A 559,616-nucleotide genomic window follows, 5' to 3' on the forward strand; every position below is an offset into this window, starting at 1 on the left:
GGATTCATCACCTTCAAAGTCAGGCTTCAGAGCTCATCATAGCACTGAAACAGCTCTGGTGAAAGTCACTAATGATATTCTCATGGCCTCAGATAATGGACTTGTGTCTGTACTTGTCCTGTTAGATCTCAGTGCTGCATTTGATACAGTTGATCACAATATTCTCCTACATAGACTTCAGTAAACTGCAATGTGTGCTTCTGTGCTTTTTTGTTTCTCTTATTGTGGCACAGTTCTGTCTTCTCTAACCCCCAGTCGGTCGAGGCAGATTAGCGTTCACACTGAGCCTGTTTGTGCTGGAGGTTCTCCTCCCTGTTAAAAGGGGGTTTTCCTCTCCACTGTCGCTTTATGCATGCTCAGTATGAGGGATTGCTGCAAAGCCATGGAAAATTCAGACGACTCTCCCTGTGGCTCTACACTTCTCCAGGAGTGAATGCTGCTTGTTGGGACTTTAATGCAATCAAATGGGTTCCCTTATATAGGAAATATTTTGACCAATCTGTATAATCTGACCCAATCTGTGTAATCTGATTGAATTTGACATTGGAAAGTGCCTTGAGATGACATGTTTCATGAATTAGCTCTATATAAATAACATTTATTTGAATTGAATTGAAATGGAAAGCCCATTGTCCATTGCCAATCTGCCAAGAGGGGGCCACCCACCAGAACTCTCAGACTGGGCTAAGAGGACATTCATCAAAGAGGCAGCACATAGACCAAAGATAACCCTAAAAGAGCGTTGAGGATAGGAAATAGCGGCACCAAAAAAATCTCTTATTAGTACATTGACAAGCTGATGTTAGAGATCTTTATAGCATACAGAATCATGTACTAGAGAAACATTGTCTTGCATCGAGATCTCTTGAAGACTGGAATGCAAGAAGCCACATTAAGATTTTAAACACTTGTGCATGTAAAACATTTTTGAACAATCATAGGGTAGTCCCTGTTTGGCATCAGTCCATTGGCTTGATTAGTTCTTTTATCTAGCACTCTGCATATATGCTTAACAGAGTTATCTCCAATGGTCAGAGTAACCTAAAAGGAGGCATGTTATCTGTCAGTCAAAGAACCAGCTCTGCAGGACATTCATTCTTTGTGAGCTTTACAAAAACATATCTTCTAATCCACCACAGGAGCTCCAGAGGTCCACAGCAGAGAGTGGAATGTCTTTCCCTAGGACTATGATAAGCCGTATACTCCAGAAAGCTAGGCTTTATGAAAAAGTGGCCTGAAATTAGCCATTACTCTGTAGTAGAACTAAGAAGCCTAAAGGCATGTGGGCAACTCCCCAAATGTATGGAGGAAGGTGCTTTGATCAGATGAGACTAAAATTAAAATTTTCAGCCACCAAGGAAAACACTATGTCTGGGGCAAACCCTACACATCCCATCACCCCAAGAACACCATCCACCCACAGCATAATGCTTCCTCCACCGTGTTTTTTCTTGTGTTGATCTTTTTCAACACAGACTGGGAAGGTAGTACTACAGGGTACAAAGTAATGACATTAAGGGGTGAGCAGTTATGCACATGAAAGTTTTTTGTTATTCTGACGAATTTTTTGTTTGCTTCACAATAAAAATTAGAACTATTCATTAGGAAACGGGCTCCCTGCTGTAACTTAGAGCTGCACCCTTTAAAGGTACAATTGGGGAGAAAACGGCACTGCACACATCTAGAGAAATCCTACTTGATTTAGAAGAACAGTCTACTGTTGTATTGAAACACCGTCAACAAAGCTATATCAATATATTTTTCATCTTTATTACAGAACAATAACAATAATCCTAGATTTCTGTTTAATACAGTTGCCAAACTGACAGAGACATAGCTCTGTTGTTGCATCCATTTCCTTAGCTCTCATCAAAAATAACTTTATTCTATTCTTTAGAAATAAGATTGAATTTAATAAAAATATAACAATTGGCATGATTGATTCATGATTGCTGGACAAAGTAAAAAAAAAACTTGCCATTATTTTTGACCAAGACATATAATTTAAATCTCATATTAATCAGGTTTCCAGAGTTTCCTTTTTTCACCTCAGGAATATCGCCAAAATTTTAAATATTCTGTCCAGGGGTGATGCTGAAAAACTAGTCCATGCATTTGTTACTTCAAGGCTGGACTATTGTAATTCTTTACTATCAGGAAGTCCACAAAATGCAGTTCAAGGTCTTCAGCTGATCCAAAATGCTGCAGCAAGGGTTCTTATGAAAATAACAAGAGGGATCATATTTCTCCAATTGTAGCTTCCCTTCATTGGCTTCCTGTTAAATCAAGAATAGAATTTAAAATTATTCCTTCTCACGTATAAAGCCCTTAATAATCAAGCTCCATCATATGTAGAGCAGATTCCTGGATCAATGTGAGCTTCTGTGCTTTCTGTGTCTCTGCTCTGTCTTCTCTAAGCCCCAGTGAGTCGAGGCAGATGAGCGTTCACACTGAGCCTGGTTCTGGTTCTGCTGGAGGTTCTCCTCCCTGTTAAAGGGGAGTTTTCCTCTCCACTGTCGCTTCATGCATACTCGACATGAGGGATTGCTGCAAAGTCAACGACACAATGCCAGCGAAAGTCCACTGTGGCTCCATGTTCATCCAGGAGGAGTGAATGCTGGAAGCAACCTGCTGGGTTCCCTGAGAGAGAAAATGTTGAACCAATGTCTCTGGAGGATTTCATTTAATTGACTCTGGAAAGAGCCTTGAGATGATGTGTGCTGTGAATTGACGCTATATAAATAAAACTGATTTGAATTAAGAGGAAGTCCTTAAAAAGGAGCTTTTTAAATAAACAGATTTGAAACCAATACACATTCAAAAGGCATGTTTTGTAAGTTATCTGGTGCAAAATCTTAAACAATCCATTTTGATTCCACATTGTGAGGTAACAACAAGTAGAAAATAGCAAGGGGGTTAATACCTTTGCAAGGCTCGGAGCATTGCTTTCTCTTTAAAGTGTCTACAAGTCAATCAACGTTAAAAATTTGGGTTGTTTGTTTTTTTTTTTTTTGCTTGAGAGGAAATGTATTTTCTTAACCTTATAACTTTCACGCTGAGATTATGAGAATGATATTTAGTTACTGTATTATATGATATAGTGTTACATTATACAGAACTTGGTGCCCGTTGTTCCAGGCATAAAGTGCTCTGTCTCTAGGATTGTAGTCAAGCATGGACAAGTGGCTGTATTTATTGGTCAGGGGAATATCGATGTATTCGTAGGTGGAGGAGTTGGTGGAGTAGGCATAGTACACCTTTGTTCCTCCTGAATAACCATTAGTGACATACAATGTTCCACAGATCATGAAGGCCTCACCAGCACTGCGTTTTGGATGGTTGGTGGTCCAACTTCGGATGATTTGTAGAGTGTTCGGATTTAATTTGCTAAGAACAATATTACCGGCATTTTGATTGGTTGCATACACAGCCCAGAGCCCACCCTCATCCACCATGAGGTCGATGTCAGAGTGACCACCCCATGAGTAATGGTACATGTTGTTGTAACCGGCAAAGTCAAGCTGCCGGGAGCGACTGATAAGTGACGTGCTAAAGTCAAATTTGATGATTGTGTGACTCTGAAACTTATTGTAGTAAATGGATCCATTGTAAACCACTTGGCCAGTACCAGACCATGGATGAGGCAGGCGATGGGATGTGAAGTTATCCGTTGTCATGAAGTCATACATAGACTGGTACTCCCTGACAAAGCGATTGTTGTGATAACCATCCATGTACCAGACCTGTAAGGGAAGACAGCATACAAAACAATTGAACATGTTTAGATTCCTTTATTTTTCAGTGACAATGTTTTAAGTATTCTAACTTATTGCTCTCCTGTTTTTGTTCTTCAGCGCAGAACTACAAGTGCTGGTCATTTAATTAGATATCATAAAAAAGTAGATTTTTTTTTCAGTAACTTCATTCAAAAAGTGAATTTTGAATATTATATTAATTCATTACACACAGGGTGATATATATCAAGTGTTTATTTCTTTTATTTTGATGATTATAACTGAGAACTGATGAAAACCCCAAACTCTGTTTCTTAGGAAATTAGAATATTGTGAAAAGGTCCAAAATTCAAGCCACCTGGTGCCTCTCTAATTAGCCAATTAACTCAAAACAGCTGCAGAGGCCTTTAAATGGTCGCTCAGTCTAGTTCTGTAGGCGACCCAATCATATGGAGGACTGCTGACTCGGCACATTAATAGGGGAGATTCCCAACGAGTGGACTGCAGCTGGATCAGAGCTTCCAGAACCAGCAGACCTCGCCTTCCTGGTGTCAAGCCACTCTGAGACAAGAGACAGAAGTGTCTCGCCTGGACTAAAGACAAATGGACAGGACGCTGCTGAGTGGTCCACAGTTCTGTTCTCGGATGAAAGTAAATTCTGCATTTTCAATGCACCTGAAATATATCAGCCTGTGTCTAATATATGAATATAATATACAAGTTTCACGTTTTGAATGGAATACTGAAAGAAATCAAGTTTTTCATATTCTAATTATGACCAGCACCTATACTTAGACATAGCTCACAATATTTCAACAATTTATACATCATAATGTTCAGTTCATTCAGGACATTATTACTATATCTTTTGGTGTGTTTACTTTCATATTGTTCTAAATATTTAAGTTTTCCTTTCCATTGAAGATGAATGACGAATTCTTCAAAAAATGTGTGCTTTTTGACAGCTCACTATTTCAGCCTACTTTCAGCTAGAAATGTCTGATATTCAGAAGCCTCTCAGCTACCATTAAATGGTTCAGCTTTTTGATATCCTTTTGTTTTTCTAAAATCACAATTTAACTTTTATTCTGAATTTGTCAGCCTGCATCTTTCTACCTGTATATGATCCACAGTTGTCCATTGGGATTTTTTTTGTAGCCTCTGCTCTTCACCTGCATGTCGTCTAGTGCTCAAAAACAGCTTCATGCTATTGATGTATTAAATAAACTATAGGTCGGTACCCTCTGACTGCTCAGGTTATTCAAAAGATGATCTAAAGGTTTTGCTTTTTCAGAAGTATTCAGGACCAAGACAAGCTACTTTCCCATATACAGGGACATTTGTACTTTTGGGTTTTCATCTGGGTTCAGCTCCTCTTTTAATGAAGTTTTAACCGACTCAGCAACTGTTTCTTAATCAACTTTCTCTTCTTCAGCCCTTTTCAGCAAAAGGTAGTGCTCCCACTACCTTTTGGTTTTAGACTTCAAGAGATCTGTGCAGAAACAAGTAACTGCATATTTCACTGAAACAAAACCAATACTTTGAGCTGAAATTAATTTGCAGTGATACGAGAGACAGACATTCTGACAGAAACTGAAACTTGTTGCTGCTAAAGGTGCTCCTACAAGCAGGTGGATCATAATTGAGACTTTGTTTTTTTACTCACTGTATTTATATTTGTGGAAACTTCTTTTTTCAATCAACATTAACTTAGATAAAGTGAATATGAAATAGATACTATCCGTGTATAACTGACTTTTAGGTTGAAGCTTCATTTAAAAAGGCAAACCCAACTTTCTTTATTTCCAATGCTTAAAGATTTAGAGCTGGAAGATCTGTCCTTTGCTGTTTAGATGGTTGTTGTGGTGATGTTGACACTTACTCTGTCATCTCCAACTGGAGCCAGTGGATCTGTCATCCACGAACCAAATCTGGACCCAGATGTTTTCATTGTTATTGGTTCAGATATTCCTGTAAGTTTTCCACAAGCTGGAAAAGAACAAAACCAAACCAAATGAAGGCAGAACATACAGAAAATATGCAATAAGGATAAAAATGCTAAACTGAAAGTGAACATCAATATGACAGTAGATTTATTTGCTTTGGATGCCATTGAGTGGAAATCTGACTAATTTTACATGATGTAATTTTTTTATTTATATATTTTTGATGGCATGGTTTGTCTTTCTTCACATTTTGTCCTTATCTGTGAAATTTTGGTTTGAGTTACCAGATCTTTTGATGCCATAACATGCCCTTATATTAGCCAATCATTATTATTGGACAGGAAATCTTGGTGATCCCTGAAAATGCGTTCCTTACTAATTCTCGTTTGCAAGGTCATCCACCACGCAGCATTACGCATGAGTGTTTCTGACCGTTTACAGCAGTCAGTGTGATTGCCTCACACTTTGTCACGGTCTATCTATTAGTCTTTGGAACACATCACCCCGGTAATCATCATGGAGAGGAATGTGATGGTGGAAAACTCTGATGAAATGTGCAGACTTGTATTTAAGATTTAAGGTTTCTTAAGGGCATTTTTAGGTATTTGAAAAGTCTTATGGATAGTTATATGTCACCAGCGCAAGCACGAATTACACTGCAGTTTTGAATGCTTATGATCAAGTCAATCTATGATTATTCTGATATGGAGTGAAATTGAACATCTGAGAGGAATCATGCAGTTTGGCTGCAATTCACCAGTTTACCATGTGCATTGCGAGTTTCTCCCGTCTCCAAAATAAACGTAGACCTGAGTCAGAGTTGCTGAGAGAACCGCACATTTTCCCATGAAGGTTTTTTAAAGAAAAATCAGAAGATCAATGTGAATGACAATGTAAAATCTAAATATTGTTTTGAGCTAAAGAAATGTATCCATTGGGGCTACATGGATGCTCGGTATGAGTGATTGCTGCAAAGTCAACGGCACAATGCCAGCGACTGTCCACTGTGGCTCTACGCTCTTTCAGGAGAAGTGAATGCTGCAGGTTAATGACTCTGGGTTTTCTAGCCTCCTGAGACCCGAGCTTTTATTTGGAGTTATTTTTTTTTTTATTTCCAAGTTACATGGGATTGGTAGGACCTAATAAGTTTGATAACTAAACTCTGTCATGATACAACAAATAGTTTTTGAAAAAAATTATGTCCTCATATGAGGACAATTAAATTATCTTTGCATTAAAAATTTTCATTTGGAATTTGGAATTAGAAGATCTCAATTACTATACACACAAAATTTCAGCTTTCTACAATCTCCCAGCTTTTTTAAAAAAAGCTATGTGCCCATATGAGGACACTGGATCTGTATTCCCAAATGACACAATAAAGACACGATTGGGTGAAACATATAAAACCAGTTGAGGCATACAACAAAGAACTAATAAGAAGGGAGTATTTCAGGCAACTACGATGGCTATCCAACTGTATAGCAAAGTAGCAGAAAAATTCTGCAAAAAAGCAATCTGCATATCTAAAACACCCCTACTGGTCATCGGTGAAACTTTCAAAGGTGCAAACAGGTGTGTACCAAAATGTGTAAAATGCAAAAATGATAACCTTTCTTGGGGGGCCCTTTTCCTAATAAACTTGGCGTTACGGCAGCCATATGTTAACAGAGCAAGATCAGTGAAGTGCATCATCATACAAATTGTCCACTTCTTGATGCGACACACTTTCAGGTTACTCTTGAAGAACCAATTACGTGACATTGCATGACTGATGGCAAGAATTTGCAAAGCATTTGACCTGAACATCTTTGTTTGAGAATAATGAACACAAGATATCAAAATCAATGCACCAAACAAGTCATAGATCTCATAAACATAAATATTGAGAGATCTCCCAGTCTTAGCCAGTTACATTGCATTTGTGCAGTCAGCCAGTAGTTTCATCAGCTCCAAGTCTAAGTACTGCTCCATACAATCCTGTGGCTGCCAATCTCCTTGCTCATCTTTCAGTTTATCATCTGTACCCTGAAACTGAGCTAAGTTAGGAGTGAAAGGAGCAGACTTCCAGTGATCACCACGTTCAGCATTTCAAGGTTCCCTGGGTTCGGGTTCTGACTTTGTTTACGCCTGCGTTTATGTACTACATATCATGTATGTGGTAGTTCACGCCTTTTTCCACTGTCAATATCATCACTGCTGAAGTGATTAGCTTCTGTTGCATCAGGCAGTAAATAATCATCAGAATCCTCTTCAGGAAAATTAGGTGGATTCAGAGTCATCCAACGGTTGTTCTAAATGTAAGAGGTCCATATCAGTAATATGTTTGTCCACAAATGGATAATTTGCTTCTCCATCTGATAAATCTTTAACATCAGAGTTGTCTACAATTGCCATTAGCAGTTTTTTAAAATGTAAGTTTTCCTGTAATGATAAAATCAACCCTAAATTCAGATCAAAATCTATACCACAATTAGGTGGCTAATGTAACTTGCAAGATAATTATTTGGTTGAAAGATTTACTACTCACAAGAACTATTTACACTTGGGAATTATTATAAATATTTCCAGATTAATTAAATCAAAATATGTGACTAAATAAAACTTCCAATTACCATTTATATTTGTAAACTCTTCTAAATATTCCCAGGTTTATCCAACTACATGGCACAATCAATGACGAAATATAGCCCTGATGTCCTCAAATGTGTACTTCATCTTTATTGTGCTTTGCTTCAGTTGTAAAAAAAAAAATCTAATTTGCATGCCTTATGAATCTAAAGACGTGTGCATAGAAACACTGGTTTCAAGCATGAAATATAATTTAGATTATGTCCTTGGCCATTTTTCTTATGAGAGTTGTAGACGGTTTTTACTGGGTTCCCCACCATCTTGCTTCAATTCAAATGAGTGTAATATTGTCATCTTACCACTAGAGGAAGCTGGTAGTGTCTACTAATGAGGCCATTGGGTTAAAGTTGAAAAAAATTAAGTATATGGGGTAGAGAGGCAAAAATGCAATGTCCCCGGAGATGGACGCAGGGTCTCAGGTGACTCTGGGTTTTCTAGAGAGCAATTTTTTGACTAATGTGACTGCATAATTTGATTGAATCGACTTTGCAAGGTGCCTTGAGATGATGTGTGTTGTGAATTACACTATAGCAATAAAACCAAAATAAATTATTCTGTTTTTAGTCAAAAAAATAAATAAAATCACCTCCAGCCATTCACATTCTGGGATAATATGCACTTGCAAAACTGAATGACAGCAATTCCTCAGGTTATAATAACATTCCACAACTTCTATAGAACCTATAGTGTTGTAGTCAAAAGTACCAAAACATTAGTGAACTGTATGTGTTCATATTTGTGATTTCTTTGTGTCTCTTACCAAGCCTCTGCATGCATGCACGCAGACGGTTCTCTAGGTCCACCACCCGGGTGTGGAGTTCCTGGTAGTCCAGTCCTCCCAGTTGTTCCTGCAGCGATCCCAGCAGCTCTGTTACATTTGCTGCTTCCTCTTTAAACTGACGGACCAACAGAGCATCTGCCTTGTATGCCTCCAGAACTGGGATCAGAGGACGCAGCTCCTCCATCTTTGCTTTAATGGACTGAAAGATAGAGAATATGAATCTCAAATGACCAGTGTGATGAAAGTTCTATAAGGACTCTGGTCCACAGGGCCCTGAGTCTGGCCCTCAGACCCACAGTCCTGAAAGTTTTACCTGTCTCTGTAGACTGTGCAAAATCGCCCTTATTCACTTGATTGATTCACCTCCTTAGGAGGTCATCAAGTACAGCAAAGGCTTGTTCATGACGTTTTATTTAAAGCAGTGCTGTGTATGTTTTGACCCAATTATTGACTTTATTTGAGATATATGAAATGATTTTTTACGCCCGTTTACACTACACTTTTTTAACCGAGCCGAGACCAGTCCGAGCTCAGTAACCGAGACAACTCTTGTGTTTAAATGGTCAGCAGACTGAACTGAACCGCGCTAAACATAACCGGACCGCGATAACTGCAGACCAGTTCCTGAGGAGGTCTCGGCCTGTTTTTTTTATCCCGGTTATCTGATAACGAAGAGCGCATGAGCAGACCGCGTCATGCCCTTACAGTCAGCTGACTGTCCGCGGTTTTTCCGGCGTGTCTGGCTGCACGTCCCGATTCACACTCCATTCAGACAAATTTCAGACATTTATATTAATACTAGCTTCCTTACCGTGCCACACGGTTTCCAGAGATGATTCTGTTTAGCAGTGTGATGAACCTCAGCGTCTGTCGTTGTTTCCGGTGTCTGTAAATCCTTATTAGACGTTCGTTTGTCTCATCCACTTCCCAAAAGCCGACTCTCTCAAGTAAATTCACCAATGGTTGCCTTCTTCCCCTGACTCTCCGCAAACACCGAAATATCACAATATTAAGCATAAGATCTTGAATGTTACGGGCGCAGCGCTGTTTTGTTTTGCTGCTTCCGCCTTCAATCCCAGAGAGTAGCAGTACCGCAGATCGCCACTAGGGGGCGAGGAGCAACCAAGGAACCGTGATAGTGTGGTGTGTAAACGGCCTTCAGACACAAGCGTTATCTCGGTTACCGAGCCGGACTGGTCTCGGCTCGGTTAAAAAAGTGTAGTGTAAACAGGCCTTTTAAGGTCAATATACAGCAATTGCCATGTATCAATGCTCTGTGCAGGCTGCCCTTCTCAAAAACTCAACTATGTAACTTGAGGATAGGATCTGTCCCAAGTTACATAGACTTGTTTAGGCCATGTAACCTAGAGGGCCGCTTTAGGTCACATGACTAATACTAGGATGCCTTCTAGGTCACAACAAAGCGAAACAGATATTACACTTACCTGATCCGGCATATTTTTGGTTATCTGATTAGGATTAAATCTAGAGAGGTGAATGTGGCCTTGTCTTTACAAGTAACTTCATGACTTCTCAGTTTGCTGGTCCAAAGTGATCTACTCTCAGATTCCAAAACATGGAGGGAGACTGTTTCATTTTTATTGGTGCAAAACCTGCAAGTTACAGGTCTAGTGCCCCTAGTGGCTAAAGGTTACACGGTGAGGCTTTAAATCAGATGTTTTGAAATAGGGACAAAACAAAAGAATGCAGGGTAGTTCCACAGATGATTAGATTAGTTTGATGTGGGGCACTGCTGAGTGAATTTGTCAAGCGGTTCAAATTACATTATGCTAAATACCCAACCCTTGAAGGTGGCAACCCATAGGTTGACCATGGCATGTTTTGGATCATTGATTGTTTGTATATAAAACTCCTTCACAGGTCAGTCAGTGAGATGTTGAGGTGTTGGTACCTTGTACTGCCTTGCAATGTTGTTCTCATGTCCCTCCTCGACTTGTTTGAATTTGTTTTCAAGACTTCTTAGCTGCACCTCCATCTTCTCGACAAACTGCATGTCCCGCTGTGTCCGCTGGTCCAGAACCTCAATAGATTGACTCATGTTTTGAACCTGGATACCATAAAGTGAACACATAATAAACGGCATCATTCTGGTGTCTTTTACTGCCAACAGAAAACAGCAGTGTAGAGGCATGCACCCTGAGCTGGGTTCTTTGTTACAAATGATGCCGAAAGTGCATTTTAGTTATATTTTTTTATTCATGTAGAAATTAAAGGTCATGGTCTTAATTCAGCCTTTAATGCTACTTTTATCTGAGTAGACTTTAAACATTAAAGCAATGGTTCCTTTTAGCTGTGAGTGGTAATGACTTGATAAGAATCTATTTATTTATTTCTAATGTGTTCTGTCACAGCCCTTCAAGCATACGATATGAAATGAATGATTGCCTACCAACGTCAGTGGAGGGGGGGATGGGGAACCCCCTGAGAATGGCTTTGCCCTCCCTTTATACAGGCCCTCCTAAGCCCAGCTTTTTTGATGATTATAGATTTATATATTGTGGTTTATCTGATTCAAAGTCAGATCAAATTGTGGGTTTCATGTCTGCCCTGTGTGCTCTCATGTCGATCAAACTGGCCATGGATCTGCACCACACATTAAGTAGAAAAGAAGCAAATAAAATTGAATTGAATTCAGAGGAAGCCTTTTAAATGAGATTTGTTTTAAACTGAATTGAACTGAAAAATAATACACCTTCAAATGGTGTAAACTCAAACAATTTTAATTACAGGTTTTGAGGCAAGAAAATATTAAAAGAACCAGTGGGGGTAAATACTTTTGGAAGATACTGTGCTTTTCTCTCAAAGGTGTCTACAAGTCAGCCAAAGTAAGAGATTGTTGAAAATATTCAGTTTTTTTTTTGTTTTTTTTTTTGCTTGAGAGGAAATGTGTTTTCTTGTATGAGAACCATATTATAGCTAAGATAAGAATTCCTTTACACACACACACACACACACACAGTAACACACAATTACTGGCAATGAAATAATGATACAGAGGAGATTGTGATAATTTAAGTAGAATGAAGCATGAGAGCATCACAGAGCGAGCTCTGAGTGATTGATTCATGCAACAACAGTCACTCACATTGTTCACAAAAGGACTGCTATGTGACTTTTTCGACTTGGATATGAGTATTATAATAATAATAATACATTTTATTTCAAGCGCCTTTCAAAACACTCAAGGTCACTGTACATGTAAAAACAATAAATGGTAAAAGCAGTCGTCATAATTAAAAGAAACAACACAAATTACACAGAGGAAAGTAATATAAAATCATAATGAAAAGGCAATCTTGAACATGTGGGTTTTGAGTTTTGATTTGAACACGGGTAAAGACTCTGTATTGCAGATGTCAGGGGGGAGAGAATTCCAGAGTGTGGGCGCAGAACGTGAAAAAGCTCTGCTCCCCATGGTTTTAAGACGGGCTGAAGGAACAACTAAGTGAGTAGTAGAAGAAGATCTAAGTATGCGGGAGGGAGTAGAAATTTGAAGTAAATCAGAAAGGTATGGAGGGGAGAGATTGTGAATAACTTTAAAAGTAAGTAGGAGGATTTTGAACTGAATTCTATACTTGACAGGTAACCAGTGGAGCTGCTGCAGGACTGGGGTGATGTGATGAAAAGAGGGGGTTCTAGAAATGATGCGAGCTGCTGAGTTTTGTACTGCCTGAAGCTTGTGAATGGATTTTTGAGGAAGACCGAAAAGAAGAGAATTACAGTAATCAATGCGGGAAGTGACCAGACTATGAACAAGAGTGCAGGTGGAACCAGGGGAGAGAGAGGGGCGAAGGCGATTGATATTGCGTCAGTGAAAGTAAGCGGAGCGGGTAAGGTTGTTATTGTGAGAGGAGAAGGACATGGTGCTATCAAGGATGACACCCAGACTCTTGACCTGAGGTGAGGGGGAGATTATGGAGTTGTCAAATGAAAGGGCTTTGGCTAAAGTAGATTTTGTTCCCACTAAGAGGATTTCTGTCTTGTCATTATTCAATTTAAGAAAGTTGGAGGTGAACCAGGATTTTATTTCACACCTTAAAGACTATTTGCACACTTTAAGCTTCTCAGGACGGCGTTGGACAGATTCATTCATTAAATATAACTCTGGAAATATGATGTCTTGTTGTGTCTGCGTGTTATGTGCAATTTGTGTGCATCCACTAATGTACATCTGAGCATCTGTTTGTTTTAGTCTGTCTCAAAAAAATTCAGTATGGTAACATATGGTGACAAAAGGATTCTGGAGAATGCATTGAATTTAATTCCATTTAGTATTTAGGATTCTGTGAATTGTGTTTTATTGATTTTGGTCTCACATTTGTTATTTTAATACCACATAAACCTCTAAATGCAATACATTTTACCAGCAGTGATAGGAACAGCTTTTTTGAGTAACTGCTAAATCTCATTTGACCAAGCATGTGCTGTTGTACTAAAAGAGTATTCATATCATGAGGAGTCATATTACCTTCTCCAGCAATTGTCTGAGCTGTTTAGTTCGAGCATCTCTGGAGCAGACAGTCTGCTGCGGAGCCACAACAGTGCAGATACATCTGCCCTCAGAGTCCTGAGCTGAACTGTACACCTGCCAGCCCTCCTCAGGGGGTGAAGGACCCACCTACGAGCAAATAAACACCAGTATTAGGGAAATCTTTTAATTGGACAAACAAACATTCGTTATGACGGAATTCACTTCATGCCTTTGGGTTAGGGTGTTTCTTTTCTACTGAATCTAGACTTAAACTGAACAAAACGTACATTAGTATCAAAATAAATAGGAAGAAAATTGACATTTATGTAAACAAATAAAGTAATTACTGAAATATTATAGAGAAATGAAAACCAATCAGATCACATTTTTGTCCAATGAAAAGGCATGTTAGTTAGAAACCAGCCAAAGAGACTTAATTCTAGGGTTGTAAGAACTGAAGTATGTTTTTTGTTCAGCTTGAGGTTGAGCTTACAGTGGGGCAAAAAGTATTTAGTCAGCCACTGACTGTGCAAGTTATCCTACTTTGAAAAATCAGAGAGGTCTGTAATTTTCATCATACCTACATTTCAACTATGAGAGACAAAACGAGGGAAAAATCCAGGAAATCACTGTGTAGGATTTTTAAAGAACTCATCTGTAAATTATGGTGGAAAAATAAGTATTTGGCCAATAACAAAAGTTCAACTCAAAACTTTGTAGCATAAGCTTTGTTGGCAATGACAGAGGTCTTCAGCAGGCTTAAAATCTCACAATACATGACTCCGTTCATTCTTCCTTTAGATCAAATCAGTCGTCTTGTCCCCTTGGCAGAAACCAGCCCCAAAGCCCCAAACATTTCCACCCCCATGCTTCACAGTATGTAGGGTGTTCTAGGGATGCAACTCAGCTTTTCTTCTTCCTCCAAACATGACAAGTTGAGTTTGTGCCAAAAAGTTCAATGAACAAGGGTTACTTTTTTAGCGTTCAGGAAAGTCACAGATAACAGATAATGAGGAAGTACGGTCCTTATTGTGCAATGATGATTTCAGGCTTTGTTTACAGCAATGTGCATTTAGATATTCTGAGATGATAATGTGCACTAAGCCAGTGGTTCCCAAATTTTGGTGCCCGAGGCACACCAAAGCACAAGTAAAAATCTCAAGGCACATCTGTGGTGCAAAATGGCCTTTATAATACGTGTCATCACTCATATAATGTAAAATATCTGCAAATGTATATAATTTACTAATGCCAAATAAAATGAGACAGACAACTATATCACTCATGAAATATTTATTAACTACATCCATCAGCAGATCTGCCTACCCTGGCAGTGGAGATGCCGTATCTGCCACAATGGGTGCATAACACAACCCTGCCTATGAAAAATCTTAGCCAACAATCTCAAAGTGTAAAGAAGCTGAGAAATACAGCAATGAGGAGACACTGGGATACCAAGACTTTAAAAACACTTAAGGCTAAGTTGATTTTGGATATTTAGAATAAACCAAAAGGTTACTCTGGTCATATAAATATTCACAGTATGCTACCCTACGAGAACAACTGGATCACATACTCAATAACTCAAATATTGACATACTTGGCCCGTCAGAAACATGGCTCTCTGCTTCATCGGCAGAAGCTGGTGTTATTTCTCCAAATTATAGTGCATAGAAGGGACAGAGTCAAAGGAGGGGGGGGGGGTTACTATATGTAAAAGATTATTTGACTCTGAGCTCAGTGCACCAAATGAAGTGGACATTCAACATGTTTTTGTAAAAAAAATCCCTCTCTGCAGAAAAGTAATTTGCTTTGATCTGTCTCCCTCCCCCCCCCCCCCTCCCCCCAACCAAATTCAACTTCTGTGACCAGTTAAAGGTATTACTTACATATCGTACAGGACACAATAATACCAATGAAATTATCATTTTGGGAGATTTCAATATTAATTGGGATTGCAACAATGACCGAACAACACTTGCATGCATCGATTCCTTTAACTGCAAACGGCTGATTCAGCAACCTACAAGGAAACACTCAAACAAAAATAGATTTACTTTTTATTACTAGACCTCAAGAAATATCCAAACCTATCTTTTTTTTTTCTACGAAACTCACCCGGTCACGTTTCTACAATAACATTTCTAATTCCTTTATATGAATTCATACCCAAAAATCAAAAACAAAATGTGGCCATGGCTCTAATATCACTAAATTGAGAGTTAATTTTACCAGATGATGACTCTGAAGTTAGTTGAAGCCAATTTATTAAAACTATTAAAGATGTTATGACATCCCACTCCACTAGTAGGAGACACAAACGTAAGAAAAGGTGCGTCTACCACGGTTGAATAAAGACTGCATAGACTTAATGAAATCTATGAGACTTTTGGCAAAACCTCAATAAGCTGATTGGCCACAAGTAAAAAAAAATAACAATAAGAATATGGATCTTCAGAAAAACAATCCAATTGTTAGAGACCCCCTTACCATAGCAACAAATTTGAACAATTTCTTTATAAATTCTGTACAGGGGATTACACAGTGCTTCATACCATCTGCCTGTATTGAAAATACCACTGATCCGGACAAGTCAGTTTTCAGAATTACTGAAATACCAGACAATAAAATAGCCAAAATTATAAATAGCATTAAAAATTTAAAGGCACTTGACGCATATGGACTTTACACATAGGTATTAAACAAGTGTAAGGACGCTGAAGCGATCACTGCTGTATTAAATATGTCTTTCAGGAATTCGGTTGTTCCAACATCATGGAAGGTTGCAGCATTAACACCAGTTTTTAAATCAGGCTCTAAAACAGACAATACCAACTATCACCCAATCAGTACACTTCAAATAATATCCAAAAATAGCAGAAAAGTGGGTAGTTAAAGTCCTGACAGCCCATCTGGAGAACACTACCCCCTCAAAACTGGGCCAGTTTCTCTTTTTATTAATAACTTACCAAACATGTCTTACTGTTTCTTCCCAGATATATGCGGATGACACAGTAACTTATACTCTGCGTTGTCTTCTGTGCATGACTGGCTCACGGATTCTTGCCTGCAACTAATCACCAGAAATACTGTCTGTATGTACAGTATTTCTCAAAACACCACCTAGAGGTAACTCAGTCTAACATAATTATAAATGGCACGGAACTTGATGTAGTTTCAGGATTTAAATATCACATATAAATGCGATATTTAAGAAAAGTAGCACAAGTTATTAAATTTAACATCCAAAATGTTCGACATATTAGAAATAACCGAAACCTAAGTGCAGCTAAAATGTTCTTCTACTCTATGATCATATCCCACCTGGACTATTGCTTAACAAGCTTGTCCCACAACTCTAATATACTATAGAAAGTCTATGTACAAAAGCGGGAGATCGACAGGCGGATTGGTGCAGCGTCTGCTGTGAAGCGGGCGCTGTACCGATCCGTTGTGGTGAAGAGAGAGCTGAGCCAAAAGGCGAAGCTCTCAATTTACCGGTCGATCTACGTTCCTACCCTCATCTATGGTCATGAGCTTTGGGTTGTGACCGAAAGAACGAGATCCCGGATACAAGCGGCTGAAATGATTTTTCTCCGTAGTGTGTCTGGGCTCTCCCTTAGAGATAGGGTGAGGAGCTCAGTCATCCGGGGAGGACTCAGAGTAGAGCCGCTGCTCCTCCACGTCGAGAGGAGCCAGTTGAGGTGGCTCGGGCATCTGGTCAGGATGCCTCCTGGACGCCTCCCTGGTGAGGTGTTCCGGGCACGTCCCACCGGGAGGAGGCCCAGGGGAAGACCCAGGACACGCTGGAGGGACTATGTCTCTCTGCTTGCCTGGGAACGCCTTGGGATTCCTCCTGAGGAGCTGGCCCAAGTGGCCGGAGAGAGGGACGTCTGGACCTCCCTACTGAAGCTGCTACCCGGATAAGAGGAAGACGATGGATGGATGGAAGTTTATATACAAATGCACTGAAAATACTTGATAAAAAAAATCATCTCACCATCATTATAACATCCTAAAAAACTGATTCATTTCAAAAACTCATGTTTAAAAAGTGCTGCATTCTCTAGCACCCCTCCACTAAGCTAATTTCTTAACCGTAGCATCTGTACACAGAGGACAACGAGGATGTAATAATACCTCACAGGCGTACCACATTTGGGCAGACTTGTCAGCTAGAGGTGGGAAGCTATGGAACAGTCTTCCCCAACCATTAAGATAATGTCCCACATACAATTCCTTTAAAGTCCAATTGAAAAGCTGGCTCTGGTCAAATCAGAAATGCTCTGACTGGTAATGTAAACTATAACGTACAGTATTCAAATGGTTCTTTGGATGATTGGTCTCTTCCGAGTAGAATGTGTTTATGGATATGTAAGCATACTCAACTGTATAGGTGACTTTGTATAATAATTTATCATCATAATTATATTGTGCACTGCAGGTATGTATACCAGAAAGATGTGTTTTGGATAGACAGAATGCGCATATTTTTTTTAGACATGTATGGTGTAATATAGTTTTCTTTTTCCCTTACCCCAGGAACAACAGATTGAAATTAGCCTTTGGCTCCAATCTGATGTGTTTACATTCATGTTGCTATCATCATGTATGCTCATTAACATGCTGTGTTTCTTTCAAATAAATAAATACAAAAAAAATGTTCTCACAGCCGTTGGAGCAAGAACAAATTTCTCGCTTCTTGTGGAATGTGTTGCAGTCCTAACCAATTTCATGAATTTGCTATTTTTATTTCTTGCAGCAATTTTGCAGTCCAAGGTAAAGAATGCCGAAGCAATAAGTGGATAAGTCAAAATGTTTGGCTGCAATTCATCACACCGTCCCCCAGCATACGACAAGAATGGATGAACGGGCTGGGTTGGAATGCGCTGCGACCAGCAGGGGGCGAGTGTGAGGTGCCTCCTTTGCATTTAAAGAGACGGCACCAAAACAGAGGCAATTCAGAACAGAGGTAAAAGAGGAGCCTGTGGGGCAACAATAATGAGGAATTTAGACCAAAGTGTTGCAGTTCAACTTCATATAGACCACACCTGAATGATTTAAGTGTGAAAAGTATTTAAAACTGACCTTTGAGGTGCTCTTGTGGCACAATAGACTTGCCTTTGATGTTATAACATAACTTTTAAATAGCTAAATTTGTCATTTGTACTCTATTTATCTGGCTTTCAGATCAAAATAGATCAAAATAGGTATTTTCACTTCAAAAATCAACGGCACAATTTACCCCACATTGAGGAAGAGTTGTGCCACAAGACAACTTTTTTTTCAGAAAGCTGTATTTCTAAAATACTAAATCTCAGATCCTGAGTGATTGTCCCCAGGGATGCACCCCATCCTGAAATATATGTCCATCCATCCATTGTCTAACACGTCTATCCCTTGTGGTGTCGTGAATGGTGCTGGTGCCTATCTCCAGCTGTCAATGGGCAACAGGTACACCCTGGACAGGTCGCCAGTCTACCTGAAATATATGTACATATTTTAATTGGAAGCATGACTGTCATGGTCTTGCTTCAAAGTCACTTTAAGTCAGAACTGGCTCCACTCACCCCTATATCCCCTAACGAGTGGAGGACAGAAGAGCTTCTTAAAGAAGTTGTTACAGGTCTGTGAGGGCCAGACATCTTGCTTGTTTGTGGGTGAGCAAATACTTATTTTCCACCATAATTTACAAATACGTTCTTTAAAAATCCTATAATATGATTTCCTGCGGTTTTTCTGTCGCTATGATGGAAATTACAGACCTCTCTCATCTTTCTAAGTAGGAAAACTTGCACAATCAGTGGCAGATTAAATACTTTTTTGCCCCACTGTGTAAGTGTCCAAAGGAGATTATATCTACAACCTCGGACATAAGTGAAAAAAATCAAGAAAAGGAAACAAGAACAGACATCTGGGATCGTTTAAACCATGGGTCTGCAACCTGCGGCTCTGGAGCCGCCAGAGGCTCTTTGGACCTTCCACAGTGGTTCTTAATAACTTTTGGCTACAAATTGTATTTTTATTACGGTATTTAAATGTAATAATGATAATAAATGCAGGTTTTAGCAGTTTTTTCTTGGAATAATTGATTTTAATTTTCACAACAGAATGTTGCTAAAAGTGCCAGTAATATTTAATTTTTAAATCAATATTTTTTCATTATGTTGGAACTATTTTTTGTTTTACATCAGTATCCACAAATATCAACATCCCATCCCTCCTCTTTTTTTAAACCTCAAAATAGACATAAAAGGGCGTTTCTTTGACGATGACAACGTATTTCCTACAGCAGATCTTTATCAAAAATTAGAACTTGTCTTTTTTCAAAAGGCCAGGCAACATTTGTGGCTCTAAACGAGTTTTATTCAAGGGGACTGTAGGCAAAATGGCTCTTTAGACTGTAAACGTTGCAGGCCCCTGGTTTAAACAATGTCTGGAATGGACTGAAAGAGCTACCAGGAACCAGATCGTCCCCTGTTTCAGCTCCATTAGATCCTGAGCTACTAGGGCAAGGCTCACCACCAACTACTTCATTGGTACTGTGTCATTAAAATAACATTTTAAATGAAGCACACTTCATTGTCCGTCCGTCCGTCCGTTGTCTTCCGCTTATCCGGGGTCGGGTCGCGGGGGTAGCAGCTTCAGTAGGGAGGTCCAGACGTCCCTCTCCCCAGCCACTTGGGCCAGCTCCTCAGGAGGAATCCCAAGGCGTTCCCAGGCCAGCAGAGAGACATAGTCCCTCCAGCATGTCCTGGGTCTTCCCCTGGGCCTCCTCCCGGTGGGACGTGCCCGGAACACCTCACCAGGGAGGCGTCCAGGAGGCATCCTGACCAGATGCCCGAGCCACCTCAACTGGCTCCTCTCGACGTGGAGGAGCAGCGGCTCTACTCTGAGTCCTCCCCGGATGACTGAGCTCCTCACCCTATCTCTAAGGGAGAGCCCAGACACACTACGGAGAAAACTCATTTCAGCCGCTTGTATCCGGGATCTCGTTCTTTCGGTCACGACCCAAAGCTCGTGACCATAGATGAGGGTAGGAACGTAGATCGACCGGTAAATCGAGAGCTTCGCCTTTTGGCTCAGCTCTCTCTTCACCACAACGGATCGGTACAGCACACTTCATTGTTTTGCTATTTTATGAACAGGCCTGAGGTCCTGGGTGCTGGTGCCCACGGGCAGCATGTTGGTGACCCCTGTACCACGGTGTTTTACTGGGCCAACAGCTGAACATTGTCTTTGTGTTAATATTAACAGGTCTCTCAGGTAAATGAGAACTCATGTCTCAGGGAGACCTGCTCTATAAATAAAGGTTTAATTTTTTTTCTAAATGACAAAAGGTGCTCTAGTCTTTTGAGTTGCATGCCTGACTGAAAGCCTAATTTTTCACGGATAACAAAGCCCGGCTTTTTTTTTTTTTTTTTTTTTTTTTTGGTGAATTAATTTAACAGTTTCAAATTTTTCTTCAGATTTCTTCTTCTCATATCCCCTCTTCAGCTAATAGAGTTTGACCATGTTTAGGCTTTTAGTAGCGTTGCTGCTTTGTGGTATCATGGTGGTTATCCCCCAATAACACAAAATAGTGAAGGAAATACTGAAATTATTTAAAATAACAGTTTCTATCTTTCCTTCTGTGTTGTCAACTCCAGACTTCAGATTCCTGGACAACTGAATCCAAAGAAAGTCCAAAATTATCAATAGCCTCTTCAGCTTCTCTTTTAAACAGTGAAAATTATCCAAGTTAGAGAGCAGCTAACCAAAGCCACTGTTGAATGGACTGAAGTACTCTTAAAAAATAAGGAATAAAGTTTTTAGAGAGACTAAAGAACAACATGACTTCAACTTAATTAAAGCAAAGACTGCACCTAACAGAACTTGAACTAATTGAAAAAAACGCAAAAAGTTCAAAGTCTAAGATAGAGTCCTCCATGTTGCGTATTTGAAACCATTGTCCTGCATGGATCCCTCCTCCTACACGTTCTGTTGTTTTGTTTTGATCGTTCTTGTTTTAGAAAGCTACTCTTATATGTAATGTTTCTGTTTGTTTGATGTTTTTTCTTAATCTACACTTTTTGTTCAAATTGAGCTGTTTTGCTTGTAAAGCACTTTATGCAGCTAGAGCTGTTGGAAATGTGCTGTATAAAAAATATGATCTTGACCTCCGACACAAAAGGTGTCAGGTTCTGCAGATTCTGGGAACACCCTTTTCGTTTAGATTAGATATGGTGAACCAGGTAAATTTTTGAAAGTATCTGCACAGAAACAGACCCACGTTCTCTGTGAGACGTGGAAAGGGCAGGAAATCTTTTCCAAAGCCTCTTTCCAGAAATGTGCTGCCCTCTGCTGGCTGAACGGTGTGGTTGCGTGTACGTGTGTGAGTGCAACTAATCAGGAAACATGTTCTTTCACAAGAACCAAAACAAGTGTTTAAAAAAAACATTACTCTCCAAAATAAATAATGACATTTTTCTGATTTCTGACTTAAAGACCCTTTGAAATTCAGAGACTTTTATTTCTCTTTTATTTTTTTTATTTCTCTCCTGGATCATCATCATTGGGCTCTATCGCTTTGGACCAAGTGACAGCAAACAGTGAGCAGTTCTGAGTGGGCCAGAGAACTGAAGGATGGCTTGATAATAAAAATGTGTGAAAATCTGATAATGTGTTAGAGATGTGTTAAAACTCACACCGTTGGAGGGGTTTGTTCCGTTTCTGTCCTGCTTGGATAAAATTAGAAACTGCAGACTTACTGTAATCTTCTTTCTTTTTGTCTTTCATTTTTTGCATTTAAAAAAAACATTAGTTATTTGTGTATATATTGCTCTTTTGTCCAACAAGCGATAATTTCTTTGGTTTATATGTTCAGTTTGATAATCAGAATAAAATTAAACTAGATGGTCGTGAAATGACATTTTTCCATCTTTTCCTCGTGAGTGGCTGAATATTAGCATTTGTGCATATAAACCATGGGGGCCTTAATTTATTTCTGTAATTTTTAGTAATCTGATCAAAATGCAGATTGACACATTTCTAACCCACGGACTGCTGATTGTTGGAGTAATGTTTGATGTGCGAAATAAAAGTTTGTTTAGTTTTTGTGATTGAAAATTAGACCAAATAATCTGCAACTTTAGTCATTTCTAAATTTAAAATCAGTTTAATTTTAGAACTGCGTTAAACAAGCAGGAGCTAAAAACACAAACACTGTTGATGAGAAAAGACAGAACATAAAGAGAACAGAGGAACACAGAGAGCAGACCAAACGAACCAAAATGGATCAGAGAACAGGAATAAATCGACAAGGCGGAGAACATTAAAGGATGATTTATGTTACCAGAGTGAAGTGAGAGCCGATCAGCAGCAGCTGCAGAAAAACATTCAGCAGATTCTCTTCCGATTCCATCTGTTCCTCCTAAAAACACAGACTGGCATCCAGCACTATCCGCCTGCTATTAACCACTGATCTGCCCAGTGATCCAGTTATGTGGTTACCAGTTCACCTACTGTCCACCTGTCCTTTCGCTCCCGTCTTCTTCTTCTTCTTCCTCCCTCTCCTCCGTCTCCTCTGATGCAACGCCAAAAACCAGCCGAGTGGAAACCAGATCCTCCCGCCCAGAGAGGGGGTTGGGTGATGTCAGAGAAGGGCTGCTGAACCGATCTGTGGAGGAGGAGGAGGAGAAAAAGGAGAACCAGCAGGAGGAGGTGGAGGAGGTTTCCGTGGTGCTGGCTGCTCTAAGATCTGTAGATTGCGAGTGCCAAGTGTCCTGCAGAAAATGTTGTACGTCTGAACCCTTTCACTTTCAAATAACAAAAAACATCAAATATAAATAAAGATGAAAATTTTGGAGCAGTTGGATGACCAATATTTTAATCATCTGGTGAGTTGTCATCTCTTCTTACAAATAATAACTTGTCTGTCAATCCCACCACACCATTGCACATCACACTGAGAGCTCTCCGACTTATTATCTCACTAAAAAAATAATGGGATTTTATGAGTAGTAACTGTGGGATATAGTAGAATTAGGTCATTTGTGCATTTGATCGGGCAAATCTCCAAAGATCAAAGTCCCCCATAAAGCTTTACACAGACATTCACAATGGAAAACATGTAGCAGAGCTTGTCCTGCCTGCTGCAATCTCTCGGCGCTGGTGTTCTGATCTTGTCAGACCCAGAGCTGTCTGTCACCAAGTGAAGCAAAAGTGTTCATCTATAACTACAACCTGCAAAGCACAGAGCTTCATTAATGAAGCAGGAAAACAGAAACAATTCTTTGAGACAGCAAAGAGGACATTTTCTAATCCAAATGACTCCGCAGAGCCTGTCCTGACAGACAGGAAACAAGCTGCTGTTGCTGTAAAATTGCTCCCTGACCACAGATCTTTGGCAGACCCAAATGCGTGTTTAATTCAATTTAACTTTATTTATAAAGCGGCAATTCTTTACAAAGTTGATTCCATCAGATCCTCCAGGTTGGTCAAAATTTTTTCCTCTCTAAGGAAACCCAGCAGGTTGCATCAAGTCTCTCCAAGCAGCATTCACTCCTCCTGAGAGAGCGTAGAGCCACAGTGGACAGTCGTCTGCATTGTTGATGTATTTGCAGCAATCCCTCATACTGAGCATGCATGAAGCGACAGTGGAGAGGAAAACTCCCCTTTAACAGGGAGGAGAACCTCCAGCAGAACCAGAACCAGGCTCAGTGTGAACGCTCATCTGCCTCGACCCACTGGGGCTTAGAGAAGACAGAGCAGAGACACAGAAAGCACAGAAGCTCTGATCAAGGAGTGCTTTCACCAAAATCTGGAATTACTGTTTTCTGATTTAAAATTCAGACAACACAGAAGTTGTCTGTCTTGTCAGTTGAACAGAAGAGCAAGCAAGTGGGCCGATCTGAGGACTGCTAAGATGCCTTATAAAGTCTGGCAAGAGGATTGTGTTGCATGGTGGTGTACTTGTAATAAAGTCCCCCACCCTGGCTATAAGAGACAATCTTTCCTCTGTTCTTTTTTTAGTCTTATTTTTTATTCCATAAGATTACTGTTTTTTTGGGTCCTCTTTAATTCTCTCACACTGGCTGTGTGGGCTCTGATGGAGGACCGCTACGTGATGCTGACCTTTGTGGATACACGCTAGCTAAGGGGCCTCAGCTTTCTGCTGGTTTTTCAACAGCACTGAGTAGGGCCTAAAGTTCTGACACCCTCGCCTCCAAAGCTACAAAATCACATCATTCATTACATGTAACATTTTCACAAAAGGAGGCAGAGGAATAACTGAACATCAGACACAGAGAGCAGGAGAGAGGAGGAGACAGAGATGGAGAAGCTAAGATAGAGACAGGCAAGGAAGCCATAGCTAAAGTTAGGCAAGTGACATATTACTACGCTGAGGACAAAATTGTATGAAGCATGAGGAATTCCCAAACGTAATGTGAAGCAATAGAGAATGCGTTTTAAACATGCTTATGTATTAGAAAAGAGATAATATGTCACAGTAAGGAGATCCCTCTATCTATTTATTTTCTTACTCGCTTTATCCCTCATGGGGTCGCGAGGGGTGCTGGTGCCTATCTCCAGCATTTCAATTCAATTCAGTTCAGTTTTATTTATATAGCGCCAATTCATGAAACATGTCATCTCAAGGCACTTTACAAAGTAAAATTCAATCAGATTATACAGATTGGTCAAAATATTTCCTATATAAGGGAACCAGTTGATTGCATCAAAGTCCCGACAAGTAGCATTCACTCCTGGAGAAGCGTAGAGCCACAGGGAGAGTTGTCTGCATTGTTGATGGCTTTGCAGCAATCCCTCATACTGAGCAAGCATGAAGCGACAGTGGAAAGAAAAAACTCCCCATTAACGGGAAAGAAAAACCTCCAGCAGAACCAGAACCAGGCTCAGTGTGAACGCTCATCTGCCTCCACCCACTGGGGCTTAGAGAAGAAAGAGCAGAGACACAGAAAGCACAGAAGCTTACATTGACCCAGGAGTACTTTCTACGTTAGATGGTAATAGAGGATGATCTGCCTCCCCTGATGATGTCACAGGTAACAGAACGCCAGACCAGCTGTACCTACTATGAAGAGAAAAATGACTGAGAACAAAAAGTTAAAAGCTGAACTAACAAATAATGCAGATTGGAGAGCAGTAGGAGAACCCAGTTAGAGAAATAGACCCTGGTGTCCTCCAGCAGCCTAAGCCTATAGCAGCATAACTATAGAGGATAGCTCAGGGTAACATGAGCCACTCTGACTAGAAGCTTTGTCAAAAAGAAAAGTTTTAAGATTAGTCTTAAAAGTAGACGGGGTGTTTGCCTCACGGACCAAAACTGGGAGTTGGTTCCACAGGAGAGGAGCCTGATAGCTAAAGGATCTGCCTCCCATTACTTTTAGAGACTCTTGGAACCACCAGCAGACCTGCAGTCTGAGAGCGAAGAGCTCTGTTAGGAACATACGGGGTAATCAGAGCTCTGATATATGATGGAGCTTGATTATTAAGGGCTTTATACGTTAGAATAAGAATTTTAAATTCTATTCTTGATTTAACAGGAAGCCAATGAAGGGAAGCTAAAATTGGAGAAATATGATCCCTCTGGTTGATTTTCATCAGAACTCTTGCTGCAGCATTTTGGATCAGCTGAAGACTTTGACTCTCGCCCATTGAAATAGGCGAGAGGCAATATGCCAATCACAGTGTCAAATGGTGCATATTCCATGTTGTTCACAAATTAATTAGTAGTTTGGACATTACATATATTAGAAATGACCAGATAACATAAAAGCCCTGAAATTGTATGGTTGATTATTTTTCTTTTTATTAAAAGCTCAAGCACTTATGTATTAAAGTAAATGAAATAATTTGAGTATGACTGTTTTTAATGAAGTAAATGTGTCAGATAGACTGAAAAGATAAATTGCTAATAAAATACAGCAGAAAAGTACATTATAAACAAAGAAAATAAAAACAGGACCAGACTTTTAAAAAGAGATCTTTAAAGAAAATAAATGAAAAGAAAGGTTTTCGGGTCAGCTTTACATCATGTGGAGGCAGAGCGGTCCACAGCTGAGAGGCGGCATAGAAAACGGCCCGATCACCTTTTGGGGACAAGAAGGTGGAGAAGCTTGGTGTTTAGAAAGAGAGTGACTGTGGGACACTGAATCATGAGAAAGTCTTTAAGTGAGATGGTACATCACTGTACAGACAGTGAAAAGTAATCTCGATGGAGACAGGAAGTCAGTGAAGTGAACAGAGAATGGGGGGTGTTCATGTTTACACCCTCTCATCAGGATCTTGGCAGCATGCTTCTGAACATACTGCACTTAACGCCTGTTCTTACCAGGGTTCCCGGTGAGAAGTGCAGTGCAATAGTCCAGTCTTGGGGAGATGAGGGATGGGCGGGCTTCTCTGCATCAGAGAGGGGGAGTGTGAGTCTGAGTTACAATGTCTCAGAGGTGATGAAATGACATTTTACAGATATGCTGGATATGGCTTTCAAAGGTTAGTGGTGGATCAAAATACGACCAAGACTGGTAACTGCATTGGAAAGAGCAATGGTCTGGCTCGAAGAAGTAATACAGAGTTTTGTTTTTGTTTGGTGTGGAGTACCAACCAACACCTTTATCTTTTCCAAACAAGATGCAAGTGAGGAGAATGGAAAAGGTAGGGAGGCTAAGGATGATAAAGATGGAAAGGATGGGGTCTGAGACACATTGCCACCCAGCATAAGGTACATTGAATATTCTCATCCTTACAAATAAATTAGATACTCTAGAAGTAAGTACATTTTTATTTCTATAGCACCTTTCACAGACATTGACATGTGCATGTTGCAGACCTAAAACTGCTTCACATGAGCAAAAGCAATTTAAAAATACAAAAACATTCTTAAGCAAAAGTAAAAATGTCTTTAGATGTGTTTTGAAGAGACTTTGGATTCTGTGCAGCGAAGAGACAGCGGGAGAGCGTTCCAAAGTCTCAGAGCACGATCACCATGATTTTTGCAACAGGTCCGAGGAACCACCAACAATATTTGAGTCAATGACCTTAAGGTTCTGGGTGAGCAAAGAGGTTTCAAAAGATCCTTCATATGTTTAGGAGCCTGACTGTGGCTGTGGATTAATTGGATTGCTCTGAAAGTTAAAATTTGTGACAAGGCACTTCCAAGTGGACGCTAGCGCAATTTGCTGCTGCTACTCTGTGTGTGAAGCTGCTCTAGCATACCTGCCCAAGTATTCCTCCTGGCATAAACCAGTTCACGCGTGACGTCAGCGCTACATCCGGGTCCTGCTGGTAGGCAAAAACAGTACTGTTCTCGTCTACTACATGACAAAACGGGTGAATTAGAGCGTGCTTTTAGTTAGTTTATTTTTGGAATCTAAACAATGCCTACGACTTGTTGTGCTCCCGGTTGCACACAGAGGCATTCCAAATCGTTGGATGTACGTTTCTTTCGTTTACCGACGGACGAAGAAAGAAGAAAGAAATGGATAATTTCAATGAAAAGAGCGCAGGCAGACATTCCCAATGGACTGGGAGAGCCATCATACTACGACAGAATTTGCAGTCTACGCTTCATCTTCGGTAAATACAACTTAATTCTGCTCTAGTCATTGTTCTACTTAAATAATTATATAAATAAAAATTAGGATATATTCTTAATTCAAAACGTAAACGTTCGTTTCATAATAATATACGTACATGTACAATGTATGCAAACTCTCTGGCACGAGTCTGTGAAAAGGATTAATAAGACAAAAACACCAAAATAATCCTTAGTGAACAATGTTTTTTTTAACCTACCGATGGCGGGTCTTCCTCTCTGCTGAGGCGCTGTCTGTGTCCGACTCCACTTCAGTATTTTACACAAACATGTCTGAACATGTCCCGATTTAAAAAAATTGTAGCCGTCCAGTGGTTTCATGGCTTTCGTGCTCTCTCGTCTGTACTGGCCTGCCGTGTTTATAATTCAGCTGTATATGTCGCCATACAGAACACTTGCCAGCATTTCACAGACTCGCTCCGTCCCTTCAGGCTTTTGCTGTGTGGATCTGGCAATCTGATACCATCAACCATCAACTTACTCTTATAATGATCTTGTGATACGTTATCTAAAGAACAAAAATACGTCGAGAAGTCATCGTTTCTTTTGTTTGCGTCCGCCATTGTGTTCGCCTTTTGCCTACCAGTCCGGCGCGCAGGCGCGAAAAATCAGGATTAAAGCAATAACAATGAACTGGTCTATTGTGACTGACACCGCTCCAGGAACAAACAATGCGGATAAGCCAAATTCATTTTTGGCTTGCAATGGCCTAGTTTACTTTATTGTTATTTTTTTTCTCAAACCAGAATCAAGCCTCTTCCAGAATACAGCCGATGAGCTGCTACCTGGCTCTTCCTCCACCTGAAACTCTGCGCTTCAACCTGGACATTGCTCTTCTTACTCGTCGTAAATATATTCATCGTGCATCTCATCTGAATTTTCATTTTGAATGCTCCAAGGCTATGAATTCCTTCTGGTCCCCTTACCCGTCGGGCACCACAGACATTCACCGTGTGCTAGCCTGCCCAGCTAGGTCGGCTAACTCTCCGGTCAAGCATGATAACTTCATCTCCAACTTCCTTAACGTCTGCTCGCTCACTGGCAAAGGACATCTCATCCAGGATATCCTTATTGACCATAAATTGGACTTTCTCTGCCTTTCTGAAACTTGCAACAACAAAATGACTGTTAGTGAGCTTCACGACTCACTCCAGCGGGGTTTTATATGTGGCAGCCACGAAGGACATGTTGCGGTGGAGGCCTCGCAATAATTTACAGTGAGAAGTTCAAAGTACTTCCTGTATCTGTGCCTGCTTTCAATTCAATGAAATGCATAGCCTGTGAACTCCCAGCGTTACTCGCACCATTATTGCTGTTGTCTACTGCCCCCCTAAACCACACAGTGGCTTTCTAAATGAATTTGCTGCCTTACTCAGCCAGCTTTTGACCTCGTCTCCTAATGTAATATTAGTGGGGGACTTTAATATACATTTGGACAATGATAATCATCCCCTAACAAGAGACTTCCTATTATACCTGGATAGCTTTGGTTTTAATCAATTCTCTGACTTTCCCACTCACATCAAAGGACATACCCTGGATTTAATCTGCTGCTCTGGTCTTATTCCATCCAACATCTGATAAACTACAGATAACAGACCATTTCCTCATCACTTTTAATGTTTCCCTGCCTATATTTATATATGTGTACATATATAAATAAATATATATTTGTTTATATACCAATCCCCATTGGGTTGAGGCAGATGAGCGTTCACACTGAGCCTGGTTCTGGTTCTGCTGGAGGTTCTCCTCCCTGTTAAAGGGGAGTTTTCCTCTCCACTGTCGCTTCATGCATGCTCAGTATGAGGGATTGCTGCAAAGCCATCAACAATGCAGACGACTGTCCACTGTGACTCTACGCTCTTTCAGGAGGAGTGAATGCTGCTTGGAGAGACTTGATGTAATTAACTGGTTCCCTTATATAGGACATTTCTGACCAATCTGTATAATCTGATTGAATTTGACTTTGGAAAGTGCCTTGAAATGACATGTTTCATGATCTGGCGCTATATAAATAAAATTGAATTGAAATTGAATTGAAGCTTCTATACTGTTTACACACTAAGAGCTGTTTTATTGGAAGCAGCTTTTAGTTGTTGCTGCTAAATGTTGAGCTGATCAAATCATTCTGTTTTATAATTTAAGCTTTAAATGTTCTTAACATCAGAACAATGTGTTATGTTCATGAATAAACCAGGCAGAACTCTAGCTACTTCATACCAAGGTGAATGTGAACAGGATGTCAGTTCATGACAGGCTGATGTTTATTTTGAGAAAAATAGTATTTAAAATGAAAGAGAAATGTACCCAGTTTCCACAGAGAAACACTTAGAAACATTAATTTTTCAGCACTCTGTCGTGCACAATTTCAGGCCTTTTTACTGCAGCTTCTGACTGCTGACTTCATGACAAAGTCTGGCAGCAGAAGAAGAGGAGCAGAGATCGCCTTTAAATAAATCATGTTCCTCTACGGGTTGTCATGGAAACAACATCTCCATCTGCAGCAGGCGCAGCGTGAGCGTGTCAGATGGTTGTCGGCAACACACTGAGTGTGTTGGACGAAAACCAACATTCAGTGAGAGAAGAAGAAACGAAAATGAAACAAAATGAATTTCATCTTTGAAAGAAAATCTGGGTTTACTGGGCCAACTGGTACAAAATATCTAATGTGTCTATATTAATATGAACATTGTATTCTTGAAATTTTTAAGGTAGAAAAAAGCTTAGGTAATGGGAAATCATTATTTTAATGTTCATCTGTTCTGTTCAGGAGAATCTGATAAGATTTCGGATAAAATTCATGTTGTCTTAAAGATCCACATGAAAATGAAATCTTTAGGTTATTATTATTATTAAATGTTCTTCACACAGAATAATATCTGAATGTGAGTGCGGCTCCTTGTCTCGGTCCTGGTTGATGGCAGCTCTCGGTCCTGGTTCTGTCCGCCGAACGGATCTGCATGGTTTGGGTGGACCATCTGACTGCAGTGTTTTGTTCTTCCCCTCAGACAGTCTGCGGTTGGGTCTCGGGGATGCCTACTAGAGTCAGCGGGGGAGCTGAATTCCCCCCAGTCATTCCTCCACCATCCCTAACCTCAGGTCCCTTGGGCCCATGGCTGGATCCGCTCTGGCTCGTCCCCACGGCTCCCAGGGGCTTCAGCATTGTGACTGTTGGGGGGTTTCCTGGGGCCCGTCTCTCCTCTTTCCTGGTATGGGGGGAGGACATTTTCCCTGTGTTGTCCCCTCTTGGGCACCTTTGCCCTGGCGGTCCTTCGGGTGTCTGGGTTTCTGGTTCCCCTGGCGTCTGCCTCCGTTTTCTGGGGGACTTTGGCTCCTCACAACCACTATTGAGCATTTTTAAATCAATTCAATTCAGTTCAATTCAATTTTATTTACATAGCACCAATTCATGAAGCAGAAGAACCACCTGTGTCTAAACACCAGTAAGACCAAGGAGATGGTGATAGACTTCAGGAGAAGACCCCCACCTCACTCCCCTGTGAACATCCAGGGGGAGGACATAGAAACTGTGGAGAGTTTCAAATATCTGGGTGTTCACATCAATAATAAACTGGACTGGACTCATAACACCGACGCTCTGTATAAGAAGGGCCAGAGCCGCCTCCACCTCCTGAGGAGGCTGAGGTCCTTTGGAGTGAGCGGCCTCTGCTAAAAACTTTCTATGACTCTGTGGTGGCCTCAGCCCTCCTCTATGCTGTCGTCTGCTGGGCTCCTGGCAGCGCAGAGCGGGACAGAAAGAGACTGAATAAGCTGGTGAGGAAGGCCACTTCTGTCCTGGGCTGCACTCTGGACTCTGTGGAGGAAGTAGCTGAGAGGAAGGTGTTGTCCAAGTTCACATCCATCATGGACAACACCTTTTATCCCCTGCACCAGACTGTAGAGGAGCTGAGCAGCTCCTTTAGTGACAGACTAAAACACCCTGTTTGTAAGAAGGAGCGCTACCGCAGGTCATTCATTCCTGCTGCCATCAGATTATACAATGCTGCACTATAACTGTAACCACAACTGTAACCACAACTATAACAATAACTGTAACTGTAATAACCAACGTGCAATAACTAATGTGCAATTCTATTTAATACACTGTGCAATATTCCTGAAAGAAGTGACTTCTGCTGCTATTACACCTGAATATATGTCAATACACATGCGTATAAGTCACAGTGAAAAAATTTACATAAGACATCCTCTGCCTTATTTCTAATTTTGTATTTTATTCTTATTTTTCTTATTTACTTTTTCTATCCACTGTATATACAAGGACACACTGTATATAACTGATGCACCTTTTCCTACTTTTGGCATCTTCTTCTGATTATTGACTACTGAGCCGATGTGTCAAGTGAATTTCTCCAATGTGAGATCAATAAAGCCTATCTTATCTTATCTTATGTCATATCAAGGCACTTTACAAAGTCAAAATCAATCATATTATACAGATTGGTCAAACATTTCCTATATAGAAGCAGATTCAGAGGATGTTATATCGCTCTCTCTCTTTCCTCTCCTCTTTCTCTCTCACCTTCTCTCCCTTTTAGCATTTTGTCTCATCCGTTTCTCTCTGTTTTTCCTCATCTACCTTCCTGTCTCAGTGTCCATTGAACGTGAAATAGTCCCAGCATAAAATCTAATAAAGCTTCTTGCATGTATAAATCAAGAGGAGCACTAAAGCAGTGAGGGTCCACTGGTGAAAGTAAAACCTTTTGGACTCTTTTTGGCATCAAGACAATTCTTATTCTTGATGCAACCTGCTGGGTTTCCTTAGAGAGGAAACTTTCTGACCGACCTGGAGGATCTGATGGAGTCTGACTTTGGAAAGAGCCTTAAGATGATATGTTGGGAATATGAGCCATATAAATAAAATTTTATTGAATCAGAAACATTATTCAAGCTAAAGGATAAAGAGATTATATTTGCCTAGATTAAAATTGATAAATCGCAGAACACGGTGCTCTCAGTCTCCCTGATTCTGATGCCAGTCAGTAAAAAAAAAAAAAAGGTAAATCAGTTCACAACAGGAACCTCCCAACCCCAGATGACCTGATTTCTAGATCACTGAGCAGTGTTGAGAAGATTTAGTTCTAAATCATCTGAAATAATGCTGCCATCAGCTGGTTAAAGCGAAAAATGACAAGTAAATTGACAGATATACCAGAGGAATGTACCAGAAGACTGGTGCAGCTATTTTTTTTTTATTTGTTTCTCAGTCTTAAGCCATATTGGAGAACAAAAAGCTAATTTATTGTGTGATGCTGTTCTAGTGATGATGCTCCTTGCTCTGGTTTATATAATGACGCAGATGCTGGAGTCTGTTGTTCTGGATTTCTGCAGAAACCATGACTTTGCTCCTTTCCAGGGCTGTGTTGAAGCCGTGATCCTCGTACATCCCGCTCTGCAGCTGCAGCTCCGAAAACCGATGAGATGTCACATTAAACTGAGTCTGAAACAGCAAAAAAAAAAAAAAAAAAAAAAACATTCAAACAGGGAACCCGTGTTTCACCTGCAGCTGGAATCAAATCAGCTCACTAAACCTACAAATAAATCTTTTTGTCTCACCTGCATCTCATGAACCGTTGGAGTCTTGCTGCCGTACGTCTGGTTCCAGGTCCGATATAAAGGATGAATCTTCTTCCCTCTGAGAACCAAACAAACAGCATCTCCATCAGGGAAAACAAGCTGTAGTTATAGCAGCGTTGCTTTAGTAACCCCAACTCTGAGCACAATCCATCCTAAAGTCAGGTGCTGCTACTAATCTAAAGTAACACCAGGGACAGTATCACAGCTGCACAGTTCCTGAATGTGTTTAAATCAAGTGGTGTCAAAGTACTGCTACTGGCCGTCTGTAGTACTACCAGCAGTATTGCTGCTAAACTGTAGTGCTTTACATCAGCAGTCTGTTGGCAGCCTGTATATAATGTGACTGCAGTGTTCGTTTACCCGTAACCTTGGAAAGAGTCGGGGTTGTTGAACCTCTGCGGCAGGTTTGGATCCGTCCGGTAAAAGTCGCTGGTTTGACCTTTCTGATCCTCCATGTTGGCAGCAACAGAGTGGTTACCATGGAGACGGGTGGGCGGAGATCTGAGCTATATTATACACTGGAGTGCTGATTTTGCCGACAAACTGAAGTTACTGGCCGCCATCTTGCTACTCCCTAGTCTCACAGAATCCCATAGGATTTGGTTGCAACAACAAGCAGTTTTCTGGTTGTGTGAAAACGTTTCATAGGTAATTCTATGGTCAGTGGATGTACTAACACTATCAATTATTAGGTGCTGAAATATTTTACATGTTATATATATCTATCTATCTATATATATATATATATCTATCTATATATATATATATATATATATAGTTATATATATATATAGTTATATATATATATATAGTTTTTTATATATATATATGTGTAAATATATATTTTTGTATATTGGTATTGTCATCTATTTATAAATGTTTCTATCTCTCTATCTCCTCTCTCTCTCTCTTTCTACCTGTTTCTCTCTCTCTCTCTCTCTCTCTATCTCTCTCTCTATATACTCTACTCTCTATCTCTATATGCCTCAACATGCAAAATATTTCAGCACATGACTTTCTCAGTACTTGATAGTTTTAGAACGTATCATAAAAGTATATGGCATTTGACATTTTAAAAGTTTTAAGCCCCCCCCCCCTGAACATGAGAAAATCCTCGTTATTCGATGCTGTAGCGCACATATTCCCTAGTTACTGGGAGAGATAGGGAGTACCAATATGGCGGCTGGTGGCTTCCAACAGCGGCTATTAGCACTCCAGTGTATAATATAGCTCAGTGGGGAGGAGTCTGTTGCCAGATTTTGGGCCTTAAGGCTGGTCCCAGACTAAGGCTGCTGGTTTAAGTACGTGCACAGCCTCGTTTTAAAATGGTCCGTGTTAAACAGAGCCAGTTGAACGAATCATTGAAAAAAGGTAGTTTTATCCTCTGCTAAGTGCTCTTTGTGAAAGGGATCACAGACGGTCTGGCAGCATGGACTATTTAGAATAATAAAGAGCCATAAATAGGCCGACTACACAGGCCAGCAAGAAGAGCACTTGTGGATCGGAGTAAGCTATTGAAGCTCTTAGACTAAATAACATTATAGGATCTTTAAAGGCGAAATTAGACCAACAGGCTGCCATTTAGACTATTGAGGCCCAACGCAGGTGTTCTCGTTAGTCTCAGACTAACTAAAACACATCTAAGAACAAATCCAGATTAATCTTAAAATAAGCCCCAGAGTTTAATGTGATTTCAGAAATTAAATCTCAGATGCTAAAATGATAAATCAACAGCTGGCAGTCATTGTGTTGCCAGGCAACATCAAATCTGAGACAGTAAGGCTAACCTGCTGTTGCTTTTCGACAGACCAGCGAATTTGACAAAAATCTGTGCTTCTCATACTTTAATTAACAGTTCTGAGACAACAGTTTATTATCGGCATCATTCACACACATCAAAGAAGATATATTTAAGGATACATACAGAAATAAATGACTCTAAATAAATACAGACACAATGTAGCAAACAATATTAATTTGTGTGCCATTAAATGGGACAAATTAATATAAAGACAAAATATTTTTTTATTTTACAAATAAATATTTTTCTGACGTCTGCAAAACAGTCTCTCAGGCGTCAGTGCATAAGTCACAATGGCCTGGTCATTTTGTGTGACCTTGCAGGTGTAAATCTGCCTGAGCAAATACTTTCTGTGCATCAGACTTAAATAATGGGTTAGGAGATGGCAGAAAGCAATTTTCCCACCAGAGAATGCCTCAGAATGTCAGGAAAATGTCCTTGTCGTCAGTGTCGATGAAGTGTTACTGGCATCAAGATGATCACCTCACAATGTCTGGAGCTGATGTAGCCTGGATCTGCAAGCTCGGCAGGACATGCACTGAATTTTATTGTAATTAACTTACTCCACCAGTGGCACAAAGAGTTCGGGTGTCCTGATCGTATGCTTCCATGAACTTCAGGCCGCGAAGCTCCTCCATGGCGTAGGAACTCTTCGTGTTCACTAATTAACTATGTTATAGTAAGATATCAGAGGCAGTTAATCTGCTCTCCACCTCATACGGGCAACGATTAAGTTGATGTTTCGTTCGGCCAATAGCTGAGAAGCTGAGGCGGTGACGCTGTTCCAAAGACCGTCCCTTTTGTTTTTACATTTTCAGCTGCAAAGTCAGATCAAATGGAAAACGTGAAGATGGAAATAAAAGGAATCCGTTGGGAAAGGAAATGCCACAGGGAGGCACTGATACACATAAACATATGTGTATCAGAATTAAACGGATAAAATTATTTGAAAAGCTGTATTTTTCAGGGAAAAACATGTTTTAGATATATTTGGCTGCAAATAAATGTGCAAGAATAAAAGGGGTGGGGGAAAACAGGAAAAGAATCACTTGTAATAAATACACAGAGAGAAAATAAAGAGTTCAAGAAAAAACATGTTTGAAAATGATAAACAACAAATACAGAGATAAAATGCGTCAGAAAGAATGAAATGGAAGTGAATATTTGTAGCTGACCAATTATTGACATCTTTTGATAACTTTGTTGCATTTAATGTCACACAATTTTATATTTTTAGCTACTTTTTGGTCCTGTATTTATTTTATGTTTGTATTCTTAATTATGGGTTAGATTGGTCCTCCATAAGGAAAATGACAAAGCATAAAAGAGAAAAATGTTAAAATCTTTATGTAATAGGATATTTGATCTGAGATTAATAAAGAATTTGTGAAATAAATTTGAATTGAATATTCTAATCTTCTGAGACTGTGAAGCTGTGGTTTTGTCCTGATCCCCAGGTCTTTCATCATTTTTAGGTTCCTGGGGACGGTGCATCTGTTAGTCTTTCGCCATTTTTAGTAGACTCTGTTGCTATCAGTCAGTTTTCTGCTCATTGTGGATTTAGTTTATTCCTGTTTCTGTTAGCTCTTCAGTTCAGTTAGTGATCTTATTTTGTCATTGTTTGCTAGGGTTCCTCCATGTCTCCATCCAACGCATGTCTCTCCCTCTCCTTCAGCAATTTTGCGGTTTTCTTTAGAAGAAATCACTTTCCACTTCGTCATGACACTACCAAGCTGTTGTCTGCGTTCTGGTCCACCAACAACAACCCTAAACATGACAGATTTTCATCATCTGCAAGTCATATTCATTGAAAGACCACAGGGAAGTAAAGCAGGAAATACACCAGGCACATAACATAAGCTTTGCAGCATACGGCCGTGTTTTTAGAAGCGTAAATTTACACCAGATGCTGCAAAGTAAACTCCACAGCTGCGTGTTTCTGCTCTGAAAAGAAGTATCGCCACATGGAGACAGCACCAAGAAGAAGGCGCTCCCTTCCCCTCCTCTGGCTGATGAGGTGTTGCGAGTGGAAGCGCAGAGAGCTCAGCGAGAATGGGTGCATCCCATCTTTCTGCAGCGTCATCAGGGTGACGTCTACCACCTTGTTGCTGAACTCAGACTTGACTTTTGGGATACTTTCGGAGGTAAACTTTGACACAGGACGTTGTTTTCCCATTTATTCCCTGCCAAACAGGAGCGTCTGAAATTACAACTGCAATCTAATCTAGACGTCGCGTAGCGCAAATATGCTAGCATTATGCTTCTAGTGTACATTTAGTGACCGATTAAAATGAAAAGCTAAGCGTAGCACTACGTATGCTGCTTTGCTGTGCAGACGCATCCGTTGTGTTTCCTCCTTAACACCTGGTTTAAAAAACAGGACACAACACATCAACTCAGTGTGGACTTTATTTTGAAACTTTTACATACAGTAAGTTAAAAATGGCGTGCTCTTAAAACTCCTAAAAACAATCTGTTAATAAATAACTTGTCAGTGGGCTAATTATTAAAGGAGCAATAAGTAACAATGACTCCTAGTGTTTCAAATCAGAACAACACGACAGCCTATTACGCCGTTTCCTGAACGGGTCTATGGTGTGTTCTGTTCTGGTTCTGGTCCGCTTCTCTTACTGGCGTCCATGTCTGCGCTCTGTGCTGGGAACCCTGGGAACTCTCATATGATTGGCTCAGGAACCAGGAAGTAAACATGAGTTACACTCAGAACCGAAGTCGTTCTGGACAGAACCTCTAGGTTTGAAAGGCGGAAAAATGTGACTAAGACATCGTTGATGGAGAGGACCGATTGTTTCTAGGGAATGATACTTCCGTCCTTCATGACGAATGAGAATTATTTAGGTTGAATTTACAGTAAATTTCTTACTTGTTGCTCCTTTATATCAAAACGTTCACATTTCACACATTTAATATATTCATTAATAATCAATTAAGGTCCTAAATGGGCGCCCCCGTTGTGGGCGTGGCAAATACCTGCAGGCGCAGGGCAACACCGTGTCGGTAGGGTTCATATGTACAGTAGAAGCTGAAAGGGTTTAGTTGAAAAGTCAATGCGCAGCGGCATCACAGCCTGCGACATTTTGCTTCAGTTCCTTTTTGTTTCTATTCTTACGTTTCCGGTCAGAAGCAAATCAGATTGATTTGACAGGTTTCTAGCGATTAGTGTCAGTTTCTTACCTGATGATGTTGGGTCCAACTTCTGGAACTAACTCCAGGGCATTTTATGTTGAACCAGTAATAGTTTTTTTCTGGACATCAAGATCAACTCTATCTACATTTCATCAGTGAAAATAAGTCCTGAAGGGCTGATCAATCTCTGATTCCTTTTTTCACTCTGGAGGTTTCTGTTCATCAAAAACCATCTGCCAACGCATTGGGTGAAATATCTGGAGACATCCGGTCCAATCAGAAGACGACACCAGACTTTTTCATCACTTCCTGTTGCAAGATGTCCTGATAAGCTAACAGATGCGCTACACAAGTCGACTGCTCTGCACAAAGCCTGCCAGACAGAGAGACAGACAGGTGGATGTTAGAGTGAGACGGGAGGAATTGTTTTCTGGAGGTTTCAGAGAAGTCGTCTGCTGGTTAAAACTTCACCAATAACTTATGACCACGACCCAAAACGCTGTTCAATCCAGAGTTAAAACAACAGCCGCAGCATGAAGGTGTCTGTTTCTGCTTTGAACCGCGTTTACCACCAGAATGGTAACCGGTCCACAGAACCAAAACTAGTTTGGTCCAATCAGGACAAAGATCTTATGAAATTAAAAGTTTATTATTCTTCTGCTCCTTTATGGAAGATGAGCGAAGAAACTGTAACTTTTTGATGAGTTCTTCTTTAAACTTTAAAAGTCTGAACATCAACAGCATGAAAGGAGAGACTTTGTCTATGAGCTGATAGGACATTAAAAAAAAAAAAAAAAGGTCCTGACTGAGACCTTCAGGACCAAAAATGATCAGCATCCACAGTTCTTATCAGGAGCAAGGATCTCGCTTTGGACTGAAAGTTGAAAAAGCATCTCAGGTCCCAGACATTAGTCTGATGATGCCAGATCACCCAGAGCCAGATGTCAGCCTCTGCTACCTTTAGCGCTGTTGTCCAGGAAGACTTTGATGTAGGACGTGGGAACATATCCCTCCTCCTCCAGGTTCCTGCGAACTCTGGTCCAACCATCACCTTTATCCTCCTCCACCACCGACAGGAGCTCTCCCTCCACCATCGACAGAGTTCCTTCGTTCTGACCTGCGGGGATCAAAGACAACATATTCAGATCCAAGAAACCAAACCAGGATCGCTCAAAAAAGGGAGAGAGAATCAAAGCCATTTAAAAAAGGGTCAGGCTTTCTTCATCATTTCAATAAAGGGCTTCCTCAACCCCTGAAAGTTCAGTTTTTCCCTCCGTCCCTTCTTCCCGCTCTTGTGTGCTCAGACAACTACGGCTCAGTGCGTGCCCGCCTTCAACGGTGATAAAAAGAATTAATAGAGAAAGCGAATAAGACTAACGGTAAGTAAATAAGTCAAATCATTCGTTTGTAAAGAAGAGGGGGATAAATTAACTGCATCAGTTACTTTTACAGCGACCTTTGGTGTGTTTTTGACCAGTTTTGACAGAGATACGTAGCTAACGTCGTTAGCTGGTGCTTGTGTATGGTTTGTCAATTTTCAGACAATTAAGAGAAAGTCCAGACATCTCTTGTTATTTTAAGAATAAAATTTCAGCAGAAGGAGATAAAGAGATGACAGAGGAGCAACAGAGAAGCAGTGAGGAGGAGGAGGATGGAGGAGAGGAAGAGATAGAGCAGCATGATGGGGACACAGAGCCAGCATTAGTAGAGGACGGTGATGAGGAAAAACATCAGACAGCAGCAGATCAGGGACAGTCAGCACCATCGATCACAGAAGCAGAACTCGGCGAAAGCAGGTGACCATGTGGCCATAATAAAGAAATTAATGAATTGCTTAGATAGTAAAATCATCTGGAGAAATGTGTTTTGTTTAGTGTGTTTCCATTAAATCACAAATCATGACAGAATCACCAAAAGGTTTTTGATATATATATATATATATATATATATATATATATATATATATATATATATATATATACACACACACACACACACACACAAATTATATATATACATTATACATTAAGTCAATTCAATAAAATTACATTTGTATGGCGCCAATTCGTAAAACATGTCATCTCAAGGCACTTTCCAAAGTCAAGTTCAATCAGATTATACAGCATGGGTCAGATAATTATAATATCCAATTAGAATTATTAATTATATTCATAATCAAATAGGTTAAATTGCACAACAAAGCAGTAATGGTTCTGATGCGGTGATGATACTGTAGTAATAATTTATAATAATTATTAATAATAATAAGAATAATTAATAATTTAACTTTATTGATCTCACAATTGAGAAATTCAAACCTGGCGTTAAGCCCCTCCCCCCTAACACCTTAACTATGAGAGGTTAACTCAAACCAGCTTTACATCCAACGGGTCCGAGATTCCTAAGTCTGATGGTTCTTACCCTGTGCACAACTCTGAGGCAATCTCTTTAAGCAGGTGTTGAGAAATATCCATGTAGCTACTCACAGCTCAAATGAGTGCCCCCCCCCCCCCTGCTTCTGACTGAACATTAGTCACCAAGTAGCCTAATCAACCACCAGGACAGCCATCTACAGCTAATGGATCATCCAAACAAAGACAGTACCTTGGAATGGGTACAGAGACTTGCAGGTGCCTATACTCGGTAACGGTTCTTCGTCATCAAAGTCATCATCAAACTCTGAGCTGCGGGACTTGAAGTGAAGTTCTGCTCCTTGGTCCTCAGTGTAGCTGCCATCGGGACTAAAGGGGAGAGAAAAGTTCAGTCTCATCAAAATATCACCATTGTGCCATTTTACTAAGGCATAAGCTTTTAAGCTGGGAAAATGCCATCAAGGATTCAAACTTCTGTCTGTTTTACAAAATCATCCATGGTCCGTCGTCTCCTCCACTCAGTGAGTTTGTAAAGACCAGGAACCCACTGAGGAACACGAGGGTCGGCCAGAGGAGAACGTGTTGTTCCTCTGCGTAAAAGTGCTTTTAGTCAAAGAGCCTTTGCAGACACAGCAGCTCAGGAGTGGAACTCTGTCCCACAGAAGAACTCACAACATACACTCTTTTCAAAAAGCATCTAAAAACTGGCTCATAACACATCAATGTCAGCGTTAATAGAGGGTCTTCCATAACTAAACCATGCTGCCACTTGTGTCTCTGCTGTGTATATATAGTATAATCATTTATTATTATTATTATTATTATTATTATTTTTATTTTTTTTTTTATTTTTTTTTTTTTATTATTATTATTATTTGTATTGTTCACTTTAAAATTCTTACTGTTGTGTTTTTAGGTAGACGATTTTAAGATCTGGACAACAGATGAAAAATAGCCTTTTGGCTAATTCTGGTGCATTTGCAGCAATGCTAATTAATATACACTGTCCCTGTCAAATAAATGAATAAAATAAAAAATAAAATCCATTGCAGCAGCGAGGGAATCCAGACTCATCGTTGGTTGGAATCGATAAGTTGTCCTGATCACCTCTCTCTGCTGGCTGGGCTGCGGTTATTCAGCTGCTTCAAGCTGCTGCTGCCTGGTGTTGTTGCCTGGGAGTTTAACCCACAACCTCCGCTCTGTCTCCTGCTGCTGTGATCAGACAGACCACCATCCGCCTCTGAAAGCCACACCTGCAGACAGAAAAACGCTATTTTCAGATGAAGACGACAACATCACCATGTCACCAGGTGACTATGAACCAGTTCAGGCACTGAATAAATGCCTAGAAGAAATCAATACATGGATGTGCCAAAATTTTCTTCAACTGAATAAAAACAAAACTGAAGTAATAATATTTGGACCAATAGAGGAAAGATCAAAAGTTAGCACACAGCTTCAGTCGCTTCAGCTAAAAACCACTAATCAGGCCCGAAATCTGGGAGTAGTGATGGACTCAGACCTAAACCTTCAAAAGCATCTAAAGACAGTTACAAGGTTGGCTTTCTATCACCTGAAGAACATTTCCAGGATTAAAGGACTGATGTCTCAGCAGGATCTGGAAAAACTAATCGATGCGTTTATATTTAGTAGAACTGATCACTGCAACGGTGTTTTCACAGGTCTGCCTAAAAAGTGGATCAGACAGCTGCAGCTGATCCAGAACGCTGCTGCCCGCGTCCTCACTAAGACTAAGAACGTAGAGAACATGGACCCGGTTCTGAAGTCCTCACTAAGACTAAGAAAGTAGAGAACATGGACCCGGTTCTGAAGTCCTTCCATGGCTCCCTGGATCTCAGAGAATAGACTTTAAAATCCTTCTGTTAGTCTATAAATCCCTGAATGGCTTAGCACCTAAATACATCACAGACTTGTTATCAGCGTATCAACCCTCCAGACCACTCAGGTCTTCTGGCTCCAGCCTGCTCTGCAGAACCAGAACCAGAACTAAACATGGAGAAGCAGCATTTAGTTCCTATGCTCCGTTTATCTGGAACAAACTTCCAGAAAATTGTAAAGGTGCGGAAAGCCTGAGTTCTTTTAAATCAAGATTAAAAACACATCTGTTTAAAATTGCCTTTGACTGTTCTAGTTAAACAGTTTTACTGTTTTTAATGTTCTTTTTTGTTACTACATTCTATCCCTACTTGCTTTTATTCTATTTTCTATCTACATTTTATTATTTTGCTATATCTTAATCATGTAAAGCACTTTGTATTGTCTTGTACTGAATTGTGCTATATAAATAAATTTGCCTTGCCTTGCCTATGTTGTCTAACTAATTATCATTTAACATTTTACTGTATGTGCAAAAGCTTCTGATATATTTTAGTTATTCAAAGGACTAAACGTGTCCCTTCTAAATTGCTGATGGAGTGAAATGTTCTGCCAACATGGCTCCTGTTCTCTTGCTGCTGTCTCCTCTCCACATCTGTCTCCTCTCCACATCTGTCCCTGCAGTGATGGAAGTGGAGACAGCTGCTCCGGTCGACCACTTCAGGCCTGAGGACTCTTTAAATGTCACACTTTCTGGAAACAGCTCGATAGCTGGTGGACAATCTGAGGTTAAATATGAATAAATATTTAACATGTAAGCAGAGACTGTGTTGGCTGCTCAATATATTGAGTTTTTAAAGGTACAAACATATTTTCTAATTAAAGGCAAGTTTATACAGTGGCTGTTGAGGCCAGGTCAATCTTAAGTCTAAAACGGATCACTTCTTTATGTTCCTAAGGATCATTTGACTTACATTTTTATTTTTTTTAGGTTATTTTACATGTCCATATTAACATCATGAGGCTTGAAGTTAAACGTGGCTTCATGACACTTTGAACTCAGTTTAGGGGATTATTTTTAGGCTCAAAAAGGAAACACTATTAAGATGAAGGCTTGGTGTGTATAACCTTATTTTATCATGATCAAATGGTTATCTGTCTTTTTTATAAGCATATACCATGGTTATATACCTTTAGGCAAGGCAAATTTATTTGTATAGCACATTTCAGTACAGAGACAATGCAAAGTGCTTTACATGATTAAAATATAGGAAAATAAAACAGAATAAAAGCAAGCAGGAATAAAATGCAGAAACAAAATAGAACACGGGAGAATAGAAATTAAAAGCAAACAGTTAAAAACAGTTGGACTACAAAGTTGAACTAATGATGTTTCAGTAGAACAGTTTAACTAGAACAGTCAAAGGCAATCTTAAACAAATGTGTTTTTAATCTCGATTTAAAGGAACTCAGGCTTTCCGCACTTTTAGTTTTCTGGGAGTTTGTTCCAGATAATTGTAGCACAGGAACTAAATGCTGCTTCTCCATGTCTGGTTCTGGTTCTGGTTCTGCAGAGCAGGCTGGAGCCAGAAGACCTGAGTGGTCTGGAGGGTTTATACACTGATAACAAGTCTGTGATGTATTTAGGTGCTAAGCCATTCAGGGATTTATAAACTAACAGAAAAATATTTAACCCTAACCCTAAAGATAATTATTGGGAATACAGAGGCAAAGATCGTGCCTTAAAAAAAGCCAGTCTGAATCTGAGAGTCTGGGCAGGGCAAAGCTGCAGCCAGCTGGGCCTTGGGTGCCATTACTTTTAATCTCAGCTCTGATTACCCCGTATGTTCCTAACAGAGCACTTCGCTCTCAGGCTGCAGGTCTGCTGGTGGTTCCTAGAGTCTCTAAAAGTAGAATGGGAGGCAGATCCTTTAGCTATCAGGCTCCTCTCCTGTGGAACCAACTCCCAGTTTTGGTCCGTGAGGCAGACACCCCGTCTACTTTTAAGACTAATCTTAAAACTTTCCTTTGTGACAAAGCTTCTAGTTAGAATGGCTTAGGTTACCCTGACAGTAGAATCCTTCCTGAAAACCTGCAATATTAAATGTTTGCCGTTTTATGAGGACCACTTACCTGGTTTCTCCTCAGTTCCTCTTCAAGTCTCTGCAGGTTGAGCTTCACTTCCTCCAATCGAGGGTCCAAACTTCTGGCATCGCCCATCTGTGGACTTCGTTCATAAACATCCCTCATCTTGAGCAGAGCATCTCTAAAACACAGAAAAGTAAAGTCTGATGGGTCCAGCAGAACCAGAACCTTTCATGACCAACTGAAGTGCTGACAGAAGCTCAAGTACGCAACTCAAGTACGCAGCTTTCTTTAAGAACGTTCTGCCTGTCATAGCGTTTGATTTGACTCAGATAATAAACACGTCCCTTCTGTCAGGAGTTTCCCCCCAGTCCCTAAAAACAGCAATTATCAAACCACTGCTGAAAAAGAACAATTTAGACAAACTACTACTCCAGAACTACAGGCCCATCTCAAACCTCCTTTATCTCCTTTAGTAGATTATTTAAAAAGCTGTTTCAACAATTAAACACCTTCTTAACAATGACCGCCCTTATCAAGGTGTTTATTGACAGCTAACAGGGTTAACTCAGAGGCAACCGGACTTTCTCTCAGTTAAAACATCTCAACACCTGTTCAGGAGTCTTTGTCGGTTCTGGAGGATCGCACTTGAGCAGCCAGTAGTTGGACCCATCCCCCTAGGCTAGCTGAGATGTTTGTGGTATGTTACAATCACGCCACATTTTTATACTTAAAGGAGCAATAGGTAATACTAACACCCGGTGGCTCAAATCTGTACAACAGCCTGCCAGTGACAACAATCTAATATGCCGTTTCTAAATGTGTGTTGTTTTTGTGAAACTCTACTGAGTTTCAACCTCCACAGGACGGGTCTATGATGTATTGTGTTCTGGTCCGCTTCTCTTCCTAGATGCCATGTCTGCAGGCTGCTGCTCTTTAGCCAACATAAAACACCCAATGCTGCGCTCTGAGCTGGGAACCCTGGGAACCCTCATCTGATTGGCTGGCTCAGGAACCAGGAAGTAAACACGGGCTGCTCTCTGAACCGAAGTCGTTCCGGACAGAAGATGCAGACAGACCAGGAGGTTTCAGGCAGGAGTGGATCAGAGACTGATTAGCTGTGACAGCAGGTGGAACTCATTAGGTGACTGTAGGCTGGGAGGAGTAAACGTCCAGGAAGTCCACAAGTCACGATAGCTGCGACTGCACAGCTCTTTTGTGTAGAGATGTCACGTCTTCTGAGATAAAACAGCTGTAAATATTGAAATTAGGCTGAGTTCCCTCGCTAAGGCAGGAGCGTCCAAATTGCGGCCCGGGGGCCATTTGCGGCCTCTGTGCTGATTTTGTGCGGCCCTCCAACTCCATTTTAAGAAAGATTTGGTCCACCAGCAAAGGTGGCTGATACAAATGGCAACGTTTCCTTTTAAATTAGGACAAAATTACTATACACAGGTTCTTACAATTGAAAATGTTAGGTAAAACACAAAGTGATTTAATAACCACACTTTTTACATTGTCTTTAAATTGATAGTCAATAGCACCACATCTATCCAAGCACGTTTTCTCAGACTTTGGTCATGTGACGTCAACGCATGGCGGCTGAATGCGCTGATGGATCGGCCAACGTATCGGCCAATACCGATATGAGATAGAACCTAAATATTGGCCGGCCGATACATCGATCGACCTTTATTTGTCATCAAAGAGAATAGTTTTCAGTCCCATTAAGGAGACCCATTTCCATTTATCACACAAGTGAGAAGAGCCAAACACGGCTCAGTGTGTGTAGGGGGACCTCCGTGTTACCTTTGCTCTCGCTCTCTCTGGATCTCCTGGTTGATGTTGTTTATCCGGCCCAGAAGTTTCTTGCGCCTCTGCTCAGGAGGAAGGTGGCTGCAGTCTGCTAGACTAGATCCCTGCAAAGGGCCAGGAATATTCATGAGGAAATGCACTTAGCATGCATCAGATTTTTGTTGACAAGTGACATACTGACCAGTTTAAGGGACAGCTGTCCAATAAGAGGAGCGCATGAAAAAGGCAAAAGACATTATTCAACTAAGAGCACAAGCTGGGGAACATCATTGATCTACAGCAGTTATGGGTTTTAGAGCAGCTTTAAAGATCAACAGTTTTATTTATTTCACAAAGAATCAGAAGCTTTTCTGAACCAATGTCTGAATCCTGACATGTCCTGAGAATTGACGTAAGAACAAAATAAGACTAAGCTTTAATCACCAAAAACATGGAATTTGACTTCTCTTCCACTTTGCTCTCCATAAAGACATTTTAAAAATAAATTTTAAATAATATATATATATATATATATATGCCCACTTAACATTAAACCTGAGTAAATGCATTGGGAGCAAACGCCACACGGTTCTGGTTGCACATACCCCTCTCTTCAGGCTTCGGAGACACTGCTTCCTGGTTCTGGAGCCAGAGCTCATGAGATCACTGAGCCGCTGCGTGATTGGTTCTCTGGAGCCGGTGGGCGGAGACTGGGAGCTGTTGACCACTTCTCCAGGTGAAGGTGATGTTGGTGGTGGAGGAGGGGGCTGTCTTGGGGATGAGAGGAGATGCAGCAGCTGCAGAGACACAACCGGGCTTTAGTTCAAACAGGGGCCTCATGGTTCTGAAACAAAGTGCAGGTTATGCCTTTCATGGAAACGTTAACCTGACCTTAGCCAGATTGATATCACTCCGCCTAGCTTCACTCACATCTATCTGGGACATCTCCCATAGAGAGTGATTTCTTCAACCAGTTTTATTGTCTAGCCAATCAGGACGCAGGGCTGGAGTTTCATAGATGTGACGTAGTGGAGAAGCGACCGTGAGACTGTTTTGATAGCAATGGCGGCTCGCATGGAGTATGCAAGCGTTAACATTGATGCTGCTATTTCTTCCGTGTTGTCCAATCTACCTAATATTGTTTCATTAAAAGAACATCAGAGAACTCCTCTGAAGGTTTTTGTTGGTGGAAACCATGTTTTCGCCCTTCTCCCGACCGGATTTGGCAAGTTTTGTTTTCCAGGACGCGCCCTGGAGCGGTTAGCGGTTAGTGCTAACTATGTTAGGAGGCCTTTAGTCCTCGACGCAGTCGGCCCGGGATCGACTCCGACCCGCGACGCTTTGCTGCCTGTCTTCCCCCCTCTTCCTGTCAGCTCACTGTCAATAAAACGCGTGCCACTAGAGCCGCAAACACATAAAAAATAAAAAAAAGTTTAGTTTTTTTCCTGCGTCGCTCTCACAGCGTCACGGGTTAGCTTCGGTGTGAGTGGTTGAAATAGCACGTCGACAAAGATGACAGACAAGTGGCTTATCCAATCATATGCAAGAATTTTTGATAAGGCCCAGCCTTCTGAAACGCCATTCCTATGGATCCGTCCCAGATTGATGAGTGGAGCTAGGCGGAGCGAAATACATCTGGCTAGGGTCAGGTTAACGTTTAAATGCCTCAGTAATGAACTGTGTGGAAAGGTAAGCCAACCCAGTCATGGCTGGCTGGCCACACCTGGAGGCCGCCCTTGGAAACCGTTACTGATGTTTAACGAGCTGGATCTTTTTGTGCAGTTTTCCTCATTTAAACATGTTGCACTGGAGGAGCTGAACTAGTTCACCTTGTTTTTCCGGAGGAACGGCCACAGCTTCCTGCTGTGTCTCCGCCCCTCAGCCCTGTTGTCAAGGTAGCTGGATTCAGAGATGCTCCTCCTCATGGTAGCGCTGTAATCTTCAAACTCAACGTCGCCTGGAGGGTCGAAGCCAGACTTGTACACTTCCACCACATGACCGGTGTCCTGCACACAGACACAATGATTACGCCTGTGGAAGGATTCATCAAGCCCAGTTTATCTGCAGCACATTTCAGCAGCTTTACATGATGAAAGCATCATAAACACATTACCAAACATTAAATAATATCAGGTGAAAACATCAATACACATCAACATGGTCAGTGATCCTGTTATTATGGCTGAAAGCAGCTCTGAACAGGACGCTTTCAGCCTGGATCTAAAAGGAAGTTTCTGCTGATTTGAAGTTTGATCCAGATTTGTGGAGCAGAGGAAGTCAATGGATGTCATTGAACATGGAGCACAGAAACCTGACTGACAAAGGAAAAGGTACCTGTTTATGTGTCGAAACAGCTTTTTCAATAACTTCACTGATAAATGGCAGGTTGGAGATTGGCCTGTAATTCTGCAGATGATTTGTCCAGATTGCTTTGTTTAATCACTTCTTTAATAACGGCTGTTTTTGACTATGTGGATCAGATCCACATAGTCAATGACAGGCTGGACTTTTTAAGGAAGGTTGTAGATAAGATATTAAGACATCAGGAGGAGGAGCTTATTACAGTTCTACTTTATATAGACCACAGCTGAAGGATTTCAATGTGAAAAAGAAGGAATTTAAAACATGATATGTCCCATTTAATTAACCAGGTGAAAAACAAGTCAGATGAAAAAGTAAAAAAAAAAAAAGGAGCAAATTATAAATATATAAAAGCAGAAAATAAAGCAGCGGCTCACAGAGTTACACCAAGTCTGTTTCAGTCTGAAGCAACATTAGACTCACTTTCCTGGGCTGGATGCTTTCAGCGGCGTCCATCATGGCATCCAGGCAGCGACTCGCCACAGGAAGAACCTTTCTCTCCGATTCAGCTGAAAGACGCATCGCTTCAGCAATTCGTTCAATCCGCCGCTCCTCCATGTCCTGAATGCGCTGAAAAAGGACCAGACAGAGCAGCTGTATGAGCACAGAGGGTACGATCTGGCATACACTGATCTATGATAGATGTTCTGATACATGCGGATCTGCAGGAAGACATTTCGTTTGTTTTTTTGTTCTCTGTCCTGTTTAATACACAGGATTAATTATATTTTTACTAGATTTGGCAATGATACCACTTGATTGGTTTTTGACCTAAAAGCTTTAATGCTTGTTTATACAAGAACATCTTTAAACCTGACTGATTGGGTGGTTTAGCCCCAGTTACACAATAAGAACCATGTGACGAAATGAAAACATGCTAATCTAATTTAGCAGCCTTTACAACCAGCAAGATCTCATTATTACCCCGTATGCTCTGTTAGGAACATACGGGGTAATCAGAGCTCTGATATATGATGGAGCTTGATTATTAAGGGCTTTATATGTTAGAAGAAGAATTTTAAATTCTATTCTTGATTTAACAGGAAGCCAATGAAGGGAAGCTAAAATTGGAGAAATATGATCCCTCTTGTTGATTTTCATCAGAACTCTTGCTGCAGCATTTTGGATCAGCTGAAGGCTTTGAACTGCATTTTGTGGACTTCCTGATAGTAAAGAATTACAATAGTCCAGCCTTGAAATAACAAATGCATGGACCTAGTTTTTCAGCATCACTCCTGGACAGAATGTTTCTAATTTTGCCGATATTCCTGAGGTGAAAAAAGGAAACTCTGGAAACCTGTTTAATATGGGATTTAAATGACATTGTCTTGGTCAAAAATAACACCAAGAGTTTTTACTTTATTACCAGAGGCCAAGTTAATGCCATCCAGATTAAGTGATTGAGTTAAGAAGTTTATTTTTTGAGGACTCTGGTCCAAAGATTACAACTTCTGTCTTGTCAGAATTTAAATGCAGGAAATTTAAAGTCATCCAGCTTTTGATGTCATCAAGACATGACTGCAGTCGAAGTAACTGATTGGATTCATCAGGATTTATGGATAAATATAGCTGAGTATCATCAGCATAACAGTGGAAATTAATCCCATGCTGTCTGATAATTTTGCCTATCGGAAGCATATATATAGTAAAGAGAATTGGTCCAAGGACTGAACCCTGTGGTACTCCACAGGTGACCCTAGAGTTTGAGGAAGATTTATCATTAACATGAACAAATTGGAATCTGTCTGACAGATAGGATTTAAACCAGCCTAATGCTTTCCCCTTAATCCCTACAGTATGTTCAAGTCTTTGTAGGAGAATATTGTGATCAACTGTGTCAAATGCAGCACTGAGATCTAACAGGACAAGTATAGACACAAGTCCATTATCTGAGGCCATGAGAATATCATTGGTGATGCAGCTCCATGCATGGAGGGGGGGCATGCATGTCCTTCTGGACATTATATATTATATATTGTTGGTATTAAATGGGTTTATGGTTGTATTTACTTTTTTTTTAACGCTTTAAATATTCTAAAAACCCCTACAGCCAGAGAGAGGTGGGTTTACCTGATATATCACTGGTACCAGAGTGCGGTAGTGCTGGTGCTGGTCCTGGTTGAACTGATTTAAACTAGTCACGTATTCTTTCCTAGAATCCTCAGCAGCTTGTTGTTTCTGCTGAGCCGTCTGACGAGCCTGAAGCCAGTCAAAACAAGAACGTTCAATCGTTTTAAGTTTTAATACATGTGAGCTTTCATTTCAGAAACAAAATAAAATGATGTTAACAGGAAGACAGACTTACCTTCAGAGAGCAGCGCTAGACAAAAACACAGACAGGATCAGTTCAGTAGAATCAGAATAACAGATTAAACCACAGCAGCTCCACTGACTCCCTGTTAGACTCAGGATTTAAATCTAAATCCTTCTGGAGACAGTGAAGGCCGTCCACAGCCTCGCTCCCCAACCTTTCTGATCTCCCTCCCACACCCCTAGATCCACCTCCTTCCCTCCTCAGCACCATGAGGAGCAGAACCTTCTCAAACTCTGCATCTCCACCTCTGGATGCATGCTTTACCAGTTCAAGTGTGAACCCTGCATACTCTCTGCAACTACCTGTAACCATTTATGTGTGTTTTATCCTATTTGTCAGTACACTGCTTGCTTTCTACTTGTTCTGATCTGACTGTAACAAATTATGTAACCGATTATTATTAAATAATAACCAAACATAGCAGGTGTGCAGCTAGGCTGAAGGTAACAGGTGAGTTATGGGTAAATCATGTAAATCCAGCTGTGCTGTACAGCTCAGCTGCTCTTGTTGACTAAACCTTGTGTTCAGGTGTGCTGCAGTCACCTTTTCTCCATCCGCCTTGTTGTCCAGGTCAATCCTGTCTGAGATGTGTTGAGCCCGCTCCGCCTCCTTGCAGTCGCGCTCGAATCGGCGCTTGCTCTAAACGGCGCAAACAATCAGTGAAAAAAATCTATGCACTCTTGATGACATACTTTGAATTCAATGAGGAGTAGATGTTGGGTAAAATCCTAATATTGTGGAGGAACGATCTCAAATGAGGAGCTTGTGGAATAGTCGGCCGCAATTAAAACCTCTCTCCCACCTTCACCTTTTAAAACGTACTATTCTGCTTGCTTAATGAAGGGAAAAACATTTTATGAAGAAGAAAATTGGTGAAAAATATCAGGACAGACACGTCGCTAAAGCTAACCTTCACTCAGATCAAGCTAGCATGCGTGCATGAATAGAAAAAATTAAGCTCAGAATTTTTTAGGGATGAAGCTTGTAACAGTGAAACAATTACACAAAACAAGTTATTCTAGATGTAGCGAAAATCCCCAAGAATATACTTAGCTTATTTCTTATTATTAATAGAAACAATTAAGTCTTTTTGTGTTTGTTAATGTATCAAAGAAGTTTAGTCAAGGATTTATTTAGCTTATTACTTTGTTGTTTTTTCCTATGTGTGTAATGTTTTTCTGTTCATGTACAGCACTTTGAATGTCTTGTTACTGAAAAGTGCTTTATAAAAAAAAAACTTGCCTTGTCTAATCAGAGCTCTGATAAATGATGGAGCTTTATTATTAAGGACTTTATACGTGAGAAGGAGAATTTTAGATTCTATTCTTGATTTAAAAGGAAGCTAATGAAGTGATGTGCACACCTACATCGATAGCATCTTCAACCCTGACCTTCCCCAAACAACTCAACCTTGCACATGAAACCACATTTTATTTACACTGCTCATGTTTTTGTATCCTCTTTCAAAATGATTCAATGATTCATGTGAAAACCCCATCTTTGACCAAACAACACATCCCTGAGATGGTTTCATCAAAAGAGAACATATTTTAGATGATTTAAACCCTAAATAGATCATATTCTAATCTTAATACTGGTGGGAGAGGTCAGCTTGTAGATGGAAGGAGTCCTATTACTAGTGGGAGGGGTCAGTAAACATCAGGGGGGCGTGGCCCGCAGGTTACTTACAGATTCCAGCTGCTTCCAAGAGCTTTCTATGTGCTGCTGAGCACGGCGGCCATCTTGGAAATGCTGAAACAAAAACACTTTTGTTAGTATTCACATTTATAAATACTAGGGATTTCTTAGATTGCTCAGTGGGGAACAAAAGCACAACTCCATCAATAGCCCAAAAACTGACTGCTGTCAGCCATCAGCTGTTTGAAGCAGTTCCATTATTTTTCAGGTCATTTAACAGACTTTGGGTTACTTCTAACTAAAAACATCACAAGGCTCCAGATTCCCTAGAGCGGCGTCGCCAACATGGTGTCCGCGGGTCAAGGACCTCCCGAGTCGCCCGTGGGCCGGTTCTAAAAATAGCTCACCTGGATCTATGTCTTATTATTTTGTCGCTTTTATTTTAAAAAAAAATAATAATCACACTTGCATTGGTGTAAATTTGAAAATGACAAAATTAAAAATTAAAAAAAACGTTAAAAAAAATGTTCATGTTAGATTAGAGATGGCAGTGCAGGTGAGGAGTTGATTTACTCCGACAACATGGCAGAAACAATAAGGAAAATTTAATTTTCACAATGAAAGGGAGAAACAGTTCTTCCTACGACTGAACAATTCCTGCGTGTCTCATTTGCAGGTGGTGGCAAAGCGGCACAATGTGCAAAGACATTTCAGGACGTGCCACAGCCTGGTGTGCTAACTCCCCACTGGGCAGCGCAGTACGAGCGGAGAAAACCAGCGAGCTAAAGGCAGCTTTGTGCAAACAACAGTCTTTTTGATCGAGACCGGAGAGAACCTCCCAAAGAGCAACCGGATCCTCATTTCTTGATCAAGAAAAAGAGGGCATTTTCAGATGGGATGTCTTCAAAGAAACCAGGAGGATAATCACAAAAACTGTGCTTAATGATATGCCATCAGACTGTTGAACTGCTGAAACCACAAATACACTCTGTACCACATTCGTATATTGCAGGGTTTTAATAAATACTCACCTGTACACTGTGAATCGCACACTGTCTATTTCCCCTGCATTGTTTACATTGTTTACATTTCAATTGTTTACATAAATCACTGCTGCATCTTTATCCTGTAATTTACTGCAATGTACTGTGATTTTTCAAGCTGAATGCAAATGAAATTTCGTTCTATACGCACTTTGTGTATACAAAATGACAAATAAAGTCTAATAAGTCTAAGTCTAAAGATGAGAAATGTGGAACCGATGTAATCTCCACTTTCTCCGATGTACAACTGGGGGGCGTCTACTATGGTTAGAGAGTGTCGGCCACGTCAGGGAACGTGGCCAATCATCGGTACTGAGGAAGGTGGTTTAGCATCCAGTGTGACGAGTCCGTGGACAGCAGCGGGATCAGGATGCTGTTTAATGACTTCACCACTAAGGAAGAACTTCTGACACTACTGCCCCTAAAGACGACCACGAGGGGAGGTGACATCTATAGCGTGGGGAAGGAGGTTTTTGTGGAGAAAAAGGTACCGTTGAAATGTTGGTATCGGTGACGGCTGACGGGGCTCCTGCTGCGATTGGCCGACATACAGGATTCATCGCTCACTGTGAAGGTGAGGCAGAGTTCCCAATCGTTTTGCATTTCCACTGCATCGTCCAGCAGCAGGCGTTGTATGCAAAGGTGATCGGCTTTGAGCGTGTGATGACTCTGGTCGTGAAGACCATAGCCAGCATCCGCTCCAGAGCTGAACAGCACAGAACATCCAGGCTGCTGTTGGAGGAGCCGTCAGCTGAAGACGGTAACCTTCCACGGCTCAGCGGGGGACGGATGTTGCTTTGCTTTTTTTCTCACCTTTGGGTGAAATCAGAGTTCATGCAATCCAAAGACGAAGACACCTCGCTGCGGGAGGACACCGAGTGGACACTGGACCGTGCATTTTTAACGGACATACAACGGAATACAAACCATGCAAGAATGGTTTCTAACAACTATAATATTTCAATGTTGCCACACTTTTTTAAATAAATTAAATATGGATAAATACTATCATATGGTCCATAAAAAATATTTTTACAGCGAAAACACGTGTCTGCTTTATGCAAACGTATTCAGCAGCAGCCCTGTTAAGACTGTGTTTCTGGTCCTTTGGCGTTAGATTTTTTTCTGATCAACTACAGTCAACAGGTTGAGCTGCTCTCTAACTCTAAACTGGACCCTGCACCACTTTTTGCACATTTGCACCATTGCATCTATATCTAGCATTACAAATGCTGCTGAACTTGCAGTTTCCAAATGCATTTTTGCACAAATGCCTTTTGCACCATCATTTCTGCACATACAAATGGTTTTCATTGTTCTCTTCTCCTGCATTGTCTACATTTCAATTGTTTACTTTTTAATCACTGCTGCAATTTTCCTGCATTGTTTACATTTAAATTGTTTACTTTTAATTACAAGCTGTATGCAATGAAATTTCATTGTGTATGCACTCTGTACATACAAAATAACAAATAAAGATGTCTAAGTCAACAGGTTCTAGCTGGTTTCTTCTCTAATTTTCAGCTTCAGTCTGGGTGTACCATCTGCTGATGTTTTCTTGCATCATTATTAGTCATTATTAGCCAAGTCCTTAAAACTACACAGAAATGTAGTGGAGGGGCTCTGAAAAAAGAAACATCTGGACGGGGGAGCTCAGACCGACTTAATGCCATCATTGAAATGTCTGTAAGTAGCATTTATCTTGGGTTGTCCAGGGATTTACTACTTTACTGTTTCATTAACAGCAGCTTTATGGATCTTTTTAAGTCTCAAACTGTTTTCAGTCATTAGTGTTACTGTTGAAAGCATCTATCATCCTTCTGCTTTTTGCCTTTTCCTGTCCATCTGCTCTTACAGTAGAGGGTCAGGACAGTCTGGATGGATGTTTTATGTTTTACCAGGGTTTTATCCTCCTTATTCTTAATATTCCCCATTAAATAAACTTCTGATATAAATCAGGTTAAAGGGTTTTCAGGATTTTCTGTGCCGTGTTCAGAGCGACAGACTGGAAATAATGTGCAAAATGAAGAGAGACTCTGACCCACTTACTCTGGTTTGTATACGTTGTCTTGTGAGACGTCAAAAGTGATCAATGACAAAGTGGAGAAGCTTTCTGATTGGCTCCAACTCTATAAAAATGGGTAGGTCCAGGGCAATTAAACTCATTTGAGACTCAGGGTATTTAGTTTAAAATGAACAAACATGTTTTCTGTTCACTTTTTGGAGTGCAGGGAGTGAAGAGAGAAGGCGTGGAGTAATCAGATGTTTATGGGCAGAGCTGAGAACATATATTAGTTGTTTTAGGTATATTAGTCATTGAATAGGTTCTTGATTCTGTCTTATCAGTGAGAATGCTCTACAGAATTCTCACTTATTGTTTTCCTGTTTTTCTTTATTATTATTATTCCGTCGGCATCCAACTACCCTCGCATACTTCAACCGATTTCTTTAGGCTCATTCCCGACATGACTGCTATATCTCATGGTTATGCTAACTTTTACACTTTTTAAAATATTTCTCTTTTTGTGCTATTTTTTTTTGGCTGCTCCCATTGAAATCAATGCAAATTCCTTCCAATTCTTCTAATTGTTTTAATTGTTCAAATCTTTCAAATTATTCAAATTTTTTCAAATTCCTTAAAATTCTTCACATTTTTTCAAATTTTTAAAATTCTTCAAATTCCTTTAAATTCTTCTATTTCTTCTAATTCTACAAAAAATTTAAATTTTTCAAAGTCTTCAAATCCTTTCAATTGTTTCCACATTCTTCAAATTCTTACAATTCTTCTAATTATTCTAATTCTTCAAATTTTTTTAAATGCCTTCAAATTTTTCAAATTCTTCAAATCTTTCAAATTTTTCAAATCTGATTTAAATGTTTTTCAGCTAGTTTTTGTCTTCTGCATCTTCTGCTCAAATAATTCTGCAGATTAGCATTCTCACTCGCTGTTACACAGGAACAGCTTTTTCTAGTTTGGTTAGCTCTCTTCCTGTGTTCCTCCTGTGTCTATTTTTCTCTCTCAGCTCTCGCCTTCATTAACTGGCCCACAACAGTAAAAACTAAGATAAACAGTAACTAATAACAAATAACTAAAGAAAGCATGATCCAGGAAACAACATGCCTTTGCAGATTCTCAGATTCTGTGGGTCAAGCTAATAACAGCTAGCGTTAGCTCATGTTGACCAGGAGGTTTTCTCCCAGACGGGAACTTTATTGACCGTTTTATGCCGCTCTCAAACGTCGACGCATTTAGAATAAACAAAACTTGCTTAACGCTAATGACACGTTGGGGAAACCCCTGACACGAGTCCGCGGAAAGCTTTCCCAGTGCGTACGTGGCGCTACACTGTAAACTGTTTTCTATGTGACACCGATGCACTGAGCTGCCCCAAGCAGGCGTGACTGGACCCTCTGTGTGCCACGCGGAGCTGTGTGGTGGGGACTGCTGTGGGAAATGTAGCTCAGCTGTGAGCTCAGCTGTGGAGGGGAAAACATCCGCAGAGAGTGGCGCACAGGGGCCGGTCTGTCTCCTGCACACTTCAACACACTGAGAACGTTTACCTCAGATATATGAGAACGATCACGTCTGCCTAAACTGGATTATTATCAGCATTAACGCTCAATGCAGCACGTTCTCAAGTAAACGCCTCTATGTTCAAATTTCAGATTTATTTGCTTTAATTGTCGCAAATCACCAAAAGTCTGTCTGTTGGAAACAAAAGTCCAGCTTCCTGCGTCCATCTATGAAAACAGATGCTGTTTTATTCTTGGAAAATGCATTTTTGTTTCCACATGGACCCCATGAATGGATCAGAAACAGATCCCAAATGTAATAAAATTAAAATTGAATAAAGTTAGGTTCAAGATTAACGCTAGAAGCACAATCCGCTCTCCTTCGGGTAGGGTTAGGGTGACGGCAGCCACAGCAACAGCTTCTCCAGTCCGGTAACAGTGCGTGCACCCTGGGATGTCAGGAACCAGCCGAGTCTTGTCTGCCTCTTCAGCCCGCGGTGATCCGTACCAGAGCCGGCCAGCAGCAGAGGTGGAAGAGAAACAACGCTGGCCACCCGGGCCAAGCAGAGCCAACATGTTCTCCGTCGCTTCAGAGGGCTATTCAGGGACAACGATAAGCCCGCTGATAAATGCCAAGCGGGTGCTCCTTCAGTCTGAGTGCTGGTAGCGGACATTTCCCTCCCATCGTTCAGGCAGCCTTGACATGGACCGACGTTTTCACAGTTTCTCAACACTCCAGGTAGCTGCCAGCTCCAAAAAGCAGGAATCCTGTTATCATAAATCTAATTCTGAACAGTTTCAACATCCTGGACTGACAATCCTCCTCCCACCATGTGTCCAGATGCACAGGAGGCTCTCCTTCACCCAGTCTTCTCGTGGAGAAAATTTTATCAGTTTGTGTTGAGAATCCAGCTGACCAGATCCATAATTTATAGTTATAGTTTGTAAGATTCGTAAAAAGAGGCTCCAAAATGATTGATAGAAGCAGGCAGGGAGATGGGGAAAAGAGACGAAGAGAGGGGAGGAGAGAAAAATCAAATTTTCGGCCTTCACCGAAGCAGGAAGAAAAAGTGAAACTGGGCCTCATGCTGGAAGCCAGAGCTCCGGGATCTAGATCATGAGAACAGCAGGAGAAACAACGGCTGCTGTCATTAGAAGACATGTTCTTTCCTCAGCGTCACTAATGTGGAAGTCGGCAAAAGAGGAGGAAAAAGTATGTGGAGTCTCAACTTTATTGATGGAAAACTTCAAACAAGAGTCAAAGAAAGAATCACAAAGCAAAAACTTGGCGGTCCTTAGTCCTTCACAATAAGACTTTACTTTCTGGTGTGAAATGTTCATATATAATAATATATACAAATATATGCAATGTGTCCACCATGGGCGGCGCAAGGGTAGCTTGGTGTTGCTATAACAATACAGAGATTTCTGTTATGGGAACCGAAAATACACTGTAGTAATTTAGTTATGGGTTACTTTTACTTTCAAGTATAAAGATTTCTCAACACAGTCATTAATTAACTTAATTAATGGCTGTGTTGAGAAATCTTTATATTTTTTGACCTTAGAGAAATCTGGCAGTTCCATGTAAGGGAGGTTTAGTTATATCAGTAAAGCGGTAAACTTTTAGCATAACGGTGAGTTTCTTCTTCTGTCATCGAGCTGCTAAGCTACCGCAATGAAATGATTCTGGCACCGCCAGTGGTGTCCACCACAATACTATGTTTTCTGGAATATAAAAGTAACTTTTAAAAGGGTATTAGGTGAGAAGTTAGCTACGTTAAACCAGAATATCTGCTCAGTTTGTTGGTATATCTCTTGATTTAAAAACCGCAGCAGCTCGCCGTGCCCAGAGAGAACGCCTGTCCCCCGGGACGTTGCTTTCAAACGGCCAAAACAAACAAAAAAAAAAAAAACAGGTTAAAAAGTAAAATAAAACTCCTTTTGGCTATGAGAAATAATTCAGATAGCTAATGTCAATGTTTAGTTTGTTCATTATTATTTTATTATTCTCTACATATACACAAATTTAAGCTTTGTTCAGAAAGTTAGTATATTCGTGTCTAAATTGGACAATGTTTTATTAAATTACACAAAGGGTATTTGCCATCAATTAATTTCGTTTAGTGGTATATTTCAACATAAAATTAAACATCTGGCTGATTAATAAATTAGAATATAATAAAGGTGATGAAGCAACATTTTAAATGAAAGACTGTGGGCCATAATGCAAAGGGGAAAATAAAAACCGTGTAGTTATTTACAGCAGAGACAACAGGATTAACCTTTGGTTACATATCTAAATTACACATATTACAGACATAACAGTGGTTTTAAGGCCAAAATTGTAGATAATTGTTTTAACCCTAATGTCTGCTGCAATGATCATAACAGAGCTCTCTAACCAGTTTAAATGGTCTGCATTAAACAGATATTCCAGATCGGGTTTCCATCACTCTTGCAGCTTTTGGCATCAACAGTTGTGATTATACTAACAGCTGCCTGCTAGCTCATCTGCAGCATCAGGAATGTTTGTATCCAGCCATGTCTCTGTAAAGATCTCTACTGGACAATTACTTGCAATCACAAAATAATTGTAATTCTTTGAAAAAAGAAACAGATTTTCGAAATTGCAGCAGTCTGCAATATCTGGATCAGATCAGACGCCTCCTTTAGGTGTTGATAATGTGTTTAAAGTGGGTTTGCTGCACGTGAAGAGAGATACAGCAGTGAGAGCAGTGTCCTAGTGGTTAGAGCATTGTGCTTGTGTCCCAGAGGTTCTGGGACAAAAAAAAAAAAAAAAAACACTTCTAAATGTCTTGTTTTAAATAGTCCTGGTGGACAGCCTCTGCTGTCTGCTGCAGCTCAGGGGGAATAAAGTTGAATTCCAATCGCTCAGCTCTGCTGTTATTAGAGCTTGGAGTGGTGATAAAATGGACAAAAACACAAGCATAATGAGCCGGCAAGCTTGGACAGCTGCCTGCGCCGCCATCGTGTCCATAAGTGTCCTTAAAAACAGGACGAGGCATTGACGCTCCCTGTGAGGTGGACCATGTCATCCTGATGAGACACAGGGACACTTCTTTATTTCACCAAACTCACAGGTAGCTGTTACTTTTGCCCAGCGTTATTCTGCTGTCAGTTTTAACTGAAATGCATTGGTGTTAAACATAATACATTATTTTTAACATTTATTTAACGTATATATTTTAGGATTTTTATTTAGAAAAAAAAACAGTTACACTACAAAATACATTCAGGAAAAAAACTGAATAAGGGATCAAATTAGTCTGCAGTACATTTATAAGCACCACTAGGCTGGCTTCCCACAGACCTGCTGCAAACCATCAGCTAAAAACAGCAGTAACCACGGTGCCTGTTTAGTGTTTGTGCTTGTTGTTGGAGGAGGAGACGGTACTGGATGTCTGCTATCACCTGCGTAGAGGCAGAAAGCAGCTCACTACCTGAGGCCTTCCACCTGCAGCCTGGGAGCTCACTGCAAAAAGGGAACTAAAAATAAGCAAACATTTCTTGAAATTAGTGTATATTTCCTTGATTAGAGCAGGTAGATAAGACTATTTGCCAATGGAATGAGATTTTTGCACTTAAATAGGAACAATTCATCTCTAAAATAAGATAATTAGACATCCTGCACTTGAAATAAGACAATGGAGATGAATTGTTCCTATTTTAAGTGCAAAAATCTTATTCCATTGGCAAATAGTCCTATTTACCTGCTGGAATCAAGGAATATTACAATGATTTCAAGAAAAATTCACTTACTTTTAGTTCTGTTTTTGCAGTGCTCGCTGCTTCAGTACCATAGCGGTTCCTAGGACTGCGCCTGTCTGGACATCGGTCCCAGAAGTTGTTCCTGACATCTGCTGTAGTGGATTTGCACAGCCTGCCTCTGGGCTCCTGTCTGGTAAGGTAGAATCTGGACTTTATTACTCTAGCTCAGAAGCTGCTCCTCTGCTGCCATGATCAGTGCCTCTGTCCTTCAGTCCACTCCACTCTAGCCAATCGTAGCACTTTTCAACAAAAGGGTTAGGACCATTGCGGATGTGAGCGTTGGGAAAACCAATTGCCAACCTTGACTGTTAATTTAGACTGAGGTAAACTCTGTGTTTGTTGAGAAACCCTGTCTGGAAGGCATTACATGAAAGTGTCGTTGTCTTTGCCGACTCACCGTTTTCCTCTCGGCCTTCAGCTCCTGGGTGTACCTCACCAGTTCACAGACGATCTGTGTGTGAAGGCTGTCCGCCAAGTCTTCTCTGTGAGCTGCCATTTCATTCAGCTGCTGCAGAGTTGCTGCAAACGCCAAACACCAGGTGTACCTAAAAGAGCCAATCACAGCTGGGATTAGACGTGACCATTTCCCTCCATAGAAACAGAAGGTACCATGCTGTTAAAGTACAGATACGCGACTTTAATCTAATATGCTAACATCTTAAGCTGGTGTAAAGATGCTAATTATTAGCAAAACACTTCATGCTTTGTTAAGATACAAGTGAACATGAAGTTATTGAGATGTTAAACATTGACATGATATTAATGCGGCAGTAATGTGTTACTAACACGTATGTTAGTAACATGAGTAAAGTTAAAACTTTCCTTTGTGACAAAGCTTCTAATCAGAGTGATTCATGTTACCCTGAACTACCTCTGTAGTTATGCTGCTATAGGCTTAGGCTGCTGGAGGACATCAGGGTCTATTTTTCTCACTCTGCTGAGTTCTCCTACTGTTCTCCAATCTGCATTGTTTGTTGTTATTTCAGCTTTTAACTTTTTTGTTCTCTCTCATTTTTCTCTTCATAGAAGGTACACCTGGTCTGGCATTCTGTTAGCTGTGACATCATCAGGGGAGGTAGATCATCCTCTATTACCATAAAACATAGAAAGTACTCCTGGGTCAATGTGTTATTCTATGCTTTCTGTGTCTCTGCTCTGTCTTCTCTAACCCCCAGTGGGTTGAGGCAGATGAGCGTTCACACTGAGCCTGGTTCTGATTCTGCTGGAGGTTCTCCTCCCTGTTTAAGGGTGGGGGGGTGGGGGGTCTTTGGCTCCTCATAACCACTACTGAGCATTTTCCTCATGGATAAACCTCACAGACACCAGTTCACTCTCACCAACACCTACAGGTGCTACAGACTCACTTCTATCCATAAACCCCTGTTATTATCTCCAGCTGTCACTTTCTACATGTCGTATTAATTAATCCTGTATATTCTTCAGTGACGGTATCAAGGCGCTGGTTGTTTGTACCTGTAACACTTTATTAGCTGGTTCTGCTGTTCTTTATATATCTCTTTGTAGAAGCAGACTCAGTGGATGTTATTTTGCTGTCTACCTTTCCTCTCCTCTTTCTTTCATCTTTTCTCCCTTTTTGCATGTCGTCTCATCTTTCTCTTCTACCTTCCTGTTTCAGGAACGCAGCTTATTTAGATCCTCGTCATTATTTAGATTTACTTGATATGTTTACTCAGTTATTACCCTGGTGCTGGCCTCTCTTGGCTTCCTTGTCAGGTTCCAGCTGGCTTCTAGGTGCTCTTGCTAACCTAGAAATCTCTTCATAGACTTGTCCCTTCTTAAGATAAGATAAGATAAGATAGTCTTTATTGATCTCACAATGGAGAAATTCACTCGTCACATCGGCTCATACAAGAAGGTGCAGAGTAGGGAAGGTGCATTCAGTTATATACAGTGAATCTTCATATCTACAATGGATCAAAAGAATACCAAAAAAAAAAAAAAAAATTATCTTATTAATGATCTTATCAACATATAGGGACCTTCTCGTGCTCTCCGTTCCCAGGGAACTGCTCTTCTGGGCAGGAAAAGGTCTGCTGGTGAGCGAGCTTTTTTCATTTCGGGCACCTGAGCTTTGGAACGTGACATTAAGACCCACTTATTTTCCCTTGGTTATGTATTGTGAGATGTATTTAATTATTCTAACTTTTTATCCTGTTACTTTTTTATTTTATCTATTTATTTTCTAGTCTTTAATGTCTGTTTTACCTGCTTGTGCAGCACTTTGACTGAAAGGGCTTTATAAATAAAGCTATTTTAAACCCATGTGTACCATGTTTTGTGAGGTGCACAGCCTTTTTAAATATATATTTTATATATATTTTTTTTTCTTTTTTTTTCCTTTATATACTATACTATTTTTATTGCTCTTGTCTATTTTTGTATTACCTTCAATTATCTACTCTTGCTGGATTGGTGTCAAATGTTCTTGGGATGGGGGGGTTAAAATATAAATATGAGTTCTGTATCATGTCTCCTGTAATTGAAATTATATAATGTATCACTGATACTCGATAAAAAAGTATAAAATAAATAAATAAATAAAGCTATTATTATCATTAATATGATTATTCCTCTCCATCCTGGTCAATTTACTGCTTCATCTGTCTGATATTAATGCTCTCTCACCTGTCAGCATTTTACTGGCATCACCTGCTGGTATAAAGCAGTTGGATTTACCATACCATCTTTATTAATAAAGCGCTTAAAAGCAGTCAACAGCTGAAACAAAGTGCTGTACGTTGTTACAAGCTAAAACATATCCATTAAAAAAAAAAAAAAAAAAGATAATGCATGAAAAAGCTTAAAAGAAACAATAAAACCAATAAAAAAAGTCTTGCTAGTGGTAAAAGCCAAAGAATAATAGTGGGTTTTAAGGGGAGTTTTAAAGGTGAACCGGGAAGGAGCCGCTCTTCTGTGTAGGGGCCGTTATTCTATAATTGAGGACCAACAATAGAAAAAGCCCCCCCGGCCCCCTGAACTTCCTCTTAGACCTCCGTACCTCCAAGAGAGGCAGTTTGGTAAAAATTTGGATTTGGTAAAAAGACAGAAAATGGAGGAAAAGGTGGAGAAAGCGAGAGCAGCAGGGCCTCCGTCAGCCGGAATCACACCAGCAACCTTCTAGACCACCGTTTACGCTCTGATGCTGACATCATCATGAACTATACAGAAATATTGCATCACCTTTTATATATATTCTTTGTAAATCTCTCTGTTTTTTAGTCATGATTGTTATTCCTATTTATCCTCAATAAAATGACGTTACTAGAGCCGCACCTTTAACCCATCGGGACAATGAAGTTTATCTTATCTACATAATAATAATTGTCTGGTTGTTAAAGGAGTTTCTGAGCTTATTTCCTCCACTGTACAGGTGGAGGATCAGCCAATCAGCTCTCTCTGTTTCAAGCCAATCAGCTCTCTCTGTTTCCAGCCAATCAGCTCTCTCTGTTTCCAGCCAATCAGCTCGCTCTGTTTCCACCATCTTCCTGCTTCAGACTCTCTGAGGCTCTAAACGTTCAACTTTCTACTCTTTTCCACTCTGAAGGCCTGAGAGGCTTTGAGAAGAACTTTTATTTCACTGAGGTAAAAATCTGAGATTTTCCTTAACACAACGTCACTAAGAGCTGCTTTTATTCTAAGGATTCTTGGTGAACACGGCCCTGATCTTTTTCCTCTGAGTCGCACATTTAATAAACGCCTTTGTGGGATGGTTTTCACAGTTTTTTTGCTCTTTTCTGCATAGTTGCCATCGGTATCAATGAAATAACAATAATCAGCTGGCTCCTGTAAAGACACATTCATGAGGTGCTTTGCATCGACCATTTAGGTCCTCGCCCGGCACTTTGTCCGTTATTCCACCATTTTGTTAATTTATATCAAAACACAAAAATTCAAAGAGGAAAAACTACATCAAGTTTTATTATGGCAGAATATTGTTTCCATAGTTGACTCGCCTCAGCTGGTTTTCCTCCTGTGAAGAGCCGAGTTCTGCAGCTGAAGCTGTGATCCACGGACTCCTCGTTTATCCCTGATTTACACACTGAGCTATATTATACACTGGAGTGCTGATTTTGCCGTAAAACTGAAGTCACTGGCCGCCATCTTGCTACTCCCTACTCTCACAGAATACCATAGGATTTAGTTGCAACAACAAGCAGTTTTCTGGCTGTGTGAAAATGTTTCATAGGTAATTCTACAGTCAGTGGATGTACTAACACTATCAACTACTAGGAAATTAGGCGCTGAAATATTTTATGTTATTCATATTATATATATATATATGTATATATAAGTATGTGTATATGTATATATGTATACATATACGTAAATATATGTTTTTGTATATTGTTATTCATATATTTATAAATGTTCATTTAAATATATATATATATATATATATATATCTATATATATATATATATATATATATATATATATATATATATATATATATATATATATATATATATAAATAAAATGCTAAATATTTCAGCACATGGCTTTCTCAGTACTTGATAGTTTTAGAACATAACATAAAAGTATATGGCTTTTGACATTTTAAAAGTTTTAAGCCCCCCCCCCGAACATGAGAAAATCCTCGTTATTCGATGCTGTAGCGCACATATTCCCTAGTTACTGGGGGGAAATAGGGAGTATCAATATGGCGGCCGGTGGCTTCAAAGCGACTCGTTCTAACAGCGGGCGATTAGCACTCCAGTGTATAATATAGCTCAGTGGTTTACTCTAGCTTACAGAGTCATACGCTCAGCACAGGTGAGCAGAGAAAGTGGGCGGAGTCAGATCAGGCTCAGGTGAGACTGCATGACCGTTAAAACACTGACCTGCTCTCATCCTCTCTGCTTCGCTTTGGGTGGTACTTCTTAGACAGGCTCCTGCAGAACGACAGACAGAACCACAGACTGTTTCAGACGGACAGGTGCGCAGGACATGCAGGTGATCAGCCGCACAAACCTACCTGATCTGCTTGGCGTAGCTCAGCTCGATGTCAGCTCGCTCTTTCACAAACTTGGTGTATCTCTCCAGGAAGTCGATCCCCCAGCCCGTATGTTTTTCCAGATTATCAAATTGATCCTGAAAAAAAAAAAAAAAAAAAAAACGACAAAACCGTCAGATTTCACTGGAGGTTCCCGCTCAAAGGTTCTGGTTCAGTGCTGCTGGCTGATGGCACATCTCCATGTTCCAGCTTTAAATTTAAATTAAACATAATTTACAGTAAAACTGTCCAGATGTTTTTAGAGAGCTGAAAGTAATGAGAGATTTGTTGCCTTCAAAGACCCCAGCAACAGTTTCATTAAAGATCAGTAAAGTTCTGACTGACGGCTCAGAGGTTCTCACAGCCGGGTTCTGACGGAGAACTGGAAGAAAGCCAAGGTTCTGAGTCTCTTATGCTAAAGAAGACATTTAGATCCTTCACAAGAACCGCTGAACTGGAATGTGGGAACCTTCAGGTTCGTCATGCAGGTTGTGGGAACTTTGGCTCCAGGAGGGCACACCGTGGGAGAACCGTGGACGGCGTCTGGACTAGGGCTGAACAATTAATCACATTTTCCATATAATCGCAATTTAAAAAAACGCAATTTCCAAATGGCAAAGTCTGCAATTTTTGGCTATGTAACAATTAGGGAATTAGAAACGTCCATTAGGTGTTGGTAAAATGTATAAAGTGGGTTTGCCTCCACATGGAAGGAAAGACAGTTGCAGCAGTGAGATAATCTAATTTTATTACTTGTTTTAGAGTTTATATAATCATACATAGCATTAAGTTCTGGTCAATCAGTTTAATACATAGACTTGCTTGTTGGTTGGACTTTATGTTCAACAAGGATTGATGTCCAAATAAATTAAAAGCTGTTCTCTTGAATAATATTCTGATTAATAGAAACATTAAAAGTTCTTGTTTAAAATAGTCCTTGTTTAGAAACATCTTTATTTAGAGGCCATGTTTGTTGCTTGTGGCTAATGCAGAGAAAAGTCAAAATTGCAATTTTGATTGAAATATATTGTAGGCAGAACGCAATAATTTTTGCTCTGAGTTTAGATGCTGTGGGTCTTTTAGCAACTAATCTGCACGGCAAGGAAACAAAATGATTTGTTGTTTGTATATGTTTAAAAAGACATGATAAATTAAACTGGGGGGGAAAAAAAAAAATCGCATTAAATCACAATATTAAGAAAAAAAAAATCGCAATTAGATTATTTTACAAAATCGATCAGCCCTAGTCTGGACTGACGGACGGTTCTCCAGATCTAAAGGGACGGTTCTTCAGAGCTACAGGGACGGTTCTCCAGAACCACAGGGACGGTTCTTCAGAGCTACAGGACGGTTCTCCAGATCTACAGGACGGTTCTCCAGAGCTACAGGGACGGTTCTCCAGAGCTACAGGACGGTTCTCCAGATCTAAAGGGACGGTTCTTCAGAGCTACAGGGATGGTTCTCCAGATCTAAAGGGACGGTTCTTCAGAGCTACAGGGATGGTTCTCCAGAACCACAGGGACGGTTCTCCAGATCTAAAGGGACGGTTCTTCAGAGCTACAGGGATGGTTCTCCAGATCTACAGGGACGGTTCTCCAGATCTACAGGGACGGTTCTCCAGAACCACAGGGACGGTTCTTCAGAGCTACAGGACGGTTCTCCAGAGCTACAGGGACGGTTCTCCAGAGCTACAGGACGGTTCTCCAGATCTAAAGGGACGGTTCTTCAGAGCTACAGGGATGGTTCTCCAGATCTACAGGGACGGTTCTCCAGAGCTACAGGGACGGTTCTCCAGAACCACAGGGACGGTTCTTCAGAGCTACAGGACGGTTCTCCAGAACCACAGGGACGGTTCTCCAGATCTAAAGGGACGGTTCTTCAGAGCTACAGGGATGGTTCTCCAGATCTACAGGGACGGTTCTCCAGAACCACAGGGACGGTTCTTCAGAGCCACAGGACGGTTCTCCAGAACCACAGGGACGGTTCTCCAGAGCTACAGGGACGGTTCTCCAGAACCACAGGGACGGTTCTCCAGAGCTACAGGACGGTTCTTCAGAGCTACAGGGACGGTTCTCCAGAACTAAAGGGACGGTTCTCCAGAACTACAGGGACGGTTCTCCAGAACTACAGGACGGTTCTCCAGAGCTACGGTTCTCCAGAACTACAGGGACGGTAGCAGCTCAGATTACTACTTTCCACCTGGAGGGAAACTTCCTACCCAAACTGCAGAGTATTTCTAGAGAACATGAAGGGTAAAGGCAGTGCAGGAGGGGGCGGGTTCTGGCTTAAAGGCGTAGAACCATCAGAACCTCACAGCCAGGCTGGTAAAATGCCTAAAATCAGCCTGAGAGGCAGAGAACACTGATGGCTGAGCGTCATGCAGGTGTTCAGCTCGGTCCTGACCCAGGTGGCGGTTCTGGAGGGATGGTCCAGTCTGCCCTGGGTTCGCCTTGCAGGCCGCCTGCAGCTGCATTGTTCAGGTTCCCAATCAGAACCAGTCTGAGGCTCATCTGGACCCGGCGGTGCAGCGGGATTAAAAGGTGCTTTCTGCTGCTCTTCTTTTGTTCCGGTCCGGTACTCGGACGCTGCTCACCGAGAAGCGCTGCCCGGTGAATGGACCGAACCCCCCCGGTCCAGCTCGGGTCCTCGGCGAACCTCTGCAGCAGCTCTGCGTCCTCCATGACGCCGCAGAGCCAGACGCTGTCGTCACCGCCGTGTTGCTAAGGCGCACAGAGGCAGGAGGGCCGCGGCGCGCCGCCGGCCGTCCGGTACCGTCCAGGTGAGAACTTACCCACAGCTCGGTGCCCCAGTTGCAGCTCATGGTTCCGTTCTGCTGCTCCGTCTTGACGGTACCGAACCTCGATCAGCGCGACCTGCTGCTGCTGTTGCTGCTGCTGCCGACGTGCGCGCTGCGCATCCTCCGGGACGGAACCGAACCCCGTCCGCCTGTCCGTGGATCCCGTCTCACCGAGCAGCACCGGGAGGAGACACGGTCACGCAGCGAGCATCACCTCTTTGTCGTCACGGAGGGGATGCTGAGGCTCGGGGTGTGTGTGTGTGTGTGTGAAGCAATCACCACGGCACATGCGCAGTGACATCACCGCTGCGACGCACCACCACGTGGGATTTCCACGGCTTTAAAACAGATTTACTGCAAGAGTTTATTTATGTGGATATATTTCACAGCCGAGCTCTGTGGGGTTTTGCAGAGAAACCAGGCGTGAAACGGCCCCGTCACCTGGAATTTATAATTAAACTGCTCAGAAACCCTCAGACGCATCAGGCTGCTGGTTATGCAGCAATCCCTCATACTGAGCATGCATGAAGCGACAGTGGAGAGGAAAACTCCCCTTCAACAGGAACAAACCTGTAGAACCAGAAATGAGCTCAGTGAGAACCAGGGGCGTAGACATGGGTGGGCCTGGATGGGCCCACCCACCCACTGTGTATCAGGGCCCAGCCAATGAAGCAGCTTTACTTTGATTTTCTTCTTTTTGGGGGGGGGGGGGGGGGGGGGTCAAGCAGAATAATTTTAAATTTTTGCTTGTCCCAAACATGAGATTCTGCACATACAAATAGTTTTTAAAATACCCACCTGTACACTAGTGACTTCTCCTACATTGTCTACATTTCAATTGTTTACTTCACTGATGCACCTTATACTGTAACTCAATTTTACTGCAATTTACAAGCTGTATGCAACGAAATTTCGTTCTGTACGCACTCTGTGCATACAAAATGACAAATAAAGAGAACAGCAGCTTCATGTTCTAGTTCTCAGTAAACCAGCGGCACAGAGAAATAAGATAAATGCCAGGAGAAACTGGAAACATGAGATCTGCTGAGAACGCGTCAGCATGTGGAGGTGATGGAGTCGGACGTTCCTCTGAGGGAACACGCAGAAGACCCGCTGACTCTCTCAGGTGAACGAATCAGTTTAGTCTCCCGGTGACGTCGTTCGTACCTTAAGGGACATTTTTAGGGTGCGCTTTACAGTCTGTGTTTATACATTTTCCCCTCCATGTTTATTTTAATAATGTAAAGCACTTTGCGTTGTCTTTGTACTGAAATGTGCTATAGAAATAAGTTTGCCTTGCCTTACCACTGTTTTCGTCTCTTATTGTCAGAGCTCGCTGAGACCTTCTTCTGGAGCCTCAGTCAGAGGGGATGATGGTGTCAAAATGTTCAGAACCCTTCTGGTCGGTCCTGTTTCTCCTCCAAAGGGCTCAAACTGTGGAACTCTCGCCCACTGGCCTTAAACAGCAGACTGATACTCAACTCAACTCAAACTTTATTTATAAAGCACATTTAAAAGAACCGGGGTTGACCAAAGTACTAAGATACTAAGATCTTTAACTGAGGATTAAAACAGCAGCTGAAGACGGGACAGATTTGTTCAAACAATATTAATTAATGAAATGTTTCTGAATGCACTGTTCATGTAAATTGAAATTTTTATAATTTTTTTTTTCCTGTAGGTTTTACTGTAATTTCGTTTTTGTCTAAAAGCCCCCTATGGACTGATGTTGAAAACTAGTAATTGTGCTAACACACCTAAGCAGTACATCTTGTTGCCAATGTAAATGTGAAGTCCATATCAAATAAATAAATAAATAAATAAAAATAAATTGTGAAAAAAGCAGGTGGAGTCGAGGAAAGCCAGGCCAAACTGAGCCGGTGCCAACGCAGAGTCCAGACCTGTCATGGTAAATGGTAAACGGCTTGTACTTGTTTAACTAGTCTGATGAAAATCAACAAGAGGGATCATATTTCTCCAATTTTAGCTTCCCTTCATTGGCTTCCTGTTAAATCAAGAATAGGATTTAAAATTCTTCTTATAACGTATAAAGCCCTTAATAATCAAGCTCCATCATATATCAGAGCTCTGATTACCCCGTATGTTCCTAACAGAGCACTTTGCTCTCAGACTGCAGGTCTGCTGGTGGTTCCTAGAGTCTCTAAAAGTAGAATAGGAGGCACATTTAATTCTGCCGTGATTTGGGGAGCCGTGGTTTTATGTTTTTTTGGATACAATCCGGGTTAGCACCCCAACATCCCTTTCAGACAGCTTCCTCTTGCGTCCACAGTTAATCCTGTTGGATGTGGTTCGTCCTTCTTGGTGGTATGCTGACATTACCCTGGATACCGTGGCTCTTGATACATCACAAAGACTTGCTGTCTTGGTCACAGATACGCCAGCAAGACGTTCACCAACAATGTGTCCTCTTTTGAACTCTGCTGTGTCACCCATAATGTTGTGTGCATTGCAATATTTTGAGCAAAACTGTGCTCTTACCCTGCTAATTGGACCTTCACACTCTGCTCTTATTGGTTCAATGTGCAATTAATGAAGATTGGCCACCAGACCGGTTCAATTTAGTCATGAAACCTCCCACACTAAAATGAGAGGTGTTTCAGCTTCATTGTCCAACCCCTGTATATCGATCGCTAGACGTGTATTGATCATAGAAAAAAAATTCCTCTATCACCCAGGCCTACAGCAGGCAGACAGAACTGAAACCTGTCTCTAGGATGCTGTTAGGTAAACTCAGTATCTGTTGGTCTTACATTTCTATCGTTGCACACAATATGTCTACAGTTATACTAAATAGCTTCATCTTTTTTTATTATTGTTTTTCAGGGTAAACTTGATTGCATGTCTAGGTGCATGCAACCCAACAGGCATAAAAAGACACAACAGCAAATCAAATCAAGAAATACAGTGAGACGTTGTGCATCTGTACTGAGAAGTCCAATCAGCTTTTCTGCATTTGGCTGAATCTGAGCAGAAAGTTTATCCCTGTACACTTCAGAATTCATCCGGCTGCTTCTGTCTTTTGTCACATCAATAAACACAAGTGACCCAGAGCCACAGGAAGCCATGCAAGCCCATACCACCACACTGCCTCCACCATGTTTTACAGAAGATGTGATTTGGATCATTCAATTCAATTCAATTTATATAGCGCCAAATCATGAAACATGTCATCTCAAGGCACTTTACAAAGTCAAGTTCAATCATATTATACAGATTGGGTCAGATTATACAGATTGATAAAAAATTTCCTATATAAGGGAACCAGTTGATTGCATCAAAGTCTCGACAAGCAGCATTCACTCCTGGGGAACCGTAGAGCCACAGGGAGAGTCGTCTGCATTGTACATGGCTTTGCAGCAATCCCTCATACTGAGCAAGCATGAAGCGACAGTGGGAAGAAAAACTCCCCATTAACGGGAAGGAAAACCTCCGGCAGAACCGGGCTCAGAGACACAACAAGAGAGACAAAAAAGCACAGAAGCACACATTGATCTAGTAATCTGTTCTACATTAGATGGTAGTAGCGGGTGAGCCGTCTTCTCTGGATGATGTCACAGTTAACAGAACGCCAGACCAGGTGTACCTTCTATGAAGAAAAAGAGATGGAGAACAGTAGACTGAAGAACAGTAGAAATCAGTAGAGTGAGAAAATTAGACCCTGATGTCACGAGCTGTTCCAGTTCTTCTCCAGACTTTCTTCTCCCCATCATTCTGGTCCAGGTTGCAATGCTGTTCCAGAACTGGGCCGGCTTCTTTAGGCAGAGTCAGTTCTGGCCTTTCTGTTCCTGAGGCTGATTAAAGGTTTGTGCGACAGACTGGCGACCTGTCCAGGGTGTACCCGCCTCTCGCCCACTGACAGCTGGAGATAGGCACCAACACCCTTCAGGAGGGTTAGGAGGAATTAATGGTCTGCACCTTGTGGTGAATCCTTTGTATTTACTCTCATGAAGTTTTATTTTTAATGGTAGACTTAGTTACTGATACGCCTACTTCCTGGAGAGTCTTCTTCACTGAGTGGATGTTGTGAAGGTTTTTCTTCACTGCAAAAAGGAAACTAAAAGTGAGAAACATTTCTAGAAATTTGTCTATTTTTCATTGATTTGAGCAGGTAAATAAGACTATTTGCCAATGAGATTAGTAGTTTTACCCCTAAAATAATAAGATAATTAGATATTCTGCACTTGAAAAAAGATGGAGATTATTTGTTCCTACTTTAAGTGCAAAAATCTTATGCCATTGGCAAATCATCTTATTTACCTACTCAAATCAGCTCTGGTGAAGGTCACTAATGATATTCTCATGGCCTCAGATAATGGACTTGTGTCTATACTTGTCCTGTTAGATCTCAGTGCTGCGTTTGATACAGTTGATCACAATATTCTCCTACAAAGACTTGAACATACTGTAGGGATTAAGGGGAAAGCATTAGGCTGGTTTAAATCTTATCTGTCAGACAGATTCCAATTTGTTCATGTTAATAATAAATCTTCCTCAAACTCTAGGGTCACCTGTGGAGTACCACAGGGTTCAGTCCTTGGACCAATTCTCTTTACTATATATATGCTTCCGATAGGCAAAATTATCAGACAGCATAGGATTAATTTCCACTGTTATGCTGATGATACTCAGCTATATTTATCCATAAATCCTGATGAATCCAATCAATTACTTCGACTGCAGTCATGTCTTGATGACATCAAAAGCTGGATGACTTTAAATTTCCTGCATCTAAATTCTGACAAGACCGAAGTTTTAATCTTTGGGCCAGAGTCCTCAAAAAATAAACTTCTTAACCAATCATTTAATCTGGGTGGCATTAACCTGGCCTCTGGTAATAAAGTAAAAAATCTTGGTGTTATTTTTGACCAAGATATGTCATTTAAATCCCATATTAAACAGGTTTCCAGAGTTTCCTTTTTTCACCTCCGGAATATCGCCAAAATTAGAAACATTCTGTCCAGGAGTGATGCTGAAAAACTGGTCCATGCATTTGTTACTTCAAGGCTGGACTATTGTAATTCTTTACTATCGGGAAGTCCACAAAATGCAGTTCAAAGCCTTCAGCTGATCCAAAATGCTGCAGCAAGAGTTCTGATGAAAATCAACAAGAGGGATCATATTTCTCCAATTTTAGCTTCCCTTCATTGGCTTCCTGTTAAATCAAGAATAGAATTTAAAATTCTTCTTCTAACGTATAAAGCCCTTAATAATCAAGCTCCATCATATATCAGAGCTCTGATTACCCCGTATGTTCCTAACAGAGCACTTCGCTCTCAGACTGCAGGTCTGCTGGTGGTTCCTAGAGTCTCTAAAAGTAGAATGGGAGGCAGATCCTTTAGCTATCAGGCTCCTCTCCTGTGGAACCAACTCCCAGTTTTGGTCCGTGAGGCAGACACCCTGTCTACTTTTAAGACTAGGCTTAAAACTTTTCTTTTTGACAAAAATTATAACTAGTGACTCATGTTACTCTCAGCTACCTTTATAGTTTTACTGCTATAGGCTTAGGTTACTGGAGTATATCAGGATCTAATTTTCTCACTATATTGAGTTCTACTGTTCTTCAATTATGCATTATGTGTTGTCATTTCTGCTTTAACTTTCTGTTCTCTCTCTTTTCTCTTCATAGTAGGTACACCTGGTCTGGCGTTCTGTTAACTGTGACATCATCCAGAGAAGACGGCTCACCTGCTACTACCATCTAATGTAGAACAGATTACTAGATCAATGTGTGCTTCTGTGCTTTTTTGTTTCTCTTGTTGTGTCTCTGTTCTGTCTTCTGTAACCCCAGTCGGTCGAGGCAGATGACCGTTCATACTGAGCCCGGTTCTGCCGGAGGTTTTTTTTCCCGTTAATGGGTGGTTTTTCTTCCCACTGTCGCTTCATGCTTGCTCAGTATGAGGGATTGCAGCAAAGCCATGTACAATGCAGATGACTCTTCCTGTGGCTCTACGCTTCCCCAGGAGTGAATGCTGCTTGTTGGGACTTTGATGCAATCAACTGGTTTCCTTATATAGGAAATTTTTGACCAATCTGTATAATCTGACCCAATCTGTATAATATGATTGAACTTGACTTTGTAAAGTGCCTTGAGATGACATGTTTCATGATTTGGCGCTATATAAATAAAATTGAATTGAATTGAATTGAAATCAAGAAGAAATGCACTAATTTCAAGAAAAATTTACTTAATTTTAGTTCCCTTTTTGCAGTGTTCACCGTGGAAAGGATTCTGCCATCATCCATGGACGTTCAGTCCTCTTTGAGTTCCCAAGCTCACCAGTGCTCTCTTTTTGTCTCAGAATGAACCAAACTGTTGATTTAGCCACTCCTAACATTTCTGCTCTCTGATGGATTTATTCTTTTTTTCCATCCTGGTCTGTTCCATTCCATGGAAATCTCCTTTGACCACACAGCAACAGCTTCTAAATGCAAACGCCACACCTGGAATCACCTTCAGACCTTTTAATTGCTTAATTGATGGCAGGTTAACGAGGGAAAAGCCCATGCAGCCTTGTTATCTATTTTGCAGTCTTCTGAGTCGATTGTCCAATTACTTTTGGTCCCTTGAAAAAGAGGTGGCTACATATTAAAGAGCTGTAATTCCTAAACCCTTGCTCCAACTTGGATGTGAATACTCTCAAATTACAACTGAGAGTCTGCACTTTAAGCCCATATTGATTATATCGTGAATATGTTTTCATAAACAGTTAAAGTGATCAGCCTCCTGACATTTCTGAGGAGTATTTCCAGCATACAGGCTCCTTCATAAGGGAAACACCTTTCCTGACTCTTCCTTGTGCAGATCTCAGGTGAAAAGGAGGAAAAACTGAGTTAGCCCAAACATCTCTGCTAGGTAGCAGGGTCGTTTCACAGAGTAAGTTGTTATACTTTGACTCAGGGTCAGGGCTTCTGAGCTTTCTGAAACTGAAATGCCAAAGTTTGCAGGAATTCACCCCAGAACTGACTCTGAACCTCCACTAAGCCGGCTTTCTGAACCGGGCCCAGTTCATCATACCAGAGTTCTTTGGTCATTAGAGATTTCCCCCTGCTGACATACAGCAGCATCAGCTACACTGCAATCAGTCCGTTACACCTGTCCTGATGAGGTCACGGGACAAATAAAGACGTACCAGAAAATAAAAAAAACTCCAAACTTTATTTACAAAAGAAAAATCAATTTTTTTTTTTTACAGACGACACGTATCGTGGAACGCTTCCAGGGTCCTAAAGTCCCTCCATGTTGGAGGAAGGCCATCCTGCAGGAACCGACCGCAGCGCTGACAGGAGGACTGAAAGAGCTTGATGTAGCTGCGGAGCCAAGTCTGAGAGGAGGAGACAGGTGGGACAGGTGGGAGTGACACAGGTAAAGCAAGTGGGACAGATTGGGCAAGTGGAAAGTGAGACAGGTGGGAGTGGGACAGGTGGGAGTGGGACAGGTGAGAGTGAGACAGGTAAAGCAGGTGGGACAAGTGGAAGTGAGACAGGTGGGAGTGGGACAGGTGAGTCAGGTGGGAGGGAGACAGGTGAGAGTGAGACAGGTAAAGCAAGTGGGACAGGTGGGACAAGTGGAAGTGAGACAGGTGGGAGTGGGACAAGCGGGACAGGTGGGAGTGAGACAGGTGGGACAAGTGAGACAAGTGGGAGTGGGACAGGTGAGAGTGAGACAGGTAAAGCAAGTGGGACAGGTGGGACAAGTGGAAGTGAGACAGGTGGGAGTGGGACAAGTGGGACAGGTGGGAGTGGGACAGGTGAAGCAAGTGATACAGGTGGGAGTGGGACAGGTGAGTCAGGTGGGACAGAGACAGGTGGGACAGGTGAGAGTTAGACAGGTAAAGCAAGTGGGACAGGTGGGACAAGTGGAAGTGAGACAGGTGGGAGTGGGACAAGCGGGACAGGTGGGAGTGGGATAGGTGAAGCAAGTGAGACAGGTGGGAGTGGGACAGGTGAGTCAGGTGGGAGTGAGACAGGTGGGACAAGTGAGACAAGTGGGAGTGGGACAGGTGAGTCAGGTGGGACAGGTGGGAGTGGGACAGGTGGGACAAGTGAGACAAGTGGGAATGAGACAGGTGAAGCAAGTGAGACAGGTGGGACAAGTGAGACAAGTGGCAGAGGGACAGATGAGTCACGTGGGAGTGAGACAGGTGAGTCAGTTGGGGCACGTGAGTCAGGTGGGAGTGAGACAGGTGGGACAAGTAAGACAAGTGGGAGTGGAACAGGTGAGTCAGGTGGGACAGGTGGGAGTGGGACAGGTGGGACAAGTGAGACAGGTGGGACAAGTGGGAGTGAGACAGGTGAAGCAAGTGAGACAGGTGGGACAAGTGAGACAAGTGGCAGTGAGACAGGTGAGTCGGGGGGCAGGTGGGAGTGGGACAGGTGAGTCAGGTGGGACAAGTGAGACAGATGAGTCAGGTGAGACAAGTGAGACAAGTGGGAGTGGGACAGGTCAGTCAGGTGGGAGTGGGACAGGTGGGAGAGAGAAAGGAGGAGGAACGGGTCAGGTCGGGGGTCTCACCATGAAGGAGCGGACCACCACATCGGGCATCTGGGGCAGCTGGTAGTGCAGCAGGGCTGTGGTAGCGTGGTCAGTTACCTAGCAACAAGACAACCCGTTACAAAGCTGGACACGGAGTATCTGGGAATAAACATATAGAAAGCTTATTCTTACTTTCTGGAAAACCTGGTACTGAGATTTGGTCCAAATGTCCAACTGGGGTGGAGACACAAACGTTACCATGGAGACAGTCAGTAAGGTGTTAACGGTTACCTGTCCAGGTGGGCCTAGCCCTCACCTTTCCATCCTCACTGTAAACGTTCTCGTTAAAACCTCGAACAACGGTTCTGTCGATGAAGAGCGAACGCATGACAACGATGGCCTTCAACACCTTCCCCAGGGTCACCTGAGGAGGAAACAAAGGTGAGATAGAGAGACCTCAAGCCGTCACCATCAGTTCTGAAAGAGATGCTTCAGTTTCGCACCAGCAGCACAGCAGACGTCCCGTTGGGTCTGAAAAGCTCGATGGTCATGTCTGGAAACATCCTACCGACCCGAGAAATGACGTCATCCACATACCTGTACAGGGAGAAAAGACAGGCGCCGTCCCGTAGTTACGTAGGTCCAACAGCTCTGCTGCAGAACGTGTCCCTGGGGGACGACCAGGAGTCTCATTTAGAAATCTTGCGTACGTAATTTTCCACGCCAACACCGGCAGAACATGCGTGGTGACACGCAACGATTGGCGGTGGAGGAAACGTGGTTTTAGGGACCAAAGAATGACCACTTCCTGATGTGCTGCTCATAATCCACTATATAAAACATTATAAAATAATGATCTACTTCAATAAGATAGAAGTATTTAAAGTGACCATGGAATTGTGAAATAACTGAATGCTTTTATCAGCTCATTATTATTATGAAATACTTTTAATTCTTCTTTCAAATTATGTATAGTAAAAATGTATTCCTCATTAATATTTTTCACAATAATAGAAAATTATTGTTGAGATATTTTTTATTTAATTCCCTCAGTTTTTATTTCAAAATTACTTGTTTTAAAGTCTTTTATTTCATAATGACACTTTTCAGCAGAATCACTTTGCCGGCCAATCAGGAAACAGGGCATGGCGAGCCCAGACCAAAGCAATCAGACACAGAGTTTCAGTCCGGCTCCTAATTCAAGATTGCATCCTTTGAAGGAGGCGGTCTCCGTGGGCCGGGTCTTTCCCGGCTGTCCTGATATATATATATATATATATATATATATATATATATATATATATATATATATATATATATATATATATATATATATATATATATATATATCTCAGGCATCGGGCTACATGCGGCCTTAGAAGGCTGCAGCCCAGCACCCTTTATAGAAAGCTGCTTATGGAGCCACCAGGAGCCACTAATCGTTGCTTCAGGGTCGGCCAATGGGAGCGCAGGTCCAACCCACTGCCAATGCAACCGTTATGAAATAAGAACTGCTGGAATTAAATAATATAATATTAATATAAAATATTTTTTTATTATACAAATTTTTAAAGAAGGAAAAATATTTCATAATAATGAGATCATGATAAGCATTTATTCCACAATTTCACTGTCACTGAGTATTTATATTTATTCAAGTACATAATTATTTATGTTTTCACCTGCAGACTTCTGACGTGTAAGAGAGCAATCAGGTGAACTTTTTAACAAATTCTTTTAACCGATTTACACGTTTAATAAATGCTTTTCTGGGACATTTTTCCACAGTTACTCTTGCCTCCATGGTTGCCGTTGGTACCATGAAATAACATCACTTCAGTTTTTTAAAGACTAAAGATTAACATTCACGAGCTGCTTAGCGTCGACCATTTATGGTGTAATGTGTAGATGGCAGAACCTGAGGAGGAAGCTGGTAGTTTAGATCAATCATGGTACGTAAGTTTTCTGAGTGAGGCTCCTGGCTCCAGAGATGCACATTTATGCTGAGAACAGACCGCAGGACTCACTGAGGCGGCAGGACCAGCGTGCTCGGCTGGACCTTGGGTCGTCTCTTGGCTGAAGCTCCCATCTGATTGGCCGATCGCTTCAGCGACTGCTGGTTCAACAGACCTGAGGCCAGGCCAGCGTGGTACTGGAGCTGCAGACAAGCCAACAGGAACCAGAACAGCCTTTCAGTGAGGAGCCATGTATGGCGCACCCTGTGGCCCCCCCCACCCTGCAGCTGATGCTGCCTGGTGTCAGGCGACAGGTTGTTAAACGTCACACAGTGTTCAGAGCAAATGGATCATCAGTTTAGATACTTGCTGAAGTAGCGATACCGACTACGTAATAAATTGGTACTCGTAGATCAAATGTAAGTTTATATCACTGAGCCCTGAAAACCACTGCAGAAAACTCTGAATTCTGTCATGTTTAGTCTTTAAATGATTTATCTAATTTTTGTTTTAAAACCCGCATTTTTGTCCCTCTTCACAGCTTGGCTGAGCACAGCGCACAGTTTGCTCCATGCTACCGAGAAATGTCTCCATACCGCCGACATTCTGGCCCCCTACCGCTAATTTACGTCTTGCTCCTAGGGCTGGACGATAATTCATAATAACAATATATATCAATCAATAGACGTGTGGCGCGATAGGAAAAAAAAGGGATAAAACTTCGATAAAAACAGTTTTCCTTCCTTCCTTTCAGCCTATCATACTAGTTGATGCTACAGTCACTACTTCCTCTCGACCAATCGTAATCGCGAACCCAGGCACGCCGTCACAAAGCCCCGCCCTCTCAAACCACAACACAGAGCACGTGAATATGTCGCAGCAAGTAGCGGCGGAGGAAACGGTCCCAAAACGGGGTTTTACTAATTCGCCAGTCTGACAGAAATAAACCAGTGATTTGTAAAACTTGCAAGGAACCGGTAAAAACAGAGTTTGGTAACGCAACCAACTTGTTTTATCACGTAAGCCGCTCACACCCACAGCAGTGCAAGCCGTTTTAGCCCCACGCGACTCCGCGGATATGCTGCTGTTGTCTGCAGCTGAAAAACCTGGCTTCAAACAATTACTCGCCACTCTTGATCCGCGATATAAAGTTCCGGGACGCAAGTTTTTCTCTAACAGCGCTTCCTAAATTGTGCAACCAGTGCAGGGAATCAGTGCAAAATGAGCTACAATCTGTGTCCTCCTTACACGCCACAACCTCGGACCTCAGCCCTGCATCAGCCTCTCAATTATGAAACCTGAGAAGTAACTAGTGTACTATTCCCACCTAAATAGGCTATTTTATTTATTTATTTGGTATATTTATTTTGGTCATTTTACTGGTCACTTTAGTTTATTCTTTGTCATTATTTAATAACATAACTCAGGTCTCTTAAGTTATTTTTCTTGAAAAAAAAAAATTCTGTTATGGTTAAAAAAGTTGGTTAAATAAAGATTTAATTGGAATTCTGTGTTTGTGTTCTTTATTCAAATTAAATCTTTTAGCAATATCATGAAATGTCCAGGCAGAGCTGCACATAAAATATGTTTTTTAAATATTTTCAATAATTATCGATATCGATCAATATGCATTTTTTTTTTTTAAATCGATAAGCTTTTTTTCTATATCGTCCAGCTCTACTTGCTCCTTTTTGTGGAGGGTCAGCAAAGCGTCTGCTGGCATACAGCAGCACCGCCGCCCGGTCTGAAGGGGCCCTGAGTGTTTGTGTAGCCCGGCCCAGGAGGAAAATCAAGCACTACATTGGTGTCGGGTTGCTTTTACAGATCTGAGCACTTGATGCTGTTATCAGGACACCAAACACAATAAACGGTTCACCAAGGGACTGATGCTGGACACAAGTCTTCAGGCTTTTAGGAAGTGTGATCAGTGCGGTCAGCTGATGTCTTATCTGTGTGCGTCTGGTGTCTGTCTGAAGAGTATGTCCCCATGGTAACAATAAGGACTCCTAAATGTGTATAAATGAGGCGATGTTACCGTGGTAACAGGAAGGGATGTCCAAAGTCAGTCCTCGCGGGCCGGTGTCCTGCATCTGCAGATGGAGCAGGGACCCGTCTGAACAGGACACCGGCCTGGGAGCACTGAGGATTGGACACGCCATGTTACAGGTGCAGTCTGTGGCAGGTGTCACCTTGTTGGACCACTTGTAGGCCTGCAGCAGCTGGGAGTACAGCGGCGTTTTATCCTGGACCGGGTCCAGACTCAGCAGCCCGCTGTTGTGGAGAGGATGAGACTCTGAGGGACGTCCAACCAGGCCGCTCAGACGCTCCAGCTCACTGTGGAGACACGTTAAGCGGAGAAGACAACAGGTTCAGGAATCAAAATCCCAGTTAAACACAGAATTTACTGGTTACAGGTGGAAACACGTGGGGTGTGAATACTTTAGTAAGGTTCAGTATGTCCTAGAAGATACTGAATTACTTTGCGATCACAAAGTTCCAGGCTGCGGGTGATGCTCAGTCAGCTGCGCTTGTAGCTTCTGATTTTGGAAACGACTCATTTTTCCTCTACATCGAGTTTAGTTCAAAACTACGACACAAAGTCTTCAAACCTGGGGAGATTGTTCTGCGTCAGGGCTTCTCAAACTGTGGGGCGCGGCCCCTAGGGCGGGCATGGAGGTACTGCAGGGGGACAAGAACAGCCTCCCTCTGCCTGCAGTCAGTGCTATGATGAAAACTAATAATAAACCCCTAAAAAGTACAAAACGTAATGTAACTCAAGTCTGTATTTAATATTAATGGCTTGATATAATTTTGATAAATATATTTTATAAATATGAGGCTCATAGCCAGTTAAAAGCTGACTGCAGGTACGAGTCGAGCCAAAAGCCGTTATATTATTATATACATATTTCTATGCTGAAGCATTCTAGTTTCTATGTTATACATTTTAAAAGGAATTCTGGGTAATCTAAAGAACCACGGCTTTAATGCATTAAAACAGGAAACGCTAAAAGTTGAATTTTTGACCCATTTTGTTGGGAAGGGTTCAGAAAATGTTTCTGATTCAAGGTTCAATGTTCAGATGATGAGGTTTAGACATTTATCTAAGAAAAAAGGCTTAAAAACAGAAGTTATCAGGAGCATTGCAGCAGGTAATAACGAAAAAATTAAGAAAACGTCTTAAGTTGGGGATGGGTCAGAACTTCAGTACTGCTAATATTTCTGGAAGGTTCTCAGTCTGGCTGTGGACCATATAATATCATCTTCTAAACCTTTTTATGAGGCATAATGAGGGATTAAGCGGGTCAGAAGATGGATGGATGGATGGAAGCCAAACAAACGTTAACAACTAAAATCCTGCTGAAATTAACCACACAGATGATTTAAAACAGAGTTACTCTAAATGCTAAAATGAACCTTTATCTAGTGCGGTTATGGGACAGAGCCGTGACCCAGACGGACCGTTTGTAACGCTGAAGCGGGCGAACCGGCACCGGGTCTGGGTCTTACTTCAGGTCCCTGTTGACGGCCTGCAGGGTGTCTTGGAACTCGGAGATGAACTTCTTCTCGCGACCCTCCAAAGTCTCGCGGTTTTTCATGCCGTCCTTCAGGGACTCGAACACGCGGCTGACGCTGGAGCGGAGCGCCTGAATGCCGCTGATGGCGTGAGAGAAAGCGTCCAGGTTCACCCCGACAGAGATGGGCTCCGCCATCTTCCTGCTGCCGCCTGCTAGCTCCAGACGGGATCGTCTTCTTCTTCTTCTTCTTCTTCTTCTTCTTCTTGTTTATGAAAATTTTATTGGCGGTTGGCACGCAACGAAATGGTGCATTACCGCCACCAACTGGTATGGAGTGTGAATCTTTGTCTTCTTCTATGTTGTTTTCTGGAAGTTTACAGACTATGTGTATTACCGCCATCAACTGGACGGATATGTAATTCAGAATAATTTTTTCCTATATATCTTCAAATCTTAAAATAACTAAATTAAATACATACTTATACACTCTCACACACATACATACTAAATATTCTCAGCTAATTTTGTGTCTTTTAAATACTTAAGTGCTTTAACTATATCATCTGATTGATGCTTCCCTAATAAATCACCCATATTTACTGAACTCCCCATTACCCTTTCCAGTTCTTTCTTCTCTTTTATATATATCACTCATTATAGGGCTTTCTCTGTTATGGGCCCCAAATTATGGAACAACTTACCTTTGCAGCTCAGAGAGGCCCCTTCTCTGTCCATCTTTAAAGCTCGTCTTAAAACCCATCTATTTAACTTGGCCTTTTAACACCAGTGAGATCTAGTTTAGAGTGTATGTCTTTGTTTTCAAACTACTTTTAATTATAATTATTTTTATTTTGTTGTGTTTTTGGATTGTACAGCACTTTGTAAAAACAACTGTGGTTGTTTTAAAGTGCTTTATAAATAAAGCTGGTATGGTATATTTTCTACAATATATTAACACATGTTCGATGTTCTACTCCTTCTATTTCCCCACAATAAGAACAATCACCTGATGAATGTTTCCCTATTATTTTTAAACCACTATTTAAACTAGTATGCCCAATCCTCAATCTGTTAATCCACATCTCCTCTCTCCTATTCATTATACTATTATTTCTTATGATTAGGGTTAACCCATTACCTCCTTCAGTGTTTTATGTAAATGCCTTCCTCTTTCTTCTAAATTCCATCTATCCTGTCATATGTTATTTATTTTATCTTAATAATAACTTTTATTTCTGCTCTACTTAATGGGACATCATATTCAATTTATCTTGCTTTAACTGCTTCTTTAGCCAATTTATCTACTTTGTCATTACCTACAATTCCTTTATATGCTGGAACCCATGTAAATTGAATATTTATTTTTTTGTTGCTTTGTACTATATAAGAAATAACTAACTTCATCTAAAAGATCTTGACGGCTTTCAGATTTTCCACTTATAATACTGGTTAAACAAGACATTGAATCTGAACAGATAACTACATTTCTAGGCTTCACCTCCAGAACCCACTGCAATGCCAGAATAATTCAATTTTATTTATATAGCGCCAATTCATGAAACATGTCATCTCAAGGCACTTTACAAAGTCAAATTCAATCACATTATACAGATTGGGCAAAAATATCCTATATAAGGGAACCAGTTGATTGCATCAAAGTCCCGACAAGCAGCACTCACTCCTGGAGAAGCATAGAGCTACAGGGAGAGTCGTCTGCATTGTCCATGGCTTTGCAGCAATCCCTCATACTGAGCAAGCATGAAGCGACAGTGGAAAGAAAAAACCTCCAGCAGAACCAGAACCAGGCTCAGTATGAACGGTCATCTGCCTCGACCGACTGGGCTTAGAGAAGACAGAGCAGAGACACAACAAGAGAGACAAAAAAGCACAGAAGCACACATTGATCTAGTAATCTGTTCTACATTAGATGGTAATAGCGGGCGATCTGTCTTCCCTGGATGATGTCACAGTTAACAGAACGCCAGACCAGGTGTACCTACTATGAAAATAAAAGAGAGAGAACAGAAAGTTAAAAGCTGAAATGACAACAGTCATTGCAACGCAAAACTGGAGAACAGTAGAAATCAGCAGAGTTAGAGAAATAGACCCTGATGTCCTCCAGCAGCCTAGGCATATAGCAGCATAACTATAGAGATAGCTCAGGGTAACATGAGCCTTTCTAACTATAAGCTTTGTCAAAAAAGAAAGTTTTAAGATTAGTCTTAAAGGTAGACGGGGTGTCTGCCTCACAGACCTAAACTGGGAGTTGGTTCCACAGGAGAGGAGCCTGATAGCTAAAGGATCTGCCTCCCATTCTACTTTTAGAGACTCTAGGAACCACCAGCAGACCTGCAGTCTGAGAGCGAAGTGCTCTGTGACTGGAACAAGATTGGGCAAAATCAGGAGCTGATCCTCCTTAGTAGGGGATAGATAGGGCTCCATCTCCCTTCACCATGCAGGGACTGTCCGGTCATGGGAACAGCATTGTTACGTTTCCATGAGCCAAGGCTACCTGCCCCTAACCCTACCTGCTTCTTTTTGTTGCTGAGTGCTGCTCTTCCACATCAGTGAAGGAGGGAAAGAGAGAGAGAGAGAGAGAGAGAGAGAGAGAGAGAGAGAGAGAGAGAGAGAGAGAGAGAGAGAGAGAGAGAGAGAGAGAGAGAGAGAGAGAGAGAGAGAAGGAGAGAGGGGTTTAACCTTTGGAGGGGGGTTAGATTATAAAGTCGGTGGAGTTCAGCCATCAGAGCGTTCAAGGCTCTGAGAGCAGGAGGAGGAGCGAACGGATTAAAGACACAAAGTGAGGATGAGGAGGATTAAACAGGAGGTGAAGAACAACCAGAGAAGATAAAGAAAAACAAATGAGAGGAGCAGCAGGAGGTTGAGTTTTTTTTATCAGTTTATCAAGATTCTACCTGAAGACCTTCAGAGAGAAATACAGGTGAGTAAACTTTGAGTTCTTGACTTCTGTCTCTAGTGTCTATCAGACCTTTGGTTCTGTTGGACCCACTGACCTTAGATTTTTTTATTGTGGTAATTTGTGACACTTTATCAATAATGTACAATGGACCAGTGGCTCTTTTGGTATTGGTTCTTTCAGAACCCCGTTTCCACCGGCTCTGCTGGTGATTCAGCAGCAGGTTAATCATAACCAGACGGGTTGCTCTCTCCTGGCGGACTCCATAGTTTAGACGTGAACACGCTGGTTTTCAGTGGCTGGTTGAAGGAGAAATTACAAGGTTTATATTCTTATTAAGGACCAGCATGAACGGAGTGGGTCAAACCGAAATATAATTTTAGTATTTACAAACCAAGAACCATGCCTGAAGAAAAAAAATAAAATTAAAGGACACTTCAGCTTTCTATACTCAGCCTTTCTCTCTTTTTACACTGAATCGTGTTCATGCTGCTGCTCCATCCACCGTGTGCTGGGGGGGGCGTGAAAAGGTCCATCCTGTAAAAATAATTTCACTCATTAACTTCATTAAGTTCTAAATTTTACCTCCATGAGGCAAAACATTGGAGCAATTCAGGGAGCCTTGACCCCCCCCCATCTCTCTCTCTCCCATCCCCCTCTCTCTCTCTCCCTCTCCCCCTCTCTCTCCCCCCTCGCTCTCTCTCTTCCCCTCTCTCTTTCCCTCTCTTTCTCTCCCTCTACCTCCCTCTCTCTCTCTCTCTCTCTCACCATACCTGTGTCGGTAGAAAGAAGTAGTGTGGAGGAGCTGAGCCTTATTTTATTATTAGTTTAAGCCGATATGTGATACAGATATTTATCTTGGTGGATTATTTTAGTTTTCAAAAATATTCCAAGGCAATCTTGCATAAACCATCTGTAGTGATATGGCACTGTTGGGCTTCCGTAGCCGGGAGCAGACTGACGCATATACGCTGTACATCCTGTTATTGTATGGTTAACGCTGGATAATAAAACTGAGTTCGACAAGCTGCATGAGTGGTCCTCGGGAAGTTCTTCATAAAATATAGCCATCCATGACACCATCATACAAGCATTATCTGTATTTTTTCTTTCATTTACATTTTTATTTATGATTTTTTTTATCGTTTACTATTTCTCACAGATTTCTTTACAGTGTCAGTGTCCCAAACAGGGGGGCAGGGGGAGCTAAAGCCCCCCAGGAGGAGTTTCCTCCTCCAGGTTAACTCCCAAACTCCCTACCCAGTCACCATGCCTGAGCGACAGTGGAGGTAGGGAGTTTGTCCTGCAATTGGCGGGTTGCCGGTTTGATCCCCCGCTCTGACCGTCTCAGTCGTTGTGTCTCCTTCATCTGCATTACCTGCTGGCGGTGGTCAGAGGTGGTGCTGATGTCTAGCATCGCTCACCACCGTCAGGGATGGGTAAATGACTGTAGTGTAAAGCACTTTGGGGTCGTCTGACTGGTTAAACCGCTGCACACGTACAAGACATTTACCATTTTATATGACATGACATTTCTAGACTGGTCAAATCACAAACTGCATAAAGTTAAACTGAGTGAGGCGAGCCAAACCAAGTAGGATCGGTAGATCTGCATCCTTGTGTATTGAGAAGGACCCATTCTGCTCAGAATATCAGATATTCGAGCACATTATGAGACAAAGCTGGTTGTGAATATTGATGAAGGTAGAGCAGACAAGGCAGGAGGTTCTCCCTGTCCTGTCTCTCTGATGTGGATCTCTCATCTGGGAAAATTAATCCTTTATTTTCTTCAGGACAGCGATGTTTATGAGGCAGACTGTTGATTTCAGAACATTTTAAGGTTTAATCTTTTTACCCATTTACAGTTTTTCTCAATTCTTTACACACATATTCTGGTACTCGAGACACAATGACCACAACATGTAAGTCATTCACCAACACCCTGAACCAATTTTGCTGAACTACAAGCACAATTCCTGATTTACACTCAAATTGCAGTTATAAAACACACTTTTTTTTTTCAAAACACTACACACAATTCTCTGCTTTTGGCACAAGTTTCATGCAGAAAATATCCTGTTTTGACAAGGAACACACAGCCATTCAAATATGCACACTGACTCATCACAAGGGCAAACAACCGTCACACAGTTTTCCAATTAGCTATCACAGATTTAGCATAAAAGGGCAACAGGTGAGCTTTTTGGGACAACGTAAGTTTCCACAGGGCTGCTCTGGTTCGTAACTGGTTCACTGCCCACTCAGGCTTTGTAGTTGTTTATCTCGCTCAATATTCTCCAATCCTCAATCCTACTGAGGAATTTTTTTTCTGCCTGGAAATGGAAAGTGTATGACCGAAATCCATAAATGCGTATACCTCTTCTCCAAGTTTTGGAGGATGCATGTGGAGATATAGCAGCTGATGCTTTTCATGGCTGGAATCACCATGCAGGGGATATTTCCCCCCCGCACCTTGGCCTGGAAAATATTGCTTGTGATGTGGTTGAGATGCTGTGGCCAGACCACAACAGAAGAGAGGATGCAGCATAGTAGTTTTTTGTGTACAGTAAATTCTTCTGTTTTGTATGTGCAACTTGTGTTGGTTGGGAATGGGACGTACACTGTGTACATTGTTTTTGTGGGACAAATAAAATATATTTGTTACTGTGTATTTGTGTGTTATGAGTATAAAAACAATATTCTCAAATATTTTACAACACACTTATGTGTGTACTGTCTGTAGTAAGTGTAACACTGAACGGCATCATAAAAAAGGCATTATAATGAATGGTGAAGTGTTTTCCATTCATCATAGTGTTTTACATAGAGCACATCAGTGTTCAACTGGTTTTTATGAATGTCTGTTCATATGATGGTTTGTGTGTGTCATTTGAAAACAAAATACCATTTTGAGAAGAAATAACATTGTTTTGAATGTAAAGTTTCATTTTGCAGGAGAATTGAGGGGTTTTGCCCATTGTGTGTGTGTTTTTTTTTTATTTGTTTGTAGAGTTCTGAGAATATGAGGCATTCTTTCAGAAAATGTGTGTAAACATTCGAGAAAAACTGTAAATGAGCCAAGATTTGCTTCATGTTTAAAGCCTGGCTGCAGTGCCGCTTTCAGCCACCAGGCCACGTCTGAGGAACCTTCCCTACATCTTAAAATGGAGGATTACTTCAGTTAGATGAAGTATGTAGGTCAGTTCAGAGCACAGCGATGTTTCTGAGAGACTTCAGCCTGAATCTCCTGGTTTTGGACTGGTTGTCTGAGGATCAGACTCTGACCTGGGTCTCTCTGATTTACTCCGATGGTCCCATTAATTTAAGTTACTGGGTATCAATACTTCATCCACTGTCTCCAGATGATCGAAGCAGCTGGTTATTGCGCTTCAACAGTGCCAGTTTAGACCAGTAAGCTCCTAGTAACTTATCTGTTTCGAACCAGTAGGATGTTTTAAGGACCAGTCCATTGTCTTGCTACTGATTTTGGGTCCAGGCCCTTCCACAGACCAGATCAGCTGATGGTTCAGACAGAGCTGTAGTTTTAGTTGGGGGTGTTGGCTCCGCAGAGATGTTGGTGCACTAGAACCTGCTGGCAGTTTAGGTTGTTCTGCAGTTCTGACCGTCGTTGTTGTTTTGTTTCAGGTCTGAGGGGAGCGGTGCTTCTGTCTTAATTTCACCTCCAGCCTTCAAATGTCGAACCTCACCGGATCATCATGAGAACCTGTCCTAGCTAGATGAGGACGAGCCTAACTGGAGGAGAGAAAATGAGGAAGCTAATGAACTTTCTGTCTGACTGACTCTGCTGCACACCATGTCCCCCCCCTGCTGGCCCCCCCACATCTTCATCCTCCTCATCATCTCACTGCCTCTCTGTTCCTCTCAACTCAGCAGTTCATTCGACACCTGCAGCTCTGGACCGGGATGGCAGTTCTTCCCTTGTCTGCCCCCTCCCACCAACATGAAGGAGTTTATGCAGATCAGAGTGGACCCCCCTGGGATCACCTGTGGAAACCCACCTGAGAGGTTCTGCACATTGGTCAGAGATAAAGCTGCACACACACCTATACAGAATGTCTGAATAATCACAATTTTATGTGTTGAGTGTGTGAGGGCTGTTAATAGATACATAATAACTAACTAATTAATTGCACATCTGTTAAAAATGTATTGAACAAGCACATTTCATGATGTCACAGCTAACAGAACGCCAGACCAGGTGTACCTTCTATGAAGAGAAAAATAACAGAGAACAAAAAGTTAAAAGCTGAAATAACAACAAAATGTAAATTGTAGAACTCAGTAGAGTGAGAGAAATAGACCCTGATGTCCTCCAGTAGCCTAAGTCTATAGCAGCATAACTACAGAGATAGCTCAGGGTAACATGAGGGTAACATAAGCTTTGTCAAAACTTTGTCAGGACTGGCGACCTGTCCTGGTTGTACTCCATCTCTCGGCCAAAGACAGCTGGAAATATGCACTAGCACCCCCCCCCCCTCCCCCAACCCATCCATGAGTATAGATGCTGGATGGATATTTTTTTTAATTTTCCATCTTTTGTTATTTACTCAGCTTTTATATTATTTAATTTCAATTTTCGTATTTTGTATTATGTCTATACAAAACACAATTTAATTGTTCAAGAACAGAGAATAGAAAACCTAATGTGTTTAAAAGTTAATAAACTAGAAATACTAAGATGCCATTGCATATCTCCAGTGGTCTTTGGGAGGTGGAGTACAACCAGGACAGGTTGCCAGTCCTACTATCACCGCAACTCACATCTAGGGCCAATTTAGGGAAACACGTGTTCCTAACAGTCAAGTTTTTGGACTGTGCGAGGAAGCCGGAGTATCTTGAGAGAATCCATGCATGCACAGGTGGGACGCTGTGGAGAAACACCTCAGGACCCCCAAGAAAAAGTTTTCTATCTTTTTTAGATAAAATTGAGAACACAGAAATTATAGTAGAAATTAGGCTAAGAAACTTTCCTTCCTGTAAAGGTTAAACCTTCTGATATTTAATTCTTTGGTTTATTTATGATTTGTATTAAATTTAAATAGAAAGAAACAAAGGAGAAATAATGACCTGTCTGTCACCCAGTGCACTCCTGCAGGGTCCTGAGCCACAGTTTGGACACCACTGAGAGTGTGTCTCCTGCTGACTGTCTAATTGTTCCTGTGGGAAACTGGTGATTCAATTATTAATACATACTAAATAAAAAAAACGTAAAAACCCAAAGTTAATAATTGATTGCAAATGGCACAAAAAATGTCACACAGAAAAGCTTCTGTTTAATCAGCCTGTGTTAGAGTGTGTGTATGTGTGTGTGTGTGTGTACTGGTTTATATATCGTTGTGTGGACCAAAACCTGACAGTAGACCAACGTTGTGAGGACATTTTCCAAGGTCCAAGGAGTGAATGCTGCTTGTCGGGACTTTGATGCAATCAACTGGGTTCCCTTATATAGGAAATGCTTGACCAATATGTATAATCTGACCAAATCTGTATAATATGATTGAATTTGACTTTGTAAAGTGCCTCGAGATGACATGCTTCATGAATTGGCGCTACATAAATAAAATTGAATTGAATTGAATCGAAGGTCCACACGATGCAAATTGGGCTAATGCTTAGGTTTAGGGCAGAGACAAGGCACGGGCCGACGCTTGTCTCTCATGAGCTCAACCCCTTTTGTCCGCCCAGCTGAGAATACAACAGTCTAAAATATTCCTACTGTCCCTATTGGACTGCTTTAATTATTTAAATTTTAATTAGTGTTGAACTTTTTAAGATTTAAGAGAACTGAGGTAATTGAACACAAGAAAGGCTAATTTACTGCCCATATTTAAAATTTTACTTAAAATCCATTATTATTCTTTGGCTTTTACCACTAGTGAACCTTAGTCTTTGTTTAAAATGTGTTTTGTGTCTTCTAAGCATTTTTATGCCTTGTCTTATTTAGTAATTACATTTTTTATTTTATTTATTTATTTATTGTTTTATTTTGTATTTCCATGGATAGGTTTTAGCTTTATACAGGGTTGGGGTGGGTTTAGGTTAGGGTTAGGTATATACCTCTGACCTTAGGTTCAGGGTTAAAGCATAGAAAGCAATAGAAAATGAATGGAAATCAATGCAAGGTCCACCTAGTGATGTACATACCAATGTGTGTGTGTGTGTGTGTTGCGCTGTGATGGACTGGTGACCTGTCCAGGGTGTAGCCCACCTCTCACCCAATGACTGGTGAAGATGGGAATCTTCAGGTGGATAGGTGGGCAGAGATGATGGATGGTCATGTTGGATGTGCATAGTTGGTATGTGTAGTGCTTAGTTATGTCACTCTGTGTTAGAGACCCAGTTTGTTAGATTTGATTAGTTCAATCATTGGGTGCTGGACTCAATCAGCTAATTGACTTTTGCAGCTCCAGTGTGACAGTTGGCACCAGCAGCTGAGGTTTAGGGATAAACCTTTGACACACTGATCAGATTAGTGTCAGTGTTAATCTGTTACCTGGACCATTTATTTTACCGTGACTCTTCATGTATGCTGGATATACAGCCAGCGTCTCTTTCTGACTGAAGGACGACCTCACCTTTGTCTGTTGGACATGTGAAACAACCCATGATAAATCTGAACAGAATAATTTCTGATGGTTAGTTTAAAAAAACAACCATCTCCTGCCTCAATGACTATCGTCCCATCGCTCTGACCCCCATCATCATAGAGGCTTCCAGAGGATCCTCCTAAAGTCCATCAAGGACTTCATCCCTGCTGGCCTGGACAGCCTGCATCCTACAGGGAGAATGTCTCCACAGAGGATGCTGTCTCGTTAGCACTCAGCTCTGACTCACCTGCAGCAGCCCAACACCTATGTTAGGATGCTCTTCAAGGACTTCAGCATTCAGGACCGTGCTCCCACACATGCTGGCTCTGAAGCTCCACAACATGGATTCTCCACACCTCTCTGCTCCTGGATCAGTGACTTCCTCACCAACAGACCCCAGGTAGTGAGGATAGGGAGTATCCTGAAACACTGGACACTGAAAAGAAGGCCCAACAATGGCTCCTCTTTCTTAGGAAACTGAAATGGACTGGACTTTATAATCAGTTGCTTATAAACTTTTATAGAGCTACAATACAAAGCATCTTGTGCATGACCGTGTGGTGTGGGAGCTGCACGGTGCAGGAGACGAAGGACTTGGCACGGGTGGTGAGGATCACACAGGGGATTGTGGGATGCCGTCTACCAGATCTAGACACATTTTATGCCGTCCAGAAAAGGGCAAGACATAACCCACCCACCCGGGCAATGCACTGCTTGACCCACTTCCATTGGGGACACAAGGCAAGGCAAGTTTATTTATAAAGCCTTTTTCAGTAAGATCTGTACATGAACAAACCATACAAACAAAAGAAAGAAAAGCATTACAAAGGTAGTAGCAGCAGGTCTGATACAGTACAAGTTGGACCACAAAATTCCACTTTAGCATTTTAAGCATCTCTAAACAAACAGGGTTTTAACCTTAGTTTAAAGGAACTCAGGCTTTCCGCACTTTTACAGTTTTCTGGAAGTTTGTTCCAGATCAGTGGAGCATAGGAACTAAATGCTGCTTCTCCATGTCTGGTTCTGGTTCTGGTTCTGGTTCTGCAGAGCAGGCTGGAGCCAGAAGACCTGAGTGGTCTGGAGGGTCGATGCACTGATAATAAGTCTGTGATGTATTTAGGTGCTAAGTCATTCAGTGATTTATAGACTAACAGAAGGATTTTAAAGTCTTTTCTCTGAGATCCAGGGAGCCAGTGGAAGGACTTCAGAACCGGGTCCATGTTCTCTACGTTCTTAGTCTTAGTGAGGACGCGGGCAGCAGCGTTCTGGATCAGCTGCAGCTGTACACCCGATGAAAGGGATGTTTTTATTATTTGAATCAAATCAGACATCACGACAGGCAAAACCTTGTTAAGGAAACTTGTGGGTAAAATATCCAAACAGCAGGAAGAGTGTTATGCTATTATGACGGGACGAACTGCAATTCCCAGCATGCAACACAGTTGGGACTACAACTTTCTGGGCCTCCTACAGCTGCAGCCACAATGGAGGTGGTGACTGTCCACAGATCAAATTACGCCCCGAGAATAAAAACGCAGGGAATCCAAAAGCTCGTTCTTCTGTTCAGCCCCGCTGTGTTGAGAAGAGTTGTGTACCAGAGAGATCTAGACTCTAACTGAGCGTTAATTCATCTTTAATTCAACTGGGAAATCCCACATCTTTCAGTGAATCAACAAAAGTTGTTTGTTTTGTTTTGGCCAATCAAAACCGGCGGATCAACCGAGGAGCAAAAGACGCTTGCGGAACCGAACCGAGACGTCAGCAATGCAGCCAACATCGCCTTTCATCTTCATGCCACGTAATGGTTACTGCTGGTGAACCCAATATTCAGCCGGATGCAGAGTAACGTTTTAAGTTTTTTGTGAAAATGAGCAGTGACAGCTGAGGCAGGCAAGCAGAAACAGACTTGACAGATGAGTTACGGCTGAAGGTGCAGGCAGGCAGGGATGAGCCGAGGATCAGAAGATGTAGGCAGTGCCAGATCCAAACAGGTGATGTAGACCGGGGAACCACCAGAACGGGCAGAGCAAGCGGCTGGTACTCACGGAAAAACAGGCAGAACCGCAGCATGTAGACACAGGCAACACTCTTTAAAAAAGTAAACAGATGAGTCCAGCTGGCTTAGCACACAGGAACTGGAAGTCATAGCACATCACACAAGATAAGATCAGATAAGATGAGAAGAGACGTCCTGGTAGGGATGAGTTGGCTGAGGCAGGTATATGTAGGCCGGTGAACAGGTGATCAGAGTTAAATGTAATTACTTGCAGCAAGTGGAGTTGATGAGGGCTAATTGACTTTTGGCTCAGCTGATTGGATAGTGGCTGAGAGGTGACAGGTTAATGGGAAAAGTCCAGAAAAGTCAAAAGCTAAACAAACAAAAACCTGAAACATCACACGGCAACTCCGGCTGAGAAGATGCTGAGCTGTGCACCACCGGTCTCCCTTTTTGGGGAGTAACAGTAAATAAAGAGATCTCTCTTTTTCTTTATACAGCCATAAGGTGAAATTTGTGGAACATTTGCAGAACATATTAGGAACAGGTTTAATGCTTAAGTACTCCAGAGGGAGTTTGCTTGGACTGTGATGAATATTTTCAATGTGTGATTACGTTATAAGTGACTTGTGCTGTGTTTGATTTCTTATGTAAGAAATGAGCCACCCCAGACCGGCTGAGTTTGGAGCTCTTTTCCACACTTCCCTTTCCCCCCTTCCTTCTGTTTATCAGCTTCGTCGTTTTCGAGCTTCCCGTGGTTTTTGTTGAAGCTGTTTGTCTCGACTGGTAACTGCCCTTCGTTCAAAGTCCACCTTCACACCAGGCTAGTGAGTTTGCTTGGGGTCTCGCCAACGCCATCTTGCCCATGGCAAGTAGGGTCCGGAGTCCATACATTATCAGAGTCACCGTGTTGTGCGTGTCGCAGAGTAGCTAGGCTAATAGGTGTTAGCACTGGTTTAATTCCTTTGCTGAAGCTATCCCAAGGCTCTTAGGTGCAGGCTGTTGTGAAGTCACTTGTTGCTAACTGGCTAGCCATCGTTAGCCGACCGCCACATTGAGGTTCCTGAGTTAGAACTGTTTATAAGCTAACTGTTGCATGACTTAACGTTGCTAGCGGCTAGCTTTGCTGAAGCATCCGCCATCTTAGCTTCAGGCCTGTTGTGTATACCAGCCCTTTTCCTTCCTCAGACCTATTAGCCAAAACTGCTTCAATGCTGCTACATTAAAGTGCTGCTATGTTGATTGTGATTGTTCAATGTTGGATCCGATAGTTTTTAATCAACTGTGAATTGATTACAAATTGCTACCTCTACGATTAATCTATTTTGACTAACCTTTATTTTCCATTTGTTTTCTATTTTTCATGTTTTACTTAGTAGCGAGTAGTGTTTTAATAGTGTTATTAAATAAAATAATTGCTGTAACAAGGAATTATAGGTTTGACCAATTCCAACTAGCTCAGTCGTATTTGTTTGTGGTTATTTTGATTCAGAAATTGAATGGTCTCTAAGAGTTACCGAATTACCTCCTTTTGAGTTACTAACTGAATAAACTGAGACAATTTAATTGCCTTGTGATGAATGAGTAATGGTTAAAACTCCAATTGCTATTGTAATTAAAGTTATCAACATTTGTTGGAAAAGTCTTACCCAGTCAACAACTGGTTAGACACCCCTCTTCCAGGCTAAATAAAGTTAATAACTGTTCATTAATAAGCCAATTGTTAGTACTAATCATTAAAGCCTTGTAGCCCTTGATCACAACCATTTGGTTAAAGGTCTTAGTCGGACTGTCCTTGAAAAGACATTTTCTTATAACATCTCTTTTGCTAATTAAGTCAGTGGGACAGATGCTTTCAAAGGTAACAGAAAAGTGATCAGATAGGGCAACATCAGTTACACCTACCTTCAAAATGTTTAGACCCATACTGATGATTAAGTCTGAAATATGTCCCAGTTTGTGTGTTGGCAGTTTAACCTGTTGAATCAAACCAATGTTTTTAAGTATTTCACACAGTTCTTTCGCACCTCTGTCTTCAGGGCTGTCAACGGGAACGTTGAAGTCCCCCTCAATAATCAAAGAATCATGATCAACCCATATCACAGATTAAAGTTAATTTAATTAATGGGGAAAATGGTTTTGGAGGCCTGTAAAAAATTAAGAAACATGCCTTGAGCATGGCCCTTAGACAGCTAAATATTCAAAAAAAGTCAAATTCGCCTGGGAGTACTTTTTTACTATTTAGTAAATTATTAAACAGGGTAGCAACTCCTCCTTGCTTATGCTTTCCATTCTGAGAGAGAAAATTGTAGATTGGAGGTGTTGACTCCATTAGTATAGGTATCTCACTATTTTCATCTAGCCATGAAAATAGTCCACAAAATGCAGTTTGAAGTCTTCAGCTGATCCAAAATGCTGCAGCAAGAGTTCTGATGAAAATCAACAAGAGGGATCATATTTCTCCAATTTTAGCTTCCCTTCATTGGCTTCCTGTTAAATCAGGAATAGAATTTAAAATTCTTCTTCTCACGTATAAAGCCCCTAATAATCAAGCTCCATCACATATTCGAAATCTGATTACCCCGTATGTTCCTAACAAAGCAGACTGCAGGCCAAGTTCTATTTTTCTGACACTGCTTAGTTCTCCTACTGTTCTCCAATTTACATTGTTCGTTGTTATTTTAACTTTTACGTTCATAGTAACTCCATTTGGTTCGGCCTTTGTTTAGCTGTGACACCATCCTGGGGGGCAGATCAGCTGCTATCACCCACTCCAACATAGAAAGTACCCCTGGATCAGTGCTGCTATGCTCTTTATGTGACTCAGCTCTGTTTTCTCACCAGTGGGTCTTGGCAGATGGCTGTTCACACTGAGCCTGGTTCTGGTTCAGGAGTGTAAATTGACCTTTTTTTCCTCCAGCCACAGTGGCTGGTGCAAGACAAATTGTACCAGCCCCTCAAACATTTAACCAGCCAATATTTTTTGTGTCATTTGCCTTGGTTGCAAACACCCTTAGTACAATTTAATATTATAAATTGTTATAAATTATTATAAATTGTACAATTTATTCTTAATTATTATTCTAAAGTAGAAATTGAATGTAAATATAAATGTGAACTCAATAACAGTATATACTGTACATCTTAACAGTTGGTTTACTGTAACTAGTTGATTTTAGGTAATTACTAACATCAAACTTTAACAAAGCTACACAAACCTGTCTTTCACGAGTCTTTTCCTTACTTTTTCGCTTCAATATCCCTGATCTGATTCTTCCATCATTTAGGTGTAAAAGCTGTTTCCTCTGTAAAGATGCAGTGAAAACTGTATGGTAGTAGATCCATTTTGAGCTTTTGAAGAAGACTACACAAACACATAGATGCTTCAAAATAAAAAGCATGCAGATGTGTGTATTATCCATAATGTAACATAAAGAGAAAAGCATATATTTCTTTCCTTACAACAATGGACACTTATGTAACATTTGGTGTATTCTGCTTAAATTTATTAATTTTAAGGGTTTTTGAACATCCAACTTAGTGTCTTCAAATTTCATAAAGTGAATAACTCACCTCTTCCTCTATGAAAATCCACCTGTTAAAATACAATAATGTTTTTCATATAACTGCACTGCCACGTTATATCAACCCCACAGAATCTATACAGAAAACTAAAATCTGATACAGAATTTATACAGAAAACTAAATTCTGAAGCAGAAGGTGTGGCTTAAAGCCACTGCCTTTTGAAAACCAGAAGCAGCCCAGCGGAGTGGAGCTCGACTGGGACGAGTAGAGTGGTGGGGGCCATGGAAAAGTGCCAATACGCTGTTGTGGCCACGCTGAACTACGAGTGCATAACGAAAGTTAAAGTCACTTTGGACTTCAGTCAGCTGATTTGGCTATTTTGTTTGTGTTCACAGGAGAACCCGTACTTGTGCAGTGATGAATGTGACGCATCCAGCCCTGACCTCTCTCACCCTCCTCAGCTAATGGGAGACAGGGAGAGGGGTGGGCTCATCACCTACTGGCAAACAATCACCTGGTCCAGGTATCCTGAGCCCCTATTGGCTAACATTACTCTGTCATGGAACAAGAGTCTGGAGGTGGTTGATGACATCATCATTACCTTTGAATATGGGAGACCAACCAGCATGGTGTTGGAAAAATCCATGGACAAAGGTAACCGGGCGGGGTGTAGCTGCTTTCTATCTGATCCATCTGTGGGTGTAATTTATAGCAGACAAACAGCAAAATTAAAAAGAAGACTTAGTCAGAATAACAAAAACTAACCAGTTTCTAAGTTCGGGATGTTAAAGGATGCCTTCAGAGATTACAGACATTCTGGACTGGTATATTCTTTAAAATGTTGTAGTCATAGTCTAAAAAAGAAGCATAGAAATATATTGGTGCATAAAATGAAAATGGGATGTTGAAAATATTTTAATTTTAGGTATAGAATAGAATAGAAATACCTTTATTGTCGTGCATTGGGGAAATTTGGGTGTGACAGTGAAAAACACATATAGACAGGATACATCAGAGTTACACTCTAGATTAAATAATGTGAAAAAAGTCCATTTAAAATCAAGCCGTAAAGCAGAAGAAAATTAACTTATCAGAAAGGGAAATAAACTGCCCAAAATGCATAGATAATATGGAATATTCAAGTAAATATGAAATGTTCAAGTGAAAATAGAAGAAAGACAGCAGCTGATTTACAGCACAATGTAAGAACTGCAATAAGCATGATTGTACAAGCAAAGTACCTAAAGCGTGTTCAAATGGACATCAGCCTCTGAGAGACTGCAAATGCTTCCTGATCGGATCAGAACCGGTGCCACCATCAGCAGGATGGAAACACTGATGGAGTCTGTAGGAGCAGCATAGGTTGTAAAGTCCAGCAGCAGCTGGGAGGAAGGAGCTGTGGAGACGCTGCTTGGAGCATCTGGGATGCAGCAGTCTGTCCCTGAAGGAGCTCTGCAGCTCTGCAGCAGCTTCACCCAGCCTTCCTCACTTTGCTCTTTCACAGAATGATCCTTTCCAGGATCGATGAGAAAGACAGGCTAAGGGAGGATGGCTGATTCATGGAGTCATCTGAAGCAGAGGGGGTGAATGATGGCTGGGGACTGAGAGATAGAAGAACAGGCAGCTGTCCGGGGTGGGGGTGTCTGTAGCATGTTAGGCTGGGTTGGGGATGAGTTAGAGGTTGGGTGACCCTCAGAAAGTGCTGATTTAGCATTTCACCCCATCTCACCTACAGCCTGTGTGTTCTGTTTGTGACCTGAAATTATTTTAGGGTTTTCCAAACAACACTGATGCTCTTGTCCTGTAGCATCTCCATTTTCGTCTTGCGACAGTTTTGTTTCTTCTTTGATCTTCTTCCTCAGTTCTTTCTGTGCAGCTCTCAGTTGTTCTTTCCTTCCAGACCCAAAAGCCTTATCTTATCCTTTAGCAAAGCTTTTATATAAGGGTTTATCCAGGGCTTGCTGTTGGAGAAGTACCTGACTTTCATGAGGGGCCAGTAGAGTCCAACAGAAGTTGATGTAGTCCGTGATGCATTCAATGTCCTCCCCATGAAGATAGCAGAGTTCATTCCACATAGTGGAGCTAAAGCAGCCTCTTCAGGGCTTTTTCTGCCTAATATAATTTCCTCACTGTGTTACAGCTGGTTGTCTGTGCACAAGGGGGTTATACACAGGCTGGAGGTGAACCAGGTTGTGATCTGAGCCCCCAGGGAAAGAAGGGGGGATGAACTGTATGCCTCTTGGCTGTTTACATACAGTAAGTCACCGATAAAAGAAGATTGTTTCTCCAGGATAAAGGACTGGGAGGACCGCCCACAGGGAGTGGTTAACATTACAGTTTTATTTTCTCTAGTGGTGCAGTTAACATAATGATTAAAGGTGGGGAGGGGAGGACAGGGGTGCATGTTTAAGGGCTGTGGGATGTTGTGTTTGTAGTTTGCTGTTATTGGTGTCAATGACGTCACAGGCTGCTTTAGTGTTTAGGCTGCTCTCCATATGAGCGAGCTGATGCTGGGTTAGCGCTGCTAATTCCTGCACTTTGTAAGGGATCTTACATTTTGAAAGACAAGCATGTATCTTCTCCTCTAGCTATGCCGGTTTCTCAGGGCCCTGTTCCCTTGCATCCTTCTCCTTATTTCAATGCCATTGCTGGCCACCCATCTGTGTTGGTGGCAGCACTATTAGCAAGGACTACCAGCTGATCCTTGGTGTAAACAATAGCCGCATGCTGCCCCCCGCCAACGCCCCCCACCCCCACCCACCCCAATCTCTGAATCCAAATGCTGAATAAAACAGAATGAGCAGCAAAAGGCAAGGCAAGGTTATTTATACAGGACTTTTCAGTAACAACACGATTCAAAGTGATTCTAAACTGATCACAACACAGTTAGATCCATGTTGTGAGTATAAAGGCAAAAAAAGACAGGGACTCACCCACACACTACTAGAAGTAGATTAAAAAGACATAAAAACGCAAAGTTATGGAGCCCCTTCCACCTAGTGACTAGCTCAAGCAGCACTGTTGAAATAAAAACGAGAAGACACAAGGAAACACCGTAAGGATCAGTGTTGGAAGCTGTTTCAGTTTTCCTGAAATTTTCCAGGACTGCTGTGATCTGAGTTTCATGCTGAAACACATAGTTAAAGATCCTAAACTTGATGCTGTTTGTCCTGCAGGTGCAACATGGCAGCCGTATCAGTACTATGCTGACGACTGCCTCGAGGCCTTCGGCATGTCACCTAAACAAGTTTCTGATTTAGCACCAACTAACTTGACCCGTGTTATCTGCACTGAGAAGTACTCCCGCTGGGTTGGGGCCAAGGTGAGTAACTAGACCTGATACCTTCAAAACTCAGAAAGGTGCCTTAAAATCTCTTTTGGAAATTTATGTGAGTATTTGTAACTGAAACTGCTCCAGGAGGAGAAGAACGTGGTGTTTGAGGTCCGTGCTCGGTTTGGTGTGTTTGCTGGTCCAAAGCTTATCAACATGGATGCCCTTTACATCCGGATGGAGACGATGAAAGGTCTCAGAGACTTCTTTACCTTCTCCAACCTTCGTCTTCGGCTCCTCCGTCCTGCTCTTGGAGGAACCTATGTCCAGAGAGAAAACCTATTGAAGTACTTCTATGCCATTTCTAACATTGACGTACCTGCCAGGTAATCAAACTCCTGGACCTGCTTACATGTTAGAAACAAGTGAGATATTCCCATCCAGAATCAACTCATTCTACTAACAGTAACCCACCATGACTGCAAGCATTAACCAGGAAACACATTCAGCTACATGACTGACACATGGCCTCAGAGTGTGTTAACTGTTACAGTAACTACCAACAATCCATCAGCTTTGAAGGGAAACTTTGTGATCAGATCTGTCTGATCACAAAGAGATTGGCCTGGTCAGTGAGAGCTGCTTCTGTGTGTCTGAGGTAGTTTGTGAACAGACTGTGAAACCAGTGTGAAAACAATGAGTATGCAATCCACATGTAATCAGAAACATGCCAGGTCTGAGTCAGGTTTTTTATGGAGAATACTGGATATTTTTTTAAACTTTTGCAGGTTTCAGGTCTCACAAGGAAAGGTTTTGCTGAAAGGACAAGAAAATGTTTAATTTCAGATTAGAGTTTATCTTCAATAGATGGAAAGGAGGTCCACAAAGAGATGAGATTGGATCAGGGGCCTGGTTTGTGTTCTGAATGTGTCTAATGAGGATGCTTCACGCTTGTTTGTTCTTCAGGTGTAAATGTAACCTGCACGCATCTAAGTGTGTGTTGAGGGATGCAACACTGCAGTGCGAATGCGAGCACAACACAGGGGGACAGGACTGCCAGCGGTGTCGAGGAGGCTTCAGATCCCGTAGCTGGAGACCAGGATCATTCCTGCCCCTGCCCAGAGGCACTGCTAACACCTGTATGTTCCCCCTCACGCTCACACATGCCCATCCTTGCTTAAAGTACATAGTGAGGACCGTGCCTTATTGTCCATAAACTTCCATACGTCTTCAAGCCTATAGCCTAACACTGACACTAGTCCTAACCCTAACTGTTGGGGGTTTATACCTAACCTTTACCCTAAACCTAATTGACACCTTAGTCCTTACCTTAACCCCTGGTCCAGAAGTCCTCACTTAGGTGGTAAAATATGAAAACATTTTCTCACTCAGCTTTGTGATTTTGAATCCATCCGTACCTTTGTGTCTTTCGCAGGTGAAGCCGCAGGAAACAGAGTCAGTAAGTAACATTGATCTACCTGTTTCCTCACCTGTCTGCCCCACTGTCAGTGTTGCATCATTTATTCCACATACTGTTTGACAGATTTTGAAGATATGCATTGGTTGTCCTGTTGTTTTTCTAAATGCAAGCAGCTAAACTCACTGTAGTTTGCTCAAATGTTTCTGTGTTGGAGAACTCTATGAAGCGTCAGCTGATGGGCTGAATGACATCATGAAATTCAATGAACAAAAGATTTCTGACATCCCTGTTAAAGGAACTTCAGAACCTTAATGACTGCCTTCTGACTAAAATACCCCAGCAGATGGTGGAGTTTAATCTGTTTTAATAGGTCATTGCCCTAACACACACACACTGGCCCTTACCTAACCACAGGAACTAAACACTTAACACCCTCAAAACGACTTTTTCTCATGACTTCTCTGAGTCATTAAACATAAAACATTAATTTTCACTATTTTTTTTAATGGAGTACTTTCTGTAAGATGCAACAGTTGCCGAAATCGGATATAAGATGTGATAGATCAATCAGTAAATGGTGGGTGTTGTAGAGCAGCTTGAACTTCAAACCTCTGGATAAATAAGAAGTCTGGTCTCTAAAGGGCTGGATTCTTCATGCATTTGTCCAGCAGTGTTTGGATTCAGCCACAGTTAGAAAAACATTAGAGGTCAGAAAAGATCTCTGCAGAACCCAGACTGGAGCCTTCTCACCATCTTTTAACAGAGCAATTCAGCTGATGCAGAACATCAATCAAATCAGGACCAGGAGAGAAACTCGCATGTGCCTCTTCCCAGCAACATCCTCCAGCAGAATTGGTTTTGTGCCAATTGATTTAAATCAAATGTCAGACTGGAATGGCACAGAACCAGTAATGTAGGAGGTGTAGGACCAAGTAAATTTTTCAACACAGGCACCAGAACTTTTGCTGACAGAACCAAACCAGTGCCAGAGGTTTCTGTACTAAGGTAGATCAAGCATAAATGTGAAGCTTTCAGGAGGAACAGGACGTGAAGGTACTTTTTAAAACTCTGCTATGGTTCATGGTATGTTCAACCATCTGGTGTTGCTTCAGAGTGAATACTGTTTGTCAGAATATGTCCAGTAGGTTTACAACCTCTTAACTTCACCTTTTTATTTGGAGTCCACTCTTGGGCTCGATGGATTTTCATTGGGAACTCAAGAAATTTTAAAGGATTTAACCTCTTTTGAATTACTTCTGCCTAAAGAAAATTCTCCAGAAGTACCTCCTTTAAAAATACCTCCTGAAGTGCCCTCCTCTAGGGCTGCTGACAGTTCAATGGCTCTACCCTTTCCTGATTTGCCTTCTTATACACCTTCTGCAGACATGCTTGCATCAGATATGCCATCTCTGGGAGTGTCTCCTGTGTTTTTTGTCACTGAAGTTTTCTTTCTCTATTTCACCAAAATGCATCTGGGATAGTTCAAGCCAAGATCTTCTCAGCCTAAATGAAAAATGCCTGTGATTAAAGTGAAACTAACGGCCAAAACTGTGCTCCAAACTTAGGTTCTAACACTAACATCAGTTCATTGTTTTCATTTGACTAAATAAATCTGAGATATGTGCTCTAAATATTGCTGAAGTAAGTCTGAAAGTACATTATGAAGTATTAGTGCCAGCTGTCTGCCGTTATTTGTACTTGTTGTTATTGTCACCTTTTCAGGTGTGTTTTTGACCCAAAGGTGAAATCTGATGTGGATGGAAAGATGGCGTGTGAACAGAGATGAACAGTGGGCTTCATTAGGGACAGAGCCTCTTAGTATGGCCCCAGAACAAATGCAGTTACTCTAAATTCAAACATGAAACATCAATAAAGGAAATTAAACTAAAAAGCTCCCAGTTAAATGTTCTGCAGAGTTCTGTTTAGAATGTGTAGCGAACAAAATCACTAAAGAGTCGTAACTCTTCTTCTCTGACAGCGGCTGGTGACTCTAACTCAGAAGCATCTGATGGACGCTCTGCCGCATCAGATGGAGTAACTGACACTACTACCACTACTACTACAACTAATACTGCTACGACTACCACCAGTGCTACTCCTTACATCGACAGTTCTACCACTTCTACAGTCACTGACAGCAGTACAGAGACTGACATAAATACTGCTGTTTGGACATTACCCATACTGACTGACGATACCTTTACTGACAGTCAAAGACTTTCTGAAAGTACCACTTTTAGCCCCTCTACCACCACAGATGGAATTTTGTCAATGTTTTATTATTCACTGACAACTTATACAAGCAAAATAAGTGCTCTTACACTACCAGGTGCAGCCAGAGGTTCTATTGCCACCAACCCACAGAGTATCACTGCTGTAGGTTCAAGTACTACCACTAATAGTTTTACTACTACTGATACTTCCATATTTGGTAGGACTAGCAGCACCTCAATGTCTGACATGAGCAGTACAACATACTACACCAGTACTACAAATTCTGATATGACCACAGATGTTATCACATCTGAAAAGAGTACTGTAGCTTTTACTGCTGTGAGTAGTACTCTTAGTACTGGTAGCACTGGTGAATGGTTTGACTCAAGCAGAACAACAAGACCTTCAGCAGATATTCCTTCTTCAGTCGACACAGCTCAAGATGAAGTTACCAACACTTCCAGTACCACCATTAACAGCCTCAGTATACCCAGTAAGAGCTCCACAATCTCAGCTAGGAACAGAGACCTTGGGGTGTCTAAGAGTAACTCAGTGACAGTACCTTTTGAATCCATTTCAGACTTCGCCTTTTCTGAGACTGATAATACTGACTTGGTGACCAGTGTCATCCCACCTTCTGTTGGTGTAGTGTCATCAACCAGGGCCCAAAATCCAGCTACCAGTCAAGAAATCACTCCGCCCAGTGAAAAGGTGTCTTCAGTGTCTTCTCTGTCAACTTGGTCTACTCAAGCCACTCAGGAAGAAGATGCTCCACCTACAGCCGGAGCTGACACAACTTCTGTTTCTCCAGATATTCTAGTCAATTTATTGCTACCTCCAGATGGTCAATTAGATGTAAAAACTCTTCCTGATAAAGCAAAACCCATTTTAAGAACTCCTAGTATGCTTCCTCCTGTTGTACCTTCTAAAGAAACTCCCCTTTATGTACCTTCAACAATGTTCCCAACTTATCTTCCTCCTTCAGATGTTCCACCAGGTGGCCTTTCATCTGAAACTCAAGCAACCTTAACTGATTTACCCTTTTCTGAATTACCTCTGCCAAAAGAACCTTCTCCTGAAGCACCTCCATTACAAATACTTCCTGAAGTGTCATCCTCTAAAGCTTCTGACAGTTCAATGGCTGTACCGTTTCCTGATTTGCCTTCTCCTGATACACCTTCTGCTGACATGCTTGCATCAGATGTGCCGTCTCTGGAAGTGTCTCCTTCGGGTCTTCCAGAACTACCTCCCCCAGAAGTAGTATCCTCTAGAACTCCTGGCACTTTGATAGAGATACCTTCTTCTGATGCACCTCCTCCCACGCTAAGTCCACCTGGTGCTCCCCCTTTAGCTCCTGATGCTAATATAGAGCCATTGCCTTCCTCTGGGAGAGATTTGGAATTGAACCAAGTTTTTAAAAACTTGAATCAATCCAAACCCAGTACTAACCTAGATGGAGATGAATCTGGACAAACTCCAACTTCTAGTTCTGAACAAGTCTCTGTTGGTGGTCCTGAAACTCAGCAAGAAGGAAAGACTTCTGATGTGGAATCAACTCAACCATCTGGAGAGTCTGAAAAAAAGGAGTCAATGGAAGAAAGAACAGATGGAACAGTGGAGAAAGGTATAGAAACAACAGTGATTGATTGCATTAAAACAACTGTTTTATATCCATATTGTTGATATTACTGATCAAGGGTGTGATGAGATCTTGTGCCACAAGAGTTTTGATTATTATGACCATTGCATAAGAATGACAGTGATTTTAGCTTAAAACTTTTGTATCTATGTTTGGGAGTCCTATTTGGAAATCAGAATGAAGTACTTCCTGGTTTGTTGCATTGCTTTGACACACTAATTTATTTTTTTAACAAACTGCGCAACTCACCCAAGAATCCTTCACCGGTTTTTAATTTGTTGCCATCATTCTGAAAACAGTGACAGAAAACAGCTGAATAACCCTGAGACCGTAACCGTTAACTGCTAATGATGCTATGCTTCAGAATCCATCGACACTACATTAAAGGGTTATTTCATAGTTTCTTTGAGATAGGACATGGGATTCTCTCTGATTCAAAATATGAAATACCTGGAATCATTCAATCTGAACTGGATAATTCTGCACTAAACAGACATTTTACAGATACAAAGCACAAAGGACAGCATTGTCAAAGATCTTTCTGGCATTATTACATCTTCAAACTAGACAAGCACATTCTAAAACTGGACTGAATTATTATATGTCTAATGCAGATTATTAAAGAAAAAAGTTTGTGATTTGTGAAATGTTCACTCTAAAAAATTTTCTTAATTTCCCAAAAGTATTGTTTTAAACTTTTCTTGTTCCTCTAAACCCAGTTATCTTGTTATTGTGAGTTGGGTGTATCGTTACATCTCTTGTCCTGATTAAACTTAAGTGGGTCGGTGTTAAGAACTCAATTTCAAGATCTAGTTCAGGAAAAAGAAAAAAATTATATCCCAAAAACTTTAAAACCTCTAACAAAAGTTTTTTTTGTCTGTTCACACAACAAGTCATGATTCCCAAAGAGGAAACAAAGAGGAAAAGCAAATCGGAGGAGAAAGACCTGGGGAGGAAAGGTACTAATAGTAGAAACAGTTGTAGTGATGGGTTGGATTGCTTGCCAGAGATGGCAGCTGATGTTGTAAAGAAGCATTAATCTTATTTGTCACGAGTCAGACGTCGGTTATAAGTCCTGACCCCTGACCTGTTGTTGCCATGGTCACACTGCTTCCTTTGTGTTTCAAGCAACCCAGAAGATTCTGATTCCAGGGGGACCGAGGTCCACTCAGCTGTCTAAAATCATGTACGTCAACTTCCAGGGTAAGACAGGTTTCCATCACTGAGTCCTAGTCTCTACCTCATCTTTAGATCCCAGTCCCACCCCTCTAATAGACCAAGTAATAATAATAATGATTTATTTTATTTTTTTCGTTGAAAGTTTATCATTAAACTTCTGACATTGCATCAATCTGGACCACTGTCACGCGTTTGCTGCATCATCAGATAGTGTCACTCTTGGTGCAAGCAACATGGGAAGCATTGCAAGATCTCTTCATGCTCATTTCAGCACTATGGAGTAGAAATCAGTATGCTAACCCCTACACCAAGTGTTGATGCTTCACCAAAGCATCAACACTCAGAATACTACTTTTAAATGCACAATTTTCCACCAGTAAACTAAACTTCATATGCCTAACAGAAACATTTGGTGGCCCAGAGGTGTCAACACTAATACAAAAGCCGCAACACTTATATAAAAGCTGCCACACACACACAAAAGCCGCAACGGAAATATAAAAGCTGCAACTGAAATATAAAACTACAACGGAAGTCACGCAACAGTTGGTCTTATACATGACAGAAGAAGAAGAAGAAGCAGACCCGGCAAAAAAAAACAATGAAGATTCGTTGATTTTTTTGCCGGGTCTGCTTCTTCTTCTTCTTCTTCTGTCATGTATAACGACCAACTGTTGCGTGACTTCCGTTGTGGTTTTATATTTTCATTGAGCTTTTGTATTTGTGTTGTGTCTTTAGTTTAAGTGTTGACAACTCTGGGCCACCGTAGAAACACCAGCCAGGGATTTTCTCAGCACTAAATGAAGTCTGCCCCCCTGGCTACAGCTACCTGGAGAAAGCCCACAGTACTAGTCGTAGTGGCGGCCTCGCTGTCATGTACCAACCAACTTCTGAGCTTTCTACCCTCCCACTGCCGTCACAGTCTGCAGTCGAATGCCTGGCATTAAAATGCAAACACTCCTTCTTCATGACACTCCTGTTCTTCTAAAGGGCCCCAAAATCCTACTCAGTTTTCCTCTCTGAGATGCACAACCTTCTCACAACGCTCTGCTCCAACCTCTGCCAATAACATAATACATGGACCTCACACACTCCAGGGGACACACACTGGACCTGGTCATTTTAAGCTCCGCCCCCATGAGCGACCTTCTGGCAAATGATTTGACCACAAGGCCATCTCCATAGAGCTGCCACTCCTTTCCTTGCGCATCAAAGGCAAACATCAAAGATGCTATAGGGGCCTAAAAATTACTCTTTGACCATGGACCTCCAACATCTCTCATCTGCTGAGTTCTTCTCAATCACAGAGTCTGTTGACTTCTATAAGAAATATCTGAGCAGTCTCCTAGCTCTCCATGCCCCCGTCAGGCTCTTATACTCAGCCCCTGGTACACTTACGAACTTAGGAAGATAAAAACAGCTGGGGGTGTCCTTGAGTGATGCCTCAAGGCCATCAGAAACCATTGTGCATGGGGGAGCCTACAGGGAACAGCAGGCGTCCTATGCAAGGTCCATGAGAGCTTGCATAGGACAATAGCCCTGGAAACTCCAAGCAACATTTCTCCACCATAAATGGCTTCCACAATCCACAAACACACTCTTAGAAAATAGACACGATCCGCTCCCGGCTATTCAGCATCTCCACCTTGTCTGTCTGGACTGCCGACCCACAGCCTGAGATTTTCCATCTCCTCTGCTGCTCTCACAGCGAGATGCTGAGGACATCATCAAGAAGATGGAACCAACCACCTATCCTCTGGAAACCTTTCCCCACAGCCCTGGTTAAATCAGTGCCATGTGTGGAGGAAACCTGCTGGAAATGTTCAGATTCGCTCCAACATGATACCCAGAAGGATCATGACAACAAGTCATATAAACTGGCTTTATTAAACATTAGATCTGTCAGTAAAATCACTTTTAATCAGAGACTTCATTACTGACAACAATCTTGATGTTTTTAACAGAAACATGGTTACATGAACTTAATGAAGCACATATTCTGTTGGAGTCAACTCCTCCAAACTACAATTTTCTTTGTGAGAGCAGACAGCAAAGGAAAGGTGGAGGAGTGGCAACATTGTTTAATGATTCACTAAAGTGTAAAAAGGTGTTTATGGGAAAATTTGACTCTTTTGAACATTTGGCTCTCCAGGTAAAGAGCCTAGTACAAACTATGTTTCTGAATGTTTACAGGCCTCCTAAGTCCACATCAAACATTTTTAATGATTTTAGTGACCTCCTGTCTGTGATATGTGTTGATTATGACTGTTTAATTATTGTGGGAGACTTCAACTTTCACGTTGACAACCCTGAAGACAGAAGTGCAAAAGAACTGTGTGACACATTTAGAAACTTTGGTTTAACTCAACATGGGACATATTTTAGACTTGATCATCACTAAAGGTCTTAAGATTTCTAAGGTCAATTTAACTGATGTTGCCCTATCTGATCACTTTTCTGTTACCTTTGAAAGCATAATTTCCAGTGACTCATTTAGCCAAAGGGACATCGTAAGAAAACGCACCTTTAAGGACAATGCCACGGAAACTTTTATTCAAGCTTACTCTGCTACTTCAACCTTGGGCTGCAACTCAGTAGATGAGCTAGTAGATAACTTTCATTCTAAAGTCTCAGACATCATTGACTGCATTGCTCCAATTAAAGTGAAGGTTGTTTCTGGGAAGAAAAAATCTCCTTGGAGAAATGCTCCAGCAGTTAGAGGTGAAAAAAGGGAATGTGGAAAAGCTGAACGCAGGTGGAGAAAGACGAGACTCCAGGTTCACTATGACATCTATAAAGAGAGACTTTACAGATATAATTTACAACTGAAAAATGTAAGGGAATCTTTCTTCTCTGAGATCATCAACAAAAACAATAATACTCATGTTTATTTGTCACGGCCGACTGTCATGAATGGGGAAAGAAGGTCCCAGTATTCAAGCAGACAAATGATTTATGATTTTAAGATGGTTTATTAAAATTAGACAGGCAGGCTCGGTGGTCAGAATAACAATCCAGGGTCGGTACACAAATAAGCAGACAAAGCAGGCAGGGATCAGGCAAATTCAGGTAGGACGTCCCAGAGGACGATCCTGGCGTGGCAGGCTGTCCGGCGGGCATCGACGGAGCAGAACCCTTGGCGGGCGTCGGCGGTGAAGCGGATCATTCCTTATGCTAGCCCAGCAGCTAAACCGGAGTTTGACCAGTGGAGGCGCCTGGCTACTGGCCTCTGGAGGAGTCTGACTACTGACATGGGTGGTGGCTGGCTACAGACTTCAGGCGGCGCCTGGCTACAGATTCAGGCGGGGCCTGGCTACAGATTCAGGAGGCACCAGACTACAGGATTCAGGCGGGGCCTGGATCAATCAACATCTCTTCAGTTTTCTTAACATTAGTCTTGAGGTTCTGGTCATCACACCACTGAACAACAGACTGAATATCATTAAATCTTCACACAGTAAACTGGGATTAGCTGCCAACAATCCTTTGGGTAATTATAGAAGAGGATGGTCCAATGCTGATGGACTTTGGCTCTAGAAACACAACAAAATATTCCTGGTTTCACCAAAAACGTGTAAACAGGGCCTGAAGTAATATGTGTTCCGCCTGATTTATACCATCTGAGGTGGAAACAAAGTGTGATTGATTGATGGCTTAATCGGCACCAGGTGGGGCTCCAGGTGAGTCGGTGTTTTAATGTGTGTGTCTCCATTAGACTGCGAGTGCAATGGCCACTCCAACCGCTGCAGCTACATCGACTTCATCAACGTGGTCACCTGTGTGAGCTGCAAACACAACACGCGAGGACAGACCTGCCAGTACTGCCGCCTCGGCTACTACAGGAACACCTCGCTGCCGCTGGACGACGACAACACCTGTGTCGGTCAGTACCACAGAACACATCAGCATAATCTGGGATGTCCGGGTCACGATCGCTGCCTCCAGCTGAACAGTCAGACATAGAGAAATTAACGAGTCAGCAGTTTTTCCTGCTACTTTCCAGAAACCTCTTTATTCGTTGTGTAGCTGGAGTTCCCCTTTATTTACATTCTCAGTTAAAGGTTGGAATGGATGAAGGGAATTTCAAATGTGAAGGTTTGCTTACTGATGGTGATGAGTGGAGTCACCAGGGAGGAATGAGTGGGGTCCAGTGTTGTAGTCAAGTCACTATGCCTCGAGTCCGTGTCCAGGTTCGAGTCTCCAGTGTTCAAGTCCGAGTCAAGTCCAAGTCATTAAAAAAAATCTGAGTCGAGTCCGAGTCAACTCCACTACTCATCCGAGTCGAGTCACTGTTGATCCAAGTCGAGTCCTTATTGATCAAGTCGAGTCCAAGTTCCGCACTAAAGTAAGCATAGCCTACATGTTTTTAAACTAAAAAAAAATCCACACTCCACCTCATTGCACTAATAATTTAGTTATTAAAATCATACACCAAATAATATTCTAATGACATATTAAAATTATAGTCTAATGATATAAAAAAAGTTGAGTCTTTTTCTCAATTTCTGAATCAGAAGTATCTAAATGTAGGAGTCCGAGTCCAAGTTCGAGTCATCAGTGCTCAAGTCCAAGTCAAGTCACGAGTCTCTAAATTTAGCTAATGACTCGGACTCGAGTTCGAGTCTTGGACTCGAGTACTACAACACTGGTGGGGTCTGAGGAGCGACGATGGTGAACGATGAGGAGCCAGTCTCCGGAGGTGGAACAGTTGGAGGGTGAGCAGGGTTCGATCAGGTCATGGAACTCCGAGGAGGAGGCCAGGAGGCTGCCGGCAGTAAACACAGCAGGGAGAGTCTTTTGTTGGTTTGATTCTGGTCGAGAGAGAACTGGGGAGCTTCTGGAGACAGAATCCAGAACACAGAGGCAACCTGAGAAGGCGTACAAGAGACGGCGAGCCAAATCTCCTGGGAGAATTGCTAGAGGCATACCACATAAGGTTAACACTCTGGCGACAGCAAGCTCCTGCCTGATGAGATAACGAACTGCACCTGTCAGGCCTCAGCCTCCCTGCTCTCAGAGGCCACCTGTGGAGACTAAAGGAAGCAGCAGCCAAAAACAGAGCTGACCCCAACATCAGGTTCAGTTCTGCTACAGCAGTTAGATAGAAGGCCACATGTACTTTTGAGTTCTTGGACCACTGTTTGGCAGAGACACTGATCATAATGGGAACAATAAAAATCAATGGAAGAGAGTCCCAGCAGAACCTATCCAGAACTTTAAAAATGTAGCTTGAACTCGCTCTAGAAGTTGGAACAGGAAGTGAAAAAAAAGGAGCTGCTTCCACCGTGGTTGGCTGTCTGGACAGATACTTCCTGGTACCAGGAAGTACCAGAGGACAGACCTCAGCGCTGACATGGGGTTGATGATGATGAGCATGATGCGGGTGATGATGATGATGATGATGATGATGATGATGATGATTATGAAGATCATGATGATGATGATGATGAAGAGCATGATGATGATGATGAAGAAGACGTGTCTCCTCCAGAGTGCGACTGTGACCCAGACGGCAGTGCGTCTCCTCACTGCTCGGATTCTGGCCTCTGTCGGTGTAAACCTGGAGCCACAGGGAGGCGCTGTGATTCCTGCCTGTCTGGCTTCACCTGGCGAGGAGGAGGAGCGGGATGCACAGGTACGCTCTGTTTTACCCTACCTGACCCCCTTCATGATCCTGCATCAGTTACTGAAAATAAAACGATGAATATTGATTCGTCCCGTAGAGAATGTGTGTGACACGGAGCGCCTGATCTGTCAGAACGGAGGCACCTGCCTTGATTTCCAGCGCTGCGTCTGTCCAGAAAACTCCACAGGTAAATCTACAGCTGTTGGATGATGCAGCTCAGGTGTTATGGGCGGGGTCTGATCAGCACAGGTGTATTATGTCGTGGATGTGCAGGTCAGTTGTGCGAGCAGAATGTCTGTAAGAAGAAGAGCGGCTGCATCACAAATGCTGAGGCCTCCTCCTCTTCTGTGACCTCACAGCTTTACCTGGTGACCTTCACCTTGACCACCTACACCTTGAGCTGACCACACCTCATCACAAAACGCACCAACAATGACTTCACAGGTGAAATAAAAATAAGTGATCCTGATGCAAGTTTACCGAGTCTTTATTTTACCTGAAGTATGACAGGAAGTGTCCTCATGGGTGTCAGTAATCCAGGTAGAAATGAAAGGTTGAGCAGGTTCTCCAGACGGTTCTTCTTGGCTGAAACGTTTCTTCTCTTCTTCAGTCTGAGGAGGTCCAGGTAAACTTATCAGCAGAACCTTCAGCGGATCAACAAGTTAAACGGCGACAATCAGAACTGGTTCTCACATGCAAAAGAGGACCAACAACCTATTACTCCCAGGGGGCGGAGTCATGCTGGCGATGACAGCTTTGGAGAAGAGGAACAGTCCGACCCCTGTTTAACGACGGCTGGTTTCTCTTCACACAAACGGCTCCTTTACTCTTTCCAAGCATCGTTCCTCCAGGATGAGGGACGCTGGCCTGCTGATGAGTCTCGGCCTGATGATGTTGCTCCTCTGGACCATCCTGGCCAGCAGCTGCTTTGATCCTCGATGTAGAACTGGTCACTAACAGCAGACACATTGGTCTGTTGGTCCCGGGGGGCGGACCTTCTTTGCCCTGATGTGTTCTGGGTTTTCAATTCAATTCAATTCAATTTTATTTATATAGCACCAATTCATGTCATCTCGAGGCACTTTACAAAGTCAAATTCAATCAGATTATACAGATTTATCAAACATTTCCTATATAAGGGAACCAGTTGATTGCATCAAAGTCCCGACAAGCAGCATTCACTCCTGGAGAAGCGTAGAGCCACAGGGAGAGTCGTCTGCATTGTCCATGGCTTTGCAGCAATCCCTCATACTGAGCAAGCATGAAGCGACAGTGGAAAGAAAAACTCCTCTGTAACGGGAAGGAAAAACCTCCAGCAGAACCGGGCTCAGCTGGAGGTTTGAAAGCCACTGCAGCGTCATGTTTGGAAAATAAAGGTGTCAGTTTCTCTGAAACCACTGCAGCAGAGGGGAGGACTACTGGTCTGGGTTTAGGTCCTCCTTTCCCCCCCGATGGAGTCCGGTTTGTCTTCTCTGCCTTGGGGAAAGCCCAGCTGGGTTACCCACAATGCTCCAGGTCCTCTGGGCCTGCTGCCCTGCAGGTGTTAGGTGTTCCCCTGCTTAAGCACGCCTGAGTTCAGCTGATGGCTGGGCTGCCATCATCTGACTCAGTGCTAAGGCAGGGAACCGTCTAAAAGCAGAGGACCACTGCTCTTGCACCCGTCAGGAGTTCTCCTTGTCCCGGGCTCCTGAGTCTCTGGGGGCGTTGTCTGCTCTGTGATCCAGAGTCCTGAGCACTCCTAACCTGCGCTCCAGGTGATGACGGGAGTCAAAGCACACGTTCTCTCTGGGTACTCCAGCTTCCTCCACAGTCCAGGAACACGGCTCTTAGGTTAACTGGTCTCTCTAAATTGGTCTTTAGTGTGAGTGCATGCAGGCACCAGCCCAGTTAAGCTTCATGCCCTCAGGACAGGCCCCCAGAGGAAGGCCCAGAGTTCAGGTAAAGCTAAAGACACCATGAGGGGCACAGAAGACGTAACTGCTGGTCATGGTTAGTTTTTGGCACGAATTGTTGGAAACAAAGTATTCAGGCCACTTTTGGCTGACAGGCTTAAAGGATGTTATCTTTTAACATATGTGGAGGTGATCCAACTCCTCAACAAGTTTATCTCTTGCGATAAAGCTGCTGATGACGGACGGAAGGCCGTGAAGAAGAGACTTTTATGCAGGAAAAGGGTGAGCGGTGTACTCTCAGTCTACGTACAGAGCTGACTTCATCAGAGAGAGCCGTCGTTACAGCATGAAGAGACGCAGATGAAGAGCGATGCCCTGATCGCTGCTACTTTAAGCTATTTACCATCCATGTGGCTTTTGTGATTAGCTGTGTTTAAAGCTTTATTAGTCATTTACTACTGTGTTCATTCTCTTTTTCGTTTCATGATATTTCGTGGAAACTTCCCCTGTATTCAGCATTTTGTTGTTTCGTGTTGAAACGCTCTTCCTGGGGCTGAGGAGGAAAAGTCTCCTCTGCAGGTTCCTGTTTATTCCCCTGAAGGAATGTGTGCAGACGCCGGCCTGGCCACACGGTTCACATAGAGCCAGTTAGAAGTCCGTCCATTCCTCTGATGATGAGGCTATTTCTACGCAGACATTGGGACTAATCTGTATGAATGATTTGATTGAATTTCACTTTGTAAACTTAATAAACGTATTAAACTCAGACATAAAATGAAAGTCTTTTCAAAAGCAAACATTTTTCCTTATTTTTGATAATAACTATCATCTCTACGAAACTGTTTAATAGCCAAAGTTCTGTATTTATTAACATTATTTACTAAATGTGTTTTGCACTTCTTATCTACTGGAGACGCCATCTATGAAGATCAGGTGGAACACGCCCACTTAGTGCTCGCAGGTTATTTTCTTCCATGCAATTTAGCTGCCAGTGTTTGGACTCTCTGAAGATCAGACCCTGGAGTGTAACTCTGTTGATCTGCCTTTGCTCCTGTTACGCCTGAATGTGGGACAATAAAGCTATTTCTTATCTAAGTTATTAACTTTTAATTGTTTACCATTTGTTGGAGATTTCTTTAAAGTATTAATGTCACACAGTAAAGCTTAATAGCAGCAAAGCGAACAACTGACGGCTGCAGGTAGGTCTGCCTGCTTCTGTCATTGAAAGTTTGTTTTGAGGGATTTTAGCTTTATCTGTAACCCAGTTATTTTGGTGGCAGCCAGAGGAAAGGGGTTTATGTCTTAAAGGGCCAGTGTAACTAATTAGGCCTTTAATTAGCAAAAATCAAGCATTGCTTTTATAAATACATATTCTGGCAGTCTAGTTCCATAAAAATTAAAGCGTTTTCATAACTTAGAGTTAGTAGTTTATAATTACAGAGGTGGCGGTGCACCACCAGGAGGCGCCATGTTGCGTCACTTTTCTTGACTACAGCAGCTGAAAAGGGACAAACTGTCAGCCAGACGTGTTTTACCTTTATCTGTCTCCTACATGAAGACCTGCTGTCAGTGGAGAATAAACAAGCAAAGACGACCGTAGATCATCTACCCGCTGTTCTCTCAGGTGGATGTAGAGCATGATAACGATGATGTAGCAACACCTGAGCTTTTACCTCTGATTTAATCCTGAGATTTAGTAATAGTAATATCATCTTTATTGTCATTGAAACATATATTACAACAAAATTTGTTGCCATGGGCTGCCATGTCTGCGCTCGGGAAGCGTTCTGGGATTAAGGGTCTTGCTCAAGGACACAGAGTGCAGGCGCTGGGGATAGAACCGGGTACTTGCATCCTTCTCTGAGTGCAAGCGCACTGCTCTAACCTCTAGGCCAGCACTCCCCTGCCAATATGAGCTCATCAGCAGAGCTGGACACCATGCTACTGAGGTAGTTGAGCCTTTTGATTCAGGCATGCAGGACAAGGCACACGTCCAACAGTTGCAGGACAAATTCTGGTTTGAAATCTCCTGGTCAAGTGAACAGGACTTAAGCCGGATTTACCAACCTGGGCCAGACTAATAGAGGCGAGGCTGCCAGACATCTGCGCCACCGGGCCCTCTGACCCCTCCCAGTAATTCAGGTGATGTGCCTTGCCCAAGGACACAACGACCGAGAAAGGCTGGAGCGCAGGATTGAACCGGCAACCTACAAGTACGGTATTTCCCCTACAGACCACCAGGGCGGCCGAGAAAACCTTTATTCGACTAGAAATTACTCTTTTAATCATCCAAAACGGTATGGAACACATTAATTAACTGAAAAATTTTGCATAGTATGCCTTTAAGGTTATCTGGACACTATTTATACTGATTTGCATGAGTAATTAGGGGCGGGGACTGCCCAGGTAAACGTGCAGGTGCGTTTAGCTGCTTGGACCCGTCCGTGGACGGTTCCGTACACGCCGCAGATTTCAGGACTTCTCCGCACCGCCAAGCTTTGGGCCTGGCTGGGTGGAGTCCGAGGCACTACATCTGGCTCCACCCGCCCGCTCGCTGCGCCGGCTGAGCGATGAGGCGGATCCACTGACGTCAGAGCAAACACCGGAAGTGAGCTCAGAGCGCAACCTTCAAAGCAACCTTCCAGAACTTTAAAGACTTTGTGGTGCTGAGATTATTGCAACAGCGAAGCCGCTGCAGCGGTCCGGATCAGCGGCTCCGCCGGAACCATGGAGCTGCTGGGTCGAACCGGAGCCACCCTGCTGTTGGGAGCGGGACTCGGAGCCGCAGTAAGCCGCCTGCTGAGCTGCAGAAGGCGGACTGAGGAGGAGCAGACAGCCGGTCTATTGGGATGGGTTCCGGTCCTCCCGGTACCGGAGCCTCTGACCGTCCGGGCCTCCGAACTCACCGTGAGTGAACAGCAGAGTCTGTGAGTAGTTCAGGCAGGTAGAGAGCAGTTCTCGGTGTTTAGATGACCCACTCAGAACCTCTTGTTCTCTGCACGTGGACGGACAAGGTGTTCTGACCCGGTCCAGTCTGACCACTTTAACAACCGTTATCTGTATAACTATTACTGACCCTCATCTGCTGCTGAACAGAACCGCTCGGTTAAACTGGATCAGCGTATTGTCATCATTAATAGAGAACCAGAACAATCTTCAGTCCAGTTGGGTCTCCAGTGAGGCAGGATTGAGGAAACTGTAGAACCGGGTCAGAGTTTGGAGAACCTCCAGTGGGTTGAGGCAGATGTTCTCACTGAGCCTGGTTCTGGTTCTCCTTCCTGTTAAAGGGGAGTTTTCCTCTCCACTGTCGCTTCATGCATGCTCAGTATGAGGGATTGCTGCAAAGCCACCGCCTGGACCCGATTGGCCCAATCCAGCCAATTGGGTCAAGTTCTGTAACCGGGATCTAATTAGTAAAACAGAAACAGAAAGTACAGCTTTAAAGTACTTTGAGACAAAATTTGTTCATAATATACAAATAAACTGAAATGAATTTAAGAGCAGACTTCCAAAGGAGTCTGGATCGGAACCGGGTCTCAGAACCCATCAGTAAACAGGACTAACGGTGGATTTTGGTTAACACGACTAGAAAACATTTCAAACCTGATTTCCTCATTGAACCGTCCGGGGCGGATTCTGTTCAACAGCCCAGGAGGTGATGAATGTCGGAACCATTGAAGCTGGACCGTCTGAGGTTCTGTCCACTGACCCGTTTTGCCTTCTTGTTCTGGGTCCAGGTGAGTCCAGGTAACTCTGGAGCTGTGATGAAGTACGGCTTTCCCTCTTTGGCCAATATCAGGTCCAGAGAGTCCTACGTCACGTCCTACGATCCTCGCACACGCACTGCATCCTGGGTAATAGAGAAGCTAAACCCCGCCTCCCTGACAGGTGCGTCAAACAGGAAGTTCTGTGAGTTCAAAGAGGATGACAGGTAAGCAGAACCTCTGAGGCCAGTGAAGTCGGGCGAGCTTTTAGAGTTTAACGTGATGCGTTTCTTCGACAGCGTGCACGTTTTCCACAGAGCCACCAACGCCGACTACAGGGGGAGTGGCTTTGACAGGGGGCACCTGGCTGCTGCAGCCAATCACAAGTGGAGTCAAAAGGCAATGGAGGACACCTTCTACCTCAGCAATGTGGCTCCACAGGTAAAAGCACACCTGACATGGCTTTACAGAGGAACACAGGTACTGGAGATGTTTCATCAGGGATGGAACACCAACCCAAGTCTACAGAGCAGCAGATTACACCTGCACAGGTGTCTGGAGCGCCACACCTGTTGATAGAGGAGCAAACCTGAGGCCTATTTCACAAATTTAGAAATGCAGGTTGAGCGCTAAAGCCAGGCTTGAACTATCGGGATCAAAGTGTCTGTGTCCGTTCCACAAAGCCCAATCCAGGTTTAGGAGGTCCAACTAAGTCAAGCCAGGCATAATCCAGCTAATGTGCATCACAGACCAGGGGTCCGTTCTTCGTACGTTGCTTAAAACATCCGAGATCAAATGAGACATCCAAGATGATTTCATCCGGCTAATCATGATCCGAATTAATTGGCTTCTTCGAACACACCTGTTGTTTATGATTAGTATGGCTGGATTGAATTATCTGAGACAACTGCACGTTCATGCGTTTGTTTAAAAGGGGAAATGTATCGATAGTAGAAACAATGATCAGCAGCGCTGCTATTGGCTGTTCAGCAAAGAACGCCCACAGTTTTTCTCCCAAGCAGAACACGAGCTTTTAATGGAAGGTTATGCTGAATTTGAGTCAATTAAAACGACAGGTAACACCTCAAAATCTGTTAAAGCCAAAGAAAGGGCTGGCAAAAAGCAGCAGACTAATTAATGTGTAAATACTGTCCACGGTAGATGTTTCTATCACTTTCTACAGTATGAATTTTTGCATTTTAATAATTTCATATTTACTTTGTTCTTTTATGTCAGAGCCTCCACGGGACCCACTAGAACATGGGGACAAGTAAAAGTGAAATACAAGAATATTCTACAAAATGGTAGCCTTTAATTATTATACTGTATTTTAAAAAGCCACTTCTTCCTCTTTTTTAAAAGCCACTGTTAAATGATGTTTGTCTTTATAACAGCCACCAAGAAAAAGGCTGAAAAAAAAAAACATGTTCTTTTTACTCTTGTTGCATGAGGCATGTTTCACCCTTTTTTTCTTTCACAAAATGACAGGGTGCCATCCGTTCCCTATATAAACGGCATCTTCAACAAAAAAGTTAGTATTTTGACCTGAAAAAAAAAACACAAATTAAGAGGAGAAATTGAACTCATAGAGAACGAGTTGCTTCAAAAGGACATTCAGAGTAAGTTCTAATACACCATTTGACAGTAGTATTGCTGACTTTACATAATTCTCATTGCAGGCAAAAGATGACTTGCTGTCTTTTCTTTATTAAAAATTGTTTAAATAAAACGACAGGAACTAAGCATTATTAGTTTCGTCTTTTTATTAAAGATTAAAAAATGGTGTTCCATAATTCTGTCCCGTCCTCTGCCACTAGGTGGTCCCAGTTCACTGGCTGGACAGACTTCCCTATCTCCTCCACTTCTAAAGCTGTGATCTAATCCTGTTTACATGAAATAAGCCTGCTCACGAGCAGGTTTAAGCTGGCACACATGTTGCTATGACAACAAGTCCAGGATGAGTTTCGAAGAAGCAAACGATCCAAGATCATGCCAAATCGTCAAACAAATCCAGCTAACTGAGTTAGCGACGTACGAAGAACGGACGCCAGGAGGTCGATCCCAGATTCACTGATGCTACGGTGGAGCAGCCGCCATCTTTAACCCAAACCAGCCGCATCTGTTGATGGAGCCTGATGAGGAACTGAAGCTCATCAGACTCTAGAAAGGAAAAACTGCTGCTTATGTGGCAAAAAATGTTTTCTCTCATCTTCTGACTCTAGAGGCAAGGCAAATTTATTTCTATAGCACATTTCAGTACAAAGACAATAAAAAAGTTCTTTACATGATAAAAATCTAGAAAATTAGAAAATGTAGAAAAAATTAAACATAACAGGAAAATGGAAACTAAAAGCAAATATTAATGACTTTATAAACAGCCGAACTACAAAGTTGAACTAATGATGTTTCAGTAAAAGTTTTAACTAGAACAGTCAAAGGCGTCCATCCATCCTCTTCCGCTTATCTGGAGTCGTGTCACGGGGGTAACAGTCGAAGGCAATCCTGAACAAATGTGTTTTTTAACGTTGATTTAAAGGAACTCAGGCTTTCAGCACTTTAAACTAAATGCTGCTTCTCCATGTCTGGTTCTGCAGAGTAGGCTGGAGCTACGATATCTGGAAATCCAGATTAATCCTCCATCTTGGTTTTGTGAAATAAACTGTTAATGGAAAGAAACCCGACTGGGTAATCACCAATAAAGAGATTAATTGAATCACCACTGGGCAGTGAGAACCGGTTCCAGAACCAGACGGGTCCAGAAAGGTGTCCTGCAGCCTGTCAGCGGGGGAAAAGCCTCCCTTAAACCACCTTCCAGCCTAACTCCTCTGGGCGTCTCACAGTGAACGCTTTAGTCAGGCTCTATGAAGCCATGCGCCTAGATGGGAAGTCTGAATCACACCAGCCACCTGGCTTCCATCCTGGTTCTGGCCCACCAGGAACCCAGAATTAATGCCTTTTCTCCACCTGCTGTGTCTGCAGAACCCTAATCTGAACCAGAACACCTGGAACAACCTGGAGAAGCTCTGCCGCTCTCTGACCAAGCACTACCTCAATGTCTACGTCTGCACGGGCCCCCTCTACCTGCCCAGGTACCCTGTGCCTCGGCCCGGTCAGGTGACTCCACCTATGAGAACAGCTTAAAGACTCATGCTGTGATTGTATTTCAGGCAGGAGGATGATGGGAAACTCTACGTCAGGTACCAGGTGATTGGACGCAACCACGTTGCTGTACCTACACACTTCTTCAAGGTAGGTCTTCAACTGTTTCTTGATGTCATCAGCACACCTGTCAGTCTTCTGAGTCCTCCTCACCTTGGTTTCCTCAGGTGCTGATTCTAGAGCAGGCCGACGGCAAGGGGGTGGAGCTTCGCTCCTATGTTTTACCAAATGAACCAATCGATGAGAAGGTTCCTCTGGAGCGTTTCCTGGTTCCTATAGAAACCATCGAGCGGGCGTCTGGACTCCTGTTTGTCCCAAACATCATGAAGAGGACGAGCAGCCTGCAGGCCATCAGCAATAACTAAACTACAGTAACCAGAATCCCCTGCTGTAGTCTGGTGTGGCCATGGGGGGGTGTTGTCACTTCCTGTAGTTTTTCTGTAGTTTTTTTTATTAAAGTCAGCTGATCTGAAAGAGTGCCACTCATTTCTGGACTAATATTTTCAGCCCCTGTGACCAGCCGGCTGGGAACAGCTGGCAGAGCAGCGATTGGTCAGATCAATGATTGGTCAGATCAGGCAGAGCCACTATTGGTCAGATCAGGCAGGTTTACTTCAAAATAAAATCTCAGGTAACAAAAGTATCAATACAATCTGGTCAGTACATGGAAAATGTCATAATGGGGCCTCTTCCAGTCCACTTCCTGTTCAGTGTTAAAGCACATTCACAGATGGGGGCGGGGCCTGTTGAAGTCTCTGTGTTCTGATTGGAGGTCAGCTGTTTGCCTCCTCGTCCTCCTCGTCTTCCATGTCTGAGTAGAAGATGTCTGACAGCTGGTACCGGTCCGGCCCCTGCTGTGTCTGGTGCGTCGCCCAGGAGCCGTAGGCTTTCAGCTTCTTCTTCAGGACAGGAACCACCTGGTGGTACAGGAAGTCGATGGTCTCTACGGTAGAAGACAGAGGGGACATGTAAGAAACTACTTCCTGTCCTAACACACCTGAGGACCATCTCAGCTCCTACCGGGTCAGAACATTTCCAAAGGACACTGTATCTGTGAGGAAGCGTAAGAACAGCAGCAGAATGAATATAGGTGTTCATCAGACCCAGACTGGAGGTAGAACCTGGTTCTGTATCGGCTCGTTTTAGCCACCCTGAAGGTCTGAATGGACCTGTACGGGTCCTGACCATCCTCTCTGCACGCCTAGTTGTTGCAGTTTGGACCCGTCAGGTTTGGTGGATGAGCAGAACCACACAGGGATGGATGAACAAGAGACGGACTGGAAGACTGTGTAGAAGATGATGGAAGTCCAGACTCTGGCAGGACCATCTCAGGTCCGGGGAGAGGGTGGTTCCTAGACACCAGAGGTGATCCAGAGTAGCTGAGGCCATTTTATTCTGCTGGAGGATGTCAGGGATGATGAGGCGCACGATCAAGAGTCGACCCGGGTTGACAGTAGGGCTGAACGATTTTGTAAAATAATCTAATTGTGATTTTTTTTTTCTTAATATTGTGATTTAATGCGATTCTTTTTTTTCCCAGTTTAATTTATCATGTGTTTCAAAATATATACAAACAAATCAATTTGTTTCCTCGCCATGTGGATTAGTTGCTAAAAGACCCACAGCATCTAAACTCGGTGCAGAAATGATTGCGTTCTGCCTACGATGTATTTCAACCAAAATTGCAATTTTGACTTTTCTCTGCATTAACTACAAGCAACAAAAATGGCCTCTAAATGAAGATGTTTGTAAACAAGGACTATTTTAAATATGAACTTTTAATATTTCTATTGATCAGAATATTGTTCAAAAAACAGCTTTTAATTTAATTGGACATCAATCCTTGTTGAACATAAAGTCCAACCAACAAGCAAGTCTATATATTAAACTGATTGACCTGTACTTAATGCTATATATGATTATATAAACTCTAAAACAAGTAATAAAATTAGATTATCTCACTGCTGCAACCGTCTTTCCTTCCATGTGGAGGCAAACCCATAGCCCGCTAAGCAACCAGCAGGAGGCCTTCGGTGTCGTTCTGGTCTTTAATCACCAGGGCTCAGAGTTATTATGACCATCTGGCCATGAAATCCCTGTGGAGCGTCCTAAGCAGAAGTCCCCTGAGTGCAGCTCTGTGTCTAAGTGCAGCGGTTCTGGTCACAAAGACCAAGTAAGCCAGCAGACGGGTCCAGGAGAAAGTTCTGGTCCAGTTTACAGCAGGGCAGTCAGGAACGATTATTCTGACCATTAATCAAGTAATAGCATAAAAAAAAAAAGTTTTAATTTTCACATAATTAAACTAATTTAATGAGTAATATAAATAAAGGAAAATGCTAATTAGCATATAATTCTTTTTTTTTCCGAATAAAAAGGTTAAATCTGCAGCTAAAAGGTTCTAGGATGATAAATGTTAAAGCTCAGCTCTTTCTGGGTGACTTAACATCAACGCAGTGCAGCTGCAAGATAAAGTACTACATCAGGAGGATAAAGTACTGCAGTACTTGCCTCCAAATGACAAAGTGTGGGCGTGTGGAACTTTGCGTTGCTTCAGTCTGCTGAACATCCGCTGGACGCTCCACGCAGTCACCTTCCTGCAACACAGGGCACAGTCAGTACTACACACTACTACAGCCAGTACTACACACTACTACAATCAGTACTACAGTCAGTACTACACACTACTACAGTCAGTACTACAGTCAGTACTACACACTACTACAGTCAGTGCTACACACTACTACAGTCAGTGCTACACACTACTACAATCAGTACTACAGTCAGTACCACACACTACTACAGTCAGTGCTACACACTACTACAGTCAGTGCTACACACTACTACAATCAGTACTACAGTCAGTACCACACACTACTACAATCAGTACAACAGACAGTACCACACACTACTACAATCAGTACAACAGACAGTACCACACACTACTACAATCAGTACTACACACTACTACAGACAGTACTACACACTACTACAGACAGTACTACACACTACTAGAATCAGTACTACAGAGAGTACTACACACTACTACACACCACCAGTCACCTCCTTGCAACACAAGGCACAGTCAGTACTACACACTACTACAATCAGTACTACAGTCAGTACCACACACTACTACAATCAGTACAACAGACAGTACCACACACTACTACAATCAGTACTACACACTACTACAGACAGTACTACACACTACTACAGACAGTACTACACACTACTAGAATCAGTACTACAGAGAGTACTACACACTACTACACACCACCAGTCACCTCCTTGCAACACAAGGCACAGTCAGTACTACACACTACTACAATCAGTACTACAGTCAGTACCACACACTACTACAATCAGTACAACAGACAGTACCACACACTACTACAATCAGTACTACACACTACTACAGACAGTACTACACACTACTACAGACAGTACTACACACTAGAATCAGTACTACAGAGAGTACTACACACTACTACACACCACCAGTCACCTCCTTGCAACACAAGGCACAGTCAGTACTACACACTACTACAATCAGTACTACAAACTACTAAAATCAGTACTACACACTACTACAATCAGTACTACACACAACACTACACACTACTTCAATCAGTACTACAGACAGTACTACACACTACTACAATCAGTACTACACACTACTACAATCAATACTACAGACAGTACTACACACTGCTACAATCAGTACTACAGAGAGTATTACACACTACTACACACCACCAGTCACCACCTTGCAACACAAGACACAGTCAGTACTACACACTACTACAATCAGTACTACAGTCAGTACTACACACTACAAGTCAGTACTACACACTACAAGTCAGTACTACACACTACAAGTCAGTACTACAGTCAGTACTACACACTACTACAGTCAGTACTACACACTACTACAGTCAGTACTACACACTACTACAGTCAGTACTACGGTCAGAACTACAGTCAGAACTACAGTCAGTACTACGGTCAGTACTGTGGTCAGTACTGTGGTCAGTACTGTGGTCAGTACTGTGGTTTCCGGGTCAGCTGCAGCGTGACCTTTGACCTCACCCGACAGCCTGGGCGATCTCCTCCCAGTTGACGTCAGCGATGTCCTCCACACACGTGTTGTACAACCTGAAAGCAGAGACAGGCCGTCAGAACCGCTGCTGCCCACTTCCACCGCTAGAACCGGATCCAAACATGAGAACCCGATCTGGGCCGGTACCGGGCGTGTAAATGAAAGTGAAGCCGGAGGCCTCGTGATGCAAGCAGCCAGAAACCTGGTTCTGGAAACCTGCAGCGCATCCAAACAGAGCCCGGTTTCAGCTGCTCCAGTGTTCTAGTGGTACTGGTTCTGGCTGGTTCTGCCGGTGGTGTGAACTCACGTTTTGATCAGGCGGATCTTGGCATCGTAGCCGTCAGCTCCTCTGGTGAAGACTTTGCCGTACCACGTCAAGCGGCCCTCCAGCAGGGACTGCCTGCAACAGGGACAGTATGCAGGTCAAGGTACCGTGGTAGTACCGCCATCAGAGCAGTGGTGGTAGTAGCCACAGACATTATATACATTATATACGTAGACGCGTCATTGGGCGGGTTCTGCCTATGCTGCCATGCGTCAGAGCGTCCGCCATCTTGAATGTGGCAAATCTGCAGTTACTCAGTCACTTAAACAGCATCAGAGGGACTTTAATCTCTGAATATACTTTGTATCCGTAGTATTTTTGTTTTTGTAATATTACGAGTTTATTTTCGTATCCCTTTAGCTTCATTCTACTGAATTTATTCTCGTAAAGAATAAAAATAATTAAAATAATCTAACCTGGCCCTATTACTGCAGGAGTGAAATAATTCTGCAAACTGTGAACATTCTGGAAATGTTCCCTCTTAATTCTCATAATATGATGTTTTTCTCATAACATTATCACTTTTGTGTTTTTTTTTTTTTTTTTACTTTATTGACCTAGGACTTTTTTTTCCTCATATTATTAATTTTACCTCTTTAATACTCACCCAAAAAGTCTGTTCCTAAAGGTTCACATGTGACACGGTTTTATGAAATAATGAAGACCACAATGTTTAGATTTAACACTAATAGATTCAACAGCAGATCTCTCTACTGATCGATACTCAGATTGTTTTGCTTTTCCAATTCATACGGAGTTTTCTTTGCAACATATACGGCAGTGAAAACTGATTTTTATCATCAAAGTTACCCAGAAAGCAAACTGAGGTGAAATTTTACACTCAGGCACTTTTTCCACAGTCCTTACATATCTGGACCCAGAACCTCTGAGCAGGAAACAAAAGCTGGAAGATGATTGGTTATTTGTCCCGACACTTGCTGTTGGGGAACTATATGAAAAGTATAACCAATTTATTAGCAAAAGTCCCAAAAACAAATTTATGTAAATAAAACTGCAGTCCTGCAGTGGTCCAGGAGCAGTACTTGGTATGACGGTAGTATTCTGTGGTAGTACTTACTGCGTAGGGCTGAACAATTAGTCGCATTTTCAATATAATCGTGATTTACAAAAACGCAATTTCCAAATCGCAGAGGTCTGCAATTTTTTGGCTCTGTAACAATTAGTGACTTAGACACGTCCATTAGGTGTTGGTAAAATGTTTAAAGTGGGTTTGCCTCCACATGGAGGGGAAGACAGTTGCAGCAGTGAGATAATCTAATTTTATTACTTGTTTTAGAGTTTGTATAATCATACATAGCATTAAGTTCTGGTCAATCAGTTTAATACATAGACTTGCTTGTTGGTTGGACTTTGCACTTTATGTTCAACAATGATTTTAAATTAATTTAATGATGTCCAATTAAATTAAAAGCTGTTCTCTTCAATAATATTCTTATCAATAGAAACATTAAAAGTTAATATTTAAAATAGTCCTTGTTTACAAACATCTTTATTTAGAGTCCATTTTTGTTGCTAGTGGTTAATGCGGAGAAAAGTCAAAATTGCAATTTTGGTTGAAATATATCGTAGGCAGAACGCAATAATTTCTGCTCCGAGTTTAGATGCTGTGGGTCTTTTAGCAACTAATCCACATAGCGAGGAAACAAATTGATTTGTTGTTTGTATATTAGGGCTGGGCAAGTTAACGTGTTAATTTCGCGTTAACTCATTAGACTATTAACGGCGATATTTTCTTTAACGCGCATTAACGCATGTTGGTCACATGCTTTTATTTTGTGAAGGTCTGTTGCTGCGGTGTAGGGGTTTGAATCAGAACAGTAGGTGGCGATAATGCGCCAATAACCTCGCTGTCAGCCAAACCCCGGATTCAGAGGAAGAAAGGTGCTGGCTGGAAAAAAACAAAGCTGACATGCGGAAGGCGGTGTTTCCCGCAGGAATTTGCTTAGGCGAGGCGGTGAGTTGGCGGCCGGAACAAGTTTTGTGCGGAGCGGAGCGAGGGGGTCTGCATCGACGCCGTCGGTGAAGTCGCTTCTCGTTTCAAAGCATCCATGTGTTTTTGCCTGTTTTTCCCTGCCATTCACTATATGCACGCGAGAAAGCAACAACAAAAAAACGCGTGTTAACGTCAAATAACCGCAAGCAACGCAAGCATATCGAGTTAGCAAGCATTTCAGTTTAAAGTTCTTCCAGCATGGAATATGACAGAAACAAGTTAGTTGTAACCACTGCCAAGTTAAACTTTGGTATTGAACATAAAATGATAATGCTGCTCCCTGCGGTTACCTCAGAAATTGCCTGTTTTTGGTAGATTTTTTCCCCATAAAGAGAATTCCCTGTCAGTGGCAATAAGCTTTAATTTATTATTATTGCTATTTTTTACATGTTTAAGTTGAGCTTTACACTAAATATGTGTTACTGATAAGTGCTACAAATGTTACAACACTTTTGTTCATATGGAAGCAGAACATTAAAATAAAAGTGCTCTTTACACTACTTTTGAATTCATTCTTGGAGTTTGCAAATTATGCGATTAATCGCGATTACATATTTTAATCGTTGCCCAGCCCTATTGTATATATTTTAAAACACATGATAAATTAAACTGGAAAAAATTCTCTTTTCTTTTCTTAATATTGCATTAAATTGCAATATTAAGAAAAAAAAAAAAAAAAAAATCGCAATTAGATTATTTTCCAAAATCGTTCAGCCCTAGTACTGCGGCAGTATTTAGCAGTAATGAGCCTGTAGAAGAGACTGACCATTTGATGCGGCACTGGATCCAGGACCGGGTCTCGAGCTTCTGGCTGATCTCCTGCCAGGGGAGTCTTTTGCTCAGCTGGTCTTTGCTCAAACCAGGAGAACCGTCTCCAACCAGGGTCTGCAGGTACTCCTTCACCGCCTGCTTTAGCCGCTTCTCTTCCTCGCCACACCAGGGGCCGTGATCCGCAGCTGGACACCAACACAAGAGTCACATGACCAGTTCGCGCCTGTGAGGCCGGGGGTCAGAGGTTAATTTCCTACCGATTGTGGAGAAGCGTTTCTGCAGCGAGTAGATGCTGCGGTCCATCTTCTCTGAAATCAGCTTCCAGTTGTTCCCGTGGAGCTTATGGAGCTTGACCAGAGACGCCAGCTCCTCCTCCGAGAACCTGTTTCAACAGAACCGCATCAGAACAGGTTCCACAGCGAGCCGTCACGGGGGTTCTCCCCTAAAAGAATCGATGGCTCACCTTCCCATGTGGTGCTTTGGATCGAACATCTTCAAGGCTCGAAGGTAAACCTGCTGACATGGTCGAGGGATTCCTTCCGCTGGACAAAGACGGGGACAGACGGATCAGAGACGGGGAGGACAGAGAGGACCTCCTAACCCTAGCCTAAACCAGAGCTCTCCATAGCATCAAGCTACTCCCACGATTAATAACACCCAAACTAGGGCTGGGCGATAAATCGATTTAATCGATTAATTCGAATTTACAATTCTTTAAGATTTCATTTTTGGAAAATCTGAATTTTATTTTGCCAATACACTCATTGGGTTTCCATCAAGAGAACAGCATGTGATGCTGAATATATGTTTAAGCAAATGTATTGTCAAAATATTGTTAAGTGGAAACTTTTTTTTACCATAATACAAGGTACTTCATTTACTTATTTACTTTTTTTTAAACTTAGTTTGAAGTTCACAAGTGCAGTGAAGCCTGTTCTTAGCTCAATGTGTAATACCACTAGCAGCAAATGTTTTGTTATATTTTCATTGTTTATAATGGCACGGCTGCCATCTTGTTTTACAAGCATGTTTCACAGCTTGTTTTTAGTTGCACTTTGAATTCAGGTTAACTCCCTGACGAAATACTTGACATAAAAGCAAGGTTTTAAAATATTTTTTCTTTAATTTCTTTTTATGAAACAAAAAGGAGGAAAAAAAAAAATCGATTAATCGGATTTGGTATGATAAAATCTGAGATTTATTTTTTAATCCATATCGCCCAGCCCTAACCCAAACTGAATCTAAAAACACCAGTGAAGGAGACCAGAAGGGAAGAGGAAAAACACGAGGAATCCGGAATAAGACAGGAGACTCTGTAGTGGAAGACGATTCCAGTCGTGGAGGTATGCTAACGGCTAACGTTCAAGGAGAAAAGCTAACGGCTAACGCTCAAGGAGAAAAGCTAACGGCTAATACCGTACCATGGAGCTAGCTTACATAGCTAAAGAAGTAAGAGAAATGAAGCAAGAAGTAAAGAAGGAACTGGCTACTTGCAAAGATGAGGTCAACAGTGACTTCAAGCAGGAATTCAGAATTTCAGAGAGGAAACTGAATTCAAGCTTGCAGAAAAACAACGAAGGAGCTACAAGAGCGTCTCATCAGCTGACTAACCTTACCTTTTATCTAGAAGTATAAATTAGAAAACAAAACTTTTTAGGTTGCCACCGTATGACAAACGTAAACCAGGAAACATGAAGCCAGGATTTAAAGGTCGCAGCATGCATACGCACCCAACTTCTCCATGAAGCCGTGTTGCTTCTTCAGCTTTCTGATGATGTCCTGCTCATCTTGGAACCTTTGAGGAAACAGGAGCTTCTCTGCAGTACTGATGCCAGTCAGAGCCATGAAGTCTGCCACGTTCTCTCGGATCTTCTGGTTCTCCTGCTCAGAAAAGCGGCCCAGACGCGCCGGAACACCTGGAGGAGGACAGAGATCACGCCTATAAGGTGCTGAGGGTACCGATCACACCGGAGCCGGTCCAAAATGTCAGGAGAACCAGCAGAACCAGCGGTACCTTGCAGCTTGAATCTCCTGAAGCGATGCAGGTCGCACACCAACATCTTTTTGATCTGATTGACACATTTCATCTTGATGTGAGGCAGGTACCCCTGCAGCTCCGCCACCAGCACCCAGTCCACACTAGAACACACCAGAACATTACTCAGACCCATCTCCACGGAACCAGGGCGCTTCCATAGGTCACATACCGACAGCTCAGGTCCCTCAGACGGTTCCAGAAATAACCCAGGACCCTGTTCTGCTGTTTGTGGAACCAGAGTGGAACCACTGCTATAAAGCCTGAGTGGAAATGATCAGAACCGAGAACGTTCTGGGTTTATGTTCTCTAAAAAAACTGGATGTCCAGAACATGGCCTACAGAACCCTGGTCCAATGGACGATGCTTTCTTCTGAGGACAGGGACCTCCAAAAGACCAGGTGAGCTGGTCCAGGTAACAATAATGAGACCAACGTGGAGAACAATAGTCTCCATGTTAGGGCTGAACGATTTTGGAAAATAATCTAATTGCGATTTTTTTTTTCTTAATATTGCGATTTAATGTGATTTTATTTCCAGTTTAATTTATCATGTCTTTTTAAACATATACAAACAACAAATCAATTTGTTTCCTCGCTGTGCAGATTAGTTGCTAAAGACCCGCAGCATCTAAACTCAGAGCAGAAATGATTGCGTTCTGCCTACAATATATTTCAACCAAAATTGCAATTTTGACTTTTCTCTGCGATAACCACAAGCAACAAAAATGGCCTCTAAATAAAGATGTTTGTAAACAAGGACTATTTTAAACAAGAATTTTTAATGTTTCTATTAATCAGAGTATTATTCAAGAGAACAGCTTTTAGTTGATTTGGACATCAATCCTTGTTGAACATAAAGTCCAACCAACAAGCAAGTCTATGTATTAAACTGATTGACCTGTACTTAATGCTATGTATGATTATATAAACTCTAAAACATGTAATAAAATTAGATTATCTCACTGCTGCAACTGTCTTCCCTTCCATGTGGAGGCAAACCCACTTTAAACATTTTACCAACACCTAATGGACGTGTCTAATTCCCTGATTGTTACATAGCCAAAAATCGCTGACTCTGCGATTTGGAAATTGCGTTTTTTTAAATTGCGATTATATTGAAAATGCGATTAATTGTTCAGCCCTAGTCCATGTGGTCAGAACATATGAGAGGGAACATCGTTCTAGCTCTAGTGCCGTAGCTCCAAGCTGGTTCTCCTGGTCTGGAGAACTGAAGGAGCCTAACGACCAGCTCCAGGTGAGTCTCCAGGTGAGTCTAAGCTCTAAGGAGGCCTGCAGGTCCATAAAGCTGGAACTTCTCACCACTGCAGACATTTAGAACTGAGAAAAACTTCCTGGATGGAAGAGGAACGTCTTCAGCTTCAGAACAGAAGTCCAGCTGTTTTATTTTTTATCTTTTCTGAACTAAAACAGTCCCTCGCTGCTTTTATTGACTCAGGCGAGGACGCCCTGCAGAACCAGTCCTGGGTTAGAACCATATCAGGGAGCAGAACCACGGCCGTTTTTACCGTGTACCACTCAGAACTCACTCTTCCTCTTGGCTGCTGGTCACGTCTGCTGCTTTTCTTTTCTTCTTCTTCTCTTTATTAATCACGGTCTCGCCGCTCTTCTTCTTCTTCTTCTTCTTTGGAGCTTTCTCAGGGGTTGGTGAGACTGTTGCAATGGCCATCACCTCCTCCTTCTTCTTCTTCACCCGTTTCTTCTTCTTCTGACAATGTGTCAGTCCATTAGGGGAAGGAAGGCAGATCTCTTCTTCTTTCATGTCTTTAAACTTCTTCTTTGGAGTGTCGACGTCAATAACAGCGGGAGGTTCCTCTCCGCTTCTCTTCTTTTTCTTCTTCTTCTTGTCTTGGTGCTGCATCGGTTCAGCAGTGGGTAGAAGGGTGACCTCCTCCTCCTCCTCCTCCGCCTCATCATCTGGTCGCCTTTTCTTCTTTGGTTTCTTCTGACTTTGCGTGAGCCCACCAGGAGAAACGCTGACATGAGCCACAAGTTCCTGTGGACTCGCTGACTCCCTCCTCTGCTTCTTCTTCCTCCTCTTCCTCTCGCTCAGCTCATCCTCACCAATCCTCTTCTCGTCATCGGCTGAGCTGGAAATGACAACAGCTGCATGTTCCTGCAGGCTACCAGACTTGTGCTTCATCTTCTCGTGAGCCGCTGTCAGGAAGAAACAAACTGGTTAGGAGACGCCTCCAAGCAGAAGACCCAAAAGGTCTGAAAGCTAGTTAGCACGGTCCAGAGATCAGTGGCGTGGAACCAGTGGCAGCAGCAAGGGGGCGCTAGAGCTCCCCTGGAAAAGTCATAGCACCCCAAGAAAATATTAGATTATTATCATCTTTTTCATCTAAGTTAATATTTTACACATAATTGTTAGATTTTCCCCACAAAACGCATAAAATTTCAGTAAACGATAAAAAATGCATCAGGAAGTGAACTCTGTTGTTCAAAACCTGCTGATATATTTCAGTTATTATGAGGACACAGTGTCCCTTCTAAGTTGGTGATGGAGTGAAATGTTCTGCCAACATGGCTCCTGTTCTCTTGCCGCTGTCTCCTCTCCACATCTGTCCCCTCTCCACATCTGTCCCTGCAGTGATGGAAGTGGAGACAGCTGTTCTCCTCCGGTCGACCACTTCAAGCCTGAGGACTCTTTAAATGTCACACTTTCTGAAAACAGCTCCATTCCAGCAGTCGGTGTGTCTGTTGGGTTATCTGGGTTCTGGTCACTGAGCTATATTATACACTGGAGTGCTGATTTTGCCGAAAAACTGAAGTCACTGGCCGCCATCTTGCTCCTCCCTACTCTCACAGAATCCCATAGGATTTGGTTGCAACAACAAGCAGTTTTCTGGCTGTGTGAAAACGTTTCATAGGTAATTCTACAGTCAGTGGATGTACTAACACTATCAACTACTAGGAAATTAGGTGCTGAAATATTTTACATGTTATTCATATTAAATATATACTATACATATATGTAAATATATGTTTTTGTATATTGTTATTTATATATTTATAAATGTTAAACATATATATATTTAAATGAATACAATGCAAAATATTTCAGCACATGACTTTCTCAGTACTTGATAGTTTTAGAACATAACAAAAGTATATGGCATTTGACATTTTAAAAGTTTTAAGCCCCCCTGAACATGAGAAAATTCTCGTTATTCGATGCTGTAGCGCACATGTTCCCTAGTTACTGAGGGGAAATAGGAGTACCAATATGGCGGCCGGTGGCTTTAAAGGCATACTATGCAACATTTTTCAGTTAATTAATGTGTTCCATACCGTTTTGGATGATTAAATGAGTCATTTCAGGTCGAACAAAGGTTTTCTCGGCCGCCCTGGGGGTCTGTGGGGGAAATACCGCACTTGCAAGAGCTCTCGGCCCGCACTCACAGAAGTCTTGCTTTACGGCGAGAACTCCATGTGTTTTTGCCCTGCTATTCACTATATGCACGCGCGAAAGCAACAACAAAGAACCGCGTGTTAACGTCAAATAAACATGCAAGCATATCGAGTTTTATTATTATTATTTATTTTATGTTGGGGAGATGCTACTGCGGCAGCCGCGGCTTGGCGAGGCGGTGGCGTCTCCCCAACATAAAAAAAAAATTAAAAATAATAATAATAATAATAAAACTGGCGAGGCGGCGGTGGCAGCAGTTAGTCATTGTTTGTACTGCCGTTTTTTCCACTTTTCGTTGCATTCGCCTGTCTGCTAAGCTCAAAAAAACCGCGCCTGGCTTGAGGAGAAACCAGAACAGCTGAGCATCTTTACGACAGTGCACTTTTACTTTCACCCTCTGGGGGGAGCCTCGCTGGAAAATCAACCCCGGTTGCATAGTATACCTTCAAAGCGACTCGTTGTAACAGCGGGCGATTAGCACTCCAGTGTATAATATAGCTCAGTGGTTCTGGTCCACTCTTAGAAGCGGGTCAGCGCCACCAACCCAGAGCCGCGCTGCTGCCCCCTGGTGGCCGCTCGGTGTCAATGAACCGAAGTCTGGGCTAAACGGGCTCATTTGCAGCATGGACGGGTTCGGGTTCGAGTCGACCCAACAGGCTCGGAATCCTCAGCTGATCTCACAGACGCGGAGCGGCGGTGCTCCCCCATCATGTCCACGGTTTGGACACTCACCGTCGGACTTTCGTACCCGGAGGGTTCCAGGTCGGTCCGAAAGAAGCCTCGCTGCGCTGTGGTTCCGTTCAGCTTCCCGCCAGTGACTCCTGAGGCATAAACTGCTGGGATCCAGCTGAGGCCGAAACCAGAACCAGAACCCGCTCTGAAATATAGTTCACTTTGTTCTTACCTCCGGGGGTCTAAACCACGCGCCACACGGCTGCTGTTTACTTTCGTTGTGATTACAGCGCATGCGCGGAGGGTCTTCTTCTTCATGGACTTGTTTAACTGAAATGGCTCATTACTGCCACCAGCTGGTTGGAGTGTGGCTCAGAACGACTTCTTGTTTTATACCAAACCAAACCAACACAACAAAAATAAGGCTCAGTCTTTTCAGTCATATTGATTGTTCAAAGATAAGCAGTGCTTTCACTTAAACTTAAAGTTTAACTGGGCCGCTATGGACCGGTACCGGGACTTCTACCCACCCACCCCTCCACAATTCACAGTTTGTAGCCTAGTAGTTGATTTAAAAAAATCCCCTTGGCGCACAACGCTTGCCGTACATTCAAGTGGCTGCATTATTTAAGTTAGCCTATTCTCTTTAAATATCGATTTCCCTGTTCCCGCCTCTGTATTTTTTAAATGTTTTTTTGTTTTGACTTTGTTTCTGACATTGTGTTTTTTATCCTTTTGTACGGTGACCTTGTGTCCAGAAAGGCACCTTTTAAATAAAATGTATTATTATTATTATTATTATTATTATTATTATTATAGACCAGGGGCGATGCTAGGCATTTGGGGGCCCTGAGCACAGAATGCTGTGTGGGGCCCCACTCCCCACGTGGGATTTAACAATAATTCAATTCAATTTTATTTATATAGCGCCAATTCATGAAACATGTCATCTCAAAGCACTTTACAAAGTCAAATTCAATCATATTATACAGATTGGGTCAGATTATACAGATTGGTAAAAAATGTCCTATATAAGGGAACCAGTTGATTGCATCAAAGTCCCGACAAGCAGCATTCACTCCTGGAGAAGCATAGAGCCACAGGGAGAGTCGTCTGCATTGTCCAATAATGATATTAATGTTTTGTAAACAGTAGGAGGAGAAAATAAAATCCTGAAAAAAACTTTAAACAAATTTTGTATCAACAATGGTGCATTTACTTCCACACCAGATAATATGTTTAATCTGTCAAGAAGGAAAATTAGCAAAGTGATATTGTGGGATTAAAATGAGAAAATAAAGTACAATGAAAAAAAATACAACAATGGGCAGTGTAGCACAGAACCAGGACTTGTCTTACAAAGTGCTCTCATTTTTCCACATGTTGTATTTTGACGAAAAGCCTTAAAAACATCATAAATGTCTGACTTTACAGAGGAAACTGAATAATTTTAGTTTTTTTAGGAAGATTCATTAGGAGCACCTCCTAATAACGCCCCCCCCCCCCCCCCCCCCACACACACACACACACACACACACACACACACACACAAACTAGTCAGTTTCATTTTAACTTTGCTTACATATATACTCTTCACATATAATCAGGATTAGTAGCTTTTGATAACGCCTTTAGGAGACATTCTGGGAGCCATTCAGAATCAGAAATACTTTCAAACCAAAAATCACTTTGACTATTTGTGATAGTTACTGGACTCAAATCCAAAGTCGATCATGCTCATTTTTTAGGTTGTCGCTTTTATATTGTGTGTAAAAGAAGATTATTTTCCCCTTCCTACAATAAAGGAACTTTACCTACTCCTCTCGACTATAGCAGTCTTCAGAGGCTGGAGCCTTTTTCTCATGGGCTTTACATCGTATATATTCTGAACTATTTCTCTGCCTCCAAAAATACAAACTGCTCACTCAGGAGCTAATAACACACTGAAGATATTTAAAAAGGAATTTCACCTTCTATTACTGACTTTGATGTCGGTAATAGAACAAAACCTAATCTGTTTTCAGGAAAAACATGAAAATGCTGGTAAAGACATTAGGGCTGAACGATTTTGGAAAATAATCTAATTGCGATTTTTCTTTCTTAATATTGCGATTTAATGCAATTTTTTCCCCAGTTTAATTTATCATGTCTTTTTAAACATATACAAAGAACAAATCAATCTGTTTCCTCGCTGTGCAGATTAGTTGCTAAAAAACCCACAGCATCTAAACTCAGAGCAGAAATGATTGCGTTCTGCCTACAATATATTTCAACCAAAATTGCAATTTTGACTTTTCTCTGCATTAACCACAAGCAACAAAAATCTAAATAAAGACGTTTGTAAACAAGGACTATTTAAAACAAGAACTTTTAATGTTTCTATTAATCAGAATATTGTTCAAGAGAACACCTTTTAGTTGATTTGGACATCAGTCCTTGTTGAACATAAAGTGCAACCAACAAGCAAGTCTATGTATTAAACTGATTGACCTGTACTTAATGCTATGTATGATTATATAAACTCTAAAGAAGTAATGAAATTAGATTATCTCACTGCTGCGACTGTCTTTCCTTCCATGTGGAGGCAAAACCACTTCAAACATTTTACCAACACCTAATGGACGTGTCTAATTCCCTGATTGTTACATAGCCAAAAATTGCAGACTCTGCGATTTGGAAATTGCGTTTTTTTTAAATTGCAATTATATTGAAAATGCGATTAATTGTTCAGCCCTAAAAGACATTACATTTAACCCTAAAAACTGCACCCTCACATCTAAAGCTGCAGACCTTTTGCTCTTCTAATTTCTGACTGTTTCAGAATAAAATACATACTCATGAGTATAAAATCTGGCCAACCTTAAGCAGTAATACCAGAGTTTAATAGCTGCTGAATCAAGAAACAACACAGCCAGGGTTTGTTAGAGACGCGTTTATGTCAGCTGGAACATCTTATTTCTACGAACATCAAACTGACTTAAACACAGGAACCCACAACACTCCGTCTGGGTTTACTACAGTACCCATAATCCTCTGCTGATGTTGTGCAGCAGGACAACCAATCAGTGAGTCACACTGAATCTGGGAGGTTCCAGTCTGGGGCTGCATCCGAAATTTTCTAATAACAGCTCCTATCTCCTACCTCCTGCTCCTTGTCCTCCCTGAACTCCATCAGGGAGGAAAGGGGCTTCAGCTGCAGAGCTGAGTCCAGCCTTTAATTCTGACGTCATTAGTGACGGAAACACGGAGGATGGAGTCAGAGACACGGAGGACTGAGTCAGAAACACGGAAGACTGAGTCAGAAACATGAAGGATGGAGTCAGAAACATGGAGGATGGAGTCAGATCCTACAGCTTTCTGGACATGAACTACAAAAAACGCAACTTAGACAAACGTAGAGAACAGCTGAAACTCTCATTACACAAAACAAAACATATTAAAGTAAACTTATACAGACTTTCTAGTTCTAACAATAACCGTTCCAATTGCTTGTTATTGTCTGCTAAAACAGAGTTGACATACTTATTTATTTTGTGAGTAGGTTTTTGTTTTTAACAGAAAATGGTGAATACAGATTATGTGCAAAATGAACGAAGTGTGCAACATAAACAGTTCAGTTTTCAAAGTTAACATGTTATATACATTATATTACATCACCGCTGGCAATTTCATTGCTTCCTTTGATTGAAATCATTGCTGTTGCACCGTTACGTTATGGGATCTCTTCTACCTGGATATTTCGTTAATATCCGTGAGGTGGGCTGTTACGACATATTATGCAAAGGATTGTGGGATTCCTTATAGCTCCTTAGAGCCGGTAAGGGGCATCCCGAGCTGCCTATGCTAAAGGAGCTATGAGAGGAAGCTTACAGGCTCCTTTTCCTCCCTCCTACTGACCGCACTACGCATGGAGACAGCTGACACACTTCTGCTTTGGCTGAAGAGTCCTGACCAATTAGACGTTTTTGGATGCAGCCCTGAACTCATGACATGCCTATTCCAGGCTCCTGAAATGCATTCTGGGAGTTGTGCATCAGTGGTTTAATCTGGAGACTCGTGTGAGTCACAGATTGGCTCCTTTAGTTTATCTTTACCTTCCTCGGAACCTCCATGTTCTTGTTCTAGCAGAAACCTTGTGGGACACGGGAGTCATGTGATCATATCAGTCTTCAGGAACCAAGGGACCTCAGCAGGAACCCAGAGCCTGTTACAGCTAAGCTGAGGAGATCATGTTCTGGTTTTCATCTGAAGGTCCACACTCACAGGAGACTCCGGACCTGCTCCATCAGCAATGATGTGGTCGGTGATGGTGGGGGAAGCCAGAAAGCTCCTAATCCTGGTCATCGTCACCGTGTCCCAGCTGCATTGATGCTCTCTGCTCATCCATCCTCCTGGACTGGACTCTCTGAACCAGACTGAAGAAGTTCTCCTGCTCCTCAGGGACTGGACCGGCAGCTTCATGAGGAGGAGGGAGGGAGCACCTCTGGTCTTCCATCCTGTCAGACTGCAGACAGCAGAGGTCATTACAGGGAAAGCAGAGCAGACGTCAGTCCATTACATCATTCTGAGTGCTGGGTATACAGGCGTCTGTCACACACTGCAAAACCTGAACTAAAAATAAGTAAAATTTTCTTAAAATGAGTGTATCTGTCCTTGATTTGAGAAGGTAAATAAGATTATCTGACAATGGAATAAGAGTTTTGCACTTAAAATAGGAACAATTCATCACCATCCTCTAATTTCAAGTGCAGGATGTCTAATTATCTTATTTTAGGGGTCAAAATACTTATTCCTTTGGCAGATAATCTTATTTACCTGCTCAAATCTAGGACAAAAACACGAATTTTAAGAACATTTTACTTATTTTTAGATCCGTTTTTGCAGTGCATTGACCCCAAACCAGTTTCTGGATCTGAACATTATCAACTATTCCTGTACCGTCACTATCTGTCAGTACCACAACACACCTGTCCACAGACTTTATCATGACCTGGAACAAAACCAGAACCTTTCAGATGTGGACAAACAGACTGACCTAATGTCTTGTTACTTAAATTCAACATGTTAGGGTTAGGTTAGGTTGATGTTTCAGGGCAGGTTACTGAAACTAATCCTTACCTTCATGTCATGATTCTGAAAGGCTCTTATTGAGTCTGTGGTTTTTATGTCTGTGTCTAGGCCCACAGGTGGTGTTATGCCGGTACCTGGTAGTGGATGAGCATGTTGTAGAAGTCCAAACTTGGAACAAGAGTCTTTTCTCCACAGCAGGCCCCGCAGAGAGGAGGGGGTCCTGGGTCAGGAAGTAGACTGAGGCTGGCTCTCTGGTCGCACAGTCTCTGGCTCTGAGACTCCAAGATCAGGTCCAACAGATCCGCCGCTTCCTCCTGACCGATCTACAGACACAGAAGGTCTGTTTAGACCTTAAACAGCGGTGAATGGGGTTTTCCAGAGTGTCAGACTACAGCAGAAACAGAGCAAACCAAAAGCAGAAACCAAACACCGCGAGGAAAGCAACCTGCCAGAAACAACTCACCAACCCCTAAAAACCTGAGGCGTCACCAGATGTTTCTGTGCGTTTTTACCTGAGGACGGCGATGGTCACACCGAGTGCCAGGAGGATCTCCCATACGGAGGAGAAGGGACGCTCACCGTGACAGATCATGTCATGGAGGCTAGTTCAGAAGGCCAAACACCAGGAGAGCAGCTGGACCAGACGGCGTTAGTGTCCCCAAGACCTCTGCTGATCAGCTGCCACCTCTGTTTACGCGGAAACTGGGTGTAACGGTCTCTGTCCCAAAGAATGGTCAACTGGTCAACGTCCTGTAGCCGGATCTTGATGGCCTTTAACCTTCAGCACTTAGTGTAGATGTCCTGCAGGATATGGAGGGTGGTTCTGATGGTCCACTAACTGATCGAATGACTCTCAAGTTCCAAGAGGTTGTTTTTTTTTTAATCACAGTTTCCCATCCAGGTGGTGATGCTCCCATACAAGATGCTGTCAACGGTGCAGGTGTAGAAGTTTCTGAGCACCTTGAGTGGAGCTTAACTCCCTCAGCCGCCTGAGGAGGTAGAAACGCTTCTGGCTTTCTTCACGGCGGTATTGACGTGATGCCGCTGTGGTCCCTCTGCTGGTTCCAGATGAAGTCCACAAGCTGACGCTCAACAGGAAGTGGTTCTCCTGACACTAGTCCTCCAGATGGGTCCCCTCCCTCCTGTAGGGTCTCATGACTGATCAGTCCCTCAACAGCAGATGATGTTGGCCTCTGACGTGAGCTTGCAGGCGCAGGACAGCAGAGGCTCACCACACAGCAGTGTTGTATAAAGTACTGAAATCTCAGAGTCAAGTAAAAGTATAGTTACCTCTCCAAAATATGACTTTGGTAAAAGTCCAAGTCACTGACTGAAATGTCACTTGAGTAAAAGTCTTAAAGTATCTGAAATGTCGTGTACTTAAGTATCAAAATTACTGTAAAAAAAGATGTACTTAAATAATGTAATATAAAGTATAAGTAAAAAGAAAAACAAAGCAAATGCAGTTTGAATGACATTTTAGATTTTGGTAAACTTTGAAGGTCAAATCCACTTAAAATAATATAAACAGCTAAGTGCAGGAGAAATTTAGACCAAGTTTAGACAGATAATACAACCTTTTTGTAAGCTTTCAGTTTTCCTTCTTCAAGTAAGGTCAGTGCTATGCACTTTAAAATTGTACACAACCAAGTGCTGGCAAAATTTAGACCAGCGGGGGTGAATATTAAGAACATGGTTAAGTGATAAACCAGGCTTAGTTAACCTCCAGGAAATGGTAAACCTGCTAAAAGATACACCTGCAGGTATCATTTAGTTAAGAAAATTAGGACTCTCTGCTATTAGATGCTTTACCTATACCACAAGGTTAATTTAACCTGCCCTAGCACTGAACCAGCTTCTTATCCTGTTGGTGGTGATGAACAAGCCCAGGCAAGTCTCAACTTTGTCGCAGTCAATCAGTAGGTGGGGTCAAAACACTTGCGTGCGTCTCTCTCTCTTTTTGTAATGAGTAACTAAACCAAACATTGAAAATGTATTGGAGTAAAAGTATGTAATTAAGATCAGAAATATAGTGAAGTAAAAGTAAAAGTTATCAAAAAATTTTATACTCGAGAAAAGTATAAAGTACTCCAACATATACTTAAGTACAGTAGTGAAGTATTTTTACTTCGTTACTATACAACACTGCCACACAGAGTGATCCGTGTTCAGGACGAGGGATCGAGGCGTGTTGACCTACTGTGATCACCTGGTCAGGTAGAGCCAACGCCACCTCAGGCAGCTCAGAGACCAGTCTGAGGGGACTGCGGTGTTAAATGCTGAACTGTAATCCACAAACAGCTCCCATATAGTTCCCCTCACCACGTCCATGTGGGTCCTGTGGAGGAGGAAAAGTGTCGTCTGTGGATCTGGTCCAGGAAGGTGGGCAGCATGGAGGGGAACCAACGTCTCTCACACCTCAGAGGTGAGGCTGTGGGCCTAAAGCCGTCAGGACTACTGGGTGAGGCGACTCGGAGGACGGGAGTCAGCGAGGCAACAGAGGCCAGGGACTCCATCCTGTAACTGCTGGTTTGCTGGTTCAAATCCCACTGCCTCAGTTGTTATGGCTGGTGAAGATTCTCAGTCATCCAGGTCATGGTCATTCCAAAAAAAGTAAAAAAACAAAGCAACTGGACTTGTTTTCCGTAGTTGAAGTCGTTTCGCTTCCTCTCCAGGAAGCTTCATCAATTCAAAAAGTCTGGAGTAATGTGGAGTACCAAGCTTTATACCACTGCCCAAACAAAGGCCTTGTAATGGCTTAGATAACATGCAAATTCAACCGAAACAGGTCCACCCCTTAGTAATGGGCAGTCTTTAAAGACATTAAGCCAGCAGATTGAACCAGTTGTTATGCTATTGGGCAAGACGATTCACCTGCTCTGCTTTCTGCCGGTGGTCAGATGGCTCGGTGGCGCCGGTTGTTCCTGTCAGTCTGGCCCAGCTGTGATTACTTTGTAGCTCAGCACCATCAGCATGTCAGCATGTGACTGAATGTAGTGTGAAGCTCCTGGAACTCGATAAAGCGCCGTACTCCTGTAATGTTTCAGCGTGCACGATTCCACGCATTTTTAGCACCTTATTGCCACATATTAAAATAAGTACACTTTTTAGGTATCTATACTTTACTCCATTACCTATTTTTCTTCCTACTTCTTACTTCTACTCATTACATTTTCACACAAGTATCTGTACTTTCTATTCCTTACGGGTGCTGGTCATAGTTAGAAGATCATGAAAAACTTGATTTCTTTCAGTATTTCATTCAAAAACGTGAAACTTGTATATTATATTCATTTATTACACACAGGCTGATATATTTCAGGTGTTTATTTCTTGTCATTTTGATAATTACAACTGACAACTAATGAAAACCCCAAATTCAGCATCTCAGAAAATTAGAATATTACTTAAAACCAAAAACAAAGGATATACAGATATCCCATCAACATGAAACGTGTGAGCATGTGCAGCACTCAGTACTAAGCTGGACTCCTTTTCCCTGGATTACTGCAGCCATGCGGCGTGGCACGGAGTCCATCAGTCTGAGGCGCTGCTCAGGTGTGATGAGAGCCCAGCTTGCTCTGATATGGGCCCTCAGCTCTTCTGCATCGTTAGGTCTGGTGCATCTCATCTTGCTCTTCACAATAACCTATAGATTTTCTGTGGAGTTAAGGTCAGGTGAGTTTGCTGGCCCTTTAAGAACAGGTGCACCGTGGTCCTTAAACCAGGTACTAGTAGCTTTGGTGCTGTGTTCAGGTGCCAAGTCCTGATGGAAAATGAAACCTGCATCTCCATAAAGTTGGTCAGCAGCAGGGAGTATGGGAGTGAACCAACACCATGGCACCCCAACCGTCACTGACTGTGGAAACTACACTGGACCTCAGCGTGGATTCTGTGCCTCCCCTCTCCTTCTCCTGACTCTGGGTCCTTGATTTCCAGGGGAAATGCAGAATTTACTTTCATCCGAGAACAGAACTGTGGACCACTCAGCAGCGTCCTGTCCATTTGTCTTTAGTCCAGGCAAGACGCTTCTGTCTCTTGTCTCAGAGTGGCTTGACACCAGGAAGGCGACGTCTGCTGGTTCTGGAAGCTCTGATCCAGCTGCAGTCCACTCTTTGGGAATCTCCCCTATTAATGTGCCGAGTCAGCAGTCCTCCATATCTTTGGGTCGCCTACAGAACTAGACTGAGCGACCATTTAAAGGCCTCTGCAGCTGTTTTGAGTTAATTGGCTGATTAGAGGGGCACCAGGTGTCTTGATTATTGGACCTTTTCACAATATTCTAATTTCCTAAAAAAACAGAGTTTGGGTTTTTCATCAGTTCTCAGTCATAATCATCAAAATAAAAGAACAATATATAAGCCTGTGTGTAATGAATGAATATAATATTCAAGTGTAACTTTTTGAATGGAGTTACTGAAACAAATCGACTTTTTCATGATATTCTAATTAAATGATCAGCACCTGTACACACTTATTTCTAAACCACTCTGATTAGAATTCAATATTTTCACCTTTTACACATTTAGATATATATAGAGTCCAGACATGATGAATCAAGGACATCACGCTCAGGTAGATTTCCAGCAGCTGCTGTTTACCTTGTTCTTGGTTCTGGGGGTTCTGGTCCGGTATCTCAGCACCGATGCCAGGCTCTGACTCCAGGTTCTGCTGTAGCTTGAACCATCTTCAGCAACAGAACCAGCTTCAGGACTTCCTGAACTCTGCTCTCTCGCTCCTTCTTCAACAGAATCTTTTTCGGATGGACCCGGAGAGCATTTGGACACCGCAGTTCTGATGCTGCCATTGTGGTTAGATGTGGCGGACGGAGAGGAGATGTTTCTATCTGTCATGCTGGAGTGGTGAAGGTGTAGAACGTTCTGAAGAGGCCGTTCTCATGGGGGGCGGCGCTCTACCTGAGCAGAAGGGTAACAGGAAGTGAGACAGACATCCTTCTCTCAGTGTGTGAGGACTGGGATGAGGTAAAAAAAAAAAAAAACAGGCGTGAAAACCTCCCACCTGGATCACCTGTATTTTGTGTCATGTTTACGGTTACTGGAAGCATAACGAGCTGCACAGAAACGTTTCACGTTATCTGCAGTTATTGCTGCTGTTAACAAGCTGTGTCGTAGTTTACCAACTACATCCATCACAGGACCTTCAAGCAAGAGAAAGATGGTCTCCCCTCAGAGACTGAAGACCTGCACGAGTTCTGGTGAAGTGAGAGGCTCACCGTGGTTAGAAAGCTGATACTGCCACCTTCACCTGCATGCAATATGCTGCTGATGAAATGAAGAAGTATAAACAGTGGTGTTGGAAGCATTTCAAATGCTTTTGACGCCACTAAATTAAGTGTTTTTGTAGCTTTGGAGGCGAGGGTGTCAGAACTGGAGACCCGGCTCCAGCAGATAGCCGCCCCTTAGCTAGCACGGAGCCACAGAGATTAGTTTCCTGTAGCGGTCCTCCAGCATTACCTGTGCAGGTGTACTGGTGTTCCTTTTGACCAAGACATGTCCCATATTAAATCCCATATTAAACAGGTTTCCTTTTTTCTCCTCCGGAGTATTGCCAAAACTAGAAGTCTTGGACTTAGACTTAGACTTAGACAAACTTTATTGTCATTTTGTATGCAGAGTGCGTACAGAACGACATTTCGTTTGCATACAGCTTGAGAATTTCAGTGAATTTCAGAATAAAGTAACTTTGCAGGATAATAAAGTAACTTTGCAGGATAATAAAATAACTTTACAGGATAAATAAAGTAACTTTGCAGGGTAGTAAAGTAACTTTGCAGGATAATAAAGTAACTTTGCAGGAAAGTAAAGTAACTTTGCAGGATAATAAAGTAACTTTGCAGGATAAATAAAGCAACTTTGCAGGATAGTAAAGTAACTTTGCAGGATATAAAATAACTTTGCAGGATAGTAAAGTAACTTCCATCCATTCATCCATTTTCTAATCCGCTTAATCCCTCATGGGGTCGCGGGGTTGCTGGTGCCTATCTCCAGCGTTCACTGGGCGAGAGGCGGTAAAGTAACTTTGCAGGATAGTAAAGTAACTTTGCAGGATAAAAAAGTAACTTTGCAGGACAGTTCCAGGATAAAGTGCACAGTGATTTCACAGTACAGCAATTGAGATGTAAACAATGCAGGACACATGTGATACAGAGTCCAGTTTTAGCTTCAGCAGTTCAAGTTCAAGTTCAAGTCTTGAAGTATTCCACCCGAATACCAGGTATTCGGATGGAGCCTGTGTGTTTTTAAAATATTGCAGGTCTGAATTTAGTTCTAAAGTCACTCTGAAATAAGATTAATTGTTGTCGTCGCTCTTAACACAAACAGTGACTCCAGCCCTTAGGCAGTCAGAGACAGACAGCCTTGCGACGTGACGTCTTCATGGAACCACACCGAAGAGGAGCTAAAAACAGTAACGGTTACCAGTGGGAGGGTTTAAAAAGTGAAAAGTGAAAAAGGAGCATCAGGGATGATGTGATTCTTTATCCACTAAGGAGAGATGCGGGAAGACGATAAATCGCCAAACTGACCTCTTAGAAAGGTCTCTCCCTCTCAGCTGAGATGATGCTTATGCCTCTGACAGAGTCGACTATCATACAATCAGACGACATTTTGTGTTATTGAAACAGAAGTTCAAATATTGACCAGTTACATGGTGAGTAAAATCATAGACATTATATACGTAGACACGTCATTGGGCGGGTTCTGCCTCTGCTGCGATGCGTCAGAGCTTCCGCCATCTTAAATGTGGCAAATCTGCAGTTACTCAGTCACTTAAGCAGTATCAGAGGGACTTTAATCTCTGAATATACTTTGTATTCGTAGTATTTTTGTTTTTGTAACATTACAAGTTTATTTTCGTATCCCTTTAGCTTCATTCTCCTGAATTTATTCTCCTAAAGAATAAAAATATTTAAAATAATCTAACCTGGCCCTATTACTCCAGGAGTGAAATAATTCTGCAAACTGTGACTATTCTGGAAATGTTCTCTCTTAATTCTTATAATATGACGTTTTTTTCATAACATTATCACTTTTGTGTTTGTTTGGTTTTTTTACTTTATTGACCTAGGAATTTTTTTTCCTCATATTATTCATTTTACCTCTTTAATACTCCCCCAAAAGGTTTGTTCCTAAAGGTTCACATGTGACACGGTTTTATGAAATAATGAAGACCACAATGTTTAGATTTAACAAATTGATCCTTATATTCATACCACATACACACACAAATATAGATATATATACATACATACACACACACACACACACACACACATATACATATATATATATATATATATATATATATATATATATATATATATATATATATATATATATATATACATACATATATATATATATATATATATATATATATATATATATATATATATATATATATATATATATATATATATATGTGTGTGTGTGTGTGTATATATATATATATATATATATATATATATATATATATGTATGTATGTATGTATGTATGTATGTATGTATGTATGTATGTGTGTGTGTGTGTGTCTTGTATCTGCCTTCTATATATCTATATATATATATATATATATATATATATATATATATATATATATATATATATATATATATATATATATATATATATATATATATATAGAAGGCAGATACAAGTAGTGAAAACAGCCAGAATACATTTCCATGCAGCACAGAATTGAGGCATCTTCTCTGATCCACGTTCACAACTCAACTTTTTTCTGCCACATACAATATGGCGGTGACGTTGACGTGCGAACATGCGCCCTATGACGCGTCTACGTATATGATGTCTATGAGTAAAATTGGTTCTGATTGCCGTACACACATCTGAATTAAATTGGTTGTGAAGTAGCTCACATCAGCAATGCAGAGACTCTGGTTCTGTTGCAGATTCTCTGGTTCTGCAGCAGCAGGTCATGAAGAGTCCAGTAGAAACACAGAGACTAAATGCTCCTGAGCTCCTCAGCACCGCCTGGTGGCGGTGAGAGGGAACAACACAGAGACGCTCCCACCCTGTTCAGGCAGCACACATCAAACTCGCTTTGATTTCAAATCAGCACCAAGATGGACTGAACCCGCTTTAGTAATAAACATCTACACACAGAAACTACAGAGACACGGGAAAGCTTATCTCAGTTCCTTCACCTGTACGTCACAGAGTTCCTCCAAAGTGTCCAAGAGTCCTCGCAACGTCTCACGCCGGTCTTCCTCCTCGTCAAAGGGGGGGGACCCTGCAGCCGGTCTCACTTCACGGTTTCTGTGGGAACGGCAGAGGGCTTCCCAACGCCGCAGCCCTCCCCCCCCCGCCCTCTGCTCACACACTGCTGCTTTGTTGGCGTCCATTGAGCCGCTCAAAGAGCTGCTGTCTGTCTGTGGGCCTCACACACAGGAGCCAGAATTAACGATCAAGCTTCTCACAGGTTCCTCAACAACTAAAACTGCAAAAACGACGTATTTGGTTCTGCGTTTAATTCCAAAGAGGTGAACACATCATGAACACAGAGTCCTCACTGGAAAAAACAGGAGTGTTTCAAGGTCAGTCGCCTGGCTCTGTCAGCGTGGGAACAGAGCCAGGCGACTGATAATTGGTAATTCATCTTTAATGTTGCGATGGAGGAATTTGGACCGACTCTGCTCTGCAGAATCGAACGCCTCTGCTTCTGTCAACCATTCCCAAAGCCTTCCTTTCCAGCCCCAGAAGGTCTGGCTTCCACTTCCTCGTCTGTCCCAGAGTGTCCGGTGGACTTCTGTTGTTCTGGAGAAACCCTAACCCTCTTTCACTGTTTAGCTCTTTCTCTCAGCCGGCTGTGGCTATCGACTGAGCTTTTACTGCAACTAACTTTATGTGCTCTTTCTCTGTCGGGAAATGTTATATGGAATGGTACCAACCCAGATTCAGGCACTGGACACAGATGGTAAGATCACCAGTGGTGTCATAAGTACACACATTTGTTACTTAAGTAGAAGTATAGATACTGCAGTTTAAAAACACTCTGGTAAAAGTTGAAGTATCAACTTGACCTCTTTACTCAAGTAAAAGTGAAAAAGTATGTGCTCCAAAAACTACTTAAAGTATAAAAGTATAAAGTAACCTTTAAAAAAATACCACTATATGAATTGAAAGCTTAATTTAAACACTGGTTAGTTCTACATGTGGCCCAAGACACAACATAACCATTAACCCATTAGTCAAAGACAAAGTCACTCAAGGAGCATGTTCTCTCTAAAAATTTTATTGGAATTCAATTCCAAACAGAGGTTCAAGCCTGCAGAACTGCCAGAACATAAATGTGTGAGTTTCATCAAATACCTAAGGTAAACTATACCCCTTGGTGCAAAAACATTCTATGTAGTTTGTGTGTAGAGAGAGAAAAGGAGAGAGAGAGAGAGAAAGAGAGAAAAAAAAAGAGAGAGAGAGAGAGAGAGAGCGAGAGAGAGAGAGAGAGAGAGAAAAAGAGAGAAAAAGAGAATAGCTATAGAATAGCTAACCAATGAATGTTTGCGTTATATGACTCATCCAATTACACTAGTTCTCACTAGGTGTGGATGGCGCCAATGGTCTGCATTGGATGGTGCACATTATGTGAAAGAAATATTTATAAATTTTAAACTGAAGCCAAGAGTAACGAGTAACGTTTGTTTTAAAAATGTAAGGAATAGAAAGTACAGATACTTGTGTGAAAATGTAATGAGTAGAAGTAAGAAGTAGGAAGAAAAATAAGTAATGGAGTAAAGTATAGATACCTAAAAAGTGTACTTAAGTACAGTAACGAAGTATTTGTACTTCGTTACTTGACACCTCTGAAGATCACAAGGTTTATTTACCATTATTCTCAAACCATGGTAAAGGCACCACGAGGAGCACTGCAAAAACGGATCTAAAAACAAGTAAAATGTTCTTAAAGTTAATCTATTCGTCCTTGATTTGAGCCAGTAAATAAGATTATCTGCCAATGGAATAGGGTATTTTTGCCCCTAAAATAAGATAATTAGACATCCTGCACTTGAAATAAGATGATGGAGATGAATTGTTCCTATTTTAAGTGGGAAAATCTTACTCAGTTGGCAAATCATCTTATTTACCTGCTCAAATCAAGGACAGATACACTCATTTAAAGAAAATGTTACCTATTTTCAGTTCTGTTTTTGCAGTGAGAGGGTTCTATAGGGAGATTTCTGTTGAGCAGAGATTCAAACGGGGGCCTGAACTGAACGGTGGAGAGCAGGCAGCCAGGTGAAGGCTGGAATGACGGAGCTGGCAGGAGGAGACAACGGCGGTGTGAGCGAGGTTTCCAGAAGAGCTCTGTCACCGGGAGGCAGACAGGAGAGTCCTGGGTTGGTGAGGACTTGGTCATCAGGAAAGGTCTGGTTGTCGTGCAGCTCTTTAAATCCCCGCTACCCCCCAACGGAGACCTTCGGTTCCCACAGAGAAGTCACACATGATGACACACAGCAGACTCCTGACATGAAAACTGGTTCTAAGCTCATCTGTCAGCGGCGGTTCTCTCCTGAAGGAAACCACTAAATGAGCCGGATCCCTGCTTCTGTGTCTGAGCATGTCCTGTCTTTTCAAACCTCAAGCTGGGGCTGAAAATGTAATAAGATTAGAATTCCTTTATTGTCCCACAATGGGGAAATTCATGATTCAATAATAAATATAAATTAATATATTATATGTATGCTTCACTTTTTTTTAAAATCCCAAACCAACCAGAAGATGTTTTCCAGGTGTCAGAAACTGAACTAAAAGAATTACAGTAGCTTCCCCTGCTGGACGGGATGGTTTTTAGTCCAGAGAGGATTTAAAAACGCCCTGGTTGTTGCTCAGAGAACAGGATTTAAACTTTTTCTGAGGTCCAAATGGAGATCTAGAGCCTCTACTATAGCATCTGACCAGACTGTCAGATGCTTTTATCACATTTGTCTCCGCCAGATTCTCACTGAGGTGAAGAAATTTAGCAGGGTGACCTGCAGGCAGCAGCACACGTCAAAGTGGACTTACAACAAGGACAGAACAACCATTAAAATATATAAAACATGTGTAATGCTCAGACAGACAGAGAACCTGATATTGGAACCACACACAGTGTTGCGCTTAAAATGGTTTATTAAAATGAATAAACAAAGCCGTCTGAGAGCTGGAATCAGTTCTGTGAAGCAGGCAGGGTTCCTGCAGGATGGACAGGCAGATAGATTCTTGATCCAGAAAAAAAAATGTATTACCTGCGATGTGACGGGCGTCCATGCCTGCTCTCTTCTTTGTATTCATATTTTACAAGGTCAGTTACATTTTTCCAAATTTATCTTTTTTAATTAACAGAACCACACAGTAAAAAGGATCTGGCTTGAAATAAACACACGGGTCAGTCATCCCATAAAAGCCAACTTCACACGGTACTGAGCTGTCGGCCTAATTTTAGTAAAAAGAAAACATTAAAGCATCACAGCATAACTTTTAGCCACTGGGGAAGCTAGACCAGTAACTTCCAGGTTTATTCATGCAAGAAGCTTTATTAGATTTTATGCTGGGACTATTTCATGTTCAATGGACACTGAAACAAGAAGATAGAAGAGGAAAAAAGAAGAGAAACAGATGAGACAGATGCTAAAAGGGAGAAAAGGTGAAAGAGAAAGAGGAGAGGAAATGGAGAGAGTGATATAACATCCTCAGAGTCTGCTTCTACACCTGCAAAGAGAGATATAAAAAGAACAGCAGAACCAGCTGATAAAGTATTACAGGAACAAACAACCAGCACCTTGATACCGTCACTGAAGAATATACAGGATTATTTAATACGACATGTAGAAAGTGACAGCTGAAGATAATAATAGAGGTTTTCTGTATAGAAGTGAATCTGTAAGTACCTGGATCCAAACACCTGTACAAGTGCTTGGATAAAGGTGCTTACATTCAGGTACAGGAGCTACTTCTAAGACAAACTGGTGCCACATTTACTGTGAACTATCTGTGACTCTAGAGGGCGCTGTTTCACTGACCTTCCATCCAGTGGAGCCTCCAGAAATGTTTCATAGGGGGGGGCACTTAAACTCTGAAACTAAAAGCCATAATTTCAGGATTTTATTCTACTGTTGTAGTAAAGTTGCCTGTAAAAAACGATCTGAAAGACTTAAGTAAACGCCTACTAATATCTATTGGTTTTTAATGTTTTTTTTGGATTTTTAATGTTCCTAATGATCTAATGTGCATAGACCAATAACAGTGCAGGTTTCATCCCAAGCAGCTGGAATCAGACGTGTGTTCAGGGCCCATTGTGACGATACCGTCTGTCAGGTTGAGCTCAGTGTTGAACCTGAACTACTTCAGATAAATAACGATTTTCACTTTGTCTGCTGACCTTTAAAGTTCTAATTTCAAGTTTCTTTGACGCTCTGGAAGACAGACATTCATTTAATTACATAGACGAATAAGGCGAAAAAAGGCTGTCCCCCCCCACAGAGACACAGAGGATGGAGGTCGATCGCCGTTCTTATCACGACTGGAATGTTAATGATGTTCTCTGCATGGAACCAACCCTCCAGAGATAAAGAGACAGAAATAAAGCGCCCAGGCGTGAGGACTGACAGAGGTTTAAATTAAGACCGGGTGGTGTGAAGGGCAGCCAGACAGGACCCGGGACGTTTCATGCCCTCCTGCAGCCAGCAGCGTTAAACAGACAGAAGATAAACTGATGTGGGATTCGCCCTTTAAAACTAAATAAAGTTCTAAAGCATTTTGAATTGTTTTCCATTAAACAGATTCCGATTGTTCCTTAACACCAGTTCTGTTTCCACCGTCAAAACGGGTTCTAGCTCAGGACCAACTCTCAGTATAACTTTAATCTTTTTAATGATGGAAAGAAACAAGAAGAAGTCAAACTCAGATTATTTCTGGAACAGCATCAGCGCATTCAGCTGAATATTTTCATGTCATCAGGTTCTGACGTGGGAACCACCAGGAAGGGAGCTAGAAATCACGGCTTCTCTTTCAGTTGCACTGCGTTTACAAAGCAGACGTGTCAAAAGTATTCACCTTTATTACTCAAGTAGAAGTATAGATAATTACTGGGGTTTAAAAATGCTTCTGTGGAAGTAAAAATATCATCGTAAACATTTTACTCAAGTATAAAAGTAACCGTTTCAAAACTACTTAAAGTATAAAAGTAAAAGTAATTCAAGCAACAAAAAAATGCCGTAAAGGACAATAGCTTAGACCTCCCACATCACAGGGGCCTATAATGCACCACCTCTCCCCCAAAAAGTCCTGTTTCTAAAGGCAATTATTATTCATAGTATATAATGATGCTAATATTGATATATATTGAAATATATATATTGTTTTACCAACATATGTCTATTAAAAATTAACCATTTAGTACAATGCAAAAATACTAAAGTGCCATAATAATGAGCTTCAACATGGGTTTCTTGGAGCAGAAAATCTAATGACTGGTTGCATAAAAGTATTGTTGCAAGAAGTCAACCTTCACAGACATCATCAATAACCTTTTACTTGTTATAAGTGGAATGTAGATGAAGATCCAAGCATAGCTGCAGGAAGCAATGAGGGCAACAGATGTCAGATAACAAAACTGGACAAGAAAATGAGTTTACAATAAACCCTGTATGGGTGTGTGTATATACAGTAGACTGGTCAGAAGGATTGATCCAAGTGGTTAATCCACAAATGGATAAAAGAAAAGAAAAATAACTAATAATCCCAAAATGCAATGTTCTTCTTCTTAAGTTTTTCCAAAAAAATAAAAACAAAGAAACTGGACTTGTTTTCCGTAGTTGAAGACGTTTCGCTTCCTCTCCCGGAAGCTTTTTCAATTCAAAAAGTCTGGAGTAGTGTGGAGTACCAAGCTTTATACCATTGCCAAACAAAGGCCTTGCAAGGGCTTAGATAACATGCAAATTCAATCCGTTTCTTAAGTTTTATTTTTTGGGGTTTGGCCAACACGATCAAATTCACTCTGTCCGGGTGGCGCTATTTATCTAATTAATCTTTAGTTTTTTTGACGAGTCTAAACAAAAACAAGCTGAAATAAAATAGAAATAACGAGACTATTTTCAAAATGTAGAATGTAGAGTAGAAAGTACAGATAATTGCATGAAAATGTAAGAAGTAGAAGTAAAAAATAGGCTAAAAAATAATTACTACTTACATAACCAAAATTCCTGCTGGGGTAACAAAGGATTGGTACTCAGGTCACCTCTGCCATGAAGAGCTGGCGCCTTGCAGTGGGATTGGTTGAGGAATGGCAGGAGGAGGCTTCCCCCAGGAAACCCTTCACCTGAACACAGGTGGAGCTCTGAAACCTTCAGAACCAGTTTGGGTTCTGTGACCTGACCTGGAGGCCTCAAGCTGTTTCATTGACCTTCTACCAGCATGGTAGAAGTCCTCACTTGGTCCTGAAGCGGTCTAAAGGCCCATTCATACCCTACGTTTGGCCTACACGTCCGTATTTCTGTCCGTACGTTCTATCCGTTGACTCTTTCATACCTCCGTCCGTTGAGGTGTGCAATAACCAATATGTCCTCTAGGTGGCAGTGCTGGGCGCCAATGATTCGTCACTGATCAAACACGGCGACGGTCCAAGACGTGATTTTGTTGTATTTGCTCCGTAAGTAAACTATTTGTTTGTCCCTGTGCCCCGGACACGACACATCATATGTGTGGGTAGTTGCGGACAAGCTCTGCAAGTCGTTCCTCGAATCCCGCCATTGTTTAAAGCCCAGAATTACAACCTTCTTCGTGATTTTGTTGACATTTTGTACAACAAACTCAATAGCGCCCCCACCGTTTCCGGTAGTATTGCTCCGTATTGATCCGTTTCGTCCGTAATCGTAAGATCCCAATTTTCGTGTCAAAGTACGGACGAAATCGACGGTTAGAACGTATGAAACACTCCACACGTATCCGTATCCGTCTTTTACGTGAGGTATGAATGGGCCTTAACTGGGCCCAGACCTCAGTAATGATGGCAGCCATGTTTGTTTCAGGTTCACAGCAGCACAGCAGTGATCATGAGACACATGCTGAACATCCTTATCTCCTGCTTCTTATCTTCTGAGTGTTTCTATTTCAGCTTTCTTCCATATTTGGGGGGGCAGCTCCCTCTCTCTCTCTCTCCTTCGGTAATTTCTGCCTCACTCGCCCCTCTGCTAGAAGCTATAAAACAGCCCGTAGGACATTTCCTTCATCTCTGCTGCAGCATGGCTCCAAAGAAGGTGGAACCCAAGAAGCCAGAGGCGAAGAAGGCGGAAGCAAAGAAGGAAGAGCCGCCGCCGCCGCCTCCTGCCAAGCCTGCGGAGCCGGAGCCCAAACCTCCAGAGGTGGACCTGAAGAGCGTGGTGGTGGAGTTCACCCCGGACCAGATCGAAGAGTTCAGAGACGCCTTCTCCCTGTTCGACGAGACGCCCGCCGGGGAGATGAAGATCACGTTCGCCCAGTGTGGCGACGTCATGCGGGCGCTGGGACACAACCCCACCAACGACGAGGTGCTGAAGCTGCTGGGGAGGCCCAAGGCGGAGGAGATGAACGTCAAGCTGCTGGACTTTGACGGCTTCCTGCCCATGCTGCAGCACGTGGCGCGCTCCAAGGAGCAGGGCAACTTCGAGGACTTCGTGGAGGGCCTGAGGGTCTTCGACAAGGAAGGCAACGGCACGGTGATGGGGGCGGAGCTCCGTCACGTCCTGGCCACGCTGGGAGAGAGGATGACCGAGGACGAGGTGGACCGTCTCATGGTGGGACAGGAGGACGCCAACGGACACATCAACTACACGGAGTTTGTGAAGCACATCCTGGCTGGATAGAAACCCGGAGGGAGTGTTGGGAACGTTTATCCAGATGTGTTTGTGTAATAAAACATCTGTCCATTCACTCTGTGTTTTTACTGTGTGGTTAAAAGGGTCTGAGTTCTGGTTTTCGACCAGAGGTTCTGATGTGAAACGCTCAAAAAGTGTTAATCTGATTTCAACAACTTTATCAACTCTTCTCTACATTCTCAACATATTGGACATCAGTTAATATATTATAATTAAATCTCTGTTGGAGCTGATAAAGGTGACTATGTTTCATGCCTAAACAAAACCACCCTCACTTCCAGACAGGGGCGGTTCTAGACAGGGGCCAACAGGGGCCTGTGCCCCTGTAGAACTGTTCCTGGCCCCTGTACTAAAAACATGATATTAAATTTCTTAGGATGATAAATGCTGACAAAGATACCGTGACTGACTGGTCATTTAGATCATTTGTATTTTTTTGTTTATGTTTTTACCCAATAATAAAATATCAAAACAATTAAAAAATAAATAATAATTAAAATAACAATAATTAAAAATTAAGCTGTTTCACGTTAAGCTCCTGCTGTATTGAGAAAAGATCAGAGGTCTGCAACCTGCAGTTCCAGAGCCACAATTGGCTTAATATATTAAACGATGAAATGTTGACCTGTTAAGTCCCCCCACCCCCCCCCCCCAAATCTTTTGTTCTGTGCCCCTGTGAAAAAACACTGGCCCCACCCTGGCCCCCCTGCTAAATTTGGTCTAGAACCCCCAGTGCTTCCAGAAAGTATAAAGAAACTAAATAAACTGAATTTACAGGAAACTGCAGCCTGTGATGACAAACCAGACGTCCACGGTCACTGCAGCAACTTTCAATTCAATTCAATTTTATTTATATAGCGCCAATTCATGAAACGTGTCATCTCAAGGCACTTTACAAAGTCAAATTCAATCATATTATACCAACTATCAACATATCAACTCAGTCTGCCTTCAATGAGTTGCATTAACATGGTGTTAATAGGAATTGAACCCATGTTTACTGGCATTAATCTTTCCTCATGTCTGTTGTGTTTTGCTTATTAAACAGATGCACACAGAAAATTAAATTGTCCTTTTAGAGCATAAAAACTCCCAAAATGATCCCAAAAGTCATAATTTTATCATAATGTCCATAATAGCTCCATGAGACTCCCTGAAACCAAAAGCTGGTGGACTCTGCAGAGGCAGAACATGGAGGACAAAGGCACAACCCGCCTGAGGACTGACTGTGGATGTCTGGTTCTACGTAGAGAACGCATAGAACCCCTCACAGAGGCAGGAAGTGGAGGTTGCAGCCTGGCAGCTAAAAACGGAGGGAGGTTTTCAGGACTGTATCCAATTATTCTGTCATGTCAGCGAGTACTGGGGCTGTTTCTTGCAGTCTGGAGATGATGAGAGAGAAAATCGTTTCTATGAGCGTTATGGGAACTAGAACCGGTGTAGGTACCAGATCTGCTCGGGGGCCGGCGCCTTCTGATGACATCACTATACATGATTGGTTTAACGTTTGCACAATAACGCAAAACATTGTGATTGGTCTGGACAACTTACTAAAGTAATTATAGCGGGGTGTAGGTTTTATTCTAGAGCGGGATTGCGGTTTGTAAACGGACAATTTTACGAAGAAATTCTCCGTGGTCCCTGCGCCTCCTGATGACGTCACATTATGGCAACGCCACTCAAACAAACTACATTGAGCCCGCGGTCTGTATTAGTAACGAATCAATTTTATTTAGTTAATTTAGCGGTTTCTTTTTTCTCAAAAGCTTCAGGCTTAAAGATGAAGATGGAATATGTGAAATCTTAGCAATTCAGAATAATCAACCCACTTTAATTGATAAAAATGAGGTAAAATATTTAGGTATAATGATTAACATAAGGACCACACTGAAAATGACAGAACAAATATTCAAGCCATTTTACAAAAAAAATCAACAAATAATTAATACATTTTTGGAAGAATATTGTCACAATTTCATCTGGAATAATAAAAAAATTGTGATCAGAAAGAACAACATAGTAATATCAGTAGAAAAAGTAGGAATAAACGTTATTGATTTTAAAGTGATGAATGCCGTGATAAAATTATATTGGCTGCAGACTTTTATTAAAAATTAAAAGAGTTTATGGTTTAGTCTCCCTTCACAACTTGTTTTTTTTTTAAATTGGAGGAAGGAAATTTCTCTTAAGATGTAAAATTACCGATTAATTTGTCAGACTACCACAGAAGCATTCGAAAATGATGTTAAAAGTTTTCATGCCTCGATTAAGTTACTGGAAAATAACCGTAAATTAACAAAATAAAATTGATTTGTAACAAATGGAGACCGCGGGTGTAATGTAGTTTTTTTGAGGGGAGTTGCCATATTTGACGTCATCGGGAAGCGCAGGCCCCCCGAGCCGATCTGACCACCCGAGTCGATCTGGTACCTACACCTGCTGATCCGTCATGTGGGAAATGTTCGTCAGATCTTACTCAGCAAACAGGTTACCATCTCCTCTTTAGCGCATTAACTCTATTACACAACACCAAAAACCACCTCAAGTGAGCATAAAAAAATGTTTGCAAAATGTAGGAACTGATTTTAAAGTTTGCCGTTTCGTTCAGCCTTTTCTAATGTGTTATTTCAAAGTGAGCATAAAAACATATTGATGGAAGTACAGCTTGGGTTAAAAAATACTTTTGGAAAACCAAATTACCCAATTCCACCATATTCCAGGGTTCTGGACCTTAGCCCGGTTTTCCTCTCTGGTCTCAGCTTGGATCCACCAACGCCGCAGGATGATGAAGGATCTCTAAGAACTCCAGGAACTGATGAACCATCTCAGGAGAAAGCCTGCATGAGTTAAACCTGATGTTGGTGTGTCTGTCAGTTCGCCACAGATTCATCTCAGGAGACTTAATGGATCCAACAGTTAGTTTTATTAGAAATCAGCGGCACCAGTTGATTGGACAGGTGAACGTAAGTTAACACATGATCCATTTCAGTTAGTTTGTTATAAAACAACAGCCTCTACCGACCCAGGACAGCGACGGTGGGTCACTGGTTCTGACCCGAACTGGTTCTAGGAGGACGAACCTCCATGAGCTTAGAAACAGCAGCGCTCCACCTGCAGGTTGCTCAGAGCCTCCATAACCGATAAAGACTCCTGGACAGGTGTGGAAACGTCTTCAGAAGAACTGAGAGAAAGTCCTGCTGCCTCTGATTTAAAGCTGTCTGCCGGATAACTGAGAAAAAAAAATAACTTTCTATGAGACTTTCTAAAACCATTTGTCTCACGGTCACAGCCTCAAAGCTTCTGGTTCTTCTTCAGGTCCTTTAAACAAACTGGGTCCTGTTACTGAGTTTAGTACCAGACTACAACAAAGGGTTGGACACATGAGGCCAGACTCAGTAATGTTAATAGATTAGGTCTTAAAGCCGACAATAACCAGCAGTTTGATGTTTGGGGATCCACTCTTCATGGTTACACTTCTGTAAATCATAGCAAGTTACTCATTAAACTCCAAACATCTGATTTTTAACTGGACATTCAAATGAAGAGTTGTTTATTTATTCTTCTTCAAACCCTCAGTTCCCATGATGCAGCTGGCTAAATGTCCCTTTGATCAGTTTTCTGAACGGTGATGACCAGCCAATCACAGACTCTGATCAGTCCGACTGAACCAGCCACTGTTTGACCCCCCCAACACAACTAGCTGCCAGATCTACTCTGATTGGACACCTCCAAGGCTGTGGCTGTCTTGTGATTGGCCAGTTGGGCATAGAGGCGGGACTTGAGGAATCGTGGGTAACTGTCGGCCTCCATCAGGCTGAAGATCTGATCCTGGGCCAGCTGGAAGGAGGTGGGGTTAACATCGAAGTTCAGGCTATGATTGGTTGAGTCCCTGACAAATGAGTCCACATTGACCTGGAGACAGAATCGTTGAGTCACATGACCGTTTATTGGACCAATCAGAGATGTGCTAGCAGGAAGTGTTACCTGTCGCGCTGCAGACGTAGCCATAAACTCGTTGTAGATCTTCTTAGCTTGGGCGGCCATCTTGCTAAAGGGCCGTATCCTCTTGAATTTCTCAGCTGCCAACCAGAAGTCCAGGTTCTCCTCGCTGAACTCCGACCTCAGAAAGTGACGGAACACCGCCACACCATCTGTCCAATGAGAACGAGAGACCGAACGAATGAGGACTGGCTCTCCCATTGCCTGCTGATTGGTCCGAAGAAACAGGAAGTCTTACACTGATTGGACAGCAGAGCGTCCAGACTCTCTGCCCACCTCTGAACCTCCCACACAGACGGTCTGAAAGACAAAGCAAAGGCACGTCGAACCCCTCACTGACTCCAGAACCAGACCAGGAACCAAACAAAACCAAAACAAAAGAACAAGCAGAACTTGACAGGAACTTGAGAGAACCAATCAGAAACCAGTTATAACCCACCTGTTGTTTCTCAGTGCTTTCTCTAAACTGTTGCCATGAATACCAGATGAACTTTTCCTTTTCCGTAGAAACGCCAAGCGACTCTGAAGGTCTGCAGCTCTGAAGAGAAAAAAAGACAAAGAAACAAAGAGACATTAAAGCAAAAAGGATGAATGAAAAAAAGAAAGCTGAATGCGACCGATAGAGCAGTTTCTGACTTACAAACTCTTGGCTTTTTTCTTCTTCACCTTAAAGCTCCTGGATTTTCCACGCTGGAGAATAAAACAGAGGAACTAAATTAGTCTAACCTGGTGTGTAGTGGTTGTCCTGGTCCCTTTACTTTGAACAAACACGCACATTCAGGTTTTCAGTCAAAGATCTGGTTTAGTTATTGAAGACGTTGATCCCAACCAACTGAGATGGATCCTGTGTTAAATCACTTGGACATGTGAGCAAATGTCTGACTCTTTGAAATCCTCTGTGCTCTGACTGACCTACCAACATAAAACCCTTTCGGGCATTTTCTGACATTCAGTTCTCAGAAAACCTTTTCATCGGTTCTTTGGGTTCTTTCTTCTGATTGCTTGAGAGGTGCTATTTTAATTTTAATTTGGAACCATAATATGCCCTTGGAATGCTGGAGATAGGCACCAGCAACCCCCGCGACCCCATGAGGGAACAAGCGGGTCAGAAGATGGATGGATGGATGGATGAATATGCCCTCGATCAAGTTTGGTTTTCCAACAGTGTTACAAAAATAAGTAACATTTTCTTAAACTGAGTGTTTCTGTCCTTGATTTGAGCAGGTAAATAAGATGATCTGCCAATCGAATAAGATTTTTGCACCTAAAATTGGAACAACTCATCTCCATCATCTTATTTCAAGTGCAGGATGTCTAATTATCTTATTTTAGGGGTCAAAATACTCATTCCATTGGCAGATAATATTATTTACCTGCTCAAATCAAGGACAAAAACACAAATTTTAAGAACATTTGACTTAAATATAGATCCGTTTTTGCAGTGCAGCTGAATGACAATGAAGTGGAAGTCTCTAATTATCAGCGTGGTTTCACACAGATGTTGGACCGTGAACCTGGTCAAAACTTCTAGTTCTGGTCTCTACCTTGGAGCCGTTGAGCAGCAGCAACATGTGGTGCAGAGACATCCCCTCCTTGGTCAGTTGTTCCCTCAGAGTCTCAGGGGAGGGGGGGCAAGGCGGAGGGCCTAAGGCGAGGCTTAGGTCAAAGGTCGACGTACGTGTAAGGCGATGGATGGTACTGTCAGACAGGAAGCGCGGCGATCGAGGTTCCTTTAACAGGGAACCTTCTGAGAGCGAGCGCCGCAGAGCTGAAATGGAGCAACAAAAACGGGATTCAATTTATTCACCAAACACCAAGAATATAATGATCCAATCAATGAGCCGATCAATCAGCAACGGATCACCTAGGTAGTTCATGAGCTGAACTGATTGATCTGGTTACAAAACTAATGTCTGGATATTTCTGTCATGTACCGTGTTGTCTGGTTCTAGAGCCGGTTCTGCCCTCAGACGTCTATGTTCACACAAGGTTGGTCAGATAGATTTTTTTTTCAGATTTATTACTGTCACAGATTAATCTGCATTTCACGCCGATATGAGGCAGACCAGGTGGTAAGACATTCAGATTCGTGTGGATATTTTAGACGTTTCCTTCTGATCCATTCCTGAAGGGAAATTCTATAACCAGTTTGGTTAACAACCAGAACAAGTGGACCTCAGTTCTTGTAGTTGAAGACGTTTCACTCTTCATCCAAATAGCTTTCTCAGTTCATGGTGACATGGTGGGCCAGATGCTGAGTTCTGATGGCACCAAGGTTTTGTTCTGGTGGTGGTGGGGGGGAGTCAAACTAAAGGCCCGTTTACACTACACTTTTTTAACAGAGCCGAGCCGAGACCAGTCCGAGCTTCGATCAGTTAACCAAGCCGAGACAACCGTTTACACACCACACTATCCAGGTTCCTTGGTTGCTCCTCGCCTCCTAGTGACGATCTGCGGTACTGCTGCTCTCTGGGATTGAAGGCGGGACTGAGCAAATCAAAATGGCGGCACCCGTAACATTCAGGATGTTATGGTTAGACAGAGTCGACTTTTGGGACGTGGATAAGACAAACGAACGTCTAATAAGGATTTACAGACGCAGGAAACAACGACAGACGCTGAGGTTCATCACACTGCTAAGCAGAATCATCTGTGGAAACCATGTGGCACGGTAAGGAAGCTAGTATTATTATGAATGTCTGAAATTTGTCTGAATGGAGTGTGAATCGGGACGTGCAGCCAGACACGCCGGAAAACCCGCTTACAGTCAGCTGACTGTAAGGGGATGACGCGGTCTGCTCATGCGCTCTTTATCAGATCTAACCGAGCCAGAAAAAAAAAAACAGGCCGAGACCACACCAGGAACTGGTCTGCACTTAGCGCGGTCCGGTTATGTTTAGCGCGGTCCGGTTCAGTCTGCTGACCGTTTACACACAACAGTTATCTCGGTTACCGAGCTCGGACTGGTCTCGGCTCCGTTAAAAAAGTGTAGTGTAAACGGGCCTTATAGGTCCTGATGTCTGTGGGTTCCTGTAAACCTCAATGTTGACGCTTCCATCAGTGTCACCAATTGTGGACAATCTCTACATGGAGGAGGGGGAAAAGAAGCACTGAAGCTCCTCCAAAGGAACACCCCCAAGCCACTGGTTCAGGTATGTGGATGCTACCTGGGTCAGAACCCAAGCAAAGGATGCAGGAGCTAGCAACGCCAACTCTACAGACAACATAAAGTCCAACAGAGAGGATGCAAGCGGTAACAATCTGCCTTCTTTGGGACAGTTTGATGCATATGGATGGAGACTAAAGCCTCAACAGTGAAGTTTACAGGAAACCAACGCACACAGATCAGAGCAGAACAGAGACTCTGCTAAAATGTGGAATCATCCACATTTGGACCATCTACATTAGGGATAAACTATAGTCTCTGTTGTTCATGCTACTAATGAAAAATCTCCATTCTGGATCAGATAGTCAGTTCAGTTCTATTTTTTTTCTCTAGCTCCAGTTCCCAATATAACATCTCAACGCTCTTTCTAAAGTCAGATTCCATCAAATCCTCCAGGTTGGTCAGAAAGTTTCCTCTCTAAGGAAACCCAGCAGGTTGCATCAAGTCTCTCCAAGCAGCATTCACTCCTCCTGAAAGAGCGTAGAGCCACAGTGGACAGTCGTCTGCATTGTTGATGGCTTTGCAGCAATCCCTCATACTGAGCATGCATGAAGCGACAGTGGAGAGGAAAACTCCCCCTTTAACAGGGAGGAGAACCTCCAGCAGAACCAGAACCAGGCTCAGTGTGAACGCTCATCTTCCTCGACCCACTGGGGCTTAGAGAAGACAGAGCAGAGACACAGAAAGCACAGAAGCTCACATTGACCCAGGAGTACTTTCTATGTTAGATGGTAATAGATGATCTGCCTCCCCTGATGATGTCACAGCCCCAGGCTTTGGTTTCCAGCCCAGAAGTGTGAAAGAACGTGACTGAACCAGCAGAACCATGAGGTCCAAACCCACTTTTAGCTCTTTCTCCACTAGAACCGAAGGGATCCTGCAGCTTCTTCAGCAGAACTGACCTGCAGGTCTGCGGCTGAACTCCTCTTCATCTTCCTCCTCTGTACTCTCCTCCTCCTCTTCATCGTTCATGTTAAAAGGGTGGGGGCTGAGCAGGAGGCCTCGGGGAACCAACCCCCCCACGCTCTCTGATGTCTCAGAGGAACTCTCCCCCTCCCCTTGCTGCCGCTCCTCCTCCTGTCTCCTCTTCACCTTCTCCTCCTCTGTGTCATCTCTCTGCTTCCAGACTGGACTCTTCAGAGTAGAAGAGGAGGACGGGGGAGGAGAAATGTACTGAGGTGGAGCGGGGACCATCCTCGGGGGAGGGGAAGAGGAGCTGATTGGAAAGATGGAGGTGAAGGGAGGTGGAGGAACCACTGAGGAGAGTGTGGTTCTGTGGGAGTAAGGAGAGGGGGAGGGAGGTCTGCGGGGGTCAGAGAGAGAGGAGTAAGGAGAGGGGGGACGACAAAGGATGTCAGACTGATTGAGAGCGAGGAGGCCGAAATCTGAGGGGAGGTCTGAGAACTGTGGGAAGGAGATGAGGAGAAGATTATTCCCAAACAGAAACTGTCCAAAGTTACCAAGAAGTTATTTTTTATTTGATTTGGCGCCTCCTGCAGGAGGCTGTGGAACTGGTTCCCAGCTTCAGAGAGATGGGCTCCATCCGAATCCCCGTAATAACAGCTCCTGCTCCTATCTCCTAGCTCCTGCCCCTAACTCCTAGCTCCTAACTCCTAGCTCCTAACTCCTATCTCCTAACTCCTAGCTCCTGCTCCTAGCTCCTTACTCCTACTCCCAACTCATATCTCCTCTCCCCTAGCTCCTAGCTCATATCTCCTAGCCCCTAGCTCCTAACGCCTAGCTCATATCTTCTAGCCCCTAGTTCCTAACTCCTAGCCCCTAGCTCCTACCTCCTACCTCCTAAATCCTAGCTCCTAACTCCTAACTCCTAGCCCCTAGCTCCTAACTCCTCTCCCCTAGCGCCTAGCTCCTAACTCCTATCTCCTACCTCCTAACTCCTAGCCCCTAGCTCCAAGCTCTACAAAGAGCCGCCTCTGCTCTTGGACATTTTTGGTCTGACACATCATGTCACGCAAAGGGTTGTTAGTACTTGTAAGGCACGTCGTGAGGTTCCTAGGCTAAACTAGCCTAGCATCCAGGCTCCTTTTCCTGCCTCCTTCCTTATTTACTCCACTATTCAGACACTCTGATGGAGACGCTGACGGACTTCTGCTCCGGCTGAAGAGTCCTGGCTTTAAAAGGGGATTCTGATGGAGCCCTGGATAAACCTGAATTGGGCTTTTGTTCTGAGAAACCATTTCATGCTGACTCCACTGATGCAGCCGTCGGCACAAACAGAACCTCACCTGAGAGGGGAGCTGTGTCTCCATGGTAACCAGGTGGGGCTGTTTGTTGTCCTGGAGACAGAGGCTGACCCGGACCTTCTGCTCGATGCTGAAAGCCTCTAAACTGAAGAGGTAGCGCCAGCAGCTGCCAGAGTTTTGCAGGAAATAGATGTAAAGCGGTTCTGATGGAACTGAAACCGGAAGATAGAAAGAATGACTTCCTGCTGTCTGATTGGTTGATGAGGATCAGCACTTCATGTAATTGGGGAGGTTCAGGTTCGGCTTAACCACCTGCAGCAGTTTCTGCTGGAGGTTGCTAAGCTCTGTGTGGTTCTACTAACACCATGCAGTACACAACATGTTCAGTACTTCAGAACCTTCTCTGAGCTGCAGTGTGTTCAGGTACAGCGGGCTCTGCAGGACATTACAGCGTCCAGCTTCCTCCTCTCTGGTGATCAGAAGCAGGTCGCTGTAGATCAGCACGGTCACCTGAAACATGAAACAAAGAGTCTCAGAGACCAGCAGCTGACTCACATCCAGGATCTCCCAATGGTTCAGGAGCTCCTTTGTCTGAGGGACTAACCAACATGTGGGGAAACACTCCAGTGACGTATAACTGCAGCGCTGTGTGGGCGTTGCTACAGGCCGGGTCTGCTGCTGGCTGTGCCTGCAGTTATGCCCTTCTCAAACACTCAGGCATTAGGTCAGATGGATCGTTCTGGTACCACCACATTCTGCTAAAAGGTTCAGTGGGACTTTCAAATCTCTGTAACACTTTATTTGAAGGGGTGTACATAAGACTGACATTACACTGTCATAAACATGACATAACACCTGTTATGAACATAAATGACTCTTTATGAATGTTTAGGACTGTTGTCATTAATTGTCATTCGGTAAATTATGACACTATTAAAGCAAAGTTGACATTGTTTAAAATGTCTTTGTTATGACAAGCCCTTAACTTAACAAAACCCAAGTCAAGCCCTTAATTTAACCTAATCCCATATGAAGCCCTTAATTTAACCTAATCTCAAATCAAGCCCTTAATTTACCCTAATCCCAAATCAAGCCCTGAATTTAACCTAATCCCAAATCAAGCCCCAAACTTAACCTTGTCTCTGTTAATGTCAAGTTGTCATAACAAAGACATTTTAAACAATGTCAACTTTGCTTTAATAGTGTCATAATTTACCAAATGACAATTAATGACAACAGCCCTAAACATTCATAAAGAGTCATTTATGTTCATAACAGGTGTTATGTCATGTTTATGACAGTGTAATGTCAGTCTTATGTACACCCCTTCAAATAAAGTGTAACCCATTTCTCTATGGAGCTAAACCAAGGGACAGCTTGCAATGACACCGGAAAAGAGATTTGGCATTGTAAAATCAAACATTGAAAAATTAGACATTGAAAAGTTTACATCGTAGAAAGTACAAACTTATGATGATTTTCTCATTTTATGCTGCTGCTTTTATCAATGAGATGTTTTCAGTGTCTCTGCAGAGCTCCTTCAGCTATGACATCACTGCAGGCTGGCACTAGTTTGCCGTCGGGGGCGTGGCTAAACTGAAGGCCCCTTCGTGGACCCTCCGTTTTTCTGGTACTCATCCTCTACTTCAATTCAAATCAATTTACTTTAATTGATATAGCGCCAATTCATGAAACATGTCATCTCAAGGCACTTTACAAAGTCAAATTCAATCATATTATACAGATTGGTCAAAAATTTCACACATAAAGGAACCAGTTGATTACATCAAGTCTCTCCAAGCAGCATTCAGTCCTCCTGAAAGAGCGTAGAGCCACAGGGACAGTCGTCTGCATTGTTGATGGCTTTGCAGCAATCCCTCATACTGAGCATGCATGAAGCGACAGTGGAGAGGAAAACGCCCTTTTAACAGGGAGGAGAACCTCCAGCAGAACCAGAACCAGGCTCAGTATGAACAGTCATCTGCCTCGACCCACTGGGGCTTAGAGAAGACAGAGCAGAGACACAACAAGAGACTAACAAGCACAGAAAGGTCTGGTCAAGTACCGCTGCTCGACCACAAGAAAAGGTGTAATTTTCATTTATATTATCTTCATTAGCTTATACAGCGAATGCTTGTAGTGACAAATGTCTTTTCAATGAGCTGTCACTGCTTTAGCTCCATATTTTTTTGACTCCTGGAAGTGAAAAGCTGAAGATTCCCAGAAACAACACCGTGTTAGCAGGAAGGTCCTGAACAGCTGTCTGAGGGACACCAGGCGGTACCCAAACAGCCCAGGTCGGGTTCAGAATGGACGGTATGAATCGGGTTCTACACGGAAAGCCTGATCAGGTTCTGCATGTGCAGCATGGATCAGGTTCTATAGGGAGAATGCTGATTTGGTTCTGTACGGACATCATGGAGTTACACAAACAGTAATGGGATCAAATCTGGAATACACAGCACCTCGAGGTTCTGAACAGACAGTGCTGATCATGATCTGAACCTAGATGAATCAGGTTCTAGACGGACAGTGTCAATAAGGTGCAGGGAAATCTTTCTCGGTTCGTTCCAGAACCATCAGACCAGTTCCTTCAGTTTTTATGAGAACTGACGAAGGTTTTTATAACTGGAGACGGTACCAGAACAGGTTCCTGATACCTTGGAAGGAAGCAGGTCAGCCTGGTGTAGGATCATTTCCTCAGACATCTGCAGGATTCTGTCCGGGCTGCAGAGGTCCAGAGGCTGAAAACAACACAAATGCATTCAAATATTATGGTTTTGGAACTCAGAACCAGGACAACCACTGCTTTCAAAGTTCATCACAGAAGATTTGTGGGTCACACAGACTGATACCAGGTGATAGAAGCAATTGGATTTTACTTGTTCTGCTGCTCAGACCAGGGTTCTAACTAACCTGAGCTAGCCCTACCTTTAGAGTGGATCAGGTAAATGGTTCTGACCTGGACAAAGATGGGGAAAATGAGAGTTTTGGGTGGAAGGGAGGCACAGTTTCCATATCTGGACCGTGGAAGATGGGACTGAACAATGGTACAGTTCTGGTAGTTTCCATGGTTGCCAGGTGGACCCGGTACCGTGGTTCTGGGCTGTGACACAGGCAGAGTGGAGGAGTGGCTGGCGATGGTTTCCTGAGACATCCCAGTTGGAGTGTTATGGAGGAGGTTTTGACCTCTGCTAGGATGAGTCTGGTAAAGACGACCTGGAGAACCAGAACCAGCTCCATCAGCTTTTAAACAATACAGTTATCAATACTCAGTATGGATCAGAGCTGGTTAGAGCAGACATACCAATGGTCCCATTTCTGTTGTAGTAAACCGGCTGCGGGAGCTGAAACAGAACCAAGAACATATTCTGGTCACAGCAGAACTTTTACAGCACTACAGATAAACCACCAGAACACAAGCATTTATTCGACTGGATCCAGACTCACCAAAATGGGAAATTATGGGACATGGAAGGGTTCTAAAAACACTTCAATCAAGAATCTTTATTGTCATTATGTGGACATATTGACATTTTGGTGAGACGTCGGCTCTGAATGCAACACCATGTTATGCCATCAAGAGATGAGGAAAGATCAGTTGTAAGCAAAGTAATTTGACTTTTATGGGCACCAAGGAACTGCCCCCACCCTCAGCACCCTTTCACCCAATCAGCTTTCACCCAATCAACCTTCACCCAATCAGCCTTCACCCAATCAGCCTTCATCCAACCGGCCTTCACCCAACCAGCCTTCACCCAACCAGCCTTCACCCAACCAGCCTTCACCCAATCAGCCTTCACCCAATCAGCTTTCACCCAACCAGCCTTCACCCAATCAGCCTTCACCCAATCAGCCTTCACCCAATCAGCTTTCACCCAACCAGCCTTCATCCAATCAGCCTTCATCCAATCGGCCTTCATCCAATCGGCCTTTACCCAATGGGCCTTTACCCAATCGGCCTTCACCCAAATCAGCTTTCACCCAACCAACCTTCATCCAATCGGCCTTCATCCAATCGGCCTTCACCCAATCAGCCTTCATCCAATCAGCCTCCATCCAATCAGCCTTCATCCAATCAGCTTTCATCCAATCAGCCTTCATCCAATCAGCCTTCACCCAATCAGCCTTCATCCAATCAGCCTTCATACTGCCTTTCAAACATAAGGTTTGTTTCATTTTGCTTCACCATCGTTCCATAATGCTATGAGCATTATTATCATCCTATTATTACCCCATTATTACCGCATTAATATGGAACATTAATGTTGATTTAATAGTGTTTTATATGACTTTAGTATTAACCCATTTAGTGGCCGATCGCTAAAGCGACCACCAGCTTCCCGGAGGAATAATCGCATTAATAAAATCAAGCGTCCTAAGTTACTGAGTTAACCTCTACTGAGGTGATTTTTCACTGTTTTCTGTTACATTTTCCAAATAATTATGTCACCGTATGTGCTGCGGAGCTGCTAAACAAGGTTCAGTTTACTGATTTTGTGAATACGTGATTTTTGCTTCTCACCAGGATTCTGCGGTCCAAGCTGAAGGATGCTGAAGCGGATAAGTGAAAATGTTCGATTGTAGGGTGTAGTAACCCACACAATTCATCGCACCATCCCCCAGCGTACCACGAAAATGGCCAAAGCCTTGCAGTTCCACTTTAGTTAGACCACAACTGAACAATTTTAATGTTTAAGGGCAGGATTTAAAAAGCATGACGTGTCTCCTTTAAGAGTTATTGCATAAGTTAATGGTTATCATCCAGTTTAATTGTTTCTGACTTATGGAAATGGTTTTGTTTCTGTTTAAGGTTGATAGCTCAAGGTAATGGCTCTTATTCAGTGTAGCATTTCTCTCTTGGGGTAACAGTTGTGACTTTGGGTAATGGTTGTGTTTGTGAGTAATGGTTCTGACTCAGTTTAACATCTCAGACCAGTGGTAATGGTCCTTGCTAAGGGTAACGGTACTGAGTCAAACGAATCCATCTTCTATTTTTTTGGAAATTGTAATCTATTTTCAATGTCAATGTCAAAATTATTTATATAGCACTTTAAAACAGGCATAGAACTGCACCAAAGTGCTTTACAAGAGTGACAACAACACAAATGAATAAAAACAAAGTATCAAACACTAGTTTAATTAAATGCCAAAGAATAAAAATAAGTTTTAAGAAGCAATTTAAAATGATCCAGGCTGTGGGCAGATCTAATTTGGAAAGGTAGATTGTTCCATAGAGAAGGAGCAACAGCAGAAAAAGCCCGATCTCCTTTCCTCTTAAGTCTGGTCCGAGGAACTGTTAGTAAAAGATGATTATTAGAACGTAGGGTTCTGGACACGGGCTGAAATTTTAAAAGTTCCAGAAGATAAGGGGGAGCTAATCCATTTAAAGCTTTATAAGTTAATAAGAGAATCTTAAAATCTATTTGATAAAAAACAGGCAGCCAATGTGTTTCCTTTAGAAAGCTGTTGCCCCGCCCACTATGACGCACCTGTCCTCCAGGGTTAATAGGTGACAGGATGATATAATTTTCTCCATTTGATGATGTCACTCTGGTGCCCTTTACAGATGAACACATCTCTTTATCTTCCATCTCCTCTTGGTCCTCCCTCCTGTCTCTCCACAGAGAACCCAGAACCCCCAGACCGGACCGGCGTCCTCGGCCCTGACCCCAGCTGTGGTTGTATTTGCTGTGGACCGGTTGGGAAAGTAGCTTGTTGGTTGTTATCTAGGAAACAGAAACATTCATCTGTGAGAATGCTGCAGCTAAATTCAAACCGACACCTGGCATACACACCTTGTTTATGTCAGTATGAACCAGGTTTGACACTCAGAGCAGTTCAGAGACTCACCGTAGTGTTAACCTGTGGGCGGAGTAAAGTTTCACACGTCGAGCTGAGCTGAGGTAAACCTCTCCAGACCACCAGAACGATCTGAGATGTACAGCTCCTGATTGAACACCAGAAGTTTTAGAACCAACCTTAAGCCACTCAGAATGGTTCTGAGAGAACAACGCTAGAGAAACGTACACAGGGAAGACTAATCACTGACTGCAGTCCGGGGTTACCTGATGGCCTGGGCGAGGTCAGCACATTTCCAGGTTTCTACAGGAAGCCCGTTGAGCTGAAGGACCAAGTCTCCCTGACAAAGTCCAGACTGATGAGCTGGACCTCCTACAAACACAAAAGAGGACCAACCAAATCAAGCTGGGTCAGCTTTCCACGTCTGATTGGTCAAAGTTTAACCCTGCTGTGGTAGGACACTCATCTTCAGACCAGTTTATTCAACTTTAACCAGTTTAAATCAATGCTGGAGGCATAAACCGTTTAAACCAGTTTACTTAAGGTTTTCACAAACCAGTTCAAAGCAATCTAACCAAGATTCACTCCTGTTTCAAACCGTCCGTCCGTCTTCTTCCGCTTATCCGGGGTCGGGTCGCGGGGGTAGCAGCTTCAGTAGGGAGGCCCAGACGTCCCTCTCCCCAGCCACTTGGGCCAGCTCCTCCGGAGGAATCCCAAGGCGTTCCCAGGCCAGCCGGGAGACATAGTCCCTCCAGTGTGTCCTGGGTCTTCCCCTGGGTCTCCTCCCGGTGGGACGTGCCCGGAACACCTCACCAGGGAGGCGTCCAGGAGGCATCCTGACCAGATGCCCGAGCCACCTCAACTGGCTCCTCTCGACGTGGAGGAGCAGCGGCTCTACTCTGAGTCCTCCCCGGATGACTGAGCTCCTCACCCTATCTCTAAGGGAGAGCCCAGACACACTACGGAGAAAACTCATGTCAGCCGCTTGTATCCGGGATCTCGTTCTTTCGGTCACGACCCAAAGCTCGTGACCATAGATGAGGGTACGTAGATCGACCGGTAAATCGAGAGCTTCGCCTTTTGGCTCAACTCTCTCTTCAACACAACGGATCGGTACAGCGCCCGCTTCACAGCAGACGCTGCACCAATCCGCCTGTCGATCTCCCGCTCCATCTTCCCCTCATTCGTGAACAAGACCCCAAGATACTTGAACTCCTCCACTAGGGGCAGCACATCCTCCCCAACCCGGAGAAGGCACTCTACCCTTTTCCGGTTCAAGACTATGGTCTCGGATTTGGAGGCACTGATTTTCATCCCGGCCGCTTCGCACTCGGCTGCGAACCGCTCCAGTGAGAGCTGTAGATCACGCCCTGATGAAGCCAATAGGACCACGTCATCCGCGAATAGCAGAGATGCAATCCTAAGGCCACCAAAACGGATCCCCTCAACACCTTGGCTGCGCCTAGAAATTCTGTCCATAAAAGTTATGAACAGAATCGGTGACAAAGGGCAACCTTGGCGGAGTCCAACTCTCACCGTAAACGAGTCCGACTTACTGCCGGCAATGCGGACCAGACTCTGACACCGGTCGTACAGAGACCTGACAGCCCTTATTAAAGGGTCCGGTACTCCATACTCCCGGAGTATGTCCCCCCACAGGATCCCCCGGGGGACACGGTCGAATGCCTTCTCCAGATCCACAAAGCACATGTAGACTGGTTGGGCAAACTCCCATGCCCCCTCAAGAATCCTGCTGAGGGTTTCAAACCACTTTAGTTAAATGTACATTTATCCAGGTTTGTGTTAGATCAGTTTCATTGTGATTTAAATACCAATTTATTTGCTTGAAGATCTGTTAAAAACTCAGATTTCCCAACTTTCAGTCCTAAGACGCCAGTTTATATCAGTTTACTAACAGCAGTGAGTCTGACAGAGAAACCTTGTCTGAGCTGGTTTCCAACATTTGTTCATATCTTTGTACTTTCAATGTTTATTTTCTTCCTGTAACACAGTAACCAGCTCCGTTCGCTTTGTGTTCTCATGGGAATGAAGGCAGAAGTTGACATTGTGTTACCACGTTATCACTGATTACCCAGATTAGAATGGTATGAAAATAGTCACAAATAAACAGGGAAAGTTAAATGGTTTATTTAGAATGATTTACTTTAATGCGTTTCACGGTTTTTAAAACACATGGAGCTAACAGACATAGCTCTCGTTAGCATTTTGAAACCAAGCGTTGCTGATGTGGATCGAGTGTGTTTTTACGGTTATAACAACCTTTATTTCCACAAGGGTTTTAAACACCGATGGGATTTTAAAGTTTGCGTTTTCCAGTCCGCTCTTACGACTAAATAGAACCTAAAGCTTTTTAAAATTAGCACTGAATGTCCGCTACCATAATGCTATTAGCTTCCCATCCTATTAACATTAGTTCTACCACTCGTTTCAAACATGAGATTTGTTTCGCTCCACCATCGTTCGATAGTGCTATGAACATTATTAAAGCATTAATAAGGAACATTAATGTTGATTTAATGGTGTTTTGTATAACTTTAGGATTAACCCATTTAGCGACTGATTGCGCCCCCTAGCTTCCCGGAGGAAGAATTGCATTAATAAGATCAATCATTCTAATTTATGGATTTTACTGAGTAAATTATTCTTTAAAATGTTATTTAATTAAATAATGTTTTATTTAACTCAGGATTTGCATTGTGAATGGGTTGAAACACATACCAAATGTTAAGCTGGAATGAGGTTAAGCTAATTTAACATCAATTCACATTCTTTAAGATAAACTTTGGTTCTTTAACTCAGATATGCAGTGAACCAGGATTCACTGAATTATTCTGATGATGATCAAACATTTTATTTTGTCTTTTGTTTCTTTTGTGTGTAAATAGTTCCTTAGCTTCTTTTTATCTTCTTTTTGCTTAGTAGTTTATTTACGTTTCACTAGCCTAGTAGAGAGGTTTTGTTGATTCTATAGTGATGTTCTCTGGATGTTCATTTTATTTCTGTTAATAAATTTTCTGTTAATAAATTTTTGAACTTGAAGAGGAGTTGTCACTCCTTTATTCTATATGTGTGCAGAGTTTGCTGTTAAAAGATCGCCAGTGCTCGAATTCATCCCTTTCAACTATTGTCCTGATATCAGCTGTTTGGGCTGATATTCACCAGACAATACCTAACAGTGTTATTTATTGAACAATAAATAACTTTAAACAGTGTGTAATAGCATAACACTTACCCAGATCTACAGCCTGGACTCTGACAGGACAATCCGAGCAGATTGTAAATCCAAACCCATCTTTCCCTCGAATGATACTGACCTGCAAGAAAAATTTCAAGTGGATCAGAACAGACTTCAGATTTGGCTTAAAAACCACAAACATCAATGATATGGTCCAGGATGTTTCTGCGTTGTTTCTACTGTTTTAGTATTCTGTCTTCAGGTCTGAGTGTCCTATCTTCTCCAGAGAGGATCTTTGGATGTTTCTCAGGAAACCCCTCTGTGAGGGGGAGGGAAGGCTACTGATTTGGTTCCTGCCAAATGCCTAGCACTTTAAAATGTACCAGGATCGAAAACATTTGATTGGTATGGACTCCTTAGCCAAAGGGGAATTACGTCAGCGTTCGCAATGATGAGTGCTGCCCTAATAGCGCAGTCCAGGAAAGAGGTAGGCATAAGGTGCCTGTAACCTGTACCTGGTGTCAGCCTTGTCTGTTTATTCATTTAATCATTCTTCATGCAACGTGCCTCTTCCCAATGCTCATCTGCACATTGGTCCAGGTCTCTACAACACAAACCTGACACGGGTTTTTTGAAGGACTGAACCATATATTAATTTAAAATGTAAAATACTTAACAGAACAGTGAGTCTATAACACCAGTTGGAGGTCTTTGAAACTTCTACAGTAAAAAAAAGCTAAATGTTTATAGTGAGTTCATCATTATTGGCAGCTGTTTGTTCACTGGTGAAGTTCTGGGAATGATTTCTATGGAGACACCACAGACCTGTTTCCAAATGGAAAATTGTCCCCAGATCAGGTGTTAATCAGAACCAGAGCTCTTTTAGGTGTTGAACTTATTGAATGTTTGCCTGCTCCGGTCAGAGCTGTGGTTCTGGTTTCAGCTCGTCTGGACCGCTGCTCTTCAGCACTTGTTGAGAAACATCTGTTTGTTTCAGGTCCTGTCCAGAGGCCCGTTTGGGTCTTGGTCTGTGAGCTGTTTCCATGACTCTGCAAACAGAGAGGAGCGACGGAAAGGTCGACTCATCATGGGACTTTTCTCTGCACAAAGGAAGTTAAATGTCCCTGAGTTTAGACTGACAGGCTCATATTAAATCCCATGCAGTGCCTGAGGAGACCACCACCATGGAGAAGGTATGCACACATCCCCAGAGCGGTCTGTAGGCCACGTTCAGGGTTCTGCTTCCTGGTCCTGGTTATTACTCGGCCCAAAAGGGAGAGGATCGTCAGACTCCAAAGCCTCAGGTCTGGGCCAGAAACAGTAGACCTATTACTGACCCATTATACGAGGAGAACCAGAACCTCCTGCTCTTTTCATCTTACAAAACTGAGATGTAGATGGTGGTTGATGGAGTCCAGTTCATGACACGTGGTTCCTGGTTCTGGTCCGAATCAGAACCAGACCTGTGATAGATCAGAATCTTTATATGAAGCCCGGGTGTGGTTCTGGTTCTGGTGTTTAAGCTGCCGAGGAACAAAGATCCTGTCCAAAAAAGGCTCTGACAGATGAGTATTTATTCATTGCAGGGTGAACCAGTTTCTCTAAACAGAACCTTTTCCTTAACCATGACCCGAGAACAGCCTCACACATGGGGCCTCAGAGTTTAAAGAGGTTCTTTTGTGGGGCGGGTCTGGACCATTCATCTAGCAGACAGAAAGCTGAGGGTGGTCATTGCGCCCCAGGACGCCTGCTGATCTGTCTAGAGATTTATAACGGTGCTGCCGACTGAGAACGGCTCAATGTGGTTCTAGTATGAAGTGCTTTCTGTGGTCGGTGTGACTAGCAACACTCCTTAGAGGTCCAGTCTAGTTAGCATCCTTAGGAGTTCTGCTCGGTCCACATTGTTCTCAGGAAATGGTAATTGTCAAAAAACAGACAAAACTGTTTTGCAGTTCTGAACTGCGGTTTTATCACTCTGCTGAGTTCTCCTACTGCTCTCCAATCTGCATTGTTTGTTGTTATTTCAGCTTTTAACTTTTTGTTCTCTGTCATTTTTCTCTTCATAGAAGGTACACCTGGTCTGGTGTTCTGTTAGCTGTGACATCATCAGGGGAGGCAGATCATCCTCTATTACCATCTACCATAGAAAGTACTCCTGGGTCAATGTGAGCTTCTGTGCTTTCTGTGTCTCTGCTCTGTCTTCTCTAAGCCCCAGTGGGTGGAGGCAGATGAGCGTTCACACTGAGCCTGGTTCTGGTTCTGCTGGAGGTTCTCCTCCCTGTTAAAGGGGAGTTTTTCTCTCCACTGTCGCTTCATGCATGCTCAGTATGAGGGATTGCTGCAAAGCTATCAACAATGCAGACGACTGTCCACTGTGGCTCTGCGCCACATGGATTAGTCTGGAAAAACTAATCCATGTTTATCTTTAGTCGAATTGATCACTGCAACGGTGTTTTCACATGTCTGCCTAAAAAGTGGATCAGACAGCTGCAGCTGATCCAGAACGCTGCTGCCCGCGTCCTCACTAAGACTAAGAAAGTAGAGCACATCACCCCAGTGCTAAAGTCCTTCCACTGGCTCCCTGTATCTCAGAGAATAGACTTTAAAATCCTTCTGTTAGTCTATAAATCCCTGAATGGCTTAGCACCTAAGTACATCACATACTTGTTATCAGTGCATCAACCCTTTTTTGTTTAAAATCAATTTTAAACAAAAACACATTTGTTTAAAATTGCCTTTGACTGTTCTAGTTAAACTGTTCTACTGTTTTTAATGTTCTTTTTTGTTTCTACATTCTATCCCTACTTGCTTTTATTCTGTTTTATTTTCCTATATTTTAATCATGTAAAGCACTTTGCATTGTCTCTGTACTGAATTGTGCTATATAAATAAATTTGCCTTGCCTTGCCTTACGCTCTTTCAGGAGGAGTGAATGCTGGTTAAAGAGAATTGATGCAACCTGCTGGGTTTCCTTAGAGAGGAAACTTTCTGACCAACCTGGAGGATCTGATGGAGTCTGACTTTGGAAAGAGCCTTGAGATGATATGATGTGAATTGGTGCTATATGAATAAAACTGAATTGAAAGCTATTGACTTTGAAGAGTCGTGTGAGAACGTCATTTCACAGCTGATAATACCCCCCCCCCCCACACACACACACACACACAGGCCACACAGCTGCTGTAAACACAAACCCGTTAAAAATTCATCACAAACCTAGAGAAGCTTTTACCAGGAAATACTAAAAACAGCGATGACATCACACTGAACAGCCAATCAGAGGAATGGATTATTTCCTGTTGTCTGACAGACATCCAGAACCCTAGTCAATCCAAATCTAACTCTTAAGTCAATGAGCGACCCCAACCTTTGGCAGGTTCTGTCCAATGCAGTCTCGACACAGACGGTGGATGGTGTGCATGGTCCGGATCAGCAGAACCACTTATCCATTTAATCCTGCCAAACCAGAACCAGGACTGATTCTTTCTTCAGATCAGAGTCAGAGATCCAAAGCGAGATGGGATTCTGCTATACATCCAATAGTCCAAACAAGATCCAAACAGGATAAGTCAGAACCAGCATAAACTCTTGATCCCACAGAACCAGAGCCAGAACGGTGCAGGTCCTTGTTTCTAGAGTCAAATCCAGGCTTGAAAAGAAGCAGCAGGTCAAGGTCCAAGATACAGTTGTGTCCAGGCTGAGGTGGTCAGTCAGAACCGGTGTGCCCAGCACCGAGGCTCAGATGAGGACTGGAAGTGTGTGTGTGGGAACCAGCAGCGGGAATAATAGCAGGAAGCAGACGCACACTGTGGGACACACTGAAACCCAAAAACAGAGGATGTGTCGCTGCGATAAGACACACACTTCCTGAACACAGCCTGAGCATCATCAACAACTCGGGACGTTCCCCGGACCCTGAGCCAGGTCCAAACTGGGCCCAAAACAAGTCTAGGACAGACACTTTCTAAACACACAGTGTGACGCTATGAGGATTATAACAAGAACCAGGTCCAACCTAAGTCCCTTAGAACAGGAAATCATAATCTTAACCAGGTCTAGACCGGGTCTGAAATGGGCTCTGACCGTTTTCAGTACCTGATGAGGTCCAAACTGGTTTAGACCGTTTACTCCTAGCATTGGTTCTGGACTGAGGACAGTAGAGAAGTGTCTTCTTGCCTTTAAATTCTGCACCCTTTCTTCTGTCAGCCAGTTTGGACCTTAAGGTTTAGAGATAAATGGACCAGCCTGGTTGGGGTCCCGTTCCGTGATTTGGACTTCATAACCACGACTAAACAGAAGACAGGAGGACAGCAACCAAAGCTTTAACTGAGTTAAGTTGGACTCCAGGCTTCTTCTCCAGGTTTCTGACCCGTTTTCTATTTGGTTCTGTCCTGGTTCTTCATTACTGTGAGAGCTTGACATCTAATTGATCTTAGATCCTATACTCTCTTTTTCAAACCTTTGAAACTTTCCCACTGGTTCTGCTCTGATGGACCAAATAAGCTACCTCTATAGTTATGCTGCTATAAGCTTAGGCTGCTGGAGGACATCAGGGTCTATTTCTCTCACTCTGCTGAGTTCTCCTACTGCTCTCCAATCTGCATTGCTTGTTGTTATTTCAGCTTTTAACTTTATGTTCTCATTTTTCTCTTCATAGAAGGTACACCTGCTCTGGCGTTCTGTTAGCTGTGACATCATCCAGGGGAGGCAGATCATCCTCTATTACCATCTAACATAGAAAGTACTCCTGGGTCAATGTGAGCTTCTGTGCGTTCTGTGTCTCTGCTCTGTCTTCTCTAAGCCCCAGTGGCTGGAGGCTCAGAGCGATCACACTGAGCCTGGTTCTGGTTCTGCTGGAGGTTCTCCTCCCAGTTAAAGGGGAGTGTTTATTTCCACTGTCGCTTCATGCATGGTCAGTATGAGGGATTGCTGCAAAGCCATCAACAATGCAGACGACTGTCCACTGTGGCTCTACGCTCTTTCAGGAGGAGTGAATGCTGCTTGGAGAGACTTGATGCAACCTGCTGGGTTTCCTTAGAGAGGAAACCTTCTCACCAACCTGGAGGATTTGATGGAATCAGACTCTGGAAAGAGACTTCAGATGACGTGATGAACTGAAGCTATAGAAATAAAACTGAACTGAATTAAATTATCTTCTGGCTTCATCTTCTGCTTTGGTCCATCTGTTCCTGAGAAAAATCCTCCACATAAATGTCCGGCTGGTTTGCTGCTCAGCCTGCAGGAGAATGATCTCGCTGCAATCTGAGCAGATGATGGTTCTAATAGATCCAAATGACTCAGACCTCTGAAGTTGTTCTGGGTCAAAGACCAACTGAACCAGTTCACCAGCTAGAACCTGTGTTTTCCAGGTGATGCCAGGATGCAGACCTGTCTAACATCTGCAGGTGTTTCTCCAGAGCAAAGCTCTCTCATGCAAAACTGGTTCTGAACCACCACCTCAAAGCACATTAGCCTGATGAAAACTATTTTTAGTCAACAGACGAAGAACCAACAGAAAATGACTCAGAGAACCTTTGATTGAAAAGTTCTGAACAGAACTACTTAACTAAAACCAGTCCGCTTCCTCCGGATCGGGTCGCTGATGTCTCATCAGAACTGGGATTAAATTATGTTTACATTTCCTCAAGCATAACCAGTTTGTCCAAAGAAGAAAAACCAACATAAAAACTTTAATAAACCCATCGTTGGTTCTGTAATGGCCCGATTCATTCTTTAGATTTCAGCCAACATGACTGGGACTCGTCTTCATCTGGATTTTCACTTTCAGAGAACATCGGACCCCGTATAGAACTTCAGGACTTCTAGACTAGAAATGCTTCAGCGTATTGTTCTGAAAGTGGTTCCATCTTGAACGGTTGTCGGTTCTAAGAAGGTTCTGTTGGTTGGTGAATGGTATACTCACCGCCTGCCGCTGCGATCCGCGTAGCACCGATGACACACAGCTGCTGTAGGTGCCGTCGTCTGAGTCCAGGCTGCGAAGCGGGCCGCACGCCACGCTCTGTTGGGTTGACACCTTGGGTCCACATGAGGCGGCTGTGGTGCCGACGGACCGGTTGGTGTCGGCCACGGTGCCGGTGCGGATCAGGTCAGTGTCTGGAGCCGAGTCCGGAGTCCGTCTGAGGTCCGCTGCAAGCAGAAAACCACCGTCATCATCCTCGTCGCCTGCAGCATCGTCCCAGGACCAGGCTGTGTTCTTCCAGAACATGTGGACTATCCCAGGTCCAAACCCAACGGGTCAGACTGAGACACAGAGAGACGGGAACAGAAGCTGCAGTGGACAAAACAGTTTCTGTCTGAACGTTTCAGAGCACAAAGAGCCAAAAGCCTGCAGAGGTCAGGAAAACATCCTCAGGAGTTTGGATTAGGTTCTGAAACCAGAACCACACTGGACTCACAGCAGACATCTTGTCCAAACTGGAGCGGTTCTGAAATACAGAGCTTCCTGCCCAAAAATTTAGAGGAGTCCAGAAGAAGCAAAAATGTGCAGTTTGGTCCAAAACCGTCCAAGCTGGACCCAACCCAGCTGATAGTGAGGAGGAACCCGATCAGAACCCTCTGAGGTCCCACCTCCTAGCTGTCTGGTCCGGTGCTGTCGGGGTGAAAGCGTTGGATCTGTGTGATGTCACAGAGAGAGAGAGAGGGTGGGCGCGGCACGTCGGGTCACATGGTTACTGGCCTGTTTCTCCTCACCATGGTAACCCCCTCCCCAGGGCGGCAGGACATCAGGAGTCATCCCTCTCCCCCCCTCTATAAATAGACCCGCTCGCTCATTCACACGTGGGACAGAACCGGTCAGGACAGGCGGTGCCGCCAAGTCTCCTCACTGAGGGTCCGTAAGGACCGACCCCCGGCCAGCAGAACCACTCAGAATCCACCAGAACCGCTCAGTTCTCTGTGGCTGTCAGGAGGAAGGAGATCATCTGTGACACACTTTCTGCTCAGATGCTCTTCGTCAGGCTTCAGCAGAACCTCCTGAGCTGCTGCTGCCCCCATCTGCTCAATAATTCAGTATTTCTGTCCACAGCCGTCCTCCCGGGCCCAACATCCTGCTGAGCTGCAGAACTGCTGGGTAGGGTTAACCCAAAACCTCAACGGTACCACAGAATCCTCACAAGTGAACAGTTCGGCCTCCAGCCCGACCCAGACATCAGAACCGTCCGCACCAGCAGGAAAGGCCTTCATTCATTTTACTGCTTCACCTTGCCGACATGGGGCCAGTCCAGACTACAGCCATCAGTCCTCCCAATACCCAGAACCTGTGGGGAAACGATGACCAGGCCGGTTCTGCTGCACGGGTCGCTGATTAACAGAACCAGTGAACGTAAATCAATGAAACCGAGGACCCTCCCAGGTCAGCAGAAGATTGTTAAAACAATGACACTAAATAAAGCATTAGTCAGTGTCCTACCAGGGAAATCGTTTTTATTAATGATTAATTATTCAAACACAAACTCATGCTGAACCCTGGCTCTGGAAAGAAGGCAGTGCAGCAGTTCTGGATCAGCTCCTCCTTCATCAACTTGGTGAGGGTACAATATACACAAAGGGGCGGAGCCACCGCCCTATTTTATAAAGAACTGCAGTAAAGCAATAAACATTTGGGACCTTTAATCCTTTAGAACCTGTTGCGGGCCTCATTTATGAAGCGTGTGTACGCACAAAAAAAATCACTTTTGTGAAAGTGTGCAGCTATCCAAAGAGTTGTCAGACTTTTTATCTAATTTAGTGTTAAAAACTGACAAGGTTATTATAGTGGGGGATTTTAACATTCATGTTGACACAGAATGTGATAATCTTAGTGTAGCCTTTAAAACTATCCTAGATTCAATTGGTTTTGATCAAAATGTGCATAAACCGACGCACTCTTGGCTTCATACTTTAGACTTTGTGCTGACATATGGCATTGATTGTGAAGAATTAACAGTATTTCCTCACAACCCTGTCCTATCTGATCATTTTTTAATAACATTTGAGTTTAATCTAACCAAGGTCTCCACCCCCAAAAGAGGGTTCCATTATAGTAGATCTTTATTGGATAATATTGTATCAAACTTTAAAGAGTCTGTCCCCCTTTTAATTAGCTAAATGTTGATTCCATCAAAAATAAAATAATTGGCATCCTCCCAAACATAATTACCTCATCCTCAGTAAGTGAGGCAGTGCTGGAGGAATCTTTAGAACCTGCGCAGTGTTTGAACTGTTTAAAAGCAGTAGAGCTTTCTGAGCTATCTAAAAATTTAGCTTCATCTAAACCTTCTACTTGCATGTTAGACCCAATCCCAACCAAGTTGTTTAAGGACATATTCCCTTTGATCAGTGGCCCTATTTTGGACATGATTGATCTATCCTTAGTAAATGAATATGTACCACAGGTTTTTAAAGTAGCTGTTAGTAAACCTTTACTTAAGAAACCATCTCTTGATCAAGATGAGTTAGTAAATTACAGACCTATATCTAATCTTCTTTTCTTATCTAAAATTCTTGAGAAAGTAGTTGCTAATCAACTTTGTGAACATTTACAAAGTAATGACCTGAGGAGTTTCAGTCAGGCTTCAGAGCTCATCATAGCACTGAAACAGTGTTATGGTTTGAGTGTGTTCTTTTATGTTATCAGTCAGGGTTCTGTAAGCTTTTAGTTCAGTTTTGGTTTACCTGCCAGGCCACTTACCTCTCTTAGTTTGTTTTGTGCCATTGTGTGGGCTCTGGGGTTATTTGGTATTTTGATTCTATGTATGGTATCAGTTTTACTTTCTATCTGCCATGATTTTCTGTTATTGTTTTGGTTTCTGGCTTGCTTCTGTTTCCTGTTGGGAACTCGGCACTGATGGCTGGTTTGAATATTCTCTTTACACACCTGCTCTGCTCCACCCGTCCTGCAATTATCTTTTACTGGCTTCACCTGGTCTCAGCTCTATATAATCCCTGTTCAGTTAGTCATCAGTGCCAGTTCGTCTGCTATAGTTACCGGTGAGTCTGATCCAGTGTCTTGTTACCTGTTCGATTCTGTCCTGTCTTATGTTCAGCTTTCTGAGCCATCCTGTTTGCTGTATAGCTGATTCTGTTCATAACTAGTAGAGCTTGGTTTGCTCCTAGTGCCTCTGAGTTTTTGTTGCCGTCCTCGGATCTGTTTGTAGGACACTGTTTTTGGATTCTGCTTTGGACACTCCTGATTATTTGTTTTTTCACGTTTTTGACTCTGGACTGGTTTTTGGATTAAGTTTCTTGTTTTCCCCTTTTTTGAAATGTGTCTGCATCACCTGTCCTGGTCCCTGTCCCATCAGCAGTAACAAAATAAATATCTTTTTTTGGCATTATGTTTGTCTGGCTGAATACTGGGTCCTCAACCCTCTGAATCATTACAAACAGCTCTGGTGAAGGTCACTAATGATATTCTCATGGCCTCAGATAATGGACTTGTGGGACACACTCAGCTATATTTATCCATAAATCCTGATGAATCCAATCAATTACTTCGACTGCAGGCATGTCTTGATGAGATCAAAAGCCGGATGACTTTAAATTTCCTGTATTTAAATTTTGCTAAGTTCTTGGACCAGTCCTCAAAAAATAAACTTCTTAATCACTTAATCTGGATGGCATTAACTTGGATTTGATTGAATTGAGCCTAGAGATGATGTGTTGTGAATTGAAGCTGTATAAAAAAAGTAAAGAGAAATTGTCCATCATATGCAAGGTCACGTCACTGAACAACGTCCAGTCACAGAGCAGCTTCAGCACAGACTCACCTCTAGGCTTCACCTCCTGCAGGTAGCTGTTTGTTGGTCGGTTACTCTGTGATGTCACTCTCATGTGTTTGCTCCGTCCGAACTCTTTCCCCAGCAGGTTGAACCAGCCACTGATTGGCTGCCAACATGGAAAAGGGTGAGGTCAGAAGGGGATTCAGGTAACATGACGGCTCCATCAGAATAACCTTATTGGGTCAGGACTCATCAGCTAAAGCAGAAGAGAGTCAGCAGGCACCATGATCAGAGAGTCTGAATAGGCCAGTCAGTGAGGAAGGAGGCAGGAAAATTAGACTGGATGCTTCCTCCCACGGTCCCTTTAGCCTAGGAAGCTCACGATGTCCCTTACCGGCGCTAACAACCCCTAAGATGTCCCACAATCCTTTGAGTGACATGACGCATCAGCTCACCTCACATAAACCAACTAAAAAATGCGTAGAGCAGAAAGCGTCTCTTTGTAGCTCATGTCCAGAAATCTGTAGGATGTGACTCCATCCTCCATGTTTCTGACTCCATCCTCCATGTTTCTGACTCCATCCTCCATGTTTCCGTCACTAATGACGTCAGAGTTAAAGTCTGGAATCAGCTCAGCAGCTGAAGCTCCTTTCCTCCCTGATGAAGTTCTGCTGACCCAGGAAAGGTCAGGGAGCAGGAGATAGGAGGTAAGAGGTAAGAGCTAGAAACTAGGAGCTAGGAGTTAGGGGCTAAGAGGTAGGGGCTAGAAGCTATGAGCTAGAAGCTAGGAGCTAGAAGCTAGGAGTTAGGAGCCAGGAACAGGAGGTAGGAGTTAGGAGCTAGGAGTTAGGAGCAGGAGGTAGGAGTTAGGAGCTAGAAACTAGGAGTTAGGAGCTAGGAGCAAGAGCTAGGAGCAGGAGGTAGGAGCTAGAAGCTAGGAGCTAGAAGCTAGGAGCAGGAGCTAGGAGCTGTTATTGAGGGTGTGCGGATGGAGACTACAACTATCAGGTGTTAAGAAGAATAAATCTCACGTTTTCTACAGCCAATCCCAGAGCAGCAACCCCCCCCCCCCCCCCCCCCCCACACTGTGATTGGTTTAACTTTACCTGAGAAGATTTGATGAGGGAGCCAGTCCGAAAACTCATACAGCCAATCAGCTGGCTGCACCTGAGAAGAAACAGGAACAGTGTGAAGCTCCACCCTCACCTGCTAGGATACAGCATCAGTGAGTCATCAGTTACCTGGAGTTCGGAGGTCGTCTGAGCACCGAGACACACAGCCTGCCGAGGAGGAGGGGCTCCGACACACACCTGAGACACGCCCACACAGGTAGAGTCATGCCACTGATTGTGATTACAGGCAACTGATCCGCGTGTTCTCATAATGTGAAACTATGAATTAGACATCAGGGCAGATGAAGTTGACGGAGAACATGATTCTAGGAACCAGAGTTCATCTCAGAACCTTCACCTGAACGACATTGACTATGTTTCAGGCTGAATAGAATTGGACTATTCTATCAATCGCAGCATCTATTTGTGGATGTTCTACCAGAACCTGCAGAAGTCTGTGCTGGATGGAGACCTCTGAACAGTTCTGAACATCTGCAGAGTTTGAAATAACTTTACAAGCTGAGGTCCTCTGGTACCAGAGCAGCTCAACCAACACGGTCAGCTCCACTCAGGAGGAAGAGCAGAACATCAGGGAACACGTCGAGGACTCACAGAGAGAAGTTCTGCTGGTATGCCGGGTTTTTATTGTTCCGAACAATTCGTGTTTTCATCCTCATGCTGTGATGGAGGTCAGACGTCACGCTGACCTGTGAACAAACAACACCCATAGACATTATATACCTGCACGCCTCAAGGACCGCCGCTGCCTGCTGAAGCTGACGGTTGAGCGCAGCCGCCATCTTGGGTGGGTCCGTCTCGTGCCGCCGGTGCATTTATTTGAGGCAGCTGTTCGTCTGACTAAAATAATCACAGCTTCCTGAATGTTTGCCTGATTTTCACACGGTTTGGTTTGTTCCAAACAGCAGAGATGTAGATATCTTACAGGATGATGTCACACATTAAAATATGTGTTCTCATGCTGGAAGACATTGTTTTAAGCTCTTTACAAAAGACAGACATAGCTTGGCATTAAAAAATTCCCTTTCTAGTCAAGTCCTGGCCTATTTAGACGCGTCCTCCACTTAGCACAGTAGGTCCCCTGAGCGGTGGGGACCTTCTGGGAGACGGACGTTAGTCAGTTTGTTTAGGAACAGCGTGCCTCTGCTGGCTTTGTGCTTTTCCTCCTACAATCTTTGCTCGGTCAGTGATGTCATCGTCTAAGTCGTTCTGCGTTTGGAGAAATGACTTTCTGTGATTAATAGCACTGAAAGTATTGGCAGTGAAAAGTTTCCCATCTTGATTCAGGCTGACTCCATTGTGTCTGAAAAGATGAAAGCGCTCCTGGTAGAGCTTTCTGTAATAAGACATTAATTAAGCCAGTTAGGAGGGTAGACAATGTGAGAGTAAGTATAAAAGAGTCCTACGGGGGGGAACTGTCTGTGTTTAATTAGTCCCTCAGGGAGCAGCAGGCTGCCACACTGCGGCCCCATGGGAGCCATCTGGGGCTCAGGGACTCATGGTGGCAGCCTGCACTTCTTAAAAAGCTCTAACCACCAGGCATCCACTCCCCCAGTACTCCCCAATATTAATAAATATATTTATTACTAAGGAAAAAAGGTTGGATTGCTCATTAAGATTTATTTCACTCTGTCTCACCAGCACATAAAATTGAGCCTTCTGTTCAACAACCATAATTTCTTTGTATTTTTGTTCTCTGCGCACATACACAGGTTTCTTTAAGGTCTGGAAATGTGATCTTTAACATTTTCAGGTCGTTTCAGTGTCTTACTCCATCCTGCTTGCAGCTGTGGCCTAAAAAGCAACTCTTTAGCACAGCTTCTTGCATGTGCTGGCCCTCTAACGCCTTCATCTCGCAATGTGATGCAGCCCTAGTTGGTGAAATACAGGGACAATACATGATGGTTCTCAATTCTATGGCAGCTTCGAGTAGGATAGACCCTTCCAATATGGCGGCGACACAGGATGCGCTCCAGAACCCAGTGAGCCGTCTACGTATCTGCCTGAGCACACTCCCCTGCAGAATGCAAACGTTCACCTGCTGAGCAACATCTTCACCTTCTCACCTTTACGTAGGAGTCACATGACTGGCAGGATTTTCCCATCAGGCCTCTGGCCTCGTGGACTGCAGATATGACAGGAGGTTTCACTGATCAGTATCTGACCCGTGCCTGACCAGTACCTAACCTTATACTTCAGGACCCGGCACACTTACTCTGAACGATGAGTCGTCCCGCCTCTGGAGTGATGGACAGCCTCAGCTGACCTGCAGAGAACCGAGGAGGTCAGACAGCTGATTGGTCGGACCCGTGATGATCAGTTTACCCCAGGGGTGTCAAACATATGGCCCGCGGGCCGGTTCTGGCCCGCCGAACAATTTAGTCCGGCCCGGTGGCTAAATGCATTATCATTATTAAAAAAAATAATGTGTCAGTGTCCTGTCTGGCAATGTGGCAGTAAGAATTGTTGTCTTAATGCCAAAAAGAGCTAATCAGATTTGACTTTCACAAGTGGAGCAGAACTGCTTTTGCCATAGTGCTTCGCTTGATTTATGAATGTGAATAGTTTTATTATGATTCATGCGGGGAATATCTCAAATAATATGGACACTACAATGGGAAAGTAGGAGAGGAAAGGAAGAACAAGAAGAAAAAAAGAAAAGGTGAAAGAAAGAGGAGACAAAAGGAAGAGAATGATAAAACAATTATTGAAAAAAACATGTACTTCGTTTAATTGAAAATCTGCAGTTCCTATAGTGTCCACGAGGGGCGCTGTGTTTTAATCAGCAGATGGTAGCACGGAGCTTCAGATGTGGAAAATTGATTTTAAATCATTTCTTAATTTTTATCTGTTTGATGAATTTTGGCATGCAGGACAGTGTTTTTAAGTTCCAAAAAATGTGAATAAATGTTTTTCAACATTGTACAATCACTGTGATCAGTTCTCGTGCATAATGCACAAGTAAATGTTTAACTGAGTAAAAGTATTGTTGAAATTGCACATACTTTTCTTAAAAACGCTGAGGGGTATTCATAATATATTGTGTAAAAGTGAAATTCATTTAATATAAAAATCAACAAGTCCACTTTTATTAGTTCTATTTAATCTTGCAATGAGTTTACTCGTGTGGCCCTCTTGAGATCAGATTATGCTGAATGCGGCCCCTAAACCAAAGTGAGTTAGACACCCCTGGTTGACCCGTTTATTGATCAAACCTCTGCCACGGAACGCCGCCTGGTGGACCTTCCTCCTTCTGGTCCCAGTCTGACACCTGGATGTAGTCGCTTGCAGCCCCACTGCTCCTCCGTCAGAACTCCTGCTGGTTCTCGTCTCTGAGAACTGATGAGAGAACCTGGACCTGACCTGAGACCAAGAAAAGAAACGATTCAGAACCAAACCCCTGACAGTGGTCCAGGATTAAAGGTCTGGCCAAGGAGTGCCACTGGCCTTAGAGCTGCTTCTGGTTTCTTTTGAGTCCAGATGTGTCTCAGCAGATCCTGGGTTGGTCCGGTTCATAGGCATCAAAGCATCAGCAGAGTACTGGTCTTTAATCTGAACCGGGTCCTGGATGCGGGTCTTTCTGATCAAAGCCATTCTGATTTCTGGTCTGCTGGACTGGACCTCATATCCGGTTCTTGGCCTGTTCTGTAGGGACCTGCAGGGAGTCAGAAACCATCAGATTCTGGATCTGCAGTTCTGAATCAGTGACTAGTGTAGAGTCTGCTCCGACCGTCTGTAGTCTTTGTGCAGGTTCTGTGTTGTTCTGTGATCTTCTCCTGGGTCTATGTTCTCTTTCCAACCCGGATCTCTCCTCATGCTCTTTATGTGCCTTTCCTCCTCCTCCTCCTCCTCCTCTTCCTCCGCTCTGCTCCTCCTTTTGTTGCCCGGTACCCGGACCTCCGCTCCTCTGCAGGAAGAAAGCCGTTTATGTCTGTGAGCAGCAGGGGAGCAACTCAGCTTCTCTGCTTTCTGAACATTGGTTAGCATACATTTCCCGGTAAGTGTGTGTTTGCTGGGCTGCCGTAGCTCCTCCAGTCAGACAGTTTCAGACAGCGTGTGAAGCCCTGCTCAATTGCACGTCAGAACCAGAATCAGCTTTTTTTCACCATCTTTGTGGGTCCAAAAAGGAATTGGACTTCAGATTCCAACAGTTTCATTGTGAAAACAACAGACAAGCAGAACCGCAACTACAAGCTGGTTAGAAGTTAGAACAGGGGCAGTGAGTACAAGAGAGGGTTTTTATACCTATATACATGCATGTAGCGCCTCAGCCATGAAGAATATAAATACCAGACTGTAATCTGATAGCAATGAGAACCATGAGACTGCAGGAGCTTCCCTGGACCGCCCTCACTGCAGGATGCCTCCAGACAAAGATTCCCAGATTCAAACAATCTCATTTCCCACCACCTGCCGCAGCATCGGTGAGCAACCGCGTCCTCAGACTGGAACCAGCGCTAGTGACAGCGTTCTGGGAAACCAGACACTGAAGCAGGCTGCCTGTGATCCTCCTCTCAGCTTTTGCAACCAGGATGCTGGCGTATATCCCTGCATGGTGAAAGTGGCGCAGGATGAAGTCCAGACCCAGACAGACAGCGCCCTCTGCCACCCACGGGTGTTCTGGGTCTGTTTGGTTGGCCGTCTTGTGGTTGTTCTATCAGATGAATCATGACGGAACAAGAACCTCCCCGTCATGCAGAGGTGGGTTCTCCAGGTCCAGGAAGTTAAAAAAAAGCCTGTACAGAGATTAGCTGCAGTCATTAGCATTTCCAGCTCCACAGCAGAGACAGGCACTAAAGCACTGGTCCCAAACTGATGCCTTGTCTACTTGGAAAATGCGATTGGAAAGAAAGAGTCCAACAGCCCCGATAAAGCCGCACCACCAGACGCCGCCATCTTTGTTTCTGTTTGTGAGAGTGAGGCACATGTGGGTTACAGAGACGACGTCATCGTTTAAGACGCTGCTCATATGCAACGTTTATGGTCTCCCAAAACAGCCATGTGGACGCTCAGTGGGGACACCTGATCTTATCTCCGTAGCTGTCCATGCGTCTCTGCTGCAACACACCTGACCCAATATGAGCTCATCAGCAGAGCTGGACGCCATGCTACTGAGGTAGTTGAGCATTTTGATTCAGGCATGCACACGTCCAACAGTTGCAGGATACATTCTGGTTTGAAATGGTCAAGTGAACAGGACCAAGGAAAAGCCGGATTTACCAACCCTCTGCAGTCATGGTGGAGACAGAGATGATGGTCGTAACAGAAACATTGACGTTCAACAGGTGGATGTGACCTTCGATCACATTCACACCCTGACGGTGGTGAGCGACGCTAGCAGCCACATCTGCCTGGGTCAGATTGATAGAGGATGCCTCTGACCCCTGCCAGTAATTCAAGTGATGTGTCTTGCCCAACGACCGAGAAAGGTTGGAGCGCAGGATCAAACCGGCAACCTGCCAATTGCAAAGCGAACTCCCTAGTTCCTGAGTCACCGTCACTAAAACTTTCTGATGAAAAATATTTTAAAGGAGACATACCACGCAAAATATTAATAATTGGCCTGAAGTTCCTCCTTTAAAGAGACGGCAGCAAAACGAGTTGGGGTCAGCAGGGCCGGATTATCCATAAGGGCCAGTGGGCCAGTGGCCAGGGGCACCAACCATGGGGGGGCACCACATGACACATGCTTTAAAAATATATTTTTCATAAATTGTTATATTATTTACTTGAAATTGTTGAAAGACCATGCATTATTCGTTTTGTGAACACTGATGTCACAATAATAATAAATGATAAATAAATCAAGATTTTTTTTATTTCAACATTTTAAATTGAGATATTTGAATATTGCTCACTGCTCATATGCCTACATGTAGTTGTGTAAGTTAGTAAATAGTAAATTACATTACAGAAATCTCCTTGATTATGTCTGATGTTTTTGACCGAAGGACAGCACGGGTAAGGGGGGGGGGCTGGGGGCTTTGAGGTATAGTGCCCAGGGGCACCACATTGTCTTAATAGGGGCCTGCTGTCAGATTTTATGTAGAGTGGAACGCTCCACAACCCTGGGGCCATGCAGCTGGATGATTTCAGGATGAAAAGGAAGAACTAAAGTGTGACATGTCCCCTTTAAATAAATCCAGAAGTCTGGAAACAGAACCTGGACGTGCTTCTGGGTCCTGGCTGATTATTTCCTGCTGTCAGCAAACATCTAGCCTGAGCGTCTGCAGGAACCAAGCTGGCTGTTCACCACCGTCATTATCTGCTGGACAATATGTCCGTCTCTGTCTCTGCAGTCTTCACGAGAGAAATTACACCCCAAAACAGTTAATTATGAAAAATTAAGACTAAAAAAAAGGGAAAGATAATATTTTTCCTCGTTAATCACTGCTACCCTGTTGCCAAGGTCACAACAATTAACCCCCTACATGCCATTTTCCACCACTTTCAAAGCGCTTCAGCCATCATGTCCCTTTATACTGTCATAATCCATAATCCACATTCTTCATCCAAACAGCAAAGATGATCAGATTAAAGTTCTGATTCGTTCTCACCGTTTTCTGCTGCAGCAGGATGATGATGATGTCTCCATCACTGGGTTCTCCCAAAGCCTTGTAGAACGTCTGATGTTCCTGCAGAATTAGTTTCTCTGCTGGAAGAAAAATTCAAACCTGCAGCAGTTTGTCAGCCATCAGGTTGAAGGAGACCCTCCCTGCTGCTTCCTGTCTGTCCTGTCAGAATAAAAGCACGAGCTCCAGAATAAAGAGGTTCTGGTCTGGGTCCCGGGCCGAGGCTGTGTGAGGGCCTTGCCTTATTGGCTGCTGCAGTAACACAGCCGACCAATCAGACGAACCTCTGATGCCGAGAGGCTCTGAAAAGCCTCCTGGTGCTTTTATTCTGAAAGGTCCGGCCCAGCTTCCTGAGGGAATGACTCTTGCTGCTGTCCACATGTTTGTCATCATCAGGGAAGGAGGGGCGTTTCCACGGCAACCCCTGGATCTGCAGGCCGGACATCAGAGCGACCTCTGACCTCTGACCAAGCAACGGGTTACCCCCTACGGGTTCTGATAGCAGTAAAAACGACAGAACAATCTACAGAACCCTGGTGCCGGTCTAACCCTGCAGACGTTTCCCGTGTTGGCTGTCATGATCAGAAGGAGCAGAACCACAGAGACCAGAACCACTGAACAGAACCACAGAAGAGAACCACAGAAGCAAATGGTCCAAGGTCCATATGCATTATTATTATTATTATTTATTATTAATGTTATTATTATTATTATTATTATTATTATTATTATTATTATTATTATTATTATTATTATTATTATCAGCAGATATTGAAAGTTGCGAGTCTTCTGGAAGAACGAGCCAAATCATATAAGCCATTTTTGCCCGTTGCTCATTGTTAAAATAACTTCCTTTTCTTAAGCTAAAGGGTCAGATTAGTCTGCAAACATCTTCCTCAGGTTTTTTTAACATGGTTGCATGGGAAAAGCAGAATTCTAGCCTGGTTCTGGTTCTGGAAGGTTGAGGTCCAGGTTCTCTGGACCAAACTTTGTAGACCTGCCGCCATGAAAGTGAGCGGACCACCTGGATCCGTAGACCTGGTGGAGTTCCCTGGTGAACGGCTCAGTACGGCTCAGTACAGCTCAGCAGAACCAGAACCGGCTTTATCTGCCAGCTATATGTTGGTTTATTGATCATCAGTACAGGCAAAAGCTTAATACATAATTAAATTTAGTCCGGTTAATTACTGAGCCCGGTTCTGGTTCTGCTGGAGGTTTTTCCTTCCTGCTAATGGGTGGTTTTTCTTTCCACTGTCGCTTCATGCTTGCTCAGTATGAGGGATTGCAGCAAAGCCATGTACAATGCAGACGACTCTTCCTGTGGCTCTACGGTTCCCCAGGAGTGAATGCTGCTTGTTGGGACTTTGAAGCAATCAACTGGTTCCCTTATATAGGAAATTTTTGACCAATCTGTATAATATGATTGATTTGACTTTGTAAAGTGCCTCGAGATGACATGTTTCATGAATTGGCGCAATACAAATAAAATTGAATTGAATTAAAAATACTATTTTGGTGTCACTTTGTTGCATAAAATATTGTTTGGCTGATTAAATTTAGAGAGTTATAAACTTAATTGAGGTTTTTGTATGCTTGGATAGTACCTGTTAAGTGTTAAAACAGATAAAAACCAGGAAAGATCATCTTATTACAATGAGAAAACTATCTAATTTTAACGAGATGCTGCTCCTAAATTTATTTATCACGTCTGGCAGTTAAACACTTCTGTAGCACACGGCATTCCTCACAAAAGAAACACGCCATTTTAATTTAATCTAAAAATAACAAAGCCCACATGATCCGTTCACAACTTCTTTCACAACCGTCAGTAATTATTCCTGCTGCAGTCAACAGAGCAGCAGTTATGAATAACTTTTTCTCTTCGCTTTATTCAGGGATCATTTGTACGTTTGGGTCCGTTTCATTTCACCCATTCATGCGGGCCTATCTAGAAACAACGTTTAGCAACAATAAAGCAGGAATGGACTCAGGAAGCTGGAGTTCTGGTGGCAGCAGACAGAATTTCTGGAGATGAGCGACAATCGGAACAAAAATTATTTTCATCAGAAATCTGGAAATGACCACAGAGCCGTTTGTTCATGTTAGGATAACAGCAATGGTGCAATGCTGAGCATAAATGTTGTGAATGGAGATGAAACGGACGGGATCCTCCTCATATCAGGCAGTCTCCGTTACTTGTTTCACGCTCCGTAAAATAAACCAAATCTGACGCAGAACTTTGCGTAGAAGTTGAGAAGTTTGCGTAAACACTAGAAGTGCGCCGCCAGCAAGAGGAAACCAAAGAGGAAGGAGGACGGATGGTTTTATGTGACGACTAGCAGATGAACCAGAATCTGAAAAGATGGTCCACTTTACCTTTAATCTACAGGACTGTCTCAGAAAATTAGAATATTGTGATAATGTTCTTTATTTTCTGTAATGCAAGTAAAAAACATGAAATGTCATACATTCTGGATTCATTACAAATCAACTGAAATATGGCAAGCCTTTTATTGTTTTAATATCGCTGATTATGGCGTACAGCTTAAGAAACCCAAATATCCTATCTCAAAATATTAGAATATCGTGAAAAAGTATACTAGTAGGCTATTCAACTAATCACTTGAATCGTCTAATTAACTCAAAACACTGCAGGGTTTCCTGAGCCTTGAAAAACACTCAGCTTGGTTCAGTAAACTAAATCACAAGTATGGTAGTGGTTAAGAGACGACATAAGATTCTCACAGTAACTGGTGTACTGACCATGGCATTACTGTCCTTGATTGGCCTGCCAATTCCCCTGACCTGAACCCCATAGAGAATTTGTGGGCTATTGTGAAGAAGAAGCTGAAAGACACCAGAGCCAACAATGCAAATGAGCTAAAGGCCGCTATTGAAGCATCCTGGGCATCCATAACACCTCAGCAATGCCACAGGCTGATTGCCTCCATGCCACGCCGCATTGATACAGTAATCTGTGCAAAAGGATTCCCAACCAAGTACTGAGTGCATTAATGGACATTTTCAAATGTTTGATTTTGTTTTGCTGTAATAATTTTTTTTTTACTTGGTCTGAGGAAATATTCTAATATTTTGAGATAGGATTTTTGAGTTTTCTTCAGCTGTACGCCATAATCAGCAATATTAAAACAATAAAAGGCTTGCGATATTTCAGTTGATTTGTAATGAATCCAGAATGTATGACATTTCATGTTTTTTAATTGCATTACTGAAAATAAAGAACTTTATCACAATATTCTGTGCATCACCCAGAGAAGCTGTTATGATGAAAAGAAACTAATATTCAGATTTATGGTCTTAGTATGTCTGTTATGAGGTTCTTTGGTTCTGAGGGCTGCAGGTACCTGGGTGAGTCCAACCTGCCTCCATCTCTCACTTTCTTTATTTCCCTAAAACTGCAGAAACATTAATTATTCAACCAGAGATCTGATAAACCGGGAAGATTCAGAACCTTCCAAACTAAAAGGTCTGACCTCAGCCGGGCCTGAGAACCAGAACCAAGCTGGTGGACCAGAACCCTGTTATTCTGTATCAGGGGTTAGGGTAGGACTTCCAGAAGATAGCATGATGGGAGTTAAAGTCTGACGCTCTTAAAGTTTTGGGCTCCAAATTCTACGGTACCGTAGAACCTGCCTCATCAATGACCCCGGCAGCTCACTTCCTACCAGAACCCCGTTAGATCGGACCTTATTGTTCCCAGTCTGATGTGAGTTCTCCTCAAACATCTAAGGTTTTATAAGAAAGCGTCTCTGAGATCCGTTGGACTTTAGACGGTTCTGGTGAAGCTGTTCATTTTACACTGGGAATAAATGTTCATTATTTATTTATTTAACCAGATTCTCTGAGGCCTTCTGTGGAGAACTCACGAAGGAACGGTACCGTGAAGCCGAACCAGCCCGACAATCGTTAGAGTCGGTCCAAACCCGAGTGCCTGAGCTTCAGAGTCTCACTGGGAAAAGTTCCTTTGCTTTACTGGACCAGAACTCAGGTGTGTTCTAGCTTTTGGTGTCCAGAGGTGAAACGTTCTGTTGCTGGACCCAGGCTCAGGAACCAACTGCCTCCTGACATCCGTACCACTGCAGATTCTGCCGTTTGAAGGCCCGGCCCGATGCATTCAGACGGTCTTTAATATTCAGTGTCATATGTAGCATTTCATTTTGTACTTGCTCTTCATGTTTGTTAACCACCTGTGTTGTAAAGAGTGATTTAAATAAAGGTTGATTGATTCTGAGACAATAAAATCAGAAGCAGACACGGTCAGAGGCTCAGCTTTATTAACCCACGTCAGGTCACGTGACCAGAATCACCTGAGGTAATTCGTTCCTCTCACTGAGCATGCTCAGAACCGAGGACGCTCTCTCTAATGAAAGCACAGGTACTCTTTGAGGCCTGAATTACTCTCGTTGAGGTTTTTCTCAATGACCTGGACGCCGGCCTTCATGTAGGGGTGCGACGCGCCCGGGTCCAGGATCACGGTGACCATCCTGACGGGGTCTTTGCTGCACTCTGTGGTCTTGTACCACAGATACACCGGGACTCCTCCTGTCCCCTCATTCAGGTTGGTGTCCACTTGCTCGTAGAGCTGGTTCTGATAGCTCTCTATGGACTTCTCGTCCGTGGACACCTGCAGATCTTTGACGGCCTTCTGACTGTCGGTGGTCTGTCGGTACCAGATGAAAACGTAAGCCCCACCCGCGCCCCTGTTGGTGTCTTCGTCCACCCGGATGTAGCCTTCCCGGAGGAGCTCGGCGTCCCCGTCGCTGCCGGCGGCGGCGGTGATGTCACAGATGTAGGTCTGACTCTCCCTCTTCACCCACAGGTACATCCATTTTCCTCCAGCCGCCCGGTTCAGATCACAGGCCGACCTCTCCCACAGAGGCTGGGCCTTTTTGGCGTCACTTCCCGCATCCGTGGAGACGCTGAGCTCCACGATGGGGACGTCGTACGCAGTGGAGCCTTTGTAGAACCACAGGTAGATGGGGCCGCCGCGGGTTCCGGCGTTGAGGTTTTTGTCGACCTTGTGGTACCCTTCCTTGATGAGACCCGTCTCCATTACGGGGGTGAAGGAAAACTGGATCCTGGAGATTGCTGGGCAGTCGCTGGTTTTGTACCAGAGGAAGATTCTGTCTCCGCCGCTCCCTGAGTTCAGATCAACAGGAACGCTGGTGAAGCCGTTTTTCCGTAGCAGACTCTCCTCGTCGGCGTTCACAGAGACGTCGAGTTCAGTGACGTACTGCGGCATCTTTCAGCTCCTGCAAGAAAGGGAAAGCATGCCGTGAGCAAACACGGAACCGGCCCAGCCCGAGCAGGACAGAACATCCGGCTGGGTGCCGGAAAACATTTACAGGCAATGTTAAAGGTATACTATGCAACCGGGGTTGATTTTCCAGCGAGGCTCCCCCCAGAGGGTGAAAGTAAAAGTGCACTGTCGTAAAGATGCTCAGCTGTTCTGGTTTCTCCATCAAGCCAGGCGCGGTTGTTTTGAGCTTAGCAGACAGGCGAACGCAACGAAAAGTGGAAAAAACGGCAGTGCAAACAATGACTAACACAGTGAAAGTATGAACATGCAGTGTTTCCCATAGGAATTTGCTTACCGGACGACCGGCTGAGCGGGGGAGAGAGCGACAAGCTTTGCGCGCATATCGAGTTAGTTTTTTATAGGACTGGGCAACGATTAAAATATTTAATCGTGATTAATCGCATAATTTGCCTGATTAATCGCGATTAATCGCAAATAATCACATTGTATTTACAAACTCCAAGAATTAATTCAAAAGTAGTGTAAAGAGCACTTTTATTTTAATGTTCTGCTGCCATATGAACAAAAGTGTTGTAACATTTGTAGCACTTATCAGGAACACATATTTAGTGTAAAGCTCAACTTAAACATGTAAAACAAAAAATAGCAATAATAATAAATTAAAGCTTATTGCCACTGACAGGGAATTCTCTTTATGGGGAAAAAATCTACCAAAAACAGGCAATTTCTGAGGTAACAGCAGGGAGCAGCATTACCATTTTATGTTCAATACCAAAGTTTAACTTGGCAGTGGTTACAACTAACTTGTTTCTGTCATATTCCATGCTGGAAGAACTTTAAACTGAAATGCTTGCTAACTCGATATGCTTGCGTTGCTTGCGTTTATTTGACGTTGACACGCGGTTTTTTGTTGTTGCTTTCTCGCGTGCATATAGTGAATGGCAGGGAAAACAGGTAAAAATACATGGATACTTTGAAACGAGAAGCGACTTCACCAACGGCGTCTAAGCAGACCCCCCCCCGCTCCGCTCCGCACAAAACTTGTTCCGTTCGCCAACTCACCGCCTCGCCTAAGCAAATTCCTGCGGGAAACACCGCCTTCCGCATGTCGGCTTTGTTTTTTTCCGGCCAGCACCTTTCTTCCTCTCTGAATCCGAGGCTTGGCCGACAGCGAGGTTATTGGCGCGTTATCGCCACCTACTGTTCTGATTCAAACCCCTACACCGCAGCAACAGACCTTCACAAAATAAAAGCATGTGACCAACATGCGTTAACGCACGTTAAAGTAAATATCGCCGTTAATAGTCTAATGAATTAACGCGAAATTAACACGTTAACTTGCCCAGCCCTAGTTTTTTATTATTTTTTTTTTTTTGGAATGTTGGCCAGGCGGTAGCGTGAGGGAAACTCTACAATGTTACTTACAATCGCATCAGCAGAAACGCGAGGTCCGCGTCAGTCTTGCAGCCTTCTTTTTCTTTTAGCTCTCGCCATTCTGAAAAAGTTTGACCGATGTTCACCCGTGTACGACTCCTCTCTCTGTCCAGAGCCCTTTTCCTCTTTCTTGCCTGCTCCGACATGGGCTTTTGCTGTTTTCTCGCTGGTTCCGCCATGATAACTGCACAAATATCGCCACTGCGCTAGCAACGAGCCTTTCACTGGGGGCGTGTAGCAGTTCTCGCCGTAAAGCAAGACCGACTCTCACGATGCACCAGACTTCTGAGCCTGTGGGTGCGGGCCGAGAGCTCCTGCAATGGGGTACCGCGCACGTGACGTTTTTTCCTGCGCGGCGGTCATGGCGTCATCGGCCGTTTTTTTTGTTTGTAATCACCGTCCAGGAATAGGTATATGTTTAATGTTTGTCTTATTTGAAATGTTTTTGAGTAGGCTATCCTGGTAGCAGGGTATCAAGTTAGCGCCTGCTACCATGATAGCCTATATGCTATCATGGTAGCAGGCGCTTCATTATTAACATGTCGGCCACCAAAATACTCTTACCTGTTCACTACTTGATGTCGCGCACACATTTCTCCTTGGCAGTCTTGAAGAAAACATCCTTCATATGCGGCCGATCAGCGTACCTCGAGTCGCTGTTGCACGTTCCATAGCAACAATGTTTAAAAACCAGGGTTTTAGGTTTGGAAAAAGCAGTCGTTTACCGAGTAAAACCAAGGGTAACGCACATCTCTTTTACAGCGAAACAGCGGCGGACTATGCAAGCTTGCCCTACTGCGTACCACGTGATGTGACGTCATCGTGACGTTAGGTTTCTAAAAATAGCTCGCTCGCAGTACGCCATTGCAAGTGCGGTATTTCCCCCACACACCACCAGGGCGGCCGAGAAAACCTTTGTTCAACCTGAAATGACTCATTTAATCATCCAAAACGGTATGGAACACATTAATTAACTAAAAAATGTTGCATAGTATGCCTTTAAAGGAAATCATTTTAGTTCAAACAAACCTGGAGACAAACTGGAGACCTTGGATTCAAATGAAAGAGCTCCTTTCTCAGTCAGACGCAGCTGCAAACAGAAAGATATAACTTATAAATAAATAGGACTGTAACAGCAGGACCAGCTGAAAGCCTGTTTGAAGTTTGACATTAAGATCAGAACAGAACCTTTCCCACATTGTAAAAGGTTTTCCTGGAAAGACGGATTTGTGCAGAAATCAACTAACTCATCTGATACTGTTCATAAAAACCCATGAAAAACTGCTCAGTAAGAGTTTAAAGAACAAAACCCCAGTTAGAGAGAGATTAGTGAATGAAGGTGAACACTTACGGTTCTGCAGAGTTCTGGTGAATGCCGCTCAGACGTTCAGTCCATCCTTATAAGGATCTCAGAGCAGAACAAGGAACCAAACAGAAACCTGCTGACATGAACTCAAAATCATTCTTTTCAATAACTGCACGGTTCTGCTTTGTGGGGTCTGGGAAATCCAAACTGGATCTGGGCAGTGAGAGCAAACTCAGTTATAAGCTGATCTTACGCTTTTGGTACCCACAGGTATGAGGAACATCCTCTGTGAATATCTGATTCAGCTCAGCTTCATCTGGTCTGGTCACATGTAAAAACATTTCCCACATTGCACAAGATAAAAGGAAGCCAGTGTTCCAGTAAACAACCTGCGGTTCCCGTCTTTTCTAGACCCGTGATATCTTTGGACCCAAAGAGCCAACAGACACGTTTAGAGTCAGATTAATGCAGAACTGGTTCATCTCCAGCCTGTGAAGAAATCAGATTCAACATTTTAACACACAGCTGTGGGCTTAATGAGAAGTGTTTAATGTTTGCCTAAATGTTGCTATTTTCCAGGTACGTTTATGCTGATAAATCAGCTTCCCTGAATTATTCTTTAACGTCCTTCAGCTGCACATTCACTACATTTGAGTCAGATTTTGTTGCAAAGCTCTGAGTAAAAACAGAAAACAGGGGAAACACTATAAATGTCAGTTTTTGTCAGGAATTTATAAAGCAGCAAACCAAAAAAAAAAGACTTTTTAGCTCAGGTTATAACAAGAAACTAGATCAGCTACCATAACTATGCAGACGACACACAGCTCTACATCACCATGTCACCAGGTGACTATGAACCAGTTCAAGTTCTGAGGAAATAGAAGAAATCAATGCAGGATGAGACAAAATGTTCTTTAATTGAATAAAAACAAAACTGAAGTAATAATTTTTGGACCAATAGAGGAGAGATCCAGAGTTAGCTCACAGCTTCAGCTGCTTCAGCTAGGAACCACTGATCAGGCCTGAAATCTGGGAGTAGTGATGGACTCAGACCTGAACCTCCATCTGAAGACAAAGTGGACCTTCTAGAACCTGGAGAACATTTCCAGGATTAAAGGACTAATGTCTCAGCAGGATCTGGAAAAACTAATCCATGTTTATCTTTAATAGAACTGATCACTGCAACGGTGTTTTCACAGGTCTGCCTAAAAAGTGGATCAGAACGCTGCAGCTGATCCAGAACCTGCTGCCCGCGTCCTCACTAAGACTAAGAACGTAGAGAACATGGACCCGGTTCTGAAGTCCTCACTAAGACTAAGAACATAGAGAACATGGACCCGGTTCTAAAGTCCTCACTAAGACTAAGAATGTAGAGAACATGGAGCCGGTTCTGAAGTCCTCACTAAGACTAAGAATGTAGAGAACATGGACCCGGTTCTGAAGTCCTCACTAAGACTAAGAACGTAGAGAACATGGACCCGGTTCTAAAGTCCTCACTAAGACTAAGAACGTAGAGAACATGGACCCGGTTCTGAAGTCCCCACTAAGACTAAGAACGTAGAGAACATGGACCCGGTTCTAAAGTCCTCACTAAGACTAAGAACGTAGAGAACATGGACCCGGTTCTGAAGTCCTCACTAAGACTAAGAACGTAGAGATCATGGACCCGGTTCTAAAGTCCTCACTAAGACTAAGAACGTAGAGAACATGGACCCGGTTCTGAAGTCCTCACTAAGACTAAGAACGTAGAGATCATGGACCCGGTTCTAAAGTCCTCACTAAGACTAAGAACGTAGAGAACATGGACCCGGTTCTGAAGTCCCCACTAAGACTAAGAACGTAGAGAACATGGACCCGGTTCTGAAGTCCTCACTAAGACTAAGAACGTAGAGAACATGGACCCGGTTCTGAAGTCCTCACTAAGACTAAGAACGTAGAGAACATGGACCCGGTTCTAAAGTCCTCACTAAGACTAAGAACGTAGAGAACATGGACCCGGTTCTGAAGTCCTCACTAAGACTAAGAACGTAGAGAACATGGACCCGGTTCTGAAGTCCTCACTAAGACTAGGAAAGTAGAGAACATGGACCCGGTTCTGAAGTCCTCACTAAGACTAAGAACATAGAGAACATGGACCCGGTTCTGAAGTCCTCACTAAGACTAAGAACGTAGAGAACATGGACCCGGTTCTGAAGTCCTCACTAAGACTAAGAACGTAGAGAACATGGACCCGGTTCTGAAGTCCTCACTAAGACTAAGAACGTAGAGAACATGGACCCGGTTCTGAAGTCCTCATTAAGACTAAGAAAGTAGAGAACATGGACCCGGTTCTGAAGTCCTCACTAAGACTAAGAACGTAGAGAACATGGACCCGGTTCTGAAGTCCTCACTAAGACTAAGAACGTAGAGAACATGGACCCGGTTCTGAAGTCCTCACTAAGACTAGGAAAGTAGAGAACATGGACCCGGTTCTGAAGTCCTCACTAAGACTAAGAACATAGAGAACATGGACCCGGTTCTGAAGTCCTCACTAAGACTAAGAACGTAGAGAACATGGACCCGGTTCTGAAGTCCTCACTAAGACTAAGAACGTAGAGAACATGGACCCGGTTCTGAAGTCCTCACTAAGACTAAGAACGTAGAGAACATGGACCCGGTTCTGAAGTCCTCACTAAGACTAAGAACGTAGAGAACATGGACCCGGTTCTGAAGTCCTCACTAAGACTAAGAACGTAGAGAACATGGACCCGATTCTGAAGTCCTCACTAAGACTAAGAACGTAGAGAACATGGACCCGGTTCTGAAGCCCTTCCACTAAGACTAAGAACGTAGAGAACATGGACCCGGTTCTGAAGTCTTCTTTATAAATGAATTACTATTTATTATCTTATCTGCAACACTTTTAATCTTCCTCTATTAAATTTTTATTTGCTCTAAAAAAGAAACAAAAACAACTTTAAATATGACACATGTTTATTTCTGTGTTACATTTTACAATTCCATACATAATTTATACATGAACAGACGGAGCAGAAGGAAGACAAGTGTATGAAATGAAAGGAGACAATTTTTTAAAAAGCACCATGTAATCTAAAACAAATATAAAACATTTAATCCATCACTAAAATGTAACTGGAGGAGCTTGGTTGTCCCAGCCTCTACAAGAGAAATTTCACACAGTAACACGCAGACAATAAAGGATCTTTGGCATCTCGCCGCTAGAGGGCGCTGCTGCAGGGTGACTGCGGTACGTGACGCGTGTGTGAATGAATGCGCTTCATTTACCTGCTGGGAGTTATAAAGTCAGACAGCAGGACAGGAACCAGGCTCTACATCTGCATCAACAGGTAAATGAACTCTCGCTTCCATTGGCTCCTACCTGTGGACAGGTGTATGAGCGATCACTTTACAGGTGGCGGTGCTTTAAATGTTCTGGAGGCAGGAAAGGTTCTGAAGCGGAACCAACGGCGGACTGCAGACGTTTAACGCTTTGGATTTAATGTTCATAAAACCCATAATTTAGTTAATTAATCTGCCAAACAACGAGTTTTTCCAGCGGTTTTGGTAAAATAAAGGAGTTAATATCAGGAATCTGGTCATATTTTAATCAGCTGTCCGGAGGGAAGAGAAGCGTTTCACTTTTTCCAGGACAAACTGCGAACTTTGACTCTTTCTGCCGCTAATCTGACGCAGAAGCAGCGGATTTTTCACTAGTTTAGGAGGAAAAGCGGCGAAACTGTCCGGAACTCAACCCGATCATACCTCTGTTGTCACTTCCGCAATCTGCTGCAATTTAAAGCGTTAGAAATTCGGCTTTAGTCGGATTTTTCCGCTGATTGTATCCAAACTATTTCTAAATTAAAAAGAACAACATAAACTGGACATGCGCAGGTGGATTCTAAGGTCCCGCCCACGGCGATGGCCCGTCTTTGCGTGGGCGGGGTGGGTCCGAACGAACCCCTGTGACGTGTGTGACGTGTGAACAGACGTCACAGAGGTCAGAGGCTTTAGTTCTTTAGTTGGTTCTGTTGAAGCTCACTTTGCACTTGTTGGACTCTAGCGATGCTTCCTGAGAATCTCAGCCAGCCTGAACCAATGAGCGCAGCAGCAGCCATGACCCAAACGAGCCGTCCCCCGTCCCAGCAGAGCGACGTCGTCTCCTTAGACACCGTCAGACCAGCTGTCGACTTCTTCTTCACCAACCTCTCACGCCAGCAGTGGCTACACTTGGCCACGGGAAACCCAGACCCCGACACCAGCTGCGTCCTGGTGGAGCTCCTCGGAGACATCATGGAGCTCTTCTCGTCTGCCGTTCTGGACAAACTCCAGAACCCAGACTTCACAGGCCGGGTGGTCAAGGCGGTCGTGGGCAACATTGTGCCCGGAGCCTTCGCACGAGCCCTTGACTTGGAAGAAGACATCCGCTCCAAGAGCACGGCGAATTTAAACAAGCTGATCGTCCAACACGTGGCGGCGCGCGTCCAACGCCACTTCTACTCCGACGACGAGGATCCGGCAGCGACTTACGTCCAGCAGGTGACCGACATGTACCGGATCAACGCGGCGGTACACGAAGCCACCGTCGTGATAAAGGAGCTGATTTTCCGGGTGTTCACGCCTCAAATGGAAACCAAGCAGGAAGCGCCGGTCAGCCCGCCGCCAGAGGACCCGCAGGAGGCGAGTGACGGGACGGCGTCCCCGGACAGCCACTCAGAGACGAGTCCTCAGGCAGACCGAGGCGATCAAAGCGCCTCCTTCCACACCGAGGAGCTCACAGACGGCGGTCAGACCGCTTCTCCATCCGCCAGGCCAGAGTCTGTGGTCAACCGTCTGAAGAGGAAGATCAGGAGGTTCTTCACCAAGTATCATCGCAGACATTCAGCCAAGGTGTTCCCTTTAAACTCACCAGAAGGCCCAGAAATCTGCGGCGCTACAGCGAACCCAGCACCGGTCCACCAGGCCAAGCCCCCGCAAAGGTCTGGAGATGTTCCTCCAGAACATTTTGCTCCTGATGGAAGATCTTCTCCTTCGGACGATGATGAAAGTGTCACGTATGTAGAGGAGTTTATAGCTGAGGAAGATTCAAAGATCTCATCTTTACCAGATTCTGGACCAGAGAGCCCGTCAACCGAAGTCACCCAGAACTTAGAGTCTGAGCCAAAGTTTGACGAAATCACACCAGTGGAGGCCTTCGTCCCTGAAGACGAGGCTTCAGAGGTCTCATCTTTACCAGATTCTGGACCAGAGAGCCCGTCAACCGAAGTCACCCAGAACTTAGAGTCTGAGCCAAAGTTTGACGAAATCACACCAGTGGAGGCCTTCGTCCCTGAAGACGAGGCTTCAGAGGTCCCATCCGTAGAAGACGTTCCTGCAGACAGTCAGGCGTCCGCCACCGTGGGGGAGGAAGAGGAGCTGACAGATTTAAGGCAGCCTGAAGTTTGTCCTGCGGTCGCTGAGCCCACCGTGCCGCGGGCCACGGCTCCATCGGCTGGAGAAGCAGAGGAACAGGCAGCAGGTGGAGAAGATGATGACACCAAAGCTTCAGTGAGCGTGTTGGTCCACTGGCTGATGGCTCGGGCCATTAAAGCTTCCAGCATCCGTTGCTCCCCTGAGGTCCTTCAGTGCATCCATGGACGCCTCGTAGAGAAGGTCTGGGCTGAAGTTCAGCGGCAAGGAATCCATGCTGACCTAGAAAATGTCTTGATTCATGCCCAGAAGATTTATGACGGCATCAGTAAAAAGCTGAGGTGTCCCGCTGAGGTCGCGGGGACTTTGCTGCTTTTAGAAGACCCAGTATTTGACAAAGCAATTGTGGCGTCGTTCTGCAAACATCTCAGGAAACCTGTGGAGAAACCTTCCCTCCGGGCTCGGTTCTTCTCTTTCCTGGGCAAAACCACACGTGAGCCTGAGAAACAAGCAGAGCCTCAACGTCCAACGTCCGCGGCGTCCGCGGCGTCCTCGGCTGGAAGTGTGGCGTCTGAAAGGTCAGAGCTGGAGGACAACAGCAGCGGAGACTATGCAGCGGACGATGAAGCTTCATCAGACTCTGACTGTGACTCCATGGATGCTTTTAAAAGCGACTCCTCAGCAGAAACCCCAGAGGACACGGCTGTCCAACCGGGACAGAGACAGAGACAAAGCGAGAAGGTGGACCAAAGAAAGATGGCGGTGAAAACGCTGATCAGCGACGTCGTCTGGCAGCTTGTTGAAAAAAATCGGGACAGAGCAACGCCAAAGAACAATCTGGCGTCATCTGTGAGCGTCTCTTCCAGAAGCTCTGGGCCGGGGTCAAAGGTCAACTGGACAGCATGTCCTCAGAGAAGATCAAAGGCCTGAGCAAGGCCGTCCTCAGGGACCTGTATAAGATGTGGCCCGAGAACTTCCTGGTCTACCTGGACTTTGGCCGGCCGCTATTCGACAAGACGATTGTGTCGTCAATCGAAAAGCGTCTCTTGAAATCATCGAACTTTAAGAAAATCCTCGACACGACATCATCGAACGTTAAGAAAATCTTTGACACGATCCAAGAAACCCTGAAAGACAGCCCGCCGCGGTTTTACATGGTGCTGTAGATGAACTACAGCCGTTTTCCTTCGTCCCTTAAAACACGAGAGACACACAAACACAAACACACACACACACACACACACACAGACACACACACGGGTTTTCTCCGGGTGCTCCGGTTTCCCCATAAAAAAAAAAACCTACAGATAAATAAAAGTCCATTTGTGCCGGGTTCATCGCTGCTGGTCGCATCAGCGCCAACACACGGAGGTGGAGGTACGACTGCAGCAGCGTGAATCTGAGCACTAACAACCACCCTGAATATAAATATTTGCAACATCTTCTCAGTGTTTTAAACAAGCGATAAAATACCGTCGTATTTCATCGTCGTCGCTAACAGGCGGCGGCGCGGTTCCCGCCATCTTTAACGTTCTCTGATGTCAGGCCTCATTCGCTCTGGGCGCCGTTAGACAATCCAGTTCCACCGTGGAGGAACGGCCAAGTGTGAGTGCTGCCCCGCTTTTAGAGCCTCAGATACGCTTTCCTGCTCAGAAACAGTCCGTCCCCTACCTTTGACCTTTGACCTCAGGAAATAGACACTTGTAGCTAAAAACGTTTAGCGTCCAGAGACGTTTCTGGAAGTTATTGCTGAGAAGAGGCTGCTTGATTCTGCAGAGCATCAGTGTGCTTGGAGAGCAGAATCCCTAAAACAGAGGAAACAGAGGGCAGCCGCCTTAAAAAAATGCTTGTTAGAAGTGGAAGCGGGATTTATTAGTAGTAGCATTACTATTATTTATTTATTAGTCATTATTTAATTATAATTATTATTACTATTAGTATTATTTATCCATTATTTATTATTATTATTAGTCTTACTATAATTATTATTATTGTTGTTGTTGTTGTTCATTATTTATTTATTTATTATTATTACTATTATTAGTCTTACTATGATTATTCGTTATTTATTATTATTAGTCTTACTATTATTACTATTATTAGTGTTGTTCATTATTTATTTAATTATTATTATTAATATTAGTCTTATTATTATTATTAGTAATATTATTATTAGTCTTATTCTTCTTATTATTGTTTGGCCCGTTTTGGGCATTGTTTACACAAAGTTATTCCTGATAGGAGAAAAAGTGTGAACTGTGCTAAATTCCTGCATTTAAAAACAGATTTTATCAGTTTTCTGCACAGATTCTCAGTTCGATGTGCAGAACTTCAGATTTCTAAATATCTTATGACACTTTTTACATAAATGCCAAAGTCCAGAAATATTAAGAGCTTCAGTGGTTAGTGTTAGTGTAATATCGGCACCGTAATGCAGCCTCAAAGCAGGCACAGAGTTCTGTGACCCGTTTGGGCCGGTCCCAAGCCCGGATAAATGCAGAGGGTCGTGTCAGGAAGGCCGTCCGCGGAAACTCTTCCACATTTATTCACACGACTCAAATCGGTCCCAGCCCAGGTTAAGAACGACGGGCTGCCGCTGACCGACAGGTACCGGGAAACCGGACCACCGTCGGTCAGCAAAGAGGAAGAGGAAGAGGAGGAGGAGGAGGAGGAGGAGGAGGAGGACGGGTCCGTAGGCAGAAGGAGGAGGAAGGGCAGGAGTCTAGGACTGACGGTGACAGGAAAGGCTGGAGAGATGGCTGCCATGATGCAGAGGAGGAAGGTGGAGATTCTGGGTGTTGTGGAGATGAAGAGGCAGCGAGGCTGGAGAAAGGAGGAGGAGGAGGAGGAGGAGGAGGGTCCATGCTGCTAGGGGGGCGCGATGGAAGAGGGAGGCTGCAGCTGTTAACCTGACGGAGGAGTTTGTCAGCAATGTTCTGGAGGGGCTGAGGAGTCTGAAGCTAAAGCTGAAGGTGAGATGTTCAGAGCTGCTAGTGGTGACAGGAGGAGACAGGAGAGGACCTGGTGTGTCTGCTGGAAGGAAAGGTGATGAGGAGACTTGGTGGTAGGAGGAGGAAGCACAGGAGCGAGTTCTGAGAAAGAGATCAGCTCCAAAGAAGTGGGACAGTGAGGACTGAAGAGTCTCAGGAGGACAGAGGTGCAGGGAGGGCAGCTAAGGCCGTGCAGAGGACAGACAGAGACGTGAAGGACAGGCTGGACAGTAAGGAGGGACAGAAGGACCTATACAGGCTGGAGAGGCAGAGATGGAAGGATGTTCAGCAGCTTAGGCTGACAGGGTGGAAAGGGAATTGCTTTATGGTCCCCGTGGGGAAAATGATGTTTCAGTACAACCATCTAGAGACAAAGATCACTAAATCATTCAGTCGTATCGGCCTTTCAGCATCAACAGCTGACCAAAGTTCTTCATTAAGTCAGTATTTAACAACATAAACTCAAAGGGAGATAAAAGACAAACAAAAAACATTGAGAGGAAACAAGTTGTTGTTGTCCTCTAACTGTTTTTTCCTCTATTGAAATGATTTATTTGGAAATAAATGACAGAAGTTTCTTTCTCTGCATCATCCTCTCCTGTCTTCTTGTCCTCTGACTCTTCTGCTGCATCATGAGGGACATTCATGCATCTTAGCTTCCTGGATGGGACTTTATTCACAGGTATGATGAACTCATTCAATTCAGTTTTATTTATATAGCTCATATCCACAACATATCATCTCAAGTCTCTTTCCAAAGTCAGATTCCATCAAATCCTCCAGGTTGGTGAGAAAGTTTCCTCTCTAAGGAAACCCAGCAGGTTGCATCACGTCTCTCCAAGCAGCATTCACTCCTCCTGAAAGAGCGTAGAGCCACAGTGGACAGTCGTCTGCATTGTTGATGGCTTTGCAGCAATCCCTCATACTGAGCATGCATGAAGCGACAGTGGAGAGGAAAACTCCCCTTTAACAGGGAGGAGAACCTCCAGCAGAACCAGAACCAGGCTCAGTGTGAACGCTCATCTGCCTCGACCCACTGGGGCTTAGAGAAGACAGAGCAGAGACACAGAAAGCACAGAAGCTCACATTGACCCAGGAGTACTTTCTATGTTAGATGGTAATAGAGGATGATCTCCCTCCCCTGATGATGTCACAGCTAGTTCAGCCTAGAACTTCCTGCCGAGGAGTTTCAGCTTCAGAGCGATCCAGACGCTGCTGAGAGCGACTCTGAGGAAGGAGATGACATAAATGTTCATCTTGGTGAGGAGGTGTGGCTGACCCCGTTGCTAGGGGTGATGTTGTCTTTTAAGAGCTGTGATTGGTTGATAGTTATATATCATAGGAGAGAAATTAACCAATTAGACTGGGTTCATAAATGTGTGAAGATAGAACCTTTGCTGCGTTCACACTTTGCGTGTTTTGAGTTTCAACGTCGTCTGGTTTATATTTAAAGTCTATGAATGGGGCATTGAGAAGTGTGGCAGCACGTCACACGCGTCTAGCTAGCGCTGCGCTTTTTGAAGCCTTTCGCGGTTGTTAGCCTTGACGTTCGTCTACAGTGGCCAACAATACAGTTTGCAGCTGACGCAGAGCTTCAACCAATCAGAGACCGCTATGCGAAATAGTGGCACAAAAACAAAAATGGAGGACAAAGTTATCGTTTCCTGGCATTTGAGCTAGCTAAATCCGTCCAGCGCACCGTTGAGCCACTGCTAGTTTCAGTCAAGGTGTTTATTCAGAGGAAATGTGATGAACGCTTCCCCTCCGGAGGTTCCCCCTCAGGCAAAAGACTTTGTTAGAGTTCAGATTCATAAATTATTATATAAAAAAACAGTTTCTGGAACCCCTGGAGCTGCTCAGTAGTTAAATCAGATGACATCGTTTGCAGGAGAGGAAACTTTTTCTTGCCCTCCCTCTTCCACCACACCTCCTCCAGACAACATCCTTTCTATTCCCATCGTACTGTAAATAGTTTGAAATATTTATTGTTTTGTGTTTAATTAATTTCTTCATATCGTCAGCACATTTTTGTTTTTATGGTCTGAGCTAGAGGAGCATGTAGATCTAGAACAGGAGGAACCCAGGATGGAACCTTGGAGAACCCCACATGTGATTTTTGTCGTCTCTGATGTAAAGTTATCTACTGACACTAAAAGTCCTTTAAGTAGGATTTAAACCAGTGGAGAGCTGTAGCAGAAAGGCCGACCCAGTTCTCCAGGCGTTCTACACTGCAAAAAGGGAACTAAAAATAAGCAAATATTTCTTGAAATGAGTGTATTTTACCTTGATTTGAGCAGGTAGATAAGACTATTTGCCAATAGAATGAGATTTTTTGCACTTAAAACAGGAACAATTAATCTCTAAAATAACACAATTAGACATCCTGCACTTGAAATAAGACGATGGAGATGAATTGTTCCTATTTTAAGTGCAAAAATCTTATTCCATTGGCAAATAGTCTTATTTACCTGCTCTAATCAAGGAAAATTACAATGATTTCAAGAAAATTTCACTTACTTTTAGTTCTGTTTTTGCAGTGTAACAGAATGGAGTGATCGAAAGTATCAATGCTGCACTGAGGTCCAACAGAACCAGCACTGTGGTTGTTCCACAGTCTGTATTTATATGGATGTCATTAAACACCTTGATAAGGGCGGTCTCTGTACTGTGGTGAGGAAACCTGACTGGAAAACGTCAAAGCGGCTGGTCGTTGTTAAGAAGGTGTTTAATTGTTGAAACACCGCTTTTTCAATAATCTTACTGATAAAGGAGGTTTGAGATGGGCCTGTAGTTCTGGAGTAGAAGTTTGTCTAAATTGTTCTTTTTCAGCAGTGGTTTGATAATTGCTGTTTTTAGGGACTGGGGGAAAACACCTGACAGGAGGGACGTGTTTAGTATCTGAGTCAAATCAGACGCTATGACAGGCAACACTTTTCTAAGGAAAGCTGTGGGTAGAACATGAAGGTAGCAGGAGGAGGAACTTAGCTGCTGAGTGATCTCCTCTAAACTTTTGTAGTTTAATTGGCTGAATTGGGACATTTAGTCTCAATGCTGTATTTCTGGCTCGTCTAAGAATTTGGGAAATTTTAAGATTTTTCCTAAAATGACGTGAGGGCTACTTTTAATCTGAGGATTCTTGGTGAATACGGGTCCAGGTTCACTGTGACGTCTATAAAGAGAGAGACTTTACAGATATAACGTAAAACTGAAGGGAATCTTTCTTCTCTGAGATCATCAACAAAAACATTAATAATGCTTTATTTACCACAGTCAACAGGTTAACAAACCCTCCATGTGTCTGTAGCTTCTGAAATCCACCAGGGCCTGTAATGATCTGCTAACTTATTAACTGAGAAAATCCTAAAGATCAGAGGATCAGTCTGTGCATCCATATCTACTCCAGAACCAAAGCTGTATCCAACTAGAACTGATCCTGACAAAATGTCCCAATTCAGCCAAATAAACTCCAAAAGCTTAGAGGAGATCATTCAGCAGCTGAATTTCACTCAGATCTACCTTAACAACGTGGAGCTGAATCACAAAGTTGATGATAGAAAAGTGCTGTTAGTATTTCTCTGTGGATGATAACACTTCTTTACACCGTCAGACGTTTTCAGTATTGCTGTTGGGTAAAAGTGATGGACAGCGAATGAAGAGCTGAGCGCTGTAACCGGGTCCAGAACCGGTCCAGAACCGGCTGCCTGGCACCAGAGCAGCAGCTTTCTGATTGGTTGAAGACCAGCTCCTGGTTCTGCTTTCCTTCCTGCTGATGCTGCATGTTCTGCTTTACATGAAACCTTCTGGAAAACAATTATCCACACATTTATCAGGCTTCATTTCTGGTTTTTATTTCCCCTCCACACGTAAAAAAAAAAATGGAAGTATTCCCTAAAGATGGCCAGTTGTTGATGAGAAAGAAAAAGCATAATGAGCATTTACTGATTCTGCAGGTTGAACTCTGAGTGACAGTTAACCCTAAGGCAGAAGTTGGAGTCAGATCAAACCTTGTCAGCAGAAAATAAAAGTTAATAAATCATTTTCTCATATCATGTTATTCAGAATCTGGAGGTGAGGTCTGCACTAAAATCTACTTAAAAAAATGTTAAACATTTTCTGTAGAATAAAAGGTTTTACATCATATTACAGAAATCAAACCAATTACATTAAAAAGACAATTTGTCTTCAGCTCAAAGTAAAAATGAGTCCTAAAGCAGAGAAAATGTGCAAATCTGCATCATTCTTCTTCTTCTCTGCCTTCTCACTGGAAACAGGGTGGCTGTGACCTCCCGTCTGCGTGGCCAGCGCCTCCTCTGCGCCTCCTCTGCACCTCCTCAGGGTTCAGGGTGGACGCTGGAGATCTTCTCGATGGACTGCAGGAGCTGAGAGACCAAACGGAAAGTCTCTGCTTCCTCCAGCAGCTGCCTGGGAGCCAACAGACACATTTAGAGTCAGATTAATGCAGAACTGGTTCATCTCCAGCCTGTGAAGAAACCAGATTCAACATTTTAACACACAGCTGTGGGCTTAATGAGAAGTGTTTAATGTTTGCCTAAATGTTGCTATTTTCCAGGTGCTCCACTGATCTGGATCAAACTCCCAGAAAACTGTAAATCAACAGAAACTCTGAGCTCCTTTAAATCAGACGGAAACCTGTTCAGAGCTGCTTTCAGCCTTAATTACAGGAACTCTGACCAACATGTTGATTTTTATTGATGTTTTTCACCTGATATTATTTAATGTCACTGCTCTCACAACCAGAGACTGATGTGTTTAAGATGTTTTTATGTTTTCATTGCTGCTGAAATGTGCTACAGACAAACTGGACTTCCTCTTTACAGCTTAACTTTAAATCTATCTTTTTCATATTATTAAATCTAGCCTTTCCTGTCTACATGTCTTTCTCACTGTCACATTGTGGGGAAATAAAGGTATTTCTATTCTTTTCTATTGTAAAGGTAACACGCCAGTAAAGGTTTGGCTCCATCTGGTGGAAGTCAGAGGAAACTGCAACAAAACCAGCGCTTCAGCTAAAACTACTGATTTTATAAAGAATTAAATTTTATAATTGAATTTAGTGCACTAGTTGATCTTTTCTTCATAATAGAACAGCAAGCACTGCAGTCAAAATATGGCCTTTTTTGACCTGCTGTATATCAGCCAGTCCCTTCCATTGCAGGAAGTAGAATATGTTAGATACTTTGGGAATTCTCTGCCCTCTGAATCTCTGAGAAAGGCTTCTTTTTGCCATTAAAAACGCACAACATTCACAGATACTTTCGACATTTAGCTTGATGTATCATGAAACTGTTGACCAGAGCTGCTTCTAACAGCTACGTTTCAGCTAGCCGCATGGCCGCATGGCGCTGGTCAGACCACCAGCTTCACCCTCCCTGCTTCCCACTGGATGCTCGAAGTGAACTGAAGTGACACAGAGGCACCGACAGGTTTGGCAGAGAAATAAACAGGGAAAAAGTTAAATGGTTCATTTAGAATGATTTACTTTAACGCGTTTCACGGTTTTTAAAACACATGGAGCTAACAGCCATAGCTCTCGTTAACATTTTGAAGCCAAGCTGATGTGATTCCAGTGTGTTTTTATGGTTATAACAAACTTTATTTTCACAAGGGTGATATTAAAGTTTGTGTTTTCCGGTTTTCGCTCATTACGACCAAAATCGTGTTTAAAGCTTTTAAAAAATTTAGCGCCGAATGTCCGCTAGCATAAATGCTATCAGCTTCCTGGATAACATACAGCTACGGTTCATTTCAAACATAAGGTTTGTTTCATTTTGCTCCACCGTCGTTCCATAGTGCTATTAGCAGTATTATACTATTATTATCCAATTATTACCGCATTAATATGGAATATTAATGTTGATTTAATGGTGTGTTGCATAACTTTAGGATTAAGCCATTTAGCGACCGATCGCTACAGCGACTCCCAGCTTCCCGGAGGAATAAATTAATTAATAAAATCAAGCGTCTCTAAAGGTTACTGATTTTACTGAGACAAGTCTTTAAAATGTTATTTCATTAAATAATGTTTGTTTAACTCGGGATTTGCATCATGAACGGGCTGAAACACCAAATGTTGTTCTGAATTAGTTAAGCTAATTTAACCTCATTCCATGTTCTTTAAGATGAACTTTGGTTCTTTAACTCAGATCTGCAGAGAACCAGGATTCACTGAATCATTCTGATGATGATCAAACATTTTATTTTGTCTTTTGTTTTTTTTTTGTGTGTACATAGTTCTTAATATCTTCATTTTGCTTAGTAGTTTAGTTAAGTTTCACTACCCTAGTAGAGAGGATTTGTTGATTGAAATACTGCGTTAATTCAGATAAACAGCATTATATAGTGATGTTCTCTGGATGTTCATTTTATTTCTGTTAATAAATTCTTGAACTTGAAGAGAAGTTGTCACTCCTTTATTCTACATTTGTGCAGAGTTTGCTGTTAAAAGATCACTGGTGATTGAATCATCCCTTTCAAACAATGTCCTGATAACACATCTGACTCTGGATTGGACACAGCTCACCATCAGCTTAATTATCTAATAATAACTCCATAAAGTCTTCTAGAAAAGATCTGACCAGAAACCAGCAGACAGACGGAACCAGTGAGCAGAACTTTCTGCAGGGTTCTGTTAAAGTGTTTTAAACCATAATTTGGCTTCTGCTCCATAGATGTAAACCACTTAGAGTTGCTCTTTCACACAGGAAGTGATGATGCAAACTGTGGCTGAAGCTTCCTGCCAGGTTCTCCGTGTTAGATAAACGTTCTGCACGCGTTCTCCAACGGGATGTTCCTGCAGCTACTCACCTGAGGGAGGAGTGGGCGTGGCTGGCCGACTTGCTCAGGTACTCGGACGCCACCTGAGCGTTTTGTCTCATCGTCATGACGACCTGGGATTCTGCCGCCTTCAGACGGTTGTTCTCCGTTTGCAGAGCGTCCGCCTCCACCTCGACACACACAGACACACATGAGCGGCTGATCTTCTGGTTCTGCTGGGTTCTCCTCAATCAGACTGGGGCTGAACGATTTTGGAAAATAATCTAATTGCGATTTTTTTTCTCAATATTGCAATTTTATGAGACAAATCAATTTGTTTCATCGCTGTGCAGATTAGTTGCTAAAAGACCCACAGCATCTAAACTCGGAGCAGAAATGATTGCGTTCTGACTACAATATATTTCAACCAAAATTGCAATTTTGACTTTTCTCTACGTTAACCACAAGCAACAAAAATGGCCTCTAAATAAAGATGTTTGTAAACAAGGACTATTTAAAACAAGAACTTTTAATGTTTCTATTAATCAGAATATTATTCAAGAGAACAGCTTTTAGTTGATTTGGACGTCAATCCTTGTTGAACATAAAGTCCAACCAACAAACAAGTCTATGTATTAAACTGATTGACCAGAACTTAATGCTATGTATGATTATATAAACTCTAAAACAAGTAATAAAGTTAGATTATCTCACTGCTGCAACTGTCTTCTCTTCCATGTGGAGGCAAACCCACTTTAAACATTTTACCAACACCTAATGGACGTGTCTAATTCCCTAATTGTTACATAGCCAAAAATTGCAGACTCTGCGATTTGGAAATTGCGTTATTTTAAATCACAATTATATTGAAAATGCGATTAATTGTTCAGCCAATCAGACAAAAACTCAGCAGACCCAAACGGATCAGAACCACAGGTAAGGCTGCGTCCACAACAAGCGACTTTTAGCATCAAGGTGGTGGTGAAGGTTCTCAGTCATCAGGTCCTGGTCATTCCAAAAAAGTTAAAAAAATAAATAAAACAAAAAACTGGACTTTTTTCTGAAGTTAGAAGACGTTTCTCTTCCCATCCAGAAAGTTTTCTCAGTTCAAACATCTGGAGTAGAAGGAGGTCCAAGCTTTATATGACTGCCCAACAAAGACCTTTTATGGCTTAGATAACATGCAGATTAACCTGAACCAGGTCCACTCCTTAGTAACAGGGAGTTGTTAAGGTTGTTATTGGTCTGGTTCAGTTTAATTTTCATGTTATCTAAACAATAAAAGGTCTTTGTTGGGCAGTAATATAAAGCTTAGAGCTCCTTCTACTCCAGTTGTTTGAACTGAAGTCTTCAAACTTCAGAACAAAGTCCAGTTGGTTGTTTTTTTAACTGTTTTGAATGATTTTAGCATCAAGGTGCTGGTGAAGGTTCTCAGTCATCAGGTCCAGGTGTCCGTTCTTCGTACGTTGCTTAAAACATCCGAGATCAAATGAGACATCCAAGATGATTTCATCCAGCTAATCATGATCCGGCTAATTGGGTTCTTCCAACACACCTGTTGTTTATGATTAGTATGGCTGGATTGAGTTATCTGAGACAACTGCGCGTTCATGCGTTTGTTTAAAAGGGGAAATGTATTGATAGTAGAAACAATGATCAGCAGCGCTGCTATTGGCTGTTCAGCATGAACAAAGAACGGCCACAGTTTTTTTCCCAGCAGAACATGAGCTTTTAATGGAAGGTTATGCCGAATTTGAGTCATTGATTAAAACACCTAAAAATCTGTTAAAGCCAGGAGAGAGGGCTGGCAAAAAGCAGCAGACAAATTAATGTGTAAATACTATCCATGGTAGATGTTTCTATCACATTCTACAGCATGAATTTTTGCATTTTAATAATCTCATATTTACTTTGTTCTTTTTGTCAGAGCCTCCACGGGACCCACTAGAACATGGGGACAAGTAAAAGTTAAATACAAGAATATTCTACAAAATGGTTGCCTTTAATTATTACACTTTATTTTAAAAAGGCACTTGTTATGTCAAGAGATCCAAATATCGGTGTCAATCCTTAGACACGGGAAGTAAAGGACCCGTGCAAACTGGGAATTTTAACAAAACAAAAAATCTTTATCCATAAAAAATGAAAATTTTCCTTTTCCAAGTCATACACAGTTTACACGGTAAACTGTATTGCTCCGTCTCTAGATAATCCAACCATAGTTTTTTTCTAATACAATATACGGCTCGACAGGAAGCAAGCCTTTCAAAGTAAACTAAACTTCACAATAAAATGGCCCGAACAAATCTTCCTATTGAATATGATAAAAATAAAAAGCAAACCATCATACAAATAACTTAAATATTTTCTATTTATGGCGCTAACACCACTTTTTCCTCTTTAAAAGCCACTGTTAAATGATGTGTTTGTAACAGCCACCAAGAAAAATCTCTCTACAATTACACTGTCACGCTGCTCTAAAGGATCCTGTCTATTGCGCAATACGCGATTAATTCGAAAAACTCTGCAAATTATTCTTGCACCTTCCGCAACAGGTTGCTGTCGTAAAAATGGACATGGCTACGGCAGACTTCCCTATCTCCTCCGCTTATACAGCCGTGATCTAATCTTGTTTACATGAAATAAGCCTGTTAGCGAGCAGGTTTAAGCTGGCGCACATGTTGCTATGACAACAAGTGCAGGATGTCTTTCGAAGAACCAAACGATCCAAGATCATGCCAAATCGTCAACAATGAAATCCTGCTAACTGAGTTAGCGACGTACGAAGAACGGACCCCTGGTCATTCCAAAAAAGTAAAAAAAATAAATAAATAATAATAAAACTGGACTTTTTTCTGAAGTTTGAAGATGTTTCTCTTCCCATCCAGAAAGTTTTCTCAATTCAAACATCTGGAGTAGAAGGAGTTCTAAGCTTTATACTACTGCCCAACAAAGACCTGTTATGGTTTAGATAACATCCTTAGTAATGGGGAGTCGTTAAGGTCGTTATTGGCCTGATTCTGTTTAATTTGCATTTTATCTAAACCACAACAGGTCTTGGTTGGGCAATAATATAAAACTTAGAGCTCCTTCTACTCCAGATGTTTGAATGGGATGGGAAGAGAAACGTCTTCAAACTTTATAAAAAAGTCCAGTTGGTTGTTTTTTTAACAGTTTTGAATGATTTTAGCATCCAGGCATCAGGTTTACATGCAGGTTCTCTGAGGTTCTAGTCTGACCCACTCAGCCGTCAGAACCGGTTCTTCTGGGGAAGAACAGCGTGGCTGACGCTGCGGTTCTGTTTGACCTGAACCTGCAGAACCTCCTGTTTCATGCGGAGATGCCGGAGCAGAACCAGCAGACACACCTGGTGGCGTTTTACCTGCAGCTGCTGGAGCTCCGCCTTCAGCCTGGAGACGGCGTTCTCCGCCTTCAGCGCGCGTCTCTAACACACAGAGTCCAGATGTTAGGCAGAACCAGCAGAACATGACCGACGTCAGCGCGCCGCTTCACCGTCATCAGCTGCAGGTTCTGCTCCACCGAGTGGACCATGCTCTCCAGGTCCTGAGCCTCCTTCTCCTCCTGACGCCTCCTCTGCAGCAGCTCCTCAGACAGCACCGCCGCCCTGCAGAGGGAGGAGAGAGGCCTTCTGGGTAAGCGCGGCGTCACGCAGGGCAGCGCTGCGCTCTGATTGGTCGGTGCTGACCTGCGCTGGTGGCCGTCGGCCCTCCTCTGCAGCTCCTTGAGGGTTCTCCTCAGCGAGCTGTTCTCCTCCTTCAGCTGAGGGGACAGAAGGCAGCGGGAGGAGGTCAGGCTCCAGGTGTGCTGACAGCAGGGGGCGCTCAGGTGAGCGTGACTTACCTGCTGGAGCTGGCTGCTCCTCACGCTCCTCCCCCTGCAGACGCCGGCCGCCTCGCTGATGGAGGTCTCATCGTCTCCTTCGTAGTTCTCTCCTCCTGCAGCTCCTTCGGGTTTGGAGGAGAACCTGGAGGAACACGTTAGGATGGAGAGCTGTCACCACTGAACCAGCAGGAGGAACCTTCACCAGCAGGAGGAACCTTCAGCAGGAGGAGGAACCTTCAGCAGCAGGAGGAACCTTCAACAGGAGGAAGAACCTTCAGCAGGAGGAGGAACCTTCAGCAGGAGGAACCTTCAGCAGGAGGAGGAACCATCCCCAGCAGGAGGAACCTTCAGCAGCAGGAGGAACCTTCAGCCGGAAGAGGAACCTTCAGCAGGAGGAAAACCTTCAGCAGGAGGAAGCTTCAGCAGGAGGAGGAACCTTCATCAGCAGGAGGAACCTTCTCCAGGAGGAGGAACCTTCAGCAGCAGGAGGAACCTTCAGCAGGAGGAGGAACCTTCAGCAGGAGAAGGAACCTTTCCCAGGAGGAGGAACCTTCACCAGCAGGAGGGACCTTCAGCAGGAGGAGGAACCTTCACCAGCAGGAGGAACCTTCACCAGCAGGAGGAACCTTCAGCAGGAGGAGGAACCTTCAGCAGGAGGAGGAACCTTCAGCAGGAGGAGGAACCTTCAGCAGGAGGAGGAACCTTCAGCAGGAGGAAAACCTTCAGCAGGAGGAACCTTCAGCAGGAGGAGGAACCTTCAGCAGGAGGAAAACCTTCAGCAGGAGGAAAACCTTCAGCAGGAGGAACCTTCAGCAGGAGGAAAACCTTCAGCAGGAGGAGGAACCTTCAGCAGCAGGAACCTTCAGCAGCTGGAGGAACCTTCACAAGGAACCTGAAGGACCAGGAGTCCCTGAAGAACCAGGGTTGGAGCCTCTGTGTTACAGAACCGTTGACCCAATAGAACATCTCGGACCCGAGCATCGGTTCCATCCTTGACATCAGGACTCTTGTGGTCTGAGGTTCTCCACCAGTCTGGACCAGAAGCAGCTGGAGACGAGGAGGATGTGAGCTCCAAGATCTTCTGCTGCCTGGAGGTGACCTTGGAGCAGAAGCATCTCCCAGAACTGAGGCTTTTGTTTCATACTGAGACTCTAAACCCAGTTCCTGGCAGGTTCTGGTTCTGGATTATAAAGCCGGCAGCAGGCCATGTCCAGTAGGAATGAGAAAGGCAGCAGCAGTTTCATCAGAACCACAGCTAGAAGGTTCTAGGTTGGACCTGCTGAGGCTCACAGACCTTCAGCTGATGGTCCTCTGACTGGAAGGCGCTGTGATTGGTCAGCTGCAGCAAACAGAACTTCCTGTCAGGTCCCTCTTCCTGCTATCAGGCGCTGAAGAGGAACCAGAACCTCTGAGCTCCAGCTAGAACCAGAACCTCTGAGCTCCAGCTAGAACCAGAACCTCTGAGCTCCAGCTGGAACCAGAACCTCTGAGCTCCAGCTGGAACCAGAACCTCTGAGCTCCAGCTGGTTTGGGAGCAGCAGCCTCAGAGAACCTGAACAAAGATCTGACTGCAGGTCTGAGGAACCTTCCAGGAACCAGAACCTGGAGAGAAGAACCAAACTCTGACCTCTGCAGGTCTGCACCTAACCCACCTCGTCTCCTCTTCTTCATCGTCTTCCTCCTCCTCTTCCTCCTCATTAGTGCAGACAGAAGAGCTGCTGTCCACCAATGACTGGAAGCTCCGCCCCAAATCCTCCTCCTGATTGGACAGAAAACATCATTAGTACCTGCTGTGGCTGCCAGATGGAGGGATGATGGAGGAATGATGGATGGATGGAGGGATGATGGATGGATGGAGGGATGATGGATGGAGGGATGTATCCATCCATCATCCCTCCATCCATCATCTATCCATCCCTCCATCGCTCATCCCTCCATCCATCCATCATCCATCCATCCATCATCCATCCATCCATCCTCGCTCATCCCTCCATCCATCATCCCTCCATCCATCATCCCTCCATCCATCATCTATCCATCCATCCTCGCTCATCCCTCCATCACTCATCCCTCCATCGCTCATCCCTCCATCCATCATCCCTCCATCCATCCATCATCCATCCATCCATCCATCCTCGCTCATCCCTCCATCCATCATCCCTCCATCCATCATCTATCCATCCATCCTCGCTCATCCCTCCATCACTCATCCCTCCATCGCTCATCCCTCCATCCATCATCCCTCCATCCATCCATCCATCCATCATCCATCCATCCTCGCTCATCCCTCCATCCATCATCCATCCATCCATCATCCATCCTTCCATCATCGCTCATCCCTCCATCCATCCATCCATCCATCCGTCCATCATCCATCCATCCAGCATCCCTCCATCCATCATCCATCAATCATCCCTCCATCATCAATCCATCCATCCATCATCCCTCCATCCATCATCCATCATCCCTCCATCCATCATCGCTCATCAATCCATCCATCCATCATCCCTCCATCCATCATCGCTCATCAATCCATCCATCCATCCATCATCCCTCCATCTGTCATCCATCCATCTGTCATCCCTCCATCATCCATCCCTCCATCAGTCATCCATCCATCCATCATCCATCCATCCATCCATCATCCCTCCATCCATCCATCATCCCTCCATCATCCATCCATCCATCCATCATCCATCCATCTGTCATCCACCCATCTGTCATCCCTCCATCATCCATCCCTACATTCGTCATCCATCCATCCATCGGCAGGTTCTGACCCGCTGCAGGAAGGTCAGAACCTGCCCGTCCATTTCTGCCTACGTCACTGTACCTGTGCTGCCAGGTGAGCCTCAGACAGGAAGTCACTGCTGACGTCAGAACCTGGCTAAGAGGCAGACACACGAGTTAGAACCGTACCTAACAGAACCTAACGGAACCTAACAGAACCCCAGGTTGTGTTAGGTACACACCTTGCTGTGAGTGTGGTCCTGGTTCTGGTTCTGGTTCTTCCAGCGCAGGAACTCTTTGAAGGAGAATGGGTTCAGCTCCTCCTGCTCCTCCTCCTCATCTGCAGAAAGGACAAGCTGTCACACCGGACTGGACCGGTTCCGATCCAAAACAGGTCTCCCTGTCAGCCCACCACTTTTTACATCTAAGCGAACCCGGTGACACGTTCCCACTTCTTCAGAACCTCCAGAACAACTTGACAGCCCAACTCTGCGTATGACCAGAACCCCCTGACTGGTCATACATGGCACCAGAACCAGAACCCTCTGGTATGCTGACTCTGGTCCTGACCAACCCAGAACATTCTGACAGATGGAACCGAACCGAGGGGCTCACCGTCTGTGATAATCAGGTTCTTCCCGCCGCTCCGCCTGGACATGGCGAACCCAGCCTCGGTCCGCTCCGGTTCGGCTCGGTCCGCTCAGGTTCGGCTCGGTCCGCTCAGGTTCGGCTCGGTTCGGCTGCTTCTAATCGATCGTTTCATCGATCAGCAGGTCCCACAGGCCGCCCCACGGAACCAGACCGGACTCGGAGACGCATTTCCGGATTGGAGTCCACGTGTCGGCAGCTCTACCCTCTCATTGGCTGCAGCTGTCACGTGCTGCGAAGAGGGAAAAAACAAGGAAGCTGGTTTTCCCGGCGAACCTTCTGCACGTGGAAAGTTCTGGAGCGACGTGCAGGTGTCCCGGCGGTGAGTGCGTTTACGTGTCGGTGCTGCAGCCCGGTTCGGTTCGGATGTGCCTCTAACTGGGTCGGCTGGTTCTGCTGGTTCTGCTGGTTCTGGTGGTTCTCCTGGTTCTGGGTGCAGCGCCACGTCCTGCAGCCAGTGTGTCGGTGGCTCTGGCGTCACTCCGGGAGGCGCTGTTGCTTTATGGCGAGGCTCCTGCTGGCCGCCCCGCACCGCAGATTAAACTAATTAATAATAACGTATTAATAATAAATCGCTGCTTGATAATAAAGACACACCAGAATCTGGTGCTACGGCGGTACCGCTCTACAAATTACCGGGTTTTAATTGTTTAAGGGGTCAGAGAGCTGCTGTCTGCCAGCTTCTGCAGGTTCGGCCCGTTTATCGCTGTGTGTGGTTCAGGTTGACATTATTTTTATGCACTATGGTGAAGATCCGGGCCAAGGGTGGAGACGAGGAGGAGTGTCTTTTTTATTCATTTGAACAATTTTAAATTCAGACAAGAACAAAATATTCATTAGACCGTTTCCCCTATGATATATAACAAGGGTGTAACTTTGTGTTGAAAGTTGGTGGGGACGGCTCATAGGGAAAGGGAGCTACCTGCGCGACGCATTTATTTTTTTTGTTGGAAAGGATTACAATATTCACTAATATATTTTGTGCAAAAATATCACATAAATCTAAACTTAACAAGTTTCCCCAAAAATAAGCCGATACAAGAGACAAACAACCAAAAACAATCAAAGCTTTCTACATCAGAAACTGAACAACTCTGAACACAGATTCAATATTGATTACCGGCTTGATACCCCTGCCTTCCATCTGAGATTTTGACATTAAACCTAAACTTTGAAAGAAGCCCCAGCACAGACTCATTTAAAAGTGCCAAACACCTGCCTTCTTCTGTCACTCACTGACACAAACTGCTGACATATTTGATCAATGTCTAAATTGTCTAGTTTTGTTTGGTGGACATGGCACACAGCAGCATTGTTAAGCCTTACTTGAGTCATTGTTGGACCCCCTGCAGCGTGACGTCACACCTGCAAGATCCTATCCTTACCTTCCTGCTAGATTGCAAAAAGCAGCTTGCTCATGAGTTGTCAACATAACACGCTAAATCTTAAATGTACGTGGACATATAAAAGAAAAAGGGGCGCAGTGCTTGCTACTGAATGTCAACACTATGACAACTGGATAACAAGGTCAGGAAAAAGTTTTAATTAAGTGAAGCCGGGATTAAAACAGTACAAGAAGCTTCAAATAAAAGGTGTTCTTTATGTTCAACCTAAACACCAACTCCGATAGACGCTCAGTAGAGCAGGTGTTTAAATTAATCAATCACTGCTGCGAAAGCTTATAGCAGTGAAAGCTAATATACCACAGCCATCACTTAATAAACGCAAAATAAACAACCTTTTAAAAACGAAAAACTGTAATGGACTGAAAGTCCTGTTTTTTATGTGGGAAATTATTTGCGTGTCTTTAAGTATAATTCTGATATATTGGCGCTGTTGTCTGTTTCTATGGTAACGATACTGAATGTAGTGTAGCTGACATAACAGGGCGGGAAAAAAGTGGTTTGAGTTTTTTTTCCCAACGGTTCAGTTATATTTTAAATAAGGTATTCACTTATTTTTACACTATTCTCTATTCTTTTACTACTTTAAGTCTCTCCTGAGTAAAATTAGGTCTTAATATTTCCACAAGTCCCTCTCACCTGCAAGTCTGAGTCCACTGCTATCCCTGAATCGGTTAGCATGCTTGTGGCCTGCTGAATGACACATATACACCAATAGAACGTTAAACTGTCCTTTATTCCTTTATCTCACACATCTCATCAAGAATATTTTCGCAACACTGTTTGCATTTTACCTGAAAACCCGCAGCATCTTCCACTGAGGAAGCGATCTGAATTATATTTGTTCCCTGTTAGAAAGAAGAATAACCTGCATTAAATGCTGTAAGTTTTGTTACTCATTTTAATTCGCCCAAAAAAAAAGTACACGTTGCTGCTGTTTGGTGAAAAAGCTCCGGATGACAGGCAGCTTTTTCGGTGGCATTTTTTGCCAACCCTGAGTCCAATAGGTTAGCTACCGGTTAAATTTAATTAACACCGCTGTTTTGCTATCTCTCCTCCTGTCGATCACATCAAATGGTGGGAGTAGCAATAGCGGGGACTTTTGAAAGGAAGCGAAAGTAAAATACGTGTACAAAATATTGGTGGGGACATGTCCCCCTACCGGTCAAGATTGGTGGGGACATGTCCACACCAGTCATTAAGGAAGTTACGCCTATGATATATAATAATATATAATATATTAATACCGCCACCAGCGCAGCGGAGGGCCTTCTGGGTCCTTCCAGTGAACCGGGTCAGCCTGTCAGTCACGATCTATCAGACACAACAGAGAACAGCTTCTTTATTTAATTCAGGAGTCCCACTCATGCCTCAGGGCTCCTTTCTTGGCCCTTCCTCTTTTCTCTTTTGAAGCCCCAGTCTGACCCACTTGTGAAGTTCTGCACCTTTCACTACATCGGTTCTGTTACAACAGCCACTTGTTCCTCTTGTCCCCCCCTCAGAGCGATGGCTCTGTGTGGGATTCAGAGAATCGTGCCACTGCCACACAGTTGTTGGTTCAAAGTCTCTGTTGAGAAAATGACCAGTGAAGCTCATTCGGGTTCAGCTGTGCAACTGGACCAGAACTTTGTGGTGCTGGCGTAAAATCCACGTCACTGAGTTTCTGTCTCTGGTAAGAGTTTACATGTTTAGTTTAAATAAGAGTTTTTAGACTTTGTTTTCTGAATCATTCGTTTTCAGAGATGCAAAACGGCGTTTCCGTGTGGATGAGAGGCGTAACGGCGTAAAAATGAATCCGTTTTCCCAGATGGGGGCAACGTGTGGATTAGGCCTGTGGCTCCGCCCTGCTGGGTGACGCCGGCCAATCAGGGCGGGTCAAACATCGATGATTAAAAGGAAATAAATCAGTTATTGAAATGATAAATGCTTGTGCTCATTTCCTGTTTTTCCCCTTAAAGTTTAAGTATATTAATCATCAAAATTAAAATAAACACCTGAATGTATCAGTCTGTGAGTAATGAATGAAAATAATACACAAGTTTCACTTTTTAAATGGAATTACTAAAAAAAAAATCACCTTTTTCATTAAATTCAGCACCTGTGCTTGAGTATTTTTTATTTATTTTTTTACTTCTGATTAAAGTTAATTGTGCGCTGCTCTGTAGCAGCCGTGTCCAAAGTGCTGATTTGTGTTATGGCTAAATTGTTAAGGAAAGGCCAAAATCTTATGATTTAAAATGTCAGGTACGACACAAACGTTCATCTTTTAATAACCACACTTTTTAAATCCTCTTTAACTTCATAGTAAATAGATCCCCGTCTCTCCAAAAACTGATTCTCTGCAGACTTCGGTGAATTAAAATCTGCTTTGAAATTCATTCATGGGCTATATATAGCACGGGTCTTTAAAGAAATACCGACCCAAATCTTTTGCTAGAGATAAAAAAAATAAAAAAACACTTTAATTTAATTTTTTAATTAAATTTAAATTTAAATTTAATTTCTTTAACACTTTAATTTAAGCCCAAACTAATTTGCAAACTGGGAGCATATCTTTTGGCAAATGAGCAGAACCCACTTATGGTTTGCTTTACACATCCCTGTCCATCTGATATTTGACCCATTTGTCAAGTTAAATTATTATTTCCTAGACCAGAAAAATAATTCTACATTGTGTTGTGAAATTGATGTTTTTATTAATTTTTTGGACCTGGAGTGATTTTCACTTCCCAATTTCAGGCCATGTGCCAAAAGTTTGGACATCCCTGCTGCAGAAGTAGTTTTTTCCTCACTGGTTTAAGTTTGTATTCAGGACAATAAACGCGTCGCTGGTCTCAGCAGGAACTAGTAAAGGTTTACCTGGTTACCAGCCCGACTAGTCCAAACCGCCGGCACCGGTCCGATTCATCGGGAAGGTGCAGTCTAACAGCCTCTGGTGTTTCCACAGCTTTCAGCATGTCTGAGGAGATTCCACCCGAGGGACAGGTGACCCAGAACCAGCCCGAAACCCAGAACCAGCCCGAAACCCAGACCCAGCCCGAAACCCAGCCAGAATCCCAGCCAGAATCCCAGACCCAGTCCACCCTGTCCCCTTCTCAGACCAGGTCTCAGTCCCAGCAGGGGTCCAGCTCGTCCAGCGGTCCCGCCTCAGGCAGCCAGTCGTCCAGCGGCTCAGGGACCCTCAGCAGCGTGGACACCCTTTCTGTCCCCCTAGCCTCCGTCCCAGAGGAACCAGAACCAGAACCAGAACCAAAGCCCTGGGGTCAGCTGATCCCCATGGCCCGAGGTTTCAGGAGCCACGGTGACCCACCTTTTAGTTTGCTCTGATGGCCTGAGGGTGGACCGGAACCAGAACTGATCCTGGTTCTTTGTGTTTGGTTCCAGATTGCCTGGAGGAGCAGTACTTGTTCGGTAGAGACTCTCAGTGTAACTACGTTCTGGAGGACCCAGAAGACAAGAGATCCAGGAAGTTCAGGATCTACAGCAAGAAACACTTCCGGATCTTCAGAGTGAGAGTTCTGCCTGACGGTTCTGCTGCTGGGTCTCTATCAGAACCGGCAGTGGTTCTCATGCTGTCACTGTGTTTCAGAGCTTAAAAGTCTAAGATGTCTGTCCTGTTCTCACCTGTCCTGTTCTCACCTGTCCGTCCATCAGGAAGGCTCTGAGGTCTTCGTGGAGGACTTCAGTAACAACGGCACGTTTGTGGACGGCTTGAAGGTCGGCAGGAACAAGAAGCTTCCGCTCCTCAACAAGGCTGTGCTGTCTCTGGCTGAGCCCCAGAACCGAGGTGACCCACCTGAGTCACCTGACGAAACACACCTGAGTCACGTGACCAAACACACCTGACCCACCTGAGTCACGTGACCAAACACACCTGAACCACCTGACACACCTGTTGCTAATATAACTCGCCATACACATGTCACATGACTCACCTTGTCCTCATGGTACACCTGTCCACCTGGAGTACAGGTGGACAGGTGTACCATGAGACACGCGTTAACTGACTCACTTGTGTGACCTATGACCCCACCCCTGTCCTCCACAGTGTTTATCTTCATCGACCTGATGTCAGACGATCAGTCCAGTTTGCCCAAAGCTCTGCAGGATAAATATCTGCTGACACGGCAGATTGGAACGTAAGTCTGCCTGTTTCTGTAATCTTCCTGTTTCAGAACCAGAACTTCTGGCAGGACTGTAGAGTGTAGTGATGGGTCCGGCAACACCGATGCGTCGGCGCATGTGTCGGTCTCATAGAGCGAAACCCGTGTCGATGTGTGTATTGCTACGGAAAAGTCACGTGACCGATACAGGAACTGTTTCGGTCACGTGACCAATACAGCACCTGTTTCGAACTGACTGACGCGCCAAACTGTTTCTGTTCCCTCTAAGCTGCACGCGTGTGCATTCGCGCACAGTAGCGCGCACAGCAGAGCTATGCTGCGCAGTAAATAAAATCCAAGCTGAACTGTAAACAAAATAACAGTTAATAATGGTTAATTTTTAACTATTTTGCAACTCTGGTGTGATGGTGTTGTACCACAGTCTCGCTCTGTGAGCGCCAGGTGCTGATCGGAGCGCACCACTGATGGATGGGTTCTGCAACGCTTTTTTGGTTGGGCGGGTTGCGCTGTGCGTCTTTGTTCTACTTCTGAGCGTCGTTTCAGAAAAAAAAAAACGGCTGATCTACACTGAGTAGAAAGTTGCTACTCTGAGTAGTTCTTCCTCCCTTTGTCATACTCAGCATGTCCGATTTCAGAACAGATGATATCAGTCAGGTAACTAAACACAGCGCCCGATCAACCATTTGTAAAAAAATAAAAAAGCCAGTCCACAAGCATCCTCCTTCACATTATTTATTGACTGTATCAAAAAAACAAAAACAAATATATGTTTAATTCAAATGAAAATATAAAATAATACAATGCAACATACAATGATTTAAATTGTATTGTGTATGCTTGGTCATCAAATCAGTGTCAGTTAACTCTGTCAACCAGGTTGCCTGTAGGGATTTTTAAGGTCCAGCAGGTGTCAGTATTCAGTGACACAGTATCGGTACAGTATCGGCACAGAGTTGCAATGTGCCGAAACGTTTCATGACGCCTCATCGACCCATCACTAGTAGAGTGTGACCAACAGAACCCGTTCATTGGACTGCCTGACTCCGCCAAGTGGATACCAGCTAGCGTTAGCTTATGATGTCCAGGAAATGGATTTAGGGATGCAGCTAACGATTATTTTTATTGTCGACTATCGATTATTTTTTCCATTAGTCGACATTGTCGACTATCGCTGCATCACTAAATGGCTTTACTTGTACAGCGCTTTAATTAGTCCCACCCCAAAGCTCTTCACTCTACAACCATTCACACCCTGACGGTGGTGAGCTATGCTAGCAGCCACAGCTGCCCTGGGGTGGACTGACATGCAGCCATGACTGGTTCTGAATGAAGGCTTTATCTGGCAGCCGCTCGTTAAACAGTCAAACAGGCTGTTAAATATTTAACAGCCTGTTTGACTCTGCAAAGAAAAATTATAAAACTTATAGAAAAAAAAAACATTTGTTCTGCTGGTTTATTTGATTGTCAGAAGTGATGTTTTTTGCTCTGGTTGCTGCATTATGTCCAGTTCTTTCCCCCTGGGGTGAGGTTCAACCAAACTGCATGAACACCCCAGTTTTACAGCTTCACTATTGTTAAATCTCTGTTGCTACATTGACGATTAAATTACTGACTTATAATCTAGTCAATATAAACTTCTTTATTTGAAGCAAGGTTATTTATTACCTAATATTATTGTGACAGAACACCTACTGTAAGTGACAGAACACCTAAGGGTGCACTTTTTTCTAAATAGAACATTTGAAGTGGAAATAAAACAGTTTTTTTGTCCAATTCATCGATTAATTGTAAACATAGTTGATTATTAAACTAATCGTTAGTTGCAGCTCTACCCATAAACGTTCCTGAGTTTTCGCCTGTTCTGCTTTGCTGTGTTCTTGAAGATGGATTTAAAAGCTGGACACCAAGCTCGGCTCATTAAAGCTTTTAGGAACCTGGTTGCTGGCGTCTGATTGGTCCTCCTCTGGTCCATGACCACATGCTTTCCTTGGCGACGGCCCCTTGCTGGCGCGGCTTTTCTCACCTTGAGAGGCCAGAATGTTCTGGTTCTGTCCAGATGGAAGAGCAACAGTCCATGTTTAGCCCAGTATTTGTTGTATTGTCTTCCGTACGTTGATGCCCTCCCCGCCGTCTTCCAGGGGAGTCTGCGGCGAGGTGCGGCTTGCCTTCGAACGCGCCACCTGCAGGAAGCTCGCCATTAAAATCATCAAAAAGAGCAACTTCCAGTCGGAGGGGGTGAGTCTGCTCTTCTGTGCTGCTCACCTCAGGACTACAAACATGGCGGCTTGAACGCTGTGGTCATGTGACCTCTGTTTTATCGTCCAATCACAGACGGCGACACGGAACGCAGAGAGAGAGATAGAGATCCTGCAGAGGGTTGATCATGTGAGTAAATCCCAGTGATGGACAGAGTCATCATTACGTCTCCTGTGTCCTGACCGACTTCTGTCTCCTGCAGCCTTGTCTCATGAAGACGGAGGACTTCTATCAGACGGAGGACAGTTACTACATTATCCTGGAGCTGTAAGTTCAAGCATATCACATGTGTGTACATCCCTGACCCCGCCCCCTGTGACTCCGCCCCCTGTGGTAATGTGCCTCTGCCCCCTGTGGTAATGTGACTCCGCCCCCACTGTGATAATGTGACTCCGCCCCCACTGTGATAATGTGACTCCGCCCCCACTGTGGTAATGTGACTCCGCCCCCACTGTGATAATGTGACTCCGCCCCCACTGCGGTAATGTGACTCCGCCCCCACTGCGGTAATGTGACTCCGCCCCCACTGTGGTAATGTGACTCCGCCCCCACTGTGGTAATGTGACTCCGCCCCCCCCCGTGATAATGTGACTCCGCCCCCCTGTGATAATGTGACTCCGCCCCCCGTGGTAATGTGACCCCGCCCCCGTGGTAATGTGACTCCGCCCCGTGGTGATTTGACCCCGCCCCCTATGATGTTGTGACTCCGCCCCTGTAGTAATGTGACTCCGCCCCATGTGTCCTCAGGATGGAAGGCGGGGAGCTCTTTGAAAAAGTGAAATCTCGGCAGCAGCTAAACGAAGACGTGGCCAAACTGTACTTCTATCAGATGCTCTGCGCCGTTCAGGTGAGGCCCCATGCTGTTGCCAAGGTAACCAGAACAAATGGGTGACACTCAGGTAACCGTGTGTGTGTGTGTGTGTGTGTGTGTGTGTGTGTGTGTGTGTGTGTGTGTGTGTGTGTGTGTGTGTGTGTGTAGTATCTCCACAGGAACGGCATCATCCACAGAGACCTGAAGCCAGAGAACATCCTCCTGTCCTCCAATGAGGACGCCTGTCTCATAAAGGTAAACCGGCCCTCCTTGACCTCCTGACATCACGGCGTTCCTAACCCTGTGTAACCCCCACCTGTGTCAGGTGACGGACTTTAACCAGTCCAGGATCCTGGAGGAGGCCGCCCTCATGAAGACCCTGTGTGGGACGCCGTCCTACCTAGCTCCCGAGGTCTTCACCCACGCGTCCACCACCGGCTATGGCCTGGCTGTGGACGCCTGGAGCCTTGGCGTGCTGCTGTTCGTCTGGTAGGCTCCGCCCCCTCCGCCGCCTGGCCGGGCGCGTCCTCAGATTCTAACCCCGTTGTCTCCGACAGTCTGAGCGGCTACGCTCCGTTCCACAAGGACTTCAGCAAGTTCTCGGTCATGGAGCAGATCATCAGAGGAGAGTTCGTCATGGTCCCATCCAAGTGGAGGAGCGTCTCTAACCAAGGTGACCAGAAATACTGACCGATGGTCGGCGATTTGTCCCGCCGGCTCGTTTATGCAGACAGAAATGCTTCCAGATGGCTTTAGGAAACTACGGAAATGATTTAAAGGCACGCAAATCTCCTGTAAAATGGTTACAAAATACATTTTAATATCACTAGAATGTTGCTATAAAACGTAACATATTCATATTCATGAAAGTTTTGTTATAAAAAGACAATATTCCCATAATGAATAATAATTTAGTAGAAACAATGTGCCCCCTGGTGGACTTTTCCGGAACAACACCTTTGTTTTATGATAGTCCTGAGATTAAAGCGTAATCAGGATTGATGTAAAGGCATAAACCCGCTTTCAGACTAATAAATAAAATCCATCAAGGTGGGCGAGGCTTTGGGGAGGCAGTTGTATTTTGGGGGGGGGGGCAGCGGCTAACTAGCTTAATTTGCCACATTATGGAGAGAAAGCAGAGTGATGCTGGTAGTTACGCCACGGTTTGATCTTCTGAGGATCTTCACCTCCTCGTTATCACAGGCTGATGGAGGCTTTGTGGAGCCCAGCGGGTCAGAACCTCGTTGGTTTGACTCAAGCTGCTGACTCAGTGGAGGACAGGATCGATTACATATTATCATGTTTATTTCTGCTTTGTAGTCCAGGCAGGATCACATCTTATCATGATTCATGTGCAACGTGGGAACGGGGCGTGGTTGGTCTCCTCTTTGCTCTGACTGCAGGCGGGTTTCAGGATGCGGCAGCAGCCTGTGAGACAGCGCTGAGGGATTAGGAAGGGCTCAGGGCAGCATCGCTGCTGCCTCAGGACAGGAACTGCAGAACAGCTGGACTTTGTGAAAACTTTTCTGGAGCAAAATGCAAACGCATCATGGTGTGACATGCAGTTCAAACATCGCTCTCTCTGGCGTCATCATTGCACATGCTCAGAGCGGTCTGACCAAAGCGCCACTCCGGAAAAGCGACGGCACCGTTTTTATCCGTGTTTTTAATGTCTTGCTCTTTAGGCTGCTACGATAAAATAAACTCGCTGCTTGAAGTTTTTCTTTTAGCGCTAACGAGCCGACGTGACGAATCGTGCTGCTGGGCGACTGTGCAGTGACGTGTTTGTTGGTGTTTCAGCCAAAGACGTGGTGAGGAAGCTGCTGGTGGTCGACCCCGCCAAGAGGATGACTGTGGATGAAGCTCTGCAGCACCCCTGGCTGCAGGTAGGTGAACTGCAGGCGCATCATCAGCCACATGAGGAGAGACGACAGTTAAAGCTCTGCAGAGTCGCTCTAGACTCAGGGATCATTATTTAGTCCTAAACTTTATATCTCAGATTAAATTTGTACTGTTTGTAGAGCGCACTGTGTTCTGTACTGGAGAAAATTGAAACGTGCTGTTTGACTATTTAGTGAAAGCAGTGAACAAATAATCCTTAAACCTAACTAAGCTTTAAGAAAAAATGTGAAATTGCAAACCGAATAAATGCACCAAGAATGAGATTAATGTAGTGGGTGAAAATCAATGGCTGGCTGTAATAATATATGACAAACTTAAGTTGAGAGTTTGGTTTTGGTCCAGAAGTCTCAGGATGGGCCACAGGCGGCCATTGCTGCTGCAGCTCTGCCTCCTTCTCTATCAGCATGCATCCAACGCCACTGTGTCACATTTTATGTCTGTCTGCTAAACATTTAATACTAAATGTTATAGTTTATCAACAGAATGTGTGAAACTCTGACTATAAATGACGCAGCAGATGTAAGGCGGCTTGTAGAAGGTTCAGGAGGAAGGGGACAGCCAGGGCCAGGAATCCTTTCACATCTGTTTCACCAACAAAGCTAAATCCTGCTGAGGAACCTTGTTGGCTCCCTCTCTCAGGCTGTGGTGCATCATGGGAAATGTAGGCAGCTCACCGTGGCTCTCTGTGTTTCAGGACCAGCAGATGTTGAAAGTGGCCCACAGACTCATGTACCCGGCAGGAGGAGAGGCCGCGGCTGCTTCCATGGTAACCACACACACTCACACATTCATCACCTGCGTTAAGCCCCGCCCCTAACGGGACCCTGGCTCCTCCCACCCGCAGGAGACGGAGTCATCCACAGGAGACGGTTCCTGTAGAAAACGAGGAAGAGACGACGCCGAGGAGGAGGAGGAGCAGCATCCTGCCAAGAGGAGCCACGGCCCGCCTCCTGCTGCGCCTCCTGCTGCGCCTCCTGCTGCTCTGCAGACGGAGTGAAGCTGCTGGCCTGGAGGTTTTAGTCTTTAGCTCCTGGTTCACGTTTTATTTGGTTGCTTGGAGCTCCTGCTGTACTGAGACATGCAGCTGCTGCTTTTGTACATAAACCTGTAAAGAAAACCAGCCGCAGTGTTTTGATTTAAAAGATGAAATCTGTGAAACTGTTTCTGATGGAGATCAGAGCTGCAGGCTGGACTAGCCTCCAGAACGGAGCAGAACCGGTCTGAATACGGACCCAGCTGCTTCATTAGATCCCATTAAGCCGAAGCAGCTCCACCTGTAGAGGCTCTCAGGGTCAGAGGAGAGAGGAGGCAGATCCTTTAAATCAACGCTGGAGGTCCTACTCCTGCTGGCCTTGAGAAACCCGCTTCGGTTCTGGTTCTCCAGGCGCATAAACATCCCATGTCTTCCTCCAGCAGCTCCTCTGGTTCCTCGTGGTTCTGTCTCACCGTTTCGTTTACGCCGTCACAACGGGCGTCAGTTGGGTTGGTTTAATTCTGAAATTCACCAGAACTGTTTCCTGTCTGGCGCCTGACGTTTCCTGTTTGGTCAGGAAACGTCAGCAGCTTGATCAGAACCTTGTAGGACGTTCTGCCGCGCTGCTCGGCCTCGGTGACCGGACCCACGCGTGGCTGATGTGTGGTTTGGGTTCTTTGATGAGGATGACACGAGGAGGCCCGGTACCGATCCGTCACCTGGTCCAGGTGTGTTGGAAGAGCTGCAGGGTGGCTGGACCTGGGAACCTCCGACTTAAAGCAGCCTGTTTGACTTTGGACCTCTGGTCCAGAGACGGTTCTGACTCAACCTCACACCCACTCCTACACTGCAAAAAGAGAACTAAAAGTAAGAAAAATTTTCTTGAAATTAGTGTATTTTTCCTTGATTTGAGCAGGTAAATAAGACAATTTGCCAATGGAATAAGATTTTTACACTTAAAATAATAACAATTAAATTTCTTCATCTTATTTCAATTGCAAGATAGCTAAAAATCTTATTTTAGGGGTAAAGATACTCATCCCATTGGCAAATAGTCTTATTTAGCTGCTCAAATCAAGGAAAAATATACTGATTTCAAGAACATTTTACTTACTTTTAGTTCTCTTTCTGCAGTGTAATGAGGCAGAGGCCCCGATCCTTTGGTCCATCATGGACCTGCATGTTCTTACCGGGTCGCTGGGGTCTGGTACCTCTGGTGGTACCAGACAGGGAGGGTGAAGAAGATCTAACAACAGGCCTTTTACCAAATTATACCAAATAAAGTTACCGAACAAAATAATGAAAGAATAAATGAAGTTCGTGGGTTTCTCCTAGAAACGGGCCGCCGGGTCAGGGGATCCAGAACCTGGGAGCACGTTGTGTCTGGTTCTGTGTCAGCGGGACTGGGTGGTGTGTTCAGCATCGTTCGGTCCGGGACACCAGCCGCCCCAGTGACGGCCCTTTTCTCTCTGACCATCTGATAAATGACGGTTGTGGGGGGAGCCGGGTCAGAGGTGACGGGCTTTTCCAGAACCGGAGGCCTAAACCAAATCATTTCATCAACAGGTCGCCCTGATACAATATTCAGAACTTCTTTATTGCAGTCACAAAAACACCAAATATTTATTCAATCTGAGGCTTTAGACAAAAAAAAAATCACATCACCAAACCGGTTTTACATTTATTCTCCACTTGACGGCGCCATACAGCAAATAAGGCAAATCAAGTTTATAAAGTACTTCTCAGTAATTAAACAATTCAACGTGCTGTACATGAACAGAAACAGTGGAGTAGTTTATTCTTATAAAGGACTACAGGTAAACTTATTTCCTAGTTAAAATGAGGCTGATGACGATCAAGTCTAAAATATGTTCCTGTTTGTGTGTTGGCTGTTTAACATGTTGAGTTAAATCAAAGTTTCTAAGTGCGTCACACAGTTCTTTTGGACTTCTGTCTAAAGGGTTGTCAAAGTAAAAGTTAAAGTCTCCCACAATAAATAAACAGTCACAATCAACGCATATCACAGATAGGAGGTCACTAAAATCATTAAAAAGTTTGATGTGGATTCAGAATAAACATAGTTCATACCGGGCTCTTTACCTGGAGAGCCACATTTTCCCAGAAACGCCTTTTTACACTTTAGTGGATCATTAAACAAAGTTACCACTCCTCCACCTTTGCTTTGCTGTCTGCTCTCACAAAGAAAACTGTAGTTTGGAGGAGTTGACTCCATCTTATTAACTTTCCACCCTTCTCCTGACTTCCTCATGTTTCTCTCTGCGTTTACCACCACAGTTGCAGCTCTTTTCCTGCGCATTGTCTTTACGTTCTTTGAATTTATGATCAGCATATCTGGGACACATCTGGCTTCCTTCTCAGGCAGCAGCTATGAGCTCATATCTTTGACATCTTCACTTCTAGAAACACGATATAATCATTCTTATTATTGGATCACAAACATTCGTGGTGCATAGCGCCCCCTACTGTACGTGAATGTGTAACTGTAGCCCTCACCTTTTTTATTCTTTGTATTAGTTTTATAATTTTCTCTAAATATCAGAGCAAAGCTTTATTTATAATCCTGATTTCCTCCTTTCCTGCCTCTGTTCCTAATATTCCTTTCAGACTCCATTATTTATCTCCTCTTCTTCATCCCTTTGTTCTTAGAGCTTGGCATAAACTAGGTGCGCATTACCGCCCCCATGTGGTGGGAGTGTGGTTCTTCATGGTTTCATATCCAGTGTGTGCATGTATGGAGGGAACTTTGTAATCAAAAAGTAATTTCAATCATACTGTGATCGACACTAAAAAAATGTATCAACATAAATAAAACTATTTTATTAAATGTTATCAAAACAAATGTCCCTCAAAATATCTGTATATACGCATGCTAAAAATTTATTTTATTATTTTATTATTCCTTTTTCTATTAATTTAGTGCTAATCAGGTTTAGTATGCTCAAATCTTTTCTGCCTTTTTAATCCTATAAAACCATCTTCCTGTTGCTCCACATATCTTTTCTGAAAGTCTTTTTCAGTTTTTTATATTTTGATATTCTCTCATTTACTTTATGTACTGTGAATTTCTTCCCATAGTTGGTTGGATTGCAACCATTTGTGTTACATAGCGCCACCTTCTGTACAGGAGTGACCCGGTACTATAACTTGTTATTCACTCCCCCCCAAACTAGAGTAAAATTCAATATAAAACTCATAAAATGTGGTAAGACGTTTGAATAAAGCGGATCGTGAGCCCAGTCACGCTGCGTCAAAAGCTAATGAGAAAGTGTTTTTTGGAGCAGATTTAAAATTAGAAAGTGAAGAGGCCTGTCTGATGTGTCATGGCACTAATATTATTTTATAAAGTCACTTAATACTAAAACTAAAATAAATAGTTCATCATTATACTGTACAGCTCTGGAGAAAGTGGGGTAGGCTCCATCCTGACACTTATTCCCACTTGTTTGGTATTTTTTCTACTTTTCCATGTTCTTGTTTTCAAAATTATTTAATTCTTCCGCCTCTTCCAGTCATTCCTCCTCATCATCTCCTTCTTCATTTTATTCCCATCATTTATCATAATCTTCTAATTGTTATTATCAATCGATGTGTTCCTGATGGTGCCTGGAGCTAAAGAACAAATTAATAAAAAGTTCACACAGCAGAAGTATGCAGCAGCTAAAACATTCTTTAGAACAGCTGAAAATAAAGTTTATTTCCTCTGAAGACATCAGTGATAAATTTACAACGTGCTCAGCTTCCAGACAACAGATGCCAGAGCCTCCTGTCACAGAACCCTTTTTTTATCATTATTAAAACGTTATAAGAAATAAAAGCTTTCATTGTCTTCAGTATGAAGGTAAACTGGATTAATTCCCTTAGTAATAATCAGTCACCCTGTACCCATAAACAGCAAAGATATTCTGAACAAGTCAAATGTGAACATGACCTGCTGAATATAACAGATTATTGATATTATATGAACCTCACGCAGACGTCCATCCAGGCACTTTTTATACCATTAATCTGAAGACCGCTATCTCCTGCAGTCAGAGGAAGCGTTTACAGAACCTGCAGGAAAGCCCAGATCTGACGAGCAACGCGCAGGACTGCCTGTTTTATTCACTGGCTTCTGAAGATAGGAAGTTAATATTCATTTTATGGCTGTTAATGTTTTTTTTATGATATTCATTGGTTTCATCTTTCATTAGAAACTCTTAAAGTGCTCTCAGTGGGAATCACATGATCTCATCAGGCCAATCAGAGCCGAGCGTTCTCTGACCTTCCTGCTTGCTAGGGTTAAATAATTCAAATTTAATCAAACTCAGCAAGTCATCCAGCCTGTCTCTATCTCTGATGAGGCTCCGCCCCCTCAGTGATGTCACAGCTTCGCCTGCCGGCGGTCTCTGACTGCAAACAGCACCGCGTGAGCTTCGTTGAAGGACTCGCCGAGTGCTGATTGGACGCGGCTCCTCCAGCGCTGCAGCTGAGGGCGGTCCTTCAGGACGTCCCGCCCTCCTCCCAGAGGCTGCGGACACACAGTGAGCACGCTCAGAACCGGCCACACGACAAGTCCCCGCCCCCCCCAGCCCGCACAAACCTCTCACCTGCATGAGCTCACACACGGCGAGCAGGTCGGCCAAAGTGATGTCATCGCCGCAAAGGAACGGCTGCCGGCGGAGAAACATTGACTCCAGTTTATCCAGCGTGGCGTCCAGCTCCAGCAGCGCACGCTCCAGACGGTCCTGGTCCACCTGAGCACCAAACTGGGCCGGGAGCAGCACCTGAGGGGCAGAGTCAGGTTAGAGGGGGCGGGATCAGATTAGAGGGGGTGGGGTCCGTTTAGAGGGGGTGGGGTCAGATTAGAAGGGACGGGATCTGTTTAGAGGGGGTGGGGTCAGATTAGAGGGGGTGGGGTCTGTTTAGAGGGGTGGAGTCAATTTAGAGGGGTGGAGTCAGTTTAGAGGGGTGGAGTCAGTTTAGAGGGGTGGAGTCAGTTTAGAGGGGGCGGGGTCAGATTAGAAGGGGTTGGGTCAGATTAGAAGGGTGGTATCTGTTTAGAGGGGGCGGAGTCTGTTTAGAGGGGACGGGATATGTTTAGAGGGGGCGGAGTCTGGTTAGAGGGGGCGGGGTCTGGTTAGAGGGGTGTGGTCAGTTTAGAGGGGGCGGGGTCAGATTAGAGGGGGTGGGATCAGATTAGAAGGGTGGTATTCAATTCAATTCAATTCAATTTTATTTATATAGCGCCAAATCATGAAACATGTCATCTCAAGGCACTTTACAAAGTCAAGTTCAATCATATTATACAGATTGGGTCAGATTATACAGATTGGTCAAAAATGTCCTATATAAGGAAACCAGTTGATTGCATCAAAGTCCCGACAAGCAGCATTCACTCCTGGGGAACCGTAGAGCCACAGGAAGAGTCATCTGCATTGTACATGGCTTTGCTGCAATCCCTCATACTGAGCAAGCGTGAAGCGACAGTGGGAAGAAAAACCACCCATTAACGGGAAAAAAAAAAACCTCCGGCAGAACCGGGCTCAGTATGAACGGTCATCTGCCTCGACCGACTGGGGTTACAGAAGACAGAACAGAGACACAACAAGAGAAACAAAAAAGCACAGAAGCACACATTGATCTAGTAATCTGTTCTACATTAGATGGTAGTAGCGGGTGAGCCGTCTTCTCTGGATGATGTCACAGTTAACAGAACGCCAGACCAGGTGTACCTACTATGAAGAGAAAAGAGAGAGAACAGAAAGTTAAAGCAGAAATGACAACACATAATGCATAATTGAAGAACAGTAGAACTCAATATAGTGAGAAAATTAGATCCTGATATACTCCAGTAACCTAAGCCTATAGCAGTAAAACTATAAAGGTAGCTGAGAGTAACATGAGTCACTAGTTATAATTTTTGTCAAAAAGAAAAGTTTTAAGCCTAGTCTTAAAAGTAGACAGGGTGTCTGCCTCACGGACCAAAACTGGGAGTTGGTTCCACAGAAGAGGAGCCTGATAGCTAAAGGATCTGCCTCCCATTCTACTTTTAGAGACTCTAGGAACCACCAGCAGACCTGCAGTCTGAGAGCGAAGTGCTCTGTTAGGAACATACGGGGTAATCAGAGCTCTGATATATGATGGAGCTTGATTATTAAGGGTTTTATACGTTAGAAGAAGAATTTTAAATTCTATTCTTGATTTAACAGGAAGCCAATGAAGGGAAGCTAAAATTGGAGAAATATGATCCCTCTTGTTGATTTTCATCAGAACTCTTGCTGCAGCATTTTGGATCAGCTGAAGGCTTTGAACTGCATTTTGTGGACTTCCTGATAGTAAAGAATTACAATAGTCCAGCCTTGAAGTAACAAATGCATGGACCAGTTTTTCAGCATCACTCCTGGACAGAATGTTTCTAATTTTGGCGATATTCCGGAGGTGAAAAAAGGAAACTCTGGAAACCTGTTTAATATGGGATTTAAATGACATGTCTTGGTCAAAAATAACACCAAGATTTTTTACTTTATTACCAGAGGCCAGATTAATGCCACCCAGATTAAGTGATTGGTTAAGAAGTTTATTTTTTGAGGACTCTGGCCCAAAGATTAAAACTTCGGTCTTGTCAGAATTTAGATGCAGGAAATTTAAAGTCATCCAGCTTTTGATGTCATCAAGACATGACTGCAGTCGAAGTAATTGATTGGATTCATCAGGATTTATGGATAAATATAGCTGAGTATCATCAGCATAACAGTGGAAATTAATCCCACGCTGTCTGATAATTTTGCCTATCGGAAGCATATATATAGTAAAGAGAATTGGTCCAAGGACTGAACCCTGTGGTACTCCACAGGTGACCCTAGAGTTTGAGGAAGATTTATTATTAACATGAACAAATTGGAATCTGTCTGACAGATAAGATTTAAACCAGCCTAATGCTTTCCCCTTAATCCCTACAGTATGTTCAAGTCTTTGTAGGAGAATATTGTGATCAACTGTATCAAACGCAGCACTGAGATCTAACAGGACAAGTATAGACACAAGTCCATTATCTGAGGCCATGAGAATATCATTAGTGACCTTCACCAGAGCTGTTTCAGTGCTATGGTGAGCTCTGAAGCCTGACTGAAACTCCTCAAGTAGGTCATTACTTTGTAAATGTTCACAAAGTTGATTAGCAACTACTTTCTCAAGAATTTTAGATAAGAAAAGAAGATTAGATATAGGTCTGTAATTTACTAACTCATCTTGATCAAGAGAAGGTTTCTTAAGTAAAGGTTTAATAACAGCTACTTTCAAAACCTGTGGTACATATCCATTTACTAAGGATAGATTAATCATGTCTAAAATAGTGCCACTGATCAAAGGGAATATGTCCTTAAACAACTTGGTTGGGATTGGGTCTAACATACAGGTAGAAGGTTTAGATGAAGCTAAAATTTTAGATAGCTCAGAAAGCTCTACTGCTTCTAAACAGTTCAAACACTGCGCAGATTCTAAAGATTCCCCCAATGCTGCCTCACTTACTGAGGACGAGGTAATCATGTTTGGGAGGATGCCAATTATTTTATTTTTAATGGCATCAATTTTATTTATGAAGAATCCCATAAAATCATTACTACTAAGAGCTAAGGGAATGGATGGATCAACAGAGCTGTGGCTCTGGGTAAGTTTGGCAACTGTACTAAAGAGAAATCTAGGATTATTTTTATTCTCTTCAATTAATGATGAAAAATATGCTGCTCTAACTCTGCGGAGGGTCTTGTTATACAACAATAGTCTGTCCCTCCAGATTAAGTAGGATTCCTCTTGGTGTGTAGAGCGCCATTTTCTCTCCAATTTCCTAACATTGTGCTTCAAGGAACGCAGCTCTGAATTAAACCAAGGAGCCAGCTTCCTGTGAATAATCACCTTCTTTTTCAAGGGAGCTACATTGTCTAATGCAGAACGCAATGAGGAAGTCACATTGTTAGCAAAGGTATCGATTTGTGAATGGGAAGAAACAGCAATGCTGCCATCTACAGGGCATTTCTGCAATACTGAGGATATTAAGAAGGGGACAGACTCTTTAAGTTTTTGATACAGCATTATCCGATAAAAATCTACTATAATGGAACCCTCTTTTGGGGGTGGAGAATTCAGTTAGATTAAACTCAAATGTTATTAAAAAATGATCAGACAGGACAGGGTTGTGAGAGAATACTGTTAATTCTTCACAATCAATGCCATATGTCAGAACAAGGTCTAAAGTATGGAGCCGAGAGTGCGTCGGTTCATGCACATTTTGAGCAAAACCAATTGAATCTAGGATAGTTTTAAAGGCTACACTAAGGTTATCACATTCAGTGTCAACATGGATGTTAAAATCACCCACTATAATAACCTTATCAGTATTTAACACCAAATCAGATAAGAAATCTGACAACTCATCCAAAAACTGAGTGTAAGGGCCTGGTGGACGATACAAAACAACAAACAGAAGAGGTTTTATTGCTTTGCAGTTTGGATGAGGGAAACTGAGGGTTAAATGTTCAAAAGAACTGTAATTATTAGTTGGCCTGGGACTAATTAATAAATCAGACTGAAAGATAGTTGCCACTCCTCCTCCTCTTCCCACAGATCTGGGAATGTGGAAATTTGAATAACTGGAGGGGGTTGACTCATTTATACTAACGTAGTCCTCTTGTAGCCAGGTTTCTGTGAGACAAAACAAATCAATCTGATTATCAGAAATTAATTCATTAACTAACAAAGTCTTTGGAGGGAGAGACCTTATATTCTGTTTAGAGGGGGCGGAGTCTGTTTAGAAGGGACGGGATCTGTTTAGAGGGGGCGGAGTCTGGTTAGAGGGGGTGGAGTAAATTTAGAGGGGTGGAGTCAGTTTAGAGGGGGCGGGGTCAGATTAGAAGGGGTGGGGTCAGATTAGAAGAGCGGTGTCTGGTTAGAGGGGGTGGGGTCCGTTTATAGGGGCGGGGTCTGTTTAGCGGGGGCGGGGTCAGTTTAGAGGGGGCGGGGTGTGGTTAGAGGAGGTGGGGTCTGTTTAGAGGGGGCGGGGTCTGAGCGGATTTACCTCCAGCAGAAAGACTTTGGCAGCGTGCGGCCGGGTGTTGGTGTGGTGCCACGCCACGTACTCGTCCACACGTGCTCGCCGCTCCGGTTGCCATGGATACCAGTGTTCAGGGATGTCGTACTTATTGGCCAGGTACTTCAGGATGGCATCACTGTGACACAATCAGGGGAACAGGTGAGTCAGGTGTGACTTCAGGCAGCTTCCTTGGGCCTACAGGAAGCCGAAAGGACCAAAACTAAGATGCTTGTCTTCCAGATTCAGCCAGAGACCCAGGAGCTCCGCCTCTGACCCTACGGGCCTCAGAAGGTTAAAGGTCACGACCTGAACCATGCGGGAGTACAGATGTGCATAAACGTGTCTGTGGGGCACCTCTCTGTGAGGACGAAGCCGCCGTCCACCAGGACAGGAACCTTCTGCATCGGGTTCAGTTTGGAGAACTCTGCAGTTCTGTGTTCTCCTGCAAACACACAGAGAGAACAGCCTTAAAAATCCTTCTGTTAGTCTAAAACAGCGGCTCCCAAACCTTTTTAGCCGCGCACCCCTGCAGTGTCCCAACCGGGTTAACAGATTTGTTAATAGTTGCCTTTAAATGTTTAAGTTTAATTTAAACTGTTGTAGTTCCCTGAAACTTAGTTAGTAGTTTAGTTTGTAGTTCACCTGACCTGCTGCTATTATTCCCCTGCAATATTCTTTCCTCTGTGTGTTTTATTTTGTTCATGTTCAGCACTTTGAATCGTCTTGTTGTTACTCTAACGTGCTTTCTAGATAAACTGAACTAAAACCTCTGAGTTTAGCGGAGAGAAGAGACTAACTGACTGAAACAATAACCGGACTGAATGTCTGCAGAAAGCAACACAGCCTCACGTCTGACACATTGTGACCACAATGAAACATTCCTGCAGGCCTTCACCTTTTACCTCCAAGCCAAAGCTCTTCAGCAGGCCTGCGCTCCGTCCACAGGCTCCATGTGAGGTTATTTCTGAGCCGAACCCGGGAGCCCACTTCTCAGAACCAGCTCCAACTTTTAAACCTGGTTTAAATGTGTTCCTGTCTGCAGAGTCTCAGAGAATGCCTTAAACCTTCAGAATTTAAACCGAGTTTGGAGAAACCAGGTCAAAGTTCAACGGATAAGCGCCTAGAAAAGAAACAGTTCGGGTTTTCACCAGCTGGAGCGGGTCAGTGAGCTGCTAAGTTAACCTGCTAAGTTAACCTGGTTACTGCTAAGTTAACCTGCTAAGTTAACCTGCTTAGTTAACCTGGTTACTGCTTAGTTAACCTGCTTAAGTTAACCTGGAAACCTGGTTAGGTTTGCCCACCTTTCCTCAGAGCCACCCTGTGGACCCGGTGCGGGATCTTGGTGCAGCTCAGCAGGATCTGGATGGCTCTGCAAGGCTGCGACAGCAGGTCCAGGTACACCTCCACCAAACGGCCCGTCGCCATGGAGACCAGGTGTTCTCTGTCAGCCAGGTGAAAGCCTCTAAGTGACGGTCTGCAGTAGCTCTCCCTCTGCTGTGTCCTCCGCCTGTCCAGCTGCTCTGCTGGCTCCCCCTGCTGGCTTGCTGCCATAGACGTTATGTACGTAGACGCCTCATTACGTGCTGGAGCGCATCCTGCGGCGCCGCCATATTGGATGGGTCGGTAGCCGTGTGTTCTGCAGCTGATGGTTGCAATAACTGTCGATAACAGCTGGAAGTAGATCATGTGGTGCAGATCACCGTTTTGGGCTGAGATTGGTTCTGAAGACGAGTTTTTACTTGGTGAGAACAAAGCAGAAACCCAATAGATAGACCATAATTTTATGTTTATGATAATCTGTTATCACTGTATTTCACAAACTAAGGCTGAATCACGTTGCCACACTAAGAACCCTGGAGCTACAGAGTGCAACACATACAGGAAGCTGACCAAAACAGTTTTTTTTCAAGGGTCTTAAGCTCCAGCCCTAGATACAAGCAAGGTGTAAGACACTGGAATTACCTGGAAATTTCAAACAAAATTTAACAGACTTTAAAACAAAAACTGTGTGTATGCATATGTGCATGGCACAAATATGAAGAAATTATTGTTGGTGTGTGGAGAATGATCAGGATTGTACATGAGAAAATTTAAATGAACATACCAACTTGTGTCTACGAAAGAGGATTAGGGCCATTAAAAAAAGGCTATTCAATTCTGACTTTTTTCTCAGAATTTTGAAAAAAGTCAGAATTCTGAGAAAAAAGTGAGAATTTATAAGACATTTATAATGGCCCTAATCCATTAAAAAAAGTTGATTTATTTATTAAATTATAAAATGTATTAATTTATACATGTATTTATTTGTAATACCACATGTCTCTTTGCTTAAGAACATAGAATAAAGTATTTCAGCATGAAAGCACTATTTATTTATATATTTAATAATATGCCGTACCACGTGTCTATCTGTTAAATAACATAAAACGTATTATTTTAGTTAGAAATCACGTATTTATACATTAATATGCCATATGTCTCTGTTAAAGATCATAATTGTATGAAATACCTTGTTTAATACGTCTTTTATAAAATGTATTTCAGCATTAAACGTGTTTTTCTTATGTGTAACAGCGTCCTGTATCATAACCACATTTCTGCAGTTTGTAACAAACTGTTTGATAATCGGGTAAAAATTCAGGGAGTTATGATTTATTTTAGTTGGGCAGCTTCCTCGGTACAGATAAATGCACTGCGGCCGCATGAGAGACCCATCCAAGATGGCGGCCGCACATGGGGCGTCTATGAGCCACAGAGGCTCGGTGTTTGCTCCACAGCGCCGCTAAGCGGATCCCTTCGGCTCTGCAGAGTCCTTCCTCCAGACAGGCAGCGTCTGATGAGCAGCCAGCTGTCTGTCAGGGCGCAGCTGCAGGTGAAACTCTGCCGTCGCTCTGATTTTAACTCTGGATGCTGTCCCGTTTCACTTCAACGTCTCACTGATGAGTTCAGGAACCCCTCAGAGAAAAAGCACATGGAGTCAAACTGCAGCAGAGCGCCAACGCTTCAGCCGCGACCACAGCGCTGCTCTGGCTTTCCTGGGCTGCTGGAACCAGGCTGGTGGCCAGACATCAGCTGCCCAAAAACACTCCTGGTGCTCATTATTAATTAGTCTTCTAGAAACTTTAGCTTTGGAAATGGGACAGTAAATGTTGAGCACACCATCACCTTTTAACGGGACAAAAGCAGCCATCCTTTTATCTGGGACACGTTAGTTTAAAAAGAGAGAAAGAACATGAGAGAGTGGCTCAGCTGTAATATCTGCTGCTAAGTATCAGAAATAAGGACAAAAGTTGTTCAGGACCTGCAGATTCATGAGGATGGAGACATTTCAGGGCTTCTGGGACTTATCTGACAGAAACATTAGAAAAAGGGAAGATGTTTCCATCAGACGGCATCAGAGAAGATCCGGAGGCAAAGAGATGTTAAAACGATCTCTGACTTCTCTGAACCCTCAGTGGAGTTTATGGTTAATGAAAGGAGAAGATCTGAGCAGTGATGGTTGCCCGACACGGTTGGTCTGAACAGTTTGACAACGTTTCCTTTGGTTATGGGAACATTTTGACATCTGAGACAAATAATAATCCAGCTGCTCAAGGCTGATTTCTCCTGCCAGTTCAGACCGATTCAGCGGTGAACGACCCGACCCGACCCGACCCGAAGCTCTCAGCTGACGACACGGAGCACGCTGGTCAGTAAAATGGTTCAAAGCATCATGAAAATGGACCCGGGCAAGATTGACAGCATCTAAGAGAGAAATGTGCTTCCAGCTCTGATGAAATAAACCATCCAGGAAGGAGGATTATGGGACGTGTTGGGATGAGAAGATCAGATGATTAGTCTGGATGTTTGGAATCAGGACGGCCAGGACAGCCGGACGTTTGAGAAAAATCAAGATGATATATCTGAAGACCTATACGGTCTGCAGGGGCAATGCATTCTGGGACAGGATACTGGAGAGCAGCAAGAGCAAAACAAGCAGACAACATGTCAAAGTTCTCTCTGCATGGTGCAGCTGCTTGGTCTCTGGAGGAGTCTTCCTCACTCTGACCTCACTGAGCATGCTCAGTCTGCAGGGCCAGGCTGGGTAAATAAATCCACAGGGACCTGATGGGATTACCAGAGCAGAGGATCTCCACCAGCAGAGCAGCCTCTACGGGGACCACTGGCACGGTTCTGGACTTCTGCTTACCTGGACTTCTGCTTACCTGGACTTCTGCTTACCTGGACTTCTGCTTACCTGGACTCTGAAGGCGATCAGGTGAGTGATCAGCTGATTGATCAAAGAGGAAGAAGCTGTTGCTCTGAGCAGATGATCCACGCTCGTCCTCTCTGTCCGCTCGGGGACGTAGAACACGTAGAACACGCTTCTCAGCGCTAGTTGGGGTCTTCTTCAGCAGACCGGGTTTGGTTCTGATCAGAACGTCCATCGGGTTCCAGAGCGGTGCGGTTCTGATCTGCAGCAGACTTCAGAGGAGCTGATCTGTGCCTGAAGACGAGAGTCGGGTTCTCCAGACCGGACCTGTAGAACGGGCCTCCCGCAGCCCGGCGGTCCGGACACGCGAAGCGGGCCGACAGGTTTTCCCGTCACAGCAGGAGTTTTAGAGTCAGAGCCGATCAGTCAGATTAGCGAGGAACTGGCAGAACCTCGGGGGGGAAACGGGCCGAGCAGCTGCTGGGCTCCAGATCAGCAGCTTCAGGCCTTCTGTCCTCTGCAGCTAATCTGTCAGGACGCCGCCGCCGCAGGCTGACACCTTCATCTGCTCACACAGAGTCTTCCTCACCTCGGTCAGTCATCAAACATCAGGGACAAGGTCCGGTACCGGCGCCGGACCAGAACAGGAGGGGGAAAGCCCCAGAACCCGACCTGAAGCAACCAAGAGGAACATCTGAGGAACAGCTTCCCAGGTTCTCATGATTGTGCAACACGTTCATGTTCTGGTCGGTTCTCTGTGTAACGGACCGGGTTCTCCTCGGTGGACCGGAGCCTCAGTCCCACCGGGTCAGATCTCTGTAGATGTTCTGCAGGATGAACAGCGGACCTTCAGTGGCACCAAAAGCACCAGCAGGTTTAATCTGGACCCACACAGGTCCAGATTAAACCTGCTCCCCTTCAGAAAGTTCTGGCGCTGGACTGAACCGGGTCCAGTCCAACACCAGCGAGCCAGAACGTCTTCATCAGGGTAGAGGTAACGGACCTCTCCAGAACCAGAACCAGGACCAGGACAGCAGCACGCACAGAGGACCAGCCTGGAGAAGAATTCAGGTCCAGTTGAGAAGTTCTGGAGCCAAAGCAGGACCAAAGATGCTACCAACCAGAACTCAACCGGACCTCTTCCACTCCGGGTCCAGCTGCAGGGCAGGAAGGTTCTCACCACTGGCGGCGCCGGGTTGTGAGTTAGATTCCTGATAGAAAGCCAGACTGTTCTGGAGAGGTTCTGCCCTGGTTCTGTTAGTCGTTCATGAGGAACATGATGGCTCAGTGGGTCAGGAGGTTCTGATGTGTGTCAGATGGTGGCTGTTGCTCAGCACGCTGTCAGAACCAGCTCTCTGGGCCGGTTCTGACAGCCACCAGGAAGGTTCTGGAGGAATGTTCTGGTGTTTGGACCGGGCCTGTGAGCGGTCAGAGGAGTAACGAGCCTTTGGTGTTTCAGGATGATGCTGAACGACGAGTGGACCATCATGAACAACAGCAGCTCTGAGCTGGACAGCAAGAGACCGGACAAGTACAAGGTGAGTCCAAAACCTGGTTCTGAGTCCAGCACCGGTTCTGAGTCCAACACTGGGTTCTGAGTCCAGCACTGGGTTCTGAGTCCAACACCGGGTTCTGATTCCAGCACCGGTTCTGAGTCCAACACCCGGTTCTGAGTCTAACACCGGGTTCTGAGTCCAGCACCCGGTTCTGATTCCAACACTAGTTCTGAGTCCAACACTAGTTCTGATTCCAGCACTGGGTTCTGAGTCCAACACTGGGTTCTGATTCCAGCACCGGTTCTGAGTCCAACACCCGGTTCTGAGTCTAACACCGGGTTCTGAGTCCAGCACCCGGTTCTGATTCCAACACTAGTTCTGAGTCCAACACTAGTTCTGATTCCAACACCTGGTTCTGAGTCCAGCACCGGTTCTGATTCCAATACCGGTTCTGATTCCAGCACTGGGTTCTGAGTCCAACACTGGGTTCTGATTCCAGCACTGGGTTCTGAGTCCAACACTGGGTTCTGATTCCAGCACTGGGTTCTGAGTCCAACACTGGGTTCTGAGTCCAGCACCGGTTCTGATTCCATCATCTGGTTCTGAGTCCAACACTAGTTCTGATTCCAGCACTGGGTTCTGAGTCCAACACTGGGTTCTGATTCCAATACCGGTTCTGATTCCAGCACTGGGTTCTGAGTCCAACACTGGGTTCTGATTCCAGCACTGGGTTCTGAGTCCAACACTGGGTTCTGAGTCCAGCACCGGTTCTGATTCCAGCACTGGGTTCTGAGTCCAACACTGGGTTCTGATTCCAATACCGGTTCTGATTCCAGCACTGGGTTCTGAGTCCAACACTGGGTTCTGATTCCAGCACTGGGTTCTGAGTCCAACACTGGGTTCTGAGTCCAGCACCGGTTCTGATTCCAGCACTGGGTTCTGAGTCCAACACTGGGTTCTGATTCCAACACCGGTTCTGATTCCAACACCAGTTCTGATTCCAACACCGGTTCTGATTCCATCACCGGTTCTGATTCCAACACCAGTTCTGAGTCAAACACTAGTTCTAAATCCAGCACCGGTTCTGATTCTAACACCGGGTTCTGAGTCCAGCACCGGTTCTGATTCCATCACCAGTTCTGAGTCAAACACTAGTTCTGAGTCCAGCACCGGGTTCTGAGTCCAGCACCGGTTCTGATTCCAGCACTGGGTTCTGAGTCCAGCATTGGGTTCTGAGTCCAACACCCGGTTCTGAGTCAAACACCGGGTTCTAATTCCAACACTAGTTCTGATTCCAACACCGGGTTCTGAGTCCAACACCGGGTTCTGATTCCAGCACCGGTTCTGAGTCCAGCACCGGTTCTGAGTCCAACACCGGGTTCTGATTCCAGCACCGGTTCTGAGTCCAGCACCGGTTCTGAGTCAAACACCGGTTCTGATTCCAACACTAGTTCTGAGTCCAGCACCGGTTCTGAGTCCAGCACCGGTTCTGAGTGCCACTCCAGGGGTGGGAGTTAATCCGTGTTAATCTGGAGTTAAGGCGTCACTCCATCGTCTAATCTGTGGCATCTGTCAGCTCGGTTGATCTGCTGAGGCGCCGCAGATTAAGCGCCGCTCGGCGCCGGGTTCTGCAGGTTCTGGTTCTGCAGGTTCTGGCTCCATCAGGCAGGGTTCCCCCGTCCCTGAGTCAGGCCCGCAGGCTGCCGGTTCTGTCTCTGTGCGCTGAGAGCGTCAGCAGAACCCCACAGAACACCTGAGAGAGACAGAACCGGGTCAGGCCTCCTCATCCTCGCCGTGTGTGTGTGTCTGTTCAGAGGTGCTGCAGGTTCTTCTCCTGGGCCTTCGTCGTGCTGGTCGTCTTGGCCGCCGTCGTCACGGCAACACTGACCGTCCTTCACCTGGCCCGCTACCCTCTGCCCTTTGCCAGGTAACACACCTGTCTGCTCTCCTCGCCCACAGACATCATAAACGTAGACGCGTCATAGGGCGAAGGTTCACACGTCAACGTCACCGCCATATTGTATGTGGCAGAAAAAAGTTGAGTTCTGTTATTGTGAACGTGGATCAGAGAAGATGCCTCATTCCTGTGCTGCAATAAATACACACACAGACATATATATATATATATATATATATATATATATATATATATATATATATATATGCATATATATATATATATATATATATATATATATATATATATATATATATATATATATATATATATATATATATTTGTGTGTGTATGTGTTATGAATTTAAGGATCGATTTGTTAAATCTAAACATTGTGGTCTTCATTATTTCATAAAACCGTGTCACATGTGAACCTTTAGGAACAGACTTTTTGGGGGAGTATTAAAGAGGTAAAATTAATAATATGAGAAAAAAAAGTCCTAAAGTAAAAATAAACTAACAAACACAAAAGTGATGATGTTATGATAAAAACATCATATTATGAGAATTAAGAGGGAACATTTCCAGAATAATCACAGTTTGCAGAAATTTTTCACTCCTGGAGTAATAGGGCCAGGTTAGATTATTTTAAATATTTTTATTCTTTCGGGGAATAAATTCAGGAGTATGAAGCTAAAGGGATACGAAAATAAACTTGTAATATTACAAAACAAAAATACTACAAATACAAAGTATATTCAGAGATTAAAGTCCCTCTGATACTGTTTAAGTGACTGAGTAACTGCAGATTTGCCACATTTAAGATGGCGGACGCTCTGACGCATCGCAGCATAGGCAGAACCCGCCCAACGACGCGTCTACTCTTATATTATGTCTATGTCCTCGCCTGCCTCTGAGAACCTTCACTCACCGTTGTCATGGTAACAGGGGCGGAGCCTCGACACCTGCCGTCTCCACGGCTCCCAAAGAGTCCGGCGCCCTGGTGACCATCAGCCGCGTGGCGGACGGCGAGCCGGTCAGCGTCTTCCTGGACCCCAACTGTCCGGACCTCAGCGAGCACTTCCTGCGCTGGGAGGCGCTGCAGAGCTCGCTGCTGCGGGCGCTGACCAATCACAACGCAGAGGACTGGAAGGAGAGGGGGGCGTTCCAGAAGCTGGGCGAGGACCTGAAGGTGTTGACAGGCCACGCCCACAACCTGAGGCTGGAAACCGAGTCGTTAAAGAGGGGCCAAGGTGTTCTGGACCAACGCGTGGACAGGCTGCAGAGCGAGCAGAGCCGCGTCATGCAGGTAGGCTCGGCCGCCGCTGACGCCGCCGCCGCCGGTCAGCACGGCAGGTGATTAACCTGTCACACCTGTCACACCTGCCCAGGTGCTGTCTGACAGTCACTCAGGTGTTCTGAAGCTGGCCGAGAGTTTCAGCGAGTCTCTGCTGGGCCTGAAGAGGGAGACAGAGAGCCTGAGGCGGCTGAAGAGCGAACTGAGCCAAGACGTCACACGGACAGGTGAGACAGGTGACCTCCAGGAGTACGCAGGTAAACCCAGGTTTTAATTGAGCTCTAATTAAGTCCCTGGCCACCTGTCTCCTCAGCGGCCCAACCCAGAGACTGCAGCGGCATCTTGGGGTCCGGCGTGTCTCAGGACGGCGTTTACTCCGTGTTTCCGACACACGAGCCCGACGGCTTCATGGTTTACTGCGACATGAGCACCGACGGAGGCGGCTGGACGGTACGCAGGCCGCTGATTGGCCGCCGGTCAACACTTCCAGCTCCTGACCACCTGGAAGTGTTCAGGTGTCGGGAGATCTAATCCAAGATGGCCGACCCTGCTGCATGTCGCATGTCATTTTTCCACTGAGCTATATAATACACTGGAGTGCTAATCGCCTGCTGTTATAACGAGTCGCTCTGAAGCCACCAGCCGCCATATTGGTACTCCCTATTTCCCCCCAGTAACCAGGGAATATGTGCGCTACAGCATCGAATAACGAGGATTTTCTCATGTTCAGGGGGGGATTAAAACTTTTAAAATGTCAAATGTCATATACTTTTATGTTATGTTCTAAAACTATCAAGTACTGAGAAAGTCATGTGCTGAAATATTTTGCATTTTATTCATTTAAATATATATATTTAACATTTATAAATATATAAATAACAATATACAAAAACATATATTTACATATGTGTATACATATATACACATATATACATATACACATACTAATATATACATATATATATATATATTTAATATGAATAACATGTAAAATATTTCAGCACCTAATTTCCTAGTAGTTGATAGTGTTAGTACATCCACTGACTGTAGAATTACCTGTGAAACGTTTTCACTCAGCCAGAAAACTTCTTGGTGTTGCAACCAAATCCTATGGGATTCTGTGAGAGTAGGGAGTAGCAAGATGGCGGCCAGTGACTTCAGTTTTTCGTCAAAATCAGCACTCAGTGTATTATATAGCTCGGTGCATTTTTCATATAAGCTCCGAAACGATCCTGTCTGAGGCGGAGCTCCAATGTCGGGTCTGTTCTGAGGAACGTTCCGCGTTCTTCATTTCAGCAGAACTCTGTGTGTTCTGCAGGTGATCCAGAGGAGGGAGGACGGCTCGGTGAACTTCTTCCGAGGCTGGGAGGCCTACAGGGATGGCTTTGGGACCACCACAGGCGAACACTGGCTGGGTGTGTGAAACTTTACCGCCGTGATGAAGGAACAGGGAGATGTTCACCCAGATGTTCTGCACAGAACGCAGTCATTACTGTTCAGGCGTGGCGTCTGTAGACCGATGATGTGCACGGTGTTCTCCAGGGGCAGATAAGGAGATTTTATCCAGGCGTGCTGGGTGGTGCTCTCTGCATGACGCTGTCTGCCTCTCTCAGGTCTGCAGAGGATCTACGCCCTCACCAGGTCCGGAGGCTTCGAGCTGCGCATCGACATGGCCGACTTCGATAACGCCACAGCTTTCGCCCTTTACTCTGATTTCTCTGTGGGTCTAGACTCTGTGAACCCCGAGGAGGACGGCTACCCACTGACTGTGGACGGATACTCTGGGACTGCAGGTACTGCTCGCTGGACCACGCAGTACTACACAGTACTACACAGGAGTGTTGTAGTCAAGTCACTATGCCTCGAGTCCGAGTCCAGGTTCGAGTCTCCAGTGTTCAAGTCCGAGTCAAGTCCAAGTCAAAAAAAAATAATCTGAGTCAAGTCCGAGTCGAGTCACTATTGATCCAAGTCGAGTCCATGTTTCATTGTAACATTCCATTGCACTAATAATTTAGATATTAACATCATACACCAAATAATATTCTAATGACATATTAAAATTATAGCCTAGTGATATAAAAAAAAGTCGAGTCTTTTTCTCAATTTCCGAGTCAGAATGATCTGAATGTAGGAGTCCGAGTCCAGGTTCGAGTCTCCAGTGTTCAAGTCCGAGTCAAGTCCAAGTCATTAAAAAAAAATCAGAGTCGAGTCCGAGTCGAGTCCACTACTCATCCGAGTCAAGTCCATGTTCCATTGTAACATTCCATTGCACTAATAATTTAGATATTAAAATCATACACCAAATAATATTCTAATGACATATTAAAATTTTTGCCTAATGATATAAAAAAAGTCGAGTCTTTTTCTCAATTTCCGAGTCAGAATGATCTGAATGTGGGCGTCCGAGTCCAAGTTTGCGTCTCCAGTGTTCAAGTCCGAGTCAAGTCCAAGTCATTAAAAAAAAAATCAGAGTCGAGTCCGAGTCGAGTCCACTACTCATCCGAGTCAAGTCCATGTTCCATTGTAACATTCCATTGCACTAATAATTTAGATATTAAAATCATACACCAAATAATATTCTAATGACATATTAAAATTATAGCCTAGTGATATAAAAAAAAGTCGAGTCTTTTTCTCAATTTCCGAGTCAGAATGATCTGAATGTAGGAGTCCGAGTCCAAGTTCGAGTCTCCAGTGTTCAAGTCCGAGTCAAGTCCAAGTCATTAAAAAAAATCCGAGTCGAGTCGAGTCACTATTGATCCAAGTCGAGTCCATGTTCCATTGTAACATTCCATTGCACTAATAATTTAGATATTAAAATCATACACCAAATAATATTCTAATGACATATTAAAATTTTTGCCTAATGATATAAAAAAAAGTCAAGCCTTTTTCTCAATTTCTGAGTCAGAATGATCTGAATGTAGGAGTCCGAGTCCAAGTTCGAGTCATCAGTGCTCAAGTCCAAGTAAAGTCACGAGTCTCTAAATTTAGCTAATGACTCGGACTTGAGTTTGAGTCTCGGGCTCGAGTACTACAACACTGCTACACAGTACTACACAACACTACACAGTACTACACAACACTACGCAGCACTAAGTACTCTCCCTCTGCCCCTCCAGGGGACTCGCTCCTGAAGCACTCGGGGATGCGCTTCACCACCAAAGACCGGGACCAGGACCAGTCTGAGAACAACTGTGCCGCGTACTATCAGGGCGCGTGGTGGTACCGGAACTGCCACACCTCCAACCTGAACGGACAGTACCTGAGAGGAGGCCACGCCTCCTACGCCGACGGCGTGGAGTGGTCCAGCTGGACCGGCTGGCAGTACTCGCTGCGGTTCACCGAGATGAAGATCCGACCCAGGAGACCCGAGTCCTGAAGCCGGACCTGAGGTGGGGAGTCCAGCTCTGCTGCAGCTCTCCAGAACCGTCTATGTGTGATCAAATGTCTGAGTTGTTGTTGTGTTCTGATCTGTTCCTGTTCTGCCCTGTCTGCTGTTTCCTGATCAACACTGCGTCATGATTGTAGAGCTGAGCGTTTTATTATTAAACAGTTTTGGACTGAACCCGTCTGACTGATCCGAGCTTTGTGTTCAGATCCCAGGAGAATAAAACCCGTGAGTTCTGCTGTGTGACTTTTGAACCTCGGTGGTTTGGGTTTGGGTCGGAGATGAAGCAGCTGCCAGCAGGTGTTCAGCTGTCTCTGGGGTTCTGTCGGGTCCACTGGGGGAACCGAACACTTGAATTAGACGAAACTCTGCAGAGTTCTGTGATTAGAAAACAATGGAATAGACAAGGAGGGCACAGGCACCAAAGCCACGCTTCATCCTCTGAACCAGACCGGCTCCACGGTACCAGAACACCCTGAGCGTAGAAATGCATGTGTTGACAAATCTGGGTTTAAATAAATTATTGTACTTCTTATCGGCCCAATAAGTAAACTGTGTTTATTTCCTTCTTGTTGGTGTTGTGTCTGGTGGGAGGGGCGGCCATGTTGTATTTGTTGGGTCGTGTGATTGGTGTTTCATGTCCAAAGAGTGGGGAATATTTCTATATCGGTAAATATCAATTAACTGCCTGTACTAATGTCAGGTTTCAGCCCAGACCTTCATCTCGCTGCAGGATCAGGGGCTTGACTTACAGCAGGTTCAACGTAATTTACAGCAGACGACAGTGTTTAAAACATGGGAGGTGTGTGGAGATGGTGTGTGGAGACAAAATATCTAAAATAATTCAATTTGTATTATTTACTGATGACACAAACACTTTCATAACTTAGAACTACAGGGAAAAAAGTCATAATTGCAGAAATTGATCAATTAGAATTATGGTTTGATCGTAATAAATCGTCTTTAAATGCGAACAATACAAAAAACGTTGTTGGTAAACCAAATAAGGAGCTCAAAATGCAGATAAATGGAGAAGGGCGTAACTTGCAGGCACAGCGCTGCAGTTAAACTGGATAAATGAGCTTCCTTTTTGCTTGTTGGTAACTCTTGGAGTTATTATTGATGCCAGACTGGACATCTCACATCTAACCGGATCTAAACCAGCATCTCTGTCGCTCAGAGCCAAACATGCATCAGTTCATGAAGCACTTTACGTTCTGCATTGTTCCTTCGTTAGACCTTATTTCAGTTACAGTGCAGAGGTTTGGGAACAATAGAAGAACCCAGTGGAGTCACTAATCATAATTCACAAAGAGCAATTAGAGTCTTTAACCAGGCTGGGTAGCTAGAACACATAGATTATAAAAATCAACCTGATAAAAAAAAAAACATGGGTGTAGTTTAACTACAAACAGCAGTAATAACGTTCAGAAACCACTGAAGGTTTCAGTCAAACAGCCTTTATCTGAACAGCCGTTCAGTTCTGAGGGCGTGACGTGGAGCTCCAGCGAGGTGCAAACATTAAACGTTAAATCTATAAACAGCGATTAGAAACGGAAATCCTCCTTTAAACGTCCGTTTATCAGCCGTTTCTCTTGTTTTCTCTGTCTGCGATAAATATGAGACATTAAGAAACCGCAGCATTACAGGATTATAAATGCAGCATTCTAAATGTATTTTATATAGATAGATAAATAGAAATGTGTGTGTCGTCACGGAACAGCCCCCTCCCTCTTCCGGTCATGTGGTCACGCGGAAGGGGTCGGGCTGTGATTCGCGGGAAAATGAAAAAAATGGCGGCTGGGAGAGTTTGAAGTTCAGCGCCGCGAAACAGCAGCAAGAGAAGCAACGGACACCGAGCACCGAGAGAGGACCAGACGCCGCCTGAGCCGGTACCCGAACCCCGGACTGTCTCACGGCCCGGAGAGGACCGGCGACGGAGGAGAGACCCTGAACGCTTCAGAGGAGGTGAGACCGGGGCTGTTCTGGAACCCGACCCGGTTCTGCCTGCTGACACCGGCCCGGCCCCGCACGGCCCGGTCCGGTCCGGTTTGTGGGTCAGCGCTGAGTAGTGTGTGTTATTAACGTAGAGCTGGTTGGTTAGTGTTGGTTAGTAGCGGGTTAGAGCCGCAGGGCGCTGCTCTCTGCGGTTAGCAGCTAGTTAACGGTTCTGGGGCAGCGCTGCAGTGCGCATGCTCGGACCTGTCAGAAACCCCCAGACAGTTCAGGAATGAGTCAGAGCAGCAAAATGAACGAGTCTTTGCAACCGTCAGCAGTTTCACCTGTTCTCCACCTGCCTGCATACCTACATACCTCCATCTGCATCTCTCCATCCCTCCATCTCTGCATCTCTCCATCCCTCCATCTCTGCATTTCTCCATCCCTCCATCTGCATCCCTCCATCTCTCCATCTGCATCTCTCCATCTCTCCATCTGCATCTCTCCATCCCTCCATCTGCATCTCTCCATCCCTCCATCTGCATCTCTCCATCCCTCCATCCCTGCATCTCTCCATCCCTGCATCTCTCCATCCCTCCATCTGCATCTCTCCATCTCCATTTCTCCATCCCTACATTTCTCCATCTCTGCATCTCTCCATCCCTCCGTCTGCATCTCTCCATTCCTCCATCTGCATCTCTCCACCTCCATCTCTCCATCTGCATCTCTCCACCTCCATCTCTCCATCTCTCCATCTGCATCTCTCCACCTCCATCTCTCCATCTCTCCACCTCCATCTCTGCATTTCTCCATCTCTCCATCTCCATCCCTCCATCTCTGCATCTCTCTATCCCTCCATCTCCATCTCTCCTTCTGCATCTCCATATCTCTATTTCTGCATTTCTCCATCTCTGCATCTCAATCTCCATATCTCCATTTCTTCATCTCTCCACCTCCATCTCTCCATCTGCATCTCTTCACCTCCATCTCTCCATCCCTCCATCTCTTCATCTCTCCATCTCCATATCTCCATTTCTTCATCTCTCCATCACTCTGCAGGATGTTTGAGGACCTGATCGAACCCTTCTGCAGTCTGGAGCCTCAGGTGTCTCCTGGGGGCGGGGCCTGCCACAGCAGGGGGCTCCTGGAGGAGGAGGGGGCGGAGCCACACCTGAGCGAGGGCCAGTTTGTCCTCTGCCGTTGGTCGGATGGACTTTACTACGTGGGAAAGATTCAGAGGGTGAGTTTACCCGCACGCCATTCTGTCAGCGGTGCGTTCTGATTGGCTGGGAGCTCTGAGTGTGTCGCTCTGATTGGTGGACAGGTGAGCCCCCCGAGGCAGAGCTGCTTCGTCACCTTCGAGGACAACTCCAAGTTCTGGGTTCTCTGGAAGGACATCCAGCACGGTGAGAGGAACACGAGAGGACGAGCCGGGTCGGGTCTGAGCTTCCAGAACCGGGCCACAGTCAGCTAACACCGAGTTTATAGTTTCTCACATAGCAGAAACATTTAGTCTGCAGGTTCTGCTGCGTGTGTCAGACCTTCAGAATGGCTGCTGGATATTTACACACTTATTCTAACCGTAAGCAGTTTAAAATGTGCCTTAGTTAACGAGTTAACTGCAGGCTAACGAGTTAACTGCAGGCTAACGAGTTAACTGCAGGCTAACGAGTTAACTGCAGATTAACGAGTTAACTGCAGGCTAACGAGTTAACTGCAGATTAACGAGCTGCAGTCATGTTACACCGTCACTAACGTTTTAGTGCAGAGATGTTAACGGCGCGTTGGATAAGGTTTAATTACTGTAACAGATCTCTGGGCGACAGCTGCTCCTACTTTCCTGGGTGAGATCTGACTTTCCATCAAACGGTGTGATGGAGCGGCCATGCGGGGCGACATGATTAGATTAGATTAGATTCAACTTTATTGTCATTACACAGGTACAAGGCAACAAAATGCAGTTCAGGTCTAAGCAGAAGTGCAATAGCAGCAAGTCCAGGATAAACAATGGTTCCATATGTACAGGACATGAGTTATTACTGAATAAATATAGAGATGGATGCTATTATAAACAGAAGTTTACTGATAGATTTGTCCTATGAGTATAATATATAGATAACTAGTATTGTGAACTAAATTTTCAGCTGGATATGTACCGAATATAATATACAGGTGGATATTACTATATACAGATATGTACAATAGCATAATATACAGATGATTGTTATTGTAACAGAGTTTACATGTACTATGACTATATGTACAGATGGCTATTACTGTAGGCAGAATTGTGAGCATAATATACAGGTAGCTATTACTATAAAATGTATAAATAAAGTTTGGACAGAAGCTATTTAAATTAAAGTGCAGTGGAAGGTAATTGCATATTATAGTTAAAGTACGGTATTGCAAATGTATATGTAAACAATTGGTACTGTGAATAAACAGTCAGCAGTGCAAATCAATATTCAGTCATGGTTAGTAGTGCAGGATGCATGTAAACAGTTGTTACCATAGTAACAGTCAGGAGTGCAGGTGAACATTACAGTCTTGAGGAGGCAGATCTCCACGTCTGTCTGACTTCACGGCGCCGCCATCATCTCAGTCCAGTAATATGCGGTTTAGTTCTAAACTGGCTGCCCTCCTCCTCCTGCTGCTCCTGCTGACGCCTCCACAGGAGGCAGAGGCTCATAGCTGGTTAGGGTTAGGCTGGTTCTCTCCTGATGATGTGGAACGCTGCTCCCTTTTTATGTGACACTTGTAGGAACATTTACGTTTCTGCGTCCTGAACCGGTTGGACAGAAGTCTGGTGGCGGCCGCATTTAATTAGTCGTACGGACAACCGTGCAAAATACCAGATTTCACACCTGCAGGGTGGAACGTAGCCTTAGAACGTAGCTTTAGAACGTAGCCTTAGAACGTAGCCTTAGAACGTAGCTTCAGAACATAGCCTTAGAAGGTAGCCTTAGAAGATAGCCTCAGAACTTACCTTAGAACGTAACCTTAGAACGTAACCTTAGAACGTAGCCTCAGAACGTAGCCTTAGAAGGTAGCCTTAGAAGGTAGCCTTAGAAGGTAGCCTTAGAAGGTAGCCTTAGAAGGTTGCCTCAGAACTTACCTTAGAACGTAGCCTTAGAATGTAGCCTCAGAACTTACCTTAGAAGGTAGCCTTAGAAGGTTACCTTAGAAGGTAACCTTAGAACGTAGCCTTAGAAGGTAGCCTCAGAACTTACCTTAGAACGTAGCCTTAGAAGGTTGCCTCAGAACTTACCTTAGAACGTAGCCTCAGAACGTAGCCTTAGAATGTAGCCTTAGAAGGTAGCCTCAGAACGTAGCCTTAGAAGGTAACCTTAGAACGTAGCCTTAGAACGTAGCCTTAGAACGTAACCTTAGAACGTAGCCTCAGAACGTAGCCTTAGAAGGTAGCCTTAGAAGGTAGCCTTAGAAGATAGCCTCAGAACTTACCTTAGAACGTAACCTCAGAACGTAGCCTCAGAACGTAGCCTTAGAAGGTAGCCTTAGAAGGTAGCCTTAGAAGATAGCCTCAGAACTTACCTTAGAACGTAACCTTAGAACGTAACCTTAGAACGTAGCCTCAGAACGTAGCCTTAGAAGGTAGCCTTAGAAGGTAGCCTTAGAAGGTTGCCTCAGAACTTACCTTAGAACGTAGCCTTAGAATGTAGCCTCAGAACTTACCTTAGAAGGTAGCCTTAGAAGGTTACCTTAGAAGGTAACCTTAGAAGGTAACCTTAGAACGTAGCCTTAGAAGGTAGCCTCAGAACTTACCTTAGAACGTAGCCTTAGAATGTAGCCTCAGAACTTACCTTAGAACGTAGCCTTAGAAGGTTGCCTCAGAACTTACCTTAGAACGTAGCCTCAGAACGTAGCCTTAGAATGTAGCCTTAGAATGTAGCCTCAGAACGTAGCCTTAGAAGGTAACCTTAGAACGTAGCCTTAGAACGTAGCCTTAGAACGTAACCTCAGAACGTAGCCTCAGAAGGTAGCCTCAGAAGGTAACCTTAGAAGGTAACCTTAGAAGGTAGCCTCAGAAGGTAGCCTTAGAACGTAGCCTCAGAACGTAGCCTCAGAAGGTAACCTTAGAACGTAGCCTTAGAACGTAGCCTTAGAACGTAGCCTTATGGGCCTTTCAGACAGGCTGCGACGACCGCACTGCTGCGCTGTGAAACCCATTATTTTCAATGGCTTGCGCCGCGCCAGGGCGGTTTATCGCTGCGTCGAGCAAAGCGCAAGCACAGCGCAGCGCACCGCTTCGCGCGCCGCGCCGTGACGAATGTACGCGTTGCCATAGAAACCGCAAATGCGCTGCGCTGAACCCCGCGGCCAGCGCAGCGCAAATCGCTTCCTGTCTGAAAGGCCCTTTAGAACGTAGTCTTAGAACGTAGCCTTAGAACGTAGCCTCAGAACGTAGCCTCAGAACATAGCCTCAGAACATAGCCTCAGAACGTAGCCTCAGAACGTAGCCTCAGAATGTAGCCTCAGAATGTAGCCTCAGAACGTAGCCTTAGAACGTAGCCTTAGAACGTAGCCTCAGAACGTAGCCTCAGAACGTAGTCTTAGAATGTAGCCTGAGAACGTAGCCTGAGAACGTAGCCTTAGAACGTAACCTCAGAACGTAGCCTCAGAACGTAGCCTCAGAAGGTAACCTTAGAAGGTAACCTTAGAAGGTAGCCTCAGAACGTAGCCTTAGAACGTAGCCTCAGAACGTAGCCTCAGAACGTAGCCTCAGAAGGTAACCTTAGAACGTAGCCTTAGAACGTAGCCTTAGAACGTAGCCTTATGGGCCTTTCAGACAGGCTGCGACGACCGCACTGCTACGCTGTGAAACCCATTCTTTTCAATGGCTTGCGCCGCGCCAGGGCGGTTTATCGCTGCGTCGAGCAAAGCGCAAGCACAGCGCAGCGCACCGCTTCGCGCGCCGCACTCAAAGTTCAACATAGTTGAACTTTGAGCGCGGCGAGCGCGGCGCGCCGTGACGAATGTACGCGTTGCCATAGAAACCGCAAATGCGCTGCGCTGAACCCCGCGGCCAGCGCAGCGCAAATCGCTTCCTGTCTGAAAGGCCCTTTAGAACGTAGTCTTAGAACGTAGCCTTAGAACGTAGCCTCAGAACGTAGCCTCAGAACGTAGCCTCAGAACGTAGCCTTAGAACGTAGCCTTAGAAAGTAGCCTTAGAAAGTAGCCTTAGAAAGTAGCCTTAGAACGTAGCCTTAGAACGTAGCCTTAGAACGTAGCCTTAGAACGTAACCTTAGAACGTAGCCTCAGAACGTAGCCTTAGAACGTAGCCTTAGAAAGTAGCTTTAGAAAGTAGCCTTAGAACGTAGCCTTAGAACGTAGCCTTAGAACGTAGCCTCAGAACGTAGCCTCAGAACGTAGCCTCAGAACGTAGCCTTAGAAAGTAGCCTTAGAACGTAGCCTCAGAACGTAGCCTCAGAACGTAGCCTCAGAACGTAGCCTTAGAAAGTAGCCTTAGAAAGTAGCCTTAGAAAGTAGCCTTAGAACGTAGCCTTAGAACGTAGCCTCAGAACGTAGCCTTAGAACGTAGCCTCAGAACGTAGCCTCAGAACGTAGCCTCAGAACGTAGCCTTAGAAAGTAGCCTTAGAAAGTAGCCTTAGAACGTAGCCTTAGAACGTAGCCTCAGAACGTAGCCTTAGAAAGTAGCCTTAGAAAGTAGCCTTAGAACGTAGCCTTAGAACGTAGCCTCAGAACGTAGCCTTAGAACGTAGTCTTAGAACATAGCCTTAGAACGTAGCCTTAGAACGTAGCCTCTGGGCTGAATCAGGCGTTAGCTAAAGTCCCTTAAAAGAAAGTTGTGACATGGGCGTTCCATTTTTTTCGGGTCACGTGATCTCATGCGGCCATTTTGGGTCTAGGTTCGGCTAAGCTCAGCGCGTTTACAACACTGCGAGCGACCGATTTCTTTTATTTTTATTTTATTTTTTCTGATTATTTCGAGTATTTCTTTATTTCGAAAATAAGCCACCATGCCAGGGTGTTGTGCCCACAGCTGCAGCAACAGCACTGATAAAGGGACGCGGATGTTCCGTTTTCCAAGCGATGAAGAGCGGCGTTTATTGTGGATCAACGAGTCAGTCGCTTGGACCAAGAGACGAACAAAACTTGGAGACCTACAACAAACTCTCGCTTGTGTGAGGTATGTGGGCTTTTTTTTTCTGAAGTCAGGGTTTCCCGCAGCGCTAAGTTTGGCGGCCGCCTCGCCAATATAAAAAAAAAAAAAAAAAAACGCGCAAAGCTTGTCTCTCCCCGCCAGTTCCCAACCGCTAAGCCGGGCATACCCTGTACGAGTTTTTCAGTCATGGTACTTATATACATCTCAAACTGTACGACGGAACCGCGGGTTTAAAAAGTTCACCGCTCACGATCTGTGCGGCGCGGCGCTCGGACGCGACCGGACTGCGTGTCCCCTGTGGGACCGCTCGCTGTGGTGGCAGAGGCAGGCGAGCGACGGTGGGTGACAGGGACCCAGAGCGCGGGGTCGAGCCCAGCTCACGCACCGCACCAGCGGCCGCGCGGCACGGCAGGTCGCCCGGCCCGCCCCGCGAGCGGAAGCGTGCCGAAACAGGCGGCCAGCGCGTCGCGCGGACCGGAGCGCTTGCCCTCCCCCCGCCCCGCGAGCCGACGTCCGGTCCCCGCGGGTCCCGGGCCGGGCGAAGGTCGCTTTGGGGATGCCTGCTCCCCTCCCTCCGCTGGCGGGGACGGAGAGGAGGGGAGGGCGCTCCCTCGTAGCTCTGCTTGAACAGCAGGATGCGCTCACGAAAACCTCACGACGGCCGACTGAACATGTTTGATTTTCACCGACCGTCCGATTTTTTTATGTGAAATTTTCTTCTGGACTTCTTTCTTTATTTCATTGTGCTGCAGCATAATGTGTGTCTGATTTTTGTCCTATGGGATCAATTTTGGACTTCAAGACAGTAAAAGAGAAGTATACAGTTCACTTAAAAATGTCTCTCTCAAGTCTTATTAAAATGTAATATCAGCTTTTCTGGATGCCTAGTAGGTGATCATCAACACTCAGTTGTGTTTTATTCAGAACACCTGCCTGAAGGGTATTAGAAGGTGCGAAACGCGCATAACATAACAGTGTTAAAGCGCCTGCCTGTGGCAAGTTTAGACCCAAAATGGCGCCACTCGCTGAGTTGGCGCAACTTTCATTTAAGGGACTTTAGCGTTAGCTAACCTGTGGTGGCTGCTAACCGACCCTTACTGCTATCTCCTGCCGTGAAAACACGACCACGCCGCCGACTTGGCTCTGCTGGGGTTTAGCACGCCGTCGCTGAACGCAGCTCTAACCTCAGAGGACGCCCCCTGGTGGTTCTGCGGCGTACTGTAGAACCTGGTGTTGGATCGCTAAAGCAGAACGAGGAACCTTCACGCAGAACACCAGCTGATTGGAATCTGTTTCAGCTTCTTATCGTTCCATGATTGGCCAGACGGGGGGGGGGGGGGGGGGGGGGGGGCGCTGTTCGTCTGTCATGTGCCTAAATCTGTCCAATCGCGTTGCAGCTGGAATCCCAGGGGAGGAGCCTCGCTGCTCCGTGTGCCATGGGGCGGAGCCTGGCTGTGACAGCCAATCAAAGCTGGACAACGAGATCCTGATCTGCGGAAAGTGCGGCATCGGTGAGTCTGCGGCGGTGTAGGTACCAGATCGACTCGGGGTCCTGCGCCTTCTGATGACATCACTATACATGATCGGTTTAACGTTTGTTCAATTGCGCAAAACATTGTGATTGGTCTGGACAACTTACTAAAGTAATTATAGCGGGGTGTAGGTTTTATTCGAGAGCGGGATTGCGGTTTATAAACTGACAATTTTACGAAGAAATTCTCCATGGTCCCTGCGCCTCCCGATGATGTCACATTATGGCAACGCCACTCAAACAAACTACATAGAGCCCGCAGTCTGCATTTGTAACGAATCAATTTTATTTAGTTAATTTAGCGGTTTCTTTTTTTTCAAAAGCTTCAGGCTTAAAGATGAACATAGAAAAATGTGAAATCTTAGCAATTCAAAATAATCAACCCACTTTAATTGATAAAAATGAGGTAAAAAATTTAGGTATAATGATTAACAAGGAGCACACTGAAAATGACAGAACAAATATTCAAGCCATTTTACAAAAAAATCAACAAATATTTGACAGTTGGCTCAATTTTTGGAAGAATATTGTCACAATTTCAAAAAAACGACAAAGGAGAAAAATCAGGAGAAAAAGGAGGAATAAACGTTAATGATTTTAAAGTGATGAATGCCGTGATAATATTAAAATGGCTGCAGACTTTTATTAAAAATGAAAAGAGTTTATGGTTTAGTTTCCCTTCACAACTTTTTTTTTTTTTTTTTAAATTGGAGGAAGGAAATTTCTCTTAAGATGTAACTTTGATCCGGCAAAATTACCGATTAAATTGTCAGACTACCACACAAGCATTCCAAAATGATGTTAAAACTTTTCATGTCTCGGATTAAGTTACTGGAAAATAAACGCAAATTAACAAATGGAGACCGCGGGCGTAACGTAGTTTGTTTGAGTGGATTTTAGGGGTGAACGATTTTGGAAAATAATCTAATTGCGATTTTTTTTTTTTCCTTTTTTTTTTTTTTTTTTTCCCCCCAGTTTAATTTATCATGTCTTTTTAAACATATACAAACAATAAATCAACTTGTTTCATTGCTGTGCAAATTAGTTGCTAAAAGACCCACAGCATTTAAATTCGGTGCAGAATATATTTCAACCAAAATTGCAATTTTGACTTTTCTCTGCATTAAACCACAAGCAACAAAAATGGCTTCTAAATAAAGATGTTTGTAAACAAGGACTATTTAAAACAAGAACTTTTAATGTTTCTATTAATCAGAATATTATTCAAGAGAACAGCTTTTAGTTGATTTGGACATCAATCCTTGTTGAACATAAAGTGCAACCAACAAGCAAGTCTATGTATTAAACTGATTGACCTGTACTTAATGCTGTGGTAAGATTCCTGAACGTTTCTGGCAAACAGTATGATTATACAAACTCTAAAACAAGTAATAAAATTAGATTATCTCACTACTGCAACTGTCTTCCCTTCCATGTGGAGGCAAACCCACTTTAAACATTTTACCAACACCTAATGGACGTGTCTAATTCCCTAATTGTTACATAGCCAAAAATTGCAGACTCTGCGATTTGGAAATTGCGTTTTTTTAAATCGCGATTATATTGAAAATGCGATTAATTGTTCAGCCCTAGTGGATTTGCCATATGATGATGTCATCGGGAAGCGCAGGCCCCCCCATGCCGATCTGGTACCTACAGCGGCTGTCATGGTAACCAGGTTACCATGTTACCGGGCAGCAGCGCCTGACGTCGGCTCGTCTCTTGCAGGGTTCCACCAGCTGTGCCACGTTCCTCCAGTAGATGGCGCCGTCAGCGAGCTCAGCCCCTGGTTCTGCAGACGCTGCATCTTCGCTCTGGCTGTCCGGGTACCGACTCGGCCCACTTGAGTTTCTGACCGGTGGCGTTTCTCCCTCTAATCTGGTGTCTCCCCCCCGCTGCGCCCACAGAAAGGCGGCGCCCTGAAGAAAGGCCCCATCGCCAAGGCGCTGTGGGCCATGAAGCAGGTGCTGCCGTACGACCTGCCGGCGCTGAACTGGGACTCCCAGCACCGGACCAATCAGCAGCACTGCTACTGTTACTGCGGCGGGCCTGGAGAGTAAGAGGCGGAGCGGAGCGCCGCTTCAGGTTGGTGCGTACCTGGCGCTGACGCTGGTCTGTGTGTGCAGGTGGTACCTGAAGATGCTGCAGTGCTTCAGGTGTGAGCAGTGGTTCCACGAGGCGTGCACCCAGTGTCTGCAGGACTCCATGCTGTTCGGGGACAGGCGAGTCTGTTCGCCCGCCCACCCCCCACCGTCTCTTTATGGCCACGTTCTGACGGTTCTCCTTGTCCCGCGCAGGTTCTACCTCTTCCTGTGCGCGGTGTGTAACAAAGGCTCCGAGTATGTGCGGCGTCTGTCGCTCAGGTGGGTCGACGTGGTCCACCTGGCCCTCTACAACCTGTCCGTCAGCAGCAAGAAGAAATACTTTGAGCTGGACGAGATCCTGGCCTTCGTCTCCGCCAACTGGGACCACTTGCAGCTGGGAAAGGTAACGGAACCGAGCCGGACTGGGAACGCTTAAAGTAGTTCTTGATTCTGAGATTGACCAACTCGGAAATACATGCATTAGTGACCATATTTTCAAAAAAAATTTAGCATTAAGATCATGATTGCGGCGTTAAAAGTTTTTTTTAAGGACTTAAAATAGTCCCTCGGCGACCGCTAGGCTGAAAATCCACAATTTGTGGGCGTTGCCCAGGCGACGCTACAGAGAGTTCAATGAAGTTGAAGTTCAGATGGGGATTCACAAAGTGATGATTTTAACACGAAAGACAGCGCAAGCGTCTGTTACGACTCGGGTAAGTCTGAGAAAAACATTTTAGGACAGGGGTGTCAAACATACGGCCCGCGGGCCGGTTCCGGCCCACCGAACAATTTAGTCCGGCCCGGTGGCTAAATGCATTATCATTATTAAAAAAAAAATAAAAAAAAATATATATATATATATATATATATATATATATATATATATATATATATATATATATATATATATATATATATATATATATATATATATATATATATATATAATTTTTTTTTTTTTTTTGTATTTTTTTTTTTTTTTTTGCAGTGTCCTGTCTGGCAATGTGGCAATGAGAATTGTTGTCTTAATGCCAAAAAGAGCTCATCAGATTTGACTTTCACAAGTGGAGCAGTACTGCTTTTGCCATAGCGCTCCGCTTGATTTATGAATGTGAATAGTTTTATTATGATTCATGCGGGGAATATCTCAAATGATATGGACACTACAATGGGAAAGTAGGAGAGGAAAGGAAGAACAAGAAGAAAAAAGAAAAGGTGAAAGAGGAGATAAAAGGAAGAGAATGATAAAACAATTATTGAAAAAAAACATGTACTTTGTTTAATTGAAAATCTGCAGTTCCTATATTGTCCACGAGGGGCGCTGTGTTTTAATCAGCAGATGGTAGCACTGAGCTTCAGATGTGGAAAATTGATTTTAAATCATTTCTTAATTTTTATCTGTTTGATGTATTTTGCCATGCAGGACAGTGTTTTTAAGTAACAAAAAATATGAATAAATGTTTTTCAACATTGTACAATCACTGTGATCAGTTCTTATGCATAATGCACAAGTAAATGTTTAACTGAGTAAAAGTATTGTTGAAATTGCACATACTTTTCTTAAAAACGCTGAGGTTATTCATAATATATTGTGTAAAAGTGAATTAATTTAATATAAAAATCAACAAAAAGTTCACTTTTATTAGTTCTATTTAATCTTGCAATGAGTTTACTCGTGTGGCCCTCTTGAGATCAGATTAAGCTGAATGCGGCCCCTAAACCAAAATGAGTTTGACACCCCTGTTTTAGGAGAATAAACGGAATGGTTTGCTAATGTATAATTGGAATTGGTGCTCATAATCGCGGTCATGGCTGACCGTTCGGATGTAAACACGGAAACAACTCGTTGAAGCTCGATTGTCTGGCATCGTTCACTACCTCTCAGCACAGCAGCGCCGTGCAGAGAGGTAGTGAACGAGAGGAGAGAATATGGACATTTCAGCTGCCTGAAGACAGCGTTTATTTATTTTTATTTTACAATTTTGTAAACAACAGCTGCCGATTAAACTGAGTGTTACAATCTTGACATGATTATATGAGTTGTTGGCAGCCGTGCCATTATAAACAATGAAAATATAACAAAACATTTGCTGCTAGTGGTATTACACATTGAGCTAAGAACAGGCTTCACTGCACTTGTGAACTTCAAACTAAGTTAAAAAAAAAAGCAAATAAGTAAATGAAGTACCTCGTATTATGGTAAAAAAAAAAGTTTCTACTTAATACTTTGACAATACATTTGCCTAAACATATATTCAGCATCACATGCTGTTATCTTCATGGAAACCCAATGAGTGTATTGGCAAAATAAAATCCAGATTTTCCAAAAATGAAATCTTAAAGAATTGTAAATTTGAATTAATCGATTAGATTGATTTATCGCCCAGGCCTACTTTTTAGCCATGTTTATTTACGTCTATTTGTCTTTGAGAAAGCGAGTTTGCAACCAGGAAGTATTTTGTTACCATGACAACAGATCAACGCCCACCCACGAATTACGTCATCGGTCATGCAACATTTTTTTTATGAGCCTTGAGCTAAAAAGCCTTAAAAATCCACTTTTTCATCGAATTTTTAAAAAAAATTTTCCTCAGGTCATAATAATATGTGAACTTTCTAACATTTAGCAACTTGTATGATCTCAGAATCAAGAAGTACTTTAATCCGACGTGAGGTAGCAGAATTAATGGAGGGAACTGAGCAGAACCACAGTAGACAGTTCAGACCCAGACGGACCGCTGACTGTGGTTTCTGTTCCTCAGCTGACCAACACTCCTCCGGCAGAAAGGGGGCAGCACCTTCTGGATGCTCTCAACAAGTACAAGAGCAAGTAAGAAACCTCCATCAGAACCATGCAGAACCTTTCAGACCCGGTCCTCACAAAGCAGAGCATCATGTGAGCTGGAAGGATACGACGTTTGTATTCAGAACCCCTATGAACCCTTCAGGAGACCAGAACCAGAACCTGGGTCTGACCGCAGCTGTTCTGGTTCTGGCTTTAGAGCTTCTTTTGAAGAACGTCAGAGAACAACCAGTATCATGAAGACCCTGGAACCCAGGAGACAGGCCTGGAAGTTCTGGTTGTCCCCCTGATGGAGGTTCTACACTGCAAAAACACGTAAAATGTTCTTAAAATTAGTTTATTTGTCCTTGATTTGAGCAGGTAAATAAGATTATCTGTCAATGGAATGAGTATTTTGACCCCTAAAATAAGATAATTGGATATACTGCACTTAAAAAAAGGTAATGAAGATGAGTTGTTCCCATTTTAAGTGCAAAAATGTTATTCCATTGGCAAATCATCTTATTTACCTGCTCAAATCAAGGGCAAATACACTCATTTTAAGAACATTTTACTTATTTTTAGTTCCGTTTTTGCAGTGTAATGGTTCTGACAGGTTCTAACACCATTAGAACCTGAGGTGGAGAACCAGCCTGAACCTGCAGCCAGAGATGCTATGGGGGGTTCAGATCTGAGCAGGTCCATGGGGTAGAACGGCCTAGTCAAAGTCCAGACCTGACTGTTGTTAAGTTAGCAACATTTCAGACCAGAAGGAACCGGGCCTGGTTCTGTAAGCTCACAGGTTCTGAATACAAAGCAGTCGTGGTCCTTCTGCCTCACAGCAGGCTTCTGCTTTGTGTCGGTGCCGATGGAAGCCGATGGGAACCTGCTGGCTGCAGCCTGTGGGAACATTTAGGAGGTGTGAAGAGTTCTGGGGCGGCTGTGCAGGTGTCTGGATGTTTGTCTGCAGGTTCCTGTGTGGGAAGGAGATGAAGAAGAGGAAGTGCATCTTCTGCCTGAGGACCCGGGTTCCTCCACACCCCCCCAACAAGCTCTTTCCTGAGCGCGCTCAGAGCGACAGTGGGCGGGGCTCCAAGAAGACCTCCTCCAGGTGAGTCCTGTGTGACTGCTGCCAGGTAAATCATGTGACCGGTCCACCTCAGAGGGTTCTCTTCATGTTCTGCTTGTGTCCAGCGTTCTGGCGGAAAGGAAGAAGAGGAAGTCCAAGTGGCTCCTGGAGGACGCCATTCCCACCGTAAGACACCTCTCTGCCGGCTTTATTCGCAGCAGCAGCAGGCTGGAGGCTCACCTGTGTGTTCTTGCAGAACCAGCTGACCTGCAGCTGGACCTCCAACCACCACATGGCCAACATCTTTGACTTCACGCTGGATGAGCTGCAGAGCCTGAAGAGGTGAGGAGCACGCAGTGGTGAGGAGGTGATGGTTCTGGTCACCCTGGACCCGCTACGTCCAGGAAGACCGGGCTTTGGTTCTGGTGCTGAAGACGTTTCACAGCCGACCGCCTGCAGGTTGGTCCTCTGACCAGCAGGGCGGCGCTGTGGGGAGAGTAGCCGCAAGGCGCCGTCTGCACTGAGCTATATTATACACTGGAGTGCTGATTTTGCAGAAAAACTGAAGTCACTGGCCGCCATCTTGCTACTCCCTACTCTCACAGAATCTCATAGGATTTGGTTGCAACAACAAGCAGTTTTCTGGCTGAGTGAAAATGTTTCACAGGTAATTCTACAGTCAGTGGATGTACTAACACTATCAACTACTAGGAAATTAGGTGCTGAAATATTTTACATGTTGTTCATATTAAATATATGTATATGTATATATAAGTATGTATACATATATGTAAATATGTTTTTGTATGTATATGTATATATATATATATATATATATATATATATATATATATATATATATATATATATATATATATATATATATATATATATATTATTTTTTTTTTTTTTAAATGAATAAAATGCAAAATATTTCAGCACATGACTTTCTCAGTACTTGATAGTTTTAGAACATAACATAAAAGTATATGGCATTTGACATTTTAAAAGTTTTAAGCCCCCCCTGAACATGAGAAAATCCCCGTTATTCGATGTTGTAGCGCACATATTCCCTAGTTACTGGGGGGAAATAGGGAGTACCAATATGGCGGCTGGTGGCTTCAAAGCGACTCGTTCTAACAGCGGGCGATTAGCACTCCAGTGTATTATATAGCTCAGTGGTCGTCTGTTTCTGCTTTACTACGTCTGGTGGAGACAATCAGACACACAAGCAGCTTAATAAAACATATATAAATGTAAATAATAATCACAGGTCAAACGTTTTACTGCAGCATCACAAACTGTCAATGAGGCTTTTATACGTCTCATGCAGGACAAGAACATTTTACACTCATTTTTAAAACATTAAAGTTTCATGAATATGGTATTTATTTACCCATAACTATAATGTAATAATAATGTTATAGTGAAATTTCCTTTTCATCATTTATAGAAGATGATTTCCTCACTGGTAAATTGTCCGGTTCTACTAACTTTATTCAAAAATGTTGTTCTAAATTCTCACTTACTGAACTAAAAAAAAAGAATAAATGTTCTGTTTGTTCCCTCAATGTCTCCCCTGATGGAAAACAGCTATTAAGAATTTAAATTGCATTTCTTTAACCTTGGGTGCAATCGGCCAAATTTCCAGCTATTTGTTTTTATTTATTTTTTTTATCATCAGACTGTTTAATATTCTATTATAATCATGATAAATGAGTCCTTTTAAAAGATTATTTAAGTATTTGTTATCACATTTTTGTTTGTAATCTTCCCATCATCATGTTTGGAAGTTTAGTTTGAACGTTAGAAAAGATGATAGCATCTTTTTATCAGGGCTGGAGGGACAACTTTACATCTTATAATCCTTCTGAGAGCATTGAACGGTGAACTTTATGAATTGGTGGAGCTGTTTGTATTTAATTTGTCGTGTACTGACAGGATTATCCACCAGGTGGCGCTGCCTGTAGCTGAAAACCTGTTTATGGAGCTCAGATATTTTTAAAGGCAGTTTTGGAAAAGGTGTCCTGCAGCCTGAAGCTAACATTAGCCGTTAGCGCGTCTGGCTGCTTCCTGTCTGCGTCAGCCTATCGGTGCGCGGCTCTATTCCGCCTGTCTGATCGTGCTGTTCCTCCTCAGTAGCTCCAGCAGGACCGTCAGCACCGACCAGGACTCCACTGACGCCTCCACCTCAGGGTCCGCCACCACCAGCGGCTCCTACCACTTCAGGTAACCAGCTGCCACTCACCTGCCGCCTGTTGTCGGAGCGCCTGACGCTCATCACCTGTCTCCTTGCAGGAGGAGAGTGGGCAGCAGGAAGAGGAAGCTGCCTAGCAACAGCTACAGCCTCTGGGCCAATCGCAGTGAGGTGGGGGAGGAGCCCTCTGACCTACCTGATGATCAAGCAGTGGAAAGCCCCGCCCATCTCCCCACGGAGCCTTCCTGCTTCCTCTCAGACTCCTCCCACATCCCCTCTGACTCCTCCCTCCTCCACTCCTCCATCTCCTCGTACTTCGGGGCGGCGGGCCGACTGACCAACGGCGAGAGGTACCAGGTCCTGGCTCGCCGCGTCACTCGTCAAGGGACGGTGCAGTACCTGCTGGAGTGGGAGGGGTCAACACCTTATTAGGAAGTTACAGTACTAACAGGGTTCCAGGTGTGTGAGGAGCTCTGACACCTCAACGAGTCAGGGATCAGAGCCGATCGCTCACCTGTATAGTCAGTATTTAGTCAACCAGGTGTTGTAATCCAACCAAAGACTGTAGTCCTCTGTAGTACCCCTGCTCTGACTGTAGGCGGAGCTCTCCTCCAGCTTCTTCTTCTCTCATCTGTTAAACAGAGTTGTAAGTTCTTCAGCGCCCCCCTAGCTGTTAAACAGAAGCACCTGAGTCACATGTTTACCTGTTTATAGGCCCCGCCCCCCTTTGCTGTTAATAAGTCTGATTCGTGTCTCCTGTGTTGCACTGTGGTCCAATCAGAATCTATGCAAAGATGATAATCAATAGTGATGGATCAACGGTCTCAGCTAGCTCAGAGCTAACGCTGCGCCTTGATGCTAACAATATCTGAGAGGTTAAACGGTCACTCTGTCACTTTAAATGCTGCCATGGTAACCATGCTCCACCCCCCATTGGCCTGGTGGACAGTTGTTTTGATCATGTGACTGTTTGATCACCTACAATAAAGTTCCTGATCTTTAACCTGCTGCCGTGTCTGCCTGGGTTTCTGTGTGAAGGGTTCTGGTTCTGGGAGGGGCGCGTCACTCAGAGGTGATTACCTGCCAATCCAATTAAGGCGTTAAAGATCACGTGAAGAAGAGCCAGCAGCTCAGAGTCACCTCCATGGTTCCACTCAGAGGCAGGTTCTCCTTAGGACGGGGTTCCCTGAGGCACGGGTTCTGTTGAACAGAACCCACCAGCCAATGTGTGGAAAAGACAGGAGCGTCCACCTTCTGGTAAGTTCACCTGTGGACACCTGTGTGTCCACCTCAGCTGTCTCACCGGCCTGTTCACAGCCTGCCTTGTGGAGGATTTCTGCAGCAGAACCATCAGAAGTTCTGGTTTTTTTTTTTTTTTTAAGTGTGTGGGTTCTGGTGCGCGTTGATGTTCCTGAGCGAACCGACCGCAGAGTGTAAATACGGCGGAGGTCATCTCCGACCAGCAGGGGGCAGCAGCTCACCTGATTTCAGGTGAGTCTGGTGAAGCGGTCCGTCGTCCTGCTGCTGACCCGGAGCAGGAACATCAGAACCTTCCTGCAGAAAGCCCTGCTTCAGTACCGGACCTGGTTCTCCTGCCTCATGGCCAGAACCATCCAGACCTTCTTAAGGTTTCCAACCAGACAAATGTTTGTTGCATCAAACCAAAGTTCTCCAGCGGCCTCTGGAGGTTCTGCAGGCGTGCCTCAGCCTGGCCTTTGGGATGTTCTCCACTGTCTTGGAGAAACTGCATGGAGGTCCTCAGAAGGATGCAGATGTTGCTCCAACATCTCTGATGGACCTTTCTGCATCAACGCTGCCATCAGAGGAGAGGATTCCATGACCGTCTTCCTGCTGGCCAAAGATGGAGGTCCATGAGATAGTTCCTGATCTGTGTGGCTTTCTTCTCTGCCTTCGTGTGTTTCACAGCTCCTCCCACCTGTGTACCTGCATGGAGCAGCTGGTCAAACACCTGTCCAGGTGTCAGCATCTGGGCTGGATGAACGTGATTGGTGAGTTTACTTCCTGTCCTCAGGTAGAAGGTCGGGTTAAACGGGGTTCCTCTGGTAGAAGGTCCGGTTAAACGGGGTTCCTCAGGTAGAGGTTCGGGTTAAACAGGGTTCCTCAGGTAGAAGGTCCGGTTAAACAGGGTTCCTCAGGTAGAAGGTCCGATTAAACGGGGTTCCTCAGGTAGAAGGTCCGGTTAAACAGGGTTCCTCTATTAGAAGGTCTGGTTAAACAGGGTTCCTCAGGTAGAAGGTCCGGTTAAACAGGTTTCCTCTGTTAGAAGGTCGGGTTAAACAGGGTTCCTCAGGTAGAAGGTCGGGTTAAACAGGGTTCCTCAGGTAGAAGGTCGGGTTAAACGGGGTTCCTCAGGTAGAAGGTCGGGTTAAAAGGGGTTCCTCAGGTAGAAGGTCCGGTTAAACAGGGTTCCTCAGGTAGAAGGTCAGGTTAAATGGGGTTCCTCAGGTAGAAGGTCGGGTTAAACGGGTTCCTGGGGTAGAAGGTTGGGTTAAAAGGGGTTCCTCAGGTAGAAAGTCGGGTTAAACAGGGTTCCTCAGGTAGAAGATCGGGTTCCTGGGGTAGAAGTTCGGGTTAAACGGGGTTCCTCAGGTAGAAGGTCGGGTTAAACAAGGTTCCTCTGGTAGAAGGTCGGGTTAAACGGGTTCCTCTGGTAGAAGGTCGGGTTAAACAGGGTTCCTGGGGTAGAAGGTCGGGTTAAACGGGTTCCTGGGGTAGAAGGTCTGGTTAAACAGGACCATGGCTATTTGTTAATGTTCTGTTTTATTGGTTTTTTAAACCACAGCTGAATATTGCTTGGAACCAGTTTTTCCTGTGAAAAACTTTGTGACGTTTTTCTCTTTAAATCGTGTTTAATGACTTTCAGAATGTGCTTGATGTCTGTAGACCTTGTCTAAGGATGATGATGATGATGATGATGATGATGTTGTGATGATGTCACAGAGCTGAAGAGCGCCTCCATCCATTGGCTGTCCTGTGGGCAGAAGGCAGAGCGTGACGTTTGGACCAGGATGTTCTGCATCCTGTCGGACTCTCAACTACTGATGCTGGACGACCTGGAGGTCTCACACACCGAGACACACACACATGATGAACTGGTTTCAACCAGTTTTAACTAGTTTAAACCGGTTTGAATCGGTTTACGCCGGCAGCTTAAACCGGTTTTAACCAGTTTAAACTGGTTTCATTGTGCTCTCCACCAGTGTTGTAGTCAAGTCACTATGCCTCGAATCCGAGTCCAGGTTCGAGTCTCCAGTGTTCAAGTCTGGGTCAAGTCATTAAAAAAAATCTGAGTCGAGTCACTATTAATCAAGTCGAGTCCAAGTTCCGCACTAAAGTAAGCATAGACATGTTTTTAAACTAAAAAAAAAAATCCACACTCCACCACATTGCACTAATATTTTAGATTTTAAAATCATACACCAAATAATATTCTAATGACATATTAAAATTATAGCCTAATGATGTAAAAAATGTCGAGTCTTTTTCTCAATTTCCGAGTCAGAATGATCTGAATGTAGGAGTCCGAGTCCAAGTTCGAGTCATCAGTGTCCAAGTCAAGTCACAAGTCTCTAAATTTAGCTAATGACTCGGACTCGAGTCCGAGTCATTAGCTAAATTTACTACAACACTGCTCCCCACAACAGTCTGGGTCAGGAACTGATTCCCGCAGAGATCCGGCAGCTGATCAGTCCCGTTTCCGAGGAGACATTCAAGAATCTCTCCAGCGTCCTCGGCTTCTAATTGGCTCCTAATTGCGGGCCGACGGTGGAGTTAGGGAGTTCGTCCTGTAACTGGTGGGTTGCCGGTTCGATTCCCCGCTCTGACTCAGTCCTTGCGCTTTGGGGTCGTCAGACTAGATAAAGCGCTACAAGACATTTACCGTTTCTAATTGGCTCCTCAGCCTGGAGGAGCTTACCTGCGGCGTTCAACCGCAGACCTTTCCTCACAGATCTGGACCGGGTCTGTTGACAGAAAGCCCGTCATCCATGAAACCACTGGAGTTCAACACCAGGAACCGTCAGAGACCTTTGAGAAGTGACCAGAACTAGAGCGTTTGCAGGGGAGGGTTCTGGTTCTGATGGAACCACAGCAAGTTGTTCCTCTGTCTTAGATGGCTGGGAGGGTTTTTAAACAAATAACAAATGGCTTTGGAGGTAATCAGATTAATAAATGGTTCTGCTTCAGATGATTCTGGAACAGAACCAGAGACCAGAACTAGAGGAGACGGGACATCACTCGGATCCGGCCAGAATTTTCCGCCTGATCACACGACTATTGCTGATTTATTTTATTTTTTTATTTATCCTTTATTTAACCAAGTTATACCCATTGAGATTAAAAATCTCTTTTGCAAGGGAGACCTGGCCAAGATAGGCATCAAAATGACATCACATCATTACATACGTACAAAGACACACACATGAAAGCCAAATATGCACTTACAATGAAATCTCAATTAAAACATTGACATGTGAGGGAGTCCAACTCAAAGCATCTCATTCTCAGTTTAAAAATACTCAAAGGAACCAATTTACTAAGTTTAAAGTTATTTTGCAGCAAATTCCATGTAAAGGGAGCAGAGTAAGCAAAGGCCTTTTTACCCAGCTCAGTACTGACACGTGGGACAGAAAACAAGACAACAGCCTGAGAACAGAGAGAGTAATGACCAGTACTGTTTTTCATAAGAAGTGAACATAAATAAGATGGAAGCGCACCAAGAATAGCCTTATATATAAATGTATACCAATGACAAAGCCTCCGTTTAGCCAAAGCAGACCACCCTGCACGAGAATACAGCTCACAGTGATGGGTGCGAGCTTTACAATTAGAAATAAATCTCAACGATGCGTGATAGGCTACGTCAATCATCTGAAGTCATTGAGCAGATGAATGCATATATAATATATCACCATAATCCAGCACAGTTAAAAAAAGTGGATGCCACTAACCGTTTTTTTCAATTAAAAGAAAAGCACAGCTTATTTCGAAAGTAAAAACCCAATTTTAGTCTCAACTTTCTCACTAGACAGTGAACATGAGGCTTAAATGATAAACAGTCATCAATAACAATACCAAGATACTTATAAGTTGTAATGATGTCATCGGCGTGTTACTGATCAGCTGATGTTCTCCTTCAGGTCCATCCTCTGCTGCTCGCGGAGAGGGCGGAGACCTGCACCATCTGGTTGCTCAGATACACTCTGCACGTGACCGCGGTCGCCCCCGGCTCCGCCCACAAAGGTAAGCAACTCAAGCAGCAGCACCAGAGGAACGTCAGAGAGCTGACAGGTGTACAAAAACGACAGATGGACGGAAGGACGACGGACAAGCCTGATGGACAGGTGCTGGACAACCAGGCGTCAGACGGACTGTTAGAGCCCGACTTTGTTGACGGTAAGAGAGGTCTGGTGTCTGCAGACGGGTCGGAGTCAGATGTGGGGCTTAATCTTGACGACATGTCACAGAAATTAATCTGATAATCTGAGCTCAGGGGCCTGACATGGCAACATGGAGGAGGGTTGACTAGGTCAGAAGGTTTCTGCTTAGCGTCTCTGCTGTTGATTAGCTGACTGCTCGTCACATCCAACCCTGCCAGACCAACCCATGCTGCTTCAGTAGACGGCCACTGGACCTCCACTCCTGTTTCTCATCCAAAGGGCTTCGTCGGTTCTGAACATGGCTGGCAGTAGCAAGGTTATAAGTTGTAGTCAGAACAATCCCACTAATAGAGCCATTAAGACCCCTCGGCTCAATGTTTGGGTCGATGTCTGAGGATCCAAACATGTCCGTCCCCAACAATGGCCTGGGAGTCGTTTCTTTCCTCTTGGTGTGATTGGCCGAAAACCACCTGGGGAGACGAGTCAGGGTAGCAGTCGGTGTTGGAAAGATGAAATCTGGGGTTTCCGGTTGGACAGCGAGGGAGACGGCAGCATAACTCTGTGCGCCTGCCAGTAGATAAGTAATTGAAGACGGCTCACCCGCTACTTCCATCTAATGTAGAACAGATTACTAGATCAATGTGTGCTTCTGTGCTTTTTTGTCTCTCTTGTTGTGTCTCTGCTCTGTCTTCTGTAAACCCAGTGGGTCGAGGCAGATGACCGTTCATACTGAGCCCGGTTCTGCCGGAGGTTTTTCCTTCCCGCTAATGGGTGGTTTTTCTTCCCACTGTCGCTTCATGCTTGCTCAGTATGAGGGATTGCAGCAAAGCCATGGACAATGCAGACGACTCTCCTTGTGGCTCTACGCTTCTCCAGGAGTGACTGCTGCTTGTCGGGACTTTGATGCAATCAACTGGTTTCCTTATATAGGAAATTTTTGACCAATCTGTATAATCTGATTGAACTTGATTTTGTAAAGTGCCTTGAGATGACATGTTTCATGATTCGGCGCTATATAAATAAAATTGAATTGAATTGAATTGAACCCCTCAAAGCAACTAAGAAACTTCAATTCATAAACCAAACGGTGGGAAGAGTAAGGGTTACAAAGGTCAAGGGTGACGGACTCGAAGAACCCGAAACAAAATGCAAGAAAATGTCGCAGTGGAAGAAAAGGTGAGCGGCTACCTGGCCTGGTGATGCAAATCAAGGAGAAATAAAAAAACTTATTTTTGACCTTTTAAAGATGAAGTTAAGGCTGACTTCAAGAGGCAGTTTGAAACATTTAAGGTGGATATAAAGCAGAGACTTACTGACACTGATAAAGAGCTGCAAGACCAGCGGGAAGCACTAAGCGAAGCTCGCATTGGTGAAGAGGAAGAGTGGAACGTGGAGGCTAAAGATGTCCTGCTCATGGTTCTTAAAGGCATACTATGCAACATTTTTCAGTTAATTAATGTGTTCCATACCGTTTTGGATGATTAAATGAGTCATTTCAGGTCGAACAAAGGTTTTCTCGGCCGCACTGGTGGTCTGTGGGGGAAATACCGTACTTGCAATTGCAGGAGCCCTCGGCCCGCACACACAGGCTGAGAAGTCTGGTGCATCGCGAGAGTCGATCTTGCTTTACGGCGAGAACTCCATGTGTTTTTGCCCTGCCATTCACTATATGCACGCGCGAAAGCAACAACAAAGAACCGCGTGTTAACGTCAAATAAACATGCAAGCATATCGAGTTTTATTATTATTATTATTATATTTTATTTTTTTTTATTTATTTTTTTTATGTTGGCGAGACGCTACCGCGGCGGCCGCGGCGAGGCGGCTGCGGTAGCGTCTCGCCAACATAAAAAAAATAATAAATAAATAATAATAATAATAATAATAATAATAATAATAATAAAACATACCTTCACTGTGTTAGTCATTGTTTGTACTGCCGTTTTTTTTACTTTTCGTTGCGTTCGGCTGTCTGCTAAGCTCAAAACAACCGCGCCTGGCTTGACGGAGAAACCAGAACAGCTGAGCATCTTTACGACAGTGCACTTTTACTTTCGCCCTCTGGGGGGAGCCTCGCTGGAAAATCAACCCCGGTTGCATAGTATACCTTTAAAGAGCGGAAAATACTGAAAGCTAAGTTGATGAATTTAGAGGGAAGGAGTCGCTGACATAATTTGTGTTTGGAGTTCTGGAGCTCACTGAGGGGGGTTCTGTCTGCAGAGAGCGCTGGACGTCCCCACAGGGACAAACTCATGATCCAGCGAATCGCCGGGCCGGGAGACCTGGCCAGGCTGCAACACCAGGTCTGTTGATGTCAACTTCCTCCAATTTACACAAAGGACTCTGGCAGAAACGCCTAAAGATATTCTTTGACCCCGACTACTGACAAGTACACTGCAAAAAGGGAACTAAAAGTAGGTAAAATGTGCTTAAAATTAGTATATTTTCCTTTGATTTGAGCAGCTAAATAAGACTATTTGCCAATGGAACGAGTATTTTTACACCTAAAATAAGATAATTAGAAAAATCCTACACTTGAAATAAGACAATGGAGACGAGTTGTTCCTATTTTAAGTGCAAAAATCTTATTCCACTGGCAAATAGTCTTATTTAGCTGCTCAAATCAAGGAAAATTACTAATTTCAAGAGGATTTTACTTACTTTTAGTTCCCTTTTTGCAGTGTAATCGGGGTCAAAGATGGTCTGTGGCGACCCGGGAGGCAGCGGGTGAGATGAGGAGAGGATCAGCAGCAGGGAGGAGGAGGAGGACGCCATGGAGAGACGGATGAACAGGAGTCTCTGTGGACGCGAAGCTGCAGGGCTGAGAGCGAGGGAGAGACTGCAGGAGGTCAGAGACCAGGCTGAAGAGCAACAGAAGGCAGACAACTATGTACACTATGTTACACAGCGGTCATTTAATTCATCTATTCTATTTTATCTGAAGATGGCGCGTTCAGACTTAGCAGTTTGCCTCCTAAAATTCACCCTTTGCAAAGAGATTATCTGGCAGGAAATAAAACTAAAATGTTGTAGATTGGAAGGAGGAATTTTTGGAGTCAACGCCTTCGTCTACAGAGGGGCCCTACAGAGGGACCGGGACTTTTTCCTTTTCTCCATCTTGTTTCTTAAAGCTGTGGTGTTCATTGTGTTGTCTTGGTCAGATAGTTTTCAACCTGAAGCTTTAAGATTCACCTCACTAAATGTGAATAAAGATGGAAGGTACCTTCTGATGAGGGAAACCTGGAACGGTCACATTGTTGATAAATCTTTCTATAAATCAGTGTTTGATAATATTTCTCTGGAAATAAAGCAAATAGTAGACCCAGTGGGTGGAGGCAGATGAGCGTTCACACTGAGCCTGGTTCTGGTTCTGCTGGAGGTTCTCCTCCCCGTTAAAGGGGAGTTTTCCTCTCCACTGTCGCTTCATGCATGCTCAGTATGAGGGATTGCTGCAAAGCCATCAACAATGCAGACGACTGTCCACTGTGGCTCTACGCTCTTTCAGGAGGAGTGAATGCTGCTTGGAGAGACTTGATGCAACCTGCTGGGTTTCCTTAGAGAGGAAACTTTCTGACCAACCTGGAGGATTTGATGGAGTCTGACTTTTGAAAGTGCCTTGAGATGACATGTGCTGTGAATTGGAGCTATAGAAATAAAACTGAATAGAATTAAATAGTCTGTGGTGGCGAATGGAACGTGGTCCTGGATCATTATTGTAAAAAATTTTCATGAACATAAAAGCCGGTTTAGGATTGTAGAAAGTCAGGAAACCTCGGATCACAAAGTGGAGGTTAAATGTTTATATGCTAAACAACCAACAACTGGTGCCGTTCTAAAAAAATCAAACACTTACCACAAAGACCCACATTGGTGTGGGACGCTGTGAAGGCAGTAATGAGGTAAACTGATCTTATGCACCTCATATAACAAGAAAAGGAGAATTCAGGACTTCCAGATTCGCTACATAGGAACCAGAATGAGAAAATTAACGATCTGGAATCCCTGAAAAAGGTTAAAAAAAGTGTAAATAGACACAATATCAGTAGAAAAGAAAACGAGATGTGTAAAGCAAACTTAGTATTAAGGAGGATCTAAATGAACTAAATCCTTTGCCAGGCGATAAAGAAACCAACAATTCAGTATCAATAAAATCAGAGATCCTCCAGAAGGTTGGTGCACAATCCAGAGGAAATGGAAAAGGCCTTTGAAGAATATTACTCAAACCTGCACTCTGAACCAGAATCAGCAGATGATGAAACTATTAAAACTTTATTGAACGCACTGGTTCTTTTCTATATTGTGTGCAAAGATTACAGAAAAGGAATTAGAAAATATAATAAACAGAATGAAATCGAGCAAAACTCCAGGAACGTGTTAATTTCCTATAGAACGGCTCAGGATATTTGAGGAAGCTGTTTCCCATGAAGCAACAGAACCCTGCAGGTGAGCGGTTCTCCTCAGGCAGGTTACGGAGAACGGCTGAGATCGGACATCCTCAGGGTTCTGATCCGTGTTCTGGCTTTACGTCGTTAACATGCGACACAGGAGCCAAACATTTGGATCTTAACGAGAGCAGAAAACGTGAAGCTGCAGCTTCTGCTCTCCGCCAGCAGGTGGCGGCGGAGCTCATGGTCAGATGAGCTGCCTGAATCTGCTCACCTGTCCATAACTGAGGAGCCCAACCAATCAGGTGGCCGCACTAAAACTCACCTTCACCCTAAACCCGCTCCTGCTGGCAAGATGCAGGACAAGGTGCCATGGCAACGGCTGTGATCCGCCGAGGACTACAAACACTCCCATGATGCTCTCTGTGTGTTACAGATGCTGCAGAGAAGAGAGGGCGCAGACAGAGCATGCCCAGTGGCTCCTTCGTAGACACGCCCACCGCCAGAGTGACGGTGAGCATGCGCAGGTGTAGTTTCCATGGTAACAGGAGGTGAGCTGCTGCCGGTTGCTCGGCAGCAGCTCACCTCCTGCAGGTGAGAACCTGGCCAGACAGGATTGATGTTAAGCTGCTGATCAGGAAGAATCTGCTGTCACACCTGTGTCACATGACCGTGTCCATGTCATGCTGGTCGCCCTGCTTCAGTCACATGATGACGTCGGTTCTGCGTATAGAAACAGGAGCACTGATGGATGCTCACCTGCTCAGAGCCTACGCCCTGACACCACTGAGCTATATAATACACTGGAGTGCTGATTTTGCCGAAAAACTGAAGTCACTGGCCGCCATCTTGCTACTCCCTACTCTCACAGAATCCCATAGGATTTGGTTGCAACAACAAGCAGTTTTCTGGCTGAGTGAAAACGTTTCACAGGTAATTCTACAGTCAGTGGATGTACTAACACTATCAACTACTAGGAAATTAGGTGCTGAAATATTTTACATGTTATTCATATTAAATATATATAAATGTATATATAAGTACGTGTATATGTATATATGTATATATATGTATACACATATGTAAATATATGTTTTTGTATATTGTTATTTATATATTTATAAATTTTAAACATATATATTTAAATGAATAAAATGCTAAATATTTCAGCACATGACTTTCTCAGTACTTGACAGTTTTAGAACATAACATTAAAGTTTATGGCATTTGACATTTTAAAAGTCTTAAGCCCCCCTGAACATGAGAAAATCCTCGTTATTCGATGCTGTAGCGCACATATTCCCTAGTTACTGGGGGGAAATAGGGAGTACCAATATGGCGGCTGGTGGCTTCAGAGCGACTCGTTCAAACAGACGGTGATTAGCACTCCAGTGTATTATATAGCTCAGTGCCTGACACCTGCTTTCTTCTTCTTCTTCTTCTACTGCAGGGCTTTCTATCACGCAGGCTCAAACAGTCGCTGCGCCGCACTCGCTCTCAGCCCAAACTGTCGCGTCACTGCAGCATCAAGGCCAACCCGACGGGTACTGCGGACACCAGGTAACCTTCCAGGTTAAAACAGAAACAGAAAGAGCACCTGGTCACTGACAGGAGCGGGAGAGGACAGACCAGAAACAGAGAAAACACACAAGCACTGAGCCAGGGGTCCTTTCTACACCCTCTTTTCACCAAGCAGCCCATCTGAAAGCAGCATGGCTGAGATAAGCGTCACCTGGCGGTAGCGTCTCACAGGTGCAGGAACGGCGGCTAGGCGCTTCTGTATCAGTCGTCTCAGAGCTACTCGTCCCGTTTTTTATGGTGAGAAAAGACGTGCACCAAGATTTAATGGCAGCAGCAGCATAGCAGCTTCATCTGGGAGAGAAAGCGCTAACCTGATGAGCCCTGAGCTGAAGGAACATCTACGGGACGTTAAATCAACCGCAGCAATTCCTCCGGCAGCAGCTTTGACCTAACAGGCAGACGGACTTAAAGAGAAACACAGAGAAAAAGTATTTTCCTCCTTAGAGATTTCTTTTTTAAGCCAACCTCTGATTGGATTACAAAATAACAAATGTCTCGTAGTGGCCTAGTCAAAGTCCACTTTGACTGAGATGTTTAGCTTAAAATGGCTGAATTAACACCAAACGCTGCTGTGTGGAGCAATAACGTGTAATTATAGGGTGATTAACGGTCAGGCAGGACAGGTTTGGGAGAAAATACTAATTTCACACTAAATCCCATCATGTGAAGCCAAGAGTGCGTCGGTTTCCACTAAGGTTATCACATTCTGTTTCAACATGGATGTTAAAATCCCCCACTATAATAACCTTGTCAGTGTTTAACACCAAATCAGATCAGAAGTCTGATCCAAAAACTGAGAGTAAGGGCCTGGTGGACGATACAAAACAACAAAGAGAAGAGGTTTTATTGCTTTGCAGTTTGGATGAGGGAAGCTGAGGGTTTAATGTTCAAAAGAACTGTAGTTATTAATTGGCCTGGGACTAATTAATAAATCAGACTGACCTACTGACCTCAGTGTTTTAATTGGACTTTAACCATCCTCTGTGCTGTTGGCTCTTCATTTTCCTGCCCTGTTGAATCAATAAAGCCCAAATCCAACCAGATGATGTGCATCTGTAATTTACTTAGATTTGTTGTTTTAATTTCCTTGAATTAGCTTAAAGTGGCTGATCTGGAAGCACATATGGTCCTAAAGACCAGAAGCATCCCAGAGAAAATGCCAGTTGGTCTACGAGCTAGTTACCGGGGGTGTGATATAGAGTCAGCCTTTTTATTTTATTCCTAAGAACTATGTAAATAAATGGCCTTTTAAAGGGTTCAGATCCCTAAAGCATGATGGATATGAATACTTCAGGCTGAAGGAGATTTTAATCTCTCTCATAGTTTTAGAGTTTCTGTACCGATGGAGCCGCCTGGTTCTGGCCGTCTCAGTGGGATAATGGATGGGTAACAAGCTGCAGAGAGGTGTGTTAAACTACGGCTCTGCTTCCTGGTCTGGACCCTGGGTTGTCAGCATTTAGGAGAACTAATAAATCCGGCCAGAATCCTAGAAAGAAGAGCTGCACCCTCCAAAGTGGGATGGATGCCGTCTCTCCGGATCAGACCAGGTTTTCCCCAGAAAGTTCTCCAGATATCAGTGTAGCCCACGTCGTTTTCAGGACACCAGCTAGAAAAACCAGCGGCTGAACGTCACTGGTCAGATCAGGCAGGGAGCAGAGAACATCCGTCCACCGGGGGCCGGTTCCACGGTGCCGGTTCCACTGGGCCGGTTCTGCCCGTCTCAGCAGAGATCTGCAGATAAATGAGGGGAAACCGGTGTGGGAGTGGGAGATCAGGGGTCCTGCGCTGCGCTGAGACACGTCTCTCTGCTCCTCGTCTCCCCTCCACCTCCTTCCTGGTGGAGACGAGGGGAGGAAGTAGGGCAGCTTCACTGCAGGGGAGGGGCGACTGGTGCCGGGGGGGGGAGGGGGCGAGTCACATAGAGACAGACAGACGGAGAGAGAGAGCAGTGATGCTGTAAGGCTTCACCAGCAGACAGACAGACCGACACCATCAGCAGCTCCTCCATCTTCCTCCTCCTCCTCCTCCTCCTCCTCCTGCTGCTGTTTGCTGCTGAAGGAGGACATGGCTGCATAACCTCCTCCTCCTCCTCCTCCTCCTCCTCCTCCTCTTCCTCTCCTCAGGATGCTCGGTGAGTCTCGTGAACAGCCTTTGTCCTCCGCTCGCTCTGGAGATGCTGCGGCCGTCTCTCCATCTCTGCGTGTAGCTCAGCAGCTAGCTCTGCGTTAGCCGCCTGCTAGCCAGCAGCCCTGCAGCCTCTCGGCACCGGCAGCTGATCCGGACCCGCTCTCTGCCTCCAGAACCTTTCGGGTCCGCTCTGGTGTCCACCCGTCCTGTTTGTCTTCCGTGTGATGCTGGAAATGGGGCTGAGCTGTTGCTAGGCGACAACACACCTGGAACAACAAGGTGTGTGTGTGTGTGACGTCGGGGGGCCTCCCAGTGAGCTGGGCCCAGCAGAACCTCAGCAGAACCTCAGCAGAGGACGGTTCTGCTCCTCCACAGAGCACGGCTCTGGGTCAGACTGGGTTGAAGGTGTTCTGTGACGTAAACGGGCCCGGTCTCACCTCTGGGTCTCTGATTGGTCGACGAAGGCCACAGGTCCATCCGGCGTGCCGGCGCCTCCCGTCCACACGGTTAAAAACGGGGCGGTACGGACCATCAGAACCGGGCCAGAACCTCTGACACCACGGGGCCTGCAGTCCGACCCGGGAGACGGATCATACAGAACCTTGTTTTCTCCTCAGGATTACGACAGAACGCGTCCCTCAGGATGATGGACAGAGGATCCTGACGGACCGGTGCTGCTCGCTTTGGTTCTGGCCGGGTTCTGGCCCGCATGGTTCTCCCCGCTGCCCTGTCCCGGAGCGGGTTCCTCCACCACTTGCTGGTTGCAACAACACCCTTCATAGTGACGTCCTGCAGTTAAACGGGTTCTGGTTCTGAGATCCAGGTTCTGCTTCTCTGAGGAGTTCTGGTGTCGGATCAGAACCTTCAGCTATAAACGACGCTAACGCTAACCACAGGTTCTGATGTAAGTCAGCTGTGGGGAACCAGGTGTTCTCTAACCAGGTGTGTGGCTTTCAGGTGTGTGATGCGGCGGCTGCGCTGTGGTAGCCAGGAGTCGTTGCTAAGCACCGGCTGCGTGTCATCGCTGGAACTCAGGATGGACCAATCAGTGATCATCAAACCCGTCCACTCGTCCCTGCTGGGACAGGACTACTGCTTCGAGGTGCGCCCCCCCCTGGTGCTGCACGGTACTGCGGTGGTGCTGCTGTAGTACTGATGTAGTACTGCTGTAGTACTGCTGTTGTACTAAGGTAGAGCTGCTGTAGTACTGCTGTAGTACTGCTGTTGTACTGCGGTAGAGCTGCTGTAGTACTGCGGCGGTGCTGCTGTAGTACTGCTGTTGTACTGCGGTGGTGCTGCTGTAGTACTGCTGTTGTACTGCGGTAGAGCTGCTGTAGTACTGAGGCGGTGCTGGTGTAGTACTGCTGTTGTACTGCGGTAGAGCTGCTGTAGTACTGAGGCGGTGCTGGTGTAGTACTGCTGTTGTACTGCGGTGGTGCTGCTGTAGTACTGCTGTGGTGCTGCTGTAGTACTGCTGTGGTGCTGCTGTTGTACTGCGGTAGAGCTGCTGTAGTACTGCAGCGGTGCTGCTGTAGTACTGCGGTAGAGCTGCTGTAGTACAGCTGTGGTGCTGCTGTAGTACTGCTGTAGTACTGAGGCGGTGCTGGTGTAGTACTGCTGTTGTACTGCGGTGGTGCTGCTGTAGCACTGCGGTAGAGCTGCTGTAGTACTGTGGTGGTGCTGCTGTAGTACTCCTGTAGTACTGCGGCGGTGCTGCTGTAGTACTCCGGTAGTACTGCGGCGGTGCTGCTGTAGTACTGCTGTAGTACTGCGGTGGTGCTGCTGTAGTACTGCGGTAGAGCTGCTGTAGTACTGCTGTAGTACTGCGGCGGTGCTGCTGTAGTAATGCTGTAGTACTGCGGCGATACTGCTGTAGTACTGCGGAGGTGCTGCTGTAGTACTGCTGTTGTACTCCGGTAGTACTGCGGTGGTGCTGCTGTAGTACTCCTGTAGTACTGCGGCGGTGCTGCTGTAGTACTGCTGTATTACTGCGGTGGTGCTGCTGTAGTACTCCAGTAGTACCCCTGTAGTACTGCTGTAGTATTCCTGTAGTACTCCTATATTACTCCTATAGTATCCCTGTAGTTCCCCTGTAGTACCCCTGTAGTACTCCTGTAGTAGTGCTGTATTACTCCTATAGTATCCCTGTATTACTCCAGTAGTACTCATCAGTACTCCGGTATTACTCCTATAGTATCCCTGTAGTATCCCTTTAGTTCCCCTGTAGCAATCCTGTAGTACTCCCGTAGCACTGCTGTAGTACTCCTGTAGTACCCCTGTATTACTCCAGTAGTACCCCTGTAGTACTCCTGTAGTTTCCCTGTAGCAACCCTGTAGTACTCCTGTAGTATTCCAGTAGTTTCCCTGTAGCAATGCTGTAGTACTCCTGTTGTACTCATCAGTATTCCGGTATTACTCCTATAGTATCCCTGTAGTATCCCAGTAGTTCCCCTGTAGCAACTCTGTATTACTCCAGTAGCAACCCTGTATTACTCCAGTAGTACCCCTGTAGTACTCCTGTAGTACTCATCAGTACTCCTGCTCCCCTCCCCCAGGTAACGACCACCACGGGCACCAAGTGCTTCTCCTGCCGCTCGGCGGCGGAGCGCGACAAATGGATGGAGAACCTGCGGCGCGCCGTTCACCCCAACAAGGACAACAGCCGGCGGCTGGAGAACGTCCTGACGGTGTGGGTGATCGAGGCCAAAGACCTGCCCGCCAAGAAACGGTTAGTACCCCTGTAGTACTGCTGTAGTACTAATGTAGTACTGCTCTAGTGATCGAGGTCAAAGACCTGCCCGCCAAGAAACGGTTAGTACTCCTGTAGTACTCCTGTAGTGATCAAGGTCAAAGACCTGCCCGCCAAGAAACGGTTAGTACTGCTGTAGTACTCCTGTAGTACTAATGTAGTACTGCTCTAGTGATGGAGGCCAAAGACCTGCCCGCCAAGAAACGGTTAGTACTGCTGTAGTACTGCTGTATTACTGCTCTAGTGATTAAAGGCCAAAGACCTGCCCGCCAAGAAACGATTAGTACTCCTTTAGTACCCCTGTAGTACTCCTGTAGTACTAATGTAGTACTGCTCTAGTGATTGAGGCCAAAGACCTGCCCGCCAAGAAACGGTTAGTACCCCTCTAGTACTCCTGTAGTACTAATGTAGTACTGCTGTAGTGATCGAGGCCAAAGACCTGCCCGCCAAGAAACGGTTAGTACTGCTGTAGTACTAATGTAGTACTAATGTAGTACTGCTCTAGTGATCGAGGCCAAAAACCTGCCCGCCAAGAAACGGTTAGTACTGCTGTAGTACTAATGTAGTACTAATGTAGTACTAATGTAGTACTGCTCTAGTGATCGAGGCCAAAGACCTGCCCGCCAAGAAACGGTTAGTACTGCTGTAGTACTCCTGTAGTGATCGAGGTCAAAGACCTGCCCGCCAAGAAACGGTTAGTACTGCTGTAGTACTAATGTAGTACTAATGTAGTACTGCTCTAGTGATCGAGGCCAAAGACCTGCCCGCCAAGAAACGGTTAGTACTGCTGTAGTACTCCTGTAGTACTGCTGTAGTGATCGAGGTCAAAGACCTGCCCGTCAAGAAACGGTTAGTACTCCCTTAGTACTGCTGTAGTACTCCTGTAGTACTGCTGTAGTACTGCTCTATTGATTGAGGCCAAAGACCTGCCCGCCAAGAAACAGTTAGTACTCCTGTAGTACTCCTGTAGTACTGCTGTAGTACTGCTGTAGTGATCGAGGCCAAAGACCTGCCCGCCAAGAAACGATTAGTACTCCTTTAGTACTGCTGTAGTACTGCTGTAGTGATCGAGGCCAAAGACCTGCCCGCCAAGAAACGATTAGTACTCCTTTAGTACTGCTGTAGTACTGCTCTAGTGATCGAGGCCAAAGACCTGCCCGCCAAGAAACGGTTAGTACTGCTGTAGTACTGCTCTAGTGATCGAGGTCAAAGACCTGCCCGCCAAGAAACGGTTAGTACTGCTGTAGTACTCCTGTAGTACTAATGTAGTACTGCTCTAGTGATCAAGGCCAAAGACCTGCCCGCCAAGAAACGGTTAGTACTGCTGTAGTACTCCTGTAGTACTAATGTAATACTGCTCTAGTGATCGAGGCCAAAGACCTGCCTGCCAAGAAACGGTTGGTACTGCTGTAGTACTCCTGTAGTACTAATGTAGTACTGCTCTAGTGATCGAGGCCAAAGACCTGCCTGCCAAGAAACGGTCGGTACTGCTGTAGTACTCCTGTAGTACTAATGTAGTACTGCTCTAGTGATCGAGGCCAAAGACCTGCCTGCCAAGAAACGGTTGGTACTGCTGTAGTACTCCTGTAGTACTAATGTAGTACTGCTCTAGTGATCGAGGCCAAAGACCTGCCTGCCAAGAAACGGTTGGTACTGCTGTAGTACTCCTGTAGTACTAATGTAATACTGCTCTAGTGATCGAGGCCAAAGACCTGCCTGCCAGGAAACGGTCAGTACTCCTGTAGTACTAATGTAGTACTAATGTAGTACTGCTCTAGCGATCGAGGCCAAAGACCTGCCCGCCAAGAAACGGTCAGTACTCCTGTAGTACTCCTGTAGTACTAATGTAGTACTGCTCTAGTGATCGAGGCCAAAGACCTGCCCGCCAAGAAACTGTTAGTACTGCTGTAGTACTGTTGTGGTACTCCTGTAGTACTGCTGTATTACTGCTATGGTACAGCTGTAGTACTGCTGTAGTGACCTGCCCGTCAGGAAACGGCGGTCCGGTCCGTCTCGGCGGCCTCATGACTCTGGCCGGTTCTACGGCGGCCTGTCGCCTGCAGGTACTTCTGCGAGCTGTGTCTGGATGACAACCTGTACGCCCGCACCTCCTGCAAGCTGAAGACGGACAACATCTTCTGGGGGGAGCGCTTCGACTTCAGCAGCCTGCCGCCGGTGGCTTCCATCACGCTGCACCTGTACAAGGACACCGACCGCAAGCGCAAGAAGGACAAGAGCAGCTACGTGGGGCTGGTGAACATCCCCGCCGCGGCGGTGAGCGGCCGGCAGCTGGTGGAGAAGTGGTACTCGGTGAGCACGCCCAGTACGCTCCGAGGTACGTAGAGCTCACCTGGTACCCCGGCTCTGATGTGCTAGTCCCCGTAACCAGTGTTGGGGAGTAACGGATTACATGTAACGACATTACGTAATTTAATTACAAAAAAAGAGTAACTGTAATTCGTTTCGGTTACAATGAGAAAATATGTAATTCAATTACATTTACTTCCGAAAATATTAAGAATTACAAATTTAGTTACATTTTTTTTTAAATATAAAAAAAACCTTTGCGAAATATGTAATGATATTTTTATTGCTTCGCGCCCTGTATCGCCGTTTCCCGCTACGGCTCCTTGTCTCCATCACTCTGATGATCCATCCTGTGCTGGTGGAGCCTTCTGAAAGAACAGCAAGCGAGCGGACGTTTCACGGTTTTATTTGGCTTCATTTTAAGGAAGAGAAAGATGCCACAAGGCGCTTTGCAATCATGCAGTCTCTTGTTATTCACACACAACAATAAACCGTGAGAGCCGACGTGTGTTGTGAAACTGCAAAACTTTATCTTAAAGATATACTATGCAACCGGGGTTGATTTTCCAGCGAGGCTCCCCCCAGAGGGCGAAAGTAAAAGTGCACTGTCATAAATATGCTCAGCTGTTCTGGTTTCTCCGTCAAGCCAGGCGCGGTTGTTTTGAGCTTAGCAGACAGGCGAACGCAACGAAAAGTGGAAAAAACGGCAGTACAAACAATGACTAACACAGTGAAGGTATGAACATCAAGCTTCCCGCAGCGCTATCTTGGCCTCGCCACGGCCGCCGCGGTAGCGTCTCGCCAACATAAAAAAATAAAAATAAAAATAATAATAATAATAATAATAATAATAAAACTCGATATGCTTGCATGTTTATTTGACGTTAACACGCGGTTCTTTGTTGTTGCTTTCGCGCGTGCATATAGTGAATGGCAGGGCAAAAATACATGGAGTTCTCGTCGTAAAGCGAGACTTCTCTGTGTGCGGGCCGTGAGCTCTTGCAATTGCAAGTGCGGTATTTCCCCCACAGACCACCAGGGCGGCCGAGAAAACCTTTGTTCGACCAGAAATGACTCATTTAATCGTCCAAAACGGTATGGAACACATTAATTAACTGAAAAATGTTGCATAGTATGCCTTTAAGCGGAAAATCAAACGCGCGTCTACACAGCTCAGCGTTCACAGTGTTGCGTTCGTGAGCGTCGGAAAGCTATGGTGCATTCAGGAGCATGGGACATTTCAGTTTTACAACGAAAAAGGCTGAAAACGGAACAGAACTTAACTCATACAATAATCTATTTATCCAGAAACAGTGTGGGCTTTCTTACAATACTGAATGCTCTATAATTGTATTTCTGTTATTTTTGATTATGCACATCTGCCAGCTTTTTATTCTAAAAAAATCTATAATATTACAGCAGCAAATTATCAAAGTTTTTCAAAGCCTGTTTAAAAGCTCCAAATGGGGCTTCAGATCATACAGCAACAATTGTGCTGTCATTGTTTTACAGGGCAGAATTTGCATTTGCTGACTCTTGTCCTTTAAAGGCATACTATGCAACATTTTTCAGTTAATTAATGTGTTCCATACCGTTTTGGATGATTAAATGAGTCATTTCAGGTCGAACAAAGGCTTTCTCGGTCGCCCTGGTGGTCTGTGGGGGAAATACAGCACTTGCAATTGCAAGAGCTCACGGCCCGCACCCACAGAAGTCTCGCTTTACGGCGAGAACTCCATGTGTTTTTGCCCTGCTATTCACTATATGCACGCGCGAAAGCAACAACAAAGAACCGCGGGTTAACGTCAAATAAACATGCAAGCATATCGAGTTTTATTATTATTATTATTATTATTATTATTATTATTATTATTATTATTATTATTATTATTATTATATATATTTTTTTGTTGGCGAGACGCTACCGCGGCGGCCGCAGCAAGGCGGCGGCGGCGGCTGCGGCTTGGCGAGGCGGTGGCGGTAGCGTCTCGCCAACAAAAAAATATATATAATAATAATAATAATAATAATAAAACTGGCGAGGCGGCAGCGGCGGCGGCGGCGGCGGCAAGATAGCGCTGTGGGAAGCTTGATGTTCATACCTTCACTGTGTTAGTCATTGTTTGTACTGCCGTTTTTTCCACTTTTCGTTGCGTTCGCCTGTCTGCTAAGCTCAAAACAACCGCGCCTGGCTTGACGGAGAAACCAGAACAGCTGAGCATCTTTACTACAGTGCACTTTTACTTTCGCCCTCTGGGGGGAGCCTCGCTGGAAAATCAACCCCGGTTGCATAGTTTACCTTTAACTACAGATGGATATACAGGAATAGAGTCATACACGTGTCAAGTTCCAATTCCGCTTTTTTAAGGTTCACATTCAGTTCTCAAAAATTATATGTTAAACATGGGTCAATACTCATTAAAACCTTAAAGTCATCAAAAAGTAATCAAAAGTAATTAGTTACATTACTTTTTAAAAGTAAACGAAAAAGTTACACTACAATTACATTTTAAACAAAGTAACTTGTAACTGTAACGGATTACATTTTTAAAGTAACTTACCCAACACTGCCCGGTAACACACCTTCCTCCACCCGTTGGCAGCAAAGTCGTCGGTTCCGACGGTGCGGGTCAAGGCGCGGTACCAGAGCATCGTCATCCTCCCCATGGAGCAGTACAAGGAGTTCGCCGAGTACATCAGCGCCAACTACCTGCTGCTCTGCTCCACCCTGGAGGCCTCCATCAGCCTGCGGGCCAAGGAGGAGCTGGCCGCCGCCCTGGTGCACATCCTGCACAGCACGGGCAAGGCCAAGGTAGCCCCGCCCACTCCCGCCGCCGCACCCCGCCCACCTGCAGCGCACCTCACCTGCTGTCTCTCCCTCAGGACTTCCTGACCGACCTGATGATGGCCGAGGTGGACCGTTGCCGCGACAACGACCAGCTGATCTTCAGAGAGAACACGCTGGCCACCAAAAGCATCGAGGAATACCTGAAGCTGATTGGACAGAAGTACCTGCAGGACGCTCTGGGTACGCCCGCCGCGCGAGCCGTTCGATCGGCTCTGGCTCTCAGGTGAGGTCGGCTAAAACGCGGTGTCTGTGCGTCCAGGTGAGTTCATCAAAGCTCTGTACGAGTCCGACGAGAACTGCGAGGTCGACCCGTCTCGCTGCGCCGCCGCTGACCTCGCCGAGCACCAGGCCAACCTGAGGATGTGCTGCGAGCTCGCCTTCTGCAAGATCCTCGACTCCTACAGGTGAGCACCGCCGGCACGCAGGTGAGGGCGGGGCCCTTCGGTTCGCCCTTTACCTGAGCGTGTGCCGTGCTCCGCCCACTCAGGGTGTTCCCGCGGGAGCTGAAGGAGGTGTTCGCGTCGTGGCGGCAGGAGTGCGGTAACCGGGGGCGACCGGACATCAGCGAGCGCCTCATCAGCGCCTCGCTGTTCCTGCGCTTCCTGTGTCCCGCCGTCATGTCGCCGTCGCTGTTCGACCTCACGCAGGAGTACCCCGACGAACGCACCGCCAGAACCCTCACCCTCATCGCCAAGGTCATCCAGAACCTGGCCAACTTCAGCAAGTACGTCTGGGGGGGGGGGGGGGGGGGGGGTTCTACTGGGGGGAGGGGGGTTATGGGTTCTATTGGGTGGCAGTTGTTGGTGTCAGTGCTCTGCAGTTTACATGTTTGCTTTGTGTTCTCCCTGTGTTCTCCTTGGGTTTTCCTTTGGTTCTCTGGGTTCTATGGGTCCTCCCTGGGTTCTCACTGGTTACTCCCTGGGTTCTCAATTGGTTCTCTGAGTCCTCATTTGATTCTCTGGGTTCTCCCTGGGTTCTCTGTGGGTTCTACTCGGGAATGGGGTTCTACTGGGGGCAGTTATTGGTACTGGTGCCCTGCAGTTTACATGCTTGCTCTAAGTTCTCCTTGGGTTCTCCATTGGTTCTCTGGGTTCTCCCTTAGCACTCTGTGGGTACTCCCTGGGTTCTCTTTGGGTTCTCTCTATGTTCTCCCTTGGTTCTACTTTGGTTCTCCCTGTGTTCTCCATGGGTATTCCTTGGGTTCTCTCTGGGTTCTCCCTTGTTCTCCCTGGGTTCCCTTACAGTTCTCCATTGGTTCTCTCTGGGTACTCTTTGGGTTATCTCTATGTTCTCCCTGGGTTCTCCTTTTGTTCTCCATTGTTTCTCTAGGTTCTCTGTGGGTTCTCCATGGGTTCTCTCCAGGTACTCCCTAGGTCCTCTGTGGGTTCTCCCTAGGATCACACTGGGTTCTCCTTGGGTTTTCTCTGGGTTCTCTCTGGGATATCCTTTTGTTCTACCTGGGTTTTCTTTTGATTCTCCATTGGTTCTCTGGGTTTTCTCTGGGTCCTACCTTGGTTCTCTATGGATTCTCCCTAGGATCTCTGTGAGTTCTCCTTGAGTTCTCTGTGGGTTCTCCCTTGGTTCTCTCTGGGTTCTCCTTAAGTCCTTCCTGAGTTCTCTCTGGATTCTCCTTTTGTTCTCCCTGTGTTATCTTTTGATTCTCCTTTGGTTCTCTGGCTTCTCCCTGAGTACTCTCTGGGTACTCCCTGGGTTCTCTGTGGATTCTCCCTGAGTTATCTGTGGGTTCTGTTTTGATTCTCTCTGAGTTCTCCTTGGGTTCCCCTTTCGTTCTCCTTGGGTTCCCCTTTCGTTCTCCCTGGGTACTCTCTTGGTTCTGCCCGAGTTCTCTATGGTTCTCCCTTTGTTCTCTTTTGATTCTCCATTGGTTTTCTTTGGGCCCTCTCAGGGATCTCTGAGTTCTCTCTGGGTTCTCCATCGGTTCTCTGGGTTCTTCCTGGGTTTTCTGTGGGTTCTACTGGGGGCAGTTGTTGGTACCGGTGCCCTGCAGTTTACATGCTTGCTCTGGGTTCTCCCTGGGTTCTCCCTTGGTTCTCCATTGGTTCTCTGGGTTCTCCCTGGGTTCTCTTTGGGTTCTCCCTATGTTCTCCCTTGATTCTGCTTTGGTTCTCCCTGCGTTCTCCATGGGTAATCCTTGGGTTCTCTCTGGGTTATCCCTGGTTTATCCTTAGGTACTCCGTGGGTTCTTGCCACGAAGTCCCTAAGGGTACTTGCTGGGTTCTCTGTGGGTTCTCCCTATGATCTATGTGGGTTCTCCCTTGGTTCACACTGGGTTCTCCTTGGGTTCTCTTGTTGTTCTCCCTGGGCTCTCATTTAATTCTCCATTGGTTTTCTGGGTTTTCTCTGGATTCTCCCTGGGTTCTCTCTGGGTTCTCCTTTTGTTCTCCCTGGGTTCTCTTTTGATTCTTCATTGGTTATCTGGGTTCTCCTTGGGTCCTCCCTTTGTTCTCCCTGAGTCCTTTCTGTGTTCTCCCTGGCTTCTCTGTGGGTTCTCCCTAGGATCTGTGTGGGTTCTCCCTGGGTTCTCTCCGGGTCCTTCTTAGGTTCCCTCTTAGTTCTCCCTGGGTTCTCCAGCTGCGTCCATCATCTGTCAGGTTAGCTGCTCTTTAGTGTCTGTGCATGGCTGTGTGATGGGGGCACGTTCCTAGGATGGGGGTAGGAACCCACCTGAGAACCCGGCCCTGGTGACCCTGCGAGGATGCAGCAGGTGTAGAGAATGTTCTCTGCAGGAGGCTGGAGGCTTTTACTGTGAAAGGTTCTGTATGTCACCTGTCCGTGTGACCGCGTTCACCTGTCGCTGCAGGTTCGGCACCAAGGAGGAGTACATGCTGTTCATGAACGACTTCGTGGAACGTCAGTGGAGCAGCATGCAGCGGTTCCTGCAGGAGATCTCCAACCCCGACGGACTCAACCACACGGCCGGCTTTGACGGCTACATCGACCTGGGCAGAGAGCTGAGCAGCTTACACACGCTGCTGACCGAGCTGGACCAGGTAACGCACCTGAGCTTCCAGGTAAGACAGATGACAGAGCAGGCAGCTAGCTAGGGCTAAGAGTTACCTGCTGGCAGGTAGCGGCCCACACCTGCAGCTGTGTCGTCTGACGTTGAGAACGTGTTCCCTGTGCTCTCTCCGGTTCCCTCCCGCCGTCTCTCTGCAGTCGTGTCTGTCTAAGCTCGGCCCGCTTCCTCGGATCCTCAGAGACGTGTCGGCGGCCCTGGTCCACCCCGGGGGCCTGGTCGGAGCTGCGGGGGTGTCGGTTTCATCTCCAGAGCCTCAGCGGGTGGTGTCCCCGCCCCCTCTGTCCCCGCCCCCTCTGTCGCCGCCGCTGTCTCCGCCGCTGGCCGCCTGCAATCCCTCTGTTGGCCTGCAGGGCGGCGTAGGACTGGACGGAGGGTGAGTCTCTCAGATGGAGTTTAACCGCTTTTAGTCGGGTTCCGCTGAGTTTAAGGTGGAGCCGGTTCAGTGTTGTATAGTAACAAAGTATAAATACTTCACTACTGTACTTGAGTATATTTTGGAGTACTTTATACTTTCCTCGAGTATAAATTCTTTTGATAACTTTCACTTTTACTCAGTGTTGTATAAAGTACTGAAATCTCAGAGTCAAGTAAAAGTATAGGTACCTCTCCAAAATATGACTCTGGTAAAAGTCCAAGTCACTGACTGAAGTGCTACTTGAGTTAAAGTCTTAAAGTATTTGAAATGTCTTGTACTTAAGTATGAAAATTACTGTAAAAATAGATACTCAAGTAAGGTAATGAAAAGTATAAGTAAAAAGTAAAACAAAGCAAATGCAGTTTGAATGACATTTTTTACATTTTGGTAAACTTTGAAGGTCAAATTCACTTAAAATAATATAAACCAAGTGCAGGAGAAACTTAGACCAAGTTTAGACAGAAAATACAACCTTTTTGTAAGGTTTCAGTTTTTCTTCTTCAAGTAAGGTCAGTGCTATACAAATTCTCTCTCTCTCTCTCTCTCTCTTTTTTTTCTTCTTTTTTTGTAGTAGTAACGAGTAACTAAACCAAACATTGAAAATGTATTGGAGTAAAAGTATGCAATTAAGTTCGAAAATATAGTGAAGTAAAAGTGAAAGTTATCAAAAAAATATATACTCGAGGAAAGTATAAAGTACTCCAAAATTTACTTAAGTACAGTAGTGAAGTATTTATACTTTGTTACTATACAACACTGCTTTTACTTCACTATATTTTCGAACTTAATTGCATACTTTTACTCCGATACATTTTCAATGTTTGGTTTAGTTACTCGTTACAAAAAAAATTAAAAAAAGAGAGAGAGAGACGCACACAATTTGTATAGCACTGACCTTACTTGAAGAAGAAAAACTGAAAGCTTACAAAAAGGTTGTATTTTCTGTCTAAACTTGGTCTAAATTTCTCCTGCACTTGGTTGTATATATTATTTTAAGTGAATTTGACCTTCAAAGTTTACCAAAATGTAAAAAAAATGTCATTCAAACTGCATTTGCTTTGTTTTACATTTTACTTAGAGTTTTCATTACATTACTTGAGTACATCTTTTTTTACAGTAATTTTCATACTTAAGTACAAGACGTTTCAGATACTTTAAGACTTTAACTCAAGTAACATTTCAGTCAGTGACTTGGACTTTTACCAAAGTCATATTTTGGAGAGGTACTTATACTTTTACTTGACTCTGAGATTTCAGTACTTTATACAACACTGAGCCGGTTACCTTCCAGGCCCTGAGCTCAACTAAATCACATTTTAACCAGGATTTAGAGTCTTAAACTCCTCAGTCCTAGTTTGAAGTGAAGCGGTCCGGTTCCCTGAACCCAGCCTAGAAATAATGCAGCTTCAGTCCTAAAACTGGATGAACTAGAACTCCTCACTGGTGCTGAGAGCTACACCGGCTACAGAGGAACCCGAAAGAGTCTGAGAACGTTCCCGCCAAACATCCTGCTGAGATGTTTGCTTTGTTCTGATGTGATCCAGAGAGGAGAACCCAGATACTAACCCGACTCTCGCCAGGTGGCTGTAGGTCCGCCGTGCTCTGTTTATCCAAATAATGGCCTAAAGAACTGGATGAAGTCCCCAGATGCTGCTGCCTTGCAGCTCCGCCTCCCTGCAGTACCTGGACCGGACCGGGTTCCACGCAGAGTTCTCTGCAGAAGCTGCTGAGCCTCATAAATCTCCGTGATGCTCTCCCACTATGCAGGACTGTTCATGAGCCTGACTCTGCAGAACCTCTCTGTTCGCTCAGTTTGAAGCAGAACAAACCTCGTTCTTCCTCTTCCTCACCTGCAGCAGTGGGTTGATAAGATAAGATAAGATAGTCTTTATTGATCTCACATTGGAGAAATTCACTTGTCACATCGGCTCAATGGTCCGTCAATAGTCAGGAGAAGGTGCCAGAAGTAGGAAAAGGTGCATCAGTTATATACAGTGGATCAAAAAGAAAATGTGAAAAAAATAAGAATAAAAATACAAAAGAAACCGGAGTAGGCAGATGATGTCATGTGTACTTTCACGGTTATATACACACACACACACACACATATATATATATATATATATGTATATATATATATGTATATATATATATATATATATATATATATATATATATATATATATATATATATATATATATATATATATATATATATATATATATATATGCACACATACATATGTACTGACATATATTCACTTGGTGGTAGTAGCAGAAGTTCTTCCGGATCATTGCACAGGTTATAGCACAGTGTATTAAATAGATTATTGCACATTAGTTATTGCCCAAAGTTATAACAGTTGTGGTTACAGTTATTGATAGCAGCAGAAGTCACTTCTTTCAGGATTATTGCACGGGTTATCGCTCAGTGAATTAGATAGATTATTGCACATTGGTTATTGCACATTGATTATTACAGTTTTGGTTACAGTTATAGTGCAGTATTATATAATCTGATGGCAGCAGGGATGAATGACCTGTGGTAGCGCTCCTTTTTACAGACAGGATGTCTGAGTCTGGCACTAAAGGAGCTGCTCAGCTCCTCTACAGTCTGGTGCAGCGGGTGGAAGGTGTTGTCCATGATGGATGTGAGCTTGGACAACACCCATGGATTCAGGTTGTCCATTTTTAACCAGGTGTGTTTCCTCTGACATGGAAAGTACTCCTGGATCAGTGCTGCTGGACTTCAGTTGGCCCCACCGATCCTCCTCCGGTTAGCTCGCCCAGCTCTGCTCTTAACATGCTTATATGAGGTTAGTGTTCGACCGGCCTAGAAACGCATTTTACTGCAGCGACGGTTGTATAAACGCGTCGTGTGAACACGTTTTTGAACTAAAAGGCTCTTCTGAGACAAAACTTTTGCAGCTTTCAGTGTAAAATGAGAGAAAAGCTTCTGAGATTCAGGTTGTTCAATGCAGCGCCGTCTGCGCCCACGAGCTGAAGAGTCCTTTCCTTTTCCCTCCAGGCGGGGTTCATGGTTGATAAATAGTAAAATTATACACTGCAAAAACAGATCTAAAAATAAGTAAAATGTTCTTAAAGTTAGTGTATTTGTCCTTGATTTGAGCAGGTAAATAAGATTATTTGCCAATTGAATGAGTATTTTGACCCCTAAAATAAGATAATTAGACATCCTGAACTTGAAATAAGATGATGGAGATGGATTGTTCCTATTTTAAGGTCAAAAATATTGTTCCATTGGCAAATCATCTTATTTACCTGCTCAAATCAAGGACAAATACACATATTTTAAGAACATTTAACTTATTTTAAGTTCTGTTTTTGCAGTGTATTTGGGGCCAACCCGCTCCGTTCGTGCTGCTTCTTCATATTAATGTTGTCGTTTTTCTGGACTTGCTCAGAGAAAAGCTTCTGGTGTCTCCTGAAACACGCAAAAGTGGGCGGAGCCGAGTGGTGACTGCTCTGTCTTCTCTAACCCCGGTGGGTCGTGACACTGAGCCTGGTTCTGGTTCTGCTGGAGGTTTTCCTCCCCACTGTCGCTCCGTGCATGCTCAGTATGAGGGATTGCTGCAAAGCCATGGACTGGATGCGACCTGCTGGACTTCCATGGAGAGAAAACTCTGAACCAATCTGGATAGAACTCTGCTGTTTGATAACTGGGATCATGTTGGACGGGATGTTCTGGACCTTAGGATGGTTCTGACACGGCGCCCCGTAAATAAACCGACTTGAACCTTGGGTTTCCTGCTGGAACTGGTTTTAACGCTGCGGTGAACTTTAAGGTCCAAACCCAACCGACAGTGATGCTCACTTCCTGTCTGTCTGCAGCTGCGTCGACTTCACCAGACTTCCGTCTCCGACGCCAGAGAACAAAGATCTGTTCTTCGTCACCAAAGGATCCAGCCTGCAGCCTGCATCAGGTGACCTTTGACCTTTCAGCTTCCTCTACCGTATGCTGGCTCTGTGATGTCTGACCCTGCGTGATGATGTCACTTCCTGCAGGTATGCGAGGATCTCCAGCTCCGAGCTCGTCCTACTCTGAGCCCAACGAGAACGAAGCCGGCTACGACTTGACCAACGGAGGCCGGAGAGAGGGGGCGGAGCTGACCCACGAGAGCCGCAGTCTGTCTCTGGTGGACCTGCAGGACTCCTCCCCCAGCGACGGCCTGGACGACGGCCAGTGGCAGCGCAGAACCGGGCTTCTGCCGTTGTCTTTCCAGAACCCCGTGTATCACATGACCGCCACGTCCCCCCGGCAGCCGCAGCAGCAGACGGACGCCACGCCTTCAGACGGCTCGGTGGGCTCGCAGGGAACCTGCGAGGAAAGGAGCGCCGTGGCCACCAAGCCAGCCTTCCTCACCCAGATGTCTGTGGGCGTGGGCGGGGCGGAGCGGGGGGAGAGGATGTCGGCCATGTCGAGCAGCAGCAGTGGGGAGGAATACTCCCGACGGGCGCTGTCTCTCACCGACACTCTCTCAGGTACGGCTCTGCTTTGCTTTCACGCAGGTCATCAGTGAGTTCAGGTCTCATCGTGGGAACCCTGTCCCCCCCTCCCCCACAGGTAGCTCAGCCCCCCCTCGGCAGAACTCGGGTCCTCAGAGACGCATCGATCAGCCTCCACCGCCCTCCTCTGCTCCGCCCGGCCCTCCTCGAGGTCGCACACCTCCCAGCATGCTGACTGGCGGAGGCCCCGCCTACCCTCCACGCCCCGCCTCCGGCAGTATGATGTCATCGAGTCCTGATTGGCCGAACAGTGGACAGTCACGTCTTAGACAGATGTCATCATCATCCAAGGGAGACAGCCCAGAGAAGCAGCGGCCTGCTGCCAAGGTAACCTACCTGTGAACAGAGGTTTGGACCCGAGTCATGTGACTGTCACAAATCCAGCGACTTAAAGGTCTAGCGGACGATCTTCTTCAGCTTCCAGTGTCGGGGGAATCACCTCATCCATTGGTTGTCCATCATGCCATCATTGTGACGTGCTAACCTACCGCTAATGTGCCGCTCGTTCCATGTTAGCATCAGCTTGCTGGCTCCGCGTCCGCACTTCTAATGTTTATGTATCTGGTTAGCTTAGTGTTTAGCTTAGCAGTTAGCTTAGCGGCTAGGTTAACGGTTAGCTTAGTAGTTAGCTTAGTGGCTAGGTTAACGGTTAGCTTAGTGGCTAGGTTAACAGTTAGCTTAGTGGCTAGTTTAACGGTTAACTTAGTGGCTAGGTTAACGGTTAACTTAGTGGCTAGGTTAACGGTTAACTTAGTGGCTAGGTTAACAGTTAGCTTAGTGGCTAGTTTAACGGTTAGCTTAGTGGCTAGGTTAACGGTTAGCTTAGCAGTTAGCTTAACGGTTAGCTTAGCAGTTAGCCTCGGTGTTAGCTCTGCTGGACTCACCGTGAACTGTGTTCATATTTATGAGAAGAAGAGGAAGTTCTCAGTAGAAAGAAATGAGACCAGAGTGCATTTGGGAGATTTTTTTTCCATGTGATCCAGGTGAGGAGCAGAAGAGCAGGTAAGACGGTCTAACGGAGTTGTTCATAAAAGGACTTGGGCGTTACTTAGCTACATATCTGGAAAAATTGTCCACTGTACCTTTAAGACCTGACTGACAGACTGTTGATGTGCGTCATGCTGCCTCTCCTGTAAGGTTCTGGTCTGCTTTTCTTCTGTTTTTGAACTGGAGAAACACTGTACCCATCCTTTACCAGAACCAGGTTCATCAGAGTCTGTCAATTCAAACCAGAACCAGGTCCAGATGCCTGTTGACGATTCAGGTTTGTGTGTTCAGGCTCCATCTCCCTGTGCGTTGGACCGAACCGCCGCCTGGCTGCTGAACATGAACTCTGCGTCCTCCTACGGTGAGGCCGAGGATGATCGTCATGACGACGCGTTGGTGGAGAAGGTAGATTAGTTGCTGCTGTTGTTTCAGTGACTCGGTTCTGCAGGTTCTGACCCAGCGTGTCTTCAGTACCAGCAGGAGATCGCTCTGCTTCAGGAGAAGCTGCGGGTCGCAGCGCTGCGACAGGAGGAATGTGAAGCCCGGCTGATGGTCCAGGATCAACAGAACCAACGGATGCTGCAGGAATATCAGGTATGGGACACACCTGACCTACCTTTAGAGGCCAGGTCACATGATACAGGTGGACCAATGTGATCGTGTGGGTTTCAGGCCCGGCTGGAGGACACAGAGAGCCGACTGAGGAGGCTACAGGATGACAAAGACCTTCAGATGAACAGCATCATCAGCAGGTGAACCCCCTTGGTCACGCACACACCTGTCTGCCTCATGAACTGCCTAAACACCTGTCCAAACAGAGGCCTTACACCAGCTCTCAGTCAGTTACCTGTCTCACCTGTGCAGGTTGATGGCAGTTGAAGAGGAGCTAAAAAAGGATCATTCTGACATGCAGGCCGTGGTCGACCAAAAGCAGAAGGTCATCGAGGCGCAGGTACTGGTGCGGGGGGGGGGGGGGGGGGGGGGCATGAACCTTGGTGAGCCTGAATCTTTGAATGAGCAACAAAGATTAATTACCTGGAAGCTACTTTATAACAACTTTTAGAGGAAACAAAAGACAGAAGTTGGAAGCGACTAAGGATCTGATCTTCAGAGAAAACAAGGAGCGCTAAATTGTGTTGACAGGCAGAAAATAGTGCGAGCAACAGGTGGGCGTGTTGCTCTTGATCTTCAGAGATGACGTAGTGGATAAGAAGTAAAACACAGATTTGGTTCGCTCCGTTAAACGATAAACGGCGTTCCTGCTGGCAGTCTGGGAGCTGCTGTCAGAGGAAGATCGAATTCTTCACCTGATCTCTGCAGACACCCAGGATGCACAACATGTTTTAATGAATGCAGAATTTCTGCTGTTAACGATGTCTTAGAGACAATATTAATTATTATTAGGATTGTCACTACCCGATCCGTACCGGTAGCACGATCCGTACCATCAGCTCATTTGCGCAAGCGCAAACAGAATAACTTCCGGTTCGCCAAAAAAATAATGTAATTACGGTACTGAAAATAATTATTTCTATACTTAAATCCTTAAAAAAATGCTAAACTATATCGTAAATAAAATATTGAAGACTTTTCTGAAAGAAATTGATACGTTTTACATTCTCTCCATTGTATTGCTATGACGTCATCATCGGATATGCTCAGAAGTCCTGGAAGATATCATTGCATAACGTTTATCTGTATTGTCTGAATGCACTCTGTTAGTTTTATTGCTTGTTCAAACAGGACTGGAAAAAAATATTTAATCCTTAATTATTCGGTGAATTTCGTTATACAGATAATCTTGTTCTAAACATTTATTTTATTAGAAAGTTAAAATTATCGATTGAGAAATTAGCGCCCTCTGGTGTACACATCATAAACTAGAGAAGACCTCGTGATTATAGTAGCGCATTTTTTTTTTTTTTTTTTTTTTTTTTTTAGAAAAACAAACAGGGAATAGAACAAAGAACACACACAAAGCGAAGGCATACCTTATTAAAATACATTTATTAAGCACAAAATACATACATAAGAAAATAAAATAAATGATAAAAAAACTTAAAAAAAAAATTCAAAATCAAATAAGTTTCTGTACTCCTATATGTGTTTACAGCTGGGGGTTTATGTACTTTAAGAAATGTTTTATATATTTTAATTTCCCTAACTACAACTGGGAAACATTTTTGCTATTAAAAAAAACAATGTATTTTTTATGTATTTCTGTTTATTTTTTAGAATATGCATTATTGCCGCAAATACAAATATATAAAAAAAGAAACCCCTGCGTCGAAAAAATAAAAAAAAATTTAAAAGTAAGAACAACGAAATATTTCCCACCGGAAGTTATTCTGTTCACGCACGCGCAAATGAGCTGATGGTACGGATCGTGCTACCGGTACGGATCGGGTATTGACAAGGATCACCCTTGGGGAGCAGTGGGGGGAGGGACACTTGCATCCTTCTCTGAGTGCAAGTGTGCTGCTCTAACTACTAGGCCAACACTCCCCATACACCGAGACGCAGCTCGGTAGGCAATTTGGGGTTAAGTGCCTTGCCCAGGGGCACATCGACATGTGGCAAGAGGAAGCTGGAATCAGACCCACAACCTTCTGATTGCCAGACGACTAATCATGTTAGTCATGTTAAACAGCTGAGCAGAGCTTCTGCAGCTGACTGAAACCTCCCTCCAGTTGGAGGTAATAATAACTAAAATAATAATATATATGATAATTAAAATATGTAAAATAACAAAGGAAAAGAGTCCAGGAAGTAGCCGTAGGGTCAGACTTACAGTGAGATTATCTCTAAACAGCTGATTTACCTGCAGCAATGCTTCACAACATCGACACGCGGGCCCTATAAGCAAAGTCCCCAAAAGCTTAAAAGTGGCTTTTAAGTCACTTTTTGTCAAGCATGGTTTTCAGTCACGTAGAGAATTTGTGGGCACACCAGAAGAGATGAGCAGGAGTCTGGCAGCATCTGGAAAATCATTAGTGTGGGTAGAAGGTGAACACCAGAGTTCACTGTGACGCGGCCCCGTCTGTGGAGACGATGGAGCTGCTTTAACAGGCCAGCATCCTCAGAACAGCTGATGGTGAACGTACCTGTAAACTGTCCAAAACTGGAGGACGAAAAGAACTCAGAAGCACTAATTTGATGGTTTTATCTGCAGTCAATGCAGTTTTTACTCCTGTGGTTTCTGGGATAATAGACGATTCCCATAATTTATTTCCTCCTCACTAGAACGATCATTGTCACTTTTCTTGTTCTTCTTCTGATGACTCGACACTCACCCTTAATGACATCATCACTTTTTCAACGGTTATTTTTCTGCTTGAATTTAAACGCAATTTGTGTTTTTTCTGATTGAAAGAGCATCTGTTTTTAATCTGAGAACAGTGTATGACCTACACGTAAGGCAGGTTTAAACAGCAACCAACAGGTAGTGCAGTATCCCAGTCGCTCAAATTAATCATCCAGGTGTTTTTTTGAATAATAACGTATCTAATTGCTAAAACACGTTAAGCGCAGCGCTCCGTAGTCTGTTCTCGGAAATCATCAAACTGGCCTTGGAATGGTGAATTTGTCGTCTATTATCCACCTAAATACCTTCGAAGTTTAACTTTGATATTTATTTCAATAAAAGTTATTCTTTTTAATGTCCTTTAATTTGTAAATACTTTCACTTATTTCCAGTTAGTTTTCTATTGTCCATATTTGTGATTATCTTGACTTATCAGTCATAAATGACAACAAATTAGATTTTTTTTATAATTTAAAGAGCTCTCTAGAACATTTTGCTCGTAAAGTGGCTGCTTGGGGTGTTGGGCTCCGTGTATTCTCACATCGCTGCCTCAGCAGAATCCAATCAGGTGCGTCTCACCTGAGTCCTGTCGTCTCACCTGCCTCACCTGTCGTTCTCAGGAGAAGAGGATCGCGAGCCTGGACGCAGCCAACACCCGCCTGATGGCGGCGCTGACGCAGCTGAAGGAACGCTACGGTGTGACGTCACAGAGGAACGGCCTGTCGCCCAGCAACACCTCGTCGCTGCAGATCACGGAGAACGGAGAGTTCCGCAACTCCGGCAACTGCTGAAAACCGAGCCAGGGGCTGTGATTGGCCGCCAACTGCAGGGAGGGCGGGGCTTGCGCACCGGGGACTAAATCAACCAATCGGTGCAGGAGGGGAATCCATTGAATGTCAACTCCACCAACATGACTTCTGACCCGATCCCACCCTTGTTGCTAGGTTACCCTCACTTTTTCTGTTCTGCATGTTCCTCCTCGGACGCTTGGTCCGACTTTTCTGTTTAGATCTTCCTGAACCAACCTCAGCTTCACATTAACTTACGGGCCTCAGCTGGACCTCGGGGTTCTGGACCTCGGGGTTCTGGTCCTCCAGGCTGTAGTTTAAAGGCCAACCTTTGAGCTGGAGCCGCTCCGTTAGGTTAGCCTAGCTTAGCGCGGCGGTAGCCTAGCCGTGACACCCCCCCCGCAGTGACTGTGTTGGCCTCTTTGGGCTTCCGTAGCTTTGGGTATTTCATTCCTGTCGACCCAGGTGAGCCGCTCCACGGTTAGATGCTAGTTTGTGCCGTTTCAGAGAATTTTAATGTAAAACGACAGATTTTATTGTAAACAGTAAAAACTTTAACTTGTGATGATTTGTGCCCCCGTTCACTGTGGCTTCTGTCTGTTCTGTATCTATGAGCCTCTGTTCTGTTATTTATCTACGGCAGTATTTATAAAGGAGAGCCGCTCCAATAAAACCAGGCTGTCAACCTGTCGCTCTGCTCATTAACACACACACACACACACACAACCGGCTCACTCTGGCCTTTATTCATTCTGCTGCACAGCAAACAGGAAGTGATGTCACAGGCTCTGCAGGAGGCGCTCCAGTGGGTCCTCGTTCCAGTAGTCGGGATTCCAGCCCAGAAACCAGCCGGTGAAGGTTGGTGGTTCGAATCCCTGTTTCAGCGTCACAACAGGGGTCCGCGGGTCTCTGCGAGCCGGGTCGGTGCTGATGTACCGTTCAGCTGCAGACAGAGAGCCACCAGTTACCGGACCGAGCCGTACCACCACCACATCACATCTTCTCTCAGTAGTTCCAGGAACCGGACCACCGGCATCCGCCTCACCTGACGCTGCAGCCTCCACCTTCTCCTCCTCGTGGGCCTCCTTTCCAATCCAGACGAACACCTGCGGGACGACACGGCGAGTGAGCAGGAGAGCCGCCGTGTCTGGTTTCCACGGCGATGATGGCGGGAAAGACTCACCTGATGCCAGGTGTCCAGAATCATGACATCATCAGCAGCCAGGTCGTCCTGGGTGAGTTCTCCTGGAACCTCCTCCATCTGAATAGAGGGAACATTTCAGCGTTAGTGGAACCATCTGACGGACGCTCCCTGGAACAGAACAGAACCAGAGCGCCGAGGCGCTGCGGCCTCACAGCTTCTGAATGAATGAATGAATGAAAACTTTATTGTCATTGTCACAAGAACAACGAAATTTAAAAAGTGCCATCGACAGTGGCGGTTCTAGACCAAATTTACCAGGGGGGCCAAGGTGGGGCCAGTGTTTTTTCACAGGGGCACAGAACAAAAAAATTTAAAAACAATAAAATGTTAATATTTAACTGTGTAATAATATTAAGTGAGCCACTTGTGGCTCTGGAACTGCAGGTTTCAGACCCCTGATCTAGCAGTTGAAAACTTTGCCCCCTGCTCAATACGGCTAAAGCTAAACATGAAACATCTTAAGTTTTAAATTCTTTTTAGAGTAAAGCTGTATAGGTAACAAATAATATTGTGACCAATCAGTTATGGTTTCTTTGCCATTGCAAATAAGTATGAGAAGTTTATTTAACATGATGCTTTTAGTACAGGGGCCAGGGCCATTTCTACAGGGGCATGGGCCCCTGTTAGCCCCTGTCTAGAACCGCCCCTGGCCATCGATCCGTGCATATGTTTAAAAAAAATAAAAATAAAAATAAATAAATCTCTGTCCCACAATTTACACACAATATAAGAAATAAATAACAAATAACTGATTAAAAACAACTAATAAATAAAAAAATAGCACATTCTCACACACATCATCCATGATAATTAATGGTTATTTTTGGTTGCATTTAGTTTTGTTATTGCTGTCGGGTATCTGAGCAGACTCCACCCACCCACACCTGACAGTGACACCGTGTGACCGCTGCGACGCACCTGGAAGTTTCCGGTCTTGTTGGAGCAGGCGAAGAGACGAGGAGGATGAGCGTCCATGTTGTGGAGCCGAGGAGAGTGGCAGTAGTCCTCCTTTCCTCCCAGAGCGTCCCAGAAGCCGTCTGTGAGCAGAGAGGAAGCCTCCGTCATCCGGCTCAGGCCTTAGACTCAACCCCACCTCTTCCTTACCTTCCTCCTCCCCCTCCTCCAGCGAGGTGGGAGTCACCTGCAGGATCTCAGCCAGATGTTCGGCTCCTTTAGCCTCAGCCGAGCTGCTGCTCTTGCCTTTCCACATCCAGGATCCAGAGGAGGACACCAGGAGGAACACGTCATTGGAGTTCAGAGAGGAGGAGGACGGATCCACCTGGAGAAGACGAGATGGTCAGCTTCTAATTATTTACACAGGTCCCCTCCAGCATAGAAAGGATTCCTGGATCAATGCTTCTGCTCTTTCTCTAAGCCCCACTGGGAGAGACCGGAGGTTTTCCTCCCCACTGTCGCTTCATGCATGCTCAGTATGAGGGATTGCTGCAAAGCCATCAACCTCAACCATAGAAAGTACTCCTGGGTCAATGTGAGCTTCTGAGCTTTCTGTGTCTCTGCTCTGTCTTCTCTAAGCCCCAGTGGGTGGAGGTAGATGAGCGTTCACACTGAGCCTGGTTCTGGTTCTGCTGGAGGTTCTCCTCCCTGTTAAAGGGGAGTTTTCCTCTCCACTGTCACTTCATGCATGCTCAGTATGAGGGATTGCTGCAAAGCCATCAACAATGCAGACGACTGTCCACTGTGGCTCTACGCTCATTCAGGAGGAGTGAATGCTGCTTGGAGAGACTTGATGCAACCTGCTGGGTTTCCTTAGAGAGGAAACTTTCTGACCAACCTGGAGGATCTGATGGAGTCTGACTTTGGAAAGAGCCTTGAGATGAGATGTAGTGAATTGGAGCTATAGAAATAAAACCCATCACTGATTTGACTTTGACGGGTTTCCAGCACCATCTGCTGTGTAGATAGACACGGATGACTCCAGATTCGTGGATCTGACACTAGTCCTGCTTCGTAGTCCAGATCTCTGGTTGCTGCTCCTGGCTGAGTGAAAACGGTGCAGCGACTTCTTGTTTCAAAGGTTCTGACCCGTCCCGTTCTGTCTGGTTCTGCTCATCTCACCTCTACGGCTCTGCTGTCTCCTGCTGGATTGGCTCGGACCTGAAACAAACGGGTCTCGGCAGCTTGGGACTGTCCGCCCTCCCTGGACGTTCCGCCCTTGTACACCACCATTGGTTGGTCTCCAAACATACTCATGAGGTGGGTGGGCTCTTTGCCTTGTACAACCCTCACCTGTAGAGACAGGTAACCGTGAAACTTCATGATCAAAAAGGTTAAAACCACATCAGTGTTCTCCGCTGCTGTACCTGAACCGCACTGCCTCCCAGTTCATTGTCCAGCTCGATGGCGAGAAGAGCCGACACCCCAGTTTCATCCTGACTAGACTCCGCCCCCTGCCTGCAGAGGAAGCAGATTTCTGTAGAGGCTGAACTTCAGCAGCAGACGATCCCCAAACCTGACCCAACACCAACCTCAGGATCTACTCTCTGCAGATAAACTGGGCCTTAGGGCCCTGCATTCATTTACATTTTTGGTAAATTTTGGTAATGTGACATCATCCAGAGAAGACGGCTCACCTGCTACTACCATCTAATGTGGAACAGATTACTAGATCAATGTGTGCTTCTGTGCTTTTTTGTTTCTCTTGTTGTGTCTCTGTTCTGTCTTCTGTAACCCCCAGTCGGTCGAGGCAGATGACCGTTTATACTGAGCCCGGTTCTGCCGGAGGTTTTTTTTCCCGTTAATGGGTGGTTTTTCTTCCCACTGTCGCTTCATGCTTGCTCAGTATGAGGGATTGCAGCAAAGCCATGGACAATGCAGATTACTCTTCCTGTGGCTCTACGCTTCTCCAGGAGTGAATGCTGCTTGTCGGGACTTTGATGCAATCAACTGGTTTCCTTATATAGGACATTTTTGACCAATCTGTATAATCTGACCCAATCTGTATAATATGATTGAACTTGACTTTGTAAAGTGCCTTGAGATGACATGTTTCATGATTTGGCGCTATATAAATAAAATTGAATTGAATTGAATTGAATAAACTTTAGTTCTGGAATATTTGTCCTACAATCGGCTCAGTGCTGCCCTCTTGTGGCTGAATGGTGGCTATTGCAGGTGAATTTCCCTACTGGGTCAGACGGTTCATGCTTTCCTGTGTTGGGGGGTGAATAATCCTCCACCTCAAAAGGACAGTTCGGTGTGGAACCACTAGATGTCTCAGCAGGTCACTTTCCCCTCACCCTGATCGCAGCAGCAGCAAGTCCTGCTTAAAACTCCCCAATCCGTATCATCCACTCTTTGGCGCAAAAAAAATAACTTCCGGGAAGTCAATTATTCATTTTCTTTTTCGTTAGAATCGTGTGGATATTGCATGATTTAAAAGGGAATAAAAATACAGAACAAAATGGTTAAATCTCATTTTCAATGGACTCTTTGACTGCTCTGAGCCATGATCACGTCACACAGAGTGGAAATTCAAATTAATTTGAATATTTCATTATCTCTGTACTTTACTGCAGCCTTTCATCACCTGCAGTTATGTTTTTGTAAGAAGTAAAGATGCGGCTGCCATAACAAGGTCTTCTCTGTCTGATGGGTCCACCAGCTGCTGCATTCACAGCATAAATGCGTTACAGCTCACTGAAGTCTAATAAACCATTTTCTAATATATGTTTCGTACCAAATAATGAGTTACAGAGGGAATTATAGCATTTTGTAGCAATGGACGGAAATACCTTTTTATCCAGTCCCTTGTAAACTAAAAGTAGTGACCTGGAAATTATTCTGTTTGTGCAAAAGAGCTGATGGTACGGAGCATGGTACCGGTACTGACCGGGTAGCGACCCCCCCTCCCCCCAGCGTTTTTCAAGGTGTATCTAGGGCGGGTTATGCATAAACATAAATGAGGCGTATGTGGTATCTCACCATATGTAGATGATGTGACCTTGTCTGCAACTGTGCTGGTACTGGTACAGGATGAGGTAACTGTCGCCTCCGTAGAACTGACCGAAGGAAGCCGGATCCACTGGAACCTTATCGGATCCTTCGATCCTCCAGATCTGGATGCAGACAGAAGGGCGAGTTTCATTTTCTCCGGACTTTTCTGACAGTAAATCTCTTAGTTGATGAAGAAAGTTGACACTCGTCTGACAGTCATGTTACCCAGAATGTAATAAACCCAGGTTCTGACCCAGGTTCTGACCCAGGTTCTGACCCAGGTTCCGTCTTTTCTAAGCTAGGCTGGCTCCTACCAAAGTGAAATGGCCCCACCAGCTACTGGCAGCTGTGCGCTCCTTCAGTCCAGCCTGGCAGTTTTTCTGCCTTCACCTGATGCGAAGCATTACACGGTTCCTGTTTCTTCATGTTCTACTGTCTGAGGTTCTAACAGGAACCGCCTATGGCTCAACCAGGCGAAGCGGTGGCAGTCCTCACCTTCTTCTCTCCATCTCCTCGGTCCACCATCCCGTACTGCGCTGCCATGGAATCTGATTGGTGCAGCTTTGACACGTCGAAGGGCACCTGTCCAATCAGAAGAGTCCGTTCTTAGATCCGTTTGAGGACCGTTTGGATCCGAACCCGGACCGGATCTTACCTTCTCGATCTTTGCCACTTTATTGGAGACGTAGGCCTTCCCCATGCCGACGGTGTCGTCGGCGTCCTTCCAGCATTTGAAGAACTGCTTGAAGAGCGGAGTCTCGCCGTACTCAGGCAGGACCTGGACCTGAGGGGCGCCACAGGTGTGTTAGTAGGAGACAGACGCTCCAGGCTCCACCCTCAGGTGGGTTTGGTGTGAAAGTCCTGCAGAGTCTGGACAACTCAAGGTTTGAGGTGAGTTCACCTGGGTGTAGGGCGGGTAGTTCATCTGCTGGATGAACTTCTCTGAGCTCTGCAGAACAGCCTGCCGCTCGTCATTGTTTGCATCCCTACCTGCACACACACAGACACAGGTGAGCTCAGGTGAGTGCTGCCCAGACAGGCTGGAGCGGTTTGCCCAGAACAAATTTCTGACCTTTCCAGACGAAGATGCGTCCGTTCGCTCCGTTGTCGAGGATGAAACACTCGCTGGAGTCCAAGGCATCCTGGGAGAACGGGTTCTGCTCCGACACCAAGGTGACCTCCATGTCCCCGCCAGCGTTGGACACCTGAGGCGAGGGCAGAGAAAAATGCAGGCAGACAGGCGGCTGAGCCGTGTGAGTAAAGAGGAAGTGACATCACAAGCTGAGACACGTTACCTTGTAGAGCTTAGCCATCTTCCTGTTGGCGCCGTCTGTCGCCGTGTCCTCGCTGTGGGACTCAGGAAGTTCTGGTTTCTCTCCCAGGACCTGATCAGAAACGTGTTAAAAGCTGCAGATGAACCAACGTCTCAACAACAGGAGAGTTTTCAGAAAACACCCGACGCTTCTAGGACTCCGTCAGTGATCCACCAGAACCCGTTTCAGAAAGAATGGCTGATCTACCCTGAGTAGCTCTACGTCACGCTGCCAGACTCAGCGTTAACAGGTGATATCAGCCAGGTAACTAAACTCAGCGGCCAATCAGCTGAGTTAAGCATGAAAGAAGCCCTCATCAATGAAGCGCAGATAACGTGATTCGTCATGGCAGCACAGGAAATAAGAAGCCTGGCAACGCGCATTTCCCTCGAGAGCAATTAAAAATCTTTAATGAAGGCATATGGAGAATATTAAACCATAAGAAACAAAAAGAAGCAATGCTGTGAGGCATAAAAAGTTAAAAGATAAGCTGACACGGATTGTCTTGGATTGTAATTTGTGCCAACCTCCCTTTATATTAATCATATAGGCTTGTAAATATATTTAATGGTGGTCTGATCAGCGTCCTGACATTTCTGAGGAGTATTTCCAGCATACAGGTTCCTCCTAGGGCTGGGCGATAAATCGATTTAATCGATTAATTTGAATTTACAATACTTTAAGATTTCATTTTTGGAAAATCTGGATTTTATTTTGCCAGTACACTCATTGGGTTTCCATGAAGAGAACAGCATGTGGTGCTGAATATATGTTTAGGCAAATATATTGTCAAAATATTGTTAAGTGGAAACTTTTTTTTACCATAATACGAGGTACTTCATTTACTTATTTACTTTTTTTTTAACTTAGTTTGAAGTTCACAAGTGCAGTGAAGCCTGTTCTTAGCTCAATGTGTAATACCACTAGCAGCAAATGTTTTGTTATATTTTCATTGTTTATAATGGCACGGCTGCCATCTTGTTTTACAAGCATGTTTCACAGCTTGTTTTTAGTTGCACTTTGAATTCAGGTCAACTCCCTGACGAAATGCTTGACATAAAAAGCAAGGTTTTAAAATAATTTCTTTAATTTCTTTTTATGAAACAAAAAGGCGGAAAAAAAAAAAATCGATTAATCGCATTTGGTATAATAAAATTGGAGATTTATTTTTTAATCCATATCGGCCAGCCCTAGTTCCTCCATAAAAAAACGCCTATAGTGACTCTTCCGTGTCCAGATCTGAGCTAAAAAGGAGGAAAAACTCAGGATTAGCCCAAACATCTCTGCTCGGTAGCAGGGTCGTTTCAGAGTAATTAGTTGTCAGAATCTGACTCTGGGTCTGCAGGAATTTACCCCAGAACCGACTCTGGACACCCACCGACCCGGCTTTCTGAACCGGGCCCAGGTGGACCACTGAAAATCAGTAATGCTGAGCTCTGCTGATGCGTTCACCTCTATCATCTTCTCTGGCTCCTCCCCTTCATTGACAACCTGGAGTTGTGCGCGCCCACACCGCTCGTTGTCACGGATACTCTTTGAGACCTGCCAAGGAGACAGTCGGTCACCCTGATCGTCACGACCTCACAATGATGTCATCGTGTGATGTCACCACTCACCATGGTGGCCTTAAGTTTCTCAAATCTGTTGCTATGGGAACCGGACCACTGGATGATTTCCTGTTGGAGGAAGAGGAGGAGGAGGAAGGTTACTCGTCTCCAGCTCAGCTGCCCAAGGTCTCACCTGTCCGTCTGTCCTCACCTGTCCCAAGTCCAGGATGAAACTGTCTCCCTGGTTGAAACTCTCCCAGCTGACAGGAACCTCCGTTGCCCTGACAACACGACGACCTTTGACCTGCAGCAGCCTCTGCACTTCCACCTCATTGGTTACCACATGGTTGAACCCTGAGGCCACGCCTCCTTTCTGTTTGAAGACAAACAGGAAATGACGTCATGAGGAGAGGCTAAGCAGGGCGTCGGGGCAGGAAACGGGCGGTTCTGCTGGGTACCATGTAGGTGAGGCCCGTTTTGAAGTACCCACTGAAGGTACTGGACTCGTGGCCTTGGACTTCTCTGTACTGGACCGGCGCCCCCTCCAGGAAGTCATCCATCTGGACAGCAAGAATAGCGGCGGCGCCGCTTTCATCCTGAGAGCACTCGGAACCTGCGGGGGAAACGGGCCAATCAGAGAGCGGAACCACCTGTATCAAACCTGGTCCGAGAGACAAGTCCCAGAGAGCCAATTAACGCAGCCTCCTGAGTATGTCTCCATGGTAACAGACAGTGTTGTAGTCAAGTCACTATGCCTCGAGTCCGAGTCCAGGTTCGAGTCACCAGTGTTCAAGTCCGAGTCATTAAAAAAAAAATACGAGTCGAGTCCGAGTCGAGTCCACTACTCATCAGAGTCGGGTCCGAGTCGAGTCACTATTGATCCAAGTTCGTTGTAGGAACATGCCGTGACGTGTGATGTATGACATGAAGCAGTAACAGTCCATTGCACTAATAACTCTTTCGCTGTAGTTACCCTGGTTTTACTCTGTAAAACTACCGCTTTTTCCAAGTCTAAGATGTCTCCTAACCATGGTTTTTAAACATTGTTGTTATGGAACGTGCAACAGCGACTCGAGGTACGCTGATAGGCCGCATATGAAGGATGTTAAAGCCGCAAGCGGCGTCGATCGGCCCTCGCAGCCAAGCGCACTCCGGCCTATTGGCCACCGCCGCGGCTCCGGCCGGCGGGCGGTGTTCGCGCACCGCCGGCCGCCCGCCACCGCAGATGCTGTTACGCATTTTCCTCGCCCGTCCACCGGGCGATTCCCACAAACGCGTTCGGCAGCGTTCCCCCATTACTCACAACAAATCTGGTGCAGATCGGTCGATGCAGCGAGGAGATACAGCCGTTGGATAATGATAATGCATTTGGCCACCGGACCGGACTAAACTGGTTTCCTTATATAGGACATTTTTGAACAATCTGTATAATCTGACCCAATCTGTATAATATGATTGAACTTGACTTTGTAAAGTGCCTTGAGATGACATGTTTCATGATTTGGCGCTATATAAATAAAATTGAATTGAATTGAATTGAAATTGTTCGGCGGGCCGGAAAATTTATACCGATTCCTGGACGGTGACTACAAACAGAAAAATAAAAACGGCCGATGACGCAATGAACGCCGAGCAGGAGAAAAACATCGACTTACCTTCCTATCAACTCGGCCCGTCTTTCTAAGCCCTCGACACTCAATCCATCGTTTGAGCTGAACGTTGGTATGTTGTTCCACAGTTCTACCAGTAAAAGGGGCGCCTGGACATTCTTTTGTGAAAGTTTAACAGCGGAAAAGTCGATCATATCGTATCTGTTGCATGTGTAACGGCTGGTTGCTACGTGCGCTCTGACACTGTTTGCCCAACCTTAGGGGTGTTGCTCATGAGATGGTGACGTCACGTGCGCGGTACGACATTTAGATATTAAAATCATACATCAAATAATATTCTAATGACATATTCAAATTATAGCCTAATGATATTAAAAAAAGTCGAGTCTTTTTCTCAATCTCCGAGTCAGAATGATCTGAATGTAGGAGTCCGAGTCCAAGTTCGAGTCATCAGTGCTCAAGTCCAAGTCAAGTCACGAGTCTTTAAATTTAGCTAATGACTCGGACTCGAGTTCGAGTCTCGGACTCGAGTCCTACAACACAGGTAACAGACCAGGAAGATAACCCAGAGTCTCTTCCTAGCCCCGCCCACCTGGAACCAGCAGCAGTTCTGATCCTGTTAATCTGAACCGGGCCATGGGTCCATAGCTTTAGATTTCCGTTTCTCTCCTTAATGTAAACATCTCCAACTCAGACCCTGTTGGTGTTTCCCGTTCTCAGCGGCTGGAGTCCAGGTTCTGATGATGTCAGATGTTCGGACCAGGCCCTGTGGAGGCTCATTGCCACAGAGAGGACATGTGATCGCCCCCTGCTGGACAGACGGGGGATCATCATGTCCTCCCTGAGGAGAAGTTTTATCTGCAGATTTGGACACATGGTTCCGTCTGTGGCTGATTATTCTAGAACTTAAACAATTCAACTGATGGATATTTGCAGTAGGATAGAAAAGAGGGGAACACTGGGTTAAAACTGTTCTGTTGGACATTTGCTGAAATAGCTAAAAACTCACTTTCTGAATCAGGTTTTAGATTTAAAAGTTTATCTCAACAATCTTAAACCTCTCATCCGCCTCGATCCTTAAAGTACGGATCCGTGCTGAAGGCGACGTCTGCTGGCTTCATTTCTACACAACCTGGGTTCTGTGATCCCAGAACATCACCGTCACACCTGCTCTCACCTTGCCAGTAGTGCAGGTCGTACTGCAGGTCTCCTCGGCGGTTGCTGGTGCTGTTCAGAACGACGTAAGCATCTCCGGTGTAGAACCGCCCATGAAGGCTCTCAGGAACCAGAGCCAGGTCCATCTGCTCCACTCGCCACACCTGAAGCCCCGCCTCTTTACCTGCTCGCTCAAATTCTGGATGGGACACCATGATGCGACCTGTGGTGGGCGGGGCAGCAGAAACACCTGTTAGACACGGACCTCTTTCTTCTCAGAACCGCGGTTAACCTGCCTGGACCGCCACACCCTCTGCTGAGTCACTTCCTCCATCCTTTGAGACCCGAGCCAACTGAATGTGCTCCATACAGCCGCACTAACCCCACCCACACGCCTCACCCAGCACCTGGCAGGGGAAGATGATGCGCACCCCACCCTCCACTTTGGCCTCAAGCGCTTTGACAAACATGCCTGGATCATGTGACGGAACCAGGTAGGAACATAGCAGGATGGACCCGAGCCAGAACCCTGGAGGCTGAAGGTTCAGACATCAAAAGGTTCTGAGTTTCATCCGCCAAAGGTTTCAGAACCGGGTTCAGCTGGATATCTGACGAGCAGGTTCTGGTCCTCCAGCACACAGGGTCAGTTTATTAAGAGGAAGTCAGAAGCAAACCTGATTGGTTCAGAGCAGACAGATTGGGGGTGGGGGGGTGGGGGGGGGGGGGGGGGGAATCTGGTAAATAACATGACGAACCGAGCGGTTCTGGTACCAGAGGATCTTTGCATGTAAGCTGACATATTTGACCCGTATTCGGTTCTAGCAACATTGGCTCGCTTTATATGAAGCTGATGGGTTGATTCTGGTTCTGAAGGCCCACATGAGCTGATGAGCTCTGAAATGTTCAGCACCGCAGCTGATTCGAGCTCTGAAGCCCGACCCGAATGCTCCATTTTCTACAGAACCCTGCTGCAGAGGACCAGGAAGTCTCTGATCATTAGCCAACCGACTAACCCTGCAGAGAGGAGACACACCTAGCAGGTAAACAATGCACTGCTACGCAGGAGCCCAGGCCGGCTGCAGGTTCTGTTTCAGGTTCTGAAACATCCGAGCCTCTGATCAGTCCTGTACATGCAGCCCTGCTCCCTAAACTGAAGAGGAAACCCATACCTCTAGTGATGAAGACGAGCAAACACGAGCCCAGATGAAGAGGCTGATGAAGGGCTCGCCTGGTTCTGGGTTCGGCTCGGATCAGAACACAAACGGGTAGAACTCACCTTCAGCGTCTGTTGGGAAGTCTTCCTCAGATGGACCCAAGCTGCTCTGACACCGCAGGGTGGGGCTGCAGGTAATTTTACCTGTCCGCCCCTCCCCCACTGCGGAGGCAGGCGCACTGCTGGTTCCGTTTCACAACATGTTAACATGTCTGCCACACCTCCTATCATGTATCACACCCAGAACCGCAGAGCTGCACTGGTTCTGGTTCGGAACTGGTTCCATCTTACTCTTTGCACCCAGACAGAACCACGGAGCTGCTGAGTCCGGCCCGACCCGCTCACCCAGGACCTTCTGGGTTCAGAACCTGGTTCTGTCTGAGGAAACCACTCCAGAAACCCACTCTACTGGTTCTGGCCCACCATCCAGATTCTGGCTCGGTTCTGGTGCCTCGGGTCTGGTCCCCCATCTGAATCCTCTTAAACTATTGTGCAGCAAACTGGCTCCAGGTTCTTGAGACATATTTCAGGTGATTTCCACCCGGAACTGACCCGTTAAACGTCACATCCGGAAATAAACACCTGAAGTTTTATTTTGAAGGCTCAGACCGGAAGTTGTGGAGTGGAGCTGCCAGCTGGCTGTGGGTCGGGGTTCGGGTCTTCATGTGGTACTAAACCGAACTGGACCCGGCTCGGTCAGGATGGAGATGTTCAGCAAGCTGAGCGGGATGCTGCTGCAGGCGCTGGAGACGGTGGGTCAGCGGAAGTCCGGTCCATTTGGTTCCGGTAGGCAGTTAAAAGACCCGTTTCAGACCGAGACAGAGGAGGGAGTCCAGGGAGGACCGGCTGTCTCCCTGTCCCCCGCTCCTCCCTGGACTCCTCCGGAGATCCCAGCTCCAATTTTCCTCCAGGAATGTTGGGAATGCGGCTGGAAGCTAGCCGGAAGCTAACCCCTGCTAGCAGCAGTTGTTTACCTGGGACTGCGCATGCGCAGCGAATCTACTCGCTGGTGGAAAGTTGAGCTGAAGCTAATTGAGCTGTTCTACGGGGCATGGATGCACCAACACGTGTTTATATCTATGGAACCAGGGTTCGGTACCATTAGAACAACTGACTCCGAACATTGCTAGCCGAAGCTAATGTGTGACGTCAGTTCCTGGTTCAGGTGCTTATAACCTGTTGTTGACGCTGATGTTCTGCAGGGTTCTCCATGGAGCTGCTGTAGCTGCAGGCTTCCGGTCCATACAGCGGTTCCGGAGGAGCCTCTGGTTGTCTGTAGTGCTCACTGTGTTAAGAATCACCTCCAGAGGTTCTAGAGGAGCTCCCAGAACAGAACCAGCCTTCTTTCATATTACTATGATAATAATAATAATATAATTATTATTATCAGCTCATAGTTTACATCAGAAATAACAAATCTCAGGTAAACCCATAAAACACCTGAGAGCCCATCAGACTGACCGAGCTTTAGATTGTTCCCAGCAGACGCAGGTTCTGATGCCACAAATGACCCGGTCCGGTTGGACCATGTGGTGCATTACTGATTCTGAGCCGACGTGACATGTGAATTTCTCCAATTTGAGATCAATAAAGCCTATCTTATCTTATCTTATTTTAAAGGTGTTGCTATGAAATGTAAAAACCTTCTTGTGCTGCTGCTGAGAGACCAGCCGAAGCATCCAGCGGTACTGAAGGTTCCGCTAAGGAACAGGACCAGAACCCAGCAGATCCAGTCTCAGGTTCATCGATCTTCTGCTGTCAAGCAGTCCTGTTTCCTTCACAACATTTTGGTTCTGGCCCTGTTCCTTAGGGTTCCTTTAGCCTCGTTAACATAGAAGCTCTAAACCTGAAGAATCCACCTTAACAGCCAGACCCGTGTTCACATACGAGCAGTTTGACTCGCCTGGAGCTCCAAAACGTGTCGCATCCTGTCGGGAACGTCTTGCAGCTCCCAACCTGCCCAGGGGGCCTGATTTATAGAACATCAGGTAGAACGTGTTTGTATATCAGGAACATCCTGGTTTCATAGACCTGCAACAGTTTCCCTTTCTGGATCCCAGCTGCACCTCAGCGCCTGGTTCCGGGTTCCTGCCCCGGTTCCGCCTGCATGCAGCCAGAAATGCCTGAACGTTGTCGTGGTGACCGCTGTTCTGTCACGGTGGCTGTGAATCAGGCAGAAGCTCAGGTGTTGTCTGGTAAGAAGTAGGGCTGAACGATTTTGGAAAATAATCTAATTGCGATTTTTTATTTTTTTTTCTTAATATTGAGATTTAATGCGATTTTTTTTTTTCTTTTCTTTTTCCCCAGTTTAATTTATCATGTATTTTTAAACATATACAAAACAACAAATCATTTTGTTTCCTCGCCGTGCAGATTAGTTGCTAAAAGACCCACAGCATCTAAACCACAAGCAACAAAAATGGCCTCTAAATAAAGATGTTTGTAAACAAGGACTATTTTAAATATGAACTTTTAATGTTTCTATTAATCAGAATATTATTCAAGAGAACAGCTTTTAGTTGATTTGGACATCAATCCTTGTTGAACATAAAGTCCAACCAACAAGCAAGTCTATGTATTAAACTGATTGACCTGTACTTAATGCTATGTATGATTATATAAACTCTAAAACAAGTAATAAAATTAGATTATCTCACTGCTGCAACTGTCTTCCTTCCATGTGGAGGCAAACCCACTTTAAACGTTTTACCAACACCTAATGGACGTGTCTAATTCCCTAAATGTTACATAGCCAAAAATTGCAGACTCTGCGATTTGGAAATTGCGTTTTTTTTAAATTGCGATTATATTGAAAATGCGATTAATTGTTCAGCCCTAGTAAGAAGTGAAGCTGTTTGAAACGTTGGAGAACGTTTTAGCAGCAGTAAAACTGCTTGGTGACGGTAACTTGAATAAATCAGCAGAACATCTCCGTAGCCACCTGCTGGGGTTCTACGCCCCTCATGGAGCAGGTGGAACCAAAGGTTCCTGAGACGCTGTGTTAGATGTTGCTGCTGGAGGGCGTGGAACATCTACCTGCCCTCCGGTTTAACCAGACACACCTGTGCTCTGTTCCAGAGAGAACCCACAGTCGACCTGCTGGACTCCTTCGTCGACCACTGGAGGTCAATCACTAACTACTACATCCAGACCACAGGTGAGAACCATCTACCTGCACCCCCCCCCCCCCCCCCCCCACTGTCAGCTGACCTGGTCCTGACCCGGCGTCTGTTGCAGATGACGAACGCCCCGCCTCTCAGACGGACATCCCGTGGCGCCTCAGGCAAATGTCCGACATCCTGGTGTATGAGGAGAAGCAGCAGGTGAGTAGCTCCGCCCCCAGCAGTCCTCACCTGGAACACCTGGAGTTTCTGTGTGAATGAAGAGGCTGCAAGGTTCTGGGTTCAACTCCCACACGCTGCCGCTCTGGGTCCCCGAGCAAGACGCTGAGGACTCGTTTAACTGGATGTTGCTATTACAACAAAGATTATTATTATTAGTTCATTAATCAGGATGAAACAAACTCGTGGAGTTCAGCATGCATGTGGCGACAGTGGAGAGAAAAACTCCCCTTTTACAGACAGGAACCTCCAGCAGAACCAGAACCAGGCTCAGTGTCGCGGCCCACTGGGGGTTAGAGAAGCCCAACCTGCCCAGAGTGGACCAGAGGCTGAGAAGACTGAAGGAGACCTCTGTTGAGAGGTCCTGGTCCTGGTTCTACAGGCTGCTGGAGGAGGTTCTGCTGATCAAACCTTCAGCCTAAACCAGGGTTCCCTTTTAGTTTCTGATTACGTAGGCCTCAGTCAGGGAAAACGCAGTACATGCAAACACCCCAGAAGGTTCTGGTCCATGACGGTCTGTGTTGTGTTCCTCAGGATGTGCAGGAGACCGGACCCTGTCTGGAGTACCTGCTGCAGCACAAGCTGCTGGAGACCCTGTGCACCCTGGGGAAGGCTCAGGTAACCTCACCTGCTGAACACCTGGCCTGATGATGGTTCTGAACATGCTGAGGTTCCTCAGCCTCTCAGCTGTGGGAACACCTGAACGTTCTGTAGAACCTGATGTCTGGTCCCATGCTAAAGCTCCTCCTCCTTCTCCTCCTCCTCAGTACCCTCCAGGGATGTCCCAGCAGGTGCTCATCTTTTTCTCCAAGCTGCTGTCTCAGATGCAGAAACCTCTGCTGCAGCTCATCCCGGTCTACAGACCTGTACAGGTGAGCTGCTGCCCACACAGAACCAGGTGAGCAACCTCAGAACAGCAGCTAGACACCTGCTGCTCCACAGCGCCATCCAGTGGCCCTCAGCCGTCACCCAGAGGGTCCGGTTCTGGAGAACTTCCATCCTGCACCTCCTCCAGCTGACGGTGGCCGTCTCGTCAGCAGGTCTCTGCACAGCAGCAGGATGGAAGCTCTCCAGAACCGGACCGGACCGGCTGCTGTTTGGGTCATGGGACCCCAGCAGCGTTCAGAATTCTGTTTCGGATTATCTTCATACTCCGGGGGGGGGGTCTGGGGTGGGAAGTGGAACATCGGGGCTAAAAGTCCCGCCGTGTGACCCGGCCTTTACCTGACGGACATTCTGACACCTCTGCTCCGCCCACAGAAGCTGATTGGACTCTGTGCACTTCCTGGTTCCTGCAACGAGAAGGAGGAAGCTCTGTTTCTATTGGCTGTGTGCACCAGGGTCAAGCAAGATCCGCACGTGCTCAGATATGTCCTGCAGGTGAGCAGCTGATGTGACATCACTTCCTGCTAACGGATGTTTGACATCACTTCCTGCTAACGGATGTTTGACATCACTTCCTGCTAACGGTGTTTCGTTTTGCAGCTGTCAGACCAGCAGCTGGCTCCCAGCCAATCAGAGCACAGCACGGAGGCCTCCAATCAGAGCACAGAGACAGCCAGCAGCCAATCAGAACCCTCGGCCTCCAGCGCTGTCCGGTCGGATCTGCTCTGGGTTCTGCTGCAGCTCAGCAGGAGTCAGGTGAGTTAAGCTGAAGCTTCTCTGTTGGCTGTTCTAACGGAACCGGAGATGTTCTACTAGAATGGTTCCTGCGAATCATGTTTTACGCAACTAAAACAGAACTAATCAGAGACATCCGGACCTTCTAACGTTCTCCTGACCTTCTAACGTTCTGCTGACCTTCTCCTAACGTTCTCCTGACCTTCTAACGTTCTCCTGACCTTCCTAATGTGTTCTCCTGACGTTCTCCGTCGGTTCTCTTGTTCATCAGAGGTCCACGGTGCGTCAGAGGGCCTGTGAGGGCCTCCTGCTGCTGTCGTCTGTACTGGATGGATCTCCAGGGGAGCTGCTCCCGGCTGGGACCCGGCTGGGGGAGCTGCTGGCTGGGAGGCTGCAGGAGCTGTACTCCCTGCTGCCTCTGGAGGAGCTGCATGCAGCAGAGCTCAGCTGCTGGCCCCGCCCCTCGTGGAGGTAAGGTTCCTCTGCAGTCGCTGTGTAGATGGACCTCCATTCGGGCCGTCCCCTGATCCTCTCTGTGTCCTTAGATCGGAGTCAGCACCTGATCACATGACCAGCTTCCTCGCCTGGTTCGACTTCTTGGATCACCTGACGAGCGAGGCTCCTCCGGTAGGCGGAGAAACTCGCCGCTGGCGCACACACCGCCATCACGCCGCCGTCATGTCTGAGGGGAGAGTCCCGTGTGACTCTGCTCAGCTATTTAATGACCGCCGACCTCCGTGGGTTAAAGCATCGCAGTGTAGCCCCGTCCCGGCAGACATGCATCCCATAATAGCAGCAGTGACCCTGCTCCTGTCCCAGCAGCTGTTAACCCAGATAAACCCAGTTAAATCCATATAAACCTAGATAAATCCAGATAAACCCAAATAAACCCAGATAAACCCAAATAAACTCAGATAAATCCAGATAAACCCAGATAAATCCAGATAAACCCAGATAAACCCAAATAAACTCAGATAAATCCAGATAAACCCAGTTAAACCCAGATAAACCCAGGTAAACCCAGATAAACTCAGATAAATCCAGATAAACCCAAATAAATCCAGATAAACCCAAATAAACTCAGATAAATCCAGATAAACCCAGACAAATCCAGATAAACTCAGATAAATCCAGATAAACCCAGATAAACCCAGATAAACTCAGATAAATCCAGATAAACCCAGACAAATCCAGATAAACTCAGATAAATCCAGATAAACCCAAATAAACCCAGATAAATCCAGATAATTCAATTCAATTCAATTCAATTTTATTTATATAGCGCCAAATCATGAAACATGTCATCTCAAGGCACTTTACAAAGTCAAGTTCAATCATATTATACAGATTGGGTCAGATTATACAGATTGGTCAAAAATTTCCTATATAAGGAAACCAGTTGATTGCATCAAAGTCCCGACAAGCAGCATTCACTCCTGGGGAACCGTAGAGCCACAGGAAGAGTCATCTGCATTGTACATGGCTTTGCTGCAATCCCTCATACTGAGCAAGCATGAAGCGACAGTGGGAAGAAAAACCACCCATTAACGGGAAAAAAAACCTCCGGCAGAACCGGGCTCAGTATGAACGGTCATCTGCCTCGACCGACTGGGGTTACAGAAGACAGAACAAAGACACAACAAGAGAAACAAAAAAAGCACAGAAGCACACATTGATCTAGTAATCTGTTCTACATTAGATGGTAGTAGCAGGTGAGTCGTCTTCTCTGGATGATGTCAAAGTTAACAGAACGCCAGACCAGGTGTACCTACTATGAAGAGAAAAGAGAGAGAACAGAAAGTTAAAGCAGAAATGACAACACATAATGCATAATTGAAGAACAGTAGAACTCAATATAGTGAGAAAATTAGATCCTGATATACTCCAGTAACCTAAGCCTATAGCAGTAAAACTATAAAGGTAGCTGAGAGTAACATGAGTCACTAGTTATAATTTTTGTCAAAAAGAAAAGTTTTAAGCCTAGTCTTAAAAGTAGACAGGGTGTCTGCCTCACGGACCAAAACTGGGAGTTGGTTCCACAGGAGAGGAGCCTGATAGCTAAAGGATCTGCCTCCCATTCTACTTTTAGAGACTCTAGGAACCACCAGCAGACCTGCAGTCTGAGAGCGAAGTGCTCTGTTAGGAACATACGGGGTAATCAGAGCTCTGATATATGATGGAGCTTGATTATTAAGGGCTTTATACGTTAGAAGAAGAATTTTAAATTCTATTCTTGATTTAACAGGAAGCCAATGAAGGGAAGCTAAAATTGGAGAAATATGATCCCTCTTGTTGATTTTCATCAGAACTCTTGCTGCAGCATTTTGGATCAGCTGAAGGCTTTGAACTGCATTTTGTGGACTTCCTGATAGTAAAGAATTACAATAGTCCAGCCTTGAAGTAACAAATGCATGGACCAGTTTTTCAGCATCACTCCTGGACAGAATGTTTCTAATTTTGGCGATATTCCGGAGGTGAAAAAAAGAAACTCTGGAAACCTGTTTAATATGGGATTTAAATGACATGTCTTGGTCAAAATAACACCAAGATTTTTTACTTTATTACCAGAGGCCAGGTTAATGCCACCCAGATTAAGTGATTGGTTAAGAAGTTTATTTTTGAGGACTCTGGCCCAAAGATTAAAACTTCGGTCTTGTCAGAATTTAGATGCAGGAAATTTAAAGTCATCCAGCTTTTGATGTCATCAAGACATGACTGCAGTCGAAGTAATTGATTGGATTCATCAGGATTTATGGATAAATATAGCTGAGTATCATCAGCATAACAGTGGAAATTAATCCCATGCTGTCTGATAATTTTGCCAATCGGAAGCATATATATAGTAAAGAGAATTGGTCCAAGGACTGAACCCTGTGGTACTCCACAGGTGACCCTAGAGTTTGAGGAAGATTTATTATTAACATGAACAAATTGGAATCTGTCTGACAGATAAGATTTAAACCAGCCTAATGCTTTCCCCTTAATCCCTACAGTATGTTCAAGTCTTTGTAGGAGAATATTGTGATCAACTGTATCAAACGCAGCACTGAGATCTAACAGGACAAGTATATAGATAAACCCAAATAAACCCAGATAAATCCAAATAAACCCAGATAAATCCAGATAAACCCAAATAAACCCAGATAAACCCTAATAAATCCAGATAATTCCAGGTGTTTCCCAGCAGAGCCTCTCATGTCATCAGAACATGTTTTAACTGAGGGAGTCTGAAGGAGTCAATACGTCTCTTCCTGTCGCACGTTTCCCCCCCAGGTTAGTTTGCAGAGAACGCCGACGACTCATCGTCAGCATGTCGGGTAAAAGCTGCATTGCATTCTGGGAAAAACCTGAAAAAAAACGTCAGCAGAAAACAATTTATAACTGATTTTAGACCCTAGTTTAACTTTTAAAAATCTGCAAACCGTCAAACATTGACTGCCCATAATAACAATAAGATGCTTAAGCTAGGATGGTTCAGAGATGTTCTTAAAGTCAACAATTAGATGACAGAACCACCGAACTACACTCCAGCCACTAAAGGTCTTTACAATCGGACCTCAAAGGTTTCACACCAGCAGCTGATCAGGTTTCATCGCTCTAATATTCAAGCTAACTTCAGTGTTCTAGATTTTCTGTAATTTTCTACTTTTGATCAAATTTCTGTTTAGACCAGATTTCCACCCATAACCATCAGAAAACCACCGGAGCAGCCCCAGATGGTTCTTATGAGGTTCCTTTGTGTGAACCTGCTCTGCTCGGTTCTCTCTCTGGGAGGTTCTGGACTCCTTTTAAGAACCAGCGCATGTTTTAGTGTTTGTGTGGATTAGGGCTGAACGATTTTGGAAAATAATCTAATTGCGATTTTTTTTTTCTTAATATTGCGATTTAATGCGATTTTTTTTTTTTTTTTGTTACAGTTTAATTTATCATGTCTTTTTAAACATATACAAACAAATTATTTTGTTTCCTCGCTGTGCAGATTAGTTGCTAAAAGACCCACAGCATCTAAACTCTGAGCAGAAATGATCGCGTTCTGCCTACAATATATTTCAACCAAAATTGCAATTTTGACTTTTCTCTGCATTAACCACAAGCAACAAAAATGGCCTCTAAATAAAGATGTTTGTAAACAAGGACTATTCAAAACAAGAACTTTTAATATTTCTATTAATCAGAATATTATTCAAGAGAACAGCTTTAGTTGATTTGGACATCAATCCTTGTTGAACATAAAGTCCAACCAACAAGCAAGTCTATGTATTAAACTGATTGACCAGTACTTAATGCTATGTATGATTATATAAACTCTAAAACAAGTAATAAAATTAGATTATCTCACTGCTGCAACTGTCTTCCCTTCCATGTGGAGGCAAACCCACTTTAAACATTTTACCAACACCTAATGGACGCGTCTAATTCCCTAATTGTTACATAGCCAAAAATTGCAGACTCTGCGATTTGGAAATTGCGTTTTTTTTTTAAAATTGCGATTATATTGAAAATGCGATTAATTGTTCAGCCCTAGTCTGGATCAGAACATATCAGCTCCGCCTGCCGCAGTATTTCAGATCTGGCTATTAAAGCTCGTCCGTGACGCCCGGCCGGCTGCTTCCTCGTCTCTGACTCTCTCCCTGACACACATGAGGCGTACCTGTGCAGTAAAGCTGCAGGTGAACCACCGCTGGTCACTGATGGAGGTCCTCTGGGAACGTGTCTCTGTCCAGGTGCTGTCCGTCCAGCTGTGTCAGCGTGTCCGTCAGCTCTGGCTCGTGGAGACTCTTCATCCTCAGCTGCTAGACACGTACGCTCTCCTTCTCTTCCTCTTTCTCATTTCCCTCTCCCCTTAGGGGCGGAGCCTAACATCCAGGTGTGTGTTGTTCAGGTGCGAGCAGGGCATCCTTGTCTCCACCTCGGTTCTCTGCTCTGCAGTCAGACTCGTCCAGTCTCCATGTCTGTTGGAGCAGCTGCTTGAGTTTATGCTGAGGTCACCTTCTGTGCTGGAAGTGCTGCTGCAGCGCTGCGACCACATCTCTGACCAGGTGAGGCGGCGGGACACGCCCATTAAAGGCAAAAACCGCAGCACACCTGTCCACTGATTCTCTGTGTCTCTTCAGATCAGTATGGTGTCTCTGTCTTTGGTGGACGAACTTCTACAGAAGCCTCACAGGGACATTCTGGACACCCTGGTGCTGAGCTTTCTGCAGAGCCGAGGTTACCTGTCCTCACCTGTAGGGGGTCAGGAGGACAGGCAGCCTGAGAGCGGCGATGATGGCGAGCTGGCCCAGTAGGTTCATCACAAGGGACAACCCGACAGGTGCAGGTGTGTCCTCAGACCTCACGAGTGTCCTCTGTCCCTCAGAGACCTGGAGGACGACCCGTTTTTCTCCGACGGGTTTCCTGACGACCACCTTCCTCATCATCATCATCATCATGAGTCTGCTGCTCCGGGATCATCTACGGACATCGTCAACAGGTAACACCTGCAGCGTCGTCTCCGTGTTAGCAGGACCTGTAGCATCAGAGCGGTCTCATCAGGCCCGGTTTCTTTAATCAGAACCAACCAGAACCAGAACGGAAGGAGAGCTCAGAGATCCTTCAACTAACTGAACTCTTTTCTGTGTTTTAGTTTCCTGTGTTTGGTTCCGGTTCAGGTGCGATCAGCCCACTTGCTGCAGGAAGGAGGTTACGAGTCGTACGTGCACGATGCGCGAACCTTGGTACGAGAGTCCATGTGGGGTCCATGGTTACTAGTTACGGCTGTTAAATTTGTGTCTAAGCTGCTTTTTACCTTAAATGTTTAAAGTTCAGAGAGGTTCATATAAGTCAAACAGTAAAGGTGATCTAAAAAATTTACTTTTTCGGTCTGGGCCTCTGCTGCTTCTAGAAACAGCCCAAGCGCTAAAGAAACCCGTCCAGCCATTTTGGCGAGTGCATCTGCTGGCAGAACGTGTTTGGTACCTGTCCTAGGTGTTTAAAGGAAACATAATAGGTCACCTTTAAGTTTATTTAGGCTCTCATGGTTCTGATCAGGAACACAAAAAGAAGAACCCCGACCGAATCGTTTTGGTTTTGTTCTGCCGGCCAGTTTGACAATGTAAAACCTTCATTATTTAAAGGTTCTGCTGACTCAGCATTCTTCCATAACATCAGTACATTAAAAGGCTCTTACCTGTCCACCTGGAGGCCCCTCCCCTTTAGGCAGATCTCTGTGACTGGACAACACAAACTCCTGTTAACCTCACCTGTGTGGCTCCTCTCCCTCTCAGGTAACCCATTGTCAGTCTCTCTCTCTCTCCTGGGATTGGCCCCAAACTCTTCCTCCTCCCACCTGTTCTTCAGGTGAGGAAGGACACTTCTTTGAAGGTCACCTGCTGAGAGTTCTGTTTGAACGTCTGGGGCGCATCTTGCAGCAGGTAGGTACACCTCAACCACACCTGGCCCTGTTGCTGATCACTTGTGTACCTGTGTGCTGAATCATTGGTGCCCTTGAGTCACCTGTCTGTGACCCGCCTGTCTCTGTCTCTGACTCGTCTGTCTCTGACTCACCTGTCTCTGACTCACCTGTCTGACTCATCTGTTTATGACTCGTCTGTCTCTGACTCACCTGTCTCTGACTCTCCCGTCTCTGACTCGCCTGTCTCTGACTCGTCTGTCTCTGACTCTCCTGTCTCTGACTCTCCCGTCTCTGACTCGCCTGTCTCTGACTCGTCTGTCTCTGACTCGCCTGTCTCTGACTATCCTGTCTCTGACTCGTCTGTCTCTGACTCGTCTGTCTCTGACTCGTCTGTCTCTGACTCTCCTGTCTCTGACTCGCCTGTCTCTGACTCTCCTGTCTCTGACTCGTCTGTCTCTGACTCTCCTGTCTCTGACTCGCCTGTTTCTGACTCTCCTGTCTCTGACTCTCCCGTCTCTGACTCGCCTGTCTCTGACTCGTCTGTCTCTGACTCTCCTGTCTCTGACTCTCCCGTCTCTGACTCGCCTGTCTCTGACTCGTCTGTCTCTGACTCGTCTGTCTCTGACTCTCCTGACTCTGACTTGCCTGTTTCTGACTCTCCTGTCTCTCCTGTCTCTGACTCTCCTGTCTCTGACTCTCCCGTCTCTGACTCGCCTGTCTCTGACTCGTCTGTCTCTGACTATCCTGTCTCTGACTCGTCTGTCTCTGACTCGTCTGTCTCTGACTCTCCTGACTCTGACTTGCCTGTTTCTGACTCTCCTGTCTCTCCTGTCTGTGACCCGCCTGTCTCTGTCTCTGACTCGTCTGTCTCTGACTCACCTGTCTCTGACTCACCTGTCTGACTCATCTGTTTATGACTCGTCTGTCTCTGACTCACCTGTCTCTGACTCTCCCGTCTCTGACTCGCCTGTCTCTGACTCACCTGTCTCTGACTCTCCCGTCTCTGACTCGCCTGTCTCTGACTCGTCTGTCTCTGACTCTCCTGTCTCTGACTCTCCCGTCTCTGACTCGCCTGTCTCTGACTCGTCTGTCTCTGACTCGCCTGTCTCTGACTCGTCTGTCTCTGACTCGTCTGTCTCTGACTCTCCTGTCTCTGACTCGCCTGTCTCTGACTCTCCTGTCTCTGACTCGTCTGTCTCTGACTCTCCTGTCTCTGACTCGCCTGTTTCTGACTCTCCTGTCTCTGACTCTCCCGTCTCTGACTCGCCTGTCTCTGACTCGTCTGTCTCTGACTCGTCTGTCTCTGACTCTCCTGTCTCTGACTATCCTGTCTCTGACTCGTCTGTCTCTGACTCGTCTGTCTCTGACTCTCCTGACTCTGACTTGCCTGTTTCTGACTCGTCTGTCTCTGACTCTCCTGTCTCTGACTCTCCTGTCTCTCCTGTCTCTCCTGTCTCTGACTCTCCTGTCTCTGACTCTCCTGTCTCTGACTCGCCTGTCTCTGACTCGTCTGTCTCTGACTCGCCTGTCTCTGACTCGTCTGTCTCTGACTCGTCTGTCTCTGACTCGTCTGTCTCTGACTCTCCTGTCTCTGACTCTCCTGTCTCTGACTCTCCTGTCTCTGACTCGCCTGTCTCTGACTCTCCTGACTCTGACTTGCCTGTTTCTGACTCTCCTGTCTCTGACTCGCCTGTCTCTGACTCGTCTGTCTCTGACTCGTCTGTCTCTGACTCGTCTGTCTCTGACTCGTCTGTCTCTGACTCTCCTGTCTCTGACTCTCCTGTCTCTGACTCGCCTGTCTCTGACTCGTCTGTCTCTGACTCTCCTGTCTCTGACTCGCCTGTCTCTGACTCTCCTGTCTCTGACTCGTCTGTCTCTGACTCTCCTGTCTCTGACTCGCCTGTTTCTGACTCTCCTGTCTCTCCTGTCTCTGACTCTCCTGTCTCTGACTCTCCTGTCACTGACTGGCCTGTCTCTGACTCGTCTGTCTCTGACTCGCCTGTCTCTGACTCGTCTGTCTCTGACTCGCCTGTCTCTGACTCTCCTGTCTCTGACTCTCCTGTCTCTGACTCTCCTGTCTGTGACTCTCCTGTCTCTGACTCGCCTGTCTCTGACTCGTCTGTCTCTGACTCTCCTGTCTCTGACTCTCCTGTCTCTGACTCTCCCGTCTCTGACTCGCCTGTCTCTGACTCGTCTGTCTCTGACTCTCCTGTCTCTGACTCTCCCGTCTCTGACTCGCCTGTCTCTGACTCGTCTGTCTCTGACTCGCCTGTCTCTGACTATCCTGTCTCTGACTCGTCTGTCTCTGACTCGTCTGTCTCTGACTCGTCTGTCTCTGACTCTCCTGTCTCTGACTCTCCTGTCTCTGACTTGCCTGTCTCTGACTCGTCTGTCTCTGACTCGCCTGTCTCTGACTATCCTGTCTCTGACTCGCCTGTTTCTGACTCTCCTGTCTCTCCTGTCTCTGACTCGCCTGTCTCTGACTCTCCTGTCTCTGACTCTCCTGTCTCTGACTCTCCTGTCTCTGACTCTCCTGTCTCTGACTCGCCTGTCTCTGACTCGTCTGTCTCTGACTCGTCTGTCTCTGACTCTCCCGTCTCTGACTCGCCTGTCTCTGACTCGTCTGTCTCTGACTCTCCTGTCTCTGACTCTCCTGTCTCTGACTCGCCTGTCTCTGACTCGTCTGTCTCTGACTCGTCTGTCTCTGACTCTCCCGTCTCTGACTCGCCTGTCTCTGACTCGCCTGTCTCTGACTCGTCTGTCTCTGACTCTCCTGTCTCTGACTCTACTGTCTATGACTCGCCTGTCTCTGACTCTCCTGTCTCTGACTCGCCTGTCTCTGACTCGCCTGTCTCTGACTCGTCTGTCTCTGACTCTCCCGTCTCTGACTCGCCTGTCTCTGACTCGCCTGTCTCTGACTCGTCTGTCTCTGACTCTCCTGTCTCTGACTCTCCCGTCTCTGACTCTCCTGTCTCTGACTCTCCCGTCTCTGACTCTCCTGTCTCTGACTCGCCTGTGTCTGACTCTCCTGTCTCTGACTCGTCTGTCTCTGACTCTCCCGTCTCTGACTCGCCTGTCTCTGACTCGTCTGTCTCTGACTCGTCTGTCTCTGACTCTCCTGTCTCTGACTCGTCTGTCTCTGACTCGTCTGTCTCTGACTCTCCTGTCTCTGACTCTCCTGTCTCTGACTCACATGTCTCTGACAGAGAATCTTAACGGCTTAACAACCCAAAAATAATCTAAAGACTTTGGAAGATTAATTCAGCTTTTTGGTTCTTCCAGAAGCCCCAAGCACACAACAAATTGTATTTACAGGCTGAAAAAGTGGATTTTGGTCCTTGTCCCCTGAGTGTAATATTTCTGGGATTAGATAAAAGGTAGAAAGTTATAATTAATTACCTGTAGTGACCATTAATGATTGCTGACACACTATTGTTATATAGCTATAGAGTTTGATGGTGACCCTGAGATCTATTTCCCATTTTAATTTGGATTTCTATAGATCTGGTTTTGGGCTCTCGTTCAAAAAGAGGCGATACATTTTAGAGATGGATTTAGACACGCCCTCTTCATCATCATTGAATCATATCAGAACCCAGATTCACCTTCAGTAGGGTCTTAGTAGATAACAGTAAAAAGTTTGATTGGCTTATTTCCTCCTGAGTTGGACATGAAGAGTCCTCCGCTGACGGCGGAACTCCTTTAGAGGATCACGTGTTCAGAATCGCATAATTTAGGCTCACAGGTATAACTTTGTTTTGTCTGAAAGGAGCTTTAGGTTTTCAGGCCTGCCGTATAAAGTATCTGTTCTGCTGCGTTTCTACAGGCCGCTAATCTGTAATGGAGAGTAAGAAGTCGATTCCTCCATCTTAGTAGATCATCTTCCATCTCACCGAGCTGTGGGAGGAAATTTAATTAATTAGTTTATTAAAGGTCTAGTGGACGTTTTTTATGGGACTTCTAATTCCTGGGAATCACCTCATCTACTGGTTGTCCCACATCAATCTGAGGCGCTCACCTAACGCCAGTTTGTGTCGTTCCTTCATAGTTTCCACTGGCTGGCTGCGCACTTCTAGTGTTTATGTAGCTTAGCGGTTAGCTTAGCGGTTAGCTTAGCGGTTAGCCGTTCATTCTCTGTAGAAAGAAATGAGACCAGAGAAGATTTGGGAGATTTTTCTTCACGTGAAGAACAGGAAAGACGGTCGTTAGCTTCAGCTGATTGGTTTAAGTCGTTGGCCCTGACTCACCTGTGCAGGTGTTGTGTGTTTTCAGCCGTACGAATTGAACCTGCAGCTCACTGCGGTTCTGTCCCGTCTGTGCGCCTTCAATCACCCCCTGCTGGACGAGTACCTGCTGGACCCGTACATCCACCTGTCTCCCTGCAGCAGGTCCCTGTTCTCCGTCCTGGTCAGGGTAAGGCGGCTGCAGAACCAGAACAATCAGAGCGGGTCTGTGTGGTTCTCTCTGATCCTGGATGTCTCCCGTCTGTGTGTCTCAGGTGATGGGAGAGTTGGTGCAGAGAACCCAGCAGGTGCCCAGCCTCTCAGAACGTCTGTTGGACACCAGGAGAACCCTGCTGGACCAGAACCAGAACACCGGGTAAATGTCTGTTAACCCTGTCTGAAGTAATTAGGGTTCCCGAGGGAACCTGCAGGCAGTAATCAGGGTTCCTGAAAGGTTCCTTTAGGCAGTAATCAGGGTTCCTGAAGGTTCCTTTAGGCAGTAATCAGGGTTCCTGAAGGTTCTTTCAGGCAGTAATCAGGGTTCCTGAAGGTTCCTTCAGGCAGTAATCAGGGTTTCTGAAGGTTCTTTCAGTCAGTTATCAGAGTTCCTGAAGGTTCCTTCAGGCAGTAATCAGGGTTCCTGAAGGTTCTTTCAGACAGTAATCAGGGTTCCTGGAGGTTCCTTTAGGCAGTAATCAGGGTTCCTGGAGGTTCCTTCAGGCCGTAATCAGGGTTCCTGAAGGTTCTTTCAGGCTGTAATCAGGGTTCCTGAAGGTTCTTTCAGACAGTAATCAGGGTTCCTGGAGGTTCCTTTAGGCAGTAATCAGGGTTCCTGAAGGTTCCTTCGCAGTAATCAGGGTTCCTGAAGGTTCCTTCAGGCAGTAATCAGGGTTCCTGGAGGTTCCTTTAGGCTGTAATCAGGGTTCCTGGAGGTTCCTTCAGGCAGTAATCAGGGTTCCTGGAGGTTCCTTCAGGCAGTAATCAGGGTTCCTGAAGGTTCCTTCAGGCAGTTATCAGGGTTCCTTCGCAGTAATCAGGGTTCCTTCAGGCAGTAATCAGGGTTCCTGAAGGTTCCTTCAGGCAGTTATCAGGGTTCCTTCGCAGTAATCAGGGTTCCTGAAGGTTCCTTCAGGCAGTTATCAGGGTTCGTGGAGGTCCCTTCAGGCAGTTATCAGGGTTCCTGAAGGTTCCTTCAGGCAGTTATCAGGGTTCCTTCGCAGTAATCAGGGTTCCTAAAGGTCCCTTCAGACAGTTATCAAGGTTCCTGAAGGTTCCTTCAGGCAGTAATCAGGGTTCCTGAAGGTTCCTTCAGGCAGTAATCAGGGTTCCTGAAGGTTCCTTCAGGCAGTTATCAGGGTTCCTAAAGGTCCCTTCAGGCAGTAATCAGGGTTCCTGAAGGTTCCTTCAGGCAGTTATCAAGGTTCCTGAAGGTTCCTTCAGGCAGTAATCAGGGTTCCTGAAGGTTCCTTCAGGCAGTTATCAGGGTTCCTAAAGGTCCCTTCAGGCAGTTATCAAGGTTCCTGAAGGTTCCTTCAGGCAGTAATCAGGGTTCCTGAAGGTTCCTTCAGGCAGTAATCAGGGTTCCTAAAGGTCCCTTCAGGCAGTTATCAGGGTTCCTGAAGGTTCCTTCAGGCAGTTATCAAGGTTCCTGAAGGTTCCTTCAGGCAGTTATCAGGGTTCCTGAAAGTTCCTTCAGGCAGGTATCAGGGTTCCTGGAGGTCCCTTCAGGCAGTAATCAGGATTCCTGAAGGTTCCTTCAGGCAGTAATCAGGGTTCCTGAGGGTTCCTTCAGGCATTAACCAGGGTTCCTGGAGGTTCCTTCAAGCAGTTATCAGAGTTCCTGGAGGTTCCTTCAGGCATTAATCAGGGTTCCTGGAGGTTCCTTCAAGCAGTAATCAGGGTTCCTGAAGGTTCCTTCAGGCAATAATCAGGGTTCCTGAAGGTTCCTTCAAGCAGTAATCGGGGTTCCTGAAGGTTCCTTCAGGCAATAATCAGGGTTCCTGGAGGTTCCTTCAGGCAGTAATCGGGGTTCCTGAAGGTTCCTTCAGGCAGTAATCAGGGTTCGTGGAGGTTCCTTCAGGCTGTAATCAGGGTTCCTGGAGGTTCCTTCAGGTTGTAATCAGGGTTCCTGAAGGTTCCTTCAGGCTGTAATCAGGGTTCCTGAAGGTTCCTTCAGGCAGTTATCAGGGTTCCTGAAGGTTCCTTCAGGCAGTAATCAGAGTTCCTGAAGGTTCCTTCAGGCAGTTATCAGGGTTCCCTGATAACTGCCTGAAGGTTCCTTCAGGCAGTTATCAGGGTTCCTGAAGGTTCCTTCAGGCAGTTATCAGGGTTCCTGAAGGTTCCTTCAGGCAGTAATCAGAGTTCCTGAAAGTTCCTTCAGGCAGTAATCAGGGTTCCTGGTGGAACCTGCAGGAACCCGACAGCAGCAGCAGCATGTTTAGGAACGTTCTAGTTTTCATCAGAACCAGACGGTTCCTGCCTCCAGGCGCGTCAGCCGGGTGTCGGTGGTCTGTCTGCTATCTGACTGATGATGTCATGATGATGTCACGATGATGTCACTCACCTGAGGCCTTTGTGGGCGTGTCCTCAGGCTGGAACACCTGACGCTGCTCCAAGGGATCATCGTCCTTGAGGAGTTCTGCAAGGAGCTGGCCGCCATCGCCTTCATCAAGATGCCTCTGGACCGGGACCACCAGAACTTCTCTTCAGGGTCCGAGTCCTCCAGAACGGAGACGAACTGACCAGGACCGACCCGTCTGGGCCCGGATCGACAGGACCGCCAGACTTGGAGCTAGTCATTGGGACTGACGTTGGTTCTGCTGGGCCTGGGCAGGAAGACGGACCTGGTTCCACCTGCGCCCAGGTGTGTGGACAGGACCAGGTCTGGGTCCACCTGTGCAGTTCTGGACCTGACCAGACTTTTCTCAGCCAGAGATCAGTGATCCTGGTTGGACCCTGATCAGACTCTTAAGTGTCTGCCCAGAAGCCCCGCCCACTCGCCCTGCAGCCAATCACAGGCCTGTATTTGCTCTCACAGGTGAGGAGCCACCTGTTCCAGGTAACAGCCAATCAGACCAGAGGAATCTGACTGAAGATCAAAGTCTCACAGCTGATTGGGTGTTTTTCTTCTTGCCGTCTTTATGAACCCTGAGCTCCACAAACTGTGAACAGAACCTGAACTCTCGGTCCGGTCCGAGCGCTGGAGCTCCACGGCGCCACCAGAACCGATCAGAAATAGTTGATTTTACTGTTTTATTTATTAAAGCTTCACCAAGTGCAGTTAGCGTGTTTTTATGATGAAACATCAGCAGAACCGTCAGAGCCGGTACCGACCCGACTGCTGATGTGTACCAGAACCAAAGCGTGACTCTGTTAGTGATCATGTTTAGAAAACCTCACACATCAGAACTGTTCTGTTTATATTCTGGTACTGCAGGTTCTGGTTCTGATCAGCAGGTTCCGCCGGACCCTGAGACCGGAACAGATAATTACAGAACTTTGTTGATATTAAAGTTTCCTTCAACATCCAGAGTGAGTCCGACTGTCATCGGGTCATGTGCCGCCAATAAAGGTGTGTGTGTGTGTGTGGGGGGGGGGGGGGGGGGTTCTGCAGGACCCTAGGTCAGACAGAAGAAGAACCTGGGTCAGACAGGAGAACCTGGGCCCAATTAGAACTGGAGTCTTTCTGTCTGAATCCAGGTTCTGACTACAGTAAACGAGCAGTCCCATCAGAGCTCAGTTTTCCTGCACGCGGTGGGAACCTCGAACGCACCGTCTGTTGCAGCTGGTCGGATCGTCTGCGCTTCCAGAACCGGCCCGTAGGTCCGGTCCACCGGCACACTCCGTCTGGTACCGCCGCCACGGCCACACCTGGCAGCGTAGGACAGGTGAGTTATCAGAGCAGACAAGTGGCTCGGCTCCTACGGTGAGTTCTGTAAACTTTACGGTTCTGGTAGAGCAGAACCCATTTAGGCCTGAAGCGGTTCTGAGATCAGTTGCAGATGAGCGGTCCTGAAGCTGGTCTCTGATCGGCTCGAACCACGAAGCCGACGGACCGCTTTCATCCTCTAGTGGAACCTGGTGAGTAAGGTTCTGGTTCTGTTCGGGCCCAACGGGCTGAGCGCGCTCTGTAACTTAGGAGCAGGTGTTAAATGTTTCTGAGCCGCGACATTCAACCAGAGATTTAGAACCACAGAACTTTAGCACTAAACACATGGCTCAGGGTCGGCTCCAGACCAGAACCATGTTCACCTCATCTGACGTGTTCCTGCGGTTCCGCCAAACTACTAAACATCTGGAGAACTACGTTTATCTGTTCCTAAAACATTCAGAACACAGAAAGGCCTCTTGTTCCTCAGGAGAAGGATTGAGCTGCAGGTTCTGACCCATTAGCACCAGTTCTTGACTAGAATCTCCCAACCAGGACCATGTCCAGCTGAACAGAACCCCAGTCCAGATGGAGCTTCTATCCAAGGAAAACTCCAGGAGACAGAACACCTACATCATTCAGAAGGTCCAAACAAACCAGATGAGGAAAACCGACGACCAAACTTAGAACATTGTGTCTAAAAGAACGTTAATGTGTCTAAAGGAACATTATTGTGTCTAAAGGAACATTATTTGTGTTTAAAAGAACATTAATGTGTTTAAAAGAACGTTAATGTGTCTAAAGGAACGTTAATGTGTCTAAAGGAACATTATTGTGTCTAAAGGAACATTATTGTGTCTAAAGGAACATTATTTGTGTTTAAAAGAACATTAATGTGTTTAAAAGAACGTTAATGTGTCTAAAAGAACGTTATTTGTTTGAAAGAACATTGTTTAAGGGAACGTTTTTGTGTCAAAGAACGTTATTTGTGTTTAAAGGAACTTTATTGTGTTTAAAAGAACATTAATATGTTTAAAGGAATATGTGTCTGAAGGAACGTTAATGTATCTAAAGGAACGTTATTGTGTCTGAAAGAACGTTATTTGTGTCTAACGGAACATTAATGTGTCTAAAAGAACGTTATTGTGTTTAAAGGAACATTATGTTTAAGGGAACGTTTTTGTGTCTAAAAGAACGTTGTGTTTAAAGGAACTTTATTGTGTTTAAAAGAACAATATGTTTAAAGGAATATTAATGTGTCTGAAGGAACGTTAATGTATCTAATGGAACGTTATTGTGTCTAAAAGAACATTATTTGTGTTTAACGGAACATTAATGTGTTTAAAAGAACATTATTTGTGTCTAAAGGAACATTAATGTATCTAAAGGAACGTTATTTGTGTTTAAAGGAACTTTATTGTGTTTAAAAGAATGTTATTTGTATCTAAAGGAACATTCATGTGTTTAAAGGAACGTTAATGTGTCTAAAGGAACATTAATGTATCTAAAGGAACATTAAAGTGTTTAAAGGAACACTGCTGCATTCACTTCTCTCAGTCAACGTTCTCCTGGTTTTTAACTGCTGAGGTCCAACACTGTTCTCAGCTGCTGATGTGGAACCTGTTCTCCCAGACTGGCTGCACGATCAGCAACATGGTCAGCAGAAAGGCGTGGAACCAGCAGAACCTTCTGTCAGGCGGGTTTGTTGGTCTGATTGTAGAGTTACTCAAACATTTGCTGAACAAATCCTATAAAGATCAACGGACTCAGATGTTCTGGTTCTGGTTCTGCTCAGTAGAACCTGAGAGGAACTGTTATCTCGACCATAGATGGTTCTGTCCAGGACTGCTGCTGGTTGGCAGAACCAACAGCTCATTGATCCAGTCCAGGTCAGGAACCCATCACAGGGTTCTGCTCCAGGAGGGAACATCTGGACGGGGAACCCCGCACTGGAGAGTGGACCGCAGCAGAACCTCCGGCCGAACCGCAGTCTGACGTCACAGGATGTGGGCGGAACCTTTTCAGCGTAAAGGCAAAATAAAGCGTGTCGGGGCTTTTATTGTGGAGATGTGTTCCGGTTCTGTGCGCGGTTCCTCCCTGCAGCACCGGGCCGTCTAGGAGGAGGAGCTGAAGGTCACAGTCTCCTCAGCATCCGTGCACCGAACCTCCATCAACCGGCGCCTGGTCGGTCCGGACCGCCCGCAGCAGCCATGGGGAACCGGGGCATGGAGGATCTGATCCCGCTGGTGAACCGGCTGCAGGACGCCTTCTCCTCCATCGGCCAGAACGCGGAGCTGGACCTGCCGCAGATCGCGGTGGTGGGCGGACAGAGCGCCGGGAAGAGCTCGGTGCTGGAGAACTTCGTGGGCAAGTGAGTGTCTGAGCGGAACCGGCGGGTCCAAGCCGGGCAGAGATGGACCGGACCGCCGCAGGCTCTGTTAGATGAGGACGGTGCATGTCGGTTCCGAGGCCTGGTTCTGATTGAATATTGGCTGCTGGTTAATCACGTGGTTAGGAGCACTGCTCGGACTGATGAGATCTGCTCACCTGTTGGCACCCGACCCACCTGAGTCACGTGACTGGCTGTCAGGTCCAGGTGATGGTTCTGGTAGATGAACACTCCCTGCTGAGGGAACAATTTGTCCTGAAACACTGATTCTGTTTGTGTCCCCTGCAGCTGTGGTGCCCTTAAACAGGGGCCACAGCTGCAGGGGCCTCTGGTCTCCCAGGGTGTCCCATCAGCTGTTTGTGGCCCCTGGAAGTATGAGTGCCCCTGCAGCTCCTGAGTTTCTATCTGCATTTAAAATGAATACATGATGAAAATCAACAAGAGGGATCATATTTCTCCAATTTTAGCTTCCCTTCATTGGCTTCCTGTTAAATCAAGAATAGAATTTATAATTCTTCTTCTAACGTATAAAGCCCTTAATAATCAAGCTCCATCATATATCAGAGCTCTGATTACCCCGTATGTTCCTAACAGAGCACTTCGCTCTCAGACTGCAGGTCTGCTGGTGGTTCCTAGAGTCTCTAAAAGTAGAATGGGAGGCAGATCCTTTAGCTATCAGGCTCCTCTCCTGTGGAACCAACTCCCAGTTTTGGTCTGTGAGGCAGACACCCCGTCTACTTTTAAGACAAATCTTAAAACTTTCCTTTTTGACAAATCTTCTAGTCAGAGTGGCTCATGTTACCCTGAGCTATCTCTATAGTTATGCTGCTATAGGCTTAGGCTGCTGGAGGACATCAGGGTCTATTTCTCTCACTCTGCTGAGTTCTCCTACTGCTCTCCGATCTGCATTGCTTGTTGTTATTTCAACTTTTAACTTTTTGTTCTCAGTCATTTTTCTTTTCATAGAAGGTACACCTGGTCTGGCGTTCTGTTAGCTGTGACATCATCCAGGGAAGACAGATCATCCTCTATTACCATCTAACATAGAAAGTACTCCTGGATCAATGTGAGCTTCTGTGCTTTCTGTGTCTCTGCTCTGTCTTCTCTAAGCCCCAGTGGGTCGAGGCAGATGAGCGTTCACACTGAGCCTGGTTCTGGTTCTGCTGGAGGTTCTCCTTCCCGTTAAAGGGGAGTTTTCCTCTCCACTGTCGCGTCATGCATGCTAAGTATGAGGGATTGCTGCAAAGCCATCAACAATGTAGACGACTGTCCACTGTGGCTCTACGCTCTTTCAGGAGGAGTGAATGCTGCTTGGAGAGACTTGATGCAACCTGCTGGGTTTCCTTAAAGAGGAAACTTTCTGACCAATCAGGAGGATCTGATGGAATCTGACTTTGGAAATTGCTTTGAGATGATGTGAATTGGAGCTATACTGATAAACGGACTTGAACACATTAGGATTCTTCTTAACAGAATCTGAAATCAAGCCAGATTTCTCTGTTCGATTCTTGTTTGCATAAACAAGAACAAGAACTGTTCTGAGTTACACCTTCAGGGATTCAAACTCTCAGTTCTCCTGCAAGAACTGAACAGAGAAATCTGTCTTGATTTCCTCATCAAGCCAAATCTTGTTTGCATAAAAGAACTGAACGTACTTTGAGTCTGTTAGAACATCTGGATCTCAGTCTCAGAAACTGTTTGACTGTGGAGACAGCTTTAGAACGGAGCATAAACCTTTACTTGTGGTCCTTCAGGATCTTTGTAAGGCTGCAGGAGAACCAAGGGTTTGATTTCCTGAAGCTGTAACTCAGAACCAAAAAGGTTAACAGAACCAGGAGGATCCACTAAACTGCAGGTGCAGGTCTGAGGGCCCAGTTCACCTGATCTCCTTCAGTCAGAACTAGCTGAAAACGGACCAGAACATCAGACAGGTTCTGTTCTGCTGCAGGATGTTCTACTGAGTCCCATAGAGGCCGGTCAGTGGGGCCCAGATTTGTTCAGGTTCTGTAGTTTGAGTCCTGCTGGAAACTCTCGCCTGATTGGCTGATTATTTTTATCCTCCCCCTCAGGATGCTCTCTCTCTCTGTCTTCAGCTCTGCTGTGATTGGCTGCTGCTGGTCACATGGGGGGCTTCAGTCAGAGTGTCACCCGACGGTACCAGCATGACGTGTGTGTGTGTGTGTGTGTGTGTGTGTGTGTGTGTGTGTGTGTGTGTGTGTGTGTGTGTGTGTTACTGTGTGTGAGAGATTCTCACACCATCTCAGTCAGGATGTCGTGACGATCTCGAGCTGCAGCTCCTTCAAATCAACGCCTCTCACTCATCACCACTAAATTATATTGTTTTATTATATTATGTTACATTATGTTATGTTATATTATACTATATTATATTCTTATATTATGTTACATTATATTATATTATATTATATTACGTTATCTTATATTATGTTATATTATATTAATTATATTATGTTATATTATCTTAAATTATCTCATATGATATTATGTCATATTATATTAAATTATATTATATTACATTATCTTATATTATGTTATATTATATGAATTATATTATGTTATATTATCTTAAATTATCTTATATGATATTATGTCATATTATATTATATTATATTATATTATATTACTGTAATGTTCTGCGCATGATTTAACGAGAGAACGTCAGTGTGATGTTCTGGTGGAGGACGTTCAGAACCTGCTGGTTCTGCTCTGCTCAGTCCTGGTGAGGGAGTCAGGGCTCTGATGATGGTTCTAGTTCCAGAGACGCAGCTGCTCCCTATGGAGCTTCTTTAGGAGGAAGTGAGGATGGACGGGGCAGGTGCTGCTCCTCCCTCCTGGCCAGTGATGATTTAGGGGTATGATTTGATAATTTAGGGGTATAATTTGATGATGATTTAGTAGTTTCACATGTTTCCACCGAGCCGCATGTGTCAGGAATAAGCTCCGCCTCCTCCTCTGCTCAGGGACTTCCTCCCTCGTGGTTCAGGAATCGTCACTAGGCGTCCCCTGGTGCTTCAGCTCATCAACTGTCCGACAGGTGAGACTGCGACTGCAGCCTGCGTCCGTCCTGTTCGGCAGCCCATGGTATTGATCAGGTGTGCTGTGCATTGATCAGAATATGCAGAGTTCCTGCACTGTAAAGGCAAGAAGTTCACCGACTTTGATGAAGTTCGTCAGGAGATCGAAGCTGAAACAGACCGAGTGACGGGGCAAAACAAAGGAATCAGTCCGGTCCCGATCAACCTGAGAGTGTACTCGCCCAACGGTAACACACCTGAGACACACCTGACTCTCCTCTGACAGGAAGCCGTCTCTAAGCTGACTCTGGTGCTTGTCTGCAGTGCTTAACCTGACGTTGGTCGACCTCCCGGGGATGACGAAGGTCCCAGTGGGAGACCAGCCTGCCGACATCGAGCACCAGATCAGAGAGATGCTCATGCAGTTCGTCACCAAGGACAATTGTCTCCTATTGGCTGTTTCACCAGCCAACTCTGACCTCGCCAACTCCGACGCGCTGAAGATCGCCAAGGAGGTCGATCCACAAGGTTGAGTGTATATCTTGGACTGTGACGTCCTCCTGAGACCAGAGGCAGGAAGTAAAGGTCTTTGCATGTTTTGCAGGTATGAGGACCATCGGAGTCATCACCAAACTGGACCTAATGGATGAAGGAACCGACGCCAGAGACATTCTGGAGAACAAACTACTGCCGCTGCGCAGGGGTATGACATTACAGTCCTTCCTGCTGGTTGTTTCTCAGCTTTCTCTTAAAGTCAGGGCTAAAAAGTGTCCACCACATATTGTCCACCGCAATATTCCTGGTTTCTATACCCGAGACAGACAGGCCCAGTCGGAGACAGGCTCAGTTGTCCACAATGAGACACCGAGAGAGATCTTAATCAGAAGAACATTTCTGGACCAGCCCAGCAGAACTCTACGGTCTGCCAGCAGAGATCTGCTGGAGATGCAGGAAAAGGTGGACCGGTCCTTTTCTGTTGCTGGTCCAACTGCCTGGCGTACTTCCCTTTCAGCTGGTGCCATCTCTGACCCGGTCCGGTTCAAAGCCAAACCTATTGATTTAACTTTTGATGTTTAACTTTTAGTACTTTCTTTTGTCTTTTTGTTGTGGATGTATTTTAACTAGCGCTGCTCTTTTCTGTTATTCTCTAAAGCCCTTTGGTCAACGCCAGGCTGTGTTGGAAGGTGTTATTAATAAAGTTTGACATTATGATTACCCCGTGGTACCAGGTTACGTCGGGGTGGTGAACCGCAGTCAGAAGGACATCGATGGGAAGAAAGACATCGCAGCAGCTCTGCAGGCTGAGAGGAAGTTCTTCCTGTCACATCCTGGGTACCGTCACCTGGCTGACCGTATGGGCACCGCCTACCTGCAGAAAGTCCTCAACCAGGTACACGCTCTGCATCCATCCTCATTTAGACCTGGTATCCTTGGGTCAGAGCCCGGGTCAAAGAGGCTGGAAGCTCTGAGGTTTTATCAGCAGGTTTCTGTCCAGTGAAAGCTGGACTTTGACTTATTAGCCATATCTGAGTCAGAGGTCCAGCTGAAGGCTCCAGCTGGTCGACGCCTGCTGGGACCTTCAGCTCCTTCCAAGCCAGTCAGACGTCTCTGGTTTTCCCAGGCAGTTGTTTTCTGTGGGCTAACCATCACACCGCCACAGCCACTGTTCCTCGGCCAGTGTCAGCCACCGCAGTCACTCAGCACTTCTCTCCCCTCTAGCAACTAACCAACCACATCCGAGACACGCTGCCGGGGTTACGGAGCAAGCTGCAGAGCCAGCTGCTGTCCATCGAAAAGGAGGTGGAGGAGTACAAGAACTTCAGACCAGATGACCCAAGCCGCAAGACCAAGGCTCTGCTACAGTTAGTACCAGATCCTTGCAGAACCACACATTCATACACAGAAGCACTCTGTGAACGGCGGCTGAGTGTTGTGTGTGTCTCAGGATGGTGCAGCAGTTTGCGGTGGACTTTGAGAAGCGGATCGAAGGTTCTGGAGATCAGGTGGACACCTACGAGCTGTCAGGAGGAGCCAAGATCAACCGTGTCTTCCACGAGCGCTTCCCCTTCGAACTGGTCAAGGTAAATGCTCACACAGGTATAGCCTTCAACGAGCCATCCTGCAACAGGTGAACAGGTTTTGGTGTGTTTCACCTGTAGCTGGAGAGCGATGAGAAGACCCTACGCAAGGAGATCAGCTATGCCATCAAGAACATCCACGGAATAAGGTGGGAGTCGTGTCTGCCAGTCTGTGTTCTGCTGTGTTTACAGGACAGTTAAGACACACATGAGATGACCCGTGTTCTGTCCTCAGGACGGGTCTGTTCACACCGGACATGGCCTTTGAGACCATAGTCAAGCGTCTGATTGCTCAGCTCAAAGAACCGTGCCAGAAGTGCGTGGACCTGGTGATCATGGAACTAGTCAACACCGTCAGGCAGTGCACCAACAAGGTACTCCACAGTACTACACAATTTACCTTAATCCCTATAGTGTGCTCAAGTCTTTGTAGGAGAATTTTGTGATCAACTGTATCAATGCAGCACTGAGATCTAACAGGACAAGTACAGACAAAAGTCCATTATCTGAGGCCATGAGAATATCATTAGTGACCTTCACCAGAGCTGTTTCAGTGCTATGATGAGCTCTGAAGCATGACTGAAACTCCTCAAGTACGTCATTGCTTTGTAAATGTTCACAAAGTTGATTAGCAACTACTTTCTCAAAAGAAGATTAGATATAGGTCTGTAATTTACTAACTCATCTTGATCAAGAATTGTTTCTTAAGTAAAGGTTTAATAACAGCTACTTTAAAAGCCTGTGGTACATATGCATTTACTAAGGATAGGTTAATCATGTCTAAAATAGTGCCACAGATCAAAGGGAATATCTCCTTAAACAACTTGGTTGGGATTGGGTCTAACATATGTAGAAGGTTTAGATGAAGCTACAATTTTAGATAGCTCAGAAAGCTCTACAGCTTTAAAACAGTTCAAACACCGACCGGGTTCTAAAGATTCCTCCAACGCTGCCTCACTCACTGAGAACGAGGTAATCATGTTTGGGAGGATGCCAATTATTTTTTTTCATGGAATCAATATTTAAGTAATTAAAAGGAGGACAGACTCTTTAAAGTTTGATACAGCATTATCTGATAAAGATCTACTATAATGAAACCTTGTTTTGGGGGTGGAGAACTCAGTTATATTGAACTCAAAGGTTATTAAAAAATGGTCACATAGTACAGGGTTATCAGGAAATACTGTTAATTCTTCACAATCAATCTGTATGTCAGCACAAGGTCCAAAGTATGAAGCCAAGAGTGAGGAGGTCTGCTGATGTTTTGAGCAAAACCAAATTAGGCTAAGATAGCATTAACTTTACCAGAGTTGGCTACTCAGCAGGCGTGTCCCTGAGGGGTAAAATCTGTTGGCAACTCTAAACAGGTTGGTGAAGGGCTGGGATCTCTGACTATACTTCCTGATCATGGTCATCCAGGTGGTCTGAGGGTGGTTCAGGCTGTAGGACTCAACCTTGGCTGCTCCCAGCTTGCTCAGGGTCTGGTTTCTTCTTATCAGAGGAGCAGAGCCAGGCCTCCACTTACAACAGCCTCGTCCCAAAAGCTACAAAAATGCATCCATGATGTCTACCTTCATTGTTAAAGCCCTATGCCACCCATCAACAGAATCCAGCAGACAGCTGACCAGCAGACAGATTTATACTGCAAGTGAAAACTTCACATTGTTTAGGAGAATGTTTAGAGAGAAACATTTGAACAGTGAAACTAGATGTGGCATAAATTACTTGACCACCTGTTCATGGATGGCCTAAGCGATAAATATTAAACCCTTTACTCCTGCATCTTCATCTAGAATAGATTGAAAAAAGCAACGTTTCTAGAGGGACAGTAGCACCAGGAGCAGACTAGCTGTCGGCTGCCAGTGTAGATGTTGGTGACGTAAGTGTTAGGGTTAGGGTCCAAACAAATGTCTGTACCTGAACAGTACTACAAGTCACTGACCTAAGAGTCAGACCTACGGGGACCCAAAGTTTTAGTTCTTAGCCAGGTTTGAACATTTTAACCTGTCCTTATGTCCCCTGTTTCTCTCTTCCTGTCTTCAGTTGGCTCAGTATCCGCTGCTCAGAGAGGAAATGGAAAGAATCGTCACTCAGCACATCAGAGACCGAGAGAGTCGCACCAAAGACCAGGCGAGTCCCACATTGCTCCATCTGTTACTACTCTGAACCTTCATTTGTCTCTGGTCCCTCAGGTGTCTCTGGTGTCTGTTCTCAGGTGTCTCTGGCCCCTCAGGTGTCTCTAGTCCCTCAGGTGTCTCTGGTCTCTCGGGTGTCTCTGTTCCCTCAGGTGTCTCTGTTCCCTCAGGTGTCTCTGGTCTCTCAGGTGTCTGTTCTCTCAGTTGTCTCTGTTCTCTCAGGTGTCTCAGGTGTCTCTGTTCTCTCAGGTGTCTCTGGTCCCTCGGGTGTCTCTGTTCTCAGGTGTCTCTGTTCTCTCGGGTGTCTCTGTTCTCTGAGGTGTCTCTGTTCTCTGGTGTCTCTCTTCTCTCAGGTGTCTCAGGTGTCTCTGTTCTCTCAGGTGTCTCTGGTCCCTCGGGTGTCTCTGTTCTCAGGTGTCTCTGTTCTCTCGGGTGTCTCTGTTCTCTGAGGTGTCTCTGGCCCCTCAGGTGTCTCTGTTCTCAGGTGTCTCTGTTCTCTCATGTGTCTCTGGTGTCTTGGTTCTCTGGTGTCTCTGTTGTCTGGTGTCTCTGTTCTCTGTTGTCTCTGTTCTCTCAGGTGTCTCAGGTGTCTCTGTTCTCAGGTGTCTCTGTTCTCTCAGGTGTCTCTGGTCCCTCGGGTGTCTCTGTTCTCAGGTGTCTCTGTTCTTTAATGTGTTTCTGGTCCCTCAGGTGTCTCTGTTCTCTCAGGTGTCTCTGGTCCCTCAGGTGTCTCTGGTCCCTCGGGTGTCTCTGGTCCCTCAGGTGTCTCTGTTCTCTCAGGTGTCTCTTGTCCCTCAGGTGTCTCTGGTCCCTCAGGTGTGTAGGTAATCTCCTTCTCTGATTCGTCTCTTCAGGTGATGCTGCTGATTGACATTGAGCTGGCCTATGTTAACACCAATCATGAGGATTTTATCGGCTTTGCAAAGTAAGAACCTTTAGTTTGTCCGACTCAGACCAGACGCACTCATTCCATCGCCGTTCTGTTAGTATCACCTGTCTGATGAGATAAGCTCAACTGTTACCCAGGTGTACGTGTCACATGACCTTCTTGAACTGAACCTGTCTGCTGTAACATTGTGTGTGTGTGTCAGTGCGCAGCAGAAGAGCAGTCAGGTAAACAAGAAGAAGGCTGCAGGAAACCAGGTGAGTCCCTGCAGGTGAGGGGGGCGGGGCTACAGTGGACTACCAGTTAACATGTTCTTCTCACCTCCACCTTTCTAACCTCTCCATGCCTCTGGTGCTGTGGCAACCAGGACGAGATCATGGTGAGTGTTCAGTTAGTGTCGGGTCGGTCCAGTTCTGGTTGACTCTACATTCAGTTCTGATTAGTTGTAGACGCATACCTGGCGACATCCTAACTGATGTTTCTGTGCTGCAGGTGATCCGTAAAGGTTGGCTCACCATCAACAACATCGGCATCATGAAGGGCGGGGCCAAAGAGTACTGGTTCGTCCTGACGGCCGAAGCTCTATCCTGGTACAAGGACGATGAGGTAACGTAGTCTGACGGGTTCTGTTGGGCCTCCTGGCTGGTCCGATCACAGTGGACAGGTGTTATTCCAGGTGTGAACTATCCCAGCAAGGATTGATGACATTTCGAGAAGCTCCTGTCTGCTGTGGTTGTTTTATTTGGTTTTCCAAAAAGAAGTTCTGTCAAAATCAGAACCGAACTGTTAGCAGAATTAGACCTTCGTCCGGTCCGACACAGGCCTGCCGATGTTGGTTCTGGTACTGTTAGCAGAATTAGACCTTCGTCTGGTCCGACACAGGCCTGCTGTTCTTGGTTCTGGTACTGTTAGCAGAATTAGACCTTCGTCTGGTCCGACACCAGCCTGCTGATGTTGGTTCTGGTACTATTAGCAGAATTAGACCTTCGTCCGGTCCGACACTGACCTGCTGATGTTGGTTCTGGTACTATTAGCAGAATTAGACCTTCGTCCGGCCCGACACCGGCCTGCTGTTCTTGGTTCTGGTACTGTTAGCAGAATTAGACCTTCGTCTGGTCCGACACAGGCCTGCTGATGTTGGTTCTGGTACTATTAGCAGAATTAAACCTTCGTCCGGCCCGACACAGGCCTGCTGATGTTGGTTCTGGTACTATTAGCAGAATTAGACCTTCGTCCGGCCCAACAAAGGTCTGCTGATGTTGGTTCTGGTACTGTTAGCAGAATTAGACCTTCGTCCGGTCCGACACCGGCCTGCCGATGTTGGTTCTGGTACTGTTAGCAGAATTAGACCTTCGTCCGGCCCGACACAGGCCTGCTGATGTTGGTTCTGGTGCTGAAGCCCTAACCACAGTTTAATTCCAACTAAATTGTTTATCATGAACGTTTAGTAAAACTTCATCACTGGAGCAGGACTGCAGCTTGTCAAAGGATGAAAACACTGAAAATGAACAGAACCGGACCTGGAACCGCCCCATGGTCCTTGTTACTCCTCTTCTTCACTCCATATAAGGCAACGGGAGCCTGAGTGTGTCAGTTCGGATCAGGTTCTGATCTGTTTACTTGAGATCTAATCTGTTCCAGAACTGATCACCATGTTCCTGTCCAGCTGATGGTGATGATGATGATGATGATGATGATGATGATGATGATGATGATGATGATGATGATGATGATGATGTGGTTCTGGGAACTGACTGGCTCTGAATACAGACCTCCTGATGATTGATCTGAATGGTCTGCTGTAATGCATTTATATGGGTTCTGGTACCAGCATGTCCCTCTGGCTGCGTTTACCTCCCTGTTGATTGGATCAGCCACTAGGACACCTGGTGAACTTGACCTGAGGACACCTGAAATATATTGAATTGTTATTGATGCACGACCTGCAGGAAAAGGAGAAGAAGTACATGCTGCCTGTGGACAACCTAAAGCTGAAGGACATCGAGAAGAGCTTCATGTCCAGCAAACACATCTTCGCCTTGTTCAGCACCGAGCACAGGTCAACTACTTCATATACCTTACACTGAACTCTCCATCTCTGAGTCTCTGTATCTGTGAGTCTCTATGTCTTTGAGTCTCTGTGTCTCTGAGTCTCTGTATCTCTGAGTCTCTCCATCTTTGAGTCTCTGTATCTGTGAGTCTCTGTGTCTCTGTCTTTGAGTTTCTATGTCTCCATGTCTCTGTTTCTTTGAGTCTCTCCATCTTTGAGTCTTTCCATCTCTGTATCTCTGAGTCTCTGTATCTCTGAGTCTCTGTGTCTCTGTCTTTGAGTTTCTGTGTCTCCATGTCTCTGTTTCTTTGAATCTCTCCATCTTTGAGTCTTTCCATCTCTGTATCTATGAGTCTCTGTATATCTATCTATGAGTCTCTGTGTCTGTGAGTCTCTATGTCTCTGAGTCTCTGTGTCTCTGAGTCTCTGTGTCTCTGTCTTTGAGTTTCTATGTCTCCATGTCTCTGTTTCTTTGAGTCTCTCCATCTTTGAGTCTTTCCATCTCTGTATCTCTGAGTCTCTGTATATCTATCTATGAGTCTCTGTGTCTCTGAGTCTCTGGGTGTCTGAGTCTCTGTGTCTCTGAGTCTCTGGGTGTCTGAGTGTCTGTGTCCTTGATTCTCTGTGTTACATCGGTGGACTTTGAGGTTTGCATCGATCAGAACAACTGCAACGGTTCTGTTCTGATAGAACCGCAGAACGTTTGTGGTCTGCTGTTGCTGCAGGAACGTCTATAAGGACTACCGGCAGCTGGAGTTGGCCAGTGAGTCCCAGGAGGAGGTGGACAGCTGGAAGGCTTCTTTCCTACGGGCTGGAGTTTACCCTGAACGCAGCGTGGTACCCTTCAGTCTTCCTGCTGCAGTTTTACTACATTAATGCTTTATTCCAGTGATGCTGCAGTATTCTGCACTCTGACTCCATCTTTACTGTCTCTGTGCTTCTGTCTCCGTCCTGCAGGACAAAGAGAAGGTGAGTCGTGGTGGAGGGGATGGGGGCTCGGGCTGGCTGACTGGGTAAAGGTGGTTCTGGGTGGTTCTGGTGGTTCTGGAGCGGTAACAGAGTGTGTGTCACCAGGTGGAAGGAGAGGAGTCCAGTTCTGACGGGCAGATCCACAGCATGGACCCTCAGCTAGAGCGACAGGTGGAGATTGTCCGGAACCTGGTGGACTCATACCTGTCCATCATCCACCGTACCATCAGAGACCTGATCCCCAAGACCATCATGCACCTGATGGTCAACAACGTACGACCCCCCCCCCCCCCCCCTACGCACACACACCTGCACAGGTGCTCTCAGGTACACACAGGATGTGATGTCATGTGAACTCCTTTATGCCCCACAGACAAAGGAGTTCATCCACTCTGACCTGCTGGCCCAGCTTTACTCATGTGGAGACCAGAACAGCCTGATGGAAGAGTCCCAGGAACAGGTGAGACTTTAGAGACAGGTGAGACTTTAGAGGCAGGTGAGACTCTGGAGAGACAGTTGAGACTTTAGAGAGACAGGTGAGACTTTAGAGAGAGGTGAGACTTTAGAGAGAGGTGAGACTTTAGAGAGACAGGTGAGACTTTAGAGAGACAGGTGAGACTTTAGAGAGAGGTGAGACTTTGGAGACAGGTGAGACCTCTCAGAGACAGGTGAGACTTTGGAGATAGGTGAGACTTTATAGACAGGTGAGACTTTGGAGACAGGTGAGACCTCTCAGAGACAGATGAGACTTTAGAGACAAGTGAGACTTTAGAGACAGGTGAGACTTTAGAGAGACAGATGAGACTTTAGAGACAGGTGAGACTTTAGAGAGACAGGTGAGGCTTTAGAGAGACAGATGAGACTTTATAGACAGGTGAGACTTTAGAGACAGGTGAGACTTTAGAGAGACAGGTGAGACTTTAGAGAGACAGGTGAGACTTTAGAAAGACAGGTGAGACATTACAGAGACAGGTGAGACATTACAGAGACAGGTGAGACCTCGTAGAGACAGGTGAGACCTCGTAGAGACAGGTGAGTCTTTAGGGACAGGTGAGACTTTAGAGAGACATGTGAGACCTCTCAGAGACAGGTGAGACGCTAGAAATGCAGGTGGGACATTCACATTGACAGTGAGACGTGTCCCTTACGTGGCGTCTGTCCCTGGCGTCTTTGGTCTAGGCCCAACGGCGGGATGAGATGCTCCGGATGTACTTTGCTCTGAAAGAAGGTCTCAGCATCATCGGGGACATCAGCACGTCCACCGTCACCACGGCGGCGCCTCCTCCTGTGGACGACTCCTGGCTGCAGGTGACGGGGATGCCGTCTGGACGCAGGTAACCTGGTAACAAGTCAGTCAATCCCTCTGGGACACTTTGACGGCGTCTCTGAGACTCTGTCTGTCTCTGCAGATCTCCAATGTCCAGTCCCACCCCCCAACGCCGGGCCCCCCCCGGTCCGCCCCGACCCGGGGGCCGTGCAGCTCCTGGTCCTCCTTCCCGTCCCGCAGTGTCCCCTGATCCGGGAGGACCACCCCCCTCTGTCCCTTCACGTCCCAATAGAGCACCTCCTCCTGGAGTCCCCAGGTGGGTGTGGTTGGACCCCGTCTGACTGTTCCGGTTCTGCAGGTTTGGTCCTTCGCACTCTGACGCAGTCCAATAAGATCCAGACAGAACCTGGACCTCAGAGTGTGAAGGACCGCTTTAGTCCATCAGTTTTCACAGGATTCACAGTTTAGAACCACCAGAATGTCCGGGTCGGACCTCCAAGTCCTGGTCCGAACACTGAGGAGCTCCTCAAACGTTTTATCGAGCCAGAGATCTCTGGGGTCTCCTTTGCTCTCCATCCTTCAGAGGTTTCTACCCGATTTCTACTGAGAACGAAAAACAGAACATGGGTCTGAGGATGGAGGACGTCTCGTGGTTCCCGATGGGACCCAGCCGGGTCTATGCAGCTGTAATAATGTGAATCTTTTGAAAACTGAAGTTCCTGATGGAGGTTCTGATGTTTAGAGGTATACTATGCAACCGGGGTTGATTTTCCAGCGAGGCTCCCCCCAGAGGGCGAAAGTAAAAGTGCACTGTCGTAAAGATGCTCAGCTGTTCTGGTTTCTCCGTCAAGCCAGGCGCGGTTGTTTTGAGCTTAGCAGACAGGCGAACGCAACGAAAAGTGGAAAAAAAACGGCAGTACAAACAATGACTAACACAGTGAAGGTATGAACATGCACACAGAGAGAGAGAAACCATTCCAATGTTACTTACAATCGCATCAGCAGAAACGCGAGGTCCGCGTCAGCCTTGCAGCCTTCTTTTTCTTTTAGCTCTCGCCATTCTGAAAAAGCTTGCCCGATGTTCCCCCGTGTACGACTCCTCTCTCTGTCCAGAGCCCTTTTCCTCTTTCTTGCCTGCTCCGACATGGGCTTTCGCTGTTTTCTCGCTGGTTCCGCCATGATAACTGCACAAATATCGCCACTGCGCTAGCAACGAGCCTTTCACCGGGGGCGTGTAGCAGTTCTCGCCGTAAAGCAAGACCGACTCTCGCGGTTTTGCACCAGACTTCTGAGCCTGTGTGTGCGGGCCAAGGGCTCCTGCAATTGCAAGTGCGGTATTTCCCCCACAGACCACCAGGGCGGCCGAGAAAACCTTTGTTCGACCTGAAATGACTCATTTAATCATCCAAAACGGTATGGAACACATTAATTAACTGAAAAATGTTGCATAGTATGCCTTTAATAGAACCTGGAAGGATCTGGTTCCCTGCGGACAGAAGCTCAGTTCAGAACTGGAGATAAGAACGTGAAAATGTTCTAACAGAAACTGTTTTCAGGTGATGTCATTAAAGAGCAGATATCTCCATCGGTTGTGTTCAGGCGGTAGGTGTTTCCTCTCCTGACCACCGTAAAGCAGCCAGACAGGCTACTAGGGTGAGGAAGACTCAGATGATGAAGAGTAGTCTCCTCCAGTGAGGAGCTTGAAGTCAGGAGAAATCTGCTTGATCTGGTCTGCGATGGCAGCAACAAGATGGAAAGAACTGGTTCTGCTCCAGTTCTGACCTGCTGTTACTCTTCAGCTCCAGTCCTCCAGGTCCGGTTTCCTGCAGCTCCTGTGAGTCTCTGCTTCAACGCACCTGAGTCCAATAATCAGGACCTCAGCAGGCCTGGAGAACCGGACTCTGCTGAGGAGGTTCCTGCTGTGTTGGACCAGGGACATCTGAGCGCTGTAGGACACCTGAAGGACTGCGGACGCCTGACTGGAGGCAGCAGGACGTCTCTGGCTGTTTTTACCTGACACCTCCTGCTGCTCACACCTGGAAGTCATTTAAGCTACTGCTGCACCTGTGGCGGATGGAGAGGAAGTTCAATTATTTTATTCCATAAATATGCAGTAATTCTGACACCCAGAATGGGTCACATCCGGACTCGTCCCTTCACTGAAACGTTTCTATCAGGTGCACCTGAGCAGGTATGTGAGGCCACAGGTCGAGACCACACCCACCAGGGTCATCTATTTATTTGCTTCTAAAATATGATATCTGCTCTTTAAGCTGTGATTTCCCACCATCCAGTGGCACCTGAATGCAGCATGAACATGCGCCTTTGTTCAGATCCGTGATTTAACTTCAGCAAACAGAATCTCTGGTCTTTTATTTTGAAAAAAGCCTTTCCGAAGTAAGAGTTGACTTTCCTGTTTTTAAAGCGTCTCCTGCTGAACCAATGAGGACGCAGATCTGAAACCGATCTGTGATTGGTTTAAAGTCACACAAAGAGGAAGTTCCTTCTTCTTTGTTGGTGCTGTAGAACGACACGCAGGGATCCACAAACAACCCCAACAGACAAAGGAAAGAAAGAAACGTCTTTCTTTTGCCCCACCCCTTTAATCCACGTTTTATCCATCCATCATCCATCCATCCATCCATCAATCTCTCCCTCCCTCCATCCATCCATCTCTCATCCATCCATCATCTCTCCATCCATCCATCTCTCCCTCCCTCCATCCATCCATCTCTCATCCATCCATCATCTCTCCATCCATCCATCCACCATCTCTCCCTCCTTCCATCCATACATCTCTCAACCATCCATCATCTCTCCATCCATCCATCATCTCTCCATCCATCCATCCATCCATCCATCCATCCATCCATCCATCCATCAATCTCTCCCTCCCTCCATCCATCCATCTCTCATCCATCCATCATCTCTCCATCCATCCATCCATCCATCCATCATCTCTCCTTCCATCCATCCATCCATCATCTCTCCATCCATCCATCCACCATATCTCCCTCCCTCCATCCATCCATCTCTCATCCATCCATCCTTCTCTCCATCTCTCCATCCATCCATCCATCCATCCATCCATCCATCCATCCATCCATCCATCCATCCCTCCACCATCATCTCTCCCTCCCTCCCGCCATCCATCCATCCATCCATCCATCCACCATCTCTCCCTATATCCATCCATCCATCCATTTATCTCTCATCCATCCTTCTCCATCCATCCATCCCTCTCCATCCCTCCCTCAGAAATTGTTCTGTCTCCTCCATCGTCTCTCATCCATCCATTATCTCTCATCCATTCATCCTTCTCTCCATCCCTCCCTCCATCCATCCATCTCTCATCCATCCATCCATCCATCCATCCATCTCTCCATCCATCCAACCATCCATCCATTTATCTCACATCCATCCTTCTCCATCCATCCATCCCTCTCCTTCCATCCCTCAGAAATTGTTCTGTCTCCTCCATCGTCTCGGTGAGGACAGCTGATCTGTCTCACAACCTTCACCAGGACAGATGTCCATCCATCCATGTGTCTCTATGTCTCCTTCCTGTCTCTGTTCTGTGTCGTCTCTGTTTGTGTGATCCTGTTCTACCAGTACCATATAAGGCAAACAGGAAGCCGCCCCCCCCTCCCTCCCATATTGACCATATATGGTTATTCTTTCAGAATCTCAATCAGTGACCAGTGAGGAGTTCACCAATGGTACGTCAGCTGTCTGTTTGATGTCACTGTCAGTCCGTCTCATTCTCCAATCAGATTCTGCGTTGTGACCCCGCCTCCTCCCTCCGCATCCTCGTTAGTCATGTGACTGCGCTGTACCTCTGTGTCTCTGTTGATTTGTGTCTTGTTTGTCGTCAGTCACAGAGCTCCTGCATCTCCATCCCGACCCACCAGACCAGCCTCTGACTCCGCCCCATGACTCCGCCCCATGACTCCGCCCTCTGGCTCCACCTGTTGATTCCACCCTATCACAAACACTTAAGCACAAATACGCACCAACTCACACAAATTCAGTTCTGAAGATGGCAAATGGTTAAAGCCGGTACTGATCCCGGTTCTGTTGGTCCTGTGGTGTCCTCACCGGCGGTGAGTACCGCTGATAGCTCTCGATGGTTCCAGCGTCGGTTCTAGACAGGCCCATCTGGTTCCTGGGTTCTGCAGCTGTTGGGTTGGATCCAATCAGTTTGTAGATTTTTTTGCTGCATCCTGAGAAGATTCTACGACCCGGTTTTCATCGTTAACTGCTCCTGATCCACTTCACTTCCAGCTGGACCTGATCCACTTCAGATCGGTTCCTGTTTGGTTTGAACTGGTTCTGAGTTCTGACTGGACCCAGTTCTTGTTGACTGACTCTTCTTGTTGTTTTTCTCTCTGTTCTGCTCTCGTCCTGCATTTGTTCTCCCAGTCGTCCCAGTAAAGGTAGCCCCGCCCACGGAGAGAGCCCCCAGTCCTCTATCGAGGGTTGACCTGCAGACCCTCGCAGTGTTTGTGTCTCTGTGTCTGTTCATGATCATAATTAGCTCGTTGTGATGAATCCAAGCCATCTGCTGTGTGAGGTGAGACCGGTCGGCGGCGTGTCGGTCTCCCTGTGGACATGGACAGCCGGAGACGTCCCAAAGACCAAGACGTATCACTCCGCTCCGGGTCTTCAGGCTGGTCTGGGATCAATTGTGAATTTTTGTCTTCAGTTTCTTGGTTGGTGTCCAGAATGAAGCTGAGATGTTCTGCGATGTTTCTTTACAGTGTAAAGTTTTATTTATTGTCTTATTTATTGGTTATTGATGATCTGCTGCTCTAACTGATCACACGTTCTGATGGACTTTGTTTAAACCTTCACACTGCCGTCTGACTTCGGTTCTTACTGATCCTGTGTGGTTTGATCCAATCGGTCCTCGCTGAGAAACCTGTTTTGTGTATTAATGGTGCTGCCTGATCCGGACTGGTCTCATCGGGTTCTAGTCGGTTCCATCTGGTTCCATCTGGCTTCAGTCCAAACACGTTCCCACAGGTTCAAACTGGTTCAAACTGGTCCTAACAACCACAACTGGTTTAAAGCAGTCTAAACTGGTTCAAACTGGTCCTAACAACCACAACTGGTTTAAAGCGGTCTAAACTGGTTCCTGCTGGTTCTAACAACCACAATTGGTTTAAAGCAGTCTAAACTGGTTCAAACTGGTCCTAACAACCACAACTGGTTTAAAGCGGTCTAAACTGGTTCCTGCTGGTTCCAGTAGTGACTGAGTGGATCTCTCTGAGTTTAGCCGGACCGATGAAATCAGAGATTTGCTAGTTCTAATGTTCTTATGAACCCAGTCTACCCAGTTATCAGAACCATCTGGGCATTTTGCTCCAGGTTGTATGTCTTTGTGGTTCCTGTGGTTTTAAATAGAGAAGCTTATCTAAGAGACGTCGGGTGCTTTCATGCGGAGAACGGTTCTGGAAGGTGATTGTGGGTCGATGAAGCGGTCTGAGCTTTAGCTGTACCTGACAGGTGCTGAAAACCCGTTTCTGTTGGTTGGCCGTTCAGATTCTGTCCTTTAACTGAGCATCAGGGTGTTATCTGTGCTTGGTTGGGATCAGAGAAGGTTATCAACTCTAAAGACGACAGGCTGAAACCTTCCTCTTAATTGGAGCCGTTCTTCAAAGGTCTTCAGGTGCAGCGTGTATCACCAGAGTCTCACCTGTGATCAGCAGCCAATCAGAGCAGACACGGAGAAACCAATCAGAAACTTGCTGGTTTTCACCCTGAGCGACAATTGTTTTTCATTAAAGTATATTTGCTGGTTTCTCTCCTGTTCTTTAATGTCAAACATGTGATGATCTGATTGTTTCTGAAGTTCTGACCGGGTTCTGGTGAGCTGACTGGTTCCTAAAAACCTGGTAAGTCTCTCATGATTGGGTTCTGATGACCTGAGCGAGGCCGGCAGCGTGGATCTGATGGATCTTCTCGTCAGTTTACTCATGGTGTTGTGGTGATAGAGTCAGCGGGTCGTAGCCGTGACGTGTTCTCCGTGTTAGTCCTAGCATGTTCTGTGCTGTCTGGTGATCAAGTTCTGCACCTTCTCTGCAGCAACTCTGTGTTCAGCTCTGATGAAAAATAATAAATGTGTTGATGAATCTGCAGCAGCTCCTACTGTAACTGTGAGATTACTGTGTGTCATGTGACCAGGGCAAACATATGTTAACCTCAATAAAGTTATGTGAATCAAAACCACTTCTGCATTACTTTATTTTCTATAAAACATTTAAAAGCCTTTCTGCTCTGATGCACCTTCAGTTTGCTTTTAAAAGACGCGGTTAGGAGACGCCGGCGTAGAGAGCTAGTTCAGTCTGGAGCTGATAAAAGCCTCCAGACCAACGTTGGCTAAAAGACTCAGCTGGAACACCCGATCAGACCTTTAAATATAAACTCTCTGTCAAAAACCACCTCTACGTTATTAACACTGTTCTTTAGATTAAAAACCAAAGCGGAGGCGTCTGAAGTTGCCACCCAATAATTAATTTGTTGAGAAACCATCCAGGCCAACCAGTGTACTGCCCCCAGTGGAGGATGCAGGCATTGCTGCAACCTGCCTTCACTAACGACTACATCAGCGTTCTTAAGAGTCGTTAGATATCGTTCTGTCGTGTGATTCTGGTCACTGTCTTGGTTCTGCTTGACCCAACTGGATCACAGCATTTTAATGTCACACCTACATCACTCAACACACCACTCTTGGTGGCCCCCGTGACTCCCCCACTGTTGATTTTGGGCCCCTGAAAAAAACTATTTGGGTTTTAAGTTAGACGCTGGTCATAAATTAGAAAGTCCAATTGGAGCAGCTGGAAGATCCTGCCTGTGGCAACTCTTTGAATCAGTAACCCAGGCTTATGGACTCTATGTTGGACTGAGCCGTCTTTGCTCCCTCGTCTGCAGATGGTCCAGAACACCGCTGGTACTCCAGAAACAGAACATCTCCCCGGTTCTGGTCCCGCACCACTGGCTGCCTCTGCATTTTAAAGTTTTTATTTTTGTTGTGTTTGAATCTTGACCCGCTGTGTTTGGCTGAACCGCAGCTCCTGCAGGTACCGAGGTCCAAAAGGAAGCTGAGAGGGAACCGGGCCTCTCTGCTGCTCCTCAGTAGAGGAATAAGCTCCTCTTGGACCTTAGAGGCTAACCTGACTCATGCCAGACGCATGTTGCTCCGCCTACCTTCACTCATCCATCTGGGACACCGCCATAGGAATTGCCTTTATTGAAGGCTGGGCCTTATCAAAACTTCTTGCATATGATTGGATAAGCCACTTGTCTGTCATCTTTATCGACGTGCTATTTCAACCACTCACACCGAAGCTAACCCGTGACGCTGATGAGAGCGACGCAGGAAAAAAATAAACTTTTTTTTTTAATGTGTTTGCGGCTCTAGAGGCACGCGTTTTATTGACAGTGAGCTGACAGGAAGAGGGGGGAAGACAGGCGGCAAAGCGCCGCGGGTCGGAGTCGATCCCGGGCCGACCGCGTTGAGGACTAAAGGTCTCCAAATATGGTTCGTGCTAACCGCTAACCACTCCGGGGCGCGTCCGCTGCAGACGCGGACGCGCCCCGGTAAACAAAACATGCCAAATCCGGTCGGTAGAAGGGCGAAAACATGGTTTCCACCAACAAAAGCCTTCAGAGGCGTTCTCTGATGTTCTTTTAATGAAACAATATTAGGTAGATTGGACAACACGGAAGAAATAGCAGCATCAATGTTAACGCTTGCTTCCTCGATGAGAGCCGCCATTGCTATCAAAACAGTCTCACGTCATGGTCGCGTCTCCACTACGTCACATCTATGAAACTCCAGCCCTGCGTCCTGATTGGCCAGACCATAAAATTGGTTGGAGAAATCACTTTCTATGGGAGATGTCCCAGATGTATGTGAGTGAAGCTAGGCGGAGCGACATGCGTCTGGCATGAGTCAGGTTACTTAGAGGCTGCCTACGGCTAAAACTCTGGTCAACACCAGAGAATGTAATTTGTTTTAACTGGTTTTATCCTGTTTAATCTTTTATTGTTCCTATGCCATATTTATACATTCTTTTTCTTTAATGTTTATAGTTTACAGCTATGATCAGCATGTTGTTTCAGCCGTGGAGGTTCCACAGTGCTTTAGAAATAAAGGTGGTATCATCTGCATAGAAGGACAACGGAGTTACAAGAACCCAACGGCATTTAAAGGGACGAGAGGATGGCGCCGTGTGGGATCCCACAGGAAGGGGGCGCTCTAGAAGCAGCGCAATTATTACTCAGAACCAAGGACTTTCTGTTGGACAGGAACCTGTTCTGTTATGGCCCACCGAGTCCAACAAAACCAGAACCAAGGGGACTTCTGATCAACACACAGCTATCATCATGTACTTTTCCTCTCTGTGCCCTGATTTAAAGACAGAATGAAAAGCTTCAAAGAGGACAGTTGAATAAAAATGTTTTTCCTAAAACCTTCCAAAAATATATAAAATTAGATTAAACTGAGGGATCAAGATGAGGGTTTGTAACATCAGTCTGTTTAAAAACCAATTATCATGGTTCCTGAACTAAGACTAAAGTTAATAGAGGCAAGGAAAGCTGTGCCAACAGTAATAAAAACCTCGTCCATCAATTTAGACGGAAGACGGTTAAGACGACAATTAGTAGCTCTGTTGTTGCACAGCCGTGTCTAGAAAAGGAAACGCCTGGTTCAATCTGTTCAAACACGGCTGGATGATCAGAATGATCAGAGCCGAGGCATCGAGGAGAGCAGGAGGAGATAATTAATACGGTCAATAACAGCCGGGGACAAACTCCACTGTTACAAATCACACCAGGCACAGATTTAGGCTCTTTAAGAGAGCTCTGTATGAGGTAAGATCACTGTTAAAATAAACTTGTACATAAAGGACAGTTGTGTGCCTATTAGTCAGAAGTTGTGCATAACAAACATTTGTAAACTCATAATAATTGAAATCTCATGCAAAAGATACAACATACAGTTTAAATAGTTACAACTTCAATAACAAATTTCAAGTTTAAATTTAGGCTTTACTCTTCATGAACACAAACAGCAGCGGCTCCTATCTTCGCACTCTGTGCTCCATTAACCAGCCTTGGAAACCGTGATGTCAAACCACTGTTGTGAATTCGTATTCTCAAGCAGCCACTGCTGTTTGTGTTCATGAAGAGTACATTTAAACTTGAAATTTGTATATAATAGTTATTGAAGTTGTAACTATTTAAACAGTATGTTGTATCGTTTGCATGAGATTTCAATTATTATGAGTTTACAATGTTTGTTATGCACAATCTCTGACTAATATGCACACAACTGTCCTTTTATGTACAAGTTTATTTTGACAGTGATCTTACCTCATAGCTCTGGTACAAAGCAAGATTCTCTCTTAAAGGGGAAATAGGCCTTTAAATCCTTTCTTTTCATGCTGAAATCCTCCAGCTGTGGTCCGTTTAAAGAAGAACTGCAACACTTCGGTCTGAATTCCTCCTTATTGTCGCCCCTCAGCTCCTCCTTCCAGTTCTGATCACCTCGTTTTGGTGCCGTCTCTTTAAATCTAAAGGAGGCTCTTCACACTCCGCCCCCTCCACCCAGATCGGCCATTTTTGTAGTCTGCTGGGGGAAACGTGAGGAATTGTGGGTTAATACATTCAACAGCTGAACATTTTCACTGATCCACTTGTAGCTTCAGCATCTTCCAGCTTGGACAACAAAAAATTAATAAAAATGGTGGATTTGTGAACTTGGTAAGCCTGACCTCAGTGGATTTAAGGGCTAAAGAGGTGGATGTTGCAGGATGTGTCCTCTTTGAATCGTCTTGTTACTGAAAAGTGCTGTATAAATAAACTTGCCTTTAATGTCTCCAGAGAACCTTTTCCCGTGTACGTTTTCTTCTTTTCTGCGCCGCCGCCTGAATCCAGAGCTCAGCTTTGGGTTTGGTAGGTTGAACCCTGGCAGAGGGAGGTGAGTCCAGGATTTCATGACAAGTCTCATGAAAAGATGAAAAGCAGCAGCAGGGAAGTGGTCAGACGGCTCAAACTGGACATTAAAATATTCTATTCTATTCTAATCTTTTAAACTGCTTTAACATGAACTCAAACTAGAAACAGAAACAAAGCTGCAAAGTCTGACCTGACAGATAAAATGCTTTAAACTGCTTATTAACATCTGCTCTTTTTATCAGTTCTAATGACACTAAACCCAAATAGAAACACGGAACATTTTCTCACTGACTTTAAATGTGACCAGTGGCGATTCTAGACCAAATTTACCAGGGGGGCAAAGGTGGGGCCAGTGTTTTTTTCACAGAGGCAAATAAAAGAATGAAATCATAAAACAGGGCAATATTTAATCGCTTAATAATATGAAGTGAGACACTTGTGGCTCTGGTACTGCAGGTTTCAAATCCCTGATCTAGCAGATGAAAACTGTGATCCCAGCTCAATACAGCTGAAGCTAAAAGTAAAACACCTTGATTTTTATTCCCTTGTTGGGGTGAAATTGTAAAGGTAAAAAAAATAAAATTGGTCAAAGTGACAAATCAGATGTGGTTTCTTCACCAATGCATATAATCACAAGAAGTTTATTTAATTTATGTTTTTAGTACAGGGGCCAGGACCATTTCTACAGGGGCACAGGCCCCTGTGGGCCCCTGTCTAGAGCCGCCCCTGGATGTGACCAAACCTCTCCTGTAGCTCCGTTAGAATTAACTTAGAAAGATCTTCATCACTGGAGACATGTCCTGGGTCTGATGGGATTAAAACAGCGTCAGGTATGGAGGAAAAAGGGGAAGCTTGTAAGTGTGAGACTACTATCTGTAGGGATGGGTTAAACGCAGAGGAACGTTCCCCCCCGGTGGGACTGGAGAGGGAAATACTTAACCCTGGAGTACGGTGGTGGCAGCGTCATGCTGTGGGCTGAGCTGCTGCAGGAGCAACTGGAGCTCAGAGCAAATGGGATCAGGGAGAAGGAACGTCATGTGGAGGCATCATCAGGAGTCAAAGCTTGGGGACAAATGTTTCTGACCCGGTTGTACTGGTTCTGTGAAGAGGAATGGGGTATGGAGAACATGGAGAACATGGAGGTGAGAACCTGAGCATCCATCAGGGTTGCCAGTGTGAGGTTCTGATGCTGGGATGTCTACAGCATCAGTGGTTCTGGTTACGGATGCTGGCGGACCCGACCACACTGAGAACATTGAGAACCGGCTCCCGTCTTCCTGGAACATCTGAACCAAGGTTCCACTGAGAGGCCCGGGATGGGAGAACCGGGTCTGGGTCAGACTCCAGGGGTTCCTGTTCTAACCAGAACCAGCCGGTCAGGCCTTCAGAACCACGGTCAGGCCCCGGGTGAGAAGTGCATCTTCGGCCAGCAGGGGGCGCCGCCGCACGGCGAACCGCTGCTGTGACCTCAGAGCAGCGTCACCGCCGTTGCCGTGGCGACCGGGAGGCTGAGTTTCAGAGAAAGAGGAAGAAGAGAAGGAGGAAGGAGGAAGGAAGTGAGGCGGCTGATCAGCAGAAGCCTCCGAGCAGGAGAGGAGAGGATCAACCGTCCCCGCTGTCCACCTGCTGCGCTGCCCCACCTGTCCCACCTGTCCCACCTGTCCCCGGGGAAGATGTCCTCCCGCTCGGACACAAAGTCAGGTGAGTCTCCTTCTGTGGGAACAAAGCTTTACTTCCTGGGGGGGCAGCTGGTTCTGTCCCACCCTTCCTGCTGCACGTGAAGGCAGCACCAGGTCAGACGGGTCAGATCCAGTAAACCTGAGACTGTCCCAGCTCAGGTCCAGTCTGGTTCTCCAGTGGATCTGAACAGTACCGGTCCAGGTTCTGGTCTCAGACAGGAAGAGACAAACCCTGAGGTTTCTGGAAGGAGAGCGCCGCCTGGCTCTGATGTCGGTATCAACAGCTTTAGTACTCTGGTTCTGTACCGGCATGATCCCAGTTAACCCGATTCTGGTTCCACCCAACCCGAGCAGATGAACTATCTGGACCAACTCGGTTCTGATTACTCCTCCAGTCACTTGTCTACAGTTGACTTAACACATGACTTCTGTTCAGCATTATTTACTCATGTTATGAGGTGGACTGTCAGAACCAGAACCAGAACCAGGTATGTGGTTAAGATAAGAATCTGGACTGGCAACCAGCAGCTGAGATGTTCTCCTGCTGGGAATAATGTTCCTTTCTGCAGGATGATGGATTCAGATGGTCTGGACATGACCTTTGATGCTTCCATGTTGCTCTGAGGTCATTGCTGATGTATTTCCATCCTGGTGTTGTGTTAACACCCAGGATGATGCACGTTCTCCCACTGATGATCAGTTGATCAATGAATCTGACCAGCAGCTCCTGGACGACGCTTTAAGTCAGATGTTTAGAAAGCAGCAGGATGGGTGGAGCTTTATGACCCAAACCAGTAAAATCACATATTTTACCTGTATTTTACTGATTTTACCTCACTGTAAATTCTAACAAGTTGAGTTTACTTAAAAAAATTTAGGAAACCGATTACCTTGGGAAAAGTAAGTAAACAAACTTAACAGTTTTAAGTACTGCACAATTATTACGTTTAAGCGAGTTGTACTTTTTAAGTTGTTAGAACTTAATGTGTCCCAGTATAGTTTAATTCAAAACAAGCAGTTACAACTCAAATAGTTTGAGTTATATCAACTTAATATATTCTGCCAAAACAAGTAGGCACCACTTGAAATTTTTCTTACACTTCACTTGTGGTACCTTAGTGTAATCCACTTTAAAAAAATATCCAAAAAAAATATCACAGATTCTACCTGTGTTTTACTGAATTTACCAGTAAAATCACAGATTTTACCTGTATTTTACTGATTTTACCTGTATTTTACTGATTTTACCTGCATTTTACTTATTTTACCTGTAGTATCACAAATTTAGCCTATATTCTACTGTTTTCACCAGTATTTTACTGATTTTACCTGTATTTTACTGATTTTACTGGTAAAATCTGTGATTTTAACAGTAAAATGTGTAGAGTGTGGCAGCTGAATGTGGTGCATTCTCAGCTGAATGCACCACATTCAGCTGAGAGGCCTCTGTTTGCGTACATTACCCACGGTGATGATGATCTCTTTTCAGCCTCACAGATCGCGTTTTTCACCATGAAACTGAAGGATAAGCTCCACCCACAGCGGATCAGACGCTCTGACCCGATCAAGCACACCCCAACAGAACGGGTCAAGCCACCGGACCTGAACCTGACCCGGAACCAGGTCTGAACACAAACACACGACTGAACTCTGACACCGCTCTCTGTTTTAGCGCAGATCTGCGGCTCTGCAGGGACTTTTCTTCTAGTGAAGCACTTTGATTTTAATGGCTGTATGAATAAATGGACTTTTTACCATCTGCTAACTGTTGGTGTGTCTAGGAATAAGGGAGGAAACGGTCTCAGATTCTGACTATATATAATAAAATGTTTCTGAGCTCTGAAGAAATTCAAAATTAAGCTGTCTTAATAAAATAATGTTGGTCTAATTAACCACGTAACAGAGCTTCTGTCTGCATCACTGAAAAACTGTGAATCCTGTAAAATCCTGCAGCATGTTACAGATAAAACTGATCACATCGCTCCTCTTTCTGCACACCTAAACAGGTGTCTGCAGCTGAGTGAGGACATTTTTGCACATTTTACTAGTAAAGTGAGGACGTCACTTTTTTGGGCTAAGGGTTGGGGTTAGCACTACAGTGTAAATTAGGGTTAGGTTAGGGTGTAATACGGTAAATTCAGGGTTAGAGTGTAATTTGGTAAATTCAGGGTTAGGCCATAGAAGGGCTTGAAAATGACTGGAAGTCTATGGAAGTGTTTTTATTGAGCTAACGCTAGCCCTTTGCATGGTTAACATAGTTAGCGTTGCTAACAGCAGTGTATCTATGTGCCCTGAAGAGTCAGCAGATCGGGACCTTAACTGCGACATTTCTAAAGAATGCCGACATTTCCGGGTCCAGCCGGATCGCTGGCAGACAGGACTTAAGGTTTTAAAGAAAAACTTCAAGCTTCCTGAGATCTGCTGCTTCACAGCAGCTGGAGTAGAGTCAACATGTCAGGAAATACAGTTTGTCAGCCTTGTGCTGCTGTGACTGCACGTTAAACTCCTCTGATCCAGAATCCGCTTCAGTCAGTAACACCTTTCACACCGAAGAGTGTTGTTGTCAGGGCAGTCTGTTAGCAGTTAGCTATGGTGCATTCACTGACCAGGAGAAAAAGTCTGATTCTGAGTTTCTGACTGGCCAGTCATCAGTCTGGATTGGATCAGCTGATTCTGGTCAGAACCTGTGCTGTGAATTGGATCTCTGAGGTTCTGTTACCTCACAGAACCGACTCAGAGCAGAACCATCCAGCCTCTTGTTCTGGGAGAGAAGCTGCAGATAAATACCTGAGCAAAGAAAATGGAGAAACTGACTCACAGCTTTGATCTACTAACACAAATCTTTGCTTCAGGCATGGTCCTGTAGCAAAGATTGTTTGTTTTAATTGTTACATTTTTACAACATTTTATTATCAATGTAGACTATTTATTTAAATTAATTCTGTTTAGTAAATGTTTTATATATTTCCATATGTCTGATAAATCTTTTAAGTCGGAGGGCGTGTTCGTGGATCAGGAGCGGGCTGTTGTCAGCTCCCTGCAGTACTTCAAAGCTCTGGTGGACAGACTGGGACTGGACAGACCTGGAGGGGACAAACTGGTCCTGGACCAGTCCATGGTGGGCGGCCTGCTGGGCGGAGCTTCCAGTGGGATCCTGGAGGCGGTCCAGACGCTGGTCCAGCTGGAACCTCGCCTTCTAAACAGGTAAGTTTCCCTTAAAGGTGCCAGAACATCCTGGAGCGTCTCCGTGTCCTCATCCTGTCTGTCGTCCTGCAGTAAGACCGTCTCAGCCTGTCTCGCTCGTCTCTACCGCTCTGTGGCTCAGCTGATTCGCTGGGTCGATCAGGTGATGCTGCAGGGCGTGTCCCAGGACAAGGAGGAGTCTTCAGAGAGCGTCACCACGGTGATCAGGGGCGTGCTGAACGGTGCCAAGGTGAGGACAGGTATCTGTGTCTCATTTACACCTGTCCCATCCTGTCCTCTGGGTCTGTCCTCCTTGTCGCTGCAGCTTCTCTGAGACAGACGGTAAATATGGAAGATGTCTCCACACATGCTGCTGCAGTAACGCAGTCTTTGATCTTTCAGGAACTGGTTCGATTGGTTGCAGAGAGACGAGAAGGCTCCGCCCCCTTGACTCCTGTTCAGACAGATTCAGGGGGGTTTAATGAGAAGGAGACGTCAGATGGGACATCAGCCTGCAGGACTCCTTCAGACGAGGACCAGGTTCGAGGGACGGGGACTCAGAGGGAGGAGCCTGTGATACTGGCTCCACCGAAACCCCCGATGCCCGTCCCTGAGCTCCTCCCTCCGGCGGCGCCCCCTCTGGAGCCGACGTTCAGGTGAGTCTGAACCCAGACTGGCTCTTCTGTTGGTCCGGATCCATTTGGCCCGGTTCAGACCAGTTTGGATCATCTGGTATGGTCCAGTTTTGGTACAACTCCTCACTGTGGTTCTGGTGGTCCTGTCAGAAGTGAGCTCGGTCCATTCAGTCCAGTTTGGATGAGACTGGACTGGTATCAGCTTGTTAAAGTCCGGCTGTGTAGTCAATTCAATTCAATTCAATTTTATTTTAGGTCTACATTTTATTTTATTTATACACAACATTTTATAGTCCCCTACTATTAGTTTTTACTTATACATACAATTATAAATAATATTTATATCCTGTATAGCACTTCTGGATAGATGCAAACCACATTTCGTTGCTTTGCACTTGTGACAGTACAATGACAATACAGTTGAATTCTATTCTATTCTATTATATAGCACCAATTCATGAAACATGTCATCTCAAGGCACTTTACAAAGTCAAATTCAATCAGATTATACAGATTGATGAGTGTGAACGCTCATCTGCCTCGACCCACTGGGGCTTAGAGAAGACAGAGCAGAGACACAGAAAGCACAGAAGCTCACATTGACCCAGGAGTACTTTCTATGTTAGATGGTAATAGTGGATGATCTGCCTCCCCTGATGATGTCACAGCTAACAGTACTAGTAATAGTAATAGTAATATCATCTTTATTGTCACTGAAGCATACATTGAAACATACATTACAACGAAATTTGAACGCCAGACCAGGTGTACCTTCTGCGAAGAACAAAAAAGAGAGAGCAAAAAGTTAAAAGCTGAAATAACAACAAACAGTGCAGATTGGAGAACAGTAGGAGAACTCAGCAGAGTGAGAGAAATAGACCCTGATGTCCTCCAGCAGCCTAAGCCTATAGCAGCATAACTATAGAGATAGCTCAGGGTAACATGAGCCACTCTGACTATAAGCTTTGTCAAAAAGGAAAGTTTTAAGATTAGTCTCAAAAGTAGACGGGGTGTCTGCCTCACGGACCAGTTTGGGAGAATGGGGGTTGGTTCTGGACAGGAGGACTGGCCTTGTCTTCATCAGTATGGGTCTGGTGGTCTACCATTGGTCGGTCCAGTGCAGCGGTTCAGTACCATTCACATGAACCGGACCTTTCAGCCTCAGTTCTCTCTGCTGAACCCATGGTAGATTTTAGTTTTCTCTCCAGGATCGGGTGTTCGTGTTCATCTAATAAAGAATTCACTTCCTGTTTCGGTCACATGAAGCCTGCTGGGGCTCTTTATCAGAGATTCTGTCCAGTTTGGTCCAGGCGGGTTCAGAGGATCTGTGCGTCTGTGCCTGCAGCTGAGTCAGACCGTCGGTTCGCATTGTGAGAACTTAGAGCGAGCACAAATAGAAACGAGGATGAAACAGGAAGTACACTCATCACACCCGCCACAAACTTCCTGTCTGTGTCAAGTGCAGCAACAGAAGAAGAAGTGGGAGTGAGAGAAGCAGAAAGACGACAGGCACCAGTTTCACTCACAGCTTCTCTTTTCATCTAAACCCTGCCAGCTTGTCTGGGTTCTGGTCCAGATCATTCAGACCGGGCCAAGTCACAGCCAAACATCGGCGAGCGCCGCCTGACCCAACGCAGCCTTTACTCATGACGTCATCAAATCAGCTGCGGCTATGTTGGCAGCATAGGAAGTAGAAATGATAAACTGCTGTCAGAATTTAAACTGCTCTGAGGATGAAAAGCATTTATAAACGTTCTAAAAAGATCTCAGTTCTGGTGCTCGATGTCGTGGTCCAACACACCTGAATCCAATAATCAGCTCTTCAGCAGGAGTCTGGAGAACTTCAGTGGCTAATTCAGCCATTTAATTCTGGTTCAAGTTCACCTAAGTTTATATAGCATGAATTCCCAACACCTCATCTCAAGCCAACCAAATCCTCCAGATGATTGGTCAGCAAGTTTCCTACCTAAGGGAGCCCAGCGAGCTATATAATACACTGGAGTGCTGATTTTGCCGAAAAACTGAAGTCTCTGGCCGCCATCTTGCTACTCCCTACTCTCACAGAATCCCATAGGATTTGGTTGCAACAACAAGCAGTTTTCTGGCTGTGTGAAAACGTTTCATAGGTAATTCTACAGTCAGTGGATGTACTAACACTATCAACTACTAGGAAATTAGGTGCTGAAATATTTTACGTGTTATTCATATTAAATATATATATATGTATATATAAGTATGTGTATATGTATCTATGTATATATATGTATACACATATGTAAATATATGTTTTTGTATATTGTTATTTATATATTTAGAAATGTTAAATATATATATTTAAATGAATAAAATGACTTTCTCAGTACTTGATAGTTTTAGAACATAACATTAAAGTATATGGCATTTGACATTTTAAAAGTTTTAAGCCCCCCTGAACATGAAAAAAATCTTAGTTATTCGATGCTAGTTACTGGAGGAAAATAGGGAGTACCAATATGGCGGCTGGTGGGTTCAAAGCGACTCGTTCAAACAGCGGGCGATTAGCACTCCAGTGTATAATATAGCTCAGTGAGGGAGCCCAGCTGAAGGGAGTCATTGATTTGCAGCAGCTGCTCATATTGAGCATGCATGTGGTGACAGTGGAGAGGAAAAGCCCCCCTTCAACTGGAACGTATCCACAGCTGCAGACACGTTTGGGAGTCTAACTAGTCTCCCCATCTCTTTCAGTCCTCCTGCTTTGCCTCCTAAAAGGCGCCAGACTCCGCCGGCCCCTGTCCCCGCCCACTGCAGGGTCGCCATAGTAACGCCAATGATCCGGGAGCCCAGAGAAGAGACGCAGGTCGAGCAGGTATGTGCATGTGATGATCACCAGGTGTCGAATTGTTTCTAGCTCCATTCCTGCCTTCACAGGACCGGTTCTGCTCAGCTGCGCAGTTCTTGTTTGGGTCCGTTCGGTTCTGAATTTAATATTTTAATTCAATTTAAGAGCAGCGACGTGTGCAGAGGTCAGGAACATCTCTGCAGGACAAACCGGACTTGAAGGTCGGACTAATCCGCTGGACGAGTTCTGGAGCATTTTTACAGCCGAGGCTTTAAATCTTAAAGCAACATGTATATATATATACAGCATGTTTGGTATCGTTCTGGCTTCCTTCTGCTCTGAGTGGGATGTGTTTTCAGCAAAGGGGAAGTTTTACAGTCTGTAAACTCCAGTTCCATTACTAAAGTAGTTCAATAATCGATTTATCACGATTAATCCTATTTTCAGCCCTATACTGTAATGCTCTGGGTCAAGAGTCGATCTTCCATGTATCTTTTGCCAACTGATGAAGCGCTTCAATGAAACGAGAGGCTTCCAGTTGCTGCTGGGTGTCTAAGTAACCGCTGGTTGTTCTCCAGATGTTTCCAGCGCTGACGACACGTTCTCTGCGTTTGTGTTTCAGGACGACTGCAGCTGGAAGCGTCTTTCCTCTTCATCTGCAGAGTCTGCAGCCAACACCTCGCACTGTGGTAACACAACACACACACGAACACAAACCGTGTGAGTGACATCACATCCTGTCAGCTGCCACGTCCTGTGTGCCGTCTGCTGCCCCCTGCTGGTCACAGCAAACGGGGATCTTTTAGAATCAGTGCTAGTGAGACTCTGAGGGCCAGAGATGTTCTGTGAACAAGCACTCTGGAGGACATCCTCCAGAGCAGGACCAACGTGCTCCAGGGCCCCTTCTGACCTCCTGAAACCCACAACAACCTTCCTGGCTTGCTGCTCTTCAGGACAGTGTTATAGTCTGAACACCACACTGCAAAAAGGAACTAAAAATAAGCAAAAAAAATTGAAATTAGTGTATTTTTCCTTGATTTGAGCAGGTATATAAGACTATTTGCCAATGGAATAAGAGTTGTTAACTTAAATAGGAACAATTCATCTCTAAAATAAGATAATTAGACATCCTGCACTTGAAATAAGACGATGGAGATGAATTGTTCCTATTTTAAGTGAAAAAAGCTTATTCCATTGGCAAATAGTCTTATTTACCTGCTCTAATCAAGGAAAATTACAATGATTTCAAGAAAAATTCACTTACTTTTAGTTCTGTTTTTGCAGTGCACCAGGTCGGGTGGAGGATCTCACCTTCTGTAGTTTGCATCGTTGTCTGCGATGATACTCACCACACCAGTGTCGTCCTAAACCTCACAAGCAGGTGTGTGCAGAGGGTAGCAGAGCCGTCATAACGCCTGGTTCACACGGCCAGATTTAAAAAAAGGGGATAAAACCAGCAGCGAGAGCAGGTTTAGTCGTCCAGTGTGTGGCGTCCGCTCAGAAAGGAGGAACAACACGCCACACAGCGACGGATTTAACTCAGGATCATTTAGATCAGGGGTGTCAATCTCATTTCTATATAGGGCCACTTTGGCGTCATAAAGTCATTAAAAGGGCCGGTTGCACGTGTATAGTCGATACTTTTCATTTCATAATTTCATTCCAGTTCACATAGAAGAATAAAAAAACGCACAGTAATATAAAAGTAGCACTCTTAGGCCCAGTTTATACAGTTTATCTGCAAAAAAAGTTGATTTTGGGGTGAGTTACACTTACAGGAGGCACAGTTTTAGCCACTTTATACACTTTAAAAGGATATATGCCTCTACTTTATGACACAAAGTGCCTTTTTCTTTGGCTCTTGAGCAGGGGCGGTTCTAGACAGGGGCCAACAGGGGCCAGTGCCCCTGTAGAACTGTTCTTGGCCCCTGTACTAAAGACATGATATTAAATTTCTTAGGATGATAAATGCTGACAAAGATACCCTGACTGACTGGTCGTTTGGATCAGTTGTATTTTTTACTTTTATGGTTTTACCCAATAATAAAATAACAAAATAGTTAAAAAATAAATATAAAAAATAACAATAATAATTTTTTTTTGCTGTTTCACAATAAGCTCCCGCCGTATTGAGAAAAGGCCAGGGGTCTGCAACCTGCAGTTCAAGAGCCACAATTGGCTCTTTGGCTTACTTATTACATTTAACGATGAAATGTTGACCTGTTTAGGCTTTTTTCCCAATCTTTTGTTCTGTGCCCCTGTGAAAAAACACTGGCCCCACCCTGGCCCCCCTGCTAAATTTGGTCTAGAACCACCACTGCTCTTGAGGGCCGGATAATTTACCTTGACGGGCCGGATTCGGCCCGCGGGCCTTGAGTTTGACACCTGTGATTTAGATGATCTCGGTGAACCTTTCAAGATCAAACGTGAGTTCAGAGTAAATAAACAATGCTGATAGTTTGTGGACTGATTTTATCAGAAAAAAAAAACGTTAGAACAAGAAATGGTGTTTGTTAAAGGAGTAGAGACGATGCGAACGGTGGCTCTGCTCGCTACAATATGATAAGCTGTGTTTTTTTTTTTCCTGAGCGGTCCTGACGTCCTGAGCGGACCGGATCGCTCTAAACACACGGCAGGAATATCTCTTAAGATCAGAGTGCGAAATACGGGGGGGTCCGGGGGGGCTCGACCCTCCCGATTAACCCATGAGACCCCCTCAAAGCCTCAAAAGCAAAATTTAAAGGGGGTCTTAAATTGTGTCAAAAAAATTAAAAATGATATATTTTTTGTCACTAATGGTCACTACATTTTTTTTAAGCTCAACATGTCCAGTATTTAAAATTCAAAACATTATTCACAAATATCAGAATTAGAATCAGACATACTTTAATGATCCCAGGGGGAAATATGTTCTTTTTTATGCCAAGTGGAGCCAGCCAATCCTATTCGCGGATGCAAATTAGGCATGTGCGCGCCAAACAGAAGAATAACGTAACGTTGACAACAATTAATACTAAAAATGTTTAAATTTTAGTAATAGGAACTGATCTTATCTGTTGTGCCTATGCACTTTATCTGTTTCACTGTTGGTGAATGAGAAAATCCTCTCGAGTCCTTGTATGTCTGGTGAATGTGAAGAATTGACATTAAAGCTAACTTTGACTTTGACATTGTAATGTTATAGGCCTACTGCATATTGAGAAAATTTATATTGTTATTGTGCAACAATCGGGAGATGGGGACCCCCCCCAAATATTGACAGGTATTTCGCACACTGGTTAAGATTATCTCATGAGCCCTCACAATAAAGGGGGCATCCTTGAGATTGTTAAAAAGGGGACGATCTGGTAAAAATTGGCATAATTATCTTGCGGTGTGACCCTGGCATAAGTGAATAAGTGAAGAGGAGGAGACAGATATGATCTGACTTAGTAGCACATCTGGATTTTTGTTTTGTGGGTGAAAAAGTTTCTCACGGGTTGTGCTTGGCTAAAGCTGGACCTTCTGTCTGAGGGCCTGGTGACGCCGGTGCATGGCAGCCTCGCCTCAGAGCAGCTGTGGCTACTAACACGGCTCACCACCGTCAGGGTGTGAATGCATGTGTGAATGACTAAAACTGTAGTGTGAAGCGCTTTGGAGGTCGTCAAGACTAGTTAAAAAGCAAGTACCAGCCATTAACCATTTACTATTCTCTCCGGGTTCTGATCTTCTCTGTCTTGTTCTCAGAGGACGATCCGGACTACGACTTTCTCCACACTGACCTGTCCTCCTCCGAGAAGCTCCCCCCTCTGCCCCCCGGCTCCACCCTGCCGCCCGCCCTGCCAGAGAAGAGACGTCGCAGCACCGCAGGTGAGGACACACCTGAGTCCGCTACCTGTCCTCCTGCTTGTGCGTCCGTCTGTCCTTCATATCTCTGTGTTGGCTTGGCAGGTATTCCCAGTCCTCAGAACACCTCCTTTGGATTCAGCTCCTCCCACCTGGACGCCACGCCCGCCCAAAGTGATGATGTCACAGACCACGAAGCCCCCCTGCCCTCGCCCCTGTCCCCCAGCAAGACCCCCCCTCCCCTCCCCGAGAAGAAACGACACAGTGAGTGAAAACACAGCAGCTGATTGGTCGATATGTTCCCATAACTGTCTCACTGGTCCTCTGTCTGTCCTCAGTCCATCAGTACCTCCAGTTCTGTTCCACCTACACCGACCAGTCTGCGGTCTTGTTCTACCAGAAGTATAAAGTCAGACAGCGAGATCAAGACTCCGCCCCCCAGCAGGCTCACCTGGCAACAGACTCCGCCCCCTCTGCAGAGCCATTTCCTGCCCCCGCCTTACCACCCAAGAAGAAACAGCAGGTGAACACATCTGCTTTTTTTCACTGAGAGACATGAACAAGCTGCAGCTCCTCAGCAGAACTCCAGGGGTTCTAACCAGGTTCTAATTGGGTTCTAGCTGACTGCCCAGAACAGGATTCCAGGGTTTTAACGAGAACATGTGAGGAAATGTGACCAGTGGGGCAGAATCAGAGATTCTTGACATCCAAACAGCTTCATGATCATCATTAGAACATCTTCTCCCTTCTTGGACCTGAACCTTTCTAGAACGTTTATTTGATCCTGATGAAAAAACAAACAGAATCCCAGTTTTGTTGTAATCAATCTGGACACAAACGTCTGACTGTGTGACGTTGTGCAGATAAACTTTTACTGGCGTTCCTTAGAGGTTCTACTAACCTTCTGATGTCTTCAGAGGTTCTACTAACCTTCTGATGTCCTCAGAGGTTCTACTAACCTTCTGATGTCTTCAGAGGTTCTACTAACCTTCTGATGTCCTCAGAGGTTCTGCTAACCTTCTGATGTCCTCAGAGGTTCTACTAACCTTCTGATGTCCTCAGAGGTTCTACTAACCTTCTGATGTCTTCAGAGGTTCTACTAACCTTCTGATGTCCTCAGAGGTTCTACTAACCTTCTGATGTCCTCAGAGGTTCTACTAGCCTTCTGATGTTCTCAGAGGTTCTAATAACCTCCTGATGTTCTCAGAGGTTCTACTAGCCTTCTGATGTTCTCAAAGGTTCTACTAGCCTTCTGATGTTTTCAGAGGTTCTACTAACCTTCTGATGTTCTCAAAGGTTCTACTAGCTTTCTGATGTTCTCAGAGGTTCTACTAGCCTTCTGATGTCCTCAGAGGTTCTACTAGCCTTCTGATGTTCTCAGAGGTTCTACTAACCTTCTGATGTTCTCAGAGGTTCTGCTAGCCTTCTGATGTCCTCAGAGGTTCTACTAACCTTCTGATGTCTTCAGAGGTTCTACTAACCTTCTGATGTTCTCAGAGGTTCTACCAACCTTCTGATGTTCTCAGAGGTTCTACTAACCTTCTGGTGTCCTGAGAGGTTCTACTAACCTCCTGATGTTCTCAGAGGTTCTACTAGCCTTCGGATGTCCTCAGAGGTTCTACTAACCTTCTGATGTCCTACTAACCTTCTGATGTCCTTAGAGGTTCTACTAACCTTCTGATGTCCTCAGAGGTTCTACTAACCTTCTGATGTCCTACTAACCTTCTGATGTCTTCAGAGGTTCTACTAACCTTCTGATGTTCTCAGAGGTTCTACTAGCCTTCTGATGTCTTCAGAGGTTCTACTAGCCTTCTGATGTTCTCAGAGGTTCTACTAGCCTTCTGATGTATTCAGAGGTTCTACTAACCTTCTGATGTCCTACTAACCTTCTGATGTCCTTAGAGGTTCTACTAACCTTCTGATGTCCTCAGAGGTTCTACTAACCTTCTGATGTCCTACTAACCTTCTGATGTCTTCAGAGGTTCTACTAACCTTCTGATGTTCTCAGAGGTTCTACTAGCCTTCTGATGTCTTCAGAGGTTCTACTAGCCTTCTGATGTTCTCAGAGGTTCTACTAGCCTTCTGATGTATTCAGAGGTTCTACTAGCCTTCTGATGTCTTCAGAGGTTCTACTAGCCTTCTGATGTCCTCAGAGGTTCTACTAACCTTCTGATGTTCTCAGAGGTTCTACTAACCTTCTGATGTCCTCAGAGGTTCTACTAGCCTTCTGATGTCCTCAGAGGTTCTACTAACCTTCTGATGTTTTCAGAGGTTCTACTAACCTTCTGATGTCCTCAGAGGCTCTACTAACCTTCTGATGTTCTCAGAGGTTCTACTAGCCTTCTGATGTTCTCAGAGGTTCTACTAACCTTCTGATGTTCTCAGAGGTTCTACTAGCCTTCTGATGTCCTCAGAGGTTCAACTAACCTTCTGAGAAACATCATCTGGACCTTAATTTGTTTGATGTTTTCTGTGATTTTTCTCCGTCTTCAGGATACTGACGCACAAAGTGAGGAGAACGACGACAGGTGAGACACCACACACCTGCAGATGAACCTGCAGATGCACACCTGTGGAGATTCTCAGACCCTCATCTGCTCTGCAGGTTACCGGATGACCAGCAGGAGGCAGACTTCAGCGAGAGAAGCAGCGGGGAGGACATACAGGAGCTCCTACTGACTGACCCGATAGAGATCCTCCACAGAACCACCATGAAGTCTGAGGTTTGGCCCCGCCCTCTCTCCTGTCACATGGGTAATCTCACCTGTGCTCTGACTCTGACCTCTACGTCTCAGGAGGAGGAGGGACCGGAGGTGAAGGCTGCGTCTCCTGACATCCTTCTGGTCCGAGCCACAGAGTCCAGCAGCAGAGGTAAGTTTTACACCCAGGGCAGAAACAACCAATCACCTGTCTGGTGATCACCTGTCGCTGCAGGCAGGTACCTTCCTGAGGAAGTACCAGGTTCAGGTGAGCAGGAACCAGATGGGAACCAACAGAGTTTCCCTGAAGATTCTGAACTATGATGTCTAACAGCAGACGATCAAAGACAGAACCTCTGCCCACTGGACCGGTTCTGTGATCTTCAGCCTATCAGGCCGGTTCTGTTATGTTTGAGGAGCCCTCCCCACGTGTGAACCTTCTGTTTGGGTTTTACAGAACAGGACCAGTACCAAGAGGCCTTCCTCTGCACCTACAGGGGCTTCCTTAAACCAAGTGACATCATCAGCAAACTGCAGCACAGATATCCTTTGCCAGAACACCTGAGGAACACCTGCCAGGTGTCACCTGGGTTCTTCCAGCCAGGTGGTTCCGGTCTGTCAGAACCAGAGTCTTTGTCTCTCGTCTCGTTTGACCCCTTGACCATCAACACGTACAGAAACCTGAGAGAAGGAAGCCCTGCAGACCTGACAGCCTCCAAGAACACCTTCCAGCTGCTGGTCAGAGCGGTGAACGACCTCAGGTGAGACTCCAGGCCTAAATGGCTTTTGCTAGCATGGTGCCTTTTCAAAGTCCGTCAACCTCAAAGCGCTCCACTCTACAGTCAGTCTCACCCTGACGGTGGTGAAGGTCTTGTACTTGCATACAGTGTCCAAAGTTAACTTCCTGATTCACAGGCCAACATATTAATTCTGACTCCTCCTAAACATCTCCATATAATGTCGCTACATAATTAGCCTGAGCTAAAGGCTAGCTGCTAGCAAACGCCCATGATGTGGTTCCTGTTTTTCTCGTGTCACATATGCGAGTGTTTGTGTAGCCTCCCTCCACCCAGATCACTGAAAAACACGATTTATTTGTTGCTAACATTTACTCGCCATCTGGCAGCTAGCCTAGGATGACCATATTTTCATTTGGGAAAACCAGGACACCTTGGAGCGGGGGGGGGGGGGGGATCTCTGTTCCCATGAATAGAGATGTCTGTGGCATGCACTCACTTAACATAGGCCTATGTAATCCTACAATAACATGATATTTACAGTTGGTTTATTAAAAATGCTTTTCAGTAAAAGTCAACAGCAATAACTCCAATAACAAATTATAGTTTTATTCAAAATGTATTTGATAAAAAATTCTTAACAATTCCTGTAATGAATGAATAGCACAATAAAGGCCTCCCATTTGTCTCGACCCGGTCTGAAAGCGGGGAAACTCTTTTATAAATTATCGGTAAACATACATTTGCGCTTCGGCATGTTGTTGGCGTACTGACAGCCACGCTATCTATCTTCTGATTAAGAACAGGGCTGCCCGCACTGACACGGCTCAGGGATTACGTCACACGCAGCGCCGTGCGCAGTGCCCTAGTGCCTGTCAATTTAATGGTCCAATGAAGGTAATTTAAAAAACAGGACATTTCCTGACTTTCTAAAAAAAACCCGGGACGCCCGTGACAGGACGTGAAATACGGACATGTCCCGGGAAATACGGACGTTTGGTCACCCTAAGCTAGCCGGCGGAAATTTACTCGCCAAACGGACAATATCCTGGTATTTGGTGTCTGGCGTGTTAATTTCGAAACTTGCTTGCGTATAAAGTCTGACGACCCCCAAAGCGCTCCACCCTACAGTCAGTCACACCCTGACGGTGGTGAGCGATGCTAGCAGCCACAGCTGCCTGAGCCAGACTGACGGAGGTGAGGCTACATCGGCGCCACCGGCTCCTCTGACCACCGCCAGCAGGTAATGCAGATGGAGTGTCTTGCACAAGGACACAAAGACTGAGACGTCGTGTCCCTGGGCGACCCAAACCTTCAACCGGATCATTTTTGAAACGGATCAGAACGCTGCGCCCACAGACTGCGTGACAGACCCAGCACCGGTTCTGTGGGTTCTGTGGTGTCCGAACCCGGTTCTGGGTGTCTGGTCTGACCCCAGCTGGTTTCCTGATGCAGTTCTGCCTGATGCAGTTCTGGTTCTCTTGCTGTCTCTTTCTGATGCAGTGCAGTGGAGCTGGAGTCTGATTTGCTGCTGCTGCTGACAGACCTGGTGTTCAGTCTTCTGATTGGTGGAGAGCTAGGCATGGCCCACCAGCTGCACTCCAACATCCTGTCCAAGATGGAGAAGAAGTGGAAACTGATCGGCTCCCCTTTGTCTCTCCGGCCTCTGGCTGCCAAGGGCGTAGCTGCTAGGTAACCCTCACACCTGGCTGGACAAGGACAGCACATGCTGCTCCGTGATTGGCCCGTCTCTCACCTGTACGTCCTCTCCTGACAGACCGGGAACTCTGCTGGACTTCAGGAGTCAGGATTTAGCGGAACAGCTGACTCTGCTGGACTCAGACCTCTTCTGCAAGATTGAGGTAGAGATCTGTCTGTCCTCCCCTGTCTCTCCCCCTTACCTGCCCATATCTCACCTGTCTGCCTCACCTGTCTGCCTCACCTTTGCAGCTCCCAGAGGTGTTGCTGTGGTCCAAAGAACAGAATGAGGAGAGGAGTCCACACCTGACGGCTTTCACGCAGCACTTCAACAACGTTTCCTTCTGGTAAGATAAGATATGGTTCCTGCTGTAGTTCCTGCTGTGGTTCCTGCTGTGGTTCCTGCTGTGGGTCCCCCTGTGGGTCCTGCTGTGGTTGCTGGTTTGGTTCCTACACGGGGAACCTGCTGGTATTGTTCCTGTCGGGGCCAGGAATGTTTCCCACTGACCGCGGAGCTGACGTTGGACCTCTTTCTAGGGTTCGTTCTGTCATCATCCTTCAGGACAAACCTCAGGACAGGGAGAAGCTACTGCTGAAGTTCCTGAAGGTCATGAAGGTAACCCCCCCCCCGGTTCTCCACCTTTCGTTCTCCTCTGCTGCAGCCAGACCATAACATGCCGTGTCCCTGCAGCACCTGAGGAAGCTGAACAACTTCAACTCCTACCTGTCCATCCTGTCTGCCCTAGACTCCGCCCCTCTGCGCCGTCTGGACTGGCAGAGGAACACGTCTGAGGTGGCTTTGTGGCTCTTGCTCTTCCTGCTCTTGGTTCCCATCGGCGCTCTGGTAACGGTTTAAAAATGTGTTTGTCAGACTCTGGAGGAGTTCAGCTCCCTGATCGACAGCTCGTCGTCCTTCAGGGCCTACAGAGCAGCGCTGGCTGAGGTGGAGCCGCCCTGTATACCCTACCTGTAGGTTGACACCCAGAGAAATCCACCAAATGTTCAGCACCTTTAACATCCCCACATAAAACACCCATCTTTCTCTCTGGCCTGCCCGTTTTTAGGGGCTTAATCCTGCAAGACCTGACCTTTGTCCACCTGGGCAACCCTGACACCTTGACGACATCCCAGGGTCAGCAGGTGAACTTCTCCAAATGTTGGCAGCAGTTCAACATCCTGGACACTCTGAGGAGCTTCCAGCAAGTGTGAGTAGAAGCTGCAGCGCAGTTTGGCGTCTGTAGCGTCTTTAGCACCTTTAGCATCTTTAGCATCTTTAGCACCTTTATACCCTGAGCTGCTTTGGAGCAGCTTTTAGCTCTGGTGCTAACCGAAGCAGCTGGTGCCGGTGTAGGTACCAGATCGGCACGGGGCCCTGCGCCTTCTGATGACGTCACTATACATACACTATACCATACATTGGTTTAACGTTTGCACAATTGCGCAAAATATTGTGATTGGTCTGGACAACTTACTAAAGTAATTATAGCGGGGTGTAGGTTTTATTCTAGAGCGGGATTGCGGTTTGTAAACGGACAATTTTTACGAAGAAATTCTCCATGGGCCCTGCGACTCTCGATGACGTCACATTATTGCAACGCCACTCAAACAAACTACATTGAGCCCGCGGTCTGCATTTGTAACGAATCAATTTTATTTAGTTAATTTAGCGGTTTCTTTTTTCTCAAAAGCTTCAGGCTTAAAGATGAACATAGAAAAATGTGAAATCTTAGCAATTCAAAATAATCAACCCACTTTAATTGATATCAATTAGGTAAAATATTTAGGTATAATGATTAAACAAGGACCACACTGATAGTTTCCCTTCACAACTTAAAAAAATAAATAAAATTGAACGAATGAAATTTCTATAAGGTTGTAACTTTGATCCTGCAAAATTACCGATTAAATTGTCAGACTACCACACAAGTGTTCCAAAATGATTAAGTTACTGGAAAATAACCGTAAATTATCAAAATAAAGTTGATTTGTAACAAATGGAGACCAATGTAGTTTGTTGGGGTGGAGTTGCCATATAATGACGTCTGGTACCTACAGCGGATCTGTGTCAAACAGGCCGCTACAGAAACACCATGTCTGGAGCATCCTCACCAGTAAAGGCTCAGCTCCACATATGTAATGATAATGTGTAGAATGTGTGGTGCGGTTCTGGTCTGACCCGCGGGTCGTGGTTCTGTGTACGTTTCTGTGCAGGCGGTACTCGCTGCAGCGGGACGACGACATCGTGTCGTTCTTCAATGACTTCAGCGACCACCTGGCGGAGGAGGCGCTCTGGGAACTCTCCCTCAGGATCCGCCCGAGGAACGCTCCTCGAACCAATCAGAAATGAGCTGGGGAGGAGCAGCGGCCAATCAGGAAGCAGGAAGACTGCAGCTAACCTTGGCACTGACAGGATTGACCCGCGGTGACCTGGAAGAAAACCTGTTTCCTGCAGAACGTGCAACACAGGCTTCATACACCTGGTGCTGACCTGAAAATGAGCCGGTACCAAAGTGGACCGGTGCCGGCAGGATTCTCACATGTGGGTCTGTGGGCGTGGCCTCTTCCACTCAGACTGGGTCTCATCAGTGTTTGAAGTGAAGATGTTCTGTTCTGTGGTCCAGATGTTGACCACAGATGTTGAAAATGTGTTTTAATCTTCTCGCCGCCACTCTGCTGAGACAGCACTACTCACCTGCAAACACACCTGAGCTCACCTGAGCTCACCTGAGCAGCTTCGACAGAAAGGCGGCGCTGGAGCCTTCAGCTGGTCGGGCTGCGCTGAGCGGTTCTGGATCTGTTCAGGATGATTAGGATCATTGAGTTTCCTGAGGCCGAGCAGCAGCAGCAGCCCGGCTGGATGAAGGAACCGTGTCCACGTCCATCAGGAGGTTCTCTGTCCTCCGGTTCCACCTGAGCTGGTGGTTCAGCCCAGAACCTGATGAGCAGGAGGGGAGCAGCACCTGGACTCTGACTGTGAATCCATCCGCTGGGGCAACGGCAGACTCTGGTCCGACTCCACCAGAACCAGAATGAAGGGGGGCGGGTCAGGATGGAGGACCAAGCTTTCCGGGACAGGTTCTCACACCTGGAGGCGCACACATGAACACACACCTGAGCACACCCAGGTAATACACTAAACGGCAGGTGAGGTGTGAGGAGCTCCAGCGGTGGACTGAGCTCTGGACTCCAGCAGAGCGTTCTGTAGGACAGCAGCTGTGTAAATAAACGATGGAAGCAGAGAAAGTTGTGTTCTCTGTCATTTTTCTCTTCATAGAAGGTACACCTGGTCTGGCGTTCTGTTAGCTGTGACATCATCAGGGGAGGGACATTCATAGGGACAACTAAATAAGAAGACCTTTGCTGCTATAACCTACAGGGGATGGTGGTCACCATAGACATTATATAAGAGCAGACCCCGCATTGACTGTCGCGACGCAAGAATTACGGCCGCCATCTTGGGGCGGTCGACCTGCTACCCTAACCTGATGGTTGAAGGTGAACAGACTAATGATGCCTCAGCCCTGTGGCGTATTTTTGTTTGAATCGACAGACTACTGACATCAGAGCTCGAGGGATAACTTTTCACAATTAAGATGAACAGATGTTGTTTGTATTTTTTATTAGAATGTTATATTTCTGTATTTTTGTCCACCAACAAAATTCAAGCTTGCTGTAGGAGCAATTTCTCAATTTTTGTTACATTTTAGAATTTAGATTATTTGGTTAATTTTGCTTTATTTGCTTATTTGTTGTATAAATATTTGTGTTTAAATTTAGTTGTTTAGAATACAATTATTTGTTAGTAATTTGTTTAATTAGTTAATTGATTTTGTTTGGGTCTTGGGTGTGTCACATATATATACATAGACTTTAGGGATGAACGTGGGAGGTTATTTGTTTTTTTACCTTCAGTCCTCAGGAACCAACAGTCAGTCACCATTAGTCAATCAGTGAGTGAGCAGGTGAAGCAGGTGAAGAGGCAGCAATGGTTTCAAGTTTGTACCACGTTGTTTGCCTGCAGAAACCTGGAATAAACCAACACAGAACTGCATTTTGACGTGTTTTTGGAATTTTTGTGGTGCATAAACCAGAAGCCCACGATTCATCAAGGGATTATTTAAGTTACATTCACTTTTATTTTATTCATCTTTAAGTCTTGGGCTTTTTGGTTTTCAGGGACAAGTAGTCACTACACTTGCCAATGTTTGGTGCTCGTGTTGTGCCAAACAAGTTATTCCTGACAAAATAGGCTAATTAAGATAATAATAATAATAATATAATAAAAAAATAATTTAAGACACACACACAGTTTATTTTATGTTTTAATGTAAGTTAGAATGAGATTTTATATTTAGTAAAGTACACCTCAGTCCGGCAGATGGCGGTATTACACAGTGACTGTAAATCGCCAATTAGATGCACAGAAGAAGAAGAAAAAGAAGAAGAAGAAGAATGTGGACTCCCTGCAGAGAAAGGACTGGTTTGTTCGGTCCAGAACCGAAAAGCCGAACCGGTACCTGAATAACGGCAGCAGGTGAGCCGCAGCACCACGTGAAGGATCTGAGGCAAGTCTCGCGAGAGTAGAAAGCTAAAGAGCTAATGCTAACAACAAAAACTGTTTATCCTGCCAGAACCGGACCGAACCGTTTGGTCTCTGCGCATGCGCCAGGCTGCAGGTTCGAACCCAAACGGCTGCTGTTCCAGTGTGATCCCAGCAGGACCATTCACATTCGGTTCGGTTCTGAAACTACACCATGGATCCGGGTCCGATCGGAACCAGACTATTGTGCAGAACTGAGACCATGTGAGGCCAGGTTCTGGTGCTTTAAAGCTGCTGACGTGGAAATCTTCTGCAGGTTTCAGTGTAGACCAGATCAGAACCGGTCCAGTTCTGGAAATCAGCATGGCTCCCGATCAGAACCGGGCCGGCTTAATAAAGAGAGTTTAAATAATTTCAACCCAGAATCTGATCTTTGAATCCAGTTTTACAGTCAAACCAGTGTAGAGCCGGTCCAGTTCAGGTACCATCAGGACTGATTAAGTCAGAACTGGACTGGATTACAATACAGAGGTCTGCATCATGTTCTGAAGGTTCTGTTGGAGGGGCGTAGTGAAAGTCTGGGCCTGAAACGCTGAGGTTCTGAGACTGCTGCAGGCGATGGACCTGAGGAGTTAAGATAAGATAAGCTTTATTGATCTCACATTGGAGAAATTCACTTATCACACGTCGGCTTAGTGATCAAAAGAAGGGGCCAGAAGGAGGAAAATGTGCATAAGGTATAGACAGTGGGTCCACACATATATAAAGTGTATCAAAGAAAAAATGTTATATAAAGTAAAAAATAAAAATACAAAGGAAATAAAGCAGAGATTTGAGATGACTATGTACATTCAGGGTGGCTTATATACAAATACAAATTGTGCATTAAGGTGGAACCAGGTATGGAACAACAGTGAGGTAGTGAGATAACTATAACAGCTGAAGTCGCTTATTTAACAGGATTATTGCACAGGGTATTAGATAGTAAATGAACTCTAGTTATTGCACGGTTATTACAGTTATAGTGCAGCATTTTATAATCTGATAGCAGCAGGGATAAATGACCTGCAGTAGCGCTCCTTTTTACAGACAGGATGTCTAAGTCTGTCACTAAAGTAGTTCTGCTGGTATATAACAATTATAATAATTATATATATTATATAACAGTAACTAGTTCTGCTGGTATATAACAATTATATATATTATATATATTATATATATTATATAACAGTAACTAGTTCTGCTGGATCTCCGGTTCTGGTGCTGGTTGGAGTCTGTTTCCTGCAGCGGGTTCTGTGGTTCTGGACAAACTCCACAAACAAAAATGGACACTGTATCACAGTCGTATATCTGTGCATTTACACATTTGCACATATGCTTCAGACTGCTGAAGCCACGAATGGACTCTGTATCACATTCGTAAACTACACAGTTTTTAATAATACTCACCTGTACACTGTGAAATCGCACACTGTCTATTTCCCCTGCATTGTTTACATTGTTTACATTTCAATTGTTTACAAAAATCACCGCTGCACCTTATCCTGTAATTTACTGTGATTTACTGTGATTTTTTAAGCTGTATGCAAACGTAATTGTGCATACAAAATGACAAATAAAGTTGTCTAAACTGGGTCTTAGGTCTTTGGTATCGGGTCGTACAGCATGATCAGAACCCGTCTCTGAGGCTGCGAGGCGTTCAGGGACCGTTGGAACTATTTTCTACTTTTGTTTTTCGGATCGTCCATTCTCTGTTGCTCTAGACTAGAACTTTAGGTCGGCTTGGTATTTTCCCCTGATCCGGTTCTACCTCTTCGTGGTTCTGCCTCTGTCACGCCTCAGACGGACCTCGGATGAAGCAGAAAGCTCTGGTTCTGACCCGCTGCTGTGACATCACCCTTCCTGTTCTCACCTGTGCAGGTGAGGGCGATGCTGCAGCTGCCCCTGCTGGTGACGGCCCAGGTGGACCTGGTGCTGGTTCTGGTGTCCCTGCTGTCCTTGTGGACCCGGCTGAGCCGGCTCAGCTACCCCAGCTCGGTGGTGTGAGTGTGCGTTGTTGCGTGCGGAGCCTGGCGGTCCATGAGGCGGTTTCAGAACCAGAACCTCCGTGTTTGCAGGTTCGATGAGGTCTACTACGGCCAGTTCGTGTCTCTCTACATGAAGAGGGTCTTCTTCATCGACGACAGCGGCCCGCCGCTCGGTCACATGATCCTGGCTCTGGGAGGTGGGTAGCCATGACGACCGCGGGCACCGCCGCCGCAGCGCCGGTACCGACTTCCTGTTCTCTTCTCCCACTCCAGCTTACCTGGGCGGATTTGATGGCAACTTTGTGTGGAACCGAATTGGAGCAGGTGAGCCGGATTCATTTCATGTTTACAGCTTTAAAGCGGGCCGAACCGCCGGGTTTGCTGTTTATGTTGGAGCGAGGCGGTTTGGACCTGCCAAACGGGCAGTACTCGCCCTGGCAGTACCAGAACAGTCCTGGTCGAGAAGTAACCTGTAAATACAGAAAAGACTGTGCCATCACTAAAATAATCTGTCATTAATGCAAATGTCCTTTAAAGTCGGTGCTTCCCAGGGGAAACTGAGCGGAACCGAGTTCTATTAGAACCACACCCCCTCAGGTAGAACCTGAGGTGATATGTTTCTGCTGTGAACTGCTGCCGTAAATATAAAGTGGATTAAATGAATGTATTGAAGCAGTAAAACTGTGAAATCTTAACACATCTTCTCAGGTTTTAACTCATTTTCCACATATTCACACATCAGAGTTTTACTATAAGTGGCCGCCGTGAGCTAGCCTTTGTCGTGTTAACTGTAAGCTAGCCGTTGTCAGATGAGCTAAACGTCCTCGCTTGATTCTGAACAGGAAGTGAAACGTCAGGCTTTCCGTCAGGATCTCTGGCTCCTGATTGGTCAGGATTTCACTTTGATGTTGAATTGGCCTGGAAATATCTTTGTTTTTGGAGTGGTGACATCACTGCATAAACCATTTCATGTACCGTATTGTTCAGACAATAAGGCGCACTTAAACTCCTTAAATCTACCCAGAAATTTATGGTGCGCCTTATCTGTGCTTACTGGCTGATTTTACGTGGAACAACAAGTTCATAAATCTGTTAAAACGTGTAAATATAATACAACGAAGCCGCTCCGCTCAATGGATATTAGGGGCATTACGGTACACTGGCACTACCTTAGGACCCCTGAGCTGTCTACAGACTGCCTGACTGTAATGTCCCTCCCTCTCAGTACAGCGCTCTGTCACCATTCATTATCATAGTTTTATGCTGACGTCGGCGCGGCGAGGCCAAGCTGGCCAGAGGCTTTCTCTGTGAGACGTCACAATATCTTTTTAACCGATAGACTGATTCACACTTTAAATGCAGTTCACTGGTTCGGCCTGAGGAGGGCGCCACACGGGCGGCCTGGATACAAAAGCAGGATTTAAACAAATGTGCAGTAAATGATCAAATAATGTCTGGACAGGTAGACAGCGCTAAGAAACATTAACAGTTTATCAGCAGAGAAAGTTGATTTGGGGGCGAGAGTAAAAATACCAAAAGTGTTGGTAAAGATAAATTACCTGGCAGCCTAATCATCCTCTCCTGGCAGCTAATAAGAAGTAATTCTGCCTAGACAGAGTCGGGTAAAGACATTTCCCTGGATCTGAGGAGACTTTCTTCTTCTGTGGTAGAGGCCAGGTGCGTGACTTGAGCATTAAGGCGTGTGCTTTCCTGTCGCAGAGTATCCCTGCAGCGTCAGCGTGGCGAGTCTGCGGCTGCTGCCGGCTCTCTGCGGAGCGCTCTGCGTGCCTCTGGCTTACCTGCTGACTCTGGAGCTCAGGTTTTCTCACCTGTCGGCTCTGGGAGCTGCACTGCTGCTGCTGCTGGGTGAGTCTGCAAACATTAAAACACCTTTAAAAACGTCCGACATCCTGTTCTGCCTTCCATGGTGAAGTCTGATAATCTGACCCTTCGATGAGGCATTCAGCTCTCCTGTGAGGCGTTCAGGAGCTGTAGGACGTTTTGAACAGGAGGGAGGGTGGCACCTTTGGGGACTAAGACTGTGGGGCGTTCCAGAACTGGAAGGGATGGAGGAAGTAGGAGTGAAAGGTGTGTTTGAACAGGAAATGTCTGTCGTTGTAGAGAACTCCCTGATCGTCCAATCACGCTTCATGTTGCTGGAGTCCCTCCTCATCTTCTTCGTGCTGCTGGCCTTCTTCTCATACCTGCGCTTCCACAACGCCCCCAGCAGGTGAGTTCCACCTGGGAAGCACCACCTTCACCTTAGATCACGGTGAGGCCAAGCCTCCATCTATGGAGCTGTTTGATAAACTGACAGGTCTGCCTAAAAAGTGGATCAGAACGCTGCAGCTGATCCAGAACGCTGCTGCCCGCGTCACTAAGACTAAGAACGTAGAGAACATGGACCCGGTTCTGAAGTCCTTCCACTAAGACTAAGAACGTAGAGAACATGGACCCGGTTCTGAAGTCCTCACTAAGACTAAGAAAGTAGAGAACATGGACCCGGTTCTAAAGTCCTCACTAAGACTAAGAACGTAGAGAACATGGACCCGGTTCTGAAGTCCTTCCACTAAGACTAAGAACGTAGAAAACATGGACCCAGTTCTGAAGTCCTCACTAAGACTAAGAACGTAGAGAACATGGACCCGGTTCTGAAGTCCTTCCACTAAGACTAAGAATGTAGAGAACATGGACCCGGTTCTGAAGTCCTCACTAAGACTAAGAACGTAGAGAACATGGACCCGGTTCTGAAGTCCTCACTAAGACTAAGAACGTAGAGAACATGGACCCGGTTCTGAAGTCCTTCCACTAAGACTAAGAATGTAGAGAACATGGACCCGGTTCTGAAGTCCTCACTAAGACTAAGAACGTAGAGAACATGGACCCGGTTCTGAAGTCCTCACTAAGACTAGGAACGTAGAGAACATGGACCCGGTTCTGAAGTCCTTCCACTAAGACTAAGAACGTAGAAAACATGGACCCAGTTCTGAAGTCCTCACTAAGACTAAGAACGTAGAGAACATGTACCCGGTTCTGAAGTCCTCACTAAGACTAAGAACGTAGAGAACATGGACCCGGTTCTGAAGTCCTCACTAAGACTAAGAACGTAGAGAACATGGACCCGGTTCTGAAGTCCTCACTAAGACTAAGAACGTAGAGAACATGGACCCGGTTCTGAAGTCCTCACTAAGACTAAGAACGTAGAGAACATGGACCCGGTTCTAAAGTCCTCACTAAGACTAAGAAAGTAGAGAACATGGACCCGGTTCTGAAGTCCTCGCTAAGACTAAGAACATAGAGAACATGGACCCGGTTCTGAAGTCCTCACTAAGACTAAGAACGTAGAGAACATGGACCCGGTTCTGAAGTCCTCACTAAGACTAAGAACGTAGAGAACATGGACCCTGTTCTGAAGTCCTTCCACTAAGACTAAAAACGTAGAGAACATGGACCCGGTTCTGAAGTCCTCACTAAGACTAAGAAAGTAGAGAACATGGACCCGGTTCTGAAGTCCTCACTAAGACTAAGAACGTAGAGAACATGGACCCGGTTCTGAAGTCCTCACTAAGACTAAGAACGTAGAGAACATGGACCCGGTTCTGAAGTCCTTCCACTAAGACTAAGAACATAGAGAACATGGACCCGGTTCTGAAGTCCTCACTAAGACTAAGAACGTAGAGAACATGGACCCGGTTCTGAAGTCCTCACTAAGACTAAGAACGTAGAGAACATGGACCCGGTTCTAAAGTCCTCACTAAGACTAAGAAAGTAGAGAACATGGACCCGGTTCTAAAATCCTCACTAAGAATAAGAACGTAGAGAACATGGACCCGGTTCTGAAGTCTTCACTAAGACTAAGAAAGTAGAGAACATGGACCCGGTTCTAAAGTCCTCACTAAGACTAAGAAAGTAGAGAACATGGACCCGGTTCTAAAGTCCTCACTAAGAATAAGAACGTAGAGAACATGGACCCGGTTCTGAAGTCCTCACTAAGACTAAGAACGTAGAGAACATGGACCCGATTCTGAAGTCCTCACTAAGACTAAGAAGGTAGAGAACATGGACCCGGTTCTGAAGTCCTTCCACTGAGACTAAGAACGTAGAGAACATGGACCCGGTTCTGAAGTCCTCACTAAGACTAAGAACGTAGAGAACATGGACCCGGTTCTGAAGTCCTCACTTAGACTAAGAACGTAGAGAACATGGACCCGGTTCTGAAGTCCTCACTAAGACTAAGAACGTAGAGAACATGGACCCGGTTCTGAAGTCCTTCCACTAAGACTAAGAACGTAGAGAACATGGACCTGGTTCTGAAGTCCTCACTAAGACTAAGAACGTAGAGAACATGGACCCGGTTCTGAAGTCCTCACTAAGACTAAGAACGTAGAGAACATGGACCCGGTTCTGAAGTCCTTCCACTAAGACTAAGAACGTAGAGAACATGGACCCGGTTCTGAAGTCCTCACTAAGACTAAGAACGTAGAGAACATCCGGTCCAGTCTGACCCAGCTCGGACCCTAAGCTTCTCGTTCTCCACAGGTCCTGGTCCGGGTCCGGCTGGCTCCTCCTGTCCGGTGTCTCCTGCGCGGCTGCAGTCGGGTGAGAACGGATGTTCCACACGTTATGGTTGTGTTTAACGGGAACCTTAGCGGTTAACGTGTAACATGACCCGGTCAGGGTGAAGTACACGGGCCTGTTCTCCTACCTGCTGCTGCTGGGCGTGGCCTCTGTGCACACCTGGAACCTGATTGGAGACCGAGCTGTGAGCCATGTGAGTGCAGCCCGAGATGTTCCAGAACCAGGCGGTTCCTCAGGGATGGATCACACTTCATGGGTCTGTTTCTGGAAGGTTCCCCAGTTCTAATGGACTTGTGTTCTGTCCGTGTGTGTTGGTGCAGCTGTGCGTGTTTACTCAGTGTGTGTCCAAAGTTCTGTGTCTGCTGGTGGTTCCGGTTCTGCTCTACGTCTTCTGGTTCTACATCCACCTGAGTGTCCTCCACCGCAGCGGACCACATGACCAGCTGATGAGCTCCGCCTTCCAGGCCAGCCTGCAGGTGACCACGCCCACTCACACTGACTCACCTGGCTCAGGGGACCACGCCCACTCACACTGACTCACCTTGATCAGGTGACCACTCACACTGACTCACCTGGATCAGGTGACCACTCACACTGACTCACTTGGCTCAGGTGACCACGCCCACTCACACTGACTCACCTGGCTCAGATGACCACGCCCACTCACACTGACTCACCTGGATCAGATGACCACGCCCACTCACAATGACTCACCTGGGTCAGGTGACCACGCCCACTCACACTGACTCACCTGGCTCAGATGTCCACCCCCACTCACACTGACTCACCTGGATCAGATGACCATGCCCACTCACACTGACTCACCTGGATCAGGTGACCACTCACACTGACTCACCTGGTTCAGGTGACCACCCCCACTCACACTGACTCACCTGCGTCAGGTGACCACTCACACTGACTCACCTGGATCAGGTGACCACTCACACTGACTCACCTGGCTCAGGTGACCACGCCCACTCACACTGACTCACCTGGATCAGGTGACCACTCACAGACTCACCTGGCTCAAGTGACCACGCCTACTCACACTGACACACCTGGATCAGGTGACCACTTACACTGACTTACCTGGATCAGGTGACCACTCACACTGACTCACCTGGCTCAGGTGGCCACGCCCACTCATACTGGATCAGGTGACCACTCACAATGACTCACCTGGCTCAGGTGACCACGCCCACTCACACTGACTCACCTGGATCAGGTGACCACTCACACTGACTCAGCTGGCTCAGGTGACCACGCCCACTCACACTGACTCACCTGGATCAGGTGACCACTCACACTGACTCACCTGGCTCAGGTGACCACGCCCACTCATACTGGATCAGGTGACCACTCACACTGACTCACCTGGCTCAGGTGACCACGCCCACTCACACTGGATCAGGTGACCACTCACAATGACTCACCTGGCTCAGGTGACCACGCCCACTCACACTGACTCACCTGGCTTTAGTCATCAAATTTCTCCCAAAAACCACAGAAGCAATTCATAAAGCAGCTGTTTTACCTGTGATCAGCATTAGTAGGTCCTGAAGGGGGTCAACAATGTTCAATTTTCAATTCAATTCAATTTTATTTATATAGCGCCAAATCATGAAACATGTCATCTCAATGTTGCTTTGTCATGTTCATCTGTTCTGGACCGTCTAGAGTTTCTGTTCAGCTGCACCTAACCAGTGTTGTCTGCCTTAGGGAGGCCTCTCCAGGATCACTAAGGGGCAGCCCCTGGAAGTGGCGTTTGGTAGCCAGGTGACATTAAGAAGCTCCGCTGCCCAGCCTGTTCCCTGTTGGCTTCACTCACATAAAGCCAACTATCCAATCAGGTGCAGCCAGCTCATCTAACCCAGCTGCCAATTAGGAGCCTCCGAGTTAGACTCTAAAGGTGGTAACTTCCTGTTTCTGTGTTGAGGTATGGAAATGGGCGTGGCAGCTCTCATCAGCAGCAGGTTACCTGTTATCCCTTCAAAGACGTCAACAACTGGTGGATCGTCAAAGACCCAGGCAGGTAGGTCACCTGACTGACAGCGGTCCATTCCAGTTCATTTATAATGTGTACAGGTGAGGAGCCTCATAACAAGCCCCGCCTTCTACCGTGTGTCCTAATAGTTTCACCAATAGGAAGCATATATATAGTAAAGAGAATTGATCCAAGGACTGAACCCTGTGGTACTCCACAAGTGACCCTAGAGTTTGAAGATTTATTATTAACATGAACAAACTGGAATCTGTCCGACAGATAAGATTTAAACCAGCCTAATGCTTTCCTCTTAATCCCGACAGTATGCTCAAGTCTTTGTAGGAGAATATTGTGATCAACTGTATCAAATGCAGCACTGAGATCTAACAGGACAAGTACAGACACCTGTCCATTATCTGAGGCCATTAGAATATCATTAGTGACCTTCACCAGAGCTGTTTCAGTGCTATGATGAGCTCTGAAGCCTGACTGAAACTCCTCAAGTAGGTAATTACTTTGTAAATGTTCACAAAGTTGATTAGCAACTACTTCATCAAGAATTTTAGATAAGAAAAGAAGATTAGATATAGGTCTGTAGTTTACTAACTCATCTTGATCAAAAGATGGTTTCTTAAGTAAAGGTTTAATAGCAGCTACTTTAAAAGCCTGTGGTACATATCCATTTACCAAGGATAGATTAATCATGTCTAAAATAGTGCCACTGATCAGAGGGAATATCTCCTTAAACAACTTGGTTGGGATTGGGTCTAACATACAGGTAGAAGGTTTAGATGAAGCTAAAATTTTAGATAGCTCAGAAAGCTCTACTGCTTCTAAACAGTTCAAACACTGCGCAGGTTCTAAAGATTCCTCCAACGCTGCCTCACTTACTGAGGACGAGGTAATCATGTTTTGGAGGATGCCAATTATTTTATTTTTAATGGAGAGGACATCTAGGATTGTTGTCAGAGGGTACTTCACCTGTTTGTTCTTGAGGCCTGCTGGGAAATGTAGTCCTGTCTACCAAGTGGTTGTCTGTGTTTCAGACAGGAACTGGTAGTAGACACGCCCCCCCGCCCCATCCGTCACGGTGATGTCATCCAGCTGGTGCATGGGATGACCTCACGCTTTCTCAACAGGTAAGCAGCTCACCTGGTGTGATGTCACGCTGTCTGGTGTGTTCAAAGACAAAACTACAACTGTTGTTCTTCTTCGTGTGTTGCTGTGACTCCGTCAGAGACAAGCAGCTGATCTCCTGGTCTTCTTCTTCTTCCTCTCTCTTAGTCACGATGTGGCCGCTCCCATGAGTCCGCACGCTCAGGAGGTCTCTGGATACATCGACTTCAACGTGTCCATGGCAGCTCAGAACCTGTGGAGGGTGGTGAGTCCACGTCCAGCACTCATTTAAGGAGGAAGGCCCATGATCGTGGAGGTTCAGAGAGAGAAACGGATCTTCTAGAGCAGCTTGTCTTTCTCTGCACCATCCCGGCCATGGAGGGTCTTCATAGGTCCGCTGGCCCAGCCTGGCTGCAGAAACAGCTGAAGGTGTCTAACAGTTCAGAGTCTGCATCCCGTTCCTGTCTTCTGAACTGGGTCCACCGTCCGGATTAGAGCTGATGTGTTAGAGAAAGGACCAGAAGAGCTCATTTAGGTCAGCTTTAGGGTTCATACGCAGACTACCTGTAGTTCTTGGTTCTTCAAATCATAACAAGGAATCATTATTTCTGTGACCGCTCTGCTGCAGGGAGCCCAGTGCAGCAGCTGTTCCCTCCTCTTCCTCTTTAGGTTCTCCACCGTCTAGATCCGGGGCGTCAAACATACAGCCCGCGGGCCGATGTCTGGCAATGTGGCAATAAGAATTGTTGTCTTAATGCCAAAAAGAGCTCATCAGATTTGACTTTCACAAGTGGAGCAGTACGGTTTTTGCCATAGTGCTCCGCTTGATTTATGAATGTGAATAGTTTTATTATGATTCATGAGGGGAATATCTCAAATGATATAGACACTACAATGAGAAAGTAGGAGAGGAAAGGAAGAACAAGAAGAAAAAAGAAAAGGTGAATGAAAGAGGAGATAAAAGGAAGAGATAGATAAAACAATTGAAAAAAACATGTACTTCGTTTAATTGAAAATCTGCAGTTCCTATATTGTCCACAAGGGGCGCTGTGTTTTAATCAGCAGATGGTAGCACTGAGCTTTAGATGTGGAAAGTTGATTTTAAAAAATTTCTTAATCTTTATCTGTTTGATGTATTTTTTCAACATTGCACAATCACTGTGATCAGTTCCTATGCATAATGCACTGCAGTAAATGTTTAACTGAGTAAAAGTATTGTTGAAATTGCACATACTTTTCTTAAAAACGCTGAGGTTATTCATAATATATTGTGTAAAAGTGAAATTCATTTAATATAAAAATCAACAACAAGTCCACTTTTATTAGTTCTATTTAATCTTGCAATGAGTTTACTCGTGTGGCCCTCTTGAGATCAGATTAAGCTGAATGCGGCCCCTAAACCAAAATGAGTTTGACACCCCTGGTCTAGATGCTGAAATGTAGCTGGACGTCCCTGGAGGAGATGAGGTCCTGAAGGCAGCAGATGTTCTAAAACCTCTGCTGGACTTTCCTCCATCGGTGCGGCCACCAGAGGAGAGGATCCTCCTGCTGCTGCAGGTGGCTGACAGCAGGCTGGATGCTCCTTCTGCACCAAACATCTGCAGAAGTGGACCCTCTGGTGCATGAGTGGAGCATGGATCAGCCGGAGCAAATTCACACACATTAATTTAGTTTCCTTTATTTAACCATGAAGATTTAAAGCTGTTTTCCCAATGGGTCCACAACAGTAACGTGAAACACACCAGGACCGATAAAAAGACCAAATACACCAGCGACTGTTTCACATTTAAAGTTAATTACCCTGGAGTCCTGACACAGCGTTAAACATGGCAGCTGTCAGCTAATGTCTGTCCTTCAAAACTTTCTTCAGTCCCCAAAGTTAGAACAAGCGTTTTAATCCTTCACCTTTTTGTTCCAGGAGCAGAACATTTAAAGGCCTTTTCAGCCAGTCCTGTTCTGACGTTTCAGACCCGCGTCAGATCCTAACGGCTGAGGTTCCTGCGCAGAACGCAGCATAAACATGTAGGAAGAAGAACGCGTGGATAGAAAAAAGCAGCCAGAGAGTCGGTGGACAGGTGGAGACGGACCGTCTGCTGCAGCCTAATGATAGGGTTATGATAAATAACCTCTTTATCCTGGAAAGAAAACCAACACAAACGCAAGTTTTTACTCTTCACAAGGAAAGAGGGCAGACGAACCAGGAGCATGAGACCTGTTCTTTCACAAGCTTGAGTTTGACTGCCCCGGACTGCCTCTGTCCCCTTGTCTTTATTGTCACACATCAAAAGGGGGTCAGGAGGATTTAATCACAGTCTTGAGTTTACAACATGGGGGTTGGAAAACAAAGAAAGGAGCAACTTTCATTGCAGGTGATAATCAAATCATCAGCTTCATGCAAAGTTGGATAAAGGAGACATTCCTTATCTGGGAAAACCATTTGCTCTCCCTTATCTAAGGTTAAAAACAACAGAACCTTCCTGAAAGCAAACTCTTAAAACAAACCAAATGCCTGTAGCTTGATTAAAAAAATAAAATGATTACATTTACATTTCTCTAACACCTGAGAGCTCAGAGAGGCGACCACAGCTGCTGCAGCCTGGCGTTAGAGCTGCTCACTGCAGGCGGCTTTGGGTTCATCAGCTCAATGTTACAGGCAGCAGCAGCGACACCTAGTGGTGGAAATGAGATTACAGGCAGCGCAACACGTTCAGAGTGTCTTTACTGAACTCAGTTTTGTTTTTGGGGCTTCAGGACATCTACAACAGGGAGGCGGAGTCCGAGGTGTGGAAGACCATCGTCTCTGAAGTCCGACTGGTTCACCTGAACACATCAGCGATCCTCAAGGTGCTCACAGGAAGTGACGTCACGGCGACCCCAGAGCAGAGCATCAGTGTCAACCTGAGTGTGTGTGTGTGTGTGTGTGTGTGTGTGTGTGTGTGTGTGTGTGTGCAGCTGAGCGGCGTGGCGCTTCCAGACTGGGGCTTCCGTCAGCTGGAGGTCGTAGCAGAGAAGCTGCAGAAGGGGCACAGCAGCAGTTTGGGCTGGACGGTGGAGGAGCACCGATACGGAACCAGTAGGACCCGCAGACCCCCGTCCTCCCACTGTAGCTAGAACACTAGAACACAACAGAACCGCCATGCTCAGCGGGCCCTTTGGGTCTGTCGGTCCGTCCGGCTTCTGAGTCCTGACATGATGGCTCAACGCTTCATTAGCGGGTCTCTGTAGAAGTGGACCACCAACACGGGTGGCCCCCAGGAGCCCGTTCTAAAAAAAGCCCACCCAGTGAGCTGCATGTAAAATTAGTTTGGTTCTGTTGCTGTTTAACCACACTAGCATTCATATAGATTAAAAAATGACGATAACTGTCAGCAGCATTAAATGTTTATTACACATAAAGTTAAGGTGGACTGACCGTTTTAGTCCAGAGGTCAGAAATGGGCACCAGTAAGGTAGCTCCTTCCTGTGCAGGCATCGTGGGAAACCCAGCAGGTTGCATCCAGGCCATGGCTTTGCAGCAATCCCTCATACTGAACATGCATGAAGCGACAGTGGAGAGGAAAACTCCCCTTTAACAGGGAGGAGAACCTCCAGCAGAACCAGAACCAGGCTCGTCTGCCTCGACCCACTGAGGGTTAGAAGCTCTGATCCAGGAGAACTTTCTGTGCTAGAGGGTAATGGCAGCAATTCAATTCAATTCAATTTTATTTATATAGCGCCAAATCATGAAACATGTCATCTCAAGGCACTTTACAAAATCAAGTTCAATCAGTTTATACAGATTGGTCAAAAATGTCCTATATAAGGAAACCAGTTGATTGCATCAAAGTCCCGACAAGCAGCATTCACTCCTGGGGAAGCGTAGAGCCACAGGGAGAGTTGTCTGCATTGTCCATGGCTTTGCTGCAATCCCTCATACTGAGCAAGCATGAAGCGACAGTGGGAAGAAAAACTCCCCATTAACGGGAAGGAAAACCTCCGGCAGAACCGGGCTCAGTATGAACGTCATCTGCCTCGACCGACTGGGGTTACAGAAGACAGAACAGAGACACAACAAGAAAGACAAAAAAGCACAGAAGCACACATTGATCTAGTAATCTGTTCTACATTAGATGGTAATAGCGGGTGATCTGTCTTCCCTGGATGATGTCACAGTTAACAGAAAGCAGCGGCTTCTCCATGGAGGTTGCTGCAGCAATAGCTCCTTCAGTCTAGGAGACCAGGTTAAACAGACAGGAAGGTATCTGCAGCTTAGCTCAGCTCAGCCCCCCCAATGTCAGCATTGTCCATGTAGCCATCATCACGAGGTCAGGATCTCCCATGATGCATCACCTGCAGGTCAGGAGCAGAAGGAGCGGGAGGCGGAGCTTCACTCTCCGACGCACATCGACGTGGACAGAAAAATCTCTTTCTGGTCCAAATTCACGGAGCTCCAGGTATGACAGTGAACGCATCGTCACTCGGTGACGTCACTCTCAGGTGACCCTGTGATGTCATTAATGATGATGTCACTGCAGTGGAAGATGCTGAGCGTGAAGCAGGAGGAGTCTGAGCACAAGTATAGCTCCGCCCCCCTGGAGTGGCTCACCATGGAGACCAACATCGCCTACTGGCTGCACGCCTCCACCAACGTAACGCACAACAAAACACAGTAACGCACAATGACACACAGTAACACATAATAACACACAATAACTAACAGTAACACACAATAACACACAGTAACACACAATAACACACAGTAGCACACAATAACACACAGTAACACACACAAACACACAGTAACGCACAGTAACACACAGTAACACATAATAACACACAATAACTAACAGTAACAGACAATAACACACAGTAACAGACAATAACACACAGTAGCACACAATAACACACAGTAACACACAATAACACACAGTAACACACAATAATACACAGTAGCACACAATAACACACAGTAACACACAATAACACATAATAACACACAATAACACACAATAACACACAGTAGCACACAATAACACACAGTAACACACAATAACACACAGTAACGCACAATAACACACAGTAACACACAATAACACACAGTAGCACACAATAACACACAGTAACACACAACAACACACAGTAAGACACAATAACACACAACACTCAGTAGCACACAGAAACACACAGTAGCACACAATAACACACAGCAGCACACAATAACACATAGTAACACACAATAACACACAGTAGCACACAATAACACACAGTAACACACAACAACACACAGTAAGACACAATAACACACAGTAGCACACAATAACACACAACACTCAGTAGCACACAGAAACACACAGTAGCACACAATAACACACAGCAGCACACAATAACACATAGTAACACACAATAACACACAGTAGCACACAATAACACACAACACTCAGTAGCACACAGAAACACACAGTAGCAGACAATAACACACAGTAGCAGACAATAACACACAGTAGCACTCAATAACACACAGTAACACACAATAACACACAGTAGCACACAATAACACACAGTAGCACTCAATAACACACAGTAACACACAATAACACACAGTAACGCACAATAACACACAGTAGCACACAATAACACACAGTAGCACACAATAACACACAGTAACACACAATAACACACAGTAGCACACAACAACATACAATAACACACAGTAGCACACAACAACATACAATAACACACAGTAGCACACAATAACACAATAACACACAATAACACACAGTAACACGCAATAACACACAGTAACGCACAATAACACACAGTAGCACACAATAACACACAGTAACACACAACAACACACAATAACACACCCAGCCTGCGGTTCTGACCTCTGATTGGCCGGCTGTGTTTCAGGCTCAGATCCATCTCATTGGTAACCCGGTGTCATGGGGCGTGGCCAGTCTCAGCCTGCTGGCCTATCAGCTGCTGGCGACTGTCTACACACTCAGGAGGAGGCGGGGCTTGAAAGATCTAAGTGATGGTAAGGTGCAGGTTCTGGTGCCAGAGCGGGTTCTGGTGTCAGAGCGGGTTCTGGTGCCATTGCGGGTTCTGGTGTCAGAGCAGGTTCTGGTGCCAGAGCAGGTTCTGGTGTCAGAGCGGGTTCTGACCTTCAGGGCGTGTCTGCAGGTGCGTGGCAGCGCTTTGTGTCTCTGGGCTTCGTCTGTGTCGGCGGCTGGATGATGAACTTCCTGCCCTTCCTGCTGATGGACAAGACTCTCTTCTTGTACCACTACCTGCCGGCGCTGTGCTACCTGTACGTGCTAAGCCCCGCCCTGCTGGAGCACGTGCTCACACACCTGCTCAGGTACAAACACGCATAGCTGGGGCCTGCAGTCGCTCTGAGTGCCGCTTTCCCCCTAATGTCGTACAAATATGGACGAAATCTCCACATCCAGCCGTAGGTCAGCCTCACAGAGACGACCAAGAACACCTGAGTCCACCTGAGACAACATGAAGCCACTTTATGGCCTTCAAGCCTTAGAGACAAATAACATGCTTACAATCCAAAATGAGTGATAATCCCTTAGATTTGAATAACTATTATGGTTTCCTCTGTAAAAGATGTTCTCAGTATTCAGAGTGCAGAGGAAGCTGCAGCCGGGCACGAATAAAACGTATTCAGTTAAGTTAAAACTGTTGGTTTACATGTTTTTAGGCCTTATTTCTTTGATTTATAAACATAATTTCTCACCACATAATTTCTTTAGGTTTTGAAATGTCACTGCTGTAAAGCTTTTTGTAAAACAAGTTGGAGAAAAACTTTACTCTGGACCCACCTGACGCTGAACTGGTCACCTTAGTGCCACCAGGCCTATAGGTTCTGCTCAGTCTGCATAAAATGTGGTTAACACACTCAGGTATGCATGGAAAGAACAATACAGTTAGAATTGTTGAAGATCCCAGCTCTAGGCCCAACATATAAAATCAGATCAGAGGGTTTTCTGTCCCACCGGCTGCAGGGGAAGGTGATGGGGGCTCGTCCAGGATCCGACTCTAAATCTGTACATCTGTCTGGTTCTGTCTGCAGCAGCAGGACGCTGCGCTCTGCACTGTGTGTGTGCACCGCCGCCGTCCTCGTGGCCATCTTACTGTCCTACTGGAACTTCTGCCCTCTGACCTACGGCCGCCCCGAGCTCTCAGCCAATCAGCTGCAGGCGCTCAAGTGGCGAGATAGCTGGGACATCCTGTACCGCCGCCGCTGAGACACTAACATTGAGACTGTTCTTTACCACCCGATGGAGGCTCCTGAACGCATCGTCAGAGGTCACGTTGGAGGAGGAGCTTCAGTCACGTGACCTGATGATGTAAGCGTGATGGCTTCCTGTCTTGTGATTAAAACAATAAAAGCTGATCATTAAAACGGCGTGCTTTTACTTTGAGACACAGTTCCTGTCTGAAGGTGCAGGAGCTCAGTCACGCCGGAGGGACTATGTCGCCTTGGGATTCCTCCCTACTGAAGCTGCTAGCCCCACGACCCGACCCAGGATTAGGAGAAGATGGATGGATGGATGGATGGATGGATGGAATATTGACATATTTCTTTATATTTAATAAAGTGACGATGATGATGTTTGGGATTAACCCTAACCTTCCTCCTGGGGAATATATTCATGAAGCCAGATGGGTCAACTCCAAACCAAACATTTTATTTAAGAGTTCAAGCATCAAATACATCCCCAACAAGACGAAGACAAAAGATGAGTATCCACATCTCCTGGAACAGCACCTATATAGAAACCCTGATTCATGAACCCAGACATCTTTTGTTATCATGGCGCGGTGATGAATGTTCTTGATGACCTTTGAACAGACCGTTGTTCTCCGTACCGCTCCTTAAACTGCCTCGGGACACTGCAAAAACGGATCTAAAAATAAGTCAAATGTTCTTAAAGTTAGTGTATTTATCCTTGATTTGGGCAGGTAAATAAGATCATCTGCCAATGGAATGAGTATTTTGACACCTATAATAAGATAATTAGACATCCTGCACTTGAAATAAGATGATTGAGTTGAATTGTTCCTATTTTAGGTGCAAAAATCTTATTCCATTGGCAAATCATCTTATTGACCTGCTCAAATCAAGGACAAATACACTAATTTTATGAAAATTTTACTTATTTCTAGTTCTTCGTTTTTGCAGTGGGAGGAGGGGAGCTCCCTCTGCAGTCAGGGCCACTTGGTGCTCAGCAAGGTTGCCAGATCTGACAGTTTCCAGGCCAAACAAACCGTGAACCCCCCCTACCCTAAATAAAACCAGCCCAGGTCCCCACCTGTCTTAAACTCATGGTAAAAGTGTAGAACTATTACACTACACACATGATAAAGTTAGAACAGCAGCACTAAAGCCCAGATAAAAATGATGCCCCAGCCAGCAGGGCAGAGGAGGATACTGAGTCAGTGTCTGCAGACATCCATGGATATTTGGATCCGTATCTCTTTGGACCCTAAACACTGTTTACAGGCTCAGGAAGCGTGTCGGTCCGTGCAGTCAGCTGATTAGATGTGTGCAACCATGTCATGCTGTGGCTTCGGGTTCTCTGCATCCTGAGCCGGTCTCTGACAATAAAGGTTGTTGAATCAGAACCCTGGATGAGCGACGAGGTACGCACAATGCTGAGGACAGGAAATGCAGCAGTCAGGTGACTAGGAGCTTAGATCAGAACCATCCTGAGTCGAGCATCAGAACATCCAGGGATTCTTCCCCGACCCGTTCCCCTCAGTAATGTCTGTGCTCTGACCCACATGGACAGAATCTCAGACCTTCATGTCTACGGGGGTTACCTCTGGACACGAACATCCACAAATGGCAAGTTTCAGTGCCAGTCGATGGTGTTCGGTCCTTAACCGGAACAAATGTGAACATTCGTCCGTCAAAGACTCACAGCCTCAATTAACGGAAACCCTGAAACAAAATCGTTAACACACCGACCTTGGTATGGAAATCCCTAAAAATGAGCAACTCAGATGTCCTGCAAACTTTTCTCCCATTGTAGATAAAACTCAAAAAATGCTTAATCCCTGGCTGCAGAGGGGCGTGTCTTTAAGTGTAAGAGGGAATCTCACCCCTAACCCATGCTGCCCAGTCTCTACGTGTTGATAAAACAACTTGCAACTCCGTTGATAAAATATTACACATTTTCTTATGGAAAAACAAAACCCATTATTTAAGACAATCTGTCACTTTAAGATCCTATGGGGGGGGTGAACTTCATTGATTGTGGCGCATTAATAATACTTTTAAGACCAAATCACAAAGTATCTGAACCCCCACATCCATCTGGAATTTTATTCCACACAATATATTCTCAACCTTAGCAGGTCTTCATTTTTTACTGCTCAGTTATAACATTAATATACCTCTTAAACTTTCTCTCTTCCACCAACTGGTTCTTTTAGCCTGGAACTTGATTTATAAACATAATTTCTCACCTCAGACATGCTTTATTTGGAATAACTGTAATAGTGTTAAAAAATAAAACTATGTGTGAATAATTGGTTTAACAATGGAATAAGATAAGAAAAGATAGTCTTTATTGATCTCACATTGGAGAAATTCACTTGTCACATCGGCTCAATAGTCAGTCAATAGTCAGGAGTAGGAAAGGGTGCATCAATTATATACAGTGGATCAAAAAGAAAATGAGAAAACCTTAAGAATATTTAAAAAAAAAAAGAAAAAACATTGTTCAGGTTGGTCAGCTATTCAAAGATGGTCCGCTTCGTCATAATTACTCTGAATTTCTGAGAAGATATACCAGTAACTGGAGAATTTTCACTGGTATTTGATGCTTTCCAGAGGCTCTTCAACCCTCCTGCCCCGTCACTCAGTCCTGATGTGTCACAGGTAAAGTCTGCCTTTCTTCTGCTAAGCTTCTTAATCCTGCTACGTTGTACTGGACCACTTCTGTGACTGATGTCAGGAGGGAAAACCTGTTGACGCCACCACAAAGATTATTTTTAACCAATAAAGTCAAAGTAATCTCATTCAGATTGATACGCAGATTCTACTCTGCGAAACAATATTTATCAAAATGTAAGAATTATATAGATGATGTTTTTTCTGCCAAGTGCAAACTGAAACATCAACTTACTTGTTCTGATCGTGAGAATTTACTCACAAATTCTGGAGGGACTTTCATACATTTGATGCAGATTCAGTTTCAACAAGAATGTTATTTTTGGTTTTCATAGCAACAATAATGGTGCTTTGTTCCTTATGAATATGTTTTTATTTTTGGCTACATTTCCCATACACAAAAGCAAATTCATCAACAGGAAGCCTGAATTATTTTTACTGAAAAAAGAACTTGACCAATAGTCATGTCTATGTCTAATGTCTAAACATATGCATCCTTTTTTAATTTTCTATTCTCCCTGTTTATGTCTATTTTTGGGTTGTCCCGTTTATATCTATGCTTTACCCTTTATTTATTGTGTTTTCTAAAGAATTAATAAAGAAAGAAAGAGAAAAAAAAGCTCTGCAAAGCACAGGATGCAATGAGTATAGACATCACATATGTAGACGCCTCGTTGGGCACGGGTGGTCTTCATTATTTCATAAAACCCTGTCACATGTGAACAGGTGAGTATTAAAGAGCAAAGTTACTAATATGAGAAAAAACGTCCTAGGACAATAAAGTTTAAAAAAAAAAGACAAAAGTGCTAATATTATGAGAAAATTTTCATATTATAAGAATAAAGGGGGGACATTTCCAGAATAGTCACAGTTTGCAGAACTATTTCAGTGCTGGAGTAATAGGGCCAGGTTAGATTATTTTTATTCTTTACGAGTATAAAGTCAGGAGAATGAAGCCAAAGGGATACGAAAATAAACTCGTAATATAACAAAATAAAAATATTACTAATATAAAGTATGTTCTGAGAGTAAACTCCCTCTGATACTGTTTAAGTGACTCAGGCTAACCGCAGATTTGCCACATTCAACATGGCGGACGCTTTGACGCATCCGCAGCGTAGGCAGAACCCGCCCGACGAGGTGTCTACGTATATGATGTCTATGCCAATGAGCGCGAGCTGTGGGATCACGTGTGTGTGAAGACGTACTTCCGCTATATATAGAAGCTCTGCCGCGGAGCCGCCATGACTGTTTGTTCTCTGAGAAGCAGCAGTAACCGGAAGTGGTCCTCAGAAACGGTCTCCTCTTGTTCCCGCGAAGTCCGAAATAAACGCTGCGCTCCGGCGGATCGCTGAGTACAACCCACTGTTGCTAGTTCCGAGGAACCAGAACTTACTGGATCCCAACCAGGAAACGTTGAGACCGCGTTTCTGCTGCCGCACAGCCTGACGGGTAAAATGCAAACGGCCGAGCGGCGGTGATTGGTGGAGACTGAGACTTTCGGTCCAGGTGAGTGGCAGCAGGTAGGACTCGGTCCGGTTCTAAAGCAGAGTTGCAGTCCAGTTGAGTTCTCTACGACCTGGAGGTCCAGGTCCAGTTTGTGTCATTGGGAACCATCAGGAACACCAGAACGTTCTGGTGGGCTCAGAGAGAAGATCAGCATCTTCCTCAGCAGGGTGGATGAGTCCACCAGCTGCTCTGGGTCCAGGACAGAACCTGCCCAGAACCCTGACCCAACCCTAACCCTAGAAGAGTCAGTACTGATGGTGCAGGCTGGTTCTGCCCCGACCCAGTTAGAGCTCTGATTGGCAGAAATAATTCATCGTTTCTTACCTGGACAAAGCCAAGCTGAGCAGAACCGAGCCAGCTCCTGTTCATTATGATGTTCTGGTTCTGGGCTGAATGAGGAAAGAACTAACTCCTGCAGAGATGTACAAAGACGGGTCAGTCCAGGTCGGGTGTGTGGAACATATCGGACCTGGTTCTGATGTGTATGGATCATTGTTCTGAACGTGTCAGCAGAAGTTCTTAGGTTGAGTCGTCAGAACGGTATCAGCCCGGAACCAGAACTTTCAGATGGATCACTGCAGACCCAAATAAATCCTCAAGTTCTGACCAGTCACACAGCAGTTAGCAAACACCGCTCAGGAAGAAAGGTTCTGTCCAGAATATGTGTCAATACAGGTTCTAAAGCAGGTGCTGGCGGGTCGGAACCGCTGAGCGGACCTGCACATACGGTGCTTTCCTTTGGCCTCGGAGGTCGGGACAATCGAGTCACACATTACGTCTGAGAGAGACGCGACTACAGAGGACAAATGGTCCTGTCCGCTGCAGTTTGTCCTCATCTGTCCACATCTCTGTCCTCCAGACATGTCGGACCCGCTGTCGGCCCAGAGGGACCAGATCCAGAGAGAGGTGGAGGAGCTGGAGCGCAGTCTGGCGGTGACTCAGGATGAGCTGGACCTGCTGAGCAGTGAGACAGGTACTGGTCCGACCCGGGACTACATCTGTCCTGAGTGATCCGACGTCTGCAGCAGCTTTCCAGCAGATAAACACAGACGGGTCACAGAACAGAACAGCCAGAACCTGAACAGGTCTCCTGATGGTGCTGTAGCAGCTCAGGTCCACTGGGTCTGCGAGAGGTTCTGGTCAGCCTGCAACCCCCAACATAACCCCTGGTGACCCCCTTTTGGCGGGTGGGATTTTTTTTTTCTTTTGGGGGGAAATTATAAGAATAAAGTCATAATATTTAGAAAATCCTCTCGTAAAATTATGAATAAAGAATTTTTCTAAGAACTTTCTAACAAATGTAAACACTGGGCCTCCACTCTGCTTCAGAAAGAGTTGATGTTGTCAGACAGGTTCTGTTGAAGTCATTTAATATTATTATTATTATTATTATTATTATTATTATTATTATTATTATTAATAAACCTTTATTTAACCAGGAAAGTCACCATTGAAATCAGTAATCTCTTTCCGTGGGCCGTGTCACCAAGAATGCTCAGAATAAAAGCAGCTCTTAGTGACGTCATGTTAGGAAAAATCTCAGATTTTTACCCCAGTGAAATAAAAGTTATCCTCAAAGCCTCTCAGGCCTTCAGAGCTGCTGGAGTGGAAAATGTTGGGAGTAGAAAATTGAACCTTTAGAGCCTCAGAGAGCCTGAAGCAGGAAGATGGTGGAAACAGAGAGAGCTGATTGGTTGGAAACAGAGCGAGCTGATTGGTTGATCCACCACCTGAACAGTGGAGGAAATAAGAACTTAAACTTAACAACCAGACAACTATTAATATGCTAAGATAAACTATCATCTCCTTAGAGGGAAAGGAATTAGCTTCAGCAGCCTGAAGAATAAAAAGCAACGGCTCTTAACTATAACATCGTTTTATTGAGGATAAATAAATTGCAGGTGAAATGCTGGATAATCATTAATAAAAAAGTAGAGAAATTTACAAAAAATGTATAAAAGAGGTGAGAAAGTATTTCTGTATTGCAGGATACAAACTCACTTTAAACACATTACACATCTGATCCATTAATTGTTGTATTGCCAATAATTGCAGACCTCTGTGATTTAGAAATTGGGTTTTGGTTTTTTAAAAATTGTGATTATATTGCAATCTAATTTCTCTCCTTTGATCGCTAGCAGAGCATTAGTGTTTTCTTCCTGTACCATCAACCAATCACAGCTCTTAGAAGACAGCGTCACGCCTAGCAACGGGCTCAGCCACACCTAGCAACGGGCTCAGCCACACCTAGCAACGGGGTTAGCCACGCCTCCTCACCAAGATAAACATTTCTGTCGTCTCCTTCCTCAGAGTCGCTCTGAGGCTGAAACTCTGGCAGGAATCTCTAGGCTGAACTAGGAGCTCTGAGACTCTGAGGATCTCTGGGAGTACGGGCCTGGTTCTTGATTCTGTGGGTCCTGCCTGTAATTGGGTTTGGTTGTGGCTCAGAAATAGAACCAAAAACAATTCATGATGTAACAAGAGGGAGAGAAATGTGACTCGGGGTCCGGGAAAAAAAGATTGGGGTGTGAAAACTTTCTGCATTTAGTCCGGTTATCATTGTCTGACGTTTGATGATCTGAAACACTGAAGAGGAGGTGCCCTATCAGGGGACCTATCAGGGGACCCGTTTATCTCTCTGACTTGAGTTCTGTGTCTCTGGGCTTAGATGATGGATCCGGAAATGAGGACGAGACGGACCAGGTGGGACAGGTGGGACAGGTGAGACGGAGGGCCTAGTAAGTCAACGGTGCAGATCTGATACCCCACAGGAGTCCTGACAGAGTTCTGTGTGTTCAGAGTCCAAGGCGCCTGCTGGCTCAGAGAGAAAAGATCCAGACCGAGATCCAGAACCTGGAGAACATGCTGGGTTCCCAGAGTCCGATCAGCGTGTCCAGTGATGACAGCAGCAGCTCCAGTGACGAGGTCGGTACCGGTCAGGGGTGAGTGTTGGGTCGACGTTTTGTCCCACTCAGGCGTGACTTCCTTTGTGTCCACAGAGTGACCTGGACCTGCCTCCGTCTGTGGACTCGTGTCTTCAGCTCAACCTCGTCTACCAGCAGGTCATTCAGGAGACGCTGGACCACCTGGAGACCCTCCTGGCTCACAACCAGAAGCAGCAGGTGAGGACAGACCACCACCCAAAGGCCATGTGCTCCGGTGTTGGCCCAGATGCAGTACCCTCCTTCAGCCACCAGGACGTAAAGAAACAGCGTCTGAATCTGACTAAACACTACCAGGGGTGTCAAACATACGGCCTGGAGGCTAAATGCATTATAATTAAAAAAAAATAAAAAAATTTAAAAACAAATTTTTTTTCCCCAGTGTCCTGTCTGGCAATGTGGCAATGAGAATTGTTGTCTTAATGCCAAAAAGAGCTCATCAGATTTGACTTTCACAAGTGGAGCAGTACTGCTTTTGCCATAGTGCTCCGCTTGATTTATGAATGTGAATAGTTTTATTATGATTCATGCGGGGAATATCTCCAATGATATGGACACTACAATGGGAAAGTAGGAGAGGAAAGGAAGAACAAGAAGAAAAAAAGAAAAGGTGAAAGAAAGAGGAGATAAAAGGAAGAGAATGATAAAACAATTATTGAAAAAAACATGTACTTCGTTTAATTGAAAATCTGCAGTTCCTATATTGTCCACCAGGGGCGCTGTGTTTTAATAAGCAAATTAAGCTTCAGGTGTGGAAAAATGTAAATAATTTCCTATTTTTTATCTGTTTGATGTATTTTGTCATGCAGGACAGTGTTTTTAAGTTCCAAAAAATGTGAATAAATGTTTTTAAACATTGTACAATCACTGTGATCAATTCTTATGCATAATGCACTTAAGTAAATGTTTAACTGAGTAAAAGTATTGTTGAAATTGCACATACTTTTGTTCTACTTTAGTTCTATTTAATCATGCAATGAGTTAACTCGTGTGGCCCTCTTGAGATCAGATTAAGCTGAATGCGGCCCCTAAACCAAAATGAGTTTGACACCCCTGCACTAAACCGGTGTTTGCTTCATCTGGTCTACACGGCAGGAGCCAGAACTTAGACGCTACACGGTGGTTTTTATAGGGCCTGGTTCTGGTCCACCAGATGGTGCCGTAGTTCAAACTGAATACTGATTGGACCAATCCTGGCCCGTTTGTAAAACCCTGTAACCCACCCTTGGTCTGACATGTTGGATAGAGCTGAGCAGACGGTGGGCGGCCCTCAGGAGGTCCAGACCCCACAGACATACCGACCAAGCCTTTCACTGACAGGAGGTAAATCAAGTGCCATGTCTGCCTGCAGAAGGAGCTCATGGCGCAGATTTCTGGACCAGTCAAAGAGTCGTCCAGGGAAGGTTCCACCTCCTGCAACCAGCATCCATCCAGGGCGTTCCTGGGCAGCTTCCTGAAGCCGTACTTCAGGGACAGACTGACAGGACTGGTAACGCCCCACACGTCACACACAGATAGCTGGTAGCAGCTGACCAATGACACTCTGTGGTTCTGACCAGGGTCCACCAGCCAATCAGGAGGCCAAGCTGAAGGCTCAGAGGATGGCGGGCTGCCCCGATGACGGAAAGCTCCGCATGAAAAGATGTAAGTAGAAAAACTTGCTTCTAAACTCCTCAGATAACATGATTGATTCTGATGCTAATGTGGCTGCAGCCTGGTTCTGACGTGGTTCTAGTTGGACCCGGCCTAGACATGGGGCGGTTCTGTTTCATAAACTGTCTTTGTGTTCAGGGGAGGGCTGGCAGAAGAGCCTGCTGATCCACTCTGTGACCCGAGACCACCTGAAGAAACTGATCCAGCCCAAAATGTCCAGGTACCAGAACCTGCTTTTCTTGGTCCACCTGTTGGAGCTGGACGGAGCTTCATGTTCTCGGTGTGTGTCCCCTTCAGGTTGGACTTCCTGACCAAGAAGCTGTCCTCAGCTCAGGAAGCAGAGAGGCAGCAGCTCACGGAGCAGATAGACTGCTTGGAGAAGGAGATCCAGCTGCTGAGGTGAGACGGACCTCAGGGACACGGCTTCGTCTGAGACCGGGCCTGATCCGGTTAGGGAGACTCTGACAACGCTCAGAGCAGTAACACCTGTCTGGTTCTGTGCTCTGATTGGTCAGGAAGATGAAAGAGGAGGAGCTTACTGGTGATAGATATGAAGAACACGACTGGCAGAAGATCTCAAACATTGATGTAGGTAAATCAATCAATCAATCTATCAATCAATCATCTGATCATCTGCTCAGGTCTGTTCATCTTCCACAGTTTGAAGGGAGGAGGGACGCAGAGGACATACGTCTTTTCTGGCAGAACTTCCTCCATCCGTCCATCAACAAGAGTCCCTGGAGTAATGAGGAGGTGCAGCTGCTGAACGAGATCGTCAAAAAACACGAAGAGAGGCACTGGGAGAAGATCGCTGAGGAGCTTGGGGTGAGGAGGAACCATCTCAAAAGAGCCAGATCTGTCTCTGTATTCAGTGCATTTCTGTTCAAATTGATTTCTATAGCTCCAATTCCCAACATATCATCTCAAGACTATTTCCAAAGTCAGACTCCATCAGATCCTCCAGGTTGGTCAGAAGGTTTCCTCTCTAAGGAAACCCAGCAGGTTGCATCAAGTCTCTCCAAGCAGCATTCACTCCTCCTGAAAGAGCGTAGAGCCACAGTGGACAGTCGTCTGCATTGCTGATGGCTTTGCAGCAATCCCTCATACTGAGCATGCATGAAGTGACAGTGGAGAGGAAAACTCCCCTTTAACAGGGAGGAGAACCTCCAGCAGAACCAGAACCAGGCTCAGTGTGAACGCTCATCTGCCTCCACCCACTGGGGCTTAGAGAAGACAGAGCAGAGACACAGAAAGCACAGAAACACACATTGACCCAGGAGTACTTTCTATGTTAGATGGTAATAGAGGATGATCTGTCTCCCCTGATGATGTCACAGCTAACAGAACGCCAGACCAGGTGTACCTTCTATGAAGAGACAAATGACAGAGAACAAAAAGTTAAAAGCTGAAATAACAACAAGCAATGCAGATTGGAGAGCAGTAGGAGAACTCAGCAGAGTGAGAGAAATAGACCCTGATGTCCTCCAGTAGCCTAAGCCTATAGCAGCATAACTATAGAGGTAGCTCAGGGTAACATGAGCCACTCTGACTAGAATATCTATCTATCTATCTATCTATCTATCTATCTATCTATCTATCTATCTATCTATCTATCTATCTATCTATCTATCTATCTATCTATCTATCTCTCACACTCACTCAGACGGGGAGGACGGCCTTCATGTGTCTCCAGATGTACCAGCGTTTTGTCTCTAATTCTCTGAAACGCGGCAACTGGACTCCAGAAGAAGACAATCAGCTCAGAGAGCTAATCCAGAAGATGAGGATTGGAAACTTCATCCCTTACACGCAAAGTAATGACATCACTTAGTGACATCATGCAGTGACATCACTATTGTGTCTGTGTCCCTCATGAATCCTTCTCATCTGCTTTCAGTCAGTTACTTCATTAAAGACCGTGATACGTCACAGCTCATCTACAGGTGGAACCAGGTTCTGGACCCGAGCCTGAAGAGAGGCCAATGGACCAAAGAAGAGGACCAGGTATGAGTCTATCTGAGTTGGAGAAAGGATCCAGATCTGGTTCTCCATCCTACTTAAGGAGTCTCCCTCTATGTCTCATGATCTGTCTCTCTTCACGCTCTCAGTGCAGGCAGGCGCTTTTCTCCTCTCCTCTCCTGTATCTGCCCTGCTTCTGCTTCTATCAATCTATTTGGAGCCTCTTTTTACATAGTTCTTCTTCTATAAATTATGGATCTGGTCAGCTGGACTTTCGACGTAATTGATAAAATTTTCTCCACGAGAAGACTGGGCAAAGGAGAGCGTGTGCAGCTGGACACATGGTGAGAGGAGGATTGCGTGTCTGGCCATTTTGTCAGTCGAGGATGTTGAAACTGTTCAAAATTAGATTTATGATAACATGATTTCTGCTTTTTGGAGCTGGCGGTTACCTGGAGTGTTGCGAAACTGTGAAAACGTCGGCAGCTGTGTCGGCCCATGTCAAGGGAAATGTCCACTACCAGCATTCAGACTGAAATGCTGCGTCAGCAGAACTGCAGGCCAGCTGCGGTTCCTGAACTTGCTTGCAGGATTGGAACGATCTGGGAGGAAGCTGGACTTTGGCAGAATTACCACAATTTTGATGTTTGTAGTCGCCATAGAGAAGAACCAGCGAGACTTTAAGGCAGACAAAAAAAAACAAGAGTCTGCCTGCCTGAAACAGATTCTGCTATCAGAATCTGGCTCCCCGTGTCGGCCTTGAAAGGCTGACAACCTTCATTTCCCCAGGATGTGACCTGGAACAGAGCGCTAGTAAACTGCTTGATCACGTTCCATCATAGTTAGGGAGTGACAGTGGCGCAGGAGTTGGGGAGTTCGTCCTGCATTTGGCGGGTTGCCAGTTTGATTCCCCGCTCCACCTGTCCCAGTCGTTACGTGGGCAAAACACCTAAAGACACTTGACCCAACCTGCCCTGCTGTCAGAGGGTCCGGTGGCACCGATGTCTGGGCAGCTGTGACTACTAGCATAGCTCACCACCATCAGGCGTGATTTACTGTAGTGTGAAGCGTTTTGGGGTCGTCGGACTAGTTAAAGCGGCGCACATTTACCATCACTATTAATGACTACGGCTGCGAGGGCTATCTGCCACAGTTCAGACCAACACACGATTACACTAAAGCACACACCACCTTTGCTGTGCTTTTTACTAGGGCTGAACGATTTTGGAAAATAATCTAATTGCGATTTTTTTTTTTTTTTATATTGCGATTTAATGCGATTTTTTATTATTTTTTTTTCCCAGTTTAATTTATCATGTCTTTTTAAACATATACAAACAATAAATCAACTTGTTTCCTTGCTGTGCAAATTAGTTGCTAAAAGACCCGCAGGATTTAAACTCGGTGCAGAATATATTTCAACCAAAATTGCAATTTTGACTTTTCTCTGCATTAACCACAAGCAACAAAAATGGCTTCTAAATAAAGATGTTTGTAAACAAGGACTATTTTAAACAAGAATTTTTAATGTTTCTATTGATCAGAATATTATTCAAAAGAACAGCTTTTAGTTGATTTGGACATCATTCCTTGTTGAACATAAAGTGCAACCAACAAGCAAGTCTATGTATTAAACTGAAAGACCAGAACTTAATGCTGTGTATGATTATATAAACTGTAATACAAGTAATAAAATTAGATTATCTCACTGCTGCAACTGTCTTCCCTTCCATGTGGAGGCAAACCCACTTTAAACATTTTACCAACACCTAATGGACGCGTCTAATTCCCTAATTGTTACATAGCCAAAAATTGCAGATAGTTTTTCTTAAATCGCGATTATATTACAAATGCGATTAATTGTTCAGCCCTACTTTTTACTTCCACTCTGCTGCTTTCTATTTTAGCTGTAGAGTCAGAAAGGTCAGATCAGAGACGTTGTAGCTTTGACTATTTTCTTAATGTATGAATAGAAAGAATTAAGCTGGAGCTGATTCCAATGAAACTAAAGAAGTCTTGTCAGGGATGTACTTAGCTTATTCCTTACAATGAACCAAAATAAGCTATGCTAGTTGTAGCTTTAGAAAAGTTGGACAAAATTACTTTAGATCAGAAATTCCCAACAATATACTTAGCTTATTTCTTGTTATGAACAGAAACAATTAAGTCTTTCTGTATGTTTATTTAGTGTTGAAGCCGTCTTGCTTCCCCGGGTTCGTGGATTCGTGTGCAGGACATAGTTGAGTGCAACAAAACTCAGCCAGGACACAGAATTCAGTTTCGCCTTTGCAAAGGGAGAGGAGATGCACCAGCCAACGTCTGTGACCGTCAACTCTGCTCTCCTCCTTGTGCAGGCTCGTTTTATTTAACTTCAAAGAGGAGGATTTTACATAGTTACACTAGCAAATAACGCACACAGTATCGGTTCTAGTCCCTAACAGATACTTCTACCATTTATGGAGTTGTTTTTCTGACCTCGAAACCTTCTGCAAGTTATCTAAAAGCATATAACAGCATATAAAAGCAGGTTAAACCTTCATAAAGTGTAGAAAACAACGAATCAAAGTTAATACATTCCACATTAGTTTATTCCTATGTAATATTTCCCTCTGTTCATGTTCTGAATCGTCTGGTTACTGAAAGGTTTTGTAGAAATAAACCTTCCTGTCTCCCTCAGCTCCTGCTGCAGGCTGTGGCTCGTCATGGGGAGAGGTGTTGGTGGAAGGTCCGGTTGGAGGTTCCTGGACGGACTGATGGAGCCTGCAGAGACAGGTGAGAACCCGCAGGAGGACAGAGATTCTGGTGTTTGTGCCTCAGTGGACCTCTGTCTGTCTGACTGTGTGTGTGTGTGTGTGTGCAGGTACGTAGACTGTCTGAGGAAGAACATCAAGAAAGGATCGTTTGACAGCCATGAGGTGGAGCTGCTGAAGAAGCTGGTGGAGAAACATGGAGTTGGTGAGGTTCTGATGCTGCTGCTGCTGCAGATGCTGCTGGGAGGATCTGAGCCGCCTGTCGGTGTGTTTCAGGTCGCTGGGCGAAGATCGCCGCAGAGATCCCTCATCGCCTGGACTCTCAGTGTCTGAGAGAGTGGAGGAAACTGACCCGGCTGGCTGATCAGGTACCGTCAGGAGTCCGCCGGGTTAGGGAAGTCCAACTCCAGCTTCCTTAATGCAGGCGCTGCTGCCTTCAGGAACCGGTGGGAAATCAGAAATCTGAATTGTGATGATAGTAGGGCTGGGCGATAAATCGATTTAATTGGAATTTACAATTCTTTAAGATTTCATTTTTGGAAAATCTGGATTTTATTTTGCCAATACACTCATTGGGTTTCCATGAAGAGAACAGCATGTGATGCTGAATATATGTTTAGGCAAAGATATTGTCAAAATATTGTTAAGTGGAAACTTTTTTTTACCATAATACGAGGTACTTCATTTACTTATTAACTTTTTTTTTAACTTAGTTTGAAGTTCACAAGTGCAGTGAAGCCTGTTCTTAGCTCAATGTGTAATACCACTTACAGAAAATGTTTTGTTATATTTTCATTGTTTATAATGGCACGGCTGCCATCTTGTTTTACAGCTTGTTTTTAGTTGCACTTTGAATTCAGGTCAACTCCCTGACGAAATGCTTGACATAAAAAGCAAGGTTTTAAAATAATTTATTTAATTTCTTTTTATGAAACAAAAAGGAGGATTAATCGGATTTGGTATGATAAAATTGGAGATTTATTTTTTATTTCATATCGCCCAGCCCTAGATGATAGGAAGTAAAGGTGAAAGCAGGATTCAGAACAACAAAGCCAGTTCTGATGGAACCATGCTGCTAACGTTCTCAGTGGGCGTTCACCGCTAACTCTGAACATTTCTATGAATGACGTCAACTTCTCCATTTCTACAGGACCCGGAAAAGAAAGTGAGCAAAACCCGCAAGAAAGGAGCAGGAGGAAGAGGAGTGAGGAAGAAAGCAGCTGAGGGAAGAGGAGTGAAGAAGAAAGCAGCTGCCAAAGGCAGAATCAGGAGTCGGCTCCTGAGAATCAAAGAAGAAGAAGAGGAGCAGATGACTGACGAAGAAGAAGAGGAGGAGGAGGAGGTGCAGTACATGGATACTGACGAGGAGGAGACGGTGAGCAGAAGCACGGAGGTGAAGCAGGAGGAGTACGTCATCCCCCCGATGGAGGAGTGGATTCCCGCTGAGAAGAAGCAGACCTCCAGCGTCCTGAGCTTTCAGCCGGCGGTGCTCCCGTCCTCCGACCAGGAGCAGGGCGGGGCTTTGGTCCGCTCCACCGTCCTGGACAGGTCTGGACCGTCCGTCGTCATCGGGCCGCGGCCCAGAGTGCTGCCCTGGGAGCAGCGCCACAGCTTCTCCGCCATGATGATGGCGTCCCGCGACGCGCTGCGCCTCCACTTCAGCATCCTGGGCCAGAAGCTGACGGCCCCCAGAGTGAAGGGCGTCCCGCCGGCCGCCCGGAACCAGGACCTGCTGTACAAGCTGCAGGCCGCCGTCACGCCGTGGATCGGGAACCTGCTGATCGCCAAAGGCCAGGCGAGGACCGCCGCAGACGTGCTGAGGGAGCGAGGGGAGCAGAGCGGGGTGACCACCTCCTCCGTCTTCCTGCTGCTCCTCCGGGCCATGAACGTGGACACGCTGGGCTGCAAAGAGATGATCGAGCAGAGGAGGAACAGGCTGGCCCAGCCTCCTCCTCCTCCTCAGACCCCCGGTCCAAAGCGGAGACGCCAACGCACCGCAGAACCCGTGCAGAACCCTACGGTGCAAAAAGAGGAGGACCCGGCCAGACAGCTGCTGCAGCAGCTGCAGGAGGCGGTGGAGGCGAGGCTGGTTAATCCTAACTACAAGCAGAGGAGGCTGATCCTGCCGGGGCCTCCTCAAAGCCCTCAGCTCCTCCTTCAGAGACCTCCACAAAGTCCTCAGCTCCTCCTTCAGAGACCTCCTCAAAGTTCTCAGCTCCTCCTTCAGAGACTTCCTCAAAGTCCTCAGCTCCTCCTTCAGAGACCTCCTCAAAGTTCTCAGCTCCTCCTTCAGAGACCTCCTCAAAGCCCTCAGCTCCTCCTTCAGAGACCTCCTAACAGATTTCCTCTGGTCGGTCCTCAAAGTCTCCTCCTTCCTGCTGACTCCACCTACGTTGCTCCTGCTGGACCTTCTCCCCCTGCTCCTCTGAACCCAGCTTCTCCGTCCAGCGCTGCTCCTAACTCCACCCGGAGCAAAGCTGCAGGGAGGGAGGAGGAGGCCAGCGGCGGGCGGAGCCAGGGAGGTTCTGATGGACTCCTCCCAGATCACACGTACGCCTGTAGGCTCCAGGAATCCTGTCAGAGGGACGAAGCTGCACCGAAAGCTGAGGTAAGATTTAAGGTTCTGCTGCTTTATTTTACTTTGAAAGCCCAGAACCAGGAAGCAGGTGAGCTTACCTGTTCTTCTGGACCAATCAGAGCTCTGCTGCAGGTTTGACCTCAGCTCATCAGCAGCAGAGCAGCCGCTGAGGTCACTGAGCTATATTATACACTGGAGTGCTAATCACCGTCTGTTTGAATGAGTCGCTTTGAAGCCACCAGCCGCCATATTGGTACTCCCTATTTCCCCCCAGTAACTAGGGAATATGTGCGCTACAGCATCGAATAACGAGGATTTTCTCATGTTCAGGGGGGGCTTAAGACTTTTAAAATGTCAAATGCCATATACTTTTATGTTATGTTCTAAAACTATCAAGTACTGAGAAAGTCATGTGCTGAAATATTTTGCATTTTATTCATTTAAATATATATGTTTAACATTTATAAATATATAAATAACAATATACAAAAACATATATTTACATGTGTATACATATATATACATATATACATATACACATACTTATATATACATATATATTTAATATGAATAACATGTAAAATATTTCAGCACCTAATTTCCTAGTAGTTGATAGTGTTAGTACATCCACTGACTGTAGAATTACCTGTGAAACGTTTTCACACAGCCAGAAAACTGCTTGTTGTTGCAACCAAATCCTATGGGATTCTGTGAGAGTATAGGGAGTAGCAAGATGGCGGCCAGTGACTTCAGTTTTTCTGCAAAATCAGCACTCCAGTGTATTATATAGCTCAGTGGTTGAGGTCGTCCTCCTGGGTTCTCACTCCTCTGGTTCTTCTTTCAGCCTGAATCCGTGACCACAGCCTGTTCTCCAGGTTCTCCGGCAGAGAACAGGCCCTCGGTCCCGGCCGCCTCCACAGAGACCGCCGTCCATCAGGAGGGGGACGGCAGGAAGAGGAGGCGGGTGGAGGAGGCCGGGGCCATCCAGGAGGGCAAGAGACTCCGGAAGCCCTCCCTGAAGATCAGGGAAGCTGCGGATCACCAGGTGAGGTTCAGGATCCCAGGTGGAACCTCAGAGTCTCGTCCTGCTGAAGGAACCTGAAGGAACCTGAGCGCTGCGTCTCCTCCCATGTGCACAGAGGAACCGCGCAGATCTCCAGGCTGCGCCATCTTTGCTCCCCGTTGATCGACGCCGCGATGGTTGGTTCCTAGAACCGGACCAAACGCGCGTCGGTTCTTAACGAAACCAAACGCCCAAGAGCAAGAGATCTTTGGTGCATTATGGGAAAATATTTGGGAGCCGCAGCGTGAACAGAACCAGGTTCTGGTTCAGATCCTCGGTTTCTTCAGCGGGCGAGACTTTGAGCTCTGGAACGTCTCTGATCCGTCACGGCTGGGTGTTCAGGTCCGCCTCTGATTGGCTGGGACTTCCCGTCTGACGCCGTGCTGCTTGTCTTTCAGGCTGCAGAGGAGAAGAAGAAGAAGAGAAGCTCCGCCTCCTCTCGTAGGTCCCAGTCAGAGGAGCGCCCCAGAACCCGGGCTCCTCCTGCCGCTCCGGCCGCCGGGTTCTCTTTGGTTCCTGGTCCGTCCATGTGGGCCATGATGCCCACGCCGTCTGTCCAGGCTCCGCCCCCAGCCCCGCCAAACGCTCCTCTCCTACGTTGTACGGCCCCGCCCACTCTGACAGCTGGAAGCTCACCGATTGGTGGCCTGACTCCAGGTGGTGCGGCGGCCCTTAAAGCGCCCCGCCCCTCACCTGTTCCTCCACCTGTGATGCCGTCACCTGATCTCACCCCCACCTCTTCACTCGCGGCGCCCCCTTCCAGCTGCGTGCTGCCAGGTGTGGTTGGGGCGGGTCCAACGCTGACTCCTCCCCCCCAGAATGTCGGAGTGAATATTGACTACTCCCTCGTCTCCCTGGAGCCCCCAGAGGTGGTACGTGATTGGCTGAGCGGGAGAGGAGGTGTGGCCATACCTGGAACCACGTCTGCGCTCCCCTACCTGCCGCCCTTTGTCAGCACTCTGAGCACGCTCAGTGCTCTGCTGCGGGCCAAGAAGTCGCTGACGACGTCGTCTCTGCAGCTCCTGAGCAGCGCAGACAAACCTCCGGGCCCCCAAACGCCTCCCGGCTCCTCCTGCTCCGCCTCAGAGGAGCCGGACTCCATCTCTGAGCCCAGACCGGCCGAGCAGCAGCCAGGTAATGCCCCTTCAGACACAGACATCATATACGTAGACGCCGCGTCTTCGGTTGAGAGGCGTGCCGACAGAGCGGCCATCTTAGGTCAGACCAAGCTGCGCTCAGAGAGAATACAAATCAATTCAGGAAAATGTACTTTATGTTTTCAGACACTCTGAATCCGGTGAATTCTCACCCGATTTCCAGATAAATCAACTGACTGAAAACGTCACCCCTTTAGGGGCTACATGAGACCAATTGATTGAATTAAATTATTGTCTAACTTAATAAATAATTTCGATTTTGTATTGAAAGTAAGCAAACTTCCAGAGCTACGTCCCAGGAAGCCCGACTTTAACTCCGCTTATGGGTGTGCAAATAAAAGGACACTAGGAACCAGATCCTGGGGAATTACCTTCCATAAGGAAGATTTTATGATAGTTAATCCTCATGCTTTACAGTTATAGTTTTTCCGGCATAAACACAATATGTGCTAATGGGTAGCAGGGATGGAAGCAGAGAACAATACATTAAACACCAAAAACAAACAAAATGGTCCTAAATTACTGGATAGACATGATTTATTATACAGTTTTTGTTATGATTTTGTAATGTATTTGATTCTAAGATGCGTTAGGTTTTTTTGTTGATTTTTTCCCCCCCCCAGATTGCGGTTTGTAATATATAATTTTTAAATGCTCTACTCTCACTTGTCTGTATATAGTTTTGCTCCTCTGTCGATCAGGGCTGTTGTCTGTAGATTGGTGTCTGTGTATATAGCCTATACATACAGTATATATATATATATATATATATATATATATATATATATATATATATATATATATATATATATATATATATATATATATATATATATATATTGGAAGAAAGAGAGATTTATGTGTGTATAATTTGTGTGTATATTAGATTAATATGTAACTGCAAAATATGTAAGTGCGTGTACATTTTTCATCCAGTTTGACTTCAGTTTAAATAGTTTTGGTTCTGAATAAATATATGTAATCTGACTGAAATGTCACGAGCGTTGTGAACATATGATTAAAATGAGATCTGAGCTGCCTCCTATTCATTCTGACAGCAGATGTCTGATCTGTGGTCTGACCCAAGATGGCCGCCCTGTAGGCACGTCAGCCTAGCGGCCGGCAGCGTCCAATGGGGCGTCTACGTATATGATGTAGACTGAGCACCCCCCCCCCCCCCCCCAGGTGCTCAGCTCCGACAGCTCAGGTGTGTTTTCTCCCTGCAGACCAGCAGGAGGAGCAGGAGGAGCAGAAGGAGCAGGTGAAGGCGGTGCGTCAGCTGGTGGCGGAGCGCTTCTCCTCAAACCCCGCCTACCAGCTGCTGAAGGCACGCTTCCTGTCCTGCTTCACTCTCCCCGCCTTCCTGGCCTCCATGCCGCCGCCCACCAATAAGGAGGAGGAGGAAGAGGAGGAGGAGGAGGATGAGGAGGAGGAGGAGCTGAAGAAGATCCGGGAGAGGGGAAGAAAGAGGAGAACGCAGGTGAGTCCTGACAGGTAGAGCTGCTGTTCCTGAAACGGCCACCAGGAGTCGGTGAATTAAACAGAATATCGGGCCGAAGGTTTGAAGCCCATCTGAGAAGGTTCTGCTCAGACCCGGTTCTGGACCAGCTGCTCTGATCCAATCTTCTTCCTCCTGCAGAGGTCCGCGCTGGTGTCTGACGACTCCGCAGCTTCGGCCAGTTACTTCTCAGGGATCTGCAACACCAAGAAGCCCAGTACCAACCCAGACCCGGTTCCTCAGAACCAACAGCCGCGACCAGAAGAGCATCAGCAGACCGAGTTTGCACGGACTGGTTCTGATCTCAGCACAGACCAAAGCCAGTCTAGTGACACTGGATAAGATCCGAGTCCTGCATTTCAGAACCAGTTCACGAAAACCGGACCAGGACCAGATTGTTACAGAACAAGGGAAGTTTGTTCTGCTTGTTTGGGCTGATCTTCAGCAGCTCGACCCGTTTCAGGTTTTCATGATAAAATAATCAGAGTTCTGTTTGATGGGAGGAAGTCCAGCACATCTGGGCCGGGTCGCTGTAGAACCGCTAGTTTTAAGGAAAAGATGTTGCACTAAAACATGTTAGAAGCTGCTGTTAATGTTCATTAAATGTTTATTTTTGAAATATTTTCTAATAAAAGTCCTTATTTTAAATGATTTTATTTCTGAGTTTATGGTAACTTGTTGGGGACAACCTGAATGGATCTTTTAGTTTTTTGGGGTCTTGCCTCCTTCCTAATTTCTGCATGTTTGTCACACTTTAAACAAAACATTTAAATATTAATCGAAGACGAGTAAACACAAAATAGTTTTTGTTATTAAAGGTATACTATGCAACCGGGGTTGATTTTCCAGCGAGGCTCCCCCCAGAGGGCGAAAGTAAAAGTGCACTGTCGTAAAGATGCTCAGCTGTTCTGGTTTCTCCATCAAGCCAGGCGCGGTTGTTTTGAGCTTAGCAGACAGGCGAACGCAACGAAAAGTGGAAAAACGGCAGTACAAACAATGACTAACACAGTGAAAGTATGAACATGCACACAGAGAGAGAGAAACCATTCCAATGTTACTTACAATCGCATCAGCAGAAACGCGAGGTCCGCGTCAGCCTTGCAGCCTTCTTTTTCTTTTAGCTCTCGCCATTCTGAAAAAGCTTGCCCGATGTTCACCCGTGTACGACTCCTCTCTCTGTCCAGAGCCCTTTTCCTCTTTCTTGCCTGCTCAGACATGGGCTTTCGCTGGTTTCTCGCTGGTTCCGCCATGATAACTGCACAAATATCGCCACTGCGCTAGCAACGAGCATGCCTTTCACCGGGGGCGTGTAGCAGTTCTCGCCGTAAAGCAAGACCGACTCTCGCGGTGTTGCACCAGACTTCTGAGCCTGTGGGTGCGGGCCGAGGGCTCCTGCAATTGCAAGTACGGTATTTCCCCCACAGACCACCAGGGCGGCCGAGAAAACCTTTGTTCGACCTGACATGACTCATTTAATCATCCAAAACGGTATGGAACACATTAATAAACTGAAAAATGTTGCATAGTATGCCTTTAAAGAAGAAAAGAATCCAAATCAACATGAGAGAAGGTGATCAGCCCCCCTGCTTAACGGCGGCCATGTTCTGGCCCCAGGAGGAAAGTGATTGGTCCTAATCCCACCCTGGCCCCTACCTTCCAATGCAGCAACATTTACACTTAGCTGAAGTCACTGTCAGCAGAAAATCTGTTTATTAGACACCAGCGGGGCTGCACACACTGGCTCACAGGTCCGCTCAGGGACCGCGGCACTAATGGGAGGTCCCAGGTAGCTGCAGGGCTCCGTCGGGGAGGACACAGTCTCCTGTGTCCCCACCTATCCACCAACAACATCGATGCAACGATATTATAGCTGACGGCTTTAAACAAAGCACGTTCCTCAGAATGTCCTGCTGGGGTCAATAAACCCGGTCCCTGCACTGCACTGCTAATTGTGTTCTTGAATGATACAAATCAAACTTTTTTTAATGATCTTAGTGATCTCCTGTCTGTGATATGTGTTGATTTATGAATGTTTAATTATTGTGGGAGACTTCAACTTTCACGTTGACAACCCTGAAGACAGAAGTGCAAAAGAACTGTGTGACACACTTAAAAACTTTGGTTTAAGTCAACATGTTAAACAGCCGAGGGACATATTTTAGACATCATGAGCCCAATTTCTGTCAATGGTGACGTTGGTGAGAGATGTTTGTGCAGCCTGTAAAGGAGCCGAAGCCAGACGTTCATTCTCACACTTTCAACTCGGCCCAACGCTCTAGATCACTGCCAATATTTTCATTATTTTGGTGTAATTCAGTTTATATAAATCACTTAAATAATATGATTGATTTTGACTTTGTAAAGTGGCTCGAGATGACATGTTTCATGAATTGGCGCTATATAAATAAAATTGAATTGAATTGAATTAAAGAAGAGGTAATAAAAATGGCTGAATATTTAACACCATGTTTGGGCCATCGAAATCCACTTTGCAGTTTAACTTTCTCAGAGATCAGATTGTTTATATCTATGGGCTCTGTTTTATCTGCATTCCTTTTATATAATAAGTAATAGTAATAATAGTAATGTTATGTTGAATGTTTTATCTGCATTCATTTTATATCTAGAGTAATATCCATATTGGTGAATGAGACTTAAGATGGGGAATGGTTGAGGAATGTACACCAGCGCATCGTCTGCGTATAATGATATTTTGTGTTCTGCGTTTATTACCACGCCTTTCAGATTGTGATTATCTCTAATAAACTGGGCTAGTGGTTCAATGCTAATCACAAACAGTGAAGGAGACAGTGAGCAGCCCTGCCTTTCTGAACTAAACCCATTAACCATGACCACTACTTGCGGATCTGTATAAAGTGTTTTCACCCTTTTAATAAAGTCCATATATTCATTTTCTTACTCGCTTTATCCCTCATGGGGTCCTGAGGGGGTGCTGGTGTCTATCTCCAGGACAGGTCGCCAGTCTGTCGCAGCATTTAATAAAGTTTGGACCAAAATTTAATTGCTTTAATCTTTGTAGTAGGTATTGCCAAGACACTTTTATCAAATGCTTTTTGTGCATCCAACGCTATAATCACAGATTCCAATTTTTCATCCTTTAAATGGGAAATTATATTTAACAAACAATGCACGTTATCTCCGTCATACCGCCCTGTAATAAATCTGGTTTGGTCAGGGTGTATAATCTGGTTTATTGTTCAGAAGATCCTGCTCTTTAATGTTCAAGCAGTTGGTAGAAAATAATACAATAAAAGAAAGTTTCAGATGTGAAATCAAACATTTTAATACATTCAAAAACAGATTACAATTGCTTAAAAATCACGTGAACACGTCATTTTTCATTGTTTAAAGATGAACAGAGACTCAGCTAACCTGAGATCAGATTAAACTGCTCCGGTTGTGACCCTGCTGTCATCATGTAAACCACATTCAATCAATTTCAGTTATTAAAAATGTTAAATAGATATTTTTATTCAAACCATCAGCATTACCTCTGACAGATGTGACTGAAAGCCCAAGTCAAGGTGTCCTACTGACTCTGCCATCTTTGCTTTACTTTATCAAACCATTCCAAAAAAAATAAAAAAACAAAGCAACTGGACAGTCGTACAACCGCCCATTACTAAGGGGTGGACCAGTTTCGGTTGAATTTCCATGTTGTCTAAACCATTACAAGGTCTTTGTTTGGCAGTAGTATAAAGCTTGTTACTCCACATTACTCCAGACTTTTTGAATTGAGAAAGCTTCCTGGAGAGGAAGCGAAACGTCTTCAACTATGGAAAACAAGTCCAGTTGCTTTGTTTTTTACTTTTTTTGGAATGACCATGACCTGGATGACTGAGAATCTTCACCAGCATTTATCAAACCATCCTTGGTAAAAAAAAAAAAAAAAAAAAAAAGTTCAAACTGAGAAGAAAATATTTAGTAAAGTTAAAACCAGGAAGTCTGAGCAGAGGCACTTCCTGTTGCACCACCCATTCCCTAAAACCACAACAAACCAAATGTTCAAAGCTCAGAGACCAGATTCACTAAACCGTTCCCCTTAGAGCTCCAAACCAGACCTGGACCTACATCCGTCAACCATCACAGCCATCAACACATTGTATCAACTGTTATAACATCACCTAATCCAGTTTAAACCAGATTTACCCAGTTACAACCAGAGCTCAGCCGGTTTAGCACAATGAAACAAAGTATCCACGACCAACAAGTCAGTAGTTTAGACCAGTCCAAGCCAGTTGCAGTAAGTTTAGACGGGTTGTTCCAGCTCTAACTGGATTCAACTCGTTCAGACTGGATCGGACTAGATTTGGTGGCACTGAAACAAACCTGCCGATCTCCTTAATAAATTCACTAAACCAGTTGTACCTCATTCTTTATGACCGTCTACACATACCAGTTAAAATTGAGTCTGATAAATTAGCTGCTGTGTGTAACACAGTTGCACCATTCAAAAATGGCCTAAACAACATTTTATCCATTTTACACAGCTTTTTACCAGTTATAGCCAATCTGACCAGCTGATCCCGATCATAACTAGAACCTCCCAAAGCAGTATACTCCAAAACATGAAGGCACAATTCAAAAATGATGCAGTCTTATTTCCATTTGAACCAGTTTTAACCACTACTACACAAGTTTGATTGGCTTCTAAACCAGTGGAGTCCATTGCAGTGAGCCAATGGAGAGCAGCGTCTGACACATGGTTGAGTCCAACCAAACAGACTCCACCAGGCTAAAGTGCAGGAAGCCAAGAGCGAATCCACAGCCGACGTCCGAGATGTGGTGTTTCCCCAGCAGCACCCGGGACACGCCCGCCAGGAAGGCCCACAGGTAGAGCAGGATCCTCAGCGGGACCTGCAGGACAGAGGTCATCACCTGGGGTCCCGCTCACAAGTCCAACTCAAACTTTTACATTGTTTTATACGCATTAGGGACAGAACAGAAACCAGCAACTGACCGCCAGCACCAGGTGGTTCAACAGGAACTTGGACACCATGGCGGCCCGGCTGGCATGGGCTGCCGGGAAAGAATACATATCCATGGCAATGCAGTCCAAAAACCCCGGAGGGAGGTCCCACGGTCCTCTGCGCTTGACCAACTTCTGCATCCCAGCAACTGTCATCAGGTCCAGGATCAGGGCTGAGGAGACAGATGGGTCAAGCATTAGAAGCCGTGGATACAGACATGTCTAGTGTTAGAACCCAGAGCGCCAGAGGGGTTATGGGTTAGATACTGGAGACGCAGATGGACCGCGCCTTACAAGCTGCAGATACTGACTGCTATGGCATTAGGATCCATAGTGCAAAAACAGACCTAAAAATAAGTAAAATGTTCTTAAAATTTGTATTTTTGTCCTAGATTTGAGAAGGTGAATAATCTTATCTGCCAATGGAACGAGCATTTTGACCCCTAAAATAAGATAATTAGACATCCTGCACTTGAAATAAGATGATGGAGATGACTTGTTCCTATTTTAAGTGCAAAAATCTTATTCCATTGACAGATAATCTTATTTACCTGCTCAAATCAAGGACAGATGCACTCATTTTAAGAAAATTTTACTTATTTTTTAGTTCCGTTTTTGCAGTGTGTCAGTCAGGTTGGAGGTTGGGTAAGGGACAGACAGACAGGCATTAGGGGGACATTCTAAAACGCTTAACGTGAAAAAGCTTAACGTGGCTTAAGGTAGGAAAACAACGAGGAATCATCACCAAATTTTGCATGGCCATATCTTGTCATGAACACTTAAGCCTGTAAATAAACCGAAATCCAACGATTATAGAAGATATCTCACATTAACGTTTTCTTCTTCATTGGCGCCTATTGAAAGGAAAAAGCTTAACGCAATTCAATGTACCTAAACAACGCTCAGTGATCACCACATTTCTCTCATATATTGCTTCTCATAAGCACATGAAACTATCAAAAAATCGAAACCAAAGTCCAATTATTATGGACGTTATCTGACATTAAGCGTTGCTGTTTCATTGAGGCATATATTAAAAGAAAAAAGCTTAACGTGGTTCAATGTAGCCTACCTAAACAACGCTCAGTGATCACCAAATGTCTCTCTCATATTTCTCATCATGTCCACGTAAAACTATAAAAAATATCAAACCCACGTTAAGCTTTTTTCTTTTAATATAGGCCTCAATGAAGCAGCAACGCTTAATGTCAGATAACGTCCATAATAATTGGACTTTGGTTTTGATTTTTTGACAGTTTTATGTTCTTATTAGGAGCAATATGAAAGAGAAATTTGGTGATCACTGAGCGTTGTTTAGGTACATTAAACCACGTTAAGCCTTTTTCTCGCCATAGGCGCCAATGAAGAAGAAAACATTAATGTGAGATATCTTCTATAATCGTTGGATTTCGTTTATTTATTTTTTTGACAGGCTTAAGTGTTCATGACAAGATATGGCCATGCAAAATTTAGTGATAATTCCTTGTTGTTTATCTACCTTAAGCCACATTAAGCTTTTTCACATTAAGCGTTTTAGAATGTCCCGGCATTAGGGACAGCAGAGAGATGGGACTGGCGACGGGACCGTCTCCCTGCTGTCTAAACTGATGTCTACCCCCCCCCCCCCCCCCCCCCCCCCCCCCCCCCCCACACCCAAACTGGACTCTCACCCAGCAGCAGGTTGACCAGGACTTCCTGTCCAGCCAGTGTGTTGCTCCGCCACAGACAGATCAGGGTTCCAAAGATCCATGGTAGGGCGTGTCCTGTGAGGGCCAGCAGGGTCACCATGGAGCGCAGCGGGGCCCCGGGTCCATGGGCCCCCACGCACATTCCAAGACGCTTGGAGAGGCTGATGTCAATGGCGAGCAGAGAGTTGATGGCAATGCCTCGAAACGTAGGGTTCAGCTGCATACAGTCCTGCTCGGGCCAGCGGGTCGCCTCCTTTGGGTTCCCGTCTGCTGCTGGGGGTCCCTCAGAGGGGTCTCTGGACCCCCTGATGAGCACACAGAGACGACATGGTCACACAAACTTCATTAAAGGCATTTATAACTCCATCACACCTTTCCGGTACCAACCATCTGTGGGTTTTATTTAGATTCACTGTGACAAATGAAGGGATGTGGCAAATTGTTTGATGAATAGTTGGATGAATACTGATGTCTGCGGTTATCAGTATTCTATGGTTCAGTGTGTCTAAACACTAGAATCCCTATATTAATATTTAATAATGTACTCAGTCCCAAAATAAGCAATCATTAAGGGATTAACTGCTGGTACCCAAGTACTGGCTGATGAGCTGAATGGTTTCTACTGTAGGTTTGAAAAGCCCAAATTTATTCTCTTGACGGATTCTTTTTTCCCCCAACAGTCAAATTGAAAGCTTGCCTGCACTGGATACCGGCATATCCATAATAGAAATCAAAGAAGTAATTAAATCGTTGAAGACAAACAAAACACTGGGCCCTGATGGACTAAATGCAGAATTTTATGAGAACTTTTCAGACAAGCTTTCTCCTCCTTTACAGGCCCTTTTTAATTAATCCTTATCAGGTGGTGCTTTCCCTCCAACATTATGTTGTTCTCAAGATGGTGGAGTTGTTGCCTCTCTTTTATTTTGTCTTTACATGTTTCTTCTTGTTATCACTTCTCTAGCTCTAATCCAAGAAAAGAGCTGCTGAGATTCAACCCTGGAGTCTACGGATCGTACCGACCGCCCAAACCGGACTTTATTCCCCCTGATCTACACCGAGCAGCAGAAGCCCCCCTCTTCCTGCCTCTGAGGCCCAGACGCCGGCGTAGAGGGTAGCTTTAAGGGCATAGAGCGGGCTGCTCACACCAAAAACTGTCCTTATATGCAGACGATTTGCTTCTTTATGCATCCGACCCAAAATCTTCTCCTCTTGATTTGGGTCAAGACGTTTGACGTTGGCGCAACAGTTAAGGAATTTGTCTGTAACTGCTGGTTGACGGTTCGACTGTTTCAGTCTTTGTGTCCTTGGGCAAGACACTTCACCTGCATCGCCTGCTCACTGCAAAAGCAAAACTAAAAATATGTCAAATATTCTTGAAATTAGTGTATTTGTCCTTGTTTGAGCAGGTAAATAAGATGATTTGCCAATGGAATGAGATTTTTTGCACTTAAAATAGGAACAACTCATCTCTATCATCTTATTTCAGGTGCAGTATATCTAATTATCTTAGTTTAGGGGTTAAAATACTCGTTCCATTGGCAGATGATCCTATTTAGCTGCTCAAATCAAGGATAAATGCACTAATTCCAAGACAATTTGACTTATTTTTAGCTCCGTTTTTGCAGTGCTGGCGGTGGTCAGAGGGTCCGGTGGCGCCGATGTCTGGCAGCAACGGTTCTGTCAGTGTGGCCCAGGGCAGCTGTGGGTGCTAGCATAGCTCACCACCGTCAGGGTGTGAATGGGTGACCAGTGTAAAGCGCTTTGGGGTCGTCGGAGGAGTTAAAGCGCTGTACAAGTACAAGACATTTACCAATTGAATGAGCAAGTTAATAACTTGCTCACTCTATTTGGGAAGCTCTTGAGATATTAAAACAGGTTGAGTAAGAGTTTGATGTTTCCATTGAAACAAGAGGATGCTATATGCTCTTTTGACACATTTTCATTTTAAAACAGCCCGCGTTTCTTTAATATCCGAGAGTGGAAGTAACTCGTAATTTGCTGACACTTTTTATCAGAAGTTTGACCGTCCTTCTAGAGAAATGTAAATTAGATTATGATCGGTGCAAAAACCTTCCATTGACTGTTGCAGGAAGGTTCAATATAAATAAAATGGTTATACTACCCAAATTTCATTATAAATTTTTTTTATATTCCCATTTTTATCAAGAAACCTTTCTTTAACTCACTTGACAAGCTCATCTTTACCTTTATTTGGAAAGGTGAGCCACACAGAATAAAAAAACTGCTCCTCAGAAACAAAAAACAAAGCAAGGTTAGCTCTTCCAAACTTTATTTATTATTACCAGGCTTGCAATTAACAAAAAGTTATTCATTGGGTTCATTTTGATGAAGATCGGTGTGATGAATGATTGTCTACAGAATATGTCACCAATCATTTACAGCTAGGCTCACTGGATGCTGTTCTGACTCTTTGTACTATACAGACAAACTTAATAGTCAATCAGTTAAGTGTAGACACAGTTTAGAAGGCATTTTGGCCAAAAAAAAACCCAACTTCTATTTATACCCCCATATCAATCATGGCACATAAAAGGTGTTTAATTTTTTGTTCAATCTGTTGCCAAAAGGACAATTTTTCTCTTTCTCTGGACTAAGTGAGACATTTGATCTAGCAAAATATTTTTTTACAGGTTCCTACAAACTGAGATCTTTGCCTAACAAAGAACACACCAAACAAAACGCCTTAGAACAGGGGTGTCAAACTCATTTTGGTTGAGGGGCCGCATTCAGCTTAATCTGATCTCAAGAGGGCCACACGAGTAAACTCATTGCAAGATTAAATAGAACTAATAAAAGTGGACTTGTTGATTTTTATATTAAATGAATTTCACTTTTACACAATATTATGAATAACCTCAGCGTTTTTAAGAAAAGTATGTGCAATTTCAGATCTTTTAAGTTGCTCCACCGACTGCCACACTCCACCACACACTGCGAAAACGGAACTTAAAATAAAAACACAAAACACAAAAGATGTTCAAACATTATGGAAACAATTAATCACTTTCCTTTGGTTCTGTTCTGTGTTCGTCCGTCACATTAAATCCTAATAAAACAGTTCAAAGTTTGTCTTTGGACCGGGACAAAAACAGTTCAGGGGGTGTGAATTATTTTACTGTAAGCTTAAGGACAAACAGCACAACAAGAATATTTGATACTGAAACTCAATTCCCATCATGCTTATCGTCATTTATCTGTGTTGCCTTTTTGACCCGGTTCCGTCAGACTGGGTAAGTAACAGCAGCGGGTGTCGGGGCTTTTCACATGAATGTGACTAAAGGTTTATGAGACAGAAAAAGTCCAAAGCTGGTTCTGGTCTGTCCGCTTTCAGAGTTCTGCGTCTAAAACGTCTGGACCTGCCTGGTACCATGGCTGCTGCAGGTTTGACAACTGGACCAATGTAACTTAACCTGGAGACTCTTAAGTTCTACTGGTTCTGTAAGACTAAGCTGTGAGAAAGCAGAACCACCCAGAAACCCAGCGGGTCCAGGACCGGCTCCAGGTCCGGCTCTGTTTACACTCTAAATGTCACAGGCTGGATCGGGCCTCTTACCTCGCTCCGGTGTCGTCCTGCTGACTCTGCTGTCTCAGCACGGGCCTCCGTGGACCAGCGCCGGCCCGTCCCTCCCCAGCGGAGTGCTCCCTGCGGCTCGGCTGGTTCAGGGACATGAACTCGGGCCGGTTCAGGACGTTGGTCCGGTCTCTGGTCCGGCTCCGGGTCTGGCTGCCGGGCATGATGGACGGAGGACGGTGGACAGCAGGAAAAGTGCAGGACAGGGACTCTGAGGAGCTCTGCTATAAATAGACCTGCTGGCCTTCTTCTTCTGTCAGCTGTTGGGGGGGGGGGGGGGTCCTGGAAACCAGAGCAAACACTTTAAAGGGACATCACACCTGTCCTACACCTGTATAAACCTCCACCTGCTGACTCCACCTGTATAAACCTCTACCTGTCGACTCCACCTGTATAAACCTCTACCTGTCGACTCCACCTGTATAAACCTCCACCTGTCCTACACCTGTATAAACTTCTACCTGTCGACTCCACCTGTATAAACCTCTACCTGTCCTACACCTGTATAAACTTCTACCTGTCAACTCCACCTGTATAAACCTCTACCTGTCCTACACCTGTATAAACTTCTACCTGTTGACTTCACCTGTATAAACCTCTACCTGTTGACTCCACCTGTATAAACCTCTACTTGTCGACTCTACCTGTATAAACCTTTACCTGTCGACTCCACCTGTATAAACCTCCACCTGTCGACTCTACCTGTATAAGCCTCTACCAGCTGACTCTACCTGTGTAAACCTCTACCTGTCGACTCTACCTGTATAAACCTCTACCTGTCGACTCTACCTGTATAAACCTCTACCTGTCGACTCCAGCTGTATAAACCTCCACCTGTCGACTCTACCTGTATAAGCCTCTACCAGCTGACTCTACCTGTGTAAACCTCTACCTGTCGACTCCACCTGTATAAACCTCTACCTGTTGACTCCACCTGTATAAACCTCTACCTGTCGCCTCCACCTGTATAAACCTCTACCTGTCGCCTGTACCTGCATAAACATCTGCCTGCTGACTCCACCTGTATAAACCTCTACCTGTCACCTCCACCTGCATAAACATCTGCCTGCTGACTCCACCTGTATAAACCTCTACCTGTCACCTCCACCTGTGTAAACATCTGCCTGCTGACTCCACCTGTATAACGCAGGAAACCATCAGGAAGGAGATAAATGAACCTGTGTGATACAGATCCTCCTCCAAACACTGGTTTAGGTTTCTGAATTTTTTTATTTTATTTAATTTTTTGCATCATGTGTGAATATCTTGTTTGATTTTGGGTTTCCATAAATTTTGATGCAATTTAACTTTTGGTTTGAATAAAGTCTAATTGAACTGAGCTTCCTCGTTAAGACTCTGTGTTGATATCTGACATATATAAGATTAAAGAATAACAACATAATCTGAGGATTGGACCACGACATGCAACAAAGAGAGATTTATGAAACCTGGAGCGGCTGTGCTCATCAGTCAGCTGTGATTCCTGCTGGTAACTATCATCAGGATAGTTACCAGCAGGAATCACAGATTTAAACTTTATATTTTAATAATTTCTAATTTAACCCTCTCCGCTCCTGGTCACATTAGGGCCCACGCCTCTACAGCGGGTCCTTTTCTGGTGGAACCTTTGTTCCGTCCGCCGTTGCTACCCGGAACTTAATGCAGACGGACGGTTGCTACGGGTTACAGACGCTGTTTGAAGCCGAGCGGCAGCAACGAGCCACGGAGCTAAAAAGCTGTTTGAAAATAGGAGAAACGACAATAAAACGTCAGTAAAGCGTCACGGTTCGTCTCCCAGGTCGGCGGAGTTACGTCACCGCTGCGGTGACGTCAGCTGTGACGTGTTCACGGTGAAGGATAATGGCGGATTAAAGGGGAAGTCCGGTCAACAAGGAAAAATCAGGGTATCATTAGCTATAACTAAAACTAATACGTTTGTGGTTATTTAATTAACTTATCTTTAATCAATAAGAAAATAAAAACATAAATTGTCGTCTGAATCACTGTGTATGGGGGCTGACATTACTGCCCATATTTGGGCAGTAAGGGGCGTTTGACATCACATCCTGGGGTGTGGAAAAGCGGAAGCGGCGACAGCATTTCTCTCCGCTTTCCATGCAAAGTCAATAGGAGCCGTTCTACACAGCTGCGATCATCAATAATTTTTTCGGATTTCCAGAGGACTTCACTGCTGACATTCCCAAGAGCTATTGCTGAAGCAACAATGCCCACGTGCATGGCCATCGGATGTTCCAACACAACTGGTAAAAGTGGAAAAAACATTGCTTATTTCAACTTCCCAAATCATGAGCCACCGGGCTCGGTGCTGGATTGCCAACTTGAACAGAGCGGATTTGCCATCTAACTCCTGGCCAGAGAGAAAACACGTCATATGCAGCAACCATTTTGAAGAAGAATGTTTTGAACATGACATGAGAGCGAGGATTTTCGGTAAGTTATTTTTTATTTTAGAATGTTTTATTTAGAATTTGCGGGGATGGTCACCGAGCAGAGGGGCGGAGGGATACCACATGTGATGTGGTATCCCTCCGCCCCAGCATGTGCTGGAACGCTCTTATATTTTAATATTTATACAATAATGACCACCTGCCCTTTTTACTAGAGGGCAAATATATAACTTAAGTCACTTCAGCGATCTCTCCTCCGCTGTGTGTGTGTGTGTGTGTGTGTGCGCGCTCCGCTGCAGCGCCGTGCTGCGGCGGAGCGCGCGCACACACACACACACACACACACACACACACACACACACACACACACACACACACGCGTGTATACATATATACTGTAGGACCCGACTGAGTTTGCACTGGAAATAAGTACGCTGGATTCCGTCAAAAGTCCGGTTTCTGTCAAGAAACTCTTCTAAAAAAATCCATATCGCTATCAGATGATGATAGCTCCACGGAACTCTCATCACTGTCACTAAGTACTTCATCACTCTCTGCTTCATACAGAGCACCAGTCGTCACCATGTTGGAAAATAGTGCGCCGTGACAAACAGAGCGTTGAAACTTGCTCAACTGAGGGTCCGCCGAGTGACGACAAAAAATGGGAGGTGACAGTACTATTCTTGACCAAGATGGATTCCTCCACATAAACATGATTAAATGAAAATTATTCATAATTAAAAAAACGTATAATTTTTTGCACAGTATGTAGTAGTTTTATATTTAAAGTACTTTCAGCAGTTTGAATTCTGATTTTGACCGGACTTCTCCTTTAAAGCGCGAAGCTCAGCGGTTTAACGGTACGGCAGTCGGGAGGGACATTCAGAGGACAGCGGACCCACCAGAGGTTCCGATGGGATCTGGGTCTAAGGGTGAGTCTGAGCTCAGCTTCGGCTCATATCTGGATCAGAACCCGTCTGAAGTCCGTCTGCTGCTCCTTCAGGTTGGTGACATGACAGTTGGGTCGGAACCGAGCCGTCCGTCTCACCATGTCAGCCCCAGGTGACCCAGATGCAGGGGATCTGGTTCCTGCCGCTCCTTCCCGGCCCGCTCTGGCAGCCAAGGCCCTGTCGGAACCGTTCGGGAGGCTCCGGTACCGGGACACCTCCCTGCTGATCTGGCAGCAGCAGCAGCTGGAGCTCCAGTCGGGACCGCCCGCCACTTACCTGACCCGGAGCCAGTCCACCTGGTACAGCAGCTACGGGAACCAGGCGGTACTGATCCGGAACCGCAGAGGCCTGCAGGGCTCCGAGGGCCAGTCCAGAATCTGTAGCGTCATGTAGAACAGAAACAGGGCCCGGCTGGACCCAGAATGTGTGGTTGGTCCCTCTGGCGTGTCAGCAGGGGGGTCGAACCTAGAACAGGTAAGACTCACCTGAGAACCCGCATCTGCAGCCTGTTGGGCTCCAAATAACACCCATGTGTTGCAGGTGCTGCTGTCTGGGAAGGACCCGGTTCTGTTGGACCTCCTGGCTCAAACTAGGATCAGCTGACCAGAACCACTGAGTGAGTGAGTGAGGGAGGGAGGAAGGAAGGAAGGAAGGAAGGAAGGAAGGAAGGAAGGATGCTTCAGTCCAACTGTGGGAGAGGAGATGGAGGGATGAGGAGGGTCGGACCCCCCCAGGTCCGGTCCGGTCCAGTCCAGAGACACCGTGAGTCTGCTGTGAACCTGCAGCTGGACTACAGGGACCAGAATGCACTGCAGCACTCTCTGAAATCACCTGTGGTTATGAGGTATGATGGAACATGTAGTTGTGCGGTTCTGGTTCGGTCCCGGCAACAGTACAGAACCGGTTCTGACGGAGTCCCAGAGAACAGAACCAGCCTTGTGTTCAGAGACCGGAATCGATCAAAGATCTGAAATAAGTTTTTAAATAAATGGATCTAAACCAAGAACTCTGCTGTGTGGATCTCCGTTATTTTTCCAAACAGCAGGACGGAACCACCGACACCGCTCACTTGGACCCGGTTCTGGTCAGGGCCCGGCTCGATGACAGCATCTGTTCTGTTTGTAAATGTCCCGGTGGACTGGTTCTGACCCGTTATCCTTTCTTAAAGGTTTCCTGTAGCATCTGTGACCCCTGAGTGAAACATCCAACCTTTGTATGTACGAGGGGTCCTTGAATGCACCACGGGGTGTTCAGGTACAGTGGGACACAATCCCCGCAGTTTACAGAACAAGAACCGAACCAGTACAGAACCAGGCAGGGTTTATAAAGGTATATTTACTTTTTAGAGCTAATTTTAGTTTGTTTTTCATCGGTAATTGTAACTGGTGCCTCTGTTGTATTAGCGGGTATTATAAACCCGCTAATACATATATAATCATATTCCTAACATTTCCGTATATTCTGTATAAACAGTGCATATAGCTCCCATATTTATATTTAAATTTATACACATTTTATAGTCCCTTACTATAACTTTTTGCTTGTACATACACCTGTAAATAAATATTTATATCCTGTATAGCACTTCTGGATAGATGCAAACCACCATTTCGTTGCTTGTACTTGTGACAGTGCAATGACAATAAAGTTGAATTCTATTCTATTCTAACTCTTCAGAGTCCCGACATTTCTGTTTGTAGCATTTTATTGGTGTTATTTCTGGTGTTCTGAGACCCTGAATTTAATTCAATGTTATTTATATATCACCAAATCATGAAACATGTCATCTCCAGGCACTTTACAAAGTCAAATTCAATCATATTATACAGATTGGGTCAGATTATACAGATTGGTCAAAAATGTCCTATATAAAGGGAACCAGCAGGTTGCATCAAAGTCCCGACAAGCAGCATTCACTCCTCCTGAAAGAGCGTAGAGCCACAGTGGACAGTCGTCTGCATTGTTGATGGCTTTGCAGCAATCCCTCATACTGAGCATGCATGAAGCGACAGTGGAGAGGAAAACTCCCCTTTAACATGGAGGAGAACCTCCAGCAGAACCAGACTCAGTGTGAACGCTCATCTGCTTCGACCCACTGGGGGATCCAGTAAAGTACAAATCAAGGCTTAGAACCCAGTTATTCTGGACTTTAACCACCTGTGCCTGGAAACTTTTAGAACCCTGCAGCAGAACCGGGGCGCCGGCAGACGTTCAGGGTCCCACCTGTTCAGGTGCGTCCTGGGGAAAGGCGCTTCAGGCTGTGAGCCAATCAGAGTCGAGTCTGTCGGTCAGTTTATGTGTTTATTTATGAAAACAAATGAAGTCAGAAAATAAGGATCCTGTTTGAGTAATTACATCAAATAATCCACTTGATGGTTGTCGGTTCGTCCTCTGCGCTGGTCTCGACTCTAGCGAGCGGAGCTCCATCTATCACACAGCTACTTACAGCTACTATACAGTGCTCAAACATACAGAAGAAAGAACGTACGGCCGGAGTGCATGCAGATACATAAAATCACTTTTATCCTTTTCTTATAAAATACAAAAATTAACTATCAGCATCAAAGCTCCACCATCAACTAAAGCCAAACAGGAAGGGTCACTGTGGCAACGCGCCGTCCGTCACGCCGAGGGGAGCCGCTGCTGATCCGTGGCGACCCCACACGCCCAGGAAGGCTGTGAACTTTGGTTCAATATTTTTTAAAAAAGTACAAATGAATAAAAACACTTAAATTCAAAGAGGAAGAGTTCAACTGAACTGTCTGTACACAGATGACCTCCAGGGGGCGCCACAGGGCGGCAGATACGCTGTTCATCGGTTAACGGGGGCGGGCGGGCCTCGGCTTCGGCCAATCAGAGACTGCCGTTAAGATTAGACGCCTGAAAGGCAAAAACCCCAGAGGAACGCCGGCCCGGTTCTGTCCCGGTTCCAGCAGGTGGCGCCGATTCTTCCTCAGACCAAACAAGGTTCTGATCCAAGAGCAGGTAGGCCCACACCTCTCTACCTGTGAGCCGGGACCAAAACCAATTACAGATCAGAACCACAGACGGTCCGTTTCCCCCAGAGCAGCTGCAGACACCAGAACCAGCACAGAACCCGCTGATCTTGGTGGTACCGGAGTCTCCCGTCGGATCCGTCTCCTCATTCTGAGCACTTCCTGCTTTAAAAAACACTAAAAACCTCCTCAGGCGGGAGCAGAACCCAACAGAACCTCTGTGGCTTCAGCCTCTGGAAACCCCTGTCGGGCCGGGTCTCCTGCTCCCCTCAGGGTGGGCGGCGGGCGGGGGAGGGGGGGCGGGATCAGAGTTCGGACAGAACCGCGGGACAAACATCTTTATATGGAGAACTTCAGAAGACACAAACGAGTTCAGCACACGACCCGCAAACTCAAACAGCAGAGAAAAGGAAATGTAGTGTTAGGAGGCAGTTTGTCTCGGCGCCGCCTGGTACCGCGACCCGGAAACTGACCACGGGGGGGGGGCGGGGCGGGGTTCTGGTCGCAGGCCCCCGCAAGAGGGCAGAAGACAAACTGGATCCTGGTTCTGTTCTGGAGAACCTTAAAAAGTTTCAGGAATAAAAAGGAACGTGTTGCAGAGAGACAAGCTCCACCTCCCCGTCCCACAGCGCCGCCTGCTGGACCGCCAGAACCACGGTTCTGCTGCGCTTCTCAACCCGTCGCTGATTTGTCTTCTACAAGTTGTGACATCAAACCGAGGCAGCCAATGGGATCGTCCCTCTGCAACAGCTCCGCGCCGAGCTCCTCCTCTTCCTCCTCCTCCTCCTCTTCCTCGGGACCACAGAACCAGCGGGTTCTTCCCGTCCAGCTGCTCGTCCTCCCATGATGCTCCGAGGATGATTCTGGAATGTGTTCAGAGGTCAGGGCTCGCCGCCGGGCCGTCCGCGAGGAAGAGGAGGAGAGGTTCTCCTCCGGCAGCGAAGCTCGGACGTCCTCAGACGGACAGACGTCGGCCTCCTCTTCCTCGGCGCGTGTCCAGGAACAGAGGAAGAGGAAGACTAGGGAGCTAAAGCAGGTCAGCCTATGTACATCCGGTCTGCAGGTCAGTCTGTGTGTGTGAGTGTGAGAGCAGTCCTGTCTGTCTGTCTGCATCCGGCGATGCTCAACCGTGCGCTTTCAGTCTGTGTCGGAGGAAGAGGAGGTTCCTGTCGAGGAGCTGTCGTCAGAGGAGGAAGAGGAGCTGCCACTCAAGCGACTGGCCCCGCCCCCTGAGGCCCCGCCTCCAGCTGCCTTTTCTGAAAGAGAAGAGAAGAGGAGAGGAGGAGGGTTAACGACGAAGGATCATGTGACCTGCTGGTGGAGGAGCAGCTCAGGAGAACCGAGGCGCTGAAGTTCTCCTTTTCCTCTGCTTCCGGTCCAGATGGCTCCAGTTAAAGCCTTAAATGTGACGTTTAGACGTTAAATCACCGCAGATTAACATTCAACATGTAAACGGACTAAACTCATGCTCACCACTAGAACATCTTCCAATTACAAGGAGATGCCTCCTGGTAGACATGGTTCTCACACTTCCTGCTCGTCATTTTGACAGGTTTTTAAATTAATTAATATTTGTCAAAATCCTGCTTTTCTGTCTAAAATCGTCATTGTGGCGCCACCTAGGGTTAAACGGTGGCCTTGCATTGAATTTAGAATCCGTGTTGCTATTGGATCAAAGGTTTTTTTTGACAGTTTAGAGAAACTGAAGTCAGTAGCTCTGCTGCTGGTTATATGGCAAGACGTTTTAACATTTAATCAGTAAGTTTGACGATCCACCATTATAGGCATCTTTAACGTCATTTTGACTCGTCGGACTGTGACTAGGATAAATTTTGATTTTAAATGTCATTCTGACAAGTCAAAACTAATTTTTGATGCCAAACGAACCATGAACAGCACAATAGTTAAAACTGTAATTTTATTTGTAATTACAGTTTTGCCGTGGTGAAATCTAATTAGATATTTTGAATAAGAGTTTGACCAGGTCTGGGTAAATACTTGTTTCTGATCGGCTGTTGGGTGTCCGTTAAAAAGTTAAATATAGGACACCTAGAAAAAAAATTCTGGTCAAACAGCCTGATTGGTCCAAAATTATTGCGCTGGCTACCTTGACATTAAATTGTTCTCTCAGCTGCTTCTTGTGAAAAATTTTTACTTCTAACTGTGAAGACAACATTAGCGTATCAATAATTGATTTAATATTTATTTTATAAGTGGCCACAGTATAAGTGCGTCGTCCATTAATTAATATGTAGTCTAGCGATTAAATGTTAAAAGGTATTGCCATAAACCGCCTTGGCAGCACCAGCTTCAGGCATCGCTGAGTCAGCGGCCCAAACGATGAGGTTCTGACTCGCTGGACTGCGTTACTCCAGCCGGTCCAGCCCAGGATCAGACCCAACTCGGTTCTGTTGAGCTGGACGTCCGGGTTGGGGTGCTAATGTTTGTCTGCGGCCCGCCGTTCCTCAGCGAGTGGCACACAGCAGAACCTGGACCGACCTGACTATGTGGACAGAACCAAGTTGTATTGGTCACTGATTCTGCTCAGGATTACATGGCGGAGGCGTTTAAAGGAGCTAAAGTTGCCGTCTACTTGTTTCTGATTGGCTGCTGGGTGTCCGTTAAAAAGTTACATAGGACACCTAGAAGAAGAAGACATTAAATAGTTCTCTCAGCCGCTTCTTGTGGAAAAACGTTCACTTCCAACTGTGAAGACAACATTAGCGTATTAATAATTGATTTAATATTTATTTATTTCGTATATGGCCACGGTATAAGTGCGTCGCCCATTAATTAATATCTAGTCTAGTGATTAAATGTTAAAAGGTATTGCCATAACCCGCCTCGGCAGCGCCAGCTTCAGGCATGGAGGAAAACAGGCAGCAGCCAATCAGCCGCAGGTACTCACGCAGCAGCTTCTTCTGCTTCTTCTGCAGGCAGGACTTGACGTAGCGCTCCAGCTCGCGCAGCGTGGAGGGCTTGAGCGTCTCGAAGTCGATCTCGATCTCGTCGGGGTTGGAGTCCCTCAGCGACGGCTCCCTGGACTGGATGATGTGGACGACGCGGCCCAGCTTCTCCCCCGGCAGCCGGTTGATGTCCAGGCTCAGCTGCCGCTTCTCGTCGTACGACATCGGCAGAGACGACTCCTCGCCGTCGTCGCCGTTGGCCGAGCCGCCGCCCGACGTCTTGCTGGCCTTCTTCGGTTGCCTGGAAACAGAGAGCGGCTCCGATTGGTCCAGAAAACCGCGGTCGGCGCGGACGGGCGACGGGCCGGCGAGCTCGTACCTGGTGGCCGTCACCGTGCTGTTGGCTTTCCTGGCCGGCGCCTTCTTCTGATTGGCTGGCTTGGGTTGCTGGGCGCTGGTCTTGGGCTTCTTGTCTTCTTCTATCTTGGCTTTGTTCCCTTTGTCCTTGTCCTTCTTTTTCTCTTTGTCCTTCTTCTCTTTCTTCTTCTTTGGCTTGCTGACGGGCGCCTGCGACAGGACGGCCAGCTGCTCGTGCACAGCCTTCAGCTGAAGGGATACACTGATAATCAACACCTGCGGCGCCCGCTCACACCTGGCCGGGCCTTTAACTGCTCAGCTAGCATCGAAATGTACGTCTACACACTATCATCATGATTCAGACAAATGAAGGAGAAAACCAGAATGTTCTTGACCTGTGATTGGTCGGCAGCACCAACCTGCTCCTGTAGCTCAGCCAACCGCGTGGCCCGCTCCTCCTCGGAGTCGGATGATTCGTCGGAGGAGGAGTTGTTGCTGCTGTCGGAGGAGGCGGTGCTTTTGCTGACCACTGGGGTGGTGGAAGGGACAGAGACCTCCAGGCCCTCGTCTGGGATCTTAGCGAAACGCATCTCAAACACGTCCTGAGCACACACACAGACACACACAGGTTACCACCTGCAGCCACCGGCCAGGTGAGGGCGCCACCGCCGTTGCCGCCGAGGCGTACCTGCAGTTTGCGGGCCATGGCCACCACCTCGTGGTCCGGAGGGTTGTACTTGTAGCAGTTGGAGAACATTAACCTGACGTCGGTGGCGAAGCTCTGCGGGTCGCTGTACTCGCCTTTATCCATTTTTTTCTGAAGGCACACAAACGCATCGTGTCGTTAAGGACACTCAGGGTGAAACCGGAACAGGTGAGAAGCAGAAATGTGGTAGCCTCGTGAGACCATCCTGATCTCGTGAGCTTTCAAGGTTTCACTCACAGATCAGTCTGGCTACTTTGCATAAAAAAAAAAAAAAAAATTTTTTAAGAGCGATTGAAAATGCTCCAGAGATTTAAGGTTAGCAGGCGGGTTGTCTCCTCCAGAATGAGCTCAGACCCGGGGAGGAGGCGTTTTCCTCGGGCCGCGGACCTCAGCGTTGTTCTCAGAGCAGGAACATGATGGGATGGGTAGGCGGGAAGCAAATGAAAAACTGGTAATCTGCTCATTTGGTGTCATAGCAGCCAGCAAACGAGCTGCAGCGTTTTATACTAACGAGGCGGTGAACAGGACTAACATTTATTACTATATAAACTGGTGTTGCGCCAATGGTCCCAACACCTGGCTGTGCAGTATTGACCGATACCATCTGTTTGAAATATGAAGAACTGCATACTACTTAGGGTAGTAGAACTTTTTATTGCCTACCTGGAATGGGTGACAATAGTTGAATAAACTTTTGGCTCTCAAAGGCCAAAATAGTGCAACATTCGTGAAATTATAACATGTATAATAGTAGTGCAACAGTAAGACAGTAAAATTACATTGATAATTGAAAAATCTCTTTTAAACCCTGAGTTTTGGCTCTCAAATGCCAAAATAGTGCAACTTTCATGAACTTATATAACATGTATAATACTAGTCGGGGAGAGAGAAGGCTGCATTCAAGTGACATACAAACATCAAAATGGTATTTTAATGTTTGTTCCTCCCGTGCCGTCAGAACCGGGTCATTTTAGTGCTGGATCGCGGCCCCGTCCCATACTGGTATCGGTGCAACACTAATATAAACCCACAAAAGCACTGAGAATAGGTCCCACTGAGTTCTGGTATCGATTCCTGATTTCGGTAGCCTCGTGAGACCATCCTGATCTCGCGAGCTTTCAAGGTTTCACTCACAGATCAGTCTGGCTACTTTCTGTTAAAGAAAATTTGGAGCCGTTCACCAAACGAACGTCCAATCAGCGTTGGCTTTGAGGCGGGTTGAGGTGTGACGCAACGAGAAGCGCGACAGTTCAGTCTAAAGAACATGGCGGCTTCAGCCGATGAAACTAGCGTTAGCGTGGCTATCGAGCAAGTTTTATCGGAATTACAGAGTATTTCTTTGCTGAAAGAAGAGCAAAACACTGCTCTGGAGGCTTTTCTCAGAGGAAAAGATGTTTTTGCTCTTCTCCTGACTGGTTTCAGCAAGAGCTTGTGGTTGTGTTTTCGTCGTTGTTGTTAGTACGTCATATGCTTCGTTGATCTGATTGGTTTATTTGGCCCGTCTATCACCAACATAGGCCAATCAGCTAACCAGTATTTTCGCCCCTTCCCAAAATTACTTCAACGGAAGGTTTCCAGATGGATATGCGGAGCAAATCTATCTGGCGGAGTCAGGTTAGAAATGTGGGATCTCGAGGTGAAATGATCTTGGGCTCTTCTAGACGTCGCATAAAGTGACAGAACGGCAGCAGCAGAGGTGGATCCTGGTGGATTTCCATACGTTTCATACAGAACAATTAATCTTTTAAAGGTCCTCTGTGTCTAAATCGATATAAACGCACCCGTTCACACGGGAGACTCTGCAGACGCGCAGCTCAACGATGATCTGCGGCGGGAAACTAACACTCTGCTAGCATGTTGTGTTCAGCCTCGTTCTCCACAAGACGAACACACAAGAGTGGCTCAGAGGAACCTTCCTACATGCTAAGCTAACGCTACGGATGGTGGAGAATGTTAGCAAAGCTCCTGGAGCTGCAGGCGTGACGCAGTAACCCCTCCAGACAGCAGAGGCTAACGCTAGCTGCCTAAATAGCAGGACGGCTCCATGACGGCTTCTGTTGGTCTGAGTTAGGATGGCTTCTCTGGATTCTGACGATGCAACAAAATACAAAAAACAAAAATGCTATTTGACACAATAAACAACTAAATATTGGGTAAAACAGCAAAGTAACCGGCAGCTTTTACTGGTAAAACTTTAATGTAAAGTAAAAGTGTAGTTTGGACTGGTCAGACGTTCCCCCCTGGTCTGATCTGCTGCTCTAGCAGCTCAGCTGACCTAATGAAGGTCAACCTCATCCACATCTCCACCATCTGCTGGAGGAGAACCCAGAGACGTTCTGCTGCTCTCCTCCAAACCGCTTCCCAGGCTCCTCATTGGTCCTGGAGCGCGTGGTGATGTCACAGCTTCCTGTATGCCTCGCAGGGGTGACTAGAAAACGACTGTCTGTGATTATTATTATTATTAGATAGAATTATTATTATTATTAGTAGTATTATCATTATTACCTATCATTATTATCAGCTATTTTTTTATTATCTATTATTATTACTATTATTACTACACATCATTATTATCATCATCTATTATTATCATCATAAGCTATTATATTATTATTATCATCATCATCTATTATTATTATTATTATTATCATCTATCATCATCTATTATTATCAGCTATTATTATCTTCAGCTATTATTATTATCATCATCAATCATCATCATCTATTATTATTATTATCATCAGCTATTATTATATTATTATTATCAGCATAAGCTATTATATTATTATTATTATTATTATTATCATCATCTATCATCATCATCTATTATTATTATTATGATTATTAGCTATTATTATTACTATTAGCTATTATCATCATCATCATCATCCCTTTTGCAGGCCCAGGAACCAACAGTGGAACTGTGGGCCACCATCTGGGTCTTCCTCATAGATCTCTATGGATCTAATGACCTCAGGCTGGTTCCTGAGAACAGTTGCGGCGCCGTCCTCCGCAGGCGGAGCCTCAGACCCACAGCGCTGCTCACAGAACCAGCCGTTCCTCTTAGCTGCAGGCTGTCCGGGTTCCTGCGTTGCTCTGCTTCACTGCTGCGTTCTGTCAGCTGGGACAGAACCTGTCAGCGGGTCCATGAGGACGACGTTTTAAGCAGAAAGCGTTTTGGTCGATTTAACTTTAACCAGCATTCTCTTAGGAAGTCCATGAAGACATTAACAAACTTTACTCATTTAGTCTGCAATTACACAAGCTGTGCTGAAGTTGTCCAGCAGCATTTAGTTAAGTCCTCATTGTTTACAGGGCGGCCATCTTGTTTTGAATGTTCATCAGAATCTGCTGAATCATCAATAATTGTGCATCCCTATGGTTTTATTTTTGCCTTCCTGATAACTTTAGATCAGATGTTCTTCACCACTAATCTAAGGTGGAACGCGCTGATGGAGAACTTCCTCACTGAGGGAAGTTCTCATATGGATTTAGACACAAAGAGCGTCTCTGAGTAATGAATCTGTAGCATCAGACTAACCGGACTACATCCTCCTGGAAGGATCTGATCAGAGAGGGAAGCTGAGCAGCGTTACGTTTACCCCTCCCCCCCCCCCTTACCCGCACGGTGCTCAGGTCCATGGGGTGCTTGATGATGTCGTGGTAGTCGTGCAGCTCCAGCGCCTCGGCGTCCACGGGCTTGTAGAAGGGCCAGGCGTAGGCGGCGTGCTTCTTCGACAGCATCTCCTTCAGGATGGCGTCGCAGTGCTTCATCTGCTCGCCCAGCTTGCCGCCGCCCTTCCTGACGCCGGCCCCCACCGCGCCTACGGCCACGTCGCCTCCCGCCACCTCCTCCACCGTCTCACGCCGGGCCTTGGCGGGACGGGCGGCGGCTTCTCTGCGAGACGAGGCCAGCTTGGCCGGCTTGGCGTCCGGAGCGGACGGGGAGTCGGCGCGGCCGGCGGAGATGGCGGACGTGGTGGGAGTGGTGGTGTCAGCTTTCCTCTTCACGCCCTTTTTCTGCTGGACACACACACACCTGCGTCAGGACACACGGCCGGCAGAGGGCGGGCCCGTTCGCCGGCGCCAAGCGACGCGCTTACCTTGACCACGGGCTGCGCCGACGGCATCATGGCCGCCGGCGGCTGCGGGGCGGACACCGGCGGCGTGGCGGGCACAGGTGTGGGCGTGGTGGAGATGACGGGCGTCTGAGACGGCGAGGGGGAGGGGTAGGAGGCCGGGGGCGAGGCCGAAGACTCCGCCTGCTGGCTCACTGTGGAAGAGGAGGAGGCTGGTTAGAGACGAAGGGCGGCGGGCGCTCTGCAGCACGCTCTGCAGGACAGGTGAGACAGCCTCACCTGTGGTGGCGGCCGGCTGCTTGCTCTTGTTCTTCCCTTTGGGGGCCGGCGGCAGCAGAGCGACTTCCTCCTGCGGCATCTGGGCAACTTTCTGCAGGAAGATCTTCTCCAGAGCCTGAGCCATGAGAACGATGTCGTCCGTCGGCTGCAAACACACCGTGGTTTAGTACGAGGGGGGCAGGAACCCAGCAGGGGGTCCTGGGGGCCAGCGGGGGCCCGGAACCCAGCTGGGGCAACCGGGACCCAGTGGGGGCCCGGAACCCAGCGGGGGCAGCCGGGACCCAGCGGGGGCAACCGGAACCCAGCGGGGGCAACCGGGACCCAGCGGGGGCAACCGGAACCCAGCGGGGGCAACCGGGACCCAGCGGGGGCAACCGGAACCCAGCGGGGGCAACCGGGACCCAGCGGGGGCAACCGGGACCCAGTGGGGGCCAGGAACCCAGCGGGGGCAGCCGGGACCCAGCGGGGGCAACCGGGACCCAGTGGGGGCCAGGAACCCAGCGGGGGCAGCCGGGACCCAGCGGGGGCCAGGAACCCAGCGGGGGCAACCGGAACCCAGCGTGGGCCTGGAACCCAGCGGGGGCCAGGAACCCAGCGGGGGCGGTGTGTGTGTGTTCGTGCCTACCTTGTTGTAGATGTAACAGTTGGTAAACATGGTGTTGAAGTCCTGCATGGCCTCGCTGGCGCTCCAGTAATAGTTGTTCTCCAGCCGTTTCTTGATGGTTCCCATGTCCATGGGGTTCTTGATCACCTTGTGGTAGTCCTGCAGACAGAGAGAGAGAGAGGGGTGAGGTCAGGGCGGGCCAGCCGTGTGTAGCGGGGACCAGGGCTGAACGATTTTGTAAAATAATCTAATTGCAATTTTTTTTTCTTAATATAGTGATTTCATGCGATTTTTTTTCCAGTTTAATTTATCATGTGTTTTAAAATATATACAAACAACAAATCAATTTGTTTCCTCGCCATGTGGATTAGTTGCTAAAAGACCCGCAGCATCTAAACTCAGAGCAGAAATTATTGCGTTCTGCCTACAATATATTTCAATCAAAATTGCAATTTTGGCTTTTCTCTGCGTTAACTACAAGCAACAAAAATGGCCTCTAAATAAAGACGTTTGTAAACAAGGACTATTTTAAACATGAACTTTTAATGTTTCTATTGATCAGAATATTCTTCAAGAGAACAGCTTTTAATTTAATTGGACATCAATCCTTGTTGAACATAAAGTCCAACCAACAAGCAAGTCTATGTATTAAACTGATTGACCTGTACTTAATGCTATGTATGATTATATAAACTCTAAAACAAGTAATAAAATTAGATTATCTCACTGCTGCAACTGTCTTCCCTTCCATGTGGAGGCAAACCCACTTTAAACATTTTACTGACACCTAATGGACGCGTCTAATTCACTAATTGTTACATAGCCAAAAATTGCAGACTCTGCGATTTGGAAATTGCGTTATTTTAAATCACGATTATATTGAAAACGCGATTAATTGTTCAGCCCTAGCGGGGGCCAGCGGCGCCCACGCACACCTACCCAAAGACACAGCTTGATGGCGTCGACTGGCTGGTAGAAGGGCCAGGCGAACTGATGCTTCCACAGCGTCTTCACCACCACGTTCTGCATGTACTGCAGCTGGTTGGTCTTCCTGTAAACACACACACAGCCAGCGGTCACGCCGCGCCACACACACACACAGGTGAGCCGCCCCGCTGTCCACGCCTCTCCTACCTGCCAGGCTTGTTGGGGTTGGACACCTCAGGGGGGGGCGGGTTGGTGATGGTGGGGGGGCTGGCGGGCGCAGCCTCGGGGGCGTCCGACATGGTGGACGAGGGACGCGGCAATGTCCCGCGGGACTGCAGCGCCTGACCTGAAGGTGAGAAACGTGGCTCCTCAGGTGTGTGTGGGGGGGAGGGGGGGGAGGGCCGCTCAGGTGTGATCAGTTCAGGAGCTGCAGGTGTTGGTGGTTCAGCTCAGAGGATCCCCCGAGGAGACCAACTCCCATTGCACGACCTGCAACACACACACAGGCTGTTAGCTCCGCCCCCTGATGACATCATCAACACCCATCCTCACTTTCACCTCGTCACAGAAACCTGACACTAAACTGGACGATCGGCACACGAGTATCTGCTGTAGGAGCTCAGTTTGGGACAACAAGGGGGGGGGGGGGGGGGGTCAGTGAGTAGGACCGGAACCAGGAAGCTGGACCGACTGGACCCTCCAGCACCAGCCGTCGTCCTCTGCAGCGTCTCACACGCAGACGGCTGCTTTAACCAGCTGGCAGCTTCTCTAGGAGAAGCTAAGATTAATTGCACTTATAATCACGAGTTCAAGAAACATGGTTTCCAAGCAGCTTTCGCTCATAAAGCCTCCAGGTCAGAGTCTCTGTCACTACCCGATCTACCATCAGCTCATTTGCGCACGCGCGAACAGACTAACTTCCGGTAGACAATATTTCGTTTTTCTTACTTTTTTATTCTTTTGTATTTTTTCGAGGCGGGGGTTTCTTTATGTATACCTTTGTATTTGCGTAAATATTGCATATTTTACAAATAAATACAGAAATATATATATTTTTTTTATTTTATTTATTTTTAGTTCTTTTAATAGCAAAAATATTTCCCAGTGGTGGTTAGGGAAATCAGAATATATACACCATTTCTTAAAGTACATAAAAAACCCGAGCTATAAACACATTTAGGAGTATAGAAACGTATTTTATTTCGAATATTCTTCAGTTTTTTTTATCATTTATTTGATTTGAATATGTATTTGTGTATTTTGTACTTAATAAATGCATTTAAAAAAGTATGCCTTGGCTTTGTTATGTGTTTTTTGTTCTACTCCCTGTTAGTTTTTTGTACAAATATAAATAATGCAGGTAATTTTATGACGGGGTTTTCTCTTGTTCATGATTTGTACACCAGAGGGCGCCAAACTCTTAATCGATAGTTTTAACTTTCTAATAAAAATAATTTTTAGTACAAGATTATTTGTATAACAAAATTGACCTTATAATTAAGGATGAAGATATTTTTCCCAGTCCTGTTTGAACAAATAATAAAACTAATAGAGTACATTCAGACAAAATGTTATGCAATGACTTCTGAGCATATCCGATGATGATGTCAAGTAATACAATGGAGAATGTAAACCGCATCAATTTCTTCCAGAAAAATCTTAAATATTTTCTATACAATATAGTTTAGCATTCTTTAATGATTTAAGTATAGAAATAAGTATTTTCAGTACCGTAATTACATAATTTTTTTGACAACCCGGAAGTTATTCTGTTCGCGCGTGCGCAAATGAGCTGATGGTACGGATCGTGCTACCGGTACGGATCGGGTAGTGACAGTCACAGCTGGAAGGTCCAAGATGGCTGCCAATGGCTGCAACATTCAGCAAACCGCTTCTAGCGTTATTATTAACATTCAGTCCATCAGACGGGACGCTCCAGCGCCGTCTAGCCGAACCCGGCACGGCGTAGAACAGCGTCATGCTTATTACACCAGCGGGAAGCTTCCTGCTGCCGTTTGACGTTTCAGCTTCAGTTCAGCTGGAAACACAAAAACTTTGCAGTAAAACGGGACTTTAAAAGCCTTCCGAGGCCCAGAATGGCTGCATCAGAACATTTAATATTTTTTACTAAAGCTGAAACCCTCCAGCATTCAACGAGAATAAAACACGTCCTTCCACTCCGGTCCTGTAGGGGGCGCCGCAGCGCTTCAGGCGGCTAGCAGGCAGATTCACAAGGCTCTGAAAACATGAAACCTGGAGGATCTGCTTTACTAGGATATTATTTTACTGCCCTAATTTAATAACTTATTGTATATATTGATGTATTTATTGCATCTTTATTTGCAGGTTTATCTTTTGAAGGTTTATTCTGTTTGCACCAATATTTGCAGTTTAGGCTTTGCTGATTTTATAGCACTCCATCATTTGATTTAGCGTTTATTAGATTAATAATTACCGTAGCGTTCAGGAGTTTTAGCATCACAGCTGCTTTATACGCCGTTCCCGGCCCTCAGGGTTCAGCTCATTAATAAAACTGCTTTATATCTATTAAAACAGCTCAAATCTTTATTTAAATAGACTTCTTCTCCAGACATGCACCTCTACAGGTCTGTGTTGCTTCGGCTTTTATTGCCTTTTAGTTACGTTACAATAATTTAAATTGTTTCTGATTGTGATTTTATCTGAACAGTTTTATAAATAAAGTTTCTTCTTCTCAGAAGAATTAAAATAATTTCCCAGCCCAAGGAGAACGGGCCGTCCTCTGAGCAGAACCTGAACACATGGAGTGTGAAGCAGCAGAGCCCGTTAAAGCAGGTCCAACAGAACCGGTGGAGACGGTCCTACAGGTGGTCCAGTTTGCTGCAAATTATTAATAGATAATTATCTATAGATAAATATCAATAGATAAATATTAATGGATAAGTAATAGATAATTATCAATAGATAAATATTATATTATCAATAGATAAGTATCTATAGATAAATATCAATAGATAATATTAATGGATAATTATTAATAATTATCTATAGATAAATATATAGATAAATATTAATAGATAATTCTTAATAATTATCTATAGATAGATAATTAATAGATAAATATCAATAGACAAATAAATAAATATTAATAGATTAATAGATAATTATATATCAATAATTATCAATAGATAAATATTAACAGATAATTATCAATAATTATCAACAAATACATAATAGATAATTATCAATAGATAAATATTTATTAATATTAATATATATTAATAGATAATTATCAATAGATAAATAATACATAATTATTAATAGATAAAAGATAATCATTAGTAGATAATTAGATAAATATCAATAGAAAATTATATAATAAGGCTTATTTAGATAGAACTGAAGTGTTAAAAATTGAAGAATAATAAAGAACCATGTAATATTTTAGTCAAACTTTCTGTTGTGCAAATTAAAAAACAGCAAAGACATCACCAGAACCAGAACCAAACTCTTCTAAAGTGCCAGTTCTGATGCAGGTTCTGGGCCCGGAGCCAAAGTTCTGAAAGGAAGAACCGGGTCATCCAGATTCACGGAGCTGCGTTTATTCTGGACCAGAGAGGATCATGGGAAAACCGGGCGACCCGGCGCCAGGTGTCCCCTCAGCTCAGCGCCAACAGAACATCCACCAGTCGGACTCGTCCCAGAACACGCAACAGTAACTGGACCAGCAAGTTCAGAACCGCAGACACAATTTAACTGGACCTCCAAAAAAAAACGTGCAGCAACGGAACGGAGAGGAACGTCCATCAGGAGGACCCGCCTCCGCCTGTTCCGGTCCAGAACCCGACGGATCTGACCAGAACCCCATATTTCTGTAGGACTTGTCCTGATGTTCTACGTAAGCTCTGAGGTCCGACCCGTTTCATGACTCCAGACTTCCAGTTCATTTGACACAAATGTAAAGATTAAAGATTTAATCGGTTCAGAGCAGTCCAGAACCTGGTACCATCAGAACCGCACGTTCATCTGGGTTTAACGTCTTAAACACACAACATGACACCGCTCTAGTTTCATTACACCAGAACATCATTCTGACCGGGTCACCAGAACATCTTTCTGACCGGGTCACCAGAACATCTTTCTGACCGGGTCACCAGAACATCTTTCTGACCGGGTCACCAGAACATCTGCCTGCCGGGTCACCAGAACATTTGCCCGCCGGGTCACCAGAACATTTGCCTGCCGGGTCACCAGAACATCTGTCTGACCGGGCCACCAGAACATTTGCCCGCCGGGTCACCAGAACATCTGTCTGACCGGGTCACCAGAACATCTGTCTGACCGGGCCACCAGAACATCTGTCTGACCGGGTCACCAGAACATTCAGATTTGTACACAAACCTTCCTCTATTTTTCCGGGCCTGAATTTTACAGAAAAGTCCAGTTTCCAAGGTTCGGAACCGTGAGATGAGTCCATTCCCTCCTGCAGCCTCCAGCTATAAACAGCACCTTCCAGAACCGAAACCGAGCCCAGTCCAAACCTGCAACTGAATCAGAACCTCCCAAAAGCAAAAAAAAATTGTCATAATAAGAAAAAGACAGAATCCCGTCTGCCCGCCAGGTAACAACCCAGAGTGGTACCGGGTCACCGGGTACCGAACTAACCAAGAACCGGGCTGCCCAGTACCGAACCGGGCTGGTCCCGGGGAGTCCAGCTGCCTGCACGCTTCTGCCATTACGGGCTAACGCTGGAGCTAGCGGCTAGCAGCGCTCTGCCCCGCATACGCCGCCCAACAGCGGCTCCACTCGCCCCGCTTCCCCCGGACCCGCTGCTGTTCCGCGGGGACAGCCTCTGGGTCGGCCGTGGCCGCAGCAGGGACGCGGTTCCGCTCGTTCTCTGGACCGAAACATCCACCTACCGAGCTAGAAAAGATGGCGGGCAAGCCTCGGCTAACGGCTTGCTCTTAGCAGACCGAGCGCTGGTCCTTACCGGAGGGCTACGGACTGCTCCACGGGGGGCGGACGGGGAAGGAGCGACCGTGGGGGGAACTACACGGACGAGTTGTGGGTCAAGGAGGTCTTTGTGACCGAGGCTGTTGGGTCGGTACCCGAATCTTTGCGGATGTTCCCGCTCCGTGCAGTTAGCCTGCTAGCATGTTAGCTGCTCGCTGAGCTTTGTCTGAAGGCGCCGAGCGGCCAGCAGCCTTCGACACGCCGCGGGCCGAACCATCCGCTCCCCCCGCCCCCTAACCCGGGCACCGGCGCCCTCATTGCCCACTTTACTTTGTATTTCGGTGCTCCGGTGGTCCAGCGGCGGATCCAGAAGCGTCGGAGCTGGATTTTTATTTAACAGCCAGGTAGCATAATAGATGAGTTATCAGCTGTCCACACTGTGCGCAAGCGCTGTGCCAAACTGCATCATGCGTGTTGTTGTGAACTGATTGGCCAGCCGAACGGGAGAGACGCTGTGATTGGCTGCGAGGTATGACACACATATGATTTGTTGCCATGGTTGTGATTGGTCAGTAAGTTGCCTGAAGTTCTGTGGTTGGCTTATGGTGTCAGTGGGCTGCCGTGATTAGCTGGTTAATGCTACGGGTTCTAGAGAGGCGCCGAGAACCAAACTACGTTTCCCAGCATGCAACTGGAGGGCCCAGGCATCTCCGTCAAAAAGATTAGATTAACTCAATCAATCCAACACATCAGAGACAATAAATGTTCCTTTATAAATAAAGAATATAATATGCATTATAATAATTAAATTAATTAATTAAAAAGTTTCGTACCTTTTTACCTGATTATTACAACCTCAGTGAGATTTATGTGTTTGGAAGACCAACTCATTAGAATTTACGTCAGAAAAACACTGATAACAAATATGGCGAGAGTTTTGAACTTATGACATTTGAGTTGAGTTGAGGTTATTCTCTTTACTATATATATGCTTCCGATTGGCAAAATTATCAGACAGCATGGGATTAATTTCCACTGTTATGCTGATGACACTCAGCTATATTTATCCATAAATCCTGATGAATCCAATCAATTTCTTCCACTGCAGGCATGTCTTGATGACATCAAAAGCTGAATGACTTTAAATTTCCTGCATTTAAATTCTGACAAGACCGAAGTTGTAATCTTTGAACCAGTGTCCTCAAAAAATAAACTTTTAAATCAATCACTTAATCTGGATGGCATTAACTTGGCCTCTGGTAATAAAGTAAAAAAAATCTTGGTGTTATTTTTGACCAAGACATGTCATTTAAATCCCATATTAAACAGGTTTCCAGAGTTTCCTTTTTTAACCTCAGGAAAATCGCCAACATTAGAAACATTCTGTCCAGGGGTGATGCTGAAAAACTAGTCCATGCATTTGTTACTTCAAGGCTGGACTATTGTAATTCTTTACTATCAGAAAGTCCACAAAATGCAGTTCAAAGCCTTCAGCTGATCCAAAATGCTACAGCAAGAGTTCTGATGAAAATCAACCAGAGGGATCATATTTCTCCAATTTTAGCTTCCCTTCATTGGCTTCCTGTTAAATCAAGGAATAGAATTTAAAGATTCTTCTCCTAATGTATAAAACCCTTAATAATCAAGCTCCATCATATATAAGAGCTCTGATTACCCCGTATGTTTCTAACAGAGCACTTCGCTCTCAGACTGCAGGTCTGCTGGTGGTTCCTAGAGTCTCTAAAAGTAGAATGGGAGGCAGATCCTTTCGCTATCGGGCTCCTCTCCTGTGGAACCAACTCCCAGTTTGGTCCGTGAGGCAGACACCCCTGTCTACTTTTAAGACTAATCTGAAAACTTTCCTTTGTGACAAAGCTTATAGTCAGAGTGGCTCATGTTACTCTGAGCTACCTCTATAGTTACGCTGCTATAGGCTTAGGCTGCTGGAGGACATCAGGGTCTATTTCTCTCACTCTGCTGAGTTTTCCTACTGCTCTCCAATCTGCATTGTTTGTTGTTATTTCAGCTTTTACCTTTTTTTATTTTTCTCTTCAAAGAAGGTACACCTGGTCTGACGTTCTGTTAGCTGTGACATCATCAGGGGAGGCAGATCATCCGCTATTACCATCTACCATAGAAAGTACCCCTGGGTCAATGTGAGCTTCTGAGCTTTCTGTGTCTCTGCTCTGTCTTCTCTAAGCCCCAGTGGGTGGAGGCAGATGAGCGTTCTCACTGAGCCTGGTTCTGGTTCTGCTGGAGGTTCTCCTCCTGTTAAAGGGGAGATTTCCTCTCCACTGTCGCTTCATGCATGCTCAATATGAGGGATTGCTGCAAAGCCATCGACAATGCAGACGACTGTCCCTGTGGCTCTACGCTCTTTCAGGAGGAGTGAATGCTGCTTGAAGAGACTTTGATGCAATCAACTGGTTCCCTTATATAGGAAATGTTTGACCAATCTGTATAATATGACTGAATTTGACTTTGTAAAGTGCCTTGAGATGACATGTTTCATGAATTGGCGCTATATAAATAAAATTGAATTGAATTGAATTGACAGTCAGGTACAGAGGATACTCACTGTTTGTACTTTTCGTTGCATAGTATCGCAACCTCCTTCTCATTCGGAGGCAGGAGCTTGGCCAATGTATACAAAGGAGGAGTGGTGAGGTTGAGCTCTGCAAACTCAGCTGGTCGCTGCCATGTGTTGACCGAGCAGAGAAAATCTAATTGATGATCATTTATATGACCCTAAATAACTGGAGCCTTGTTGGAGAGAGAGCAGATGTTAAGCAGATCGTGAAATGAGTTGGATCCAGCGGCAGGGAAGGCCTAGTAAACCCAAACCAGTGGTGAGGGTGAATGTCTGGTCAAAGAACCCGTCCAAGTGATCTTCAGTTAACACCTCTGGGAACTTTTCTCTCATTTCCCGGAGGAGGTTGGGGACATGAAATTGGAATAGAGCGCACCTTCGCTGGAGCTGCAGGATGGAATAAGAGATGAACAGACGGACTGGGTCTTCTTCTGCAGTGATGCAGACACTGCTCTGGTCTGTTGGGGTGAAGAAAGAGCTGAGCCAAAACGTAAAGCTGTTGTTTTATCGGTTGGTCTATGTTCTGACCCTCACCTGGGTCATGATCAGAAGAACTCCTCCTGGATACAAGCAGCCAGAAATGGCTTCCTCTGGAGCAAGGATGGGCAACTTCCATGATAAAGAGGGCCACATTTTTTTCAGCACGACCATTGGAGGGCCACGTGACCACGGACTTCAAATAATTGGATTTGAAAGATGCTACAAATGATCCTCAATAAGAACAAATTTTATATTAAATTATATCTGTATGTTTACTGCACCAACATACAACTATTTTCTGCATATAAATGCTTGGAGAACCTCCGGGCTTCAACAACCCGCTGCAACATAATATATTGACTACTTTCAGGATGGAAGGACAATTTTACCCAGAATAAGAAAAAGTGTTTCTGAGCAGGATTGCTAACTATAGCTTTAGAGGTATACTATGCAACCGGGGTTGATTTTCCAGCGAGGCTCCCCCCAGAGGGCGAAAGTAAAAGTGCACTGTCGTAAAGATGCTCAGCTGTTCTGGTTTCTCCGTCAAGCCAGGCGCGGTTGTTTTGAGCTTAGCAGACAGGCGAACGCAACGAAAAGTAAAAAAAAACGGCAGTACAAACAATGACTAACACAGTGAAAGTATGAACATCAAGCTTCCCGCAGCGCTATCTTGGCGAGGCCACCGCGGTAGCGTCTCGCCAACATTAAAAAAATAAAAATAAAATAAAATAAATAAATAAATAATAATAATAATAATAATAATAATAATAATAATAATAATAATAAAACTCGATATGCTTGCATGTTTATTTGAGGTTAACACGCGGTTCTTTGTTGTTGCTTTCGCGCGTGCATATAGTGAATAGCAGGGCAAAAACACATGGAGTTCTCGCCGTAAAGCAAGACCGACTCTCGCGATGCACCAGACTTCTGAGCCTGTGAGTGCGGGCCGAGGGCTCCTGCAATTGCAAGTGCGGTATTTCCCCCACAGACCACCAGGGCGACCGAGAAAACCTTTGTTCGACCTGAAATGACTCATTTAATCATCCAAAACGGTATGGAACACATTAATTAACTGAAAAATGTTGCATAGTATGCCTTTAAAGGCTCTCCTAAACGCTTCCCTTAAAATTACTAACAGGTCATAAAACTGCTAACCATGAAAATATGGCATCTGAGAATCATAACACTTTTAATCTGCACACCTTTTACAGATTAAATGACTTTTACAATCAGAGGGATCTGTGCTGCTCAGATCTTATTCTGACAAACTTTAGATTGATGTCTAAATTGCCTTTCTTATGTAAAATACAAGAGAAGGTGGTTTATCTCCAATTACAGGAGCAACTACAGCTACATGGGATAAATGAAAAATTTCAGTCTGGTTTTAAATCATTCCACTGCCCTGAAACGGTGCTTCTTAATCACCTGCTTTTAACCGCAGAGTCATGTCAAAACATGGAAGAGGCGGAACGTTCTGTGTTTAAATGACAGGATGTAACGATGCCATTTGGCCTCTTGATTCATTTTGTTGCGACTCCGTCAGAAATTTTGGGTTTTATTTGTGATACTTATCTTTAAATTTGTTAGTTTTTATGATTTAAGGTTGATTAACAAAATTCAGAGCTGTCAACAGCAAACTACCCTTGAAATGACCAGACTGGAGCAGTGCATCTTCCTCCGTCGTGGCTCAGCCGGACACTTCTCCGTTGCCTTCAGCTCGTCCAAAACGCTGCTGCAGGTTTGCTGACTGGGAAAAAAAAACGACGTGAACACGTGACCCCTATTTTATCCTCTCTGAACTGGCTGCACCAACCTACCTCACCGAACTTTTACAGCAACACAGTTCTCCTACGACACCGAGATCTGAAGACCAGAACCTCTTGGATGTCCCAAGGACTAAACTGGGGAGTAAAGACCAAACCTTTTCAGCTGTAGCTCCTAAATTTTGAGACAGTTTGTCAGTATCTATAAGGTTGACCTTATAGAGATTCTGGCTGGTTTTAAATCTCCTTTAAAAACTCATCTGTTTCCTCCAGCCTTTAATTCTGGGGAGCTGGAGCATCAGGTCGGATCTTTTTTCTTTGTTTCTGCTTTTATTGCTTTATTATAAGAACTATTATAATGAGAAAGAAACTTACTTTTTGTCTTCATGACTGAAATTCTTGACTCAATGGGAAAAAGTGACAAGTTTATTCATTTAAGGACATTAAATTCATCCAAATGGCTGATAGTCACTTCAGGGTTCTGATCTCTGCTGAGATGTTTTTCCTAAAAGTGAAGCTTTATTTTGTCTAAAGATTATCGTCGTTTTATGCCGTGCCCTAAAGACTTCGGATCACAGACGTGTTTCTCACGTCGGGTCAAACAGAGACGGAATCAAAAACCCGATCATCAACAAGCTTTATTGTCTGCATCAGAGAGAGTATAGTCATCGTCTTCATCGGTCCTGTTGGGCCTGTGTGCTGGACTGCAGAAGGCTGTCAACATGCAGCAGAGCCAAGCAGACAGACAGGTGGACAGACAGGAGCAGAGAGGTAGACAGGTGGGCGGGAAGTGAGGTAGAGGGAAAGACAGTCTGAAGGACAAAAAAAAAGACCAGAGAGGTAGGCCGACGGACAGAGTTCAGGTAGAGAAGTGGGACACGTTTATAGATGTGTGACAGGAGGAAACAGGGGGACAGGTGGACAGGAGGACAGGTGGACAGGTGGAAAGGTGGACAGGAGGAAACAGGTGGACAGGTGGACAGGAGGAAACAGGTGGACAGGTGGACAGGAGGAAACAGGTGGACAGGTGGACAGGAGGAAACAGGTGGACAGGTGGACAGGTGGACAGGTGGACAGGAGGAAACAGGTGGACAGGTGGACAGGAGGACAGGTGGACAGGTGGACAGGAGGAAACAGGTGGACAGGTGGACAGGAGGAAACAGGTGGACAGGTGGACAGGAGGAAACAGGTGGACAGGTGGACAGGAGGAAACAGGTGGACAGGTGGACAGGTGGACAGGAGGAAACAGGTGGACAGGAGGAAACAGGTGGACAGGTGGACAGGAGGAAACAGGTGTGCAGGAGGAAACAGGTGGACAGGTGGACAGGAGGAAACAGGCGGACAGGTGGACAGGTGGACAGGAGGAAACAGGTGGACAGGAGGAAACAGGTGGACAGGTGGACAGGAGGAAACAGGTGGACAGGTGGACAGGAGGAAACAGGTGGACAGGTGGAAAGGAGGAAACAGGTGGACAGGAGGAAACAGGTGGACAGGTGGACAGGAGGAAACAGGTGGACAGGTGGACAGGAGGAAACAGGTGGACAGGTGGACAGGTGGACAGGAGGAAACAGGTGGACAGGTGGACAGGAGGAAACAGGTGGACAGGTGGACAGGAGGAAACAGGTGGACAGGTGGACAGGAGGAAACAGGCGGACAGGTGGACAGGAGGAAACAGGTGGACAGGAGGAAACAGGTGGACAGGTGGACAGGTGGACAGGTGGACAGGTGGACAGGAGGAAACAGGCGGACAGGTGGACAGGTGGACAGGAGGAAACAGGTGGACAGGAAGAAACAGGTGGACAGGTGGACAGGAGGAAACAGGCGGACAGGTGGACAGGAGGAAACAGGTGGACAGGTGGACAGGAGGAAACAGGCGGACAGGTGGACAGGAGGAAACAGGTGGACAGGTGGACAGGAGGAAACAGGTGGACAGGAGGAAACAGGTGGACAGGAGGAAACAGGCGGACAGGTGGACAGGAGGAAACAGGCGGACAGGTGGACAGGTGGACAGGAGGAAACAGGCGGACAGGTGCAGAGACGGGGAGGTGAGGCCAGGTAGCTCTTGTTTTATTTACAGACAGGTAGGCAGATGCATCAGAACACTATTGGCTGTCTTCCGTAGGCTCCTCCCCCCTCATATCTGTGTCGGCCAATCCCCTGTGAGGGGGGGCAGGCTCTGCAGGCTGAGGGGAGGGGTGAGAGGAGGAGGAAGAGGAGGAAGAGGAGGAGGACAGGGAGGAGGACAGGGAGAGGGGGAGGTCTGAGGTCTGTTCAGTCTGTTGCCTCCCCTCACCGTCTGCCTCGCCTCCCATCAGCCCCTCCTCATCCTGCCCTCCCTCTCCTCCCCGGGACCCAGCAAACTGCAGGTGAGGCAGGTGGGACTCCTTCTCCTTCTCCCCCGCTGCCTCCCTCTCACGGCGCTCCACATACAGCGGCGCCTCCAGGCCCAGGTAGGAGGCGCTGAGCTGCCGCAAGTCCAGCTCAAAGGGGCTGCCGGCAGGCCGGTCTCCTCCTCCTCCTCCTCCTCCACCTCCTCTCTTGACCTTACGGGGGTGGGTTGATGCTGAGGAGGGGAGGCCATCCGGGAGGAGCGACTGGATCTTTGGGAGCCAGCGTTTGCGAACTCTGCGGGCGTTGGTGCACATGTCAGCAGCGATGACATTCATCTCACTTTCCTTGAAGTTGGGAGCAAAGTTCTGACAGTACACTGAGGAGGAGGAGGAGGAAGAGGAGGGAGAGGAGGAGGAGAAAGAGGAGCAGGAGGAAGACAAGCTTCAGTGTGTGAGAACAACAGAACATCCAGGCCATTCGGCACGGAGACTCTTACGTTTGACCGTGTTCAGGACTCGGTTGTCCAGAGGCTTCCGACTCGGATCATTGGTGGAGGAGCGGATCCCTGTTCCACAGCTATTGGCCAGGGTGTTCCTATGGAAACCAACAGAACCAATCAGACAGGGTTTGTGTGTGTTTAACGGGTCTGAAGGAATATTAAAACACAAAGATAATATTTGTCTGTGAGGAAAGGAACAGTGTGACGTTCTCAGGCCCCCTGAGGTTAACGGCCCTAATGATCCGGGCTTTCAGCCATGGCTCCTGACTCTACAGACCAAAAACCCTGTTAGTTAACATTGGACAGGTGCCAGGTGTGTGCTGGCGCTCAGGTAACGTCTCACCTGTCGAAGAAGGTGGCCAGCAGCCTCCTGAGCAGCACCTTGTGTTTGACCCCAGCACAAAGATGGCAGTTCATCAGCTGACCCCGAGTCATGAACACACCTGAACCTGGACAGAGCATCCCACACGAACAGGTCACATGACGTTGAGGCGTGACTCCGTTACCGTGACAACACCCTGGCGACCTACCTGCCACCAGCTCCACCTTCTCTCCGGGATCTCCCTCTGTGTAGAGCGACGGGTGGCAGCGGTACCCGATCTGACTAATCAGACTGGCGGGCAGGGCCATGTTGTCCCGGCCAACCAGCACGCAGGGCCGACGCTCGTTAGCCAATGGGAGGGGCAGCAGCTCCAGCTTTTCCTGAACTGAACCAATGAGAAGTCAAGGAGGGAACCGTCAATAATACAATAAAACAAAGTTCTTATTCAACTGAAACAGCTGAAGGGTTAGACAGAGTACCCCTCTGGTTCTAAATGTCCGGGGCCCGGGAGACCATAGATCCTAAAGGTCCGGGGCCCGGGAGACCATAGATCCTAAAGGTCTGGGGCCCAGGAGACCATAGATCCTAAAGGTCCGGGGCCCAGGAGACCATAGATCCTAAAGGTCCAGGGCCCAGGAGACCATAGATCCTAAAGGTCCGAGGCCCAGGAGACCATAGATCCTAAAGGTCCGAGGCCCAGGAGACAATAGATCCTAAAGGTCCGGGGAGACCATAGATCTTAAAGGTCCGGGGCCCAGGAGACCATAAATCCTAAAGGTCCGGGGCCCAGGAGACCATAGATCCTAAAGGTCCGGGGCCCAGGAGACAATAGATCCTAAAGGTCCAAGGCCCAGGAGACCATAGATCCTAAAGGTCCGGGGAGACCATAGATCCTAAAGGTCTGGGGCCCAGGAGACAATAGATCCTAAAGATCCGGGGCCCAGGAGACCATAGATCCTAAAGGTCCGGGGCCCAGGAGACCATAGATCCTAAAGGTCCGGGGCCCAAGAGACAATAGATCCTAAAGGTCCGGGGCCCAGGAGACCATAGATCCTAAAGGTCCGGGGCCCAAGAGACAATAGATCCTAAAGGTCCGGGGCCCAAGAGACCATAGATCCTAAAGGTCTGGGGCCCAGGAGACAATAGATCCTAAAGATCCGGAGCCCAGGAGACCATAGATCCTAAAGGTCCGGGGCCCAGGAGACCATAGATCCTAAAGGTCCGGGGCCCAAGAGACAATAGATCCTAAAGGTCCGGGGCCCAGGAGACCATAGATCCTAAAGGTCCGGGGCCCAGGAGACCATAGATCCTAAAGGTCCGGGGCCCAAGAGACAATAGATCCTAAAGGTCCGGGGCCCAAGAGACAATAGATCCTAAAGGTCCGGGGCCCGGGAGACCATAGATCCTAAAGGTCTGGGGCCCAGGAGACAATAGATCCTAAAGGTCCGGGGCCCGGGAGACCATAGATCCTAAAGGTCCGGGGCCCGGGAGACCATAGATCCTAATGGTCCGGGGCCCAGGAGACCATAGATCCTAAAGGTCCAGGGCCCAGGAGACAATACATCCTAAAGGTCCGGGGCCCAGGAGACCATAGATCCTAAAGGTCCGGGGCCCAGGAGACAATAGATCCTAAAGGTCCGGGGAGACCATAGATCCTAAATGTCCGGGGCCCAGGAGACCATAGATCCTAAAGGTCCGGGGCCCAGGAGACAATAGATCCTAAAGGTCTGGGGCCCAGGAGACAATAGATCCTAAAGGTCCGGGGCCCGGGAGACCATAGATCCTAAAGGTCCGGGGCCCGGGAGACCATAGATCCTAATGGTCCGGGGCCCAGGAGACCATAGATCCTAAAGGTCCAGGGCCCAGGAGACAATAGATCCTAAAGGTCCGGGGCCCAGGAGACCATAGATCCTAAAGGTCCGGGGCCCAGGAGACAATAGATCCTAAAGGTCCGGGGAGACCATAGATCCTAAATGTCCGGGGCCCAGGAGACCATAGATCCTAAAGGTCCGGGACCCGGAGACAATAGATCCTAAAGTTCTGCGTCCCGGTTAGTGCCTCTAAAGTTTTAGTGTCTTAGCCAATTACACTTCAGGTTAAGACTCCATGAGTCAAAGGCTTAACTGTCTGGGGCCCGGGACTCAGTGGCCTTAGGGGTGCCCACGCCATCCTCTGTTCTGCAACACGCTGTAGTCAAACGGTCACTACCACTCAGCCATGCAGAGGCCTGGTACTGAGCCATTCATCTGGTTCACACATGCTGGAGAAGGAATGCATCTAAAAGCTGCAGGGCAGTAGCTCTGGAGGACTGGACCTGGGCACCCCAGCCTCAAAGGACACAATACAGACGATCCAAGAGATCAGAGACGGACATGATGGTCCTGCGTTTCACCGTTCAGCTGTAGATCAACACCAGACTCACTGTAGGGGTTCCCGGTGTGACAATAGATGTGTTGGTAGAGTCCTGGATGAACTGCGCTGCCATAGTAATCCTCCTCCAGCTCCTCCTCAGTTGGGGGGTGGGAGGGAGGAGAGTCAGTGGGGATGCTGGATCCTGCTGGACTGGAGCGCCCCCCGCCTGCCAGCAGGTATGACTGCAGGCCTGGAACCAAACCACCTGCGCTCAGGTAACACAGAGCGCTGCCCCTGGAGGTCTGCAGCTCCCCGACCACGTCCGCCCTGATGGACACAGAGCAAGTGGAAAAACAAGGCAGAATAAAACACAAAACCCTAACACACATAACTGAAATAACATAAAGGATGTCAAACACTAACTACACGGAAAGAAATGTTGAGCCACCGTTGGCAGAACTGCTGCCTTAAAAGGTTTGTATCCCGTTTTGTCTTCTTTCTGTAGGGAGTTTTCCTCTTCTTCCTGTGCAGGTCTGGGTTGTTTCTGGGTACTCCAGCTTCCTCCCACAGTCCAGCAACATGGCCGTTCGGTAAACAAGCCTCTCTAAACCACCTTTGGAGCGCGTCCACGGCGGTCTGTGATAAGGCCCATTCATACCTCACGTAAAAGACAGATACGTGTGGAGTGTTTCATACGTTATAACCGTCGATTTCGTCCGTATTTTGACACGAAAATTGGGAACTTACGATTACGGACAAAACGGCTCAATACGGAGCAATACTACCTGAAAACGGTGGGGGCGCTATTGAGTTTGTAGTACAAAATGTCAACAAAATCACGAAGAAGGTTGTAATTCTGGGCTTTAAACAATGGCGGGATTCGAGGAACGACTTGCGGAGCTCGTCCGCAACTACCCACACATATGATGTGTCGTGTCCGGGGCACAGGGACAAACAAAAAGTTTACTTACGGAGCAAATACAACAAAACCGTCGCCATGTTTGATCAATGACGAATCATTGGCGCCCAGCACTGCCACCTAGAGGAAATATTGGTTATTGCGCACCTCAACGGACGGAGGTATGAAGGAGTCGACGGATAGAACGTACGGACAGAAATACAGACGTCTAGGCCAAACGTAGGGTATGAATGGGCCTATAGACCGCAGACCCGTCCAGGGTGGACCCGCCTCTCGCCCAATGACCGCTGGAGATACTCAGCAGCACACACTGCATGCTGTACGTTCAGTGTGTTGAAATGTTGGAGGTAAAGCCTGTGACTGGCTGATAAATGAAAAGAAGGGCTTACCTGGCCTCCTCTCCTCCTCCTCCTCCTCCGTTCTCCTCAGCCGGAGGCGTGTCGGACCTCTCCTGTTTGATCCTGCTGACAGCCAGCAGCAGCGCCTCCGGGCTCAGAGACGGCTGGTCTGGACTGACCTCCTGCAGCTGGGGGGTGCTGTGCTGCTGCTGCTGCACCACGGGGGCATCAAACCCCCCGAGCTCATCGGCTGAGGTCGTCTGTTTTACACCAATGATTACAGGAAGAAAGTGTGACAATCACAAACATCATATACGTAGACGCGTCATAGGGCGCAGGTTCGTACGTCAACGTCACCGCCATATTGTATGTGGCAGAAAAAAGTTGAGTTCTGTTATTGTGAACGTGGATCAGAGAAGATGCCTCATTGCTGTGCTGCAATAAATACAAACACACACACACACACACATATATATATATATATATATATATATATATATATATATATATATATATATATATATATAAATATATTTGTGTGTGTATGTGTTATGAATATAAGGATCAATTTGTTAAATCTAAACATTGTGGTCTTCTTTATTTCATAAAACCGTGTCACATGTGAACAGACTTTTTGGCGGAGTATTAAAGAGGTAAAATTAATAATATGAGAAAAAAAAGTCCTAGGTCAATAAAGTAAAGAAAAAAACAAACAAAAAAGTGATAATGTTATGAGAAAAACATCATATTATGAGAATTAACAGGAAACATTTCCAGAATAATCACAGTTTGACGAATTATTTCACTCCTGGAGTAATAGGGCCAGGTTAGATTATTTTAAATATTTTTATTCTTTAGGAGAATAAATTCAGGAGAATGAAGATAAAGGGATACGAAAATAAACTTGTAATATTACAAAAACATACTACGAATACAAAGTATATTCAGAGATTAAAGTCGCTCTGATACTGTTTAAGTGACTGAGTAACTGCAGATTTGCCACATTTAAGATGGCGGACGCTCTGACGCATCACAGCAGAGGCAGAACCCGCCCAACGACGCGTCTACTCTTATATTATGTCTATGGTGACAATGATGTTCAGCGATCAGAGATCTTCTCAGCTGTAACTTTAGGTTAAACAATCTGCAGTTACATCAATGTCCACTAGATGTTGCTGTCTGATATGAAAACATTCAGCATCTGATGTATTAAACCTCAGAGTCATTTACAAAAACTACATCAAGATGCCCAGACAGTGACTGAAGAACTTAGTCAACTGTCGCTGCTTCCATTAAGACCAGACACGTACAGACGTCACATGAACCTGTTTTGACTTTCAAGTCTGGCTGCTTGGAAGGGTTCGTCGTTTGTTTTACCCGCAGCCACAGCTGACACAAAGAGCTGAACGTCAAAAACAATAAAACGACACTATGGGATAAAATGGAAAAACCGAGCACACGACAATAAATTAAGAAACGTGCTGCAAAACACAATAAAACAATGCAAATACGCATAAAAAGCAGACCAGTAAAAATTAAGCAAAATCTAATCTCGGTTGGGTTGAAGGCCAGTGAGTAAAAGTAAGTTTTTAAACGAACCAATGAGGGTTCCTGTGGTATGTGGACGGGTAGATCTCAGATACAGTAATTCATCCGTGATGAAAGAAAAGCATGCATTACTGTTTCCAAGACAGGTTCGCTTTTATTTGGCTATTTTTCTCAAATGATTAAAAACTAGACTTCATTGTGGCCTTTTTTTGACTGTCGAGTTTAAAATCATTGTCTTAAAACCAAGACTTGTTACTTTGGGCCTAATATACTTTGCCAGGGAGCCGCAGGGCTCTGACAGCTTCCACTCGGACCAAGAATAAGAACCTCAGTCTTATTCTCATTAAATGTAAGAAGTTTAGGGCCTTCCAAGCTTTAGTATCCTCAAGAGACAATAAAAGAGATGGACAAAGCCTCTCCTGGCCTTAAAGGCGTATAGATCTGGCAAACATCAGCAAAGCAATGGAAGCAAATGCCGTGTCTTCTTAAAATAGACCCTAACGGGGAGGAGGTACAGAGAAAAAAGCAGAGGCCCTAAGGTTGATCCCTGGGGGGCCCCACAAGAGAGTGGAGCAGGAAAGTATTCACACCCTGCAATGTTACAGGAAATGTCTGTCAAACAGGATCTAAGCCACTCCAGAGCCACCAATGCTTACTTGGTACTGTGACAATAAAACGCTGTGATCCACTGCATCAGAAGCAGCCGTTAAGTCCAGCAAAACCAGAACCACAGAACCACCAGAACCAGCAGAACCACACGCCAGGAGAGTCGTTATAAACCCTCAGCAGGGCGGACTCTGCTGTGAAACGTTCTAAAACCAGACTCAAACACACCATATTTTCATCAAGGGAAGATTTTAACGGGGAATAAAAACGATTTTTGACAGTAGAGGAAGCTCAGAGATGGGCTCAAAGTTCCCCGGCACAGTCGGATCAGGACCCGGTTCTTCGTGAGGGGCTGCACCACAGCACGTTTAGAACGAGCAGAAAACTTCTCCAGACGGCAGACTGCTGTAAAAAAGGGTTGAAGGAGAACAGCTCGTCTCTCCAGAACCTTGATGGACAGAACCAGGATGAACAGAACCACCAACCATGAAGGTGGTGCAGCAGCCCAGTGAAGGTCCAGACCCTGAATGCTGTGTCTGGACCTTCAGGCAAAACTGCCTCCACATCAACGTGGAACCCTGAAAGAAGGTCTTTCTCAGAGCACAGGTACTGCTACCCACTCATCAGCGAACACAGAGAACCTTCTCCAGGTTCCATGTAAGGTAGACCTTCCTGCCTGCAGTCATCAGCATCTTCACCCGCTCGTTGAAGAACCCTCTGTAGCATCAGTTACACCAACTTTTAATTTTCCGTTGGGATTAATAAAGCATTTTTTTATTTAATTGAAAAACTGTGATTAAAGGTTCATAAAATTACACTTTCTGTGACACAAGTCTAACTTTTACAAGGTTTTAGATGAAAATGTAGCTGAAATATCCGCTCGGTTTATCACCACATCGCCTATTTTCAGAAGTTTCCTGATGTTTTCGGAGACGTCCGCTCCTGCGGCGCTAACAGCTAGCGTGGGCAGCGAGGCGTCGGTTGACCAGACGGTCGAGGCTAAAGCGGAGCGAGAGGCTGATTCCCGGCAGGTTTCAGACTCCCAGCGGTTCTCACCACTGAGTAGAAGCTAAACACAGATAGAATTCAGTCAGAAGATCTCTTATGGTTCACGTTTGGTTCATTACAGTGTTTTGCTGTCACTGAGCAAATCGGTTTAGCTGACATTACAATTAAGCCTTCTGACAGGATAATTTTATGCAACTTTAATGTCTTACTCGAGAGCAGGAGAGTAAATTTGGAAATGAAAATGTTTGCAGAGATCCAGAAGTTTCTGGCACAACTTCACCAACGTCTAAGGTGCATGAAGAGGGTCAACTGGTCGATGAAAACTTCAGCAACACTTGTAGGTTAAAGAGCAGACTTTATTAGCAGACCAACGCGTTTCTTCAGGGAAATTATTGCTGTGCTCATCTTTTACACACTGGAGTTTCTTGACTATTAAATAAAAGTTCAGGCTCCGTTTTTACGGCTTCACAGCTTTGAGCATCACGGTAGCAATGCAACAGAAGTCGTCTTTAATATTAATATTCAAGCTTTCATGGTTCTTATTACTGCCACCTGCTGGACCGGATGTGTAGTGCAGTTTCTTCACTATTTCCCTAAACATTACAGGACTGATTTAATTACGTTTTCTTTGCCTTTCAGATAGGGCTGGGCGATAAATCGATTTAATCGATTAATTCGAATTTACAATTCTTTAAGATTTCATTTTTGGAAAATCTGGATTTTATTTTGCCAATACACTCATTGGATTTCCATGAAGAGAACAGCATGTGATGCTGAATATATGTTTAGGCAAATATATTGTCAAAATATTGTTAAGTGGAAACTTTTTTTTTACCATAATACGAGGTACTTCATTTACTTATTTACTTTTTTTTTATTTAGTTTGAAGTTCACAAGTGCAGTGAAGCCTGTTCTTAGCTCAATGTGTAATACCACTAGCAGCAAATGTTTTGTTATATTTTCATTGTTTATAATGGCACGGCTGCCATCTTGTTTTACAAGCATGTTTCACAGCTTGTTTTTAGTTGCACTTTGAATTCAGGTCAACTCCCTGACGAAATGCTTGACATAAAAACCAAGGTTTTAAAATAATTTCTTTAATTTCTTTTTATGAAACAAAAAGGAGGAAAAATTGATTAATCGGATTTGGTATGATAAAATCGGAGATTTAATTTTTAATCCATATCGCCCAGCCCTACTTTCAGAGAAGCGGAAACAGAAAGCACACAAATTACCCAGCATTCCCGTCACCCCGTCACAAAGATCCCGGGCTTTTAGTGGAAAAGGCTTCTGCCTTACCTGAGAGTCACAGCAAAGAGGAGAGGAAGAGGAGGACGCCTTCATCATCATCAGCTCCATGCCTCGCTCCACAATGTTCTGGATTTGGAGGTAGCCGGCAGTGTACATGAGCACCAGCTGTTCGCTGGCTGCCATGCTGAGGCGTCCGGTGTAGCAGAAGGACAGGATCTGCTGGAAACATGTTGGCGTCACCGACGATGGAAGCTCAAACACTGCTTGGGACGAGGACGGTGAGGAAGAGGAGGAGGGGTCAGCCACAGAACTGAAGAGGTCTCTGAAGTAGAGGGAGGAGGCGGCGAGGACAGCCCGGTGCGCCTTAAAGGACTGACCCTGAACCAGGATGGAGACGTCGCAGTAGTGACCCAGCAGCCGCTGCTCATTCAGGCTACCCAGCACGCTGCTGCCGAAGTCAGGGATCTCCACCTGCAGGAGCCCCTCCGTCATGATGGAGGCCGTCAGTCAGGAGGATAAACGAGGGCAAAAGTGGACGAGACGAGACAGCGAGGGGATTAGGTGCCGGGAATGGTGCAGAAGGTTTGGGAAACCTGTGGCAGATCCATGAGGTCTGAGGTGAGGAAGGTTCAGGTCTCAGCGGCAGAGATGGTGGGAGACCGGAGGAGGCGGATCAGAAAGAGGAGAGAGTAAGAGCTGCAACAAAGAAGAAGAAGAAGGAGAGGAAGAGTCAAAGCGTTGGTTTTACTGCTCATCCTTCCCCTGCAAGACAAACTGAGGACATATCATGTCTGATTATTCTTGTTTTCTTCACACTAAACTCACCAGTGAATAAATTAAACCACACAACATAAAACTAGCAGACATCCCACTCTACAGCTACTCTGTTTGAATTCTAAGAGGTTACAGTAATAAAATGTCACATATTATGTTGTGGCGCTGCCAGAATGATCAGTTATGTTCCAGCGATACCGACGTCACTTCGTCTCAGTCGTCATGGCTGAAACATGATCTTCTGAATGGTTTGGCAGCAGACACAATGTGAGAAAAAGAACAACTGGAAGCATAGAGTTGTCCATTTATCCCTTCTTTATGCTTCTCGCCAGCATTCACTGGGCGAGGGTCCAGGTCACCAGTCCATCACAGGGAGACAGACACAACCATGCACACACACTCACACCTGTGTGGAAAGACCAATTAGCCCAACAGGTTCTGACTGTGGGAGGTGATGAAAGGAACCAGAGAGAACCCACACATGCACAGGGAGAACATGCAAACTGGGTGACTGTCCTGGGTTGGAGGCCCCAGGAACCGAGAGACTGAGAGGAGAGAGCAAGAGATAAACGCTAAAGAAGCAAAGAATGGGAAACAGCAAAAACACACAGAATGTCAAAACAGTTTCTGTCTGTGGCTAAATTACTTGATCGGAAACTTAAGGCCCGTTTACACTACGCTTTTTTAACCGAGCCGAGCCGAGACCAGTCTGAGCTCGGATCAGTTAACCAAGCCGAGACGACCGTTTACACACCACACTATCCCGGTTCCTTGGTTGCTCCTCGCCTCCTAGTGACGATCTGTGGTACTGCTACTCTCTGGGATTGAAGGCGGGAAGCAGCAAAACAAAACAGTGGTGCCCGTAACATTCAGGATGTTATGCTTGATATTGTGATATTTCGGTGTTTGCGGAGAGTCAGGGGAAGAAGGCAACCATTGGTGAATTTACTTGATAAAGTCGGCTTTTGGGAAGTGGATGAGACAAACGAACGTCTAATAAGGATTTACAGACGCAGGAAACAACGACAGACACTGAGGTTCATCACGCTGCTAAGCAGAATCATCTCTGGAAATCGTGTGGCACGGTAAGGAAGCTAGAATTATTATGAATGTCTGAAATTTGTCTGAATGGAGTGTGAATCTGGACGTGCAGCCAGACACGCCGGAAAAACCGCGAACAGTCAGCTGACTGTAAGGGGATGACGCGGTCTGCTCATGCGCTCTTTATCAGATAACCGGAATTAAAAAAAACAGTCCGAGACCTGCTCAGGAACTGATCTGCATTTAGCGCGGTCCGGTTATGTCTGCTGACCGTTTACACACAAGAGTTATCTCGGTTACCGAGCTCGGACTGGTCCTGGCTCGGTTAAAAAAGTGTAGTGTAAACGGGCCTTTTATTACCTCTGGGGATGTGGGGTTTCTTATGGGTTTTCAATTAATGTAACAATAAATCTGATCATAAAATACTTTTGGCCATGGCAATTACCAGTTACACAGTAAACGGTCTCCAGTAGCGATAAAAAAGTTCCATCTATACATTTTTACATCATCATAAGTTATTCTACCGCCAGCGTACGCCCAGAAAAAGTTGCTCCTGACAAATCTCTCAGTTTACCGCTTGTCCTGGCCAACAATTAAAGGGAACATAGGCAAACACTTATAGTCACGCTCACTGATAAAGTCTGAGAGGTTTTAGATGCCTGTGGCTTCTCAGCTTAGTTCAGCTGATTAGGTCCAAACACCGTCCTGTTCTCCGCTCTGGTGATCCCATCTTCCGTGTTTTAGAAAAATCAGCGGTTCTCCTGGGTTCTTCAAGAAACACATTGATGAAGCTGTTTCTGGCCTGTTTACATGGAACGCTTTTCCTTGAAAACGAGACCTTTGGTAACTTGTTTCTGTTAATTTCTGTCAACTTGTTCATATAATAACCACTGATCTCTATTATACACTGGAGTGCTAATCGCCCGCTGTTAGAACGAGTCGCTTTGAAGCCACCAGCAGCCATATTGGTACTCCCTATTTTCCCCCAGTAACTAGGGAATATGTGCACTACAGCATCGAATAACGAGGATTTTCTCATGTTCAGGGGGGGCTTAAAACTTGTAAAACGTCAAATGCCATATACTTTTATGTTATGTTCTAAAACTATCAAGTACTGAGAAAGTCATGTGCTGAAATATTTTGCATTGTATTCATTTAAATATACATATATAACATTTATAAATATATAAATAACAATATGGAAAAACATACATTTACATATATGTATACATATATATACATAGATACATATATACATACTTATATATACATATATATTTAATATGAATAACATGTAAAATATTTCAGCACCTAATTTCCTAGTAGTTGATAGTGTTAGTACATCCACTGACTGTAGAATTACCTATTAAATGTTCTCACACAGCCAGAAAACTGCTTGTTGTTGCAACTAAATCCTATGGGATTCTGTGAGAGTAGGGAGTAGCAAGATGGCGGCCAGTGACTTCAGTTTTTCGGCAAAATCAGCACTCCAGTGTATAATATAGCTCAGTGATAATAACGTGTTAATTACAATCATTTACACAGCAGCAGTAGAAACTTGAAAACGGTGTAGTTTCCATGCCGCGCCACTAGTGGTGCTAAGCTCTACGACACTCAACATGCGCAGAGCTCTCGGGTTGTCTAGCTGCCGATGCTTTTGGCTGCGTTAGAGAGCGGCTGTGAAGGGCGAACGGCTCGTCTACTTCTCTGCTGACGCTAACAGGAACTACAGGTAGCCATCATGCTGAGGAAAAGAGCGAATCAGCTGCACAGAAGGCGGTGCTTAGGCTGAGCTCAGAATGGACAGGGCCTCAGAAAATGACACAGAATGTCCGTTTTTCCTTATGGACAGACGATGAGGTTCAGCTTAAGGTCCTTTTGAACTGTATTCTTGCCCAGCTGTGGATATTTTCAGCGAAGCCACCAGCCAAAACATTACTCTGCTGTCCGCCATTGTTTTTCTTCTACTGTGTTTTTTTTTTTTTATTGTTGGCAGCCGTAATCTTGTGCCTGTGTTTTAATTTTTGTTGATCTCTGTCATACTGCGCATGACCCAGAAATTCCCTAGAGGAAAATGTCAGTTTTCTTGTTTACACGATAACAGAAATCAGGACGTTGTAGAACCTTTACAATCTGGAACCTGTTTTCAAACTGTATCGTTGTTAGTCAGAGTGGCTCATGTTACCCTGAGCTACCTCTATAGTTATGCTGCTATAGGCTTAGGCTGCTGGAGGACATCAGGGCCTATTTCTCTCACTCTGCTGAGTTCTCCTACTGCTCTCCAATCTGCATTGCTTGTTGTTATTTCAGCTTTTAACTTTTTGTTCTCTTCATAGAAAGTACTCCTGGTCTGGCGTTCTGTTAGCTGTGACATCATCAGGGGAGGCAGATCATCCTCTATTACCATCTAACATAGAAAGTACCCCTGGGTCAATGTGAGCTTCTGTGCTTTCTGTGTCTCTGCTCTGTCTTCTCTAAGCCCCAGTGGGTGGAGGCAGATGAGCGTTCACACTGAGCCTGGTTCTGGTTCTGCTGAAGGTTCTCCTCCCTGTTAAAGGGGAGTTTTTTCTCTCCACTGTCGCTTCATGCATGCTCAGTATGAGGGATTGCTGCAAAGCCATCAACAATGCAGACGACTGTCCACTGTGGCTCTACGCTCTTTCAGGAGGAGTGAATGCTGCTTGGAGAGACTTGATGCAACCTGCTGGGTTTCCTTAGAGAGGAAACTTTCTGACCAACCTGGAGGATCTGATGGAAGCTGACTTTGGAAAGTGCCTTGAGATGACATGTGGTGAATTGGTGCTATATAAATAAAACTGAATTGAATCTTTGAGCCATTTATGTCTCAGGCATCTTGGGATCCTTGTCCTTGATCTCACTTTTGCTTGGGATCAATATGTCTGTAACGTTTCTCTTCTTCTTTAGTTTCTCAGTGTCTTCTTGGTTAGCATCTTAGCCTGGTCGTTCTCCACAAACCATGTTTACAACTTTGACTGTAGGACCTCCGTCTCATACTCGACCCATGTTCTTGTAAAGTATTCCAGCCACTGGATTATGACTACCCCCCCCCCCCCTTTTTGGTACAGTCTGCATCTGGGCTCCTGTCTGGTGTCGTAGTCCTTGGCCGCTATTGGTCTGGTGCTGAGAACCGGCTCTGCCTCTGCTGCCAAGACTAGTGCCTGGCCTTCAGTGCGTCTCCTGCTTTTAGAACAACTAGATATTAGTCATTTCCTTGATCTATTGTTGGTACTTGACAATTTCTCCTGGTCCCTTCTGAGTAGCTAAAGCAGTCAGATAGCAGGTCACCACTTGGCGCTAACCCGAAAGTACAGCAAGGACATAATCTGGAGTCCGTATGTGTGGCCAAACAGCATCCAACAGAGAAAAAAACAATTACAGCAGAAGGGGTTGAACCACCACCAGGCAACATTCCAGACAGCTACAGGTACCTGGGATCCCACAAGATCGCCGCAACCTTGATGAGGTCGCAAGAAAGTTTCCCAGAAGCGAGTATCTAGTGAGAACCGACGGGTTCTTCTGAGAAGATCAGCTGAATAGAAAGCAAAAAGCCCAAGCCGTCAGCATGTACAGCTTAGCAGTTATCAGATATCCTGCTGGTGTAATAGCCTGGCCATTGGTAGGACTTCTTGATATCAGCTACTTCCCAAATCTGCCGGTGGTGTGCGCCAGTCAGAGGATTACCTCTCCATGCTGGTTCCTCCTGGCCCTCTTCTAGCACTTCCTGCTGGACAACAGGATCTTTTCCGTTTATACTAACTTTGCCACTCACTAGTCCAGTACCTCCCCCCCATACTCTCGGTATACAGTGTCAGTGTGTTGGACTCCATCTGTTGTTCAGAGGTTTTCTTGTCTTAACACCAGTAGCTTGTCTCTCCTACCAATGGGTTGGACTGAAGGACAAAACAGAGGAGTATGGAGTAAGACAGCTGGCAAAAAGACGTGTGCATGATTCTAACCCTTCATGTTCACATTTCTATGTCAATAAATGTTTTGTCCACAAAATTTTGCTGTCATATGCGGGAGTTTGAGAAATTGTGTGGCTTAGGATTGTTTTTATGTATGAATCTAAAAGCTGCGAGTCCAAAGTTTTGTGAATAAGTCTTTACTGCTCTGGACACAAATTTGTAGGTACAAGTAGAAAAGTGCTGAAGTGACGTCACTTCATCACATCACATCCTCGGGCAAGGAAGGGATCTTTGCAGCTAGTTTCTTGTGGTGTGGGAGGAGTTTGTAAATGACACGATCGGTCAGACTGACAGGTTCAGGTGGGTTTGAAGAGGCCACGATGGTCTGATTTCAGTACTTACCTCCCCACACTCTCCAGGAGCTGCAGCACAACAGACAGATTAAACAAAACTCTGTCAGGATACCAACTTCTAACCAGTCTGTAAGATTTTATTAGCTCGGTTTGTCCCCAATTGTCTACTGGACCGCTGTAGCTATACAACTACGGTCAAAGTTTAAGCCCAGAGGAACTTCCCAGTCCCATGGCTTCCCAATCAGTCAGTGTCGAGGACTGACATTCAAGCACTGCAGATTGCCTTCACTTTTCTACTTGTGTCCAGAGCAGCGAAGACTTTACAGCCGTAGAAATTAGAGTTATATTCACAAAACTTTGGATTCATACTCACAGCAAAACAACCCTAACCTGCACAATTCCTCAGACTCCCGTTTGTGACAGCAGGATTTTTGTGTACAGTAATTTAATTAATATACAAATAGTTAGAATCATGCACACATCTTTGTGACAGCAGTCTTACGCCATAGAAGGCTCTCAGCACATTAACGATAGAGGCCGAAGGTCTGCAAACACCAGACAGGAGCCCAGAGGCAGATTGTGCCAAGATGCTCCTTAAAAACAGTCCAACACATGAAAGGTCAACCTGGAGGCTGGCATAGTGGACAGGAAACAATCAATACCAAGTCAAATTCCTTGTAAGTGCAAACCTACTTGGCGATTAAACTGCTTTGGTCTGACGGTCAAAGCAGAAGAGTCCAGTTCTGACTGGTGTAGACATGCCAAGTTTACAGGAACCTTAAGACGAGAGAACACCAGAGGCTCCAGAGAGAAACTAGAGAAGATGTGGAAAGTAGTCGGTGCACTGAGGCATTAAGTTAGCAGTAATACGAAACACACACAAGTTTCTCTGCAGTGATTTTACTTCTAAATCTGAGAGGTCCTCCTGTTTCCGTTCCTGTCGATCAAAGCGAACTCCGAGCAACACGAGTGTCCTGGAGATCAGAGGGACGCCGCCGGTCGGCTGGGCGTTCCTCCCTGACCGTCCACTTTAGTTCAGAACGAGCTGCTGGAGTCCAGGGCAGCCTCCTGCAGTCCAGCACACTCCACTAAGGCCCCTACAGCAGGGAGGAGGACTAATGCGCTCCTACAGAGTTCAGCTCAACGTTCTGCTGGTCCAGCAGACAGACGAGCACCAGAGACAGGCGGTGGCAGGGAGACAGCAGCGTAAGCAGACAGACAGGCTGACAAAGAGACAGATGAGTTAAAAGACAACTCATCAGCTTCAGACAGACAGACAGACAGAGAGAGGGGAGAATGGATGACAGGCAGACACGCTGCTCCTCACCTCCTTCTGCTCCTCTTCCTCCTTTCCTTCTCCATGCAGCAGGCGGGACGGCTGGCTGGGGAGAGGTTTTCTTCTTCTCCTTCTTCGTTCAGTCAATGCATCGTCTGGTGTGTCACAGGAGGGGAGGCAGGGGGGGGGGGGGGGGGGAAGGCAGGGATACAGCAGACAGCCGAGGAGGAGGAAGAGGAGGAGGAGGAGGAGTCATCTGAGGACAGGCAGGGAGCTAATGCGGCTAACTGCCCTGCAGAGGCTGAGAGGAGAGAGACATCACAGCTCGTCGCTGCAGAGACCAAAACACTGCAAGGTTGACAATCAGGGACACACACACACACACACACACACACAATAACACACAATAACACACACTCACACACACGTGTCGTCACACACACACACATCACTGCACGCGTGTGAGAGTGTGGCATGACTTGGCCAAATGCACAGCGCTGCATTGCAGTGCCGAGGCTGAGTTGGCATGCTGAGTACATAGCGTGAATACTGCGACTGTGTGCCAGCCCCCCCCCCCCCCACACACACACACACACACACACACACACACACACTGCCTGTCTGTGGGTCTGTTTAAACTTGTCTATACAGCAGTAAAGAGACAGACAGGGAGGCGGTGGGTGGATGCTGGGTGGAGGAGGGACTGGAGGTGCGCTGGGAGGCAGTTTCTCACCTTCCTGCTGATGATTCTGTTTCACTGGGAACATCTTTCTGTCTTATGAGGCAAATGCACGGCTGCTTCAGAGCGCCACCCGTCTCCTGATCCACTTAGAAACTTATCCGTCTCTCCATAAGGTCAGAAAGACCCGCATTTAAACCGGCGCTGGGAATCTAACAGGGGCAGAAGCAGAACCTACCACTGGGCCAAGTCCAGGTTCGGGGGGTTCTGCTGAGAAACAATGGGGCTCTTTGTGGATTCAGAGCCGGGTCACATGGTGCGGCGCTCATGGATCTGACCTGAATAAACTGTTGCTTCAGCTAAACCCCCATCAAAGCAGCACTTCCAGCAATCTGGACCTCTGCAACGGACCTGGACCCACAGGGTTCTGCTGCAGTCCGGTCGACTGTCAGGAGGTTTCTGCTCTCAGCACAAGGCGGGCAAACATTGCTTGTTCCTCCACGCCTGGGTTCTGATGATCCGAAGAGCGGAGGAGGAGGAGGAGCTGGTTCAATGTTAAGGCGGTAAACATGGAGATGTCTGAGCGACAAACTCCTGCCCTGAATGGGTTTGTGCAGCACAGCGAGACGCAGCGTTAGACGTCCAAGAAACGACGACACAAAGGCACTGCTGCCCATGATGATGGAGTTTGGTCAGATGGTTGATCAGATAACAGACCGTCCATCCATCCATCCATCCATCCATCCATCCATCCATCCATCCATCGTCTTCTGCTTGCCCAGTTAGTTATTGCAGGACTAAAGGGTCCAGGAGGGAAACCCAGACATCCCCCTCCTCAGCGACGTCCTCCAGCTCATTCCAGGGCAACCCAAGGCGCTTCCAGGCCAGACGGTACTGGACAGGAACATCTCCAGAGAGAGACTCCCAGGAGGCCTGAACTGCCTGAACTTACAGGTTTCCATGCGGAGGAGCAGCAGGAAGTCATTTCCTGGAGCTCATGAGCAAGCTTTGCTCTGTGGCTCAGCTTTCCTCACCATGACAGACCGCCTGCTGCTCCAGCGCCTGCTGCTCCACCTGTTCCAAAAAAAAGGTAAAAAACAAAGCAACTGGACTTGTTTTCCGTAGTTGAAGACTTTTCACTTCCTCTACAGGAATCTTTCTCAATTCAAAATGTCTGGAGTAATGTGGAGTAACAAGCTTTATACAATTGGCAAACAAAGGCCTTGTAATGGCTTAGATAACATGCAAATTCAACAGAAACTAGTCCACCCCTTAGTAATGGGCGGTCGTTAAAGCCATTACGCCAGCAGATTGGACCGAAACTGGTCCAATCCTCTGTAACGAGGAGTCGTCAGGGTCGTTATTGGCCTGGCCTAAAGGAACAATGTTTTGATCACCCGAATGAGGGTGAGAGTTAAGATTGTTGGCCGGAATTAATCCTACCACCGACCTGGAGGGGGGTCTCTTTCTGCTTCAGGTTCGTGGCCTCAGACCAAAGGACCCGGCCCCATAGAACCGGCACCTCAACGCCTCCCAGGATCGCAGGGGTCTGCAGGGCTGATGAGATCCAGGAGGAGTTTACGTCGGTAAGATGTCAGAGTAAGAAAACATTGAAGGATGAGAACCCAAGCTGAACATCTGCCATGTCCCTGGTGAGGTGGCATCTGGTAGTTGGGACTTTTCTGGGTAAAAATGGAAAAGATGGGATGCTGCCGCAGTATGTGGGGAGAAGACTTGAGGTTGGGTGGCAGGTGAGGGCGGGGCCGGGCATGCTGATTCCTGGTAAGGTCAACTTACTCATTTTATACTGTATTAAAAATATGATAAAACTCTGCAGAGTTTCTCCTCTAACACTGCAAAAACGGAACTAAGAATAAGTAAAATTTACTTGAAATTAGGGCATTTGTCCTTGATTTTAGCACATAAATAAGATGATCTGCCAATGGAATGAGATTTTTACACTTAAAATAGGAACAACTCGTCTCCATCGTCTTATTTAGACTGCATTATATCCATTTATCTTATTTTAGGGATCAAAATACTCATTCCATTGGCAGATCGTCTTATTGATGTGCTGAAATCAAGGACAAATACCCTAATTTCAAGAAGATTTGACTTATTCTTAGTTCCGTTTTTGCAGTGAAGTCAAATGGAACCAGAACATTATCCATGTTAGACAGAGACGCTGCGCCCAGAACAGGCAGAAGGATTTCAGCCGAAACCCAGACGCCGTCCAGATTTAACTCACTTGTAAAATATTCTGATTAAACAACAAATATATATATATATTTAAATCAAACTTGGTAGATTAATGAAACAATCCAAACCAAGACCCATTGTTAGAGCCTTGGCTGGTGGCGTGGGTGTTGGGTTCCTCCTGGTCCCTGATAAGGTCTCACCGACTGGCCTCCTCTGACCTAAATCTAACAGAACATCTCTGGGTCTTCGTGTTTGGGTCTGATGCACCTCAGGCTGGCCAGGAGCTCAGCAGACCAGAATCTGGGAGGAGACGCCCCAGGACGCCATCCTTCACCTCCCGAGGAGCTCCGGCACCGTCAGGCATGCATACTGCTGTGATGTCATCTCAGCAAATGGGACTAGAAAGAGGGGTTGTCTGCCTGAAACTGGTTTTCATCGTCCCACTACAGCTGCAGGTGTGTCAGTGGAAAAGACATTGAGCTAAATGCATGCAGTTAAACACTGGACAGGCATTGCTAGTTATTTGAAGGGGTGTACATAAGACTGACATTATACTGTCATAAACATGACATAACACCTGTTATGAACATAAATGACTCTTTATGAATGTTTAGGACTGTTGTCATTAATTGTCATTTGGTAAATTATGACACTATTAAAGCAAAGTTGACATTGTTTAAAATGTCTTTGTTATGACAACTTGACATTAACAGAGACAAGGTTAAGTTTAGGGCTTGACTTGGGGTTTTGTTAAGGGCTTGTCATAACAAAGACATGTTAAACAATGTCAACTTTGCTTTAATAGTACACCCCTTCAAATAAAGTGTTACCCAGAAATGTTCAGAATGCTGAACTTTGACCAAAGGCAGCTTAACACTGAGCAGGGATGAAGGGCCTGAGACCGTTTGGTGACTGGTCTTAGTCCTCATCTTGGTCTGGGAGGGTCTGGTCTTTACTGCACCTCTGCAGGGCCGTCAGAGTCGTCCTTTTGGTTTTATTTACACAGAAACTGATATCTGAAGAGCTAAGAACAACACAACCTCTAAGCTGAGGGCTGCCAGCCTCACAAATGGACACAAACCTGTTCAGGTGAGAATCAGACAGCAATCTGTTGCCTGCCAGGTGAGACACACCTGACTGAGTGAGAGCGCCGTAGCTTCTGACTGCGTTCAGGTGTCCTGGTAAAGTTACCCCCGGCAGCAAGAGAGGATCCAGTTCATGGCCACTAAATTAGTCTGCCTGGGGTTACATGTTTTATATTTGAAGAAACTACAGCAGACGTGTCCAAACTGTGGCTCCTGTACTGATTTTGGGTAAAAATGGCATTTCAAGAAAGATTTGGTCCGCCAGGACAGGTGGCTGATGCAGATTTTAGTTTTTAATTAGGGCATAATTATTACAGAAAAGTTAAAATCCTACAATTCAAAACGTTAGGCACAACACAAAGTTATAATAAACACACTTTTGACATTCTCTTTAATTTCATAGTAACACTATCCAATGATATTTAATTACTCAAATGCAGACTTTGGTGAATTAAAATCTGCTTTGAATTCAGTTATTAAATTTGGCTAATTACAGCAAGTTTTTTTCAAAAGAACAACTGAACCAAATGCTGTTCTTATATTGCTTGACCAAAAAGAGTCAAGTTTATTATTGTTAAAGAGTCAAATTAAATTATTCTAAATAATTTGCAAACTGGACAACCATCTTTGAATACGACAAATGAGCAAAACCCTTTTTTAAATATTGGATCTACAATGATTTACACATTAATTTAAAATTATCATATTTTGTAAAGTATGTAAAAAATGAACACAATTTGTTTTAACCAAATAAATAGTGTTCATTTTTTGGCTCTCGAATTTCTTTTGACTTGACCCAACTAGGCCCAACAATACGAGCCCGAGACAGTTTACAAATATCCTTTCTAGTTTACTATGATTATTTTATACCAAAAAGTGGTTTTAGTTGAACAATTAATATGTTTTAATTCTGCATTTTCTGCTGTGAATTATTATTCTTGTTCGGGCTTTCCTTAGGAAAAAAAAAGTGTCTCTAAATATGAGTCAAATAGTAAAGATTCGTTCTTGGTCTCAGAAGAACCGGCCTTGACTCCATCACTGATATTGACTTTGTTCTGCGGTTTAAAGACGAGTCTGAGAGCTGCAGCTACAACATTTATTCACACATCAATCAACAAACATTTGAAATAATCAGAAAAAACAAGTGTGAGTGAACCACTGAGCAGAGAAACAGCTCAAAATCACCACCAGGTGAGAACCGTCAGTGAGGAAAACATTTCAAAGCATCTCTGCAGAAACACGCCACCTAGAGGACTGCCGCTGAAAAGTAAACATTACACACCTGTCCAATAACAAACACCGGTTTCAGGAGTTTACTCTTATTTTACAGTTTAATGTTCAACTGTGGAAACGTTTAACTTGTCAAAAAGCTTTAATTCACTGAGCTTAGCGGCCTCCAGGTGGCGCCACGCCTACCGCTACCATGGAGCGGCTGAACGGACAGGTGAGGTCCATGTTTTCGTCGATGTGGTTGAACCACGGCCTGCAGGTATCTGCTCAGAGCCAGAGCTCTGGTGAAGAAGCAGAGATTGTTCCTGTGGAGCATCCTGACCAACAGCAGCGGGTTTTATCCGCCCAAATCTTCAGGTAGGTTTCATGTCGGCACACCTGTTAACGCCGTTTAAGCTGTTTTTGAGCAGGTTGAACAAAATCTAACAGTTTATGCTCATTTCTCAGATTTTAGCAAAAACAAACAATTTATAGGAGATAATTATATTTCAGAAAAACTTCAGTCTGCCTTGCTAAAGGTACATAGAGGCATTGCTGTCTGCTGATGGCAGGTGTTCTGTGGTCCTGGTGCTGTCGGGCCTCCCAGCAGCCGTTGACCCAGTCCATCGTTGTTCGGTACCGGTCCCTGTGGCTCGGCGCTTAGTTTACACCCCGTCTGACCGGTACTTATTAATAACGCAGCTTTCCTGCCTCCGTCTGCTGCCACTCTGAGCGATTATAACGACCACCGCTGGCATTTCCGCTGTTTTACAGAGGATCTACAGATTAACTTGCCTTTAAAACCAGTTAACAGTCACATTCAGTAAAATGATGGTTGAACCAAACCTTAAAGACTGAATACTTTCTGCTCGCTGAGAAAATGCCACCTATGACGTTCAAAATTATCAACACTAAGAAATCTGAGAGTGATTTTTGACAAAGATTTTAAATTCAACCAACAAGTTGATTTAGTCATGAAATCCAGCTTTTACCACCTGGTCTTTGAGCTAAAGTTAAGACCTTGAGAAGGTTAAACGAGCTTTTATCAGCTCCATAAATCAGGTCATCTACGCGGTTCCTGTTGAATGTTCTGAGAACTGAAGATAAACATTGGCTCGAGGAACCGGCTCCTCTCTGGATCACTGACCGCGTTAGCCGGTTTTATTCAGGAAGGCTTCTAATGCTCAGCAGCATCGTGGCGTTTTATTCCAGATTTCTAACTTTTATTTATCATTTTATCCATTATTAATGATTTTATTGTAAACCATTTTTTCTGTCGGGTCGGCTTTTAAGGAGCTTTACACGACTTCATCTCACACACACACGTTCTGGTTGTTATGCTATAGTCGGACCCATGACACAAACCCAGCGTTACGGGGACCGGAACCACACGGTGCCGGTTCTACCCCCTGACCGTCAAACCAAGCTGGGCCATCTTAACCTAAGGTCCAATTCCTCAGTCCTCATGAGTCCTGGAACCGGTCCTCACAACAGGCAGCAGGGCTGTGGGTGGGCCTGAGTGGGTCTGTGTATCAGCAGGTTAAACATTTGGCACAAAGTCAACTCAGACCGAGGTCCAGTTCAGATTCAGGGTTCTGCTGGAAAACCCAGCACCGAGTCCAGTTCAGGTCTGACGTGTTAATTAAATCTCACCACAGTGTAAAATAAATTAAAAGAGAAACTAGTGGAACATTTAAAGTCACTAACACATCCGGAACCATTGTGGTCGGGTCCGGTTGTGTTCTGAAACACTGACCAGACGTTTCAAAGGCCACTTCAAGGAGGACGGGAGAAGACGAGGCTCCATCTGAGATGTTTCCTTCACAGAACCGTTTAGGGGGGGGAGAAAGTCTGAAAAACCCAGAACCAGGACGATCCACTGCTAAGACAACGATTCAGCGATGTCTGGTCCAGTTCACTGTTGTGAAGCAGACAAACCGGGTCGGTTCTGGATCAAACGTAGAGCCGGGAGTGTCGCAGCTTCCACCTCCTGGACCGGACTTTGAAGAAGAAGAAGAGGAGCATGAGGAAGAGGCAGGAGCTGACGTACAGAACCACGCACAGACTCATGTCGACGCTGTTGAAGCCCAGACCCAGAATCCAAACTCCTCCTTCTCCTCTTCCCAGAACCTCCTCCTTCTTCTTCTCCTCCTCCTCCTGCTGCCTCGGAGCCGGCAGCTCGGGTCGAGGCTCCGGCTGCTCCTCGGCCCTCCTCTCTCCTCCGCCGGCAGCCGGGCGCTCCTCCTGAGGCGGTCTGGTCTGAGCGGGACCAGGAGCGGCAGGGAGCTGCGGGGGACTCAGGGAGTACCTGGGGGACAGGTTGGAGGCGCCGTAGTGATGCCGGAGGAACCGGAGGACGTTGTCTCGGTTCCACACGTGGACGCCGTTCTTCTCCTCGTGGCAGCCGGGGCAGAGGGCGGGGCTCGGCCACGCGGCTTTGGGAAAGAGCGGGTCGTCGCTCAGAGACCCTGAGGAGGAAAACGTGACACTGAACATTTGTTTGAAACTTGATGCGTCATTTATAACCATCAGTAGGGATGGGAATCGAAAACCGGTTCCTGTTCAGAACCGGTTCCGTGTTTTTCAATTCCGTGGCACCGTTTGGCAGCTCGCTAAACGATTCTCTTTTCGATTCCGTCGTGCTGCGGCTCTGAGCAAGTTACGCACACGGCATTCAGTAAGCAAGTACGACGTGACCAGGCGAAAAACCAAACAAAAAAAATGCCGCCCCATCGGGTAAACGGGAAAGTTTAGCTTCATTTTAAGGATCAGAACGATGGCAATGAGGCGCTTTGCAATCATTGCAAAATGGCATATACATCCGCGGGAGAAAATAGATCCAACAGGCAGAAACACCTGCGCACACAACATGGCATACAATTTAATGAATGATCTGTTTTTGATTCTTACCGGACAGAAACTAAAGTTACGACCAGCATGGAAGGCAACTGGTGGTAAGTAGCTAGTTTTACATCACTGGCTGGTTCCTAGTAAATCATATGCCATTTCTGGAAATAAACCAGTTTCCTACCTCTCTTTGGGGTTATTAAGGGAGTGTGCCTTTCTCGTTAATCCAGCCCTTCCATGGTAGCATGTTTAATTAGAACTACTGGTAGCTGGAATTCTTACAGGATTCTAGCTATTGCAGTGGATGTAAGGAAACATGATATGAAGTTGCTCCACAGTTCAGGAAGCGAGAGAAAGGTGACGCTCGTTTATTTTAAATCAGGGGGACACGAGTTTATTTCCCAAAATTGTACCGTAATGCTTTTTTATTAAACGGATGCCTTCTCCATTAGATTTAGATGACTGAGGTTATCTAAAGGGAGATTAATAAGCAACTGTCACAACAATATTACATTTTCTTGTATTCTAAACAACTCATCTACTGTATTTAAGTTTGTTCTTATATTCCTTTTTTTATTTAAACAAATATAAATGTTACTCCGGTTGCACATTTGCTGTGGACATCTTGACCTTGTTAGTTTGTAAGGTCGTGTGATAATTAAGTAAACAAAGTTGATGCTCATCATCAAACTGTTTGTTCTCCTTTTTTCCCCCAAATTGGAATCGAAAAGAGAATCGATAAGGAATCAAATCGTTTCACAGAATCGATAAAGAAATCGGAATCGTGAAAATCTTTTCAATTCCCAACCCTAACCATTAGTGCTTCCTGCTTTACACTCTGAATAATCAGGATTTTTATCACAATGTTCCAACGCATGCAGCTTTTAAATTAGACCTCTAACACAGGGGTGTCCAAACGTCTGGCCAAAAATGGGTCAAAAAACTAATACAAATTTTAATTACCCTCAAATTATATGTTTTTTACCTGCTCTACAAGATATGATCATGCAATATTTTAATTAAACAAATTAGTCAGATTTTCTGTAGGAACTTGAAGCATAAATACTGCACTGCAAAACCGGATCTAAAAATAAGTAAAATGTTCCTAAAATTTGTGTTTTTGTCCTAGATTTGAGCAGGTAAATAAGATTATATGCCAATGGAATGAGTATTCTGACCCCCTAAAATAAGATGATTAGATATATTGCACTTGAAATAAGATGATGGAGATAAATTGCTCCTATTTTAGGTGCAAAAATCTTATTCTATTGGCAGACTATCTTATTTACCTACTCAAATCAAGGAAAAATACACAAATTCTAAGAGCATTTTACTTATTTTTAGTTCCGTTTTTGCAGTGTGTAGGTCCAAAACTTAAAAAAGTGTTTTGTACACTTGCCTCATTAAAAGAACGTCATCCAGTCTGCAAATGGTTTTTATAACTGGATGACCGTCTCAATCGAAAGAAATCAACTATTTGTTTGTCTGTTCTCAGCATTAAAAGCAGAATTTGGGTCACGCTGTGTTTAGCCAATTTCATTAAATGAGTTAAAAAGCAGATTTTTGGGCACCAAAGCCTTCTTTGAATAAGCGTCATTAGATAGATGGGATCCTATTTGCTCTGAAAAATAATAGAAAGGTGTTGTAATTAAAAGAGGAACACTTTGTGTTGTACCAAACATTTTTAATTGTGGGTAGATTTTTTTTCTCTGTGAAATTTTTGCTTATTTAAAATAAAAATGCATCAACTGCCTTGCTGGTTGGCCAAATCATTCTTGAATTGCAGTTGTGGCCCACACAAAATCCATCCAGGGCCGCCCAAGATGGCGCCGCTCCTTTCTCATTTCGCCATTTTGTTTTCTAGATGGGTGTCTATGTTATTTTCTGCTATAGTTTGGACCCAGCAATGTTTTCCAGGACCTTTAATTAAATTGATTAAAAATAAAATCATTGGCATCACCCCAAACATGATTACTAGATCTTCAGTTGTTGTCTTTAAACCAGAACCAAATTAGGTAAATCACTTAATCTGGATGGCATTGACTTGGCCTCTGGTAATAAAGTATAAAATCTTGGTGTTATTTGTCATTTAAATCCCATATTAAACAGGTTTCCTTTTTTTTCACCTCCGGAATATCGCCAAAATTAGAAACATTCTGTCCAGGAATGATGCTGAAAAACTAGTCCATGCATTTGTTACTTCAAGGCTGGACTATTGTAATTCTTTACTATCAGGAAGTCCACAAAATGCAGTTCAAAGCCTTCAGCTGATCCTAAATGCTGCAGCAAGAGTTCTGATGAAAATCAACAAGAGGGATCATATTTCTTCAATTTTAGCTTCCCTTCATTGGCTTCCTGTTAAATCAAGAATAGAATTTAAAATTCTTCTTCTAACGTATAAAGCCCTTAATAATCAAGCTCCATCATATATCAGAGCTCTGATTACCCCGTATGTTCCTAACAGAGCACTTCGCTCTTAGACTGCAGGTCTGCTGGTGGTTCCTAGAGTCTCTAAAAGTAGAATGGGAGGCAGATCCTTTAGCTATCAGGCTCCTCTCCTGTGGAACCAACTCCCAGTTTTGGTCCGTGAGGCAGACACCCCGTCTACTTTTAAGACTAATCTTAAAACTTTCCTTTTTGACAAAGCTTATAGTCAGAGTGGCTTATGTTACCCTGAGCTATCTCTATAGTTATGCTGCTATAGGCTTAGGCTGCTGGAGGACATCAGGGTCGTCTGTCTCCATCTTCTCTAACATCAGCCACCTTCATGTCCTCCTTCCCTCCATCCATGAACCACCTCTCTGGTCTCCTCCAGACCTCCTGCCTGGCAGCTCCAGCCTCAGCATCCTTCTACCGATGTCCTCACCGTCCCTCCTCTGGACATGTCCATCTCAGCCTCTCTGGCCTCATCTCCAGAACATCTAACCTCAGCTGTCCCTCCGATGGACTCTGATCTTCTCCATCCTCGTCTCTCCTGGAGAACCTGGACATCTTCATCTCTACTACCTCCAGCTTTTTAAAACAGACAACATCTCTGGTCTCACCACCGTCTTCTACGCCTTTCCTTTCATTCTCACTGAGAAGACAACACACCTGACACCTTCCTCCACCTCAACCTGCTTGGACTCGTTTCTTCGCCTGTTTTCCACCGTCGCCCTGGACATTAAACCCTCCTCCTTCTTCATCTCCGCTCCCTGTAACCTCACGGCTTCACTCGCTCTCAAACCTTCCTCTCCTTTCTGGGGCAAATCTCTGTCTAAATGAAATGTTAATCTGAGAACCTGAACCCGGAACATCGGCGGTCTCGCTGCGATCGGGTCTACAGGCTTTCTATCTTGGGTTTTATCAGAGGACCTTCTTCAGAAGACCTGAGGGATCTGAAGGCTAATTGGACCATAAAAGCAGATCTATAAGCATGTGGGACAGAAACGGTCAGTGGGTTTAATAATAAAAGCCTTAAAATTTGACTTTGTAAAGTGCCTTGAGATGACATGTTTCATGAATTGTCGCTATATAAATAAAATTTAATTGAATTGAAAAAATGTAAATAGATTCTGAAACAGCCAAGCAGCCCACAGCTGCACTGGTCTTCATTATGCACGTTTCTTCGCCTGTTTACCACCGTCACCCTAAGGACATTAACAGGGACGTATGCTTTTAAATAATTCCTTTTCACGTTAAAATCATTCGGCTGTGGTCTCTACAAAAAGGACATTCAATGCTTTGGTCTGAATTCCTCGTTATGAGCTGCGTTTCCATTCCTAATGTTCCATTCTTAAGCCTCATCAGCCATCAGAGACGTCGGCGTTGGAGCAACAAGCCTCTCATACCTGGTAATTGTAATTTCAGGTAATTACTATTTGATGGTCAGTGGAAACTAGGGCTGAACAATTAATCGCATTTTCAATATAATCGCGATTTAAAATAACGCAATTTCCAAATCGCAGAGGTCTGCAGTTTTTGGCTATGTAACTATTAGTGAATCAGAACGCGTCCATTAGGTGTCAGTAAAATGTTTAAAGTGGGTTTGCCTCCAAATGGAAGGGAAGACAGTTGCAGCAGTGAGATAATTTAATTTTATTACTTGTTTTAGAGTTTATATAATCATACATAGCATTAAGTTCTGGTCAATCAGTTTAATACATAGACTTGCTTGTTGGTTGGACTTTATGTTCAACAAGGATTGATGTCCAAATCAATTAAAAGCTGTTCTCTTGAATAATATTCTGATTAATAGAAACATTAAAAGTTCTTGTTTTAAATAGTCCTTGTTTATAAAAGGCTTTATTTAGACGCAATTTTTGTTGCTTGTGGTTAATGCGGAGAAAAGTCAAAATTGCAATTTTGGTTGAAATATATTGTAGGCAGAACGCAATAATTTCTGCTCTGAGTTTAGATGCTGCGGGTCTTTTAGCAACTAATCTGCACAGAGAGGAAACAAAATGATTTGTTGTTTGTATATGTTTAAAAAGACATGATAAATTAAACTGGAAAAAAAAAAAAAAAAAAAAAAAAAAAAAAAAAAAAAAAAAAAAAAAAAAATCGCATTAAATCGCAACATTAAGAAAAAAATTTGCAATTACATTATTTTCCAAAATCGTTCAGCCCTAGTGGAAACACAGCCCCTGTTCTGGAGAACGTCCCTTTAAATCTGAAGGAAAGATGTTTGTGCATTAAATGCACGCTTCATGCATCACGGTAACGTGTTGGGGGGGGGGGGGAAACCACAAAGGGCCAAGAGCCAGCATCAGGACTCCCAGTAACTAAATGTCGCCCCCTGGCTGCTAAATGTGTCTTTTCAGATGATTTATTTTCAATGCTTGAGGAAGCAGGAACTAATCACCCCCCCCCCCCCATCCTCTCAGCTCCTCCCGTTTCACCCCCCTGCGTGTCTGACTTACCAGCCAGTCTAGTGTTGACCCGGTTGTGCTGATTCCACAGCCACAGCACCTCCTCCTCGCCGCTCTTCACCTCGTCCATGCTGGCGGCCGCCGCCTGCTCAAAGTGCTGGCCGCACTCCTTACAGCCGAAGAACGTCCGAATGTAGCGACGCATCACCTGCAGCACCGGCGCAGCCTTGTCCTCCAGACCTGCGTCACGTTCACAGTCAGAAAACACACCTGTACGTCCCCTCCAGGCCGCTCTCTGTGATCCCTACCTGTGTTGTCCAGCGCTGTGGGCGTGGCCTCGTGCTGAACGGTCAGAACGTGGAACAGAGTCCACAGGGAACACGGGTAACCGCGGAGCCCGGGCCTGCTGCCCTGGCAACCCACCCAGCGAAGCTCCGCCCCCAGGAACACACCTGAGATCTGCGAAGGAAGCAGGAGGTCAGCTGCAGCTCTGTGTTTGCCTGTGTGTGTGTGTGTGTGTGTGTGTGTGTGTGTGTGTGTGTGTCTGCACACCTTCATCTTGTTGTCCACCAGGTCCAGGACGGCCTGGTAGGGAATCTGCTGCAGCGGCAGACTGAGCAGCCAATCAGAGAGCGTCTCCATCAGCTTCACCACGGAGCCTCCACCTGGATAGAGCTGCAGGAGGAAACAGGGATGATGTGGAACCTGAGTGATTCAATAAAACCTTTACTCTAGAGTTACGAGGCTCCTTCATCCAACACGATCCGCTCAGCTGACTGCAGTGACGTGCAGTCAGGGGAGGCAAGTGAGGCCAGGCCTCACTTGTATGTGGATAGCTTATTGTGTTTTGGTCATCAAACTGTGTGCAGGTAACATGTTTTTGTGCTGCTGCGTGATCATAACCGGCAAAGCACTGGTTGTAGGTGAGGCCGGCAGTTCCTTGGCCTCTAGGCAGGGGGCGCTCAAGGGGCACCGCTCCTGATCCTAAAACTGTAGAGTGACAGCAAGTTATGGATGTTTTATTAGCGAGTTTTGCTAAACAAGTAAAGCACTAAAAAGACTCTAAACATCCAGCCGGCACAGGACTGATAAGGGAAGGCTTTCCTCCCTGGCAGTGAGCTCCATTGAGACTGAGAGACTTTTAAAACTGAAGAAGATAAAGAGAACGTTTACCGGAAATACATTTTTGTTCAGAAAGAGTGCCGCTTGGACTTCATTTATAAGTAAATGTAAGACAGCGATAATTATTCATGTTTTGTTTTAGTAATGAAATGTGCGTAATTTATGTGTTACAAATGCAGAAATCCATCATAACTCATGAACTGTTACCAATCAAATAACAAATAATTTAGTTTTATTTGTTTTCATCAAATAATCAATATTTTTTCCATGTATCTTGGTGAATTTATTTGGCTCAATCAGTCTCCTTCAGCACTTTGCAATGAGTCTACTCTGTAGAGTGTATCTATTTGTAAATCTGACTCTGATGACGTCAGTGCCTCACCAGCTATGAACCCTACCGCACGTCACTGGCTGACTCCCTGGTGGGCCTCCTGCAGACAGGAGGTGCAGCTGCAGACAATTTGCTGCTCGGCCAGTAACCAGCGTCTTAACACCGCGGGAAACCAAGGAGGTCATCGTCGGCTTCCAAAAGACTGAAGTGGACCTTTGACTGGGACCGGGCAGAGTCCTCCTCCTGCTTCCTGGGAGTCACCACTGCTGGTGGCAGCAAAGACCCAGCAGCTACACTTCCTGCCACTTTATCTAGTCTTAGAGGCACACTGGACGATTTTTCCAGAAGTGTACCGCAGGAGTTGGTTCAATCCTCCGCTTCTACCGTCTCAGTTGTTGTTGTGTCCTTGGGGAAGACACTTCACCGGAATTGCCTGCTGGTGGTGGTCAGAGGGTCCGGTGGCGCCGCCGTCAGCCTGGCCCAGGGCAGCTGTGACTGCTAGCATAGCTCACCACCGTCAGGGTGGGAATGAATGGTTGTTGGGTAAAGCACTTTGGGGTCGTCGGACTTAGCGGATAAAGCGCTATGCAAGTATTTTACCATTTTAACGCTCTTCAGGGGATCACGTCAAAATCTTCCAAATCCTCTCTGGTCTCATTTCTTTCTATTGAGAACTTCCTCTTCTTCATAAACATGAACACGGTTCACGTCTTTTGACTCTCAGCCATGTTCAAAGTCTACGGGGAGAGCAGCGGAGCTACAATGAACGGCTAACTGCTAAGCTATCCACTAAGCTAACCACTAAGCTAACTGCTAAACTAACCACTAAGCTAACTGCTAAGCTAACCACTAAGCTAACTGCTAAACTAACCACTAAGCTAACCGCTAAGCTAACCACTAAACTAACCGCTAAGCTAACCGCAAAGTTAATCACTAAGCTAACCGCTAAGCTAAATGCTAAGCTAAATGCTAAGCTAACCGCTAAGCTAAACGCTAAGCTAACCGGATACGTAAACACTAGAAGAGCGCATACGCAGCCAGCAGGAGGAAACTAACAAGGAAGGAAGCGCGTTATGTGAGCGCGTCAGGATGATGGCATGTGGGACAATCAATAGAGGCGATTCCCTAACAGATCGTCCACTAGATCTTTAATGTTGTTTATATATCGACGTGTTACAGGAGAGGCAGCTGTGATCTCCTCATATGTCTGATAATGAGAATAAAGCTGTTCTGCTGTATTCCAGCATCGTTTCTTCTTCGGTTGAATGAAGCCTTGACCTTCAGCTCCATCAGGACCAAACACAGGTTTGCGCTCAGAACCTAATTCTGGGCGGAAACCTGTCGGATCAGACCTGAAAGCTCGGCCCTCATCAGCGCTGCAGCTTTCAGGTCTACCCACTGATCTAAAGGGGAAGAACCCAAGCAGGCCCCAGCGGCCTGAGGAACGCCACGGCACATCCACACATCATCTGCTAGAGTGAGACGCGTCCCAGACATCCCAGTGACGGCGCTCTAGGTGAAGGAATGGTGACGTTCCACCGGAGCTCAGGGTGGAGAACGTTCTCAGGAACAACACCCACTTCCTGCAGAGACGTTTAGGGGTCTTGAGGAAAAATGGCGCCTTACCTTGGCAGCCAGAGTGACGAAGTCCTTGAAGACCTTCAGCTCCTCGCCCTCCAGCGTGGTGTGGGCGGCGAGCTCCACCCTCAGCAGGTAGTGCAGCGCCGACTCCAGGTCCGCCGTGTACACCTTGGACCTGCAGGGACACTCTGGGTCTGAGCTCCGCGGTTCTGATGGAACATCAGCGGTTCTGATGGAACGTCAGCGCCACAGACCGGACTCTCACCTGTCAAAGTCCCTCCACTGCTCTGAGGTCCGGCTGTCCTGCAGCGCCCCCGTCTGGGCCGCCTCGGAACCGCTGCGGCGCTGCACCCCCGGCAGAGTCCTGAGCAGCGAGGAGAAGAAGAACCGCAGCCTCTTCTCGCTGCAGGAGAACCGGAGGAGAACCAGAGGTGAACCAGAGAAGAATCAGCGGAGAACCACAGAACCAGAGGAGAACCAGACGAGAATCAGCGGAGAACCAGACAAGAATCAGCGGAGAACCAGAGGAGAACCAGCAGAGAACCAGAGAAGAACCAGAGGAAAACCAAAGGAGAACCAGAGGAGAACCACAGAAGAACCAGAGGAGAACCAGAGGAGAACCAGGGGAGAACCAGAGGAGAACCAGAGGAGAACCAGGGGAGAACCAGAGGAGAACATGAGGAGAACCAGAGGAGAACATGAGGAGAACCAGAGGAGAACAGGAGGAGAACCAGAGGAGAACCAGAGGAGAACCAGATGAGAATCAGCAGAGAACCAGAGGAGAACCAGAGGAGAACATGAGGAGAACCGGAGGAGAACCAGAGGAGAACCAGAGGAGAACCGGAGGAGAACCGGAGGAGAACCAGAGGAGAACCAGAGGAGAACCGGAGGAGAACAAGAGGAAACCCAAGGAAGAACCAGAGGAGAACAAGCAGAGAACCAGAGGAGAACCAGAGGAGAACCGGAGGAGAACCGGAGGAGAACCGGAGGAGAACAAGAGGAAACCCAAGGAAGAACCAGAGGAGAACCAGAGGAGAACAAGCAGAGAACCAGAGGAGAACCAGAGGAAACCCAAGGAAGAACCAGAGGAGAACCAGAGGAGAACAAGCAGAGAACCAGAGGAGAACCAGAGGAGAACCGGAGGAGAACAAGAGGAAACCCAAGGAAGAACCAGAGGAGAACCAGAGGAGAACAAGCAGAGAACCAGAGGAGAACCAGAGAACCGGAGGAGAACAAGCAGAGAACCAGAGGAGAACCAGAGAACCAGAGGAGAACCAGAAGAGAACCAGGGGAGAACAAGCAGAGAACCAGAGGAGAACCAGAGAACCAGAGGAGAACAAGCAGAGAACCAGAGAACCAGAGGAGAACCAGAGGTGAACCAAAGGAGAACAAGAGGAGAACCAAAGGAGAACCAGAGGAGAACCAGAGAACCAGAGGAGAACCAGAGGAAAACCAAAGGAGAACCAGAGGAAAACCAAAGGAGAACCAGAGGAGAACCGGAGAACCAGGGGAGAACCAGAGGGGAACCAAAGGAGAACCAGAGGAGAACCAGAGAACCAAAGGATAACCAGAGGAGAACCAGAGAACCGGAGGAGAACCAGAGGAGAACCAGGGTAGAACCAGAGAACCAGAGGAGAACCAGAGGAGAAAATACAGGTGTGGATCAGTGTGTCTTCCCGGCTCCCTCTCCGTGCTGCAGGTGTCGTGAACTCACCTGTGCAGGTGAGCATGCGTGCCGTTGGGATGCAGCAGGTAAATGGAGGGGAAGGCTGCGATGTTCAGTGTTTCCAGCAGGGGGAGATCAGAGCTCAGCGCTCGCCTCACCTGTACACCTGAGTACTGCAGCAGGTCCAGGATCACCTGACAGAGACATGATGGAGACCTAATGAGCCAATCAGAGTCCAGGACGAGGTCGAACACCTGGAGGAGCGAGCGGCCACCTCCGTCTCACCTCCCGGCCGACGAACGACCCGGGCTCCTCCACGATGACGGCGGTGTAGCGATCTGACCTTTGACCCAGCAGGGGGAGCAGCTGGGCGGAGCTGGACACACAGAGAGGTTAGCGGTGAGCAGCGCTGTGAGGAGGTTCTGGTTCTGGTTCTGGTTCTGGTTCTTTTACCTGTACGGCTCCAATGGAGGGCATCGGTGGGGGCGGTCCAGCTCTGTGTGGTTCTGCAGGATGTTGACCATCAGCTGCCGGATGGAACGCACCTCCCTGTCCGCTCCTGGACACAGTCAGAGATCATCTTCATCATCATCATCAGAGGCACCATCATCATCATCATCATCATCATCAAAGGCACCATCATCAACCATCATCATCATCAGAGGCACCATCATCAACCATCATCATCATCATCAGAGGCATCATCATCATCATCATCAGAGGCACCATCATCATCATCAGAGGCACCATCATCATCATCATCATCATCATCATCAGAGGCATCATCAGAGGCACCATCATCATCATAGGCACCATCATCAGAGTCAGAGATCACCATCATCATCATCATCAGAGGCATCATCATCATCATCATCATCAGAGGCACCATCATCAACCATCATCATCTTCATCATCATAGGCACCATCATCAGAGTCAGAGATCACCATCATCATCATCATCATCATCAGAGGCACCATCATCATAATCTTCATCATCACCATCATCATCATCAGAGGCACCATCATCATCATCATCATCAGAGGCGCCATTATCAACCATCATCATCATCATCAGAGGCATCATCACCATCATCGTCACATCATCATCATCAGAGGCATCTTCATCACCATCATCATCATCAGAGATCATCATCATCATCATCAGAGCATCATCATCATCAGAGGCACCATCATCATAATCATCATCATCAGAGGCATCATCACCATCATCGTCACATCATCAGAGGCATCTTCATCACCATCAGAGATCACCATCATCATCAACGGCACCATCGCCAACATCATCGCCGCCTTCATCACCATCATTACCATTACCATCATCATCATCATCATCTTCATCACCAACATCATCAGCATCACCTTCATCTTCATCACCACCATCATCATCATTACAATCATCTTCATCATCATCATCATCACCACCTTCATCATCATCATCACTGTTTACTGGTTGCCTTGGTGAAGACAAAGAGAAAACTGCAGGCGGCGCCAACAGAACCGCTTCACAGCGACCCAGACTGATGATGTGCGGCCCGCCTGTTCTGGGAAAGGAGGGCAGAACTCTCCGAGCTGATTGGACGAAGCCTACCAAAGGGTTGGTCTTAGCCAATCACGGTATCAGATTGAAATGTTAGCGCCATGAGAACCCACAGCAGGTTACGCTGGCCAAGGCGCGTCTATTTGGATGGAGACACTGATGTCATGGTGTCGTTGAGGCTTCTGACCAATCAGAGGAGAGAGCAGCATCTGCATCCTCCTGCGGCGCCGTGGTTCTGCTGGTTCTGCTGGCGGCTCTGCAGCTTTCATCACAGCTGGATGTCCCGCCTTAAACCACAATACTGCTACGTGATTGGCCCGAGCCGCGTCGTTGGGTCTCACCTCTGTAGATCGTCCCTGTGTCCGTCGGTAAACTGTGAGCCCGGAAATACTGCAGAACAGAGGAGAACAGGGAGTTACCGGGCGGCACCAACAGAACCAGAACCTCCACCCGACCCGCACCACAGTCCTACCTTGAATGTCGGGTAGAACTTGATGCCGAACTCTTTGCAGACGTCAAAGTTCTCCTCGTCAGCGCAGTCCAACACGGCCACGCCGATGGCCTCGTGCCAGTCTGATGAGAACCAGAACCAACCAGAACCATTTCTGTTTCACGTCAGGCAGTTTTTATCTGCAGCTTCTTATTGCTGGACTAAAGGACGAAGATTTACAGGCTGACAAATCAGAAAAATTTAATTAAATAATAACAGTGGAGGTGAAATGAGAACTGGGCCGTAATGTTTTTCTAGTTGCATCTCGTGGTAAAGTTCTGAGAGAACCGGGTCATTGCCAGGAGATAAAAGGTCCAAACTGGTTCTGAGGGTGAACTTTTGCTGCAGGATTAAAAAACGTGTTAAACTCTGCAGAGATCCAGGAAAACTCCTGAATACCTTCAACAGTCGGGTGGAAAAGGTTCTGGTAAACCGGACAGAATCAGAACCACGCATGATACTGTAAACCTACAACAGCCGACCAGCAGGACGAGCCCGTTGGTGCTGGTTCTGACGTGTTCTGCCGTCAGTGGTGGGACCGCCAAAGTGGTGGTGGAACCACACGGAACCACACGGGTCAAGCTGAGATCATCTCTGGGTTCTTGTCCAGCTAAACCCGTCATGAGAACCCGGCAGAGAGCGGCCTGACCCGGAGATGAACTCAGAACCTTTAACACATCCTCTGATGTTCAGCTGAGTTCTACCAAAAGTTCTGATGAGAACCTTATCGGATCACAGGAACCTCTGAACAGAACGGGAATGATTCTGGATCAGAACTTCGTCTTGTTCTCCACATGAGATGCAGCAGACGCTACAGCCTGCAGACGCCCGTGCACGCGCCCCGCAGCCCGGGCGCGTGCACGGCCGCGGCAGCTGGTCTCCGCCCCCTGATTCCCCGGGGATGCAGACAGATGGACCGGGGGGTCCGGTTCCCACGGCCTCTCTGTTCAGGTGTGACACCAGGTGGCTGTTATTCTGCAGGTGACACCAGGTGGCTGTTATTCTGCAGGTGACTGTGGTTCTGCAGGTGAAAGCCGAACCGTAAAACCCAAACCGGGAGGAAACGGCAGCACCAGCCCGGTCTTCTCCATCAGCCACCTGCTGCAGACCGGAAGCTCTGAACACCTGTTGGCTAATGTGGGCTAAAGCCTGGTTAAAGTTACCGGGTTTGTAACTAGTAACTAACCAGCAGCAAGCTAACTACTCCTGGTTAGCATCAGTTAAAATGTTCATTAAACGCGGCAGATCAGAATCTCCTTGAGAAAACCTCCGTTTTAGGCTCCTCGGCTCCATTAAAAACACAGGCAGCCGCAGCGGGAACCCGGAGAAACAAAAGCCTGATTATACTGAAGATAAACGCTATATTTAAGCTACAAGGACGCCGAACTGAGCAGAACCCGCTCATCGGTCCGGTTCTGAGCTGGCTCGCATTAAAGCACTTGTTGCAGTTTCCATTACTGCCAAAAAGTTTACAAAAGGTAAAATTCTGAATGGAGTCCGGCGCCGCCGCTCACGCCGGAACCACAGGCGGCCGGACGGGTACCTTTGACGTCGTGGGCCAGCGCCTTCCAGGTGCTGGAGTACTGGATGCAGTGTCCGCACCAGGACGAGTAGAACTGGACCAGCCAGGCCGAGGACGAGTTGGTGACGGTGGGCTTCAGGCTGCCGCTGCCCAGGATCACCAGCGGGTCCTCCTCCGAGTACAGCCGCCCGGAGCCGCCCAGCGAGCCGCCGCAGAGCCAGAGGAGCGCCGCCGCCGGGAGCCACACACGGAACATCTCAGAGGTTCGCCGGCTGTCAGAGATCCGGAAAGTTTCGACCCAGAACCAGACGCTGGGTCGGGGGAGACATGAGCGCAGCAGCACGTAGCCTCTGGAGAGTCAGAGAGGGGCTAGACAGCGCAGAGGCCTCACTCTGATCGGTTTCCTGGAGACGAAACCGCGTCGGACTACAGAAGGGTCCGGGAGGCAGAATCTAGGAGATTATTAACGTCTGAATTAACTGTCTGGTGCGTTAAAAAAACAAATAAATAAAGATTAAACTAATAGAAACCAGAATAGGAGCTCCTCTGTCTGTCACAATGACACCTTGGTGTATGTCAGGAAGTTTAATTAACAATGTGAAGCTGTTATAAAGGCCGGTTCCACACTGACTGGGATGTTTCCCACAGAACCCACCAGGATTACCTCGCCCTGCCGGACTGACTCCTCCTGCTGCAGGAGGCCCAGGTTCTGACCCGATCCCCGAACCTTCCCATCATTGGATCACAGGCTGTTCCTTTGCATTATTTTTTGGTTTCACAGATTAGTTAAAGTTTTAATATCTGTTTAAATGTCATTTTCTGGCGCTGTGTACCACAAACATCATATCTAGCTGATCTTTTAATTTAATTTAACTCTTATCTCTTGGATATCAGAAATATCTCACTATATTCTCCAGAATCTTATCTTTATTTTTGATGTTTCTCATGTTTCAGGTAAACAGGAAAACTTTTGAAACGTCACACATCTGTTACAATAAACGATCTTTTTTTAACGCCTTTAAATAATAAAAAAAGGATTGTGACGCAGCAGCTGACGTAGCAGGGGGGTGTTGCGTTCAAGGACCTCGGACACCGGCCCTCCGCGTGGAAACGAGTTGAATAATTTCGGTTTGGAACAGATTCCAAGTGGGCTGGACTAGAATGTTTATTTTTAAAAATGGGTTCAGAATATTTTGGCCCAGAAAACGGAAACCGGGGGATTTGTTTGCTGGAATCAAAGCTTATCTTAATTTCTTCTCATCGCTTTTTGCTGTTTTTTTTCCGACAGTTATGCAGGAGAGCTGCCTGCTGCCCCCTGGTGGCTGATAACGTGAAGCGCCCTGGTGTCGCTGCAGTCCAAACGGTTCTGACGGCTTCTGACGGTTCGCTTCTTGTTTCTCAGCAGATTTGCGCCGTTTGATGGGATTCTTTGTGAGCCTAACTTTCTCTTCTTCAGACAACTGACGCCGAGGCTCTCTGGCGCCCCCTGCAGGCGCAGCCATAGACATATATGTCAGCCGCCTACGCTGCGTGGGGCGTCCCGTCACCAGGACAACCACCCAACCGCCGACGGCAGGACCAACTCGCCGCGGTCAGATTAACTCAGGTGAGTTTGAAGTCATTCTGGGCAGTTTCAGGTGTTTGTCCCCGCGTCAGAGTCCAGGTAGACCAGGTAGTCCAGGTGTAACAGCGGAACCTGCGGAGAGGAGACGCGCTGTGCTGAACAGCCTGATCAATTTCTTCTTCTTCTTCTTCTTCTTCGGTCCGTTTGGAGCTGATCAATAACCTGAGTTTGTTTTTCACTTCAGAAGCAATACGAGCTGCTGCTGCTGCCGCTGACGTCACAGAAAGTATGTCGACGTCACCGAGGCTGGGCGTGGTCAGAGCGTCGATGCTGACGGACCCGCTGCTGATCAAGGTAAGGTTCTGACCCGGTTCTGAGCCGCTGATTCCTCCCCCGGGACCCGGATCTCCTGGTTTCAGGCAGAACATTATGACCACCTGTCAGTGGGCGGGGTCTACCAAAAAGGTACCACGAACTAACGGGTCACCCAGCCGGTTAAGAATATCTCCGTAACTGCTGGGGTCCCACATTGATCGGGAGGTGGTTCTGCTGGTACCGGTCCACAAAGTTCTGATCCACTGTCTGGACTCTGACCCGTCCTCCTCTGTGATGACACAGACTCTGGCAGAGTCAGAGAACTTCTGCAGGTAGAACCTGGTGAGCTGATGGAGAAGGGTGAACAGAACCGGTACCAGAACAGTTCCATGCGGTGCTCCTGTGCTGCAGACCAGCCAGAACCACAGCCCGTGTCTCACAGACTGGGTCGACAGGTGGTGGTCCACTCCTGCCGGTTCTTCAGAAGTTCTGGTTGGATCTCGTTGACTTAGGACAGTTCTGCTGACCAGAAGAACATTCATGACCACAGTAGTTGTCCTCCATGCTGGAGAGGAATGGAGCTCCTCCCACAGCCAGACGTCCAGTTCAATTCCTCATACTGAGCATGCATGAAGCGACAGTGGAGAGGAAAACTCCCCTTTAACAGGGAGGAGAACCTCCGCAGAACCAGAACCAGGCTCAGTGAGAACATCTGCCTCGACCCACTGGGGGTTAGAAGCTCTGACCCAGGAGAACTTTCTATGCTAATGAAGTAGAAAGCTGACGGCAGCAGTCGCTCCAATAGCTTCATGTCGGAGAGAAACAGCTAAGCAGAAATGTTCTGGTTCTGGTTCTGGTTCTGGTCCATCTATGGGAAGGAAAACAGAGAATACATACCTACTTTGGTTGGACCTCGGTACCAGCCGGGTCCAGTTCCCTTCAGTCTCTTGCACTGCCAGACTTCAGGATGTTTGGCAGGTTCTGCTGGTGGGGGACTGGTTCAGAACCGGTTCAGAACCGGTTCAGAACCGGCTCTTAATGAAAAGGGCAGAACTTCATTCTCAGGGAGGGAAGGTGAAGTCTCACAAGCAGCCAGGTTCTGGTCTCGTTTGGGTCCCTGGGGCCTTTTCTCAGGTCCAGGTGATCTCACAGGTGTGACTCGGTTCTGCTCGGTTCTGCTCAGAACTCTGAAGCATGAGGAGCGTTCAGCACGGACCCACGGGTCATCTGGACCGGCGTGGTCTCATCAGAACATCCCGGCTGCTGGGTTTGGACAGTACCAGTTTAGAAAGTCAGCTTCTATCACAACCCCACAGAACCTGGACCACAGAACCGGGTCTAGCTGCTCAGCTCAGTGAGCAGAACCGCTCATTGCCAATCTGTTCTGTGTGCAGGCGCCGCTGGGGAAGGTCCAGTCGCGGGGTCTGACCGTTCCTGGTCCAGATTTCACCTTCGGAACCAGCAGCTCGTTCAGAGATGGAGGCGTGGCTGAAGGTAAGCCCCCCCCCCCCCCCCCCCCCCCATGCCAGTGGATCCGGCAGGAACCGGACCTCCCTTCCTGTTCCCAGAACCAGAACAGAACCGGGTCAGAGAGCATCTAAAAACACGCTGCCAGCTCAGTCCAAACTGAGTTCTGTTAACTGCAATGTCGTGTTTTATTAGATGCTTTTAAAACATGAGGAATGTTGTATAAATCACCGGTTCTGGTCCTGGTTCTGGTTCTGGTTCCTCTGGAAGAACTTAATCCTCATCAGGTTCTATCTGGAGGAACCACGGCTGATGCAGCAGAGAGGGGACAGTATGTCCAGCCTATAGACATCTTATACGTAGACGCCCCATTGGACGCTGCCGGCCGCTGGGCCGACGTGCCTACAGGGCGGCCATCTTGGGTCAGACCACAGATCAGACAGCTGCTGTCAAAATGAATAGGAGGCAGCTCAGATCTCATTTTAATCATATGTTCACAGTGATCGTGACATTTCAGACAGATTACATATATTTATTCAGAACCAAAACTATTTAAACTGAAGTCAAACTGGATGAAAAATGTACACGCACTTACATATTTTGCAGTTACATATTAATCTAATATACACACAAATTATACACACATAAATGTCTCTTTCTTCCAAAATATATATATATATATATATATATATATATATATATATATATATATATATATATATATATATATATATATATATATATATATATATATATATATATATATATATATATATATATATATATATATATATATATATATATATACACACACCACACACACACACACACACACACACACACACACAGACACTGATCTACATAGGAGCAAAACTATACAGACAAGTGAGAGCAGAGGTGCCCATAACAGCATTTAAAAATGATATAATACAAACCGTGATCTGGAAAAAAAAATCAACAAACAACCTAATAACGCATCTTAGAATCAAATACATTACAAAATCATAGCAAATAAATCATGTCTATCCAGTCATTTAGGACCATTTTGTCTGTTTTTGGTGTTTAATGTACTTTTCTTTCCCTGCTACCCATTAGCACATATTGTGTTTATGCTGGGAAACAACTGTAACTGTAAAGCATGAGGATTATCTATCATAAAATCTTACTTATGGAAGGTAATTCCCCAGGATCTGGTTCCTAGTGTCCTTTTATTTGCGCACCCATAAGCGGAGTTAAAGTCGGGCTTCCTGGGACGGAGCTCTGGAAGTTTGCTTACTTTCAATACAAAATCGAAATTATTTATTAAGTTAGACAATAATTTAATTCAATCTATTGTTCTCATGTAGCCCCTAAATGGGTGACGTTTTCAGTCAGCTGATTTATCTGGAAATCGGTTGAGAATTCACCGGATTCAGAGTGTCTGAAAACATAAAGTACATTTTCCTGAATTGATTTGTATTCTCTCTGAGCGCAGCTTGGTCTGACCTAAGATGGCCGCTCTGTCGGCACGCCTCTCACCCGAGGACGCGGCGTCTATGTATTCATGTCTGTGGTCCAGCCCACCGCGGGCCTACCTGAGGACAGATGGAGTCCTCAGTGTGTGGAACCACTGAGGAGAACCGCTCAGGTCAGGGTTCTGGTTGGCTGCAGAACGGGCCTGGAAGCAGGACAGACGGTTCTGCTCAGACGGTTCTTCCTCTGAGAGAGACGTGAAGTGAACCAGAAGAACTCTCCGTCCTCCGCTATGTCTGAGCGGTGAAGGTTCCTGTCACAGTTTATCAAACCCGGTTGCTGGGTTCGGGTCAGAACCAGCTGTAGTGTGCAGGCTGCTGTCCTCAGAGCCAGAACCTGCGTCTGTGTTTCTGTGTGTCTCAGTTTGCCTGACAGACTCAGTTAGCGTGATGGAAACATGCCTTCAGGCAACGATCACGCCTGTCAATCAGAGACACGCGTGTGCTGCTGAGCCGAGACACCGAGTTAAACATGAAGCTCCTCTGATCTGTCAATCACACACACACACACACACACACACACACACACACACACACACACACACACCTGGTCAGGTGAGCAGCTATGAGGCTAAAACCTGAGCGGCTGTCAGATGTTTACGGAGAAGCACAGGAACGCCTCAAATTGTTTTAGAAAGTCTTGACCCGGTGGACTGCCTGGTTCTGGTGGAACGCTCAGTAATCTGTTTTCAATTCAGTTTTATTTTATCTTTATAGCACCAATTCATGAAACATATCATCTCAAGGCTCTTTCCAAAGTCAGACTCCATCAGATCCTCCAGGTTGGTCAGAAAGTTTCCTCTCTAAGGAAACCCAGCAGGTTGCATCAAGTCTCTCCAAGCAGCATTCACTCCTCCTGAAAGAGTGTAGAGCCACAGTGGACAGTCGTCTGCATTGTTGATGGCTTTGCAGCAATCCCTCATACTGAGCATGCATGAAGCGACAGTGGAGAGGAAAACTCCCCCTTAACAGGGAGGAGAACCTCCAGCAGAACCAGAACCAGGCTCAGTGTGAACGCTCATCTGCCTCCACCCACTGGGGCTTAGAGAAGACAGAGCAGAGACACAGAAAGCACAGAAGCTCACATTGACCCAGGAGTACTTGCCGAAACCAGTCGGGAGAAGAGCAAAAACATCTTTTCCTCTGAGAAAAGCCTCCAGAGCAGTGTTTTGCTCTTCTTTCAGTGAAGAAATACTCTGTAATTCCGATAAAACTTGCTCGATAGCCACGCTAACGCTAGTTTCCTCGGCTGAAGCCGCCATGTTCTTTAGACTGAACTGTCGCGCTTCTCGTTGCGTCACACCTCAACCCGCCTCAAAGCCAACGCTGATTGGACGTTCGTTTGGTGAACGGCTCCAAATTTTCTTTAACGGAGAGTATCCAGACTGATCTGCGAGTGAAACCTTGAAAGCTCGCGAGATCAGGCCGGTAAATTTTAGGATTCATTTTAGATTCTTTTATTTGTTTTTAAGTCTTTAAACGGCCTCGCCCCGCCCTACATCTCTGAGCTCCTACAGCGTTACGTACCGCCCCGTTCTCTCAGGGCAGCTGACCTTTGACCCTTGTCGGTGCCCAGAACCAGGCGTAATCACAGACATTATATACGTAGACGCGTCGTTGGGCGGGTTCTGCCTATGCTGCGATGCGTCAGAGCGTCCGCCATCTTAAATGTGGCAAATCTGCAGTTACTCAGTCACTTAAACAGTATCAGAGGGACTTTAATCTCTGAATATACTTTGTATTCGTAGTATTTTTGTTTTTGTAATATTACGAGTTTATTTTCGTATCCCTTTAGCTTCATTCTCCTGAATTTATTCTCCTAAAGAATAAAAATAATTAAAATAATCTAACCTGGCCCTATTACTCCAGGAGTGAAATAATTCTGCAAACTGTGACTATTCTGGAAATGTTCCCTCTTAATTCTCATAATATGAGGTTCTTCTCATAACATTATCACTTTTGTGTTTTTTTGTTTTGTTTTTTTTACTTTACTTTTTATCATATTATTAATTTTACCTCTTTAATACTCCCCCAAAAAGTCTGTTCCTAAAGGTTCACACGTGACACGGTTTAATGAAATAATGAAGACCACAATGTTTAGATTTAACAAATCGATCCTTATATTCATAACACATACACACACAAATATATATATATATATATATATATATATATATATATATATATATATATATATATATATATATATATATATATATATATATATATATATATATATATATCTCTTGTATCTGCCTTCTATATATATGTAGAAGGCAGATACAAGTAGTGAAATCAGCCAGAATACATTTCCATGCAGCACAGGAATGAGGCATCTTCTCTGATCCACGTTCACTACAACAGAACTTAACTTTTTTCTGCCACATACAATATGGCGGTGACGTTGACGTGCTAACCTGCGCCCTATGACGCGTCTACATATATGATGTCTGTGGGCGTAAGCTCTGACCCGGTGGCTCAGGTGTTTAGGCCCCTTTGACTCTTTTTGATTCTTTTTTTTTAATTCTTCTGTGTGTTCTCACAGCTCTGTCCAGCTGGAGGGTTCAGCCCAGACGGGAAGAATCTGCTTGGTGTCTGGACTTTGTGTCTCTGAACCGGGATGCGGTCAGGTCTGGACTGGTGACTTCTAAAGAGCTGAGCCAGTACCGGGCCCAAATGGGTTGGGTCAAAGCCCAGAAACCGGCTGCAAAGCAGCACGAGGGCAGAGCTTCACGACAGCCGCCGGTGGTACCGGACATCACGTTTGGAGTCAGAAACAGGTGAGGAATCGGAGAGGAGGACGGATTATTGATGACCGATACATGATTAATGGCCGATCGATGTTTGATCAGGCCTTCGTCACCGCTGGCGGACATCCTGTCTCATCAATACGGTCAGCGCTGGATTGACCAACAGCTGACCCGGAATCAAACCAACAGCCACAAACGCACGGTGAGTCAGGCAAACGTGAAGCTTGAAGTCCTGGGTTGTTTTTTTTTTTTAAAGATTGTGTGTTTAGCTGCAGTGTGAGGTCCGGTCCAGAGGTCAGAGTCAAACCGACTCAATTAAAGCTTTTATTTAAGCTCTAATGACTTTGATCGTTCGCTGGATTAAAGGTATCCTTTTGGTATTACCTTTGTTTTTCAGATTAAACCGGGTCAAGCTGCAGAAACCAGAACCACCCTGCTGAGGAAGACCAGATCTGTGCCAGTTAAACAGACACCTTTTAGACTGCCTCAGTTCTCACAGGTAAAACACACACCTGTGTACACAAACACACACCTGCACACAAACACACACCTGTACAAAAAAACACACACCTCCACATAAACATAAACAGTGTGACAGCTTAGTTGTAGAGAGATTTTTCTTGGTGGCTGTTATAAACAGACAAACATCATTTAACAGTGGCTTTTAAAGAGGAAAAAATTGTGTTAGAGCCATAAATAGAAAATATTTAAGTTATTTGTATGATGGTTTGCTTTTTTTTTTTATCATATTCAGTAAGACGATTTGTTCAGGCCATTTTATTGTGAAGTTTAGTTTTACTTTGAAAGGCTTGCTTCCTATCGAGTCGTATATTGTATTAGAAAAAACTATGGATGGATTATCTAGACACGGAGCAATACAGTTTTACCGTGTAAACTGTGGATGATTTGGAAAAGGAAAAACTTCTTTTTTATAGAGAAAGATTTCTTTTAGTTAAAATTCCCAGTTTGCACCCGTCCTTTACTTCCCGTGTCTAAGGAATGACCCTCTTGACATAACAGTGCTTTTTTGAAATAAAGTATAATAATTAAAGGCTATCGTTTTGTAGAATATTCTTGTATTTCACTTTTACTTGTTCCCATGTTCTAGTGGGTCCAGTGGAGGCTCTGATATAAAAGAACAAAGTAAATATGAAATTATTAAAAAGCAAAAATTCATACTGTAGAAAGTGATAGAAACATCTACCATGGACAGTATTTACGCATTAATTTGTCTGCTGCTGTTTGCCAGCCCTCTCTCCTGGCTTTAACAGACTTTGAGGTGTTTTAATTAATGACTCAAATTCGGCATAACCTTCCGTTAAAGCTCTTGTTCTGCTTGGGAGAAAAACTGTGGGCGTTCTTTGTTCATGCTGAACAGCCAATAGCAGCGCTGCTGATCATTGTTTCTACTATCGATACATTTCCCCTTTTAAACAAATGCATGAACGCGCAGTTGTCTCAGATAACTCAATCCAGCCATACTAATCGTAAACAACAGGTGTGTTCGAAGAACCCAATTAGCCGGATCATGATTAGCTGGATGAAATCATCTTGGATGTCTCATTTGATGTCGGATGTTTTATGCAACGTACGAAGAACAGACCCCTGTACACAAACACACACCTGTACATAAACTCAGGTGTGTGTTTACGTGCAGGTGTTCTGCAGGTGATCACCGCTCTGCTACTTCTGCAGGTACCTGCGGCGCTCAACACCTTCAGGGAGCCGGCGGCTCGTCAGCGGCTCCACAGAGCTCTTCAGGGAGAACGTGCGGACCAGGAGACAAACAGTCCGGACTGATGGGGACAGAACCGCACGTTAACACGGCTATTAAAGCAGAAAAGGATTTCTCTGCAGCAACGAGTCCAGTTTCATCCTTTTAGAAAACAGCCGAGACAGAACTCTGACCCAGGTTCTGGTCCGGTTCGCTCGCGGCTGTCAGCTGCAGGAAATAAACTGTCCTGGTTTTCATTAAATTATAATTATCAGCCTGTTTCTGCTTTAAATGGAAGATTTGTCAAATTAAAATATTAGTAAAGTTTATTAATTAAGTGCTTTTCACAGATAAAAACCAACAGAACCGCTGTTCTAGCTGGGAAATAAAACAATAAAAATGTATATTCAGCAGAAAGCCTTTCTAAACATGGAAGGATTTGACAGCATTTAAAGAGTCCATTATTTCTGGTGTCCCCAGGGCTCTGTCCTTAGCCCGCTCCTTTTTATTATTCATCTCCTCCCCTCAGCTACTTTGCTACTTTAATATCAAGGTTCGCTGCTATGCTGACGACACCCAGCTGTACATATCCTGTCAACCATAACCCCCCCCCCCCCCCCCACCATCGCTCCTCTGCTATTAACTCCTGCTTCACTGCAAACTTTTTTTTTTTGTTGCAGTTCCTCAGCAGGTGATAAATCTCTCCACCATCTTCTATAGCTTTCTTTCCTCTCAGTCCCACATTAACGTTATTCACTCTGCTTATTTCCACCTTCGCTCCATAAACCGCCTCCCTCCTTCCCCTTTCCTCCTCTGACCTTATTCATAGCCCAGTCACCTCCCATCTTCACTACTGTAACTCCTCTACGTCTCCCTCAGAAAAACATCAATAAACTTCAGTTGGATCAGAAATCGTGACGTTTCATCACCTCCTCGCCCCGATTCTACAACACATCCAGACCAGGATCCACATTTTGTTCCTCCTCCTTACTTTGAAGGCCATCCATAACCTTGCTCCTCCTTATTTGTCTGAACGCCTCCATATTCCCCCCCCCCCCCCTCCTCGCTCTCTCAGGTCTGTCCCCGCCATCAGAGCTTTTTCCTGTTCTCTGAAATCAACTCCCTCTCCATTTTAAAAGTCACCTCAAACTTCCATTTTTAAAGCTGCCTACTCTCTTCTTTTAGATTACCGATGCATTGTTGCTGTATTGCTATTTGTTTTAATTTTCAACCGTGTCCTTGAGTGTTATGAAAGGCGCTTTTCAATTAAAATGCGTTATTATTATTATTATTATTATTATTATTATTATTATTATTATTATTACTGATCCAAAGGCCCGGTTCCTCTGGGTCTTCAGTCTGGTGCGTGGTCCTAGAAGGCTCTGATATAATATAATATAATATAATAAATATTATATATATATATATATATATAAATAAAATTATATATATATATATATATATATATATATATATATATATATATATATATATATATATATATATATATATATATTCATTAATGAGATGAGATTAATGATGAGATAAATAATATAAGCCCCGGCGGTTCCAAACTAGTGATGACGTCAGAGTAACAGCTCTCCATCTAAAATAAAGTCTGGGCGGCTTCACTTTGGTTTATTTCTATTTGCTGGTTCTGGTTTTACATTTTTGTTTTCAGCACAAATAGTACTGACAGTTTTTATTGCGGGTCTGATTTCCATGGATCCAGCCGAATCCGTCCGAGCCTGAGGTTCTGACCGAACCAGAGTGATGAGAACCGCAGGTGACATCAGCGGGAGGAGGAGGTGATGGAGCGGCTTCAGGTACCTGGGGAGGCGGACCCGCCACTCTGGTTCTGACCAGCGGACCCGACACTCTGGTTCTGACCAGCGGACCCGCCACTCTGGTTCTGACCAGCGGACCCGCCACTCTGGTTCTCTGCTTCAAACCAGCCAAATGACGTCGGAACCAGCGTGCCGTCACTTTTTCTGATGTTTCCAGCATCTCTGTGAACTTTCCTGGTTCTGGTCGGCATGGACCTCCCAGGACGCTCCGCGTTCCTCATCGACTCGCTGCTGTCACTCAGGCCGCCCGCAGCGCGTCTCTCTCGGTCAGACCCTCCGGAGCTCCGCGCCGACAGCTCCGCGCCTCCGTCCCCGCTGAGGGAGCCTCTTCCCCGCCTGGAAAGTCCGGCGCGGCCCGGTCCGGTCCAGCGGCCCCGTTGTCTGCGCTCCTCCTTCCAAATCCGGGACATCCTGGCGGACCGCCGGTCGCGTTCTGACCCGGGACATCCCGAACCTGGAGCCGAACCGCTCCGACCTGGACCGGCTGGAAGCGGCGAAGTCAACGGTAAATGAAAAGGTTCTGGAAAAAACCCGCTTCAAAATTAATTTAATTTCAATGTTTAATTTAATCTGAAATGAGTAATACATTAGAAAAGTTGATTTTAAAGAAAAAAGAAATTAGTTTCAGCTTCTGATCCCGAGAACAGATTTATCCGCTAATTTATATAATAATAATAATAATAATAATAATAATAATAATAATAATAATAATAATAATAATTAATTATTATTATTATTATTATTATTATTATTATTATTATTATTATTGAGTAGCTTTAAATAACAGAAATAAAACATTTTAAGTTCTGATCGGTTCTGCTCCTCAGATCTGAAGCTTTATATTTTGAGGGAATATTTCAGAGAGGTTTAAATCACCCCTCGGATATTTGGACCGATACAAAAATAAATAAATAAATTAATTAATTAATTAAAAATGGTAAAAATCAGGAATAAAACCCAGGTTCTGTTTCTGCCCTGGTTGTTATGTTCTGGCTGCTTTGGAGATGTTCTGATAAAAAAAAATTGTGGTTCTGTTTTTAATATTCAGCTCAAACTCAGCAGAACTATCAGAAATAACATTGTCTGTTTCTGAGGTTCTACAGAACCAGTCAGTCCGGGTTTGGGTCAGAGCATGGCCCTGGAGGGCCCGGTCCAGTCCAATCTGATCATGTGGTCAATCTTCCTAGTTTATGGTCATAAAACCCAACAGGCCAGAACCAGCTGAGGTTCTGACCAGGGTCCCTACCGGTTCTGTCGGAGAACATTCAGCTCCCTGGGCTGACGTTCTCTCCACCTGTGCATCCCCTCAGTGAACGGCGGATTGGACCCGGCGGCACCAGGACGCCTGAGGAGAACCCGAAAGGCCCGGACAGCATTCAGCGAGCAGCAGCTGACCCGGCTGGAAAGGAGCTTCCAGAACCAGAAGTACCTGAGTGTCCAGGACCGGATGGAGCTCGCTGCCTCCCTGCAGCTCAGCGACACCCAGGTCAAGACCTGGTACCAGAACCGCAGGTAAAACCAGAGAACAGAGGACACCTGGTTCTGGGTCAGAACACAGAGAACATCCAGTTACACCAGGTTTAACTAGCAGGTTCTGGTCCAGTGGGGGACAGTTTAACATCTCAGCTGGTACCTGTAGAACTTTTTATGAAGGTCCAGATTTCCTCCAGCGTGGAAGAGTAGAACCGGGTCCAACCAGGACTCCAGTCTGTGCAGATGTTACAGAACTCATGCAGGTTTGACAGAACCAGAACCTGGTTCCCCTCAGAGTTCTGTCCCAGTCGCTGCAGAACTTCCTTTCACAGATAAAGGAGGACTGAGGAACACAAACGATGGACTTCAGACATGGAAAAGGTTCTGCTGCTCCGATAAGAGGAGAACCACCGAAGAACGGTTCCAGAAATTCCTCTCATGCTGCCGTCGATGTAGCAGAACCTTTTAGTCGATGCGATAAAACCAAACTCTGGACTGAGCGGAACCAGCAGCCTTTTAACCCGGCGCTCTGTGTAGAGTCCATCTGGTGCAGAACCAGAGCAGAACGTATCTAGAACAAAGGTTCCCACAGCAGGGGTCATGTGACGCCTTTTTGATGGAGCAGATTTAATCGTGGAAAATTATATTTTGTAGAAGATTTACGACTATTTGACATCAAGATAACAAGTTTTTTCTTCCAAATGTGTAAAATTAATTACATTTTAGGTTCTTTTGTGGCTAGAAATTTATTTTCTTTAATCAACAAAGATTAATACTGTGGAGAATATTATACAAGAACATGAGAACACAAGCTCCTGTAAGATCACTTCTATTTTCTCACAACTGATCGACTTTAATCTCTTAACTTATAAAAAGAAATCTAGAACATTATTCCTATCCAGACTCCAACTTCCACTCACTGCTCGGGTCCAATTAGGCTTTTCTAAAGAGAACCTTAACAGAACATTAATGGTATCAAACAGGACTGTTGTTATTAATTCTGGACTTTAATCATTAAATGATGACATCAGTCCTCCAAACGTTCCACAAACGTTCCATAAATGTTCACAAGACGTTCTCCTAAACGACGTCCCGACATCAGTCCTCCAAACGTTCCATAAACGTTCCATAAATATTCACGATCCGTTCTCCTGAACGACGTCCCGACATCAGTCCTCCAAACGTTCCATAAACGTTCACGAGACGTTCTCCTAAACGTTCCTCAAACGTTCCATAAAAGTTCATGAGACGTTCTCCTAAACGACGTCCCGACATCAGTCCTCCAAACGTTCCACAAACGTTCCATAAACGTTCCAGAGACGTTCTCCTAAACAACTTCCCGATATCAGCCCTCCAAACGTTCCACAAACGTTCCTCCAAACGTTCCATAAACGTTCACGAGAAGTTCTCCTGAACGACGTCCCGACATCAGTCCTCCAAACGTTCCTCCAAACGTTCCATAAACGTTCACGAGACGTTCTCCTGAACGACATCCCGACATCAGTCCTCCAAACGTTCCGGAAACGTTCCGGAAACGTATCATAAACGTTCACGAGACGTTCTCCTGAACGACGTCCCGACATCAGTCCTCCAAACGTTCCTCAAACGTTCCATAAACGTTCACGGGACGTTTTCCTGAACGATGTCCTGACATCAGTCCTCCAAACGTTCCGGAAACGTTCCATAAACGTTCCAGAGACGTTCTCCTAAACGACTTCCCGATATCAGCCCTCCAAACGTTCCACAAACGTTCCTCCAAACGTTCCATAAACGTTCACGAGACGTTCTCCTGAACGACATCCCGACATCAGTCCTCCAAACGTTCCACAAACGGGCCGGCGAAGGCCAACAGAACCAGAACCATCGGGCTCACCAGCACAGAGAGCCTGACTGAGATTAAACACCAAATGGTTCCGCTGGTTCCGACCGGAGCAGAACACGAGGTCCAGAACTTGTAGGACACAAGACTGGGTCAGCTGAACCCTTTAGAGCAGAAAGTGGGTTCTTATTTACAGTCACATGTGGGTTTGAACCAAACAGAACCCAACAGAACCAAACAGAACACAGGAGGCTCTCCTCTGGGTTCTAACTCTAACGTTTCCGTTTCAGAACCAAGTGGAAGCGTCAGTCCGCTGCAGGTTTGGTCTTCCTTCCGCCACCCTTCCTGTGTCCTCTGACCCAACCCAGACCGGACCGGTACCGAGCCCACGGCCACCTGACCCGAGTCCTCCACCTGCTGCCCTACGCCCACATGGACCCGCACTGACCCAGCAGAACCGGGAGGAAGGCTTAGAACCCGTTGGTTTGTGTGACCCGATCCAGGAGCCGGACCCAGAACCTCTCACCTGGATCACCTGGATCACCTGGTGTCACCTGTCCACGGAGACAACCTGCGTCTCCTTCAGGGGAACCAAAGGAATAAGAAACTGGACTGGTTCTGACAACACGGAGCGGTCGTCTCCATCAGAACCGCCCTGATCTCCAGTGTTCTGTTAACATTTTTCACAGGTTTAATAAAGGTTCTTGTTTTCTCGTGTTCTGATGAAGTTCACTGGAACCGGTTCTGATCTGGATGACCGGACCCGTCCGGACCGTGTAGCCGTCACAGAGACTAATGTCTGAAAGGTTCTGTCCACTTAGTCAGGTCCGATCCGGGGTTTGGTTGACCCGGTTACCAGCTGATGGTCCGAGTAGAACACTGGGTTCTGTTTCTAACCCGGTTAGAAGTCTGGTCTGTCTTTTGAGGGTTTCTGTGACTTCCCTTAGACTGGATCAGAACCATCTCAGCAGAACCTTCCTTTCGTTTTGGTCGTATCCTTTTGGTTTTGATTTGTTTTAGTTTTAGGCACTGATATCGTTCAGGGTTCTGGTTCTGATTTAGTAGGAAGACATTTGGGCTTGGGCCGGTTGGTTCCTTCCTGCGACCCGTTTTGGACCTAAATGATGGACACGACCCTTTTCTCCAGAACATCGGACCACTCTGGTCCATCAGAACTTCCTGCTCTCCTTTTCTATATAGAACGTTAACAGAAAATCTTAAGTTTCATTTTTTTTGGGCCTCCAGAACTTTTGGCCCATGTGACAAAACGTTTGGACCGGGCTTTAGCAGGACTCTAGAAGTTCTGGGAGGTCCGGTTTGCCTCTCTTCAGAACAGCTGAATAACACCGACAGGTCCGTGGAGCAGAACCTTACGGGCCTGCTCAGATTCTTTGACTTCAGAACCAGAACTGATTGTCGTGTTAGACGTGAATGTGGTTCTGGTCCAAACCCAGTACTGATGGTGGCAGAACCCTGCAGCTCTGGGGTTCTGCAGGAAACTTAGATGTTGGCGAATCAGAACCAAACCCAGGAGAACGAGCACAGAACGCAGAACATGGCTGTTTGTGATAAACTCCTGAACAGAACAAAAAAAACCCAAAAGCTGAGTGAGGCGCTGGTTCTGTTCTGATAAATGATTCATTGATCCAGAATCCATGAAATGTTTTCCTGTGATTGAAACATTTCTGATGAAATATTAACCAGAGGCTGAAATATTGATGCTGCTGAAGCGGAACAAAGTGCAGCTTTTAAACTGTTCTGTCTGGTTCTGACCGAGTTTGGGTCCAAATCAGAATCTGCCGGGTTTGGTTCAGAAGTGGCTTCATTTCTGCACAGAACCACACACTGAAAATCTAAAGGCCGATCCAAACAGAACCACAGATGAGCGACCGGCACTAACCCGTGAGCAGCGGCCCATATTTAGGAGCTGCAGCAGAACCCGGTTCCTCTGAGCTCCGGCCCGCTGGGACCAGAACCGGGTTTAATGGTGCAGAAGCTCAGAGTGGAGCGCCTTTAAAATGGAAGCTAAAACGTGTGGGCGGCGAGGCGTGAAGGAACATTTAGACGAGCCAGAGGAGAACCGGCAACTCCCACAGGAAGCCCGTTCCACCGGTCCGGCCCAGAAGGTTCCCAGAGAAACCGGGCCTTAGTTCTCACACCCAGACCTAGAACCCGTCTCAGCGGGTTCTCCATGACCTTCAGTCTCCAAGACGTTCCTCTAACTTCTGCTGCTTGTCTCAGGCCCGACCTCAGAACCTGAGGAACTCTGGAGAACAGGTCCAACCTGCAGGAGGAGAACCTGAGGAACTCTGGAGAACAGGCCCGACCTGCAGGAGAACCTGAGGAACTCTGGAGAACAGGCCCGACCTGCAGGTGGAGAACCTGAGGAACACTGGAGAACAGGTCAGACCTGCAGGTGGAGAACCTGAGGAACTCTGGAGAACAGGTCTGACCTGCAGGAGAACCTCAGGAACGATGGAGAACAGGTCCGACCTGCAGGTGGAGAACCTGAGGAACGCTGGAGAACAGGTCCGATCTGCAGGTGGAGAACCTGAGGAACGCTGGTGAACAGGTCCAACCTGCAGGAGAACCTGAGGAACACTGGAGAACAGGTCCGACCTGCAGGAGGAGAACCTGAGGAACACTGGAGAACAGGTCCGACCTGCAGGAGAACCTGAGGAACGCTGAAGAACAGGTCCAACCTGCAGGTGTAGAACCTGAGGAACTCTGGAGAACAGGTCCGACCTGCAGGTGTAGAACCTGAGGAACACTGGAGAACAGGTCCGACCTGCAGGTGGAGAACCTGAGGAACTCTGGAGAACAGGTCCGACCTGCAGGAGGAGAACATGGATTTCTGTGCCGGTACCTCTCTCTGACCAAAGACGCTCTGATTAACCCAGAATAAATAAATAAAAAAAATTATTAATTAATTATATATATATATATATATATATATATATATATATATATATATATATATATATATATATATATATATATATATATATATATATATATATATATATATATATATCAACAGAACCTGGGTTCTCCGCAGGTTTACCGCCACATGGACTCTGTTTGTTTGTTGCAAAGAGATTTTAAGGACAATCAGAAAGACACGCTGCTTAATTCCTCAGCAGGAACCTTCTGGACCTCTCCAGAACCCAAAGGCAGTAAAAGCCGACCCAGTTCAGGTGCAACCATGAAAGATTTAAAACGGTTTTGATGCAGAAATAAAAACATGAAACATTCAGTCTGGTTTGGATTTTATTTCATTGAGGAAAATTTACCAACAGCTAAAAATAAAATCCTGACACAAAGATCCTCTGTGTCAGGATGTCTCACTCTGATGACGTACGTGTAAAACTCATGTACAGGTGGTTTGGTTCCCCATGATGGTACCAGGAACTGTTCAGTCGTGTTCATCTCCTGGTTCTGACCCAAAAATAATCTGTGCTCTTTAAAGCAGGAACACCTGAAGGTTTGGTCGGGCAGAACCAGGTCCCAGAGAGCGGTTCTGCTGCTGCTCAACCCATCGGGTTTCTCCAGGGTCCAGAACAACGAGCCAGGCCTCCTCGCCTCACTAAGGCGCACTGTGCTCAGATCCATCATCAGCCTTCCTCCTCCTCTTCCTCTTCTTGGCACTTTCTCCCTCCAACCCGCTGGAGAACTCGGACCGGAGCAGTCCGGCCTCCCTTTGACCCGCATGGAACCTGACAGGAACACCACAGAAATAATCAACTACAGCTCCCAGAATGCAACTCAGCACTGAAGCACACGTTGCCTCCCATTTGTCCTCTGAAGGGGAAATTTCTGACCTCCAAGTTGGAAATTCCTACTGGAACTCCTAAAGTTGGAGTTATGAGTCGGAGAATCGGTTCAACAGAACCAAACCCAACTTCTGAATTCAAGATAGTCGCTAGTTGGAGAAACATTTCAGTTTATAACGGGACGTTTTTAGCGTTTATTACAAGACGTTTCAGCGTTTATTATGGGATGTTTCAGCGTTTATAACAGGATGTTTCAGCGTTTATTACGGCACGTTTCAGTGTTTATAACGGGACGTTTCAGCGGTTATAACGAGACGTTTCAGTGTTTATTATGGGACGTTTCAGTGTTTATTATGGGACGTTTCAGTGTTTATAACGGGACGTTTCAGCGGTTATAACGAGACGTTTCAGCGTTTATTACGGGACGTTTCAGCGTTTATTATGGGACGTTTCAGTGTTTATAACGGGACGTTTCAGCGGTTATAACGAGACGTTTCAGCGTTTATTATGGGATGTTTCAGTGTTTATAACGGGACATTTCAGTGTTTATTACGGGACGTTTCAGCGTTTATTATGGGACGTTTCAGTGTTTATAACGGGACGTTTCAGCGTTTATAACGAGACGTTTCAGCGTTTATTATGGGACGTTTCAGTGTTTATAACGGGACGTTTCAGTGTTTATTATGGGACGTTTCAGCGTTTATAACGAGACGTTTCAGCGTTTATTATGGGACGTTTCAGCGTTTATTATGGGACGTTTCAGTGTTTATTACGGGACGTTTCAGCGTTTATTATGGGACGTTTCAGTGTTTATTATGGGACGTTTCAGTGTTTATTACGGGACGTTTCAGCGTTTATTATGGGACGTTTCAGCGTTTATAACGAGACGTTTCAGCGTTTATTATGGGACGTTTCAGCGTTTATTATGGGACGTTTCAGTGTTTATTACGGGACGTTTCAGCGTTTATTATGGGACGTTTCAGCGTTTATAACGGGACGTTTCAGCGTTTATTATGGGACGTTTCAGTGTTTATTATGGGACGTTTCAGTGTTTATTACGGGACGTTTCAGTGTTTATTATGGGACGTTTCAGCGTTTATTATGGGACGTTTCAGCGTTTATTATGGGACGTTTCAGTGTTTATAACGGGACGTTTCAGCGTTTATTATGGGACGTTTCAGTGTTTATTATGGGACGTTTCAGTGTTTATTATGGGACGTTTCAGTGTTTATAATGGGACGTTTCAGTGTGTATTATGGGATGTTTCAGTGTTTATAACAGAACGTTTCAGCGTTTATTATGGGATGTTTCAGCGTTTACAATGGGACGTTTCAGCGTTTATTACGGGATGTTTCAGCGTTTATTATGGGACGTTTCAGTGTTTATTATGGGACGTTTCAGCGTTTATCACGGAACGTTTCAGCGTTTATCACGGAACGTTTCAGCGTTTATCAGTGTTGTAGTACTCGAGTCCGAGACTCGAACTCGAGTCCGAGTCATTAGCTAAATTTAAAGACTCGTGACTTGACTTGGACTTGAGCACTGATGACTTGAACTTGGACTCGGACTCCTACATTCAGATCATTCTGACTCGGAGATTGAGAAAAAGACTCGACTTTTTTTTATATCATTAGGCTATAATTTTAATATGTCATTAGAATATTATTTGGTGTATGATTTTAATATCTAAATGTCGTACCGCGCACGTGACGTCACCATCTCATGAGCAACGCCCCTTGCCGCTAAGGTTGGGCAAACAGTGTGAGAGCGCTCGTAGCAACCAGCCATTACACATGCAACAGATACAAGGATATGACCGACTTTACAGCTGTTAAACTTTCACAAGAGGATGTCCAGGCGCCCATTTTACTGGTAGAACTGTGGAACAACATACCAACGTTCAGCTCAAACGATGGCTTGAGTGTCGAGGGCTTAGAAAGACGGGCCGAGTTGATAGGAAGGTAAGTCGATGTTTTTCTCCTGCTCGGCGTTCATTGCGTCATCGGCCGTTTTTTTTTTCTGTTTGTAGTCACCGTCCAGGAATCGGTATGAATTTCCCGGCCCGCCGAACAATTTAGTCCAGCCCGGTGGCCAAATGCATTATCATTATCCAACGGCTGGATCTCCTCGCTACATCGACCAATCCACACCAGATTTGTTGTGAGTAATGGGGGAACGCTGCCGAACGCGTTTGTGGGAATCGCCCGGTGGACGGGCGAGGAAAATCCGTGACAGCATCTGCGGTGGGGGGAGCCGCGGCGGTGCGCTAACACCGCCTGCCGGCCGGCACCGCGGCGGTGGCCAATAGGCCGGAGTGCGCTTGGCTGCGAGGGCCGATCGACGCCGCTTGCGGCTTTAACATCCTTCATATGCGGCCTATCAGCGTACCTCGAGTCGCTGTTGCACGTTCCATAACAACAATATTTAAAAACCATGGTTAGGAGACGTCTTAGACTTGGAAAAAGCGGTAGTTTTACCGAGTAAAGCCAAGGGTAACTACAGCGAAAGAGTTATTAGTGCAATGGAATGTTACTGCTTCATGTCATACATCACACGTCAATAGTGACTCGACTCGGACTCGACTCGGATTTTTTTTTTAATGACTTGGACTTGACTCGGACTTGAACACTGGTGACTCGAACCTGGACTCGGACTCGAGGCATAGTGACTTGACTACAACACTGGCGTTTATCACGAAACGTTTCAGCGTTTATCGCGGGACGTTTCAGTGTTTATAATGGGACATTTCAGCGTTTTTTTATGGGATGTTTCAGCGTTTATTACAGGACATTTCAGCGTTTATAACGGGACTTTTCAGCGTTGAAAATGTTTCAGTGTTGCTAATCTGCACAAACCATGCCGTAGATCGGCGTTTTAACAGCCGTGGTTACACGAGCAGCGAATTGTCAAACATTTCACGGTTGCACGGCTCAGCGCTGCGTTAAAAGGTTTTGCAATAAAATGTGACTGAAATATTCTGAGACTAAGATTGGAAGCATTTCTAAGTTAATGGCTTTGGTGTGGCGGCCATATTTCTCCTACTGGTGTCCCACAAGAGGTGATGTCAGACAACAACCAGTGGCAGCGGCTATCCACAGTAACAGAAGCAGAGAACCATGGGTAATGTAGTACAAGACACAGAACCCAACGATGGATCAGGGAAGCTCACACGCTCACCTTTTCCTACCAGGGTTCTGGTTCTTCCTCAGACTTCCTGATGCTTTCCTGGGCTGGTGCTGGCTCTTGCCGCGGCCCCGGTTCCCCGGGCCCCTGGGGGCCAGTGCAGAGCTCAGGCCCTGCGGAGCGTCCCTCAGGCCGAAGCTCTTGGCGGTGTGTCCCAGGTGGAGGCGGCGGATGTGGAAGATGTGTTTGAGGTTGGCAGGGTAGGTCGTGTACGCCCGCAAGAACGACTGCAGCGCTGTGACATCACACGAGAGGTCAGCCAATCAGAGAACAGCAATTCAGTCCGACAAGAGGGCAGGTGATCGGCGTACCTTTCTTTGCAGCTTGCAGCGACTGAGCGTCAGCGTGCACAAAGTTCTCCAGCGTGGTCTGAAGGACGGTGGCACGTTCTCGGATGTCCTGCTGCAGCGCTTGGGACGAAGTCTGAGAAGACATGAGGCGAGACCACTGAGCTCTATAATACACTGGAGTGCTAATCACCGTTTGAACGAGTCGCTTTGAAGCCACCAGCCGCCATATTGGTACTCCCTATTTCCCCTCAGTAACTAGGGAATATGTGCGCTACAGCATCGAATAACGAGGATTTTCTCACGTTCAGGGGGGGCTTAAGACTTTTAAAATGTCAAATGCCATATACTTTTATGTTATGCTCTAAAAATATCAAGTACTGAGAAAGTCATGTGCTGAAATATTTAGCATTTTATTCATTTAAATATATATATATATATATATATATATATATATATATATATATATATATATATATATATATATATATATATATAACATTTATAAATATATAAATAACAATATTCAAAAACATATATTTACATATGTGTATACATATATATACACATATACACATACTTATATATACATATATATATATTTAATATGAATAACATGTAAAATATTTCAGCACCTAATTTCCTAGTAGTTAATAGTGTTAGTACATCCACTGACTGTAGAATTACCTGTGAAACGTTTTCACACAGCCAGAAAACTGCTTGTTGTTGCAACCAAATCCTATGGGATTCTGTGAGAGTAGGGAGTAGCAAGATGGCGGCCAGTGACTTCAGTTTTTCAGCAAAATCAGCACTCCAGTGTATAATATAGCTCAGTGGGCGAGACTCAGAGGAACCATTTCTATGGTCCACCTGCAGCAGGCGGTAGCGGCGGTACCAGCCTCCCGCTCCAGGACCGCCTCCTACCTGGCTGTGGTACTTCCCCCGGCCCTTGTAGGTGTCGTCCTTCATCAGACAGGACAGAATGTCGTCCAGCTTCACCTCCGACACGCTGAAAGCAGAAAGCCAGAAGATGAGCCGGGAACCAGCTCACTGCTGCTCAGCGATTGGCTCCCAGCAGCTGCCGGCTTACACACCTGATGTTGTGATTGGCCAGCTCAGTGATGAAGTCAGTCTCTGCAGGCGTGAGGAAGAGGAGGCTGTTTCCTCTTCCTCCTATGCGAGCCGTGCGGCCGACCCGGTGAACGTACTCGGCGGCTGACGTCGGAGGAGTGTACTGAAACACAGAGGGAACAACGACCTGTAACCGGGTTCTGGTTCTGGTGCGTTTACGTCACGACTGCAGCTCAGGTTTACCTGAACGATCCAGGTGACCTGAGGAAGGTCCAACCCTCTGGCTGCGACGTCCTGAAACACAAGAAGATGAAGATGATGCACCGAGAGAACGTGGAACATCTCAGCCCAGCAGGACCGGGCCGGGCTCACTAAAGGCCTGTTTCTGGTGATTTCTGGCGCCCCCTGTGGTGAAGCGGCAGCATCGCTGAGAGAGGCGCTGACCGTGCACAGCAGGACTCCGGACCCGGAACCAGAAAACTCCTGAAACACCTCGGAGCGCTCCTGGAGGAGGGAACAAACGCGTGAGACGGGCCGACAGGACGCCGAGAAGGAGACCGGGGCCAGCAGGGGGGCGCTCTCACCTCCTGTTTCATGTTGCCATGGAGACGCAGGAAGCTGAGCTCCTGATTGGCCGAGGGCCCGCACAGGACGGCGCTGAAGAGGCGGTGGAGGAACTCGACGGCCTCGCAGCTGGAGACGAACACGATGACCTTGTTGCTCGCCGCCGAGCATTTCTCCAGGATGAAGGCGGCCAGGCACACCAGCCGCACCTTACTGGGAACCACCACCACGAACTGCTGCAGCGCCTCCGGCACCGCGAAGCTCTCCGATTGGCCGGCTGACGCAGCCTCAGGGATCCCGCCGGTGAGGTCGGAGGGGGCGGAGCCAGAAACGCTGACGCTGATCGGATCTTTTAGACAGATGTCTGCCAGCCGAGTCACACCTGCAGCAGAGCAGAAGTTAAACGGTGCGCCGCCGCCGTGTGTGCGGTTAGACGTGGCCGGCTGGTTCCGGCTTCACTCGGCGTGTTCTGACCTTGTGTCAGCGTCGCAGACAGCAGAACGTTCTGCCGGGCCGGTCCCGTAGAGTTCAGGCTGTTTAAGATGACGGTGAGGTCCTTCTCAAAGCCCAGGTCCAGAGTCCTGCGGGTGGAGGAAGGAACTGGTTCTGATTTCCTGCAACCGGGTCGTTAGACGAGACGAAAGGCTGCGACTTACCTGTCGGCCTCGTCCAGAACCAGCCAGCGCACGGCGCTGAAGGCGATGCTCAGGGTGTGTTTGATGTGATCCACCAGACGCCCAGGGGTGGAGATCAGGATGTTGATTCCTTTACGGATCCTGAGGGACAAATGAATCAGAGATAAAAACCACCAGAACTTCAGTCCAGCTGGGACGGACCTGCTGTGGTTCTGGGAGGGGAAACCCAGACATGTTATCTGGAAGCCGAGTCAGAACCTGAAAGGAGGCGACCATACCTGGCCTTCTCTGCTTTCCTCTTCTCTCCTCCCATCAGCACACCTGGAACGATCCAGGTGAACGGCTGCAGACAAACAGGAAACAGCTTCACGTCAGGACAGGAAGTCCACGGACGGGTCACCAGGTATCAGAACCGCGCGGGTCGGACTGACCAGTTCTCTCCGGCAATACCCTGCCCCTCCCCCACATACTGCTGTGTAAAACTGCACCTCCTTAAAGGAGCAATAAGTAAACCCTTATTTTAGATACAAGGAACTAAAAGCAATTTATTAAAGAACTAAAAGTGTCTTCTCAGAGGTAACACCAGGAGTAACAGCAGGAAGTCAGGTGCTGCTTTTATGTGAGGCGAGTGGCTGGTAGCCGCCCAGCTAACACCGTTAGCCCGGCTAACACCGCTAGCTGGTAGCCGCCCAGCTAACACCGTTAGCTGGTAGCCCAGCTAACACCGTCAGCCCAGCTAACAGCGTTAGCTGGTAGCCCGGCTAACACCGTCAGCCCAGCTAACATCGTTAGCCGGTAGCCACCCAGCTAACACCGTTAGCCCGGCAAACACCGTTAGCTGGTAGCCCAGCTAACACCGTTAGCCCGGCTAACACCGTTAGCCCGGCAAACACCGTTAGCTGGTAGCCCAGCTAACACCGTTAGCCCGGCAAACACCGTTAGCTGGTAGCCCAGCTAACACCGTTAGCCCGGCAAACACCGTTAGCTGGTAGCCCGGCAAACACCGTTAGCTGGTAGCCCAGCTAACACCGTTAGCCACCCAGCTAACACCGTTAGCCACCCAGCTAACACCGTTAGCCCGGCAAACACCGTTAGCTGGTAGCCCAGCTAACACCATTAGCCGGTAGCCACCCAGCTAACACAGTTAGCGTTGCTTAATGCTGCCCCCCCTGATCCTCAGGAACATTCAGACCTTCTCTCATTGACAGAAATGTAAAGTTGATGCAGATAACTGGTCTGGTGATCAGACTTTGGAGGTAGAGAGGCGTGGCTGACCACACATTGCTTTGGTCTACAGACGAGCTCAACAGCCACTTAGTGGGGAAGTTTCACTTATTATTCCTTAAATACTGAATCCTCAGACACAGGGTGGTCCGATCTCTACAGAACCGCTGCTGTGAGGACCAGGAGGTCTTTTCAGCTTTAGGTCCAACCTTTCAGGTGTGGGACACACTGACACTCTAAATGGGTTCTGGTACCTTCAGAAGCTTCTGGAAGGTCTGGAAGGTCTGCAGAGCAAGCTGGAACAGGAGAATCAGTCAGTTAGAGCTCCATCAGGAACACCAGGAACAGAAAAAACGTTGGGGGGAACAGAACCTCTCGGGTCGGAACGATGATCAGCGCCAGGGGACCGTCGGACCTGCTGACCTTTGGCTCCAGGGACTGAAGACTCTGAACCAGCGGGACGCCATAGCACAGCGTCTTCCCTGCAGACAGGTGGGGTGACAGTGAGGTTCTGAAGGACTGGTTCCACCGGGAGAACCTTGGGATCTGACCTGCTGCAGGTGAGGCTCACCTGAACCCGTCTGAGACCGGACCGCGGCGTCCCGTCCGGACAGAAGGGCCGGGATGGTCTGCTTCTGCACGCTGCAACACACCAGAACCGTTTAGCCGCCATGGCTTCAGACCTGTGCTCAGTGGGCACCTGTGGGTCGGACTCACCTGGTCAGCACGGACACGTTCAGGACTTTGTTGAGCGTCGCCACCTGGACACAAGCAGCCAATCAGAGCTCAGGGAACCACTAAGGCGACTCCCTCTTTTTGTATTTATTTATTTATTTGAATTAGGACAATGGACATTCATCAACACGTCAGCTTAAAACATCAATGTAAACATGCCAGAATTAGCACAGCAGCTAATTTGCATTAAGGCAGGTAAGAACTGGTATTTATTCTAGTGTTTAATGTGTCTAATGTTTGTTTGCTTCTAAAATCTGTTAGAGGAGGAGGAGCAAGTCCATTTAGAACTTTAAAACAAGCCAGGCATCCAAAAAAGTCCAAAATGTTGTACTTACTTAAAATGTTACAATAATGATACCGTAAATGTTTTTTTAATCAAGGTCTTTCAGAGTTTTCTTGAAGAGAGACTGTAGGGGTTTCAGAATGGCCTCTGAAGTGTGAGACCATGTGGTATGGCAGTATTTTTTTATCTAAATAAGCTAAATATCATGGCAGTAGTTTATAATCTAAATAAACTAAACATGGCAGTAGTTTATAATCTAAATAAGCTAAATATCACGGCAGTAGTTTATAATCTAAATAAACTAAACATGGCAGTAGTTTATAATCTAAATAAGCTAAATATCATGGCAGTAGTTTATAATCTAAATAAACTAAATATCATGGCAGTAGTTTATAATCTAAATAAGCCAAATATCATGGCAGTAGTTTATAATCTAAATAAGATAAATATGGCAGTAGTGTATAATCTAAATAAGATAAATATCATGGCAGTAGTTTATAATCTAAATAAGATAAATATCACGGCAGTAGTTTATAATCTAAATAAACTAAACATGGAAGTAGTTTATAATCTAAATAAACTAAATATGGCAGTAGTTTATAATCTAAATAAACTAAACATGGCAGTAGTTTATAATCTAAATAAACTAAATATCATGGCAGTAGTTTATAATCTAAATAAGCTAAATATCATGGCAGTAGTTTATAATCTAAATAAGATAAATATCATGGCAGTAGTTTATAATCTAAATAAGATAAATATCATGGCAGTAGTTTATAATCTAAATAAGATAAATATCATGGCAGTAGTGTATAATCTAAATAAGCTAAATATCATGGCAGTAGTTTATAATCTAAATAAGCTAAATATGGCAGTAGTGTATAATCTAAATAAGCTAAATATCATGGCAGTAGTTTATAATCTAAATATCATGGCAGTAGTTAATCTAAATAAGATAATTATCATGGCAGTAGTTTATAATCTAAATCAGCTAAATATCATGGCAGTAGTTTATAATCTAAATAAGCTAAATATCATGGCAGTACTTTATAATCTAAATAAGCTAAATATGGCAGTAGTGTATAATCTAAATAAGCTAAATATCATGGCAGTAGTTTATAATCTAAATATCATGGCAGTAGTTAATCTAAATAAGATAATTATCATGGCAGTAGTTTATAATCTAAATCAGCTAAATATCATGGCAGTAGTTTATAATCTAAATAAACTAAACATGGCAGTAGTTTATAATCTAAATAAACTAAATATCATGGCAGTAGTTTATAATCTAAATAAACTAAATATCATGGCAGTAGTTTATAATCTAAATAAGCTAAATATCATGGCAGTAGTTTATAATCTAAATAAACTAAACATGGCAGTAGTTTATAATCTAAATAAACTAAATATCATGGCAGTAGTTTATAATCTAAATAAACTAAATATCATGGCAGTAGTTTATAATCTAAATAAGCTAAATATCATGGCAGTAGTTTATAATCTAAATAAACTAAACATGGCAGTAGTTTATAATCTAAATAAGCTAAATATCATGGCAGTAGTTTATAATCTAAATCAGCTAAATATCATGGCAGTAGTTTATAATCTACGTGTCCACATGCTCCTCTCCACCAGCAGCCCTCTCTGGCTCAATGGGGAGGTTGTAGGTTCGATCCCAACTTCCCCGTGTCATATGCCGATGTGCCCCTGAGCAGGGCATTTAGCCCCACGCTGCTTATCTGTCGGTGTAGAAATGTGTGACTGTTTGTGAGTTCGAGGGTTTACGTCACACCACAGGTTCTTTTTTAATATGCTCAATTCATTTTATTTCTATTTATTCTAATTATTTATTTTATCTTTATTTCTATAGCGCCAATTAACAACACATCATCCCAACGCTCTTTACAAAGTTAAATTCTATAAATTTAAGATCAAATAGACAGAAAACAAACAGGAAGTGACGCTATCTCAGGAGCTCAATAGCGCCTTCATGTTCAAAATTAAAAGTTAGTACCTTTGTGTTTTCTAATTTACGTCTATAATATGTATATTTTATGCTTTTACTTTGAAGTTCACTTCAAAACACTTAATTTCCCTTGAAGATCCGTCCCCGTCTACTGAGACCGGTTCAGTAGACGGGGACGTTCTCACACACGGTGGGCGGAGTTTCTCCTAACGCAGTGGGCGGAGCAGCAAACCAGAACAGCTCAGAGGGTCATGTGATCCGGTGTGTGAGCGTTACCAGGTGGGGGTGCAGCTGGAGGTCTGAGAAGGAGTCAGAGGTGAAAATCTTCTCCTTTACCTGGGAGACGGATGGTCTGAGGGAGAGGACAGGAAGTCATCGACAGGCTCGGCTGAACCAATCAGCAGAAGACCAGTTCAGCCAATCAGAGCCGGGCGTACCTGTGGATCTCTGGGATCTCTGGATTGTGTTTGAACAGAGAAGAGGTCTTGATGGAGCTGCGTTCAGCTTCCTTCACCACATCCTTCTTCATCTCCTCCTTCTTCCTCTTCTTCTTCTGTGGTGTCCTGTGGGTTGGCTCAGGGGGCGGGGCCTAGACATCACATGCTTATTATTACCGCTGATGAAAAAACAAGGCAGGTGGCTGAAGTTGGAGGCAGCAGTTACCTGCAGATGAGCCTCCTCCTCCTCCTCCTCAGCTGTGTGAGGAAGACATGGTCTCTGTCTGAAGGAGCGCCTCCCCGCCACCTCCTCTGGGGAGCTGAGCGTCCTCTTCTTCTCTGCTTTCTGCTTCTTCTGTAGAAACAGCAGCAGCTACTCGTTACCTGCCGCTCTGCTCGTTAGCAGACCAACACAAAGAACGCCAGCACCTCTGCATCCTTCAGCTCTATAGGACATTTTGGGCTGAAATTTGTGTTTTATTTCTTGTACTGACTAACTTAAGGCTGGACGATGATTCAATAACAATAATATATTTGATCGATAGACTTATATCCATGATAGAAGAAAAGGGTCAATAAAAAGTTCAACAGAATAACAGTTTTCCTTCCTTTTGCATTTTAGCCATGTGGGTTAATATTACATCATTACATCCTCCCAACCAATCACAACGCAGATCCAGGAACCAAGCTCCGCCCCCTTAAAAGAGTTCAGAGATCATGCGTTCTTTTTTTTTTTAAACTTAAAATTTAAGTAAAAAGTTGGTAAAATATAGGGTTGAGTTTGAATTCAGTGTTCAGTGTGTCTGTATCTAAAAATTAGTTGCTAAGCAGCAGCATAAAATGGCCAGAGCTGCACTTAAAATACATGTTTTGAATTTGTTGATAATTATCGATATGGATCAATGATTTCTATTTTATGAATATGCTTTTTCTCTAGTACCGGCGTATACCTAAGTTCACTGATCCATCAGCGTGTCCAGCAGCCGAGCCTCGACGTCACAGGAAGCGGCTGCTGATGCTGTCAGACTGAGAGGCGACAACCAGCACAAGTCTTCAACTTCAACCGTTTTTTTAGCTAGTTTAGCTGTACGGGGCCTTTAAAGGCTGCCTGTGAGCGGGACTCTGAGAACAGGTCATCAGAGCCGCGTGTCTTTCCTCTTTGGCCAATTTCCTCCTCCTACTGACTGAACACGTTCGTTGAGCACGAGCAAAGCGCCGCTGTTTGAGAGTCGCCGCGCGACTGAAGCGAATCGTTAACGTTTGCTGGTTTAAACCAGTTTTGTGTGAAAGAAGTCGGAGAACAGCCGGTGTCAGAGCGAGGATGCAGCGCGCTCTGATCCTTCAGGCCGCTTCTCTTTGCATAATAGATTTAAAACATGGTCATTTTATTTCATGCAGAAACAATACTATAATATACAATAAAAAGCTGTGTGCTCCTCTTCGCCTGGTAACTGTGAGTCTCCGCTGTAATCGATGCATTAGCGAGAGAACACGGCTTAACTTCAATATTTATAACTTTCTAACCTCAGAAGCAATTACGCCACTAAACAAAAGACCCGATCACTTGCACAAATTAACGCTTTTGTTGATGGTGTCACTTCCTCATTGTTTTCTGCATTAGACAATGTAGCTCCCTTAAAAAGAAGGTGATTATTCACAGGAAGCACAATGTTAGGAAATTTGAGAGAAAATGGCGCTCTACACACCACGAAGAGTCTTACCTAATCTGGAAAAACTATTGTGGTTTAAAAAGACTCTACGCTCCTTCAAGAGGATTGAATGCTGCTTGGAGAGACTTGATGCAACCTGCTGGGTTTCCTTAGAGAGGAAACTTTCTGACCAACCTGGAGGATCTGATGGAATCTGACTTTAAAAAGAGCCTTGAGATGATATGATAGGAATTGATGCTATAGAAATAAAACTGAATTGTGTAATTTTTATCATGTAAATGGAAGAAGATAAAAAGAAATATTGGCCCTGCGTATCAAGTGTTTGCCTGGTGCCAAAATAATTGGTACTAGCCTTAAAAAATCTCCATCACTGGATCTCTGCTCAGTTAAAAACCCTGCAGGTCCAATCTGAACAGCTCAGTCACTGAGACCTGCTCAGCCATCATCTTCATCACGACAAGCCGTCCGGCTCTGTTTACCAGCCTCTGGGTCTGGAAGTGTTCTCCTGTCAGGTTCTGCTGTTTCTGTTCTGGGTTCTGCTGGGTTACTCACCAAGGTCCATTTCCTGCTGCTGGGAAGTGATGCTGAGGCTGGAGATGAAGGCCCGCTGCTGCAGATGTTCAGACACAGCTGCTCCTCTGCTGGTGACATCATCTACGCACCTGTATCACGCAGATAACAGGTGTGAGTCCAATCAGAACCCGCGAAGAAGAGTCAACGTCAGACCAGACTTCATGCAAAAACTGTTCGATTTCAGCTCAGCTGCTGCAGCTCAGGCTGCTTCTCCTAAAACCGCTTAAACTGCAGCTGGAACACCTGTGTGACGTCACTGACTCAGTCCCATCAAAACGGACACATAGGTGAGCTGTTAGGGGATCAATAACAGGTGTTTGTTACCGACCCTGTGGGAAACGAAAGGGAACTTTAATCAGACATTTTTCTAGGGAGGTTCTGCAGCCGCTGCTCTGCTCACTGGGCAGGAAGAACTCCGCCATGTTTAGCCGCCAAACTACACCAGCTTCCGGTCTGTAAAGATTCAGATTAAAATAAAATAAAAACCAAAGCGAGATTAAAACAACATCACAGAGGAATCCTCACCAACATGCCCGGATACTCGCTCCGACACGTGGGAGCCTGTTCCGGCTGCGGCATGAGGCCCCGCCCCCTCAGTGGGTCTACTCCTTAACGGTCAGCCGGCGCATCGGGCAGCTTTGTGAGCTGGCGGCGGTGAGGGAGGAGTTCAACTCCGTAATGGAGCCGCAGCGTCACACTGCACACAGGTAGAAGTTTGAGCTTCTCAGGCATGCAGAATCATTTTAGCTGCACAACCTGGACCTGATGGACCTGACAGTGTTGGTAGCCACTGCATCAGCCTTTTTTTGATTTAAAAGCTGTTCAGACAATCGTTAATTTTCTGTATTTTCTTTCTTTAACGTTTGACCACATTAAGACAGAAGCAGCTTAAAACGCAGGAACTGTTCAACAGATTCACGTCTAACCTTTAAAAAGGACCAAGCCTCTCCTGTGAGGTCAGATCAGATAGTCTCTGTTCAGTTCACCAGAGGATTCCTGGAAGTAATGCACCAAAAGAGAAGAACCCTCCTTTCTCCAGTGTGTAATGGCTTTTCGTAGAGCAGAGCATTATTACAGTAGAGCGAAGCCAAGAACCTTTGGAGACATTCAAAATCCTACAGACCATCATCCTAATCAAGCCATGGTAAAAAAAAAAATTATCCATGCAGGTGTTTATGGGCCCTCCAGCAGAATCAGGCTTGTTGAAGATAGATTTTATTGCAGACTCATCATGGTCTTTAATTTTAAAAAAGAACAGACAATAGTGAATAAAAAATGCAGAAAAAAACAACAACATAATACATAAAAAGGTCCCTATCCTTTCAGGAAGCATGTTTCCATGGTACAAATTAATAAGTCAGCAATGAGATGACTCCATTATCAGACTCATTCAGTTGACATTTATTTATAAAGTTATTTAAAACAGCCACCAGTGAGCTGACACCAGCAGACTAACGGTTCACTGGCACCGGTCCGTTGGGCTTTTCTAACAAAAGGCTGACTTTTTTTTATGACACCACAAAGGTGCAAAGAAGCCTCAAGATCACTGCACAAACATGACCTCAGTACCTGAGATTCACGAAGGAGGGACTAATCTATGTAACAGGAATCATATCAGGGACTGATATCAGAGCCCTCAGATTCTGATGCGTACTTTTTATCTTTAGCATGCTCTAACGGTGGAGAGAAAAACCCTGCGATAATAAGTCTGTTGTGCTTGTGTGTCATGTTACCTGTTATTTTGTCACCATAGTAAAACCTGGTGATGTTCAGTTTGATCTAAACAGGTTCGGTTTAACTTCCAAACAGGACATGAGCTTCATGTGCATATCGCAGACGACACTGACGATAAATGTCCTCATCACCTGACAGGCGGGGGGTTATCAGCACAGGACCAAGACGTTTACTTCATTAGAGGCGCTCAGTAAGACGGGCAGGGCAGACGACCTGAAGTTAGGGAACACCCATAAACCAAACATACATCAAGGAGCTGCTGAAGACCAGCTGAACTTGGCCTAAAAAAAACCACTCAGTCGTCACCAGACCCCCAACACACCCAGTTCTGCACAGGTTCTACTGCTTAGGGGGATAAAATGCTGCCTGGATGACTGCAGTACTGACCTGAAGGGCTGCAGACACACAACTGGCCCACTTGACCCACGTCGTCTGGTTAGAAAACCAATAAGATAGACATCTTACTATATATTTAGGCACACCAGCTTGACACAATTTTGAAATAATGTTCTATGTTTCCCACGATCAAACGCCTTAGAGGCAACTAGGAAACACTTAAAACTGTAGAGGAGCTCGGTGGTCTGAGTAGGAAGCTCTGGATCCAGCAGGAAACGAGGCTACTGAATGTTAATACCATTGAATTATTATTTTCTGCATTGACAACCAGATTTAAAGGGGACATATTTTACTTTTTAATGCCTTCACATTGAAAACATGTAGTTGTTTTCAATGTATTGTGGTTGGAACTGCAATGCTTTGGTCCGAATCACTCAGTAACTTACCCTCCGTTCTGCTCCAGTTCTGAGGTTTGTCTCTTTAACCCTAAAGGAGGTACTTCACACCCTGACCCCCTCTGGGTCACAGAGTGTTCCCCTTGACCCGTTTGGCCATTTTTGTGGCATGCTGGGGATCGGTGTAATGAACTACAGAACATTTTCACGTATCCACTTGTAGATTCATCCAGGACAGATCATCCGCTATTACCATCTAACATAGAAAGTACTCCTGGGTCAATGTGAGCTTCTTTGCTTTCTGTGTCTCTGCTCTGTCTTCTCTAAGCCCCAGTGGGTCGAAGCAGATGAGCGTTCACACTGAGCCTGGTTCTGGTTCTGCTGGAGGTTCTCCTCCCTGTTAAAGGGGAGTTTTCCTCTCCACTGTCGCTTCATGCATGCTCAGTATGAGGGATTGCTGCAAAGCCATCAGCAATGCAGACGACTGTCCACTGTGGCTCTATGCTCTTTCAGGAGGAGTGAATGCTGCTTGGAGAGACTTGATGCAACCTGCTGGGTTTCCTTAGAGAGGAAACTTTCTGACCAATCTGGAGGATCTGATGGAGTCTGACTTTGGAAAGAGCCTTCGGATGACATGATGTGAATTGGAGCTATAGAAATAAATTTGATATAATGTGTGGAAGCTCCAGGAACCTGATATTCTGGCCAGACAGTGTTTGTATTTCTAAAATGTTTTTTTAACAGAATAAAGCGGCAGAAGAACCAGGCAGGCAGGAACGGCTGGAGACAGCAGAGACAGGGTTGACCAGGTGATCGTGGCAGGAGGTCACATGACCAGGCGGTGGAGGCAGAGACAGACTAGACCAGCGAGGGCAGAGCGAGACTCAGAAACAACCTGAGAACAGGTCCACAGGGTCCCCAGGCTGAGCGTCTCCAACACTGGGGACACCTGCAGGCAGCGAGACAAGAAGAGGACAGAACTGAAACCAGATCCTGGAGACCCGAACCTGAACCAACACCAGCCACTATCAGAACTGAGCCAGCAGAGACTGAACGGTACCAAGCCTGGAGACGCTGGACAAACTCTGGACAGACCCTGAGCCAGAATCTGGCAGCAGAACCGGGTCCAGTTCTTGTCCAGCATAATGTCTGGTTTGGATCCATCAGTGATCCTGGTTCCTTCCCGCTCCACTTGCTGATGTCGGGGGTAAAAATAGAGCTGTCAGTCAGAGAGGTGGAGGGTTCTGCTGGGACTGAGCGTCGCTCCGCAGGAATAATTATAGTTTTCTGCTCAATTATCCCTTTGAAGCCTCTGAGGAGCTCAGCAGTAAGACGAGGAGCTGCTGTCAGTCACAGACGGGTCCGCTGCCGCCGCAACAGAACCACGAGGCCCAGCAAGTCAATTACTGAACATGTGTTCTGGTTGGACTTTCCCTGACCCGGTCATCATTCTGATCCTGTTCCAGTTTTACCACAGTCACCGTGTTATAGGGGACATGTCACGCTTTACAGTTCTTCCTTTTCACGTTGAAACATTTTCTTTATTTTTATTTAGTTATTTATTTTAATAGTGTATTACAGTTGTGGTCTCTCTGAAGTGGAACTGCAACGCTTTGGTCTGAATTCCCCGTTAACTTACGTCCAGGTTCCCCCTTTCTACCCCTGTGCTGAGAGCAGCTCATTTTGGTACCAATCACATCGTGAAGTTTGCAGACGACACAACGGTGGTGGGCCTGATCAGACGACAACGACCAGGACTACAGAGAGGAGGTGGAGCAGCTGGTGGGCTGGTGAGAGACAACAGCCTGATCCTGAACGTGGAGAAGACGAAGGAGATCATGGTCGACTTCATGAAGTTGATGAGCTCCAATGCTCATCAACAGCTCAGCTGTGGAGGTGGTCAGCAGCACCAAATCCCTCAGGGTGGACATCACAGGCAACCTCAGCTGGACTGTGAACACCACGTCACTGGTGAAGAGGGCACAGAAACGACTGTACTTCCTGCTGAGGATGTGGAGAGCCCACCTGCCCTGCCCATCCTCACGACCTTCTACAGAAGCACCATAGAGAGCATTCTGACCAGCTGTCTCTCTGTGTGGTGTGGAGGCTGCAATGCCGCTGACTGGAAGAACGTGAGGAGAGTGATGAGGACAGCAGAATGGATCATTGGGGCTCCTCTTTCCTCCATAAAAGACATTTCACCCCAGCACTGCGTGTCCCGTAACATCATCAGGGACCCCTCACACCCCCACCATGGGCTGTTCTCCCTGCTGCCCTCTGGGAAGAGGTTCCACAGCATCCGCTGCAGGTCCACCAGGTTCTGCTGCAGCTTTTTCCCTGCTGTCATCACACTGTTGAACTATAAACTGGACTCTGCACCACATTTGCATCTTTATTTGGCACTACAAATGTTGCTGAACTTTTATTATCCATTTAAATAGTACACAACTCAACGTTTATGCATTTTTGCACATATTATTTGCACTGCTCAATACTTTTGCATACAAATGCCTTTTTGTACCATTATCTTTGCACATAAACAAAGGATTGAACAATTCTCTGCACATTGTTCTTGCACACTGTTTTTCTCCTGTAGTGTTACATTCTGACCACTACTGTACTTTATATTGTAATGCTGCCTTATTCCACCTGAAATCCCTTACACTGTCGTAAGCTGTATGCACCCTGTACATACAAAATTACAATAAAGGTGTCTAAGTCTCTTTAAATCTAAAGAAGGTGCTTCAGACCCCTCCCCCTCCAGTTTGCAGCCCGTTCCACTCCACCCTGTCCGGCCATTTTTGTAGTCTGCTGGGGGACGCTGTGATGAACTGTGGGTTAATTGGATGATTTGATTGAACATGACTTTGTAAAGAGCCTTGAGATGACATGTGTTGCGAATTGGCGCTATATACATACAATTTAATTTAATTAATCCACTCAACAACCAAACATTTTCTCTGATCCACTCGTAGCTTCACCATCCGTCTGCTTGAACTACAAAACCACTTAAAGAAATAAAAATGGTGGATTCACAAAACGGTTTGATCTTGTTTAGCAGCTCCGCAGCAAATACTGACATCCTTTTTCAGAAAAATGAAATATAGAACAGAGCAAACTGAATTAGAATGTTTCAGATGCAGCTTCTGTCTCCTTTGCGTCCATGGACTGAACCCTGTGGTACTCCACAAGTGACCCTAGAGTTTGAAGAAGATTTATTATTAACATGAACAAACTGGAATCTGGACTGAACAACAAAGGATTTTATTCAAAAACATGAAGTGAAGAAGACCCCAGCTGAGTCCAGGTGAGTCCAGGTGAGTCCAGGCTTCAGCTGGTGTAGAGCCGGCTCTCCAGGGCCTCGAGCATAGAGTACGGGTTCTGGTCAGCGTCAATATAAACAGCATCTGGATACACAGACTGATCAGAGACACACAGGTTGTTCTGCTGCTTCTGATCCGGATCTAATTCTTTATGTTCTGGTTCCAATCAGTCAGAACTTAGAAATAAGGGTTAACTCTCATACCACCGATGAAAATCAGTTTTTTTCATTTAGTCTCAGTCTCAGGTGAGTAGATAAACCGTTTCCACGGTGACAGGTCTGTGTTTACCTGCAGGGCTGCAGAGCGCATCCTGAACACTTTCAGCCTCTGGGTCACCGGCTCGGTCCCGTCTTCTGGAGCCGTCTGGAGTCTGTTCTGGACCTCAAGGCCTGGAGCCGGTCGGGTCACAGCGTGGTACCTGCAGAGCAAATAAAGCCGTGTGCATGTACCTGCACCCCCCCCCCCCCCCCCCAGGCCCGTTAGAGGCTGCTACCCCTGACCACTGACCTCTGCCCACTGACTGGGTCTGTCGCTCTCAGGGAGATTCTCTCCAGGCACGCCTCATCAGTCGCCTCCAGGAAGAAAACCCTGAGGGGGGGGGGGGGGGGGGGGGGTAGGCTAGATTACTCCATGACACTCTGTGCAACGTGGATCTAATAAACTTTGGTACGACGTCAACATCGCTGCAGGGTCGCCGTTCACTAAACTGTTACAGCAGCCAATAGAACCCGATCATCGGACCTGGGGGGGCCAGAGCCGGCTAGCTGTGTGTACCGGGCTTAATAACGGACCCAGGGGAAGAACTACAGGTTTCTTCTAGAAACTCTAAAACTTTAGAACTCGTCAAGATTTAGGAGATTTTAATTTCTTCAGAAAATATTTGGTCCAGAAAACAAAACTTGAATTGGATCCTACACTGCAAAAAGGGAACTAAAAAGCTAGTAAAATGTTCTTGAAATTTGTGTATTTTTCCTTGATTTGAGCAGGTAAATAAGACTATTTGCCAATGGAATAAGATTTTTCCACTTAAAATAATAAAAATTCATCACCATCATCTTATTTCAAGAGCAGAATTCCTAATTATCTTATTTTAGAGGTAAAAAATACTAATTCCATTGGCATAGTCTTATTTACCTGCTCAAATCAAGGAAAATACAAGAACATTTTACTTGCTTTTTAGTTCCCTTTTTGCAGTGTAAGCCCAGACCAGTTCTGTAGCGGTTGGAGCAGCATGGACCCTGCAGAACTGTGGTTCTGTACATGCTGTACATTGGTTCTGGTTCTGTACATGCTGTAACCGGCGGTCTGCAGATGAAACAGGCTTGGTTCTGTACCGGTTGGGCTGGTACTGGGACTCCTGCAGGACCGCGGCTTGCTGCAGGTCGTGGGGGAAGCCATGCAGGATCCAGCCTCTGCAGCTGCAGTCCACTCGGCTCAGACGGTCCTCCAGAACCGGCAGCAGCAGGGAGTCTGGAACTGCAGGGACAGATCAGAACTCTGATCAGAACTCTGATCAGAACTCTGCCGATCCAGGATGGCAGCAGCAGAACTAACCCACAGACTCAGACGCTGCAGGCAGGTGCTGCTCACTGAGCTCACCTGGACGTCCGTCATCCAGGTACGGTTGGATCTCTGCTCCCCGACCAGAACCATCCGCTGCCACAGACCTCAGCAGGCGGCCGCAGCTCACTGCAGGCAGAGCCAGCCGTGAGTCCAACAATCGGTTCAGAACCGGTTAGAACTAGATCCAGATCCGGTCTGGGTTTACCGTCCACCACTTTGTACTTCTCCGCCACCAGTCGGGCCAGCTGGCTCTTCCCGGACCCTGGCGGGCCCAGCAGGAGGATTCTGGGAGTTCTGAAGTGGCAGTGGCTCCGGACAAATGTCAGCGCTGAGGGAACCAGGAGAGAACTGGATTAAGTTGAGTTTGGGTCAGAACTCAGACGTTGACTCTGATTGGATCAAACCTGATCACATGACTTTACCTGCCAACAGGTGAGGTTTCTCTAACCTGAGCATCATATTTCTCTGACTACAGTCTGATTTTATCGCTGTTTCCATTCTACAGTTTAAACATCTCAACCTTCAGCTGGCTCAGGCTGAGTCTTTGACTTTTATAGGTTAATATTTAACGTTTTGCTCTCCGTTTAAAAGGAAAACACTGAATGCTTCTGAACAGGTCACCGCTTCAGCTTCATTCATAATTTAAAATGTTCACACATGCTTCAGCTTTTTCACATCAGTTTATCTACAGTTAGCAATCAAAGGTCAGTTGTTTGGTAATCCTGGTTAATCATGTCCACCACCCGTCTCTCTGTTTCTCTCCTCTGACTGGATTTCCTCTTCTCTCTCTATCCTCTCGTTCCCTTCTCTCTGTTTTTCTAATAATAATAATAATAATAATAATAATTGATACTTTATTCATTTCACAATGGAGAAATTCTCTTTCCTGTCTCTCTTCATCTCACAGATTAAATGTTCTTCACCTTCTAATTTAAAATTCTGCTTCAGCTTGATAAACAAGTCAGGCTTCAAAATGACTCAGGAAAATGTTGGAGCTCTTCTCTTCTGATTCCTCAGTAAGGTAGATTCTATCCTGTTCTATTCTATTCTATCCTATCCTATTCTATTCTATTCTATCCTATCATATTCTATCCTATCCTATTCTATCCTATCATATTCTATCCTATTCTATTCTATTCTATTCTATCCTATTCTATTCTATTCTGCTCTATTCTTTCCTATTCTATTCTATCCTATTCTATTCTATCTTATTCTATGCCTGTGGCCGGGCTCCACCAGAGCTCTACCTTCCAGGTAGACGTCAGCAGGAGGTTGGTCGCCGTTGACGACCTTCAGGACGTGCTGATAGGCTGATCTCAGAGCGGTGACCTCACAGCGGTAGTGCTGCAGCTCAGCCAATAGCTGCTGGTCAGACAGGCCCCGCCCCCTCTCCAGGCGGAGAGCGACGGTGTCGTCGTCTGGCCGGACGAAGATCTGATGGTAGACGTCTGAGGACAGGAAGTGATGCTGAGCGGTTCTGACTCCCAGGCCCAAACGGGCCGGGCCGGGCTGTACTCACCGCTGGTGATGGGGTCGATCAGCTTCCCTCGGCTCCTCTCCAGCAGAACCTCCTCCGGAGCCTCCAGCATCACTGCAGCAGAACAGAACATGTGGGTCCGGTGCCGGACAGACGGGCCGAGCTCAGAATCTGGATCAGGTCTTACCGACGTGTTCTGGAATGATCCCAGCCTGCTGGAGCTGCAGAACCTGAAGACGAGTCTGAGGGAACCCCTCCAGTACCCAACCCTGTAACAGCAAACAGAACATCATGTTTTGGACCTTAGGAACATCCTGATGCTGGAAGGTTCTGTCCCACCTAGGAGCTGGTTCTGGTTCTGGAGACAGCTGGAAAAACCTGAGCAGAACTTTCTTAAAGGTTCTGATCAGAACCTATTCACACCCATCTGACCAACCAGGATGTGAAACCTCCAGCGCTTCAGATCTGTGATGACCCATTTCCTGGTTCTGATGGTACCAGAGCCCTGCAGCTCCCTCTGAGGTGATAATGTTCTGTTTCAGTCCAGTTAAGGGCGACTGATTAAGGTCCATGTTTCCAGAATCCACACAGAACCGAGCAGAACTCAATCCGATCCGATTGTGTCAGAGAATCGAGACAAAGCAGTAATCCCTGAGTTCTGCCTGTCAGGCTCAACGAAAAGCACAGCCTGACCCTGAATGTTCTGGGTTTTACATGCACTGTGACACGCTACCAGAACCAGAACCAGAACCAGAACCTGATTCTGTCCTCTTTGTTCACCAGCATCCTCTCCTGCATCTGTAGCTGCAGGTGGAGGATCTGAGGTCCAGTTAACCTGAGCATGCAAAGATCTCACCTTTCACCTGGACTCAAAAAGGAGCTGAGGTGAGCAGACAGACAGACAGACAGACAGACAGACAGGCAGACAGGTGGACAAAGAGACAGACAGACAGGTGGACAGGCAGACAGACAGACAGACAGACGGACATAGAGACAGACAGACAGACAGACAGACAGAGAGATAGGTGAGCAGACAGACAGGTGGACAGACAGACAGACAGACAGACAGACAGACAGACAGGTGGACAGACAGAGAGACAGGCAGACAGACAGACAGACAGATAGGTGGACAAAGAGACAGACAGACAGGTGGACAGGCGGACAGACAGAAAGAGAGACAGACAGACAGACAGACAGACGGACAGAGAGATAGGTGAGCAGACAGACAGGTGGACAGGTGGACAGACAGACAGAGAGACAGGCAGACAGACAGAGAGACAGACAGACATACAGATAGGTGGACAGACAGAGAGACAGGCAGACAGAGAGACAGACAGACAGAGAGACAGGTGGACAGGTGTAGCGTTTAAAGTGACAGCAGCAGCCTCCTGATGGAAGCTGTCAGTCGTCATCAGTTCTCAGCAGATAAAACAACCAAAGGGTCCGTGGTGAGTTTAGCCTGGAGCCAAAAACAGCTGTTAGTCAATCAAAGCCCCCCCCCCCCACACACACACACACACAGAGACACACACACACACAATGATTCACTGCTGATCAGTGAAGGCGCTGCTCTCAGAGACACAGGAAGGAAAGCAACAACAGAACCTCAGTAGAACCCACAGCAGAACCCTGGGTCAACCCTGACCCAGTTCTATTCTACTGAGCCTGGATGATGGGGGGGTGGGGGGGGGACCAGATTCCTACACTGATCCGAGGCCTGATGCATGCCAGAGGTCAGAGCCGGATGTTCAGGTTCTGGTTCTAAGTTATTTCAGAGCAAAGCGGGATGTTCTGGTTCTGGTTCTGGTTCTAAGTGATTTCAGGGCAAAGCGGGATGTTCTGGTTCTGGTTCTGGTTCTAAGTGATTTCAGGGCAAAGCGGGATGTTCTGGTTCTGGTCCCTCTGTGCCGCCGTGTGTTTGTGTCGCAGCAGTAAGCCGATCTGAGAGCAGCTCTCCCAGGAATCCGGAGGAGATGTTAACGAGGAGAGGCGGACTGAATGCCGCTCTCAGGTTCTGACAGCTCCAGGTCCGTTTGATCAGCTGGTCTCTGGGGGACGGCGCCGACTCGGCGCCGGGCCGCTCACGGGCCTGCTGGGAATCGTAGTATGACACGGCGGCGACCAGAGAGCTAATTATGATCATCACAGCAGCAGATCAGAGACACAGAGCAGGTTTGATCCTCCGTCTGCAGGTAGAACCAGGTCCAAACAGTCCAAACCAGCCCGGTTCTGACTGGACCTGCATGTTATTCTGGACCGGTGGGAAGAAAACCCGCAGTAAAGCTCATACTTTCAAAGATCCAGAGAAGGTTCTTTGTGTTTTTACCTCCTCCACCTGGACCGGACCTCTGTAATGTTCTGTTTGTTGGTCTGGATCAGAGGTTCTGGTAGTGTTTACAGCCCGTCCAGAACCCTGCAGCTTATTTTTAATAGGGCCTAAATAACAAGAACACATTCTGCCCCACTCTGTTGACGTTTAAAGTTGGTTCTAATTACTGGAGCCCTAAATGTTCTGGGCCTGTCCAGTCCAGAAGAACTCCACACCTTTCAGAACCATGTTTCTGTGAAAGGTTCTGTTTAGTTTCTTGTTTATTTCATCTCTTTTTTCTGCATTAACCTTATGGGGGTTTTTTTATGCTGTGAAACTCACTAGTCTATTTTAATGTGCTGAATAAATCTATTGGACCTTTATATTGGACTAGAACCACATTTCTCAGAATGAGTGGCAGGAGAACCTGGAGCTGGATCACAAAACTGGACCCAGCAGCTTTGCCTGTCTGACTCTTTGGATAAAACCCGGAGGACGTCATGGCACCAGTAAAACCGGACTCACCCTGTGGAGGCAGTCCTTCTCCTTCAGTCTCCGCTGGAGCAACTGGACCAGAACCTCAGCAGAACCTTCCTGAACACACAGAGACATGCAGGTCATGTGACTCCATGGCTCAGCTCGTCTCAGACTGAACAGATGGAGCTGACACAAGAAGGTGGAGTAAGCCCGGCCGGACCAGAACAGAAGAAAGCACAGCCCGGATCATGAATTAGGGCTGTGCTTTCACCAGCTGCTTTTTTGCTAACAGCAGCTAAGAACAGCTAGCAGCAGCTAAGAGCAGCTAGAAGCAGCTAAGAGCAGCTAGCAACAGCTTACGGCAGCTAAGAACAGCTAGGAGGAGCTAACAGCAGCTAAGAACAGCTAGCAGGAGCCAACAGCAGCAAGTAGCAGCTAGCAGAAGCTAACAGCAGCTAGCAGCAGCTAACGGCATCTAAGAACAGCTAGCAGCATCAACAGCAGCTAAGAGCAGCTAAGAACAGCTAGCAGCAGCTAAGAACAGCTAGCAGGAGCTAACAGCAGCAAATAGCAGCTAGCAGAAGCTAACAGCAGCTAGCAGCAGCTAACAGCATCTAAGAACAGCTAGCAGCAGCAACAGCAGCTAAGAGCAGCTAAGAACAGCTAGCAGCAGCTAAGAGCAGCTAGCAGCAGCTAAGAACAGCTAGCAGGAGCTAACAGCAGCAAATAGCAGCTAGCAGAAGCTAACAGCAGCTAGCAGCAGCTAACGGCATCTAAGAACAGCTAGCAGCAGCAACATCAGCTAAGAGCAGCTAAGAGCAGCTAGCAGCAGCTAAGAACAGCTAGCAGCAGCTAAGAACCGCTAGCAGCAGCTAAGAACAGCTAGTAGCAGCTAGCAGCAGCTAACGGCAGATATGAACAGCTAGCAGCAGCTAACAGCAGCTAGTAGCAGCTAGCAGCAGCTAATGGCAGATATGAACAGCTAGCAGCAGCTAAGAACAGCTTGCAGCAGCTAAGAGCAGCTAACAGCAGCTAACGGCAGCTAAGAACAGTTAGCAGGAGCTAGCAGCAGCTAGCAGCAGCTAACAGCAGCTAAGAACAGCTAGCAGCAGCTAACAGCAGCTAAGAACAGCTAGCAGCAGCTAAGAACACCTAGCAGCAGCTAAGAGCAGCTAGCAGCAGCTAACGGCAGCTAAGAACAGCTAGCAGCAGCTAACAGCAGTTAGTAGCAGCTAGCAGCAGCTAACGGCAGATATGAACAGCTAGCAGCAGCTAAGAACAGCTAGCAGCAGCTAGCAACAGCTAGCAGCTGCTAGCAGCAGCGTGGTCTCTCCTTACCTGCTCTGATTGGCCCTGCAGCACGCGCTCAGCTGACACGTGCACGGCTTCCAGCGTGGCGCTCAGCCTGTTGGCCTGACAGACAACCAGAGAAAAAAAGGAAGCAGTTCATCATCAGGCTCTGCTGTGTAAAATAGATCAGAGAAGGAAAAACGAAGCTGCAGGAAGAAACTGGAACATCAGCTGCAGGACGGCGACGTCAGCAATGTTTGGAAAAGCCTAAAAATCACTTCAGGCCACAAACAGAACGCCAGGCTGTGGGTGAATAAGCTGAATCAGCACTTTCTGAGGTTTGATGGCATCAGACGTGGGACACACATAGCACTATGCTGACGTCATCCAACACAGATCCCACGTTACAGTAATCAGTCTCTGCTTTACCTGTTACTGCACAACAATAATCTCTAAAACAAAGACACCTTGCTTCAAATGAATCAGATCATACATGCCAAAATTATATGCTATGATCTCTTACTCAGCCGCGCTGCTGCACTCTGCAATCAAACTATGAGGTTATGGATGAAAAGTTATCTGCTATCATCTCTGGCACATTGTTGAAAAGTATAAACTGCTAAATTTTGAAACTTTAGCGGTTTGAGCGTTCTCAGATTCTTCTCTAAACGTGTCGGTAATTTAGCTCCAGACCCACTCAGTCCGTTTACTCAGAGGTAAAACAGCAGCAGAGTCACCAGAGGACCAGAACTGTGTACGTTTGCATGAAGAGGACTGACCAGGCGTGCCAAAGTTGGATTCATCGCCAAATGTGATCAAGACCCCATCGGAGGATAAAATGTTCACCTTCAGACTGAAGACTTGGTTTAAATGTAGCCACACATTTGTAGCTAACGCTAACTGAGTGGACATGTGGGCAAACAAAGGAGTAGCTTTTAAATTTCTAGTACGTGGATGTGACGGGCATGTATGAAAATAAAATGTTTTAAATGAAATGTTCTGCAGTCCATTCTGTAGCTGCAGTTTCCTTTCTTTGACGTTGGTTCCTTAATAATCTGTGCGTATCTAAATCCTGGTTGTTTGATTTTCTGGAGCTATGTGCAGCAGGCGCTGCTCAGACCGCTGAAGCAGCTCTCATTTATTTATTTCAGGAAAGCACGTCAAATAATTTGGACCTGACACAGTTAAATGTGGACTTTGGTTCAGTTTGTGGGACAACAGTGAAGATTGCAGGACAGTCACACACAGACGGGGCCTCTGGTCGCCCTTCTCCTGAGAGCAGGTTAGATTCTGGGAGCAGGAGAAGAAGCAGGAGAAGAAGCAGGAGAAGAAGAAGCAGGAGAAGAAGCAGAAGAAGAAGAAGCAGAAGAAGAAGCAGAAGAAGAAGAAGCAGAAGAAGAAGAAGCAGAAGAAGAAGAAGCAGCAGAACTCACCAGAGTGCGTTTACCGACAGCAGGAGGGCCGAGCAGCATGACTCTGGGACCTGAGCACAGAAACACAGCAGGACAGATCAGGGCTGCAGCCTCCCGTCATCAGCAGGAGGAGCATGTGGAGGAGCCAGGGGCCCCATACACTAGATCAGGGGTGTCAAACTCATTTTGGTTTAGGGGACGCATACACCTTAATCTGATCTCAAGAGGGCCACACGAGTAAACTCATCGCAACATTAAATATAACTAATAAATGTGGACTTGTTGTTGATTTTTATATTAAATTAATTTCACTTTTAAACAATATATTATAAATAACCTCAGCGTTTTTAAGAAAAGTATGTGCAATTTCAACAATACTTTTACTCAGTTAAACATTTACTTAAGTGCATCATGCATAAGAACTGATCACAGTGATTGTACAATGTTGAAAAACATTTATTCACATTTTTTGGAACTTAAAAACATTGTTCTAGATGACAAAATACATCAAACAGATAAAAATTAAGAAATGGTTTAAAATCAATTTTCCACATCTGAAGCTCAGTGCTACCATCTGCTGATTAAAACACAGCGCCCCCCGTGGACAATATGGGAACTGCAGATTTTCAATTAAATGAAGTACTTTTTTTTCAATAATTGTTTTATCATTCTCTTCCTTTTATCTCTTTCTTTCACCTTTTCTTTTTTTCTTCTTGTTTTTCCTTTCCTTTCCTACTTTCCCATTGTAGTGTCTGTATCATTTGAGATATTCCCCACATGAATCATAATAAAACTATTCACATTCATAAATCAAATGGATCACTATGGCAAAAGCAGTACTGCTCCACTTGTGAAAGTCAAATCTAATGAGCTCTTTTTGGCATTAAGACAAAAATTCTTATTGCCACATTGCCAGACAGGACATTGAAAAAAAAAAAAAAAAAAAAAAAATTTAATAATGATAATGCATTTAGCCAGTGGGCCGGACTAAATTGTATGTTTGACACCCCTGCACTAGATGGACGGGGCCCTTGTGCCACAAACACAGAGTAAAAACAGGAGGACGGCTGATGAGCTCATGATGGAGCTCATCAGCCGTCCTCCTGTTCTGGGTGCAGACGTTGATCCAGAACCTGAAACGTTCTCTGGATGACAGGCGCTCATCTCTGCAGGTCTCCTGTGAGCGCCGCCTGGTGGCCACATCAGGTAGCAGGCCAGCACAGCAGACCTGCAGGGTTGAGGCTCCACCTGCAGACGTCCCTCATCCTGGGCGTCTAAAAGCTCCGCGGGTCACACAGACACTCACACCGAGGGCTGCTCCTCTGCAGGAAGTCCAGCAGGTAGGAGACCGGATCTTCTGGCTGCTCCAGCACCAGCGCCGTGACCATGCTCTGCAACAGAGGCAGAGGTGAGGGCAGCTGCTGGCAGCCGGGGGACGACATGTCGGCGGCGGCTTACCTGCACCAGGTGACGGCTTACCTGCACCAGGTGACACACGTTGTGCTTGTCTGCATAGACGCTGATCTGCGGGGGAATCCTCAGCGGCCTGAGAGTGTCATCCATGTGGACCTGAACACAGCACAGTCAGAACGCTGGAGAAGGTTCTCCGTCATCAGGTCCTGGTCATTCCAAAAAAGTAAAAAAAAAAAAAAAAAACTGGACTTTTTTCTGAAGTTTGAAGAAGTTTCTCTTCACATCCAGAAAGTTTTCTCAGTTCAAACATCTGGAGTAGAAGGAGCTCTAAGCTTTATACTACTGCCCAACAAAAGGCCTGTTATGGTTTAGATAACATGCAGATTAACCTGAAAACAGTCGTTAAGGTCGTTATTGGCCTGGTTTACAGACACTTCGGACTACCAGGACAAAATTCTCACTCTACTGAGTGACATCGCCACATACGAGTCTTTGAAAAGAGATCCAACCAACATCTACAAAAAGAAAATCACGGACTACCTCCAACAACTAGAAAAAGACTAGTTATTATTAAAAGGTTGTTAATTATTATAGATTATATCCAGGGAAAGACATCCCATGCTCAGAAGGAACACCACTCAGACCCATCGTCAGCAGCATTAACTCAGTAACATCTAACATTGCTAACCAGCTAGCTAATATTTTAGCCCGCCTGGTGGGAAACACATTACATAGAAAACTCCAAAGACTTTGCTAATAAAGTCAAACATTTAAAGATGGCGCTAGGAGAAACTCTGGTGTCTTTTGATCACTTTTCACCTGCATACCTACATCAGAGGCAGTAGAAGCAGTCAGGAAAACGACAGTGACCTAAATAACAGAACTAATTTCACTCCGGACCAGATCTGTACCCTACTGGACCTTTTGTCTTTCTACAACTTATTTCAAGTCCAGTGATCATTTTTACAGACAGAAGCATGGTTGTGCCATGGGATCTCCAGCGTCGCCAATTGTAGCCAATCTTAACATGGAAGAAATGGAAAAGAGAGCTTTGGGAACCTTCAGAGGAACACCACCAGGCCACTGGTTTAGATATGTGGACGACCAAAGATGTTCTCCAAACAGAGAATCCCAGAACATTTCTAACCAAACAGGACCCTCAGACAGAGGCTGGTGCATCCAGAGGACAAAACCCCCAAACCTAAGATGAGTGGAGTGGTGTATGCAGTTCAGTGCAGTGAGGAATGTTCTGATCTTTATATTGGAGAAACCAAACAACCTCTCCACAGACGCATGGCTCAACACAGGAGAGCTACCTGCTCAGGAAAAGACTCTGCTGTCCACCTACACCGTAAAGACAAAGGACACTCTTTTGAGGACCATAATGTCCACATTTTGGACAAAGAAGACAGATGGTTTGAAAGGGGTGTGAAGGAAGACATCTACGTTAAGAGAGAATAACTAACCTTAAACAGAGGAGGAGGCCTTAGGTTCCAACTCTCAAAAACCTATAATACAGCTATAAGGTTAATTCCTTCCAATCATCACAAAAATCCTCACCTCCATGCAGGTGATCACATCTCCCCTGTAAACCAGGCCAATAACGACCTTAACGACTCCCCATTACTAAGGGGGGGGGGGGGGGGCTGTTTCAGGTTAATTTGCATGTTATCTAAACCATAACAGGCCTTTTGTTGGGCAGTAGTATAAAACTTAGAACTCCTACTCCAGATGTTTGAACTGAGAAAACTTTCTGGATGGGAAGAGAAACGTCTTCAAACTTCAGAAAAAAGTCCAGTTGGGTTTTTTTTTTTTTACTTTTTTGTAAAGTACAGTCAGAACCCTTCCACCGTCAGAACCCTGCAGGCCCAATTGGTTCCTGGGAGCTGGTCCTCTCAGGATAAAAATCCCAAAGTGCTTTGCAGCAGAACATGAAACGCTGAAGTGATGCTTCATTCAGTGGTTCTGACCCGGCAGAACCCACCAGGACCACAGACCATTCAGGAGATGTTCTGTAGCACCTGCTCAACATTAAGAAGTTCTCTTTAAGACATGAAGCAACAGCGTTAGGAACTAAAGGAACTAAAGCAGAACCAACGTTTCTCTCTGTCAGTGAAAAGCAGGTTTAGAAAGGTGAGTGTTACCTGGAAACCTCTGAGTCTCTCAGCTTAGTGTGGAGGAGAACCAGAAGGTCCTGGACCAACGGACCTGGTGTCGGTCCGTGCAGAACTCAGTCAGAACCCGAGAGGTTGCAAAGTGCCCTGAGTGTGGAACCTCGCTGCAGCGTCTGGTGAGACGTGTGGAGCATCGCCGTAATCCAGACGAGGCTACAGCATGGAACCCAGAGGAACCCTGAGGAACCATGAGGAACCATGAGGGTCCCTGAGGGTCCCTGAGGTACCTTGAGGAACCATGAGAGTCCCAGAGGAGCCCAGAGGAACCCTGAGGAACCCTGAGGAACCATGAGGGTCCCTGAGGAACCCAGAGGAGCCCTGAGGAACCATGAGGAGCCCTGAGGAACCATGAGAGTCCCCGAGGAACCCAGAGGAACCCTGAGGAACCATGAGGGTCCCTGAGGAACCATGAGGAACCCTGAGGTACCCAGAGGAACCATGAGGAGCCCTGAGGAACCCGGAGGAACCCAGAGGAGCCCTGAGGAACCATGAGGAACCCAGAGAATCCCTGAGGAACCATGGGGGTCCCTGAGGAACCCGGAGGAACCATGAGGAACCCAGAGGAACCATGAGGAACCATGAGGAACCCAGAGGAACCATGAGGGTCCCTGAGGAACCATGAGGAACCCAGAGGAGCCCAGAGGGTCCCTGAGTAACCATGAGGGTCCCTGAGGAACCCAGGGGGTCCCTGAGGAGCCCTGAGGGTCCCTGAGGAACCCCAAAGGAGCTCTGAGGAACCCCCAAACCACAGCCTTTCACTTCAGAGCGGTTCTGATCCGCTTTACTGGGCCATGAACATCATCCCCTGGGGCGGCAGCATCAGAACCAGCAGCCTGGTTCTGTTCAGGGGACGCTTGAACCTCTGGAGATGATTCAGCAAATACGGATCAAGCAGAGCGCAGCGTCTTCAGTGAGAGGCTTCTCCAGAACCACTTCAGAACGGACCTCTACAGGAGGTCCAGAACCGCTGCCGAACGGACAGCACGGACCTACAGGAGGTCCTACTGCAGCGATTCTGGATCTCTACAGCAGGTCCAGTCATCCGCTCTGTGGAGAAACCTGCAGATGATCACAACTTCTCCTTTGGGCCCAGTAAAGGGTTCTGGAAGTGAAATGGGCCGAGCGGTTCTGACGTGATCCATCAGAGATCTGGGTCATAATGTTCTGATCAGCCCAACATCTGATTAGAAACAAACAGAACCGGTCCAGCGAGACCAGATTATCCAGAACCAGTCACCGCTAAAAGTTGGGCTAACCTGGCTAACTTGTCTGAAGTTCATAGATTCCGGGTTCGGGTTTAAACGGTTCGGGTTTAAACGGTTCGGATAAACCGAACCCAAACTGGTTTCCTCTGAACTGTTTTACCTTTAATCCCGTTCGGACCTCTGTGTTCTGGTGATTCTGCGGGTTCTGGACGAGCTGCAAGCAGAACCAGCCAACTTTCCATCTGTGGGCAGAACCGAAGGTTGCTAGGACGCGTTGGCTTGTTGCTAGGAAGTGACGTCATCTGTGGAAGTGCCGCGAGCCGCTGGAGCGGGTCAGCAGCTGTTAAAGGCTCCTCCTTTCTCCATGTTAATAATTAAATACAGCTTCACTGAGCTTCTTAATGTTGAAAACCGTTCTAAAATAATAGTTTCTAATTAATTTTAACTAGTTTAACAGTTTGAACTCATTTTTCTGTTTTAGCTTGTCTGTTTTATTTAATGTTATGGTTATTTCCTGTTGTAAGTGCAGCATTTATTATAAATTACTTTATATACAAAAAGGAGCTATAAACTTTGTTTACAGCTCTTTAATCTATTAAATCTAAAAAGGTTCTTGTTAAAATGAGCCGGGTCACTGTGCAGATTAAAACCTTTCTGCCCTAAAGAGGAACCGAGCCATGAGGGCCGGTTCAGGGCGGGACGGGCTCTGGACCCAGTGGAGAGAACCGGGCCTCTGGACCTGCTGGTAGCACCGTTCCCGTTTCCTCCCACTAAGGAACAATCCTTTATTCTGGACATAAAACCAAAAATAAATTAAGTTAATTAGACATTCAGTAAATCCCTTATTATAGCAGAATATAAACGAATTAACTATGAAGCTGTCAGCAGCTATTTTTACTGTTTTATCACCTGATTCTAAGATCTAAAGGTCAGAATCGTTTCACCTGCAGAGGAAATTATATAAACTATGAAACACGGTTCTCCTGTTCTCGCCCTCAGAACCTGTTTGATGGATTTCAGCAGATTTAGACAAAGATTCTTTAATTCTTTATTGTTCAGTTCTGCAGATCAACAACCGCATCACGTTCCGCCTGAGGAACACGATGTGGAACAAATGATCGATAACAACGCTTCCTTTTCTTTGCTTCATTTCTCAGATTAAAATATGAACTAAAGGAGAATTTGCAGACATTTAATCATGATTTCCATGCTGGTGGTTCACCTCCTGCTGCCCAGGAGGAACCCGCTCCTCCTCGCCTCCCTGAAGATCATCCAGGTTCTCCAAACATCTGCTCATTTATTACCTGCGGCTCATTTATTAGTGTGATTTAGGATTAGGAGGGAGCTGCTGCTGCTGCTGCCGCCTGTAGGTCCAGCAGCTTCTGCCTCAGCATCCAGAACCAGACGCTCCAGTCAGACCGGATCAGAACCCCAGGCTCAGATTATCCTGGGAAAACTCAGCGGTTCCTGTAATTAAGCGGTCGGCCGGCCTGCAGTCAGAAGTCGGGCAGCGAGGCGTCGTAGTCCATGATGCTGAGCTCGGCTCGCCGCTGGCGGACCGACGGCGCCAGGTCCGCAGGACTCAGCGACTCCAGAGGACTCCCAGTGAGGAGCATGGCCTCCTCCACCTCCTGACCCAGCGGGGGGCTCTCCGGCTGGGCCACCTCTTCCTCCTCCTCACGCTCCTCATCCGCCGCCTCCTCTTCATCATCCTCCTCCTCCTCCTCCTCCTCGGGGCTCTGGGTCGGCCCAAACAGCCGGCGGGCCTGCTGCTCTAGGAAGGAGCCGACGGCCAGAGGGGGGGAGTCGAAGGGGGAGACGGAGAGGGGCGAAGAGGAGGACAGGGCCTCCACGGCACCGTTTATGATTCTGACAGCAGAAGAAGAGAAGGGGCGGGGCCTGTTGTCGGGAGCGACAGGGGAGGAGGCGCCATCTTTGATTGGCCTGAGATAGAGAGAGAGAGAGAGAGAGATGGCAGGTTACCTTTGATCATCATGTTTGTAACCATCAGGCATCAGCTGAGATGAACTGAAACCCTCTGGTTCTGGTTCTGGTTCTGCAGCATGACGGTGGTCCTGCTCTGAGTTTACGGATCAAACTAATCCAACGTCCTCCTGGTTAAAGGCTCATCCTGGCGTTACCTGCTGCTGGCGTCCACAGCCGAGCCGTGGGCGCGCGCGTCACTTCCTGTGGGCGTGTCCAGAAGGATCTGGCCGTACAGGTGCAGCATCTCCGTCTGCAGCGTCTGGGCGACCCTCTTCAGAGCGACGCAGCGAGTCTCTGAGGCCGACAGCTCCGCCCTGGAACGGAGGTTCAGGGTGAGACCCTCAGGAGAAGACCATCTTCTGATCTTCTGAGATGCAGCTTCACGTCGTCTCTGCTGACTCAGGACGACCCGGCAGCATCAGAGGCTCTACGTCTGAGACCTGCTCTGCTCACACCTTCACTATGGAGCGCTTCACCCTCTGCTCACCTGTTCTGGTTCTTGGTGTCCTCCAGAAGCTTCTTCTGATCCAAGATCAGCTTCTCCTTCTTGGCCAGCTGGTTCTCCAGCTCTGCTACTCGGTGGTTGGCCGCCTCCAGCTTCTGTTTCTGCTGGACGTCTGAGTCCCTCAGCCTCTGGAAGTCCTTGCCCATGGTGCGCTGCAGCATGGCCTCCTCCTAGGAGAACATCACAGCTTCACACATGGTCCTCAAACCTTCAAGCGTGGTTTCTGGGCGTGTTGGTGAGCTTACGGTCCAGCTGCGGGGATCTCGTTCCTCCAGCTGTTCCCTCAAAGCCCTGTTGGTTTCTCTCAGCAGGATGAGCTGCTGGTTGAGCAGGAAGATCTGCTGCTGCAGCTGCTCACTGCTGCACAGCTGCAAAAACCCAACGATCAGTCAGAGGAGACCTGAATCAGTGCAACACCTGGCAGCTGCTGGAGGGACGGCAGAGGACCTGCACTTCAGACATTGTGGCGTATCTGAACGTCGCCAGATGTTCCTCAGCTTGTGGCGTATCTGAACGTCGCCAGATGTTCCTCAGCTTGTGGCGTATCTGAACGTCGCCAGATGTTCCTCAGCTTGTGGCGTATCTGAACGTCGCCAGATGTTCCTCAGCTTGTGGCGTATCTGAACGTCGCCAGATGTTCCTCAGCTTGTTTAGTATCTGAACGTCGCCAGATGTTCCTCAGCTTGTTTAGTATCTGAACGTCGCCAGATGTTCCTCAGCTGGTGAGCATCTGAACGTCGCCAGATGTTCCTCAGCTTGTGGCGCATCTGAACGTCGCCAGATGTTCCTCAGCTTGTGGCGCATCTGAACGTCGCCAGATGTTCCTCAGCTTGTGGCGCATCTGAACGTCGCCAGATGTTCCTCAGCTTGTGGCGCATCTGAACGTCGCCAGATGTTCCTCAGCTTGTGGCGCATCTGAACGTCGCCAGATGTTCCTCAGCTTGTTTAGCATCTGAACGTCGCCAGATGTTCCTCAGCTTGTTTAGCATCTGAACGTCGCCAGATGTTCCTCAGCTTGTTTAGCATCTGAACGTCGCCAGATGTTCCTCAGCTTGTTTAGCATCTGAACGTCGCCAGATGTTCCTCAGCTTGTTTAGCATCTGAACGTCGCCAGATGTTCCTCAGCTTGTTTAGCATCTGAACGTCGCCAGATGTTCCTCAGCTTGTTTAGCATCTGAACGTCGCCAGATGTTCCTCAGCTTGTTTAGCATCTGAACGTCTCCAGATGTTCCTCAGCTTGTTTAGCATCTGAACGTCGCCAGATGTTCCTCAGCTTGTTTAGCATCTGAACGTCGCCAGATGTTCCTCAGCTTGTTTAGCATCTGAACGTCGCCAGATGTTCCTCAGCTTGTTTAGCATCTGAACGTCGCCAGATGTTCCTCAGCTTGTTTAGCATCTGAACGTCGCCAGATGTTCCTCAGCTTGTGGCGTATCTGAACGTCGCCAGATGTTCCTCAGCTTGTTTAGCATCTGAACGTCGCCAGATGTTCCTCAGCTTGTTTAGCATCTGAACGTCGCCAGATGTTCCTCAGCTTGTTTAGCATCTGAACGTCGCCAGATGTTCCTCAGCTTGCTGAGCATCTGAACGTCGCCAGATGTTCCTCAGCTTGCTGAGCATCTGAACGTCTCCAGATGTTCCTCAGCTTGCTGAGCATCTGAACGTCTCCAGATGTTCCTCAGCTTGCTGAGCATCTGAACGTCTCCAGATGTTCCTCAGCTTGCTGAGCATCTGAACGTCGCCAGATGTTCCTCAGATTGCGGGCATCTGAACGTCGCCAGATGTTCCTCAGATTGCGGGCATCTGAACGTCGCCAGATGTTCCTCAGATTGTGGGCATCTGAACGTCGCCAGATGTTCCTCAGATTGTGGGCATCTGAACGTCGCCAGATGTTCCTCAGCTTGTGGCGCATCTGAACGTCGCCAAATGTTCCTCAGCTTGATTAGCATCTGAACGTCTCCAGATGTTCCTCAGCTTGATTAGCATCTGAACGTCTCCAGATGTTCCTCCAGCTGCTCTCTGAAAGGCTTTTACCGGCTGTGGCTGCTCTGCAGCACCGTTGGTACCACGCCCAACGACAGACACCAGGAGCAGCTGCTCATCGCTTTAAGAGCTCAAATCGCTAAATCTTGAACACAAACCACCATATGGCCCACAACGGGGCGGGTCGGCATCAAACAGGTAACGGGAGACGAACCCGGCCCACAGCCTGGAAGCTGGGTCTCCATGTCCTTAACTCACTGGTTTTACCGCAGCAGCAGTTTACATTCTGACAGCAGCTTCTGCAGAAACTACATGTGATGTCATCACCACATGTGATGTCATCACCACATGTGATGTCATCAGCTCTTTCAGGAGGAGTGAATGCTGCTTGGAGAGACTTGATGCAACCTGCTGGGTTTCCTTAGAGAGGAAACTTTCTCACCAACCTGGAGGTTCTGATGGAGTCTGACTTTAGAAAGAACCTTGAGATGATGCCTTTAATGAATTGGTGCTATACTAATAGAATTAAATTAACAGCATCTCCTGTTAAACGGGCTCAGCCAATGAAGAGTGTCCTCACCTTCAGGGACAGCTGCGTCAGCTGGTGTTCAGCGTGGTTGGCCTTGTTGCTGGCTCTCTGAAGCTCCGCCTCCAGGTCCCTCAGCCGGCCCTGAGACTCCCTGAGTTCGCTCTGAAACAGCCAATAGGAGCACGCACACCTGTTTACAGCAGCCAATAGCTGTGCTGCTAGCTGGTGTTAAAAAGAGTTCCTCACCTGCAGCTGCTGGTTCTCTTGCCGTTTGTCCTGCTGCTGCTGCAGCAGCTGCTGGATCTGAGCGTGCAGGAGCTGCGTCTGGGTCTGTGTGTCCTGCTTCAGCTTGGTGAAGCGCCGCTGCTCTTCATCCAGGCTCGTTTTCAGACAGCGGATCTCCTCGTCCTGCACGCCCAGCTGCGCCTTCTGCCACCGAACAACGAGGGGAAACGTCAGAGAAGGACACGGCCCGCGGTGAGCAGCCAAACGTGGGCGTGGCCTGTTACCATAGCGGCAGTCTGCTCCTCCAGAGCCGTGGAGTTGATGACGCGGCGCAGCAGGCGGCGGTTTCTGATGGCGTGCTGCTGCCGTTTGAAGCGTTCGTACTGGAGCTGGCTGTGAACCAGCAGCAGCTGGCTCTTCAGGGCCTGAAGCTCCTCCCCCTGGGCGGGGCCTGTCACAACACAGGTAGATCCGTCCTGAAATGAGCAGGAAGCCTGCAGCAGGTTTATCCTGGTAGTAACCCTGAGGAACTCCTCATGCTTTGATTTGTGGATCCTAACCGATGGAAGAGCTTTCTAGTGGCTTTATATCTGCAACTCATCCACACTCTTCAGGTAGAGCTACAAGGCATTATGGGATAGCAATATTACCATGACGACATCTTTGGTGACCAACATTTCCTCCACCGCCGTTTCTTTTCCCATCATCCTGCTGTTCTGTACACTGACTTTCTCCTGCATTGTTTACATTTCAATTGTTTTACTTTTAAAAATCACTGCTGCACCTTATACTGCATTTTGAATCTACGGTAATTTACAAGCTGTATTCTTGCACAAATGCCCTTTGCACAATTAATTCTGCACATACAAATGGTTTTAAAAATACTCACCTGTACACTGTGACTTCTCCTGCATTGTCTACATTTAAATCGTTTACTTTTAAATCACTGCTGCACCTCAAACTGTAATCTAATTTTTACTACAATTTTACAAGCTGTATGCAACAAAATTTCATTCTGTACACATTCTGTGCATACAAAATGACAAATGAAGTTGTCTAAGTTCTGCTTTGTCTGAGTTCCAGGCTGCTCACCATCAGCTGGCAGTCAGGGGCCACTGGATGGTCAACTAGCAATCAAAAGGTTGTGGGTTTGAGTCCAACTTCCCCTGTCACATGTCGATGTGCCTCTGGGCAAGACACGCAACCTCAAGTTGCCTACAATCTGTTCATAAGCATTAGAGAGCTGTGTGAACGTGGCTCTAGTGTAAAGTGGTCAGCAGCACTGGAAACGCTGCAGAAATCATCCAGAGACCCAAAGATTCCTAGTTTGAGCCTAAAAATCAGACGCAGAAAAACTTTCCAAACATTTCCGCCTTTAATGCGGCATTTATCCTGTCCAGTTCAGCTGAAAAACAAACGGCACAGAAGAGGTCCAATAACCGGGTTGCATAAGTAAACACACCCGTAATCTCCGTCTCTGGGGCTTAGGGTCTTGCTCAGGGACCAAGAGCGGCCGTCTGTGGGATTCAAACCAGGAACTTGCCACCGTCGCTGTGGCCTGTTAATGTCAGCCTCTGTTCTCCACAGTTAGCGGCGATGTGGACTTTAAATCTCATTCCATATATTGTGGTAATACTGATAATTATAAATGTTATAATAAAATACCAATAATAGCTTCTTCTAGTAAGTAGGTAAGCTTCTTCAAGTAACTGTGGCTGCATGTCAATTATAGCCCAATAAACATAAAATACTGTCCTTAAATGTAATAATGTAAAACATTAAAACATTTGAAGTATGTTTGATCAGGACACTGAGCTGCACACAGTGACTGCATGTAATATTTTAGATTATTTTGATTACTCAGGCATGCATTAATCAAGCAGAACATCACTTTTGGGCCGGGTTCTGATGAAGGAATAGAACCACAAAATGGGTCAAAGCTCCAAAAAAGGTAATTTTTTAATGTTACAGGGCGTTTATGGGTTTGCACATTTATGCAACAAGGTTGTTGCACCTTTTTATTGTTCATACTTCCACCCACAGGTGTTTGTGTTGAATTTACAGGAAACAAAAGGGGGAAAGTTTTAAAATTATTTAGCATGGTCTCAGTTTTTAAAGTGGAGTTTAACTGAATATTATTGGCTGGCTGAACTATTAAAGCCAAATAAAACTTATATTGGACATTAATAATGAAATGATTGTGGTTTGGCTCATTATGCAGGGCTAGGTTCACCGTTACGTCGTCATGCTGTTATTTCACACGGTGATCCAGACCTGCTCACAGCAGCTAAAGCAGCACAGATACAGCAGAGCAGCTCAGTGAAGCCAGTTAGTAGCAGCAGAAAACCACGTCAGCTCAACCAGCATGTTTCAGGTAAAGAAAGCAGTCACAAGGTTCTGTTAGAGTCCAAACGGAAAGAAACGCATCTGCTCCTCGTGTTACGGCCACATCTACTGGACTTTAACTGGAAACAAATAAAAAATCCAAGGTGCAAAACTCTGGAACAACTTTGAACTTGAAAGCTCAGTAGCGCCACCTGCTGCCCCACCAGGGTCACAGAATCCTGCAGGACAGCTTATCAGACTGGGAACAGGGGCGGGGGAGTCCAATGGGAGCAGTCTGGGTTCTGATTGGACAGAAAACAGGAAGTCCTCCAGCAGTGGGAGGCACTGGCTGGAAGGAGACAGAGGCTCCATCCAGATCCCTTTAATTACAGCTCCTACATCCTATTTCCTACCTCCTGGATCCTATCTCCTGCTCCTTGACCTTTCCTGGGTCAGCAGAACTCCATCAGGGAGGAAAGGAGCTTCAGCTGCTGAGCTGATTCCAGCCTTTAACTCTGACGTCATTAGTGACGGAAACACGGAGGGTGGAGTCAGAAACGTGGAGGATGGAGTCAGAAACATGGAGGATGGAGTCAGAAACATGGAGGATGGAGTCAGAAACATGGAGGACGGAGTCAGAAACATGGAGGATGGAGTCAGAAACGTGGAGGATGGAGTCAGAAACGTGGAGGATGGAGTCAGAAACGTGGAGGATGGAGTCAGAAACGTGGAGGATGGAGTCAGAAACATGGAGGACGGAGTCAGAAACATGGAGGACAGAGTCAGAAACGTGGAGGACGGAGTCAGAAACGTGGAGGATGGAGTCAGAAACGTGGAGGATGGAGTCAGAAACGTGGAGGATGGAGTCAGAAACGTGGAGGATGGAGTCAGAAACGTGGAGGATGGAGTCAGAAACATGGAGGACGGAGTCAGAAACATGGAGGACAGAGTCAGAAACGTGGAGGACGGAGTCAGAAACGTGGAGGATGGAGTCAGAAACGTGGAGGATGGAGTCAGAAACGTGGAGGATGGAGTCAGAAACGTGGAGGATGGAGTCAGAAACGTGGAGGATGGAGTCAGAAACATGGAGGATGGAGTCAGAAACATGGAGGATGGAGTCAGAAACATGGAGGATGGAGTCAGAAACATGGAGGATGGAGTCAGAAACATGGAGGATGGAGTCAGAAACATGGAGGATGGAGTCAGAAACATGGAGGATGGAGTCAGAAACATGGAGGATGGAGTCAGAAACATGGAGGATGGAGTCAGAAACATGGAGGATGGAGTCAGAAACATGGAGGATGGAGTCAGAAACATGGAGGATGGAGTCAGAAACATGGAGGATGGAGTCAGAAAAATGGAGGATGGAGTCAGAAAAATGGAGGATAGAGTCAGAAAAATGGAGGATAGAGTCAGGAGCTAGAAGTTAGGAGCTGTTATTAAGGGTATTCAGATGGAGCCATGAGCTCAGACCAAATCGTTGTACTAATAAAGTGCCACATGTGGCTACAGCTTACAGGACGTTTAGCCGCTAGCGTTCAGACTAGGCAGCCTGTCATCAGGTCAGACTGTGGAGGGAAAAGCCAGCCAGGAATCATAGGAACAGGAAGAAGAACCGCAGGAAAAATGTCTGCAGTCCCTGGATGGGACTCACTGGATAAAAGGATTTTTGTTTCACACCAACTTTGAAGGACAGGTGGCGCTAAAGAGATTATTGAGTGTTAGCTTCAGGTACCTTTGCTTTTCATGCTCTGCTGTTTACCTCCCAAATGAACCCGATCCACCGACTTGGATCCAGCTGAGAACCTGCAGAATAATAATAATAATAATAATAATAATAATAATAATAATAATAATAATAATAATAATAATAATAATAATAATAATAATAATAATAATAATAATAATAATAATAATAATAATAATAATAATAATAATCCCAGAGTGACCACCATTAGCTGAGGTTCAGCAGCAGAGATCACAGTTACTGTCCTGCAGGGATTCCTGTATCCTCACCTCCTGCTGAGGCATTCATGAGCGTCGTTTCCATGGACAATCATACGGTCCAGAACCTTCAGAGGAGAGATGCAGGTCTGCTCCTCCTCCTGTTGCTCCTCCTTCTGCTCCCCTGCAGCTTTCTCCAGCACCTCCTGCAGGACAAAGAGATTCAGTATCAGCGTCAGTATTCACCAAGAACCAAGACTGAAAGTAGCTCTTAGTGACGTCATTTTAGGAAAAATCTCAAATTTCCCAAATTAAGATTTTTCTTATTCTCAAAGCGTCTCAGGCCTTCAGAGCTCCTAAAGTGAGAAACGTTAGGAGTAGCGAGGAGGAAGTTTAGGGCCTCAGAGTCTCTGAAGCAGGAAGATGGTGGAAACAGAGACAGCTGATTGGCTGATCCACCTGAACCAGCAGCTTTAGGTGTTAAATCCCAACAGCCAATCATGATCTAGCGTCGTTATGCTGAAAGTACAGAGCTGAAACGGGCACCATCGATGCCTCGTTTGCTGTTATATGTTCTGTCTGTAATGTTTACAGTCTGCAAAATGTTCCATAATGAACAAGTTAAAAGAAATTTAAAAAGCTGTAGAAAAAGACATAAATATTCTAGACCAGATAAACGAGGCGATGCATTATTTCTGTATAGTTCATGATGATGTCAGCATCAGAGTGTAAACGGTGGTCTAGAAGGTTGCTGGTGTGATTCCGGCTCCCCTCTGGCTCCTGATTGATGCTCAGACAGCTTCTCACTTTCCAGGCTGGTGGTAAAGCAGAAAAAAGACTCGTTGATCTGCAGCAGACGGCCTCAGAGTCGCCTCTGGGCTCCGTCATCCAGGAACCACTTTACCTTCAGCTCTGAGAAATGGAGGACCTGCTGCTCTCGCCTTCTCCACCTTTTCTGTCTTTTTACCAAATCCAACCTCTTCAGACCAGCAGGTGATGCCAGTGAAACGCCGACAGGTGAGCTCCAGGTGTCTATAAGGCGCTATCTGAGTGTTCAAACACACGATAGTCCATCTAGTAGCGCTCCGACCGTTTGTGTCTGAACCAAAAACGCGTCGGGCCAATCACAATGCAGTATTATGGTTTAAAGCGGGACACACCAGGTGTAATGATGGCAAGAGCTGCTGAGCCCCCCCCCCCCCAGCCGAACCAACATAAACACAACGAGGCAGGAGGATGCAGGTGTGGCTGCTGCTCTCTGATTGGTCAGAATCCAGGATTTTTCATGGCGTCTGCTGCTGACGCTTTGATCTGATAACGTGATTGGCTAAAACCTCCCCCTAGGTAGGCGGGCACTAGGTGTCACGTCACCCAATCAGCTCAGAGAGTTCTGCTGAACGTTCCCTCCTTTCCCCACACGGACTCAGTGGGACCAGAACCAGACTGATGAGGACAGAGCTGCAGGTTATTGATCTGCTGGTTCAGGTGAGCGAGCATTGATGGAGACATGAAGCAGTAAAAGGACCAGAATGGAGGAAACATGACGAGCAGATCA

The 559,616-nt window shown here is 45.3% G+C and overlaps 34 protein-coding genes across 70 annotated transcripts in view; 16 read left to right on the forward strand and 18 right to left on the reverse strand.

Annotated features, from left to right (window-relative positions):
- Window positions 1–2,584: 2,584 nt before the first annotated feature.
- Window positions 2,585–23,192, reverse strand: LOC105917143 (noelin). The gene is made up of 6 exons (XM_012851861.3): window positions 22,919–23,192; window positions 13,582–13,731; window positions 11,005–11,160; window positions 9,072–9,291; window positions 5,617–5,723; window positions 2,585–3,743 (listed from the first exon to the last, which is right to left on the reverse strand). The coding sequence occupies exons 1-6, from the start codon at window positions 22,985–22,987 to the stop codon at window positions 3,081–3,083; spliced, it is 1,365 nt and encodes a 454-aa protein (XP_012707315.2). The 5' UTR covers window positions 22,988–23,192; the 3' UTR covers window positions 2,585–3,080.
- A 10,186-nt stretch (window positions 23,193–33,378) lies between these two features.
- On the reverse strand, window positions 33,379–34,268 carry c12h9orf116 (chromosome 12 C9orf116 homolog). Its single transcript, XM_012851860.3, has 3 exons — window positions 34,145–34,268; window positions 33,764–33,842; window positions 33,379–33,647 (listed from the first exon to the last, which is right to left on the reverse strand). The coding sequence occupies exons 1-3, from the start codon at window positions 34,237–34,239 to the stop codon at window positions 33,465–33,467; spliced, it is 357 nt and encodes a 118-aa protein (XP_012707314.2). The 5' UTR covers window positions 34,240–34,268; the 3' UTR covers window positions 33,379–33,464.
- Window positions 34,269–37,976: 3,708 nt separating this feature from the next.
- Window positions 37,977–69,564, reverse strand: LOC105917127 (formin-binding protein 1). Its single transcript, XM_036144222.1, has 18 exons — window positions 69,280–69,564; window positions 66,471–66,586; window positions 66,337–66,387; window positions 61,872–62,019; window positions 53,178–53,240; window positions 52,032–52,127; window positions 51,480–51,494; window positions 51,245–51,373; window positions 49,598–49,744; window positions 48,643–48,819; window positions 47,419–47,610; window positions 47,016–47,030; window positions 46,829–46,938; window positions 45,071–45,203; window positions 42,209–42,354; window positions 41,334–41,470; window positions 39,688–39,846; window positions 37,977–39,102 (listed from the first exon to the last, which is right to left on the reverse strand). Exons 1-18 carry the CDS (start codon window positions 69,307–69,309, stop codon window positions 39,074–39,076), a joined length of 1,893 nt encoding a protein of 630 aa, XP_036000115.1. The 5' UTR covers window positions 69,310–69,564; the 3' UTR covers window positions 37,977–39,073.
- Window positions 69,565–76,446: 6,882 nt separating this feature from the next.
- On the reverse strand, window positions 76,447–83,447 carry med27 (mediator complex subunit 27). Its single transcript, XM_012851859.3, has 8 exons — window positions 83,245–83,447; window positions 81,924–82,068; window positions 79,807–79,937; window positions 78,283–78,376; window positions 78,096–78,203; window positions 77,972–78,013; window positions 77,819–77,896; window positions 76,447–76,628 (listed from the first exon to the last, which is right to left on the reverse strand). The coding sequence occupies exons 1-8, from the start codon at window positions 83,445–83,447 to the stop codon at window positions 76,494–76,496; spliced, it is 936 nt and encodes a 311-aa protein (XP_012707313.1). The 3' UTR covers window positions 76,447–76,493.
- A 2,525-nt stretch (window positions 83,448–85,972) lies between these two features.
- On the forward strand, window positions 85,973–114,707 carry ntng2a (netrin g2a). Of its 8 annotated transcripts, none has more exons than XM_036144226.1 (16): window positions 85,974–86,190; window positions 89,812–90,205; window positions 98,692–98,950; window positions 101,473–101,618; window positions 101,715–101,953; window positions 102,534–102,706; window positions 103,003–103,026; window positions 104,966–105,694; window positions 105,782–106,825; window positions 107,734–107,799; window positions 107,969–108,043; window positions 111,735–111,902; window positions 113,511–113,654; window positions 113,743–113,832; window positions 114,005–114,089; window positions 114,256–114,707. In XM_036144226.1, the coding sequence occupies exons 2-15, from the start codon at window positions 89,981–89,983 to the stop codon at window positions 114,079–114,081; spliced, it is 3,459 nt and encodes a 1,152-aa protein (XP_036000119.1). In that variant the 5' UTR covers window positions 85,974–86,190; window positions 89,812–89,980; the 3' UTR covers window positions 114,082–114,089; window positions 114,256–114,707. The 8 variants fall into 8 exon arrangements, with proteins under 8 accessions (XP_036000121.1, XP_036000119.1, XP_036000118.1 ...); XM_036144224.1 differs by having other exon boundaries at window positions 85,975–86,190; window positions 113,919–114,089; XM_036144225.1 differs by lacking the exon at window positions 114,256–114,707 and having other exon boundaries at window positions 114,005–114,114.
- Window positions 114,708–118,117: 3,410 nt separating this feature from the next.
- On the forward strand, window positions 118,118–122,882 carry endog (endonuclease G). Of its 2 annotated transcripts, none has more exons than XM_012851857.3 (6): window positions 118,118–118,444; window positions 119,275–119,468; window positions 119,541–119,682; window positions 122,221–122,330; window positions 122,409–122,490; window positions 122,568–122,882. In XM_012851857.3, the coding sequence occupies exons 1-6, from the start codon at window positions 118,265–118,267 to the stop codon at window positions 122,763–122,765; spliced, it is 906 nt and encodes a 301-aa protein (XP_012707311.2). In that variant the 5' UTR covers window positions 118,118–118,264; the 3' UTR covers window positions 122,766–122,882. The 2 variants fall into 2 exon arrangements, with proteins under 2 accessions (XP_012707311.2, XP_021165890.1); XM_021310215.2 differs by having other exon boundaries at window positions 118,378–118,464.
- Window positions 122,883–122,985: 103 nt separating this feature from the next.
- On the reverse strand, window positions 122,986–136,102 carry LOC105917126 (transcription termination factor 1). Of its 2 annotated transcripts, none has more exons than XM_036144232.1 (11): window positions 135,984–136,102; window positions 133,194–133,821; window positions 131,624–131,748; window positions 131,340–131,525; window positions 130,073–130,151; window positions 129,867–129,991; window positions 129,605–129,794; window positions 126,807–126,899; window positions 126,490–126,555; window positions 124,909–124,994; window positions 122,986–123,343 (listed from the first exon to the last, which is right to left on the reverse strand). In XM_036144232.1, the coding sequence occupies exons 2-11, from the start codon at window positions 133,805–133,807 to the stop codon at window positions 123,174–123,176; spliced, it is 1,734 nt and encodes a 577-aa protein (XP_036000125.1). In that variant the 5' UTR covers window positions 133,808–133,821; window positions 135,984–136,102; the 3' UTR covers window positions 122,986–123,173. The 2 variants fall into 2 exon arrangements, with proteins under 2 accessions (XP_036000125.1, XP_036000124.1); XM_036144231.1 differs by having other exon boundaries at window positions 135,812–136,044.
- Window positions 136,103–138,920: 2,818 nt separating this feature from the next.
- Window positions 138,921–149,114, reverse strand: gpsm1a (G protein signaling modulator 1a). Of its 2 annotated transcripts, none has more exons than XM_036144271.1 (4): window positions 149,008–149,114; window positions 145,423–145,733; window positions 140,956–141,144; window positions 138,921–140,255 (listed from the first exon to the last, which is right to left on the reverse strand). In XM_036144271.1, exons 2-4 carry the CDS (start codon window positions 145,672–145,674, stop codon window positions 140,082–140,084), a joined length of 615 nt encoding a protein of 204 aa, XP_036000164.1. In that variant the 5' UTR covers window positions 145,675–145,733; window positions 149,008–149,114; the 3' UTR covers window positions 138,921–140,081. The 2 variants fall into 2 exon arrangements, with proteins under 2 accessions (XP_036000164.1, XP_036000163.1); XM_036144270.1 differs by having other exon boundaries at window positions 145,423–145,737.
- Window positions 149,115–156,052: 6,938 nt separating this feature from the next.
- LOC105917138 (myosin light chain 1, cardiac muscle) lies at window positions 156,053–156,745 on the forward strand. The gene has a single exon (XM_012851856.3). It carries the CDS (start codon window positions 156,079–156,081, stop codon window positions 156,676–156,678), a length of 600 nt encoding a protein of 199 aa, XP_012707310.2. The 5' UTR covers window positions 156,053–156,078; the 3' UTR covers window positions 156,679–156,745.
- A 2,507-nt stretch (window positions 156,746–159,252) lies between these two features.
- Window positions 159,253–189,772, reverse strand: LOC105917125 (regulator of G-protein signaling 3). The gene is made up of 26 exons (XM_036144242.1): window positions 189,637–189,772; window positions 189,354–189,561; window positions 189,122–189,269; window positions 188,122–188,172; window positions 187,973–188,031; window positions 186,501–186,595; window positions 186,018–186,086; window positions 185,883–185,943; window positions 184,825–184,942; window positions 180,981–181,204; window positions 175,115–175,196; window positions 172,128–172,233; window positions 171,913–172,009; window positions 171,552–171,788; window positions 169,367–169,406; window positions 169,022–169,278; window positions 168,720–168,803; window positions 166,458–166,569; window positions 166,102–166,271; window positions 164,758–165,259; window positions 162,234–162,457; window positions 161,330–161,379; window positions 161,129–161,227; window positions 160,928–160,989; window positions 160,675–160,841; window positions 159,253–160,602 (listed from the first exon to the last, which is right to left on the reverse strand). The coding sequence occupies exons 1-26, from the start codon at window positions 189,720–189,722 to the stop codon at window positions 160,387–160,389; spliced, it is 3,624 nt and encodes a 1,207-aa protein (XP_036000135.1). The 5' UTR covers window positions 189,723–189,772; the 3' UTR covers window positions 159,253–160,386.
- Window positions 189,773–196,751: 6,979 nt separating this feature from the next.
- Window positions 196,752–200,621, reverse strand: LOC105917137. The gene is made up of 3 exons (XM_012851855.3): window positions 200,545–200,621; window positions 200,223–200,283; window positions 196,752–197,751 (listed from the first exon to the last, which is right to left on the reverse strand). Exon 3 carries the CDS (start codon window positions 197,739–197,741, stop codon window positions 196,860–196,862), a length of 882 nt encoding a protein of 293 aa, XP_012707309.2. The 5' UTR covers window positions 197,742–197,751; window positions 200,223–200,283; window positions 200,545–200,621; the 3' UTR covers window positions 196,752–196,859.
- Window positions 200,622–204,494: 3,873 nt separating this feature from the next.
- Window positions 204,495–207,589, forward strand: LOC118564892. Its single transcript, XM_036144249.1, has 2 exons — window positions 204,495–205,716; window positions 205,846–207,589. The coding sequence occupies exons 1-2, from the start codon at window positions 204,562–204,564 to the stop codon at window positions 206,833–206,835; spliced, it is 2,145 nt and encodes a 714-aa protein (XP_036000142.1). The 5' UTR covers window positions 204,495–204,561; the 3' UTR covers window positions 206,836–207,589.
- A 5,132-nt stretch (window positions 207,590–212,721) lies between these two features.
- entr1 (endosome associated trafficking regulator 1) lies at window positions 212,722–223,073 on the reverse strand. Its single transcript, XM_036144268.1, has 11 exons — window positions 222,979–223,073; window positions 222,858–222,938; window positions 222,485–222,582; window positions 222,346–222,399; window positions 221,165–221,271; window positions 219,531–219,654; window positions 219,376–219,449; window positions 219,183–219,294; window positions 219,052–219,114; window positions 215,721–215,860; window positions 212,722–213,317 (listed from the first exon to the last, which is right to left on the reverse strand). The coding sequence occupies exons 2-11, from the start codon at window positions 222,898–222,900 to the stop codon at window positions 213,227–213,229; spliced, it is 906 nt and encodes a 301-aa protein (XP_036000161.1). The 5' UTR covers window positions 222,901–222,938; window positions 222,979–223,073; the 3' UTR covers window positions 212,722–213,226.
- A 21-nt stretch (window positions 223,074–223,094) lies between these two features.
- chek2 (checkpoint kinase 2) lies at window positions 223,095–234,506 on the forward strand. 3 transcript variants are annotated; one of them, XM_036144262.1, is made up of 16 exons: window positions 223,095–223,212; window positions 227,241–227,306; window positions 227,349–227,594; window positions 227,678–227,802; window positions 227,948–228,080; window positions 228,342–228,432; window positions 230,556–230,652; window positions 230,749–230,802; window positions 230,876–230,940; window positions 231,421–231,520; window positions 231,653–231,739; window positions 231,810–231,973; window positions 232,042–232,157; window positions 233,285–233,370; window positions 234,081–234,152; window positions 234,231–234,506. In XM_036144262.1, the coding sequence occupies exons 2-16, from the start codon at window positions 227,249–227,251 to the stop codon at window positions 234,381–234,383; spliced, it is 1,647 nt and encodes a 548-aa protein (XP_036000155.1). In that variant the 5' UTR covers window positions 223,095–223,212; window positions 227,241–227,248; the 3' UTR covers window positions 234,384–234,506. The 3 variants fall into 3 exon arrangements, with proteins under 3 accessions (XP_036000155.1, XP_036000154.1, XP_036000153.1); XM_036144261.1 differs by having other exon boundaries at window positions 227,241–227,305; window positions 227,336–227,594; XM_036144260.1 differs by having other exon boundaries at window positions 227,241–227,594.
- Window positions 234,507–238,027: 3,521 nt separating this feature from the next.
- On the reverse strand, window positions 238,028–244,964 carry gstt2 (glutathione S-transferase theta 2). The gene is made up of 5 exons (XM_012851849.3): window positions 244,746–244,964; window positions 243,799–243,886; window positions 243,430–243,580; window positions 238,967–239,143; window positions 238,028–238,887 (listed from the first exon to the last, which is right to left on the reverse strand). Exons 1-5 carry the CDS (start codon window positions 244,867–244,869, stop codon window positions 238,741–238,743), a joined length of 687 nt encoding a protein of 228 aa, XP_012707303.2. The 5' UTR covers window positions 244,870–244,964; the 3' UTR covers window positions 238,028–238,740.
- Window positions 244,965–247,456: 2,492 nt separating this feature from the next.
- On the forward strand, window positions 247,457–256,250 carry LOC105917132 (fibrinogen C domain-containing protein 1). The gene is made up of 10 exons (XM_036144264.1): window positions 247,457–247,617; window positions 247,650–247,702; window positions 249,096–249,174; window positions 250,947–251,059; window positions 251,978–252,338; window positions 252,421–252,553; window positions 252,640–252,776; window positions 253,645–253,741; window positions 253,940–254,119; window positions 255,449–256,250. The coding sequence occupies exons 1-10, from the start codon at window positions 247,552–247,554 to the stop codon at window positions 255,706–255,708; spliced, it is 1,479 nt and encodes a 492-aa protein (XP_036000157.1). The 5' UTR covers window positions 247,457–247,551; the 3' UTR covers window positions 255,709–256,250.
- Window positions 256,251–257,468: 1,218 nt separating this feature from the next.
- Window positions 257,469–274,475, forward strand: phf19 (PHD finger protein 19). Its single transcript, XM_036144263.1, has 14 exons — window positions 257,469–257,685; window positions 258,715–258,895; window positions 258,980–259,061; window positions 265,203–265,316; window positions 267,065–267,162; window positions 267,244–267,392; window positions 267,463–267,558; window positions 267,634–267,823; window positions 270,183–270,250; window positions 271,173–271,313; window positions 271,397–271,457; window positions 271,528–271,613; window positions 273,411–273,500; window positions 273,570–274,475. Exons 2-14 carry the CDS (start codon window positions 258,716–258,718, stop codon window positions 273,898–273,900), a joined length of 1,686 nt encoding a protein of 561 aa, XP_036000156.1. The 5' UTR covers window positions 257,469–257,685; window position 258,715; the 3' UTR covers window positions 273,901–274,475.
- Window positions 274,476–274,642: 167 nt separating this feature from the next.
- LOC105917122 (disabled homolog 2-interacting protein) lies at window positions 274,643–308,610 on the forward strand. 7 transcript variants are annotated; one of them, XM_036144236.1, is made up of 23 exons: window positions 274,643–274,725; window positions 275,395–275,477; window positions 276,430–276,548; window positions 278,628–278,883; window positions 283,689–283,765; window positions 284,703–284,812; window positions 287,918–288,062; window positions 289,516–289,688; window positions 291,773–292,044; window positions 294,620–294,828; window positions 294,900–295,044; window positions 295,124–295,268; window positions 295,352–295,588; window positions 297,686–297,896; window positions 298,042–298,277; window positions 302,172–302,263; window positions 302,346–302,822; window positions 302,905–303,173; window positions 304,125–304,238; window positions 304,305–304,427; window positions 304,506–304,585; window positions 304,698–304,785; window positions 307,758–308,610. In XM_036144236.1, exons 2-23 carry the CDS (start codon window positions 275,417–275,419, stop codon window positions 307,926–307,928), a joined length of 3,810 nt encoding a protein of 1,269 aa, XP_036000129.1. In that variant the 5' UTR covers window positions 274,643–274,725; window positions 275,395–275,416; the 3' UTR covers window positions 307,929–308,610. The 7 variants fall into 7 exon arrangements, with proteins under 7 accessions (XP_036000129.1, XP_036000128.1, XP_036000130.1 ...); XM_036144235.1 differs by lacking the exon at window positions 274,643–274,725 and having other exon boundaries at window positions 275,401–275,477; window positions 297,686–297,875; XM_036144237.1 differs by lacking the exon at window positions 274,643–274,725 and having other exon boundaries at window positions 275,402–275,477; window positions 278,628–278,730.
- Window positions 308,611–308,649: 39 nt separating this feature from the next.
- Window positions 308,650–318,923, reverse strand: LOC110366841 (gelsolin). Its single transcript, XM_021310207.2, has 18 exons — window positions 318,731–318,923; window positions 316,402–316,556; window positions 316,155–316,316; window positions 316,013–316,072; window positions 315,849–315,938; window positions 314,379–314,468; window positions 314,156–314,288; window positions 313,985–314,073; window positions 313,739–313,867; window positions 313,579–313,665; window positions 313,072–313,205; window positions 311,451–311,541; window positions 311,206–311,376; window positions 310,234–310,408; window positions 310,048–310,166; window positions 309,109–309,186; window positions 308,971–309,031; window positions 308,650–308,868 (listed from the first exon to the last, which is right to left on the reverse strand). The coding sequence occupies exons 1-18, from the start codon at window positions 318,921–318,923 to the stop codon at window positions 308,705–308,707; spliced, it is 2,181 nt and encodes a 726-aa protein (XP_021165882.2). The 3' UTR covers window positions 308,650–308,704.
- Window positions 318,924–320,501: 1,578 nt separating this feature from the next.
- Window positions 320,502–338,379, forward strand: fam160b2 (family with sequence similarity 160 member B2). 3 transcript variants are annotated; one of them, XM_036144250.1, is made up of 18 exons: window positions 320,502–320,673; window positions 323,000–323,078; window positions 323,159–323,244; window positions 323,797–323,880; window positions 324,030–324,134; window positions 324,523–324,642; window positions 324,748–324,903; window positions 325,154–325,353; window positions 325,428–325,509; window positions 329,607–329,683; window positions 329,765–329,921; window positions 329,997–330,166; window positions 330,242–330,355; window positions 330,509–330,599; window positions 331,149–331,295; window positions 335,549–335,689; window positions 335,775–335,875; window positions 338,090–338,379. In XM_036144250.1, exons 1-18 carry the CDS (start codon window positions 320,623–320,625, stop codon window positions 338,238–338,240), a joined length of 2,112 nt encoding a protein of 703 aa, XP_036000143.1. In that variant the 5' UTR covers window positions 320,502–320,622; the 3' UTR covers window positions 338,241–338,379. The 3 variants fall into 3 exon arrangements, with proteins under 3 accessions (XP_036000143.1, XP_036000144.1, XP_036000145.1); XM_036144251.1 differs by having other exon boundaries at window positions 320,619–320,707; XM_036144252.1 differs by lacking the exon at window positions 320,502–320,673 and adding an exon at window positions 321,767–322,116.
- A 3,044-nt stretch (window positions 338,380–341,423) lies between these two features.
- Window positions 341,424–360,406, forward strand: LOC105917121 (dynamin-1). 2 transcript variants are annotated; one of them, XM_036144244.1, is made up of 23 exons: window positions 341,424–341,738; window positions 344,738–344,811; window positions 344,890–345,039; window positions 345,116–345,319; window positions 345,396–345,494; window positions 346,021–346,181; window positions 346,511–346,653; window positions 346,737–346,872; window positions 346,951–347,018; window positions 347,105–347,243; window positions 348,913–348,999; window positions 349,859–349,929; window positions 350,096–350,147; window positions 350,258–350,269; window positions 350,383–350,496; window positions 351,840–351,949; window positions 352,666–352,777; window positions 352,898–352,909; window positions 353,015–353,182; window positions 353,283–353,369; window positions 354,089–354,243; window positions 354,319–354,492; window positions 358,052–360,406. In XM_036144244.1, exons 1-23 carry the CDS (start codon window positions 341,578–341,580, stop codon window positions 358,110–358,112), a joined length of 2,550 nt encoding a protein of 849 aa, XP_036000137.1. In that variant the 5' UTR covers window positions 341,424–341,577; the 3' UTR covers window positions 358,113–360,406. The 2 variants fall into 2 exon arrangements, with proteins under 2 accessions (XP_036000137.1, XP_036000136.1); XM_036144243.1 differs by having other exon boundaries at window positions 341,425–341,738; window positions 358,599–360,406.
- A 5,037-nt stretch (window positions 360,407–365,443) lies between these two features.
- Window positions 365,444–384,659, forward strand: LOC105917120 (rap guanine nucleotide exchange factor 1). Its single transcript, XM_036143578.1, has 23 exons — window positions 365,444–365,843; window positions 367,311–367,444; window positions 368,814–369,025; window positions 369,098–369,254; window positions 369,407–369,660; window positions 372,364–372,484; window positions 373,080–373,146; window positions 376,184–376,306; window positions 376,388–376,546; window positions 376,621–376,805; window positions 378,776–378,810; window positions 378,888–379,005; window positions 379,078–379,153; window positions 379,439–379,523; window positions 379,653–379,742; window positions 381,222–381,410; window positions 381,496–381,580; window positions 381,669–381,763; window positions 381,954–382,032; window positions 382,108–382,209; window positions 382,288–382,385; window positions 382,481–382,621; window positions 383,628–384,659. The coding sequence occupies exons 1-23, from the start codon at window positions 365,816–365,818 to the stop codon at window positions 383,761–383,763; spliced, it is 2,769 nt and encodes a 922-aa protein (XP_035999471.1). The 5' UTR covers window positions 365,444–365,815; the 3' UTR covers window positions 383,764–384,659.
- A 1,174-nt stretch (window positions 384,660–385,833) lies between these two features.
- pomt1 (protein-O-mannosyltransferase 1) lies at window positions 385,834–403,057 on the forward strand. Of its 3 annotated transcripts, XM_036144248.1 has the most exons (21): window positions 385,834–385,950; window positions 386,048–386,220; window positions 387,877–387,998; window positions 388,074–388,180; window positions 388,257–388,307; window positions 389,703–389,849; window positions 390,105–390,213; window positions 392,523–392,582; window positions 392,661–392,754; window positions 392,882–393,037; window positions 394,281–394,411; window positions 394,498–394,593; window positions 395,592–395,684; window positions 395,830–395,926; window positions 398,413–398,505; window positions 398,614–398,734; window positions 399,997–400,094; window positions 400,176–400,289; window positions 401,551–401,677; window positions 401,824–402,001; window positions 402,725–403,057. In XM_036144248.1, the coding sequence occupies exons 3-21, from the start codon at window positions 387,886–387,888 to the stop codon at window positions 402,897–402,899; spliced, it is 2,160 nt and encodes a 719-aa protein (XP_036000141.1). In that variant the 5' UTR covers window positions 385,834–385,950; window positions 386,048–386,220; window positions 387,877–387,885; the 3' UTR covers window positions 402,900–403,057. The 3 variants fall into 3 exon arrangements, with proteins under 3 accessions (XP_036000141.1, XP_036000139.1, XP_036000140.1); XM_036144246.1 differs by lacking the exon at window positions 386,048–386,220 and having other exon boundaries at window positions 385,834–385,981; XM_036144247.1 differs by lacking the exon at window positions 386,048–386,220.
- Window positions 403,058–406,776: 3,719 nt separating this feature from the next.
- Window positions 406,777–423,313, forward strand: snapc4 (small nuclear RNA activating complex, polypeptide 4). Of its 3 annotated transcripts, none has more exons than XM_021310202.2 (21): window positions 406,777–407,062; window positions 407,922–408,035; window positions 409,731–409,783; window positions 409,862–409,987; window positions 410,062–410,184; window positions 411,356–411,493; window positions 411,564–411,648; window positions 411,796–411,877; window positions 411,955–412,056; window positions 412,173–412,245; window positions 412,318–412,482; window positions 413,321–413,471; window positions 413,555–413,661; window positions 416,294–416,388; window positions 416,477–416,571; window positions 416,643–416,734; window positions 417,517–418,974; window positions 419,789–419,989; window positions 420,406–421,141; window positions 422,391–422,644; window positions 422,804–423,313. In XM_021310202.2, the coding sequence occupies exons 2-21, from the start codon at window positions 407,924–407,926 to the stop codon at window positions 423,002–423,004; spliced, it is 4,449 nt and encodes a 1,482-aa protein (XP_021165877.2). In that variant the 5' UTR covers window positions 406,777–407,062; window positions 407,922–407,923; the 3' UTR covers window positions 423,005–423,313. The 3 variants fall into 3 exon arrangements, with proteins under 3 accessions (XP_021165877.2, XP_036000126.1, XP_036000127.1); XM_036144233.1 differs by having other exon boundaries at window positions 409,731–409,774; XM_036144234.1 differs by lacking the exons at window positions 406,777–407,062; window positions 407,922–408,035; window positions 409,731–409,783; window positions 409,862–409,987; window positions 410,062–410,184 and having other exon boundaries at window positions 411,475–411,493; window positions 412,177–412,245.
- A 3,243-nt stretch (window positions 423,314–426,556) lies between these two features.
- LOC105917130 (inactive phospholipid phosphatase 7) lies at window positions 426,557–433,099 on the reverse strand. The gene is made up of 4 exons (XM_012851845.3): window positions 432,918–433,099; window positions 429,323–429,645; window positions 427,644–427,825; window positions 426,557–427,540 (listed from the first exon to the last, which is right to left on the reverse strand). The coding sequence occupies exons 1-4, from the start codon at window positions 433,097–433,099 to the stop codon at window positions 427,334–427,336; spliced, it is 894 nt and encodes a 297-aa protein (XP_012707299.2). The 3' UTR covers window positions 426,557–427,333.
- A 3,076-nt stretch (window positions 433,100–436,175) lies between these two features.
- On the forward strand, window positions 436,176–436,905 carry LOC110366839 (putative uncharacterized protein BRD3OS). Its single transcript, XM_036144272.1, has 3 exons — window positions 436,176–436,275; window positions 436,347–436,767; window positions 436,834–436,905. The coding sequence occupies exon 2, from the start codon at window positions 436,393–436,395 to the stop codon at window positions 436,684–436,686; it is 294 nt and encodes a 97-aa protein (XP_036000165.1). The 5' UTR covers window positions 436,176–436,275; window positions 436,347–436,392; the 3' UTR covers window positions 436,687–436,767; window positions 436,834–436,905.
- A 1,675-nt stretch (window positions 436,906–438,580) lies between these two features.
- LOC105917129 (bromodomain-containing protein 3) lies at window positions 438,581–454,540 on the reverse strand. Of its 5 annotated transcripts, none has more exons than XM_036144257.1 (12): window positions 454,410–454,540; window positions 449,355–449,636; window positions 449,160–449,271; window positions 448,242–448,379; window positions 447,617–447,761; window positions 447,362–447,531; window positions 446,880–447,278; window positions 443,241–443,369; window positions 442,972–443,154; window positions 442,575–442,801; window positions 442,198–442,496; window positions 438,581–440,545 (listed from the first exon to the last, which is right to left on the reverse strand). In XM_036144257.1, exons 2-12 carry the CDS (start codon window positions 449,444–449,446, stop codon window positions 440,427–440,429), a joined length of 2,013 nt encoding a protein of 670 aa, XP_036000150.1. In that variant the 5' UTR covers window positions 449,447–449,636; window positions 454,410–454,540; the 3' UTR covers window positions 438,581–440,426. The 5 variants fall into 5 exon arrangements, with proteins under 5 accessions (XP_036000150.1, XP_036000148.1, XP_036000149.1 ...); XM_036144255.1 differs by having other exon boundaries at window positions 442,948–443,154; XM_036144256.1 differs by having other exon boundaries at window positions 446,880–447,281.
- Window positions 454,541–460,762: 6,222 nt separating this feature from the next.
- On the reverse strand, window positions 460,763–477,792 carry LOC105917117 (nucleus accumbens-associated protein 2). Its single transcript, XM_036144259.1, has 8 exons — window positions 477,511–477,792; window positions 470,138–470,785; window positions 465,728–465,936; window positions 464,490–464,746; window positions 462,276–462,452; window positions 462,089–462,194; window positions 461,743–461,840; window positions 460,763–461,622 (listed from the first exon to the last, which is right to left on the reverse strand). The coding sequence occupies exons 2-8, from the start codon at window positions 470,579–470,581 to the stop codon at window positions 461,018–461,020; spliced, it is 1,896 nt and encodes a 631-aa protein (XP_036000152.1). The 5' UTR covers window positions 470,582–470,785; window positions 477,511–477,792; the 3' UTR covers window positions 460,763–461,017.
- Window positions 477,793–482,504: 4,712 nt separating this feature from the next.
- Window positions 482,505–498,976, reverse strand: qsox2 (quiescin Q6 sulfhydryl oxidase 2). Its single transcript, XM_036144258.1, has 12 exons — window positions 498,620–498,976; window positions 497,059–497,159; window positions 496,928–496,976; window positions 495,482–495,587; window positions 495,314–495,404; window positions 495,077–495,222; window positions 493,628–493,765; window positions 493,408–493,537; window positions 490,881–491,003; window positions 490,637–490,787; window positions 490,380–490,568; window positions 482,505–485,099 (listed from the first exon to the last, which is right to left on the reverse strand). Exons 1-12 carry the CDS (start codon window positions 498,852–498,854, stop codon window positions 484,585–484,587), a joined length of 1,974 nt encoding a protein of 657 aa, XP_036000151.1. The 5' UTR covers window positions 498,855–498,976; the 3' UTR covers window positions 482,505–484,584.
- Window positions 498,977–499,772: 796 nt separating this feature from the next.
- Window positions 499,773–508,196, forward strand: cfap77 (cilia and flagella associated protein 77). Its single transcript, XM_036144269.1, has 8 exons — window positions 499,773–499,980; window positions 500,055–500,204; window positions 500,407–500,516; window positions 501,872–501,971; window positions 506,001–506,235; window positions 506,308–506,407; window positions 506,603–506,704; window positions 507,901–508,196. The coding sequence occupies exons 3-8, from the start codon at window positions 500,451–500,453 to the stop codon at window positions 508,003–508,005; spliced, it is 708 nt and encodes a 235-aa protein (XP_036000162.1). The 5' UTR covers window positions 499,773–499,980; window positions 500,055–500,204; window positions 500,407–500,450; the 3' UTR covers window positions 508,006–508,196.
- A 1,646-nt stretch (window positions 508,197–509,842) lies between these two features.
- barhl1a (BarH-like homeobox 1a) lies at window positions 509,843–513,600 on the forward strand. The gene is made up of 3 exons (XM_021311866.2): window positions 509,843–510,271; window positions 511,077–511,278; window positions 513,349–513,600. Exons 1-3 carry the CDS (start codon window positions 509,956–509,958, stop codon window positions 513,503–513,505), a joined length of 675 nt encoding a protein of 224 aa, XP_021167541.2. The 5' UTR covers window positions 509,843–509,955; the 3' UTR covers window positions 513,506–513,600.
- A 2,727-nt stretch (window positions 513,601–516,327) lies between these two features.
- On the reverse strand, window positions 516,328–530,066 carry ddx31 (DEAD (Asp-Glu-Ala-Asp) box polypeptide 31). 5 transcript variants are annotated; one of them, XM_021311870.2, is made up of 20 exons: window positions 529,985–530,066; window positions 529,439–529,548; window positions 527,443–527,568; window positions 527,217–527,368; window positions 527,056–527,131; window positions 524,513–524,556; window positions 524,367–524,437; window positions 524,168–524,277; window positions 524,050–524,091; window positions 522,850–522,914; window positions 522,593–522,712; window positions 522,411–522,517; window positions 521,957–522,318; window positions 521,817–521,876; window positions 521,616–521,666; window positions 521,396–521,535; window positions 521,226–521,310; window positions 520,326–520,437; window positions 520,009–520,249; window positions 516,328–516,774 (listed from the first exon to the last, which is right to left on the reverse strand). In XM_021311870.2, the coding sequence occupies exons 2-20, from the start codon at window positions 529,538–529,540 to the stop codon at window positions 516,645–516,647; spliced, it is 2,196 nt and encodes a 731-aa protein (XP_021167545.2). In that variant the 5' UTR covers window positions 529,541–529,548; window positions 529,985–530,066; the 3' UTR covers window positions 516,328–516,644. The 5 variants fall into 5 exon arrangements, with proteins under 5 accessions (XP_021167545.2, XP_036000138.1, XP_021167546.2 ...); XM_036144245.1 differs by having other exon boundaries at window positions 527,443–527,571; window positions 529,439–529,557; window positions 529,985–530,021; XM_012854793.3 differs by having other exon boundaries at window positions 516,329–516,774; window positions 527,443–527,571.
- Window positions 530,067–535,172: 5,106 nt separating this feature from the next.
- Window positions 535,173–548,865, reverse strand: ak8 (adenylate kinase 8). 3 transcript variants are annotated; one of them, XM_036144266.1, is made up of 15 exons: window positions 548,727–548,865; window positions 545,254–545,350; window positions 545,081–545,165; window positions 543,796–543,845; window positions 542,411–542,485; window positions 541,121–541,189; window positions 538,475–538,556; window positions 538,330–538,401; window positions 538,058–538,258; window positions 537,016–537,138; window positions 536,847–536,936; window positions 536,582–536,723; window positions 535,755–535,835; window positions 535,536–535,665; window positions 535,173–535,344 (listed from the first exon to the last, which is right to left on the reverse strand). In XM_036144266.1, exons 2-15 carry the CDS (start codon window positions 545,335–545,337, stop codon window positions 535,255–535,257), a joined length of 1,374 nt encoding a protein of 457 aa, XP_036000159.1. In that variant the 5' UTR covers window positions 545,338–545,350; window positions 548,727–548,865; the 3' UTR covers window positions 535,173–535,254. The 3 variants fall into 3 exon arrangements, with proteins under 3 accessions (XP_036000159.1, XP_036000158.1, XP_036000160.1); XM_036144265.1 differs by having other exon boundaries at window positions 545,254–545,343; window positions 548,727–548,864; XM_036144267.1 differs by lacking the exon at window positions 545,081–545,165 and having other exon boundaries at window positions 545,254–545,343; window positions 548,727–548,862.
- A 738-nt stretch (window positions 548,866–549,603) lies between these two features.
- Window positions 549,604–559,616, reverse strand: part of tsc1a (TSC complex subunit 1a) — a 20,429-nt gene continuing 10,416 nt past the window's right edge. The window contains exons 13-21 of one of the 2 annotated variants that reach the window (XM_021311864.2): window positions 558,134–558,267; window positions 557,880–557,923; window positions 554,077–554,243; window positions 553,814–553,996; window positions 553,619–553,729; window positions 551,303–551,425; window positions 551,040–551,227; window positions 550,708–550,866; window positions 549,604–550,510 (exon numbers count right to left, since the gene is read on the reverse strand). In XM_021311864.2, the coding sequence (XP_021167539.2) occupies window positions 550,063–550,510; window positions 550,708–550,866; window positions 551,040–551,227; window positions 551,303–551,425; window positions 553,619–553,729; window positions 553,814–553,996; window positions 554,077–554,243; window positions 557,880–557,923; window positions 558,134–558,267 (1,557 nt within the window). In that variant the 3' untranslated portion in view covers window positions 549,604–550,062. Of the gene's footprint in view, window positions 550,511–550,707; window positions 550,867–551,039; window positions 551,228–551,302; window positions 551,426–553,618; window positions 553,730–553,813; window positions 553,997–554,076; window positions 554,244–557,852; window positions 557,924–558,133; window positions 558,268–559,616 lie in introns of both variants that reach the window. The other variant, XM_012854791.3, reaches the window with a different exon arrangement.

This window comes from Fundulus heteroclitus, chromosome 12, assembly GCF_011125445.2.
Source record: "Fundulus heteroclitus isolate FHET01 chromosome 12, MU-UCD_Fhet_4.1, whole genome shotgun sequence".
Lineage (NCBI taxonomy): Eukaryota > Metazoa > Chordata > Actinopteri > Cyprinodontiformes > Fundulidae > Fundulus > Fundulus heteroclitus.

What these genes read in the sequence shown, in the direction of transcription:
- LOC105917143 (XM_012851861.3), bottom strand. Translation starts at nt 22,987, where the DNA reads ATGGAATCGGAAGAGAATCTGCTGAATGTTTTTCTGCAGCTGCTGCTG. An exon ending in TCAGACAATTGCTGGAGAAG is followed by an intron (nt 11,161 to 13,581) that starts GTAATATGACTC and finishes TATGGTATCCAG; the next exon opens with GTTCAAAACATGAGTCAATC. An exon ending in CTCCAGTTGGAGATGACAGA is followed by an intron (nt 3,744 to 5,616) that starts GTAAGTGTCAAC and finishes CTTCCCTTACAG; the next exon opens with GTCTGGTACATGGATGGTTA.
- c12h9orf116 (XM_012851860.3), bottom strand. Translation starts at nt 34,239, where the DNA reads ATGGAGGATCAGAAAGGTCAAACCAGCGACTTTTACCGGACGGATCCA. An exon ending in GACTCTTTCCAAGGTTACGG is followed by an intron (nt 33,843 to 34,144) that starts GTAAACGAACAC and finishes TTTGGTTCTCAG; the next exon opens with AGGGAAGAAGATTCATCCTT. An exon ending in CAACGGTTCATGAGATGCAG is followed by an intron (nt 33,648 to 33,763) that starts GTGAGACAAAAA and finishes TTGCTGTTTCAG; the next exon opens with ACTCAGTTTAATGTGACATC.
- LOC105917127 (XM_036144222.1), bottom strand. Translation starts at nt 69,309, where the DNA reads ATGAGCTGCAACTGGGGCACCGAGCTGTGG. An exon ending in AGCAGAGAGGATGAGAGCAG is followed by an intron (nt 62,020 to 66,336) that starts GTCAGTGTTTTA and finishes TGGCTCTTTTAG; the next exon opens with GTACACCTGGTGTTTGGCGT. An exon ending in AGGAACTGAGGAGAAACCAG is followed by an intron (nt 42,355 to 45,070) that starts GTAAGTGGTCCT and finishes TTCTGTCTGCAG; the next exon opens with GTGTGGCTTTCAGAGGCGGA.
- med27 (XM_012851859.3), bottom strand. Translation starts at nt 83,447, where the DNA reads ATGGCGGAGCCCATCTCTGTCGGGGTGAACCTGGACGCTTTCTCTCAC. An exon ending in GCCGTCAACAGGGACCTGAA is followed by an intron (nt 82,069 to 83,244) that starts GTAAGACCCAGA and finishes GTGTCTCCACAG; the next exon opens with TGAGCTGGAGCGTCTGAGCG. An exon ending in CCTACAAGTGGTCCAACAAG is followed by an intron (nt 79,938 to 81,923) that starts GTGACACCTGCC and finishes GCTTGTCTGCAG; the next exon opens with CTCCAGTACCACGCTGGCCT.
- ntng2a (XM_036144224.1), top strand. Translation starts at nt 89,981, where the DNA reads ATGTCCCCCCCCTGCTGGCCCCCCCACATCTTCATCCTCCTCATCATC. An exon ending in CTGAGAGGTTCTGCACATTG is followed by an intron (nt 90,206 to 98,691) that starts GTCAGAGATAAA and finishes TTGTGTTCACAG; the next exon opens with GAGAACCCGTACTTGTGCAG. An exon ending in CATGTACGTCAACTTCCAGG is followed by an intron (nt 108,044 to 111,734) that starts GTAAGACAGGTT and finishes TGTCTCCATTAG; the next exon opens with ACTGCGAGTGCAATGGCCAC.
- endog (XM_012851857.3), top strand. Translation starts at nt 118,265, where the DNA reads ATGGAGCTGCTGGGTCGAACCGGAGCCACCCTGCTGTTGGGAGCGGGA. An exon ending in TCAGCAATGTGGCTCCACAG is followed by an intron (nt 119,683 to 122,220) that starts GTAAAAGCACAC and finishes CTGTGTCTGCAG; the next exon opens with AACCCTAATCTGAACCAGAA. An exon ending in GGCCCCCTCTACCTGCCCAG is followed by an intron (nt 122,331 to 122,408) that starts GTACCCTGTGCC and finishes ATTGTATTTCAG; the next exon opens with GCAGGAGGATGATGGGAAAC.
- LOC105917126 (XM_036144232.1), bottom strand. Translation starts at nt 133,807, where the DNA reads ATGAAGCACAAGTCTGGTAGCCTGCAGGAACATGCAGCTGTTGTCATT. An exon ending in ACCAGCAGCCAAGAGGAAGA is followed by an intron (nt 131,749 to 133,193) that starts GTGAGTTCTGAG and finishes GGTGTGTTCTAG; the next exon opens with TGTGGACTGGGTGCTGGTGG. An exon ending in CCAAAGCACCACATGGGAAG is followed by an intron (nt 129,992 to 130,072) that starts GTGAGCCATCGA and finishes CTGTTGAAACAG; the next exon opens with GTTCTCGGAGGAGGAGCTGG.
- gpsm1a (XM_036144271.1), bottom strand. Translation starts at nt 145,674, where the DNA reads ATGACAGATAGAAACATCTCCTCTCCGTCCGCCACATCTAACCACAAT. An exon ending in CCCCCAGAACCAAGAACAAG is followed by an intron (nt 141,145 to 145,422) that starts GTAAACAGCAGC and finishes CTGTGTCTGTAG; the next exon opens with ATCGGTCAGGAGGAAGCGGC. An exon ending in ACATGCTCATCCACTACCAG is followed by an intron (nt 140,256 to 140,955) that starts GTACCGGCATAA and finishes TGCTGTCTGCAG; the next exon opens with TCTGACAGGATGGAAGACCA.
- LOC105917138 (XM_012851856.3), top strand. Translation starts at nt 156,079, where the DNA reads ATGGCTCCAAAGAAGGTGGAACCCAAGAAGCCAGAGGCGAAGAAGGCG.
- LOC105917125 (XM_036144242.1), bottom strand. Translation starts at nt 189,722, where the DNA reads ATGAGGAGAGATCCGGGTTGGAAAGAGAACATAGACCCAGGAGAAGAT. An exon ending in CATGTGACTCCTACGTAAAG is followed by an intron (nt 186,596 to 187,972) that starts GTGAGAAGGTGA and finishes GTTTGTTCACAG; the next exon opens with GTCAGCGTGACGTCTGACCT. An exon ending in GACCTCGCCCAGGCCATCAG is followed by an intron (nt 172,010 to 172,127) that starts GTAACCCCGGAC and finishes GTGTTCAATCAG; the next exon opens with GAGCTGTACATCTCAGATCG.
- LOC105917137 (XM_012851855.3), bottom strand. Translation starts at nt 197,741, where the DNA reads ATGCCGCAGTACGTCACTGAACTCGACGTCTCTGTGAACGCCGACGAG.
- LOC118564892 (XM_036144249.1), top strand. Translation starts at nt 204,562, where the DNA reads ATGCTTCCTGAGAATCTCAGCCAGCCTGAACCAATGAGCGCAGCAGCA. An exon ending in CTGAAGACGAGGCTTCAGAG is followed by an intron (nt 205,717 to 205,845) that starts GTCTCATCTTTA and finishes GAGGCTTCAGAG; the next exon opens with GTCCCATCCGTAGAAGACGT.
- entr1 (XM_036144268.1), bottom strand. Translation starts at nt 222,900, where the DNA reads ATGTCCAGGCGGAGCGGCGGGAAGAACCTGATTATCACAGACG. An exon ending in GAACCTGATTATCACAGACG is followed by an intron (nt 222,583 to 222,857) that starts GTGAGCCCCTCG and finishes TCCTTTCTGCAG; the next exon opens with ATGAGGAGGAGGAGCAGGAG. An exon ending in GCCGACGGCCACCAGCGCAG is followed by an intron (nt 219,295 to 219,375) that starts GTCAGCACCGAC and finishes CTCCCTCTGCAG; the next exon opens with GGCGGCGGTGCTGTCTGAGG.
- chek2 (XM_036144260.1), top strand. Translation starts at nt 227,249, where the DNA reads ATGTCTGAGGAGATTCCACCCGAGGGACAGGTGACCCAGAACCAGCCC. An exon ending in GAGGAGCGTCTCTAACCAAG is followed by an intron (nt 232,158 to 233,284) that starts GTGACCAGAAAT and finishes TTGGTGTTTCAG; the next exon opens with CCAAAGACGTGGTGAGGAAG. An exon ending in TGCAGCACCCCTGGCTGCAG is followed by an intron (nt 233,371 to 234,080) that starts GTAGGTGAACTG and finishes TCTGTGTTTCAG; the next exon opens with GACCAGCAGATGTTGAAAGT.
- gstt2 (XM_012851849.3), bottom strand. Translation starts at nt 244,869, where the DNA reads ATGGCGACGGGCCGTTTGGTGGAGGTGTACCTGGACCTGCTGTCGCAG. An exon ending in CAGGGTGGCTCTGAGGAAAG is followed by an intron (nt 243,887 to 244,745) that starts GTGGGCAAACCT and finishes GTGTGTTTGCAG; the next exon opens with GAGAACACAGAACTGCAGAG. An exon ending in CCAAAGTCTTTCTGCTGGAG is followed by an intron (nt 239,144 to 243,429) that starts GTAAATCCGCTC and finishes TCTGCCCCTCAG; the next exon opens with GTGCTGCTCCCGGCCCAGTT.
- LOC105917132 (XM_036144264.1), top strand. Translation starts at nt 247,552, where the DNA reads ATGGGATTACCAGAGCAGAGGATCTCCACCAGCAGAGCAGCCTCTACG. An exon ending in AGCAGAGCCGCGTCATGCAG is followed by an intron (nt 252,339 to 252,420) that starts GTAGGCTCGGCC and finishes ACACCTGCCCAG; the next exon opens with GTGCTGTCTGACAGTCACTC. An exon ending in CCGACGGAGGCGGCTGGACG is followed by an intron (nt 252,777 to 253,644) that starts GTACGCAGGCCG and finishes TGTGTTCTGCAG; the next exon opens with GTGATCCAGAGGAGGGAGGA.
- phf19 (XM_036144263.1), top strand. Translation starts at nt 258,716, where the DNA reads ATGTTTGAGGACCTGATCGAACCCTTCTGCAGTCTGGAGCCTCAGGTG. An exon ending in CTGCGGAAAGTGCGGCATCG is followed by an intron (nt 265,317 to 267,064) that starts GTGAGTCTGCGG and finishes CGTCTCTTGCAG; the next exon opens with GGTTCCACCAGCTGTGCCAC. An exon ending in TACTGCGGCGGGCCTGGAGA is followed by an intron (nt 267,393 to 267,462) that starts GTAAGAGGCGGA and finishes CTGTGTGTGCAG; the next exon opens with GTGGTACCTGAAGATGCTGC.
- LOC105917122 (XM_036144236.1), top strand. Translation starts at nt 275,417, where the DNA reads ATGGAGCAGCTGGTCAAACACCTGTCCAGGTGTCAGCATCTGGGCTGG. An exon ending in ACGGGTACTGCGGACACCAG is followed by an intron (nt 284,813 to 287,917) that starts GTAACCTTCCAG and finishes TGTGGCTTTCAG; the next exon opens with GTGTGTGATGCGGCGGCTGC. An exon ending in ACGACGCGTTGGTGGAGAAG is followed by an intron (nt 304,239 to 304,304) that starts GTAGATTAGTTG and finishes GCGTGTCTTCAG; the next exon opens with TACCAGCAGGAGATCGCTCT.
- LOC110366841 (XM_021310207.2), bottom strand. Translation starts at nt 318,923, where the DNA reads ATGGTGTCCCATCCAGAATTTGAGCGAGCAGGTAAAGAGGCGGGGCTT. An exon ending in AGCCAGAGAAGATGATAGAG is followed by an intron (nt 314,469 to 315,848) that starts GTGAACGCATCA and finishes GTTTCTGATCAG; the next exon opens with GTCCTGGGAGAGAAACCAGA. An exon ending in GAGGAGATGGAGAGAAGAAG is followed by an intron (nt 313,206 to 313,578) that starts GTGAGGACTGCC and finishes GTCTGCATCCAG; the next exon opens with ATCTGGAGGATCGAAGGATC.
- fam160b2 (XM_036144250.1), top strand. Translation starts at nt 320,623, where the DNA reads ATGGAGATGTTCAGCAAGCTGAGCGGGATGCTGCTGCAGGCGCTGGAG. An exon ending in CTACTACATCCAGACCACAG is followed by an intron (nt 323,079 to 323,158) that starts GTGAGAACCATC and finishes CGTCTGTTGCAG; the next exon opens with ATGACGAACGCCCCGCCTCT. An exon ending in TGCACGATGCGCGAACCTTG is followed by an intron (nt 330,600 to 331,148) that starts GTACGAGAGTCC and finishes TCTCCCTCTCAG; the next exon opens with GTAACCCATTGTCAGTCTCT.
- LOC105917121 (XM_036144244.1), top strand. Translation starts at nt 341,578, where the DNA reads ATGGGGAACCGGGGCATGGAGGATCTGATCCCGCTGGTGAACCGGCTG. An exon ending in CAAGGAGGTCGATCCACAAG is followed by an intron (nt 345,320 to 345,395) that starts GTTGAGTGTATA and finishes CATGTTTTGCAG; the next exon opens with GTATGAGGACCATCGGAGTC. An exon ending in TCAGGCAGTGCACCAACAAG is followed by an intron (nt 347,244 to 348,912) that starts GTACTCCACAGT and finishes TCCTGTCTTCAG; the next exon opens with TTGGCTCAGTATCCGCTGCT.
- LOC105917120 (XM_036143578.1), top strand. Translation starts at nt 365,816, where the DNA reads ATGTCCTCCCGCTCGGACACAAAGTCAG. An exon ending in GCCAAGGGCGTAGCTGCTAG is followed by an intron (nt 381,411 to 381,495) that starts GTAACCCTCACA and finishes CTCTCCTGACAG; the next exon opens with ACCGGGAACTCTGCTGGACT. An exon ending in CTGAGGAGCTTCCAGCAAGT is followed by an intron (nt 382,622 to 383,627) that starts GTGAGTAGAAGC and finishes GTTTCTGTGCAG; the next exon opens with GCGGTACTCGCTGCAGCGGG.
- pomt1 (XM_036144246.1), top strand. Translation starts at nt 387,886, where the DNA reads ATGCTGCAGCTGCCCCTGCTGGTGACGGCCCAGGTGGACCTGGTGCTG. An exon ending in CCTTCCAGGCCAGCCTGCAG is followed by an intron (nt 393,038 to 394,280) that starts GTGACCACGCCC and finishes TGTCTGCCTTAG; the next exon opens with GGAGGCCTCTCCAGGATCAC. An exon ending in GTGCTCACACACCTGCTCAG is followed by an intron (nt 402,002 to 402,724) that starts GTACAAACACGC and finishes TTCTGTCTGCAG; the next exon opens with CAGCAGGACGCTGCGCTCTG.
- snapc4 (XM_021310202.2), top strand. Translation starts at nt 407,924, where the DNA reads ATGTCGGACCCGCTGTCGGCCCAGAGGGACCAGATCCAGAGAGAGGTG. An exon ending in AGGTGGGACAGGTGGGACAG is followed by an intron (nt 409,784 to 409,861) that starts GTGAGACGGAGG and finishes CTGTGTGTTCAG; the next exon opens with AGTCCAAGGCGCCTGCTGGC. An exon ending in GCAGCAGCTCCAGTGACGAG is followed by an intron (nt 409,988 to 410,061) that starts GTCGGTACCGGT and finishes TTGTGTCCACAG; the next exon opens with AGTGACCTGGACCTGCCTCC.
- LOC105917130 (XM_012851845.3), bottom strand. Translation starts at nt 433,099, where the DNA reads ATGCCCGGCAGCCAGACCCGGAGCCGGACCAGAGACCGGACCAACGTC. An exon ending in CAGGACGACACCGGAGCGAG is followed by an intron (nt 429,646 to 432,917) that starts GTAAGAGGCCCG and finishes TGTGCTCATCAG; the next exon opens with GGGGTCCAGAGACCCCTCTG. An exon ending in TGAACCACCTGGTGCTGGCG is followed by an intron (nt 427,541 to 427,643) that starts GTCAGTTGCTGG and finishes TCTGTCCTGCAG; the next exon opens with GTCCCGCTGAGGATCCTGCT.
- LOC110366839 (XM_036144272.1), top strand. Translation starts at nt 436,393, where the DNA reads ATGTCAGCCCCAGGTGACCCAGATGCAGGGGATCTGGTTCCTGCCGCT.
- LOC105917129 (XM_036144253.1), bottom strand. Translation starts at nt 449,446, where the DNA reads ATGTCGGACGCCCCCGAGGCTGCGCCCGCCAGCCCCCCCACCATCACC. An exon ending in CCATCAAGCTGTGTCTTTGG is followed by an intron (nt 448,380 to 449,159) that starts GTAGGTGTGCGT and finishes CTCTGTCTGCAG; the next exon opens with GACTACCACAAGGTGATCAA. An exon ending in GCAGCCGGCCGCCACCACAG is followed by an intron (nt 447,532 to 447,616) that starts GTGAGGCTGTCT and finishes CCTCTTCCACAG; the next exon opens with TGAGCCAGCAGGCGGAGTCT.
- LOC105917117 (XM_036144259.1), bottom strand. Translation starts at nt 470,581, where the DNA reads ATGACGGAGGGGCTCCTGCAGGTGGAGATCCCTGACTTCGGCAGCAGC. An exon ending in GGAGGAGGAGAGGAGGCCAG is followed by an intron (nt 464,747 to 465,727) that starts GTAAGCCCTTCT and finishes TGTGTCCATCAG; the next exon opens with GGCGGACGTGGTCGGGGAGC. An exon ending in AGTCCTGAACACGGTCAAAC is followed by an intron (nt 461,623 to 461,742) that starts GTAAGAGTCTCC and finishes CCTCCTCCTCAG; the next exon opens with TGTACTGTCAGAACTTTGCT.
- qsox2 (XM_036144258.1), bottom strand. Translation starts at nt 498,854, where the DNA reads ATGTTCCGTGTGTGGCTCCCGGCGGCGGCGCTCCTCTGGCTCTGCGGC. An exon ending in ACGCATGCTCACCTGCACAG is followed by an intron (nt 493,766 to 495,076) that starts GTGAGTTCACGA and finishes GTTCTCCTGCAG; the next exon opens with CGAGAAGAGGCTGCGGTTCT. An exon ending in CAGTGGAGGGACTTTGACAG is followed by an intron (nt 493,538 to 493,627) that starts GTGAGAGTCCGG and finishes GTGTCCCTGCAG; the next exon opens with GTCCAAGGTGTACACGGCGG.
- cfap77 (XM_036144269.1), top strand. Translation starts at nt 500,451, where the DNA reads ATGTCGACGTCACCGAGGCTGGGCGTGGTCAGAGCGTCGATGCTGACG. An exon ending in CCAACAGCCACAAACGCACG is followed by an intron (nt 506,408 to 506,602) that starts GTGAGTCAGGCA and finishes TTTGTTTTTCAG; the next exon opens with ATTAAACCGGGTCAAGCTGC. An exon ending in GACTGCCTCAGTTCTCACAG is followed by an intron (nt 506,705 to 507,900) that starts GTAAAACACACA and finishes CTACTTCTGCAG; the next exon opens with GTACCTGCGGCGCTCAACAC.
- barhl1a (XM_021311866.2), top strand. Translation starts at nt 509,956, where the DNA reads ATGGACCTCCCAGGACGCTCCGCGTTCCTCATCGACTCGCTGCTGTCA. An exon ending in TGGAAGCGGCGAAGTCAACG is followed by an intron (nt 510,272 to 511,076) that starts GTAAATGAAAAG and finishes GCATCCCCTCAG; the next exon opens with TGAACGGCGGATTGGACCCG. An exon ending in ACCTGGTACCAGAACCGCAG is followed by an intron (nt 511,279 to 513,348) that starts GTAAAACCAGAG and finishes TTTCCGTTTCAG; the next exon opens with AACCAAGTGGAAGCGTCAGT.
- ddx31 (XM_036144245.1), bottom strand. Translation starts at nt 529,540, where the DNA reads ATGATGTCACCAGCAGAGGAGCAGCTGTGTCTGAACATCTGCAGCAGC. An exon ending in AGGAGGAGGCTCATCTGCAG is followed by an intron (nt 527,369 to 527,442) that starts GTAACTGCTGCC and finishes TGTGATGTCTAG; the next exon opens with GCCCCGCCCCCTGAGCCAAC. An exon ending in CAGAACCCTGGTAGGAAAAG is followed by an intron (nt 516,775 to 520,008) that starts GTGAGCGTGTGA and finishes TGTTCCTGTCAG; the next exon opens with GTTCCATGCGGGTCAAAGGG.
- ak8 (XM_036144266.1), bottom strand. Translation starts at nt 545,337, where the DNA reads ATGGATGACACTCTCAGGCCGCTGAGGATTCCCCCGCAGATCAGCGTC. An exon ending in GCAGAGGAGCAGCCCTCGGT is followed by an intron (nt 543,846 to 545,080) that starts GTGAGTGTCTGT and finishes TTCTGTGCTCAG; the next exon opens with GTCCCAGAGTCATGCTGCTC. An exon ending in TGCGCTCTGCAGCCCTGCAG is followed by an intron (nt 535,345 to 535,535) that starts GTAAACACAGAC and finishes GTCTCTGATCAG; the next exon opens with TCTGTGTATCCAGATGCTGT.